At 39.2% G+C, this 533,944-nt stretch overlaps 7 protein-coding genes, 3 long non-coding RNA genes and 1 other non-coding gene across 28 annotated transcripts; 4 read left to right on the top strand and 7 right to left on the bottom strand.

The window, feature by feature from the left end:
* Positions 1–108,015: 108,015 nt before the first annotated feature.
* RCOR1 (REST corepressor 1) lies at positions 108,016–276,610 on the bottom strand. 4 transcript variants are annotated; one of them, XM_026698538.2, is made up of 12 exons: positions 275,994–276,610; positions 275,733–275,792; positions 217,712–217,795; positions 155,190–155,242; positions 152,626–152,787; positions 149,885–150,021; positions 138,817–138,895; positions 117,160–117,372; positions 115,896–115,973; positions 115,258–115,315; positions 112,720–112,949; positions 108,016–111,871 (listed from the first exon to the last, which is right to left on the bottom strand). In XM_026698538.2, the coding sequence occupies exons 1-12, from the start codon at positions 276,217–276,219 to the stop codon at positions 111,830–111,832; spliced, it is 1,422 nt and encodes a 473-aa protein (XP_026554323.1). In that variant the 5' UTR covers positions 276,220–276,610; the 3' UTR covers positions 108,016–111,829. The 4 variants fall into 4 exon arrangements, with proteins under 4 accessions (XP_026554323.1, XP_026554324.1, XP_026554325.1 ...); XM_026698539.2 differs by having other exon boundaries at positions 117,160–117,357; XM_026698540.2 differs by having other exon boundaries at positions 149,885–150,003.
* A 13,937-nt stretch (positions 276,611–290,547) lies between these two features.
* On the bottom strand, positions 290,548–361,123 carry LOC148128271 (uncharacterized). The gene is made up of 5 exons (XR_015741168.1): positions 361,071–361,123; positions 337,442–337,589; positions 336,632–336,789; positions 322,810–322,875; positions 290,548–290,586 (listed from the first exon to the last, which is right to left on the bottom strand). It is a non-coding gene; the product is annotated as an uncharacterized LOC148128271 (long non-coding RNA).
* Positions 361,124–366,942: 5,819 nt separating this feature from the next.
* LOC148128270 (uncharacterized) lies at positions 366,943–381,533 on the bottom strand. Of its 2 annotated transcripts, none has more exons than XR_015741165.1 (3): positions 381,327–381,533; positions 373,782–381,088; positions 366,943–367,701 (listed from the first exon to the last, which is right to left on the bottom strand). It is a non-coding gene; the product is annotated as an uncharacterized LOC148128270 (long non-coding RNA). The 2 variants fall into 2 exon arrangements; XR_015741166.1 differs by having other exon boundaries at positions 373,867–381,088.
* Positions 381,534–381,671: 138 nt separating this feature from the next.
* On the top strand, positions 381,672–386,456 carry ANKRD9 (ankyrin repeat domain 9). The gene is made up of 2 exons (XM_026698536.2): positions 381,672–382,112; positions 385,220–386,456. The coding sequence occupies exon 2, from the start codon at positions 385,304–385,306 to the stop codon at positions 386,189–386,191; it is 888 nt and encodes a 295-aa protein (XP_026554321.1). The 5' UTR covers positions 381,672–382,112; positions 385,220–385,303; the 3' UTR covers positions 386,192–386,456.
* A 10,109-nt stretch (positions 386,457–396,565) lies between these two features.
* TECPR2 (tectonin beta-propeller repeat containing 2) lies at positions 396,566–443,681 on the bottom strand. Its single transcript, XM_026698531.2, has 20 exons — positions 443,566–443,681; positions 439,820–440,064; positions 437,069–437,197; positions 436,602–436,733; positions 436,095–436,252; positions 434,980–435,292; positions 433,464–433,596; positions 431,941–432,423; positions 429,820–430,760; positions 427,759–427,942; positions 426,153–426,326; positions 423,786–423,966; positions 422,184–422,325; positions 418,807–419,047; positions 417,838–417,927; positions 416,558–416,791; positions 413,181–413,329; positions 400,496–400,637; positions 399,574–399,723; positions 396,566–398,696 (listed from the first exon to the last, which is right to left on the bottom strand). The coding sequence occupies exons 2-20, from the start codon at positions 440,036–440,038 to the stop codon at positions 398,539–398,541; spliced, it is 4,353 nt and encodes a 1,450-aa protein (XP_026554316.1). The 5' UTR covers positions 440,039–440,064; positions 443,566–443,681; the 3' UTR covers positions 396,566–398,538.
* On the top strand, positions 427,727–441,075 carry LOC148128269 (uncharacterized). The gene is made up of 4 exons (XR_015741173.1): positions 427,727–427,824; positions 428,763–428,861; positions 437,086–437,177; positions 440,983–441,075. It is a non-coding gene; the product is annotated as an uncharacterized LOC148128269 (long non-coding RNA).
* Positions 443,665–452,516, top strand: CINP (cyclin dependent kinase 2 interacting protein). Its single transcript, XM_026698534.2, has 5 exons — positions 443,665–443,772; positions 445,105–445,264; positions 445,463–445,586; positions 445,993–446,119; positions 452,167–452,516. Exons 1-5 carry the CDS (start codon positions 443,766–443,768, stop codon positions 452,367–452,369), a joined length of 621 nt encoding a protein of 206 aa, XP_026554319.1. The 5' UTR covers positions 443,665–443,765; the 3' UTR covers positions 452,370–452,516.
* A 2,022-nt stretch (positions 452,517–454,538) lies between these two features.
* Positions 454,539–467,859, bottom strand: ZNF839 (zinc finger protein 839). 4 transcript variants are annotated; one of them, XR_015741169.1, is made up of 7 exons: positions 467,343–467,859; positions 462,820–463,728; positions 459,076–459,303; positions 458,893–458,985; positions 458,456–458,616; positions 457,360–457,494; positions 454,539–455,877 (listed from the first exon to the last, which is right to left on the bottom strand). XR_015741169.1 is itself a non-coding variant. In XM_087922208.1 (7 exons), the coding sequence occupies exons 1-6, from the start codon at positions 467,478–467,480 to the stop codon at positions 457,369–457,371; spliced, it is 1,638 nt and encodes a 545-aa protein (XP_087778334.1). In that variant the 5' UTR covers positions 467,481–467,859; the 3' UTR covers positions 454,539–455,877; positions 457,360–457,368. The 4 variants fall into 4 exon arrangements, 3 of the variants coding, with proteins under 3 accessions (XP_087778334.1, XP_087778335.1, XP_087778336.1); XM_087922208.1 differs by having other exon boundaries at positions 458,456–458,595; positions 458,889–458,985; XM_087922209.1 differs by having other exon boundaries at positions 458,456–458,595; positions 458,889–458,985; positions 467,240–467,808.
* Positions 467,860–468,445: 586 nt separating this feature from the next.
* On the bottom strand, positions 468,446–468,519 carry TRNAI-AAU (transfer RNA isoleucine (anticodon AAU)). Its single transcript has one exon. It is a non-coding gene; the product is annotated as a tRNA-Ile (tRNA).
* A 5,031-nt stretch (positions 468,520–473,550) lies between these two features.
* On the top strand, positions 473,551–493,688 carry MOK (MOK protein kinase). 9 transcript variants are annotated; one of them, XM_087922218.1, is made up of 13 exons: positions 482,262–482,334; positions 483,062–483,176; positions 483,675–483,764; positions 485,770–485,840; positions 486,867–486,945; positions 487,266–487,314; positions 487,803–487,880; positions 488,576–488,754; positions 489,636–489,737; positions 490,670–490,843; positions 491,115–491,226; positions 492,431–492,634; positions 492,720–493,115. In XM_087922218.1, the coding sequence occupies exons 1-13, from the start codon at positions 482,262–482,264 to the stop codon at positions 492,798–492,800; spliced, it is 1,407 nt and encodes a 468-aa protein (XP_087778344.1). In that variant the 3' UTR covers positions 492,801–493,115. The 9 variants fall into 9 exon arrangements, with proteins under 9 accessions (XP_087778337.1, XP_087778343.1, XP_087778340.1 ...); XM_087922211.1 differs by lacking the exons at positions 482,262–482,334; positions 487,803–487,880 and adding an exon at positions 473,551–473,606 and having other exon boundaries at positions 492,720–493,688; XM_026698524.2 differs by lacking the exons at positions 482,262–482,334; positions 487,803–487,880 and adding an exon at positions 473,647–473,860 and having other exon boundaries at positions 492,720–493,688.
* On the bottom strand, positions 483,631–532,710 carry WDR20 (WD repeat domain 20). 3 transcript variants are annotated; one of them, XM_026698520.2, is made up of 6 exons: positions 532,434–532,710; positions 511,517–511,699; positions 507,715–508,995; positions 496,154–496,288; positions 487,235–487,294; positions 483,631–486,141 (listed from the first exon to the last, which is right to left on the bottom strand). In XM_026698520.2, the coding sequence occupies exons 1-6, from the start codon at positions 532,695–532,697 to the stop codon at positions 486,121–486,123; spliced, it is 1,944 nt and encodes a 647-aa protein (XP_026554305.1). In that variant the 5' UTR covers positions 532,698–532,710; the 3' UTR covers positions 483,631–486,120. The 3 variants fall into 3 exon arrangements, with proteins under 3 accessions (XP_026554305.1, XP_026554304.1, XP_026554306.1); XM_026698519.2 differs by lacking the exon at positions 483,631–486,141 and having other exon boundaries at positions 487,022–487,294; XM_026698521.2 differs by lacking the exons at positions 483,631–486,141; positions 487,235–487,294; positions 496,154–496,288 and adding an exon at positions 497,342–498,673.
* Between the last annotated feature and the right edge of the window lie 1,234 nt (positions 532,711–533,944).

Raw genomic sequence — 533,944 nt, 5'->3', positions numbered from 1 at the left:
TACAGCATGATCAAGAAGGGACTTCCCAATTCAGGAGGTCAAGAAAGAGGTATTAATTGAATTCAGGGAGTCTTGTGAAATGAATAATAGCTAATAGAAGTGACTGTTGGTGATCTATAGTTAGATCACTCTTTCCTACAATATGCCACGTTTCTAAGGTGTAAGATTTCTATAATCAAGAAGTGAGCAATGTGGCACATTTAGTCGGCTTATAAAGTTCATGAAACTCTCAGATTAAACAACAGTTATTAAACAAAATTTGTAATTCCCATAATTTAAAGTTAGGATGGGAACCCTGAAGTCTTATGTGGCTGAAGACTAAATAGGAGACTGTAGATTGAGGTATATGAAGAACGGTTACAGGATCTGGGCTTGGCTAGTCTAGTGAAGAGAAGGACCAGGGGAGACATAATAGCAGTCTTCCAATATTTGAGGGGCTACCCTAGAGAGGAAGGGGTCAAGCTATTTTCTAAAGTGCCTGTAGGCCAGACAAGGAATAATGGATGGAAACAGAACAAGGAGAGATTTAACCTGGAAATAAGGAGAAACTTTCTGACAGTGAGAACAATCAACCAATGGAACAGCCTGCCCTTGAAGTTGTGGGAGCGCCATCACTTGAGATCTTCAAGAAGAGATTGGACTGTCATTTGTCAGAAATGGTGTAGGGTCTCCCGCTTGGGCAGGGGGTTGGATTAAATGACCTATAAGGTCCCTTCCAACTCTGATTATCTGTTATCTGCTTTATTGCTCATGTGCAATACCTTACAGGATTCTGAAAAAAAATTCATTCTTCTTTGTATTATTATTTTTTTGTGCAATGTCAGCAATACTGTCCACTAATTAAAAAAAATATTGCCATAATCCCAACCAAATTGTCATAATCTGCACTGTTAAGAGTATGATAGAAACTAAAAGTTTGCATAGAAATGAAAAGTTGCTTTTTCAAAAGGTAATTGGACTGTCAGAAATGAAGAAGCTTCTTGGATGAGAAGCGAAATGTCTTCAAAGAAAAAACAGAAAATCCAGTTGCCTTTTGAAAAAGCACCTTTGGGACAACCATGACCTGGATGATTTACAATCTCCACAGACATTTAGCTAAAAGTATTCATGTTTGAAAGACACCAGATCTTGGAGGCTAGTTCAGAATTTTGAAAGTTATAATTATTCTGGGAATTTAATCACCCCTCTAGGTTCCAGATGTATTAAAAACTGCCATGAAATATCACAATGTCTGAGTTGTTTTAAATTGGCTTAGAATAATCTAAGATATTATCTAAATGAAAGCTTCATTCCATCTGAGACGATCTGATTTCAGCCCAGACTAATTTGTATATCAAAAATTATATGTACAGTCTATATCAAGGTTCCTCCCTCTTCTATTTCAGATGGCAGTGCACAATGAATTCAAAGCTAAAACCTACAGTGTATTCTTCTACCCAGAATAATAAAACGTTATATTGATGATCTCAGCTGTTAAACTGATTTTAAATAAAAAGAACGAATTCAGAGAATGCCTGGGAAATATAAATTAGTGTGCTGGGTTAAATAATTTTTCCAGCTAAGAGGAAAAGTAAGGAACTGTTCAATGAAAGAGTTGCCTCAAATCACACATTGAAGCAGAGATAAGTCAAAGACCAAAGAAAGCAAGAATTACAATTCACAACGTAATCAGTAACATAAATCCTGGCTCTCCTTGACCTCTCAGTGACTTTCACAACCATCAATCATGGTAGTCTTCTGAACTGACTCCAGGAATTAGAGGGGATAACACAGTATGCTTCCTTCCTAAGAGATTGAAACTAGTCAGTGTTGGTCAAGAGTGAGAATCCACCCTCAGATGCTTTTGTGAGATGTGTATTTTGTACATATGTATGCTTCAGTGTTCTCCGTACTCCGGTTTAACCTCTACATGAGACTGCTTGGGGAGATGATCTGTTGCTACGGAGTGAGGTATTACCAGTATACTAATGATACTCAATTATATAAACTTTGACCATGGCAAATTAAGTGGTGCTATGGATGCCTGGAAACTGTAGGGGTCCTGATGGGGAATAATAGGCTTCAACTGTACCTTAGCCAGATTGAGTAGCTTTGAGTTTTAGGGTCTTCCAGATCTAGGGTTTTACCTTATTTGGTACTAAATGAGATGGCACTGTCCCAAATAGACCCGATCCATAATCTCGGAGTCTTTCTGGACTCACAACTTCTGTCTAAAAAGCAGGTGGCAATTGTGGCCAGTTAGGAACCTTTGCATAACATGTTGTGCACTAGTTCCTCCTGTTCCTCTATTGAGAACCTCTGCTCACAGTTATTCATGTTCTGGTAACTTAATGTGTGTCTCTAGAAGGACACATTTTACAGCCCAGCTACATAAGTTGTGCTGATTGCCAGTTTCCTTCTGAGTGCAATTCAAGGTGCTGTTTTTGACTTTTAAAGCCTTACAGTGGCCAGGTTATTTGAGGAACTGTCCCTTTCTGATTAATACATACCCACCCCATCAGGTCCAGCAGGAAAGGTACGGTATGTTGTAGGTCCTGTCTGCTAAGGAGTTTCATCTGATGAGAATTAGCGGGTAAGATTTTCTGCTGTGACATCCACATTCTGAAACATTATCCCTCCTGAGGTGAGGTTAGCCCAAATTCTTTTAACTTTCTGGAAGACTCACCCAAAAAGGGGGGGGAGGGGGTTAACAAGCCTAGAGATCCCTTTGTAATAGAGAGCCTGCATGCACATTGGCTGCATTATATATAATACTTTCCCTCTCATGGTCTTGTTGTATCCATGTTTATCATTTTTAATTGGTTTTGGAGAATTTAATTGTTGGTTTTATTATACACCACCCAGAGTCACTTCATGTGAAATGGATGACCAAATAAATTTGACAAATGAAAGCATAAACAAATTGAACATAACGTTTGTAATAAAGGATAGAAAGAAGGGATGGACAGCTCAGGCTACCCAGAAATAAAGAAGAGATCTGGCAGTAATCTTGGGCAACTATCTTGGGCAATGTCCTTAATACAAGGGAAGGTAGAGACCAAGGGAAGAAAGTGGAAGATTTTTTGGAAGTTAATTTCTGTTTAAATGGGCCCAGTGCACAGTTTATCTAAAAACTACAGGATTTTTATTATGCAATACACAAAAGGGTCATTAGTTCTACTTTTCTGTGTTAAGAGGCATTCCTTTTAGGAAATTTTGCCTGGTTAATTTATTTGTTTATTTATTTATTTTGAGATTACCAAATAAGCAAGCTTGGGTTTCTTAGAAATTCTGCCTGATCACTTGATTTATGGCCAATAAGATATATATCCAACAAGTGAAATTGCAGGGAGGTGACTTTTAGCAGCCCAGAGATTGGCTCTTGTTTTTGATTCACCTGAAACTAATTATTCAGTAAAATGTGACATCCTGTTTGCTTGCATTGTTTGCATTGTTCCTAGCGTTGTCTTCATCTGTCTGCTGTGCTAAATAGCCAGCTTCTGGTGCAGCCCATCAAGAGGGGCGAGGCTGCTTCCTTTCTAGTAATCAGGATAACCTTCACTGTTCCTGCCTTTTCTCTGCTCTGCTTGTTTTTGGATTAGGTTCAGAAGGTGATTCCTCATCATCATTACTAACAGCTGCATATGCATGCTTTCACCACCTGAAGCCTCAGGCGGTGGTGGGATTCAAAAATTTTTACTACCGGTTCCATGAGTGTGGCAAGGTAGGCATGGCTTGGTGGGCATGGCCATGTGACTGGATGGGAATGGCTTTTTTGAAGCCACCCCTCCCCATTTTGGGGGCCTTCTGGGCCTCAGGGAAGCCTCCTGGGGGGTGTTTTTGCTCCCAGAAGGCTTCCCTGGGGCCCAGGAAGGCAAAAAAAATGAAGCTTTGTTCGGGTATTTTCCCACGTCATTATAGTTGTGCTTTTAAAGTTGTAGCAACGTTTCGGCAGAATCTCATCTGCCATCATCAGGCTTCTGTATTGTGTTCGTCTGTGAGTCAGACTTTCACAGCCGTTTCAGTTTTAAATTTGGGGCTAGCCTACTGCTGTGCCAGAATGGTTTTTTCTTCATCCTGATTGGTTGGGAGTCTTGGTCTGTGTTTATTGGTCTTGGAGTTTGCTGTGTTCTGCTTGGTTGGTGTTTCTAATATCTTCTGTCTGTTTTGTGGCTTTTTTTGTGTCTTGATTGGCTGGCAACATTGTGTTCCTGTATTGGAATCTTTTAGTGCAGCTTGGCTCTGAGTAAATGGACGGCTATCATTTGTTAGGAAGCTAGGTTTCATCTGGGTGCCTGAAGGTATGTTTGAACTGGAGGTATCAGGGGGGAATCTGTTTGTGCCCAGGTGTTTGCCTGGCTAGTGGTGTGGAGATTTTTTTGTTTGTGAGTGCAGGCTTCCAAATAATTGACAGTCTGGTGGAATCATCTCTTCTATTCATGCTTTCAGATATGTGTGTGTGTGTGTGTGTGTGTGTATTAAAAACAGATGTATATAATATATATATATATATATTTCATATCAGCACAGAGTAAAGTTACATTCATCAGTCATAAAAGTTGTTCAGATTTTTTTCCCCTTTTCCTGCACAGATACTGTTTTAACTCAATGGCTGATTGAAGCTATTATTTTAACACGTATTTGAGTTAATAGCAAATCTGCGACATCACCAGACATTAACAAATGATATCAAATAATATTAATGTGAGAAGCTAGAATATTAATGTTATTTCATGATCCATGGTGGCGCAGTGATTAGATTGCAGTACTGCAAACTACTTCTGATTTCCAGCTGCCAGCCATTCAGCAGTTCAATTCAGCTCAGCCTCCCATCCTTCCGGGGTCAGTAAAATGAGGACCCAGATTGTTAGGCGCAATATGCTGATTCTGTACACCGCTTAGAGCAGGGGTGTCAAACTTGGAGCCCATGGGCCGGATGCATCACGCACTGGCCCTGTCCCCACCCAGTTTAGTGAAGGGGGGAAAGTCCTGATACATCACGTGATGCCACCGTATCGACATGACTTTGACACCCCTGACTTAGAGAGAGCTGTGAAGTGGTATATACCATAAGTCTAAGTGCTATTGCTATTGCTATTTCTCTCTAGTGTTCACTACTAAAAAAACCCTCAGCTGTTGTTTCTCTATACCTCATCCCTGCTTTTCTCTGCCTCACTTTCTAAGTGTCAATTATTTGCAGCAGCCTAATTTTAAGAACCCTTCTGGGTTCTGGCACCCACTTAACTGGTCTCCTATGGGTAGTTGCTTAGGTTCCATCTGCCATATACCTGCAGATATTTGGGAGAATTACTTTCAACCTAGAATGATCAAATAATCAAGTGGTCATCTACTCAGTGATGACTCCTCCTACATGCCCTCTTGCTTCTATAGCTGAGGCTAAGATTTCTTTGTACAACTGAAATCTGGGAAAGCTTCTGGAAATTATTTTATTTTAGCATTTAAAAAAATAAAGATTGGTGGGCCTCCATGCTGGCTGCTCCCTTTACCTATATTAACAGCACAACGTATTTTCCATTTGAAGGAAGGAGGCCTTAGTTATCCCTCTCTGTAAGAATCCAGGAAATAGACTTCACCTTGCTGATTACAGACCTATTATCTTGCTTAGTACAATAAGCTATATGTAAAATATCTTTACTTAAAACTATAGAATTGAGTCTAAAATGAAAATAGTCTTGTTAAAAAAACAAGCAGGAACTCTAGACCAGGAGTCTCCAACCTTGGCTACGTTAAGACTTGTGGACTTCAATTTCCAGAAATCCTCAGCCAGCAAAGCAAAGCTGCCTGAGGAATCCTGGGAGTTGAAGCCACAGGTCTTAAAGTAGCCAAGGTTGGAGACCCTTGCTCTAGACCATTGTCCAGTCTTGTAGCATTTAGCTGAAAAATACACCTTACTGACCAAAGGCACCTTTTTGCAACATTTTTTGATTTCAAATCATCTTTTGGTCCAATTCCCCAAAAGAACCATGGGAGAAACTGCAGGAATCCTCAATGGACAAATTTGCTCCTTTGTACATATCCAGACTGTTTATTCTAACACTTCATTGAGAGTCAGATGATTCACTGAGTGCATCTTTTTCAAGTAGGGTGAGGCAAGGGTGGATTCTAGCCCCTTTTTCATTTGTCAATTAATTCAGTGATTCAGTCTCTTTCATCTTCTAATTATCACTCTCCAATGTTACAAGATTATGCAATTCCAGCTTTGCTGTATGTAGCTGATGTAGTAAATTTTGTCAGAGAAAGACACTGAGGGCATTGGCTTCCTATTGCCTAAAATAACAAATGAGAAATTAGTGGGACCCCAAGAGAGCAGGTATAGTGTATATTGGGGTGGAGTTCCAGTCTTCCTCACCTTGGAGCACACATTCCTCTTATCAAGCAAGTGTTGCCCAATGTAGTTGCACAGGCATCTTAAGTTTCTTCCATTCAGGACTTTTCAGATGAGGACCTATTGGTTAGAATTATCCATGTGCAGATACAGCAGCACAGCAAACATCGGGAGCCAGGCATCAAATTCCCCCCAGAGAAGGAAAAATTGGGATATTGCTCACTTTTGCTCTAGATAGCTGCACCTTGTAATAAGACCGCAGGAATTGAGTTTCTTGCAGTCAGTCATGAACTGGGTATCTTGGAGTGGTTATCTATCCATCAAAACTGCTACGCAGCATTTATGGATACATGGCTTACAAAAGACACACTCTCTTAAAACATTTTTAGATACAATTAATTTACAACTTAAGAGTGATTTTCCAATCAGCAGGAAAGAATAAAGACACCTGAGTTGTCTTCTTTTTAAAAAAGAAGAGGAAAAAAATATCACAATAGATTTTGACTTAAAAGCAAAAAAGCTTCACCATATTATGATTTAAGAAAGTTTTAAATGTGTAAAGGGACAATTTTAGAAAATAGAAAAATAAGTTTATAAAGGTTCCCTTGAAAGTAGTAAAATTAACTAGACAAACAGACCAGATTTTTTCAATTATTTGAAAAATAATTCAAATTATTTATTATTAAGGAAAATAGATAATTGGTGGATTTTACAAAATAAGTAAACAGATTGTGTGGCTGTAGCTATGGACAGCTAACTGGGATTAAAGTATTAGACAAAGAAAAGCAAAATAGGGGGGAAAAAGCTTTACTTTTACTTTCACCCTAGTAATAGAAATGTGTATAATTTTTTTCAATGGCAACCACACTAAAAAGCAGCAAAAACGGGAAAATAAAAGAGGTAATACTAGAAAAACATAAAGACATCACTAGACTTTGTGTAGAAAATGTTTGAGGAATTTGGTAAAGGAGTGACTGAAATAGTTGCCAATAATTTGGAAGCTATTAAAAAGAAATGGAAGAAGGCTTTGCAGGGATAAAATCAGGGCTGGGCTTCTACCAGTTCTGTCTCTGTAGAACCGATAGCTCTGAAGAGCAGCAGACATAGAACCGGTTCTATGCCTGCTGATGTTTTTACCCGCCCACCCACCTGGGCTCTTACCTGATCTTTATTTCCTGATTTTTCAATTTCAGCTGCCAAACGAGGCACAGCTGCGGTTTAAAAAGTAGGAAAAGAGGGCTGTTTCAAAGGCTGCTTCTCTGCATGGAGCGTGCTGATGACAATTTACAGGCGTGTGGCTCACAGAGTTGGGGGAAGCACATCATAAATCACCAAACCTCATAAATCCCGAACCGGTAGTTAAGCCTGTCTTATCCCATCCCTGGATAAAATATATATGAAAGAAGTTGAGAAGATTGAAGAATCTGTAGGACAATTGGCTGGAAAAGTTAAACAAATTAATGACCAACTGAAAGTTTTGGAAAGTAAGATAGAATATATAATAAATAGATGAATAAATATTTGGATACCTTGGCATTACTGAGAGAGAGAAAATGTTTAAGATTTTTGAGCAATTCTAGATTTTTAGAGCAATTAAATCACCAAGAAGAAGATATCAGCGAAAAGATTTTTAAGTCTCTGTCTAATTTTTGGATTGGGATGAATCCTCACTAGAGATCAGGTTTTGCAGTAACATTTTAATACTAAATTGAGGATTGATAATATAACTTGTTAATATAGATAATATAAATTGTATTTAAGGACATTCCAAATTGAATAGTGCACAAGAAAAAATAGGGTGTTTGGTTTTTTTTACAAACTTAAAACAGAAATAATTCTATTAGATGGAATTCTATCTATTTGGAAAGGTAATTTTTACTTTTCAACAGTAGAGATTCAAACTAAAGAAAGTAAGATATTTGTTGGGAAATTTTTTAAACAAATTAGAGGAAATGTAAAGAGAAGTCACAATAAAGATGTAACTAAACAAATGCCACAATAGATATAGCAGGTCACTGAAGATGCTACCACTATGGGTGCTATAGATATTGAATTTTCTCTAATCTTGGCATAACTATGGATTATAAAAAATTAACATGAAATGTAAATGGTGCAAATGTTCCTCAAAATAGGAAAAAAATGATATTTGAAAAAGTTAAAATGTGATTTACTTACATGAAAACATTAGGAAAAAGGATATAAAATATTTGAGTCAGAAAAATTTGGCTGAAAGGAAAAGACTTTAGGAATGAAATTGAATGAAAAAAATGAAACTGTTTTGTATATACATTTTCAACTACATACTAAACCTATATTGGCTGATCATTATGGCAGATATATTAGGATGCAAGTTAATCTGCAGGTGGGAATGTATTGGGAATGTATGCCCCGAGCAAAGTTAAAACAGCATTTTATTAAAATGTATGGATAAACAATTGGGCTTTCTATGTGAAAATTGGTGTCTCCTGGAAGATTGTAATGGTGGGATTTCCCACATACAGATAGAACTTCTGAGAATAATGTTAAAAATATCCAAGGTAAATTACCAAAGGTTTTCTTTGATTTAATGGAGAATTTGGAGCTTATTAATATATAGAGATAAACAAATGGTAATTCAAAATAATATAGTGATTTTTCTAAAAGATATGTATCCTTTTTAAGAATAGATATGATTTTGATCTCTAAGAATTTGGCTACTAATAATACATAGATATACTATAGAGTGGCCAGCCGGCCAGCTGTGTAGACTCTTAAGTTGGGCTTATTTTGAGGGATAGGGCTTATATTATGCACACACATAAAAACATGCTAGATCTTATTTTCAGGATAGGGGTTATTTTCAGGAAAACAGGTTATTATTAAATATTTTCTTACACTACTTTAACTTCTAAAAGGAAAAATTGCTTTTTTCAAATGGAGATTGAATGAAAATGTTGTTGCAAAAGGAAACATTAGTGGAGGACTGCAAAAAGAAGTCAGAATAATTTTTTGAGAATAATCTTAATAAAGTCACAGAAGTAAGATTGGTTTGGATACAAGCAAAGCTTTTATAAGAGGATATCTTATACAACACATCACAGTGAATTTTAAAAGAAAAGGCAAGAGAGAGAAAACACAAGTTATTTGGATGAGATTTGAAAAGGAAGAAGAGTTTAAATAGAGGACAACCATTACCCACCAAATTAAGCTTCTATAAAACCAATTATCTATTTTAACAGTGAGAGAGAGGGAAATAAAGATGAGTTATGCAAAACCAAGAAGTTTTGAATTGGCAAATAAACCAGGGAAATGGTTGGCGTATAAATTGTGAAAAGGAAAGAAAGTGATGCTAAAGTTAAGAAAGAACAGTAATAACTGTAATAATTGTAATAACAAAAAATGTAAATAAGGAAAAAATGTTTCACCAGTGTTATCCTACTTTACATAAGGGTCCGGAAATTTTCCAAAGTGGTCAATATTTACATAAGCAGAATTTACTGAATATTACAGAGAATCAGAAACAAATTTTGAAAGTACCTATAACATTAAGAGAGGCTTTTAAAAAAGAGTAAAACAGGAACATCCCTGGTCCAGATGATCTGTTGACCTCTTACTGTAAATGTTTGAGAATGAACCTTTACGACTTTTATTTTAAAAACCAATAATGAATATTCGGATTTCTGACAGCTGGAAAAAGGCTAATACAGCATTAATATCTAGAGATCCAGGTCCTGTCTTTAACCCCCCAAAAGTATCAATTTTGCTGCCTCAAGATGAGGTGTTAGCTATCAAGTTGGCTGTCATGCCCCTGTTGTAGACTGACTCTGAGGCAGAGGAGGAACAGCTGACAGGGAGTGGAAGTATGGCTCCGGAAGTTGTGGAAGAGGCAGGGGAAGGGCAGAGGCCAACTGGGCAGTCAGAGGAAGACCCAGGCCCATCCCTCTCCATCCTAGGGTACACAGGGAGGAGAGGATAAGGGAGAGATGTGAATGGCGTGGTCTAAGGGGGAGGAAAGGGCCTTGATCCTCTTCATGGGCTGCAGCTGTGAGAACTGGTTAAAAGGACAGACATTCGTATGGGCCAATGCTGGAAACAAAGCATGAAAATATCTCTAGTCTGTCATTCCTCTCTGAGTTTGGCTTCCTTCCCAGTGTGTGTTTGATATCTGTGGATGTCTTCAAGCCCTTATCTTGCCTGGTTCACTTAATTGCTTCAGTGTGGTTTGTGTTGTTTTACTCTTTATAATTTATAGGCATTTTTAGTTTAAACAGCATTTCCTCATTTTCGTAACTGCTTGTGGAGGATATTTGGAGCTTTGAAGCAAAGAGAAGGAATAAAAGGGGCTTCACCTGTTTTTGTGACTGTGTTTATTTTGTATCCCATCCTGGATCATCCATCACATTGGCTTTTTAAAAAAAGTTCAAGCAATTCATGGCAATCATGGGAGTCAATGACGCCACATTCTGGGCTATAATGCTCACTTAATAAAGACAAGCTATAGACTGCAAGAGTAAATTACAAGGAGGGGAAAGATTCTGTAAATTGATCTTATTGTAAACATGAATGGCACTAAACAATGTAAACAAAAAAAATTATTTGAAATGTACAGGTGAGGGAAACCTGAACCAACCCTGTTTTTGTCTCAGTGCCAATCCAATCACACTGAAAATGAACTAAAGTATAAATGCTTACACTCTGTTTACTTACATTTTGAATACTTAGTTGATGTGAGACTATCATCTGCACCTCTATAACTGTCTGGTTAGGTTCTGCAACCCAACAAGACAGACACAGACTTCAGAGAGTAATTAGGACTGCAGAAAAAACAATTACTACCAACCTGCCTTCCATTAAGGACCTGTATACTGCACGAGTCAAAAAAAAGGGCTGTGAAAATATTTACAAACCCCTCACATCCTGGACATAAACTGTTTCAACTCCTACCCTCAAAACGATGCTATAGAGCACTGCACACCAGAACAACTAGACACAAGGATATTTTTTTCCTGAACGCCATCACTCTGCTAAACAAATAATTCTCTCTACACTGTCCAACTATTTACAAAGTACCTATGATTCTTGACTCTTGACGAATGTATCTTTTCTTTTATGTATACTGAGAGCATATGCACCGAGACAAATTCCTTGTGTGTCCAATCACACTTGGCTAATAAAGAATTCTATTCTGTTCTGTTCTGTTCTATAATGATCAGGGTTTTGCATCATAAAACAATAGAAGCCCAACCATAAAAAACACTATCAATATGTTCAGAAGTTCTCCTATTTTACTCATATCTCTACTTTCCCTGCTCTCATAACACTATTTTAAAGAATTTCTTACAAGAGATCAATAATGAAAACTGCCTGAAGGTGCTCAGCAGCTGCCCCTGCAGTCATCAAAGCACCTTCCCAAATAAATCTACTAACAGAATTTGAGACTATCCACTTCACATGAGAGTTGTAAACTGTTGCGTTTGAACTGGTATTCACAGCAGGCATAATAAGTCACTTTAATTTGGTATTTGCTTTTTAGTATGTATGTCAACAAGATATGTAATGGTTGAATTTTAACAAGCTTAGAACACCACCCTGTAATAAGGATAACAAAAAATAAGATTTAGCCTCCAAAATAGGACTGTATCTGGAGAGATATCAAACAAGAAAAACAATAAACCAGAAATATCTTGAGCAGATGCATCATAGATAGCCTTCCCAAAAGAAAAATGTGAAAGATTATTTAATCACTTACATTCTAACAATAGTAATAGAATCTAAAGTTAGTAGTAAGAGAATTAGGCCATGGAATAGGGCTGACAGACACAGACTGCAATAGATAACTGCAGAAATACAGGCAACTCTTAAGTGCTGCCCTCTAGTGGTCTTTCAAATTTTGCCACTCACAGTTGTGGCCTTATCACTGGTGTAGTTCCTATCTCAATGCAACAACCCAGACAGCTTGAGCACCTTCTGTAAGAAAAAGGCATTAATTCTGAGACAATTGTTCAATGTTTGTATTATGCTTACTGTTGAGATTTTAAAAAATACTTTTTTAATTTTTTTAAAAGTCAGAATGTGCCTTCTTATTCAAATTATTTTGATTTTCATATCTATTTAGGTAGGTTCACCACTCAAAGTGCTGTTACTAATAACCGTGTTTCCCCAAAAATATGACCTACCCTGAAAGTAAGCCCTAGCTTGATTTTTACATGTGCACCCAATATAAGCCCTATCCTCAAAAGAAGGCCTAGTTAAGACCCTGCCCTTTCTGAGGTGCACAGGGTTGGGCCAGGCCCACAGGTAAAAATTAAGCTAGGCTGGGGATGAGGGGTAGAGCTGCCCTACTTACCAAGCTTCACACACTCCAACACCTGCCTTGATTTGTTGGCCCACTTCTTCTGCGGCCGCTTGTAACTGCTTGTGCACGATACCCCCGGCGTCCGTTTTGTTGTCACAGGCCTTCAGGAAAGGCCTCTGCAGCCAAGAAACAGGCTCCAGATTGACACACACCTCAGTCTCCATCCAGAACTCTGTTATCAGCTGCAGTGTCCTTTCCTGAAGGGCCTCTGATAGCAAAACAGAGCCAAGAGGCGACACGTGCGTCAATCCGGACCTTGTTTCTCGGCTGCAGAGCCCTTTCCAGAAGACCTCTGATGGCAAAATAAGGCCAGGGGGTGCCACATGCATCAATCCAGAGCCCCTTTTCAGCTTCAGAGGCCTTTCCTGAAGGCTTCTACGGCAAAACGGAGGCCTGGGGCAACCTGCACAAGCAACAACAAGAAACTGCAGAAGAAGTGGGCCAGCAGTGGGCTTCTGCTGGGCAGGGCTGTCAGTGTTGCCTCCACAAGGTGAATCAGTGGAAGACCTCCCCCTCCCAAAATAAGACCTGGTGTCTTTTTTGGTGGCAAAAATAATATAAAACCGGGTCTTATTTACGGGGAAACACAATAAATGTTACAGGTCTCTTGCAATGTTTTCCAAAGTTACTGTTATGTGTCTCCCTTGGTTTGTCCTTTGAAGCTCTGTTAGTTGTTTCCAGCAATTGGCTGGTAGTTTCCTCCTGCAGTTTGCAAGACATGGAAGAGATGCACTTTTAAAATTTCAGGCCTTCAGGCCTTTCCCTATGAATGTTTTGCCTGCTTTTTTTCAGTAAAAGGCCTGTTGCAGGGCTGGAGGTTGTTTGGTTTTCCTTGTGTCTTGACCTTTTTTCAAGTCTTTTATGCTCATCCTCTAGGGCCTTAGAGGCTAGTCTTTTCATAGTATTCCTTTTCCTTGTATAGTCTATTATCAAGCCTCTAGCATATGCCTTCATTGTGTCCCATACATTCTGAATTGATGTATCTTCTTTTTTATTTTCTCTAAAGAAAAAGGCCAATTCTTTCTCCATCTGCTGTGTGAAGTCTTTTCCTTTAAAATAGTATTATTTAACGTCCATCTAGATCTTCTTTTTTGTCCTTTCCATTTAATTTTCATTGGATTGTGATCTGCCCAAGTACTTGTTTCAATATTTATTTCTTGAATATTAGGTATTAATTCTGTTGACATCCATATCATATCTATTCTGGACCATGATAAGTGTCTGCTTGAATAGAAAGTATATTGTTTAGTTTTAGCATTTCTTTCTCTCCATGTATCTTTTAGGTTTATTTCATCTACCATTTTGAAGAAAGATTTAGGGAGAGTCTTTCTGTTTTGCTTTGTTGTTTTCTATGCTGTATGATCCAATTTGTTGTCTACAATTCCATTAAAATCTCCCATCATAACTATATTAGCATAGTCCAATTCAATTATTTTCATATGTTGTTTTTTGTAGAATTCTTCTTGTTTATTATTCGGAGCATATATTGCAATCAGGAGTGTTTTCATATTATTGTGCATTATTTCCACCATTAGTATTCTTCCGTCATCATCAGTATAAATCAATTTTGTTGGGGTAGTCTCTTTGATATATAAAACCACTCCTCTTTTCTTACATTGAGTCAAGGAAGTAAATATTTTCCCTAATTTTGGCTGTACCAACAATTGTTCATATTGTTTTTTAATATGTACTTCTTGTAGACAAATTATATCAAATTTTAATTTCTCCAATTTATGAAAGGTTTTCCTTCTTTTAATGGCTGAATTGAGTCCATTTATATTAATTGTAATCATTTTTTTCTCTTCCATGGTTATATTTTATAATTAGGTTTGGTAGCTCTCATAGATCTTAATTCACGTTGTTCTTTGGCTTCCACCTTTCCACCTACTGTGCCTTCTTCTTTTTCAGTCACCATTTGACAGTCCTCTTGGAATTAAATTAATGAGATCTCTTTTTCTGCCTCTTCCTCTTTCCTTCCAAAAAATTCTGCATAAAATAATTCCGCTTTCTCAATTGAGTCAATTCTGTGTCTCTGTTCTTGCCATGTGAACATTAAACCTTCTGGAATCAGCCATCTATAATTCACCTCTTTTTTGAGTAGCATTTTAGTCAGGAATCGATATTCTCTTCTCATCTCTCTCACTCTTCTGGGTATTTGTTTCAAGACCACAATCTCCTTGTCTTTGTATTTCAATGTTTTCTCTTTTGCCACTTGCAATATTTGCGTCTTAATGACTTTCTTTGTAACTCTAATGTGAACTTCTCTTGGTAAGCTATTTCTCATCGCATATCATGTGAAGACTCGATAAACCTCATCTATTCCATCCATCATCTTCTCTTGAGTTATTTCCAAGGCTTCAGCCAATATTTCTATCATTATCTCAGCTAAGTTTTGTCCTTTTTTCTTCCTCTACGTTTTGAAATCTAAGATAGAATTTTGATCTATCCATCTCCCATCTCAACATGCCATTTTTGTCTTGTTTGACCACCATTAACCTATTATCAATATCTCCAATCTTCTTGTCTCTTTGTTTATCTTCTTCAATTTTTTGGAATCTCTCATCATGCTTCAACATCATTTGTTGGATGTTCTCCACTTTTTCATCAGTTTTCCCTATTCTTTGTTCAATGCTCTCAGTTCTTTGTTCAATGTTCTCTGTGCTTTGTTCGATGTTTTCAATTCTCTTTTCAATATTCTCTGACCTTGCTTGAATATTTTGAATTCCTTGCATAATCATCTGCAGAGTCACTTTTTCTTGTTCTTTTTCTTGTTTTGCCATTGTCTGTATTGAATGTTGTACTCCAGATGGTGGAGAAGAAAAAGTAGAGATTGAAGAGCCAGGAGCTGTAAATTTCCTACTCATTTTAAGCAATTCAAAATCTTCAGGTTCTTCTAAACCTTAATCCAAGTGTGAAATAATCAATTGTAGTTCAAAGTAAAAATAGTAAAAAAAAGAAGGCCAGTAATAATAATAAAAAAGGAAAAAGAAGAGAAAAAAAGGGAGGGCAAAATTTCTTCAAGTTCTTGTATACCTTAATCCAATCAAAAATAAGATAAAGTAAAAGAGCTCAAAAAAAGAGAGAAAAAAGAAAAAGGAAAAATTCTTCAGGTTCTTCAACACCTTAATCCAATTGAAAGGTCTCAAATAGAAAAAAAATGCATAGAAATAAACCAGAAAGTAAATGAAAAAACAAAAATACCAGGAAAGAAAAAAAAAAGGCTTTTAAGGCTTTCCCTTTAAAATAAAAAGCAAACATAGAGGTTGGACTTCCAAAACAAAAGAGAAAAACAAAGGCAAGCTCCAACAAAGCCAGAAACCCAAACAATTATTACAAAGAGGGAGATTTAAAAAAAAAATGTAATAAAGCTGGTGAGGAGGGATAGCACAACTTAGGAAAAATAAAAAAGGCACACTGCACTTTATTTAATTATCCAAGGCTCTTATTATAGCTCTCTTCTTCAAAGACTTATCACCTTTTTCCCCCTACATTTCAACACCAGACTCCAGCTGTTGATAGAAACCCAGAAGAGCACCTGCAATAATATTCTCTCATGCTGTTCCCTCTATCTTATCAAATAGCAATGTCCTTGAAAGAGAGACTCAGTTCTTTCTTTCTCAGCTTTGTCTGGTCACAGGGAAAAAAATATTTTCAAGCCTCTAGTTGGCAGTGTTACAAAGTTTCTTTGCTCTCACTTTCCCCCTCCTTTTCCAAGTAAGATATAGTGAAAGTTGATAGAAAGAAAAAAAAAGATATTTTTTTAAAAATCAATTAACTAAAGGGAGCCTCTAGCCTAAAATATTACAAAGTCAAAAAGGAGAAAAAAAAATAAATAGATATGAATGGAAAAGCCAGTCCAGTTTCAAAATACAAGATCGTATATAAAAAATCCAGCAATGAGAAAAAAAACCCAAACATTACTTTGACAGTCCTGTTTAAAATTGCTGCTTAATCACTTCTGTCAAAACTTTTACAGATTCTTTGTTTCCCTTAGGGTGTCCTTTCAAATCTTAGAGTAAAAAAAATGTTCTCACCAAACCGGCACACTTTCTCTTTCTGCTCTCTTCCGTTTCAAAGCTGTCCCAACTTCAGCAGCTTCAATGGCTGCCTCTTTGCCGCTGGCAAGAAGAGCTTCTCCTGGATCTACCAGGGACTTTGCGGTATCCCTGGGATCGACAGGATGCACTCTTCACTTTCACCATCTCTTCGGGATGTTTTAGGTCCAATTGGATCGTCCAGGAACAAAGATATCGGCAGCGATCTCAGACCTCCAAGATCGCATGCCGTATCGTCGCGATGCCAGCTCCGCCCTCCGTGTCTTGACCTTGATGTGAGCAGTTTTCCACTATCACCAATGGCAATATCCCTTCCTGTAACTTAAATTCATTATTTCAAATCCTGCATTGTGAGTAATAGAGAAAAGGTCATGGTGTTCTTATGTGGACTCCATAAATAGTTCAGCCATATCTCAGTGCTGTTTTCTGAAAGTTAAACCTCATATAGTGCCATCTATATCCCTGCTTTTTTTCCTGAAGTATTTAATAGGTGGGACTGGACAGCTGAGTTATGGTTATGTCTGCACACAACTGACACAGAGAAAATACTTTAATGCATAGAAAATGAAGTCTGCTTTTAGTCAAAGCTGCTTCTCCTTAGCCCAACAACTAATCAGATTTAGGTATTTGCACTGCACATTAATTGGTTCAGATAACTACAATTTTACAAGAACATCATGTTTCTATCATTTTAAAATTTTCCTTCTTTGTTTCATTTTCAAAAAAAAGTTATACTTAATTTCATAATGCCTCATTTCCTCTGTTTTTTTATTAAAATTACTTAAATCCATCCATCCATCTATCTGTCTGTATATCATCTACCTACCTACCTATCTGTCATCCATCTATCAGTTATTTTCTACACCACTCCTATACCTTCTGGTGAAGTCCAAATGAATTTATAAAACAACAACATAATTTAACTAAAATAAATTTGTTGAATAAAATAAAAAGCAAAATTATCTATAAGTGCAAAAAGACAGGAATCATCATTTTCATTATCATCATTTTCATTATCATCATCATCTTCATCTTCATCATCATCATCTAAAAGATAGTTTGATCTTGGAATAAATGGTTATTCTACAAATGTCTGAATGGACATAAATGTTATCTAAGAGAACATAGCTTTTCCCCTGAGGTGGGAGATCTATAGTTGGGCTGCTTCTTCCAAGAAGGTCTAACTCAGAGGTGTCAACGTTGTGTTGTTATGACAGCATCATATGTAATGGGACTTTTCCTTCTTCACTAAACTGGGCATGGCCGTGGCCAACATTTGACATTTCCAACTCATGGGCCAGGATTTTGACAGCCCTGGTCTAACCCACAGCTACTGTTTGTCTGATGAATCAACCTGTGAACCCGAGGTGATATTAAGCCAGTTCTGACAGGTTCTGGAGAACCCGTAGCGGAAATTTTGAGTAGTTTGGAGAACCGGTAAATATCACCTCTGGTTGGTCCCGCCTCCATCTATTCACTGCCTCCTGAGTCCCGGCTGATCGGAGTCCCAGCTGATTGGCTCGATCTTCTTTTGTTGCTCTGCACAGGAGAATGGAGCTGGAAAAGGTTAGTGGGGTGGGGAGGAAATGGGGATTTTACAGTATCCTTCCCCTGCCATGCCCACCAAACCAAGCCCTCAGAACCGGTCGTAAAAAGATTTGAATACCACCACTACTGTGAACATATGTTTTATGTCTAGGCAGCCCTCCTGATAGGTTTGGGTGTATGAATTGGTTGACCCTGGGGAAATATTGACACTTTCCTGAATAGATTTATTACTCTGTTCTAAGTTTTTAAACTGTTATAGGTTTGATTTTAAGAATAAAGCAAATGATTTCACTATGCTATTTATGGATTTCATTAATGCTTTATTTTATGATATTATATTGTGGCTAGATTGTGATCTTATTGTGGTAAGCCATGTTGAAGAAAGCTAATATTGCATGTAAATAAGTATATAGATATTTGCTGAGTCTTCATAGCTATTCAGCAATTCTCTGGTTGTTGTGTATAAATAGGGAGACATGATCTAGGACTCACTTCTTTTGAAGTGGATCTACACACCACCACTGATACTGACCTGACATTTTTTAAAAATCTAGTTCAGGAATGGGCAAACTTTTCAGCTCAAGAATAATATCCAGTGATACTGCATAATATACCCCCCCACACACAAATCTGAACATTAATATATGCATGCATAGTTGAGCATACATGTAAAAAGATTCTCAATTGAAATTTTTCACTCTATGGTCTCTTTATCACCCCAAATCAGCGTATTCCACATATTCCACTCTTCACATAGTGAAGAGTTAGATACTTTGCATTTAATTATTTATTAGATCTATAGTTTCTCATTTTCCCCAGACTAATAAACTTATGTTACAGGTTCTGCTGAGAGAAACTGATTGGCTCAAAATCACCAAATGAGCTTTCATTTTTAGAGGCTGACTTGAATTTGAATTTGCTCAGTCAAGGCTCAGCTCTTCAATCGATCATTTCCCAATCTGCAATGAAGAACCAAATGGCAGAATGGTACAAATCCAGTATATAGCTAGGCACAAATGAAGATGGTAACAGTAGACAACTGGGCATTTGCAGTTTTTTCAGGACCCTGGACAGAGCCAAGGCAACAGCAATCCCAATCCCAGCCTCTTTTGGAAGGGAGCTCTTCTATGCTCCTTGAGCTTGACCATCCTTCCCAGCCTCCACCTGTTTCCCGAGAAATGAAAACTGTCAGACATACAATTATTAATGGAAATGTGGAGAATATATAAAATTTGTCAATTAATCAAGGGCTTGGTATATAATAATGATTGCTTCTTCTTGAGCTTATCTTGGGCAGGCTGTCTGTGTTGGGGTACCAGCTCCATAGCCCTTGGTGGTTATTACTGAGCTCAGGCCTGGAACTGCAGACACTGGTCTCCATTTGGATTCAGGCTCAGTAATGACAAGCCTGGTAATACTGTAATTCAGTCATCTTAGAGGTCTATAGTTCTGTTGTTGCCTTGGAAACTACATTTCTCTTCACCAATACAACAAGCTTTTCAGCCTCAGGGGTATTGTTGGACTCCAGAATCCACAGAAAATCATGCCACAAGACTATATTAGAAGAGAAGGCTCCCAATGCAGAAGTAAACCCACTAATGGGCAGAGGACTAAAAGAATGGAAGACTGGGATGCAATAGGAAGAGTGAGACTCACAAGCTCAATCTTATAGGGATAAGTTTTGGAAGTTGTACCTCTGCCAAATGCTCTCTCCATTCCAACTATCTGGAATCAGCACGAGTCTTATTCAATGCAGCAATTTTAGAGTTATCTTGTCTTGGGCTCACTGTGCCTATTTCTCCATGCCTATTACTTTTATTCACAAAAAGGGAGGGGAAATAATTTCTGTGTTTGTATGTCCTTATATCCATCCAGAGATTGAACATGTCTCTTGCAAGTGTGATGCAAAATATGATGCAAAAATATTTGAAAAGACCGTGTTTGCCATAGGCTGGTCACATGCTGTATTTAGCAAAGGGTAGTTCTCTGTTTAAAATATTCCGATTTGGAAGAGGTCCCAATCCAAATCAAATGTAATGATTAAAAAGACCATTAGGGGAGAAAGCAGGGGCTTTAAATTAGCACATGAATAATTAACACCTTGACCGAAAAATAAATCTTAGGGCACATATGTCAGCAGGTCAAAACCTCTGCTTTATTGTTTTCTGGTTAAAATATACAAATTATTTCCCTATCTTCCTTTTACTTCTTTTTGGGGTGACACATTTCCTGTTTCCCATTAAACATTGTGTTTCTTCTTTAACATAGAAGCCATTTCACCACCAGTCTTTTCATATAGTTTTCACCTGTGCTCCCTCTCCAGTACTGTTTAAAATAAAAAATACTACTTCCACTAATAAATGGGTTAAATTGCCACAGGGCTGCTGTTATCTTACCAAAGAGATGTTGATATCCATCTACAGTACATAAAATATAATATGATATAACACAAATGGAGCAGAATTCAACAGAACCCACACTTTAGGCAAAGTAATTTAACTTTATTATATCAGAACCACAAGTACTTTTCTCAAAGACTAGAAATCTTTTATGGACTTTTTATTGAAAATTGGGGGGGTGGGATGAAATGGTAATTTTTGGATTTGCTGATTAAAAAGCTTGAAAATGGGATACAGAGGAACTGTGTGATGAAATCTTAAAGAGAGTGAAGGGATAATGAATTGGTCTGTAGCTGGGGTAAAGAAGATTGGAAGTTGCTTCTTTAATTATTTTTTGCTTTTTTATTTGTACTATCTACCATATATAATAATGCACATATACAAGCACACACACACTGAAATCAAGCAGATCCAATCAAAGTTATCCTTTGTCTTCTTATTCAACTTTATGATAGTTCTTGGTTAAAATGGCATATAAATATGGCAAATTATGAACTATTGTACATTCACTAATAAATGTAAGCATGGTATTTGTTTTAAATACATAGATTTAAGCAAAAACTGGGCAGAATTGAATTAATTCTTGTAATGATTGAATGAGTGATTAAATACCATCAAATCATTTTTGACTTCTAGTAAACACATAGAAATATTTTCCCCATGATGATCTATTCCTAACCTAGAACAATGCTGTCTTCAGTCCGATCTAAGTATAGTATATAAAATCATACATTACAATGTCCTACCTGTCAATTAATACTTCAGTTTCAACCATAACAATACAAGAGCACACAACAGAGACAAACTCAAGGTAAACCGCACCAAACTTGACTGTAGAAAATACGACTTCAGCAACAGAGTGGTCAATGTCTGGAATACTCTACCTGACTCTGTGGTTTCATCCCCAAGCCCCAAAAACTTTAACCTTAGACTGTCTACTATTGACCTCACCCCTTTCCTAAGAGGTCTGTAGTGGGTGTGCATAACCGCATCAATGTGCCTAACCGTCCTATCCTATTGTTTCTTTTTATTTTTCTTATATGTATCCATTTAATGTATTCATAACTATGTTTATACTTATACCTATTATCTTGTAAGCGATTGACAAATCAAATAAATAAATAAAAAATAAGCTAGTCTTTCAGGTTCTTCCAGTGGTGAAGACTGGGCCTGAATCTTTCCACCTTGCTGCTAGTCATTCTTGTCCTCTCTTTTTACTACTCTTCCTAGCATCAGAGCTTTCTTCAGAGAGCTGCGTATTCGCACAATTGTCTGAAGTAGAATAATTTGAGTCTGGACATTTGTGCCTTGACTCAGAGCTCTGGGTTGATTTGTTTGTTTTCTTGCCTGTCCAAGGAGTCTTCTCCAACATCTGGATTGTAATGAATACTTTCTACTCTAATATCTTCCTTATATTTAGCAACACCAAAACATTTTAGGAGCCAGATGTGGCCTCAATTTGTGCACCTCTGAATTATTCTCTTTTGTTCCTTGCTATTTCTTTTACTCAAAGAAGCTTATAGTAAGCATCCATTAAACCATCACATTATATAATGTGTAAAATTTACAATTTCAGACTGCTGAATCATTTAAAAGCAGCACAGCTGAACAAAAGCTCTTGAACAATTCCAAAAATTGTTGCCAAGCTAACATTTTTAATGTGACAGAGAAAAATATTAAATGCCTGATTGAATATGTATCTATATCTATCTACATCCCTGTACAGCCTTAGTTAAATTTAAATACCAGTACAACCAAAATTGAAATTTGTCTAGATGCACCCTCTTCTTTTTAAATTATGGCCCCTCATATGCTATGCAAAGGCAAAGTTAATATTCAAAGAAGGTTATATGACTTGTTCTACTAAACGTGTAACTACCTTAAGCACAATAACTCATGTCACCCTTCAGTTGGATCATTGTAATGGGTTGTACTTACGACTGTTCTCGAAGAGCATTTGGAAGCTGCAATTCTTCCAGAATGTAATAGGATGGGCAATATTGAATGCATCCACTTGTCACTTCGACTTTACAAGCTGCAGGGTCTTCCAACTTCCAACTGTGGCTTGTCACCTATAATACCCTATAGAGCACAAGGCCACAATATTTGTGGGCCTGCCTGTCTCTATAGTTTCTGCTTGCTCCATCGGAATTGGCAGGGTTGACATGTCCAGGTTTCTTTTATTAGAATATGTCCTCTAGTGAAACTAGGAGTCATGCTTCCTCTGTTGCAGGTCCCGTGCTATGAAACAGTGTGCCCTTCAGATCTAGGTGGCCCCAGCTTTTGTGGTTTTCAGTAAGGCATTGTAGACCCAGATGTACTTGGAGGCATTTGGACTAGGGATTGGGCTATGTCTTTTCTAACTGAAAACAGAATGATGTTTAAACCTCAGGTGTATGTTACTGTATGCTATTATTTTGTGTGAGGGTGATGTCTAAGTGATATGATGGACTACAGGAGGGAGCACCTTCCAAGTGGGGGAAAGACAAGAAACAACACAGTCCAGAGTTGGACCAAACACAGAGGAAGGGAGTTAGGGTAGTCACTCCCTAAAATCTCCCAGGGAACTTCTGTTGGAGTGAAGTTTAAAGGTTTAGTCTGACAAGATTCTGTCTCTTGGCTGTAAGCAAAAAAGAACTTAACTTTGGCTGGATTGTTCTACATCATACATGCTGGGCTTCACATTTTGGATGTTAATTTACAGAATACAGAATAACAGAGTTGGAGGGGCTCTTGGAGGTCTTCTAGTCCAACCCCCTGCTCAAGCATGAGACTCTATACCAGCTGAAGCAAATGGTGGTCCAATCTCTTCTTAAAAATCTCCAGTGATGGAGCACCCACAACTTCTGGATTCCATTGGTTAATTGTTCTCACTGTCAGGAAATTTCTCCTTATTTCTAGGTTGGATCTCTCCTTAATAAAATCCCATCTGCTACTTCTTGTCCTGACCTCAGTTTCTCTGGAGAACAGATTGACCTCTCTTGTTTGTGACAGCCCGCCCTTTTTTTTATTTTAACCCTCTATGTTCTACCAAGAGTCATTATTATAAAATGCATGGTTAAATATTTCTTGTTGGCAGATTATACATATCAATACATATTCAACCATCCCATAATAATAATAATACAGCATGAGAAGTATTAATCCGGCCTTGCCAGATGCAGCTATGGTATGTTAAACTGCAATGCAGATTCATATTTAATTTTAACTGTAATGTTTATACTGCCATTCTATGTATAGGGAGCTGTCCTGCTCAGCTAAGCTTAAATTAATTGCTAAGTGGCACCAGACCAGACAATCCAAAAATAATTATATATATTTATATATTTCATGAAGGGCAGAATAGTATATTAAGTTCCTATCTTAGCCTGATTTCATCATCTGTATATGAAAAGGAAGGCACCAAACTCAAACTGCTCAACTTAAAGTGTTTATAAATAAAACTGTTATTATATCTCTTACTTTTTCGTAATTGGCCAGTTTGGGTGTATAATTATTAGCTTATTTTACTGTTCCTGCTTTTCAATATTAGCTTTGATTTCATGAAGTAATTCAGGACAGAATCATAGAATTTACAAGAAAGAAGAGGCTGCAAGTTTATGCAGAAACCCCTGACAGCGTCTGGGTGCCTCTAAGTCTGCTTAAAAATAAACAAATATCCGCGACCTCTAGCATTTCACAAAATAGATGCACTTGCTTTGATGTGAGCAGGAGAGAGAAATAAGTAAGTCCCTTTAACGAAAGGTCACTGGTGGAACTCAACAAGGAATATTAAAAACACTCCTTACTCACTGCTTACTGTTACTATATGACATATTTCTTATTCACATTCGCAGCAGTTCAAGACACTGCTTTAAAATATTAGCATTTCTATTTTATTAGTTACTATAATAACTAATAACGGTAATAAATATGCAATTTAAGTGATGAATTATCTAATGCAAATGGCATCCAAGTCAAATGCATGGTTTAGCACATCTCCTGCCTTCTGAAGGAAGAACATCCTCAGTGAAATTCTATACATGGCTAAAAGCAGAGTCTAGCAGAATGCACTAGTAACTGTGTCATGTATTATAGCTTAAGATATTGTATATGGCTAGTTCTCAACTTACAGCAGTTCATTGAGTGACCATTTGAAGTTACAATGGCACTGAAAAAAGTGACTTATAACTGGTTTTCACCTTTATGATTTTGCAGCGTCTCTGTGATCATATGATGAAAATTTAGATGCCTGGCAACTAACTCATATTTATGATTGCACCAAGACAAATTCCTTGTGTGTCCAATCACACTTGGCCATAAAGAATTCTATTCTGTTCTGTTCTGTTCTGTTCCATTCCATTCTATTCTATTCTATGATGGTTGCAGTGTCCCAGGGTCATGAGATCACCTTTTGAGACCTTCTGACAAGCAAACCCACTGGCAAAGCCAGATTCATTTAACAACCATGTTACTAACTGTCAACTTTCTAATTGGAGAGTATGATTGATGATTCTTGGCTGTGGATGTTTTTCGTTGGATGATACACCCGGTGGGGGGAGCAGGATCAAGGGTGACAGTGGATTATGTATCTCAGAGTTGGTTACGCCCAGGGGAATGCCGGATGTAGAATGTTAACTTCAAATAAATCTTTTTTAGTTTTGGGAGTGTGGCTCAAGGCTCATGATTTAATTGGAGTAACAGCCAGTATCCTGACACTAACTGCAGTGATTCTCTTAAGAAACATGGCAAGAAAGGTTGTAGAATGGGGCAAAATTCACTTAACAACTGTCTCGCTTAGCAACAGAAATGTCGGGCTCAATTGTGGTCATAAGTCGACGACTACCTGTACTGTAATACCATATAGAGTACAATATACATGGTTATGCTATTAAGCAAAATCTTAATTTAGAATTTCAGAAATCAGAACCTCCTGGCTCAAATTATGAGTTCTCATAAAAATAGACAAAACAAATTCAGGGGAGCTGTCCCAAAGAGGCAGATAGACAGATAGATATGCAGAGGGCTAAACACCCTTCAATGTTATTTTCTAAAAGATTGATATCTCATATTCCCAACATTTGTTGCTGTTGTTCATTTCACTTTACATTTCAGCGACAATCCTGTGTAGTTGGTTGGGATGAGACAATCAAAATCTTCCTTTAAACTTTAATGGGTGAGGATGGATTGTCTTATGAGTCCTGGTTCCTTAATAGCACTAGCATTTAGCAAATAGCACTATACCACCCATAGTGACTTATAGTACTCTCGGGGCGGTTTACAATGTCAGCATGTTGCCCCCAGTAATCTGGATCCTCATTTTACTGACCTTGGAAGGATGAAAGGCTGAGTCAACCTTGAGCCCCATTAGGATCCAACTCTAGGCTGTGGGCAGAATTTGCTTGCAATACTGGATTCCAACTACTAATACTGGATTCCAACTACTATTCAACACTGGATCTCTGGATCTTGCCATAATTTCAAGCAACATCAAAATAAAGCAAGCATCTTTAATCTAGTGCCCCATTAAGCCAATAACATATTGGAACATCTCCACACATCCCCGCCTCCATTGTGATGTTGGCCCCAACCTTCCTATCCTCTTGTACAGTCCTAAAAGTGTGGCTCTGTCAATTGGCTTGAGGCCCCAGTGAGGGAACAGCATAGTGGAGGTGGTTGATTGAGTAACAACAAGATCCCACACACCCCACTCCACCCTGCCATCCTCACATGACCTTAGATCTTAATGTTTGATTTTAATTTAATCAGACATTAAATTAGCATTTTACTTTAATATTTATTTTAATTTATTTATGTTTCAGATATACGTATAGACATATTGTTATGATTGTAAGCCACTCAGAAGATGGGGGGGTAAGATGGGCAGCCAATAAAATTAAAATAACAAAATAAAATAACCAAGAGAAAAGAAGAAAATTTCCCTGCAGCTTCTTCTATGACTGGGCTCTGTTGTTTTCCCCAGAAGACAGGAGGCTACAGCTTCTCTGTTACTCTTGAATATTTCCTATGGATAAATACAGACTGTGTTTCTCCAGTTTAGCTGTCCAAAGATAACTCTGTACCATAACAAACCGGCCTGGCCCAGCACTACAATAGCAAATTCCAGATTCTCAATCAGAGTCACGCAAATTATATGTTGAAAGCTTAATTCTGGAACATGGAAATATTCTTATCTTTGATTCAACGTGCAAAGGAAAGAACGCCTTATCAGGCTATAAAACCTGTCTCATATTTTATTGATGCATATCCAGTGCTATAACTAAGCATAAGTGCCAGGCCTCATAATACTGTGAATCCAATTTGACTATTTTGTAAGACCCATTGACTCTGTGGGGTAAAGCACCTTTTTTTTCTGAAGGAATCAAAACTAAAACTGAATCTTGCTTAAGCTTCAGAAGCAGCGGAAAAGAATCTGCTGTATGTCTGTAAACAAAACAGAACCAAAACACTTATTTACTTTTCTATATTTGGGAAACACTGAAGCAGAAAATGGATTTAATAACTGACATTTCTGTCTTCTAATCCAGAGCTGGACAACATTGTGATCACTGGAGGCCATTCTTTAAAAACTTCTTTTTACCCCCAAACTGCCAAATTGTTAGATTTTTGTCTTAAATCACTCATAGTAGGTGGGAATGATACTGTAACATCATGAAACATTGCTGAAGAGATATTAGGAGGTTCATGTAAAGATGCCGCTCATTGTATTGAGATTGATTTGAACATAAATAGATAATTCTAGAATTCTAGGAATTGAAGTCCCCATGTCTTCAGGTTGCTGAGGTTGAGAAACACCGTACAGTACTAGATTGAGAGCACAATAAAAAGGGAAATGCTGCAGCTTAGTGATAATGTGTGCACTTTCCACAGAGGAAAAAAAAGATTAAGTCTTTAAGAACTTTTAGTGTGACTAGAAAGATTCACTCCTGGTCAGTACAAAATATTAAACTATGTAGAACAATGGTTGCAGGAGATTAAGTAAATTTCTTATTTTCTTTGTTCTTTGATCACTAGTATCTTAGCAATTTATTTATTTATTTGCTCTTTGTGATTGCTCCAAGGAGAAATGCAAGCTTATGTAAAGTGTTCCAATTGAGTGATTTGGAGCCAAATTCAAATAAAAGGGGAGGGGAGGAGGCAGAACAAAATAATATAAATCTCCTTATTTTATTTAAAATTAAATTCAATTAGTTATACTAGATACAATAACTCCCCGAGCATATATTGAATGATTTTCTTCTTTACGACATAGTTTGATAATCATTTTAGGTGTCTCAAGAGATCACCACTAAGGCTTCTGGAAACCTCTACCTATCCCATGGATACATCTGTTGGCTTCTTTGTTCTTGTCTTCTATGCCAAGGTATTGCCATTTTTTTAAAAGCATCCACATTTTTTCTCCCAGTTGGCAGTGATTCTTTTCATGCAAACCTTAACTAGATTATTGAATTGACCCATTTTCTGGATTTGGACAGTGTGCTACATTTGAAACTACCCAGACAGGCTGTGTTGGCATATGCTTAACCCAAAACAAACCTAGGTTAAAATTAATCAAGCCCGCATAAACACATTCACAACCAATCTAGTGGCCATCATTTTCAATTAAAATTCATACAAAACACTTTGGACTGCAGAAAGTTGTGTATTAAAAGATTTATTACAATTATGTTTTAAATATGAGTATCATGGATAGCTTTGTCAATAAAAAAAGAACATATTCTGTTTACTCAAAAAGAAAGTAACCCTAAATTTAGGGCAGCTTCTGCTAAAGGAAGATTAGACTGGAAGAAAAACCCACTTTTCTGCCTCCAGTTCTATATACTCCACTATCCTAAGAAACATTCCCATTTTAAAGGTTAATTATTTGAGAAAACAATTAGATGCAGGTACATACAGTCAATTGTCTAGCTGTATTAAAAACTGAAAGAAGATGCAAATGAAACTGAAATGATTAAAATGACTTGCATACAAAAAGCAGATAATAGATATATGTTATTAAGTTGCAGCTGAAAAGAAGTGGATTTTCGTGGCTTTAAAAAACTTGCTGAGGCAACAGAATACAGTCAATACATGCAGCCATGCCATGGATTAGATTTAGACTCATCTACAAAACCATTCATGAATGGCTCTTCTGTATATATTGAGAGAAATGGACTATATTTCTGTTGGCAAGATTGCTCTGGAAAGACATCAGAAATAAAATAAAATGAAGTAAAAAAATCAAATCTACTAGCTCGATACCCTTGCTTCGCTACAAAACTATGTGGCCGGGCTTAGTTTTGGGGGAGGAAAATAAGGGGGGAGAATGTGCCTCTGCCTACCAGCATCCATTGGTATTCATCTGGATAGTGTCCTGTTAGTGTGTGAGAGAGTTGAGGGCTGTTTGGAAATGTGAGCAAGGAGACAGCAAGGAGCCTGGCCATGGCTTAGCTCAACTGTTCTGTACTAAAGCTGGTTGCTGCTGTGAAACTGAAACTGAAACTCCTCTCCTCTCCTCTGCTTGTGCTTTGCATTTGGAACAGATTTCTTTTCAGGTGGGGAGGGGGAGTAGAACTCCTTAGCATCAGAGCGTGTTAATAATAATATATGAAATACTAATGCTCTGATGGTCATTTTGAAAAATCCTTTCTTAGTGAGCACCTAGAAGCCAAAGGAAACATACGTGCCAAATTTCAAGTTTGTAGGCTTTACGGTTCTGGAGATTTTGTGATGATGCGTGACTGATATTTCACTTTTATACTCCACTTTTATACTTCACTTTTATGCGCGCGCACACACACACACACACACACACACACACACATATATATATTCTGAGGTTCTCGCGGGTATTTGTATGTGGATCTTTGGTTATTCGGGTTTTCTCCCGCGTAAGGTTGGCAGTATCTAGGCAACGTTTCGATGAAGTCTCATTCATCATCTTCAGGCTTCTGTCTTCGGCTCTGTGCTTCTCAGAGTAATGTGAGCTTGCAGCTGCTTCTTCCTTTTAACTGCTAGTGTGGGTGTGACTTGATTGGGTGGGGGCTTGGCTGTGTTCTGATTGGGTGGGGGTGTGTTCTCATTGGTAGGGGGTTTGGCTGTGTTCTGATTGGTTGGGGGGTTGGCCGTGTTGATTGGCTGGAGGCGTGTTCTGTTCAGGTGGGGGCTTGGTTGTGCTCAGGTTAGTCTTAGTTGCTGGGGGATTTGAGCTGGTGAGCTGTGATCCTGCTGTTTGGCTTCGAGTTCATGGTCGTGCTGCATCTTCATGGTGGGTGTCAGTTTGCTTCATGTATAGCTCGGAGGGGTTTGAAGTGGGTAGTGATGCAGCTGCAGTGCGGCTTCTGGTCCGTGGTCATGTCTCATCTTCTGTGTGGGTGTGAGTCTGCTTTCTGCGTGGAAGTGTGGTGGTGGCATCTTGTGTGGCCCTCATGGGTGTGGGTCTGGTGTCATTCTTTATGTTAGGTACTCGTCTGTTCATGAGGGCGGGTTTCCAAATGGCTGGTAGGCGGGAGGTGTCATCTCGTTTATTCATGCTGTGTGGGCATTTTTCTATCTCTATTGCTTCTCTGATTATTCTGCTGTTGAAGTGTTCGGTTTTGGCGATAGTTCTGATATTTTTAAAGTCAATCTCATGTCCTGTGGCTTTGAGGTGTTGGACCAGGGAAGAGGTCGGTTCTTCTTTTTTGATTGAGTTCTTATGTTCTTCAATGCGTGCACTTATTCTTCTGTTAGTTTGTCCAATGTATGTGATGGGGCAGGCAGTGCAAGGGATTTCGTATACTCCTTGGTTTTCTAATTCGATTTTGTCTTTGGGGTTTCTTAGGATGGTGGATATTTTTCTGTTTGTGCAGAATGCTGTTTTAATGTTGTGTTTTGCATTTATATATATATAAATGTAAAATAAAGTAATGCTCAACTATAAAACCCAAAGTATAAAACATCAAGGTGAATTTCCCCCACTTACAACCATTAAAAGAGTAACAAAATAAGGACTACTTTGACCTCTGCTCAGAAAATACTTCCATAAAGGGGTTTGTGGGGAAATTGTCAATGGGAGGTCACTGGGAGGTCTGTCATCAAGCTCACATCCCTCATGAGTGTCATAAAGGGGGCTGTTGCACAAGTGGGAGGTGATTAAGACATGAGTCATATGAGCAAGAACGCTCAGTTTAGAAATAGGCGCAGTTGGTGCACAAGCTGAATCTGCACAAAGCCCCCTCCCTAGCTACAGACCCCTCTCTTCTTCAAGCAGGAGTTGTGAGTCCAGGCAGCTCCTGAAATTACACGCTGAGTCTGAATGGCAGAGTTAGAGTGAAAAGAGCCACAGATAGTCAGCGGGGTCTGAAGGCAGAAGGAATCTCCCATCATTCTGCAAAACTACAAATCTCTATCCATATCAAAGAATACTTGCAGAAGATTTTATAGTAATTCAGTAATAAATGCACTCTTGGACAGGCGCCTGAACCAGTAGATACATCTCAGTTAGATTAAAAAAGCTGGCAATTAATTCACTTTAGTTTTAGTCTAAGCAGCTCTTCTGTGTTCATTACTGCTAGTATAAAACATCCTTTAACTTCTTCCCCAAATTAGAAAGTTGTTGTTTGGTTTTTAACCATGCAGCAGGAAAATCAATAATCTTAGCTATATCTGAAACAACTTTTGAGATGGACATTAAATCCCCAGAGATGGTTAGGCCTGAAATACGTCCAATACATGTCTCACTTTTGTTTGATGCATTCCCAGAGGTCTTAGAAGGAAAGGGGACATGGCTTTTCTTTCATTGAACCTATTTGTAATGCCATTTGATTCATCTAGGGCTTGCACTCATAATTTTCTCCCTTTAGATTCTTAGCAGAGGGTGAAAAAGAGAAAGGGAGAGATGAATCTATCATGTCAAATATCATTTAGTCCATTCCCAAAGCCACCGCCCCCCAAACACACACTAAGGATGAAAACAAATATGCCAACCCTCTTCTAGACGTGTTACCATATTTCAGTTCCCTTGATGCCCCAGCCCAAATGAGATTTAAAGAAGTTGATGTCCATTATATCTAGGGAAGCACCAATGAAGCTTTGCTTGGTGAAGATTAAATGGATTGGTGTAAAGAACACATAGATTACTTTGGAGAAGGTATGTAGTGGCAATTAACAAAACATGATTTAAGCCCGGAACAGATAAAGATAGAACGTGACCCTGCCTTGATACCCTCAGGTATGAAGAGAAAGAGGACAATTCTGTTGGGTTTTTTCAATATTTTGCTATTTTAGCCTATAGCAATATGATTTAATGTGGTATGCTATGATGATATGATATATGATGATGTAATGTGATATGATGATATGAAATACGATGGTATATGATGATATATGATATGTAAAAGTTCTAGTCATTTTTAACCTTGCCTACCTTGAAGGGCTGGCAACTGGATAGTACAGTATCCTATTTGCAGCAATTGGTAGCAACATAGTGAGAAAGGGGCAATGTACTTCTATATAGGCATATATAGGCATCTTGCAAGAAGCACTAGAAACAGGAGTGCACCTATTCACTAGAACCAGTTGTTAACATTCTAAGCAGTTCGTAGAACTGGTTGTTAGAAGAAATTACTGGCCTAATCCTGTAAGGAAGGCAGGAAGGAAACATTCTGGTGTTGCTTATAGAAACTGCCTCTCCGTTAACCCTTATTACATTCTTGGCAGGAGTCGACTTCCTGTCTCAGGAACTTCTCTGGAGTTCTTTCCCCCTCCTTTGCTTGCACTTTGCTTATGTGGAGTGACCATCCAAAGTTACAATGGCACTGGAAAAAGTGACTTATGATCATTTTTCACACTTATGACTGTTACAACATCCCCACAGTCACGAGAGGCCAGGTGAGGAGATGCGTGCCTCGATGTGAGTGATATTGAGATAGCCACACCCAGCCAACAAAATGACCACCAAGCCATGTACACCCAGTCACATAACCACCAAACCACACCCACCACCTAAGCCACGCCCACAGAACCAGTTGTTAAAATTTTTGAATCCTATTCCTGACTAGAAGGTAATGGCCACGGTTTTCTTTGGATTTTCCAGAATATCTATTGTTCAATGCTTTTGGATATCTATTAGTTGTCTCAGAGAACAGAAAGAATAATAAAAGAGTTTTTTATCTTTAGAGAAATACAGGCAGAAACTTAATATTGGGGAAGATCCAGCAGACAGCTAGAACCCTCAGATATGTTGGATCTGGTTTTGCTTTGTAACACAATACATCTAAGGTGGGGCACACATGAATGGGAGGGACTCTTCTGATTATTTTTAGTGCAGTTAAGGAGTTTCTTTAACATTTTGGTTTTTTTTAAACCACGTTAAGTTTCTTTTAGACATACGTTCATTTGTGTAGCTTCCATATCCCAAATTATTTAAAAAGGGACTCTAGAAATTGCAAAAATATTCAAGGACTGCAAGCAATTCTGAGGTACTAGGTTGCCACAATGATATAAATGGATGATGATGTAAGAGAACCAAAAAGAAAAACCAATAATATATTTTTCAAATGCTATATTCTACAACTTGAATATTTTGTTTTTGCAACAGTCTTAATGAAATGTGATTATTATTTTCAGACACCTTCCTCCCCTCCATCTTGGATAAAAGAGTTATTCATAGCATGTTAGCCCTAATACTGCTTTTTCTTTCAATCAAGCTTTTCAGAAATCAGTCTGCAGTGAAAACACAAAAGCAAAGAACAATGCAGCTTTAATGAGCTGGGAAGCATACAGACTCATTTGTGGCAATTCTATCAATAGCATTATCAACCAAAGGTAATTTGCCTTCTCTTCTTTTAAACAACAGCCAAAGATGAATGCCAAAAAAAATAATAGGTAATATCAAGGAAGGGAGGGAGGTCAAAAGTGTACAAAAAGGCATAAAATGCAGATATTTCATGCCTACAATGTCACACAACTTTGGAATTCAGCAGGGTCATTGTTTGTAGAACACAATAAGAGGCAACTGTTTCAGCTTGAAAATACCAGAAGGAACATCAGTCCTTGTCATTAATCTCCATTTCATGTCACACACAAAAAAAGCCCCAACATTCTTTGGAGTATATGTTCAAACACTGTTGGATGTGTATACTCCTTTGATGCTTTTTCTTCTGTTCTGAAAACGTTTGAGGAATATTCTGATATAGGACCATCTGGTAACTGTCATAGTGTATGGAATTTTATAACTTGGAATGTAAAAGGAATAAAATGTAAAAAGCATGATTAATAAATGAAATGATGGGGAAAAAACTAGTGATTGTGTGTGTCTATGAAACTAAGAAAAGGGAAAAGTTATGATAGAGCTGAATTAAGTTGACCTGAACTTATAGAATTACTGAATACCAGCAGGGAAATAATGGTATACATTAAATTACAGGTAAAGGGGCTAAAATACATGTCAGGAAGTAGGAAATGGTATCATCTAGGGTTGTTGAAGATGTGTTTGAAGATTGGTGATAAATACTTGCTACATTCCAGTGAATGGTGGCAATCAAAGAATTAGAGAGGGGGGATTTGGAGTGGGGATATCAAGATGATGAAAGGCTCTGAATGGAAGGCAATCTATGTCTTGGTAGTATCATTATTGGATTTTGGGGGAAAGGAGAGGAGAGGAAAAGAAAGGAAAGGAAAAAGAAAAGAGAAAAGAAAAGAGAAAAAAAAACTACAGAAAGAGAGAATGCAAGTCACTGTACAAAAAAAAATAGGTTGGATTAATGTCCATACTAAAACAATGGAAAACAAACATAAAGAAAATGGCAATGGAAGCTGCTCATATCAGAGTAAAAAAGAATTAAGTAGCTATGCTGCAAAACATCCCAAAGGTGCTTTTCTAAAGGCAACTGGACTTTCTATTTCGCTTCTCATCCAAGAAACTCTTTCAGTTCTGACTAAAGAGCTGAAGAAGCTTCTTGGATGAGAAGCGAATTTTTTTTAAGGACAAAAAACAAGGAAGTCCAATTGCCTTTAGAAAATTACCCTTGGGACAACCATGCCCTGAATCTCCATAAACACTCCGCTGCAAAAATTATGGCAACCATGGGGGAAAAATAGTTGAGTGGAGTGAAAGGGCCTTTGAAAGAGGAAATATACATGTAAGTGAATATAGTAATTGGTACAAAAATGAGGCTGAGACAGTATATTGGATCATGTATATTGAGGGAGATAGTTGTAATGAGTAGAGTCAAAAGAGAGCAAGCAGTTTTAACTTTGTTCTTAAAATCGGTTTTAATTCTTCTTTTATTTATGCTTTTGTACTACGTTTTACATTTTTATTGTAAACTGTCCAGAGTCTAGTAAGTGAGATGTCGTAGATAAATAAGAAAGCAAATAAATATTACTGTTGTCCAATAACAGGGGTCATCTAGGTTGCGTATGCCCCATTCTAATTACCCACAGTATTGTTTCCAGTGACTCTGAAAAATTCTGTTAGATAGAGAGAGATGATAGATAGACAGACAGACAGATAATGATAATAGGTAGGTACGTAGATAGATAGATAGATGATAGATAGATAGATAGATAGATAGATAGATAGATAGATAGACAGATAGATATAGGTGTTGGTTGGTTGGATGGATGGATGGATGGATGGATGGATGGATGGATGGATGGATGGATGGATAGATAGATAGATAGATAGATAGATAGATAGATAGATAGATAGATAGATAGACAGATAGATAGATATAGGTGATGGATGGATGGATGGATGGATGGATGGATGGATGGATGGATGGATGGATAGATAGATAGATAGATAGATAGATAGATAGATAGATAGATAGATAGATAGATCTCTTCACCAACCCCGATACACTTTTACTATCTTTTATCCTTTGATGACTTTTGTTGTGATCTTTACTGAAATTTAGTAAGTAACCAAATAAAAGAGAATATATGTAGCTTAGGGTTGAACTGTGGAGGCCTTGGTGCTCTCTGAACTGGGTTGTTTGCTTGCAGATATTTCATTACACAACTAGATAGTATCATCAGTGCAAGCAAGTATGTGCCTTCCTCCTTGTTTATATATAATAGCTTTCTCTGCCAGTGTTGGTGAGGGTATGGCTTTGTCCTTCCTAACTCCTTGATTAGGGTGTTTTCTGCTTGATGATTTGCCTGATGTTAATAAGTAACCATCAAGTCTAATTGTGTAGTTGAATTTGCTCTGATCCGGATGTAGGGATCAACTAGAAATATGTTTCCCACTAAACTGAAAAGCATCCACAGTAGTTTTCCAACAACTCATACAATAGCAGGATGGAAATAAAACAACCCAAAGGATCCAAGCGAGGCAGATAAGCTGACAGGCTCCCTGCGCATCAAAGCTCTGACTTGGCGCATTCAGCATGTCACCTAAGCATAAAGCTGCACTTCCCCGTAGAAAAGAGGATTTATAGCAATGGCTATGGGAGCAGGACATGGCCCAAGCCATGTCAACATCTCAAGGCAGGATTAACTGTGCAATCGTCACTCGTCCTGCCCTGCCTGGGCATTGAGCCAGGCTTTTCAAGCTATTGCAAGGCAGAGCTGTAATGGTGGTAATAGCAAATGGACCATGTTCTGGCTCTAGTCCTACTGTGATAGGTTTGATCCCTCACCTGCTCAGGTCACCTCAGGTTGACAGGAGGCTCTGTACAAGGGGCAGTGACAGGATCTACCTCTGATTATAGCCCAAAGCCAGCAGTGAAGAAGCAGGGTGGGAAGTACTTTTCCCATTCCCTAGACCTAGGTCCAGTGTCATTATAACCTCTAATTAATACACATCTGTCACCATAGTGATTTAAGTTCTCTAGTATGCATGTGGGAGCATTTTATCACTCTACAATCACCAGGAAAGCAAGCAGGTTCTATCCTATTAGTACTACACTCCCTAAAAGCCTCCACTGACTTTTTAAAATGATGCAAGATGAAATTATATCACCTTGTACAACTTGCAATTAATTAGTGCAAAGCAGCAACAGCGCTGACAAAGAAATAACTAGAGTTGCACAATTGTATGCAGCATCTTTAGGCACAGTGGAAGAGTTTAAGCAACATTTTTAAGCAATTTAGAAAAGTTGAATGAAATGGATTGAGGATAGCTGGGTTAGTGTCAGAAGCTGGAGAGGCAAAGCAAGAGAATAGTTGTAGGAGAAAAAAGAGTTTTCCAAGAGAAATGAGATAAATTACATTTTTTTCACAAAAGTAGAAGATAAAAGTCAATATTTTATTTGTCAGCAAACAATTTCTGTTTCCAAGGAATCAGCATTATAGCACCATGTCATCACGTATTGATAAAATAACATGCAATTACTGGGAAAACATATATTCTGTTACTTAAAGCAGCATTTGCCAAACAACAAAGGTTTCCCCCTCCAAATAGTTACAAGTCTAGTCAAGATTCAATAAAAGCAAGTTTTGTGAAAAGTGAAGTGATAGCTATGCCTCTTATTTGCCAATACAAGTAGGTGCTTCCAGCATTACAGATTTAATAGATATAAAGAAAAACCAAGTCCAGCTTCAATCCAGATAAGTATCAACCCAGACATTCCTCTGATATTTCATATAACATTTTGTACAACCAGATCACTATGAGGACAGCTGTTGATTTCTCCACTATTCTATTTTAGAAATGTTGGGTTGTATACAAGACTGGTGAAATTCTAGATTTCTATAAGTTTCACAGGAACAATTTTCCAAGTTACTCACTAACTCCGATTCCTGATACTGTACTTGGAATATTTGGAAGCATACACATGTGAACAATTTTTCTCACCTATGAAAATTAATAAATCCTTACTAAGGTTAAGAATAACTATTGAATATTTGAAATTAACACTGAAGTCAATTCTGTTGCAGGATATAAATCCAATGTCTTTTGAGTATGAATGGTAATGAATATTTTTTATGTCTGTCTAGATTTTTAATTTTATATGCTATAAATTCCTTGAGACCATGTGTAAATGAAGCAGCAGAAAGTATTACTGTAGTAATTTTTTTTTATTAATTTAGACCAGAGATACTGATTGCCTATCAATAAAGGCTCTGTCCATCCTACCTGGCTAGTTTAATTCAATTAGTGATCAAGAAAAGATAAACAAATAACTCTGTGCATGAATTATTCATGCTATATTTGTGTTTGTTCATTCACAATATTATAATTCTGTTTCACCAGTACTCACAGACTTTTAAACAATCTGCATTAAAAACTTACATGAAGGCTGTTTGCCTGTTGCATATGCTTTCTAGAATGCTTTTCCTGGATGTTATGGTTTTAGATGTCCAATTTGATTAGCAGGCTCTGATGTTCCCTTGGAATGACACAATGACCCAGGCACTTAATTTAGTCCCTTCCAAAAGCGCCTGACCCCATCCTAGAAGTATGGCAGCAATGAAAGACAAGACCAAATGTCAAAAGACTTGTGATGAGAATAAATTTCCCTCTTTTGTGAAAGGGGAAGAGCTATAGAAGGGCTGCATGAAAATTTAAGCATGGCAGGATAAGGAAAGGCTGGGCCCTGATTAAAGAGAGGCACAACAAAGGCAAAGACCCAGTATTTCGATGAAAACAGTGGGGTGGTGAGGAGAGACCAAAATGCAGAACGAAGTGAATTCTTCTGGATACTTTGCAAATAAAATTACTAGTCCCAGTGTGAGCAAGGAGACTATTATTTTAATGGATGTGACTAGAATGCCATTTAAGTATGTCATTGGAGATACTCCTTAACCAACTGCTTGGAGAATTAAGGTTCACCACTTGATCTTTGACCTGTGAAATAAGTCAAAAATGGATCATATATATGAACAGCAGAGAGTATTACTTCTAAGGCTGTGCAGGTCTTAATAGTTTGGTCTCATAAAGGTGTTTCAATAGTAACACAATCACATGGTAAATTTCACTTATACCTGGGGGAGAAATGGTACAGTTGCTAAATCATGCCAAAAATCTCCTTGAGATTTAATCCAAAGGACTGCACAGCCCTTATTACTGCTTCCTTCGGGCAAGGATAAATCCCTATTAGCTCGAAGAAAGCAGATTACCTCCAATGAAACCTGAATTAAATACAGCGGTTACTGCTTAGAACTGCATTTTTATGCAGGTTGGGTAGAAAGAAGATGTAGTCCACACATATTGAAGTGATGTCATTTTTGGGGGTGGGGTGGAAGAGGGAGACTAATGAAGAAAGCTCTCCAAATGCAACCTTTGTTATGCCCCATGTAGCTAATAAACCAAAGAAGCAAGTACCATAATTTCAGAAAGATGTATTTAATGTTAGTCTGAAATAAAAACATAATCTTTAATCCTGTCAAAGTAAATTCCTCATTACATGGTGAGTTAAGTGGGGCAGAGTCTCTAAAATGGCTGTTGTGTGGCTTTCACATCTGGGCTGTATTATCTCTTTACAACTGAACTATTTTCCTCGTCCGCTACCTTGCCCCCATCTCTCCCACAACACTAGCGCTAAACCTGATTCCTCAAACAGTGGAAAAGATGAAATCCTTGCAACTCTTCAGTCCAAACTTCAGCCACGCTGCATAGGCCAGTTAATCTTCTGGAATCTTCCTGAATCAGAATCATTATAATTCTTCCCCAGATATTGAGGCTGTCATTATCTAACTATATATCGGATGAACGCTGATGAATTCATTCTTAATCTTGGGATTTGAACAGAACAAATGCATTCATTTTTCTCTAACTTAACATTCAGTTTACGTTTGTGAATTCCAACGGGCCAGGACATTAGCAAGAAACTTCCAGTATTTCCCCCGCTGCCAGCGCATCAGTGATCATGCATGCTCCATTCAAGATGTAACAGCAACAAAGCCTACAAATTTGTCGGGATAGCAGAGAGATGCTTCAAATTAAATGGCCTGAGATTTGGTATTTAAAACCATTTCCACAGGAGCTGTGATAGACAATCTAAGGACTTTTTACTTAGAACCTTATATTATAGTGGCAGGGTATAAGATGTTAAGTAGGAACAATATACTCTGAATGGCACAACTAAGTAGCTGGTATTGTGTACAGAAACATCTGTATAGTGTATAGTGTATGGACTAGACTCTGAAGGCCCAGATGGAAGATTCCACAGAAGATTGTGGAGAATAATAAAATCCTATGGGACTTCCAAATCCAGACAGACAGGCAAATACTGACCAATCAACTAGACATTGTGATAATAGCCAAGAACCAGAAGTCAGTGGTGGTGATGGAAGTTGCAGTACCAAGTGAAGCAACATCAGGGAGGAATATGAGAAGCAGGAGAAGTACCAAGAGAAGGGCCTGACAGCGGAACTAGGGAGGATGTGGGTAACAAAGGTCCCAATGGTGGAAAAAGCACTTGCGGCTTGATTCATAAATTAGGAGAGTAGCTTCAACAGATCCCAGGAACAATGTCAGAGTTCTCTGTCCAGAGGAGTGCAGTGCTTGGAATGGCTAAGATGCTGTGCATAATCCTCAAACTCCCAGGCCTCTGGTAGAGGACACAAGGTTGAGGAAAACACATGCCATCCATAGGGGTGAGAAGGGAATTTTTTAAACATACACATACACACACACACACACACACACACACACACCTCTGTTTCCTTCCAAAATAATGCCTCACTCAACAGTAGATTAGTGAACACTTCAAAATTAGAAAATATATGAATTGGAAAAATAAAACTACTGGCTTTACATTGATATTTGTAGGAAAGATATGATATTTGTAGGGAAGTATACAGTGGGGTATCCCAAAGCTCTGCTTTAGGCCCAGTACTCTTTAACATCTTCACCAATGATTTGGATGAGGGGATAGATGGGGAATGCATTAAATCTGAAGATGACACCAAGCTGTCAGAAATAGCCAACACTCCAGAAAATAGACTTAAGATTTAGAAGGATCTTGACAGACTTGAACATTGGGCACTATCTAACAAAATGAAATTCAATGGTGAAAAGGTAAGATTCTACATTTAGGCAAGAAAAATCAAATGCACAAGTACAGTATAGGTGGTACTTTGCTCAATAGTAGTAACTGAGAGAGATTTTAGAGTCCTAGTGGACAATCACTTAAATGGTGTGCTGCAGCTGCCAAAAAAGTGAACACAGTTCTAGGCTGCATTAACAGAGGGATAGAATCAAGATCATGTGAAGTGTTAATACCACTGTATAATGCCTTGCTATGGCCACACTTGGAATACTGCATCCAGTTTTGGTCGTCACGATGTAAAAAAGATGTTGAGACTCTAGAAAGAGTACAGAGAAGAGAAACAAAGATAATTAGGGGACTGGAGGATAAAACACATAAAGAATGGTTGCTGGAACTGGGTATGTCTAGTTTAATGAAAAGAAGGACTCGGGGTGACATGATAGCAGTGTTCCAATATCTCAGGGGCTGCTTCAAAGAAGGGGGAGTCAAACTATTCTCCAAAGCACCTGAGGGCAGGACAAGAAGCAATGGGTGGAAACTAATCAAGGAGAGAAGCAACCTAGAACTATTTCCTGACAGTTAGAAAAATTAACCAGTGGAACAACTTGCGTCCAGAAGTTGTGAATTCTCCAACACCTGGAGAGTGATTTGCTGACATTGGTGGGAGAGAGAGAGAGAGATCTGATCTAACCTCTCTCTTTCCCTCTCTCTTTCTCTCTCTCTCTCTCTCTCACACACACACACACACACAAACACACAGAGGCAGGGGTGAACCAGTTAATTTCTTAACCGGTTCTTGGCGTGGTCTAATTTGTGGGTGTGATTTGATGGTCATGTGATTGGCTGGGCATGGCTTGTATGTAAATATTATAAATATTTATGTAAATATTGAATTTTTTTATTTAAAAAAGAGCAACTTTAACCTAAAATCAGGCAAAGTAGGCAGGCAGATTGAGTTGCTCACAGAATCACAGATTCACTGAATAATAGAACCTTTAGTTCTAAGAAAGATTCAATTCTGCTTAAAAGCAGAGCCAAAGATCTAAAGATTAGCTAAAAAGCAAGAAATCCAATGATTTCCTGCTTTCTAGCTGATCTAAATCTCCCAGCACAACAGAACAGCTGGGGGGGAGAAGGAAAAACAGCAACTTAGCAGGCAAGTTTGCCAGGTAAGGAGTGAGTGGGCGGGGAGGGTTCCCGCAGATCATGTGGGCGGCGCAGCCTTGTGTTTCTGCACAGCCTGGATTAATTGCTCTGGGGGTGACATTTCTCTGCAGACCACCAAAATTTTCTTGCAGACCACCAATGGGCCGCGGCCCACTGGTTGGCGACCACTGTACTAGAAGACCTCCAAGGTCCTTTCCAACTCTGTTATTCTATTCTGTTCTGTTCCATTCCATCCCATTCTGATATATTCTGTTACTGGTCCTTCAGCATGATGGTGGTTTAATTTTGAACAATATTCAGTGCTATAGTAAAAAGAACGCATTGCTCCAAAGCAGAGCATAAGCTTTGTCTGCAAAAAGCTTCAGGATCAATCCTTGGAGCATGAAACATTTCACACCACTCCTAGTATTCATACATGTACTGAACCTGGGCAGAAGGTGGAAAAAGCACCAAGTCGAACAAGCACCAAGCACCAAGCAAGTTAAATAGCAGCAGCATCAGAGTTTCGAGTATAAGCACATCGTGTGCCATAACAACAATATGACATTCTTTGCTAACTTCCAGCCATTCATGATAATTTTAAGGCAACTGTATAACAGTTGGTTGAGCAACATCAGTGCCATTTCCTTTCTCTGACAAAGATGAAATGTTGATTTTCATTTTAACACGCCACGTTTGTTGCTCTAGGGTAAAACAGAAGGTTGCCTTGTGGTTATCCTGCTATGCAAACAGTATTAATAGAGAAGGAACGAAGAACACATAGCGACAACATTCTGTTCTCCATATGGTAAGGCTCGAAAGCTGAGATGGACTGCCTTCCCAGCATAGCTTCATCATACAGCTAGGCTATCATTTTGTAAAATTTAATAAAAGCACAATAAGTACCACCAAGAACATTTGCTCTGTCAGGAGGAGCTGATAACATTCAAGAATTTTTGAGAACGTTCTTTCCATTCGTAGCCTGCTTTTGAAGGCGGAAAGCAACACAGGGTGTCAAAGACTATGTTGTCCATCAATCTCATTCTGCAGCAGCTTTTATGAAGGGAAAATCATGCTCTGAAATGCTGTTCCAAAAGCAGCCCTGTTTATTCTAATCACACCTCATTGCTGCCAAGTTTAGAGCTATAGGAAGGAAAAGCGCTGAATCAGAAAAGGCACAGGAGGCAGGCAGAGCAATCGCTCTGCTGCAAGATTGTGGGAATTCTGCAGCAGATTTTAGTCATTCACCTCCAGCCTCCCAGTAATAACATGGCTGTTTAAAATCTTCTCTGAGCTTCAGGGGAGAAAGAAAAGTAAGTACTGTATTCCCAGAAATCCCGATTTATTACTGAACCACGAAAAACTAGCTTCCTTACTCATTCATTAATCAGCTTAAATCCATAGTGGTAGCTCTTCAGTTAGACTTAGTCAGATTGCGCTCCCAGCAAAAACAAAAAACACCCTTCTTGTGAAAATGATATTTTCGATTCTGACACACTATATGAGCAAACTATCGCAATGCTTGCTTTGAACACAGACTGGCTTTCAAAATCTAGGAAAAGGCTACTTGACCTTTTAGCCAAGGTGAACTGTGATGACCTGGGGTGTGGCACAAAAGCAACAAAGTCACAAAAATAGGTAAAGTCCCTTTAATACCTCCAACTTGGCCCCCAAAGTCCAGTTATCATTGGCTGGAAAAAAGAACTCTCCCAAGAACAGTTTTTAAAGGGAAGAAATTATGTCCGAAAACCAAAGTACATATAAATTATAAATAAAAACCGACACAAACCGCTGCAGCAATTAGCGAGATAGGGCAGGATAAGGAATTGAAGACTTCAAAATATAATAAAACACACACAGTTGGGAGGATGCCAGAACCCAGATAGGACTTGACAAACCAAAACAATTCATGCTTTTCTTCCAGCAAGGAGCTGTGCGCAAACACCCTTTTTATCCTGTTTTCCCAGCTGCAGCTAATGAAGGGAATCAGCGCCTTTTTCTCCCCCAGAACCCACTTTGCTCCCTTTTCTGTTCTTCCCTGCATGCCCTAGGACAATGGTGGCATGTTCCCGTGCCGATAATTGCACGTGCTCTCGTGCGCTCGCGCTGAGAAGGCAATGCGTACTGGGCCCGCCCATCCCCTCTGCACCTGCGTGCACGATCTCCTTGCCGTGCACCACACATCTGCTCATGTGCACGTGATCAGCCCCCCACACCATCTATCTGCGTATGTGCGCGTGACCCCCCAGCATGATCTGCACGTTTCTGCACAGCCCCGCCCCCACGCACATGCGCACCAGATACCTGACAATCAGCTGTTGGGGTGGCGGCAACACGTGCGCATGCACAGTGGGGCTCTTCTGGGGGAGCTCTCACATGCCAGGGGTAATGGCTCTGCGTGCCACTTCCAGCACGCGTAGCATAGGTTCACCACCACGGCCCTAGGATGAAGAGCGGGTGGGCCTGGGTCTTTTTCTGAATGCCCAGCCAGACTGTGCCCTTCCCCAGTTTCCTCCACAACCACCGGAGCCACACTCCCACTCTCTGTCAGCTGTTCCACCTCTCCCTTGGAATCAGATTCCAACAGGAGCATGACATGAACTGTAACATCACTTCTTATCAAGCCAGGTTATACTTACATCAGTGTTTGTCAGCCATGGCAACTTTCAGATCTTTTGCGGGGGGGTGGGGGGGGGAACAACCCATTTTATTTGAACAAAATGTTACCATTAATGTGGCAATAATATTTCATATACAACCAACACAGAAATTGTCATGTTAAGCCTCTGAATGATTCTTCCACAACATTGGGTTCTACAGAAACCAGTTTGAATATTGCAGGTCTAGAAAAATGCAACAGAGTAGAGGTGAAAAGTAGGATAATAGGTACTTTTTCTCTATTCCATACCATAGATGGGCTGAAGTAGCCCCACAAAAAGAAATAAAAATTAGCTACAAAAGAGAAAAGTCACAGGGCCACATGGTTGTTAATATGGCATGTTATCCAGTATGCAATGCATTTGCTTGCAAGTCAGAAGCTAAATACAAATCTTATTCTTTTGAAGCACACTTGATATGGAACTGCTGAAATGGGCAAGGAATATGTTAGCCATATCCTGCTTCCACCTTCTGAGTGATTGTAGAGAACAGCAATTTCTGGAAGCAGTTGCTCCTGAGAAGATGGAAAAAGGGGCCCTGTTTAATTCCTAATTATTTGATTTAGAAAGTTATGCCCCCTTTTCCTTTAATGGTGCTGGATGTTTTATTAAAGTAAGACTAAAAACCTGCATTAACAACAAGAAAATATAAAATACTAAAAACTGAAACAGTAACATGAAAACATTAAAAGGCCTAAGTGAATGAGAGCCCTTCTAAACTGTAATAAGGAAAGTTAATTCCAGTGACATATTTTTTCATAAAATGGTCATAGGAAAAGTGAAAGAAACAGTTGATATCAAGGACATTTCTAGCAAAATCACCAACAGGAGTCCTACTGCTGACCTCAGAGTGCAGGATGAACTGTTCAGAATTACAGTGGATCTTAAAATCATAGATGTTGGCTGGGGGTAGTTCTACACTGTCCCCATTTCAGCTTCTCAGTTCCTCAGAAGCAATCATGATTATCTTCATTGTTTCTTGGACAATTCAGTCTCTTGAATCTTGAAGGAGCCTCAATCAGTGTTCCCTGTAGCTGACCAGTTGGAGAGGGAAGAAACAGCATTCAGAGTCCTTCACCCTTGTCAAGTTTTTAGATCATACTGTGGGCTTTATTCCTCCCCCACACCCCAAGTTGGAAGGGTTATTATAGAGGAAGAGCTGCAAAGCTGTGTACAGGCACTTTCTTCTCTCTTTCAAGTCATCTCTGATGCTCTGATAGCTCTACTTCGGTTGGAGGACTAAGAGACCAGGGGGGCAAAGTGATAGGAGAGTTCCTGCCAGTCGAAAGCTGGCCCTCCCACATCCTATTCAACCTTCAGCATTTCAAAAAGAGAATGGCTTAAAGTTCTGTTTGAGACGCATTGCAGCTTATCCAGAAATAAATCAGCTTAGTTGCAAATAAAGTCAGTGAGATATGATTATACAACCAGTCATGCTAATCTGGTACTGATTTTGGATTAGCTCAACCCCCTTTGGTGGAAATGTCTTGAGTTTAGACATTGTGCTAAGTTATAGCTGATTTTATGATTTTACTGAATAAGCCACAGCTAGCATGACAAATTAAGCTATGATTTACATACTAACAGTTACAGTTATCTTGGTTTTTACAACAAAAATAAACCCAAACTAAACAAAGCACAATATGATTAAATCACAGAATGCTATATAGGGAACAAGGGGAAACAAATGATGCCATGCTTTATGTCTATGGGGATTTTCAGTCATCCAGGTCATGGTTGTCCCAAAGGTGCTTTTTCAAGAGGCAACTGGACTTTCTGTTTTTTCTTTGAAGACATTTCACTTCTCATCCAAGAAGCTTCTTCAGCTTTCCCCACCATTCAGTTGGAGGTGAAGAAGCTGAAGATGAGAAGTGAAATGTTTTCAAGGAAAAACAAAGTCCAGTTGTCTCTTGAAAAAGTACCTTTGGGACATATCATGGTTCAAATATTTGGACACTTGTGTTATGCGAGCAGCTTGTTACCGATGCCTGTTCTACAGAGTGTGAACTTGGCTGTCTTCCCATGTCACAGATACACCACAGAAGGTGAGAGCTCTTGGAAATTCAGTTGCTGGAGACAAACAAGTGGGTTTGTGATGGGAGCATAATGAGATCTGCCTGTTTAGTAGAAAGCAGGGTCATCTATAGAATGGCAAGGGAGGAGCAAATTACTACCGGTAGATGTGCATCATGATATCATTATGCAAAAGTTGAAACTTATGTTTTTGCACCAGATTTTCTGTTTAAAGTATGTAATCGGATCATATGTGCCATGACTTTATGAATGCCTGGATTGTCATTTTGATACCACTGTAAACAGTTATAGATGCCTGTGATTGTGGATGCCCCCCAAAATGACAAATTCAGTTCTATCCCTATAACTGCAATTTGATCTCCCCAATGTTGTCAGCCTTGAGCCACTTACGGGAAACATCTTCTTGCATTGGAAAAAAAAGGTCTCTATAGTTCTGCATATATGCATTGTATGAGAGTGTGTGTGTGTGTGTGTGTGTGTAATGTTTTGTCCCAATGCGCATACTTTTCATTTGCTTCCATAGGATTCTTCTGCTGTGTGGTTACTAATTAATTCAGATTGACTCTATCCTGTATCTACACATTTGAGTCTAGCAACATTTCATTGCATTCAGCCTTATCCACAGTGAATCAATGCATGAATGATGGAATTGTTTGCATTGTTTAGAAAAGAAGCTCCATTGCTTTCTTTTCATGCTTCAGGCTGTTCCGATTAATCATTTTAATCAGAAACAAATAAACTGCCCTTTATATTTTCAAAGCTGCTTATGGAAATTAAATATGCTGTTCACAGTTTTTTGCTATCTAGAAGCAAGAGCTACAGTGACAAAGCTTCTTTTCTACACGTGAGCAGAAAATGTCGCCATTCTTAGCAATGGTCCTAACCTTCACCGTCCACAAACAGTGAACACAATGTAAAGATAAATGTGTCTTTTTGAGAAAAATAACAGTAACCAAGCAACTTCTATAATACTGTAAGCAAATTTATTTTAAATGTTTTGTTTACTAAATGCATAGGAGTGATCCCTGAGGTTTTGTGAGTTGCAACAAAGGAAAAGGAATCCAAGACAGTGGTTATTAGCGCTTCAACACACTCAATGCAACAGCAAATTTGGCATGTTAGATTTCTATATGTAAAAGTGGAAGCATGCACATGTTTTCTAGCTGAGATTCATAGGCAATTGAATCATGTGAATATCAATATCAATACCATGATGTGAGAAAGTAGTGTTTATACAGTATGTCAAATATCCCAAATCCAGTGCTGGATGTTTTCAGTCCAAAGATAACATACTTCTAAGAAGGAAGAAATCTGTCTGAGAAGCTGGGGAGATACTATCTTTCAGAACAGAAAATCACTGCTAAAATGGATTTGCATAACAGAAAAAACCATGGTTGGTTGACTAATCAAAGACTATGATTTATAAACCCCATTGGCTGGGTTCACAAGCTCAAGGCAATATGCAAATCTAGATAAATGATTCTCAACCTTGACAACTTTCAAATTCCGCAGCCATTCTTGCCAGAACTTTAACATGCAAAGTTACATTGGCCCCAAACAAGGGCTACTTACAATAGATCCTTGTAGTTGTGGCAATCACAGTGTCCCTTGGTCTTGTGATTGCGATTTGGGACTTGGCAACCAGCTTGCAATCACAACATTGCAGTGTCTCACTGTCACATGATCACCAGTTACAACCTTCATTGCCAACTTCCAACAAGCAAAGTGATTGGGAAAATGGCAGGAAGTCCCAAATGGCAATCATGTGACTGTTGGGTGGTACATCCATATGGGAGTTGCCTAACCACAGCAAATGGGACTGCTGGACCTGCTGTCGTACATTGGTGCAGTCATCCGACATTGTACCTTAAAACTATATCATTTAATGACAGACTTCCTGGTCTCAACTATTAATTAGTAAGCAAAGGCTACCTGTAGATTCATTTTAGCTCTGCCTGGCTCTCTACACAATGTTCTAGATTTCTGTAGGGTATTTAAACCCAAGTTAGAATCAGAACACTTCAGTCAATCTAAGGATCTCCATCAAAAGCTGTGTATCTAAATATCCTTAACCAAAAAGGCTTGTTTCATAAAAATCTGAAGGTTATCATGCCGTGCAGCCACCATTTGGCATTTACAGAAAATGATATGAAAATGTCTCCGTTTCAAATTCCATAAACCTCAAAGAGCTGCAATTCCAATTAAAGAGACATAGTAAGTATGACTCTGTGATCAAAGAGCTATGTAAGATTGATAGTGGATGGAGGTGGCTTAGGATAGCAGTCTAAGTGAATTTGGTGGCTTAGTATGATTATATGTATATGATTATAGCCTAAATGTCAGTTTGTGAGTTGTTATTAAAAGCTTAAAAACACTGGCTTAGTATGTGCCATAATAATAATTTTTATTTTTAAATTTTAATAATTTGTTGTGTAAATCTAGCCACTGCAGTTTCTAAATTGAAGTATGCCTTTGTGTGTTATAGAAACTTAGCAAAATATGGTTTATTTTATAAATCATGGTTACATTTCTCTGGCAATGAAATGTTACAGTCCCCTAATACTAGTTTGAACCAAGAGTTAAGACTGCATGCTTTTTCTATTTTATTCAGTGCAAATCTTTCTTTTCTTCTCAAACATGTACTCAGTTTCAACAATGCAGTTATATGCAGTAAAATACAGAATGCAGAAAAATAGGAAAATATAAATTAAAATTAAGAATACAGTAAACATACAGATTCTTCTACTTTCATATGGATCTTTTTGTTTTTTTGTTGTTGTTCTGATGTGTTATCTTTCTTAACTTGTGAAAGCTTGGCTTTTTACATGTTATTATATAATATATATTCATATTTTAATATATATTATATAGTTATCTAATGAGATAGGAAAGAAGGAAGGAAGGAAAGAAGGAAGGAAGGAAGGAAATAAATAAATAAATAAATAAATAAATAAATAAATCTGACTGTGGTCTATTGAAGTTACTTGAAGCATCTCTTCTCAAGCTCTGCCTAAGCTGCAAGATTTATCATCTTTCTTTGGGATTTTAGTCTCTTAAATTTAGCTTCTAAACAATTGTTTCTGTAGGTTTGTTCTCCTGGGTTTTAGTGCCAGCCTAGTGTTTTTGTGGTTGTTATTTTTTCTTCTTCAGCTCCAGCTAATAACTGAATAAATTAAATGACAATTAAATAAATAGCATGTATCTTCCCTTGGCACAGGTGTTTAATTGATTTAAATTCTGATAACCTTGATGCTTCGTCACAGGTATTAAACAGCTTCATCTGTAGGGTTTTCTCCTACATTCATTTGTGATTTGAAGAAAGGTGAAAATGCTAACCAATCTGCTCAAGTCATAACCTTCAATTTCATAACAGAATGGCACGGCAGGCAAGTATTCATAATATTTACTATAATTTACAGTTAGAGATATCCGGATCAGGATGAAGCTAATGTGTGTTTCATATTGTCCTGTAAGATGTTATCAGCAGAATCGGAGGGTGACAAAATCAGTACAGTGATGAATGAAGTGTGGCAGTGCAAACTTTGTCCATTTTGTACATGCATTGACACTGTACCCCCATTAGAAAGCGGTGTGTCTTGCATCATTACACACACACTGACATTTTTTTAAATTCTGGTCTCTCTCATACAGATGTCACTAGGCATTATCTTAGCCTATTATTTTTCCAATGGATGTTAAAAGACAAATCTGCATTTGTTCTCATTCACAACTTTTCCTAATATGCAAAATCGTTTTGTGTGTGTCCTTCCTTCCTTCCTTCCTTCCTTCCTTCCTTCCTTCCTTCCTTCCTTCCTTCCTTCCTTCCTTCCTTCCTTCCTTTTTTTTCCCCTTCAAGTCAGTATTGGTTCCTGGAATTGTCTGGACAAGTCCCTGCAATGTTCTTGGCAAGATTTCAGAAGTGGTTTACCACTGACCTTCTTAAAATTGAGAGAGAGTGACTGGCCCAAAGTCACCCAGCTGGCTTTGTGCCTAAAGATGGACCAGAATTCCTGATCTCACTTTCTAGCCTACTGCCTTAACCACTACTAGGCTGGCTCTCTCCTAATAAATATAGTTTTAATGTAAACAAGGTAACTTCATTTTAAGACATTTCCTGATAACAATCTCTTTAATGTAATGTTCTGCAATGCAGGCTTGTGAAAAAAAAACTGGTTTATTTTTTTCCTTCAATCCTGCTTTCATTATTTTCAAATGCATATTTCATCAACAAATGTATATATGTATTTTTTTTCCCACCAGAGATAAATGTTAGTAGATTCTGTTCAATGCTGCTGTGCAACTGCTGTTTTGAAATCTATTTTATTCCACTTTACAAATCTCAGAGAAATCCATAGTGGGCATCTTATATATCAACCATTAGGAAATGATGAAAATGATCATTCTGAAATGTGAATACGGAGTATTATTTGGGAAGAAATAGGATTGAGAAAGACTCCTTCCCCAAACACAGATAACCAATTTTATTTTCTTTACTTGTTTTCTTGATTTATCAATACATTCACTTTAGAGAAATTATACTAAATTTAATGGGCTTTGGCTCTGATTAATAGCACAACCCCATGGACATATAACTTCTGGTTTTTAGAAGATTGGGACCTATTTATGAAGAAATCACCTCTCTGTGTTGTTATCTTGCAAGATATCAATATCAATTTCACTGTTTTGCTGAAAAATCAATATGTCAAAGTCAATTTGGTTCAGAGCTAAACAGCTTTAAAATTAGCATTGGCAACTTGAGCCTCCATGATGACCATCCAGGTCATGGTACTATAGATAGCAAGGAATAGCAGGGAACAGCTCTAATGCAAAGTTTCTATGACAGCCTTCTCCAAGATGGAGGCTAGTTCCCAGTCAATACTTGAAGCATATATTTCATGCAGCCGCTTTGAGAAGTCTTATTTATGTATTGACAGCCCTATCTGCCTCTGTTCCCCTAAATACCTGCAACATCATTTTAGTAGTGGTAGTCCATAATGATGCATCAATATGTTCTTTTAGCTTCACAACATTCCCATGAACTTCAAAACCCAGAGTGAAAACTGTCCTGATGACACTCCAAAACTAGCAACCTCAATGTGATATTTGTGCACAGACTCTATGCGCAAAGTCTCCATATAGGAATGAGCAATCTCCAAGCCAAGACCCCTTCAGTCCATTCCCCACTTAGAAAATGTGTTTCTACATGTTGGCAGCAAAATGCCAAGATGTAAAGGCCCTATTTTCCACCTTCAAAGGGGGTGGATGTAAAAAAGGAACATATTCAATCTTTTTAAAACTTCCCCAACATCCAAGGAATCAATCCCTTCATAACGTATCATTTCCTGTCCTGGAAATTCTTGACCCTCTGCATGAAGTAATGAAGTTGCTGCATGAACTCTTCACCCTGTTAGCCTTTGACTGCCTCCCTAAAATTAATATAAAAGAAATTAGGGAATGCATACGGAGCATTGCATTTGGAAGTCTAATAATAACAGTTCTGTTCCACACATAGGACCAGGAAGGAAAAGTGGGGAGACTCGGAAAGAAAGACCCACAGATGGATGGAAACAATTTCATGCAATTTCTTTCTAGCATTTCTTTGGGTTGGAAAAATAAATAAAGGGAGTGTTGGAAGAATTATCCTTCTGGGTTCAGTTCCAAGTGGGGGAAAAGACAATGGAAACATGGAGGTTGTTTGAAAAGATGGTTTAATGGTGGAGAAGGAGACGGAGGAGGAGGAGGAGGAGGAGGGGCAAGATGCTGAGACCCTCTGTTGGGCCCCACCTTAGTGTTTTCTGTTCCTCTATAAGAAATATATCCCATTGGCTGTCAGACTCCCAGGGGCGGGGGTCTTAGCTAACTTTGTAGGCTTTGTCTGGACCACATGGCTTCACCTGGGTGCTGGCTGATGCAATCTTCCCAGGTCATGTGGTGAGATGGAAAGAGGCCTTTGTTATGTAGAATACTCTGCCCCAGGCCTTAATGGCCCATCCAATAACAAAGGTGGGGGTGAGGTGAGCTCACCTCACTTCTGAGGTGAGTTTCTGCTTCTGTGTTTCTACTTCTCTTTTTAGGGGAAATATTCTGCTTTTTTTAATATTTCCTAGGATATTTCATTTTTCTAGGAGAGGGGTAGGTGCTAACTTCCTACAGGAGCAATCATAGAGCTTACCCATGGCATCCTGCTTCACTGCTGATAAATCCAGAAATAAACATGAGGCATTCTCCACTTCCTTATTTATATCCAGTCTGGAAGATGGCATTGGCAGTCAGACTTTTCCTTAGAGAGACTCTCTGTTTATGAAATCACGTAAGTCTCTCTCTTGGGCAGAACATCAATCCCATTGTTGTAGTTACTATCTTGACTTTTATTTTTTAACTATCCCCGTGGAAGTCCCTGATAACAGGAAATCCTTCAGACCAGGATTGACTGTAAAACTGCAAAAAAGTATAAATGGATTACCAACATGCCCAAATGTATCTAGCAATACATTTCATGCCTTTCTGGATGGAAATTGTTTCATCAATTTTTCTCTCTTTTTTTGTAGAATTACATTTGCTTACATTCAATAACTGGACCATTTTAATGCAGTCCAATTTCAGTGACTTCAAAATACTGTGAAGAGGAATAATATAACTTGCAAGTCATTGCATTTGCAATGATCTGTTATGTTTTCGGTGTCCAATTGCATCCTTTTTCTGCATGAAAATGAAATCAACCCAATCATTTTTAGAATAGGTCTTACTGTATTTCAAACTCAATTTCTTAAAATGTCAGCTAAGCAGCAGTTCACTGGTTTTTGCCACAAATCAAGATCTACTGCTTTTTTGGGGGGGCGGGGGGGTGACGGGTGGGGGTAGAGGGTCTTTTAAAACCTGAATTGCATAGAATAGTGGAAAGAAGTGCTATTTTCTATCTTGTGGGGCATCTTCACTCATAACATTTTCTACTTCGTAAAATAGTCATTATTAAAAACAGGAAGGAGGACTATGCAAAGGCATATGGATAACAAGCCATGACTTTAGTAAGATCACTAAATCATTGTATTATCAACTCTTTTTTGTAGTATTTTTAGATTGGCATCAGGTTGTGGAACTTGCAGGTCCACATTATTCTAGCAAGCCTGGACAGAATGAATGAAGATATCTCCATGAAAGTACAGCCAAAAACCAAAGAACCAGTGAGTAGACTGGCTCTTCAGAAATTCTCCAGACGAGAAGAGGAGGAAAAACGGTCCATATGTGTTGTGAACAGCGGCTCCTCATTAAGAAACCAAAGTACAGTGGGGGGGGTGGGGGGTTGAATGCCAGGAGATGGTGCAATCAGCCAAGTTGCTTGTAATCATGGCAGAGTGTTTTAAAAGACACTAAATCTTTAAAGTCTCACTTTCTGATCACTTTTGGAAATTGCATATAACCATCTTAAAACTATTAGAGACCTTTGGAACAACAAGTTTCAAAAACCATGGGTGAGCTTAGCTTCAACTCTGAACAAAGGAAAATTAATTACTGAATTAAGTTAAACTGAAGAACTTAAAGAATTTGAAGTAAACAACAACAAGCTAAGATTTTGAACTAAGGAAACTGCAAATGGATTAAGGGTCCAGTTAAATTTTGAATATTTGTGTAAATAGTTCAGTTTGATGGTTCCGGAAAGGTTTAAACTGGTCACCGCCATCTGTTTCTGGCCACCCTTTTTCCACCCAGTTCAAAATCCGTGCCAGTTGCCTGTCTTTAATAGTTTCTTTGGCAATGTCTGACGAGGTTATGGGTGGGTTGGGTAATGTCTCTATCTGCAGTATGGCTGTGGTGGGTGCCGGGTCGTCTTCCAGGTCAGGTAGGGGAGAATGGCTCAGTGCGTCTGCATGTGAGATGCTTTTACCTGGTCGATGTATTAGTTGGTAGCTGTAGGCAGCAAGGAATTTGGACCACCTTGTCATCCATGGTGACAATATGTTTGGGGTGGCCTTATTCCCTGCCAGTATTCCCAGGAGTGGTTTATGGTCAGTGATAAGGGAGAAAGTCCTACCGTACAGGTATTCGTGGAACCGCTTCACGCCGGTGATCGCTGCTAACGCCTCCTTGTCCAGCTGGCTATAATTCCTCTCTGCCCTGGACAATGTCCTGGAGAAGAATGCGATTGGTGCTTTTCTCCCGTCTGGTAGAGTGTGGCTTAGGAAGGCTCTGACACCAAATGGTGAAGCGTCGCAGATCACAGTCAGCAGTAGGATTTCGCTGTACTACGTGAGGACTGATTCTGATGTTAGCAGGTCTTTTATTTTCTGGAACGCATTTTCTTCTCGCTTGCCCCAGGACCAGGTGGCTGTTTTGTCCAACAGCCTATGTAGAGGTTCCGCTGTTGTTGCCTTCTGTGGCAAGAAAACATTATAAAAGTTAATAAGTCCAAGGAAAGCCTGCAGCTCTGTTCTGTTCTGTGGTCTAGGGGCTTCTTTGATGGCTTTAACTTTCTTTTCGGTGGGGTGGATTCCATTTTTGTCAATCAAATACCCCAGGAACTCTACTTTCTTGGTGCATAGTTGGCACTTTTCTTTTTTTACTTTGAGTCCTGCCTCTTTAAATTTTTGCAGGACTTCCCTGAGGCGGCTTTCCAATTGGCTTTTGTTCTTCGCCGATACTAGCACATCATCGAAATAAGGCATCACCCCTTTGATTCCTTGTAATAATCATTCCATTAAGCTCTGGAACACCCCTGGGGCCACGCTGACTCCAAATTGGGAGTCTTTTGCAATGTAATGCCCCCCTGTGGGTCACAATAATCTGTGCCTCGGCTGTCTCGGTGTCGACTGGCAGCTGCTGGTATGCCTGCGCCAAATCGAGCTTTGCGAATACTCTTCCTCCCCTCAGCGAGTGTAGAAGGTGCTGTACCACCGGGACGGGGTATGCACTCTGCTGCAATGAGTGGTTGAGGATGGCCTTGTAGTCACCGCAGATTCTCACGGACCCGTCTGGTTTTATTGGGGTGACTATTGGGGTTTCCCAACATGCTTGGTCTATCTGCTCTAGGACCCCTTGTGCGATGAGCTTGTCCAATTGCTCATCAATTTTTGGTCTGAGTGCGAAGGGGACTCGTCTTGGTTTAAGACAGATCGGGGCAATATTTGGGTTCAGATTAAATGAGATTGGTGACCCATGGTACTTGCCTGATTTGCTGTTGAAGACATCCTGGAAGTCCTTCATGAGGTTCTCCTCCCAGTCTGTTTCCACGACGTGGTTGATGCCAGTCACCTCAATCCCCAATGGCACGAACCATTCCAGCCCCAGCAGGCTTGGGCGGTCTCTATCCACGATGGTCAGTGGGAGTACTTCCGTGTGTCCTTTGAAAATTACGTGAAAATGTCTGATTCCGACCACGGGGATCCTGTTCCCCTGGTGGTCTTTTAGGGTCAGTCTCTGGTTTTCTAACTCCCGTCTGCGTATGCTGGGTACCAGACGCTTAATTGTATTCCAGGATACCATGGAGAGATAGGATCCAGAATTCACCTCCATGTTGCACTGTTGGCCTTCGATGCTGACCTGCACGTGCACTTTTCGGGCATCGGTTGTGTTCGAGTACCCGATGGTGACCACGTCTGGTGGGTTTCTTCCTTCCGACGGTTCTGCCTTTGCGACTCCACCAGCTCTCTGCGTGCCTGTCTCTGGTTCTGGTGGGGGGGTGCTGTCATGTCACCTCGGGCTGTAATTCTTCTTGTTCTGGCAGACCTTGGCGATATGCCCCCATTTTTCACAGCGCTGGCAAATGGAGTCTAGGAAGCGGCACTCTGAATGGGGGTGGTCTCCTCCGCACCCGGCGCACTGAAACCCCAACTTACGACTTCTCTGGTCCCTCGGTCTCGTTCTGATTGGAGTCTGTGAATTTCTTCCGTGATGTCTATTCGAGCCATCAGCCAGCTCTGGAGTGTGGGGTCTCTTAATTCGAGAACCACACGGTCTCTCAGAGCCTCGTCCATGTTGGAAAAGCTGCACGCACCTTCGATGTTCCTCAGAGCCACTACAAAGTCTCCGATGCTTTCCCCTTCCTTCTGGTCCCTTCTGTAAAATTCATGCCTCCGGATGAGGTTGGGAACGGCCGGTGCATAGTGGTTTCGTAGTAGCCGGTCCAGGTCTGTCCATGCCATCTGTTTCACGTCCTGGGGCTTGGCCAATGCCTTGGCCATCTTGAACACTGCGGGCCCGCAGTGTGTCAGGAACACGGCTCTCTTCCTTTGATCATTTGCATCCTTCAGATTGTTGCTCTCGAGGAACATGAGGAACTATATATATATATATATATATGATTCCCAGTCCTCTGCCGTTTGGTCAAATGGTGCAGGTGGCGAGTTGCTGCCGGCCATCTCGTCGGTTGTTCAGCTCTGGTTGCCACGTGCTCGACTGGTCTCTTTGTCTCAGTATCCCACCTTCGTCACCAGTGTTAGATTGCGGGAAAAAGAGACTCGAGACCAGTGTGACCAACACCAGTAGATGATATGGCTCCCCAAATCAACACAGACTGTGGAAACTTCACACTGGACTTCAGGCATCTTGCAGTGTGAGCCTCTTCATTCTTCCTCCAGACTCTGGGTCCTTGGTTTCCAAATGAGATGCAAAAGTTGCTCTCATCAGAAAAGAGGACTTTGGACCACTGAACAACAGATCAGTTCTGTTTTTCTTTAGCCCAGGTAAGACACTTCTGACGTTGTTTGTTGTTCAGGAGCGGCTTGACAAGAGGAATACTGTTAGATCGCGGGAAAAAGAGACTCAAGACCAGTGTGACTTTTCAGCTCTTTATTTAATGTATAGATCTGTACAAGACCTCGAAGCCGTGGCAACCCTTCATATAGGGATTGCCCGTGGCTCGCAACCAATGACGGCTCTTTGAATCTCCCGCGATCGGCTCGGCCAATTGTGGTTGATTCATAGTGAGCCAATCACAGTAGTTTGTTGAACCAATCACTATGCAGTATGTCTGAACCAATCAGACAAAGGTATTCCAAGTATGCTAATATAGAACAAATACGACATTTGAAGCCCATGTCCAGGTTCCGTCTGTGTGTTGTGTCTCTTGATGCACTGACTCCAGCCTCAGTCCACTCCTTGTGAAAGTCCCCAACACTTTTGATTGGCCTTTTCCTGACAATCCTCTCCAGGCTGCGGTCATCCTTGCTGCTTGTGCACCTTTTTCTTCCACGCTTTTCCCTTCCACATAACTTTCTATTAATGTGCTTTGATACAGCACTTTGGGAACATCCAACTTTGTTTGCAATTACCTTTTGAGGCTTTCCCTCCTTATGGAGGGTGTCAATGGTGGTTTTCTGCACAACTGTCAGGTCTGCAGTCTTTCCCATGATTGTGATTCCTACTGAACCAGACTGAGAGACCATTTAAAGGCTCAGGAACCCTTTGCAGGTGTTATGGCTTAATTAGCTGATTAAATTGGGACACTTTGAGCCTAGAATATTGAACCTTTTCAAAATATTCTAATTTTCTGAGATTGTGGATTTGGGGTTTTTATGAGCTGTAAGCCATATGCATCTCAGTTATGACTTATCACAGCTTGAACTATCTTGCTTTGTATGTAATTGGTCTATCTCATATATTAGGTTCACCTTTTAAGTTGCATTACTGAAATAAATGAACTTTTGCACGATATTTTAATTTTTTGAGTTTCACCTATATACCTGCAGAATCAGTGGCTAAGAGTTTTGGCAGCACATAACTTTCCCAGCAAGAAGGCAGTAAATCTAATCAGAAAGAGGCTGAGATTAAGAGACTGCACAGTCCCAAGCTAAATGAGAGAGTGAGGAAGATGTTCAGGGAAGCCACACCCTAGAATCTCTGAGGATATAACTAGAAGATTAGGACAGGGGGTCTCCAACCCCTTGGTCAGGGACCACAACCACTCAGCAGGGTGCCAAAAACTGGGCCACACAAACAAATGAAGCTCCATCTGCGCAACCACACACTCCCTGGTCCATGGAAAAATCTTTCTCCATGGAACTGGTCTCTGGAACCAAAAAGGTTGGGAGCTGATGGTTTAAAAGGTTATAGCTTTAGTTTGGCAAGAATTTATCCCTTAAGTGCAAGGACCTAAAAGATTGAACTCAACTGGATTTCATTTTTTTGCTTTAAGCTTGGGCCTGACACTTGCTAAATCCTTGAAGAAGTCTATGCAGTGAGATAAAGAAGAATTGTAGAGAAATCAAATTCTATGACAGTATTAAATAAACTAGAATTTCAGACTGACATGAAAGGAATATAAAGTTGATTTCTTTGATCAAGGTTAAAAATAAGATATTTATTTGCAAAGTTCTGGCAGCCCTTTATAGTCTTTCTGCTGATGCTAGAGTTTAAAAAATGATGTTTTATGGATTAGCTTATAGGTAAAGATTGGGAGAAGGGAAGAGAGATTATTTTATAACCTTATTTAGGATCGCCAACATGTTCGTTAACATCCAATGATGGATATGGCAGAAGAAGATGACTTGGGGAAAGAGTTATTAAAAGTTTCTATATACATAATGAAAGTTGGAAGTCTCTTCCTTATTTATTTTTATTTATTTATTTATTTTTGTCAATTGCTTACAAGATAATAGTATAAGTAAAAATATAGTTATGAATATATGGATATATATAAGAAAAATAATTTAAAAAAATAAAAGAAACAATAGGACAGGGATGGTAGGCATGTTGGTGCACTTAGGAAAGGGGTGAGGTCAATAGTAGACAGTCTAAGGTTAAAATTTTGGGGGTTTGGGGAAGAAACCACAGAGTCAGGTAGAATATTCCAGACATTGACCACTCTGTTGCTGAAGTCATATTTCCTGCAATCAAGTCTGGTGCGATTAACCTTGAGTTTGTATCTATTGTTTGCTCTTGTGTTGTTATGGTTGAAGCTGAATTATTCATTGACAGGTAAGACATTGCAATGTATGATTTTATATACTATACTTAGATTGGACCGAAGGCAGCGTAGTTCTAAGTTTTCTAGGTCTAGAATTTCGAGTCTGGTGGCATAAGGTATTCTGCAACAAGTAGAGGAGTGGAGAATTCTTCTTGTGAAATATATCTGGACTTTCTCAACCGTGTTAATATCAGATACATAATGTAATATTACTAAAATTCAATCAATCAGTTATTCAAATCACTCTAATCAAATAATTTTGCTTAGCAACGAACAGCCTAATTTATTACAGTAATTACTAAGCACACTGGTCAATTAAATTCACTAAATCACTGATTTTACTAATCAGATATTCAGTAATTACACTATATGCATTAAACACTCAATCATACTAATCAATAAAAACAATAAATCAATCATTTGATAAAAATTAATTATTTTAAAGAAATTTATTTTTTGAGATAATGAAAGTAATGAAGTAGTATTGAGAGTTAGTAAGTAAAGGGTTATTGCTTTGCTTAGCTGTTGCTGATATCTTAGAATAGGTTTATACCCCTTGATAAACTGGCAGGAGGTCTCTTTTCCTGGGCTGTTTGAAAACAATCAGTGAGCAAGGGTTTACACTCTCTTTCTTGTTTTGTAGATTGAGTTTTTGAGATAGTAAAGATGCAAAGATGCTGAAGGGGGGATCTCTGGCCCCTTACATTTCTTTTCTTTTTCTTTACCATATTCTGTTTATTGCATTTTACTATATATTTTTTCTTACTGTTTATTCTTTAAGTTTGATTTATATTCATTTTTACTATTGTAAATAAAACAATTAATAAAAAAGTATGTACAAAGATCACAGCTCAATGATGGAGAACCTACTCTATATGAAGAAAAGCCCAGATTCTAATCCTGGCATCTAAGAATATGAGCCAAGGTAAATTAGGCCAATACTACATTGTGTGACATATAATGGCAACTTGTTACATCTAGATTCTAGAACATCCCCATGTAGAACTGAACAGTAATAGCCCTTCTCTGCAGTTTCCCTGCACAAACTAAGGTATTTAAGGTGATCAGCTTTTTAGTCTTATGTAAACTGCATGGTGAATATAGCCATTAGAAGATCATCCTCCAACTATTTGCCTAATCCCCCTTTACCAGCATATGGATTGATGACCATTCCCATAGGAAAAAATACTAAACTCTCATGGTAGTGTTGAAAAGGAATTCTACCTGTGTGACTAGGGCTTCCGCTGTCAGTTACAAAGGAAATGGTACTGAACTGAATGGGAAAATTATCAGATTAAGGCCTCTTCATTTATATCGAAATGTTCGGTTCCTCTGAAACAATGCACATAACTCTATTGTAATTTTGATAGGGGTGATTCTGGTTGCTGGGAGTACCTTGAAGCCCCTTGATTTTTGCATTAAAATATAAATATGGAATGGGAGAATCTGTCCTATTCTTGCTACAATGATCCCTAGGGATCAAGCACAAGAGGGGAGGGACAAGTTCAGGGAATTTTGAACTGAAATGTGCCAAAGGAGTGCAAACACACTCCAGCAACACAGAATATCAGAATACCAGAAAAAGGAAATACAATATCTTCCAACCAAATGGATGTCCATGCAATTGTACCAGAAAGTTCCTGACCAGTCAACCCACTATAGCACAATCAACACAAGCAATGAAAAGGATAACACTACCATGCATCAAAAGCATCTCAGAAACAACCAACAGACTATTGCAAACACATGGCATTTCTATAGCACACAAACCAATCAGACATCTTAAAAAGTCTTGTAACATCTTAAGTAAATCAAAAGACTCAGAGTCCCAAGAACAGAAAATAGGAATTCATCTACAATGTACAGTGTAAGAACAACAACAAAGACAGACAGGCAGACGACTAGCAGAGTGCATTCATGGCCAACAACCAGCAGTCAAAAGACATGTTTAAAAATGCCTTAATTTCACAGCACATGAAACTATAGTACACATACCATTCGATAAAAGAGGAAGAAAGTAGTAAAAAGATCAGAACACATCCTCTCCAGCAGCCAACATTCAGGTAAGCAAGGATTAACAACAGACAAGCAGAAGACTATACCCAAATTAAGGACCTACCAGAGGAAAAAGCACGTCAACACTGGCAGGGCAAGCTACTGTATATTAAGAGGGAGCAAAGTCTAATGCCGATGAGATTGCCTAATCTGGTAATGAAATGTCTGCAGCAAACAATCTAGATCCAGAGAACAACTATTTCTCTGAGTAAGCATCTGAGACAAGTCTCTAGTTTTCAGAAATATACAGGAGGGAGGAAAGCACATCCAGGCTTGCAAGATTCTGTTACTATAACTTTAAATAAAACTAGTACAGACCTATGTAACATTGGATACCTAGTAGATCTACCTGAAGGGATGCCACAAACAAAGGACATAGTCACAGATATTTGCCTTAGCACAATCTGGGATCTGCAAGCTGCTATGTTACATGTTGTTCTATCCTTTTTGACTCCTCATTTGTGACTTGATCCAAAATTTGCTTCCTTCTGGTGAATAGGATTCCTTTGACTCTGAGTTTCTTTCTAGGGTCTTGGACAGAGGTGGTATTTAGCAGGTCCTGACCAGTTCTGTAGAACTGGTAGTGGAAATTTTGAGTAGTTCAGAGAACTGGCAAATATCACCTCTGACTGGAGATTTTACAGTATCCTTCCCCTGCCACGCCCATCAAGCCATGCCCAGAGAACTGGTAGTAAAAAACTTTTAATCCCACCACTGGTCTTGAAGATGATCTAGAATTGTTCTAGATCCTGTAATGGAGGAGTCAGCCCAGTCATGATACTTTGGTTTTACTAATATTATGGTATTATTGAGGAAGCATATTCTAGGTAATGGATCTTGAAAGAATTTTCTGCATTCTCAGAAATGTGTGTTCAGTTTTATTTTATTTTTTTATTGAATTTGCTGTGCATCTCGCTATAAGACAATTTTATTTTCTGCATGTTGTTTTTCAGGTATTGCCATTTCTTGATGAACTGATGGACATAACTTAACCAAATTCTCTATTAGGAACTGCTTCTTTGTATTCTTGTAAGCTGATCCTTTGTATCGCTAAATGTCTATGGAGATTCAAAGTCATCCAGGTCATGGTTGTCCCAAAGGTGCTTTTTCAAGATGACACAGATAAACCTCCAGGTGGCCTTAACAACCCACTAAAAGAATGCAAATGACCAGCTATCTGCAAGGAATATAAATCCTTCCATTCCCCACCATCCAGTCAGAGCTGAAGAAGTTCTTGGATGAGAAGCAAAACGTCTTCAAATAAAAACCAGAAAGTCCAGTTGCCTCTTGAAAAAGCACCTTTGGGTCATCATTGATGATACAACAATATCTAGTAACCTTGTCTTCTGTTGGGCTCTTTTCCAATCGGCTTTCATTTGATAAAACAGCAGGATATTCCTCTATGACTTTCAGCTTCTCAACCCTAACTCCCTCTGGAAGCTATTAAGCTGGTATTCATCATCATTTTTTGTAAAATCTATAAGCATATGATGCACTGAATACTGTAAAGAAATCCTTCATTTCTATCCAGTGGAATCTTGTGTCAGTTGGTTTTATTGGGTGTCCACAAGTTCAAGAAATATATGTGGAGGGACAGTTTTCCTTCACATTTTTATCAAGTTTCTGAAATGAAATAAAGGGACTACAGCCCTTTGAAAAAAAAATCTCAGTAGATTTCAATAAAAGGGTCATTAATCTTCCTTTGTTGCATTTTCCCTGTTAAATAAATAAAATCCAAAACATTATTATTCACTTGTACCTTGGAAAGTTCCTTTAGTAGTTGGGCCCAGTCCATCTAAGTATAACTAATAAGCCACTCTTATTTAATGCTGGCTGAAAAAAATGCATAAGTATCACAAAAGTGCTGAGCTGGTATTCTCAAGGACATTGGACATAGTTCTTTAAAAACAGCTCTATAAATAGATGGTAGCAAAGAATCCAACTATGTTAATTGCAATGTAAAATAAGGCACGGATGAACTGTATTTACACCTGCACTTCACTTTGGATTTATTCCAGGAATTTGAAGAACCTACTGAAGAACCTGTAACCCTACTGTAACCTGGCTTCCTGTTTGTCTCATTTGAATCTTCTGTGGAGTCCTCTGTGGAAATATCAAAGCATATTAACCAGGTCTTAGTCTAAAGCTCCACTCCTACATATGAATATTGTCTGCCAAGCTTGAGCAATTTTAACTTTTAACTAATTTTTTACTTTTGGTCTCAGCTTCTTAAGAACACAGGAATCATAATGATAAGGTGATTCACCAGGCACGGATGGGTGGGAAAGATTCTGGAGAAGTTCTGTCAAGGTTAGCACATCTGTTTTCTGTGCGTATATTGGTTTTTTTTTTAAAATGGCGTTGTATTTTGTTTTTAAAAGCATTTTTACCAGGAGCAGCAAAAGTAGACTACGGCCCACATCAGACCCACAGGTTGTAGGTCTTTCTTTAGCTAGAAACCTCGGACTTTATGTTCTTCCTGTTTCAGCAGCAGATCAAATTGCTCCTGATTCTTTTAAAAAGCAATGTAAATATATTTCTAAGCACATTTACCAGAGATTTAAGTCCAGTTGAAACAGCAGAACTTATTTCTGAATGAAAATGCATGAGATCGATTATGTAGCAGTCATTCCATAGCTGTGCAAGGCATTCCAATGAGTTGCAACTGTCCCCCACTTAATTTCAGTGGTTGTGGTGTGTCAGACTTGCATCATCATGGCAGCATCACGTGACATATTGCAACTTTTTCCCCCTTTGCTAAACCAGGCATGGGCACGGCTAGCGCATGATGTATCTGGCCTGTGGACCGCAAGTTTGACAGCCCCGTACTAGGTAATCTCTGCAACTTATCCATCTGAACAAATGACATTAACAGTCAAGAGCATGTTTTAATATTCAACTTCCTAACAGGACAATTAACCAATGGAGTAGTTTGCCATCAGAAGTTGTGGGTGCTTCATCACTGTAGGTTTTTAAGGAAGAGACTGGATAGACACCTGTCTGAAATGGTGTAGGGTCTCCTGGTGGAGCAGGGGGCTGGGCTAGAAGACCTCTAAGGTCCCTTCCAGCTCTATTCTGATTGATTAATTGATTGGTTGATTGATTGAAGTATATCTTTCATTTTTAAATGTGATTGATAGTGTTGGAATGAGGTTTCTAATGCAAAGTTTGGATATGTTGCAATTCCACTTGGATGTAATTCCACAAAATAATGTAGTATGGCATTTGTGTCTCTGTGTGAGTGTGTGTGTATTTCTCGGTTATTTCTTATTGACTTGCTTCTTTTCACTTTGCAATGACATTATTAGTAACATATGCAAAAGTAACTGGGCCACTTCAGGGATTCCTCCTTGCTTGTATTACAATTAGCACTGATATATTTTTATAGCTGAGAACGAAAGGAGGAAAAAGGCTCTTCCAGTTCTACTCTGATTGATTGATAGACTTAGCTTGTCAGAAGGTTGCAAAAGGTGATCACATGACTGCGGGACACTTCAACCATCATAAATATGAGTCAGTTGCCAAGCATCTGAATTTTAATCACATGACCATGAGGATGCTGCAATGGTCATAAGTGTGAAAAATATTCATAAGTCACATTTTTCAGTGCTGTTGTAAGTCAAGGACTCCCCGTATTGCTATAAGATGGGCATCCATATGCACCTTATCAATCAATCAATCAATAATTCCCCATCAATTACTTATTCCAAACAATTCTGGGGATTTTAGGCTCCACAAACATCTGGAGAGTGTTCTAGATCACGGGTGTCAAACTCGCACATCCCGTTGCCATCACGTGATGTTTCACAGTGTTTTTCCCATTCGTGGAGCTGGGATGGGCGTGGCCTGTGTATCACGCATCCAGCTCATGGGCCCCCATTTTGACACCCCTGTACTAGAAGAACACAGTGAATTCCCAAGAAAATTAAGATAATGGTCATTTTTGGCTACTTCTGTTCTCCCTCCCAGATAAGCAGTTCTTGCTAATTTATCTTGTCAATCTATTTATTATTAAATACAACCATTCATCAAAAATGATATATAGAGCTAGTGACCAAAGCAAACAACAGGGAAAAGGACTCATCCTTTAAAATGTATCAGTAAAAGAAAAGTAAAGCCAACCACCTGATTAAAACCTCAATCAGCAATAAAGTAAGGCCACTTTTTTTTTATAAAAAAAGAATCTGAATAAACAATCTTTACTTGCTTGTTGGCAGAGCAACAGATGTGAGACACCTTTGTTGTCCCCTTTATTGGGAATCCACTTGCAGTAGTGGGCAGCGTAATTCCCATGGCCATATCCTGAACCATTGCAGTTACAGAGAAAAAAATCTCTTAATGGGAGCCAGTACCCAGGAAAAATCAACCACATTCTTCGCTACTCATGTCACATGAAATAAAGGGGTCAAAGGATCAAAATCATTCTTCCTCTGCAGTTGGTCACAGGCCTTGAAATGCTTTGCCTCCCGAGTCACTTTGGTTTTGAAGGATGCTTGGAGGCTGGCTGTGACTGGGCAGCCTTAATATTTTTTACAGCGGGGACATGTACATCCTTTAGGCTATGCTTATTTGAATTTTAAGGACATCTCATTGTATTCTTTGTGATTTATACTACCTTAAGTCATGAAAAGTATGTGACATGTAACATTTAGCATAACCAAATAAACTAAACACACACCAACCAAATGCCTTTGGGGCCAGTGTGTTCTGCAAACCCAGCAATATGAAACTTTCCCCTCAGAGAGGAAGAAGTTGAGATTTAGCCTGAATGGATGAGTGACCATTTGCAATTTCTCTGCCACAGCTGCAGACAGTTTATGGTAATTTTGAAGGGTATTTATAGCTAGCTTTGATGAGTTCCCTGCAGTATTTCAAAGCACGTTGCAATCATTTGGCATCTCTAATGACTCCTCTTTTTTCTCCACTTATTCCCTTTGAAACTAACCAAGCAGGGCTTTGACAGTGATATTAGCCTTTATATGAGCATAGGTGTACACGAGCATTTCTGGAGAAGCTAGAACTGTTTTAAGATGTCTCACATCAACTGTACAGTCACATTGTCAGGTTCTCTAAATAACACCTTTGGGTAGACCCATCAATATCAAAGCAAATGCCTCCCAAGATGTTTACTCTTGAGTATTCAAGGAGAAAATTAAGGATAGCTGAGGTCCTGTAGCTTTCCAGATGTTGGGGCACAGTTTCCATCATCTTTCCATCAACTATGTTGGCTAAGGTTGTTGAGAATTGTAATTCAGCAACATCTGCAAGGTCAAGGTGGGAATTTAGAAGAAGTTAGGGAAAGGTGTCTCCTAAAAATGACTTCTAATAACTGCTTATCTATACATGTGATAGAGATACATGTGGTACAATTAAAGATAGCAATTAAGACTACAGGTAAATGGGAAGGGGGAGGCACCTCAGACAAATTCCTTGACTATAAAAATCACAACAAGGTGAGAGATTCTAACTAATCCTGCTGCATTGTCTTCCTGCTCACAATATTATTATTTTTTTTAATGTAGGGAAAATTGCAAAAAGGGATGTTTCAGATATCCTAGCCAGAGGTGATAGGGAGAGAGGAGAATTCCCCATATCTTTAATCCCTAAACTCTGGATGCAACTGGGGAAAAAAAGATTCACCATGCCCACCTTGCCATACAAACTTTTTTGGCATTCTAAAACTAGTTGGTGAATACAGTTGGCTAACTCTGGAAATCCCTATTTACAATGCAGAAATAATCACTATTCTTACTACGTTTTGCTACTATTATTGCCATTATTGTTTTTTTTTCTTCGTACATCTTGGATCTTATTATTATGTATTACTGAACCCCACCCATGCCTTCACTACACACCCAATGCACTCAGCCTGGTTTCATTGGGAAAATTGAAATTTCAGCTGAAAAACTATAAATCCAGAAAGTGAGTTCCAAAAGAAAAAAGGCCACCTTTAAATAATCACAACCATGAATTAGTAGCTTGGGCAGACTCATAATTTATGAATTACAAGCTGGTATGTGAACTGCATGACAACAGGGCCTCCTAAGCTATTAAAATTTTTTTTTCTATAATTCTTCCTATGGTGTCAGACTTTAATGGTGTATTAGAGATCCCAATGCAGACAAGAAACCAGTGTCCTTGGGACTCTAATTTGAAGTCTAATTTGTAAAGCATAAAAGGTCCATGAATTTATCTTAAATTAAGAAATTATTTGTTCTTCCTCCACTTTCCATTCTCTCTCAGACTCTGAAACCATAGGTCCATGTTCCTCCTTCCTTTCTTATATTTACATATCACATTAATCCATAATATAGGATGTTAGGTTATGGTTTAGTGTGTTGTGAGAATCTAGTCAATTACAACAAATTCAACAAGCTGTAAACATGAAATATTTTTGGTTTAGCTCAATGTACAAAAACAGCCACCAGGGTCAGAATATTATGAAATCCTTCGAGATGGATATCAGTCTTATAGTACCCCAAACTTTGTGACAATCAGTTAATTATGAATTTTAAGCACAAAATGATTGCACTTACATAATATATTTCTCTTGGATACTTAAAATGTACTTATTTTCTGTCTTACATTTCGTGCAAACTGACCTGATTAGGCATGCTGTGCAAACCCAGCTAGAGACTGGGTTTGCACATTGCACACCCAGGTCTGAATTAAGTGTGTGAACATTATGTTAATTTGATAAATATGTCCCAACACGAGCAGGATTGCATATTGTACCAAGTTATTAACCATGATTTGTTAACCACATGTAATGTTTCACATTACATGCTAAGCCAAAACCAAGTATAACACATCCTGGAACCACAGTAATCATAAGGTAAGAGAATGAACGTCCAATATCCTGTGAATGGAAGCAAGAATCATTTGTCTGGTGATTTCCTGGTACTGTACTGTTTTTTTCCCTGATCTGGGACCTTGCAGGTGTATCTGGACTACAACTCAGGAAATTCCCAGCCAGTATGGCATTTGGAAAGACTGCTCTTTGGATATATGTATTGGATATGTTGCATTTCATTTGAACTTCCTAGTTGATCCTTTCATCAAGCAACCATGGTCAGCTTTCAAGGAAATCAGACTCTCCAGAATGCAAGTGGATGGCATTTTTAAAATTCCATTTTTCCTTTCCTGTACTAAAATAGATAGAAGAATAAAAAGATAAAGTGGATTTGGATGCCCTAGGAATGAGCTAAGAGGCCTGACTCCTGTAATCAACTGTAGTTTGGAGTCCAAAAGTTAGAAGATTTTTCAACAGAATAAATATTTGGCTTCATTTTTTCCCTGGGCCCTGAGTCTGCTTCTATAGACATAAATCATCCTGGGAACTATATTGCATTGCTCACCAATAGACCCCCAGATCCATTACTATGACAAGATACAGTTTTGTAATGTATGAATCACTGACCTTGTTCCAGTCTAAGGCATTCTTATCACCTATATAACACTGGCTGCTTTGTGTAGTTCAGGATATGAACCAATTAATCATACAAGAGACCAGAGAGGGCACAATAATTGCAAACAGCGTTTCCTGAGAAGGCCAGTCAAAATCTGCACCCACCGAAAACCTTCGGCTAATTATAAAAGAGTAAGTCTCAAACAGTCCTGACATGAAACTATTCAAAACAGAAAATTGCATTCTCTCCACTGTCTCTGATCTGCGGGGGAAAATACCTTTCTCTTGTCTTCTCTTTTGTGTGACTGGATCTGAACTGGCATATCCACCTTAAATCATTCCTAGGTCTTGCTTTATTTCTCCGTCCAATTATCAGGCCAAATTACTTACTTTACTCAGTCAATGACATCATTCAGATTATCTGATGTACAGGCTCCCCGAAGTGTTCTGTGTTATTTTTTTGCAAGGGGAATTTATCTGAGATCAAAGTCCCACCCCCTCTGCAAGCCAGTTCCAATTCTGCTTTTAAAAAAAAGAGTCTTAAAGTACGAACAGTGCACATACAGCAGAAACATTCTGCCTGTCGTGAGATTGACTTGCATTTTTCAATTAACACTTGGAAGACAGGATGCTTGGACAAGCAAGCTCTTCCCATTTACTTTACAACTTGTGAGATAACAACCATTTTACTCTAACCCAGTGTTTCTCAACCTCAGCAACTCTGCGGACTTCAACTCCCAGATTTTCCTAGCCTTACTGGCTACAGTCAGATCATCATTTGCCTCTTTTGCAGGAGCAGACACCCAGTGTTGTAGCATGCACCCAGCCTGCTAAACATTTAATCTTCATTAATATGGCAATAGCACTTAAACTTATATACTGCTCCAATGATTATATGAGCTGTTATAAAATAAATTAAGTAAATTATAGTTATCTCGCAAAGTATGAATGAATAAAATCATAGTCAAATGATTGTTTAATAGTGATACTAGGGTATATAATTTCTGATTGATAATATGAGTTATTATGTAATGTAACTGTAATTGAGACTACAAAATGAATGCACAAAAACTGGTAAACCAACCAACACACTGTTTGTATATCTATGAAAGAAAGCTGGATGTTTATATGTTTTGTTTGTTTTGTTTGTCTTTAAAAACTAATAAAATTGTTTTCAAAAAACAACAACAACCTTATATACTGCTCCATAGTGCTTTACAGCATTCTCTGAGCAGCTTACAGTGTCAGCATATTGCCCCCAACAATCTGGGTTCTCATTTTACCGACCCCGGAAGGATCAAAAGCTGAGTCAACCTTGAGCCAGTGAGAATCAAACTCCTGGCTTTGGGTAGAGTTACCCTGTAATACTGCAATCTAACCACTGTGCCACCATGGCTCTTATCTAATTTTCCTGGGTGTGCAGAGGGAAAACAGGGTTATCCAATGACAGTGGCCCCTTTTTGAGTCCAATTCCAGAGACCATCCCTGCTGTTTGGGCTCACCTGGCAGATTAAGGACAGGTACCCTGGTGCTGTGAGTCTATTCAGAGACAATTTCTTAATAAACTTTCAATGTTTGTTGCTGTCCTGGCATCTCTACTGAAGTTCTTTTTCTTTGGTAACTTGCAAATTCTAAATTAAGTGTTCACACACAAATCAATGGCAACAATGCCTTTATCAAAGTACAATAAGTTCTAAGCTATGAGTGAAAGGAATATAGGAAAATAATGCATGGTTCACAAAATTATATACCTACTTGTATAGGCTTATCATTTTCCTTAGCTTGAGTTAAGGAACTCTTTTGGTTCTATTCTGTAAAATGGGATTAACAGTGATGTAATACCGTGTTTCTCCAACAATACGGCCTCCCCCAATAGGAAGTCCCAGCATGTTTTATAGGCATAAAATCAAATTAAGCCCCTCCCCCAAATTAAGGCCTATATTAAACATGCGAAATGGGGGGAATGGCGGGAGGGCTTGCCGTTAGGAAGTACTTTTGTTGCATACCGAAGATGGTGCTGCCTGCGTTGACTTCGGCATTGGTGGGGCCCTTCATATCGGGAGACCTTCTGCCACCATTGCTTTCCTTTCTCCCCATACTGCCGCGGCATTTAGAGCAACGCCGCGGCATTTGGCACAGCCATGCAGCATTTGGCTAAGCCACATGCAGCCAGCCAGGGCTCCTCCCTGTAACCGGAGCCCGGCATATACACTCGGCTTCAGGCTCTCCTGTCGCCACTTTCCTTTTGCTTTCGAAGGCAAAGCCAATCCTTTTAAAAGCGATGCCCTACTATCGGTACGACAAAGCCTCCCCTGCCCGAGAGGGCAGCCCAACCCCACATGGGGAGGCAAATCTCCTGGGGCTGCAGCGCAGGATCAGCCCACCCCGGGACAAGCACCCAGCCGCCATCCCTGCCTGGTGCCAGGCAGTGCACAAAGAGCTTCACCTGGGGCACCCAGCGCAGCTGACAGACGGGCCCTCCTGCCCAGCGGCAGAGCTCTCACCTAGCTGTTTTTTCGGGGTCAAAAAAATAAGGCCCGGCCTTATTTTGTGAGAAACACAGTATAAGAAGCCACTCGTTTAAGGAAAAAGGGTAAATCAAATATTGAAATCCAATAAATGTACTCAATTTTAATTAAGCATCCAATATTTCTGTTGATTAAGGGATAAAGTTAAACGATAAGAATAATTTAAGAGACAAGGATGATTCAACCCAAAACCTGCCAAAACTGGTTAGCTAGAATTTTCTTTTCCAAATGGCATAAGAAGTCTGATAACTAGAGCATAATTCAGTGTATTGATGCTATGCTGTTTAGTAACATCATATTCTCCTTGAGACCAGAGCACCTGAATATGTGTCTCAAAAGATGCCATTCTACTTATGGGTTAGATGTCTTTGGAAATGTTCTATTATGAGCAAGTGAGTAAATGATAACTAGAGAAAACCTTCTTCTTGACTGTTATATTTCCACTGATTCCTTCCTATGTCATTTATTTCCTCCAGTTGAGAAATATTTTTCCAACTACTGCAGCTATCTTGGTATAACTATTTTTATCTGTCATTTTTTTCTAGCTTTGTATCAGTGTTTTGACTGTGACAAATGCAAGGTATAAATACTTAAAATAAATTGTTTTTCCTATTTTAATTTTGTGGGCTCCTTGGGTCTAAGTTGTGCTAAAATATTTCAGATAATATGAAAGCATTTATATTCATTCATAATATTTATACACCATCCAGATAAAAACTTAATCCTGATGATTTACGAAAATTTGACATAGCAAAATATCAAACAAAATTAAGAAAGACTTGTGCAGATAAAGAGAAGTGCTCACACTATAAACAGCTAACATCAACACATAAATTTGGCTGGTCACTAATACTCAGCAATTAACTGGATGAACACAATCGACCAATCAATTTATCCCATATAAAATTTTGTCATCTTTTTCATGTTCTCAGTCTGGAGGCATTATTAAGGAACATATAACCTCCTCTCTCCCATTATATCTGTTGTGACAACATATTGCTGAAATAATCATGACAAAATTTGCACAAATGTTACTGAAAACATGCAGAAGTAATGACAACTGTTTCTTTTACAATTTGTGTAGAATACACGAGTGCAGAAAAGTTCTGAAAGTAGCACAGGCCTTTTGTAGTGGTGAGAAGAGCAAGCATTGGGAAAATGGACGTAGAAGAAAACAAAAACTGTGAATGAAACAAGACTTAAGTAGAACAACTGCAGGAAAAAGAAGTATGAGTCCTGTATGAACAAGTCTTGGGAGAAAGATGATCTCTCAATAGAATGACTGGAAGGGGGTTGCAAGAAAAATGGTATGGAAGCAGCTTGGAATAGAGGGGAAAAATACTGTATATTTTAGGATACAACAGACGTATGTATAAACTGGGAGGGAAAGGGTAGGGTAGGGTAGATAGAGTAGGGTAGGGTAGGGAAGACAAAGGCAAAGCAATGACAATGGCAAGGGCAAGGCAACAGCAAGGCAAGACATGGCAAGGCAATGGCAATGGCAATGACAGAGGAAAGGCAACAGCAATGGCAATGGCAACAGCAAAACATTCTACTGATGAGAAGTATGAAAAAGGCTGTTTGGTAAAATGATGAAGTAGAACAAACTGGCTGAGGGGGGAAATGCATATATTGAAATGACTGCTGCAAAAAAGTGACTGCTGCATAAAAAATGTCAGAAAGATTATATAATGAGACTAGAGGGAAAAAGATAGATCCAAATAATGTAGTCAAAGCAGGCAAGGAATGATTAAAAGAGAGACAATGCAGAGTGGTTTGAATGAAAATGTAAACGGGCCATTTAAACAATTGCTGTGGAAATAGGAAAGAGGGCTAAACAAAGAGCAAACAGCAATGGGAATGGAATTAAAACAGAGTTGGGTAGCCAATAAATTTAAATAAATAAATAAAAGTCATGAAATGAGTTGAGATTAAAGTGACAGGAGGAAATGTGGAAGTTAGCATTCTGGGAAATTCTTGGGAATAACAGCAATATGCCTGAAGTAGAACTGACACAATGCTATAAAGTTTCAGTGTTCAAAAACTGATTAAAGGAAATCAGAAATATTATTAAAATGTTGAATCAATAAGGCTGCAGGTTTTAAATGGTGATAAAAGGTCTTAAGATATATCTGTGTAGCTTGTTTGACCCTAGTTTCTATAAACTTTGTTACATGGAAGTGAGTGAGGGGTATATCTGGAAAACAGCAACGGTCAGGGCAGTTGGAATGGATGTAATTTGAAAATATGTGTGGTAAAAGAAGAACAGATGAGATCAAGAATGAACATATAGAAAAGGATTTGAGCAGAAAAGGGAATGTCCAGTATAGAAGAAGTACATGGATTTATTTAAATCATAGTGAGATAGTCAATGAAGATTGAATGTGTTGAAAAGAAGGGCAAGCCTGAGAAAGATATGGATGAGTAGAGAAAGGTGACAGGTTTATGAAACAAATGACTGTGCATGAATTAGTGTAGGGACAATCGTGCAAGCTCAGATAAATTGCAAAGAAGCAAAGGTATGGAGAAATATACTAAATATCCTGTGACAGGCATATATTATTCATATGTGTTGTTCTGCCTTACTTACCAAAAGACTTGTATTGTAACTTCAGTCTCCAGAAGTTGTGGGTGCTCCATCACTAGAGTTTTTTAAGAGATTGAACAAACATTTTTCCAGAATAGTATAGGGTTTTCCTGTGTGTGTGTGTGTGTGTGTGTGTGTGTGTGTGTGTGTGTGTATGTATTAGAACAGGGGGTCTCCAACCTTGGCAACTTTAAACCTGGAGGACTTCAACTTCCAGAATTCCTCAGCCACCTTGGCTAGCTGGGGAATTCTGGGAGTTGAAGTCCACCAGGCTTAAAGTTGCCACAGTTGGAGACCCCTGTATTAGAAGACTTCCAAGGTCCCTTCCAACTCCATTAGCCTATTATTTACACCACCCAAGTCGTTCACCTGCTTTCACCCAGACCTCCTCAACCTTGCATTCTCAAATCCCACACAGCTAATATAACATTTATTTTTCTCCTTCAGAGAGGAAAGTGGGAATTACTTGTTCACAATTGCAAAGCTCATTTTATAGGTGGGAGAGAGAAAATGAGAACATGATGCTACCTATAAAATGCACAGGGTGATAACCAGAAGTTCTGGGATTAGGTTGGAATTACATTTTGCACTCTTTTGAAAGCTTAATTTATCATTCCTGCAAACAGCCACAGCCTTGAATCATTATACTCCAAAACCAAACCATAAGATGAAAGTAAATTCTTCTACTTCAACAGTGCTTCATCTCAAGGAGATACATTAAGAGTCTTTCTCCCATAGAATGGGTGTGTGCAGTTAGAGCATCCCATTTGATCAAAAGGTTGTTTTGCTTGTTTCAGGAAATAAAAAAAAATGATTTTGGAACCACTATGATCATATTCATATAACATCCAATATAAAATCGGAGTGGGGCTCCATTGTAGTTCGGCAACTGTACTTTGAGGAAAGAGCTGCAATAATTAAACCTGAGAGGTGCAGGCAACTTTGTTTGCTCTGCCATGCAACGGACTTTTCTTTTCTGTTTCACTTTCCCTATTTTATTATCTTGCTATTATTCAGCCAGGACTTGCAGGTGAGAAGTATATGCCTCTTTGTATGGCAGCTGGTATTTGGTGGAATGGTATGCCATTTTGAATGTAAAGGACATTTGATCAAATTACTCCTTTGTCTCAAGACTCTCAAGTGACTTGAGGTGTTGAATTGAAACAGATGCCACCCAGAGACACCTATTGGTGAGAGGGGGCTGAGAAGGACATTTGGAGATTAAATGGACTGGTGTTTCTGGCACAGCCTCACAATTTGGTGTACACAAAACTGGGGAAAGAGTCGTCAATGCTTAGAAAACCAAGCAGCCCAGAGGATGGTTTATTCTTTGATCTTCAGTAAAGCCTGACTTCTTAATTTCATTTTTAAGTGCAAATAAGACACTTTTGTGTATTGATTCAGCATAATTTAGGCTGTCTACTGGACAATCTGGTGATTGCTGCTGTCATTGTAAATGCTCATCCTTACTATCTCTAGTTTCAAAGAGACCATTTCAAAAATGTATTGTCATCATGCCCTTGCCCTTAAAGTGCCCAAGTGCAGCCAGGCAACATTAATGTCTACTACTAGAAGGTTAGGATATAATACCCCCTATTCTCATCTCATTCTGCCAAAATGAAATAGCCAAAAGTGTCTTGATACAACCTCATAATCGTAAATTAAAGAATCTTTTCTTCAATTAAATTTCAAATCTTTTAAAAAGAATTTTGATGTTGAAAAGTAAAGTAGCCATGAATTTGACATGAAGTAGACTTGACAAAGTGAGCTTGGAGGTTAATTTGATGCTGGGTAGCTAAGCGCCTCATTGGATTTGATAAACTAAAAACAGAAGGAGGGGGTATAGGGTTTTTTTAAGGCTGTCCAACACAGCAATGACACGAGAAACCCAAATAAATAAAGAATCAATAAGTTCACAATTAGTTGGAAACTTATATTCAAAGATGATTTAGTTTGGATTCAATATCTAACTGTTTATACTTTAATGATATTGGGTCTACTATAGTGAGTCAGCTATAGTGCTTTTTTGAGGGTATGTTTTGTTATTTAATATTGTGTGAGTGCATATGCTTGTTGTATAAATGTTTATTTTTTAACTGGATGCATGGCTGGGGACATTATCCCCCCAGGTGGGTGAGGCCAAAATATTTGGACCATTTTTCTAGATTGGGCAGTGACGGGTGTCTTAAATGACAAAACAAGTATTTTAACCCATGCAGAGCCTTTTGGACTTTGGACTTAAGATATGTCTTCCATGGCTTCAGTTACAAATCTTGCCTATCTCTGACAAGGTCATCTTCCTTCCTCTCTACATCTGCACATAAAGGCATGGGCAAAGTATGAGTGCCAAGGGGGTTGCTGAATAGGCCTGCATTTCCTAAAGCAGCTGCTTCCTCTACATTTATTCTAATTATGCTACTGCTAGGATACAAAATCTGCAGTGCAATTAAGAGGCATCTTAAACAGACACATACAACATGCCATTGTAGAATTTTTAGCGCATCTTTATGTTGGGAACCAATTCAGTGCGTCAGTTGAATGCATTGAGTACATAGAATCTTTTTGCATCTGTTTAGAGAAGAGTACAGCTGTATAGGAACAGTCAACATTTTAATGGCTGGAACTCTCCTTCTTTCTATGTACTGAGTGAGCAAAGCTAGAATGACATCATCAACAGTGGGCAAAGCTACATTTTTTTTTTAATGCTGATGGGTTTTCAGCATATAGGCTTTTGCTCGTTTTTTGATATACTTAACTAAATACCAAGGCTTATATACTGTATGCTATGAGTGGAAAAAATCAGTGGCAAATCATAGCACTAATTCTTTAACGTTTGCCACTGATATTCAGTAGGTTATATTTGGGGCCTGCAGAGAAACAGGGTTTTCATATGCAGCCTATAGGCCAGGGATTGCTTATCTCATTATATACCGAGCTGCATTGGTCTTCAGTTTGCTTTTGGGTCCAGTTCAACATGCTGGTTTTAACCTTTAACCCCTTTCATAGCATGGGGCTAGGTTATCTGAGGGGCTGCCTCTCCCCGATTACATCAGCCAGTCCCATTAGCAGACTGACAGAGAAGGCACGTTGTGGGTATCTGTCTGCTAGAAACTTACATTTGATATAAATTATCTCTGCTGTGGTGCCACACTATGGACATTTCTATTCTATTATCAGGCCTGTATGTGAAATTTTAAGATGGCTCCATTATTGTGGCTGACACTCTCTCTTGTTCATTGAGGTTTTGTATTTTAAGAGTGATTATTTTTATATATTTATTGTTTTAATTAATTGTTGTATGCTGCCCAGAGTGAGATGGGTAGCTGTATACATTTGATAAATGAATATAAATTAAAAAAATATAGGAATATTTTGTAGTATTGTTAGAGCATTGTCACGAGACGTACTTGAACTACTCAGGGCTCGTCTGAAAGAATTTGAATCTGAGACTGGACAAGATAATGTCAATGAGCCAGAACATTCAGGAGATCATTCAGTTACAGAAAGCCAGAAGTAGATGACTTTTCTGGAATATTTTGAATGGAAGGAGGGCGATGGGGCAGGGGGAGATGGTATCTTCTTCTATTTCTCTGTAGACATGGGAAGGGGGGGATCCAGAAAAATGTAAAGGAAGAAATAAATCACTAAAAAAAACTGCACTGAGGAACAAGTGTAAGATGGTGGCAGAGAGAAGCATTCTGAAAGGGATTTTTAGGGAGGAGTTGATGTAGGGTAGAAATGTAGTTGTAAATAGACTCAAATATCGCAGAGTGTAAATTGCCAGTGATCTCATTCTCAAAAACATTAAACCAGGGTAAGCACCACTGTTGAAATTTGAGAACATGGGAGCCTTGTGGACCTATTCACAAGCTGACTTATTTTACATTATTGCCAGTTTCACAAAATGGACATTTCATAATATGGTTTCAATAGGTTGGCCAACTTGAGAGCTGCAGTTCCATTACTGTACTGAATCCTTCCAATCTGAAAGGCACTACATTTGCAGAGGCTATCCCCAGATATCTTAATACAACCATTAATATGAGATATTTTAAGAGTTCCTGCTAATCTCTAGATTCAGAAGCTTTATGCATTATTTCACAGACCTCAAGATTGTTTCATCAATTCAAGTACTAATTAATCCCTTGGGAGAATAGATGATCTGAACAGTGGGTCACACCAGAAGAAAAATTATCTTAAAGAAAATTCAATACAGATTTTTCAACCATTTCCAGCTGTGTGTGTATGTGCCTTTGAATCAGTTTTTAACTCCTGAGAAGTGCCTGGACTGGTCCCTTCAGTTTTCTTGGCAAGGTTTTTCAGCAGTGGGTTGCCATTGCCTCCTTCCTAGAGTTGGGAGAGAGCGACTGGCCCAAGGTTACCCAAACGGCTTTGTGCCTAAAACGAGACTAGAACTCACAGTGTTCCAGCGATTAGAATTGCAGACTGTGCTTGTGTGTTTTTTGTGTCCATTGGCTAAGGATTTTTTCCTTTCCCATCCCCTTTCCTCCTTCTAAGGACTCCTGTGTGAAAACTGTGCCTTGCAACTTCACAATGATCAACAAAGAAGAGCTCTCTGCTAAGGCAGTTTAAAAACTTCCTCATTATAATGTAGAAAAGGAAGGAGAAGATCTTCTTGAAAAGACAAGAAAATTGATCATAGTAGTCCCTAAGGTGCTTTTTCAAGAGGCTACTGGACTTTCTGGTTTTTCTTTGAAGACGTTTTGCTTCTTATTCAAGAAGCTTCTTCAGCTTCTTAGATAAGAAACAAAACATCTTCCAAGAAAAACAGAAAGTCTAATTCCCTCAACACTGTCCAACTATTTACAAAGTCTGCACTACTATTACTATTAATCTTTTCATCACTCCTTATCACCCATCCCACTTGTGACTGTATGACTGTAACTTTGTCACTTGTATCCTTACAATTTATATAGACTGTTTCCTAGTATGATTTGAATGCTTATTGTCCCCTATGACTATTAGTAAGTGTTGTACTTGATGATTCTTGATGAATGTATCTTTTATGTATACTGAGAGCATTTGCACCAAGACAAATTCCTTGTGTGCCCAATCACACTTGGCCAATAAAGAATCCTATTCTATTCTCTTGAAAAAGCACCTTTGGGACAACCATGACCTGGATGACTGAGAATTTCCATAGACATTGTAGCAGTAGTGGAGAAGGTAGCTGCTATCAACGGCTCTTTTCTTAAAAAAAAATCTGTTTTAGCTTAGTGAATCTTTCTAGATGAACCCATTTTGTTTCTTAAAGCAATGTACAATCCCCAAAAGGACCCAGTTGTAATATATATTTTAACTATAAATCTGTTCTGCATCTCAGTTCACCTTTTGCTGGCCTTAAATTCATTTTTTTTTTAGAAAAGCAGCAATATTCATTCTTTTTTAAATGTTGTGTTCCCATAAGAACTCAGATTATGACAGATGCTCCCGTCTTCCTTTTTCCATTACATCTGCATTTGTTCCCTTCAGTTCATGGTTGCCTGTAAAACTAGGACAGCTATGATCCAACTAGTAGGAAGATGCATAGCAGCACTTTACCTGGCTCCCCTGATATAAAATCTTTCTACATTCTCTGAGCATGCTCAGTGGACCTGCATTGCATTATGTTGCCAGACCTAAGGTGTCTCTGTATTGCGTGATATGGTTTTGCACAATAAAGGGGCTTTTGCAGAGAACTGCTGGCACAAGCACAGAAGTCCTCAAATTGTGGAGAGAGCTGCAGTGCAATTCCTCTGAGAGTTTTCCCAGGTTATCCCCACCTGGCTATCTTTGCATAGCATCCCAGCAGAAATGCGTCTGCAAGAGATGTGTATCACCTTCCTATGAAGGTTGTTTTGTGCCAAAGCCTGCTGAGCAAGACTTAGTCTGAATTCAAACGAGAAACCCCACCAGTTCTTCATTCAGTTTAGTTTAGTTTAGTTTATTGTCATTGTACCTTGTACAACAAATCAAACACCATCTTCAGTTTCATCTTCCACTGCAGCCCTGGTCAAAAGAGCCCAGCAGATATTATACTACATGAGACTTCTCAGAAAACAACTGAATGAAAAACTGCTGGTGACCTTCTACCGCTGCACCATAGAGAGTATCTTAACTTACTGCACCTCTTTATGGTTTGTCAATTGCACAGTGACAGATAGGAAAGCACTCCAGAGGGTTAACATCATTGCCTAGAAGATCATTGGTTGTCCTCTCCCCTCTTTGGAAGAGCTTTATAGCTCCCATTACCTTAAGAAAGTTCAAAACAGTCTCAAAGATCCATCTCATCCTGGGCATCCTTTTTTTGAACTATTACCATCTGGCAGACAGTACAGGATAATAAAAACAAACACAAATATGCTGAAAAACAGCTTCTATCCCAGGGCAGTAACTCTTTTGAATTCTACTGTATAGTGCAGTGTTGGTGTGGTGTTGGGGGTTTTCGGTTCAATGTGTGAAGTATGTGTGTTTGTGTTTATTGTCATGGTCATGATGTGGCAACTCTTGGGAAGTATGAATCCACTAAACGGTATCTTGTCCTACACATCATTTTGAAGCATAGACAGGTTTTGTGCAGTATATAATGTACTTATTATTTAATTCAGTTCTGGAAGTGATTATAATATGAATGGTCATTGCTGTGAAGCATACAATTTTGAGGATACACAATGTGTCTAGTGGGGAAGAAAGCTCACCAAGGCTCTTGGAGTAGTAATTGCAAATATCAATAACAATTATATTTAGACTTATATAACACCTCCCCCCCATAGCACTTTATAGCACTCTTTGGCCGTTTACAATGTGGAAACATTGTTAACATATTGCCCCCAACAATTTGGGTCCTCATTTTACCGACCTCAGAAGAATGGAAGACTGAGTCAGCTTTGAGCCCCATGAGGTTCAATCTCCAGGCTCTGGGTAAAGTTTGCCTGAAATACTGTATTTGACCACTGTGCTCCAATTAATTGTCAATCACAGATCCCTGAATAAAAGGGGCATGAAACAGAAAACAAAAGGAAAATTAAGAAAAATAATAATTTGGGGGGGAAAAATTTTTTTTTTTATATTTTGAAATGGACATTGCAAACAGAAAAATCTTCCCAGGCACTTAAAATTATCAATTCATCAGCTGCTTTCCCAGGTAGCAGAGCCAAAATATAAGAACCAAGTACAGTTTGCATAGGATTGAAACTAAGATACTCAGCTGATCCAAACCTCTACATTCCTTCTTAAAGATAATGTTCCCCTTTCTGCTGCTTCCTACAAATCTTTTCAATTATTTTAATTCTGTTTCATCCTTTTTTCAAGAAGCCTCATTGGGGATTTTCAGAACTTACTGAGATTTCCATTCCAGAGGGCCACATATTTTCTCTTAGACTGAGACATGTTTCCTTGATTCCTTATTAATTTCTTATCCAGGAAACGAGCAATTAAATTACAATTTTATAATAATTATTAGCCACTAGAATTAAATGGAAATATTATGTTCAGATTAATGTAATGCTATCTGTATGAATTTTCTTCTGAAGCCCTCTAGAAAATTCCACTATTTCAAAACATAGCCCCCAGAATCTGAAATGGAGCTCAGGTATAAATATAACTCTAATCATGCATCATTTTTATTGATTGCCTATTTGTTTCTTTGCAAATTAACCTTTACAATTCTTTATCAAACAGAACTGGAATGCATTAAAGGCAACTTCCTTTCACATCATCCTAGACACCAGCGTGAATTGACACTTCTGGTGTTAAAACTAAAACTGATAAGGACTAAATTCAAGTCCACGCTTGACCATGGAATTAAATTGCTTTAGGCTTTCAAAATGTTATGTTGACAGAAGAATAGAAAGATGCAAATGTAAAAATAAGTGTTAAAAAATCTGCCTTAAAATCTGGCTTCTGTTTGTGCTGTTGCATGAATTTATAAAACTAGCAAATTCAAGAAGTGAAGATGTTTTGGAAATGTAAAGATCTTAAATTGACATAAGCATTGATGCAGTTGCAGTGTTTGGGGCAACAGTGTGGTGTCAGTGTTCTAAGTAATAACCCCATAGAAAGCAGAACTCCAAGGCAGATTCCTCAAAGGACAGTTTTATTACAGATATCATACTGGCACAAATAGTGAAAACCAACTCTGAAAGTTCCTGCGGTTTTCACCTAATTAAAAAGTAAAAGTTCCTCCTTTCCCCAATCAATCACATTGTCCAGTCAAGGTACTGGCCAGTTGCCTCGTTACTTCACTCCTCCTTTCTCCAGCCACCTGTTGGAATGTCCTTTGTTCCTACAGGAAACTATTTTGTTTGGGCTACAAACTCCCATCTAACTATGCCCACCTTCTCTATCCCTTCTTCACATTGTGACAATCCTGAAGCCTCCAAAATGGCCCCTGCCAGGTTTGCTTCAGAGTTGACAAATGGAAGTTGTTTGGCCATTAGCATCTTCCAAAATATTCTTCCCAATTCAGCCTACAGCACTACATTCCTTGGTGGTCTGCCAAGAAAGCACCAACCAGATCTGATCTTGCTCAATTTCTGAGCCCAGGTGAAACAAGCTTAGGGCTGCACATGTGTTGCTGCCTGGTGAGATGATATTTTTGAAGTGCCATTTCATTTATGAATCATCCTTCCTCGGAGTGTCAATTCAGCCTCCTCTCTTTTGGGGAACTTGACTTGGCTAAAGCTATTTGAGTACACTGGAGCATTTCCTTGTTACGCTAATTCTTGTTTTCAATCATGTCGTCATGGTTTTGTACTGAATATGGAAAGGTACAATGTTAATTTTCAAATAATTGAATGAATAACCTTTGAGTTTCCAAAGATGCTTTGGACAAGATTTTCTTCAGGCCTAAAAGAATCAGACTTCCAAAAATGAGAGCCTGCATTGTACCGCATTGTTATCTTTTGCATTCAGATCACAAACAAGTTAACTTTGGCTTTATTTTTCATTCAGGCAGCACAGTACAGGTTTTTTTTTTCCTGCCACAGAAATGGTCCTGGATGGTGACAGTCAATGTTTGTGGACTAATCTAAGAAAACAAAGTCAATTTACTAGCAGCAGAGCTGCTCTTCCTCTAAGGAGCAAGGCAGATGGAAAAATTACCAGATGGATGATTCTAGGTGCGCAACAGGGAAGTGAATTTTTTTAAATAATGATATAATTGTGCATTACAATTAATAAGATAAGAACTAATACTTACTACAATAATGGAATGGAAAGAAGGGAAGGGAAGGGAAGGGGAAAGGAAAGGGAAGGGAAGGGGGAAGGAAAGGAAAGGAAAGGAAAGGAAAGGAAAGGAAAGGAAAGGAAAGGAAAGGAAAGTGAATTTTCTCTTCATAGCAACAAGTAAGCAATTCTAGTAACTAATCGCCTTCTCTTAAAAGGCCACAAATTGTCCTCTTCTTCCTATATCTCATGCCTTATCTGTAAACAAATCTTGAAATCTTCATCATTCAGTTTGGTCTGCAAAAGTCCATTAAGAATTATTAGGGATAACTACATTAAACTTTGATCAAATAGAAATGCCAATAGATCTTGGAATTTCTTCTTTTTTACTTTTTACTTTTATGTATTATTTCCCTTTATTTTTACTTAATCTAAATTAACTCTGCTTCTGTCTCAGTGGTAAATTCCCAAAATGCATGATATAAACTAACTAACACCATGTATGCAGGGTGTTGATCTCAATCTTTTCTAATCTGTTCTTCAGTGGGAACATTAAAATCACTTTCCCCACTCTTTTTTTAGTTTAAAAATGCATAGTCTATTCAACATCTTCAGAATTCTGCCAGCTAGCTTGGCTGGTATTTGCAGGCCATGCATAAGGTTCCAATTAAAATCTTATCCTAGTTACATTCATTCTTTAGCAAGTCACAAAGTGGTTTTTGTTGAGGTAATTCCCTGTTAGGAGAATGAGCGCACACAGGGAGACGTAGTGAGAGTGGTGAAGAATAACACACAAACAGCACACAGCTACACTGTATAGTAAAATGTAGGTTTTTACTTCCAATAAACGGTTAAGCAAAGTTCAACAAACAGTCCAAGTCACTCACGGTTAAAACAGTCAGTTTTTCAGTTCAGGGATAATCCAAAATCAAAGTCCAGTATCATAAACAGTTCAGTAACAGACTTACATCAAATCCAAGAAGAACTATGATCAGCAACAATCAATAGGGAAATGCAGGAACACACTCTCAGCAACAACAGAACAGAACAACCCAGGTTTGTGGCTCCATCTTATGGCCGTTTGAGGAACCACACCCAATTACAATTTTAGCATTCCCTTAAAGAGACAGTATTAAAATGTCTATCCTGTTTTATATATTTTCCAACCCAACTGCTAGGTGACTTACATTCCTAACAGTTTTCACTCTAACATTATTTTTTCTGCTTCTCCACTAACATTATAGGCAAAATAGTAGAGTTCTGCCCATGAGCTTTTTCAATAAATTACCATTGAAAGGCATTGTATAAACATGCTACATTTTTATAGTATGTAAAAATATTTTGTTTTTGCATATTTGCATACACTATTTTGTATTATTATATGTTTGCCTGTTCTAGCAAAGCCATTTTCCTCCTTTTGTCCTCAGCTGTAAAAATATATCAGTGCTAGTTGTAATACAAACAAGGAGGAAATCCCTGAAGTGGCCCAGTTTCTTTTGCATATGTTACTGATAATGTCATTGCAAAGTGAAAAGAAGCAAGTCAATAAGAAATAACCAAGAAACACACACACGCACATAAATGCCATACTACATTACTTTATAGAATTACATCTGGATGGAATTACATCCAGACTTCGCATTAGAAACCTCATTTCAACCCTATCAATTACACTTAATAATGAAAGATATATTTTAATCAATTAATCAGGATAGACCTAGAAGGGACCTTGGAGGTCTTCTAGTCCAGCCCCTTCTCAAGCAGGAAACCCTATACCATTCCAAACAAGTGACTATCCAGTCTCTTCTTAAAAACCTGATGAAGCACCCATAACTTCGGACAGTATAAGCTGTTCCACTGGTTAATTGTCCTGGCTGTTAGGAAGTTTCTCCTTAATTCCAGGTTGTCTCCTTGATTAATTTCCATCCATTGTTTCTTGTCCTGCCCTCTGGTGCTTTGGAAAATAAATTGACTCCCTCCTCTTTGTGGCAGCCTCTCAAATACTGGAATACTGCTATCATGTGCCCACTAATCCTTGTTTTCTTTAGTCTAGCCAAACCTAAATCCTGCAACCATTTTTCATGTGTTTTAATCTCCAGGCCTTTAATCATCTTAGTTACTCTTCTTTGCACTTTTTCCAAAGTCTCAACTTCTTTTTTGTAATGTGTTGACAAAAACTGGATACAGTATTCCAGCTGTGGCCTTGCTTAGACTTTATAAAGCTGTACTAATACTTTATGTAATTTTGGTTCTACACCTCTGTTTATACAACCAAGGATTGTATTAGCTTTTTTGGCTGCTGCTACACTGCTGACTCATGTTTAAGTGATCGTCCACTAGGACTCCAAGATCCCTCTCACAGTTACTGTTTTTGAGCCAGATTTCACCGAATCTGTAGTTGTACCTTTGATTTTTCCTGCCTAAATGTAAAACTAAATGAAAAAGGAAAGAAGACTAATAGAGTGACAAGATTGCCATGTTGGCACTCTAAATCCCTTTAAATAGTATCTAGATTACTAGCACACTGAGAAGAGTTGCTGTACTTGGAGGAATTCCATGTTTTATGTACAATTCCCTTTTCTATCCAGTGAAAAATTCCAAGTAGCAGCAATATAGTATTTAGAGTCATTTCTCATTCATTCAATTTGTGTGACAACCTACTTGATCAAGATAGAAAACTAAACAGAAAACTAAAGACAACAATAAAAACATCAACAAAACCTAAAACACATCATATTTGGAGTAGCATACATACAGTGTTGCATTAATAACTCCTTAAAATAGGCTCAATAGCTTCCTGGCCCAGTGCCTGGAGGAAAAGTCAAGGGTAAAGTATAACAATTAAAAGATATGAGGAAGTACAACCCAAAATATAGCATTGCTAATATAATCAAAAAAAGAATATACGATGTAGTAATTAGATGGGTAACTTTTTTTAAAAAAACTGAAAATATATCCATAAAGTATTAATGTAGAACTATCTCAACCTTTAACATATTATTAAATCTAGTCAAATTGACTAGATCTATTGATCTATTGCTCCATCTTCGCAGTTTAAATATAGTATATTATTTCAGCACGATGATATTCATATTATACTTAGATTCTTAATTTTTGGTATGCCAAGTTTTTAACACCTTGTGAGAAGCCATCAGGGTAAGCAGCACCCAAACCTCAGTGGGGGAAGGGGAAATACTGTTCCACGGGGAAGATGCAGCAACAGAGAAGGCATAGTTTCTAGACTATATTGGTCGGCACTGTTTAGTCAACTCCCTATTGGATTACTGCAATGTGCTCTGCATGGGGCTGCTCTTGAAGACTACCCAGCAGCTGCGACTGGCCCAGAATGCAGTGGCATGCATTCTGTCCATGCACTTTGCCCATCTTATGCCTTTGCTGATCCTGTACCTCTGATTGCCTTTATATTCCAAAGATCAATAAGGTGTCCAACAATGTTACCTTTCTGTTGGCAAGGAAATTCTTCAAGCACCATCAAGGATCCTGTTGAATCCATCAAACACCTGGGACAGACCAATGAATCCCACATCCATGTTGGGGGGGGGGTCCAATTAATTCCATTATCATGAGGAAGTGATATGCCCTTGATAATGTACTGATGGGAAAGTTCCCCAGGATCAGATCATGACACATGTGCTCTGAAGTGATCACCAGATAAATCCCATTCATGACATGGTAGAAGCATGTGTCATAGTGTCTGATCTGGGTCACTGATGACCTGGTAGAAGCATATTGTCATCATTGCTTTCAATCCCAAGAAGTAGAAAGTTGAAATCACTCAATACCAACCATTTGGGCAAATACATAACCTATCCTACCAATAACATTGAATAGTTCAGTGAAGGAGGTTGCTGTGCAGCTAGGAGGGCAATAATAATAGCCCCATCTTGTCCTGGCCCAGTAATATGAGCAAGACCTCAAGTTCCTGCAACCTGTAAACAGCACTGCTTGCAACTTCTGGGAGCTCTCGTGGGACACAATTGCTGCATCACCTCTCTTGCCCTAAGGTCAGGGTTGATATGAGATCCAAAAGCCAGCTGAAGCGCTCTTCACAAGAAAGATCCCAACTTCTTCCAACTCCAGGATGTTGGCAGAGTTTGCCCTCAATACTGCATTCTAACCACTGCCACCAGTGCTCCTAATAGCATCATCCTGAGTCTGGAGCACCTAGAAACAAAATGGCTGCTTACTTTTGTCCAGGGGCAAGAAGCACAGATAGGAACGAAATTTCCTCTGGAAGGACTTGCCCATTTTCTTCTGCCTATCACTGTCATTATCCTTTCCTCCATTTTTATACCCTGTATTATCTAGTCCCCCCCATCCCCACCCTGCACTCTTCCACTTATTACCTCCTGTTATCTCTAACAGGAGCCACTGAGGTCTAGCAGCAGAAGGAGGAAAAGAATATGTGAAAAGAAAGCCTTGTTCAAGCCTTACAATGAAATCAATAGAACTAATGTCTTAAATGGGTGAAGAAAAGCTTTCCTCTGATTGTCCAGAGTGACTATATTCCGCCAGGGGTGGGATTCTACAGGTTCGCACCTATTCACTAGAACTGGTTGTTAACATTCTAAGCAGTTCGGAGAACCGGTTGTTAGAAGAAATTACTGGCCTAATCCTGTAAGGAAGGCAAGAAGGAAACATTCTGGTGTCGCTTACAGAAACTGTCTCTCTGTTAACCCTTATTACATTCTTGGCAGGACTAGACTTCCTGTCTCCGGAACGCCTCTGGAGTTTTTTTCCACCCTCCCTTGCTGGTTCTTTGCTTGTGTGGAGTGACCATTCAAAGTTACAATGGCACTGAAAAAAGTGACTTATGACCATTTTTCACACTTACGACTGTTGCAGCATCCCCACAGTCATGAGAGGCCAGGCGAGGAGATGCATGCCTCAATGTGAGTGATGTTGAGTTGGCCACACCCAGCCAATCACATGACCACCAAGCCACGCCCACCAACTAAGCCTCGCCCACAGAACCGGTTGTTAAAAAATTTGAATCCCACCCCTGCATTCTGCTATATAGTAAAAAGGTCATAATGAAAGCATATTCTACACACACACACACACACACACAAAACACACACTTATTTGCATTTTCCCTAAGAGGGAATTCAGCACCATCATTCAAGAAAGCTTTGAACTGTTACAGTGCTACAGTAGTACGGTTTTGATTTATCTCACAACCTGTTCATCGGAGCTCAAAATAGAAAGCAGCATTGTTAGGAGCAAGGAAAAATATGGAAATGTAAAAGCTAACCCTCTTAAGCCACTATTATCACACAGAGCACAGTTATATCACACAGGAGGCTTTCTTGTGCACCATTTATACTTTGGCAGAACTACAGAGACAGTCATTGTTGTTCCCATCCAGCAATCTTGCCACTGATGACTCAAAGGCTGTACTTGGTACATGTGTGAGAACTTACACAGCTTTCCCCCTCCTGCTGAGCATCACTACCTTCTGGTCAAGTGAGCCTGGCATCTTCTTAGTCCTTGGCCTTTGGAATGATTTCTAGAAAAGATTTCCCAATAAAACTCATAGAATTGCAATCCCTATTGATCCAATTAAAACCATTTTATTCCAAGAGACTGGAACATAGCATTACGTTCCTTGCCATTTCTTGCCCTGTCTTGATACTAAATGGGTTTACAAGGGAACAATTTTTCATACTAGTTGTTAGTGTTTAATACAATAAGCTGATCTGTGCATCCCTTGGATGGAAAACTTCTCCGCTTCTTTTGCTGTTGCACATACAAATTTGAGGCAGGGTAATATACAAATGTTAAATCATGTTTTTTTTTATAAACATAGGAACTAAATCAACAGTGTGGCTAGCTTGATTCTGGAGAACAGAAATCAAAATTCCCCCAATTCCTGGGAGGCCTTGTCAGAAAGACAAAACACAAAGGATGCTAGTATCTTGATACCATTCAAAATATGTAAAATATGTATGAACTGTAATGGAGGGGGGGTAAAACCTCACCCATTTTACGACCCTGTAATCCCTTAATTTGAGGTAGAGGAGAAAATAAATCTAACAAATAAAATGGAAGCTGCTCCCTCCCCCTGCCTCCACTTTTTATGGAAATGGCTGGGGTCGAACCCACTTCACCTCTTTGCCTAATTCTATCAGACCCAAATAGACTCTCTTATCCCAAGACAAAGCCCCCCCACGCCCTGTGATTTCATCTAACCTAAAGAACATGAACCTGACCCACTCCCAGTAGGGTCCAAGGACATCCCTGGCACGATAGTTTCCTTCCCAGTGTTGTGGGTATCTCTTTCTTGTGAAAGCAGGTGCCCACAATTGTTGCCATAGTGCTTGGTTCTTCTTCTTCTTCTTTGTGCTGTGCTCCTTCAGACTGAATCCACTCCACTTATTTACTAACGTTTTCCTCCAAACACGGGAGGGCTATCTTACATGGTCTGAAAAAGAAGGATTAGACAGGAGGTAAAAGAAAGAAAGACAACAGATCTGGGCTATTTTGTGGAACAGCAGAGACACCTTTGGAGATTAATCAGAAGGTGAAATATGATTTGAGAGAGGCTATTTATGTTAGCCTTTTTTTAATTAATGCATTCGCAAGGATTCTCTTCCTTTACCAGATGATACAGCAATGGTGGGACTCATCTCCAGGGGGGGATGAGTCTGCCTACCGAGATGAGGTGGACCGGTTGCTTTCATGGGGTAGAGACCAGGGGTGGAATCTGACCAGTGTAACTACTGTTTTGGTGATTTTTTGTGCTTGTGTTTTAGCCTCACGTTACCCGTTTCAATCATTATTTTAACGAGGGTGAACTCTTTGCCTTTGGGTGCCCTTTCTCATCTCAAAGAATCCTTCGGATTTTGACAAACTGTCCACAGGTACCTCAGCAAGGGAAGGGATAAAATTGGGTATTAGTCTAACCTGGCTGGATTGAGAGGACTATGTGTGAGTGGCAATAACACGGTGCTCTTCAAGTATCTCCCCCAACAAAAAATCTCATTAAAAAGGAAGCAGAAACTGGATCTTTGTTATCCCAGAATGCAGGGAGAGGGATAATGGTCTCAAGTTACAAGATTCTGATTGAACGTCAGGAAAAGCTCTTTAATGGTGAGATCAGTGGAAGGCCAAAGTAATGAGCTCTCTCTTGCTGCATGTGCTTTTAAGAGCTACATGCAAAGGACAGGGCACCGACTTCTGTTCCTCTTCTAACAGAAAAGCAGCCTCTAATTAAAACATATAAAAGGTTCTGAAAAAAATACCGGTGCTTTGATGCACACCCAGAAGCTGCAACTGCCTGCCGAGCAATGATTGGGAAACAATTGGCTGTATTTACACAATGGGCTTAACTATGTTTAATAACCATATTTTGGGTTCACACACTACATATGGCTGACAATGTGGTTTGTGTTTCAGTGTTGCAAGAACACGATCCCTTGTTATTTGGAGGGCTTGGATCATATTGATCTGGTGCTGGATTTGCAGAATCAACGTTTTCCAGAAAGTCATTTGTAGCCTCGCTCCTGCCGCTTCTTGCTCCATCCCCCAACACAGCTGAGAAAAAAAGTGGATATTTAGTCTACAGGGAAGCATTTCTTTTAGTGCTTGAAACACTGACTGGTTCACTAACTTGTGTCTCTGAAAACTGGCAGAAGCCCAAGCCAGCAGGAGCAGCCAAACATGAGAAAAGCTGAGTGGTGCCTTTCCTTGTTCTCCTTTCTGTTGCTCTCCAAAATGAAGTGGGGAGTGACATAGAAGAGCTCTTGAGTGCCGGATGGAAGAAATCTGATGGTCTGGGGAAAGTGATAGGCTGCTGGCTGTCTCATTTATCAATTCTGGACTATGCCAGAAAGCGTTAGGGCATCTGAAACCACTTTGAGTATTATTGATATATAATATCAACTGATGTTGTATTTCTGAATGATGGATGCTACAGGTTTTAGAGTGAATTTAAAATGTTACGTGCTGCTCCAGTCAAAGTTAGTATTACTGAATGGAGGTGTTTTTCCAAGTAATAGGTTACATTTTGGAATGAATTGGTTCTGTTTATAGGTAGCTCTCCATTTACAATCGGTCATTCAGGATCCATTAAGTTGCAGCTGTCGTAGTGTCCCTACAGTCACATGGTCACATGATCACAATTTGTGACCTTCCCTATGTTCTGACCCAACTCCCCAAACACATCAATCCTTCTGATGTGAACTCAAAATATTCCTTTACTAAGAATGCCAGTAGCCCCGGCAAAAAGTTTCTCTCGCAGGCTAACAAATCCATCCGGCTGGAAGATAAATAGTTGCCTGCCACACCTATTCATCTCCATCCCCTGCCTGTCATGCCCTTGGTGGAGACTGACTCTGAACAGTCAGAGAAGGACCCAGGCCCATCCCCTATCCATCCTAGGACATGCAGGGAGGAGAGGACCAGGGTAAAACGTGGTCTACTCAGGAGGAGAGGGCCATGATCTTCTTCATGGGTTGCAGGTGTGAGATCTGCATAAGAGTTTGGACCTGCGTGCTAACAGACGCTGGAGACAAATTAGTGTTTTATTTCTAAAGAAGGTTTACTTTGGTTGGTGTTCTTCCAACAGACTGTCCCTGGTTATCTTCCTGAAGCTGGCAATTATCTATCCTGGTCTGTTGAGGAACTTTATTCAATGCGGTTTGTTTTTGTTTTTTGTTTCATTATTGGCTCTTTGAATGTGAACTGTGTTTCTTGCCTTTGAAATGTTATTTTGAAAATAGTTTACTCCTCCACTGTGAACAATTAAACAGCAAAGCTAAGTTAAAGGCATTAAAAGACTTTTAGTTACGTTTTGGATTTTGTTATATTTCTGATAGACTCTGGGTCATCACACTGCCTTTTATCCCCAGAGCTAGGGTGGGGCCTCACTAGCAGTGGTGGCTCTTCCTTCCCCAGGATATCGATCCATGGCTTTTCACTGCTCTCCTCTTCTCTGACTTTTGCACAGCCGCGCGTCAGGCACTGGACCTCCTCTTCTTCCTCAGCCACCTCCAGACCTATTCACTCTCCATCTGAGGGTTGATGGATGGCCCAGGCTCCATCTCTCTCTCTCTCTCTCTCTCTCTCTCTCTCTCTGCCAACTCCATTCCTTCCTCCCCCTTGGAGCTCCCAGGTTGCCCTGATGCTGACCCTGACTCCCACACCTCCTCCTCTGATTTGGCTGCTGGAGGAGCTGGCGGCCTCCACACAGATCACAACACCCTACTAGTTCCCCACAAACAAAGTCAATGGAAAAATTGGCAGGGAAGGTTGCAGTTCGCTCCTGTAATTCCTGCTGCCTTTTCTCCCGAGGAGTCCCACTATGGAAAAGGAAATCCCAGGAATCTCATATTCTGTAACATTTACCCTCTGCCTGCCCATGCTTCCCAGTGGTCACTTGCCATGCTGTCGTTGGCCTGTCCATTCTCCCCAGCATCTACCTGCAGCACCCCCATTTCCCCCATGCTCCTTAGCTGGGAATCCTGCCTCTTCTCACTTAATGACCCATGTATCCCTGAGGTTATGCTGGCAAAAGGTAATCCCAATCCCAATTGCCAGTTGAACCTGACAATGAACTGTACGGTGGCTAGGTATTGAAAGATATTTGGGTTTTTCATTCTGAGCTTCTTAGGGCATTCCTATGTGGAAAAACTCCATGATAATTATAGAGTTGTGAATAATAAAAACTCCTGCTTGTAAGATTTTAATAATTACTCCACTTAAGAAATCTAAATAGTTCCTCCCATCCTCCTCTTTACACCGTTCCTTAAGAAGGGGCAGGGTACATGTCTACATTAATCTTCCCAGCTTGTTCTTTAGGTGTTTTGAGACTGCTGGCTGAGAAGTTTTGGAGTTTCAGTCCCAACATATCTAGAGGATATGTTCTGTAGAACAAGATGGAACTCAATACTTAATTTGGGTTAGCTACCATGAATGCTTTTAGTGAATAAAGGTGGGAGATAAATGAAAAACAGAACCACAGTTTATATGCAGAATACAGAAAAACAAACCTTGGAGGTTTTGTAGTCCAACTCCCTGTTCAAGCAGGAGACCCTATACAATTCTGGACAAATGGCCATCCAATCTCTTCTTAAAAACCTCCAGTGATAGATCATCCTCAAGTTCTAGAGGCAAGCCTTTCTACTGAATGGTTCTCACTGATAGGAAATTTCTCCTTAATTCTAGATTGGATCTAGAATTTGTTAAGCTTCTATCATTTATTTCTTGTCTTAGCCTTAAGTACTTTGGAGAATAGGTTGACCTCCTCCTTTCTGTGAAAGCCCCTCAAATATTGGAAGGTAGCTATCATGTCACCCCCTCATCCTTCTTTTCATTAGACTAGACATTCCCAGTTCCCATAACCATTCACTGTACAGTTTAGCCTCCAATCTTCTAATAATCCTTGTTTTTTTCCTCTGCACTCTTTCTAGACTCTCAAAATTACAAATATTACTCAACAAGTAGTGTTCAGCCTACTACTTTTCAAAGACACAACAAAGGCAGACACAGTGTAAATTACAGAATGACATTGGAATGTTACTGATAAATCCATCAGGGTGACCTTATTAATTCCTTCCTCCTAGGTCAGCATGGTAGCTATACTTTGAGATACAGCCAGTAAACATCAACTACCTAGTTTACTGGGCTAGTGGACCCATATCTGATTCTTCCTCCTGTTGCCAATTAGGATTGATTCTTCTTGCTATGAATGTTTTCTTACAAGGGCATTTTAAGCAGTTCACATATGTGGGAAGGCTTCTCATTGGTTTGTGGAAGGGTTCACTGTGTGCATGCACAGAGGAGTGTCCTTTGATAAGATCTAAATTATTTAAAAGGACATAAGCTTGAGTATGAGTCAACAATGGGGTATAGCAATGAAAAAGGCAATATCAACGGAAATATAATTTCCAGTCTGTGAGCTCCACTTTGTTTCAGACATAGCTCAACTGTGTCTAATTTTGGATTTGCCAGTTTAAGAAGTGTGTCAAAATCTGAAATATATCCAGACACACAGACAAGGATGTCAGAGATGGTAAGAGGCCTCAACAGCAGCTCCCGTGAGGGAAGACAGAAAGACCATTGTATGTTTAGCCTGGAGTTTGAGATGACATGATAGCAACTTTCAAGTATTTGAAGAGCTGTCATGTAGCTGCTGAAACAAGTTTTTCTGTTGCTCTGGATGGGAAGTACTTGAACTAGTGGTCTCAAATTACAAAGAGGAAGGTTTTATCGACATAATATGAAGCAGCTCCTTTTTGGAAGGAAATTTTTGACCTTGAGGGTGCTGATTAAACTTACAATGTCTTCAAAATTTAGGATTGTTTAATCTGTTTTGCTATTGGTTTTTGTTGTTTATTATTGCTGTGTTTTTATGTTGGTTTTTTTTTCACATAGAATGTTGTAAGTCACCAGGAATCAATCTTGGCAATCAATAGGACTGCTTCCCTTAGCACAGGTCTTGCGATTTTGTTGTTCAACCTCTAAGTCATGCCCGACACTCCACAACCTCATGCATCACAGCAGGCCAGGCCTCCTGCCCTCCACTGTCTCCCAGAGTTTGCCCAAACCTCCATGCCCATCACTTCAATTACACGATCTAATCATCTCATTCTATGCCATATTCCTTCTACTTTTGACTTCAAACTTTCCCAACAACAGGGGATTTTCCAAAGAGTCCTCTCCTGTCATCCAGTCGCCAAAATATTTGAGCTTCAGATTTTAGCATAGAAGGGGCATAAAGTTTCTCTACTTTGAGCATGGGACATTGCATACATTCAATAAACTAAACTTCTACCATCTCTTCCTCTACTTAAAATGGATATAGTTTTGTCAAACTATAACATCTCCTGATTTCACTTTGAGTTTCCAAATTATATTTGCAATATGAAACAAAAGACGAGAATTAGTATTTTGAGCTGTAGTTCAAAATGGAAAGTCAGAAATACCTGCACTTAGCCTTCCATAAACTTTTGAAAACTAAAGATATTAAAGAGACTGATGCCCTTCACTGATTTATAGTAGCTTTTATGACCTTTGTAATTTTAGGTGCATTGTGTATATGTTGATTGTAATGTCTTTTTTGTAATTACTGAGAGCTTTATTGATTGCCAGAAATATATGACAAATATTCTTCAGATTATTTTAAAGGAAAAGCAGTGTTGGTGTATACTCTTATCTTTCATCAAAAGGAAGATTATTTCTGAAGAAATTATATATAGGATTGCACCAAGAATCAATGTAAAGCAGAAGTAAGATTTCTACTGGTGGCTTAAATCATTTTCTTTTAAAGAACTGCATTGGCTGTATAGCATCCACTTTCACATTTAAGCTGATAATTATTATTTTGAAAGCTTATGGCCATGTTTTCTGATTTAAACATAGGTATATATACACAAGTACTTTGCCAATTCACTTTCCTTAGATAGCACAGAAGATATTATACAAAAAAAAAATGTATCTTAAAATCAATATTAAAACACAATTCCTGGAGTACAGGTAGTCTTTGACTTATGACTTTTTATTGATCATTCATGGTGCCAAAGATAGACATGACCAGTCCTTGTACATTATTTATGGGGATGATCAAAATTTGGGTGCTTGACAACCACTATTTATTATGAGGACCCAAGAATGATATGTGGAATTACTTAAGAATAGTTTCCTTTATTGTTCTTCATCTACAGACAGAATTTTGCCAGTCTAAAACAACTACTTGCATGACTACAGATATAGCAGCTAGGAAGGAGCTGTTGTAACCCTCTTCTTGCTGACCAAACTTTTCAAACTCTACTGTCTCTTTGCCCTCTGGAAAGCAGTCCCTCCTTCCTGGGAATCCAGACTACTTTTCACCACATGTATATTTCAACAACTGAAGCAGCCCGGGGTTCACATGATCACCATTTGCGACCTTCCCAGTGGGCTTCCAACAAGCGAAGTCAACAGGGGAAACAGAATTTGCTTAACAATTCAGTTATTCACTTAACAACTGCAGCAGAATAAGTTGTAGAATTAGATGTGACTTGTTTAATAATCATATTGCTTAACAATGGACGTTCCCATTCCAATTGTGATTAGTCAAACACTACCTATAATACTGATTAATCTTTCAATTTGTGGATTCATTCATTGTGCTGTTCTACTCTCTGCCAAACCACACTTTTTAAAGGAGTTGATTCCTATTTTCTCTTAATGTTTCCTGTTATGTAATTATTCTCATTAACTGCTTATATTTCTTCCTTTAACCTCACTTGCCTCTACTTTTTCCATGGTCATATTTTGAGTCTTCCTAACTTAATACTACAGTTCCCTGTGATTTTTTATAATCTTAAAAACATAATTCATTTTCTTTTACTTCTTGTTTTCCTCTGTTTATTCACTGGGGGTCCTTTCTTGCTTGTTTAGCCTAGTCAGTCATCTTATGTCCTCCTTATTTTCCCAAGGCATTCATCCTCCTTCTTTTTCTTGCTATATATATATTTTAAGCACCTCCTGCTCCAAAGCCATTTTCACAAACACTCCTATCAAGGCAGGTCAAATCAGTCATTAATAAAAATGTGGGAAGAGTAGAGGGCCCAGGACTTTACCTTGTGATGCTCCTCAATATCTCACTTCAGTCTGACAAGCAACACTAATGAGATCTTAAGCTACCTATTTATCTACTTAATTGTCATGCCATCCAATCCACACATAACTAGCTTCACTATCTTTTAATATGGTTTTCTCTGATCTTTCAATTGGTAGTAAAAAGGATCTTGATCTACCATGTCAGGGAAGGCTGTGCATGATCCAATAACTCCTATTGTTCCGTATTGTTCACATCTACAGAAAGAAAAAGGTTTGGAAGAATCTATAGCTGTGGCACAGAAACTAAATTGTCCAAATTGAAAACAAGAATAATGTAAACTAGATTAAAATGGTGGTTTTATTGTGAGATTGAAGCCCTAAATTAGAATAATCAAATATAATTTACTCCCTTAGGGAGTGTTTATGCTTAGAGGGAAGAATTCCTTTTCAATATAAAGAATACTCCCTTAAGATTATTTTTTTTAAAGGAAGTAAATAGTAAGCAGATGGGTGAGTTGAAGGAGGCTTCATATGCAAATTATTGTAGCGTTTAATCTTAGCATATGCAAACCTTGCACTAATAATATGGAAATTTTCAGTGTTAAATCATTAAGAATATCCTAGTGAGTCTAGATCTGACCAGAGTCTAAAACAGAGATGTCCTTGAAAATGAATCGAAGATCCATATAGTCAGGGTTCCTACAGACAGAGAAATCTATTAATTGTTTCTAGGCTACTGACCTCTCTACCCCATGACCAAAAAGGCCACAGAAACAGAGAAGGTGGTGAATGAGGAAAGAAAACCAGAGCTTCCAGTGGAGTTCACAGCTCATCCCTCACCCTAGGCTACCTTTTACTTGAGACTTGTTGGTAACATGCAAAACTCAAATGCGCTTCCACCCTGATCAAAATTCAGCTGAAAGCCTGAAAGCTGTAAAGCAGGGGTGTCAAACCTTGGTGACTTTAAGACTTGTGAACTTCAACTCCCAGAATGCTGGCTGAAGAATTCTGGGAATTGAAATCCATGAAACTTAAAAGTTGCCAAGATTGAACACCCCTGCTGTAGAGTCTTCAAATCCTCTAAGCTAGACCATCAAAATGTAAAATTGGTTTTGAGAAAGCAACCATTCTTTCTGCAACCTGCTTATACCTGCTGATATTATTTTATTTTTGCTGCCAAATGTACCTGCAGCAAATGCATTTCCGAATCAGAGAATGAATAGTCATCTGCCAGAGATAGATACTAAGCCACTCATCCATCTGAACTGACCCCGAATACTTGTCTGTATTGAGACTCTGATCTCAATAGCTACTTGGTGCTTGAATGACAGAAATATATTTTCTATCACCTTCTTCTGACTCCTTCAAAATAAAAATTTGAGACCTTTTACATGGCAAATGTGCTCTACCACTGAACTTGAAGCCACCACCTAGTCCTCTAAACATCACAAGTGACATTCTTGTACAGCATTCAAAATATAAAAGCTCTTTAACTTCAATGCAAGCATTGCCAAGAGCAAACAATCTGTTGTTGCTGGGTTGTTTGCTGTCACAATGAGAAGGTGGCTGGATTCACTAAGGCAGCAATTCTCAGTACAAAAGGGCCCCCAAGTGATACGCTCTCTTATGCAAAAAAGATAAATTGGCATTTTACAATGAAATGAAGCTTTAAATTGTTGAAAGAATCATTGTATCTACAGGAAAAAAAACACTGTACAAGCCACCAAGCTTTTGTTCCACTCAAATAGTGAGAATTCTACAGTGAAGCTTATATAACCTACTTGTTAAATGCAATACAATCAATGCAGAAAATAAATAGGTACTCCCATGGAACTTTTCTAACTGCTTCTTAATGTGCCAAATACCGGTCTCTACTCATGCAATTGTGACTTTGCTGTTTTTATTGCAAATCCTCTGGGTTTTCCCCCCAGAAAACAGCAAAAACTTGAATGATTGTCTCAACAGCAGTGTTACAATTCACATCAATGCTCAATTGCTTCCTTGTGGGTGAAGTTGGAACGCTTTGAACAAATGGATCTCCCTCAATAGTATTATTTTTATATAACTTTCTTTTTTAAAAAAAACACACAAATTTTATTAACTTTACAGAACATACAGACAATCAAAGCATAATAACATAAAAGATCTTTCTGGAAAAACCAGTAGGACATACCAAATGTAATATGTATATTTACGTTATCTGCTCAACTTCATATCTTATCCCAATTTCTCCTCATTCTATTGTCCAGATTATATTTCTTACTAATCAAAATTTTTGCCTTTCAAAAAACAATACACAAACATACATGACATAAAACATAAAAAACATCATTTATGAAAGCTGCTTAATCCCGGGTTAAAACTCTTCGCACAGACACAAATTCAAAAATCATATTTACTTTATATATCATTCCATATCTTATTACCATTTTCAGTTTTCTATATAGCTTCCCTCTTTTATCTTTCTTAGTTTTATTTTGTTTATCTTATCTCAATACAATTCATAATACTTATCATTCTTTGTTCTTTTCCAGTTATCCATTCATCTTTTCTCTTTAAATATACTTCTCCTGTACGCTAATTGGAGTAACGCCTTTGACTCTTTTCCCTAACTTAATAATGCTTAATATAACACTTACATTATATTGGGATTCTGGTTAGTACATTCTAAAATTACACAATAAACTTTATGAAAAAAGCAAGTACACTATGATTACAAAATAAAAACATATAACCCACCATAGATACCATTAAAAAGCTAATCATGTATACTAATACACATTTTGCTCTAAATACACATAGAAAAACACACTTTTATGTACCTTCCAGGATCCCTTTTTCAATTAAGTTTACCCATTGTCTCTAAATAGATTTTGTTTCTTTAAGTCTTGCTTCCCACCATTAAGGTTTTTCATCCCCTCCTTTCTCCCTTGTTTATTTTTCTCCTTGCCTTTTTTACCCCATTGTCTCTCCTCCTCCATTTTCTTCTTCTGCTTACCCCCTTTCTGTTGTTTTCAAACCTTATATCCACCTTTCATCTCATTTTTCTCTTTTTGGATTGTTTTCTCAGACCTTAAAATCCCCTTTTTCTTTTCCTCTTCCTCCTCCTCCCCAAAGAGAACCCATTGTTCATCCAAGATGGCTTCTTCTTCTTCTTCATTCCAGTCATCCTGCTGCGTAGTCAATTTTTCATAAGTACATACCGCCATTTCTAAAAATTGAAAAAGAGTGCCCAAAGTATCTTTTCCCTCTTGCTCTTCTTTCTTATATTTTTGATATTGAGTTTTTAGTTCATCCAAAAGCAATGCCATCATGAAGAGAAAAACTTCCTCAAAAAAAACCCACCCAAGTATTTTTAATCAAGAATAATTCCAAAAAAATTCCAAAGTCACTAAAAAATCCAAATAAACTATTTCTTTCAATACTTTTTTTTCCTTCTTCTATTTTTCTTTCTGGGGTTACTGATTAATCAAAAAGTTCCCATTAAAATGTATCTATCTTTGAAGTTCCAGGAAATCTCCTTTTTCAAGCTCTGCTCCGAAGAATTTTTTTTCCTCTCCCCCCACTTACAACAGCAATTTCCCTTTAAACGCTCAGAAATCCATACCTCAAATACAGGTTTTCCAATTTCTGAAGTTGTTAAATCCAAAGTCCAAAATCCTTTCTCTCGTAACTTTCAAGTTAAAATACCTTCGATGCCCAAATATATTTTCCAGTTCTATGTCATGGGGTGGGAGAGTGAATAATAAAAAAAAGTTTTCCCTTGACAGCTTTCTCCGCCGCTTTTCTCTTCTTAGGGATACAATGTATCTTTCAGGCAATAAACAATTCCGTTCCAGGGTTTTAAAGGTTGTTATTTTCCCGGCTCAGCCAACACTTTCACTTCTGAATCTTCTTTCTCCTTCTTCCTCCAGCACAATCTTTTCCAGCTGCCAGCTTCCTTATGGCGGCCATTGCTGACCACCGCTCCACCGCCTTGAGAAAAGGTGGTTAGGCTGGGTGAGGAGGGGGTCTGCGACACCCCCAAACCCCTTCTCAGATCCTCCCTATCTTCGGCTGCCTCTACAGGGCAGTCTTATCCTCCAGATCCGTCAGGATCGGAGGCACCAAGACGGCTAGCACAGCAGGGATCGCGGAGAAACGCGAATCCCTGCTGTCACCGAAGCCCGGCAACCCGGAAGTCCAACTTTCTTATTATCTTATAAAAATAAGTTCTGAAACCAATACATCTTAGAAAGATTTTAGCACCCACTCCTTGCAACTTTTTGCAGCCTTCCAAATCTCAGGTTTCTGGCAACTCTTTAAATAATATAAGGGCATTGCTACCCTACTGTGGGGCTAATCATAAACAAAGGGCAAACCTCTAGCTTACCAGGGCTATATTTGCTCTCCTCAATATCCTTTTCTAATTCTCCAAGATCCTGTTCTTCTTGAAAGCCTTTTCAGATTGCAGACAGCTGAAATGGGGCAGATGGGATGGGATGAAAATGAATGTAATGATTTTTTCTATCATCCCATGCAGGAGTTGCACAGGAGTGTGCCCAGGATGTTCTAACTCTGACATGGAGCCAAAAGAGCCTTGCATCTTGAATGTTAAGCTGAATATAATTTCATTGAGTTATAATATTAACTTGTGATAAAAGGTCCATTGGAGCCAGGCTATATACTTTAGAACTGATTGGTTCCATGCCATCAAATCGCTGTCGATTCTTAGTGACCATTTACATCAAGATCCCCCAAAGTGGTCAATACTGACCCCAAGGATTGATGGGACTATCCAAGAGGTCAATGAATGGCTGGGGATCATTGGAGGAGGGGTCAGTAATTATCTGGACAGTGGGGGTCAATAGGTGATCCAAAAAAATCATGTGTGATTGGGGGCAATTAATCTTTTGTGATCTCTACAGAGCTCCACATTATATAAGGCCCTGATGGCACAGCAGTTAAAGTGCAGTGTTGCAGGCAAACTCTGCCAACAGCCTGGAGTTCGATCCTGATGGGGCTCAAGGTTGACTCACCTTTCCATCCTTCCAAGGTTGATAAAATGAGGAGCCAGATTGTTGGGGGCAAAATGCTAACTTTGTAAACCACCCAGAGAATGCTGTAAATTGCTATGGGGCGGTATCTAAATGCAAAAGCTATCATTCCCTAGTCCTGGAGGTAGCTGGTGGCACAACAGCATTATCCAGAGTTGGATGATCAGCAGACAGCCTTGAGTTGTCATCAGCCGTGTGTTGTTACTGTTTTGCATTATGTGTTTGTAATCCTCTATCCTGCTGCTTTCCTTTAACCCAGGAAGGATGTACAGACATGTAGCATTCCTGTTCCTAACATACTGATCAACTCTCCCGATATCATTGCCTTTGTTGATACTCATTCACAGTCTTCTCACTAAAGATATCAATCATTTCCATTAAAAATTATATTAAATATAACTTAAAATTAAAAATAAGATTTAATGTCACTTTTTAAAAACTGAAACTGTTGATATCATTAGTGGGAAGACTGTATGATGAGTGTCAACAAGGGCAATTGTGATGACCCAGGACAAGGCACAGAGGCAACACAGCCAGCTTATATTCAAACTCCCCTTTATTGTTCCAACATTCCCTCAAATGCTCCCATGTTTATGGCAAGTCCTGAAGCAAAACACTCACACACACCTCCAGCAATCTCTAGCAAAACGCTGTTAGCACAATGGCTTCAGGGCAAGAAATCCAGCGAAATCTAAACATCGGCAACAGCACACAAAACTCCACAAATTCAGTGCTTGTTCCTGACAAAGGCCCCTCCCCACAGCATCTCCTTAAATCTCAGTTCCCAGATGTGCCTTGTGAAGAGGGGCAGAGTTTTCAGGTTGCCCTGCGCGGTTCCCACTTCCTCTCCACTCTCCCTGTTCGGGCATCAGAAAGAAGCGGTCCTTGCTCGTCACCTGAGCTCTGTCGCTCCATCTCCACTGTCTGCCCTCTTTTCCCTCCACCTTCTTGGTCATCCTGCCCCTGTTCTTCCCTGCTGGCAAGCCATCCCAGGCCCAAAGGACCTGAAGCTGCCTTGTTCTACTCCTCCCCACATTCCACTGGAGCCAACAAGGCCACCCCCTTGAATTCCATCAGCCCGAGCTCCAGCTCATCTTCCCCCGCGGATTCCAGCTCTGACAGGGCCATGATAGCAATTATATCTGGACATTTGGGAGTACGATCAGTATGTGAGGTTTACATTTTACCTATTTTAAATATCACCTATTTTTACAAAATCATCTATTATCTGTTGTTATTCAAAGTACTATTATATATTATATATATGAACTCATATAATAAATGTTTGGGGAGTGTCAATGAACAACCTAAAACTTCATGAAGGGGTTGATGAACTGAAGATTTTATGGATCCCTAACAAAAGTAGATTTTCTCCATGATTTTCCCCCAATTTGATCCTTCCAGCAGCGCCACTCTCACAGAGTTCATCCACAAACCTATTTGTGGTCCTCTTGTTCTTTCAACTTTAAAAATAGGGCAGCTCAATTCTAAAACATGCAGCTCGTTCCAATGTGTGGTACAGCATCTACTTAGCTTATTCTTGCGTGTGTTCTCTCTTTCATTAACTTCCTAAGCTGAAGAAAGAGGAGAGCAAATCTGTTGCTGGATAATAGCTACAAACATGTACAGCCTCTAGTATTCATGGTTCCCCTGAGAAACAGATTGTGTACTTGCTGTACTTCTGTACAAATTTGAACCAACCGACTTGAGACAGCAGTAACTCCAGTACCATTTTTATAGCCTTAACTCTTTCATTTAACAAATCCAGGGGCTGCTTCATTTTAAAAATTAGAAAAAGATGTCATACAAAAAGGCAGTAATTTGATAGATGTCATATATACCTTTACTTGGTTCAGGTAGTCCTTAACTTGTGACCAGTCACTTGGCAACTGTTGATTATGACAGACCTACCTGGGAACTACTTATGACCCTGATTCAAAGTTCTAATATTGAAGTCTTCCTGCAGTCGCGTGACTGAACTTTGGGTGCTCAGCAACCACCATTTTCTTCTTGTTTTTTTCAGCAAAACTCTGCCCATACCAAACCATTGGTTCATTCAACAACAGCAGTGTTCGCTTAATGACTGCCGCATTGGCTTAATGACCACTGCCAAAAAAGTTGTGATGTTTTATGTCTGTCACAACTTAGGCTTATAATGGACAGAATCCATTATAGTCATCAGTCAAGGACTACTTGCATGCTAAAGTTGTTTTCATGTTCTATATAAATTTCACTGTGTCTATAAAATTCACCTAAAATTCACCTGATTTTTTTCTTTTTACGACTCTATAATCCTTACATTTGGGGCAGAGTGGGGATGACTGACTGAAGCGGAGCATTTACTGGCCAGATGCCCTTCCAAATGCCTACATGGAATTTGCAGCAGGTATTTTTTCTTTGCACCCCAAGAAACATTTGCTGCTACCTAGGATTGAGCTCTCAACTTTCCAAGTGGGAGGGAAGCATCTTCACCAGTAGTATCAAACTTGAGTTATCACAGCAGTACCATGTGATGTATCAGGACTTTTTTCCCCTTCGCTAAACTGGGTGGGAGCGGGGCCAGCATGTGACATATCTGGCCCACGGGCTGCGAATTTGACAGTCCTGGTCTTCACCATTAGGCACCACACACTCATTTATGTAGTGTAAAAAAATACATGGTTTCTTCAAATAAGAAAATAACCATCTTATAAATAGCTATTAATGTTCATGTCAGCTTCCATCAAATGAGTTTTCAAGTTTCTTGGCCACGTGTTAGGAAAGATCATTGCTTCTGTTCCTTTTGATGAATTTTAACAATTGTTTGCAGCAAGAATTTATAAAATTAATTGTCAGGATGTGGATTATCACACTAGTGAAGCCTAGGACAGTTGTACAAGAGACAGATTGCTAAAATTGGGTATATTCATGATCCAAAATGCCACAATTACCACCACCACCCGAAAAAAGCCTGAAAAATAGAGTTATATTATAATTAAATGTGTTTTTGAGTCAACACTGCAGGAAACCAAGCAATACAGAGAACTGGGACCAGCAAGCAAAAATAATCAGGAAAACATACTCTTGAAAAATAAAGGTTTTCCCTTTACTTATTCCATCCAACATAGATTGAATTCTTTCAGTGGGGAATCCAGGAGGCAATTAAATATGTGAAAAGCAAGCTTGCAAACAGCACAAAGCTGCCAGGTCTCTTTAACTCAGTATTGTCTCTATCAGCCTTCCTTAGCCTGGTACCCCTCAGATATGTTTACATGGATTTCTAGGGTTCCCAATGAGTGCAATTTTCACCCTTACTCCCTTAGAACTGTTACAATTCCAATATGTCTGTTATACAATGGATGGGTGTCCACAATAAAGTCTGCCTCCTGATGGGCAGTTCAAAAATTACATGATAGATTAACAGACAGATAGATGATAGACAGAAAGACATAGATCCAGAAACTTTTCTTTGAAGATCATGTCTTCTCTCTGAAACAAACACTGGTAAGACTTGCACAAGCAAACTGAGCTTTTCAGCCTTCCTCTGGGGCACACAACAAATATCTATTCTCATTCCAGTCCAGTATTTATCAGGATGACCATCCTATTTGGTCATCCTGATAAATACAAATTTTGGTATTGATAATTAAGGGCAGCCCAAATTTGTTAACTTGGATATAATAGAACTACAGTGGAGGTCTGTCAGGATTTGACAATGGGTCTTTGAAAGCATGCAGAGTCTACTATGCAAGTGGACATAGATGAACAATGGTGAAATCTTAGTTGCAAAAGATAAAATAAAAATATTTGCAAATATTACAGAAATATTTGGACCAACCTTCCCAATTTTGCAAGCTGTGAAAACACATGGCTCTTTGGGAAGGCATTACATGATAAATAAGCAACCCTGAACAGTGGCACATCAAAGTGATTATAATTCTGTTACAAATGGATTTTATTAATTTTAATAGTTAATAAATCATTCAATATGCTTGGAAAGGAAGTGGAAAGAAGGAAGTAAAGACAATGGGTTGGAATCCCCAGGGAAAGATTTCTTAAGTTCCAGAAGGTGACATAAACCAGTTATGATCCATTCATTTTAGAAGAAGGAGGCTTTTAAAGACATATAGAATTATATGGGTGGCTTGATCTTTGTTGCATTAATGTCATGTCAGCAAACATTGGAAATAATAGAAAAATTGAAAAATTTCAGGGGGGGGGGGGAATCTTGAACCTGAAAATTGACAGTTCAAAGAAAAGAATCTCTGAATTGTTATTTTTCAGTGGATAAGTAGCTTTATAATTCTACAAACATTAATTACCTCAGGTGTACTAAATAGACAAAATGTGAAAGAAAAAATATGAAAAATATTATTTACAACAGATTATAATACTTAAAAAAACCTCTCTGATGCGAAATGTTTTATCAGTTCAAAGGCTATACAGAATTTTATTATATTTGCAAACATAACATTATACAGCGAATAAAATATTGGAGAGGGAGGGAAAAGACCCATATAAGCCATCTATGAGAATTTAACATAAGCTGATAAAAACTATATCAATGTTTCTCAATTTGGTGCTCTCCAAATATTATGGGACTACAATTCCCAAAATATGTAATCATGCTGGCTGAGAATTTTGGGAACTGAAGCTCCAACAAATCTGGAATACAATAGGTTCTAAGAGGATGGTCTAAATAATGCAATAATATACATGTGCCAATATAAATTCAGATGAGAACATGAATGTAAACATTCATTAATATTCAACATGCATAGACATATACCGATACTGACCTTCTGTTTCAGAACTGTAGCTTTTGCAGTAATTGTGCTTTACCATCCACAGAGGCATCAATCTAACAGGCACTGTTGATGTATAGTCCTTCTCTTTTGTAAGGTTACATGCAGCCAGGGAATTCCTGTACACCTATCCCACCCATCCCATGTAGAAATGAATGGAAGCTATGCAGTCTCAATGCCCAGCAAATTGTGCCTAGAACTGCACTGCCTCGAGGCAATAGAACATCATACAAGATGCTGGGTTTCAACTAGTTAGTACCCATAGTGGAGCTAATAAAATGTAAATTGATTTTCATTATACAGCACTTTGCTGTATACCTTGGCTATCTTTTCTACATTTTAAAAAATATAGACGGGGGGGGGGGGTATATCTCACTTATAACTTCCCCTGTACCCTTTGCTTTTTAAATTAACGTTAAATTCCAAATTTTATAAACCCCTTTTATGGAGTTATTAATCTAACAAAATGATTGACTTGTATTTGATGTGCAAGGATACCAACATCTTATTAGAATGATGGAAAGGAGGAAAGAATTTAAATTAAAATGTTTTAGCCAACAGCTATCTAAAATGGAGGAAATTGCCAAGATCATAATTTAACACCTTAAAAAAAAGTGCAGAGAAAATCTGGGTATTGTTTTATCCCAGAGCAAGAGCCACAGAACAATCAATCAAATTCCTTGAGCTCAAGACACCTTTAGACTTCTCCCCTACCCCAAGAAGCAGATCTCTCTTGAATTTGATCTACGAATGCTGCAATAAAACGACTGGCTTTTAAAAAGAGGGAACTTTTTCTTTATACTAGAGCAAGTGTCTTCAAACTCGGCAAGTTTAAGACATGTGGACTTCAACTCCCAGAATTCCTGAGCTAACATGACTGGAGGAGGAATTCTGGGAGTTGAAGTCCACATGTCTTAAAGCATCAAGTTTGAAGACCCTTGTATCAGAGAACTACACATAGCCAAAGAGACAACTAATTCATTGAATTAATTTCACTTTCAGAATGATATAAGACCAATGTCTTCTCTCTCCACAGTTAACCTCCCTGCACAACACTGACTGAGGGATCTGATACTCTGCATGGTTTTCAGAAGACATGAAAGGCAGAGATAAGACCAGATTCACCTACATCAGAAAGTGTAGACTTCTTGAATATGTTGAAGACTTCACAGTTGTGTAGTCATAAATGGCAAGAGGTTCCTTTCACTGCTTCTGCTGAAAATGAGGAGACATGGGGTAACAATCACACATGGGCCAGGGCCTCAAACCAGTGGGTGCAATATCCCACTATCACTATAACTGTTATTATTAACAAGAAAGAAGCAGTAAAAGAGGCTAACTTCACAAAATGTATTTAAAAATCCCTGAAATATGTATACAACAGCCTGTTTGCCTGAATTACTACTATAACTACCACTGAACATGTATGACTGTACAATGTTGCAAGAAGTTCTGTATTGTACATGGAATCATATATATTGCTTCCTCCATTCCCTTCATTCTAGATTACAGATGTTTAATTGCTGCATTTCAGTCTAGTTAAGAGATAATATTCAAGTAATAACATATTCTGATGGAGCAGGGAGGCATGGAAAATGAAAAATTTACTGTCATGTTACACAACTACATTTAAAAATTAAATAGAACAAATGTAAAATTTTGGTGCATATACAATACATTGGTTAAGATTTCTAAAACTAGGATTTTGCTGGTTTTTTTAAAAAAAAAGAAGTATCATTTTTTTGTGATACTATAGTTATGCACAATAATTTATACCTAATAAGAAATAAAATTTTCCATCTTCCACAAAATATATATAACTATAACATTCACATTGCTAGTTTAAGAAAACAAAATGTGAGTTTTACATATTATATAGCAATCTTTGTGGACCCTTCTACATGAAGTCTTGATTAAATAATGCTTGAACAACAAATCTGGTTTGTCCCATACAAAACATCAGATTTTTTTTTAAAAAACCCTAAAAGCTAAATAAGTTTTCCCATTTCACAATGGAGCAATTACAAGCATAGTTTAATTAACAGGTGGGCAAATCTACAATATGATAGTAATGAAACAATGAGAAAATATACATAAGTTATCATCCTCATAGAGGGATTTTGTGTCAATTTCCACAGGGGAACGAGCCAAAACTCAATCTTTTTCTGATCATATTGTTTGGTAAATTCATAGAAGAGAGCAATGCAACATATTAGTATTCAGAGCTAAGCCACATGATTATTAAATTCATCATTTATTTGTACCACTTGAGGCTGGAGCAGTGATTAAATGTTAACAATGTCATAATGAAAATACAATTTAATTCATTTATGTTCAAGGAACTAGTTACCTAATGAACTTTTGTCTTGTTCACCTTTGTTCTAGCAAAACCTGGATGGTATACAGGTGATGTTTCTGCTCATGAGAGAGATTTCTGTTCAGTAACTGTGACGTCCTGAGCCCAGTTCCTCCTCCTCATCTCTCATTCTATTTAGGAGGTCCCTGGGGCCTGTTTGGAGAAGCAGGACAAACCACTTCAATGGATTACTTACTATTAGCATGACATTAAAAGGAACCCTTGCTTTGTATTCATCTGTTTTTCAGTAAGATAAAACAGTCTTAGGATCCCTAGAAGAGGCCTGTCATGTTATTTAAAAAGAAGGAATGTTGTGTATATATTACTGAAATGAATGGGGATGAAAGAACTGAACATCAATGTTTTTTTTTAAAAAAGTGCAAACATTGTTATAACTTGTTTAAAAGACAGTAATTTAGAAAGACTCAAAAATTTGGATCACTGGTTTTTTGGCAAACTGAGTATCAATGCAATATCTCTTCCAGGTATACAAAAGTGGGGAATATATCTCATTTTGTTTTGGTTTAGCATGTTATATGACCCACGGGTATAACCACTGACTGTTATTTTGTGAACCATGGGTTATGGCTTATTATGATATGCTAGTCCAACCATTATAGTTGGTTCAACCCATTTGTGACCAAGGAAATTAAGTAGAATGTGTGAATGCAACAATGTACAAAGATGTGCATAAGCTCCCCCATATTTTTCTGTATAAAAATATGGGGGAGCTTATGAACATTTAATTTCTGCTGCAGTCTAAAATGGTACAACCCAACAATAACACATCACATAAAGCAAATATCATACATTTTAGCTCTTAGCTAACATAGATTTCAGGCAGTCCACTCCAGCTGCTCTACCTTATTCTACCCTTTTTGCTAATAGAATATAAAATATTTACATGGATTTTTTCAGATTTTATAAAATTGCACACTGCCTACCACTGTAGCTAGATTTTAAAAATCATTCCCCCACCCACCCAAAAGGACCGGATGCTACACCAAGTTTGCCTTATAACATAGTCAAAATATGCCAATTCTTAAAGTGGCTTCACATAAAGAGAATAAATCTGTTTCTTCAACCTGGCACCCTCCAGACGATGCCTACATTTCCAAATAGCGGAACTAAAGACTAAAACATCAACACATCTTGAAATGCCAAGTTGGAGAAGCATGAACTGGGTATTTAAAATACACAAAATATCCATTTCCCAGAGCCAATAATTTGAATCAGATTTCATAAACATAAAGCAGTATTACTGGAAGTTAATTTGGGGAAAGGGACACGGGTTTTGCCATATGCATCTTCAGGCTTTTCCACGTCCCTGTTCTATATTAGACCAGCTGTTTGTCATCCTTTATAAAGGATTTATTCTCTATTGATTCTTAGATTTGTCTATGGCTTCTCCTCTTACAGAGAAAAGTTTCCTTAATGGTTATGCCCAGACCAGGCTCACCCAACTCAAACATTTCTGGTGTTTTTCTGGCACTTGCTGTGGTGTCATTGCAACATGTAATTATTACTTGGTAAATAGGTGAATCAATCCTAGTTGACAAAGGCAAGCCCTAACATAATAAGCTGTGAATGAAGGAAACATGTTTTGCAGCTGTTAATTGTTAAGTCACTTGCTGGGATAAATTATTTCACACGCTGTCTTCAGGAACTCAAAAAGTAACTGTAGTTACAAGTTCATTTTTATCTGATCTGTGCATTTGAGTTGAGAAGATTGGACCAAAGTCAATGTGGGGAAAAATATTGCTGCATGCCCAATTAAAATACTAACTTAACTTTCTATTGTTAGAACCAACTCATTGATTAAAAAAATCCCACATCTGTGCATCTTTCAGAAGAATCAATCTCCAAAACTGTCAAAGCCAAATGCCTAGAGTCATCTGAGGAGAGCCATGGATTGGGGAGAAATGGAATAAAACGTATGACTGGAAGATTACTTGCCAACAAGCATTTTTAGTATTGATGTACTCTATTTTGGGTTTGTGATTACTGCTACTAAGCTCTCATCCAGACCAGCAATTAACCATGGAAGTAGCTTCCACTCACCTCAATAGAACACGAGGTCCCCAATGCAACGGTCTAAACGCACCTCAAATTAAAATAAGTTATGTTTTAAACCCCTGGATATCCAATCAAGTTACTTATTTTGCTACTCACCTAGAGATTATAATGCAAGTCCACTGAATGGTAAAGTATATGCATATATAGAATCAAAGCAAGGTTACACACTGCACATTCCCTTTTGCACTAAATAAAAAGGTTCATCATAATCATAATAATAAAAATCACAATTAATATCAGTGAGCTTTCTAAGGAGGAGTTGACTATAAGAACAGAATTAGACCCAGGAAAAAAAATCTGCTTTCTATTCTGAAAATCTCATCCCCCCCATCATTAATTTCAAATAAACTACTAGACCAACTAGCACAGCTTTCTCCGCAGTATACCTCCAAGTATTGGGACCACTGGAGGACATCACTTTGGAAAGGATTAATCAGCATAGACACAATACTTTTCTTAACAGAAAACTCACTCATTAAAAAAAATAAAAGGTTACCTTATCAGCAATGATTATATCATAAAAAATAAGTTTAAATCATACAAGGGCATATAGAAATGCATACTATTATCTTACTACAGAGTATGTTTTAGAAATGCCCCTGATGTCAGGAGGTAACTTGTGAGCATGACAAGCAATCAAAGTTTACAGAGAGGGATGTAGATGGTTCAAGAAGTCACTGATGCTTTAAAACTTGATGGTGTTGAAAACCAAGAGCTTGTTCCAGGAGTTGCAGAAATTGGATCCGTGGTTGGTTGGGAAGATTGAGGAGAAAGTTAAGGCAAATACAGGATAGGAACAGAAGTGTTTGCCTATATTTGTGATCTGTCCTCTCTTTCTCTCTCTTTTTGGTAATAGCTGCTTATCCACAGAGTTATGATATAGATGGCTGTCCGAAGTTTTGCTAATACCTGATATTTCAGATAACATAGTAGTCAAACATAACATTGTTCTAGGCTATCTGAGTCTTTCATGAAGTGGATGAATATCTGACATCCAAAACTGAAGTAGCCTGCAGTAGAAGAAAAGGATGGTACCAGTAAGCAACATTTTAAAATTATTTTTTATGCACACACACATACCCCTTTTATTTCATTTCATTTCTGGTTTAAGAAAGAAGAGCAGACACTGAAAGAAAGAAAACCCAGAGATAGTTATGTAGAGTAATGAATTAACAAGTCTCTCTCTCTCTCCTCAGATTCTATAATACTGGAATTCTCAATCAATAGTCTAAAACAAATAGAATTCTGAAACACCAAGTTCTATTGTCAGAAGCATTATTTTCAATGAAGCAAGAAAGAGGGAAAAATGTTAGCACAAATGTCAAACTTGTCCCTTTGGCCACACATTTATTCATTTCTGTTTTACCTCCTTCAGATATTTATGGTATTGTAAATAATGCCAAAATAAATTAAAAACTACGAATAATGTTAGTCTAAAACCACACTATGAATGCATAGAATTATTAAAAAGTATTAAAAGAAAATTGGGGGAGCCAGTATGACTGAAAAGGAAGATTTTATAGATTAGCACTATGATACACTCCTGAGAGACTCAAAGGTGCTTTTCCAACTTTGTTTTTGTTTTTTCTTTGAAAATGTTTCGCTTCTCATAAAAAAATTAAAGAAGCTTCTTGGATGAGAAACAAAACATTTTCAAAGAAAAACAGAAACAAGAAAGTCCAGTTGCCTTTTGGAAAAGCACATTTGAGACAACCAAAACCTCAAGTGATGATATCCGTTTCTACACAGCATGGTTATATAGTACAGTTATCCAAAGAGTTGATATTACTACAAAAACATTATAACCCAGTTTGGGACAATAAATGCATCAAGTTAAAAAAAAAAAAACTACTACTACCTCATCCTCTTCTTCAGATACTTTAATAGCATTATCCGGGGATTTGACAGGTTTCTGTGTATTTGTTCCATTTGTCTCGGCCTTCCCATGCTCAGCTTCCCATTCCTGTAGGACTTCGTCTATGTTGAAACGCCGCCGATAATTTACGAAAAAGTTTTTCACTTGCACCACAGATTTGTTTCCAATGACATCAGAGATTGCTTGAAAATCACGACCGTATTTCCTGATTGCTACAAAAGAAAACATATCTCATCAGTACCATTTCTGAAGCTCAGAGGACACCTTCAAACTAATACAAAGGAAATCTTGTTCAGAGTAGCATGCATTTTCACAAGCATGCAGGGAGCTAGATAAGATTGAGTGGCCTAAGTAGACACGGTTGTGAGAATTTGCCTAGATCCCCTTGTGACCTTGAATGAGATGTCAGAATAAAATTTGATGAGCGCGTATTTGCATCAACAGTACTGCAAAAAAATGCATGCTGTAGAGAATTTATTGACAGAGCAAATGAACCTCGAAGATGGAATGGATACATTATTTATAGTTTCAAAGTCAACAACTAAATTTAAGGGATACATCAAGGGTCACACTGTTTCTAAACAAATTATAGGTTTATAGAAGAGTGGTAAATCTTGACTTTCTTAAGATTCTGCCTCAATGTAGTTATTATTTTATTTTATTTATCAAACATGGCCACCAATCACATTATAGACAACTCTACAATAAAATTAACAATTTACACTTATTATAAAACCAATTAAACCAACTGCGTTACTAAAACTGTATGTTTGAAAATATTTGATATTTCTTATGGCCAAATATATATTTAGCTGTATTTCTTTTTAATTTTTCTTATCCCACACTTTGAGATTTCTCCCCCCCACCCTTTATTAATTCTTTCTTCTTTTGTGTATTTTGCTTATCACTCTTTCTCCCAAAGCATAAATAAAACGATTGTTATAAATTAGTTTAAGGCCACCCAATTCAAAAACCTAGCTGGTGAACAATGTTAAAAACAAATTAAAACCCAGCAACAATCTTTTAAAAGTGAAGCAATCCTGAAAACTTGATATACAATCAAACATCAAGAGTACTGTGAAGGACTTCACCATTGGTTAGCCCAGTGAACACAATATGCTATCTAGTATGCTGTTCTTATGATCAAAAACTTCATATTGAGGCAAGGTGAATATGGTGCTTTTAATGTTAATTGTTCATTGTTTTAAAAAAAATAGTCAGCAAGAAAACTAAAATCTGTCATCTGTGTAATTATTTTCCCTTTTTAATCTGTTTGGTACATTTTTCTATTCATTCATATTCTTGGTTTAAATAGTTCAAAATCATTTTAAAATGAAACAAAACATTAAAGCAAAAGCAACTATCCTATTCCTAAAATATTTAATTGATTAATACATGGGGGCTCAAATTTGGACAGGCAATGATCCCCTGAAATTAATGAATTTGTGTAAACCTCAATAACATCATTAAGTAGTACGATTATCAATTTCAAGACTTGCTGGCTGGATTTCTACAATTGTGTGTGATAATTTAAGTGGCTAATGTACCTCTCTCTTATCCCAGAAGTTGCTCCTTTCCTTTTGGGATCTTGTGAGTAAGATCTAAATGCCACCACTGCATTTCTTCAATGGCAAAATCCGCTAGCCTTGATGATGCCCTGCCTTTCCTAGTCTGCCTTAATGCTAGTGGTGTCATCTCTCAATCAGATGTGTTGCTGTACTTAAATCTAGTCAGCCACAATTCCATACACCTGCAGATTCATTGCCAACAACTATTGTAGGAAGGGGAACAGTGTTTCAGTTTATCATTGGGACATTCATGTTTCTCATGGTAGGTAGGAGAAACAGGGCTCTCAAAAGGAAATCACAGATACATAAAAACAGCATCACTGGCTGCAGAACAGAATTTAGGTTTGCCTCCTAGACTTGCCTCCTCTGCCTGGACAAACCAGTTATGGTCCCTTTCAAACACGCTCAGTGTCCCTGGGCACACAAATTTGATAAAGAAATAAATGAATGCTAATGACTGATCCCACAGGGACTCCAAGCCATATTTCTACGTTGTTAATGAATATGTTTCCACAACCTGACGAAAGCAGAAACAAGGACACTTTTTTGTAAGCACACCCTTGTAAGTATGCCTGCAGTGGCTGAAATTGGGCACGTTTTGCATACAGAGCAAGCACACACAGAAAGAAATCATTCTTATGTTTAAAATATGCATCAAAATAAGCTAGCATGTCCAGTCAAACTCTGCCCACTTCAACCAACAATCATGACTTGGAATTTGAGGAACTGGGTCAGTCATCATCTCGCATATGGGAAACCGTTACTGCAAAAATGAATGAGTCTGACCCTACAGTAAATGTAGTTCAGGCCTCAAAGTTCATCAACCCTAAGATAAGAGTCAGAAGCAGGAATTTGGAGAATTATTTCAGTGGCCAATGAGGAAATGCTCCACCAGAAATCAAGACACAGGGTCATCTTCCCTACAGACAGGAATGTATTTGCAATGCCATACCTTGCACTGCAAGAAGCTGTTCGTCTGTGGTCCAGCGTGCATTAAATTTCAATGTTACCTAAGTGTCATGAAACATAAAGAGAATAATTTACTTAGATAACAGATGTGCTTTTAAACCTCAGCCCCCAAACTGTATACAAATGAAACATTGAATACATTGCTTGAGCAGTCATTTGTTAAATAAAGCCTGCATTATTCTTTTTCAGCATGTTTTTTTTTAAATTTCTTTTCAAGTGAAATCATAGAGGTAGTCCATTATTTAGTTAGCAACATTTAATTTATAACAGCAGAAAGGAAAAAGGGGATAAAGGGAGCAGATTTTAGCACAATGTTAGCTACCAGAGTCCATGCATAGGTTGGCTTTGTCAACCAAGCTGAAATTTGAGGGCATCTGGACTTGTGGTATCTTCCTGATTGTAAACTGTGGACTTCTTCTCATCCTAATTCCAATACTGGAGCTAGAAAAGGAACTGGGATAATTCCCCAAATTGCACTGGGCCTCAGAAGCTCCTGAAGGATCTCTGCAGCCCAATTTAATTATGGGGATAAATGGCACATTTGATCAACTCAGGTGCCCTTCCATAAACTTCAGAAAAGAAGGGGAAAAAACATACTTTCCCATTAGAACACAAGCTTACCTCTGGTAACCTATATTGCTCTATTCCTCCTTCAAGTTTCTCTTTCAGAGAGCTGTTTGTTTGTTTGATATTTTGAATCTGAAAAGAAAAGTTCCTCTTTCAGTATGGATAATATATGAAGTTTGTATAAAAATTGATCTAATTTCAAATATTCTCTAAAGCATTGGGAAATACTATCTATTCCCCTGACCAATAATTTAAACAAGAGCCCCCATTCCTCCAAGAAACACAGCTCCCTTCCCAACTGAAATTCGGTTTTGTCATTTTTTCCCTCCCACCCAAACATCCAATAACTCAATAGTTGAGAAGGAATAATGGGGAATAGGCTCTTTCATTCTTAGCTCTTTGGGGACTTTCTAATGTTGATACTTGTAAAAAAAAAAAACAGTGCTAAGTTGGATGATTCCCAATAGAACCCTTACGTTTTTAAAATGATTGTGTTCCCATTGCTTACTATGTCTTTCTTTTGAACACCATGGCATTTAAAAAACACCAACCCTAACTCACCCTCTGAACTGCAGCCACTCATTATTTTTATTTTGTGAAGATGCCTATGGAGTTTTTTTCCCCAACGTCTGATCATAATAAAAGCTATCTATGTACCTGCCAGTGAACATATGACACAGTTGATGCTGAAGGTTGAAGTTGTGCTTTGCAATCCACGGTTTTTCATTTAAATGTCTTTTAAAATGTCAAGTAGAATAGACAGTGTGGCAAATATAAAAGGAACTAATCATTGTCAAACGGATATGTTTAAGTGGATGCCCATGGACCAAACAAACGACAAGGGCAGAAATCTTCTAACCAATAGAGGAAAGAGAAGAATAAAAGCTACCGGTAGCTGCGTAGAAGTGGTAAGGCAGAGGAAAAATATTGTAATATTTTATACTTGAATGTGTAAAATTAGAAATTAGATGGAAATCAATAAAATAATTGATTACTGCTATAAAAGTTTTTAGAAGCTAGAAAGCCCAAAGTGTGGAGAAACATGGAAACTGATTTATGGAAATCCGTAATGACGTCCTGAGTAAGATACAGGAAGTTGGCAATTCATTTTGCTGCACTGTAAATAGAAAGCCAAGTTGAAATAATTCTCCTCTAAAATGTACTGCCACTGACAGCTTGTTAATCAGGTCTCATCCTGATGCAAACATCGCACCAAAGCTATAAATCCTCCCAGGGAGCTGTGAAGTTGAGATTGTTTAAAATATGTATCAGATGATTAAAAAGAAGCCTCGCTCTGTTGCCAGGAGAAAACACATACCTGTCGCTTGATGGAGACGAGCTCCATATCCAGCTGCCTGAGCAAAGTGGTGGCAGCAGTTGCGTTGGCAGACACGGCTTCCACATCTTCCTGAGAGAGAAACATTCCTTTGGGAGGTTTCCTCTTGGCCCTGTTCTTAGCAGCCTGGGTACTGTGCTTTTCTTTCTTTATCTGAGGAATTGTTTCCACGGGAGGAATCTGCAAAGGAGAGATCTACCATATGTTAGCCCAATGACTCAACCACTAGATATCCACAACTACTGCCACTTCCAAATATATCCCAAACCTGAGGTGGACAGTCATAAGTATACTCTTTTTCTAAGGTCCTGCATTACAAAAGCCAACTACAAATGGGAAACACTGTCTTGCTTCACCTTTTTACTTAACCAGCACACCTCCCCATCATCATTAGTGGATAGGGTCAGCATTTTCACAATTTCATGCGTGAAACAGATATCTAATTTTAATCTTCCCAGAACACAGAGGTCACCTGAATATGAGTTCACAAATCCTTGGGGCATCCATTTTACCCTTCAAAGTCCTTTAAAAAGGTCAACTTGCACAGTAGGCCTGTCCAGTCCAAAGGCATCACGGCATCATTCTTCTGGCTTGCCATAGGCCAAACATCTTTAAAAATCATATAAGACTCCCTGCACACTGACATGTGGGACAGTTTGCTGGTGCTGCCCAAGTACTTTTCTGCTAAAGTAACAACAACAGTGGAAGAACAGAGACACAAGAGCACAAAATGCACCTATCTTGTTAAAATGAAGTAATAGCAATAGCACTTAGACGTATATACCACTTCATAGGGCTTTACAGTTCTCCCTAAGCAGTTTACAGAATGTTGCCCTCAACAATCTGGGTCCTCATTTTATTGACCTTGGAAGGATGAAAGGCTGAGTCAACCCTGAGCCGCTCAGAATTGAACTCCTGCAGTATGCAGTGAATTAGCCTGCAATACTGCATTCTAACCACTGTGCCAACACAGCTCTAAGTAAGATGAAGTCTGCTAAGTATCTTCCCAAAGTTCTATTACTGAAACAGAAAACATAAATGCACTAACCCAAAACCACACATAATACAATGGCTCCAACATACATGAGAAGTACTCTTTTACCAAAGACTATCATCCTTACTCCCCATCTGGAAAAAAGGACTCAATACCCCCGTATAGGACTAACGTGCCAACATCCACCACACATTCCAGGCATGGCACTGAAAGCACTTTTTCTAAGTTCAGGCTATCAGCACCTCAGTTTAATAGTGTATCAGAAATAAAAGAAGATATTTCAATTGAGCATGGGGGGTGGTTGAATTAGAAAAAAAAACCCTAAAAATTATGTTTGATGTGCAATTTTGTGTATGTCAGCCAGAGGGGAAGAAGAAACTAATTTAAGACAAAACATGAAGGGTCAGATGATTGCAGGCTAATCCTTAAAGCTCATTCCTTTTTATATGCAGCACTGCAAAACTGAGGGATAAAGATTTTTGCATTGGTATGAAATCTGCCCTAGAAAAAGGTCTTTCAGGGACAAGTATGAAACATAAAGAATGAATCTGAGACACTGTTTTAGATTCATGCAAAGGAATGCCTAGATCTCCCTGCCACTCCACCAGCAATGTAATTTTAAAAATTTCTTCTGAATCTTTTGATAACACTAAGGATATGTCTCCAGAATGTGAAAAAGGCCTTTAAAAAGCTCCCTGTTAAGAGAAAGCCATATTTGCTTCTGCCTTCCTTCAAATGAAAACAGCAAAGCATATAGGAATCAAACAATCACTACAGAGCTTTCCTACTCTGAGGAAAATAACCTCCAAGCTCAACAGGAAATTTTACAATATACACAGAATTCCCAGAAGATTCTGCCTCTTCCAATAAAGGGGACAGAGGTGCATGAGCCTCACCTTAGTCTGTAAAACCCATTCTACTTGAAAAGTCATGCTGCCTCAGAGGCCTGCCTCTGTCCATTTCCATGTCTGCTCAGTGATAACCATGTTTTATTACAATGTGCACCTTGAAGTCACTTTTAATCATCCTTTGATCTTAAGGCAGTGACTTAAATCAGCTTTCAGTCTTGATGCTGGTCTTTGGTTTGAAAATAAACTTGATCTAGAATTAATTAGGATTTTGCTAGTTTGAGTATCAAGTACTGAAGAGAGAAAGCTCAGTAAAAGACTGGGCATGCATGACAGCGGGATTAAGAGAAGGGCTGGCAGGAAAGAGGAAAAGAAATGCTCCCCAAAACAGTTTCCTTCAACCAGAGTTAAAATATATAATTAGGCTTTCTGTCTTTCTTAGACATGATCCTATGCCCACACTGATTCACTGAAGCAAATTCAAAGCCACATGCAGCATTCATAAACTGACCACATATTGCACTAAACTGTATTATATGGGTTTATCTGGTTTAAGTTTAGCATGTTAAGGTGAACTTTACTAGCTGCTGTTTATTCAAGACATTAGCTGTACATTTGTTCAGGCAGTCTAAGAATCAGACACAACTGAATGGAAGGAAAAAATAGTGTGGTATGCAAAACAAACAACATATGAGGGGATAGAGATATGCCTTTATAAGGACATTTGTGTTTCCCAGCAAAGGTCTAGCCAGAAAATCTTAGCTACTGTTAGCAGAAAATAACTTGATCTATATAGGTCAATAACATAATAGGGATTGAGGGCAGTTTTATATATTACTGTGTTTTGCACTGAAACATCAAAGCATCCACAACACCTCTCACCAGCTTACAAGTGGTACGAGTTCATCTCTCTATAGTATGGAATAAATTAAATTCTAGCTTTATCTTCTAAGCTATGGAAGAAACTCCTATTTCTTAGCTGTCACATTTCAGCAAAAAGATATGTGGTCACCATTCATGTTTTCAACCTTTCTGTAAATTCGAAAACTTAGAAACACATGGTGAGTTTTTTGACCCCACAAACAATCATTAGCTAGCAAATGCAAGCCAACTAGAAATGGCTGGAGAAGATATTTCTCATTACCTATTGTAAATTGAAAATGGCAAAAAAACATAGCGAGGCAACCGCTTGTACCGTAAATAGTAACAGTACTTAGACTTAAATACTGCTTCACAGAGCTTTACAGTCCTCTCTAAGAGTCAGCATATTGCCCCCAACTGAGAGCTGCTTGACAAATGCCCAAAATACAATCATGAGGCCAAAATGATGGTGGTGGCAGCAATCATAACTTCAACGATGGGTTATAAGTAGCTTTTTAAGAGTGTTATAACTTCAAATGGTCATGAATCAGTTCAAATCTCACTGGTTCAAGGTTGACTCAGCCTCCCATCTTTCCGAGGTAGGTAAAATGAGGACCCAGGTTGTTGTGGGCAATATGCTCACTCTGTAAACCACTTAGAGAGGGCTCTAAAGCATTGTGAAGCGGTATATAAGTCTAGGTGCTATTGCTAATCAACTTTGCTAAGCAAGGACAATCCATATTGTTTCCGAGTAACTGAACTTAAGAAATCTACTTAGATCCATGTTTCCTTATTATGTTTATGTAGGAAAATAGATTTACTTTTCCTCCAGCGTGCAAATATTGAAATATTAATTTTTATGTTAAACTATAGTGAAATACACAAATTAAAAAAATATTATAATGGAAGAAGTGGTCATTAATATAATTTAAGAAAACTGTGATGTGAGCACTGAAAGCAAAACCTTCTAAAATATCCACTATTACCGTAATAATGTTTAATACTGTTTAATTGAATGATAAAGGTATGAATTCTGCAGGTAAGTGAAAATGTAGCCATGTTACTTCTAGAAAAATATGACAACAAAAGAAAAAAGTGTACATCCTCTTACAGATTTAATGTCCTGGGATAATTTTGGATAATCAGCTATATACCTACAAGATTACAGAGCTGTAGGCCAGTTAGTTTTGTCTTAACAATTTTTCCAGGAAAGATTGCTTGTTGCTTTTAATTGCGTCACCACAAAATATGCAAAATAAAAATGGATGATGGAATTGTTTATAAAAAGGGGGATGAACCATGCCTAATTCTTTCCCCCACATAAAACCATCACTTCTTAAAAGCAGGAAGTGGGAAAACAGGTCATTCTTCTACTTCAAATTATGTCATCATTGGACACACATTACTTGCATAAAAGAGATATTATGCTTTTGTAAGTATTTGAGATAAAAGAGATATAGGCAAAATGACACATTTAATGAATTATTATTACAAAACTCAGTCAACTGAACAGTTAAAATGTATCACAAATGTCATTGACTGGCGCCGATGGTTGATACGCATTGCTGCCAGCATCCTAGTATCTTCTTAAAATGTATGATGTTCCAGGTAGCACAGGTTTTTGCAGTTCCACTGGTGTTATTGCAGGAAGCTGCAATTCCTTGATGTATTTTATAAAATTCTTGGACATAGTATCAAGTGCCCTGACGACAATGGGTATCACTGTTTCATGTTTCATCCATAATCACATAGTTTCAATGGTCAGATTGCAATATTTCATGGTTTTTTTTTGTTATTGTTATAATATCAAGATCCCTAATCTGGGGTTTTGAACTGAAAATCTTATACTTACAGTGAGAGCACAGCCTATAGCAATGCTAGCTAAGGAACTATGATAATCGAAGTCAAAAGTCATTTTTCTTCTCTATTTTGCATTTGTCAGACTGTGCCTAAAATATTGCAACCAGTTCTCAATACCACAATTAGGATAGGCTCTGAGAAACTGGAGCATATCAAGAAAGAAACTGAGACAAAGAAGGGGCTGGTGGCGAGGGTCTTATTAGGGATGCACATGGAGGCACTGAGTATTTATTGAGTATCCTATGACTATCGCTAAGTGTGAGTATGATTTCTGATGAATGCATTTTTATGATGACTATGATCATGATTTATCACTTACAGCTTTTGTGTACATTGAGAGCTTATGCAAGACAATTTCCTTGTGTGTCCAATCACCCTTGGCCAATAAAGAATCCAATTCAATTCAATTCAAATTCTATTCTATTCTATTCTACGATTTTTGAACAGGTATAATATAGAAGAGCTGAAGAACTGTTCATAATTGTTGCAGAAAAACCAAAAGAGTTATGAGGAAGTAGATCTCAGTTGGACATCAGGAAAAAATTCCTAACAATAAACACAGACTGCTTTGGGAAGAGGCAGGATCTTTTATACTGGCAAGGATTTAAACAGGTTAGATAGCCATCTGTCAGGGATGCTACAGCAGTGGATTCCTGCAGTGAGTGGGAAGAGGGACTAAATAATGTTGAAGGCCTCTTTCACCTATGATTCTATGTCCCATACATTTGAAGGGTACAGGGTTAGGAAAGTTGTAGTAGTAGCGTGTGAAAAACGAAGGAGTGCAAGTCAACATATGTTATACTATCTGGAAAGCGGACAAACTCAAATATTACAACCATCTGTTTCCTTTTGGAAAACACAGCAGATACAAATTAACTTTGACTTTCACTAACATCCATTGTCCTGAACAGCACTGCAGAGAATCAATGGCAAACCTGGGGATAGGCAGAACCAAAGCCTACATTTATCTTTTTTATAGTAATGTTATTAAAAATTACAATTAAAAGATAAAAACTACTACCAAGAAAAATAAAATAAAAATAGAAAGTGCAGAAAAGAAGAATAAAAATAAAAAATACAGAAAAAAAGAATATAGTGAACAAAGAAATGACTTCCTTTTTCATCACAAGTATGAACAACTTTAGTAACTTATCTTCTTATCTTAAAACATAATAAAGTATTTCTTCTTCCCATATTTTTTTTATTTATATCACACCTTTATTATTTTTACACACAACTCAAGGCAGCAAACATATCTAACATACCTCCCCCCTTCTATTTTCCCTACAGCAACCCTGTATGGTGGATTGGACTGAGAGTGAGTGACTGGACCAAAGTCACCAAAATGGCTTTCATATCTCATGTCTTACCTAGATATACATCCTTAAAGCTTTCTCATTCAGTTCTAATCAGCAAAAATCCCTTAAAGATTACCAGAAATAACAACATGTTTATTTTAACCATGATCAAATAACTTAATTCTATATTTCTTCCCTTTATTTTAACAATCTTGGTCTTTAATCCCTTCAAATAATGTTCTAGTACTTGGATTTCCTTTCATTTTTCCTTTGCTCCTTTTCACAAAATACTTCAGTTTTAAAAGGTCTCCCAATATAAGAAAGTTATCAAAGTCATTCTTTTGATGTATTATTTGTGTATCCCTTTTCATTATTAAGACATCAGCCAGTTTTCTTTTTGATGACAGTATCTTTTTCTATACCATTCTTGTACCCTGTCATTTTAAAATCCATTTTCAGATCAGTCTCAGTCTTGTTTTTATTTTTTTAAAGACACTCAAGAGGCAAACCCACTTAAAATTAACTTCTGGGTTCTCTGTTCAAAAAATACCCCTCAATATGTCCAATGATAAAATATTTTGCTGCATTTAAGCATTCTTCTCTTTTAATTGTAATAATTAGTTTCTTCTGGTTCCCTCTAGTATCCAACCTTCTTATCCTATCATTTTTTTTAAAAGTAAATGCAAACAAAGCCATTTTTGCATGGGAAGGATTCTTATAATTAATTTCAAAATCTTATTTCAAATCCATCTGGATCATTCTCTTTTTGTAATGTTCCAAAACCAAAACTCAAATTACCCTTTTGCTGTTTATTCTCAAAGAATAAAAAATTAAGTCCTTAAAACTTGTATTAAAACTTTTATACAAGGATTGAAAGAAACTCACACAGTGATGTAATATCCATCAATCCAAAGCAGTTAACAAAGCCATTTTTGAAAACGACTAGAAAAGAAGTATGCAACCCAGTGTCCTTTTGAAAGTACCAATAGTGGCTTGTGCAAAAAGGAGAGCTATTCCTTCATCTCCCAGAGCTGAAATCCACTAGAGACTGCTATGTTGCAGTCTCCTTATGAGAAATAACTGTGTGGAGAATGTGTAGACATTCTCAAGTCCTCTCTTGTCCAGAGAAGAATTATAAACAGCCAGTCCTGTGGTTCTTGGCTGTACTTTTAGCAGAGCTATCCTCAGTTTGCCATGCCTTCCCCGAAAGTTCCCAAGGCCTACACTTGTCAAATGTAAAGTCTATTAAAAAGACTTTAAAAAATTTAGCTAATTATACACCACTTACTTGAACAGCCATCCAACTAATATCACTGTAACCTTGGTGGTGCCAAAAACTGATACAAAACTGAAACAAAACACACAAAAACCCCATTGTCATCTTTTTCTTAAGAACTTGAAATGTTGGTCTTGTGAGACACATCTTCTATTTTTACACTTCCACCATACTTTGAATCTAGATAAAAATAACTGCAAAAGCAAACTGATAAAATCCGTCACTTAGTTTCTCACTGTGGTCAACCAGATGCCTCTGGGAAGCCCACAAGCAAAATGTAATTGCAAAAACTTTCTTCAATTTATTATTCACCAGAAACGTACATTCAAAAGCACACAACCTATGGATTTCAAGAATCTGCAAATTTTGTTCTAAACCAGTATGGTCCTGGATTAGTGTATTATGAAAACTCAGCCACTGCAGTACATAGACAATTATTTATGAAAGAGATGGACAACTTTTGAAAGTTGCTAATAATATTAAACTTTTGAGATTTCCTGCTTTCTAGCTAATCTAAATCTCCCGGCACAGCAGAACAGCTGATGGTCGGAGGAAAAAAAAAAAGGAAAAATAGCAACTTAGCAGGCAAGTTTGCCAGGTAAGGAGTGAGTGGGTGGGAGGGTTCCCACAGGTCATGTGGGCAGCTCAGCCTTGTGTCCCTGCGCAGCCTGGATTAATTGCTTAGCGGGGATGCTCTGGGGGTCACATTTCTCTGCAGACCACCAACATTTTCTCGCGGACTACCAGTAGGTCACAGACCACCAGTTGGCGACCACTGATCTAGATAGTTCTTATTTTTTTGTCCCCTATTCAATGAGTTATCCAATCATCTACTGGGTAAAATCAGAACTCCCTTCCCCCATCCACCCAGTTCTGGTTTTATTAATTGAATGTACCAGTATGTACACATGGGATTGTAAAAGGAAAAAAATCTTAGCAGATGCTTTTATACTGCTGTTGTTCCTCAACAGAGGTTATTTTAGTTTTAGGACTAGGTCCCTATTTATCTACATCAATTCCAAAATAATCTTCAAGTTTGCTGATGGAGTCTTGTACAGCTCCTTTGGGAAATACAGAGGGAGGAGGAATGGAATCTGGGACCTTCCACACCCAACGCTGATGCTCTACAACTTTACATAGTTTGTCCTGCAATCAGGGAATACATTTTCTTACAGATAGTAACCTCCTGCCTACACTCAACAAGTCAGTTTCCCAAGTTTTCATTGAAAATCCAGCTTCCCAGTTGTGTCACTAGAGCTATGGATTCTCTGGTCATCTTACTGTTTGTGTAACAATGGTGGGATTCAAAAAATTTTTACTACTGGTTCTGTGGGAATGGCTTGGTGGGCGTGAAATGGCTTGGTAGGTGTAGCAGGGAAAGGATACTGTAAAATCTCAATTCCCACCACACTCCAGGAAGGATACTATAAAATTGTCTCATTCCCTCCCATTCTCATTCCCTCTCCACCCCACTAACCTGCTTTCCAGCTTTTGTGCAGAGCAACAAAAAAAGACGCAGACGATCAGCTGGGACTTGGAAGGCAAAGAATAGATGGGGGCGGAGCCAGTCAGAGGTGGTATTCTGAAATACTCAAAATTTCTGCTACCGGTTCTCCAGAATTGGTCAGAACCTGCTGAATACCACCTCTTTATAAGCATGTGCAAATTATTTCTATTCCAATTCTTTTAGATTCAAACATCCATTTTGAGAAAAAAGAACTGTTCAAGATGGTTCTGAGCAGTTCTAGAAGACTATCAAGCTTTAAAAGCTCTATTTCTATTTCCAGAATGCTCAAGATGTTTTCCATAGCAGTGTTGTGGTGTAACCTGCTTTTCCTGCCCTTTAGTTAAAAGATCTACATTATAAGTGCATATTTCGTGAAGGAAGAAATAGCTAATGCAAAATTATACTTGTAGGCACCTGTGGGTTACAGGGTACCGACAAGGAAATTCTCAGCATTATAAAAATAGGATATACATTTAAGATTTGTGGACTGAGGATTTGGCATGAAGGCAATTTAACTTGTTTTGAACTAAATGTGTCTTTAATTACCAACCAACGTCACACTAAGTCCCAAACTGGAAGCTTTTATTTAGCATTACATTATTAAGAATATCATATAAATTCGCCTATGTCACTTCAACAATAGCACTGTAAAAACTATGAGAAAAACACGATACAGGAAAAATTTCCAGAGTTCAGTATTAAATATCTGCTTCTTTATATCCTCTTGTTCAATGCAGTAATCCTAGTTCTCAGCACCCGATGTTCATCGTTTCAACAATCCTGTCAATTAGGTAAGGCTAAGAGGCACTAGAAACAATATCTACTCCAAGGTCACTCATTGAGCTTCATGGTTCAACGGAGATTTGAACCTGGATTACATCAGCCCCTTTACCACAAAATAATAAAAGTTTACACACTGTACTATCCATATTCTGTTGGATTATGACCTGAACCTACAATGTTGTTCACACAACATGAATCAAAATAAGTCACTTTTTGATTATAATGATATGTGAACTAGACAGGAATCCTGAAATGAAACAAAACTATATGCACAACTTCCTCTTTATCAGGCTGTACATTAACAGAATCTTGCAAATATGAAGATACAAATTTTACCAGTTTGATTAATTAGGATAGGTGCTTCCTAAGATTTTTCCTTCTGACCATTAAGCCACTTCATGGGGCTACTTTTTCTTTTGTGTTTCCTAGGCAGCATCTCTTCCTCTCACTCTCCAAGGTCATCCACACCTTACTTTGTTGTTTTGAGCCATGAGGTATCGTTCTACTATAAAATAGAACTGTGTGATATAGTTAAACCAGGAGTGGATGATTCAGAAGTAATGGTACTGAAATATTTAAATAGCTTTTAAGCTGCATCTAGTATAGTCATACCAAGCTTCATAATCCAAGTCAAGATTGTAAAATAATGTTTATGGACGAAGTCAGTGTAATTTGTATTTCTGGTATAAAGAAACAGTGAATCAGTTACCAACGAGTGGCTATGAAATTGTTAAACTTTGTTTCAAAGTCAAATGAATACACACAATTATTTCTTCCCACAGAATAACTGAAGAGTTATCCTAATTGATTCTCTGTACCCTTATTATTGCCAAGTTATTAGCTTTTAAACATTGGAAAGACAAATTTATGGCATCAATTACCCGGTGGAGTGAAGAGAGGAAGTTACTTGCATCTTGTGAATGAAATGCCTATAGATGCTGATTATGCATGGACAATTACAGTGAAATATGGTTATCTGTTATTGAAATGGTTATATAAAATATATCTTAATATGCATAAGAATCCTATTTATCTTGTTACTATTGCATTTTTTATTTCTGTTTTAATTTTTCCTCTTATTTTTTTCCTCTCTGTTCTGTTTTATTAAATAATACACCCACACTCACACCATAAAAGTATAGAGTTGGAAACAGGGGTAGGATTCAACTGGTTGTTATGATTCTCGTTAGTTCAGAGAATCAGTAAATTGGGCCCCTGGCTGCCCCCCCACCACTTCTCTGCTCCCTGCCCAGTCAGTCCTTCTCGCGCATGCATGACATTGCGCACATGCACGACAATCACTGACTACATTCTTCCCTACCCACCCTGCTCCGCCCCTCCTTATCTCAGCCATGAGCCATCACTGCCTGCAGTCTGTATTCGTCTGCCTGCCAGCCATCGCTGTCTGCCTTTTGCCATGATCTCCCTAGGTGAGTGAGGCTCTCAAGCCCTGGTCTACATGCCTCTGCCGCCACGAGCCCCAGTTAAGTCCCAACTCCTGGGCCAGCCTAGGCTGCCACCACCACACTACCGCTGCTGCCCTCGTCACCACCACAAGTCCTGGTTGAATCCTAACTCCCAGACCGCTACCCTCAGCATTCATAGCCTAGCTAGCTTCCCCCCAGCCATCTCTGTCTGGCTTGCTTAGCTGCCAGCGCTGCAGCTCCATCCCATGCAGCACTCGCAGTCTAGCAAGCTTCCCCCCCACCCCCGAACCGTCCTGGCTGTCTGGCTTGCTTAGCAGCCAGCACCATGGTATGCGGCACTTGCAGCCTAGCAAGCTGCCCGCCAATTGTCCCCAGCCTCCAGTTTACCTGACTTGCTGGTGACAGAGAAGAAGGTGAGCCAGGGCTACCTGTCACTGCTTGGGTCCCCACCAGCCTGCATCTCGTCCCCCACCTGTATTCTCCGCAGCTGCTGGGCCTTGCCTGCTGGAGCAGGGGGGGTGACCAGGGAGCATAAGGCTATGCCACCCAGCCTGCATGACCTCTTTGTCTGCCGCCCCTTCCCTCTGCCAGGGGCGATGCGTGCGGTGTAGCTTCATGCTTCCTGGTTGCCTCCCGTACTCGGCTAAAATCCGCCTCTCCCCAGCAGCCGTGAGCCCCAGCAGCTGCAGAGAATCTGAGCAGGAGACAAGATGTGGGCTGGTGGGGAGCCAAGTAGTGACGACTCTGCTCTGGTTGGCTCACCTTTCCCTTTGCCACCAGACCCGGGAGGAAGGTAAGTTTTCAGGCAGTCAGGTGAGGCTGCAGCAAACACCTTGCTTGAAGTTCCCAGCCGGGCTCTTTCCTTTCCCCAAAAGGGGGAGGGGAGGAAGTCCCGCCCGCGGCCCCTTTGTTGGACCCAGAAGCCTTGCCTGCTGGCTTTTCTGGGCAATGAGGGACTGGGCATGAATGGGGACAATCACACCCATTCTCTGGGACTCTGGGAGACTGGCCAGGAAGAACCCTCATCACAAGTGATGCTGCTGGGGAGTACTTTGTTGGAAAAGTGTATGTGTGTGTGTGCTTTTTTTCAGGTGGGTCTCCTAGCTTTAAGAGGAGACAGGGAAGGAGGAAGGGAAGGGATGGAGGGAAAGGGGAGAAAGAAAGAAAGAAAGAAAGAAAGAAAGAAAGAAAGAAAGAAAGAAAGAAAGAAAGAAAGAAAGAAAGAAAGAAAGAAAGAAAGAAAGAAAGAAAGAAAGAAAGAAAGAAAGAAAGAAAGAAAGGGAGGGAGGGAAAGAGAGAAAGAGAAAGAGAGAGGGGGGAAATGGGAGAAAGGAAGAAAAGGGATAGACGAAGAGAGGGGAAATGGAAGGAAGGAAGGAAGGAAGGGAAAGTGAATGAGATATATGGATGGATAGATAGATACATGGAAGGAGGGAGGAAGGGAGAGAGAGAGAGAGAGAGAGAGAGAGAAAAGGGGAAGGAAGGACACAAACCCTGGCTTCAGAAGACTCTTTGAAACAGCACAATAATCTAGAGCTGGCCTGAACGGGATCTCGGAGGTCATCTTCTAGTCCAAGCCCCTGCTCCAACAGGAGATCCTTACAGAATCATAGAATAGCAGGGTTAGAAGGGTGTGTGCGTGTGTGTGTGTGCACACACACACACACACACATGGCTGTCAAAATACCAAAAACAGGTCAAGTAGCTCTGGGGAGGTCAGTCATAAATTAATGGCAACAGGCCATTAAGCAAGGACCACTTGTATTTGGTTTGCCAGTCACATGGCCGCCTGACCGCACCCACCCAGTCACATGACCACCAAACCACACCTACCTGGTCACGTGACCACCAAGCCACACACACAAATTAAGTCACACTGACAGAACAGGTTGTTAAAAAATTTGAATCCCACTCCTGGTTGGAAGATGCAATTTAACAGCAACAACACTTAAGACTTATATGCAGTGCTTTACAGCCCTCTCTAAATGGTTTAGAGTCAGCATCTTGCCCCCAACAATCTGGGTCTTCATTTTACCGACCTCAAAAAGATGAAAGGCTGAGTCAACTTTGTGCTGGTGAGATTTGAACTCCTAGCAGTCAGCAGAATTAGCCTGAAATATAGCATTCTAACCACTGTGCCACCACAGCTCTTAATTTAATTTAAGACAGAAATAGAAACTCCCTGTTTAGGACAACAGTCCACATTCCCTAATACTTGGTTGTCTCCTCTGCTCAAACACAAACATTGAAAGCAACCTCTCCAGCTCCCTTAGCCAGTGTTAAACTGCCATCACTCTAGGAAGTGTTTTGTAACATTTAGTATAATATGATTTCTTGTGCATTTAGTCCATCTCACCCCCAAAGGTGCTTTTTCAAGAAAGTCCAGTTGCCTCTTGAAAAAGCACTTGAGACAACCATGACCTGGATGACAGAAAATCTCCATAGACATTTAGTCTATGCTGTCTCTTCATTACCTCCAGATCCTTAGAAAGTCCTACTGATGACCACACCCAGTTGACTTATCTCAAAGATGAACATGCCAAGTTGTCCCAATTGCTTTGTAAAACTCAGATTGTCTTTTGTCATCCTTGCCTTGCCGTTTTCTGCACCTGCTCTAGTTTCTCTGAATCTTTTATAAAATATGGTGTCTAGTATTTGAGATGGTAGATGAATAATACTGAATAAAACAGAACGATCATTTCCTGTGATTTACAAACTAGACGTCAATTGATGCAGCCTCAAATTGCATTTGCCCTTTCAGCAACCATGTCACACTGCTGACTCATATTTAGTTTGTAATCAACTATAATTCCAAGCTCTCTTACACAAGTACTTTGATTTCTTTTTTCTTATATGAAGAACTTTGTATTTGTCTCTGTTAAATTTCATTCTGTTCCCCCCCCCCCCAACCATTTCTCTAAATTGTCAAGTTCATTTTGAATCTTATTTCTGTTTTCTTGGGCACTGGATATCCAACCCAATTTTGTATTATCTGTAAAATCTGATACACAATCTTTATACTTCTTATCCATTGTTATCCTTACTGAGCAGCTGGTACGATTGTTTACCTTTCTTCCTTTTCTTTTGAATGTATCTGAAAATCTTTTTGTTGTTCTTTAATCCTTCATTAATCTAGCCTCGTTCTTTCTTGACCCTAACTTTCTAAGTCTTGAGAGCCCTTTGTGGGTGGCCTTGCTATTCTTTCTGCTTCCTATGTGATTTTTTTTTTTTGCTTTCATACCTTCAATAATCTTTTACCTTCTTCCCCTCCCCCTTCGTTGGAAAAGATTGCAAATATGCTTTCACAACCTCCTTTTCAGAAATTCCCATGCATCTCGGGCTTCTTTTTCTACCAGTTTCTTTTTGTATGGATTGAATTACAATCTGCTTTCTTGAACCTCAAGGCATATGTATAACTACACTCATCTTCAGTTTCGGTTTCCTTTAAACATCCCAGTAATAAATCATTGCATTTATTCAAAGTTACTTCTATTTGCTATTGATTGGTTAGATTTGGGGACTGCCTGACTCCAAAATGTGTCTGGGCAGCGCAGAATATCTAGCATAATATATATCTGTAATTTAAAACAAACATGACTATTTGAACTAGATAAGCGATATCCAGAAAAAAAATTGATAGGCTTTAAATTGCTAAAATAAAGGAAAATCCTACTTGCAATGTAGATAATATGGCATAACTTTATTCTAGCTTGTTAAATCCACTTTGTTCAAGAAATTAGCTTCTTTTAAGTTGTTGGCTCTGAGACCATAACCAGGGTAGCTACCTCCTGCTTGGATTATAACAAATTTTTGGCAAACAATATGCCACTTATGCATATAGTAATACAAAGGCTGTATAATGCATGCCATGTTCCCAGATACATTTTGGTATCATTTATGTATGAATGTTTGAAGATACAGTGAAATCTGAAAATCCAGTGTTTTACATATAAATTCGTAACACTGGATTCTCAAGTCAGTGAGCAAACTGTAAATTATGTTGGGGTCAATTCACCCATCACATTCCAACACTATTGTGCTATTCACTGTCACATAGTCTTAATGAATTTGCCTTACTAAAACTTAATGTACCACGTCCATCAAGGGAGTAGACTATATTTAGGTACCAAACTAGAAGCCAAGAAAATATATACAAAGTAAGTATTCATACACTACAATAAAATCACGTATAATGCAACAGAAATCTGGGGTTTTGCCTAACAGTATGAGGACACTTTTGCAGATGAAACTTTCTATATTATAAGGCTGTTGTATTTCAGCTGATATATGATAGCCTCTTTGTCTTCCATTAACTTAATTGTGTTATATAATTTTATTTATAGTAGAAGTCTTTGGATATTTATATATTAATGAAGCTTTATTAAAATTTGGCCATTAAACTCCAATTTGATTACTAAGTAGATGACTCAAAAGAGGTGCAAGTATAATAATCTGCAATTTTTTGAGGACAGAGGCCCTCTTTTTAAAAAACTAATGTTTAGCATCTGAAGATACCAGAAGACTTCAGCTCAGTGAGGTTGGAAAATTATAGGGTCCTTTTTCTTTTCTTTCCATTCTTGAAAAAGGAAAGTGGTGAATTTTAAATCTGAAATGGATGCATTTTGCCTTTTAAAAATGTATTCATGTCCTCCTTTATTCTTGCTAAAAATGGGAGGGGGGTTGAACTGCTGAAATGTAGCTATTTCACTATCAAAATTCAGCAACGGAGTCCAGATGTGCTGTCACGTTCTCATGGGTTCATAGACCACGCAGCCGTTGAGTTAGAAACAAATAAAAGGACACACAAATTTTTGATGTGTGTATAAGGAGTCAAACGAATCAACAGTAAATTCATTTTACATTTTGGCATTAGACAACTTATTTACTTGCCAGTCACATCACCAAAAATCCATATGAGGCTTGATCTAGAAAAAAAATAGTAGTCTTAGAGGCATAATACAGGTAGCCCTGGACTTACAACTACAATTGAGCCCAAAATTTCTGTTGTTAAGTGAAACATTTGTTACCTGAGTTTTGGCCCCATTTTATGTCCTTTCTTGCCACAGTTGTTATGTTAGTAACCTGGCTGAAGTCAATCTGACTTCCCCATTGACTTTGCTTGTTAGAAGGTCGGAAAAAGGTGGAACTTCAACTGTTATAAATATGAACCAACTGCCAAGCATCTGAATTTTCACCACATGATTATGGGTATGCTGCAGAGGTCCTAACTGTAAAAAATGATCATAAGTCACATTTTTCACTGCCGTTGTAACTTTGAATGGTCATTAAATGAACTGCTGTAAAGTCGAGGACTACCTGTGTCTGTTTTACTTTTATTTTCAAGACAAATTTCTGTATTAAATCCTCTAAGGACATTGCCAGGTTTTTTTTCAATCATAATACAAGAGAATCAATTCAAATACAACTTATATAATTATAAGTGGAAACACTATTCATTCTCAAGGAATCAAATTGCCTCTCAAATTTCAGCTAGAAGTAAAATATTTTCCTGACAGATATTTTTACCCTTGACTCTACACAAAAATAATGCCAAGAAGTCACTAATAGTTATGACAAGCACATAACATTTGAATACAAACTGCAAAAAGGTGAAATAAAGCACTATCATAATGACACTCAAATTAAAATGCCCACATCTATTTTTCTCACAACAGAGGAGTTCTCCACATCTACAATTGCACATGGACATAATATGCAATTAAGCTGTAATCTTGCAGGAGTTTATTTCTATCATCTTTAGTTAGGAACTTGTTGATGGATCCCGTCAATGTTAATCAGATGTCAAAAGCAGAAAGGACATTCTGGGAATCGGTAAAATGCTGTCTACTGAAAGATACAAAACTAGTGCCACAATTTGATGTTTTTACCTATTCCTGCTCCAACTGAAGACAATCAGCTTCCTAAGGATAGTTAAAAGCAAATTAAATGTTTAATTGCATCCAACTATTATTGTTATAGGCATATGCATACTGTAATATGCCTGTTGTTACTATTTAGAAAAAAGGAAATGACCTAATCTTGCTTTTTTTTTAAAAAAAAATCCCCTTTCTTCAACCTGAGGAATTTCCCTATGTATGATTAACTTTTAGCCAACAATTTAAAGCATTACTTGCTTAATGTTTTAGAAATGAAAGTTCAATTGCAGAACTGGGATGTTGTTTGGATATCAATTTCTTATTGCCCAATAAAGTTTTGTTGTTTTAAGCATTGCTGTTTATTCTACATATTCTTGGATTTTTTATTACCCAAAAGAGACCAATAATGGTATAGATGAAGACTGGTATAAAGTATCTAATGAAGCCGGTACAACAGACTGATCAGTGATCTAGAAAGGTGTGAAGTATTCTTATATATAAGACCACAATTGAGCCTCAAATTTACATTGCTAAGCAAGACAGCTGTTAAATGAGAGTTTTGCTCCATTTTATGAGGTTTCTTGCCACAGTTGTTAAATGAATCATTGCAAGTTACTAAGTAAGTAATATAGTTGTTTCTGCACTGATTTTGCTTGTCAGAAGGTCACAAAAGGTTACATGATCCCGGAACACTGCAGCTGTCATAAATACATGCCAGTTGCCAAGCATCTGAATTTTGATCATGTGACCATGGAGATTGTGCCATAAGTGTGAAAAACTGTCGTAAGTCACTTTATTCAGTGCCACTGGAACTTCAGACGATCACTGAATAAATGGTTATAAGTCAAGGATTATCTGTAACATATAATCTTGAATATTTTTTTTCAGTGAGAAAGCATAGTTAATACTGGTATGCGTTATTTTTTATTTATGAGACTAAATATGAAGTTTAATAAATGGAGCTTCAAATGGAAGCAAAAGTAGTGGAGCTGATAAATAACTGGCAAACCACTGTTTTTCTAGCTAGATTTCAAGAGATAAAGTTGCAACTCATGGGAAGACCAGTTTGTCAGCAAAAATCCTATAAGATGGGCTGAATGTAGACATGTAATGACCCTTAACATGTATAGCAAGGATTCTGTTTCTTTTAAATGTGGAAATTTGTAGCACGCTCAGAATTTATCCAATGGATAAAGAAATTGATTTACTTTATCAGATATTATGAAATAAGTAGCACCTTAAGAAGTCCACTTAACATTCTCTATGCTGAGTGTTTGATAACTTTAATGTAAGCTAACATGTAAATCTTGATTAGTGATGTAATTATGTGCCATCAAGATAGTGCCAACTGTTAGTGATCAGATAGTCTCCACAATTGTATGTCCCTAACCTAATCTTTCAGATCTTCCAACAGCATATCCACTGCCAGCATCAAGAATATGAATATTCTTTCAGTCTTGCTTTTTCAGTTTAAATTTTGCTTCCGTGGGAGATATTGTGAAAACCACTGCCTGCATGTTTTGATGGCCTCTGAATATTAATTCTTACTTCGCCATGTGCTAGTCTGCACTTTTTGACTTATTATTTTATTCTTGATCATCAGTCCTAAGAGGCAGAAGCTGTCCACCACTTCATCGCTTCACTGCCAATTCTAAGGCTGAGTAATAGTAGTAGTAGTAGTAGTAGTAGTAGTAGTAGTAGACGTAGTGTCATCAGTACAGTACAAATTATTGATGCATCTTTCTTCAATTTTAAATCATGTTCATTTTCTTCTAATCCAACATTCAGGCTATTTGGAAGTGATTTCACTCTATGGTTCCTGGCTTTCATCCTATATGACCTACCTGTCACATCTTTGCTGGTCCTAAGCTGAATTGCTTTGAATGCCAAGTCAACTTGTACCACCTTGCCCTCACTCATAACCTTATCACAGATAAGGATTCCAACTTGGCATGTATCACTGAGTCCTGGCTGAGTTCAGAAGGGCATATACCCCGCTTGGAGCTGTGTTCACCTGGGTTTTAAACTCAGTATCAAATGAAAACCCAGGGAAGGTAGGATTATCAACCATGAGTCTCTAAGGCTCTCAAACTCACACTTCCACATAAAACAAGATATGTGCCAGAGGTTTAGCCCTAGATAACTGTTGCATTTGCTGCTGATATATATATAGGTAGTCTTTGACTTATGACCACAAATGAGCCCAAAATTTATGTTGCTAAGTAAGACATTTTTAAAGTAAGTATTGCCCTATTTTACTTGTTGTTCTTGCTGCAGTGGTTAAGGGAATCACTGCAGTTGTTGAGTTAGTCACCTGGTTGTTAAGTGAATCTGGCTTCTCCATTGACTATGCTTGTCAGAAGGTTGCAAAAGTTGATCGCCAAGACGCTGGGACATTGCAACCATTGTAAATGTGAACCAGTTACCAAGCATCTGAATTTTGATTAGATGACCATGTGGATGCTGCAACAGTCGTGTGAAAAATGGTCATAAGTCATTTTTTTTCAGTGCCACTGTAACTTTGAATGGTCACTAAACGATTTGCTGCAAGTATTGCCCTCCTCTTCCAGCAGTATCATAGCCTGAGCTTCTGGATTTTGTCACAGAGTTAATCATGGAATTCTTGCTTTTAGGGCAGAGGGTTTCAACTGACTTCTAGATGAGCAACCTACATATGGAGAACGCTGGAAGCAGCAGAATTTTTAGACCTGTACAAGTCAGGTTTCAGGCCAGGATTCAGAACTAAAATAGCTTTAGTCATGCATATTTAGTGTATTAGGGTGGAAATAGTCCATCTATTCTTGTTGTGGAAATAATGCTTCCTCTTTTTTTCTTCATGATTAGTTCCAGAACAATCCTACCAAGTTTGAGTGATTGTGAATACTGGGGTTCCTCAAAGCTGTGGAATTTCTATCTATATTCTTGGACAGGATGGAATTTCCCATTCAAGAGTGATACATGATTGGGGGGGAGGGTTGTTTCTTGCTGAAAAGCAGGTACTAGTGGCAGCTGTGGCCAAGGGAGCCTTTGTACAGCTTCATCATGTATGACAATTGGACTCCTTCCTGGGTTGGAGGCCTTTCTGACAATCATTCATGCCCTAATAACCTCACAGGCTCAGCTACTGAAATATATTCTACATGGGACTATGCTTGAAAATCACTCAGAAGCTTCAATGAGTCCAGAATGTAATGATGTGGAAAGTGATAGGCAAGTTTTGGTATGTCCATGTGGCACTCATGCTTCACAAGTTGTACTACTGGTCAGTATGTTTCTGAGTGCAGATCAAGATGCTGATAACTAAAGCCATACCTGGCACAGGGTCAGGTTATGTGATGGACTACTTAACCCCATGGTTTCTGCTGACAGAGCTGGGGTACTTGGGTTTTGATTAAATGCTGCATTTACTGGAACCTAGGAAGTGTGTGTTTTCTGCCATGGCACCTGAATAAGGTCCCCTTCCCTGAAATCTATCTGGCTCCCACTCTGTTGGCATTAAGTTAGGCCTTGAAGTCCTGGTTGCTGTCCTAGGCCTAAATGGATATAACCTTTGTAAAATGTCTATTTTTTTTAAATAGAGCAACCAGATGTTTTTGGTTTAGTATGTTGTGAGCTACCCTAAGTTAGATGGACTTTAAATTGAATTAAATAAATAAAATTAAATAAAGGCTTGCAAGAAAATGTAAGTTGAAATTGTATAATAAACAGGCAACCAAATGTACAATATTTATCCATTAAAATGACACTAACAACATAAATCTTTTTCTAAATAGTACTGAGTTAGGCTTTCTTTAAAACAATTTTTGACTGTGCTAAAAACTACCAAGAACTCAGGGGACAAGGAAGGGCACAATCAGTAAAGCTTTGATTGCTGAATGAAATATCCAGACAAATTTCCATTCAGGGGGTAATTTTTAAAATACTTTCGGTCTTAAGGATTAAAGTATCAAATTGTGCCCAAAAGCAAAGAAGCAATCAACATAACTAAGGCAGGCACTAGTCACAATGATCGAATATATTATTTTCCATGTACCAAGTCCTTGCTTCATCCTATCATCGCGAAATAAAGAGATAATGACGTGATGATACTGAGATTAATAAGAACAAACAATACCAAGTTGGAAGAACAATCTGTTTGATCTGCTACAATGCAGCTTTCAGAGTTTTAATAACTCTGAAATGACTGTTCAGAATATTTCCGGTCATATAGATTCTTCCACTTGAGCCACTTGATTTATCCAACCTGAAAAGTAGTTGATAAGTGAAGAAGGCTAATGGCCATTGTTATTATCTGGGTGTCTGGAGCAAAATCTTGTTTAAAAAGCTTACAATGGACATCTGATTGTTAAAGGGAACCCAAAACAAGATCAACAATCAGTCCTGAAATAGCACAGTGCTTTCATTTTATCAGGATAAACATTTAACTCACTTATTCTCTTTGCATTCTTCACCATGTTATATGGTGATTTTACGCTGATTTGGTAAGCATGGGAAGAAATGACAGCTCAACAAAAAGCAAACAAGAGAGTAAGTCCTTCCCATTCAGCTAAAGCACAAATAAACAGATACTGTAAAATTGAGATTTTTCTGAAGTATAAATATGTACACCAAATTAGGCTACATAAAGAATTCATGTATGGAATAAAATAAGGATTTTTTTCAAATGTCCTTCAGATATATTAAAGTACTTAGAATGACATCCTTGGATCACAGAACTTGCTATTATCAAAACCAATTTAATAATACTTAAATAAATTATTTAGAGCAGTATTTCTCAATCTCAGCAACTAAGATATATGGACTTCAAATCTCAGAATTCCCCAATAAGCAAGCTGCTGAGATTGACAAACATGGTTTAAAGAATAGGTTCACAATACTTCGTGCACTAAAGCATTATGAGGGAAAATACCTCTTTTTTGCTCTCCTTGTTTTGTTCAACCTCGATGTCAATAGGGTTATTCCCATTTGCTTCTTCGATTTCATCTTCACTGAAAATAAATAAGACAAGGGAAAATTATTTCTCTGTCAAGATTGTCAGAAGTTCCCAGGTAGATACAACTTTTTAAAAAACCTACATTTTATTGTTTATTGCATAATTTCCCTTCTTACATATTTCTACATATAAAAATAAAAAGTGTGATCAAAATAAGTATCCAGAGAAGTTCAAACTGAGGGTATGATGTTGACATCTAATTTAAGGTGATGTAATAATAAAATGAGAGCAACTTTGTGTAATGGCTATAACCTTCAGGCTAGAAACTGAAAGACCGTGAGTTCTAAGCCTTGCCTTGTGCACAAAGCCACCTGGGTGATCTTGGACCAGTGATTTTCTATCAGCCCTAGGAAGGAAACAATGGAAAACCACTTCTGAAAAACTTTGCCAAGAAAAATGCAAAGACTTGTCTAGGCAGTCTTTGAGGATTGGACACAACTGAAAGTAAGAAAAACAATTAAAAAATGGAAGCACAAATGATAAGTTAAGCGACACTCTGAAAATTTTACAATAAATAGCATAATTTTTTGAATGACCACCTATTCTATTATATATTGGAAAAAATATAAAAGTGCTGAAAAGCCTATTGCTCAAGTGTTGATTCAAAACAGAAGATATCAGTCTCCAACAACTAATAGTTGCTTTTATTATCTATTAGTTTTTACTTTTATAAAAACGTTTCCTTGTACTACTACTTCACAAGCTTCTGAGGGTTTTTTTTTCCAAAGGGATGTGTCAAGTAGACATAAACACCCCAATACTCTGTACTTTATCTCCTTAAATAAATGGAATACAAAAGTTCAGCACAACTATTGCTATTGTAACTACTAAAAGTCTTTCAAATCTAGCAGTCTATAAATCTAATAAAACAAAGAACAAGAAAACAAAATGAATAAATGTCTTCCTGTGGAATGGCCTATTTATTAAAATCACATATGCTCTCTTCTTGATTTTTATAAATGTCAGATTATACCTGCTAGGGAGCATATGCTCAGCAATATGCCCAGCTATGCGTATGTGTTTCTTTTGGCTGAGAAAAATATATTTGGTTAATAATAAGTAAGAAATAATAGTCCATTTTCAGGAAAAGGAAACTACTGAATCTGAGAGGACAAGTAGCCTGATTGAAGTATTTTATTTATTTAGATTTTTAATCTGCTGTATATGGATTTTTAATCTGCTGTATATGGAGGATTAATAACCATTTTAAAACTGTCACTACCACAAAATAAATTGCTATTTTAAGCATTGCACTTGGATAATTATACCAGATCATAGTATGACCGCATATGGCTGAAAAATAGGAGCTTAGCAAATAACTATAACAAAATGGGACTATCATTATCTTCACCATTGTCATCATCATATCATCCTGCTTATCCAGCTAGTGCAAAATCTTGCCACAAGTCTACTGTGAGCATACTTTATGTAATGCCAACAATATTATATAGAGAGATTGCTATAATGTGTCTGATGAAAGAACTACCAAGGCTGAACTTACCACATGGTCAGGTCTGAAGTTCTGATATTAACCCATAAGATCCTACAGAACTGAGGATCAGGATCAAGCATTTTCCTATAATTATAATTAATTAGAATATAGTATGAATCAATCCATACCAGGGGATACTTCTAGAACACGGGTGTCAAATTCGATTGCATCACGTCACATATCGTAACATGTGACTTTTTTGCCTTTGAAGTACCGGGGTGTGCCTGGCCTGCATGTGACGTATCTGGCCCACAGGCCACCAATTTGACAAGCCTGTTCTAGAACTTACATTTGCTATTTTTCTATCGAAAGGTTGCTTATAATTTCCAATGGAAAGTATTGGCAGCTATTACTAAGACATGTTGCAGTATGTTTCTGCCCAACCACTGTATATTTGGAGGTATTTATTTGTTATTCAATAAAGAATGAAGCCTTTTTGTTGTGGTATCTAGTCTATTGAAAACTATCGTCACCCCATTCATAGAAATAAAGCTTGAATTAACATTATTACAATTTAGTTACATGTTTAAAATATTTATGTTCAATCTGACATTTAATAGAATGGAATTCTTTATTGGGCAAGTGTGATTGGACACACAAGGAATTGTCTTGGTGCAAATGCTCTCAGTGTGCATAAAAGAAAAGATACATTCATAAAGAGTCAAGAATCATAAGATACAACACTTAATAATAGTCATAAGGCACAATAAGCAATCAAATCATACTAGGAAAAAGTAAATATAAATCGTAAGATTACAAGTGACAAAGTTACAATCATAGTCACAAGTGGGAGGGGATGGATGATAAGGAGTAATGAGAAGATTAATAGTAATAGTAATGCAGACTTTGTAAATAGTCCGACAGTGTTGAGGGAAATATTTGTTTAGCAGAGTGATGACAATCTCATTTGATTATACTGTTTATTACTTATTATGAACTCTTGTATTGTTTTACAGATTGTATCTATGAATTTGCATGTATATATTTTAATATAATACATATACAAGTTAACTTGCTGACCAGAATTTTTTCTGTTTGTAGATTGGGTTATTTCCCAATGAAATCAGTAAATTTCAAAAGCATTTGTTTCTTATCAAGTTCAGAAAAATCTAGTGAGCACATTCTAGATATAATTCCTGGCATATTGATTTGAAGCAGTGTTTCTCAACCTTGGGAATTTGAAGATGTATGCACTTCAATTCCCAGAAGCAAATATTTTCTGGTTTCCAGGATTAAGAAACGTTATTTTAAAGGATCTAATAATCCTTGACTTTTGATTGTCAGTGTCCTACCTAAAGAATCAGAACAGACAACACTGGGCTAAAAAGACCAATAATCTAATCTGATATAAAGGAGCTTTCCATGAGACCAAATTTGACTTTAAAATACAAATAATAGGTGTTATACACAAACATGCTAGCTAGTCAAACCTCTAGAATTTACTAACACTAGTGTGTGTTTAAAATAATAAATTATTATAACCCTTGCTAGTTTTTGCTGATTACACTGAGATTAATGTGATTAATTGACTATTTCAATTCACTAACAGCTTCAATTAAAGAAATGTTGTGAATATTGTGAACTTTTTGTGAACTTTGTGAACTATTGTGAACTATATTGTGAACTTTTCAGAGATGGCACACTAAACATTTTCAGGGATGCCTCAAAATCTGAGAAGATGCAGCACTTGTCTAGGTTAATTTAATCTTTATCATGAACTGTATTTTACATTAAAATTATATATATTCTCTCTGTGGGACAGCTCTTCTATCCTAGATATACTGTTGAAGGGAACATTCATAAACATAAGAAATATAACAGCTCTATTTGTAATATACATGTATGGTTCAGATTCAATGAACAGGCACACCTTTCCAACAACCCATGAAATTAAAAAGATTTTGCAGAAGCCTATATGATAGTTACCTGCAGTTAATCTTTTTTATAATTGCATAACCTACAATATTTGTTTTTGCTACTGCTGCTCTTTTAAAGCTCTTATTTAGATTTTCAGTCCAATTTATGACTCATACAGCAGTGGTTAAGAAGGAAATAGTTAAAGGTTAAGCTTAACTAATATTAGTTTTCATAAATGTACAATTTATCACCACTTCTCCCTATCTTATTTCATCACTGAACTAATTTAACAATTTATTCTAATTTATTTATTTTAAAAAATGGGCCTAATTTTTAATTGCAAAATACACAGGAGAAGAAAGGATAGATGGGCAGAAAATACTGGATTATTTCTTAGTAGAAGAGATGAAGAAAATATGAAATTCCAAAGAAGGCACATGTAATTTCAGTTTTGGAAGTGATGTTCAACATTAATTTTATTTAGACTGCATATCTGGGGCAAAATTAATACTTTAAAAACAAATAATACTGATATTTGTGACAGCGCTCTTGTATTTTTCAAGCAGAAAATTCCCATTATCAAAGAATTTAACATTTAAATTTATATGGTACATTATATTTTTTCTCACCTTAATAAAATAGCATGTTTTGAATTTTGGGCCATTCTGGAATCTATATTTTGCACTTTAATGAGAAAAAGAATGTTCATCATATAACTAGCTAAGTGCCCAAGATGGGACTTGAACTCATGGTCTCCTGGTTCTAGCCTGATGCCTTAACTACTATACCAAACTGGCACAGATATAAAATAATCAGCTTATAAAGGAGGCACGGAATAATAAACTAGCATTTCCAGTACATGAACATAATGGAAGATCATTTTATATACCATATTTCTACAGAATAATTAATGAAACAAAAAGTATTATTTTGCTTCTACTGCATATCTGTGTCTTTTTAGAAAAAAGTCAGCTCATTCTTAAGGATATGATACTCTGGTACCCTTTCACATCCTGATTCTACTTTGCAAGTATTCAGATTTTGTTGTTTCTTATGTTCTTTTGAATTACATACTAACAGTTTGGAATCAAAGAGGACAACAATGGAAATCCATATCACAGATTCTATGATCACTGAATAATTCATATTAATGTATCACTTATATAATTTATTTGCTGCCCATCACACTGTGGGGCTACTCTGGGTGGTATACAACAATAAAGAGGGGGGGGGGGAGATGATAAAAATGTAAAAATAACAATAGTAATGGAATGAAACAATAAAAATAAATGTGAAAGTACAATAATATGACATTTAAAAGATGAAAGGGGAGCAGGAAGGGCAGCTGGGAGAGGTGGGATCAGTCCAGCAGCTACCTCCAATGATGTATTCCCCCACTGGGCCCCCAGGCCATCCGGCAGAGCCAGGTCTTCAGGCCAGGGAGGCAGGAAGTTCCAGAGGGAACATAGTGTTATATATAAAATATTGTGCAGGACTCAGAAAATTTGAACAATCATTTTCTGACCAGGATTTCTGCTTGTAGGATTATTTTCAAATTTATTAGAGCATGTATGTAAGTTTGTGTGTGTTAATATACTAACTCTATATATTAATGAAAGACAGTGTAGTATTGTGAATAAGGTTCTAGATTGAGACTGGGGAAACACATGTTCTAGTCCACTCTTGGCACTTGGTGATTCTGGGCCAGTCACTCACAAGCAGCCATAGACTGTGAAATTGAATAACATCTATGAACTGCACTAAATCAGCATGGGCCATCACAATCTATGAAGAGGCCGTTATCTTGGTGATAATTTACATGTTTAGTTTCATTTTTTCTATTGTGCAGTAAACATTTAGGTAAATTAACTGCATAATGTGATGTAAAACTGTAAAGCTAAACTTCATTTAGTACATCAAGGTATACTTTATGGGCTTCTCTCTCTTCCTTTGAATAAAATAAATACATTAAAAATGATAAAATTTTAAAGGGAAAGTTTCATGTATTTCTGCTTGGAAATGGATTATAAAAACAGCTGTGTAATCCTTATGATTGCCACCACAATGAAGAAGGTGAAATGAACTCATACGTATGCAGGATTATATTCTATCTGAGTGGACAATCAATGTCCCAATTCCATTCTTGGTTATTACTCACATTGTAATTGCAGAGCTATGTCTTCAAACTGCATATTTCATCAATTGCTGCTATTGCAAGGGTGATGGGCAGTATAGAAATATGATAAATAAATATATAGTCATTTTTCTTTGGACCAAGTTGCCTCCTCAAGAGCAACTTGAAGAACCTGAAGAGTGACTGGCTATAAAGTAAAAATCAAGAACTTTTTAGACAAACAAGAGTTTTTGTTTGTACAGTCTGGATGAATTTAGATTACTTGTATATTTACAGTTGTGCTCATAAGTTTACATATCCTGACAGAATTTATGATTTCTTGGCCATTTTTCAGAGCGTATGAGTGATAACACAAAAACTTTTATTTTACTCATGGTTAGTGGTTGGTTGAAACCATGTATTATCAATCAACTGTGTTTACTCTTTTTAAATCATAATAACAGAAACTATCCAAATGACCCTGATCAAAAGTTTACATACCCCAGTTCTTAATAGTGTATTGCCCCCTTTAACATCAATGACAGCTTGAAGTCTTTTGTGGTATGTGTGGATGAGGCTCTTTATCTTCTCAGATGGTAAACCTGCCCATTCTTCCTGGCAAAAAGCCTCCAGTTCCTGTAAATTCTTGGCTGTCTTGCATGAACTGCATGTTTTGAGATCTCCCCCGAGTGGCTCAATGATATTGAGGTCAGGAGACTGAGGCGGCCACTCCAGAACCTTCACTTTATTCTGCTGTAGCCAATGACAGGTCAACTTGACCTTGTGTTTAGGATCACTGTCATGTTGGAATGTCCAAGTACATCCCATGCGTTTCTTCCGGGCTGATGCATGCAAATTTTCCTCCAGTATCCTTTGATAACATACTGCATTCATCTTGCCATCAATTCTGACCAAATTTCCTGTGCCTTTGTAGCTCACACATCCCCAAAACATCAACAATCCACCTCCATATTTCACAGTAGGAATAGCGTACTTTTCATCATAGACCTTTGTTGACTCTTCTCTCAATGTAGCGTTTATGGTTGTGGCCAAAAAGCTCAATTTTGGTCTCATCACTCCAAATGACTTTGTGCCAGAAGGTTTGAGGCTTGTCTCTGGGCTGTTTGGTGTATTGTCAACAGGATACTTTGTGGCATTTGCATAGTAATGGCTTTCTTTGGTGACTCAACCATGCAGCCCATCTTTCTTCCAGTGCCTTATAATGCCTCTTGAAATAGCCACACCACATGTTTTCAGAGAGTCCTGTATTTCACCTGAAGTTATTTGTGAGTTTTTCTTTGCTTCTCAAACAATTTTCCTGGCAGTTGTGGCTGAAATTTTAGTTGGTCTACCTGACCATGGCTTGGTTTCAACAGAACCCCTAATTTTCCACTTTTTGATTAGTGTTGGAACACTGCTGATTGACATTCTCAATTCCTTGGATATCTTTTTATATCTCTTTCCTGCATTATACAGTTCAACTACCTTTTCCTGCAGATCCTTTGACAATTCTTTTGCTTTCCTCATGACTCAGAAGCCAGAAACGTCAGTGCAGCACTGGATGAAAGATGCAAGGGTCTGTCAGGAGTCCAGGAACTTATTGACCTTTTTATACACACACACACACACACACACACACACACACACACACACACACACACACACAAATTACAAGCAAACAGATCACATGAGAGGATGGTTACCTTTAATAGCCATTCAAACCCCTTTGTGCCAACCTGTGTGCATGTTATCAGGCCAAAATCACCAGGGATGGGTAGTTTCTGTTGTCATTATGATTTAAAAAGAGTAAACACAGTTGCTTGATAATAAATGGCTTCAGCCATACACTAACCATGAGTGAAAGAAAAGTTTTTGTGTTATCATTCATATTCTCTGAAAAATAACCAAGAAATCATAAATTTTGCCAGGGTGTGTAAACTAAAGAGCACAACTGTAACCATGCAGTTATAGAATTGTTTACAGATTATGTTTAGAGACCATAGTTGTAACTAAAATAATTCTAAAATTTATTCTGGGCAAAAAAAAATTAATCTTGTCCTACTGGACCCACATGGGGAGTAATGACTAAACTTAGTCTGTTGATCTATAAAAGCATAGAATACTTTATAAGTCTGCCATTTTCCCCTGCTATGACCAATAATTGTGAGCTTAGTAAGTATGGAATGTGGTAGTAGGGGAACTGGTATTTTTGAACCATGGTTCTAAATTTACAAGAAGATGAATATAATAAAATGCAACATGTAACTATCCAGGTGACTTATTTATAAAATAATATAATAAGTATAAAATGAATATAATAAAATGCAACATGTAACTTATCCAAGTGATAATTGTTTGGTGAGAAATACAAGGCAGATGTATATTAATTTATAAGAATCTCCCAATGGTATGAACAGCTGTATAATAGATCTAATTACTGAGGGAGATAGTGCTGGAAGCCATATACTAGAGAATTTAACTAGGATCCCTGCACTGAGCAGTGGATTTAACAGACTTTCAGCTCCATGAGTCACTGGATTCATCTGTTACATCTTCAACTCCCAATAATTCTCATGGAGGCAATTCAAATAACTTTAACAAAGAAATATAATCTATACACATGAAATATATTAATGGAAATAGGAATATCAATTCTGTTCCAAAAGTCTAAAGAAATTACAAAAAGAGGTAATTGTTCAAAATTTGAAAAAATAGCTTAATGTGGTGCTTAACTATCACCCATATTTTAGCAAATGCAAAGCATTTTAATCTATTAAAATTTAAATCTCCAAATGGCTTACTTTCCCACTTCTACTTTGTGTTTTAACTCTTATATTAGTAATCTGAGAAAATATGTGTCCTGACCTGCCTAATGGGAATCTTATTTTATGATATTTTTAGGTATTCTTGCTGATGAAAGGAAGTGTCAATTCAATGATCTAGGAAGATTTGTTTATTAGTATTAAAAGAAACAGTATAATTATCAATTCTACACAGTTTTTTTCCTTCAGTGATTGGCAATCACACATGATATGTTACAATCTTAAGGACAACAGTGCCAATTTCAATATTTGTTTTCAGACAAATTGGCTTGTTTAATGAATTTCAGCTATCGAGAAATTAAACCAGGAACAGATCTCCTTTGCAAGCTTATTTAATGTTTAAAATATTTATATCTTGCTGTTCCTCATGTGCTGAATGTGGCTTTTAATTACCAAACCAAGTACATCCTAAACCTGCAGTTTATCTAGTTTATGAATGCAAGCATACATGTGCCAGGTTGGCCCCTTTCCCAAAACTGTACAAATGGAATCACCATCACCATAGCAACAAGCTCTCAGAGTATTTTGAATCAATATTCCCGCACTGAGAGAACACAGTATTAATATAAAGTCCAGATTCTGGCACAAAATCACATGGATTCTTTAAGACCAAACCTATATCAAATTGCTTGTAAATCAAATTAAATTTATGAGACTAATTTAATTGAACACAATGAGCAGAATACATGGAAAAAAGGTCCACAGGAGACAGACAAGTTTTATTAAGTTGATTCCCATTCACAATGTTCGTTATATGATACAAGCCTTCAATTGCCATGAAAAAGGCATTGGTAGAATTATTGCTCAGAATTAAAAATACAAATGACTAAATCTTTTGCCTGTGATAAATTTTAAGATTTATTTTAAAAAAGATTACTGTTCTTGATCATGACTAATGTTTAATCCTCAAAATAAAGTTCCATTTCCCTATCTTCATGGTATACATAATGAAGATAAGATGAAATACAGAAGTCAAATTAAACATAATTTCCCCTGCGGCTACCAACTCCCAGAACAATCTAGGTCCTTAAACCATCATTTAAAATACTTATTAATATCCTGGTTTCTTCCAAAGCTGATTATCATAGTTTAACAAGAACAATAACTTGTTTATTCAAGATACAAGTTGACTGATACATTAATACAAAGGAAAAAGGGAATACCACATAGCAAGGAATCTGTTCATATCTTGAGTTATTAAGACTAATCAAAGACTCTTCAATATACTCTATAAAGGTGTTTGAGCAAGAATTCACGGAGCTCTTTTCATATAGAGCATTTTTGGCACAGGAATAGAACACAACTGGAGAAATAATATGGGGAAAAATCATAACAAAGCCTTCCATCCACCAGAAAATCCATAAATTGGTTGAGTTAAACCTGCTGACAATCCACTCCAATACCATTGAATTGCCCATTCTGAATCAATGTTCTGGATATACAAGCTCTTTTCATTTGTTTGTATTATTGAAAACAATTCTATACAGTTCTTTAGGGAATGGGTTTTGTTGGATTTTGTTTGGGAGGAATGGAGCAACAAGTGCACCATACTCAAGTACATAGTCTCTGCAATCTACATGAATATGAACATCAACAATTTCAACAGAGTGATGTCCTTCCATGAATTAGGATGCAATAAAACCACTCAGCTAGTGCTGCGTTCAACCAGGAAAACTACCAATATATCAGTATTTCACTGTTTATCACAATAAGCCTAAGCATAAGTGTGAATCATAGAGGGCTATCTTTCTAACATCTGTATACATGATCATAAAAAACTAATGCATATTCCCAAATTTCTAAGAAGTTTTAAGGCTGACATGGTAATTATGTTTATTTGAAGAAATGATAGCACAGGTACAATTACTGCATAAAACATGGAACATCAGGCACACATTCTTATACAGTAACTATATCTATTCTTATTTACCACTACCAGTAGAATGGAATAAGCCACAAAAGAAAGCTCATAATTTTTTAAAAAAATATCTGATGGAGACAAACAAAGTAGCATTTGTACCCAAAATGTCAGCAGTTTACAAACTCTTTCCTTTTGCCTGTTCTGAAAAGCGAGATAGCCTTGCTGTGTGTTAATTTTCAAAGAGCTAGCTTTGAACAAAAACAAAAAGAAGTACATCAAAATTATTGTAGCATAATCCAGATTTCCCCAACCTACTATCCTTATATGACCTAGAGGGCACCAGTTTGGTGTAGACTTTGGTGGACTTTGGTTTTACCCAGTACATCAAATGTCTCTCCAGCAAGTTTAACCCTATTTAAGTCATTGGTCTTGAAGATGCACTGGACAAGGATGGTATGTTAACTCATTTTAATATATATGATGTGAGTTTCTGCCATCATGATTTATTTTACAGATTTTTGTTATATTTTATTATAGTTACATCACTTCAAATGGGTTCTGAGAGTCTTGCCTGCAGCCCTCAGATATTCTTCAAAAGCTGCTGCCATATTTTAATTCTTCATGCAAAAGAAAGTGAATATTATTAAACTCATGGGAAATAACCATTAGAATTATGTGGATCTTTAAAAACAATGTTCCATTCTAATTGTCAGATTAGATCAGCTACTTGGCTGTGATCTGATTAATAAGAGGAGTTCGATGCATATGGAGCATAAAAGCCTTCAATAGTTCATCAAAAATTAAGTGTGAAGTGCATATTCACAATTGCCTCAGCTTACCTTTCTTCCCTTTCTCTTTTTTGCTTTCGTGCATGACGATCCATGACACTTGTTTTGGTTCTTGTCTTTTTCCAGGAGTAGTAAAACTTTACCAAGCTTGCTATTGATTTGTCAGGAAGCTGGGGAACACAAAATAACTGTTGACAATAGCACACATAGTGATAATGTGTCCGATAGAGAGGCTTCTCAGCTATGATTCAGTCTGAGCAGAAGCTGGCAATTAGTATCTTGGATTTCAAAAAGAGCATCCTATTGCTTTCAAGGAATTCATCTGCAACTCTGCCTATTTTCTTTATTCTAGACCATTCTGTGTGTGAATTCTATAACAAAATAAAACAGATGGTACAGATAGTCCTCGACTTACAACAGTTCATTTATTGACCACTCAGAGTTATAATTGCACTGAAAAAAGTTACTATTACCATTTTTCACACTTATGACCACTGCAGCCTCCCCAGGGTCACTTACTCAAAATTCAGATGCTTGGCAACTGTCTCATGTTTATGACGGATGCACTGTCCCAGGATGATGTCATTTTGTGACCTTCTGACAAGCAATGGGGAAGCCAGATTCACCTAACAACCATGTTGCTAACAACTGCAGTAATTCACTTAACAAATGTAGCAAGGAAGGTTGTAAAATGGAGTGAAACTCACTTAACAAATGTCTCACTTAGCAACAGAAATTTAGGACTCAATTGTCATAAGTTGAGGACTATCTGTAGCAGATGTTGAACAAGAAGCACACGTACATAAATGCATACTCTCAGGGCCCCATAGGATAAACTAGGATGAAGCTTCTGAAGACATGATTCATCTGAAGTTCTGTTACAACAGTTGGATCAGTACGGCTGCTGTCTCATCTTATGCATCCTTAATTTTGGTCCCTCTTTCTTTCATGTTTCCTCTTTGCTTTACACTTCCCACCGTCAGTGAGAGATGGCAGTTGCCTATCTGACATTCTGCACATTCCAATTCTAGGAATTCTAGCTCCCAAGTCATTTGCAATACATACAATGCTAAGTATAGATGGCAAATGTAGATTTTTTTAAAAAATAAAGGAGTCCTTGCAGATCTTACTCCGCTAGACATTGCTGACTATGGGGTGGTGGTGGTGGTGGTTCATCTCCGTTTCAAGGCCATTGAGCCAGCACAGCCCAAGAGCATTTTCTATGGTTGTGTGGCCAACACAGCGTCACAGAGTGCTGTTACCCTCCCATTGAAGTAGTACCTATTTATCTACTCGCATCTGAATGCTTTTGAACCGCTAGGTTTGCAAGGGCTGGGGCAAGTAATGGGAGCTCACCCCATTGAATGGCATTCAGATCTCAAACCTTGGCTGCTGGCGTTAGCCAACAAGCCCAGTCTTTTAACAGCTGAGCCAACACGCTGCCCCAGGCAAATGTAGACATTATGACAAACAAAAGTAACTGTTATATAGTAAAAAATAAGTAAAGGCATGTCTCAGAGAGAATCACTGCTGCTTCCATTTCATTTATCTTCCAGGCCATGATTTTGAGAACTGCCTGAATTCAATTATTGCTTGTTCAGAAAGTTGTACTGGGAAAGAAAAATACTAGAAGAGTAATCCAGTATGGAATAGTTTTCTTTCTAGTGACCAAGAAATCGTTTTTTTAAAATTTGGAATGTGTTAAGTGGAGTGTCATAAGACATTCTTTTTCTTGCAATAACATCACTTTTCCCCATAAAAAGTCTACATAGCCCTAAATAATTTATGCCATAAGATTATTTCCTGCATGTTAAAAGACTAACTGTATGCTATCAAAAGGCAAATCAGCAGCAGAATCATAGGTCATGTTATAGAATCACAGGGATGGAAGGGGTAATTTAGACAATGGAATCCAACCAGGGACAGATATTCAAATCAAATTATCCTCAAAAGAGGGACAGCTTAGTCTTGAATGAGATTGTTTTATGGATATCAGAAGCACAATTCTTTAACTCTTTAGAACATTCAGAACAAACCAATTTACTGGTTTGAAGAATTGGAAAAAGTCCTAAAAGGCAGAGTACTAAATTAGATGTGCCCACAAAAAGAGGAAAAGTGGTTATTCATCCAATTAACAGTTACAAGCGTGCCTCTTAAACTCCAGTGATTATCAATATAAAACATTTTATTCTTTAAAATATCTTCATAGAAAAACAGATCTGGAGGAAAGATAATGTTTTCAGTGCTTCTGTTGCTCAGATGGTAAATGCAAGTAAAACGAATATTTAAACATCTCATACTTCTACCACCTTCTCTTTGAGTTTTATGTCAAAAAATTACTTAATCCGGCCTGCTGCTAAGATTCTCAGATACACAAACATGTATAGCGCTATATTCTGAAAGTGTGGAATCTTTTAGGGGACCGTTATTGCAAAATGTTGCAGGTACTGTTGACTTGACATTATTTTCCCTCTATTAAAGACCTATAAAAATTGATAATGAACCTGTCCTTTATATTGCTAATATGCAAACACTATTTATTATGTACAATGAGAAGTTTCTAATAACTACATTATCATCTACCAAATTCACTCAGTCCACTCTTTTTCCAGGCTATCATCAATATGGGGTGCTTGCAGGATGAACTTTGTAAATAATAAACAAGGATAAAAAGGAGAGGCATGTATTTGGATAATAAAAGCTAATCATTAAAATACATTTTAACTCCCTTGTTTGTTTTTTTTAAGTCAAGATCTTTGCACTTTTAATCTCTTGCACTTGATGATCCTTACCATTTGCTGAATTCGATGAAAAGTTTTCCCGTGGAAACTGAAAGCTTGTTCAAACAATACTTTGTCTTCAACCGTCCATTCATCTGGGAAGGGGGTGAAGTTGGGTAAATCTGCCAGGGATTTCTCGATGTTATGTTTGTGCCAAAACAGCATCCCAAGTGCCTGCAATGTGGGAAGATGTTTACATTCAAAATACCCAATCACAACACAGATTTTGGTGGTCTGGTCTGTTTTAGATACTTCTCAGCTGTCCTCTGTGAGGACTGCATTCTTACTACACAGAAAATTACAGTAACAGAAGGAAGCAACACAGAGATTCTCTTTTAATATCACTTGTGACCTTGTAGACATAGGACTCTTTATAAGCACTATTATATTACAATGCTTTCTTTTGAAGTGATGAATAATACAGAACACTTTAATCTAGAAATGCTGCAAAAAACACAAAAGGGTCTGAAGGCTGTGAAGGCATTATCTTTCTTCTCCACTAATGCACTATTGTATGGTAAGTATCCATGGACTTCCAAGGTGTGTGTGAGAGAGAGAGAAGTGGGAGGGAGGGAGGGAGGGAGAGAGAGTGGGGGTCTTGAGGCCACTGGTGCAAATTACTGCATCATTTTGACATCATTGTGATTTGGAACATTAAGTCTACAGCAGATATAGAAACAGACGTCATCACTCAGTTGTTAATCTTCAAGTTAATAGTATAATATAGTGTTTGAAATAGCCCCCTACAATTTGAATTTAAGAAAACTGGACATTCTGTGAGAATGAATGATCATTGTACTCACAATTAAAGTTGTGAGCATTTTTGAGCAATGAATCCTCAAAAATGCTCACAACTTTAATTGTGAACATAATTTAATGAAGAAATAATTTTGTTCTATATTATGGATGCATTTTATCTAGTTAATTAAGAGAAATACTATTCTGTTTCATCAGGCTATTTTTGAGAAATGTAAATAAAGGATGTCTGGAAACCGCATTCCATTCTAAATTTTAAACTAATTTCAAAAGTCTGTTAATTCCTGTACAGAGCAGCACAAAAAGATAGCTCTACTCCAGTACACAACACAGTTTCTGCAAATCTATTTAATTCTGCAAATCAATGAATCTATATGAAAAGGGGCCACTTATTTAAACAAAATTAAACAGGCATTCAAGCTTACTCAAGTAAAATCTTCTATTTCAATCAATAGCTAAAGTATTTAGTTGAACAATTCTTACTTTCTGCATTCATATAGAGAATCCACATAACCTGGACTCACAAAACTTTGACTCAGATAATTCAAAGTAAAATTATCATTTTACTTTGAAGATAATTTGCCATTGGAGTTTCTCAGTCCACCAAACTAAGGCTGTTATTCTACTCTCCCCCTACTACTTTCCTGACCCCACATCAGAATTCCTACATGAGAAATAGGTTCTGACTCAGAGTGAAGAAAACAGAACAGCTGACAAGAAAAACAAAAAGGCTAAAGAGAAGCACCTACAAGTATATTAGTGCACTGCCTAAAAACTTCCAACCTTATGTGTTAGAGGTTTATATGGACAGTTCATATGGGGGGCACTATCACAAAGTGATGGATATGGTGAGTTGAGCCAATTCTAGAACATCCATAGAGAAGGCAAAGCAAACAATGCAAATCCGGTGCAGTCTTTGCAATCTCTGAAGTCAATGAATTTTTTTCTGAGCTCTAAGTGGATGCATTACTGCAAATATAACTTAAGGCTGGCAGTTTGCTGAATGCAATTCATTTTTTTAATTAAAAGAAAATTAGAGAGGGACAGAAGCTTGATAACAGCTGTACATCACTTTAAGTAAGGTCATGGGTGAGTTAGACTATCTATAACTTAAAGTGTGTGGCCTTAGAGCAACACAAAATTGATGATCTGTAATTGGGCGCACTTCTGCCTGCCTGCCTGCCAGCTTGCTTCTTCCTTCACCTTCCAACACTACAATGGCAGAGAAGCATGCAATAGGATTTCCTTCCAGCTGAAACCCATTTGGTTTCAAAACATATGAAGGATGTTCTTAAAACCTAGGGCATGATCTGCTTAAGAAACAGATTATTCATTCTCCTTCACAACATAAATAAATAGCTGTCTAAGTGTGTTTAGGAAATCTTCTCTGGAAATTTTCTACAGAAAGTATTCTCAAATCTCTGTTTTTAGATATAAAATCATTATTCAGCTTCCACTGCACAACTGGCCCTGTCTTTGGCTGTCTCTTTTATTGAGCTTCCCGGAAGATCTCATTTAGTTTCTCCATACATGTTTTAATCAAGATTTTCGTGTAAAAGTCCAGCTTGACATTTTGAATAGGCAGAATTAAAATGACTGCATAAGGTTTTACATATGCAAATATCTGGCACACTAAAAATATAGTAACATGGTTAATAAAAATCACCTAAAGCCAAAATCAACACATTGAAAGTCTCTACAGTTACTTCTGCTTCTCTTTTACATCATATTTTGTATTTACCGAAAATAATAAACCCACCCCTGACCCAGCTGGAGAAGGGGAGAGAGCACATTTAAATATTTTTCCAACTGTTTATTACCTGTTCCATGTTGTACCCATGTTTTTCTTTTGCAATAGCAATGTATTCATCCACTGAGAATAGAAAATAAAAATAAAAATTAGAAAAACAAATCTGTAAAGAAACAAAAAAATGCTTATCATATAGAAAAGGTAACAATTGCATCTAGATAGTGAAATCTTTGGGAAGCTTCAAAACTATGGCCCTAGCTCCGAAATCAAATACTTGAAGCTAATTTATAACTTTTTTTATTTAGAATTTGTTAACCAAAGGTTTCCAGTTTGAAGATGCTATAAAGATAAGCACACCCATGTTTTAATCCTATTTCCCCACGCATATATCAGAATGAGATAAATGTTATCATTAATATGTTGTCTAAGAAGTACTAATCACTCTACAAATTATAATAATGGTTTCAACAAGCAAATTTCCAGTTTAAAAAATACAACATACAAAATAGGGGAAAGGAAGACGAAGACAGGTGCTTATGCTAGACATTTCATAATCTTGCTACTTTATCTGAATGGATAAAGTGGATCATTTTGTGCCAGAGCAACTTGCAGCTGGTTTTTTGTATTCTTCCAAAATGCCAAAAAAGAACAGAGCTTCCTGCTGCTACTTGTTCACAGATAAAGCCAAGCTGGACTTCCTACATCATAATGTTTTTCAGGAGCAACAGGGGGCAGACATTTCCAGTGGCCTATTGGAAAGGAATAGCCAACTGTTTTGGGACATGTTTAAATCTGCAGATGAAAGAATGTCCTTAGGAAATTGATCAGTAAATTTAGCTGAAAGAGATGTCTGTTTAACTTGGGGTGGGGGTGGGGGGTGGGGGAAGAATAGGTATTTTGCTCTACTGTAGTACATCCAACTGTAGAAATGCAGAATATACCATTCATACATTACAAAAACAATGTGAAATGTTTTTATTTTGTAAATCAAAAAGGCGCAATAGTTTGGAGATGTGGCCAAGTCCATATTGTTGCCGTCATGGTACAGCAGTTTCTTTATCATTATTATAACTAATACAACTGACCAAAGACAAGGAAGAAAATCCCCTTATATTTGCCTTGTAGTAGAGAAAAAAAGGAAGAGCAAACTTCCTACTAGTAGGAAGAAGCATCAACAGGACTGGAACAGTGATAAGATGATCCTCAGGGGGGAAATCTCTCCCTCAACCCTACCCTAACTACATAAAATCTCATACATACACAATCTTGCTGCCACTCATCAAATCAAAATTACAAGTTTGCATTTAAGAAAAGTATTTTAACCATCACGATCTCACAGAAACAAATCCAAAAGAGTCAGCTGAGTGAACAGATTTTTTTTTACTGGGGTGATATCAAAAAAGCAGGCTTTGTTTCCTTCATCTAATCATCTCATTAATTCCACACTGCAGTGCACACGGCCCAACATTTCGGCTTATGGTTTCTCCTCAAGATTTGAAGCAGCAGTAAGGATTAAACAAAAAGAAAAGTCTTGAGTGAGTCCAAAGAACTAAAATTGGCATGATACAGATCTGCTCAAGTACATAAGTTCATACTTTTTTTAAGTGCTCACATTCTACCATTTCATCAAGAAATTTAAAAATAACATATTAAAACATTGTGACAGATAACAAAATATAATAGCAGCAGCTTTCGATGGACTAACTTTGCATTAAAATGCCTTCATACCTCAAAACCCCAAGTTTACTTCACAAGGTAAGCAGGAATAGAATTAACAACTGATTCCATCAAAGCTTTTTTTTTAAAAAAAAGTCTTAAACTTTTCACGGAAAGTGGCTTTCTCAGGGAAGGAGCTTTAAAGACAGTCTAAGGCTGCATAGTCTGTGTGTACGGTCTCTTACTCACTACATATTATACAACTATACATTTCATCCTCCAGATGTTTTGAAACTACTGTATAGACAATCCTCTACTTCTGACAATTGAACAAAAAATATGTTGTTAAGTGAGACAGTTAAGTGAATTTTGCTCCACTTTACGACCTCCCTTGCCATAGTTGTTAACATAGTTATTAAATGAATCACTGCAATTAAGTTAGTAACATGGTTATTAAGTGAATCTGGATTACCCACTGATTTTGCTTGTAAGCAGGTAGCAAAAGGGGTCCTCATGACTGCAACCGTTATTAATATGAGTTAATTGCCAGTTGTCTGGATTTTTGTCACATGATCATGGGGGTGCTGCAATGATTGTAAGTGTGAAAAACAATCATGTCACTTTTTTGAACTGTCGTAAGTCAAAGATTATCTGTACAATTCTTAAACTTAGCAAGGAACTTGCTAAGAACTGTAGTTTTAAGACAGGTCTCCAAACTTGGCAACTTTTAAGACTTGTGGACTTCAACTCCCAGCATAGGAGCTGGGAGTTGAATCCACAAGTCTTAAAGTTGCCAAATTTGGAGACCTCTGTTGTAGGAGGTCACTGATTTAGGAAAGAATCCTGTACGCCAAGCTTCCATCAACAGGAATCTTTGATTAAATGCTTCACTATCAGGCACATATCTTCTAAAAAGGCCACAGAGACATGAAAGAAATGTCATTCAACCATAACATACTGAAGGATCTTACATTCACAGGAACAGGAGCAAGTCAAAGACGATGCACTAACTCTCTCTTTGGCTGATGTAGCAGTGGTGACCTTATCTGGAGACATTCATTCATGCTCTTTTCATCTCTAGATTAGATTACTGTGACTCACTTTACATAGGGGCTGCTTTGAAGACTACCTGCAAATTTCAATTGGTCCAGAATTCGGCAGCATGCACTACGCATGGTCACAATACTGCACCTTAGACCTCTGCTGGAGTTTCACTGGTTACTAGTATTGGGTTTTTTTTTGGGGGGGGGGGACGTTGGAAGGGTGTCTTCCAGGGGTGGGATCCGACAGGTGTAACTACCAGTTCGGTGATTTTACATTTTGCACGCGCTGGCACACTTTGCGCGCACACATGCCTGACGCATGTTGCGCACTCATGTATATTGTTGTCATCTAGCTGCCTGGACGGCTGAGCAGCGCTGCGCGCGGGTGCACAGCAGTTGAAAAAGCACTTTTTTCCTGCTTTTTCAACTGCAGCTGTGTCACGCAAAGCAGCTGAGGTTGAAAACACAGGAAATAAAGGTCAGGTAAGAGCCCGGGCAGGCGGGTGGACACCCACTCCATTACATATTTTAATCATTTGCAACATTTATCCAGCATTTTTTTCTATTTTATCTGAACACAGGTGCTTTTCTCTATTATTTATTCAGCAACTAGTAGAATTGCTAGTTGCAATACTTAAAAAATAGACAACAGGAAGCTTGTTTAATACTATTAACATCTGATCTCTCCAAAGCTATAGGCAAATTAAAAACCAACGTCATGTACCAAAATACAAAAGAAATCCAGATTATTATATAACAGCAGTCTTACTTCTCAAAAATGCAGTCTAAAATAATGAAAACTGGCTTAAAAACAGTCTATAAGGATCATTGCTGTCTGAGGGGAAAAACAGAATCCAGAAAGTCCAGTTGCGTCTTGAAAAAGCACCTTTGGGACAACCATGTGACCTTGATGACTGAGAATCTCCATAGCCCAAATGTATTAATTGTTCATAATTCAGCAGATTTTTCTCTCTTTAAGACTACAAAGTTTTCATCAATACCAGCTACTTCCTCAAGATTTTTTTAAATCAGAATTTTCTCAGATGAAGTAAGTCACTCTACATTGCTATTGTATACTTCTAAACCTTCTATTTGCAACAAATGTCTTCTTGGAACTAAAAAATGGACAGCAGTTGCTTTTTATCTGTTTTGCTTGTATCAAGTTTTTTTAAAATATTGCACAATTTTTAAATGTTATTTTAGCACAATATACATTTTGTTTCCCTGCACTTTCGATCCATGCCTGTCTTGATATACCTTTTGAGCAAAGAGCAATACAGCAAAATTCAGAAAAATATCTAAATGAGAGTAAGCTCTGGTCTATGTAACTACCCAAAGAAGCAGAGCTAATCTGCTTAAAATCTGGGCCAACGTTCCTAAACATCTTTAAACACATATGAAAGATGAAGTACTATATATACAATTACTCTCTAGGTAGAAGTTGAAACCAATTGACGAGTACTGATATTTTCTTTCTTACCTGCAGTGGAAAGCATAATATGGGAAGTTTAGAAGGGCTGCAAGTATACATGCACAGATATGCACTGAATTCATTATTCAAAATGCCAGGCATGCATGTCACATAATAGAAGTTTTTCACATTTACAAACATTTGAATCCATTTTCAGTGATTGTCTAAGCTCATTTGTTAGCATTATACCATATTTTTTCTCTCTAATCTTTTTAGCTCATTATGTTAATTATGAAAAATTGAAAGCATAAGTAACTATCAGCAATCGAGATTAATTAAGGAATAATCAGTAATTTTTCCTAAACACAAGTCCTCACTAATTTAAAAAACTACTGCATACTAGCAAAGAGCTGGCTGCTTAAGGACTAATTTCAGAAAGGCACAATAAATGCACTCTGCTTTACATTTGGAGTTGGAATGTTGAAGGAGTTGTTGTGTGTTGCAATCTAGATCGTGACTCTGATATTTTTCAGTCAACATCCTTTTCCTGTACCAAACTACAAACATAGCTTTTACAGGTAGTCCTTGACTTACAACAGTTCATTTAATGACCGTTCAAAGTTACAACAGCACTGAAAATGACTTATGACTGCTTTTCACAGTTATGACCTTTGCATCATCCCCTTAATCACGTGATCAAAATTCAGGTGGTTGGCAACTGATTCACACTTATGACCGCTGCTGTGTCCCAAGCAAAGTCAATAGACAAACCAGATTCACTTAACAACTGGACTGCTAACTTATCAACTGCAGTGATTCATTGTGGCAAGAAAGATCATAAAATAGGGCAAAACCCACCTTCAAAAATGTTTCACTTAGCAACAGAAATTTGGGGCTCCATTATGATCCTAAATCAAACACTACCTGTACTCAAAGATAGAATAGAATAGAATTCTTTATTGGCCAAGTGTGATTGGACACACAAGGAATTTGTCTGGTGTAAATGCTCCCAGTGCACATAAAAGAAAAGATACATTCGTCGAGAGCCAAGAATCGTAAGGTACAACACGTAATAATAGTCATAAGGTACAATAAGCAATCAAATCATTATACCCTCTGTGTAAGGCATCCAGAAAGTATCCAAGATATCAATCACTCTGAGACATTTCTCTCCAATTGATTTATTTAGAAACAGATCTGGCATGTAAAAGGCAATTTCCCAAGTGAAATTATTTTCACGTGTTACACAGAATCCACATTCTCTCCCCCCTTCTCTCCTCCCACTTCTACACTTCATAAATCATGAGAACCAATTAACTGCCACTGGAATTTCTTAATATGACATATAGAATAACCTTGAACTTTTCAACTCCTCTTAAAAAAAAATGTGGCAGCTGAATTTTAAAGCTGACAGGCGTCCCCCCTTGAAAACTCCTCCTCCTAAAAGAAAGGGGAAAAAAAAACAGATACAGGGGTTAACACATTTTCAGTTGCCACTCTGCTCCTTTTAACTGATTTAGTCTTATTCTGCTCAGAGCTCAGCCCCTTTTAACTTTTACCTTCCCAAATCTGTGCTCTTGCAGGTGATATGTACCATACTTCTCAGGAGCCGGTACCTTCCTGAGCAGTGGTGAAGCTTGTTGTCTTTGATAACGAGAGAGGCCAAAACTTCATACATTCATAGCATCTCAGAATCAAACACGGCATTATCAGAATCCATCTTAATATACACAGTGCACTAGTTATATCTCCAACACTGACTTATTTGTAAATACATTTCACATATATTTTGTTTTAAATGTTTACTTATTTGTGTGCAGAATGCCCAGTATTTTCTAATGGAAAAGAAAGCCAGAAAATCTACAACATCAAGTAATGGGAACAGGACTGAGAGTGATCCAGAGGATGTGGAGACATTCAATGCTAAGCATGTGGATATAAGAAAGAATAGGTTAAATTGTATGACTCAAGGATCCCAGTGTCTCTATCCAAATGCACAGAGTATGGGGAGCATACAAGTCAAACAGAAAGACAAATATTATTTAATACTCATTTGTCAAAATTAGTGGGATGAAGGTCAAACCTGAATGGTGTGATTTCTTCAAAAAAAAAATAGACCACACAAAATTGGACAGTGTGAAGGCATATGTGAAGGAAGTGTAATTATATGTAAAGATACAGAAATTTGAGCACAATGATAAATCTAAAAGTATTTGAATAAGAATACATAGAAGAAACAACATTTGGATAGTGTGCTACAGACTACAGGCAGACCTTAAATCAGGAAAAAGATTCTGATAATGACCTCCTAGTTACTGAACTTTCAAGGAGTGGAGATATACTAATAATAAAAGACTAACTATCCAAGTATATGTTGGAAAACTAACCCAGTCAAATTAAAAAAAAATTCTTTGTTGGTTCCTGTTATCAATTTTATTTTCCAGAAAGGAACAAAGAAATGCACTATTCTGAAACTAATCCTTACCAATAGGAAAGAGCTGGCTGAAGAGCAATGGGAATCATAGGAAAAGGTGAATCTTGAATTTTTTTTGTCCATTATGTATTTATATATAATTTAATTAAATGTTTTACAATGGTTAAACAATGTAGCAAAAAAGATAAAAAAGTAAAGTTATATAAATTAAGTGAACAAGATACAAATTTTTCTAGAAAGTTTAGTACATAATTGATTAATTAATGATGAACCCATTGAATATAGGAAACAAAAAAAACAAAAAAGAATCTCTAGGCTGCCAAGAACTATAGCCAACAGTATGGATCACCAAATAAAACCATACACTAGATTGAATTAGAACTGAAAATTTGTTCTTGTTTAAATATTCCTTGAAATTGACACATAGATCCATGTATTAAATTGTAGTCTAGGAATGGTTTCTACTTTAAATTAAATTCTATTTGTTTTCATGGTATAAAGTTATAATGGACATAAAAGCACACAACTTAGTTAACTATCATTCCCAAGAGAGGAATTTATTTTTCCAATAAGATAATATCCTGGTAGTGTTTAGCACGAGCAAAGTTAATTGAATATACTTAGAAGAAATATATGGGTTAATAAAATGTTATAAGAATATTATAGGTTGAAATTAAAATGCAACTTTTAAAATTTGTTTCAAATTGTTCAGCTTTATAGCAATGCCACCAAATATGAGGGGGAAATCTGCCCTGTTCATTACTTTTCCAACAATTTTTCATAAATGAATTATCCCTTTAGCAATTAAAACTGGAGTGATATACCAATAATAAAGCATCTTATACCAATATCTTTGTCAGATGCAAAAGATCATTGTCCACACATGAAAGTCCAATTAAACTCATTTATTGCTATTCATGCCTGTGCACAGGAATATTCTCAACTAACAGTTGGTATCTACTTGGAGTTAGATATCGGTCAACAGAATTCAAGGGAGTTTGGACTTAGCTCATACGACTACATAGGGATTCTAGGCTAATTCCTCTTCTAGTTCCACCCCAGGTTCTGCCAGTCCTTCTCCTACAGTTTTCTAAATACAGTATTTGGGATAAATGTAATATTCTGCTTCCATTGAAATATCCAGTTATTGCATCTGTATTATTGCATTCTAATTCTACATCCACTTAATCATACAATCTTTAAATTATTTAGACATGGAGTACTACTGCACCAATAATTTATAAATCAAGTGTAAAAATAGTTCAAACTATATATTATAAGGATTTTTAATTCAGTCACATCTCTCAATATTCCCTCTTGTTTCTCCCATTCTTTTAGTGTTGTGCTATTTATTTGGAGGTTTGCAATCAGTCAAACTACACCATCATAAAATAAAATCTTGCCAACAAATTATGTTTCCAGTTTCCTTAGCAACATCCTCTTTGTAAAAATGGACATTTAATAGCAAAGCCCCTCTTGTAGAAATTCTAGGATTTGAGCCACTGATGGATAGATGGGATCAGTTTGAGACTTAGTACACCATTTGCAGAAACTGGACCACGTGGCATTGTAGATGCGAGTCGTTGAGGGATGTCTGGCAGCTTGGATGGTGGCGATAACTCTGTCGGAAAACTTTTCACTCTTCAGACGTCTCCAGTCAACCTACAGACAGTCAGGTGCAACCATTGAGGGTCCAGATGTTGAAGGGGTCCCTGGGTTAGCAAAACGCTGTCCGACGGAATTCTCCATGGTGTTGATAAGAATAGACTGTGGGGGTCTGCAAATCATGGCCATCTGAGCCAATAAGGAGCTATTAGCAGCAGCTCCGCCCTCTCGTCCAGCAGCTTCTGGATGACCTTGGGGATCAGAGGAAGTGGTGGGGATGCGTACAGAAGACCCTGGAGCCAATGGCAGCGGAGCATGTTGAAGTTCTCCGCTCCTTGCGAGGGGTACCTGGAAATGAATCTGGGGAGCTGAGAGTTGAGGGGGGAAGCGAACAGGCCTACCACCGGCTGCCTGAATCTCCTGAAACAGGGTTGGATGAAACAGGGTCGGATGGAGGCGCCACTCTGATCGATCGTGGCCCTGCTTAGCCAGTCTGCCTGTGTATTTGACAGGCCCAAAATGTGTTCTGCTCTGATGGAAAGTAGGTTGCTCTCCGCCCAACGACACAAGCTCTCCGCTTCCCGCATGAGGTGTTTCAACTGTGTGCCCCCGTTTGTTTATGTGAGCTTTGGCTCTTACATTGTCGGTCAATATTAGTATGTGTTGATTGCATACCTGTGGAAGGAAGCTGTGGAGAGCCATGTGTACTGCTCAAAGCTCCAGCCAGTTTATGCTGCACGACTGTACTATGGCGGAGCAGCGGCCTTGGGTTGTGAGCGATTGAACATGAGCTCCCCATCCAAACAGGCTGGCATCGGTGGTGATGGTAAGCCTGTGTGGCTCTTTGAAGAGGCAGCCTCTGTTGATGACTGGTCTGGTCCACCAGAGGAGAGATATGAGGACCTTTGATGGTAGCTTGACCTTGTATTTGGAGTTGCTTCGGCCGGAGCACTGGTTCGGGAGCAGGAACCACTGGAGGGATCTAGGACGTCACCTTTTCTGATGCCAAGTAAAATAGATTGCAGGGTGTGCATTTTAAACTTGCAATATACTAAGAAACGGTTGAGACATTTCAGATCTAATATTGCTCTCCACCCCCCGAACTTTTGGGAACAAAAAAAAGATGTGAATAGAAACCCCGTCCTCGCTAGTTGGTGGCTACTGGTTGGATGGCTCGTATGTCCAGTAGATGTTGGATAGCTGTTTCCATGAGATTATGTTTAACCGGATCTCTGGAGAGAGGGCATGACATGAAAAAATCTGGGGGAGTGGACTGAAACTCCAGCGCAAGGCCAAATCTGAGCGTTTCTCTGACCCAGGAATCAGACGTTGAGGAGTCCCATTGGTCCACGAATAATTTAAGGCATCCGTCAATGGGAGTCAGGTCCAGGGAGTTTTCTTGGATGCCGAAAAGACCTGTTCCCTGATCCTCGAAAGGATCTCTTGGATTGACCACCCCTTCTGCTCCTATCCCCGAAGTCGGACCTGTCTGGCTGCTGTCCTGGTCTGAATGATGGGGTCTCTGGTATCTGGGTGAAAAGAGTCCCTGGTAAAAGGGCCAAAAGGATCCCCTCCGAAAGGACTGAGAGTTTCTAGAATCTGACTTCCGAAAAAGGGAAGGTAGAATTTTCTTTTTGTTTCGGGTTTCAATTAGTAGCGGATCAAGGGAAGGGCCAAACAGTCTGTCTCCCACAATAGGAGATGAAGCCAGCTTGCATTTGTGCTTAAAGTCTGCTTGCCAATGTTTTAACCATAGTAAGCGTCGCGCTGTGACATATGAAGTAATGGCTCTGGCTGAAAACTTGACTGCATAATAAGTTGCGTCAGCTGAGAATTCAGCGGCTGCTATAAGTTTAGCAATATCTTGGTGCACTCTAATGTTGGAATTAGGGACATAATTCCGTAAGAGGCAGAGCCATCTGAGAGAAGAACTGGTAAAGAAGGAGGCGGCCGTGGCCGCTCTGATGGCCCACGCGTCAGACTGATGGTCCCTGCGTAGGGCTAGCTCAGCCCGTTTTTCCTCCAGCTTTAATGCCTCCAGCGCTTCACTGAGAATGGAGGAGGACGCTAATCCCACTATAGCTTCATCTACCTCGGGAGTATTCAACAATTTTGAGAAATCAGGGGCCAAATTGAAATATTTCCTGTCATATCCAGTGGGGGCCGGGAACGCCACTGCAGACACCCACTGTTTCTATACCAGGTCCGAAAACATGGGAGGAACTGGGATCACCTCTGCCTCGACTACTGATTGGTTGAAAATTAGATCTTCTGGTCCCTCTTCTGAAGGAGCTGGAGAGGTAGAAGGGGTCGACTTGTTCAGGCGCAATGTTTTTTGCCTTAAACAAGAGAGATCTGAAAAGTTGTGGGCGGAATAAACCTGTAAATACAGGTTGATCAGTAACAAGGCCCTCATCTTCAGACATCCCCCTTTCTAAGGGGTCCGTTTCCGACAGGGGCTCGCTGTCATGTATTGATCCTGATTCAATCTGTTCCATTTGATCAATTTGATCCACTTCTTCCTCCTCTTCCTCCTCCTCCTCCTCAGTCGGCCCTTGGAGGTGCACTTCCCCTTATAAACGTACCTGGATATAGTGTTGCTCTGACCTGGTCAACCACCTCAGCGATTGGGAATCATAATCAGCGGTTACAAGATGTTCTCTGGTCAGAACTGTGTGTTGAAGACCTGCTGCGATTCCCTGGCAGATTGCCAGCTCCATCCAGGCCTTCATCCTCTCTGGAACTTCCTCTGGAAGAATGTTGTCCTGTTGAAGACCGGCAGCCGTTGGAGTGAATGTAGCTTCGGGAGCCCTTTGCGTGGTTGGTGTTCTAGGTAACTGGGCCTGTTGGCTTTGGGGAGCCAAGCTGCGCCTGGATGAGAGGGAGAGATCTAGGGGAGGAGGAGGGTGGGAAGAGGTAGACGGACCTGGACTGGAGGAAGGAAAGTCTTTGAGGCCCTTTGCGCCTTCCGTGTGCACCTATCTATCTGCTTTTCTAATGCTTTATGGCACCTGTTAGCATCCCTTTCTGAAGCTTTAGAATTCCCTTTAGCCTGCTTAGGCTTGTGCTGAGATTTGGCTTTGACCTTCAAGGATGAGGTCTGAGAGCTGCTACCACCTGTCATTTTGATTGAAGGAATTACAGTATGCTTGTTATTCAATGCAATACTGTGAAGGGGCTTGGCACGCCCAGGGGTCTGATCTAAGGACAGACCGGTTGCCCTGGTGATGTTTTTATTCCCCCCTTTTCTCTCTCTCTCTCTTATAATACCTATCTATAATGAGCCGTATCTCAGTAATAATATTTTATTGATATTAAAATATTCTACCGAATAGATGATGATGATTATGTAATCACTAATATATATAGCTATATGTATATGAATATCAATTAAATAGCACGAGGCTAACTGTTGAAAAACTAAACAGCCAAATTGAGAAAGCCTAAAGGCCCAAATTGATAAAGGTAGAGGCCTTCAACAGCTTCCCTGCACAGGCGGACAGTCCTAGGTGCTCGCTGTTGTGCCGCTGGGTTGATTGGGCTGTGAGAGTTAAGCCAACAATTTAAATGTAGGAATAGCCTTGAATGTAGAAAAAACAAGATGAGGATATAATGATCCCAAGTGTTCCTAAGAGAAACCTCTGCTCGGGACAGAAAGTACCTCACACAGCATGAAATGAAATACAGTCAGCTTGGCCACGAGGTCTTTGTAAGAAAAAAGTGGCCTCCGGCCGTTAACCTTTTGGTACGCTCCCCAGTAGCAAACTCCCGCCTTGTGAAGGAGTAACCTCTGAGGGCTCTATCTATAAGGTTAAATGGCGGGGAAGGGTGGAAGGCACTAAGCGTTTGAATCTTCCACCCCCAGGCGGCGTTCAGAGGGGGGAAGGAAAGCGATACCACTTCGTTGTGAGCAAAGAGCTCACGCCGCTGTTCAGATGAAAGAAACTCTGTGGCTATGTGTTGGAATGGCAGGGGTCGAAAGAGCGGTTGTGGGGAGGGGGCGCGGAGCAGCGCCAAAGCCTCCCTCCGCTTTGGGGCGCGAATCAGCACTTCCCTGTAATGCAAGCGATCTCCGACTGCCTGATGTTAAAGAGCCAAAGTCAAGAGATTGTAATGCGATTAGAAGGCTAAAGAGTTCTAAAGACAAGCTGATCAATTTTCAAACCTGCTAGTAAACAAACGAATTTTCCTGTTTTGGCCAAGGAAGAATCACAAGCACTGCCTATCCCTCACGAAGCTGAGCCCAAACTGAGGAACGCTGGGGAGGAGTCCCATGGAGGAGGAGGAACGTTCCAGAAACTAAGCCCAGCCTGTATGTGCAGAGACTGAAGCACCTCCCTCTACTGGATGCTCTGAACAGCTCATAGGAGAACCACAATGTGAGGAGGCAAAGAAGACAGTGACACTGAAGTACAACCAAAGGATAAGACAGATGTTGAAGAGTCCGCTGAATGGGAAGAACAAAACCCATGCCATCAACACATACACCCTGTCATTCATCAGATATCCTGCGGGTATAGTGAGCTGGCCATAGGAGAACGTAGAAGTCAATGTGAACACCAAGAAGTTCCTCACAATGTACAGAGGTTTCCACCCCAAGTGCAACACCTCTAGGCTGTATATCAGCCAGAAAGAGGGAAGGCAGGGTCAAAGCCACTGTCCTGGATGAAACCCAAAGCATCCAAGAATACCTCAATAACATGGCACTGAGTTGCTGACAGAATACCTGAGGCAACAGCAGACATGGGAGGAAGATCAAGCAGAGGAAGAGTCGTGGCAAGTCAAGACTCTGCATAGGATATTACATCAGCAGTTGAAGTGACAGACATTGGAAAATCCTACCAATGGCTAGAAAGGGTTGGACTTAAAGATACAACTGAGGCACTGGTCATAGCAGCACAAGAACAGTCACTAAGCACCCAATCCAAAAAAGCAGAGGTCTACCATACTAGATAGGACCCAAGGTGCAGATTAGAGGCCTCAGAGATAACCCAACAAATGGTGACAGGGTGTAAGATGCAGACAGAAACAGCATACACTGAATGGAGCAACTAAGTACCTGGCATTGTGCACAAGAATATCTACACAGTGTGTGGGCTAGAACTTCCAAGTCCAGATGGAGATACCACAGAAGGTGGTGGAGAATAAGAGGGCTAAGATCCTGTGGGACTTCCAGATCCAGACAGATGGGCAAGAACTAGCCAATCAACCCGGTATCATGGTTTTGGTGGCAATTTCTGGCATACAAAGGTTTGTTCCAGACAAGAAACAGAACATCTTTCTGTTTTGTACACATCCCAAATATATGTCACTACGTATATATGTGTCTCATCAAGTATCTATAATTTAGAAAGATGGGGGGGGGAGGGGGAAGTTGTTAGTTTAAGACCCAAGGCAGGCTATCAAAATAATTTTCATCTCCTCAAGTGTATACAGACTCTGTAGCTGAGCTATGTCTGAGTTGTTTACCAAATTTAAGGAGTCATAAAGTCAAGCTACTTGACAGTAGATCTATGATTCACTGCTGAGTCCTAGTCAGAGGATCCTGACAGCTATAGTGCACTCTCCCCAAAGAAATCAATTTCCTTTTTCTTGTTGTAAGGTGCATGTAGTACCGGATCTCTGTCACATGCTAGATTTGAGAGAACACCAAATAATGAAATCTTCATAGCAGTAGGTACCAAGTAGTTAAACTAAGATGGGAAGGCAAGACAAGGGCTCATGGAAAACCCTGATACCTCTTTCGCTCTACAGCAGGGCTGTCAAACTCGTGGCCTACAAGCCAGATGTGTCATACACTGACCATGCCCATGCCCAGTTTAGTGAAGGGAGGGAAGTCACAATACGTCATGTGACTATGCTGTGACGACATGAGTTTGACACCCCTGTTCTACACGCTCAGAGTGTCCTTCTAGACTTTTTTGAACTTTTGGAACCATTTACTCAATGACTCATGCCCTGGTCATTCTTACAATGGATTATTGTAATATGTTCTACATGAGGCTGCCCTTGAAGACAATCTGGGTGCCATTCAAAGTGCTGTTTTTGATCTTTAAAACTCTATATGATGTGGAATCAGATTATTTGAACCTTGTCTCAATCACATCTACAGCCACATCAAATCCAGCAGGTTTCCATCTACTAAAGAGTTCCATCAGGATCCTGAAGCTTTTACCTCTGAAACTTCGTTTTCCTCAAGGTGGGGTTAGCCCCATCCATGCTAGTTTTCCAGAAAGCATTTAAAAGGGGCGTTGGTACTTACCTGATACGCCCGTTCTCTTTGAGCTGCGAAAAGCATCCAGTAGTGGGAGGTGCTTCAGTCTCTGCATTGTTAGGCTGAGCTTGAATTAAGGAACACTCCTCCTCCTCCACATGACTCCTCCGTAGCGTTCCCCAGTTTTGCGAAGACGAGAGGAATAAGTGCTCTCATCCCCACTATCTAAAAAGGTTCATTTGCCGAAACAAGAGCCCACCAGATGGAAGAAAAGGGTGGGGCTGGATGCTCTTCGCAGCTCAAAGAGAACAGGCGTATCAGGTAAGCACCAACGCCCCTTCTCCTATGAGCTGCTCAGAGCATCCAGTAGTGGGACATACCAAAGCTTGGCCTGTACTATGGGAGGGACTCCGTCTGGTTCGGAATCTCCTCAGGGTCCCTAAGAACCCATTGCAGAACCCGTCTGCCAAATGAGGCCTCCGCAGAGGCAAACACATCAATTTGGTAGTGTCTAATGCAGATGGGGAGGCCCAAGTCACAGCCCGGCAGATTTATGTTATTGGTGTCTGAGTGGCCCAAGCTGCCGATGCCACTGCACTCCTAGTTGAGTGAGCAGTTATGCCTCTAGGCACCTGCAGGGCTTGAGCCTGATATGATCTAGCTATTGTTGCTCTTATCCAACAGCCTATGGTGGATGGAGACACCTTTTGACCCTGTGTCTTGGGCTGAAAGGAAACAAATAAGGCTTCCGATTTTCTGAAAGACTGAGTGCGCTTGATGTAGATTCGCAGAGCGTGCCTAACATCAAGCTTGTGCCATTGCCTTTCCCTCTCTTGTGAAGGCCTGGGACAGAAGTTTGGAAGGATGAGCTCCTGTGATCTATGGAAAGCCGAGTTGATCTTAGGCATAAATGAGGGATCGGGACAGAGAATCACCCGATCGGCATGAAAAACGCAGAGATCTTATCTAACAGACAAGGCTGCGATTTCCGATATGCGACGAGCGGAGGTGATGGCCACCAGGAAAACTACCTTATATGTCAAAAATTGGAGACTTGACTCCCTCAATGGCTCGAACGGTTCTTTGGTGAGAGACAGGAGGACCTTGTTAAGGTCCCAGGTGGGGTAGCAGTGTACTGCCGGGGGGCTTAGATTGGTAGCCCCTCTAAAGAAGGAGCGTATGCAAGAGTGATGAGAAAGGGAGCTGAAACCTTGGCAGGAAAACTGATGTTAGCGCTGCTACCTGCCTCTTCAGGGTATTAAGGGATAGTCCCTTGTCAAGCCTCTCCTACACAAATTCTAAAATCTGAGCTACAGAAGGTGAAGTAGGGTCTGTTCGAGATTTACTACACCATCTGCAGAAAATGGACCATGTGGCATTGTAAATACGGATGGTTAGGGGTCGCCTGGCAGCTAGGACGGTGCTAATGATTTTGTTCGAGAGCTTCTCGCTCTTCAGTCTGCTCCGCTCAACCTCCAGAGGGTCAATTGAAACCATTGAGGGTCCGGGTGAAGGAGGGGCCCCTGAGATAGTGAGATCTTGTCTGGTGGAATCCTCCAAGGAGGGGCTACTGAGAGGCTGCGAAGGTCTGCAAACCACGGCCGCCTGGGCCAGTGAGGTGTCACTAGGAGTAATTCCGCTTTCTCTTGTAACAATTTCTGGATAACCCTGGGCACCAGTGCTAGTGGGGGGGAATGCATACAAGAGCCCCCTTGGCCATGGGCAGCAGAGAGCGTTGTAATTCTCTGCCCCATAGGATGGGTATCTTGGGAAAAATCTCGGGATCTGAGCATTGAGAGGGGAGGCGAATAGGTCCACCACTGGTTGTCCAAATATCCTTGCTGCTTCTTTGAACAGCGACGGGTGGAGGTGCCACTCTGACTGGTCGATGGTAGTCTTGCTTAGCCAATCTGCTTGTGTGTTTGACAGGCCGGAAATGTGCTCTGCCTTGATAGAAAGAAGATTGTTCTCCGTCCAGTGACACAGACGCTTGGCTTCTCTCATCAATTGTATGGATTGTGTGCCCCCTTGTTTGTTTATGTGGGCTTTGGCTGTCACATTGTCTGTTAGGATGAGGATGTGTTGACCTCGCACCTGGGGAAGGAAGCTGCGGAGGGCAAGGAAAACAGCGTGAAGCTCCAGCCAGCCTATACTACACGACTGTTCTATTGCGGACCATCTGCCTTGGGATGTGAGTGACTGAAGGGGCGCCCCAACCGAATAAGCTGGCATCTGTGGTGTTAGTAATCCTTTGAGGCTCCTTGAAGAGGCAGCCCTTGTTGATGACCGGTTTGGCCCACCAAAGTAGGGACATGAGGACCTTGGGAGGTACCCTGACTATGCGTTTGGAATTGCTTCTGCTGGATCTCTGGTACGGAAGCAGGAACCACTGGAGGGATCTAGAGTGAAGACGGGCCCAGGGAATAATAGAGATGCATGATATCATTTTTCCTAATAGTTTAGATAGATCTAGTAAGGACACCCTTCTAGAGCGCCTAATCTCCCAAACAGATTTTTGGATGCTAAGTAGTCTGTCTGAGGACAGATAGACTTTGCCTTCCAATGTGTCGATAACTGCCCCCAAATGAGTTATTCGAGTCGATGGAGATAGTTGACTCTTTTTCCAATTTATGAGAAAACCATGCTCCTGGAGAGAAGCTAAGGTGGCCTGGGTGTCCCTCGCTGCTTGGGGATTAGAGGGGGACAGGATTAAAATGTCGTCCAGGTAACACTGAAGACAAACAAGGATATTCCTGAGATGGGCAGCGAGTGCTGCGAGGACCTTGGTAAAAGCTCTGGGTGCAGAGGCTAATCCGAAGGGAAGGGCCACGTATTCAAAGTGGTTATTGTTGTAACAGAACCTTAGAAACTTAAAATGGGAAGGCCTAATAGCGATATGAAGATACGCCTCCGTCAAGTCAATGGACGTGAGCACATCCCCATGTCTGATGCCCAGCAATATCGATTGTAGGGTATGCATTTTGAATTTATGATAAATTAGAAAGTGGTTAAGCCTTGTTAAATCCAAAATTGCTCTCCAACCCCCTGAGTGTTTTGGAACTCTAAGAGATAAGAGTAAAAACCCTGTCCTCTTTGTTCATACGGAACTGGTTGGATGGCTTTTATGTTTAGGTGTTGGATCGCGGAATCCATTAGATTACGCTTGATCGGTCTCTGGAGGGGGGGCATGACATAAAGAAATTTGGAGGGGTGAAACTCAAGGGCAAGACCAAATCTAACGGTGTCTCTAACCAAGCGTCAGGTAGAAGAGTCCCACTGACTCGCAAACAACTTAAGACGACCACCAATGGGGAGAGTCTCCCTTGACCTATCTTGGTCATCGGAAGGGCCTGCTTCCTGTCCCTCGAAAAGGTCTCTTGTATTGACTGCCCCTTCTACTCCTGTCTCCCGAATCAGCTCTATCCTGGGGTTGAGCTGATCTGAAGGAAGGAGACCTCTGATACCTGGGGGAGAAAGGGGCCTAATAGAAGGGCCGAAAGGAGCCTCTCCGAAAGGGCTGGGGGGTTCTGAAGTCTGATTTTCGTATAAGGGAAGGAAGAAACTTTTTCTTGTTGCAGGTCTCCATAAATAAGGGGTTCAGTGAGGGACCAAATAGCTTATCTCCCACAAGGGGGGAAGAGGCCAGTTTTGCTTTGTTTTTAAAATCTGCCTGCCAGTGTCTCAGCCAAAGTAAGCGGCAGGCAGTGACATGTGATGTGATTGTCCGAGAGGAAAACTTGACTGAGTGGTAAGTGGCATCAGCGGAAAACTCGGCAGCAGCCATAATCTTCGCAATGTCCTGGTGCGCCCTGATGTTAGTCGTGGGTACGTGTTGCTGCAGTTGGCGAAGCCAACGAATGGATGCTCTTGTGAAAAAAGATGCGGCCGTAGCCGATCTGGTGGCCCAAGCGTCTGACTGGTGTGCCCTGCGCAGGGCTAACTCGGCCCGCTTTTCCTCAGGCTTTAGGGCCTCTAACGCCCCAGTCGGAGTTAAGGAGGATGCTAGGCCCACTATGGGCTCATCTACCTCCGGGGTATTCAGCAACTTTGAAAATCCTGAGTTTAAGTTAAAGAATTTTTTATTGTGACCAGATGGGGCCGGGTGTACCGCTGTAGAGGCCAGCTGCTTTTGCACTAAATCAGAGAAAATGGGTGGGACCGGTATAACCTCAGCCTCAACTACAGGCTGGTTAAAGATTAGGTCCGCTGGACCTTTCGTTGAGGTTGCAGGGGTGTCGCCTGGTGATTGGGTACTTAGGCCTGAGATGTTCTTGGCCTTGAATAACAGAGATTTGAATAGATGTGGTCTGGATAAACCTGCAAAGGTGGGCTGGTCAGGGATAAGCCCATCATTCTCAGACATTTCCCCTTCCAAGGGGTCTGCCTCTGATAGGGGCTTGCTATCCTGCATGGACCCCATTCCAAGTTCATCTGCCTCCATGAACTGGCCCATTTCTCCCTCGTCCTCCTCCTCCTCCTCCCAGTCTTGGAAGGGGATCTCCCTCTGCAAGTATACCTGGTGGTGGTCCGACCTGGGCAAGGATCTTAGTGACTGAGACTCGAGGTCAGGAGCCACCGGATAATGACTAGACCTGGTTAACTTGCTGGATTCCGTCTGCAATCCCTTGGCGGATGGCCAACTCCATCCAGGTCCTTAGTCTCTCCGGAACCTCCTAAATGAGGGAACCCTCTTGACAAAGTCCAGCGGCTGTGGGGCTGAAGGTGGCTTCTGGCACCCTTCATTCAGCTGGCGTTCTGGAAGTCTGAGCATGTTGACCTTGCAAGGGCAAGCTGCGCCTGGGTGAGAGGGGAAGATCTAGAGGAGGGGGGTTGAGCAGAGGTAGAAGGACTGGAGGATGGTAAAGCCTGAGGCACCGGGAGGGCTTGCCTGGTGCGCTTATCTATTTCTTTTTGTAGGGCCTTGTGGTGCCTTAAGGTGTCCCTTTGAGAGGCTTTGGTCTCTTTAGCTTGCTTGCGCAAATGATTGGTTTTGGCTTTTGCCTTCAATGAAGGGCCTTTAGAGGTGTTACCATCTGCCATTCTAATAAATTATATATTATAGTAATAGGGTAGAAAAGGACAATATGATGCGGTTGGCATGCCCAGGGTCCAATCTGACTCAAGACGGTTGCCCTGATAATTTTTAATGCCCCCCCCCCTTTTTTTCTGGATGGCTATATGTATATATCCAAATAGGGAAGGAGTCGTATCTCAGTGATAATAATGTAACAAATTACAATATTATACTGTACAGAATATATTATTATTATAATTATTGCTTATATTATTAAAATTATTAGTATTACTACTGTAAATTAATGCTAATATTGAAGTTATGCTTGAAAAGGATACCACAATGAAGCTGGTATAATAGTTGCACTAGTGCTCCAGGAGCCACAGTCTACTTGCAGTACAATTTTTGAGAGAGAGTCAACCAATCAGCCAAATTTCGATACGCCTGAGGCCCGGGTAGAAATGAAAATGGGGCCTACAGCAGCTTACTTGCACAGGCGGACACGGCCTAGGTGCCTGCTGTTGTGCCGCTGAGGATAGCTGTGGGGATTATGCCAACAAGATTCAGTGATAAAAGGTAACCTCAAGTACAAAATTGCCAGAGAAAAGAAGTTAAAAGACTCAGCAGATCCTGTGGGAATCCTGCTACGTTGAGTCAAATTCCACCCACAGCGCACGGAAGTTGAAAAGCGAAGGCCTATGCCACATTTTTTGCGATCCAAAATGGCGTCCGCCAGTAACAGATGGCTCTGGTACTGTTCAGCGGCCTCTTCCCTTCGGGGAAATCAAAACCGAAACTCCAAGTATGGAGACGGTGAGAGAAGGGAGAGATTAACCTAATTAACTTGAAATCAGCGTTCGAGGTGGGGGGGGAAACAGCGATACGACTCTCAGCGATAAAATACCAGCCACTAGAACAGCGAGATTGCCAGAAAGCCAGAACAGAACACAGCGGCTTTTAAAGAGGCAGAGGCACTTTTTTTGGCTATGGGGAGGTCGCGCAAAGCTGCTATGGAGCCTCCCGCTGCCCTCCTTGGGGGCGCAATGGCGTCCTCCCCAAGTTAGATAAATTGAAAGAATAAATAATTGCGCAGAGACTAAGGAGAGAATAAACGAATCAAACCTGAGAGAGAATCAAATTAGAAGTCTTTGAATCAAAGTCATGGTTCGGCCAAGGAGCAAGCTAAAGCACTGCCTGTTTTGCACGAGGCTGAGCAAAAACTGGGGAACGCTACGGAGGAGTCACGTGGAGGAGGAGGAGTGTTCCTTAATTCAAGCTCAGCCTAACAATGCAGAGACTGAAGCACCTCCCACTACTGGATGCTCTGAGCAGCTCATAGGAGAATAGATTTCTTCCAGCAACCCTGGTGATCCCATGAGAAGCCTGTATTATTATTCTCCCACAATCTTAATTTTCATATTTGTTTTAACTGTTCCAAAGGTTGTACCTTGCCCAGAATCGTGTTCCATGAGATAGGCAGTTATATAAACCTGCTAAATAATAAATAAATAAATAAATAAATAAATAAACAAACAAACAAATAAATAAATAAATGTTAGATGCCAAGCTAATTCTTATTATCCAGTTTTAGAAAATTTGATATTTTAATCCCTGTAGCTAGATTTTAGCTCCTACATCTATTGTACATTTTTACAGCACAGCGTCATTATGTGTTTATCTGAGCTTTTCTGCTGTTCAAGATTTGAATAAGAATAGCTAATAGTATTAAATAATAACCACCATTATGCTTTTAGATGACTGCACAATACTTACAGGGAAGTATAAACGAACGTATAGTCCAACATATTGATTAAAAAGTTAAGCCTGTGCAAAGTGTCTTCTCACTTCCTCTCCCCACTCCCCATCCAATCACCAAATCCTCCTCCTCACCCTGTCGAAGACCTAAAGATTACTCCCCACAGTGGGCTGTTAAGATCTGAGTGTCCATAAACATCCAAATGCAAAGGGAGAGCAAGTAATCCTGAAGTTAAGCTACCATGGCACCATTATTTGATGAGGTACTGCAAGGAAGCACCAAGCACCTTGTCTGTTACGTGCCAAAATGCACTGAGAGAACAGGGTGACTTCAGGACACAGCAGCAGTTTCCACAGCCTCCCTGCATTTAGTATGCCTGATGCGGGTTCTAGCACTGATGGAACAATCAGAGGCTAAAACAGAAGCAAGTAGGATTTCTCATTCCTCCCTCCTTTCCTCCCCCTTGCAAAATCCATTATCATGCAGGAGACCCAATGTAGATGGCTTGCATACAAATCTGAAATATCCTCAAGCTCTAGAAGACAGTGACAGCCTAAAACAAATATCAGGAGAAGCTTTAACCTTTGCTGTGAAAAAAAACAGAGTAGTGCTATTGCCTTGCAACAGGAGGAGGAGGAGGAGGAGGCTCCATTCAGAAGTGTTCAGTAGAGCAAGGCTGCCATCTCATGGCTAGTATGCAGACTCTTGATTCAAAAAGCCACAGTAAGTAGATTGAGGCCAAAACCGAGATAGTCAAAAGAGTAATCTGGGCCATGCAACTGGCAAGTTATCATGATGCACGGAATCGTTAGTACTGTATTGGAACCTGTCAATTGCAAAACAACTACCCTATTTTTGAAGCCCCGGGTAAGCAGTTTCTGATACAATAAAATGTATATTAAATGTCTGGCCAGAAAAACTGCAAATAACTCAAGACTATGTAATGCGATATTTTAATTTTCAAGCCAGTTTGTTTCAGTTAATGTGTGCCACATTTTATAGTTTTATTACTGACTACCAGGCTGGGAACCAGATTGGGAAATGCACTCGATTTATGACCATAATTTTTTTCACTGCTGTAGTAACTTTGAACAGTCACTAAATGAACTGTTGTAAGTTGAGATCTTACTATATTGCAGTTAGGTAGTGCAGCGAAATATGAACTATGAAGGATTTAATTTATAATCGAAAACTACTTTTCTCTGGCATTTTATGAAACTGTCAGGCCAAGCTACCATTACAATTTTTAAAACAAACATCAAAAAATAATAATGAAAAATGTTTATCACAAAACTCATTATTTACCCAAATGAAAAGTAAAACAGAGTAGGGCACCATAAATTTTGCCAAAGGAAAACAAATGAAATGATCCCTATCAGGGTGCTATCATTTGAACATTGAAAGGAGATTCTGAGGTGATAAAGAATTAACAATGTCAGCAACTTATTTTGCAGTCCTAAAATGACTTCTTTCTAAATAAGTTATCAGAAATATTATTTTAAATTATTTTACTGATGGACTCATACCTTAAAGATCCCTTTATGCAGTAAATGAAAAATAGGTGCAACTTAAGCTACTTAAAGCTACCATACTGGAGTGTGGCATGGTATATCCATAACATTTGACCATAACTTCTGGATGGCAAAAATAGTAGCATGAATATTTAACTAGGATTGAAATTCATCTATTTATACCCAGTTCTTAACATTACATTCGTGACATGAAAAATCTGACATGCTTTTCAGACATTTATCCCATTTTAAAAAGATGATGTAATTATCTTTTTTGTTCAAGATATATCATTTGAACTTTTGGATTAAGTAGGAATATTTATTTATTCTTATTTTATGAGCGTGTTTTTAAATCTACTGTACGTTTGTCTGTACCAAGACAAATATAATATATTGGAAGAAAAAAATTAGAATTGCTTGAAGAAATAGCACATGAGATGCAAATGATGTATTTCATGGCTGTAGTATGAAAACATATAAAGCTAAAAAGATCTCAGAGTAACCAGTGAGTAGACAAGCAATTTGGGAGCCCAGCATAAATATACTTCTTATCATGTGCTCAAGAAAAATGCCAGTTTGCATTTATTCATGTATAGGCAACTATATGCCTAAATGTCATGCTCCCCAGGGTCAAACTAAATGCAATGGATCAAACCTGGGAAAAAATATTTAGCCAAATGTTTTGACTACACATCACTAGAAAAATTCGTCTAGCTATACCCAGTTCTTAACATTACATTCTTGACATGAAAAATCTGACATGCTTTTCAGACATTTATCCCATTTTAAAAAGATGATGCAATAGCAATTGCAGCTCTCATGTAGTAACCACAATTGAGGCCAGCAACTTCATAATTAAGCAAAGTGGCTGCTAAGAGAAACCACAACTGTGCTTAGGATGTTACTTCAGCTTTCCTCTGCCTTACAGATCTGTAAAGGTCATAAATGGGAGAATTCATCATAAAGGTACTTTTTCATCATTATCATAATTGTATATGGGCACTACATGAGGCATTCATTAACAAGGGCTACCTATCTGTGTTTCCCCGAAAATAGGGTTGGTCCACTTCTGCTTGCTCGCGGCTGCAACGGAGCAGGCAAGCCGAGAGACAGTGGGATGGAGTGGACAGGCAGCTGCAGGCTTGTCTTTATGTCTCTCAGCTTTCTTGGGCAGTGCATTGGAATTGCCTGCCTCCCCCCGCCTCCATCTGCTGCCGGTCCCACCAAGCAAAAATGAGCCTCCTGCAACTATTCAGCCACTCCAGCCCACCAACTTTTGGCTTTCCCGCATCCTGCGTGGCACATGCAGATTGCTTGGATAGGTTTGCTTGGATAGGTAATCAACTCACCTGATCTGCACAGGCTGTGGCTACTGCTGAACACCATCGGCCCCATGCCCTTGCTGCCTCCGGTGCTGGCCATGCCCCCAATGATGCTCTTAACTGGGGCTTATTTGGGGGTAGGACTTATATTAGGAGCATGCTAAAAATTAGGCTAGGGGTTTTTTTTTAGGTAGGTGTTATTTTTGAGGTATATTATTTTAATGAACAGACAGCTTTGCTCTGTCAAAATGCTTAACTCAAGAGGTACCAAGATGGTTTTCGTGGACACCATCTTCCTATATATTTATCAAGCTCCCTACTCCAAGAGTTTTTTTTTTTAATCAAAACTCCCATGATGCAAAACCTAAGTGATCAACCTATGGTAACAGGATTGCATGTCCAATCCCAAATCCTTTCTGCAAGCTACTGGATCCTTCTTTGACTGATATTGCTGAAAAAACATCTTGCTATTTTGAAATGGGAAACATATTTAAAGTATATTTAATCCCTAATATATACATAGTACATTTTATGAAAGGAAAAGTCACCCCCCCACCCCAATTCTGCCATTCTCCCACATATGATATGGCCCCATCAACTTTGCATCTCTTAAAGTTTCCCAAATATTAAATGCAACATGTAGCTGCCAAAATCTCATCTCCAGTATCCTTATTATTTTCAAAAACACCCCTGAATTTTACATAGGCTTCAAAAATAAGAATCATGAGTGGCTGCAACATAGCATTTCTTTCAAAGAGTGTAAGAAACATGCTGAAGAACTTTGGGAAGTTTTACCAAAATGGATGAGAAAAAATATATAAGAAACTAATCATATCTAGTGTGTCCATTGCCTTCCCCCATGCCCAAGAAAAAAATCACAGGTACAAATACAGAACCAGGTAAGTGTGACCTTTCTAATTGCTTTCTGGTATATGGCTATTTTGTTACACAACATGGCCACTGCACATACCTTCAAAAACACATTTTGTGATTCTGTGAAACATCTGTAACATACGCTCAAAATTCCTTACATAACCACTATTTCTAAATAGCCTCTACAGTAGCTTCAGGTCTCAATAATAGGGGGGTCAGTTTAGATGTTCTTTCCAATTTTATATATCCATGATTGTCTAACTGTGCATAATCTATTCTACTGATATTAGCAGCAGAAAAAAATATGATACTAATATGCCAACCCTACTAGAAAAAAGTTCTTTTTTACAATCCAGCAGGCATAGATTGTAAATGTGGATTATTGCAGCATGCACAAAAGAGCTGCTTTATGAACTCTACAGACATTCTTCAAAGGGCCCTGCGATATTTCTGTGCCCCAGCAACAAAACCTTCACCAAAGTCTGCACATTTTCAAAACCTTCCTACTTGCTAACATCCCAGTTAAAAATTGGGGTCTTTGTTTTTTAATGCCAGCATTTTCATTTGTTGAACCCAGTGTCTATTGCTTACAAAGTCCTTTAGAAGCTTAGAGTGACTGAAAATCCACCTCAGACAAAACCTAAAAATGATGCACTTTCAGTAGCATGGGAAGATGCCAGGAAATTTTCCAGGATTGGCTAGCACGTTAACAACTGTACCTGATTGTCCTATTCACAGTTTGTTACCACTGCTAGGACTTGCAGAAACTGGTCTTTAATATGGAATGAGGAAGCCAACTCCTATAGCTCCCTTCATTGGGAGTGACTGATTATCTCTGCCACTGGTCAATTTTTCAACTCCTAGCGACCACCTAGATTTTCTCCGTGATCATCAGGAGTGAGCTGAGAGAATGTCAGAAAGAAAATACATCAGAACAAGAGTAGTTGCAGAGGACAACATATGCCTTTAGAAGCAAGGAGAGCTATAAAAATCAGGAAGTCATTGAGCCAATCAGCAAAATAGTTAATGCAAAGCAATTGTACTCTGCAACACTAAATGCTAAACACAATTTCTTAATGGAAAAAAAAAATGTGCAGCAAAACAGCCCTTTCCACAGGAGCTTGCAGGCAGTCCTGACTTAAAACCATTTGCTTAGTGACCGTTTGAAGTTACAATGGCAGTAAAAAAAAAAAGTAGCTTATGACCATTTTTCACTGTAGCAGCATCTCCATGGTCACGTGATCAAAATTCAGGCGCTTGGCAACTGGCATGTATTTATGGCCGCTGCTCTATTCCAGGGTAGTGCCATTGCCATTTTTAATCTTCCCGGCTGACTTCCGACAAGCAAAGTCAGTAGGAAAAATCAGGTTCACTTTATGGCTATACAATTCCCTTAACAACTGAATTAACAGTGATTCACTTAACAACTATGTCCAAAAAAAGGGTTGTAAAATCAGACCAAAGTTACTTAACAACCGTCTTGCTTAGTAATGGAAATTTTGGGCTCAATTGTAGTCATAAGTCAAGGACCATCTGTCGTGCACATCAATTCTACTGCACCAAGTGCCCCATGCACCCAGTTGTTCTTTTCCATCACGAAGCATTCAACAAGATCATAAACATACATAAACTGTATCCACCCACTTACTTGTACTCTTTCTTTGAGTTGTTTGCTATTGGTAAGTATCTCCTTGTTTCTGAATTATGTACATCTTTTAAATACCACAATGTTACCTGCAAGTAACATTTGCTTTTAAAAATATGAAATAGTAATAAACAAAACATGAACTAGAAAAGACATGGATTTTAAATGCAAGAAATTATATAGATGCAATTCCATATTTGGAATCATCTCATATGATCACTTTACAACAACGAACATTGGGTCCCACAGATTTCCAATTAAAGTAAAGCCTACTTTTTAGTGTCTAAGATCCATCCCACACACATGCTCTAATTTTCTGAAGCTCCTTTTTCGAAAATCAAGTACAAGTCATTTAATTCCATTTTCATTTCTAGCCAAAGTAAATTTTATTCCTTCTTTTCTCGAATTGAGATTGAAAACTGAATTTAAATATATTTGGGATAAACTCATGTCCATCATCACACAAAAATTAAAAAATAATTTAAAAAAATAAATAAGTAAACAAAAAACAAACTCAAAGAGCAGACTTAATAGACCACTAGGTCTTTTTCAGCTGTCAGTTTTATGTTTCTAAATGAAAATTCAACATTGGAATCTAGCTTCATAAATAGTTGATAGAGCAAATCCATTATTCCAAAACATAGTATGTTATATTGTGCAAGGGCACATAATTCAGAAAGGAAAAAGTGGGAGAACAAGATGTGGGTGTGGTGGCCTAGCACTCAGATTAAATTGCGTCAAGAAGGTTGAGCACAATTACGCCTTTTGCAAGAGAGTGAATTTCACATAGATCTCACTGCTGAAGATGCACAAGTAGCGAACACTTTGTCTTCCTCCTGGCATGTAGAGGAATAAAAAGGAGAAAAGAGATGGAACTGTTTTATAATGAACTGGGAAGGGAAACTGACAAGACAAATGTAATGGACTTTAATATGGTGTAAGCGACTCAAGCTTTTGGCAAGAAGTAGACTCCCTCCCAAACTTTAAAATTGCTGGACATTCTTCACAAGCTACTTTTTCACTCACCTACTTCATATCTACAATGTAGAGGTCATATGCTGTCCCTCCTCTACAGAACTATATAAAGACTATTATAAAAACATAGTAACTTGCTTTGTCATTTACAGGAAATGAAAGAAGATTCCAGAGAAACAAAAAGCCCAATATAAAACTTAATATATTTAAAAGACATGAAGTACAAAATTGGCAATTTAATTTTTTATCAACAATTAATGTTGAACTCTGATACCAAGGTTTTTAGTCAGAAAGGGAAAGTTATCAGGCCACACTTTGTCCTCTATGTATTTAAGAGGACAAAGATAAATTCAGGCATAAGGTGTGGTCTGTTTTAAATCCAGGGATGGGCACCTGTGTTAGATATGCACCTGGTCCATAACCCTCTTTCTATGGCTTCAAACCTTCTCCAGTCATCATTATAAAAGCTGGCAGTATGTGTTTGTTGTCTTAAAATAGGGAAACAAATAAAAACTGTCATATACAACTTTAAAATATTTAACACACTAGTTTAAACTAGCACCAACAAACCCACCTGAGAGAGAAAAGCAGAAAACCTTTTCCACTTCTAAAGACAAAAGTTCTCCACTTTTGTGACATCACCGTCTCACACACTGGGACCTTTTAAGTATTCCTGGCCATCAAAAGGTTGTCTCCTAATGTTGTAATACTTGCAAAATAACATTTTCCTGTGGATCCAAACTTGTTGCATATGGAAAGGAGGTGTATTCCAGAACTCAAGCAAGCCATGATGGTACAAGATCTCCAAAGAGACATGGTCCCTGTTTGCTGTAAGACACTGTTTGCTAATTCTCTCCATTCCTGTGCAATAGGCTTTAAAATGTGCTTTCCCCAGAGATTTAAATTTCTTGTTCACAGAGGGCTTTTCAAGGCAAGCCTAAGCCAAGATTGTCCATCCCAGTTATATTCCATTTTCTCCAATGGAATGCTCTCTACATATGACAGGACTAAGTTACAGAATTATACTGATATGTTTGGAGCATGGGTGTCAAACTCAAGGCCCGGGGCCCAGATCCAGCCTGCGGGGTGCTTAGATCTGGCCAGCGGGGCCACCCTGGAAACAGCGAAGGACCAGCCCACAGCATGCCAGCGAAAACGGTCTCCAGTGCTCCATTTTCAGCTGTGACTGCTTCCTGCAGCCCTCTGCCAGTGAAAACAGAGCTCGGGAGACCGTGTGAGACCCTCCTGAGCTCCATTTTCACTGGCAGAGGGTTGCAGGAGGCCGTCGCAGCCAAAAATGGACCTCGGGAGACAGTTTTTGCTGGCAGAGTGCTTGGATCACCATAGGAGCCCCCAAATTGAGTGACATTGAGCTGGCCACACTCACCCTGGCCACACCCACCCCAGCCCCCCAAGGTCAAACACAAGCCTGATGTGGTCCCCAATGAAATCAAGTTTGACACCCCTGGCTTTGAGGTTATCAAGTTGAAGGAGGCTGTTAGCACCAAAGGTGCTTCAAGAGGCAACTGGATTTTAATTTTTCTTTGGATATCTATTGAAATAATCGATGATTCAGGAAATTTATCTGTGATGATTTAAAACACTTTCTTGTGGCATGCCCATTTTGCTAGCCTTTTTAAAAATATTATTATTTAAAGTATTATCAGATGTTCCAGGTAGAAAAAGGTCCCCCAGAAAAGTTTGAGATCTAAAGGATCTGACACAAGAGGTTTGAGAGTGTGAGTGAAGGAGGATCTATGATCCTCGAGAGCATATGCAATAATGAATGTTTCAAACTTTAAGATGTCACTGGAGTCTTTATTAAATTTGCTATATGAAACATATAGCAGATTTGGAGAAGAGTAGTCTTTCACAGCAAATATATTAAGAATATTGTGGAAATTAATTAATACATGTTATTAGAATGGAACAAAACAAACTTCCTACATAGTGTTTCTTTGGTTAACGTACATAGAGTATCACTTTTTATTGTGCTCTTTTCTGAGAAGACAAGGGAAGGTTTCTTCACCTTGTGCTTTAGACTCAATAAAAAAAGAAATTAAATGAGATGAAGTTTATCTGTCTCTTGCCCCATACGTTTCCTGGGCATCAAATGCTCTTTCTTGACCAAAATCTGAAGATCTTTATATCAACTCACATTTTTACTGGCATTTGATAACAAATATGTGGTGGTATGTTTATGGCAGCCTAGTTTACAATGAATCCACAGAATGTAAAGATCCTAAATTGTTTTATTTCTTGTGTTAGATCAAATCAACCTCAGCTAGTTTGAAGAACAAATGTACTGGAGAAATTGTAACATCAGCTCACTAATAGAAAGTTCTGAAGGGAAAAAAAGATATCTTCAAGACAAGATTAATTCCTGGTGGCTTCATGGATATTTCATGCAGTTTTCCTGGCAATAGTGTGGAAATGTCTCTGTCTCCTTCTGGAGTACTTTTCAACTACAGTCCTGGATAGCACTGGTGTCATCTATACAACCAGGAAACCAAGTCTGATCATGCCTAACTTCTGAGTCCAGACAAAGTCAGCCAAGTTCTACCACCTATTGAAACTTACCAGAACGATGGGGGAAATATATGGAATGAATAGTAATAGCAATAGCACTTAGACTTATATACCGCTTCATAGTGCTTTACAGACCTCTTTAAGAAGTTTACAGAGTCAGCATATTGCCCTCGACAATCTGGGTCCTCATTTTACCGACCTTGGAAGGAGGGAAGATTGAGTCAACCTTGAGCCAGTGAGACTCAAACTGCCAAACTATAGGCAGCCAGCAGGCAGCAGAAATAGCCTGCAGCAGGGGTCCCCAACCACCGGTCCCTGGACCGGTACCGGTCCATGGATCATTTTTTACTGGGCCGCAAAGCTTGGGTGCTGCCATCTTGTTTCGACGGCGCTTCGGGTTTTCGGTTGGAAAGTGCTTCCGGGTTTTCAGTTGGAAAGCGGTGTTTGGGTGCTCGCGCCTTAGTTTCATTGAAGTGGGGGGGCTTCGAACAAAGAGCCGTCCCGATGGCGGTGGAGTCTCACGTTACTCAGGTACTGGTCCGTGGAAGAATAAATAATCGTGAAACTGGTCCCTGGTTCAAAAAAGGTTGGGGGCCACTGGACTGCAGTACTGCATTGCGCCACCACAACAAAGAAAATGGCAAAAACATACTGAAATTGCCAGAAACATGGATTGCTACAAAGTTCTTCAGAGGAGATAATTAAGAATGGAACTACTGTACTCTATTCAGCTTCAGTGCAGAAACTTTGGCTAGGAATAGCTACTTTTACAAGTACGTGCTGGAGAAAGGAATTATGAAATGGGAACAAGGTCTTACATACCGTCTTAACACATTCTATAGATGTGGTCTCATGTGCTTCTAGCACATGAAACAACATGACTACCTCCATTACAATTCCATGAGCTACTTAATATTACAGATTTGGAAATAGAAATTACTTTTTTTTTAAAAACTGTTCAAAAACTGCTGTTAATGTAACAGTGGATTAACTTTAACTTTATACTCAACCTTCATGAAGACATTTAAAAACAATCCAGCCCAATTCTCCAACATTCCAATTCTCACCCAGCAAAAGTTTAAAAGTGGGAAACAACAGGCAAAAAAAGCACATTCTGCTAAGTGCTCAAATTGCTCAAGCTTTTGGTGGGGTCACAATGGCACCGGGGCTGGTCACAATTATTATTGGGTCTGTGCTGTTAGCAGTGCTCACCAAACCAGTCTTACAGCTTTCACTATCAACAAAAACCCTGACAAAATGTAGTTCAGTACTGTAACTAAAAATTATTTCCTAACCAAAATCTTGGATGTCCTACTCCTCTTCCTTCTGGCCATCACTCTTAAACTAGTGCCTCAAATTATGTGTAGCACTTTCAATGTATTTTTGTACTTTTAACATTTTTAAATTGTTGATAAATTTTATCATTTAATAATTATATTGTCTCTGAGGTTTTTTGCAATGCTTCTAGCCAACAGGCACATACAAACAGTAATTATCAATTGTAAACAATGAAAGATTGATTTAATATATATGTTCAAGGCTAGAAGTTTAAAAAACTATTATTGGATACTGCTTTAGCTTTCAATTCTAGCTCCACATACTTTAAATGTATGGCAAATGTACATATACAAATGCCTCATATTTAGGGGAATCGATTGCAGCAAGTAAACAAAATTGAACAAATCAATAAAATATTTCTGCTTTCTTCTAAAGAAATGTGTGTAAAGCTTAAATACATACAAGTAACACAGTCTATTTTTCTCTTTTCCATGCATAAATGCTGCTTTGATATCAGAGCAAAGATTGTTTATTAAAATTATACCCCAACTTTCTATTTAAAAGAATGCTCAGGGTAAAAAACAATACAGATAAAAAATAAAATATAATTAAAGTAGTTAATCCAAATAAAAATGTACCAATAACACAATCCATCAGATTAAAATAAATTTCATTTATAAAAATATGCACTCTAATATGTGTAACAATAAAGACTGCTTGCAAAAGTTGCAACTAAACTAAGCAAGGACCAGAAATGGCTTGAAGAGCCTCCAACAAGCCCTTCCTCACAGTCTAGCCCAGGGGTGTCAAACTTGTGTCGTCATATGACTTATCATGGCTTTTTCCCCTTTGCTAAACCAGGCATGGGCGTGGCCAGAGTGTGACACATCTGGCCTGCGGGCCGCGAATTTGACAGCCCTGCTGTAGAGTGAAAGAGGTATCAGAGCTTTCCATGAGCCTTGCCTTCCCATCTTAGTTTAATGGCTTGGTAGCTATTGCTATGGATATGCCATTATTTGGTGTTCTCTCAACTGTAGCATGTGACAGAGACTGAGCTCCCATACTACATGCACCTTAAAACAAGAAAAAGGAAATTGATTTCTTTGGGGAGGGTGCATCATTGCTGTCAGGATCTGTTCTGACCCAACCGGGTACCCAGAGAGCAAACACAGACAAAGGTAGCAGCCCCCCACCTTTCAAGGTTTAATCACAATTCTGTTCCTTTACAGATAAAAGGCTGCTATCCAACAATTAGCTCCGACAAGAAAGAGCCTTGCCAAGTTGATTGTCAAGGCTGCCAAAAACTCAGAGATAAGAACTAATTGACAGAATTCTTCAAACATGAACTAAGATGTCCACCAGTTGAGTTTCAGAGCTTCTTTGCTGTCTGTAAAGAACGCTTTTCCAAACCTGGCTTTTATCCTCTTGAGAGAGGGGACATTACCTTGCAGCCTTACTCCCGGGTCACCTATGCTGCTGTAATTGTTCTTTCCTCCGAGTAATCCTTCGTGAACGTGAGCTTGGCACAGGCTCCTCAGGAACCTCATCACTGCTGCCAGCCCCCACAATCTTTGAAGGCAGCAGTCCACTCCCTGATGGTCCTGGCCTCTCATCAGAGTCATCGCTCTCCTCAGCCATCTGCACTTGCCACCAGCTAACCACAACAGGATCCTCTGACTAGGACTCAGCAGTGAATCATAGATCTACTGTCAAGTTCTACAGAGGAATCATTGAGTCTGTCATCTGCACCTCTATAACTGTCTGGTTTGGTTCTGCAACCCAACAGGACAGACACAGACTTCAGAGAATAATTAGGACTGCAGAAAAAACAATTACTACCAACCTGCCTTCAATCGAGGACCTGTATACTGCACAAGTCAAAAAGAGGGCTGTGGAAATATTTACAGACCCCTCACATCCTGGACATAAATTATTTCGACTCCTTCCCTCAAAACAATGCTATAGAGCATTGCACACCTGAACAACTAGACACAAGAACAGTTTTTTCCCAAAAGCCATCACTCTGCTAAACAAATAATTCCCTTAACACTGTTCAACTATTACAAAGTCTGCACTACTATTACGTTAATCTTGTCATCACTCCTTATCACCCATCCCCTCCCACTTGTGACTGTATGACTGTAACTTTGTCGCTGGTATACTTACGATTTATATTGACTGTTTCCTAGTATGATTGATTGGTTATTGTACCCTATGACTATCATTAAGTGTCATACCTTATGATTCTCGACTCCTGATGAGCGTATCTTTTCTTTTATGTATACTGAGAGTATTTACACCAAGACAAATTCCTTGTGTGTCCGATCACACTTAGCCAATGAAGTATATTTTATTCTAAAATAGCTTGACTTTATGACTCCTTAAATTTGGTAAACAACTCAGACATAGCTCAGCTACAGAGTCTGTATACAACACTTGAGGAGATGAAAATTATTTTGATAGCCTGCCTTGGGTTTTAAACTAACAGTTCCTCCCCGCCATATCTTTCTAAATTATAGATACTTGATGAGACATTTGATAGTCTTGTATATTTGGGATGTGTACAAAACAGAAAAAGGTTCTGCTTCTTATCTGGAACAAACCTTTCTACTCCAGAAATTGCCACCAAAACCATGATACCGGGTTGATTGGCTAGTAATTGTCCATCTGTCTGGATCTGGAAGTCCCACAGGATCTTAGCCCTCTTATTCTCCACCACCTTCTGTGGTATCTCCATCTGGACTTGGAAGTTCTAGCCCACACACTGTGCAGATATTCTTGTGCACAATGCCAGGTACTTAGTTGTTCCATTCAGTGTATGCTGTTTCTGTCTGCATCTTACACCCTGTCACCATTTGTTGGGCTATCTCTGAGGCCTCTAATCTGCACCTTGGGTCCTGTCTAGTGTGGTAGACCTCTGCTTTTTTGGATTGGGTGCTTAGTGACTGTTCTTGTGCTGCTATGACCAGTGCCTCAGTTGTATCTTTAAGTCCAACCCTTTCTAGCCATTGGTAGGATTTTCCAATGCCTGTCACTTCAACTGCTGATGTAATATCCTATGCAGGGTCTTGACTTGCCACGACACTTCCTCTACTTAATCTTCCTCCCATGTCTACTGCTGCCTCAGGCATTCTCTCAGCAACTCAGCAACTGGTGTGGGCGTGGCCACAGGCTATGAGTTTGACAGCCCTGGTCTAGCCCAATGTCCTTGAGCATACATGAGAAAAAGAGACATGTTTCTCAAGAATCAGATCCGAGGTTCATCTGCTTTCACAGAGAATCAGATCACCTGAGTGTAGATTATAGAAAGTCTTTGAATTATGCTTACAGGTAGACTGATAGTTGACCCACCCAATATTTTCTGCACCCCTTTTTCTAAGTATGGCCAACAACTGAAATGGCATGAAAACAGGTTTTTCTTCAAGGCATCTTAACTGTGAAATCTTTCTAGAAAGGTCCGCATGCAGTGTCTATCTTAAATGTCAATGTTGTTTTCTTGAGCTTTTAAATTTTATACTGTACTGTAGCTTTACTGCCATCGTTTCATTTTATGAAGATTGTTTTTTAACATGTCTATATATGATCATTGCTGCAGTCTTTGCAATTTGTTCTGATTTTACCTTTTCTGTCTGCTGCATCTTAATCTATCATATTATTTTGCTTGTTTTGCACATCATCCAGAAGAATCTCCCTATTGGACGGCTGGTAAGCTGAATGAACTGGCAAATTAAATATAAAAGAAAAATTGTCAATTCTGATATAAGACATTCAGGATAGATCTGACTGAAAACAAAACCTGTTAGAAGAATAAAATGCATGAAGATGACAACCAGCCAAATCACAGCAGGTTTTCAATACACAGGGCTTGTTCCCCTCACTTTCATAACCCCTCAAGCAACATGCATATCCTCAGAGTTTAGTTTTCCATTTCAAAAACTTGTAGCTAACTAGTTTTACAAGGACATGCCCATACGTGTAAAGTGTTACTACATGATTTATGATTCCTATTCCCTAGCATAATTTTAAAAACAAAGCACTGATTTAACAGCATAAAAAGGAGTTGTGGGAACACTAGGCCAACTACAGATGACTTAAGTCTTGTTATGTTTGTTCCAATAGTTGCAGTAATTTCCACATTGTCTGGAGTTGAGATAATTAGATCACTTGGGGCAAATATTTTCTCCAGGCAATCAGATGGGAAAACTTTCCAGAGATTGGAAGAAAGCCAGATTTCTTTCCTATCAAAAATATGATATATCGGGAAGCTAGAAAATTATGCATGATATACACACAAAGGGTTTCCAAAAAATGTGTTACAGCACAAAAGATCATAGTTACAATACCTTTCCCACAATGTTTTGCATCATTTATCTCTATTCTTGGGTATATTATTTCGTCTTTGAGCTATGTTGTGGATTAGGTGCTTTTTCCCACTTAAAAGAATGTGATTTCTTTTATTTCTGAATTCTATTTCAAATTCTCCTCTAATTATCAAGTTTACCAGACTCCAAAAGTAGAATATATTTAGCATTTTTACTAATCCATTTTTACATTGCTTAAAGAACCGTAAACTGCATTTTTATCATAATAAAAAAATAACAGGAAAGGAGAAGACAAGTTAGCTTAATCTTGATTGAATTGTAGAAAAGAATAATGGAACCAATTACTCAAGTGTTCCCTTTTATTGGATGTGTTTAAGCAGAACAGCCATCTCTAGGACCATTTCAATTTGCATTCCTGCACTCACTAGGGAATTGGACTCAACGATCTACATGTTCCATGTCCATGAAACTATGGTGCTAAAAATAAAGGGCTGGGAGATTAAGAGGGAAAACAGTAAGAATGCACATTTGTGCCTATATTTATATTTACTGCTCTTTTCTGCACTCTTTGGTCATTTTATATATGTATATGTGTGTGTGTGTGTGTGTGTGTGTGTGTGTGTGTGTGTGTGTGTGTGTGTATTTTCATAGATTTTCACGGGTACAGGTATGTAGGTCTAGGTGTGTTTGGGTCTTTTCCTGTGTAAAATTAAGAGTATCTTGGCAACGTTTCGGTGAGGTCCCACTCGCCATCCTCAGACTGGTGCTTTTGGCTTCGTGCTTGCACTGGCATGAAGCCGAAAGCACCAGCCTGAGGATGGCAAGTGGGACCTCGCCGAAATGTCGCCAAGATACTCTTAATCTTACACGGGAAAAGACCCAAACACACCTAGACCTACATGTATGTATGTATGTATGTATGTATGTTTGTTTGTTTGTATGTATGTATATGTATGGTATTCAGCTTTGTTCGGGTATTTTCCCACATCATTATAGTTGTGCTTTTAAAGTTGTAGCAACATTTCAGCAGAATCTCATCTGCCATCATCAGGCTTCTGTATTGTGTTCGTCTGTGAGTCAGACTTTCACAGCTGTTTCAGTTTTAAATTTGGGGCTAGCCTACTGCTGTGAAATTTGAAAATAAAATTTCATTGCATTCAGCTCTCAATATATATATACGAACAGACGAACACAATACAGAAGCCTGATGATGGCAGATGACATTCTGCCAAAACGTTGCTACAACTTTAAAAGCACAACTATAATGATGTCGGAAAATACCCAAACAAAGCTGAATACCATACATGTAAGTACCCGCAAAAACTTAAGAAAACATTACAGCACAAGATCCAGGATATCTCCACAACAAAACTCACAAGGCCATCACACAGCCCATTATACCAACATTAACTCCATCAACCAATCAAGAGGCAGAAGCGCAGCCAACCAGTCCAGCACACCAGCCCCCCCACCAGTATTTATAGAGAGATGGCAGCTCCAATCACATACTGCTTGCACTGGCACAAAGCCGAAAGCACCAGCCTGAGGATGGCGAGTGGGACCTTGCTGAAACGTCGCCAAGATACTCTTAATCTTACATGGAAAAAGACCCAAACACACCTAGACAGACCGACCGACCGACCTACCTATATATATATATATATATATATTCTTAAGTTTTCGTGGGTACTTTCATGTATGGCATTCAGCTTTGTTCAGGTATTTTCCCACGTCATTGTAGTTGTGCTTTTAAAGTTGTAGCAACGTTTCGGCAGAATTTTTTCTGCCATCATCAGGCTTCTGTATAGTGTTCATCTGTGAGTGAGATGAGATTCTGCCAAAATGTTGCTACAACTTTAAAAGCACAACTACAATGACGTGGGAAAATACCTGAACAAAGCTGAATGCTATACATGTAAGTACCCACGAAAACTTAAGAATATGAATATATATATGTGTGTGTGTGTGTGTGTGTGTGTGTGTGTGTGTGTGTGTGTGTGTTTTCTGAGGTTCTCGCGGGTATTTGTATGTGGATCTTTGGTTGTTCGGGTTTTCTCCCGCGTAAGATTCGAAGTATCTAGGTAACGTTTCGATGAAGTCTCATTCATCATCTTCAGGCTTCTGTCTCCGGCTCTGTGCTTCTCAGAGTGATGTGAGATTGCAGCTGCTTCTTCCTTTTAACTGCTAGTGGGGGTGGGACTTGATTGGGTGGGGGCTTGGCTGTGTTCTGATTGGGTGGGGGGTTAGCCGTGTTGATTGGCTGGAGGCGTGTTCTGTTCAGGTGGGGGCTTGGTTGTGCTCAGGTTAGTCTTAGTTGCTGGGGGATTTGAGCTGGTGAGCTGTGATCCTGCTATTTGGCTTCGAGTTCGTGGTCGTGCTGCATCTTCATAGTGGGTGTCGGTTTGCTTCATGTATAGCTCGGAGGGGTTTGAAGTGGGTAGTGATGCAGCTGCAGTGCGGCTTCTGGTCCGTGGTCATGTCTCATCTTCTGTGTGGGTGTGAGTCTGCTTTCTGCGTGGAAGTGTGGTGGTGGCATCTTGTGTGGCCCTCATGGGTGTGGGTCTGGTGTCATTCTTTATGTTAGGTACTCGTCTGTTCATGAGGGCGGGTTTCCAAATGGCTGGTAGGCGGGAGGTGTCATCTCGTTTATTCATGCTGTGTGGGCATTTTTCTATCTCTATTGCTTCTCTGATTATTCTGCTGTTGAAGTGTTCGGTTTTGGCGATAGTTCTGATATTTTTAAAGTCAATCTCATGTCCTGTGGCTTTGAGGTGTTGGACCAGGGAAGAGGTCGGTTCTTCTTTTTTGATTGAGTTCTTATGTTCTTCAATGCGTGCACTTATTCTTCTGTTAGTTTGTCCAATGTATGTGATGGGGCAGGCAGTGCAAGGGATTTCGTGGTCGTGCTGCATCTTCATAGTGGGTGTCGTTTTGCTTCATGTATGGCTCGGAGGGGTTTGAAGTTTCTTCAAAAAAGAAGAAACGACCTCTTCCCTGGTCCAACACCTCAAAGCCACAGGACATGAAATTGATTTTAAAAATACCAGAACCATCGCCAAAACCGAACACTTCAACAGCAGAATAATCAGAGAAGCCATAGAGATAGAAAAACGCCCACACAGCATGAACAAACGAGATGACACCTCCCGCCTTCCAGCCATTTGGAAACCCGCCCTCATGAACAGACGAGTACCTAACATGAAGAAGGACACCAGACCCACACCCATGAGAGCCACACAAGATGCCACCACCACACTTCCATGTAGAAAACAGACTCACACCCACTCAGAAGATGAGACACGACCATGGACCAGAAGCTGCACTGCAGCTGCATCACTACCCACTTCAAACCCCTCCGAGCCATACATGAAGCAAACCGACACCCACTATGAAGATGCAGCACGACCACGAACTCGAAGCCAAACAGCAAGATCACAGCTCACCAACTCAAATCCCCAGCAACTAAGACTAACCTGAGCACAACCAAGCCCCCACCTGAACAGAACACGCCTCCAACCAATCAGAACACGGCTAACCCCCAACCAATCAGAACACAGCCAAACCCCTACCAATGAGAACACACCCCCACCCAATCAGAACACAGCCAAGCCCCCACCCAATCAAGTCCCACCCCCACTAGCAGTTAAAAGGAAGAAGCAGCTGCAATCTCACATCACTCTGAGAAGCACAGAGGAGGGGTCCCCTAAAAGTACTCCAATGCTCTCAGTAGGTGGATTTCTATACCTTTTCATCTGAAGAGCATCATCAAATACTGCAACGATTCTCTTTTCCATGTCAGCAACACTTCCAGAAAGTAAAAACAGTCTATTTTGCTAAACATCACATTTTACAGCTCAAATTGGCTCACATAGTACAATAAGGATCAAAGTCTGTACAGCGGAAACATGTTTACTTATTCTCAATTTTCCAGATTTCAATTTTGTACTAATAATCATACAAAACCTGTGACTAATAAGAAATGGCAGTAAACATAACAAACATCACCCAATTTAGTTCACCTGGCTGCTGCTTTGTTTGCTGCTCGCTTAAGACATTTGCTACAAGTTGGTTATTTCATGGTGTCTACTGTATATCCCTCGTATGTTGATATTATTAGTGCTTGCATATGCTTCCTTTAAAAAACAGCTGGTAAGTTCAACTGGTACAAAATGCAACAACCAATGTGCTCACAGGGGAGTGTGCTGCTGTTGGAGCTATATTGACTTCCAGTGTGTCTTCAAAGTTTAAGGTTACCTATAAAGTCCTATGTGGTTCGGAGCCAGCATCAGTGTGTTATTGTGCCCATGAAAAGAACTGTTAACTCTCTTTTCCGTGTACCATCTACCACAGTATTGGTTGCTGGGGTGAAAGACTGGTGGTCCTGATTTGTTTCTTTTGTTTTCTTAAAAGAAGTTTATCATAAATCTGTATGTAACAACAGCAGTTGGATGTAGAAGATGGGAAATCTTTTAAACAGTGCGGCACAAAGGAATCGCAATGGCAAGGCTATAATTCGCTGGCCCCAATTGCCGCAAAAGTGACTGGGTCGTTCATGCCGATCCGATGTTCGTTCGGAAAGCTAGGCAATTTAAATGCCGTCGGCTACCTAGCTGTGGGAATTAAGAGTTTGTTGAGAGAAAAGACCAAGCCTCAAATTCACTCTTATTCCGGCCAAGGAGAAAGCTGCCTATCCAACGAAGGCTGAGCTAAAACTGGGGGATGCTAAGGAGGAGCCCATGGAGGAGGAAAGCCAGCCTATCCGAGCAGAGACTAAGCACCTCCCACTACTGGATGCTCAGAGAAGCTCATTGGAGAAAAGTGAACTTATCCCATCAATCCCATCTCATTTGTGAAGCATGCTATAAGGAAAGGAGACAAATCAGCAAAAGAGAGGTCAGCCAAATTCCAAAAATATGTAATTAAATTCAAAGTTTAGTACAATATTACTCTTGGAAAACATGTTGCACAATGAATGCAAACAGCCTGTTTTGTTTACACCTCTTCAGAATAAGATAGTGTGGTAATTCAAGAACTATGCTGGCAGTTAAACATTTTTGCTGGGTGAAAGGACAAATTCTCTAAGATGATGTTCTCTAAAACAAAACAAAAGATGATCATTGAAGGACTTTATTCCTTCTACTCATAAATTGTGATTGTGTGCAGTCACAAAATAGTGCTGATGTCGCTCCGTTATCACTTCTTTCTAATGTACCAGATGCTTCTTTCCATTACTCCACTTTTTTTTAAATGTTTGACAGTTGCACCTGCTTACAAAAAATAAATTGAAAAGAAACCATCCAGTATTTTCAATTGCTAAAGTAGTTTATAGAGATTGTGTGAGGTCTAAAGGTATTTCTATAAATAAAACATATAATGGAAGCTTGTGTTTTGCTTTTTAAAATACTAGCTTCTATTTAATTTTTTCCATTGGAAAAAGTGCAAAAATCATGTAGAGTAGAAGGAGTTACAGGTGCTAAGAGAAGTCCTCCAAATTTCACATTGACTATTACAAACTAAGAAAATTAAAATCAAGTTAAATGAATGTTAAATGATAGATTTTCAGTCTCATTATTTTAAACATCTTGATTTACAGCTGACTTTTATTTGCAGTTAATTTGTCAACACAATCTTGCAACACAGACTTTAATTGTAAATGTCTTTTTAGAAGCACTTCAGATGAAATGAAATTTTACTCGTCCTTTTCGAGAGAATACATATAGCCCTCAACTTACCATCACAATTAGGAACTGAACTTCAATTGCTAAGCAATATGGTTATTAAGTGAGTCACACTTAATTTTACAACTATTGTAAAATTACAATAAAAATTACAATTAAAACTACAAATCCTGTTTTCCCCACTTTACTTGCTGATAGCCCCTTAGGAACATTGCAAATGGCAATGAGTAATCCTGGAATGCTGTAACCTTTGTAAATGCATGCCAGATGTCAATCACACAAATTCAGATGTCAACCATCAAAATTCTGATTAGATGGCTGCAGGGATACTGCCGTCGTAAGGGCAAGGATTGGTCATAAGTCACTTTTTTCAGCATAAGTTTATTATTTAAATAAGCATCAGGAATTTAATAATTTCATATATGATTAATATCATAATTGGCTCAAAATATGAATCCTTATGTATGAATCCTTATGTAAGGAATATGAATATGAATCCTTATGTAAGGAAAAGGAAAATCAATACTCCATTGCGAAAAGAAATAGGAGATGTTTAGGCTGGTCCAATGTTACCTTATTTAAGTTTTCTTTTGCATTTATTCCAATTTTACATACAGAAATTGCAAGATAGATCATTTACTCATCTTGAAACACTTTCATTAAATTTCATGAGATATAGTCTAAAATATTCCTAGTGAAGAAACCATATCCAGCAACCAAGTATAAAGTACAAGTATAAAATGTAAGTATAAACAGCTCTTCCTGTTTACGTGTCAGAAGGTTACACAAAACAGTATGTTCCAGATGTAAAGTTAAAAAGTTTGGTTACTGTGACCTAGACATGCAGAATTTGTTGAACCCACAAACACATGATGCCCAGGCTTCCGTGATATTTTAGAGTTTCAAAAATTCTTTAATTTGAAAACAGAAGCTTGCATGTTCCACAGTAAAATGCCAGTCTCTTGTATGATCTTTATTTCTAAGAATGCCTTTGGGTCCCAGATGGATCCCACATTTTATTAGGAAATAAAACAGACACCATGACTGTCTGAAAAAGCACTAGTTCAAAAAAACAAAAGGAAGCAGAGCTAATAGCATCCTCTACAAAAGGGAGCTAGTGTGTATGACAAGTAACATTATGGTAAATGATACTTTTAAACTGTTATGTCCCCCACCTTTTTGTAAATGGAAAAGTATCCTCAGAAGCTTTTTTTACAATCCACAAGGTAAATATTTGCAAGGTAGGAGTTCCGGATTTGCAATGCCAGTGCATTTCCAGGACACTAATTTGCAAGAACCTATCCCAGATCAAGCTTTGATAATTTATGCAGCAGGCAATCCCCAAAATTAAGATTGCTGAAAGAACTTCCTTACAGAAACAGATTTTATTTTTAAAGACTTCATTTTAGCTAATTGCTAGATGCAACTATAAAGGATACAAGCAAGGCATTATTGGCTTAATAATCTTGTTTCTCACCATAATGTGGTAAATCCAAAATCTACATTTATATACTACTAAACCTCTTGTTGTCATTACCATCAATTGGGCAAAATGGGACATCACAAGGCAACCATTTTTGAACCAGTCTACCTCAAATGGACTAACGTACAAAATGTGTCCACTAGGATGGAATGGAAATTGAGAAAGAGTGAGACAAAATGCATGTCTTGCATGATGTAATATCTCTGTTGATGTTGGTGCCGTGGCCAAAGTCTGTCCTCACTGTCAATTGTTCCTCTTCCCTGAAGAAACTGCCAATTTCTGCTTTATGAAGGGAAAAGTCAGGATAGGCAGTTTACTATTTCTATCTAATAAATTCCTTCATTTATATAGCAATGATGAACTTATTGCAAATAAGTTCAGGAAGAACATCAGACAATGCAATGGCCTCTTCCAAATAATTTATTTTGGTGCCAAAAAAGTCCTTCGTTCAAGGCAAATCCACTATTACATCAGACATTTAATGCCAGATCCCAACCAGCAAGCCAATTTATTCAAATTTGTTGGGAGGGAGGGAGGGAGGGAGGGAGGGAGGGAGGAAGGAAGGAAGGAAGGAAGGAAGGAAGGAAGGAAGGAAGGAAGGAAGGAAGGAAGGAAGGAAGGAAGGAAGGAAGGAAGGAATTTCTGATGCTCTCCCAGATTCTCACAAGGAAATTCAAAAAAAGCTGGCAGGAAATTGGGAGTTGCTCCCACTCCCACTGCTTTTTTGCCCACCCATGGTTATTCTGTTTCTCTGTTTAGATAAGGAAACACCTCTGGAACAATGATACAATGGAACACATGAGTTATCTATGGAGAACTATTTTCATTGTAGCCAGCATCACTGGTATAAAATTACCTGCTATAATCTTCAATTATAAAACAAACTGGCATTAAATTATGTGAACTGAGAACATATCCCAAGACGATTTCTTCTATATAAAGTCAGTGATCCCAACACTGCATGCTTCACATACATAGATGAATAAGATCAGATTGATTGACATTGATTAATAAGCATGTATAAACCACTACTGTATAAGTTTTTCAGACTAAGGGCAACTGTTGGCCTTTGATTACAGCCTAGATCAGGAAGCATAGGCAGGAAAAATGTAATATGACATAATTTAAAATTAACTAAAATTTTAAAAATAAGGGTAATTAATATAGTCATATGCTTTATTTCCCGTTCCATTAAAGATAATAATTTAACAAAAGGCTTTGGAGGGTCAATCCAAAGAATTGGGAGAGGTGCTGAATGTATGCATTTGCAAATATTCCCTTTAGAGGCTGCCTTGTTTAGCAAACAAATATAATCTAGTTTTATTATTTATGACCTGTCTATGTTTATGGTGTGTTAGGGGGGGGGTTTGCTTCTGAAAAAGATTATAGGAAAGTACTGTACTTTTTTGGCTCAAGAGTATCTTCAAGGCTGTGGGTTTATTTGCACTCATGTTTAAACTTCCACTTTTCTCCATCACTTCCTCCAAGTACATTCTTTACACGTGGCCCTCTACCTCCAACTACACTGAGGCCAAAATTTCTGTTGCTGAACATGACAGCTATAAAGTAAGTTTTGGCCCCGTTTTACGATCTTGCTTGCCACAGTTAGTAGAATCACTGCAGTTGTTAATTGTTAAGTGAGTCTGGCTTGCCCATTGAGTTTGCTTGTCAGAAAGTTGTAAACAGGTGATCACCTGACCCCAGGACATTGCAACAATTATAAGTACGTTTCCAAGCGTCTGAATTTTGGATCTTATGGCCATGGGGAATGCTGCAACGGTCTTAAATGTGAAAAACGATTATAAGTCACTTTTTTGAACTCTTGTAATTTTGAATGGCCCTAAAGGAACTGTTGTTGCAAGTCGAGGACTACTTATATATGGTTTATTACACTGGCTATTTAATCAAATCATGTAAGCATACAGTATAAATGAATGACTAGAATGGAATATGTTTTCATCTGGCAGTCATCAAACTCAAAATGGGCATTGGTAGAAGTTACCATGAGCGCCCTTTCTATCTGTGCTGTGAGAGATCCTTCCTATGACGTCATTTAGCTGAGTCTGTACTAAGATATAAAAGCCAGCCCCCGGGAGAGACCCCAGCTTTGGCGAAGATACTTGACAGACTGAAAGGGGTCTCTGAAACCACAAAATGAATACAGAAATATGTCTTACCCTCTCCAGACAAATCAAGGGAGGGGCTGGGCTCTCTCGCAGCATAGATAGAAAGGGTGTTCACGGTAACTTCTACCAACGCCCATTCTCCTCCATGCTGCATCGAGAGCCAAGGATGGTACATACCAAAGCTTGTATGTCCACCGGCAGGTCCTCATCTGGCTCCTCACACCAACTGTTGAACCACTCATTGAAGCACCTGTCTGTCGAAGGCTGCAGTCGCCGAGGCAAAGGCATCCAGACGGTGAAAGGAGATGGGGATGTCAACATGACAGATCTCCTCCAAGGATGCTTGAGTCGCCCAGGCAGCAGAAGTGGCTGCGCTTCTGGTAGAGTGCGCCGTCAGATCTCAGGGAACCGGAAGGGCTGCAGCTTTGTAGGCCTGCTCAATGCAAGACCTGACCCACCTGCTAATAGTAGGAGAAGAGGCCTTGTGCCCCAAGTGAGAAGGGAAAAAGGAAACAAACATGGCTTCTGACTTCCTGAAGGAGGAAATGCGCTTAATGTATATTCTAAGAGCCCTTTTTACGTCTAGCGTGTGCCACTGCCACTCTAAGTCATGGTGCGGGAACAGAACGCAGAGATGCCATCAATGCTGCCAGAACCTTCATGAAGACCCTTGGAGCCAATGAGAGGCCAAAGGGAAGTGCTTGATACTGGTAATGGGTATTCTGATAACAGAAACGGAGAAATGAGGCCAAATGGGGATGTGGAGGTAAACCTCCATGAGATCAATGGAAGAGAGGAGATAGCCCCCCCGAACGCCCTCTAAAATAGAATGCAGAGTCTGCATTTTAAATCACCTGTATTTGACAAATTGGTTGAGAAATTTTAGATCAAGGATGGCTAGCCACACACCCCCTCCCCCCGAGGCTTTGGGAATGATGAAAAGGCGAGAGTAAAGCCCACGTCCCCCGTTGAGAGGGGGGAACAGGTTGAATAGCTCTGATTTCAAAAAGGTGTTGAATGCCTGATTCATGAGGGCTTGCCTGGAAATGTCCTGAGAGACAGGACAGATCAAAAAATTTTCTGGGGGTGGTGTTAGGAAGTCCAATTGTAACCCTGACCTAATTGCTGAGCACCCAGGCGTCCATCATTGACTCCTCCCATTTGGAGGCAAAGAGGGCTAGGCGACCTCCAATGGGTGGGGAGAACGAGGGATTACTTAGAGCGATGGAAGGAATGACCCCCTCCCCCCAAAAGGGCTGTTTACCAGTAGAAGGTTGTTGCCTGCCAGATGCTTCCGCACGTTGGTCTTGGCATTGGGAGTACAGTGTCTGAGAGCAGAAGAAGCGGGATGAGGTCTCCGCTCAAAAGGCAGGAGGGCGATAAGGAGCTGGGCGATAGTCGGCTTTCTTCCCAGAAGAAGAGAGAATTTTACGTTCATCTCTTTTTTCGATGAGATAAGGTTCCAGAGCATCGCCAAAATGCTTATCGCCTGTGAATGGAACTGAAGCCAGCTTCCATTTTTGACGTGACTCCGCCTGCCAATTTTGGAGCCATAAAAGTCTTCTTGCTGCTACTGAAGATGCCATGGCCCTAGATTCAAATTTGGTGGAATTGAGAGTGGCATCCGTAGTGAATTCCACCACTGCGATAATCTTATTAAGGTCTTGGTGAGACCGAAGGTCAGAAGCAGGCAATTTATTCTGGAGTTGGCGCAGCCACTGTATGGATGCCCTCATGAAAAAGGATGCTGCTGTTGAAGCCCAAGCAGCCTATGCAGCGACCTGGTGATTGAGCTTGAGGGTCTGTTCGGAACATTTATCATCCGGTTTCAGGATATCTTCTGGTTCCATGGGAGTGCCAGAAGATAAGAACGAGGCCAGAACTGGAATGTCAATAGAAGACACTGCCAGGGCATTGTCCAGGGCTGCGCTGACGTTGTAGAAATGCTTGTCCAGAGAAGATGGGCAAGGACCTGCTGAAGGGGAAGCGCACTGTTCCTTGACCATGTCCAGGAACAAAGTGGGAGAAGGGGCGGTGGTACTTACCTTATACGCCAGTTCTCTGTGAGCTGTGAAGAGCATCCAGAAGTGGGAGGTGTTTCAGTCTTTTCTGGAAAGGCTGGGCTTAAAACTCCAGGACGCTCCTCCTCCTCCACGGGACACCTCCCCAGCGTCCCCCAGTTTTACGAAGACTGAGTGCCAAAGTCCGAAACTCATCACCTAATCTAGATCCCTGAATGGAACGGAACCCCACCAGATGGAAAGAAATGGGTGGGGCTGGATGCTCTTCACAGCTCACAGAGAACGGGCGTATCAGATAAGTACCAACACCCTTTCTCCCATGAGCTGTTCAGAGCATCCAGAAGTGGGACATACCAAAGCTTGGCCTGTCCTTAGGGAGGGACTCCGTCTGGATTGAAATCCATTCCTAAACTCTGTGGACCCTCTGTAGGACTCTTCTGCCAAATGAAGCCTCTGCTGAGGCATAGACATCAATTTTATAATTTCTGACAAAGGGCGATGGTGAAGCCCAAGTTGCCGCTTTGTAAATTTCATCTATGGAAGCCCATGTGGCCCATGCTGCTGATGTTGCCACACTCCTTGTTGAGTAGGCTGTAATGCCCTTAGGAACTGAGATCAACTAGCATTCGTAACTTTTAGCTATGATGGCTCTCAACCATCTACTAATGGTCGTCAATGACACCTTGTGTCCTAAAGTAGATGGGTTGAAGGATAGGAATAGAGCCTCAGATTTTCGAAATGCCGCCGTGCGGTCTAGATAGATACTTAACACCCTTCGAACGTCAAGTCGATGCCATTGATGCTCCAGTCTATGAGATGGTTTCGGACAAAAATTTGGAAGCACCAACTCCTGCGCTCTGTGGAAGACTGAATTTACTTTAGGGGTGAACGATGGATCCAATCTGACAACCACTCTGTCCGCATGAAACACGCACAGATCCTTTCTAATCGACAATGCTGCCAATTCAGAAATCCTCCTTGCTGATGTGATCCAAATTAAGAAGACCACCTTATATGTCAGGAATTTGAGACAAGCAGTTCTTAAAGGCTCGAACAGGCCAGTTGTAAGTGCGGTTAACACCTTGTTGAGCTCCCAAGTGGGATAGCGGTGAATTACAGGAGGTCATAAGTTTGCAGCACCCTTAAGAAAGCTGCAGACATGTGGATGGTGCACTATGGAATGAAGGTCACCCCAGGATATCACCGAGGCTAAAGCCGCCACCTGTCCGCGTAAAGTATTTGGAGATAGGCCCTTGGTCAACCCCTCCTGTAAAAAGTCCAATAACTGTCCTATTGATGGGGCGGTTGGGTCGATCTTAAGACTCCCTGCACCAGCGACAGAAAGCGGACCACATGGCCTCGTATATACGATTTGTTGAGGAACGTCTGGATGCTTGTATGATGGCAATGGCATCCTCTGAAATCTGTTGGGTCCTTAAACGGCTCCGCTCAACCTCCGTATGGCTAGGCTGAGCCATTGTGGGTCCGGGTTAAGTACTGGTCCTTGTGAGAGGGAAACTCTCGACGGTGGAATTTTCCAAGGTTGTTCTCCCGACAGGTCCTGTAAGTCTGTGAACCATGTTCGCCTGGGCCAGTAAGGGGTGACCAATATCAATTCCGCTCGTTCCTCCAATAACTTCTGGATCAACTTGGGTATTACAGGGAGTGGAAGAAACACATATAGAAGTCCAGGAGGCCACTGAAATCGCAGGGCACTGACAGCCTCTGCCCCGAGTCGGGTAGCTTGAAATATACCTGGGCAATTGGGCGTTGAGGGGAGAGGCAAATAGATCAATCACCAGTTGCCCAAACCTCCGCACTGCTTCCTGGAAGAAAGACGGGTGTAGGCACGCCACTCTGTCTGATATATCGTGGCCCTGCTGAGCCAGTCCGCTTGTGTGTTTAAGGCCCCTGCTATGTGCTCTGCCTTGAGCGAAAACAGATTGGCCTCGGCCCACTTGAACAACCTGGCCCTCTCCAGCACCAGAAGTTTGGAGTGGGTACCTCATTGTCTGTTTACGTGGGCCTTGGTTGTGATGTTGTCTGTCAAGAGCAGAACGTGGCATGATTGGAAAAGGGGTAGAAAATTGCGTAACGCCAGATGAACTGCTGGTAGCTCCAACATGTTGATGCTTTGTGATTGTTCGGAAATAGTCCAACTTCCCTGTGCAGTGTGGGATTGGAAGTGAGCTCCCCATCCTACCAGGCTGGCATTGGTTGTGATCGTTGCCCTGCAAGGTTTCTTGAAAGGACACCCCTTGTTTATCGTGTTTTCCGACCACCAGCGGAGCAATCGGAGAACATTGTGCGGTATCTTTAATCCGGACATTGGAAGTGGCTCTTCCGGAACATTGTGCAGTACCTTTATCCGGATGTTGAAAGTGGCTCTTCCGGATCGCTGGAAAGGTAGCAGGAACCATTGCAGATCTCTAGAATGGAATCGAGCCCAAGGCACAATGGAAATACAAGAAATCAGTTTCCCTAACACTTGAGACAGAACTGCCAGGGAAACCCTCTTTAAGGCTCTGATCTCTCTGGCCAAAGACTGGATACTATTCAACCTGTCCTGAGAGAGAAAAACCTTGCCCTCCACTGTATCTATCACTGCCCCTAAATGAACTAACCTAGTTGAAGGGATCAAATGGCTTTTATCCCAATTTATGGAAAAGCCGTTACCTTGAAGGGTCTCCAGAGTAATCTTGGTATCCAAATTTGCTTGAAGTCTGGAAGATGACAAAATTAAAATATCATCCAGATAACATTATAAATGAATAGATTTGATCCTGAGGGAGGCAGCCAAAGCTGCTAGGATCTTGGTAAATGTCCTAGGGGCCGAAGCCAGACTGAATGGTAGAGCGATATATTCGTAGTGCTGATCACAATAGCAGAATCTAAGATATTTGTAGTGAGCAGGTCTAATTGGTATATGTAGATAAGCCTCTGTCAGATCTATAGAGGTCAGGATATCGTTCTCTCTGATGCTGAGCAGAATGGATGAGAGTAGTCATCTTGAATTTTCGATAAACCAATGATCTGTTCAGATGTTTGAGGTCCAGAATTGCCCTCCAGCCCCCCCGAACTCTTTGGGACCACAAACAATAGAGAGTAACAGCCTTGACCCCGTTGTTCAGATGGGACCTCTCTAAGGGCCCAAATATGCAGAAGATGACTGATAGCCTCCTGCACCAGTGCTCTCTTAATGGGGTCCTTGGACCTAGGGCTCCTAATGAAAAAGTTCGGGGGGGAGGATTGAAACTCTAGCGCCAAACCAAACCTAACAGAGTCCCTGACCCATGCATCAGAGGTAGAGCTGTCCCACTGATCAGCAAACAATTTTAGCTGCCCTCCAATGGGAGCTGCTGTCAAGGACTCACTTGGGGCAATGAAAAAATCGGCCTCCGGTACCTCTGGGGTTTCTTCTGTTTTGGCCTCCCCGCTAACCTCTATCAGAAGATTGCGACCTATCCTGTCTAAAACTGGGCCTGTAGCCTGATACTCTCTGCGATCTGGGAACGTATGAGCCTTGATAGTAGAGCCGAAAGGAACCCCTTCGAAACGACTGGGGCGTTCTGTTTTCAGACCTCCGAAAAAGAGGGGGAAGCACTTTTTTCTTGTTTCTATTCTCAATAAGCAGAGGCTCCAAGACATTGCCAAATAATTTATCCCCCGATATTGGGGCTGATGCCAGCTTGCATTTATGCTTGGTATTCGCCTCCCAATGTCTGAGCCATAGCAGTCTCCATGCTGATACATGAGATGCTATGGCTCTAGATGAGAATTTGACTGCATTAAATGTGGCATCGGCAGAGAATTCTGCCGCTGCAATAATCTTAGCAATGTCCTGGTGGGCTCTGACATTTGACGCTGGCAATATATCCCTCATGTGGAAGAGCCATCGTAGTGAGGACTGTGTAAAAAAGGACACAGCTGTAGCTGCCCTAATGGCCCAGGCGTCAGAAACATGCGCCCTATGGCGTGCCAACTCTGCTCTCTTTTCCTCCAGTCTCAGGGCTTCCTCAGCCTTGTTGGGAAAGGTTGAAGAAGAGGCCAGTGCTACAATGGGCTCATCCACATCCGGCATTTAGAGAAAATTTGAAAACTCTGGTGCCAAATTATAATATCGTTTATCGTACCCTGTTGGGGCTGGGTAGGATGCTGCTAATTCAGCAAACATACGAGGGACAGGAATAGTTTCTGCCTCATTAGCCGGTTGTGAGAATATTAGATCCTCGGATTCGTCCTGAGACCCTGTTGACAATGGATGAGGGCTTGATGTGCCTAGTTTAGCGGTGTTCTTTGTTTTGAACAGTAAAGATTTAAAGAGGTGCGGATGAAAAAGGCCAGAAAGGTAGGTTGGTCCAGAATGAGGCCTTTGTCATCCGACATTCCTTGTTCTAGTGGGTCAGCCTCTGACAACCCCAAGTCCATCTGATGGATCTACCCCACCTCCATGGGAACATCCTGGTCACCTAATTCCACCTCCTCCCAAAGACCCTGGACTGGTATGTCAGGAATATTGGGGAATACCTGAGTTTGATGATGTCCCATATGCGCAAAGGATCGAGCAGACAGGGCTCCCGCTTCCGAAGTAGCCAAAAAATGTCTGGTCCGGATGGATTGCTGAACTCCAGCCGCAATGCCCTTTTGTATGGCCATCTCCATCCATTGCCTCATTTCGATGGGAATAGTCTCTGGTAATCCCTCCTCCTGTCTTAAACCGGTGGCCGTAGGGGTGAAGGTTGCCTCTGGGATTCGCCAGGCAGTGCTCATTGGAGGAGATATGCCTATGGGAGGCTGTCCAGAAATAGCCTGTCTGGGCTGGGTAGATAAGTCCAAGGGCCCCAACAATGTACTTGGGCCCTGGTCTGATTGTTGTGTCATAGCCATCTTGTCCACGTCCCTGGCCCGTTTCTGCAACTGCCTTTCCAAGGCTTGGTGTCGTCTATGGGCATCCTTATCCGCCACCTTAGAGGCCTTTTGGGGGCCCACTGACTTATCTCGGGACGTATTTGTCTTGGAGCGGAAGACACTGTCACCTTCCATTGTGGAGTACTAATTCTTGTGCCTCTAACTTTAATTTTTTAAAAAATTATTATTATTATTATTATTAGTAGTAGTAGTAGTAGTAGTAGTACTTAGGGGTGATGCCTACCCCTGTGGTTGAAAGTAGAACGCTTCTCCAGGAGTGTAAGAGTCTCTCTCTCTCTCTCTCTCTCTCTCTCTCTCTCTATCTATATATATATATATATATATATATATATATATATATATATACACACATACATATACATACACACACACACACACATACACGCACACACACGTGTGTGTGTGCCTATATCTACATGTAAAACTGTGTATACCTATATCTACATGTAAAACTGTGTATATGGGAAACAGTATCTAAGGGTCCCCAACAAGGGAAACCCCCAAGCGCTCTAAGCAAGAGATATTCTGAATCCCTGGTCCCCAACAAGGGAAACCAGCTATACAGAGCCTGGATGGATCCTTTCCTGTCAAAAACGTCCCGCTGTTTGAAATGGCACTTGCGGCTTCACTCCAATGTAATGATCCAAAAGCAATTGCAAAAAGAAAAAAATTCCTGTTTAAGGACTAGCCTGCTTATCCAACGCCAGCAAGATAAAAGAGAAATAATGCCAGCGAAGTGGAGTGGGAAGGTACCTGCCCCAGTCCCCAAGAAGGGAAACCAGCAGGGAATGGCTCCTGTGATATTTAGGCGCGAACTTGAAGCCAGCTATTAAAAATGGCGGGAAGGCAGAATCTCTGATGTTAATTGTCTGAGCAGTTTAACGAGCTGCTGCTGCTGACTCTCTAAATTGTCAGATAAATGATCATGTCAGTCAAAACAGCAAGGAGAAGTGAGCCACGGCTACGAGCGCTCCGCCAAGATCGCTAGAGATAAGACGATCGGGGGATTAGATAAGCTAATTGCCCGGAGCAGCCGTCTCAGGCTTCCTGCGGAGTGGCAGGCTCTGCCAGCCACAAAGAACTGCTCTCAAACTGATCGGGGGGGATGACCTAATAGAGCCACAAGCCTTGAAATCGGCAAATTAATTGGGGAAAAATTTACAAGCCGAATTAACCCAAGAGCAAACCTGAATTTTGACTAGCTGAATCAGAAAACCATTCCAGTCAGGGAGTGCACAACCTCTTACCACAAAGGCTGAGCTAAAACTGGGGGACGCTGGGGAGGTGTCCTGTGGAGGAGGAGGAGCATCCCGGAGTTTTAAGCCCAGCCTTTCCAGAAGAGCGAGTCTTCCTGGCTAGAGGGATTTCCTTGTGGCTCAGGAGCCACTTCCTCCAGCGACAGCTTGCCAGTGACCAAGGCCTTGCTGAGCAATGGCCTGAAGAGAGTAGGTTTGAAGACCAATGCAGAGGATGTCTGCTCTGGGCGAGAATCCTCTTCCTCTGAAAGATTTTGGTCAAAAATCTCGCCCTCTTCATGTTCTGAACGAGAGGAGTAACTGTGTTCAGATGGTGAAGGCCTTCCTTCCTTATCAACCTCCTCCCATTCTGGTAGAGAAGAATGGACCCTGAGGTCCTGGAGCCTGTGTAAATCAGGATGATGAGGGAAGGAACTTATAGATTGAGAAGGGAGAAGGGCCTGAACCCTTTCCAAAGATCGAAGAATTTGCTTGAAGCCTTCAGCCAATCCCTGCCAATGAGACAGCTTGGATATCCCCTGGTCTTTGCTCAAAGGCAAAGGAAGAAGGCCGAAGACCCACTGTTGCGGGAGTGAAGGTGGCTTCAGGCCTAGATTGAGAAGAGGTTCGAGGCCTGGAGGGAGAGGGAAAAGCATAGGGCACAGAAGCCTGTTGGAAATAGGGCCCAGAACTGCTGAGATCCTGAGGATCTGATTGTTCTGCAAAAGCCTCAGAAGACCAGGATGGAGGATGGAAATGCTCATAGATAACTTCTCCTCCCCTGGGAGGGCTTAGCTGGGGCCCACGGGTATCACCTGAAACATGCTGTAGTTGCACTCCCTTCTGTTGAATAGTTCTGTTGAACTTCCTCTCCAGGGCCGCATGTCTGCGCTTCTCTGCCCTTAACTCAGCCTGAGTTGCCTTCTTAGGGGCTAGAGCCTTACCTCTGATTTTAACAGCCACCTTCCCTCTGGACTGATTGGGTGTGTTGCCTACGTCTTTTTCTCTTATTGGGCTTCAGAGACTGTTCCACTGGGGGGGAAAGCTCTGACTGAGCCTTATCTTGCTCCATTTGTAGGATAAAGGCTCTTGTGTTGGAAAGAAACTGTTTAGAAAAAAAATTTATTCAGTCCTTTAGGGTATATAATGGCCCCCAGGCTTACAAAATGGCCACTCACCTCGTGGTGGAAGGCTTCAATCCAAGATGGCCGCTGACTAGGGGAAACAGGCTCCAAGATTGAAGAATTGCTTCTTAGGTTATAAAGAGCCCTAAGCAAAGTCAGCAAAGGAAAAGGCAGCTGCCAGCCACACGATCAGCTGGCTGATGCTGTTATCAGTTTGCTGATCGTTTTTTACGATCGCTCAAACCACCGGCATTGGGGAGGTCTGCAGACGCTGCTCAACTTGCCTGGCAACGCTGCTCCCAACATTGCAGGAGAGAGAGCCCTGCTCTCCTGGAAGAGCAGCTGCCCAGATCCCTGCTTGAAGCGAGGAAAAAGTACTGAAGATCACTGGTGAGTGCTATCTAACAGAACACTTTCAGAGACACAGCTACTGACTGAAAGGAGCTGAGTCAAAAGCTGGCGTCTCTCCCGGGGGCTGGCTTTTATATCTTAGTACAGACTCAGCTAAATGACATCATAGGAAGGAGTCAACTCATCCTGGGCTCTCGATGAAGCATGGAAGACAAAACTCAAACTCAAGTTTATCTGTTTAGCACCCTACACATTTAAAAAATTTTATTAAATTAAAATACAACAAGAATTTCTTCACTACATATTACCTATCCTTAATAACAATACTTTCACTGATATTTTTTCACTTATTTTAAATAGCATATATGCTACCATGATAAATGAACAAGGATACCATGGTAGATAAGTATATTCAGATCTTTCAACTGTTGGGTAGCTTTTCCTTTGAAAGCATTTCATAACTATTGGTTCCCTCCCAAAAAAGGTTTTGAATTTTTACCCATCCCAAAAAATGAAACGGGCTTGGTTCTGATTGCTACTGGATGAAAGGCAATCTAAAAAAATCAGGACCATAAACTGGATTTGGAAGTTGAAAAAAAAATCCCATAAAGCTATTGCAAATCATTTCAATAAGTCACTGAAGTTGAGCTGGACTTAAAAGAGATGATACCAAGGGGAAGGGCCCTTGCTTGTCCCACTAACTGACCTGGGGTTTAAAGAGGCATCTTTAAGTGAAAACATTTTTCTTTACCAAGGACTTACCTACATTATCTGCTTTTAATGACCCCATAATCCTTTGCAGGGTGGAGTCTGGGCAACTGAACGGAGCTAGCAGTGTGTTTTAATGGCCAGATGCCCTTCCTGTCACCAATGTGGAGTTTTGTTCAGGAGGTACATTCTCAGTGTGCCCAGAGAGAGAAATATCTGCCTCTATCTAGGATCAAACTCATAGCGTCCTGATTTTGAGGAGAGCTCCACCTCTAGGCCATCACACCACTCCCAAGGACCTACCTATTTAATTCAAAAAAAATGTTGCACATTTTGTCTTAAAGTAATAATATTTTAGTCCATGTTTTATACCTATATTCTTTTTACAACTATTTTCATGCACTTGTAATTTTTGTAGTGATGTTACATTTTACTATATGATATAATGTAGATTTTGCTGATTAAATTGCTCTGTGTCATAGCAATTTCGCTTAAGAAAATAAAAACTAATAACTCCAATTAATATTAACATGTTAACACACACATGTAGGACACTTCACAACAGACCTTATCTTAAAATGTTTTATATAGAAGTCTTTATATTACTGTTTTTGCAAATTAAGCGCACTAATTAAAATCCATTGCAAAATTGATTCAGACGCATTTCTAGTTCAACTTTTATTAGATTTACATCCTGTCTTCTGCACAGGAGCTCAAGGCAGTGTACATAGTGCTGCATCCTCTTATTTTCTCTTACAACAATGATCCTGCAAAGTGGTCTCATTTGAGTCAATTCAATGTGTTTCCATGACTTAGGGAGGACTACAACCTTGGTCTTGCTATTCCTAGCCATCACTTAAACTTTTCAGGCCTGCAAAACACAATCTATTGGACCAATTACAAGTTTCCTATCACTTTTAATGCTATCAACTACTCCTACACATAAAATATTACAGGTTGAAATCGTTCCAACTAATATGGGCTTACAGACATCTTTAAAGCTTCCTGCAAGAGTAGAAAATGAATAACTGGAAATAAGGTAACAAAAACAGCGAGATACTGTTTACATGAGAACTATTGTTCTCATGAAAACTAAAGTTAGCCCATCTTTTGACCTTGGAGCTGTTTCTAAGAGATTTGTTAGGAAATAAGGAGAGCTCTGAATATACTACTTCAAAAAGCAAACAGGGATATCTATCATTTCCACAAAACAATGGGAAGGTGAACTATGTGTGCCTTAGGGCCCCAACGCTTCTTTCTGACAATTTATATACCAGTGACTTCAATCAGCTTTCTAGTTCAACATTACAAAAAAGGCTAAATTCAAGTTGAAATTCTCAACTTCAAGCACTTATTTAGCCAAACCACGTAAGCCTTCTTAATATGGCTTTGGGGTTTAAACAAAATAAGCAATGGTTTTCTGCTGCATACATTTCCAGGCAGCTTTAGCCGTGTTAAAACAATAAAGCAAAAACATCTTGTACTCTTATAATATTATTAAAGCATAAACATTCATGGAATACAATCTCCTTGGATCAGACCCATGGAACTTTGTCGTAAGAGAGAAATATTATTACATGCATCCCTGTCAGTGGGGAGGGAAAGAGGGTAAAAAAAACCTTCAAAGGGAAATGAGATTTATGAAGTAAATAGTGAATTGTATATATTCATAGTAACTACAGGAAAGTCTTAATTTTACAAATCTCAATGCAGTGGATTTTGGATATAAAAAGACAGAATCAGAATTTCAGGCAATAATAGACCTTCTCCCAGCAATGATTTAAGACTATTTATGGTACTAATCAGTCCAAACAATTTTTATACATTTTATGTACTTTTTATATTATGCACATTTTATCTAGATTTTACACACTATGTACATTTAATCCATTGCTCAACATTCCATCCATCATTTATTCACTCACCTCTAGCAGACACTCCTTCCTCCTGGCTAAAGTCAAGAATTTACTGTACTAGCAAAACAACTGCTGGATTGTGAAATGCTCATTATTTTGATTGATATGCTATCTAATACATATAGCGTGATAAAAAAAATGGTCTTTTTCTGACACGGCTTAAAGATGGCTTATAACCATACCTGTTTGAAGGCTATTAACCACCTTTCCCTGTTCAGACATAATGAAAAGCTATGTTCAAGGACGACTTGTCAATTTGTTTTTTCAAAGAAAGAGGCACGGATGGCACAAAGGTGCCTATTATTTGTATATATATTCTGGTACATTAATTCGGAGTGTGGTTTTTCAAATACCTCAGGATGTGATGAACCCCTGGTTCTTGATTTAGAGAAGACAACAATTCTAATGGAATACCCCTATATTAATAAAACTTTCCTCCATTATGTAAATGATTTCCAATCTATTCATCTTTCAGTCTGCTGCGGAGGTGGGAAGAGCTCTGATCAGAGAAACACTCCCCTGTACTTCATAACAAAGTACCACTTCAAATCACCTCAACAAGGAGTTTAAAGACAACTGCTAGACAATCTTAATATTCTAACAAATACTACACATCCATCAAGCTATTTCCTTTCAAAGCGCCGCTGACATCCTTCATTCTATCTTTGCCTATTTGTTTCTCCTTGCAACCAATCCTTGCCTTTATCATGTTCATATTCCACTTCATATATTGTTTTTGTCCCTTAAACCTTATCGTCCTTTTTTCAGGGATTTCATCAGCTGCACACAATCATAATGTACTTGGCCCTTGCCTTCTTCTCAATACATTCACCTACTTAATATATTTGCTTTGTGATTTGATTCTCATTCACTCTCTCTATATGATCAAATCTCCACTTACCTCTTTTGTATTAATTCTTCACTTTTTCATTTTTTCCACATTCATTCATTCATCACTTAAATCATTCTTGACCTGATCTGTTTTTTGTCTTACCACAAATTTAAGTACTCTATTCCTATTTCATTCAATTTACTTTTATATTTGCCCTGCCATAACCAATGCTTGCCTCTGTATAAAAAGTGACTGGAAACACACTTTTATACACATTTTTGCTTCAGTTGGAAAACACTGACTTCAAAAGATGGCTGCTGACTCTTTCATGTGTACCAATCTATGCACATATTTATCCATTTCTTTTCTATCATGGTAGGTGACAAATTCAAGTACCGTATTTATCGGCGTATAACACGCACAGGCGTATAACACGCATTCCCTTTAAGAGGGAAATTTCAGGAAAAAAATATGCGGCGGGCGCAGCGCTGACATCACGTCACGACGCTGCGCCGCCGCTAGGCACTATTGGGAACGGGATCCCTTAAAGAGGATTCCGCTCCCTGGACATCGGCGTATAACACGCATACATCATTTGCCCCCTATTTTCAGGGGGAAAAAGTGCGTGTTATACGCCGATAAATATGGTAATAAACACAAGCATTCCTTGCACAAAAGTGATGTATTTACCATATAACTTCAGGTTGTATGTATTTATTGTTTGTTACATATCAACTTCCTATCACAATCATCCAAAAGGTGATTTTTTTTAAATTAATAAATAAGCTCTTATAGAAGACAAGTAAAAGACAAAGTAGTAGATATAAATGTCAATTCATCCAAATTGCAGCAACCTGCAGCTCAAAATGCCTGGCAAAATAAAATGCCATTTAAAGAACTACCAATTCTCGTTTGGCAGCCATAACAAAAAAAGGTCAAATCTTATATCACTTCACAGAGCTCCATCACAGCTCCTGAAAAAAATCCTATCTTTTTCTCATAGTGCTTTAATCTTGAAAGTCAATTAGAACAAGGGTCCCCCAACCCCTAAGCCTGTTGGGAACCGGGCCACACAAGCAAGCAAAACTTCAACTGTGCATGCATAGGATTTAAATAGCACATGAAACCACATGACCCCAGGTCCATGGGAAACAATTTTCCTGTGGAACCGGTCCCTGTGCCCAAAATATTCAGAGCTGCTGAATTAGGATATAATCGAAGTAATTGAAATATATGAGTAAGGACTAATGTTATTTAAAGAAAAAAGAACCCCTTCCAAAATTAATTTCCAGAATGGCAGCTAACTTTGTTATTTGCAATGAAGACATAAAATTTCTCAAAAATTAAAATTATGATATGGTATTTGACAATCTCAGTAACAATCTCTTGATCCCACTTGAAGAATGCCAAGAAACCAGCTTTTTATATAAAGAATTTCTGCCCATATTTCTGGTCCATGATACAAATTGCCCATCCAAACTTCTAAGAGATTCATACAGCTGCAACAGAAAATGAACAAAAAAACTAACAAAGACCCATACACCCCCAAAACCCCACAAACCTAAAATTGACTACACTGGCTCAGGTGCAAGACTGACTAATTTCTGGCTTGCTGAAAGGCTATGATTATTAAACATATTATTAGACATGCCTTAAAGTGATAGATGAATACAATCTTTTCACTTCCCTACTGCTGCACAATGGAGCAGTAACTTTCTTATAATGGTCCTTCATCTGTATGGCCCCAGTTCTGCTTCTACTCACTTAACTGTTTTTTTTTTAAAAACCATGGCTTCATTATATTTAACGCAACATAAACAAGTTTGTTCTTGACTTAGCAAAGTTCACTATAACAAAATGTTTTTGAGAACATCAGCTGTGCACTATTTTCGTGCTATCCCAATTAACACATATACTAATTTACAGATGCAAATTTCACATGACCTCAAAAGACTCCTACAGTAGAATAAAAAGGAACAATTTTGAAGAACAGAAGTCCAGTCCTTCAAATATTCACATCTTTCAGAGCTGGGAGCTATGCCTAAAGTCCTCTGTAGAGCTAGCATTTTATTGAATTTAGAGAGTCCAGCGAGTATTATGCTTTATTGATATATATCCCATCTTTCATACAGAAGTTCAAAGTGTAATGCACAACACTCTTATTTTTGCACAGGGTGAGGTGGGTTTGGGCTGATATGGGATGTGTAACTGACCCAAAGTCATCCAGGGAGATTCTATGGCTGGCAGAGTTAAAAGTTGGGCCTCCCTGAAGTTAGTCCAAACTTTAACTGCTGTGTCACAATACTGTCATACAGGTAGTCCTCAACTTACAACAGTTCATTTAGTGACCAAAGTTATAACAACACAGAAAAAAATGACTTATGATCATTTTTCAAATTTACAACCTTTGTAGCATCCTCCATTTTGATCATGTGATCAAAATTCAGATGCCTGGCAAATAGTTCATACTTATGAGCGTTACTCTGTCCCAAGTTTATGTGATCACCTTTTGCAATGTTTTGACAAGCAAAATCAATGGGGAAGGCAGATTCACTTAAAAACTATGTTACTAGATTGTTGGGAGAAATATGCTGACTCTATAAACCACTTAGAGAGGGCTGTAAAGCACTGTGAAGTGGCGTGTAAATCTAAGTGCTATTGCTACTAATTTATTAGTTGCAGTGATTCACTTAACAACTGCGGCAAGAAAGATTGTAAAATGGGGCAAAGCTCACTTAACAATGTTCCACTTAACAGAAAATTTGGGCTCAATTGTAGTCATAAGGCAAGGACTACTTGTACTGTATTAGCAAACTTTTGATGGCTGAAGGTGCAGTTAATGGGGCAATAGGACCACATGCCACCCATGGAAGGATCAAGGTTTTCTAAATGGGTCTTCTATGGTGTGGGAGAAAGTGTTTTCTTTTTCTTCCCTTTTTTTAAAAAATGATCCTAAGGGGCTGTAATTACAGGGGCTGCATTTCAGTATTTGTGTTGTGCATTCTCCACTTTACAGTAGCAAGAATTATAATTCTGATTTTCGGTGAGATAGTAACTCAGAAAATCAAAAAGGAGATTCAGGAATCATATATACCTCTGAACTTATAAGCTGTCTGCCCTGATGCACAGGGCAGCTAATTTTCCTATGGTTGCATAGTAGTCAATAAATGATGGAGTATTCAGGAAGCATCAAAACCATAAATTGCTTTGCCAAAATATATACATAAGCAATATACAGCCATCATTTACCACCTTATCCTCTATGATGCCATTCCTTGCTGTTTATCTTAAAAACTAGGTACAGATAATCCTTGACTTATAATCATAGCAGATTCCATTTCATTACGGTCATAACTCGAGGACTACAGTATCTTTATATGGAAAGTGAAAGTACTTTACTTTCAGGTGCTTTGCAAATCACTTCCATTTAAGTGAGACATTTCAGGTATTTTCCTATAGTATATCCAGTTGCCAGAACAAATTTCTATGAATGTGCCTTATCTACTAATGCAACTGAATCTGCAGACGCTTATTCTGACTACTGGAAATGCTGTGAGATAATTCTGAAGCAATAGAAAGTGAAACAATGCATATGGAAGAGTGCAACTTATCTGAAATGGTCCTTTGCTCAAAACTCTGAAGCCAAATCCCTCTAAACCTAGAAACAGCTCTAGAAAATGCCCCTTTCCTGTGCTGAGAAAGAAGGCATAAAACCTGCAGAAGATATTGCCATTAATTTCCAATTCTGCAGCCAGGGAAACCTGCAGTTTATTTCCATCCAGCTTCAATGATCTTAAAAGACTGCCCATAATTTTGGTTTTAAAGTATTAGTCAAAGTTAGTTTATGAAGCTATTTTTACAGACAAACATGGTTTCCTTTGAGCTAAAATAAAATATGCCTTAATTTTCCAAAATAAAAAAACAGAGTTAATCAATTTTAGAAAAAGATATTAAATAGGCTTCCAGTTATACCATAGTTTGAGATTCGGCATTTTTGCAGCTGTTAACCATAGCTTTCAAGTACATACAAAATACAGGAATGTTAAATCCTTCCTGGTTGCCTTTTTCCCTCATATAGGAGCTACACCAGTAGCACAATTTATTTTGCAGAAATATGACTCCCAAACCACATCCAAAAATTGCAATAGTAATTTCTACATTCTGGATCGCTTTTGTGGTCCTTCCCATCACTTCGCTTCATTTATATCATGCAATACTTGCTTCAAAATTCTGGTGTGCAGTAATAAAGATTAAAAAATATATAAAAGCTAAAAAAAATACTAAATGAAGACACAAGTAGCAAATAACCTATTTTTAACATATGTAACATACATTCTTATTTCTTCTGGAGTTAATTCAGATTTGGATTGTGACAAGTAATCCTCTTTCCAATCATCTTTATTACACATGTGATGAGTAGAAAAAGTTAAGAGAGCAATCCTGCATGTGTCTATTTAGAAATAAACATCACTGTGTCACAGGGTGCACATAAACACTCAAGTACATTTGGACGCATTTCGCTCTATTCTTTAACCATCTATATAATAAAGAGCACCCTGGGGGGGAAAGTAAGTAAAACAGAACCAAAGCAGTTAACTTACATTTTGCTTCTGAAATATTCTGATTGGGTGACCAAACCAGCATACCGAGATTCTCTCTCTCCTGAGATCGCTTGGTAAGTTTAGCTGACAAGAAAATAAGATATAAAAGGTGTTAAAAGAAAACCTCCCCAAGTTCATCCCCTCAAAGCACATAACAAAAGAAATAGGAATAGAAAAATCCAAAATGCTGAAACACAGATGTACCATCTCTGCAAGATTTCAGACCAAAACATCTTTTAATTCACACAAATAACCAAACTGTGTTTTCACAGTGTTTTGGAGGAACAAATGAAGATGATAAAAAGGGGAAATGTTTTGTTTTCTTTTAAGTTTGTGCATTTCTCTTTTCTGCATTGTATGGAGATATCCCCAAGACCCTCTGTTAAATTGCAGGTATGCAGTAAAGGCTGCTATTTTATTCGTCTTGCACTGCTGGCCAAGGGGGAAAACAGAAAGCCGGCAAAGACAATACTGCCTGCATTGTGTCAGCACAAATAGCCAGATCCGTTATTAACACTGGCGGTGCCAGTGATCACAAAAATATAGATATTCAGGAAACTGCCTTATACTAACTCAATCCCCTGGTCTACCTAACAGAATATTTTGAATTACATTCTTGTTACAAGCTTCCTTTTTTAAGCACCTATAACTCTTCTCCTTGTTGTTTTGGGGAAGAATGTGATGAAATGCACAGACACTGTGCAAGTATCCGTACAAAGTTCTGTCCCTTCTTGAATGTGGACGAACAAACAGTGGAGAACATAAGCATAGCATATTCACTAACTGTTCTGAAGGAAGGAAGGAAGGAAGGAAGGAAGGAAGGAAGGAAGGAAGGAAGGAAGGAAGGAAGGAAGGAAGGAAGGAAGGAAGGAAAGAAAGAAAGAAAGAAAGAAAGAAAGAAAGAAAGAAAGAAAGAAAGAAAGAAAGAAAGAAAGAAAGAAAGAAAGAAAGAAAGAAATTGTTAGCTGACTCATATAGGGAACCCAGCTAATACACTCTATTACCATGGAGCTGCTTGAGCTGTAACCGAAGGGCTGGACAGTGCTTTGTATTCAATCCACAAAAAGCGCTTTGGAGCACATGAGAGTACAAACTAGGCCCTTCCCCAGCACCTTAAAGCACTTTCATTTCTTTTCCTAAGACCACATGAAGCCCTGTGCAACCCCAAGAAAAGGATGGGCTGCTTTAAAAGTATTGCAAACAGGAACTGCATTCATGCTCCTGCAAGTTTTGAAACATGAATAAGTAGTGCTCAACTTACAGTAGCAATTGGGACCAGCATTTCCATTGGTAAGCAATTGGTCCTAAAGCATGAACCACTTTGCTTAATAAAGGCAGTCCCTGCAGTCCCAATAAACATTGTTAACTGAACCCCACAGCTGTTAGACAACACAACTTCATTGACTTCCCACAACCAAAGTCAGCAGGAAAGCCAGCAGAAACGTGCAAATCCCAGGTAGGTAAGTGGTTGCTACCAGGTGCGGGGAAGGTTTGTTGGAGGTGAAGGGAGGATTGGAGAAGAGAAGGTAAGCAAGAAGAGGTAAGGCATAGCATGAATCCAGGTTTTGCTAAATTCAGTATAGGCCTTTTGAAGAAATACATATTCTGAGGTCTGGACCCTAATTTATTAGCAATAATGAAGAAAAAGAGAACAAGACCCTGAAGCAACAGAAAACATACTTCTTCCCCCTGTGGCTCAGATTTCCCCCCCACCCCATATTAATATATATACAGTTGTTTGATCAGTCTCATTTTCTGAATTTGAAATAATATCACTATAACACTGCTAGCCGTTTCTCTTTTTATTTTGATCTTTGCATGTACAGGTAGTCTTACAACTGTTCATTTAGTGACCATTCAAACTTATAACGACACTGAAAAAAGTGACTTATGCCTATTTTTCATAGGACCACTGCAGCATCCCCATGGTCACATGATCAAAATTCATGTGCAACTGACTCATATTTATGACGGTTACAGTGTCCCAGGGTCATGGGATCCCGTTTTGCAGTTTTCGGACAATGAAAGTCAATGCGGAAGCCAGACTCACTTAACAACAGGGTTAACTTGACAGCTGCAGGGATTTACTTAACATAAGTGGCAAGAAAGTTCATGACAAGGAACAAAAGTTACTTAACAAATTTGTCACTTAGCAACATAAATTTTGAGCTCATAAGTCAAGGACTACCTATATTGGTTGTCTTCTTGATGTAGTATATTTCTTTTTAAAAAAAAACTATTTCAGTGCTAGGTGGTGATTGTTTTTTGTTTGTTTTGAGAAAAGGACAAGAAAAAGTTTATGGAAGGAATTCTCAAATTCTGAAATATTATAAATCTTTGAAATGATACATGAATTAGGATGATCCCATTCCAAGCAAAAACTAGTAATTTCACTGAGGTAACATCTGGGCAAGAAATACACCACTTATTTTAATTGTTCTATTTGATTTAATTATTCTGGCTTAATTATTTCTTATTATTTGATTTCATTATTAAATCAAATAGTGAAAACAATCAAATCAAATAAGACAATGATAAAACTCTGTAACTCTATACAGCAAAACTTTCATTGCTTCATTGAAAATACAGGGAGGGGAGGGGGGTGTAACCAATTTAAAACCATTTTAACTATTTTAAATGGTAAGGATAAGTGCCCTTACTTTTGCCTAATTCCTAAAAGTTAGATTTTACGTTCACTAAGAAAGTTTTTTAAAAAAGAAGGGACATTTGTTTTATATAGTTTTTTGGGGTACCAGATGAAATCGTGAGTGTTCCTTGCCTTAAGTCAGCTTCTACTAAAACAGGGGTGTCAAACCAAAAGCCCGTGGGCTGGATTCCACCCGCTGGATACTTAGATCTGGTTCACAACCAACCTGGAAACAGCAAAGGACCAGCCCGCAGTGCCTCTGCTAGCAAAAACAGAGCTCAGGCCAAAAATGGGGTCCAGGGAGCCATGTGCAGCCCCCCAAGCTCCATTTTCACTGGCAGGGTGCGATCAAAACAAACTAAAACCAAAACAAAAGAAATGTTTCCGTTTTTGCATTTCAGCATGCAAGAAGGGACAGAAAAAGAAAAAGGGAAAGAGGAAAGAAAAAGATGGGAAGATGGGAAGAGAGCAAGGAAATAAAAAGAAGGAAAGGGAAAGGAAGAAGAAAGGAGAATGAAGAGGCAAGGAAAAAGAAGTGAGGGAGGATAATGAGAATGAGGGTGGGTCTTGTAGGAAGTCCTGCCTTAGCACTTGGCCATCACAGGTGCCCCTGACAAGAGTCCCGTGTCACGTCCACCCCGGCCACATCTGCCCACCCCGGCCACATCTCACCCATCCCCAGCCGTCTGAAATCAAACACAACCCTGATGTGGCCCTCAATGAAAAAGAGGTTGACACCCCTGTCCTAATAGCAATAGCACAGACTAATATACAACTTCACAGTGCTTTACAGCTCTCTCTAAGTGGTTTTACAGAGTCGTTGCCCCCAACAATCTCGGTCCTCATTTTACTGACCTCAGAAGGATGGAAGGCTGAGTCAACCTTAAACAGTTCTTAAAATGCAACAGCTTGCAAAACACTGGCAGTTTCTTAGACATCTCTCCCAACAATGCAATAATATCATAGCACCATCATCTCATGTGCTTGACAAATGTTTGTTGCTTGTTAATCCTTTACTCCATTCCTCCTTGTTGAAGCTTCACAAACCCTCCTCACATGCCTTCCCCCTTTCACCTCAGCAATTAATCCCTAGGCAAGTGTTAGGTCAAAAGGTCAAAGGTTTGCACAAGAACCTAGTATCCTCCAGGAATGATTATTCCTCCGCTGAAAACCAAAGGTAATATATTAAAACGTAGAAGAAGAACACTCAGGCTAAAAGTTGTGGAAAGATAAGGATACTATACATTCAACATTTTTGCATCAAACTGGTAAACCTGTCAAAAAGAGGGCATCAGAAGAAGGTGTTTTCTTGGTATAAGACCCCCTCCCAACAATCTTGCAAGACCCAACACAAACACTGCTTTGGGAAGCATTGCCTTAGAGAAAGAACAGGGGAAGGAAATACTTTCCTCCTCCTGGCTTCTATTTTTAGATAAGGATCAAGAACATAGAACAATTGATTGGGAAAAATGCCTTGTAATATACCAATCTGGCATCCATCAGATAGGTTGAATTAAACGCCTATTCAGTACAATGAACAAAACTGGCATAAAACAAGCAGAAATTGAAAAAGAAAAGATGGTACAGAGACAATCAAGTGGCAGCTGAAAAGCAGAGGCAGAGAGGTGAAACAGTTTGAATTCAAGATGTGGTCTCAGAAGGATTTAAAGAGAACGCCTTGACTTGGCTGAAAGAAAAGGGGAGGCTGTTCCAAATAGGAAATTGTCAGGCTGAATAAACTAAGCAACATAAAACTTCAGCAGTAGAGACTTGCGCCAGAACGTTAGAAAGTAGGAAATAAGAAATTGTTCAAGGAAATCAATCAAGAAAAGAAAGTGCAACTTTTAAATAAGGAAAATATACAGTACAACGTATTTCCAAGAACTAAAAGACAATGGGTTTATTATTACATGATTGTTATGAAATAAGGCATTGGTCTTACCTGATATGCTCCTTCTCGGTGTGCTAAGAGAAAATCCAAGGAATGGGGTTAACTCTGCTCTTCTGCTTGAAGACTGAGTCAATCAATCTTCTGTTCATGCCTCCTTTGCCTGCGCATTGCCTAGTTTTGATGAAAGCATAGTGATTGACTTGACATATTTCCAGTGCTGATTCTGGCCACTCCTGGACTTAGGACCAGACAATCACCAGGATGGGGTTGGACACACACCGAGAAGGAGTGCATCAGGTAAGACCAACACCCCCTCTCCAGTGTGTTGAGTAGAGAATCCAAGAAATGGGACATACCAAAGCCAGCTGTCCTAAAGGTGGGTAGAAGTCTGGTCCCGAGGTCCCAAGTTTACATACACCTTCTGAAGCACCCACCTGCTGAAGGCCACTTCAGCAAAGGTGTCCAGTTTGTAGTGTCTTATGAACGGGGATGGAGAAGACCATGCTGCTCCCTACAGATGTCCTCGATAAAGGCCTCTGTCATCCATGCAGCTGCCGTGGCTGCGCTTCTGGTGGAATGTGCTGTCACTCACCTGGGTAATGGAAGAGTTTGAAGTTCGTAAGCTTTGGCGATGCATGCCTGTATCCACTGCCCTATGGTCGATGGTTTAACATTGTTACCCAGCATAAAGTGCTGGAAAGATACAAACAGGGATTCTGTCTTTCTAAGAGAGGCTGTCCTCTTGACATAGGTAAAGAGGGCTCTCTTAATGTCCAAGGTATGCCACTTCTTCTCCAGGGCATGGGTTGGGCTCAGGCAAAAGTCTGGCACGATTATTTCCTGTGCCCTGTGGAACGAGGAATTCACCTTGGGGAGGAAGGAGGGATCCAACCGCAGAACCACCTTGTTTGGATGGAATATGCAAAGGTTCTCTCTTTTGGAGAGGACCGCCAATTCAGATATTCATCTGGCTAAAGTGATGGCCACGAGGAAGGCCACCTTGAAAGAGAGGAAGCGCATGCTGCCTGATCATAATGGCTTGGAACGGCACTGAGATGAGAACTTGTAGTACTTTAGACAATACCTATGTACCACAGGAGGCTTCAGGTTAGTTGTGCCTCTAATGAAACTGTGCACCATCGGGTGGGTAGAGCGAGGGACTCCAGATCCCCACAGGATAACATCGAGCCCAGAGCTGCTACTTGTTTGCATGTGGTATTAGGGGACAGACCCAGTCCAGCCCCTCCAGAAGGAATTCCAGGATCTGGGCCACTGAATACCAAGGTGGGACCCTTGGAGCACCAGCCACAGAAGGCCCTCCAAGTTGAGTCATAGATTCTTTTGGTCGAAGGCCTCCTAGAGGCCTGGATTGTCTGTATGACTTTGTTGGAGAAATTGAGCTCTCTCAGAACTCTCCGCTCAAATGCCAGATGGTCAGTTGTAGACATTGTGGTTCTGCATGAACTAAGGCCCTGGAGGATCCCTCAGGACAGAATCTCCCTCAGACAGGCTGACCAGATCTGCGTACCACGGACGCCTGGGCCAGTTGGGAGCTAAAAACAGGATCTCTGCCTTCTCCACCAGCACCTTTTTGATTGATTCCCTTGGGATGAGGAGGAGAGGAGGAAAAGCATATAGTAGCTTTCAGGGCCACGGAGTGCAAAGTACATTGGTCCCTTCCACCCCCAGTGCTGTAAACCTGTGTAAACCTGTGTAGCTGGGTGTTTGATGGGGAGGCGAACAGATCCAGGATTGGGGGGGGGGGACTTTTTGACAGTTCCCTGAATAGGTCTGGGTGCAGATGCCACTCTGAGTGGTTGACTGAGATTCTGCTGAGGCAGTCCACCAGTACATTCACTGTCCCTGAGATGTGCTCTGCTCTGATGGAGAGAAGATGTCTCTCTGCCCAGATGCCCAATTGTTCAGCCTTTCACATTAGGGATCTGGAGTGGGTGCCCCCTTGGCGGTTAATATGGGCCTTGGTGGCCACATTGAATGAATGAGTATGTATGTGGTGTCCAGAGATTGTGTCCTGGAACCATTTGAGGGCCAAATGGGCTGCCAGTTGATGTTGTTCCTCAGGTTTGCTTGAGACCACTGCCCTTGTGCCATCTGGGACTGGAAATGGGCACCCCAGCCAAAAAGGCTGGCATCTGTGGTGATAGTCAGGTGGCTGGGCTCCTTGAAAACACATCAGTTGGTTATGGCCTGCGACATCCACTCATGGAAGGACTGAAATACCCTTGGTGGTGGCATTCGAGATGCTCCTGCTGGACCGTTGGTAGGGCAGGAGGAACCATTGCAAGGTTCTGGCATGCAGGCGTGCTCAAGGTAGAATCAATATGCAGGACACCATTTTGCCCAGGAGTTGCGAGAGGAGGGCCAGGGTCACTGTTCGGTCTGCTTGGACCCAACTTGCCAAGATCCTTATACTGACCTGACACTCCTAGGATAGGGAGACCTTGCATGACCTGGTATCTATGACTGCACCCAGGTGTAGCAGTCAATTGGAAAGAGCTAGATGGCTCATGTTGAAATTGACAGAGAACCCGTGATGCTGTAGGGCCCAGATTGTGACCTGCAGATCCTCTGCCACCCGGAGGGGAGAGGAGAACTGTATCAATATATCGTCCAGGTAACATTAGATGCACACTGGAATCATCCTGAGGTGTGCTGGCAGTGCCTGGGTACTGAGGATAGGACGAATGGTAGGGCCTTGTACTGATAATATCAGGCCGCATCGTGAAACCACAGGAACCGCCAGTGGGACAGCAGGATAGGTATGTGGAGGTCTATGGATGTTAGAAGTTGCCCTCTCGAATGCTCTCCAGTATTGACTGGAGGGGCTGCATCTTGAATTTTCTGTAAATTAGATATTTGTTTAATCTTTTCAGGTCCAGGATTGCTCTCCACCACCACCATCACCCCTTCAAGGTCTTTGGAGATACAAACAGGATGGAGTACAATCCCTGCCTCTGTTGGCCCTTTGGAACTGGTTGAGGTGGCTGTAGCTGCTTTGACCACCCAGGCAGCTGCCTGATGCACCTTGTGGAGGGTCAGTTCCACCTTCTTACCTGCGGTCTTCAGAGAATCCTCTGCATCGTTAGACAAGATGGTGGAGGATGTTAAGGCTGCCACAGGTCCATCTATAGTTGGAGGTTGCAGTGCCTCGGAGAGATCCGGGGCCACATTATAAAATCTTTTGTCGCTCCTGTTTGGGGGAAGGTATGCCCCTGGTTGGGCCCATTGCCTTTGGATCATGTCCCAGAATAGTTTAGGTGAGGGGATTTCCTCACTCTCCATGGTTGGGTCTGAAAAGAGCAATTCACTTGGTTCACCAGGTCCAATGCTGATTCCGTTGTAGCTGGGTCAGCTCCCAAGTGCACTGTGGCTTTGGCCTTAAATAATAGAGTTTTAAAGAGATCTGGGCGAAAGAGCCCTGCAAAGGCCAGGGGGTCTGGAGCCATCCCCTCATCCTCAGAAAGCTCCATCTCTTTTTGGTCCTCATCTCCTGAGTGACACACCGTACTGCATGGAGGACGGGGGTGAGACCCTTGGAAGGTCGCCAAATCTCTTTGATGCTGGGATGTCATATAGTGATCCTGATATAGGCAGGTTTCAGGTGCCACAGGAACAGCCTAATGTCTCTGTTGTAGGCCTGCAGCGATGCCCTCTTGATATCAGAATTTTGATCTGATCAGTAATTTCTCCTGCCTGTGAAGTCCTGCTACAGTGGGTACGAAGGTGGCCTCTCGTGCCACCTTCATCCACTTTGGCGGTGGCTCCCACTGGCAACAGATTTGAATGTGGATCAACAAAAACCTCATTGCTTTATGATGAAAGGAAGGCTGAGCAGCTTGCTCTATGGTGCTATCTGGTGGTTCAATCCGAGAGCATAGTGGAATATGTTGCTTTATATCGATCGGATGCCTTACTTCCTGGGCTGGAACTCTATCCTTCTGTTCTAAGAGCACTCTTCTATACGCCCCTTTGAGCAAAGATTGAGTCAAAACTGCACAAGCGCAGACAAAGGAGGCATGACCAAAAGATTGACTGACTCAGCCTCCAAGCAGAGTTAACCCATTCCTTGGATTCTCTACTCAGCACACTGGAGAATAAAATTGTAATAAATATATCTATCAATATACTGTTTAGCTGAATCATCTGAATTTTAGTATCAGGATAAATCAATATCAAAATATATACCAAAGCATGGGTCACCAGTATTATTCAGTTAGAGCAAACACTATTTAAAACAGACACAGGAAAAATAATTAAGAACACAAGATTCATCAAAGGGGTTTGGTGCACACTATTACTAAAAATTAGGAAGGCGTTTTGCATTTCAATCAGCTCCGAAATATCTGTAATTATGATTAAAGTGTTGTGACAGCCCACTACAAAAAGAAAAATCAGAAGAAAAAAATAATCTAAATACCTGAACTCAGATCAACTAAAAGCCAAAAGTGTACGCTTGCATTGAAAATAGTTAGGTATTCCTATTTTCCTAAGGATTTCAGAGCCAATATTTATGCAGACAACTTTTTGTTTCTGTCCATTCAGATCCTACTTTAAGGAGTAATATTACAGAGCCATCTATTCAAAGTTAAAACGATAAAATGTTTTTAAATGTCATCTGGACTGGAACTTTTTACAATTAATTCTACTCAAATACTAGACTAGCAAAAGTGTTAAAAAATAATTTTTCATTCTACCACTGTTAAGGTACAATTATAATTCACTTCTAATCAGTCTACTGTGAATAAAAATTTTGACCTGTAAAAATGAGAAAAGAAGATATTACTGAAAATGGCATCAGAATACTTTTCTTGTTCAATTTATATTTCACTTTTTCTTTAGGAACTAAGAACCACTTCTTCCCCCACCCACAAAACTCCAATGAGTTAGATCAGACTGAAAGGACATCACTGGAACAAAGTTCACCCCGTAGGTTTTCTAATGATTTAGTACAGATATCTAAATTCATTGCTAAAAACAAAGTTACAGTGGGGAACATTCAAAATACAGTTTACGGCACTTTTAGTAACTGAGAAAGCCTAGAAAAAGCAGCAAGAGTGGTAATAACATTTAAACCCAGTGATTCTCATGGTTGGATTTTTTTAAACCAATAGCCCTCTAGCATCAAAGCTAATGCAGAATATAGTACATTTTATAAGTAAAAATCAGGAAGTAAGTTTATGGTTGGTAAAGTGTCTAAATCACAAGACCTCATCTCAATCTCTTAGCAATCTCTTTCCTGCAAGCAAACAGCCACACTGGATTTTTACCTTCAGTTGTGGGTTTAGAAATGTTCCATTAGGATATCAGGCCACAAATCTGGGCAAATGAAAAGAGAGGGAAGCACTAACTAGAGCAGGGGTGTCAAATTCAAGGCCCATGGGCCAGATGCAGCCAGGGGTGGGATTCAAATTTTTTAACAACCAGTTATGTGGGCAGGGCTTAGGTGGTGGTTATGGCTTAGTGGTCATGTGACTGGGTGGACATAGCTTGGTGATCATGTTATTGGCTGGGTATGGCCAACTCAATATCACTCATATCGAGGCATGCATCTCCTCTCTTGGTCTCTCATGACTGTGGGGATGCTGCAACAGTCATAAGTGTGAAAAATGGTCATAAGTCACTTTTTTCAGTGCCATTGTAACTTTGAATGGTCACTCCACACAAGCCAAAGTACCAGCAAAGGAGGGGAAAAAAACTCCAGAGATGTTCCTGAGACAGGAAGTCTAGTCCTGCCAAGAATGTAATAAGGGTTAACGGAGGGTAGTTTCTGTAAGCGACACCAGAATGTTTCCGTCCTGCCTTCCTTACAGGATTAGGTCAGTAATTTCTTCTAACAACCGGTTCTCCGAACTTAGAATGTTAACAACTGGTTCTAGCGAATAGGTGAGAACTGGTAGAATCCCAGCCCTGGATGCAGCCCACAATGTGGTCAGATCTGGCCTGTGGGGCATCCTAGTCTACCCAATGCGAAAAGGAAAGATGAGGCCAGCCTGGCTTCAGCCTGGTCTACCCAATGCAATTTGGGGAGTAGAATCAAAATAGTCACACCTGAATTGGCCACATCCACCCAGTCAGCCATGCCCACCTGCCCCACCAGGTCAAGCACAGCCCTGATGCAGCCCTCAATAAAATTGAGTTTGACACCCCTAAACTAGAGGATTGCTATAAACACCACTCAAGGTCTTGCTGTGTCTATTTGTTGCCTCAAGCAGAGAGGTGGTAATATAATCCAGTTTAGAAAAGAGCTGAATAAATCTGTGCCACCTTCTGCTGCCTACTGAACTCTCTTCACCCAAGACTTGGAATAGGAAACAAAACTTTTTCTTCAAAGATGACATTTTTTTCCAATCAGGCCCTATAACCGTGATGGCGAACTTATAGCATGTGTACCGGAAGTGCCATGCAGACCCACTTGTGCCGGCACATGAGTGGGGCCCAGAAGAGCCCCACTGCACATGCGTGCGCGGCCCCTGCCAGCCAGTATCTACCACACATGCGCGGGGAGACACATGCATGTGAGATGCGTATGCATGCGCAGAGGCATGCAGCATGCAGGAGGTTGCATGCACATGTGCAGAGGTGTGCGGTGCTGGGGTGTCATGTGTGCATGCACAGAGGTGCGCACACAGGGTATCGTGTATGTGTGCGCAGGGGAAGCCGCATGCGCATTGCATCATGAGTGGAGGCATGCGAAAGAGCACATGTGCACGCACTTTTGGCATGCAACATGGAAACGGTTCGCTATCATGGGTATAGGTTATAGGGCCTGATTGGAAAAAAATATTTTAGAGGAAGAGAAATAACCTTCTTTTCATCAGTGATGCTTTATTTTAAAACTTAAAACTCTAATTTTTCCCCACCTATAAATGGCAAGAATTTGCATATACCGAAATTTGGTTTGAGAAAGTTCTTTGGAGGTGGGAATAAAGGATTTGAAAGCAAGTTACTAGTCTGTGGTTTAATATCATATAAGGTGCTTCCTTAATAATATACCACAGTTGTTTCTGGGGAGTGTTACTAATCTCTCTATCTGGACAGCAATGTAGTGTTTTTTAAAAATGGTTTTCAGAAGAGAGCTTATTTCTTGAATATTTATGCATGTTCACAATTCTGCAAAATGCGCCTGTCTTAGAAATAACTGGCTTTTGCTTGGCATCAGTACCTACCCAGGTTTTTCTTTAGATTCTGTCTGGCTTTACATTCCCATTTAATGAGGGTGTATGAATATTTCTTTTTTGTTTAAAAGACTATGACAAAGGATGTTCTTAGCCGGAGGATGACTTTGTAGTCTTGTACTTTCATAGCTGTTGATTTTCTTGACTACCTGCCTTCGATTTCCTTTTCTGTTTTTGTTTCAAGCATGGAAAGTAGTATTGTGGGTTTTTTGGGTTTACATGAAATGGGGAAAATAAGTAAGTTTAATATGGGCAATTACACTAATAAGTAGAAATAAGTTTTAAAAGGAAAATGAGGTCACCCTGTAATTTTTAAAAAATGCAGTCTGTATTTTAAACTATCCCCATCATAACTCTAGGGCCATGATGGTGAACCTATGGCACATGTGGCAGAGGCGGCACGCAGAGCCCTTTCAGTGGGCATGCACACCATCGCCTGCTGCTCTTCTGGCGCACCAGCCAGCTGGTGTTTGCGGGTGCCGAAGCACCAGAAAATGGCCAGAAAAACAGCCAGAAAACAGGCTGTTTTTCAGGACATTTCCGGGCCTTTTTCAGACGATTTTCAGTCTGGTTTGGGGCCAAAAACAGCCCAGAAAATGGCCTGAAAAACAGCCTGAAAATAGCCAAAAACAGGCTGTTTTTCCAGGTCATTTTTGGTGCAAAAAACGGGCTGAAAATGGCCAGAAACAGCCTGAAAAATGGCCAAAAACCAGGCATGTGAACACCAGCCAGCTGGTCTTCAGTTTTCTGGTGCTCCAGCACGTGCACATGCACACACATGCATGCACACTCTGGTTTGGGCACTCAGTGCTGAAACGGTTTGCCATCACTGCCCTATAACCTATACCCGTGATGGCGAACCTTTTCCATGTTACGTGCCAAAAGTGCACGCGCATATGCACTTTTGTGTGCCAGCACTCACGATGCAATGCACATGCATCTCCCCCTCTTCCTGTGCATACATACATGACAGCCTGCGTGCGCACCTCTGTGCATGCACACATAACACCCCCTCATCGCACGCCTCTGCACATGTGCATGCAACCTCCTGCATGCCGCATGTTGCTGCGCATGCGTGCGCATCTCCCATGCATGTCTCCCTGTGCATGTGCGGCAGATACCCAACAAATCAACTGGCTGGCAGGGCCACATGCACTTGTGCAGTGGGGCTCTTCTGGGCCCACTCACGTGCCAGCACAAGTGGCTCTGCGTGCCACTTCGGCCACGCATGCCATAGGTTCGCCATCACGGACCTATACTGAGCATAGACACCAATATCAGACAAGGGTACGTTTCCTATTCAGCCAGCACCCAAATCATTTCATCTTCCATTTATTCTAAAGACTACAAAAGGCAACTTGAACATACAGTACATGGATAGCCTGTAGTAGATTAGAAACCAAGAAATTAAGAAAATGGAGTCGCATTTACATGAAGATAGAGTAAAAATTCCATGCTATGGTATATTGCCTTCTATGCATGATAAAAAGGTATTGAAAATAGCAATGAAAAATTCAACATATGGATTTGTTTCCAAAATGCCCCAAACCACACAATGTCGGTGATATGCTTGATGTACTTGATGTATAGATTAATCCATATTTGGTTTGACTATACTGTTTGGAAACTAAATCTTTGTATTATGAATTTCATTCTCCTGAAAAACTATAAATATGAACCTATAATATAAAATATTATTAAAAATATGAAATGCTACTTTGGATTTCATGTCTTTGATCTTCCCTTTACAAGGTAAGGTAGGAGACAAAAGTTATTTTAACTGCACCTGTTGGAAATTGGTTTTGTGTCCCATGAAATATTATATTTCTGTTACAGAAAAAAGCCATGTAAATTGCTTTAAAAAATGAACCCCAAATTCAGTGTTATATGCAGAGATATTTGCATAATATGTTAGATCTCAATTGCAAGAATATAAGCAGAATTCATCAAAGAGTCCTCAAACTGAAAGGCATAACTAGCACTATCATTAGTTAGGAGAATGGTTATGCCAAAGACTGGAAAATCAAGTTGGAAATTCTGACTAAGGGGTAAAATGCTTTAGCCAGTCACATTCAGTTTCATTTGACTGTGATGATACTATTTTATGAGATGATGGAAGGACTTTACAGATTGCTCTGAACTGTTTGTGGGAAATATTGAACAGAATTTAACAAAATCCATTTAACCATGTTTAGTAATCTAGGTTTTAATCCATAGTTAGCAAATAAGACTGATTAGATTTACGCATGACACAATTTATGGCTGAACCAAGTCATTGTATAATGTGGATTTAGGAAGGGGATTTTCTCTTGCATTCTGCTCACCAGTGACAATTCATTTGTACTATAGAGAAAATATACATGTCTTTGCACATTGCCAATATGTTCCACCCTCATTCTCAGGCACATGTAATGGTCCCAAAACAGGTATAAGCCCTCCTTCCCTCTCCACCAGTAGGCGGTCAATCACTAGTTTGTGCCTTTTATATCATTATTTTCTTTAAATAAACTCAATCTCTAACCACAGAGCTATCTTATAAAATTAAATAGTGTGCAAAATAAATCATGCTTCTTTTAGAGACTTCTTCCATAAGGACGTACGCTCTCCCATTTCCTATTCCTAATATTGTGACAATTGTGCATGCAGTCTATTCACAAGTTCCAAAAAAAGCATGGGTAAAAATTTAATATCCCCTTCTTTGTCCTTTACATTTACACGATACTTCCTCACGATAAAAAGGGAGATTTTTGTTTTGTGTCTCAGGATCAATCTCTTTCTTGCCAGCTTCTCCTAATGATATTAGGGGAAAAAAAGAAAGAACGGAGGGGGAGAACCATAAGGATCATACAATTTTTCAGTACTGTATCCGTTGCTAAACCAAAGAGCTGCAATCCTCTTCAGGGATATGGTTCAGGAACAACCTTTTCTTTTTCTATATTTATTAATACGAGAGAGACAAAAGAGAGATCTTTTCATAACTTCTTCCCCACCCACTAGCATTCCCCACCCACTAGCATCCCCCACCCACTAGCATTCCCCACCCACTAGCATTCACTGAAAGAAAGAGGGAGAGGATACAATTTATCTATCACTCATTTTTAACTTCCCAGGCTATATAGACAAAAATAATGTAAAAACACACAAAAGTTTCATTAATAAGCATTAAACCTTGAGGATGTAGATTCAATCACAAGAGAAAGCAAATTATGTACCAGCCAAACTAAGGAAATTATTTTGCTAACTTTTTATAAATGTCTTGCTTCTGTTTACCACATTTCCCACCTAAATTTATTGTACCAGCTAATTAGGATTACAGGGGTTGTAAACAGGTATAATTGGAATACACTATGTATGTGAAGGAGAATGCAAAAGTTGGCTTGAAACTCAATATTAAGAAAACTAAGATCATGGAAGTAGTGACAGATTTTGTTTTCCTGAGCTCCAAAATCACTGCAGATGGGGACTGCAGCCAAGAAATTGAAAGACACTTGCTCCTGGGGAGGAAAGCTATGGTAAATCTAGACAGCATACTAAAAAGCAGAGACATTACCCTATCAATAAAAGTGCATATAGTCAAGGCTATGGTTTTCCCAGTTGCAATGTAGGGCTGTGAAAGTTGGGTTGAGGCTGTGAAAGTTGGGTTGAGGCATAAGGCTGAGTGCCAAAGAATTGAGACCTCTGAACTATGGTGCTGGAGAAGACTCCTGCGAGTCCCTTGGATCAAACCGGTCAGTCCTAGAGATCAACCCTGACTGATCTTTAGAAGGCTAGATCCTGAAGATGAAACTCAAATACTTTGGCCACCTAATGAACTGGAGAAGAGCCTAATGCTGGGAAAGAATGAGGGCAATAGAAGAAGGGGACTGCAGAGAATGAGGTGGCTGGATGGAGTCACTGAAGCAGTAGGTGTGAACTTAAATGGACTCCAGAAGATGTCAGAGGACAGGAAGGCCTGGAGGAACATTGTCCATGGGGTCCCAATGGGTTGGACACGACTTTGCAACTAACAACAAAATGTAAGACTATTTCAATAGCATCTGTTGCTCCATTTTCTGAGAATACTCTATGATAAAACTAGTCAAACATCAGATAGAGTAAGAAAAACCTGTAATCTTCTATTGGTATTATCAACCCTCAATGTGCCACAAATGCATTATCAAAGAGATATTTCCATCATTAATATGTTTATATGTAGGGGTATGTGTAAATCTAGAAACTATACTCTATAGATGCAGCTATAAAAGCAGTGTTTGTGCTTTTTGCTTCTAGAACTTTCATCCATATCTCAGCAATTCAGTCACTGTAAGAATGCCCAATCCATCCAGATCTAATCTAAAACATATTCAATTGGTATTGAAAGCCTCAAGAGGAAAGGGCATTGTAACATAAAAATACCCTCTGTAAAAAGCTAAGAAAAAGATTTCCTTTACAGGTGTCCTCTATTAATGTAAGAGTCCCAAACATTTGGCACCCTCCAAAAGTGCTGAATCACAGCTCACATAATTCTCTGCCATGTTTGGAATTATAAAATTTGTAATCCTATATTTCTTTTGCCAACCATCTCTTCACTTTTAACTTAATTATAAGCAGTTCGGTATATTTTAAGAAAGATACTTTATGATAACTTACACATTTGAGTAATCTATAAAATGCATCTTTTTGAGAAAGGGTACACTAGTACTGTTCGAGATTAACTGGCAAATGTGTGTGCATGTGGATTTATATAATTTTTTTCTCAAGAATTACAGAAATAAATTTATTTTTATTCAATTTTTCATCTGAGAATCGCAGGAAATATCTGGAGACTCTTATAACAGCTCCATGAAGTAGGAAAAGGAAGGAAGAGGAATAAGCTACCCAGAAGCTTAAAATCCAGGTAAAACCTTAAAACTTACCAGTATTCCAAAGAAATCTCTGCTACTGTCTCTATATAGGTCATCCTCTATATGTTTTAAAACAAAATGTAAAAGTGTCCAAGATGAAAAACATTAATCCCCACAGTGATTACTTTCCAAAATGAATATTCTTTTCTCCCTATACTTTTTTGTTCTAGTTTTGCTTTTGCCAGATTCTTTTATACGTGCAAACATAATTTGTAAAAATGACGGAGTGAGAGGACCCAAGAATAAAATCATAAATGGTGAGACGGAAGGAAGATTCCCAAACTATCCAACAAAGGTGTATGGTGCATTTTAATATGATCATTGCAGTCACTTCTTTGCATTTCTTCAAAGCAGACTAGATAAATTCAGGTAGTAGAATCCTGTTGATAGTTACTACCCCCAATAGCAATATTCTGCTTCCTGGATTAAAGGTAGCAAAGCCACCTAATATCAATCAATGGGGAACAATAGCAAGGAATGATTGATTTCCTTTATGTCTGAATGGGTTCTACAGGCTTCGGGGGGGGGGGGGTGAAACCCTTTTTGCTAATGAATGAGGTGGGAAATGGCTTAGTCCCTGTTAGGGTGAGAGTGGGGCTGTTGTTTTGTTTTGTCCTTGGTTCTTTGCAGAGATCTCTTGCAGTTTTTCACAGCAGCCTGAGGCAAAATAAACAAATAAAAACTATTCTCTTTACAAGGGACTGAGGGGGAAAAATTCTTAATCCTCCAAAAGAATTTGTTTTTGTTTTTTTCTTTGTCTTTATCGTACAGCGGATGTGATGGACTTACCATCGAACATTCAGAAACCCCACCACTCTTCACATTTTAAAAAAAATAAGCAGCTTCTGTAGCCACAAAACATTTTAAAAAACCCTTGTTTTAAGATATGTCAAATAGAAACATAGATCCAACAAGTTACAGCACCTTAGTGCAAGACAATTTGGTAAGAAGCATGGCTTGGTCATCCAGCACAAAGCATACATTTAGGTAGTAGCTATATTAGTCCTTGACTTACAACAGTTCATTTAGTGACCATTCAAAGTTATAACACTACTGAAAAAAGTGACTGATGATCATTTTTCACACTTATAACCATTGCAGCATCTCCACTGTCCCATGATCAAAACTCAGATGCTTGGCAACTGATTCATATTTATGATGCCTGCGGTATCCTAAAATCATGTGATCACCTTTTGTAACCTTCTGATTAGCCAAGTCAAAGGGGAAGACAGATTCACTTAGCAACCATGTTTCTAACTTAACAACTGCAGGGATTCACTTAACAAGTGTGGCAACAAAGGTCACAAAATGGGGCAAAATTCATATAGCCACTGTCTCGCTCAGCAACAAACATTTATCGGCCATTCAATTGTCCTAAGTCAAGGACTAACCTATATTGGAAAGGTCTTTTCTTGCCCAAAGTACTAGAATAGCTACCCTCAAAACAGACAAGAGATTTAACCCTTGTGGATAGAATCCACTTTATCTGCCAGTATAAATACAAAACAAAGTTAGATGAAAATAGCATAAAGAATATATGAGCAATCAGACAAACAACTCTAGAGAAAGAAGGAATACTGGTATGTTCGCCATCTTGGGTTATAGATAAAAAGGCAGGATAACAATCTTTTAAAAACCTTAAAAAACAAAATATGTGAATCAGTGAGGATGAAAGAGAGAATGGAGAATCATCTACCCACTATAATCAAGGATGTGCAAGAAATTGGATACACTTTGTTTAATTCTGAGTGCAAATGTTACCTTATTGAAGGCTGATCATAAAATAGAGGAAGCTGGCACATCAAGAAGGCAATCGTAATTCTTGGTTTCCACATTCATTAATATATAGGCAGGGAGATTAAAAAAAAAAACCCAAAGGCTCTTATTTTCTTTTACGTCCCCAATCACACAAGAATACTCCAAACATCCCATTGCAAAACTGAATTCTATCCACATGCAAAGTTCTCCAGAATGGTTTCAACAGGATCCATGTGTGGGATATATTCAGCTGTGCTTGGCTTGGACTGAATAGAAAAAACTGAAGACATGCCCCCTCTTTGGGCCACCGTCCCCGATTATTTGATGAAGTCAGGGTGTTGCATAGTTGTTGTGAAAAGTCCATCCTCGGGAGGAAACCATAGTTACTCCTCACACACACCCAACTCCAAAGGCCAGGAAAAAAATGTGTGAGACTGGATCCTGTCTACACTATCTGAGAAGGTGCGTCTCAGGAAAACCAACGCCCCTTTCCATCAAAAGCTACATTCTATTTTTGATTGCCTATAGGCAACAGATGTTGATCTGTCAGGGACAGTTTCTGTTCCTTTATATCTGAAAAAAGATTTCTCTTTAAGAGGCACCAGTGCTGCTGGTCTTTTCTCATACAACATCTTGAAAGAAGCAAGGAATAAATTCTATTTAAATGGGCCTACTTTTAAGAAGTCCATAGATTTGAGAAACAAGAGATAGGTGGAACAGTGTGTGTTTTCTTCCCCATGGATCTTCCCCATGACTTGCTCAGTAACAATTTGTATTTTTCACCTTGATATAAGCTGCAGAACACATGTAGTAGATAACATAATTTTATTTTAGCTTGGGGATTTTTTAAGATATTATAGAGAATATTGACAATATTATATCTAAAAAGCCTTCCAGCTCTTCTGTCTGCAGAAGAAACATGTTGTATAAATGCATGCTGTAAATCAGTTTTCCACAATATGGTGTTTTCCATATGTGTTATACAAGCACGCCATTCATTCTCAACTTACAACTGGAATTAAATCCACGATATCTGGAAGCTTTGGTATTGTATCTATAGATATATATGTAGATTAACAAAAGACATTACAATTACTCAGTTGGCAACTTTAATATGTGTGGAATTCAACTCCCAGAATACCCTAGCCAGAAACTGTCAGTTATGAGATTTGAGGTCCATATATAATATCTTTAAAATTGCCAAAGTTGAGAAACATTGCACTAGATTAACAAACTTCATAGGAGATGAGCATCCAATGCTTTAATCCAATGCTTTAATCCAAAAGTAATGTGAATCAGTAACAAACCTAGAAAATTAAACTGGGGAAAGCTGCTCCAGCTAGTACAATATCACATGGGGATGAGGAGAAATATTTGAGTACTTTTTGATACAATGTTTCCTGATTTTAGCTTAATTCTGTACAGTTTCTAATTCAGGCTGCAGAAGATCAAACCAAGTCTCCATTGCAGCTTCAATTCTGAAGTGTTTCATACCCTTATTCACTTTCCAATTCCTCAGCATCTTTATCACAAGTCAAACATGTCAATAACAGCATATGTACTATATGACATCAAGATACCTGTACCAAACAGTACTTGGTTGGTGTTTTTTAATTAATCAGAATCCATGCAGGTCAAATGGCAACTAAACTTATTATTTCCTCAAAGTTTGTAATCAAAATCAAGTTTGCCTATTACAACCCAGAAACCATCTTTCACTTTTTTTTTTTTTTACATTGGGGCTTGGAGAAACAAATTTGATCTTTTTCATTTTGACGGATTCTTATATTTTATATTAATTAAATATATAAAAAGGAGGAAATAATTTTGCATTGACAAAATTATTTCATTATAGTCAAGCTAAATGAAGGCATAATTAATATGGCTCTGTATTTGATTTAAATCAAATTCCCAATTCATGTATTCTCTAAATAAGCTTCAATATTAATTGGTTGGGATTACATAAAGTTTATTTTTATATTAAGTGTTGGTACAAAAATGTTGGTTGTTCATTCACCAGTTATTACACCAGAGAGTTTATAGCTACATATAAGTGTGTTTGTGTGTGTGTGTTTCTATCTGTGTATATGCATGCATGAAACACCAAGCAAATACCAAAGATTCCTAGCTAGCTGTTTGCAAAACAAGTTATCTTGTAGTTAGCTCTGTTTCAATTCAGTTGTAAATTAAATTGCTAATTAATCAGGAAACAGTTAAATTAATTTTAAAAATCCAAGGTTTTGGTGAATTGACACATTGGAATTATTGGCTTAAATTTTTTTTTAAAAAAAATCAATATTCCTAAACCATGATCCAAACCTGTTTTATAGTAACAGACTTGTTTGGAAGTAACAAGTGAGAAGTATGCTTAATAACATATTAAATGTTATTCAAATTCAAATTCATATACCTTTTCTGATTGTTAGACGGGACATATCCAGGGTGAACTAGTTACATTTTTTAAAAAATAAAGTTTATGGATCTTGAAACAGTTTGGAAATAAAGAAAATATTTTCCAAGCCTCCCTTTTTTTTAACAGAAAGATTTTTGGAAAGATGTATAAGAAGTCAGGAAAATTGGGGGCCCTGCCAATTTGAAGTTCATAAGTCCTCTTCATAAGAGGTTCTTGGAGGTGGGGCAGTGGGTGAAGGTCCTCAGAGGTGTAGAGAGAAAGTCCAGAATGAGGCCGAATCGCACAGTCTTTAGGACCCAAGAGTTGGAGGTGATATTCTCCCCTCGGTCCACAGATAGAGACAGCCAGCCACAGATGGAAAGAGGTGTTCGGCAGTTATCTGGAGCGGCGAAAGTGACAGCCTCCCAAGCCATGAAAGAGCTACTTAGATTGGAACTGTTGCCTAGCCCAGGGGTGTCCAACCTTTCACCTTCCCTGGGCCACATTAGAAGATGAAAATTTGGTTTGGGCTTCACATAAAATAAAATAACAGTAACGATACCTGATCATCCAAAAAACCATAGAAAACATAGTTAACATATTAAATTTATTTGGAAATGAAGTTAGTGAGATATTTTTATTATTTATTATTATTTATTTATTAAACATTATTTATTTTTTATCATGGTTTTTTTATCACAGTTTTTTATCACAGTTTATTTTCCGGCCAAATTTTGCGGGGGAGAGTGGGGAGGGAGAAAGCTCGCCCACCTCACGCCTACCTCTCCTCCTGCAAATGGCCCGGCTGGATGAGGCAGGACTGGAAGGCAGAAGCAGCAGCAGCAGCGGCGGGGCAGAAGCCTTCCCCACCACCGCTGCTGCTTCTGCCCCGCCACTGCTGCTGCTTCTGCCCCCGCTGCCCCGCCGCCACTTCTTCCTCCACCCGCCACGCTTCTGCCCCGCCGTGGGGGCAGCGGTGGCGGGGCAGAAGCAGCAGTGGTGGCGGGAAAGAAGCAGCGGTGGGGGCAGCAGCGGCAGCAGCGGCGGGGGCAGAAGCAGAAGCGGTGGCGGCGGGGCAGAAGCAGCAGCGGTGGCAGGGGAAGAAGCGGCGGCGGGGCAGAAGCGGTGGCGGTGGGGGCAGAAGCGGCGGCGGGGGCAGAAGCGGCGGCGGTGCCGGTGGTGGCAACAGCAGGAGGTGGCGCTCTGACGGCGCCCGCCTTTTCTCTTGCTGCTTGGTCTGGTGCTCGCCTCGCCCCGCCTCGCGCCTGCCTCTCCTCCTCCTCCTCGCTGGCTTTGGCACGAAGGTTGGGGGTGGGCACTGGGCCGCATTACGAGGCGACCTGGGCCGCATGCGGCCCATGGGCCGCAGGTTGGACAAGCCTGGCCTAGCCCTATCCCAAAATCCTGACCTGTCTGGTGGCTGATCGGATCTAGGCTGATAAGATCTTTAGAATTGTGAAAATTCCTGTCCTGTCACTGTCGTACGAAAGGGCTGCCTACAGGGATAAGGGGAGGCCCTCCTATATGCACTCCTGACTGTGCTTTTTCTTGTTTTCAACCAGGAAGGGATTCAAGGCATCTCCAAACAGAGAAGTACCCAAGTATGGAGCAGAGGCAAGCCTCCATTTTGTTCCGGCGTCTGCCTGCCATTGCCAAAGCCATAGCAAGCAGTCAGAAATAATGTTGGAGGCCAGTGCACTGGAGGGAAAACGGGCTGCATGCAAGGATGAATCAGCCGCGAATTCAGCGGCCACCACCAGTTTGTTAATGTCCTGGTGCATCCAAATTTCCTCCGAAAACTCTGGGCTGTAATTGTTGAAGCCAGAGAAGGAACGTTCTGGTGAAAAAAGATGTGACTGCTGTTGCTTTAACAGCCCATGCATTGGCCAGGTGTGTCCTACAAAAGTTTAGTTCTGCCTTCCTATCCTCGGTCTTAAGGGCCTCCGCTATGTCTCCAGATACAGCGGAAGGAGAGACCAAGGAGGCCAATAGCTCATCTAATGCGGGCAATTGAAGCGCCTCTGCAAGGAGGGGAGCCATATTAAAAAAATGTTGTTACCCCCCAGGGTGGGGAAGGTGCTTGGCTACAACCATTGTCTCTGGACAATGTCTAGGAACAGTTTGGGGCAAGGTATGTCCTGCTATATGGGAGTGGATTCAGAGAACACCTTACTATTCAGGCCCTGGTTGTCAGTTGGCACTGCTGGAGAACAAGGCTCTGGGCCTATCTGGACCGTGGTTCTGGCGTTGTGTAATAGAGATGTAAAGAGTGCTGGGCTGAATAGCCCAGTAAAGGGGGGAGGGTCAGGAATCAAGTCCTTATCCTCTGAGAACCCTTGTTCTCTTTGATCTCCCTCCTTTGGCACAGATGCCCTACTCCTAATAGAGTGGGCAGGAGATTCTGCCCTCTGGTGCCTAAGAGCCTCCATAGGAACCTGATATTGCATGGTTTGCAATGGAGGTTCAGACCCCAAGGAAGGATGGTTCCTCATCTTCAGGGTAGAGGCCACCCCATGTGAAATGGCCTGGGATATAAGGGCCTTAATTTCCTCAGATAACTCTGGTCCTAAAGTGTCTGCTGAGCGGAGCCACTGCAGTAGGGGTAAAAGTGACCTCTGGAACCCTGGTTCTCTCCCTCATCTGTGGTTCTGCAGGATCAGGGACCATACAAGCAAAGGGAAATCATTCTGTTTGAATTTCCCCTGCTGAGGTAAGATAAACCTGCTCTCTAACTTCCTCTGGTGACCATGCTCTTTGCATTGCAGGCAAGACTTGCAGCAATGGCTGCTGAGGGCAGGAAATGTTAGCCTCTGGCTGGTTGGAGGGGAAATGCACAGCTTGCTTCTCAGCTCTGGAAAACTGCTTTTCGAGGGCTTTTTGTCTTCTGCTTGCATCCCTTTCTTCTCTCCTGGTAGGTTTTCTGGAATAAATGGCTTTTGCCCTTATTTTGTCTACTGAATCCTTGCTTGCAGATCTAGCCTTTCTGGAGGATTTTTTTATCATGCTTGGGCTTCATACTATCTGCTGAGCGATCAGCCATTGTGTAGCTTGAGCCCTGAGACTGCCCTAGGAGGAGAGGCTAATGCTCAATCCTCCAAATCTTCTGAAGCAATCTTCAGACCAGGTCTTCTCCCTTGGGATGTGGCAGTGGCGGCAAGACCAGTCTCCTGGGGTAGCCTGCACAACTCACCATGCGGTCGTTATCAAGATGGCGGCCACTAGCACCAACAATCAGCTTTGGGGTGGTAATATCGAAAACGGCCGCTCCAGACTGACCTGGGTGAGCCTGGGCACGCAATCAGCGCGCAGTTAGTTTTGGTGACTGTGGATCTTTAACACACACACCCTCAAGGAGTGGGAATTGTGGAAAGAGCTGTTCCCTCTGTGCCTGGGCTGTTGGGCCGTTATTGGTGATTCAGGGGAAGCTGCGCAATAACGGGGCAAAGAACAGGCTGAATTAGATTCAACTGCTGGCTATCCTCCTTTTTCCAAACCTTTTGGAGAATCCACACACTAGAAGAATGCTGCATTGCAATAAAACTGGAGCCAACTTTTGCCACGTCTCTATCGGGCCAAGACTGAGTCGTGACTGGAGACTTCCTGGCCTGAGAGGAAGAGGCGTGGCAAAGATTGATGACTTGGTCTCTGGGCAGAAAGGCAGATTCAACCCATGCATGTGGATTCTCCAATAGGCATGCTGGAGAATAACCACAGACAATAATCAGTCTGGCAGTTCTAGTCCAAAATATCTAGCAATGGATAGTTTGCCTACCTTTTATTAAACCATCAGCCATAGATTAAGCACTTCAAAACATTCATCCTCCCCAGTGCAAACCACCTGAGAACACATAATACTTTCAAAACAGAGGTGTGTGTGTGTGTGTGTGTGTGTGTATAAAATCAGTTTGTAGGCAAAACTTGCATTTTAGATTAAGAAGTTATTCTCATTAGAAAGGCTAATAATACATGAGCAAAGACTCACCCCTGTAGCCATGATACAGAATTGCAACATAACTGCTCTTATGCTGTAAATTTAGCTAGCAAGAAGGGCTACAGCACAAAGTAAACATTGGCAGTAACATTAGCACAAAGTTAAAAGGGGTAAAATGTTGAGGTTTAGCAGAGGAAACCTACATCAAATCCAGCTTTTTTTCCAGTTTTCAAATATTAAGGGATCAATTTTTATCCTTCACTTTTTGGTCAGGAATGTGGCACATCTCAACACACCATTTCTATAGAATTGTCATGTTGGTTACTTCTAGCTAACTTATGGTCAAAACAGCTATGGTTGCTTTTTTTACTATGGGATTTTTCCTTTTCCTTTGGGACATAGATAATTGATATGAAGCTTGATTGCAAAAAATCAGGGATTAAAGCTACACATTTTTCATATTATCAAGACTCATTATTATCAAGGGAATTATTTCTCTGGACAGGTTGTCCTTGACTCACAACAGTTTATCTAGTGACCTTTCAAAGTTGCAATGGCACTGAAAAAAACAACAACTTATAAACATTTTTCACACTTTCGACCATTGCAGAATCCCCATGGTCAAGTGATTAAAATTCAGATGCTTGGCAACTGATTCATATATTTTTGAGTGTTGCACTGCCTACTGAAAGACAATCGAGAAACCACAGAACCAGTGTCATGTGACATAATTACCTCATCTGCTTCCTCTAAAGCCACAATGAATCTTGGGTAACATTGCAAGTTGCTTCTTCACTCACCTACTGAGTCTGCTTAGGGATAATTAGGGCAATTTTGTCCATAGAGACATGATCCAACAATGGCACCTAATTCTTAAAATTTTAGGTCACATTTCAGTTGTTCAGCGCAGCTAGAAAAACCTTTCCCAGGCTGCGCGCTAACAATTAAGGCGTGGGAGGCTTCAACATGTGATCCCAGGCCTGCATTCACAATTTTGCTGCTCTAAATCTCCAACACCGAAGCTTTGGCGCTAAAGGAGATCAGCTCCCTGCTCTTTACAATGACTGGCTCTACCAGATCCCCAAGAACTAGCTATTTCACTTTCATTGCTCCATGCTGCTCTAGAGACAAGCTACTCGTTCAACAGGAGTTAAGTCGAAAAGCTGTGAGCCAGCAGCAGGGGCTGGCTTTTATAGCTTTGGCAGACTCAGCTCTATGACATAGGAGTCTAACCCTATCCTGGACTCCAGTAACAGCGTGGAGAATTACCTGCAACAAATCCAGAAATTAAATGGGAACTATGAATTAATTAACTCAATTTCTATAGCCACCCAATTCAGCCAAGTGACTATAACTCCTGTACTTTCCATCCTGCCCCAATGCATAGAGGCCCTCAATCCTAAAAGCCAGTGAAATTCTGCTGAGAGGAGGCCCAGGAGCACAGGAAGGGATTATGAAGTCCTTCATTTCCAGAGCAGAGAGAAGTGAAAATGCATACGCATAAAACCCATGTTTCTGCTCTCTTTGTGATATGGGAATGAGACCTGAAGAGCTTTTTGTCAAGAGAAACATGGATAAATTGGATGCAGTAGAAATGTGATATTCAAAGACTGTAGGTAGCAAAATAAGACATAAAAGAAAGGGCACTGAATGAATCTGGACTGAAAATGAAAGTGACCAATCACTGTAAAACAAGTAAATTGAAATGGTGTCGTCATATGGACAGAATGAGAATCTAATCCCAAAACAATATGAAAAAATAACTTGGAGAAGAAGAAAGTCAGAATTAAATGGATCTGAAAACTGAAAAAGAGAAAAAAAATAAGCTATGAAAAATGAAATACAATATAGAAGTAAGATGCGGGTGTGATGGAAGCAAGGGAAAAAGGCAAGAAGAGGCAATAAACAATGTAAACTAGATTTAGTTTTTCTTTTTTCACTTTATATGTGAATATCTTTCACTTATTTCTGCAACGTGCATAATATCATTTACCTTGAAAAGCAATGTGAACAATATGGGTATGTAGGAAGCAATATGTATACTGTACATAAAGAATTTTATTCTTCTTAGAGAAGTTTCATATTGACATCATTCCAAAACATCCTTCTTGCCAGCATCAGGTGGGGCAACCGGTTCTACTCATCATTCTCCTTATTCTATAGGGCAAATCTTTCCTGTGGGCAAGCCTAGAATCACAGAATTACATGACTGGAAGGGAATTTAAAGATCCTCTAATTCAATCCTCTGCCAGTATCTCCCAAAATATCACCATGGTTTTAACTGTCAAATGAATTATTAATCATTTTTCCACTAGCCTTCTATTATTACAAAAATCTTTTGAATTTTCTTTTGAAAGTATAGAAATATGTTTTAACTGGAGAAAATGCTTTGTTGTGAACTAATATGAGGACATGAAAATATCAGTCAAGAGTTGAATGAGACCAAATATCTATTATAAATATAATTGATGGTAGCTCTGAATACATATCTCATGAGATCTTTCCTTCAAGGAACTCAAAGACAAGCTTCCTAGCTTTTCTTCCAAAATTCACTTGATCCTCACAGCTCTGCAGGGTTAAGTCAGGCTAAATAATGAACCAATTCACATCTAATTGGGGATCTGAAGCTGAGCTTTCCTGGTCTTCATTTAACATTTTAATTAAAAAACTACATTGGCTCTAAGACTGTGAGAAATGCACAAACAAGTTGCTTTGCTTTAGTGTGGCTCACACATCCACTTTCTTCAAGCACCAAAGCTCCCTGTTCCTACTGTTCAGCTGCTGAATATTCAAATAAAATTGCCTCGTTCTTCAAGTGTCTCTTTCCAACTCTTTTCTTCTCTTTTTAGAAAAACCCTGCATCTCCGGACTTTGTGATCGCAGAGAATAGGAAAAAAAGAGAAAGTGTTTTTATCATCAAGACTACTTGGTATCTATACCAAGTTAGACCTGCCTAGCAACAAGTTGGGAGTTACTAACTCGTATCTTCCTTCTTGCGTTCCCATGGCTACTGTCACCAACAGTGAAGTTAGCAGCCAAGAACAATCAGCTGCAGGGTCCCGGGAGAGGGGGGGCACAGTTAATGGAGGAGAAAGAAAATACCAGTAGTAACGCGAGTAACTAGCAGGTGTGCTTCCTAAGAGAATGCACCCCATCTTTTGTAAGTACAGAGAAGGAGTTCAAAATCAGCTTCCCAAACTGTTCATACAGGATTGTCAGTGTAATCGGCTAAGATTTTAAAATCATTCATCTACTAAGATTTAAAAATCACAGTAGGAAAGAGGAATGAGGCCATTTCAGCCCTAAAAATTGCTATATCAAACATAGGAAAATCTTGTACCAGGTATGATTCCTCAGATGTCAATAAGCTACAACTCTCAGCATCCCTGTGGTTCAGCAATATCTGGAAGGACACACATTGCCCACCCTCTCCTTAAAATCTTTTCTATTTTTGGGGTGCTCAGTGGGATACCCATGGATTCTACAACACAGAAATATATCTGCCAAGCTATCCTCATTCTTCCACATGAGGATGGTTTTTATTTCAACAAGTGGTCAGTAGTTTTTGGAGTGGTTGGAAGGGAATGAAAGGGAACAGTCATGTAACATCCAAAGATCAAAGAGGAAAAGAAAGTGGTGGAGGAAAATGGATTACATCAACAAAGAGAATAAGAATCATGATTTCAGACAAAAAAGTCTTGGAATAAATGAATAAAAGGTGAAAGGCTAATAAAATGATTTAGTTGGTACATAGGAAAAAAAAGCTTTTATTCTGCGAAATGGATGTTTTCAATCAATCTTTTATTACAGTCACAGACCAGAGTTAAATATTGTATAAAACAAATACAATATGTAGTCCTCAACATATAACAGGTTGCTAAACAATTGTTCAAAGTTACAGTGGGCCGTGAAAAAGCTACCTATGAGTCAAATTCAAAGTTCAGATGTCCCTGCCCTCCTGTAACTACATTTTGTCCACTTGGCAAATGGCATGAATTTACGGCCATTTGCAGCGCCCTACAATCATGTGATTGCAATTTACAACGTTTTTGCTGGAAACCAATGTTTTCTTCCGCTTCCCAGCAAAAACTGCCCCATAGCAAACAATGGGTTCTCTTAATGATCCCAGCATTAGCTTAATACAACCACAGCATTCACTTTATAATTGCAGCGGTCACTTAAACCAGGGGTTCTCCAACCTTGGCCATATTAAGCCTGGAGGACTTCAATTCCCAGAATTCCGTAACCAGAAAAGCTGGCTAAGGAACTCTGGGAGTTGAAATCCACAAGTCTTAAAGTGGCCAAGGTTGGAGCCCCTTGACTTAAACCACTGTTTCAAAAAGGGCACAAAATTGGGTTTAGTCATGTGGTGGCCCACTTTACACCCATCACAACTTGTGACCAAAATTGTAGAGTCAGTTACAATCACAAGTCAAACACTACCTGTACTCTATTGGGGCAGAAAATCATGGTTTCAAAATAGCATTATTGGGTTTAGAGTTCAGATAAAGTAATGCTCTTGTGCAAATGATACCTTTTCAGCCTCACAAATTTGTGCCACTTCCTGGCAGATCTTCAATACCTCCTCAATGTTATGAATTAGTGCACGGAGCCAAAAACCTGGGGATCCTTGGCTTATTTGAATTGCCAATAGCTCTTCAGAGAGTGGCTTTCTTAGTCTTATACGAAAGTCCCAAGCATGGAAGCTGGTAATTTTGCATTCAGATCATGAACTCCGTCACTATACTACTATTTGCCTTCACATAGAGGTCATCTGCCATGAGCACTGCAGTGTTATCAATCTGAAATTACATAAAGATGAAGTACAAAGTATTTTTTACTGTGTAAATACTATAGAAGGTGCCAAAATCAGTGAAAATGTATACAGGAGCCAAAAATTAGAAGTCTGATAGTACCTTTTCCAGCTAACAAATTACCATACTCCTAAGTACTTTTAAAATAGTTATTGAATAGGGTCTAAGATTGAATATAAAAATGAAAGCATACATGGGATACAAGAGCTTTCACAAGTTTGCACACTCATTCTGGAGTCCTTTTCTTACTATAGATATGTATGGCCAGGCTAATAACTTGATAAGCGGAAAGAGCAATCAGCGTATTATTAGGGATTAACAAGGCATTTATTATCATGCCTTGGAATCTGTTAAACTGAACTGCAGAATAACAAAATTAGCAATATAAAGACACACTTTTAAATATATTGAAGTTGGGTCCCTGGTATGAATAGAAACCTTCCTGAGATACCTAGTTAAATGATTCAGATTTAGAAAGGATTATAAAACATTACAAAATTCATTTTTCCAATGAATGGAGATGTAGTTCTAACCATTTAATTATCTATCTGGAAGTGAGGACTCCTGAAGACTAAAATGGGCGTTGGTAGAAGTTACCGTGAACACCTTTTCTATCTATGCTGCAAGAGAGCCCAGGATGGGTTGACACCTTCCTATGATGTCATAGCTGAGTTTGTACTAAGATATAAAAGTCAGTCCCCGGGAGAGACCCCAGCTTTGGCAAAGATACTTGACAGACTGAAAGGTGTCTCTGAAAGCACAAAATGGTCTTACCTGACACGCCATTTCTAGTTGAGCTGCGAGGATCATCCAGAGAGTGGGAGGTGCTCCAGTCTGCGTCTGTGTAGGCTGAGCTTAATTATTAGGGAACGCTCCGCCCTCTGTCACGTGGTCCCTTGTAGCGTTCCCAGTTTATGCGAAGTCGAGAGAGGAGGAAAGTCGTATAACTCTCAACTAACTAGACTTAAAGTATCAGTGGCTGAAACAAGGTTCCCCCAGACGGAAAAAAATAAAAAACGGTGGGGCTGGATGATCCTCGCAGCTCGACTAGAAATGGCGTGTCAGGTAAGACCAACGCCCATTCTCCCTCAAGCTGCTCAGATCATCCAGAGAGTGGGACATACCAAAGCTTGGCTGTCCTACGGGAGGGAATCCGTCTGGGGTGGAAGCTCCCCTGGGTCCTCGATGACCCGCTGGAGGACTCGTCTACCAAACGAGGCCTCAGCAGACGCAAAGATGTCAATCTTACAGTGCCTAATGAAAGGGGAGGGGGAAGCCCAGGTGGCGGCCCGACAAATGTCTGAGATTGGAGCCTGGGTGGCCCAGGCCGCAGAGGTGGCCGCACTCCTGGTGGAATGCGCCGTAACCCCACTGGGAACTGGCAAGGCCTGAGACGAATAAGCCTTGGCGATGGTGGCTCTGATCCATCGCCCGATGGTGGAAGGGGACACCTTGTGGCCTAAGGACTTGGGCTGGAAGGAGAGAAACAAAGACTCTGACCTTCTAAAGGGTTGTGTGCGGTTAATGTATATGCGGAGGGCCCGCCTCACATCTAGGGTGTGCCATCGTTTCTCCCTTTCCCGCGAAGGATTGGGACAAAAGTTCGGGAGTGTAAGCTCCTGAGCCCTGTGGAAGGCTGAATTGACCTTGGGCAAGAAGGTCGGGTCGGGGCGTAGAACCACCCAATCGGAATGGAAGATACAGAGGTCCTTTCTCACCGAAAGGGCAGCAATCTCCGAAATTCGGCGAGCCGAGGTAATTGCCACCAGGAATACTACCTTAAAGGTCAAAATTTGGAGAGAGGATTCTCTAATGAGTTCGAAAGGAGGTTTGGTGAGGGCCACCAGGACCTTGTTAAGGTCCCAAGTTGGGTACCGGTGCACAACAGGGGGACGGAGATTAGTAGCCTCCCTTAGGAAAGCCCTGATACGGGGATGGTGAGAGAGGGGACCCAGATTGTCGCCAGAGACGACGGTTGAGAGGGCTGCTACCTGGCGTCTCAGGGTATTAGGAGAGAGACCTTTCTTGAGCCCATCCTGGAGAAAATTCAGAATCTGGGCCACCGAAGGCAAGAGCGGGTTGACCATGGATGAATGGCACCACCTGCAGAAGCTGACCCAGGTGGCATCGTATATCCGATTGGTTGAAGGCCGTCTGGCGGCCAGGATCGTGTTAATGACCTGGTCAGATAAATTCTCCTTCCTCAACTTTTCCCGCTCAACCTCCACACGGTTAGTTGGAGCCATTGGGGCTCCGGATGTTGAATGGGCCCCTGAGACAGGGAGATCCTGTCCGGAGGGATTCTCCACGGGGGAGACACCGAAAGGTTGCGGAGGTCCGCAAACCACGGTCGCCTGGGCCAATAGGGGGCCACTAAAATCAGATCTGCCTTCTCCTGGATCAGTTTCTGAATGACCCTGGGAAGCAAAGCTAACGGGGGGAAGGTGTACAGGAGTCCCGGGGGCCACGGACAGCGAAGTGCGTCGTGATTCTCAGCCCCGGGGGAAGGGAATCTGGAGAAGAACCGAGGGAGCTGGGTGTTGCGGGGGGATGCAAAGAGGTCCACTAACGGGAGACCGAAGATCATGGTCGCCTCCCTGAAAAGGGATGGATGAATGCGCCACTCGGACTGGTCCACGGTGGCCCTGCTTAACCAGTCCGCTCGGGTGTTTGAGGCCCCCGAAATGTGTTCTGCTTTGATCGAGAGGAGGTGACGCTCCGCCCAACGGCAGAGTCTCTCGGCCTCTCTCATCAACCAAATAGACTGGGTCCCGCCTTGCCTGTTGACATGGGCCTTGGCGGTAACGTTGTCCGTGAGAATAAGGACGTGCCGCCCGTGTACCTGAGGCAGGAAGTGGCGCAGGGCCAGGTGGATGGCGTGGAGCTCCAGCCAGTTTATGCTGCAGGCCCGCTCTGCATGGGACCATTTGCTCTGTGTTGTAAGGGACTGGATGTGAGCGCCCCAGCCGCTCAGGCTGGCGTCTGTGGTGATGACGAGACGCTGGGGATCTTTGAAGAGATGACCCCTGTTGATGGCAGGGTTGGTCCACCAGAGGAGAGACGAGAGGACCTGTGGAGGTACCTTGATGGAGGATTTTGAGTTGCTTCTGCCGGACCTTTGAAACGGAAGCAGGAGCCACTGCAGGGACCTGGTATGAAGATGGGCCCAAGGAATAATAGAGATGCATGAAACCATTTTTCCCAGTAATTTAGACAAATCTAATAGAGAAGCCCTCTTTGATCGTCGAATAACCTGAATTGAATTTCGAATACTCTGGAGCCTTTCCGGGGAAAGGAACACTTTTTCCTGCACCGTGTCAATGATGGCCCCCAAGTGTGCAATTCGGGTAGAAGGGACCAGTTGGCTCTTTTTTTGGTTGACCAGGAAACCATGGGTGTGGAGGGCGGAGAGGGTAATCTTGGTGTCCAGCTCTGCTTGGGATTGTGAATGGGACAGGATGAGGATATCATCCAGATAGCAGTGGAGACGGACCGGGCAGTCCCTTAAGCGAGCTGCCAGGGCCGCGAGGATCTTAGTGAAAACTCTGGGAGTGGAGGCTAACCCAAAGGGAAGGGCCACATACTGGAAATGATGGTGATTGTAACAGAATCTAAGGAATTTAAAGTGTGAAGGCCGAATTGGGAGGTGGAGGTATGCCTCAGAGAGGTCTATAGAAAATACCCAATCTCCTTGCCTGGTACCCTGCAAAATGGATTGGAGGGTGTGCATTTTGAATTTGCGGAGGGTTAGGAAGCGGTTGAGCCGTTTGAGGTCCAGGATAGCCCTCCATCCCCCCGAGGACTTGGGAACCACGAAGAGGTGGGAATAGAAACCCTGCCCTTGCTGAGAGGGGGGAACTGGCTGGATGGCCTGGATGAAGAGTAAGTGATGGATGGCCGAATCCATTAATTTGCGTTTGGAGGGGTCCCTAGAGGGGGGAGATGACATGAAGAACTCGGGAGGTTGAGAGTTGAACTCCAGAGCGAGTCCAAACCTGATGGAGTCTCTGACCCTTTTGTCGGAAGTGGTAGAATCCCACAGGTCGGCGGAATGCCTCAGCCGACCACCAATGGGGGGAAAGAGACAGGATTCATTTGGAGCGCCGGAAGGGTCTCCCCCCGGAACCCCTGAAGGGACGCTTAAATCCTCCGCCCCTCCTATTTCGATCGCTCGAGTCGGAACGATCCTGGGAATATGATACTCTATATGAGGGAGGTCTCGGGTACCTGGGGGGGAAGGGGGACTGGTAGAAGGACCGGGAGGATCCTCTTCGAAAGGACTGAGGGGCTCGGGAGTCAGGCCTCCGAAAAAGAGGAGGAAGGAATTTCTTCTTTCCCCTAGTTTCGGCCAAGAGAGGGTCCAGGGCCGGCCCAAAGAGCTTCTCCCCTTTAATGGGGGCGGAGGCCAGCTTGACCTTGTTCTTCACGTCCGCCTGCCATGGTTTGAGCCAGAGCAGGCGGTGGGCAGTGACCTGGGACGCTAATGCCCGGGAGGCGAATTTAACCGAATGGTACGTGGCGTCAGCTGAGAACTCTGCCGCCGCTGTGATTTTGGCTATGTCCTGCAGCGCCCGTATATTGGATGGAGGGATGTGAGACTTCAGTTGACGGAGCCACCGGATAGAGGACCTGGTAAAGGAGGAGGCTGCGGTGGCCGATCTAATTGCCCAGGCGTCGGCTAGATGAGCCCGACGCAAGGCCAATTCAGACCTCCTATCCTCGGGTTTGAGGGCCTCCAGGGGGTCACTCGGGGAGGAGGAAGAGGCGAGACCAACAATGGGCTCGTCCACCTCCGGGGTATTGAGGAGGGAGCAGAAACCTGGTTCGAGGTTAAAGAACCTCTTATCCTGTGTGGATGGGGCCGGGGGAGCCCCCGTAAAACCCAGTTGGTTGGAAACCAGATCGTGGAAAATGGGAGGAGCGGGAATCACATCCTCGGCCACCACGGGCTGCTTGAACATTGCGTCCTCCGGTTCCTCCCCAGAGGAGTGGGGGACAGGGGGAAGTTGAGTGGCCAGGCCCGAAGTGTTCTTGGCCTTGAACAAGATGGACTTGAACATGTGGGGCTTGAATAACCCCACAAAGGAAGGCTGGTCGGGGGTAAGGCCCTCGTCCTCCGACAACTCTGCTTCCATCGGGTCTAAATCTGAAAAGGGTTCCCCATGGAAGGTGGATCCCCATTCAAGATCCTCCTCCTCCTCCCTGTATTGGTCTAAAATTTCCATTCCCTCCTCCGGTTCCCTTTCTGGAAGAGGGCTGGCCCCCCGGGAGGGTACCTGACCAGGAGCAGGGTCCAGGGTGGGCATGGACCTAGTAGGCACCGGCTCTTGCACGGGAGCCGTCTGAAGAAGGCTTGATCCGGCCATCTGCTGCATGCCTTGAGCTATCCCCTGTCGAATAGCCTGCTCCATCCAAGTTCTCATGTACTCAGGCATCTCGATCGTGGGCGGGTCCTCCTGTCTCAGGCCAGCAGCCGTGGGAGTGAAGGTTGCTTCAGGCATCCGGCTGGTAGCTGGTCCAGGGGCGAGAGACTCCTGGGATGAGCTGTGCCTGGAGAGAGGGGAACAAACTGGAGGGGGGGGTGCCTGGAAGTAGAAGGGGCGGCTGGGGGTGATGGTTGAGTCACCCTAGACCGCCTATCGAACTCCCTCTCTAGTGCCTTATGACGCCTTAAAGCGTCCCTTTGAGAGGCCTTAGAAGTCTCCTGGGAGGTTTCCTTAGCCTGTCTGCGCACATGATGGGACTTAGATTTCGCCTTCAAAGAATGGCGGGAGTTAGGGTTATCATCTGCCATGGTAAAACAACAGAAGTATCAATATGAATATATAGAAATATATATATGCGTACAGGCGGTTGGCACGCCTAGGATACGACCTGGGTAAGGCCGGGTATCCAGAAACTGGCCCGCGCCCCCTTTTGGAATTTGCAATGAATAATCTAAAAATATGACCAAAAAAGGGGAAAAAAATTTTTTTTTTAAAAAACTGCCACAGATATAGACTTTTAATGTACAATTATATCCCACCAGGATAAGGATCCAGGAAAACACACTGCAGCGACAGTGATGGAAGCTAGGTCTCTCTAAGCAAATCTGAGAGAGAAAAAATGCCAATTGAATGAGATTGGATTACCAATGTAAGGAAATATGAAGATATTCTGTATTAGACTGAATAACAACCTGGCAGTTGGTAAAAGGAAGAGAAGCCAATCAGCCAAATCAACGCCAGCAATACAAGGCCTCAGGCAGCTTGCCCCCCCTTAGGGAGGGAGTGGCTGCTTTCCTAATTCCCCGCCCTGAGTTCTGCTGCGGAAGCCAACACTTACACCAACAAATAACAGAGTAAAGAGTAAAAAACAGCTTTTTTTCCTTCTGGGAGAAGGAGATAGAGAGATCAGCCCTACTAGGCCTGGGAGCCTAAGCCTAGGGCCAGCAGAACGTCGCAGCAATAGGAGGCCTGCAAAATGTCGCCCGGCCACGAGACGGCGCCCAAAATGGCGGCCGCCTGGAAATCGAAAGTAAAAGGCAAAGCGGGCGGCTCAGGGCGGGTGCGTCCTGCAAGCCACGAGGGCGAGGACGCTGAAATTGGCGTTAGTGGGGGGAAAACCAGAATAAAAAAGGCTCCGGACCTTAGAAAGGCACAAGGACAGCAAGGCAGGAATGAAAGAAAAAAAACGGCAGAGAGCGGGGGGGGGGGTTAGCACTAAGCGCTGCTAAGCCGCCCGCTCAGCCCCCTGGGGGCAAAAACGCACACCCCTAAGTCTCAAGACACCCCCAGATGCGCAGAGGCTAAGGAAATAATAAGCTTAAATCAAACCTGTAACTGAAATATCCTGCTTGAATCAGCCAAAGAGTGGGAAGCACAATCAAAACACACAGCCTAACTCTTCAAAGGCTGAGCATAAACTGGGAACGCTACAAGGGACCACGTGACAGAGGGCAGAGCGTTCCCTAATAATTAAGCTCAGCCTACACAGACGCAGACTGGAGCACCTCCCACTCTCTGGATGATCCGAGCAGCTCGAGGGAGAATGAATACAGAAGTATGTCTTACCCTCTCCGGACGAATCAAGGGAGGGGCTGGGCTCTTTCGCAGCATAGATAGAAAGGGCGTTCACGGTAACTTCTACCAACGCCCATTCTCCTCCATGCTGCATCGAGAGCCCAGGATGGGACATACCAAAGCTTGTATGTCCACGGGCGGGTCCTCGTCTGGCTCATCACACCGACTGTGGAACCACTCATTGAAGCACCCGTCTGCCGAAGGCTGCAGTCGCCGAGGCAAAAGCATCCAGATGGTAGTGTCTGATGAAAGGAGACGGGGATGTTCACGTGGCCACACTACAAATCTCCTCCAAGGATGCTTGGGTCGCCCAGGCAGAAGTGGCCGCGCTTCTGGTAGAGTGCGCCATCAGATCTCGGGGAACCGGAAGGGCCGTAGCTTTGTAGGCCTGCTCAATGCAAGATCTGACCCACCTGCTAATAGTAGGAGAAGAGGCCTTGTGCCCCAAGTGAGAAGGGAAAAAGGAAACAAACCTGGCTTCCGACTTCCAGAAGGAGGAAGTACGCTTAATGTATATTCTAAGAGCCCTTCTTACGTCTAGCGTGTGCCACTGCCGCTCTAAGTCATGGTGCGGGAGAGGACAGAAGTCAGGCAGAACAATGTCCTGGGACCTGTGAAACCAGGTGTTAACCTTCGGAATAAATGAGGAGTCCAGACAAAGAACAACCCTATCATCGTGAAAGGAACAAAGGTCCTGTCTGATGGAAAGAGCAGCAAGCTCGGAAACCCTCCTGGCAGAAGTGATGGCAACAAGGAACACTACTTTCAGAGTCAGGAAACGGAGAGACACTGTTCTAAGGGGTTCAAAGGGGGGCTTTGTAAGGGCATTAAGAACCATATGAAGGTCCCAGGAAGGATACCTGTGAACCACCGGAGGGTGCAGGTTGGAAGCCCCTTTCAAAAACCTCCTGACTGAAGTGTGATGGGATAAGGAAGGAAGCGAACCCCATGAAAGGACCGAGGAGAGGGCCGCAACCTGCCTGCATAAGGTGTTGGGGGCCAAACCTTTCTCCAGCCCATGCTGAAGGAAGCTAAGAACTTCTGTCAACTGGGCTGAAGCAGGAGAAAGACCCTCCCTGAGGCACCATCAGGAAAAAGCCTTCCAGGTGGTATCATAGATGCGCCTTGTAGAAGGTTTGCGAGATGGCAGGATAGTGAGGATGACCCTTTCTGGAAGATCAGCCTCCTCTAGCCGCTGCTGTTCAAGTGCGGGTGGAGCAGGGCCCCCTGGTGAAGGGAGATTAGATGGGCAGGGATCCTCCAAGGAGAAGCCACCGATAGGTTGACCAAATCCGCAAACCGGGGCCTCCTTGGCCAATAGGGTGCCAGGAGGAGGAGCTCTGCACGTTCCTCCAACATCTTCCGAATTACTGCCGGAATGATGGGAAGTGGGGGAAAGGCATAGAGGAGACCCTTGGGCCATCTGCACCGAAAAGCATTGGTCCCCTCCACTCCCTGGCAAGGAAACCTGGCGAAGAAACTGGTGACTTGGGCATTTTGAGGAGTGGAGAAAAGATCCACCTCCGGTGTTCCAAATCTGAGGGAAAGGTCCCTGAATAGAGATGGAGGAATGGACCATTCTGCCTAGTCAACTAGGCTCCTGCTGAGCCAGTCAGCCTGGGAGTTGTCGACCCCGGAGATGTGGTCCGCCGAGATCAATAACAGGTGTTTCTCTGCCCATAACCCCAGCCAAAGAGCCTCTCTCATGAGGGCTTTGGACCTCGTCCCCCCTTGCCAGTTGACATGACCTTTTGCGGCCATGTTGTCCATAAGGACTAGAACATGAGAGCCGGCCACTAATTGCCTGAAATGCTTGAGAGCCAGAAAAATGGCTCTGAGCTCTAGCCAATTCATGGGAAGGGTCTATTCCGATCTGGACCAAACGCCCTGAGCTATCTGGCCCTGCATATGGGAGCCCCAACCAAGGAGGCTGGCATCAGTGGTTATCACTAGCCTGTCTGGGTCCCTGAACAGGAGTCCCCTCCAGATAGATGGGGAATGTCACCAATTGAGAGATCTCCGGATTTGTGGCGGGAGTGGGACCTTGATGGATGAGTGGCTGGTTCCTGCTCGTTGGTAGGGAAGCAGGAACCATTGGAGGGCTCAGGAGTGGAGCCGGGACGATGCCAATACAGGAAACCATCTTCCCCAGAAGTTTGGACAGCAGCGACAGGGGGACAATTTGATATTGCTGGATCTGGCTGATGATCTCTGCAAGGCTCTTTCCATGAGCTGGAGAAAGGAAAACCTGGCATGACATGGTATCGATGACTGCTCCCAAGTGTTGCAATTTGGTTGTGGGAGAGAGCTGGCTCTTTTTGGTGTGGATGGAAAATCCATGGCTCTGGAGACATGACAGGGTAATTTGCAGATCCCGATGGGCCGCAAGGATGGAAGAGGAAAGAATCAAAATGTTGTCCAAGTAGCATTGGATCCTCACTGGAATAGAACGCAGAGATGCCACCAATGCTGCCAAAACCTTTGTGAAGACCCTTGGAGCCGATGAAAGGCTGAAGGGAAATGCTTGATACTGGTAATGGGTATTCTGATAACAGAAACGGAGAAACTGGCGGTGATGAGGCCAAATTGGGATGTGGAGGTAAGCCTCAGTGAGATCAATGGAAGAGAGGAGGTCGCCCTCCCAAACGCTCTCTAAAATAGAATGCAGAGTCTGCATTTTAAATCGCCTGTATTTTACAAATTGGTTGAGAAATTTTAGATCAAGGATGGCTCGCCACCACCCTGAGGCTTTGGGAACAATGAAAAGGCGAGAGTAAAGCCCACGTCCCCGTTGAGACGGGGGAACAGGTTGAATAGCCCTGATTTCAAGAAGGTGCTGAATGGCCTGTTTCATGAGGGCTTGCCTGGAAATGTCCTGAGACACAGGACAGATCAAAAAAATTTGGGGTGGGGTGGGGTTAGGAAGTCCAATTGTAACCCTGACCTAATAGTGCTGAGCACCCAGGAGTCCGTCATTGACTCCTCCCATTTGGAGGCAAAGAAAGCTAGGCGACCTCCAATGGATGGGGAGAACGAGGGATTACTTAGAGCGATGGAAGGAACGACCACCTCCCCCCCGAAAGGGCCATTTACCAGCAGAAGGTTGCTGCCTGCCAGATGTTTCCGCCTATTGGTCTTGGCGTTGGGGGTATGGCCTATGAGAGTGGGGAAAGCGAGATGAGGTCTCCGCTCGGAAGGCAGGAGGGCGATAAGGAGCAGGGCGATAGTCGGCTTTCTTCCCAGAGGAAGAGAGAATTTTACGTTTATCTCTGGTTTCCATGAGATAAAGTTCCAGAGCATCGCCAAAAAGCTTATCACCTGTGAATGGAATTGAATCCAGCTTCCATTTTTGGCATGACTCTGCCTGCCAATTTCGGAGCCATAAAAGTCTTCTTGCTGCTACAGAAGATGCCATGGCCTTGGATGCAAATTAGGCGGAATTGAGAGTGGCATCCGCAGTAAATTCTGCCACTGCAATAATCTTATTAAGGTCTTGGTGAAACCAAAGGTCAGAATCAGGCAATCTATTCTGGAGTTGGCGCAGCCACCATATGGATGCCCTGGTGAAGAAGGATGCTGCTGTTGAAGCCCAAACAGCCCAAGCAGCAGCCTGGTGATTGCGCTTGAGGGTCTGTTTGGAACGTTTATCATCCGGTTTCAGGATATCTTCTGGCTCCATGGGAGTGCCAGAAGATGAGAACGAGGCCAGAACCAGAATGTCAACAGAAGGCACTGCCAGGGCATTGTCCAGAGCTGAGCTGACATTGTATAAACACTTATCTAGAGAAGATGGGCGAGGACCTGCCGAAGGAGAAGCACACTGTTCCTTGACCATGTCCAGGAACAAAATGGGAGAAGGCAAAACCTCTGCATGCACTACAGGCTTGGAGAAGAGCGAATCCCCTTGGCTAGAGGGATTTCCTTGTGGCTCGGGAGCTACTTCAACCAGTGACAGCTTGGCAGTAACCAAGGCCTTGCTGAGTAATGGTCTGAAGAGAGTAGGTTTGAAGACCAATGCAGAGGATGTCTGCTCTGGGCGAGAATCCTCTTCCTCTGAAAGATTTTGGTAAAAAATCTCACCCTCTTCATACTCTGAATGAGAGGAGTAACTGTGTTCAGATGGTGAAGGCCTTCCTTCCTCATCAACCTCCTCCCATTCTGGTAGAGAAGAATGGACCCTGAGGTCCTGAGGCCTGTGTAAATCAGGATGATGAGGCAAGGAACTTATTATAGATTGAGAAGGGAGAAGGCCCTGAACCCTTTCCAGAGGTCAAAGAATATGCCTCATGGCCAATGAGACAACATCTTGGATATCCCCTGGTCTATGCTCAAAGGCAGAGGAAGAAGGCCGAAGGCCCGCTGCTATGGGAGTGAAGGTGGCTTCAGGCCTAGACTGAGGAGAGGTTCGAGGCCTGGAGGGAGGGGGAGGAGCATAGGGCACAGAAGCCTGTTGGAAATAAGATCTGCTTAAATCCTGAGGATCTGACTATACAGCAAGAACCTCAGGAGACCAGGGTGGAGCATGGAAAGGCTCATAGATAACTTCTCCTCCCCTGGGAGGGCTTGGTTGGGGCCCACAAGTATCACCTGAAACAAGCTATAGTTGCACTCCCTCCTGTTGAATAGTTCTGTTGAACTGCCTCTCTAGGGCTGCATGTCTGTGCTTCTTTGCCCTCAATTCAGCCTGAGTTGCCTTCTTAGGGGCTAGAGCCTTAGCTTTGATTTTAGCAGCCACCTCCCTCTGGACTGATTGGGTGTCTTTTTCTCCTATTGGGCTTAAGAGATTGTTCCACTGGAGGGGAAAGCTCTGCCAGAGTCTTATCTTGCTCTGTTTGTAAAATAAAGGCTCTTGCGTTGGAAAGAAGCTGTTTAGAAATTTTTCTATTAAGCCCCTTAAGGGTATAAATGGCCCCTGGGCTTACAAAATGGCCGCTCACCTCGTGGTGGAAGGCTTGAATCCAAGATGGCTTGAATCCAAGATGGTTCCTTAGGCTATACAGAGCCCTGAGCAAAGTCAGCAAGGGAAAAACACAGCAACCAGCTACACAATCAGTTGGCTTGAGCTCTTATCGGTTTGATTACGATCCCTCCAAACTGCACGCGTGGGGGAGGTATGCAGACACTGCCCAGCTTGCCTGCACAGAGCTCTGTAAAGCTGCTCCCAATGTTGCAGGAGAGAGAGAGAGGGAGCCCTGCTCTCCTGAAAGAGCAGCTGCCCAGATCCCTGGGAGCTGCTTGAAGCGAGGAAAAAAGTACTGAAGATTGCTGGTGATTGCTATCTAACAGAACGCTTTTAGAGACACAGCTACTGACTGAAAGGAGCTGAGTCAAAAGCTGGGATCTCTCCTGCGGGCTGGCTTTTATATCTTAGTACAGACTCAGCTATGATGTCATAGGAAGGAGTCAACCCATCCTGGGCTCTCGATGCAGCATGGAGGAGAAGATCAAGTTTTCTTTCAGGGAGTTAGTTTTGTTGAAGATTAGTCTCTGGCACCTGAGGAAGGCATTAAATTGGGAAAAGCTAACATAGTCTAATGCAATCGGAATAGCCTGTTAAAGGTGCCAAAATTCCACAGCATCTCCACATAGCTTATCCAATCATTTTCCTATGGTAAGTTCTCTTGTTTTCATTTTTTGCAGGTACAGCTTAAAGTTCTATGTCTACTTTACTACTATCAATCTGTTCAGAGAGATTTTTTAAAAAGAGAACCAGTCTTTGTATTCATCATACACACTTAGTTGGAAGTCAATGCATCATGTAACTGAGTTCCATACTACAGCTTCACTGTCTATTTCAAATACAGCTTTGTAAAAATAGCTCAATTTCTCATTTCATATTAAAGAATAAAGCATTGAGAACTGGAAGATTTTTTTAAAAAAAATCTTCTTCTTTTAAACTGATCGGATAGAATTTTATAAGCCAGCATCTTGCAACCTGGATGTCATTTTTAAAAATGGGGATCCCAACCAGAAATGCCATCTTAAAATTGTTTTTGACATCACCATTGATATAAAATGATCTATATTTTGTAAAATTTTGGCTTATGTGTACTACAGTAGAGTTTATCATGACTAATTATTTCTAGCTAGCAAGAAAGGAAAGCAATCCATCACTTACAACATTCTCCTCTAACCTGGATTCTTTTAGAAATGCTGAAACTATAATTCCCAGAATTCCCAGTACAATAGATAGAAATTCAGATGAGTTGTAGTCCCAATTTATATGGACAGCATCAGATATGGAATACAGCTGTATTTCAGCTTTGCTCAGAATATGTACTCTGCATTGCTTGGTGCTGCACAACCACCCATCACACACACACACCCCTCAGCAATGCATGTTATACATACGAAAGGCCTGTCTACTACATCTAAAAAGATAAAGGAATCCCTACGAATTTTACTCTAGCTTTTGCTAACTCTAGGGATGGCACTCATCTCCATTTCAAGGGCCATTGAGCCAGTGCTGTCCAAAGATATTTCTGCAGTCATGAGGCCAGTATGATATCACGGAGCGCTGTTACCTTCCCATTGAAGTGGTACCTATGGTATCTACTGCTATTTGAATGCTTTCAAACTGCTAGGTTGGCAGGAGCTGGGGCTTATTTCTTTTAAAGTATGTAATTTTTTTAAAAAAATTGCCTCGTGTTTTTCAATAAAATAAAAACAAACAATTAAAAACTAATTCCAAATAATGTTTAAAAAGAACCCTTATAATCTTTAACTATTACCCCAGCACTAACACAGCCCATTCTTGTCCCAGTTGACTTCATTAGTAATAAGAAACACTGCATATACTGCACGTTTACTAAACAAAATGAGCTGAGCTAACTTAACAAGGGAATTTCATGGGTAAAATTATGCTAGATTTATGCATTACACTGGGCCCTAATTTGTTTATATGTGCTGTATTAAATATACCACAATTGTCTGGGTTCATACAATATGCTAAGCAACAAACAATGATTTAGGAACCGCAATGGACAGATTTACACAAAGCACTAAGGCAGAATAATACAAAATTAAATTGTTGCTTAGATGAATTCATTCCTACTACCAAAATGCTTTACTATGGAGGAACGTAAGAATGTGTAAATGAATTAAGGAAGCATAAATAAATGAGAATTCCTATGTTACATTCAGTCAATAGCTTTTTATTTATTATAACAAGAGAACCAGTTTGGTATAATGTTAAAGCTTCAAGCTAGAAACTGGGAGACCATGAATTCTAGTGTCGCCTTAGGCATAAAATCAATGGGTGATCTTGGACCAGTCATTTTCTCTCAGCCATAGGAAGGAAGCAATGGAAAACCACTTCTGGAAAACTTTTGTCAAGAAAACTGCAGGCATTTGACTTGCGGGGAGGGGGGAATGCCATGTGAATAACTTTCCAACAAGACAACTGGTTTTTTGAAATCAGTTTTGTTATTGCTGATTCATACTATTGCTGATTCTTACTATTTGTTCAGAGAGCACTCTATAAATTACACTTTGTAATCTATTCTAAATGGTAATCTATAATTTACACACACCACACACCAAAAAGATATACAACCAAGCACACAAATGTGATGATCATTATTAACTACAGGGACTAACTTGCGTTTACTGACGTGTTTTGGAACTCATACAGTGGTCAAGAGTAAACAAGGCTAGAATAGTTTAATTCAAACTACTATAGGTATACACTATATCCGTGATGGCGAACCTGTGCCATGCAGAGTCATTTGTGAGAGCCCCAGCCAAACTTACCTGCACTGCGCATGCACGCACCGCCCAGCTGATCTTTGGCCCATTTGAGGCCTTTTTCGGCCTCCCTGAGGCTCAAAGGAAGCCTCTGCAGGCCAAAAAATGGGCCCATTTTGGCACTTCTGGTATTTCCAAAAATACCAGAAGTGCCAAAATGGGCCCGTTTTCTGCCTCCAAAGGCTGCAGAGGCTTCCTTTAAGCCTCAGGGAGGGCTCAAACAGGCTGAAAATCAGCTAGGAGGTGCATGCATGAGCAGTGCAGGTAAGGGGCGGGGGGTGTTGCATGCACAAGTGCGGGGGGCAGGGCATATTGCCTTCTGGGCGTTGGCACGCAAGTGCACGTAAGTGCGTGCACAATTTTCAGCACAGGAGCCCAAAAAGGTTAGCCACCACTGCACTATATGTATCTGCCAATAAACAAAAATTATATTGCAATGGAAAATCAGCAGCAGCCATTATACTTTATACATTTGCTGTCTGAAGAGAAATTATCCTACCTTGGGCAGCTGTAGACCTCATAGTGCTTTGGTCTAGCACAAATATAGAAGATTCAATGTTAGGAAGTGGTTTCCAAGGGTGACTAATGTATATTGTAAACCACATAATGTAGGTTCTTTTTTTGGGGGGGGGGACTTGTAGTGATCCTACCTGTTATAATGAGGGGGTCCTCACTTCAACACTGAGCTACAAATATTCTCCTTTATTGGTACCTACCTGTTATTATCCTTTTTATTTTTGTTACAGCAGGATTTCTACCATTCACAAAGCCTCAAGGGTGAGGTACAGAACAGGAAAATCATATTTATAGAGGACCATCAAGAATGAAATATTAAATTTTCTGCCTGATCACTGATACGTTCATTTCTCAGTCTTCCTTTAGGACAGAAGTGGAGAATCTAAAGTCTTCTATTAGAGTGTTGGAGTTGCTGAGAGCTACTTCAGAAATATTTGAAAATAAGAGGCCCTTCTCATCTACCTTTCTCCAGAAATTCTAGACATAATTTTAATGACAAAATAACTCTGTGAGTAGATTAGACTGAGATATAACACCTTGCTTAAAGTTATTCAACAAATTTCATGGCCAAGAAAAGATATAAGCCCCGGTCTCTAACGAAGCACGATCCTCCTTTTAGCTTTACAAATAAATACATGGCTGCCAATCCCCTACTGACTTATTGAGAAGCATACAAATATCTTTCATAAACAAGTTGTGATCTGTTTAAACCTCTCTCTTTTCTACTGCATACTTTTGAACTAGTCATATTTGAAAAAGCACTGTATATGTTGCTCCACTAGAATCCTAAACAGCTTATAAGAAAAAATGTTGTAAATAAAGAGGATAAATATTAATCTAATGTAAAATTCAACAAAAGCATAGCAATTTATAAGCTGGAAACAGAGGGATGAAAAATAATTATTGATTTAAAAAATCAATCTGGCTCCCCAAAATAAGGATAGAATTTCTGATGAGAATTATTAATAACTAGAATTAAAAAGGGACTCTAAATGGTTATAGAGTAACTAACTAGTTTGTATGACAAATGGGAAATATTTTGGAGTCTAGTGAGGGCAATTAAAAATGGGAGGGGATGGGGAATAGTAAGTAGAGTTCGCTCACATGAATGGGCAAAACTATTCCAGCTTTCTGTTTTGCACTTTGTTTTTATATTGCCAGACACACTGAACTTCCAGATTTTACACCTCAAGATGATGCAAAAATTGTCAATTGTGGCTGTTTGGGTCAGGTAGAGGCACTGATTTTCTGGAATTTCATGTAATTTACTCTGTGTTAAAGTATATGATAGCAATGCCCTCTGTAAGAAAGAAAAAATGTTTTGATTGATATAAACAATATATTTTCCACCCCTTAACTAAACCATATTATGTTGTGGTTCGCCAGCAGCCTGTGCAGATGGCAGTAGAATTGGATATGGGGAAGAACAGGGACCAGTCCAGGAGTCTGTGGGGGACTCGGATGAGGGTCCTCCATCCAATGCAGAGATAGGGCCAGGACCATCTGGGAGTTGTGTGCTGACTCCGGAGCCTCCAGAGTCTGGCAGCAGCGAGGCAGAGGAACAAAGGGAGCCTGTTCCCAGTATGCGTGTGTGCAGAGCTGCTAGAAGGCAACATCAACTAAGACAAAAGGGAGTAAGGCTTGGAGGTGATTGCCCCTCCCTAAGGTATAAAGGAAGTGCAAAGGTAGAGAAACCTTTGCTAGAAGCAAAGTCGTTCGCCCTGTTCGAATTAAACCTTGAAGCTCTGTGTGGACTTTGTACTTTGGTTGGTTTTTTACAGTTAATTTGGCACTTTAGTTGTTGGCAGCAATTCAAAGGAGATAAAGGTGGGTGCTTATCTCAACAGACTGTTTGGAACTCATTACGGGCTGGAATGAACATAATTCGCAGCGTTGAAATAAAACAAGAGTTGTTTGGACTAAGTGTGTGCTTAATTACGGTGATAGCAGTGCTTAGCAAGGGCATTGCCATTTCCACTTGTGGTTGTTAAGCAAGGACTACCTGTAACAGCAATACACTCAAGTATGAAATTGGGCAGGGATCCACTAAGACAACTAGTATGATCTAGTGGTTAAGGTGTTAGGACTGGAGAGACTCAGGCTTAAGCGTCCTCTCTGCCATGAAAATTCATGGATGCCTTTGGGCATGTCTTTCCTTTTCTCCCTGCCTTATCTAACTACAGTTCTTTTCCATGGGGCCAAATCACAAATGTGTCAAAGAAAACCTAAACAATTTCCTAACACACCTAAACAGCAACACACCCCAAAATCAAGTTCACCATGGAAACAGAAACAAACAAACAACTACCATTCCTAGATGTACTAATCTACAAAAAAAACCAGATGGCACACTAGGACACACCGTATACCAGAAGAAAACACACACCAACCGCTAGCTCAACGCCCAATCCCACCACCACCCAGCACAAGTAAACTCCGTGGCCAAAACACTAATCGCCAGAACCAAATGCCTGGCAGACAAGACACACATAAAGACTGAACTATGCACCCTGACTAAAGTACTGACAGCTAACGGCTTCCACAAAAGCAAAATCACCGGCTTGATCCACAAAAACACACTGAGACATAATGGAGACCTAGAAGATGAACAGACCTATGGAACAACTGTCCTGCCCTACATGAGGTGCTACAGACAAAATCAGTAAGATACTACACAGGCATCACATCAAGACTGCCTTCAAAACAGACAGAAAAATAGCAGCCATCCTTAGAAACCCCAAAGATAAAACTGACCTGGAAAACCAAGGCATATATGAAATCCCCTGTGCATCATGCCCCGCCACATATGTTGGACAGACCAATAGAAAAATAAGTAAAAATGCAGTAAAAAAGCTGGAACACACTTCCTCGCTAGTCCAACACATGAAAGCCACAGGTCATAACATCGACTTCAATGGCACGAAAACCCTAGCCACTATAGAAAACCCCAGCCACAGAATTATCAGAGAAGCCATAGAGATTGAAAAAAGACACGAAAGCATGAATAGAAGAGATGATTCCACCAGACTGTCAATTATTTGGAAGCCTGCACTCACAAACAAAAAAATCTCCACACCACAAGCCAGGCAAATACCTGGGCACAAACAGATCCCCGATACCTCCAGCTAAAACACACCCCAACCAGGCACCCAGATGAAACCTAGCTTCCTAATAAATGATAGCCGTCCATTTACTCGGAGCCAAGCTGCACTAAAAGACTCCAATACAGGAACACAATGTTGCCAGCCAATCAAGACACAAAAAAAGCCACAAAACAGACAGAAGATATTAGAAACACCAATCAAGTAGAACACAGCAAACTCCAAGACCAATAAACACAGACCAAGACTCCCAACCAATCAGGATTAAGAAAAAAACATTCTGGCACAGCAGTAGGCTAGCCCCAAATTTAAAACTGAAAAGGCTATGAAAGTCTGACTCACAGACGAACACAATACAGAAGCCTGATGATGGCAGATGAGATTCTGCCGAAACGTTGCTACAACTTTAAAAGCACAACTATAAATGACGTGGGAAAATACCCGAACAAAGCTGAATACCAGACATTTAAGTACCCGCGAAAACTTAAGAAAACAAATATATATTGAGAGCTGAATGCAATGAAATTTCATTTTAATGTATGCGGATTAGCGTACATTTAAAGTGACAATAAAGTTTTTATTCTATTCTATTCTATATCCATAGTTTTTTTTATGAAGCATAGACACTTAACATTAACAGTTGGAATGAAAATTCTGGACTTCATGACCAATTCCTGAAGTGCTTAAAATCTTCAGGGGTTTACAATAGCCATGAAATGTTATTTGCTTACAGTACAAAATGCCTTGATTAGTTTGTATTTCTAAGTGTCCATTTATTATAGAAATATACATACAGATGTAAATTAGGAATAAAGCAGCAACTCTTTGTATCACTAGAGATAATTCAATAGTTGACCTTTGCGTTATTTGTTTTTTAATTTTCTGCATGCAATGTTTCTCCCATTATAGGACCTAAAGCTACACAAATCTGGAGGATACCCACTTGGAGAAGTTTATAAAGATAATCATATAGTGAACTGGGGCCAATATTGAAATACTGTGTTTACATTTTTTTTTACATCCTTGAACTATTATCCTATTTTCATTTTCTCCTCAAAAAAGATTAGATAACTTCACAGAAGTTAAACAAAGGGATAATGACAAGTGAATATTATGGTCTAATAGAAAGCTTGCTTCATTTCAAACCTACTTATATATAAATAATCAGACATGGGATAAAAACTAGATGTTTCATTTTATTTGTATAGTTTCACTTCATATGTTTGTACAAAGCAATTAAAATGAAGCAATTTAACTATTTCTTAAAGATGGAGGGAAACTTTATCTTCTATTCACTAGTTGCTCTCCAATTTATCCAACAATTTAATATACTTAGACAGAAAACAAATGTTTCCTAACTACTTGTTGCAATGGTCTTTAAAATGGTTTTGTAAATTCCTTCCCACTTGAAAAAAATTGCAAGTTCAGATGAGAAATCCTTTTAATTATGCCAGGCTTGTTTGTTCTAAACATGCTGTCTACTACACATACTTTAAAAGCAACAGAGGAAAACTTCAAGATTGCAAGATACACATTGTTTTTGTTGTTGTTGCTTGCTGGAATCTTAAGTTCTACCAGGTGATTACAGTTTTTCTACATAAAAATCAACATTTCAGTTTGCTTCACTTCAGAGCTACATAATTTAGAGAGAGGGAAATGTATTATTGATTAAAAATACCTGCAAGGCAGAATTCTTTGCTGATTTGCTACAAATCACTCAAACTTCTATTATTATGGCTGTTATATTCTGTTCACATCTGCTTTAAAATGGCAGAAAAATGACATAATTTTTAATTGTGTAATAATTCCTCATTTGGGGGGTAATTATTACTTAACTTATCCTTAAGTAGTCTTCTCTATCTTGGTCCCACTAGCTATGTTAGGTCTACAAATTCCAGTTATGTTTGCTCTAAGTTTTGAAAAAGTTATAATCCTATCAAACATCTGGAAGAGTCAAACTGCATTTGCCATTAATTTTGATACTTTTAGGGGGGAAATCCTGGGGGTTTTTTCAGCACAGAAGTACACAAAAGGATAAACCATGTTCTGCAACGGTAAATTGGCCCATGCAAGCCTTATATTTGCTTATCAGATCTATCTTATTTAAAGCATCTCCCCAACACAAGAGCTTTCTGATATTTATTATGTATATATACCCTGTCTCATCCCGAAGGTGCTTTGAGAAACATGTTTTGTCTCCCAATTTTATCTTTATTAAACTGGGCTGAAGGCAGTTAAACTAGCTACACAGTCAGCCAATGAGGTTCAAAATCAGGTAAGAGTCTGAACTCTACTTCTCCAGTTGTCATTCTTTGCTGTGACTATTCAACTTGCTAAGTTCTTTGACTGTCCTAGAAAATATTATTTGTTGGCTATTTATGCCATAACACTATACATTGTGGATAAACTGCAGTTGGAAAAAAAAATGATAAATCTAGTTTTATTCAACTTGGGTATCCCCTAAAATTTATTGGACAATTCAGCCCCTGTAATTTTCAGCCAGTATGACTGCATAATTCAGAAGGTCATTATGACTTCTGGTATAGCCAAGTATTTAGTCATGATACTGTGCAATTCAGGATGTTCAGGCATTTCAACATAAAATCCTAAAGCCAAACGAATATAGTGGAATAGTGTAAAAATTGTATATTGCACAAACATGAATTGGGAGATGTTTTTAGATGAAATTTAAATTATTGGCTCAACCAATTGCAAGCCCCTGAACTTTGGGGCTATGGGATGTACTCTTTTCCAAAAACTGGATAGCAAACTGCATGCTGCACACAAGGCAAGATGTCGAAGGGGTTGCTGGAATGACAAACAGAGGCTCTTTTAGTTAAATTGTAATCCTGCTCCTTCCCAAAACAGAATCTGGATTCAAATGTTGATTGCATTCCACAGAAATAAGTTTCCTTGCACTGCAAATTCCTATCCGGGTATAGAATAGTTAGTACATGAGAAACTGGAACTATGATTGTAGTTTCTTTCTTTTGTCACTCCCTTTCTTTCTATACTTTCACTTCCTGCAAATGCTTACCGTCTTTAAAATGAAACTTCATGTCAAAAGACAATTCTCAGAAATATTCTTAGAATATCCATAATACATATTACCTATTGCTAATGTTCCCCCACATTTCTGATGTATTACTCACTCAGTAAGCCTAAATCCTTGACATATAAAATGCTGGTCAGCATTAACTTTATTTCTGCATGTTGAAGGATCCGTTTATCCCCAAGTCTGTGTCATTTTATTTATGTTCAGTTATACATGTATAGAAATTTTAAATCCCAAATATTTCTGCACACATTTTACTGTAAAAATGAGCCTATTTGACAGCACTATTCTGTCAAAAAATATGTGTATTTCTGCATATTCTTTAGCTGAAAACTACATTTCAAATCTCAAAATTGAGCACAATACAAAAGATAACTGTGGTCTACTTTCTGAGTACTAATCAAAGAAATGTGAATTAACTCAATTCACTTTAAAACACAGATCTAATAATATTCGCCAGCATATCTCTCTTTAGAAGATATTAATAAAATAGTAAATGTTTTCAAAGAAGAAAATGAACAAGAAAACTTTGAAAACGGCTCTTTTCAAACAATGTTAGTTGTTCAGTTAGGAAGAGGAAGTTGGAAAAGATTTTATTATTACTGTCATCATTTATAATCCTCTTCCAAAAGAATCCAAGATCTCATGCATTTTTTCTCACACAGCTAGGCCAGACGAGGTAGTTTACTGGGTGAATTAATTAAATGTGAGTAGAGATTTGAACCCAGTTCTCACTCAGCTGTAGTCATTGCCTTTTTTTTTTTTAGTTCTTAAACAGCAACTTCAATCAATTTTATTTGAAATAAACTACAGGATTCTTCCATTTAAAACTATTTATTTAGCAACTGTTTGAAGTTACAATGGCATTGAAAAAGTGATTTATAACCAAGACTTGCACTTACAATAACTGCAGCATCCCCACAGTCACACAATCAAAATTTGGGCACTTGGAAACCAACAAGCACTTATGACACTTTGATCCCAGTTGGCTTCCAACAAGCAAAGTCAATGGGGGAAGCTGGATTTTCTTAATGACTGAATGATTCATTTAACAACTGTGCAAAAAAAAATGGAGCCCCACCCTCCTATGCAACTTAGATTCCTTACCTATGACTGCTTAATAACTTGAGAGGTTGCTTAACAACTCAAGAGTACTGGGATTGAAGTCATTAAATGAAGCTGTCACATGGATGTCTCATTTAATGACAAGATCACTCATCAACCAAGATCCCAATCCCAATTGTGGTCATAAGTCTATCCACCCTTTCCCCCATATACTTATGGTGTCACAACATGCTTTCAAGAGCAGCCAAGCTTGCATCACAACACTGGTTCCATCACTTGCCCAATTAACCAATTCTTCTCTCACCCCATGCCTCTAACCTTGAACTTTCTAACCAGACATGACAAACACAGTTGGAAGCAAGCAGTATACCATAAGGAACTGTAATGAAAAATTTGGTAAATAAATTTCAGGAATTTCAGGTGTTTGTTGAACACATGATATATGGCAGGATGTCTAGACCAAGGGTATCAGACTCACGGCCTGCTGGTCAGATATGTCACGTCTGGCTCCACCTGGTTTAGCGAAGGGGAAAAAAGTCCCGATACGTCACATGACTTCACCATGACGCTGTGAGTTTGACACCCCTGCTCTAGACTGTTCTCTTGAATGTCTCAGAAAAGCAGGAAAGGAAACTCACAAAAAACAGTGATGGATCATCAGACGACCACTGAGAAGGTCACTCCCAATTCTAAAATAATTGAACATTATGCATCCTCAATTGTGCATCACATGTCTATAAATGATGGGGTTCAAATATCATATTTAGCCACAGCTTACTGAATATGCTTTGGTAAGTTTATAAAACATAACTAGCCCAAAACAAATAAACCACACTGTGTCTTGAGATCTTATAAAATACATTTACATCTACTGAGATTTATATGCGCAGTTCCAATAGCAAGAGACATTGAACACCTTACTCTCCAAAATAAGTAACCCATTAAATAGTACAGCATCAAAAATAACAATCATTAATGCTGATTTTCCATAAGAAATCATCCCACAAATATCCTCAAGAAAAGCCAGATCTTCGTGGGCTCAAATGCAGTAGAATCTCTGGTCACAACCATAATACATTCCATAACTTTGGCAATTTCTTTGTCTTCTAATGTTTCATCTTCAGGAATTTCTGGGTCAGGGGTCATGCTTGATAGCAACCTAAGTATGTGTTTGTGACCAGATTCAAAAATTTTGTGATTTTTTTGGTCAGAACCAGATTTGGTCATGGTCAGAAGTGTTCATGACTAGAGATGCCAGCTGGGTCAGTGCTGCCCTCATTTCCAGTGGTGTGCTTTGCCATAGAAGAATAGCAACAGCAGAGGTAACCCCTTGTGGTCTCTCGTGGTGACATTCCCTAGAAGTCAACATCACATGATTTTTTTTAACCAACTGCTGATGAACCCAAGACAATATGGCAATGCACCTGATTCAACATGCAAACAGCATAAAATACAGATTTCCACAAACACTGCTGATCAAAGTCATTTATTTAAGTTTCTCATTTATAGCAAACCTATTCTTTCTTTAGGCAAGCGTCATCATCCTATTGCTTTTATTACATTTCTAAACTTATGACTATTCAGCATTATCTGGACTATTAAAACAATAAAAAATAATAACATGCATTGGTACATAACAGAAAATGGGTCAATAAAAATATTTAGAAGCCAAAGTAGTTCCATTTTTCTGCTTGGACATTTTAGACATTTAATAAAAAAGATAAGTCATGAAGATTAAACTACAGGACTAGAAAAGCATTTTCAAGATAGGCACAGAAAATCAAGAAAAGGGTAAAAAGATGGGGGAGGGGGAAGAAATCTACCTGGGATATTTTCCAGCACAATTTACTTATTGATTTAAGAAGAAACAAACGTTCATTTAAAAAGAAAAGGAGCTGCTGACACTAAGGGCCTACTTAACAAATACTTCTAGCAAAGGTTCACTTGACATTGCTGATTTTTCTATGAGTTAAAGCAGTATCCATTGTGAAGTTCTACTAAGTAATTTGACAATGTATATACCTTTAATTACTACAGAACATTACTAATAGGGGGGTTTTAATTAAAAGATTGATTTCTTTAAATTACAGTGCTCTGCAAATTCCTTAACACTGGTTACAAACTACTTTTAAAAAATATCTTAAGAGTAATTTACTGTTCTTTGGATAAAACCTCAGTTCATCATTCATATACAGTATCTAATTTCTAGTACGTATGTACAATAACTTACTGAGCACAACCCATCTCCTTCAATATCATTAGGATTCCTTTACTCTTAACTTCAGCATACCATCTCCAAATATCTAGAATTTAAATTTTATTACAAACCCAGCTTTGATTTAAAAGAACAGGAATTTTTTAAATTGAACATGGGGAGTTGGGATTTGTTGTTATACATACACTGTTTTTCAAGAAAATTCTATAAAACACAATGCTACTTTCAACAAATTAATCTATGAACAACGTTCTTCAACCTGATGCAGAGAATCTGATAACAGATCAGCCCATGGATTTTATTCTTAAAGCCACAGGACCATTTCATCCAAGAGGTCTCTTCTACTTAAAAGCAAATGACATAATACACTAGGATGCTATTTATGAATGATACAACATATGTCTATCTTGCTGCATACATTTAACACTTTCACAAGCTCTCTTCGATATTTGGTTTCCAAAGCATGGGAAAGAGAGAGACCTCATATCACACTCTGTCACTCACTCATACCAGTCGCCAAAAGATGGTTCCTGCCCTCCATGCACTCAGAACTGTGGTCACACAGATTTGTTAACTTCGTATGCAAACAGGGCTATAGATTCACTTCCTTACCAACAATTGGCAAGGCTAGTACCAAAGAATGCCTTCCCATTCCTCTCCGTACTTTTGATTCAAACACCTGAAAGCAGCTATACATAAATGTAAAAATAGCAACTCTGAAGTTAGGCATTTGTCACATGACTAAGCTGTATGTGGAATTCATGTACTGCAGTTTCCTGGACGTATATAAATTGGGTGTAAAAAGAAAGCTAACATTAGCATGAGACAAGCATATATACCGTAGCATCCTGCTAGACCTAGGAAAACATAGATTCCAATCAACACTATGAAATTTACTGGAATTACTCTCAGACTAAGCATCCAATAAAGTAAACGTGAGAACTGAACAGGTAAAGAAAAAAACTGCATATACAATCTTCACTTTTAAAAGAAAGAAAAAGAAGTAATAATTATATAAACAACAGTCTGGAATAGAAAAAGAACCTAGAGAGAAAATGTAAATATTCTGCTACAATAAAATACCACCTTTAATTTTCCTAAAGGAAGTCAATGTATATTTTTGTTCTAAGCTTCACAATTAAATTTTATATAGCATAGAGAATGCTAACACATCCAGACATGTTCTCATATTTTAAAAATCACTTAGAATAAAGCAATACCCTAGCTAGGAAGATCAAAATTACTCTCTATGTTGCAGGCTAGAAACTAAGTGGAAAGAATCAAGATTGTCACATTCAGTCTAAAGATGCACAGGTATGTTATAGTCATATACGCACATATTACAAAATAGATAATCTCAGAAGAATGAAATTCAAAATAATATTTCTAAAGTGAGAAACTGTTTTATTAGTTCAGCTCAGACACTTATAAAAAGTTCCACATGGGAGGAGGGAGAGAATCAAATACATACATCTAAAAAATTGAGCTTCAACTGATCACAAGCTTAATGAAGATCAGCATGGTTCCCAAAATATGAGAAACAATTTGACTTTCCTCTGCAGCAGGGTCTCATGGTGAAATATTGTGTCCAGTTCTTTACATTTCACTTTCAGGAGGATATGTACAAATCAAAGAAATTCAAAAGATGGAAAACTCTTGATGGAAATGTCCATCACAAGATAATAGAAATAGGACTTTTTAGAAAAGACAGAAGGCTAATGACAGACAAGGATAGTACCCATGAAATATCTGTCACATATGAGAGGTAAAAGCTTGTTTTCCGCTTCCGGAAAAACAAGGCAAGGTCTAATGGGCTATTTTAAGGGGAGATTTTCATTGACTGTTAGAAGTAACTTTTTAAAGAAATCGCAATTAACTGTTCAATATTTTCAACTAATGGGAGGCGTTTCATTTGTCACTTTTCCAACAAAAACTGAACAGCCATTTGCTGAGGATGCTCCAGTTGTGTAGTTCCTGCTGCCAACAGGGAACTGGACAGATTGCAAGGCCTTTGCCTGACTATGGCAGAAAACCAGGGATGGCCTGATTCATAGTTGGGCAGCTTCAAATACCTACAAACACATTCACCTTTTATGGCAATCCGCTAACTGGATAAATCTTATTAAGAATTCATCAGGAACAAAAGAAATGGCGCATTTTTCAAATTAAACATGAAATTTTTGCTTTTTCTTTAAGAAAAACTTATATTACAAAGGAAACTATTTAAAAGCTGGCATTTAAAAACTAAGGAAATGGATCTTCCCACCCCCCTTTTAAACAAACTGCAGGTATGGTTTCCAATACGCTCAAGAGGTAGTTTTTAAAAATTGTTTTATAAAAACATTTGAATCCCTTTGTTTATTCAGTGTCTCCTTAACATTTTAAATTGGAAAGAAAATATAATCAAGTAGAACATTACAGAGTAGCTTCTCCAAGAAGCAAGGCTGAGTTTAATGAAATTGCAAATCCTAAAGAAAGGAACAAAAAAAAAAAGATTTTTGCCCCATTCCTTACAATAGTACCATATCTGCAAACACAGGAAGAGAATTAGGAATGCTTCTTTCTCAATGGACAAATTCATTTTCCTGTTTGTCACCAAGTCTACCAAGCGCCCCCTAGAAAGTGCTCTGCTGCTTTTCCTTAACTGCTCTCCTCTTCTCTTTCTTTGCCCTTTCTTTGCCCTAAATTTCTTCCTTAAGAAAGCAAGAAGTGAAAGAGCCTTATTGTCCCCACTACCTCAGAAAACCTAATCGGATAAAACCACTCATTAAAAAAAAAGTAATTGGATTTAGGTCAATTGCATCTAAAATAATTATGTGCAAGGGGGAAGGGGAGGAGTCTCAGGGAGTAGACTGGCACCGATTTTCATAAAAGGCCAGCTCTTTCTAACTCTGTGAATATGGAAATAGTAGCCACACCTGAAACCCAGCAAAAAATGAAGGTGGGGGACCTTAAGATTAAAAGCGTCTTTTTCCTTGCTATGTTAACCAGTTATCTTCCACACCAGCAAAGGGAAGGACAAAAAGAGAAACATTTATTTCTAAAATAGATTTCATTTTAAGGAAGTAAAACCCCAGAATAACTCCACTGTCCTTCTCCCCGGCTCCCCCAGCCATTCCCAAGCATGCTGCCACCTTTCCTGAACTCATTCCATCTAGCCATCATCAATTCTCCCCCCCACTTCCCGTTTTCTTTCTTTCTCTTTCTCTCTTTCAACTGCTGGCCAGACATGCAATCTAGGCATGGGAGGGGAAATGTTACCTTCTCCCCTCTTCAATTGAAAACTCACTTTAAAAAAACAACTAAAACAACAGGAAGTGTCCTCTAATCTCACTTTTAATATTTTCCGGAGGGGGGGGGGGAACCCGAGTTAATTACACAAGCCTCGTAGCGATGGAGACAAGACTTCCCCCTTGGGGGAGAATCAAGATCCATTAAACTCCACGCAAATAAACCCCCCACCCCACAATAAAGTCCACATTAAGAAGCTGGCCACAGTGTGCCACCTTGGTTTGCAGCCTTAGGAAAGAGACAAGCCTGTAGATACTGCACTTGTGAGCTTTACCCGCGAGGAAGACCGCCATCAGGTGTGTGTGGGGGGGGGGGAGAAGGAGGTGGTAGGAAGAGTGGAAAGGTGTAAAGAGAGAAACACCTCTTTCAAAAAATTGGATGGAGAAGTCGTGAAAGAAGGGAGATTTCTGCCTTTCCCCCCCCCTTTTTTTTTCTTTTGGGGGGGGGGGGGCGACTCACCAGTATCAAAGTCAGGAACAACCGCTTGATATTGGGGTCCCACTCTCATTCCTCCTCCTCCTGACAAGGTTTCAAAAAAAAACACAAAGAATTGTTATTTCCCAATTCTAGCTTTCCCTCCTCCTCCTCCCCCCGCGCGGGTTGTAGCTGTGATAAAGAGAGTTGTGGGTTTTGAAGGCGAGAAAACGGGCCAAACCTTCTCGGTCGTCCCTTTCTCCCCCACACACACACACCCATCCCCCCACCCCCAAAAAGACTCACCGTGCTCCTCATCGCTGGAAGAGCCGGAGCTGCCTTCTTCCCAGTTGTTGCTGCTGCTATTCCCATTGGGCGCTGCTGCCGCTGCCAAACTTTTATTATTCCCATTGTTGGCGTTGTTGGCGCTGGCGGAGGCGCTGTTGGAAGCGTTGGCCGCGCCGCTAGCATTATTGTTCCTGCCCCTTCTTTTCCCCGAGACCTCTGGGCCCTTTTCTATCATGGTTGGCATTGAAGGGGGGAGGGAGGGGGGTTGGAGTGGGGGGAGAGGCGGCTAAGAAAAAGAAAAAAAAGCGCGGAGTCGGAATTGGGTGAGAGAAGCGGAAAGGAAGAACAGCAAGGACTCTTCTTCTCTTTCTGCAAAAAAAGAAAAGAAAGAAGGGAAGGGGGAGGGAAAAAGAAGAAGGGAAAATATGAAAAAAAAAATTAAAAAACAGCTCCGGGGAAGTTGGCCGCAACTGAAGGCTTCGCGCTATCCCTGCGCTGTTTGCAAGTTTTTAGATTGCGGGACTTTTCCTTCCTCTCTCCTTTTTTTTTTCCCCTTCTTCTTTTCAAATTCCCTGCAATGAGAGGAAGCCCCGAACTTTAAAGGCTCATCCCTTTTCCTTGCACTTCCCTGCACTGGGACTAGTCACTGTCAACCTGAGCTGCTAGGCTCCCCGCGAGCCTGCCCCCCCGCTCCGCCCATTGGCCGCCCGCACATTTTGGGAAGCTTTCCCCACTCCCCATTGGCCCGCTCTCCCCGTCCATCAAAGCCGGCCCGAGGCTTCCGTTTGTTAAGTTAGGTGGAGAGGCGTATCGCCCGCTCTACGTGGTGCGGGCTTTGCAATCTCTACGCCCAATGATACAGCTTGTTCCAAGGCTACATTGTATCGTTATATAGAGGGGGGGGAAGGGGGGTGTAGTTGGGCAGCTGCCCTAAAGCTCGGTTCTACGGCCCCGCTTAGGGAAGGGGGCGCGGGTGCAAAGGCACCGCTTCAGGGGTAGGGGGTGGGGGTCGCGGCGAGCTGCAATCCAGGGGTCGCCTCTCGCGCTCTTCCTCTCGCTTTCTGCCCTCCGAAAGGGGGTAGAGAGAGTAGCTTGGGACTATTTTCTTCCACCACCCCTCCCCCTCCTTGGCGGAAGGTTACGGGCGACACGCTGAACAGTTTGAATGGAATCTCCATACAAAGAAACTAAAAGAACCCCGCGAAGTGTCTCCGCCGCCCCGCCGTACAGTTTCGACGCGTGTTTCCACACGCGTGTGCGTGAAAAACGGGTTTCTTCTCTCTCACACATACACTCTTCCCCCCTCCCCCCCCCATTTCGACTGGCCAAACCTCGGTAACTGAAGCGCTGTGTGTCCTTTTCGGGGAAGGAAGAAGAAGAAGTGGGGGGGGATGAGGTCGCGAAGGAAAGCGAGTTAGGGGCTTCGGAGAGGCAGGGAGGAAAAGCCGCAACTCTGAATTGCTGGAGTTTTTAAGCAAACCGGGTTTGTCTCGTGGCGCCAAGTTGAGAGAGAGAGAAGAGAGAAAGAAGCCGAGCTTTTGAAGGGATAAAAGGAAGGCAACTTTCCATGCTGATTTTCGGGGGGCACACTTTGGAAAAGGGAAGACGAGGCCACCGAGATGACAATATCCAGTGAAGAAAGGGAAGGAAAACCCTGAATGTTGGATTTGAAATGTCTCCTTGAAATGTGTATCCAGCGACAGGCAATGCTGCTAGTTGGAACCGGCCGCTAGGGCAAAAGACACACACGGGTTAATGTGAATCCAACACGGCGGTGGGGGGGGAGGCAGCCCTTGCTCGGCTTCTTCCACCCGCCTACCCCTCCTCGCCCATGAGGAGGAAGTGTGCTGAATCTCAGAGAACGAACTTGCCAACATCTAACCATTTTTTCTACGTAAAGAAAGGGGGGGAGGGGGAAGCAGCTTTGAGTATTTATATTGGAATTAAGTTACAGCCGACCAATGCCTCATCTTTTCCTTGCAAAGGCTTTTATATGTTATGTATGTATGTATGTGTATATATATATATGTGTGTGTATGTGTGTGTTTAATAAATTTATATCTATCTCCTTGCACTTCCCTGCACTGGGACGATAGATAGATAATCTCTCCTTTTCCTTGCACTTCCCTGCACTGGGTCTAGTATATATATGTATGTATGTATGTATTTTCCCACGTCATTATAGTTGTGCTTTTTATAGTTGTGCAGACTTTTTAAGTCTGACTCACAGAGGAACCCAATACAGAAGCCTGATGATGGCAGATGAGATTCTGCCGAAACGTTGCTACAACTTTAAAAGCACAACTACAATGACGTGGGAAAATACCCGAACAAAGCTAAACACACACACACACACACACACACATATATATATATATATATATATACACACATACATGCACACACACACACACACACACACAAAGGAGCTAGCTAAATGTATTGAAGACAGACTTAGCTTCGCAGCAGAGAGTGAAACTTAAAAGAGAAAAATTGAAGTACCAAAACAAAGATGGTGGTTATTTTTCAAGATGCCTCTAGGTTCCAGTTGTGCTCTCTCAGAAGTCTCCCAGCCATGAGCTGTCTCCAAAACTAATTACTTTCTCTGTGCTTCCATCTTCAAAGTGGAGTTAGCAAGGCATTGAGTGGCACAAAGATGGTGATACTGCCTCTCTATGGCTGTACCATTTAGGCAGAGACATTTCTGCTGTGTTCTTTTGTAAACTTCAGCAATACGTAAGATTTTTAGGGCCTTCCCAGGGCTGAGATAAAGGCATTCTCTACTCGTCCTTTAGTCACTACAACTATCCCAACAAGTAATTTACTTTTCCTATTGCTGATCTCTACCCCATCTCTGTTTCAAGTCACTGCAGTCACCTGACTTCCCTCCAGGGTAATGGATGACAAATGACTTTTCCTCCCAACTCGGTTAAAGTGCTATTTGCTTGTCCTTCAGCCATCAGAGAGCTTACCAGCACAAAATCTCCTATTCCCATTCCAGATCCCTTTCCTGTCGCTTTAGTCTGTGTCCTGGCTTGTTGCCAGAGAATGTTGTCCAAGTGTGTAAGGCATATTAAGTAAAACTACTGGCTAACCTGGCATTCCTGTTTTTTCTTAATATGACTAGCTGAAAAGAAACCATCAAAACTTTTACCAACTTGATTGAGCCAATCTGCTTCTGGAGCCCTAGTAGACAACCACTTAAATATAAGCCAGCAGTGTACTGCAGCTGACAAAAAAGCCAATGCAATCTTAGCTGCATTGACAGAGAGGTAGAATCAAAATCACATGAAGTGTTAATACTGCTTTATAATGCCTTGGTAAGATCACATTTTGAATATGACATCCAGTTTCGGTCTCCACAATATAAAAATGATGTTAAGAGCGTAGAGAAGAGCAACAAAGATGATTGGAGGCTCAAGGCTAAAATTGGTTATGTCTAATGAAAAGAAGGACTAGAGACAATGTGATAACAGTACTCCAATATTTGAGGGGCAGCCACAAAAAAGAGGGGGTCGACCTATTTTCCAAAGCAATTGATGGAATCTAATCAAGGAGAGAAGCAACCTAGAATTAAGAAATTTCTTGACAGAACCAGTGGAATGGGTTGCCTTCAGAAGTTGTGGGTGCTCCATCACTGGAGGTTTTTAAGAAGAGATTGGACAGCCGTTTGTCTGAAATGGTATAGGGTCTCCTGCTTGAACAAGGGGTTGAGCTAGAAGACCTCCAAGGTCCCTTCCAACTCTGTTATTCTGTTTAATGACTATTCAAAATTATGATGGTGCTGAAAAAAGTGACCTGAAACTGGTCCCAACAATCATCACAATGCCCCTGAAGTCATGTGATCAAAATTTGAACACTTTGCAACTGGCAAGTATCTACAATGGTTGCAACATCCTGGGTCCATTGGATTGCTGTTTACAATTTTCCCAGTGGTGCTTCCAATAAACAGTCAATGGAAGAAACTAGGTTCACTAAATGATCAGGTGGTTCGGTTAACATCTGCAATAAAAAGAGTTGTAAAATTGGGTTCAATTCACTTAATGAATTGCTTAGCAATAGAATTTTCTGTCCCAATGTTGGTAGTAAGTCAAGGACTGGGAGCCCAGAATTATAGTCGTAAGTCATGGCAGTCATTAACTATGTCACCACGCCTGATCTAATGACCTTTTTTGCAATGAACATTAAATGAGCACTATGGTCATCAACAAAAAGCCATCATTGTTAGCAAACCTATTTTCCCCAATTTGCTTTTCTTTTAAACTAAAAACCTGAAGTAAATACCAGAAACTAGCAAAAAATTGCAATCGGATGTCCATGGAATGCTGCAAACAGACATAAATCTGAGTCTTGCACAAGTTTGCTGTCACAGTTTAATTGTAGAACACAGAATTCCTTTGGCGTTGCTGTGGTGCGACTTGAGTAGGTGCATCACTTGACAGGAATTCCCTCTCAGTCTGCAATGCACCCCTGCCAAGTAACCTTGATGCTGTGTTTAAGTGAGGCAGAGATTTTGTGCCTTGTTCCTGTCATTAAGTGAATGACTTGCACTGACAGTCAACCTGGTCCAGACCCGGAACCTCCTATATACAACACATCACCTCTCCAAAACAGATTGAATTTGCTTCTTTCCTCTCTCCAAAGTAGGTTTAAATTGTATCAGTTGAGTTTCAGGCTGCACAAGGTCTATGTTCATTGTTAACTCTATAAAGTTTCCATGTTTAAATTATTATATCCGGAGAAGAAGAAAATGGGAATGAAAGAAAGGGAGCATTCTAAATGCTTTTTGAATAAGGCTTTTCTTTTCTCATTTCTTTCTTTTATTATAATATCAAATAACAAAGAGAAAGAAAGAGTGGGAATAATGATAATACTTATAAAATATGTATTGCAGTTATTAGTGACCAGTGAGTTTATATTATAATCTGTCAGTGTGTTTGGTGTAGTGGTTAAGGTGTCAGACTAGAAATCAGGAGACCATGATTTCTAGTTTTGCCTTAGCTACAAAGCCACCTGGGTGACCTGGGGCCTGTCACTTCTGTCACCCCTAAGAAGAAAGAACTGCCAAGCCACTACTGAAAAAAGCTGCCAAGAAAAGTGCAGGGGGCAATTGCCAGGAGCTCAAAATGACATGAAAGCACAACTTCCAAGCGTGTATCTGACTGACATAATAGTATATATGTTGTAGTATATATACTACAGTTTCAGAAAGAAATACATAAATAGCATGTATGTAATTTACTCATACTCTTGTATTGTGACGCACGATTTTATATTTGGTCTGGGAAAAGCTGCACAAAACTTTTTTTTTTCCACATGAGGCACGTCAGAAATTAGAGGGAACATTGCAGGGAAGTGATCAGTGGGAGTAGGAGGTTGAAGAGGTGGTTTGTGCAAAAATTTGGCAGTAGACCAGGAGTAAGTTCAGAGTGGGGTGGTGGGGAAATATGTGGGGGTGAGCAGGGGTGTACACACATGCACAAATAGAAATATACACAGAGAGATAAATATTGAAAACAGTCAAATTTGTAAGAAGTAGCAGGGGGGGTGTTGAGTTTCTGCCTCTGAGTTTCTACTTTTCTTTTTAGGGGAAATATTCTGTCTTTTTAGTATATCCTAAAATATTTCGTTTTCCTAGGAGGGGGTAGGTTTTAACTTCCAACAGAAGTATCAATAAATACAGTATATGAATATATGTTTTTTTTAAATTAAAATGCATCCTGCAGGATCCTTGTGTACAATTTAGTGGCCCTGTTTCTGAGTTTGACAGCATTGGTCTACACAGGATCCAGCACTTTTATCAAAACAACATAGGCAATGTTCCAAGCTCTGCCCCTTTATATATCACAATGCACACATAAAAAGAAGGGAGCTCATATCATGTTAGTGCTTTTGTCACTGCATCCCCTGTTCCATCGGTACCTTATCAGAAGCTCAAAGTGCCCAGGATGGCAACTCTTTCAGGTCCACAAAACAGCCAGTGTTTATGCTTTAGAGGGTCTAGTATGAATGAACCTAAAACAGAATGCAAAGACAGCAGGGGAATGAGAAATACTCACACCAGCCTGAAATATTCAGTGGGTGTGAGCTAATCCTGCCTACGCCATTGACTTGGAAGTATGTCTAGTTGTATACATATTGATATACATGTCAATATTATGGGATGCAGCAGAAAAAAAGAACTAACATATTTGTGCTATGATTAGGTCCAAGTGGGGAAAGTCCATCATCATATATGAGCATGAACTGTAAGAGCAATAGCACTTAGAATTATATGCCACTTCACAGGGATTTATAGGCTTCTCTAAGCAGAGTAAGCTTATTGCCCCCAACATTCTGGGTTCTCATTATATCAACCTTGGAAGGATGGAAGGCTGACTCAACCATGAGCCAGTGAGAATCGAACTGCTGGTAATCAGAATTAGCCTGCTATACTGCTTTCTTACCACTGTTCCACCATGGCTCAATGTTCCTGAGCTCTTTAGCAAAAAGGCAACAATAGAATTAACTATTATATAGTTCCACTTATTTCAACATTGTCCAAGGGCAGCTTCAAGGTATGCAAAATCTATAAGACATTGGCATCCATTACCTCAGAAAAAAATAGGTAACTGCTATGACTTTAAAGAGAGGCAGGGTAAGAACTGGCAATAGGGACAGTATATTTGCCACTGCTGCAGTTTTCTGCCAATTCAAGAATGGAGAATTATTTAAGCTCAGCAGTGGGAAAAGGTGCATAGTTATTCTGGCTGGGTTGTCCAACCTTTCATAGTACCTGATTAACTTTAGCTGAGAATGTTGTGCAAATCCAGCAGTGCTGATTTAGTTATACACTAGGACTAGTTTCCTCGTATTTTAAAATTGGGTAGTGTTATTTCCATTTATACCTGGAAATGTTAAGCATTGGACTTAGGACCTTTATGTATACAATACAATTTCTCTACTCATTGAACTATAGGTAGTTCTCACTTAACAGCTGTTCAAACTTTGAAATAGTGTTGAACAAGGAGGCTTACTCCTGCTCCTCATACCTGTGGCTATTGCAACATCCACATGTCATGTGATCACAATTTGTATACTCGGCAACCAGTTCAGAATTACAGTGTCATCATTTGTGACTTTCAACAAGCAAAGGCAATGGGGAAACCAGCAGGAGTCTGAAAATGGTGATCACATGAGTGTAAGCTGCTGCAACCATGCAGTATTTGCCTAAAATAACAGCAACTGAGACTGCCAGAACTGCCACCGTAAGTTCGTGTGATCTTGTGACATCACACCTTATGACCACATCGCTTAGCAGTGGAGTTCTCAGTTCCAATTACTGTTGGTAAGAGAGGAGTCCCTATATAGCTCTTATAACTAAAAATACTGAAGGTTGACCGTCCTGCATGTAAACGCATCTTGATTTTCCTGAAAGAAATGTCTTTCTGGGCCTTGCTACTGAGTTAAAGTGCTATCTAATCAGCATTGAGTAGGCAAAAACACTTTTTTTAAAATAAATCAATAGTAAACATTATGAAGTATAGCAATTTTTCTGCATCTATTTTTCACTTAATTGTGATGGAATCTTTAAAACCTGCTGACCGGCAGATTATATATAAGCCTTTCATAAAGCTGCTCCAGCTGCTTCAAATTTTTTCCTTCAAGCCTAATTAGGTGGGATACTGGAGATTTTTAAAAGTTCACTAGTTATTGTGCAGTATTTTGTGTCATTAATATTATGCTTAAACTTGGTTGACATATCTAGAAGTATATCATTCATTATGATATTAGGGAAGTATGGCCAGGAGTACACAACATGATTACACGAGCAACTGAGGGGACCACAAGGATCACAGTCAAGGCAGCCATCTAGTTTTAAATGTGGTGCAGAGTCCTTCACCTATCCCTTCTGCCCGTAAAATCTAGTCATCTACAAAAAGCTCAGCTTATTCCAAAACAGTGACCCAAGCACTTACATTTTCATTTATGTATGTAAGGAATCAGATTCAAACTGGGTTTCAGTTACCTCTAAGACTGATTTGTATAACATACGGTAATTGGAAGAGGTGACCTTGACGTATGATCACAATTGAGCCCAATAGTTCCATTGCTAAGCAAAACAGTTGTTATGTTAGTTTTGCCCCATTTTACAACCTTACTTGCCACCGTTGTTAAGTGAATCACTGTGGTTTTCAAGTTAATAACTTGGTTAAGTGAATCTGGCTTCTCCATTGATTTTGCTTGCCAGAAGGTTGCAAAAGTTGATCACCATGATCATGGGACACTGCAACCATCGTAAATATGAACCAGGTTGCACCTGAATTTTGATCACATGACCATGGGAATGATGCCACAGTCATATGTGTGAAAGTCACATTTTCAGGTGCTGTGGTAACTTTGAAAGATCATTAAACAAACGGTTGTGAGGATTACCTGTACTCAAACTTGCCAGTCAGGATAGAGTTAATAGGGGTAGAATTCTAACTCATACACCTTTATGGGTAAAATGTTTCCCAGTATAGATATCCAAAGTTCTTCCCTAATTTAGGCTTTGGAGAACTGGCTTGCTAGAAGGCCAGTTACACATAATATGGATTAATTAATTCTCCACAGGTTTCAATTTTGTTGTACACTTTAGTCCTTTAAGAATAGCTATATAAAAATGTGACATTCAGTAGGATTAACCTTGCTTTATTGTACTGAGATGAGATTTCAAGGTATCTGAGGTCATGCAGTTTTTTTTTTAAAGAGTTTCTTTTAAAATGTTAAGTTTATTTTGTGGCAGAGAGGTGATTTTTTTGCAAGTTAGTGTGTTTTTAAATAGAATGCTAAACGTACCTCAGCTAAATTAACCTGTCCCTAAAGAGGCAAAGCTTTACTTTTTTAGACACATTTGTAGTTATAATGGATTCTATTTGTAAACCATTTAAATTTCCAAGTTAAGCACAGTCTTTTTTCCCCCTCTATAGATAAATATTTTTTTACATTCTTAACTAGTTTCTAAAAAACAGAGCAGCTTTAATTTAGAATTGCCATTTCAAGGTACACTGGTCTCACAGTCCCCTACTGATAGCGTCAACACATTCTGAAAAACCTTCTTCTGATCTTTGCAAACCAATATCAGAATTTTTGATTACCAGCTTCATCCTAACCTCCAACAGTCCCAACCCATAGAAGCAAAGATAACCATGTTGAAAGGGAGGGGAGAATCCAAAATCTTTATTAGGATAATAACTTTATGAATACTTTCTTATATAATCTGAATTTTAGTCTGTGAAATCCACCCCCTTCAGGTATTAGATTCCTTTTCACTGTTATTATCTTTTATTTAAGGTAGCACACTATCTAAACTTACTTTCAATTTTGTTTACAGATTTTCCTTTCTGCTTTCCAGCTATGAAAATAAAAATTCAAAGTTAGAATCAGAGTTTATATTTGTAAACTGTTAACATATGAATATTTAAAATATCTATTGTTTATATGGCACTTAAATTCTATAAACACTGGCACGTTACCAATAATATTCTACACAAATTTCTATGTTACAAAGCTCTGTTGCAAAGCAATAAAGTAGGGTTTGACTTTAGACGAAGTTTTTAGGATTCCTGTTGATAATATCTGTATGTGAAGAAGAGATTATATTATTTTGTTTGTTGGTTGGATTTTCACCATTGTTCTTTTTATTATTAACTCAAGGCAGAGAATATACATAATACTCCTTCTTCCTCCTATTTTTCACATAACAACAATCTTGTGAGGTGGATTCGGCTGAGAGAATGACTGGCCCAATTGTTTATACTGTTAACTCAACTTGCCATGATCCATACTTTATAACAACATTAAAATGTTCTAGCATGTAAAGAGTGAATTGTGATGTAATATTCTAAACTGTAAGTTCACAATTATTATCTCTTCAAGATAAAACATACCAGTCCTTTATAAGACCAGAGGTGCTTTGAGCATGAATTATGACAGGTTAAAGATGATCCTGGTTTCCAACCTCAAATGTTACATTATAATAACAAGTGCTTAGATCTCTTGTTTATCTTTTGAGTATTAATGTAAAATGTTGCCTTTAGCATTAGGCTTAAGATGAGAACAAATGCAAATGTAAGTCTAATTTTGATCTTAGGTGAAGAAAAGAAGGAAGGCAGAGGTAAAATCTTCATGATAAAAATACAGCAAAGAGATTCCTTCAGTTCCTATCTTTCGAATTTCAAAAGTGACCACAAATGCACCACAAGGGCAGCCAGAAAAGTCTGACATTTCACTCAGAGAAAAACTCCTTCCGGCATATTCACAGCAGAGGGATTCAGCGTTCCAATCTTTTTCAGTCTGGGAACTGGCGCCTCTAAAAGAGAGGAGGAGGCTTCTGGCATTTCCCTTCTCCCACAAGTTTTTCCACAGAAGGTGGCAATCTGTCTCTTTCATTTGAAATTGCTCGTAACCAACAGAAATGTAAAAGCACAAGGACGATTTGAGAATACACGTGGAATCGGAGTCAAAAATAGTCCTCTGAAAAAGGCCTGTTGTACAGGATTTACCCACATTTTTCACTCTCTTGTATTATTCCTAAGATGTTTGACAGCCACTTAACAAATGCAGAGATATTTAAAAACCTGAACTATTTGTATGGCGTTTAACTCCAAGTCAGAAAGGCTTCACCTATGAAGTTCCTTCTGCCGTGAATAGTAATTGTGGTGATCCATCAGGAAAAATAAACTAAAATCAATCCAAAACTCATTGCACAGTAATATTTTTATTAGGATTAATCAAATGTCAAAGAAAAAACCAGCATACTGGAATTCCTGAGAAGCCTTCATCAGACAGGATGCTACACAAAATGGTGAATCAGGAAGAAGTTCTGCAAATTGTTTTCTAATTATGGAATGTTTTTAGTATTGTTTATTTTATGGTTTGTTTTTTATTGCATGCTGCTGAGAGTCACTTCTTGTGATCTGTGGGGCTATATCAGTATGATAACATTTTAAAAATTATATATTAAGCAAAAACGTGCCTAATGAAACTCACAAACTCAGTTTCTGTATATTAAATGCAATTATTCATAGTAATTGCAACACCCCATTCCTCATCCTTGCCTATCCATGTTGGTTTGGGTATTAAGACAATTAAAAATGAAGCTGTTGCCTGTCTGATTTCCCTAAATCCAGAAGTAAGGATACCAGGGGCACTTTGTCTGATTTGAGGCAATTCTGATTATCAGAATATCAGTTACAGGGAGTGGAGAAATGCCAAGGATCTGAGAGAGAGGGAGAGTTCCTACCAAAGGGAAACAGAATTGCTTCAAAGTTCAAGAATCTGCAGTGACTCAAATCATACTACATATGTTTGTATAGAGTAAAACTGCCTTTTTCCTCGTTTCCAAAACTCAGTATTCAAAAACATAAACAGGACATGAGGCTTAACACAAAGGCCCAACTTCCTTTTTTGCAGCTCTTGGAATCTTCTCCCTTTTACTCCTAGTTATAATCTAAAAGAAAACTGGTACAAACATTTCACAGATGGTATACAGCTCTGTCAATGATTTCCAAGATAGACAAATGTTATAGTAACAAACATTAATAATGCCATGAAACAGAAGGAAAGTTTTATACAGTGGTAGACATGTAAAAAAAAATCCTCAAAAGTATTGGAAAGATGTCCATAGCACTATCTAGATAATTTTTTAAAAAAAACTAATTTTGAGATGAAATCCCATTTTTTAATAGGTACAATCTAAGAATTAGCAAGTAACTCATAATTTACTGAGGTATATGCTCACAGCGGTGAGGATAAACTTTGCCCAACATTAGAAGAAAAATACAGTTCCAATGATATTGGATTGGGAACTCAGACACCTAGAGTAGTGTTGGAAAGGGATGGGGAGTGGGCAATATAAATTTAATAAATAAAATAAACTGGGAGAATATATAACAATGGCAAAACTAACAACATGTGTCCACAACAGAAGTTTACTAAATTCAAACAAGAATGGTTGAATCATAGGGAAGGGAAATACCTAGGGTGGTTTTTAGGGGGTCTAAATATTTAAAAACACTGAACAACAGAACATAAAGAAGAAGGAAATTAGAAATTAACTACAACCTGCATCTACGTCTTCCAAGCAACTCTGTTTTCCCGCTCTTTTATCATTTATGAATAATAAATATTATAGTCTATACTTCATACTGAGCTTGAAGATCAAAACCTTTATATTATAAAATAATCCATTTTGCAACTGTTTATCAATACCATACTCGACATTTGTACAATTTAAGCAACCTTATTTATGTTCATGACATTTTAGAAATCATATTTATCTTTTTTTCCCCACTTATCTTGAAAGGTTTAGTTAATCTAAATTATCACAATGTTAATGATTACTAGTCTCTATTCTACAATTACCTGTTGTGGTTCTCCGGAAGCCGGTGCGGACAGCAGAGGTATCAGACAGTGAGGACAAAAGGGAACCAGTCAGGGAGTCTGGCAAGGACTGGGATGAGGGTCCTGCAGGCGATGCAGGGATGGGGCCAGGACCATCTGAGAGTGGGGTGCTGCCTATGGAGCTTTCGGAGTCTGACAGCAGCGAAGCAGAGGACCTCAGGGAACCTGTTCCAGGGGTGGGATGCTACCAGTTCGGCCCGGTTCTATAGAACCGGTAGTTCCAAAGAGCAGCTGACACCGAACCAGTTCACCCACCCTCCTGGGCTCTTGGGTGTCCTTTATTTCCTGCTTTTTCCTCCTCAGCTGCTTTGCACGGCACGGCTGAGGTTGAAAAAGCAGGAAAGAAGAGGATTTTGAAATGCTGCACACTCTCCCCTCCCCGCCCACTCACTCCTTACCTTGCAAACTTGCCTACTAAGTTGCTATTTTTCCTTTTTTTTCTTCCCGCCCATCAGCTGTTCTGCTTTGCTGGGAGATTTAGATTAGCTACAAAGCAGGAAATCATTGCATTTCTTGCTTTTTAGCTAATCTAAAAACAGAGCTGAACCTTCCTTAGGACTGAAGCTTCTATATTTCAGTGCAGACTCGGGTAGTGGATTGCAGAATCATAGATCTCTAAGTGAATCTGTGATTCTGTCAGCAACTCAATCTGCTTGCCTTCTTTGCCTGATTTTGGCTAAAAGTTGCTCTTTTTTAATTAATAATTTCAATATTTACATACATGGTGTGTTGTGAGTTAATTTTGTAGGTTTCCTTGAAAGCAAATTTTATGTGACAGACTCAGGCAATCGGTTGCAGAAAGGTAGACTTCTAAGTGAATCTGTGATTCCATGAGCAACTCAATCTGCCTGCCTGCTTTGCCTGATTTTGGGTAAAAGTTGCTCTTTTTAAAATAAAAAATTCAATATTTACATAAATATTTAAAATATTTACATACAAGCCATGCCCACCCAGTCACATGATCACCAAGCCACACCCACAAATTAGGCCATGCCCACAGAACCGGTTGTTGACATTTGAATCCCACCCCTGGCCTGTTCCCAGCGCGCATGTGCACAGAGCAGCTGAAGCAGAAGGGGCGACTCAGGAGTAAAGCTGGGAGGTAATTGCCCCTCCCATAAGAGATAAAAGTCAGTCCTCAATGATGAAGAGCTTTGCAGGAAGCAAAGCAGTTCAGTAATCTCCGACTTCTTCATGAAGCTCTGTACTCTGGCCGATTTTTTTCTAGGTTTTGGGGTTGGTTTATGTTAGCCTTAATTGGACCTGTTTCCTGGAGCATTCAACAGCACTGAAAGGGTGCTCTAATCTGGAGGAACTGTGTATAATGAGTTTTGGCTGGGAATGCAAGTAATTCCCAGCATCACATTTAAAAAGGTTTTACTTTTAAATTCAGTTTGTGTTTTATTAAGTTTGACAAAGCCTGGGTCAGAATAATACCATTGTATTTAGTGATGTATCTGTATTCTATTATTCACATTTTGTAATTCCTTAAAACTATTAAAGGGGGAAAGTGGGGCAAGTTTAAGGACCTGGTTCTTCCCTTGTTCATTTGATTCCGGTCCATTCCTCCTAACCATAAGCTGAAGGATGATCAACCAAAGTTTGAGCCATCAGAAAACCAGCATAACATTTGCAGTCCTCTCTGCCAATCCCTACTGCATGCTGCCTCTTTTGTTTTTATTCGGTCATTGTAGTCAGCTGATTTCCCTTCAAAGTAAATGAGTGGAAAGTGTAATAGATTTTAGGACACCTTCATGTTGCCCTTGGATGGTGTCTGTATTAGGCGAATGACTCAATCCTTTCTCATGGCTGGGGAGAAGATCGCAATATTAGAGAAGTGATAGGGAAAAAATGTTGCCAGGGCATGCTTTGCACTATTGTTAGTTGGAAGTATGAAAAGAGCATAAAATAGTTGGGTGAAGTACAACAAAAAATATACTATTCTCAGTGCCATTTGTGACTTACAATACATTAAAGGGAGCAATAAATAAAGAACCCAAAATCAAAAGGACAAAACTGATTAAACAAATGTCAAACCAGACTTCACAGTTTCATCAGTCCTATTATGTTGAATTGAAATCTGCACAAATCTTGAGTTTTATAAAATGTGATGAAATATATATTTAAACTGAAGATTCAAAAATGTGCTTCCTTTTCATGTCACCAGATGTAGTTGAAAATCTGCCTGCAAGAAATGAAAACAGTGGATAAGTTTTTCCTCCAGAAATCTCAAACGAAAACCTAAGAGAAAAATATGTTTCCAATAGCATATCATTAGTTTCCCTCTTGTGTATCTTGGCCCAAATAATTATAACAAAACCCTAATATTAATGTTATCCTATAAAATACCCTAAGCAATGCTGGAGCAATATAATTATTTATTTCTGTATAAGGGTTCTTAATTGCTTTAAATTATTGGAATAATAAATCTTGTGAAGATTTATAAAATGTATATAGAAACTGGGTGGAAATATTAGCTACTCCAAACCAAGGATGTTGATGCATATAAACAAAACATCCAATCTAAAAGACTAGAACTCTTGTTAGCAACTTGTTTTTCTTAACCAAAAAAGAAGTTGCTCAACATAGCTCCCAGGCACCACCACACTCAGAATGCAAGACTTAAGTCTTATTTCCCACATTTTCAAACAGCATTTTCTGAAATATAAAAAATTTGAAATATGTATTGTTTAACAAAAACATTACTACACAAGATTCTGCTCCATGTTGTTTATAATTTACAAATAATCCTGGGGAGTAAGATAAAGTGGAGTAATTCAGCTCAGGTTCCCAGTCAGATCACTTTAAGAGAAATGTCTCAATACATCCTTTAACAATGGGGAATCAGAGATAGCCTTTCTCTGAAGCACATATTGTTCAAAGAGAAGGACCAGGGGAGACATGATAGCAGTGTTCCAATATTTGAGGGGCTACCACAGAGAGGAAGGGGTCAAGCTATTTTCTAAAACACCCGCAGGCCAGACAAGGAATAATGGATGGAAACTGAACAAAGACAGATTTAACCTGGAAATAAGGAGAAATTTTCTAACAGTGAAAACAATCAACCAGTGGAACAGCTTGCCTTTGGAAGTTGTGGGAGCGCCATCACTTGAGGCTTTCAAGAAGAGACTGGACTGCCATTTTTCAGAAATGGTGTAGGGTCTCCTGCTTGGGCGGGGGGTTGGACTAGATGACCTACAAGGTCCCTTCCAACTCTAAATCTAAATGATGGTACCAAAGGCAGCAGAGGCTAACCTAAAGAAGGGTGGAGCTGCAACCTTATTATGTAGACATATGCTAATTATGGTATACATATCAGTATGAAATATACCAGTATAGTAGATTAATTTACTAGATATAGCAACAGTGTTTGATTCGATATGCACCTTGATGAGGTAAAGATAATGAGGTAATGAAGATGATACACAGACAATAGCTCATTGACTTAAACAAAGGCTATGGTCTATAAAGGCTATAAAGACACAACTGATGTGTTGCACTTTCTTCTAGGTATTATTTCCCATTGACCTTGTTTCCCAGTGTTGTTCTGTCTCTTAGTGGTCTAATCACATTCTTTGAGTCTAAAATGCTCTATAGCTGAGCTGACAGTTTATTTTTCCCATGGTACATATATTTGGGGGAGGGGATACTTTACTTGCCTTAACTAGCACTATTTCTTTTTACAGTCCTCAACTTGTGACACAATTGAGCCCAACATCTCTTTTGTAAATGAGATAGTTGTTTAACTGAATCTTGTCCCATTTTATGACCTTTCTTGCCACAGTTGTTACGTGAATCACTGCAGTTGCTAACTTAGTAAAGTGGTTGTTAAGTGAATCTGTCTTCCCCATTGACTTTACTTGTCAGAAGGTCACAAAAAGTAATCACATGACCCCAGTTTCCTCTCCTTTGACTATTGCCCATTGATGACTAGAACACATCTTACTATTAGGAGGAAAAATGACCATAAGCTAATAGAATCGTCATAAAATCCCATTAAGGAATATTGAGATAAAATAGTTGTCCAGAGACCAGGTTGAATAATGTGTTGGATATCTTTAAGTGAGCCAGAGGTCACAATGATGGAATAAATATACAGTATATTGACCCAGTGTTCTTTTAACTCAGAGTGTCAGGGATTTTGTCTGGATTGTCTTGACTCAGATCTAAACTCCATCATTAAGCTACAATTGTCAGCTTTATATTTTTCCTTGGTGGCCTGACTAATCTTCTTTCTCCCTTTTTTCTGTCTACATTCATTGGTTTTAAAACATAATCCTGCATGCAGGAACTTTGTCTATTTTTATATCTGTACAATTCTCAATGTTATGTACTCTGCTTTATTTTAGTATTTATTACTTGTATAATAGATAAAATAATCACAATAGAATTATAAGTACAAATCATATGAGTGAAATTACACATTTTAATGCCATTTTAATGTCATAGAATATGAAAATCCAGCACTAGACTTTATGTTTACAAATCTCAGTTTTGTAATGCATAATTATATAGTAGCCATTGTCTACTATATTTATCTCATACAAAAAGAGGCAAGTCTAATTCAACTATGTCAGATTTGTACAAAACAAATCATAGGATCATCTGTGGATAAAATAATTTAAGAACAAAATAGCACTACGTTTCTTAGTAGATTGAAATGGTATCTATGGTGACCACACAGATAAAAAATAAACCGTTTTGGCTCAATTAAGCTGATTCAGGGTTCATAAACCCTTAACAAAATAGCTTAGCTTAAAAAAACTGGAAGAGAATTAAAACAATTAATTCTCAGTTCTCTTAATTTTGAAAATGAAAATAGTGTAGTATTACCTATAAAAAAATCCCCTTAATACACCTTTTTGGACTTCACTTTTTGGATAAACAAAGAAAAAATGATTATTTGTCTGCATTTTCTGAAATGGATAGGAGAACTAATAGAAAAGAACTGATAACACAAAAATTCATTTATTCTTTATTATTGTTCTTCCTTGATAATTACAATATCTTAGTGGCTAGGAAATTACAATCCTTTTTAAAACCTCCTATTATACTTAAATATATATTTTATTCACACTTTAAATTTTATATTTATTGCAAAATGTATGATTTGCATAAATTCTCTAAACACAGACACGTAATTTGAGAAATTTGGGCTTACACATATTGCCCAAACCTCTTTAGATCCTTAGAAGCTAAGAGGCAAAATTATATACACTATACTTATTGAACAACTGCTGCATTAAAGAAGTCTTTATACAACAGATCCTTTTTAATTCCCTCATTAGCATTGCAAGACTCCTTCTATGTACCCAAAATCTGTTCTATAGGGCAGGATCTCCTAGTGCAGATTTAGTGAGATGAGAAACAGGCATTGCTGGCCGACGGTGACATTATTCTGATTAAGCATGCTTAGGATGGACCTCTTTCTCTCCATTTCCCCTTACCCTTCCCTGGTAAATGGAAAGAGAGCAAGATGGTAGGGCTGGGATTCTTCATCAGGTGCTCTTTGGTGGGTTCAGAGGCAAATGTGGTTGCTTAGGCATTTGAGTTGATTAGATACGTTAGTCATTACATGAATTAATAGCAATAGCACTTAGACTTATATACCACTTCATAGTACTTTTACAATCCTCTCTAAGTTTTTTACAGAGACAGTGTTCTTGACCCAGGCTTTGTCAAACTTAATAAAACACAAAATGAAGTAAAACCTTTTTTAATGCAACACTGGGAATTAATTGCATTCGCAGCCAAAACTCATTATACACAGTTCCTCCAGATAAGAGCACACTTTCAGTGCTGTCGAAAGCTGCCAAGAAACAAGTCCAATTAAGGCTAACATAAACCAACCCAACAACCTAAAAAAAACCAACCAGGGTACAGAGCTTCACAAAAGACTCGGAGATTACTGAACTCAGGGATAGGATTCTACAGGTTCGCACCTATTCGCTAGAACTGGTTGTTAACATTCTAAGCAGTTTAGAGAACTGGTTGATAGAAGAAATTACTGGCCTAATCCTGTAAGAAAGGCAGGAAGGAAACATTCTGGTGTTGCTTACAGAAACTGCCTGTCCATTAACCCTTATTACATTCTTGGCAGGACTAGACTTCCTGTCTCAGCAAAGTCTCTGGAATTTTTTTCCCCCTCCTTTGCTGGTTCTTTGCTTGTGTGGAGTGACCATTCAAAGTTACAATGGCACTGAAAAAAGTGACTTATGACCATTTTTCATGCTGTTGCAGCATCCCCACAGTCATGAGAAGCCATGCGAGGAGATGGTGCCTCGATGTGAGTGATATTGAGTTGGCCACGCCCAGCCAATAACATGACCACCAAGCCACGTCCACCCAGTCACATGACCACCAAGCCACATTCACTAACTAAGCCACGCCCATAGAACCGGTTGTTAAAAAATTTGAATCCCACCCCTGACTGAACTGCTTTGGTTCCTGCAAAGCTCTTCATCATTGAGGACTGACTTTTATCCCTTATGGGAGGGGCAATCACCTCCCAGCATTACTCTTGAGTCACCCCTTCTGCTTCAGCTGCTCTCACCTTCTAGCAGCTCTGTGCACATGTGCACTGGGAACAGGCTCCCTGGGGTCTTCTGCTTCGCTGCTGCCAGACTCTGAAAGATCCAAAGGCAGCACCCCACTCTCAAATGGTTCTGGCCCCATCCCTGCATCGGATGCAGGACCTTGTCCAAGTCCTTGCCAGATTCCCTGACTGGTTTCCCTTCGTCCTCACTGTCCGATACGTCCGCCATCGGCACCGGCTGCCGGCGAACCACAATAGTTAGAATATTGCCCCCAACAATCTGGGTCCTCATTTTTTACCAACCTCGCAGGGATGGGAGGCTAAGTCAACCTTCAGCCAGTCAGAATTAAACTCCTGGCAGTAGAATGCAGAGTTAGCCTACAAGACTGAATTCTAAGCACTGTGCCGCCGCCATGGCTCATGCTCCACTTCCTGCAGTCACAAGTAAGATTTTAACCCAAGCATGATCATTTTCTCCTGCTCCTCCTTTTCTTTTTTCTTATTTTCCCCAAAGCTTCCCATTTTCTGATAAACTTCCTCCCTCCTCCTCTTCTTAATAGATAGGCCTATTAAGTTTCATGGAGCCCCTCTTCCCTTAAATCATATGCTGTTTAATTTCTACAACAATAATAGTTTGTAACTGTCTGCTATTATAACCAACGTGGGAGTAATGACTTGATATGTGCTATCTTTGGTATATTGACATTCTTAGTTATAAATATAATGCTGTGAGTTTGTTCCACTTAATGCAACATTTCTTTTCAAAATAAAAATAACTTCTAATTAAAGAATTGATGTCCCCAGAGCAGCTGGTGTTGTTTGCACCAGATCTAGAATCATCAGTAGTGCCCACTTTCACTTTAGATATGGGAAATTATTCTGACTCATCAGGATTATTTGCATACTCCTAGAGTATCCTGGGAAGTGAGCAGAAGGTCACCATGAGCAGCAGAAATATTTATTTTATTTTATATATATATTTATTAAATTTATTTGCCACCCATCTCACTGGAAGGCAACACTGGGCAGCTTATTAGAGTTTATCTTATCAGCTCATGCTTTTTAAGTTTTTTTTTCTTTTTGGCAGGAGAATCTCAACAAGAAGGTATATAAAAGAAGATGCTGTTTGAAGCCATACAATCTTTGGGAAACATATAGATACAGACAAGGAGTATCATTATGATACTTGCCATATTTTCATTCCTGCCAGAAGAAGATCCCAGCAATGTTTGCACTAAGTCCAAGTTCATTATATTGCTGGAGAAGAAAGCAGAGGGTGTGGAGGCATGTCGAGTGACACTGACAATCCTCCAGACACAGCAGGAAGATGCCTGCAAAATGAGCACAGAAAGAAAGAGACAACTTCAAAGAAAACTTGAACTTAGAGGAGGAGGGTTGATTGCATATAACTCAGAGGACCAAGAGACTGTGCTGAATCTGCACAATCAGTTTCAGATCCTCTCCCAGATGATGGCTCACAGGTGTGTAGGGAAAGATTATTGTCCAGCATTCCTGGGATGGGAAGGAGAGAAGCTCAGGCTTCCTCAGAGGTGAAGAATCCAAAGAATCCCCCAAGAAGGAAAAAGCACATGGAGGAAATGGGCAACTTGGTGCTGAGCGGAACAGTTGTCTGCAGATCAGACATAATTTCAAGGGAAGGACATTATCTGTCAAATGCAAAGATGCAGAATATGATGAAGAAGTTTGTTGAGGTAATTTCCAGTTAGGAGAATTAGTGCACATAGGGAGACGTAGTGAGAGTGGTGAGGAATAATTCACAATTATCACACAGATATACTGTATAGTAAAATGTAGGTTTTTACTTCCAGTAAACGGATAAGCAAAGTCCAACAAGCAGTCCAAGTCATACACGGTTAATGCAGTCAGTTTTCAGTTCAGGGATAATCCAAATAACAAAGTCCAGTATCATAAACAGTTCAGTAAACAGAATCACAGCAATCCAAGAAGAATGACGATCACCAACAGTCAATAGGGAAAAATGCAAACCAACCAACATCGAACATCAGAACATCTAGCAACTAGCAACTAACAACAACAGAACTAACAAACCAAGTTTCTGGCTCCATCTTATGGCCATTTGAGGAACCACACCAAATTACAATTTTAGCATTCCCTTAAAGAGACAGTATTAAATGTCTATCCTTTATATATTTCCAACCTAACTATTAGGTGACTATCAATTCCTAACATTCTCCCCTTTGGGTAGGACAATATATAACAGCTTACAGTTTAAGTCCATAATCCTCACAGCAAGCCTTATGATTTACAGAGCTTGGGCTTTTGTAAAATGATCTGCAATGTTATTCTCTGGCATGCAATACTCCAGTTTAATCATTTTACTTTGCACACATTGTCTCACATTAAGATATCTTAGATCTGTGTGTTTTGATCTTGCCTTTACAGCAAGATTAGAAGCCATCTGTATTGCTGATTGGTTGTCTTCATAAACAACAATAGAATATGCTACATTAATTCCCATATCAATCAATAGTTGTTTATAATAAACTAAATCTGTACATAATTGAGATAAACATGAGAATTCAGCCTCCATTGTTGATAAACTTAGATTTTTCTTTCAAATAGACTTCCATCCAATCAACACCTTTCCTACAGTACCTGACGTAGATTTACATGTATTTACGTCTGTAGCGAAATTTGCATCGGCATATGCAGTTAAACTTAGTTCATCCTTAGGCTCCAAATGTAATGCATAATGCATCGTTTGTTTCAGATATCTTAATACACGCTTAGCAGCTTGCCAGTGCCTTTCAGTAGGCTCAGCATTAAACCTGGCTAATTGGTTAACACAGTATGCTATATCTGGCCTTGACCAATTACTGAGATAAGATAAGCTACCAATCAAGGATTGATAAATGTCCTTATCAAAAACAGGACTCTACATCACTGTGGCTAAACTCCTGGCTCATCAGTGTTTTAGCTGGTTTACAAAGTTCCATTTTAAAATTCTTCAGTAACTGGTTAATTTTATCTGCCTGTGAGATTTTATATCCTCCCCTAGTTTTATCTATTTTTAACCCAAGATATTGTTTAATTTCACCTAACTGTTTTATTTTAAATTTCTTTTCTAACAGTGGAATTATTCCAGTAGCTTCTAATTCAGTTTTGGTGATTAATGCTATGTCATCAGTAAACAATAGCAATAATGAAACTACACCATCACTTTCCTTTTTAAACAAACATGGATCAGCCATGCCAGCTACAAAACCTATCTTAGTTAATTCCTTAACTATGCACTGGTTCCGCTCATATCATGATTGTTTCAAGCCATAAAGACCCTTTTTCAATCTCCAGCAATCAGTTGTATTATCATTTTTTATACCTAAAGGTTTCTTTAAATATATAGTGTGTTGCAACGGTGCATGCAGATATGCCATCTCTACATCTAAATGATTTATAATGTATTTCTCCTTAGCTGCCCACACTAATGCTGTTCGTAATGTAGTAGCCTTCAGACTAGTCGCAAACACCTCATCGTAGTCGTTTGCTGTCTGATTGAACCCCTGTGCTACTAACCTGGCTTTATGGGTAACAGTCCCATTCACACCTGTCTTAAGTTTATAAATCCATTTACACCCTATGACCTGGTGGTAACTTAACATTTTCGTATACGTCCAACTTTTTTAAGGATAACAGTTCCTTATCCATAACTTCCTGCCAAGCAGCTTAATCCTTAGTAGGATACAGTTTCAGTTCATTATAGTTATTTGGAACTGTATTCACTTGGCATACAACACTAGCCTGATATCTATCAGGTGGTCATGTTACTCGGGTTGAATGTCTTGGTAATACAGGGCTTACTGGTGGACTCTCCTGTTCCACCTGCTCCTGTTCTTCTACCTCTTCCTGTGCCTGTTCTTCCTCTTTAATGGCTATTGATGGTTTAATTATTTCAACTTTAGGGACTACTTGGGTGTCAATTACAACATCATTGCTGGATTCCTGTTCCAATTGATGCCACGCAACATGCTCAAGAAATTTAGCACTAGCGCTACAGTAAACATGAGCTGTGCCTGGATCCCAAAATCTAAACGACCTATGGTTGGCTTCGTAACTTATGAAAAATAATGTTCTAGCTCTATGTTGCCCTTTCAGTCTTACTTGTGAGGGAATATGCACCTATGCTGGAGTTCCAAATGTGTGTAGATAACTTAAATTTGGTTTTCTGCCATGCCAACAAGTGAATGGCAATTCACCGGTTGTTGTGTTCACTACATTGTTTAAAACATGGTTTGCATACATTATGGCTTCACCCCACAGTGTTTCAGGCAAACCTGAGTCAGATAACATAATGCGAGCCATGGCTTGTAACATTTGCCCTCTTCATTCTACAGATGAGTTATGTTGTGGCCTGTAAGGTGCAGAACATTTATGCTCGATACCAGCCAATTTTAACATCGTTTGGAATCTATTGTTAATAAACTTAGTCCCGTTATCAGTAACTATAGTAATTACCCTATGTTTCATTTTCCTTTCTGCAAACCTTAGCCAATTAAAGAAATGTTGGAATGTTTCTGTTTTGTTTTTTATTAAATAGCAGAAACCGTACTGTGAGTAATGGTCTATTATGCTCAAAACATAGCAGGCACTTCCCAAACTGGGTTTCTTAGGACCAATTATGTCAGCAAACACAACCTCTAAAGGTTCTTTGGTCTTAAACCCATTCAGTCTGTTTGCTGGAGTAACCTTGCTTTTCTCCTGATTACAGGCATTACAGTTTAATTTTACTCCCTCTGACAATTCAACAGTTTGTTTCAGCATTTTGAAATTAATGTGCCCTAGATGTCTACTCAGTAACTGTATACATTCATCATGTGGCTTAACATTGTTATAAACTGAGTTAGCCATCTGCAACTGGTCATCATGTATAACATATAAATCATTCTCTAAAGTAGCAGTAACACTTTTACCCTCTTTCTCTATTATACAGTTAGCTCCCCTAAAGGTTGCTACATAACCAAGATTAACTAAAGCCCTTACTGATAATAAATTAAATTTTAGTTTAGGTACATATAATATAGATAAATGCTCCTTTACACATGAACAATATTCAGTACCTTCACCAGATGCTTTCATCTTCCATCCATTTGCCAATGATACAGGTTGCTTACTCATAGACATCTTTACAAAACTCTCTCTCTTTTCAGTAATGCACTGCGATGCTCCACTATCAACTACCCACAAATCATGGTTTACAGTTGAATTGCTAGACATAGCTAAACTAACATTCTTCTTAGCCTTCTGGTGATTAACAATATTCTGTTGTTTTCCCTTCTTACAGAATCTAGCTATATGTCCCTTAGCCCCACAAGAAAAACATTTCCTAACAGTATAGGCAGTTGAACACAAATCCTCTTGTGGTTGTTCCTTCCTCAGTTGGTCCCTTTCCAGCTGTCTTCTTGCCTTTTCTAACAATCTTCCGGTTATGTCTGTCAATGTCAGTTTATCTCTGGGGAGGACTTCCAGTGAAGATACGTAATCATCATAGCTTTCAATGAGAAAAGAATGATGATGCAGCTCTGAAAATATCTGTTCTTTTTCATGTAGCTCTTGAAAAGTTCTTTTCATAAAGTTCAAATGAGCTAACATCTCCACCTTTCAGAAGACGTGCTCTAAACAGTTTATGTGTAAGATGTATGTCCTACACTGTCATGAATATAAATCCTCTCCAAATTCTCCCAACACCTAGCAGCAGACTCCTCTCCACAAATATGGACTAGTTGCTGGTCACTCAGTGTTAGTCCAATTATACAAAGAACTCGTTCATTGTTCCGTTTAAAGTCAGCAAGCTTCTTGGCACCGTCCTCTTCATCTGAATCCCAAGCATTTACATCCGGTGGATCCTGAACTGCATTCCATAACCCTTCTCTATGCAGAAGTAGACTGCACTTCATAGACCAGAAAACATAGTTTCTTCCATCCAACCGGGTTATCAGTGATAGACTAGTTGAAAGGTCTTGTGCCATCTTTACTAGGACAGTAACCCACAATTAAACAGTAAACAGCTGTCTGTTTACGATACTGTGCATTCACACTAACTCTCAGTTATCTGAGCCTGGTATGGCCTGGGCCCATAACCAGTGTTGAGGTAATTCCCTGTTAGGAGAATGAGTGCACACAGGGAGATGTAGTGAGAGTGGTGAGGAATAATACACAACCATCACACAGATACACTGTATAGTAAAATGTAGGTTTTTACTTCCAGTAAATGGTTAAGCAAAGTCTAACAAGCAGTCCAAGTCATACACGGTTAATGCAGTCAGTTTTCAGTTCAGGGATAATCCAAATAACAAAGTCCAGTATCATAAACAGTTCAGTAAACAGGCTCACAGCAATCCAAGAAGAATGACGATCACCAACAGTCAATAGGGAAAAATTTAAACCAACCAACATCGAACATCAAAACATCTAGCAACTAGCAACTAACAACAACAGAACTAACAACCCAGGTTTCTGGCTCCATCTTATGGCCATTTGAGGAACCACACCCAATTACAATTTTAGCATTCTCTTAAAGAGACAGTATTAAATGTCTATCCTGGTTTGTATATTTCCAACCTAACTGTTAGGTGACTATCAATTCCTAACAAGGCTGACCTGACTAATTAAACGTATTAACCATTATCCCTTTCTCTTTTCATGTTAGAAGAAATGACACTGCCAAAAAAGAATCTGGAAAAAAATGGAAGGACAGCAAAACCTGGCAGGCATGAAAAAGAATTTGCAGAACAGGTGGCCCCTTTCTCCACAATTCCATCTGAAGATCATGAAGATCCAAATGAAGAATGGAGGATTCTGAAAGAGAATTACAAGTTAAAGGGAAAGTATTATTGAAAACCTTTGGATACTTGGAACATGCTGTGTACAGGTAGTCCTCAACTTACAACCACAATTGAGCCCAACATTTCTGATGTTAAGTGAAACATTTGTTAAGTGAATTTTGCCCCATTTTATGAATTTTCTTGGCACAGTTGCTAAGTGAATCATTGAAGTTGTTAAGTTAACAACACCAACTGTGAGTTTGGCTTCCCCATTGACTTTGCTTGTCAGAAGGGTCACAGAAGGTGATCATTTGACTCCAGGACACTCCAACCATCATAAATCTGAATCAGTTCCCAAGCATTTGAATTTTGATCACATGACCATGGGGATGCTACAGTGGTCATAAGTGTGAAAAATGGTCATAAGTCACTTTTTTCAATCCGTTGTAATTTTGAACAGTCACTAAATGAACTGTTATAAATTGAGGACTACCTGTATTATCTATGGGAAGGGCTTTTGGTGAGAGACAAATTTCACGAAAGTATGGGAAGAATGTTTGGAAGACACCTTGCTCAGGTTTTCTGGTGGGTTTTAGACTAAAACTGAAGAGGTGGGAGATCAATACCCAGAAAAACACTCACAGCATAATCTCAAAGTATTAAACGTTAAATAAGGAAGGAAGTGCTAAGAAGGAAGGGGTGCTCATGAATCACCAGAAGATGAACAGGCACATTTGAGAAAAGCCACTGCTAAAGAGCTCAAATGCCTGGATACCAGTGCACAGAGTATAGGCTACAAATAGGGAGAACCTGAAAAAACAGACCCAACAAAATGAAGTATACTGTAAGGTGGGTACTGGCAGATCCAAAAGCACTCTTCCTTATGTAAAAAGCATTATTTCAGATTACAGCTCTGCACATTAAAAAATAATAACTAAAGATAGTTGAAACCTAGAACACCTCCCGCTTTCATGAGCAGAAGAACAGCAGTGGGACTGCATGAGCTCTTAAAGAGGTTCCTCTACAAGTAGCTTGTCCTTCCTTTCTTTGTGGTTCTCTGGAGCCAATGCATGGCGTGATGAGAGCCAAAGCCACCTTGGGATGAATGCCAAAAGAGCTGTAAGGAATGGAAATTTCTGTTTATTTTTTTCTAGATAAGAATAGAAAGCCTAATACACCCAAGTTTCTGCTCCATGGCTCAAAAGACAAATTACAAAACTGCACAAAGGTTTTGCAAATGTTTATATACTGTAGCACATAATAAGGATGTCCTGCTTGCCTAAAAGAGAGCTGTTAATGAATAGAGTTAAAGGTGTATCTCAGGATGATTGAAAGTCAATTGGAATAGTTCTAATTTCCCAGCAGGAGGTAAAATTAGTCAGTAGCAATAACAAAATGTGTGTTTATTACATGTTTATCCTGTCATAATGATACAAAACTCCTAGTTATTTCCAGTATTAACATCAAAAGATATAAAAAATATAGAAATAGCATCAGTTACAATAGAAGATCTGGTCTTGGTGGACTTGTGTTAATCACTTGCCTTTCCGTCCGTATAGTTTTCATTGCCTTTTAGTAAAGGCTTTATACAGTTCCACTAGCTTGGTACAGGATTGTATTATAGCATCTTGTCTGTAATAAAACAAATGCACTGTTGACAGGCTCAGTGTGCAGCAAGAGGGAATAGTAGGTGAAAGATCTGCTTTCTGAGCCTCCAGACTGCTTATGTCTCTGCCTTTGTCCCTCCCACCAAATTTGCAACTGATCTTACTTTGCAAAAAGCAGAGCTGCTCTGTCCATCTTTTAATACAGGGCACCCTTTTTGCTGCAGGTATTTCAAATTGACTCAGCAATCGCATGTGTTCACAAATGGATCATGGGAAGATCTGTGTGGCGTAGAGAGTTTGAGAGTTTCAATTTGTCAGAAATCCTCTGTGCTTCTAGGGAAATCCAGTGAGATGGTTCCCTTTTAGTTGCTCTGCTCCGCTCTGCTCTGTCAGCTGCTTAATAGAGCACAGGCTTTGTGCAGATAAAGTGCCAGATTCATTTTCAGTTCACAGGACTAAGGGGTAGGTGATGTCCATTGTCCCTGTCTGAATACAGACCATTGCTATATCATAGATCTGCTGGAAGTAATGCTAACAGATCTTGATGGCAGTGATCCAGATGACAAAAAAAAGGCCAGTACTTTTTCTATCTCTTTTACAGCACAGATTGGGTCACCTTAGTGAGGAGAGTAAACCAGGTTCCTCTGGGAAAGCATTTGACTTCAGGGGGAGCCTGGAACCCCTGCAGAGCACGTCCCCGATTGGATTGGGGGTCCCTACCCAGTATGGCTTTATGCTGTAATGGCAGGTTGGAGAGAATCAAATACCTCCCATGGACCAACAGGCCTAGTGAGTGGCAGCAGGCTTATCAGTATTGATTGAAGGAGGAGGCCATATTGGTCGGAATGGCTTCAGAAGAACAGCACACAGTGTGGTAGCAGCCACTTGAACAGCGTGTGCATAGCAGTATAGAAAGCAAAGGGAAGGCTACTACACGATATATTTCCCAGGAAAATCATGATAATGGCAGGAAAAAAAATAGGGTTGCCAACATGATTGCCAACATCTAATGGCGGATATGGCAGAAGAAGAAGGAGAAGGAGAAGGAGAAGAAGAAGCCAGATTCATTTAAAAACCATGTTACTCGCTTAATATGTGATGTGCTTAGCAAAGGACGTTTAGGACTCAGTTGTGATGATAAGTCAAGGACTATCTGTATGATCAGTGGCTTAAAGAGATTGCTTACCCTCTGCCTTAATACCAACAATAAAGACATTGTGCAATTTCTATCTTATCTAGGAACGCTCCAAACCTATCACCTTCATTTTACCTGGGTATTCTTTCGAAGGCAGTGGATTATTGTTTTTAAAGATACTTCTGCATCTGTATTTTTGTTAGGCCTGCCATATCTGGCCCATAGAAGAATCTGCTGCCATCTCATGGTAGTCTGATTTTTCTTAAGCCAAGATATGGTTTGCTAAAATCTTGTCCTTGTGGAAAATGCATTCATCACCTCTATGTGCCTAGAAATTAATGAATTTCTTCCCAATTCCTCAAAATTCCATGTCTGAATTGGCCATCACAGAGTGACCTTGTCTGTCATTGTCATCATGTTCTGGAATGTTTGTATGGATATGATAGGAATTGATACATTTGGGTGACTAACATTCTAAAAATACTTTTCTGCACTATCTCTCAAGATCAATCTATGTGTTATACAGCAGTAGATGGATCTGTCTTAGCTGTGAGGTACAAATTTCTCAGGGAGTTGCATTGTTCTTTCTTTAAAAAAAGTATATATTTTGAAAAGTGCATTAAATAATATATTTTGAAAGCTGTTTTAACTTTTAAACAAAAATCCTTAACTACATTAAGTTCTTATCCAGAAGAAAAGCAATATACATAATTATAACATTACACAAATAACTTCAAATATATGTAGGCATCCCTAAAAAGATATTGCATATTGTATTAAATTCATATTGTAGTATTTAAATGTTGCACTCATTTGCACATGTTTTACGATATTATGGACACATGTTAAAACATAAAATAAAGGACTACATTTCTTATTTCTCAGGATAATACTTTCCAATCTGAAAGACAGGTAGGTAGATAGATACCTTAGGCAGATAAGTAAGTATGATAGGTAGGTATAAGTAGGTTGATTTTTATTTTACAATGGGCAGTTATTATGAAAATAATTTAGATTAGTATTGTTAGATCAATACTTTAGTCAATATCTTGATTATATTCCATTTCCATTATAGTTATTGTACTTAAATAGATACAAGTTCCTCTACTTCATTCCAGCTGCTCATTAACACATATTTCCATGCTCTCTTTCTGTTGCAACAGTGGCTCAACTCTGCCCTCATTAATTAGCAACAATAATGTGTGCTTATCCTTGTGTGAGATAAGCAAGCTGCTATTACATAGGTAAAAGTGATATGTGATAGCAAAATAGCCCTGAAAGAAACTGAAAGAATTATACTGTGGAAATACAGATGTTATTTAACTTCACAGCAGCCATTGCTGTCATTTTCTTTACTCTCTCTCTCGCTCTCTAACAGGAAGAAGCAGCTTCCAATTTCATTTGCAGCAAATTCAGAATTTGCTGTTCTCTATAATTACAAAAACTCATTTTTCCTATTATCCAGTCTTTTTCTAATCATTGAAACAACAAACCATAAGTGCGTTTTCTGTTTTATGCAACAATTATATGAAGGATCTGTGTTCAACATAAATGTAGATACTGGCTTTTCTCTCATCAAAGTTTAGTTATCTCTGTGAATTCGATCTTATTCTATTTAATCATGCATTCTTTCACCTGTTCTTCTATCTCATATTTCAATAAAAGTGTATACATTTTAGCAATAACATTAATAAAGAGTTATGCTTCAAACTCAGTTTTATCTTGTTCAAAACCATAAAATCTTTGATCCAGTTTAAATATTTCTGATAATTGTACATATATATCTAATTGGCAGATATATTTTTCTATTATCAAATCTTCTCTTGATTTTATTTTACAGTCCCTGTGACAAAATTCTACCACATCACAATAATTAACCACTCAGGTTTACTTGTCATTTCTTGTCTATAGAATGCTTCTTGTGCTGAAAGCCATAATGATACTTTCAGACACAACCTATATTTATGTTTATTTCATACTCACAGGTTTTCTTGTCGCATAGTTTTCTGCATGGTGTCTAACAAATAAGCAGATGTGCAATTTAAACATGAAGCAGAATACAGAATCGTACAATAGGAATGTATCAAGGAAGACTTGGACAGCATAGCATAATTGAAATGCCAGTTGTGAAAAAGTCTTCTCAGAGATAGTTGCCTACTTCAATATTGTCTGAAAGGTCACTCACTGTCTTCTCATGCTTAGCCCTGGTTAATTTACTCATTTCAATCACGCAAGCAATTGTCTAGATTCAGATGACTAACAGATCTACAATTCCTTTGAGAACCTGAGGAACGTGTTCTGGATGCTCTTGCAAATGGTTTTAGGAAGTTGAGAGATTACCCATTCAGAAATGCTATACAGAAATGTAGCCTATTGTTACTGTTGTTAGTAGCGAAGTCATGTCCGTCCCATCGCAACCCCATGGACAACATTCCTCCAGGCCTTCCTGTCCTCTACCATCTTCTGCAGTCCATTTAAGCTCATACCGACTGCTTCAGTGACTCCATCCAGCCACCTCATTCTCTGTCGTCCCCTTCTTCAATTGCCTTCAATCTTTCCCAGCAATAGGCTTTTCTCCAGTGAGTCCTTCCTTCTCATTAGGTGGCCAAAGTATTTGAGTTTCATCTACAGAATCTGGCCTTCTAAAGAATAGTCAGGATAGATCTCCTCTAGGACTGACCAGTTTGATTGCCTTGCAATCCAAGGGACTTTCAGGAGTCTTCTCCAGCACCATAGTTCAAAGGCTCAATTCTTTGGTGCTCAGCCTTTCTTATGGTCCAACTTTCACAATGATACATTGCAACTGGGAAAACCAGCCTATTACAATGCCTATTACGCAACCTATTACAAATGGATTGACCCAATGGACTGAAATGGCATTAGTGATTTCCTCCCTTCTGCTTCTACTTTGTCTTTTTTAGGGTAGATGGGTGCATTTCAGAAGTACTATTCAGCAGGTTCTGACCAGTTCTGGAGAACTGGTAGCGGAAATTTTGAGTAGTTCAGAGAACCAGTAAATGCCACTTCTGACTGGAGATTTTACAGTATCCTTCCCCTGCCACGCCCACCAATCCACGCTCACAGAACCGGTAGTAAAAAAAATTGAATCCTATCACTTACAACAAAATATTGGCCTACACCCACCCATCAAAGGTTGAGTTCTAAAGAGGCCCAGAAGGAATTTGGGCGTTTTAATTTTATTGGGTGCCAGTTTTCCAATACACGCATATATTACATTAATCCCTTTCTTTTGGAAGAAACATTTATGTAAATTTCAGAAAAATAGTGAAGAAACAGTGGGAAAAGACATTAAAGACAGACTATAAGAAAAATGTCAGGGGAATTTAATCCAGCACCAGTTGCGGTGCTTCTCGATCTCTCTGCACCTTTCTGCTGCTATCATATGTATATGTGGCTGACCAAATTGCAAATCAGTATGCCATGTGAATGTAGCCACTGTAAGCTCTCAAGAAGATTTTGGGGTTTATATATGAGAAAATGCTCTTTCAGATAACCAGTTTCAAAGTTATGGAGCTGTTCTGACTGGGGTGAATGTGTTGAAGATGCCTTTTAAAAACTGCTGCATCAGGAGATTTATACTAGAAAATTAAACTTGCAACTTCTCGGATAAACTACAGAGAGCAAGCATCTTTGGCAAGTTCCTGGCAGCTGCCCCAGGAAGTTGCATTCTGCTGCAGGGTCAATCTTACCTATCTATTGCTCCTATCTCCTCCTGCTTGTTATTTCTCTTTATATTTCCAGTTAAGATATCCTTCAGTAGATGCCATTCACTATGGGCAGCCTGCCATATGGAAGTTTCACAAGTGACAAGATCTCCAGTTGAGGTTGAAGCAACTGAGAAGAATGTGGAGCCTTTGCCAAGACTCAGAGCATCTTTGTTTTGTAGGGACTTGCAGACCAATTTCTGTGTCAAATAAAATTAAGCCTCAGTGGACAAATGTATTCTGGGCATTCTATTCACAGTTCTGCCTCCTAAAAGCCGTGTTAATGCTAAATCTTCCTTGGGCTATAGGAGTTGTAATGGTTTCTGGCCAGAGGTCTCCTTGATTGCCAAAAATCTGCAGAAGGCCTTCTAATAATATGGACATTCTGATTTAAATTTTCATGATTTGAAAATTTCAGTGGGATTAAAGAATAGCAATAATTATATTTTTTACCCTCACACAAACTTAAGTTAAACCTATTTCCAGGCTTATTCTGGCATTTTAAAAGTTCTTATTTTGATAACATCACTGATAATGTTTGTTTATCTTCCTATTTATCTTGTCTGTTTTTAATCCAAATTATGGATTTGGAGGATCAGATGCCACTCAGAGTCCATTTGATTAGAACAGTTTATATACTAAGTAAGTGAACAAAAGGAAAGAAAGGAAGAAGGGAAGGGAGGGAGGGGGAGGGGGGAAGGGAGAGAGAGGAAGGAAGGAAGGATTGATTTGCACTGCTGAATTTTGACATAATATTCCAAGGAACTTTGAGTGTCTAAACAAGGTGCTATATGCAAGCTATGGGACACAAGCTGATTAACCTTGTCAAAATCCCAGTAAGTTTAAAGATTCATAAGAACTGTTAGTTTCCTTGCCATACATATCTTTAGCTAGAGTTACCGGTAATTGTTATACAGCTTCACAATCTGTTACCATCTAGGTATGTTTGTCCAGCTCCTTAAGTTCCCAGCCAACTTTGTCAAAGGCAATTGATCAGATTGGCAAGATTTTTTTTAAATTGGGTCAATTTCCTTTTAAACAAGGTAATATCGGAGGTTATACATTCTGTTATAGCACAAGCAATCTGAATGTCTAGTAGTTTCAGATTGTTTCCTTTTCTATCTGTTTTGGCATATAGACCTCTCGTTCAGCCAGTCATACCAGTTTTACTGTGCTTTTTCCACTTCATAAAGAATGACATCATTTTTATGATGGCCTATGAAATCTCTTAGTCTAACTGCCCATTAATTAGCATGACTTGTCAATGCCAAAAGGAAATTTTGAACTGGATTGCCAAATAAATTTTAATAATTTTTGAGACCAGATAAAGTTTGTCTCAGAGCCAGTTTGGTATAGTGATTAAGGTATTAATCGAGTTATAAACCTGGAGACTGTGATTTCTAGTCCTGTCTTAGGAACAAAGCCAGGTAGGTGATCTTGGGGCAATCACTCTTTTTCAGCTCTAGGAAGAAAAGAGGAAATGACAAACTAGTTCTGAAAATTTATTTTAGTTTGTAGTTTAAAGTTTGACTCTGAAATGTAGTAAAGATATATTTTTTAAAAAAAGAGAGAATAAGAAAGAAAATTGTAGGGACTAGTCCAGGCAGTCACCAAGAGTTAAAGCTGACTCTAAGGCACAGAAAAAAAATCATACTCTATCATTTCTTCATGATAATTTTTATCAACCAATGCTACAAAATCTTTTGAGGCAGAGGAGCTGTTTTCTGCCTTTGAAGTTGACTTTTAATAATACCATGCCAGGGCCCATCTAAATAAGCCTTGTAAAGTTATATCCGTCCTTGCTCAGAGTAATGCAGTTGAGAATCTTTAGGGGTGAATTTTGGTTGTTGAAAATTAGTAATCGCTAAAATATACATTCTGCCATTGCCTTTAGAGTGATCCACAGTTAGTAAAACATGATAGGTGTAATTAGAAATATTAGGCATATACATTCTGAAATGCTGAACAATATTATCAGAAGCAGGTTTCTTAGAATGATGGTGATGATAGTTTTGTCAAATAAAGTTTCACGGGAAAAGAAAATAAGCAGATAAATTAAAGTATACCAATATTTTTACTCTAGAAAATATATTATTTTTTCTAGTCCCTATCTGTAGGAAATGAATGCAACAAATAACTGAAGATGGCCTAGGCTTTGCTTCACATGCAGACCGAAGAAAGTCTGAAAAAAATGCAAGTTTATAACAAAAAGAACTTGGCAAGGGGAAGAAGAGGAAATATTTGTCTCACAGAGACAATCTGTTTTGCTGAATTGTAAAATTTTAATTCTAAGTTCAACATTCCAAAAGATGTGGGCGGGGAGAATATAAATGCTTTAATATTCGCAATATAAAAAGTATTTACTGTAAAACAGTTCCAGTTTTTTTAAATAAGATATTAACATCATTTTATGATGATACTACCTCTCATCCTTCACCTCTAGCCAAAGCTGCCTAATGTCAGAATATCTGATCTGGAGTGAAAGTGACATTTTCTCCCTTCTGCCAACAAAACGATAGTTATACATATGACAAAGTTTTCCAACCTTTGCAACTTTAAGATGTGTGGGACTTCATCTCCTAGAATTCCCCAGCCAACCATGGTGGCTGGGGAACTTTGGGAATTGAAGCCCACACACCTTAAAGTTGCAAAGGTTGGGAAATGGAGATATATGTTGTGTGGTGATTTAGCACCCATTGAGATAATTGGGAAGGGGCACATGACAGAGGGCAGTATAATCCTACAACTTTTGCAATGTCATTGTTCCTGCCCCTCCTTAGCTTTCTGCTGATTCTTTGAACACAAAATAATATGGGCTGATTTGCATTACTGACTTGCCCCAGTACACGTACAGATCTAAGACAACTGGCTATGGGCAACTCACCACAGCCAATTTGCCACCAGACAACTTGCTGTGGGACAAGAGTAAGACTAATATAGAAGAGATAGTGGAATAGAATAATTAAAGAAAGGAATACAAAGGAGGAGCAAAATAAAATGTAAATGAAAAAATATTTTTTAATTATTTTAAATAATTGAATTGAATTGTTGAATTGTCCTGCAACCAGTTGTCCCATAGTGAGTTGTCCTGTTGGCTATGGCAAGTTGACCATGGCGAATTGGCTATGGCAAGTTGACTGTAATGAAGTGGCTATGGCAAGTTGACTGGCGAGTTTGCCATGGTGAGTTGGCTGTGGTGAGTTGTCCCATTCTGGGCAGGAATACCCCTTCTTCTCTAGTAACTGATTGCTGTCCACCATGGAAGCAGTGAACACTAGCCTTTTTTTTTAAGATCAGGTGAAACTGGCAAGCATTCTCCCTGCCCAATTGCACTAGAGGGGAAAGTGTTGAGAAGATGGTGAAGTCAGTAGATATAAAAGGCATAGTTTGGTGTAGTAGTTAAGGTGCTGGCCTAGAAACCAGGAGAACGTGAATTCTAGTCCCACCTTAGTCATGAAAGCCTGGTGGGTAATTTGGGGCCAGTCCCTTTCTCTCTCAGCCCAGCCTGCCTTACACGGTTGTTGTTATGAGGAAAATAAGCGGGGGAAGGCACATTATGTATGTTTGTGACTCTGAGTTATTTATAAAGATAATAAAGGCCAGATAAAATTCTAATAAATAAATGTCAGTGAAAAGCACTCACACAAAAGAAGAAAGAATACTGCTTTTATTCCTGGCATGGATGAGAGGAGAACCAACCAATTGGTAACCACTGTCTGAACAAAAACTCCAGCCAGCAGTGAACAACAGATTGAAATACAGGCAGTGATATCTAAAGCTTTCTCTCCTACTGGTTTCAGCATAGGAGATAAGCAGATGACAAATCTTTGTCACCCATTGCTTTAGAAGGAAATCAAGTGACTAATGTGTCTTGAAACTGGCAGGATAGGGGTCAGCGATGGGGTGACAAATTTTATGCCAGGGGATTTTTCAGCTACTTAAAGGGTGGATTGACAACACCAACTCAGCGGTGAGGAAAGGCCTGAATGAAAGACCACCAGCTAAAACTTTCCTGTGCCTAAGTCAGAGGAAAATATTCCCAGGCTTGTTACACTTCACAAAAATACCTACAACAAATGCTTTTGAATGCCTTTAAAATACACTGTGATTGTTGAAGTTTGCAAATAAACAATTTCCAATAGGAACAATCAGATGAATTTTAAAAAGGGGGCTGGAAAACTGGTGACCTGCTTCCTAGTTTGATCTTCAGTGTCCCATTTAATGATGATTGCTGAAAACTGAAGGTGCAATTTCCCACCATTTTGAAGGGAAACATCTGAAAAATATTTTGCTGTAATAAAAGATGAAAGACAAACTCAGACTTCTCCTCTAACACTGCCGAACTTTACAATGTTGCAAACTTCAGCACTCCAGTAAATGTGAAGTGCAATTCTTGGTCTTCAAAATGTTGTTAATCCCAATGATTTTTAGGGGCCTCAACCCCATAATTAACATAATTAACAATCAATGGAAGAGCTACAAACTGGAGTGGAAAAAAGAAGAAGAAAAGGAATCACTGGTGAAGTGTCTCTAATCTCTATTGCATTCTGGAAGCAGCAAACAATTGCAAAATTATTATCTCTACTGTGCAGTGGCCTGGAAAATGTATTGGTTCCTGCAGAATCAAGCGACATGAAACTGACCCAAATTGATGAGGAAGGAGACAAGGGTGAAATATCCTGGCATTCCTTTTCCACAGACTGTCAGGGCTGATTCACGATCAACACTCTGAGTCAGCATCCTCCGAAATAATCTCAAACTAGAAGGAAATAAAGCCACAGCTAACTAAATGGAAGTTCCTTAATACATACCTCTGACTAGGGAGAAATGCCCTTTTTCAAATGCCTGTTATAACTTGTCCAATTCTGGAAAAACTGGGTTCATAGGAATACTTGTATTCAACTTTCTTGCAACCGGAGGCTTATCACCCAACTTTCAAAGGATAAGATGTAACTAGTGATCCCAGATTGCACTACTGAAATCATTGCCTCAGTAGAAAGAAAAATCCAGCTTCCTCTGATTTGATATAGATTAAGATAATCTTTATTGTCATTTTTTAGTGTGAGCATATTGGAACACATTAAAAATGAAATGCTGTTGACTGCTTTCAAAAGAAAGAATATATCTACTCATACACATACACAGCACATCTTATACATGTTATATAAATAGGTATACACATAGGTATACACATGTAGATACTTGTGTATATACTCAGAGGGCTTTGGCTGATAGTTCTGTTTGGCTCTTACACTGTCAGGAACTTTTTGACAGAGTGCAATTATGTCCCATGCTAATAAACTAAGTTGCACACGCCCCTCCTTGCCACTCTCCCAAACAGAACTACCTGGCCTCCAGATTAGGCACAATAATGCACCTCTAGCTTTTGTCCACTAACGTACACGTTAAATTTTTTTAAAATGGCCCAAAATATATCAGAATCCCGCTACATCTGGGTTGTCCTTGCTTCTCATCTAGATCACCTTTTCTCAATCAGGTTATCTTCTAAACCCCCAAAACTTCCAGAAGTGCCCAATTGGGAAAGATTAATCTTTCTCATTCCAGCCTCAGTTGGGAAACCCCTGGCTGACTGCATCTACAAGAGATGTTTCAGTTGCTGGCTGGAATATATCCAGAAATGTTTGTTTTTGTTTTTTAGGATTAATAGTATTGGTGAAAGAGGTCTTTTTAAAATCCTTCCATTCTCCCCACCATCAGAACTGCTGAAGCTTCTTTAATGAGAAGTGAAATGTTTCCTTCTTCTTCCTCAAAGGAAAAAAAAACAATCCAATTGTCTTTTGAAGCAAAAAGCACCTTTGAAACAACTATGACTGGATGACTGAGAATCTCCACAGGCATTTGGCCTTTTAGTTGTTTTGTTTTTGCTGCTATTTGAAATGTTTTTGTCTCATTATTATGCCAATTATTGATCTTTCAAACAGTGTGTGCCTATTAATATTATTATATATTATATAAAGCAGCACTGTTATTATTAAATGTGTCTGCTCTCCATCTCACCGTAAGATGATTCTAGGTGGCTTACAACATTAAGTGTTGTTTTATAATTGTTCATAAATAATATTTAACTATTAAGTTTATACTGTGAGATTTATTTATTGGCTTTTTATGCCACCTTTCTCCCCTATAAGGTGACTATGAGCTCTTTTGATGTTATGAACATCTCCAGGATGAAGATGTATACAAATGGATATGATTACATTTCATTTTTTTTATTTTCTGTTCACTCAATTTGCACAAAGACCTTTCTACTTCAGAGTTTTAGCCTTCCTGAAAATATGGTGTCCTTTGATAGCTCTGCTCTGTGCCTTCAACATCATCTATGAATGCATTGAATCCTGATAGTCCCTAAGGAATGTTGGAAGACTGGAGGTACCAGGATAGTTTAGAGATTACATTTGTGCTACTGTTGGAAGAAGTGAAACTGAGCCCCAATATTTGATGAAAAATATGGACACAGGAAAGTGAGAAATGAAAGTTGTGGTGACTTCTTTTGGCTTTGGATGAAAGGAACCTAGTTTGAAGGGCAACGGTATAAATTCTTTGGTTCTTTAGGGCAATAATTAATGGAACAGAATGCCCTTTTCAAAGCCAGCATTCTTCTTCATCCATTACTTAATATAGAGAAATGAAGGATGATGTTCTCTTTTTTTCTTTTTCTTTTAACTCAGCCTTGGGCAGAACCAGAAAAGAATAGCAATCACTCCATTCTTCTGACCTGAAATGACTTTGTGGAATACGGGTGAAGTGTTTAATTACAGTGGCTAATGTGGGAGTAAACAACAGCTGCATGAAAAAGGAGGTGTATTTATCAATAATTCCAATCTCTGACAAATCAGCACAACTGGCTATGATCTTTATTATGAATTAGCATGAAGTATCTTGTTTTATAGATTTAGGTTTACTGAAATTGTATCTTGCTTTTCCACTAATGAATGGCATTTAAAGTAGTAAGCAATTTTATCCAGAGGCCAGTCAATAAAGCCGCTCTGGTTGCATCAATCGGTTATGCTCTGATCTTCTGTAATAACCTTCTTTATATCGCTCTCTCCCTTTGCTCTTTATTTCAACAGTTCTGGCTATTGCATAAAACTAGAGGTATTCCTGGGAAAATCAAGATGGCAGCAATAGCACTCTGTCTGTGAGGTCAGGCTGGAGACTACCCTCCCCCCCCTGAAAGATATGGTAAAATAAAATTAAAGTCGTCATTTATTTGTTTGATTGATTAATTGATTTGATTTTTATTCTGCCTTTATTACTTTATAAATAACTCAAGGATGTGAACATATCTAATTCTCCTGCCTCCTATTTTCTTCACAACAACCACCTTGGGAGTTGAGTTGGGCTGAGAGACAATGATTGGTCCAAAGTCATTCAACTGGCATTCAAGCCTATGGCAGGTCTAAAACTTAGATCAGCCAGCACCTTAACTACTCCTTCTCCTGCTAGCTGATTAGCATAGACTCTATACCTATTTGGGAGGAGGGGAGGTTGAAAGAGACCAATGGAGGATATGTCACACAACACAAGGCTCTTTCAAATGTGGTGTTAAGCTGGAGGCGTATTTAATTTGATCCATGTTTTAAGGAGCCAACTTAATTCACACTTTTAACCTAGATGAATCTATATCCCTATGACTTAGCCTTTCTGCCAAACAAATACTGTAGAAAACATGTGTAAGATAGTGATCAGACCAGTGGTGGGCGTGACAGGGGAAGATTACTGCAAAATCCCATCCCGTCCCCACCCCACTAACCTGCTTTCCAGCTCCGTTCTCGTATACAGGGCAACAAAAGAAGACCCAGCCAATCAGCTGGAACTCAGGAGGCAGAGAAGAGATGGGGGCGGGGCCAGAGGTGGTATTTGCCGGTTCTCCAAACTACTCAAAATTTCCGCTACCGGTTCTCTAGAACTGGTCAGAACCTGCTGAATACCACCTCTGGATCAGACCATCTAAACTATTGACCAATCCATTGGAATCAACTTCATTTCTGGCAGACAACAATGATAATAACTTTTTAAATAAATTAACTAAACTACAATGTAGATAAAAATATTATATTTATTTCAAATAAATAATAAAATAAGAAAAAAATGAAATTAAGGACTTTTGTGAGCAGCAAATCCTTAACTGTTTATTAACAAGCTAAACTGCTTGGGCATTTTATGATGATGTTCTAAGCATGGTTTGATAATAATGGTTAGCAAATATTGGTTAGTAAGCAATAATTACTTACTAAGCATGATTAAGACTTACCTTTTCTCCCAAATATTTGCTCTTTGAGGATATTCCCCTCCATTTTTCTGTGTTTTGTTTTGTTTTTTGGTCACAGGCTTCTGTTTTCTTTTCCTTATAAATTGTGTAAATAGGATCTGCTTTCTTTGGAATATTAGTACAGGTAAAAGGAGATGTGTTATGTTCTTATAAGTTCTTGGTATAATCTTTGCTTTTTAAATGCTCAGCAAATTAAGATGGGAATAAACATTTTTTGTCTTTATATACCAGGAATTAATCTAACAAATCTTGGTCTCACAAAGCTCCCAGAAAGCAACACATTCTGTTGTTATATTTACACTGCTATTAATATGTGTTTTATAGTAAGGTACAGATACTCAAGAGGCTATAAATGTTAACTGGCTGCAGAATAAGATTTCATTCTCCATCTAGTTTGCCTCTTTTTGTCTCAAAAGGGACAAGGTAGATGGATGGTAAGGGTGAAAAAGCACAATTCAGGTACAAAATAGGCAGCACCTGGTTCAACTGTACTACCTATGAGAAGGACCTAGGCAGAGGTGGCATTCAGCAGGTTCTGACCAATTCTGGAGAACTGGTAGCAGAAATTTTGAGTAGTTTGGAGAACTGGGAAATCCCACCTCTGCTGGCCCCGCCCCCATGTATTTTCTGCCCCCCAAGTCCCAGCTGATCGGCTGGGTCTTCTTTTGTTGCCCTGCACAGAGAATGGAGCTGGAAAGCAGTTTAGTTGGGTGGGGAGAGAATGGGATTTTGCAGTAACCTTCCCCTGCCACACCCACCAAGCCAAACCAACCAAGCCACATCATGCCCACCAAGCAATGCCCACAGAATCGCTAGTAAAAAAATTTGAATCCTACCACTGGATCTAGGTGTTCTGGTGGACCACCCTTTAAGTTCTAAGCTGCATCAACAGAGGAATAGCAAGAGCAATAGTATCACTTCATACTGTACTAGTGAGGCCACACTTGGAATACTGTGCCCAGTTCTGGTCACCATGAGGCAAACAAAGGCCTTAGAAAGAGTGCAGAGAAGAGGCCTTAGAAAGAGTGCAGAGAAGAGCAACAAAGATGATACGGGCTCTGGAGGCTAAATAGTACAATGAACGGCTGAGGGAACTAAGTATGTTAGGTCTAATGAAGAGAAGGCTTAGGAGTGACATGATAGTCCTCTTCCAATAGAAGATGACTGTCAACACGGACTGTCAAGGACTGTCAACAAGGAAAAACGGGTCGATTTAAGCCAGGGGTGTCAAACTGAAGGTCCATGGGGCGGATCTGGCCTACACGCTTAAATCTAGCCCACGGGACCAGCCTGGAAATAGCAAAGAACTAGCCCACAGTGCCTCTGGCAGACAAAACAGTGCCCTGTTTTTGACCTGGACGGCCTTGCAGCACTCTGCCAGCCAAAATGGTGCATTTGGAAGGTTCAACTGATGCAGAGTGTGACAGGATGGGCAGTTCATGTGGTTCCTAGGGTGGTCCCTGTTACTCCACTGCTTTGCAAGGTGCACTGGGTGTCAGTTTGCTTCCAGATGCAATTCAAAGTGTTGGTTATTAACTTTAAAGCCCTGAATTGCATAGGTCCAGGTTACTTGAGGAACCGTCTTACCTCACTGGGACTGGCCCACTGCACCCATGCCAGGAAAGGAAGTGGGCCCCCTTCGTCAAGGAATTCCTGCTAGTGGACTCCAAGAGAAGGGCCTTCTCTGCTGTGGCACCTGCCCATTAGAATGTCTTATCCCTGGGGTGAGCTCAGCTCCCATCCTTCTGACCTTTCGCAAGGGCCTGAAGAGCTGGCTCTTGGGGCCCCAATGGGGGAGTATCACACTGGAAGTGTTTGATGAATAAGAGGCAAGCCTCCTTCCTCCCTATCATGTGAGTATCATTCTATTTTTCATTGTAATTTCCATTTTTACTTGTAGAAATATTTATCTTTTACCGTTTTAATGTTTTGAATGCTTCAAACTATCCAGAGTCACTTCGAAAGGAGATGAGCAGCAAATACATTTAATAAATAAAAATAAAAATAAAATTAAAATAAATAAATTTATTCTCCAAGACACCTAAAGGCAAGACATGTAACAATGGGTGGAAACTCATCCGAGGGAGATCCAACTTGAAATTAAGAAGAAATTTCCCCAAAGTGAGATTGATTAATCATGGGAACAGCTTGCCATCCAAAGAAAAGATTAAACAACAGGGATTTGGAGTAGAAGACATCCAAGGTGTCTTCCAGGCTAAACTCTATAAGTAGTTTCTCCCACCATTAAAACAGTTGTGTTGTACAAGCAATACAGAACTGGGAGGAATCATACATGGGAAGTCCAGCAGCCGAAGATTTTTCAAGGCTTCCTTGTGCCCCACCTCGTCCCATCCTCTGTTCACTGTCTGAGGAACACTGACAGAGTATCCTACCACTTTACCAGAGTTTCTGTTCTACCACCAGTCACCTAGCAGTTTGAAAGCAAGCTGTGATTATCTTCTCTTCAGCTGATCTCAAAATGTGGAGAATACCATGAGCCAAACAGGACTCCCTCCAGTGGCCCAATAGGGGAGAATACAAAGAATATATTTAATTTAATGATCCCTTCTCCAAAGGTACTGGAGGTCGGAGAAAACAAAGACACCGTTACTCCACACCATGCTAAATAGAATAATATTCTAGGATTTTGTTCCTTATACATATACATACACGCCCACACCATATTTTTCACATCTTTCAAAATGTTTATTTGTAGACATCCAGCTGCCTGTTTGCAAAAAAAAAAGATGATCTGATCAATTGCTAAGCGGGAAGCCATCTACTGAAAGATCTATTGAAAAACAAAATGTAAACGAAAGTATTGAAAACCTGCAAAGGCTTCTCAGTCCCTGCGTGTTATTCATCAGTCACATTTTAAAACCCTTGTGAATTGCAAAGATAAATAATAGCATTCCAGCAATTTTGCAACCAGGTGTCCAATCATTTAACTATATCTAAGTATTGCTACCGTGGCTGGAGAGAGGGAGATTATTCTAAATAATGCATGGAGGAAGAGGCAAGCTCCAGAAACTGAATGCTAAAAAGAAAGGGAGGGTGGGAGGCAGGGACAAATAGCTGCTTGAGCCCAGGAAGCAAAGGAAGGCGACATTTCCTGCTGTTGGGATAGCAGGCTGCCCACAAGCTATGCATATCCAGGAATAAATTGGCTCAGCTCTCCAAGCCATGAGATCAAACCAGTCCTGAGATGAGCCCCAAGTGGCACAAAGCTTTTGTGTGGAAGCTCTCTGAGTGGCATTAGCTACTGTGCTTCCTTTCACTGCAAGGCTGGCACAATTGCAATTGCTAACTTCCAGGGCAATATCTCCATATATAGCCCTAATCTTCCGTTTGAAGATTACATTTTACATTCTGGGATAACATGTTAACTACATTTAGGATTATAGGCAGTCCTTGATTTAGAACCATTGGTTTAGTTACAGCAGCACTGAAAAAAGTGACATATGGCTGTTTTTTTTCATCCTTATGCCCATTGCAGCATCCCCACAGTCACATGATCAAAATTCAAATGCATGGCAACTGGCATGTATTTATGACGGTTGCAACATTCTGGATCATGTGATCACCTTTTGCAACCTTCTGTTGTGGTTCGCCGGCAGCCTGTGCAGACAGCAGCGGAATCGAACAGTGGGGAAGACTGGGGACCAGTCCAGGAGTCTGGGAAGGACTCGGACGAGGGTCCTGCATCCAATGCAGTGATGGGGCCAGGACCATCTGGGAGTTGTGTGCTGACTCCAGAGCCTCCAGGGTCTGGCAGCAGTGAGGAAGAGGAACAAGGGGAGCCTGTTCCCAGTGCGTGTGTGCGCAGAGCTGCTAGAAGGCAAGAGCAGCTAAGACAAAAGGGGTAACTTGGGAGTAAGGCTTGAAGGTGATTGCCCCTCCCTAAGGTATAGAGGAGGTGCAAAGGTAGAGAAACCTTTGCAGGAAGCAAAGTCATTCACTCTGTTTGGATTAAACCTTGAAGTTCTGTGTGGATTTTGTACTTCGTTGGTTTTTTATAATTAATTTGGCACTTTAGTTGTTGGCAGCAATTCAAAGGAGAGAAAGGTGGGTGTTTATCTTGAGGGACTGTTTGGGACTCATTATAGGCTGGGAATGAACACAATTCCCAGCGTTGAAATAAAACAAGAGTTGTTTTAACTAAGTGGGTGCTTAATTATGGTCTTAGGAAGCCTTCTGACAAGCAAAGTCAATAGGAAAGCCCGATTCATTTAACAGCCATGTTAGTCACTGAACAACTGCAGTGATTCATTTAACAACTGTGGCAAGAAAGGTCGTAAAATGGGGCAAAACTCACTTAACAACTGTCTTGCTTATCAACAGAAATTTTAGGTTTGGTTGTGGTTGTAAGTCGAGGACCACCTGCAGTCCTATTCATGGCTTTGTTATTTTTCTGCTTCAGGACATGACATGATCTCTAGCTATATATAGTAGTCATAGATACACATTATGGGAAAATGTTTTCAAGCTTTGGACTCAGGGCTAACTGAAGAAGGCTAGAAATCATTGGAGCCAGATTATTCACAAACTGTTGGTAAATATGGGTACATACAGAGCCAGAGAACTAAAAAGGGGTGTGCATAAGGGGTGTGTACAAAATATCAAGATAGCAGCCATTATGGTATGGTTGAATCATCAAAGAAACCCATGGGTGACATTTTGATGGCACTATTGTGGCTGCTATCTTGACCTTTTGACCAGGGGTCACCAACCTTTTGGATCTCAGGTACCACCAAACTCATAATTTTAAATCCCATAGACCAGAGACCCTGGGAAAATCCCCCCAAAACTACACAAAATTTCCCATCCCATTTTCCTACCAATTAATCATTTTTTATTTGGGATCGCATGATACCGCCTCCAGCTCTGTTCTCAGGGAGAAAGAGAGAGAGAAACTTTTGGCTTTATGCAAGGAAAGCAGCAGAAGTCTTTCTTTGTCTCTCCCAAACTCCACCAGAAATGAGTCTTTGTGAGATTTGTCGCACTGGTGCAGCCTCTTGGAGCAGGATGCCTTGCAGGATCCCAAAGACTCATCTCTGGTAGAAGTTGCACTCAATGTGTAGTCCTTAATGGAACAACACGGGAATCATATCAGTTCTTTTCCCATCCTCTGGTAGTTCCTCAGTGCTCCTGGCATGCTAACTAAGGAATTCTAGGAACTGAAGTCCACATATCTTAGCATTGTTAAGTATGGGAAACCCTGATCTAGACCAATGCTTAATCCCAATGATGAAGCAGCCCACCATTTAACAAATATATATTGCTATATGAATATTGATATTATGCTGTAATTAGGATAAGATTGTATGATCAGTTAGAGATCACTGGTCCCATCAAAACAGGATAGGTTGTATAAATTCAAGGTGTCACAGAACATAAAGTCAAAGGCACCAAACAAAACAGAGTAGGAAGATAGTTAAAATGTGATAAATGAAGTAAAGCAATTCATGTTGCCATCATAGGAAAGCTGCTGTGTAAATAACTAAGTCCAGAATATAAAATTACTTTATGGCTGTCCTGGTTATGAAATATTTGTTTTGGTGACAGGAAACAAAAGATTCAAGTGCCTGTCTCCTAGATTAAGGCACATTCTTCCTGTTTGTTTACTGCTTTACGGCTGACATGTAGACTTGGCCTGCAGTCAATGCAGATAGAAAAAGATACTAGTTTTATTTCTATAACCTCTGTTGTTTTACTTTTGAGATGAATGTGTATGTCACCAATGTTGAAATACATAGTGTGTATATTCCAGTTCTCAGTTACAGAGAGCCTATAAAATTGGTCATTCAGCCATTTTTGTAATTTAGGGAACTCCCATCTCACACACACCCCCTTTTTTCCTTCCTCACTTCCTTTTTTCCTCTTCAGTCTCTGAAACAATCTGAAGCAAACTTCAGAATGCTAGAAATAGGCAGAAAATATCACGTGGCAATCTGTGCTTCCTTCAGCTGACCTAACAGAGAGTCCCCAAATTATTTTTTCAGTAAGTGCCTTCTCACCCTAAATTTGCTCAGGTAGAAGAAAAGTCCTCCTGCCTACATTCCACACCAGCATTTTGCAACTTGACAATATTAAGATACGTGTATTTCAAACTCCAGAATTCCCTAGCCAGCGCATTCACTGGGGAATTCTGGGAGTTGAAGTCCATACGTCTTAAAATAGTTAAATTTGAAAAACATTGCTTCACACAAAAAGAGAGCAAATAAACGACTTGGATACCTTCCCATCTATAGTTTTGGAACATGACATATACATTCCTCTGTCGATTAGTAAAATAAAAAATCTGAATAGTTACCATGAGGGGGATCAACTTGATTGCAAAGGCACCATTCCTTTGTTTTCATTTGAAAGCCACCACAACCTGTGCAATCAAAAAGACAGCACGTCAGCATTTTGCAACCGGGCACTTTTCCCAACAGCTCTAACAGTGGGTGCTTTTTGCGGTGGCTGCAGGAATGAAGAAGACAATCTGGATTGATGTGAGTTCTTTTGTCTGCAGATCATTGCAACTCTTTCTGGCAATGCTGTAGCCTGGCAGTGAGCAAGGCTGAAACCTTCAACATTAATCTCTTTTTTCACCCTTCTTTTTGGCAGGGAGTCCACAGGCTGCAAACTGACAAACAACTGTTTGATTATTTTTTCTCCAGCAACTGCCTTGAAAGAGAAGTTAGAGGAGGAGGAGGGTGCAAGGAGAGAGAAGATAAATTCAGTAAATTCATTTCTCTGCTTGCCTCAATTCAAGAATTTGAATTCAGGAAACAGCCTGAGGCAAGCAGGGAAATGGGAATGTGTTCCCAAACATTACAAAAAGAAAACCTGGTTTTGCTGCAGTTCCAAACACATGCACACGCTCACACCACACAGATAAAACAATCTGTATCCACTCTTTCAGATTTTTACCTGCTGATCTACCAATCTCTCATTCCCTTCCAAGGTATCTATCTCTCGGCTCAGCTTTGCTCTCTTCTCCATCCCAATTACTTTTTCCTCCTTTGGGGGAAGGACAGTTCAGATGCTCGTGCTGAGTGGACAATATTAAGTTGCATCCAGAAATCCCACCTTGCTGATCCAGCTTATATCCCCCTTCATGGCTGAGAGAATCCTTAAGAAGATACAATTATATGACTTGCCTATTATATGAGGGTTTTTTTTTAAGATAATCAGCAAATTCCAATTTCTTGCTCATCACTAAATTAAAAGATAAAATGTGTATGTTGTGAAAAAAAATGTGAAAAAGGGAGGGCTTTAAATACATTGATGTGAAAACTGCCCTGTCTTTTTTAAATCTCCTGTTATAATGATATTTTCAGCCCAAGCGCATAAGAACCTTTCAAGGCAGCACAGAGGGATGTTTTTTACTCCATTTCATGCACTTTGATTATTTTTCATACAGTAATAGAAGGTGCCATGGCAGATGACAGACAGCACTAGCCAATCTTAGCTAACAACAAAAGTTGAGCATGAGCAGAACTAGCAGGAGAGTGGTAAAAAAAAAAAAAAAACCAAGCTGTTAGCCAAAACATGTCATCACACCCCTGCCCCTTTTTGACAAACCCAGTGGACATCAAAAAGGGGCTGCGAGGGGGGGGGACTTTGATCACATTGTTGTGGCTGCCAGCTTGACTGTTTTACCTGCTCACATCCAAATCTGATTAATCCTGCGGTGGGAAGCTACTTGGAAATCCGTAGGGCTGCTGCCTTGTCTCAGAAGTCATTCAAAATATCCTAATAGGCAGCATGGCCAAACTCTTCCACGTTATCACCAGCATAACAGCATGGAAGTGTTTGTGGACTCCCAATCAGGGCATTGTGTGTACTGTGAGCAGAACTGCCCTACAGCTCATGTCAGGCATGACATTCCAGCTCATACAGAGGATATTTTTTTCTCACAGTCATTATGCAGAGCCTGGGGGAAAGGCTACTTGAGGAACATATCAACAAGAGGAGGGCCAGTAGGGAATCTGTGGAATGAATGTTGCTTTCCTTTGCCTCTCATTATTGGGTTTAGGTTATGTGACTCAACTAGACAAGACTGGTGTCATTTGGTGATCCCAGGAAGCTGTGCCTTCTCTGTCATGGAGCCTGCCATGCGAAACAGCCTCCCCGACCTCCAAGATATGGACACCCCCAACCTTGCCGCTTTCCAGAAGGCCCACAAAGACCTGGCTTTTCCACAGATACTGGGGTCAGCGTGTTAATGGAGGTCTGGTGTGGGTGCATGTGTGTTTCTTATGCTGTTAGTGAGGTGGAGGTGGGGGCTCATTTGTGTATGTGTTTGTGTTATAAAATTGGTTTTACTTTTTGCCATCCTGAATGAGTGGCCATATAAATAGCTCATTGCTAAAAAGCCAGCTGAGGGGATTCAAAAGCAGTGGAAAGTGAGAAAGAGGGCTAAATAACAGAATGCCAAGGATCACATCTACTGGAGGGCTTTTGTGTTATGTTTCCTGCATTTTCCCCCTGCCTCTATTCTCTCTGCAATTGTTCACCATTCAGAAAAGGAAAACATATTGTCTGATTGGCTTCTTCAGCCTTTCTCAAGGTTGCCATTAAAATGCAGCAAAGATGGGGAGAAATGTATAATAAAGAATGCCAGGTTCTATTGTCCTGGTTGGTATGTTTGTACAAGATTGCCAATAATAGATGAACTCAACTGCATTAACTAAAGCTGAAAATTTGCTAGGCAGATTTATTGTTAATGTCAAATACTAGCACTGTGATGAAGTTAAACGCAAGTGGTATAAATAACATCTCTAGTGAAAGATGGCGAGTGAGAGACCAACTGTCTGCAATAATGCACTATTTGAATATTGTACCTTTTAATGTTTGGATCTTTTGTAGACACTTCAGAAAAACCAAATGCTACAGAAAGAGAAGTTATGTGGCTGCATCTTTCTCTCTCACACACAAACATTAATGGAGACTGGGGCAAATGCCAAGCATCAGACACACATCCGCTGCACACAGACTTTCACAATAATCTAAACCCTTAACATAATTAAGGGTAAACGGGGCCAGGTTTGAGGCACTCTCAAAACTGAATATGTCAGGGAATGTAGAGCAGAGGGCAGGGAAGAATATTCTGTGTGCAACAGGTATAAACAATAGGCAGAGCTTTAATCACACTGTTGCAGCTGCCATTTGACTTTTTTTTATCTCAAGCCTCAACATACGACTATAAGGGAGTGAACCCATTATGGTTATTGTTAGATCGGTTAGATCAGTCCCCATAGAGATGCGAGACCAACAGTGAACATTCAACTCTTTATTAAGTATACAGTTCTGTAGAAGACCTGCGCTTCGCGGCAGCTCTTCATATAGGAGCTGTCCGTGGTGCGGCGGCCAATGACAGCACTTTGAATCTCCCATGATCGGCTCGGCCAATCGCAGTTGATTCTAAGCACGCCAATCACGGCCGTTTAGTTATCCAATCAGGTTGCGGTTCATGAGGACCAATCAGGTTTCAGGATTTGGAGTATTCTAATACAGAACAGTTATATGTCATGTCAGTCATAAATTTTATATTTTACAACAGTTGTCAAGCAAATGCGGAGACTGTAAAGCAAAGAGCAATTTGTAAAGTGGTTGTAAAACGAATGCAGCAGTTGATAAGTGAACACAACAAACCAGTACTTTACTAAGCACAGTTTTACCAAAAAAAGGAAGTGCATTTTTCAGCATTGCAAAAATGCAATCATGTGACTGTAGGACACTGCAAGCATCCCTAAATATGGCCGAATGCCCAAAGTTTGGTCATGTGACCTCTTGGAGCAGGAGGCAATCATCAGAAATTTGAATCTGAGTTGTAAATCTTTTTTCAGGTTGGTCATAACTTTGAGCAGTCACTAAGCAGCCAGTCATAAAACCTGTCTATTCTGTAGACAGACCTGGAAGAAATATGAGGAAAAGGGGATTTTAACAAGTATACCTTATCATACATGGCAGGGGTGTCAAAACCAATTTCACTGAGAACCACATCAGGGTTGTGTTTGACCTCGGAGGGATGTGGTGAGCGTGGCCAGGGTGGGCATGGCCAGCTCGACACCACTCATGTCAGGGGTTCAGGTGGTAGCCGGAGTGCTCTGCCAATGAAAACAGGCTCCCGAGCTCTGTTTTCGGCTGCCACAGCCACCTGAAACCCTCTGCCAGTGAAAATGGATCGGCCCTCTCAAGCTCTTTTTCACTGGCAGAGGGTTGCAGGAGGCCATGGCAGCTGAAAATGGAGCTCGGGAAGCCGTTTACACTGGCAGAAGCACCGCGGACCGGTCCTTCGCTGTTCCCAAGGCAGCCCCGCAGGCCAGATCTAAGTACCCTGTGGGCCAGATTTGGCCCCTGGGCCTTGAGTTTGATACCCGTTATATGGCATGACATATGTCCAAAAAGATTCTTTCGCTTGCTAGGTGTCTGTCTTCCACAAAATTACAGAAATCAGGGGTTTTTTTACCTCTAAATAATGTATTTTTCTCAGATTTAAAGAAAAGTGTTTGCCAGCAATATTAGGGTTGTCAATCAATTAAGGCTGCAGTCCTGAACATGGTTATGTAGCGTTGCCTCCCTTCAACAATATGGGATTTTCATCTAAGAAACATGTGAAGAATGTTACGCCATTAAATAGATCCACATAATGTCCTTATCTATTTAAAAAGATACTCGCTTTTTTTTTTTTTAGATTACAGCCATATGTGCTACCGGGAGTTGAATTTCAGAAATGAAATTATCCATTTTTCTCTCCCAGGATAGCATTTGCCATAGGGGAATGTCTCTTCCAAGGTAGCATTTGCCATCTGCATTTTTATTTTTTTTAAAAAAGTAAGATTTGAAAACAGGCTAACCAATTAATTAAGGATGCCTTCTGAGTCAAAAGAAATCATTAATCCCAAACATTGCAGCTGCTAAGAAGGAATGAAGGCAATGGGGTATCTCCTTTTTAAAGAGGCTTAATTAAACCTCCATGTGAAAAGGCTCTCTCTGGTAGGGGTATCTCCAATGCTACTAGAAAAAAAACGAGAGAATCTGTTCCTCCCCTCCGGAAGGTAATTTAAGGTGACATTTAGTTCACTTTCCACTGTCCTTTAACAGCAGCTGACATGCAGAAACAAAGAGAGAGATGTTTTCCCGTACTTGCTTGCCAGGCAAAGCATGACCTCCTAAATTTCCAAGCATTCGTATGCAGTCCAATGCACAAGAAACAAATGAAACAGAACAAAAAAGGCTGTAACTCATTTTCAGCAAAAAAAATAATGAACATGGGAGTTCTCCCCACACCCTACTCTTTCATATGCACACACACATACACCCAAACACACCAAGTATCTTTCAGCTCTGACAAATCAACAACTTAGCTAGTATACTTTTCTTGATCAATGCCCTAGCAAGCACGCTTCTCTTGATCAGGGCCTGCACTCTGTGCATCCATGAGCTCCAAATCTGGCAGGGAACAGGTAACCTGAATTGGTTTTCTCCCAAAAAGTGCTTTAGATGCTTGCTCTCCTTTAGTATCAAATAAAATAGTGTTTCATTGTGGCTTTTTCGTTACAAGTGCTATGAAGCTAATGTGGAGCAGAGAATTGAATTTATGTTCAGAAGACAAAGTATTTGTTTCCCATAAAGGCTCCAAATTGCAAATTTTGACAAATTGGGCTCTACTGAAAGTCTGTACCCCAATAACAGTTAACATCAAGGACCGCTACCTTGGTTTAGTAGTTAAGAAACCGGGAGATTATGAGTTTGTCAGAACTCTTTCTGAATTCTGAGAAAGAGTGCTAATGATCAGATGACTGCAAGCAATATAAATCTTTTCATTCCCCACCATTCGGTCAGAACTGGGGAAGCTTCTTGGATGAGAAGCAGGATGTCTTCAAGGAAAAACGAAGTCCATTTGCCCCTTGAAGAAAAGCACCTTTGGGACAACCATGACCTGGATGACTGAGCATCTCTATAGACATTATGGGCAATGGAAAAGCAGGGTATCTGAAGATCTAGAATTGATAATTGGACAGGAATTTAGGGTTAGAATTAGCATAGGATGTAGCCAAAGGTTTGGAGATGCTGTAGCTGCCCAATGATGCCAGGTGCTGACTCCATTGTAACCCCAACACATTATTGTTATGTCCTGAGGACTCAAGGAGTTCTCACTCAGGTCCACTCACTTTGTGTGGGCGATATTCCCCCATTCCCATTGGTTGGTTCTCCCCAGCAGCCAGCTATAAAAGCAGGCTGCGGGGGTCCAACTGGTTGCTGATTGCTGCGAGCCAGTTCCAGGCTTGGCAAGCACGATCAGCCCTTTATTTGTAAAATAAAGTACTGTTGCACTCATGCTCTGGTTCAGCCTCTCATTGCTCAAACTTAACACTGGCGACGAGGATGGGATGGCTACCAGATGCACCTTGCAACCGCTGAGTCACTAGCCACCGATCCGCAGCCCAGAGAGAGCGATCGGCTGGCGATAAGGGGAACGCTGATCCGCAGCCAGAGAGAGCGGTCAGCTAACTAAACGAGCGATCAAAAAGAGCAAACGCAGATCCGCAGCCAGAGAAAGCGGTCTGAGTCAAAAAGTTAGAAGCGTCTGTAGCCGCTTGTTAGCCCCGCTACGGGGAAAGTGAAGCGCTGCGAGCCGCAGCCGCTCTGCATTTGGCGCGAAATTCAAACGGGTGTCATTTGAATTTCGAACCAGTAGGAATCACAGCACAGCGCTGTAGAGAGTCACTAACGCCCACTTTTTTTGGCGCGAATCCAGACACCTCCAACGGCTGGCAGCCAACGTGGTAACCCAGAGAGAGAAAGAGAGGTTAGCAAAAACCTCTCCAGAGCTGATATCACTAGTAACTCACGAGCGCTCGTAGTCCCAGAGAGATTTTTCCGCAGGTAGCCCAGCCGTTCCAGCACCATGAGTTCCAACCCAGTATTCCCAGCGTTTAAACCAGACGAAGAGAAGTGGGAGTCGATAAGAACCGCTTTCAATCATTACATCGATGCGGTCGGCCTGGCGGATGCGGGAGAGCATCGGAAAAATCCTATTTCCTAATCTACTGCGGAGCCACCGCTTACGATACCGCCGCAGCACTCGTAGCGCCGAGAGAATTGAAAACGCCCGTGGTCCGAGTTGCTTGAGATCCTCACTAACCACTACGCTCCCAGGCCTTCACAAATCGCCAGGAGGTTCACGCCCGTATGAGGAAGCAATCAAGTAAGGAGACCATCAATCAATATATGGCCGCCCTCAGAACAGCAGCCCTGCACTGCGGGTTTGGAACATACCTGGAGGACATGCTCCTCGATCAATTAGTTTGTGGGGTCAAGGATCTCAACCTACAGAGGCGACTGCTAGCCAAAAAGACCTCAACCTTGCGCAAGCGGTAGAGGAGGCCCTAGCAGCCGAGCTAGCAACGAACTCAGCCACCGAAATTCAGGGCCCAAGTGCCAAGCTAGCATCGCTCCCAGTCCATTCCGAAGAGGTGGAAGCGGAGGAAGCCCACAATGATGAGAACGATGTCCATCGCCTCACCAATGACAGACGGTCGCAGGTAGGGCCAAACAAGAATACACCGGTCCACCCAAGCACATCACGCTGTGCCTAGCCTGTGGGGATCACATCAAAGGGCCACCTGCAAGTTTAAAGGAGCCGCTTGCAACAACTGCCATAAGAGGGGGCACATTGCGAGAGTCTGCCAAGCCCCCAAAGCGCTGCACACAGACCCCGTCCTCGCACTCGGGACCACAGAGGCAAGTATTAAACTGTCGCACGCACCGCCTTGCCAGGCGTACTTGCCACACTGTTAGTAAAATTCTCTCTCCGTTCCCTAGAAGGTAAACCGTGCCACATGGAGGTGGACACAGGGTCAGCGCTCTCAATAATCTCGTGGAACACCCTCAAGAGACTCCACCCCAGCCTATCTACTACCCGGCTTCAGAGATGCCAGTTCGGTCTGAAGGACTACCAGGGAAGGCCATTCCCGTGATCGGCAGAGGCAAGTTCTTTGTCAGTTTTAGAGCTTTTAAAGGCCACCTACCTCTAGTGGTAGTTAACGGCAATCTACCCACCTTATTGGGGCTCGATTGGTTTCCCCACCTCGGCCTAGGGTTAACAGGAGTCCATGCTGTCTCAACCTCAGACACTGACTCCTTATTCGCTGACTACGCAGATGTGTTCAGCGAGGAGCTGGGGTGTTATAATGGAACCCCCATCTCGTTCACCGTTGACCCCCAGGCAGTCCTAATCAGATTAAAACCGCGTAGAGTTCCATTTGCTATTCGACCAAAACTAGACGCTGAATTGGATAAACTACTAAAACAAGGGGTCATTGAGCCAACAGATTTCGCCAAGTGGGAGACGCCCATTGTCACACCCCTCAAAAAAGATGGTAGCCTGAGAATTTGCTCGGACTACAAGACAACAATCAATAAATATTTACAAGTTAGCGCCTACCCCGTGCCCGTCATTCAGCACTTATTGCACACATTCGAACCGGGCAGTATTTTTGCTAAATTGGACATGTCTCAAGCATATCAACAGTTCCCTGTTGATAACCAAACAGCGGAACTTCAGACCATCGTCACTCACAGGGGTGCCTTCCGATGCAAGCGTCTCCAATTTGGCGTAAGTGTTGCCCCGGTATTTTTCAATCCCTCATGGAGCGGATTTTACAGGGCCTCCCTGGTGTAGTACCCTACTTCGACGACATCTTGGTCTCGGCCAGGGACAGACCCCAACTCTTCCAGAGAGTGCGAGCAGTATTAGAGAGGTTCAGACAGCATGGCCTCAAGTTAAAAAAAGAAAAATGCGCCATTGCCACTAGACAGGTGGACTTTCTGGGTTATAAAATTGACGCCTCTGGCATTCACCCCCTGGAGTCCAAGGTCAGGGCGATCCACGAAGCTCCCACACCGACCTCCAAAACGGAGCTACAAGCTTTCTTGGGGCTCCTAAACTTTTATGCATCCTTTTTACCCCATAAAGCCTCAGTAGCCAAACCCCTACACAGATTATTAGACAAAAAGTCACCGTGGCACTGGGGGCACAAAGAAGACCAGGCGTTTAACGCGTCAAATCACTACTTACGCCAGAGGCAGTGCTCATCCAATTCGACCCCAACCTTCCTTTAGTACTGGCAGCAGACGATCCCCTTTGGAATTGGGGCGGTCCTTAGTCACCGACTCGCCAATGGCACCGAGGCCCCCATCGCTTTTTCTCCAGGACGCTCTCGGCCACGGAGCGAAATTACAGCCAAATAGACAAGGAAGCCCTAGCAGCTGTTGCAGCCGTGAAAAAGTTTCACGAATTCCTTTTGGCCACTTCTTGAACTGGTCACCGACCATAAGCCCCTCCTGGGCCTACTGGCCGGCGACAAACAGACACCTCAAGTCCTCTCCCCTCGGATGACAAGGTGGACACTTTTCCTAGCGGCCTACTCATACAAACTTATCCACCGCCCGGGCAAAACTCTATCCCACGCTGACGCGCTCAGTCGCTGCCCCTTACCCGCTCCGGCTGAAGACCCAGCTCCTGTCAATGCCATTTTTGAAATCACCCAGTTGGACCTGCCCATCACCGCCCTTGACATCGCCGCCAAAACCAAGGCAGACCAAACACTCGCCCAGGTGCTCGACTGGGTGAGGAGGGGGTGGCCGGGAGGCAATGTTGATAACAAATTCGCACCCTTTAAGACTCGCATGCAGGAGCTGTCCAGTTTGCAGGGTTGTCTACTGTGGGGCACTCGAGTGGTCATTCCGACCTCGCTGCGCACCCGAGTCCTGGAGGCGTTGCACGAGGGACACCCCGGCATTGTGAGAATGAAGGCGTTGGCACGCAGCTACGTGTGGTGGCCGGGTCTAGACGAGGACATTGTCAATTGGGTAAGTTCCTGCAACATTTGCCAGGAATCCCGTCCTGCTCCCCCATCGCCACCCCTACCAGATGGGAGAGCGCCAGCGCCCTTGGTCTAGAATCCATATCGATCTGGCCGGCCCCTGCATGGAAAGATGTTCCTAGTGGTCGTGGACGCTTATTCCAAATGGATAGACGTGGCACAGCTATCCACGACCACCACACTAGCAATCACCAACGTGTTAACGCGCCTGTTCGTTACACATGGACTACCCGACTCCTTGGTCTCCCGATAATGGCCCACAGTTCGCATCAGTAGAATTCAGCCGTTTTGCAGCCAACCTAGGCATTCGCCACATTTTCACAGCCCCATTTCACCCTGCGAGTAATGGGTTGGCTGAAAGGGCCGTCAGGACCACCAAAGAGGCCCTCGCTAGGTTTGGCAGAGATGACTGGCACCACAAACTCTCACGGTTCCTGATGAGCCAGCACTCGACCCCCTGTGCAGCCACCAATAAGTCCCCAGCGGAACTTCTGATGGGCCGGCGCCTGAGGACTGTATTAGATAGACTGCACCCACAATACTGCCCTGACTCTCCCCTCGCTTCCACTTCGGGGGTTAAACATTTTATGTTACAGGAGCCGATATTCGCAAGGAATTTCGCTGGGGACCCACTTTGGATTCCGGGCGAGGTCATCGCCGTCACCGGGCCGAGATCGTATAGAGTCAGGCTGGAGGATGGTCGCGCCTGGAGGAGACACATAGACCAACTCAGAAGGCGCCTCAGCAACCTCGCAAACAAGAATCCAGAGTCTCCAGTCGAAGGGGAACCGCCTCATCCGCCACCCAGCCACACCGCACCCAGTGACCAGTCTGCGCCAGCGGTCGTTCCGGTCAGCCCAAACTCGGACAACAGCGCCCAGAGAGTTGACCAACCGGATCCAACCCACGAGAGCTCGACCCCAGAAACCAACCCGGTGGTTTCCGAGGATGCCCAGTCCAGAGAGAGTGTTAGCGACACTATGCCAGCTCAACCGTCACAGACTGATACCGAACAGTCAGACAATGTTCCCGAGTTGCGCCGCTCCGGGCGCCAACACAAACCCCCATCTACCTCAAGGACTATGCGTGTTCGCATCTGGGGGAAGGGGTGTTATGTCCTGAGGACTCAAGGAGTTCTCACTCAGGTCCACTCACTTTGTGTGGGCGATATTCCCCATTCCCATTGGTTGGTTCTCCCCAGCAGCCAGCTATAAAAGCAGGCTGCGGGGGTCCAACTGGTTGCTGATTGCTGCGAGCCAGTTCCAGGCTTGGCAAGCACGGTCAGCCCTTTATTTGTAAAATAAAGTACTGTTGCACTCATGCTCTGGTTCAGCCTCTCATTGCTCAAACTTAACAATTATCATCTAGGAAAGGTTCTGGTTGCAACATTTCTGCATGGAATGCTGCTGGCATTTACAGGCTGAAAAGCAAAAACAATGAAAAAGGATGGATCCTTATTTTTTTTAAAAAAGGCTAGATATTAAGTGATAAGTAAACTCGTGAAAGCGAAAGGAAGATTGTATCTTAAATGTAATAAAAGGCTGTGGGTTCAAGGGGCTTTGGAATCTGGGGGTTTATCATCCTTAGTTCTGGGTGGATTTGCATTACCCCAGACAAACGCAGTGCACAATCTGGGGGCTTCTCCTAGACTTGTGAATCCTGTTCAAAGAACAGGTGGCAATCAAGGCTAAGAGAGCCTTTTCACAACTTTGTGTTATATACCAGTAGTTTCCTTTCCTGGATCGTAAGACGTGTACACCGTCATTCACTCCCTATTCATCTCTTTGTTGGATTACTGCAATGCGCTCTACATGGGGAAACTTTGAAGAGTGCTTGGAAGCTACAACTGGTACATGCAATACTGCTGTTATGTGAGCTGCAGTGGCTGCCAGATTTCTTTCGGGTCTTACTCCAGGTGTTGGTCATTGCCTTTAAAACTCTTTATGGCCTGGTCCAGGGTATCTGAGGATCCATCTTGCTCTGGTGGGAGTAACCCACCCCACTTGTTTCAGTGGAAAGGACTTACTTCGGATGCCCAGCCAAAGAATTCAGCTGGTGGGATCCAGAAGAGCCTTTTCTTTTGTGGCCTCTGCCCTCTGGACTATTCTCTCTTGGGAGCTGAGGACTGCCCCCACATTCCTGGCTTTCTAGAGGAGCCTAAAAATGTGGCTCTGCTGTTTGGCCTGTTCAGTGGTGGGTTTTAAATAATTTAACAACTGGTTCACCCAGGATCAGGAGGTGTGGCCCATCCCCATCCTCCAGCTCCACCGCACATGTGGAATGAGCCTCCTGCTATGGCCAACCTGCAAACCACACCAACCATTCCATTACCTGTTTGTCCATTGCAGTGCAGTGCCCAGGATCCACTTTGTTAGCAGGGGTAACCGGATGCGTAATTTAACAACTGTATTGCCTGAACCAGTGTGAACCAGCTGAATCCCATCACTGAGTCTGCTCCATTCAGAATGGTTAACAGGTTAGAGAAGATTCTCACCCCCATTCCATTACCTGTTTGTCCATTGCAGCGCAGTGCCCAGGATCCACTTTGATAGCACCACCACTGAATGGTGCTTTGATAGCACCACCACTGAGTCTGCTCCATTCAGAATGGTTGACAGGTTAGAGAAGATTCTCACCCCCAGCATTCCCATCATGTTGAGTTTTAACTTTTAACTTCTCTATTTGTTTCATTTTTTTTCTAATTTTAACTGTTTTCTAGCATTTTTTAACTTTTTTGGTAAGCTGCCCAGAGTTGCAAGATGTTTCATTGAGAGCAGGGGTCTTCAACCCCTGGTCCCTGGACCAGCACCGGGTTGCAGCATGCCAGGAATCGGGCTGCGCAAACAAGCAAAGCCCCATCTGTGGATGCAGGCAGCATGTGAAACCACGCCCTCTCCAGTCCACGGAAAAACCTTTCTCCATAGAACCGGTCCCTGGGGGCCAAAAGGTTGGGGGCCACTGATTTACAGTGAAGTTTACAAGCTAATCCAGATCCTAAGCAGAGATACTGTACTGTACATTTCTTGGTATTTCTCCAACTCTTACACTTTTGTGGCTCAGTAAATAAGCAGTGCAAATTAGAAATGGAAAAACAATCTGAGCTGCCCAGGTTGATGGGGCTTTGGAGGATCAAAGAGTACAGGAGTGAAAATCATGCAATAATAAGAGCTTAGAGAAGCAGGCACTCATCCAGCACTTTTCCTTGGCACCAGTGAAAACAGAAATCTGTTATGGTTATGAGTTTCTCTAGGAGTGGAGTTCTTGAATGCTGTGGATCTTGTGTTTTAATCCTTGCATGCCATCCAACATTTCCATTGTGAGATGCGCAGATCAATCAATCAATCAAGATTTACCTAAAGCTACCTTGGGAAAGGATACTAAAATTCTGGTTGGAAGCCAGGTTCCAAAGCTAACTTGCAGAATGTGATACATAAGTAAGGACTTCCAGTCAGAAGGTGTGATGATGGTCACTACCACAAGGGCTTAATTATAATTAAATCATAAGCATGAGTGAATGAGCTGCGACTCAATTCACTCAGCCCAAACATCATCTCAATGACATTGTTTACAGCTTTGCTACAATAAGCACAGGAGGAAAACTGCTGAAATACCATAGTGGCACAGTTAAAGGGAGATGCAGCAGCCACACACACAGGCCACTAGCACTGGAAGTATTTATAGCATTGTGTGGTGATTCAAATTTGGGGGATGCAGAGAACTAGGGATGCATATTACCAGTCACGATTCAGGTCTCAAATTTCTATCCACAAACCTGGTATTCTTTGCCAGGTACCATCACACTAGTTAACATATTCTTATAATGATATTCTTATAACTATATTAAATTAAACGGAAAGATTATTTGTGGGAACCATTTTGAGCTCTTTGAAGGAAGGGTGGGATATAAATGTCCTCAATGAGGAGATAAGGCAGGAATTTAATCAGATGAAAATTCCAAGTAATACAATTCATTAATATCCTGATGGGTGTGGGAAACAAACATGTCTTAACCATGTGCTTAAAATGTATTAAACACACCCAAAATAAAATTTATCAACCACACCCAAAATAACTTGGGGTAGGTTGATCTAAAAGAGATCTTCTCAATCTGGTGCTCTTGGATGTGTCGATTACAATTCTTATTTTCTCTTTGCCAACATGAATTGAAAGACATCCCAAGTACCACCACGGAGGAACACAATCTAAAGTAGTGGTCAAATGCTTAGTCGAAGGACCAAGGCAAGCACTGACCTGCTTGCAGATTGAACAAAACAGGAAGGTGCTTGCTTTCCACTCAGTGAGAGATGAACTCACCAGTTCTTCTCTTGCTCTTCTGGTGACTCAGAAATGTTATCCTCTTCTCTTGTACTGCTTCAGGGTCAGTTTCTGAGCTTTGAGACAACATCAATCTTGAGAAAGGAAATGGCAACAGAAGTTAAGAGGAGTTTGCAGGTATCCTTCAGCTGTTTCCCACTGAACAATAGTAAAAGCTAGAGACTTTGCAATCATTCAGCTTGACCCCTATTAAGAAAAGCAGCAGGCTGCTTGCACGTTGCTATCACCAGTTGCTTGGATTACTTCTCTGTTTCAGAAAGCAGCTAGGAAAGCTTTGCTAAGTCAGGTGAAACCCATCAGGAGAATTGTGAAAACCAATGGAAATCATCAGAGAAGCAACCATCTTAATTTCATGTTTCATTTGTGAGCCTCCTTTGATACAGCACATTAGATAGCATAGGTGGTGATGCAGGGAAGTAATATTGACCTTGAACTAAATAGTCTTTGGAGGAGGCTTCTAAATTGCCATGTGTGTTAATTGCTTCAACTGTGAAACACACCGCTATTGTCTCACCATGCAGCGCCTTCATGACCAAAGTAGTTCACTTCTGCTCTGAACTGCTTTACTAACGAATAAGCACATTCTGGTTATAGAAAGTAATAGGATCTCTGGAATGAAAGTATAATAAAATAAAGGCCTACTGTATAATAGGTACATGACTAATAAATGATTCAGGGATAGATAAGTAAGGAGAAAGAGAAGAGGCTGTAGCAAAAGCTACTTACACTGTAAGATTGTGCTTAGGTTTCCAGCAAGGTCTTCATCAAATTCAGTTCCTTCTCAGATGAAAAGTCATATATATCAACTGTGTGAATCTCATATGGGTAGTCTTTGACTGACGATCATTTGTTTAGTGATTGAAGTTTTAGTGAACTGAAAAAAAATGACTTACAATTAGTCTTTGTGGTATACAACCATTGTAACATCATCACACTCACTGTTGTGGTCTATCGGCCGCCAGCCCCTCCAGCAGCTGAATCAGAGGAAGAGGAGGAGGAGGTGTGGGAGTCAGGGTCAGCATCAAGGAAACCTGAGAACTCTGAGGGGAAAGAGGGAGTGGAGCTGTCAGAGAGAGAGAGAGAGGGAGGGAGAAAGAGAGGGAGGGAGAGAGAGAGAGGGAGGGAGGGAGGGAGAGAGGGGGGGGGGAGAGAGAGGGAGAGCTTGAGCCAGCCATCAGCCCTCAACAGCCTCCAGAGAGTCAACAGCCTCCAGATCTGGAGGTGGCTGATGAGGAAGAGAACAGCTGGATCCAGTGCCTGACACATGGATGTACAGACGGCAGAGGAGAGGAGAGGAGAGCAGTGGAAATCCATGGGCCAATCCTTGGGAAGCAAGCACCACTGCTGCTAGCAAAGCCCCACCCTAGCTCTGGGGATAAAAGGCAGGGGGAGGAGATGAATAGATGTGGCAGACAACTATTCATCTCCTGGCCAGATGGACTTGTTAGCCTGCGGTGAGAGAGAAATTTTTGCCGAGGCTGCTGGCATTCCTAATAGAGGGATCTTTCAGTTAACTTCAGAGGGTTTGTCTTGTTTGGGGAGCTGGATCAGAACAGTCACATGATCAGGCAGCTTGCATGTATTTACTATGGTTACAGCACCCTGGGGTCATGTGACTGCCCTTTGCAACCTTCCCAGCCAGCATCCAACAAGCAAAGTCAAGGGAAAACACCAGATTTGCTTAATGACTATGTGATTCATTTAACAACTGCGGTGATTCACTTAACCACTTTAAGCCATAAAACTGAGCATGACTCACTTAACATCTGCCTTGCTTAACAACAGAAATTCTGGCCCCAATTGTGGTTGTAAGTAGAGGACTATCTGTACTGCAGACCTGCAGTAGAAACATCTGCCCAGAAACATCCCTATAAATCTCATAATTGCCGTCAGGTTTTTCAGCTGATTTTACTCACATTAATATCAGTAGACCAGGAGGGCCCTAAGAGCTTGTCTGAGTTCCAAGACCAGAAATGCAACTTCGTATTTTCACATTGTGCTGAATTCAATAGAACTTATTGCCAGATTGCAGCCTGAACCGTAAGGTGACAGTGGGAACCATACATAAAGGCATCCATTCCTAACCGCAGTGGCATCATAACAAAATGTGGTGCAACATCATAACACAAGCTCCACCTTTTTATAGTTGTGACACACTCTGGTGAGTGTGCGTGCGCCTCTGAGCAATGCTGACTCCTGGTTACTGACTGGGTAAGTCCCTGCATTTTTGTTGGCAAGATTTCAAAAGTGTTTTTCCATTGCTTCCTTCCCTGAGCTGAACGAAAAGGACTGGCCCAAGGTCATCCAGATAGCTATGTACCTAAGCAATAGCAATAGCACTTAGACTTTACTCTAAGTGGTTTACAGAGTCAGCCTATTGCACCCAACAATCTGGGTCCTCATTTTATCAACCTCGAAAGGATGGAAAGGTGAGTCAACCTTGAACTGGTCAGGAACGAAGAAATCAAACTCCTGGCAACGTGAGCAGAGTTAACCGGCAATACTGCATTTCTAACCACTGCACCACCACGACTCTAAGACAAGACCAGAAATGATGGTCTCCTGGGTTCTAGCCCGCTGCCTTGACCACTACACCAAACTGCTCTTTTGTGACATTATATAGCACATAAATACATAAGGAATGGAGCTTTCATTACAACACCTGCTTTAGCTTTGTCCTTCATCCACAGATGTCTGTGACTGAATGCCATAAAGTATGTATTAATAAAATAAGGGGATTAGTACAGGACATCGAAATCTGTTCTAGAATCTAGATCAAATCCTTGATCAGTGCAGAAGTCCAAATGAAAAGATCTGTGTTTAGCCACGTTCAGTAATGGAAAGCCCCTTCACATAACACTCCTTGACAACTGACCTTGTAGTCAAACCATTTTTATTGCTAGAAAGCATTCCTAACATTCAGCCAAAATCAGTTTTCCTATAACTTAAGACATGTTATTCCAAATCCTGCCTTCTTCAACAATAGGGTCCAATCATGGTCTTCTTTTGTGTGAGGTTCCTTCAGGTATTTGAACTATTCAGGTAGTCCTCGACTTACAACAGTACATTTAGTGATTATTCGAAGTTACAGCGGCACGCAAAAAGTGACTTATAACCGTTTTTCACACTTACGACCACTGTAGCATCCCTGTGGACACGTGATCAAAATTCTACCCTTGGCAACTGTCTCATATTTATGACGATTGCAGTGTCCCGCGATCATGTCATCACTTTTTGCAACCTTCTGACCAGCAAAGTCAGCGGGGAAACCAGATTCCACTTAACAACCGTGTTACTAACTTAACAACTGCAGTGATTCACTTAACAACAGTGGCAAGAAAGGTCATAAAATGGGGCAAAACTCACTTAACAAATGTGCTACTTAGCTATAGAAATTCTAGGCTCAGTTGTGGTTGAAAGTCGAGGACTATCTTCTTAGCATATTCAGTTCCCTCAGCCTCCTCTTGAAGGAATAATTTTCCAGCCCCCAAATTAGCTTCATTGCCTCACTTTATGACTCTTCCAGCTTGCCTGCATCCTTTTCAAGTATAAAGTCCATGAACCAAGGTTGTTGTTTCCCAACCTCAGCAACTGCAAGGTTCCCCAGACTTCCCCAGCCAGTATACTAGAGAACAGAGTGGGTATAATAACTTCCTGTGCTATGAAAGGGATGCAGCCAAATAACTAAGTTTTCCTCTTTCGCCACCAGGTTGAATTGCTGACTCATGTTCAGTTCTGCCTCAGAATTGCAATTCTCAAGCAAGATACTTCCTATTCTATAATCTACGTTTGAGCTCCTTGCTCTGTTCCCTAAGACTTTACACCAAGTGTACTGCAACAGGGCATCCATTCTTCATTTTAATACTGAATAATTCACTGTGACTTTAAATGATGTTTTTCCTTTCAACATGTCTGCTCTGGGGATTTATTTTCAAGTTCAGAGTAACTGGCTTTGCATTTGGAATATTGCAGGCAGGATGATCCAGTGCAATATTCTGTGCTCTCCAACTGATTGTTTGATAATATCAATTTTGCTCTCTTGGTGCCTTAATTTTGGTTTAATGCCAAAAGTGCTGAAGTGCAGGAATTACTGACCTCTGCTGGATAGAAGTTGACTTGCACCAAGGCTTTTTATTCAAAGCTCATACTGCAAATGTGTCTCATAACTTTAAAGATCTTGTTAGCAGTAGTTACTCAATGTTAAATTATCAGAACCTTAATTAAACATTTTAATCTAATTTTATCTAGTCTCACAAATTCGTTGAAAATATACACAGAGAGTGGTAAAAATATATATGAGATAGGAAATCCCTGTTTAAGAGTCAAGAGCAAAAAGTGTGTCATTCAGAAGATAAGAAAATGAGATTTGCTGGTATGGAAAGAATCTCAAGGAATCTCTAAATCCTATACAATGTATGGGTACAATTCTTCAGAATTGAACTAATCCCAATGGATATTCATAGCAGATCTTCATATACATCGGTCTAAAGACTTAACTGGCAAGCTGGAAACTTCTCATGCCTGTCACAATCAGTTCCATATACCAGAATCTGTGGCTTGTTATCCTTTTCTTAGCAACTAAAGGAAATGTAAACTGTTTGAAATATTTTTTTAAAGGCATTAATACTCCTCCTTAGAAAATAACTGAAGGAGAGTAAAAAGAATGGAAAGCAGAAAATGGTTTAAATCTGCCAACTTCTTGGAGACTCAAAAAGACCTATAGCAACATATTGCAACATGGAAACTCCTGATAAAGGTTGTAGCCTTGCCCGCATCTAGAACATTCTATTAATTCCCTCCTTCTGGGATTTCCCTTTCCTCCACATTCCCAAAATTGTTAGCTTTCCTCAGGGGTGGGATTCAATTTTTTTTACTACCGGTTCTGTGGGCATGGCTTGGTGGGCATAGTGTGGTGTGGCTTGGTGGGCATGGCAGTAGAAGGATACTGCAAAATCTCCATTCCCACCCTACCTCACTATCCTGCTTTCCAGCTCCGTTCTCCTGTGCAGGGCAACAAAAAAAGACCCAGCCAATCAGCTGGAACTCGGGAGGCAGAGAATAGATGGGGGTGGGGCCAGTCAGAGGTGGTATTTGCTTGTTCTCCAAACTATTCAAAATTTCCACTACCGGTTCTCTAGAACTGGTCAGAACCTGCTGCATACCACCTCTGATTCCACTGCCATTGAATGGATTTGTTTTCCATTGACCTATTGAACTTTCTTCCTCTCCTCAAGATATTGTTATAAGTAATTGGAAATTGAATTGGGCAGTATTAAAACACTTGTAGTATCCATCTAACCATCTGTTCCTTTATCCCCAAAGTGCTATCTGGGCCTCTTGATATTTCCCTCTTCCGTGAAAGAAATGCCATTTTGGCTGAATGCTCCATGCTTGAAGAATGATTTTCATAACAAGCAATCTAAATTAGAGTCTATCCTTGAAGTGCAGATACAGAGAAATAAATATGCTTAAGGACTAGGTTTAGAGTTCTGTCTCACCCCACAGTTTGCATATTTGGGACAGAGTTGTAGGAAGGAAACCTCCACCCTCGGGCATGTGCCCTAAAACCTGATGTCATCTGGTCAGCAATACTCTCTGTCTCCTGCATGGAGAAAGGTTGGTCTTGTTTCATTTGTACTTTTCCTTTCTCCAAAGGAGAAAGAATGAACATAATTGAAGCTAAATGGTGTCTGCTGATATTCCAGTCAGCTGCAGAAGTCACAACTGTCTGTAATAGTGAGAAAGGCCTCCAAGATCACACAGGCCAGATGTATATCCAAAAGCCTGGTGAAGTTTATGGGTATCAGCCCTTCAAGGCAAACCAATGTCAAATAGTTATTGTTTTTACTGTAAAACTATAGGAACAGAATCATGTAAGTTTTTCCCCCGTTCCTCCCCCATCTTCATGTGAAGTAGGGAAGGGCTTATTTTCTTGGCATGGCTGAGGTTACTTTCATCTGACTGTTGTCTTAGAAGCAGCTCTTCTTCCTGTCCTTCAAGGTCATTCTCTTTGTCCCCTACAGTTGGCCAAACATCTCCTTCCCTTGGGAACCGTGGTATTTAGTTCACATGCCTGGCACAAGCATCTCCCTCAACTTTCCCCCACTATTTAAATTTTCCTACTTTTATTACATTTTTTCCCCTTTATAGTTGTAGTTTCCATGAGGTACCAAGCGACATACAGGCTTATCTAACATAATTTTTATCAGTGGGAGTGGTTTTAAAATTGGAGCCTGTTTTGCAACTTTTTTTTAATGTTCTCCTTTGACCTAGCCTGGGAAGGAATGGATTTGCAATTAGGAGATCCTAAGAAATGTGGGAAGAAAGAGAAGTTTGAGGGTTTCTAAATATATTGCATTTATACAGAGGAACATAAAAAAGAACTTCCACGAGAAATGGAAAAGCCTTATCACTGCATAAATAGTCAAAAAGAACTATGAAGATTCAAGATTCTGCTCTTTTATAGGGAATTACAATATTTTCTAAGGTCAGTTTGGCTATTATCAGATTCTGTATAACTGTATGCAATTGTATTTAACACTGATGTATTATAATAGAGGGCATATTTTTTAAAAAATAAATGTGGAAATGGGATTTTCACTGAGGTCTCTTGGGCAGGTTTTACATCAGGGCCACTCCAAACCCTCTGCTCACTGACCCCTTCATGAAGTTCCAGATTATTCAACAATCCCCAAGCATTTATTACATGGAGATAATTTAATAAATGCTACTGTAACTGATAGTACTACAAATAATAACAGCAACAGCAACCTTTGGCTGTAATCTTTGGCTACCATTTTGGGGAAACCTATTCTACATGAACCCAACTTTACATTCAATTCCATCTCTTTCACCAGGGCTGTCAAACTCATGGTCCATGGGCCAGATGCATCACGTGCTGGCCATGCCCACGCCCGCTTTAGCAAAGGGGGGGAGAAGTCATGATATGTCACGTGATGCCACTATGATGACATAAGATTGATACCTCTGTCCTTCACAATCATACAGAACTAGGAAGGGAACAGGGGTGGGATTCTATCAGTTCTGTCCATTTCTGAAGAACCGGTTGCTATGAAAAGCAGCAAACAGAGAGCAAACACAGAACCAGTTATATGTCTGCTGCTGTTTTGGCCCACCTGCTCGCCCGGGTTCTTACCTGACCTTTATTTCCTGCGTTTTCAACCGCAGCTGCTTTGCGTGACATAGCTGCGGTTGAAAAAGAAGAAAAAATTGCTTTTTCAACCACTGCGCACTTGCACATAGCGCTGCTCAGCTGTCTGGGCAGCTCAGCAGGTCGTAAATTGCACTCGTGTGACTTGTGTGACTCTTGCGCGCACATACGATGCAGAGCGACAGAATCGGTAGTAATACTGGTTGGATCCCATCTCTAGAAGGGAAGCTCTATGTGGATTCTGCTCAGGAAAGTTATGCTCTTGAATGACGTACAGAACCTGTTGGGAAAGTAGCTTGCTCCTCTATGGGAGGAAGAAAAAAAAAATCACTTCGCTCACATGTCCCATAATACTGTGACAAAGTGTCACAGTATAGTTCAAAGTATAGCCAAAATCTTTCAGTCTTCCTTGCAACAGTTGGAAGTTAATAAGCCAGTGTTATTAACTCCATGTTCAAAAGGACAAACAAGAGAAGGTTTTGACTGTACTTGCATTCTAAGCATTGCATTCTTGCCTAGTTAAAAGAACTTTGACATGGGGATTAACTGAGTTTCTGGCTTGGCATGAACCAAACTGGCTGGATTCCCAGGATAGGCTAGATTAGATTATGGTTGGTTGAATTGTAATTCAATGTGTTATACTTTTATGGGTTTAGAGTAGAACTTTTCAATTGCTGGTTCTGGGTTTTTGTTTTCTTCTCACTATGTTTACCAGTAAGTGTGGCTGCTGAGAATATATCCTTTAATTGAGCAGTGCCAATGATTTCCTAACAACCCGTCTTAAAGAGAAGTCTTTTGTTTTCAGCTCAGAAGCAAAGGTACTCAAAATTGTACTTATTTTATTTATTTATTTGATTTGTCAATCGCTTACAAGATAATAGGTATAAGTTTCAACTTATGAGTAAGAATACAGGAAATAGATATGAATAAATGGGGGCAATAGGACAGGGATGGCAGGCACAATTGTGCGCTTATGCATGCAGTGGTGCTTGGGCCCACCAGGCTGCCACTTCTCAGGCAAGTAGTGCTGATGGGAAAAAGTGGGAATTTCCCTCAAAGTTTGCTTTGACTTTGACTTCCGTTTTCTTAGAACAGTGACACAAACATTTTTAAAAAATATTTTCTGGGGCTTTGACTACTGAAGAACTTTATAGTGTAGATATGTGCTGACATATCCCCCTTTCCAACAGCTGTAGCAACTCTTCAAACAACTTTGTGGACTAGGAATGTTTTCTAAAATAGCAGCTGTTGTAATTCTGGTGCTTAGTAACATCTGGAAAGTTTATTTTTATTGACAGATTAGTGTGGTATCATGATAGGAAGGAGAAGTATTATTTACTCAGATTGAGTAAATAAACAATGTCCCAGGAGGCATAATCCCAAATGCATGGACTTTGTAAGATCCACTGATATATTTATTTACTTAATTATTTTATTTTATTTTAGTAGTTATTTAAAAAATATCAAGAAAAGCAAATAGAAACAAATTAAGAAAGGTTAGCAAGCTATATCATCAATTATAAAATGAAGTACTATTAAATTAGTGCATTGCTGCATTTTAAGATTCCGTAACATTATTAAAATCCAGTATTTAATAATTAACAAAATAGCCAATATAATATGAATCATAAATCACAGTAAAAAGTAAACAAAATGTTCTGCCTAATCTAAATATTTTATCCTTATTTAACAAATAAAACAGCCCTAATGTATTAATCTCTTAAGAAAAACTCAAACTTTGAATACAATACATTTATGGGATTTAATTATCACATCTATTCCAGAGTGGAAGGAAGGAAGGAAGGAAGGAAGGAAGGAAGGAAGGAAGGAAGGAAGGAATTTTCCTATCAAAAATTGAGAGATCAATAACAATGTTCTTTTTTTAAAAAAAGTAAGCTAAAAAAAGAGCAAAATTTGTAGTATAATCCTGTGTAAATATGTCCAATAATATTCACTGTATAGTAGGTAGTGTGTGCTACCTGCTCTAATATATGCCAGAAAACATGGACACTAACCTCACAATTGTTGCAAAAAGTATGAGTGGCACAAAGATCCATGGAAAGATACTTGCTTCAGATAGAAGATAGAAAGACCTGTAAATGGAATGGAGAAAAAACGAAAGTATACAATGTCATCAAGAATTGCAATGGAAATGGGCTGGCCACATAGCAAGAAGAACTGATGGCAGTGGACCAAGGCAGTCATAGAATGGATCCCACTTGATAAAAAGCATCTACAAAAGAGACCTAAAACATGATGGATCGATGACATCAGTAAGTATTGTTGAGGTAATTCTCCGTTAGGAGAATGAGCGCACACAGGGAGATGTAGTGAGAGTAGTGAAGAATAACACACACATAGCACACAGCCACACTGTATTGTAAAATATAGGTTTTTACTTCCAGTAAAACGATTCAGCAAAGTTCAACAAAAACAGTGCAAGTCATTCACGGTTAAAGCAGTCAGTTTTCAGTCCAGGGATAAACCAATAACAAAGTCCAGTATCAAAAACAGTTCAGTAACAGACTTACATCAAATCCAACTATGGTCAGCAATAGTCAATACAGGCACAGCAACACTCTCCAGAACAAGGACAGGAACGGATTAAACAACCCAGGTTTCTGGCTCCATCTTATGGCCATTTGAGGAACCGCACCCTATTACAATTTTAGCATTCCCTTAAAGAAACAGTATTAAAATGTCTATCCTGGTTTATATATTTTCCAACCCAATTATTAGGTGACTTACATTCCTAACAAGTATTGTAGGTCCAACTGACAAAAGAAAGCTCAGGACCTTTTTGGTTGGAAACATGCAGAAGAGGCCTTCATCCTGCAGTGGATAGACAATGGCTAAATTGGTGGTGGTGGTGGTGGTGGTGGTGGTGGTGGTATATTTGTATGTATGTATAGCTAAAGGGGATGCGGTGGCTCAGTGCCTAAGACACTGAGTTTTTTGATCAGAAAGGTTGGCAGTTTGGCGGTTCAAATCCCTAGCACTGTGTAAGGGAGTGACCTCCCATTACTTGTCCCAGCTTCTGCCAACCAAAAGCATATAAAAATGCAAGTAGAAAAATAGAGACCACTTTGGTGGGAAGGTAGCAGCATTCCGTGTGCCTTCAGAGTTTAGTCATGCCGGCCACATGACCATGGAGACGTCTTCGGACAGCGCTGTTTTTTTGGCTTTGTAATGGAGATGAGCACCACCCCCTAGAGTCAGGAATGACTAGCATGTATGTGCGAAGGGAAACTTTACCTATGTATAGCTAATGGCTAAAGAGTAGTTTGGAATATAATATCAATAGTGGATGAACAGGGAAAAAAAAGATGTAAAAGTCCAGCAAGAGGTTATAAAATAGGTGAAAAGTCAACTAGTCATAAATCAAGAGATAGTAAAGCTCCAAAAAGTGCAATTAAAACCCAGGTGAGATTAAGAAAAATGAGCAGCTGAAGGGAAAAGGTGGCAAGAGACCATACCTTCCACGGTTCTCCAGACCACCTCTTCTCCATTGGTGCAGAATCGTCCAAAAGTCAACCTGGGTCTTCCTAGTCTCCCCTTCCAAAAACAGGGAGCTGAGCCACCAAATAACCAGCTTTGGTGGCAAAATCAGCTATTCATCAGTAGGAGAAAAAGGATAACCTGTCTGTTCAGCACACCATTTTGGAGAGGGATTCAGGGCAAATTCCCAGAACCTCTGAATCAAATTCTAATACTGTCATTTTTTATATATATTTCTCACATTTTGATGATCATAATTAAATTGTGATATTGTGATTTTGACAAGATTATCTCACAGCTTAACTTCCAGCTCTGTATTTTTTTTTTTACTCTCAAACTTTCTATGGGGTAAGAGGTCAGAGTGTGATAGCCCTAAGGAAATATATAAGGCACTTCATAAATTAACCTTCTTATACTCACAAAATACAAGGAAACAACTTTTTCAAGTTGAGATTGCTTCTTACTGACTCTGGAATTTGCCATTGCTTTCTTGGCAGGAGAGCAGATTGCCACTGCTTTTTTATGGGTGTTTTCTAATTTCTTGGTCAAAAAATCCCTATTGTTCTGGATGTCCTGGTAATCTTCCATCTAAATGTAAACCAACACTTAGCTTTTTCAGATCAATTAAGATCAACTTGGTACTAACATGTGAGTCTCTAGGCCAGGCCTGTTAAACTGGTGGCCTGCAAGCCGAATACATCATGCACAAGCCACTGCCCACCCTGGCTCCGCAAAGCCAAAAAAACCATCGTTGATATGTCATGTGATATGATTGAGTTTGACACCTGTGCTCTAGACTCAGACAAGAGAAAGCCAGGCTGAACTTCAACTTAGCCATGATGTTCACTGAAGGACTTAAGACCAGTCATTCTCTCTGTCCAGTTAATCTTTCAGGGTTGTTGTTGGGGGAACTGTGAAGTTCCAGAGAAAAGAGGAAACAAATACAATAAATAATTTAAATGAAAGAAATGTATATATATATATATATATATATATATATATACACACAAACATGAGTCATAACTAACTGCATATAATTTTATAAACAGGCTTATGGACTTGTAACTAGTTTCTAACAGATAACACTTGCCAGTCATCCCAAGTGTTAGGTTTTGCAGAAATGCAAGGAACAGCAACATTATGAGAGTCCAACATAGTTTTTCTTTCTGACCTATTTGGACACTTGTTAAGAGTAACAACAGAAAGAATAAATGTTAAAACTCCAAACTAATTCATAATATGGAGCTGATACTAAATACTATTTCAAGTAGTGGTGATTATGTGGAAAAGTAAGTATGGGTAACAAAGCAGATTTTTTTTCAGGGATTCTTTCTCTAAAATATCCCTATTTAAACTAAAATCATAGAGGTGGAGATTTTACTTTATATTCAAACTTTATAGACTAGAACTTGTCCTTGAAGTGGAAGCTAAGACTTACTGAGAACAGATGGCAAGAAAAACTATGCAATCTCCATTAAGCATTTTGTATCACATCTTGCAGAGATGCTCAAGGTGAAATCTGGCCAATTTACTTGTCCCTAACGCATGATCCAGCTGCCAAGGATGTGATAGACTATATACCTCACCTCAGGATATCTGAGAAGAATCCCCCTTTCAGCCATCAATTCAGCCAATAGAGAGAAACCAATGATGTATTATTATTTCAGTTTAAGGAATGTCAAAAAAAAAAAAGCTGTTGAGGACTTTGGGGCCATGACATGGTAATACAGGGGTGCTTGGGCAGAGATAACAGATGACAGATAGATAGATGATAGATAGATAGATAGATAGATAGATAGATAGATAGATAGATAGATAGATAGATAGAGATAGACAAACAGACAGACATAGGTGATAGAGAGATGAGAATTAGATAGATAAACAAACCAACAGACAGGATAATAGGAGGGGGGAGGGAGAGAGAGAACTTTTTATTGTCATATTTTTACTATGAGCACTGGCCCACATTAAAAAATGAAATAATGTTCCCTGCTCTCAAGAAAAAGTGTATATTTATCCAAATACACACACACACACACACACACACACACACACACACACACATTAACCACCCTGGTTAGCTTCATAGTCCAAATTTGTACTGCATCTCATTACCAAGAGATTTATTAGTCCTATTGTTCTTTTCTATAGTGAAAGTGAGCCATTTTATTTCACATTTGGCTTTATCTTTTTACCATTATAATTAAGAAAGATGCCTGTCTACCATCTGCTAAATTTAGAATCCTAAGACAACAAGCAAGCTGCCTCTTCTTTTTATACAGATATTCAACAACATCGGTATAAAAAGCTAAATAGTGATCTGGCTGGTTTAGAGGGCAGGTGTTTCAACTGTAGAACTCGGCTGAACCTCAAGAATTCTTTCAAAATGGTTAGGAGGTAGACTAATGTTTTGCAGGAGAAATAGTGGCTGCAAGGCAATCCTGGGCATATCATATGAATGACTTCAGTTACTGTAAGACAGGGGTCCCCAAACTTGGCAACTTTAAGATTGTGGACTTCAACTCCCAGAATTCTCCAGCCAGCATAGCTCTTCCATAAGCCAGGGGTGTTAACAGAGTCAAAATGGCAGCCACAGCAGTGGTGAGATTCAAAAGTTTTACTACCAGTTCTGTGGGCATGGCCTCGTGGGTGTGACCTGGTGGGCATGGCAGAGGAAGGATACTGTAAAATCTCCATTCCCTCCCCACTTCAGAGGAAGGATACTGTAAAATCCTATTCTCTCCCAACTCCACTAACCTGCTTTCCAGCTCCATTCTCCTGTGCAGGGCAACAAAAGAAGACCCAGCCGATCAGCTGGGACTCGGGAGGCAGAGAATAGATGGGCGCGGGGCCAGTCAGAGGTGGGATTTGCCAGTTCTCCAAACTACTCAAAATTTCTGCTACCAGTTCTCCAGAACTGCTCAGAACTTGCTGAATATAACCTCTGAGCCACAGTCCTCATGACTAAACCCCCACACTTTTTCCACATGTGTTACACATTAAAAAGTAGCAGAGCTTTTATTGTAAAGTTGCTGCTTACTTGTCTTAATTTTTTTTGACACCCTCTAACAGATGTCCCTTTAATGAAACTTCAAGAGCATGTTATGAACATCCTCAAAACATGATGGCTCTGGGGAGCTTCTCCATTGACTCACCAGCTCCCTTGGTGGACAAGATGAGACTTACTTTTTGAGTTGTTATTATTCTTAACATACCAAATAGGTCTCTCACCAGGGGTGGGATTCTCTTGGTGTAACAATCGGTTTGCTAATCGTGTGCTTTGCATGCGTGCACAACTATCGCAATTAATATTACCTTCAATGTTACTTCAAGGAAGTAACACAGCTGAGGCATGGCAATCTGCTTTGCCATGCGAATCAGCTGAGCAGATATAGGTGAGGACAGTGCAGGGGTGGGCAGGCAGGCAGGTGCACATCAGAGGTGGTATTCAGCAGATTCTGACCAGTTCTGGAGAACTGGTAGCAGAAATTTTGGGTAGTTCGGAGAACTGGCAAATACCACCTCTGACTGGCCCTGCTCCCATCTATGCTCTGCCTCCCAAGTCCCAGCTGATCGGCTGGGTCTTCTTTGGTTGCCCTGCACAGGAGAATGGAACTGGAAAGCAGGTTAGTGGGGTGGGAATGGGGATTTTGCAGTATCCTTCCCCTGCCACACCCACCAAGCATGCCCACCAAGCCATGCCATGCCCACCAAGCCACGCCCACAGAACCAGTAGTAAAAGAAATGAATCCTACCAATGGCCCATATGATTGTCGGATCGAACCGGTTCAGAGCCAGCTGATCATCACAGCTAGGGATTCACCCAAACCGGTCCAAACCAGGAGAATCCCACCCCTGTCTCTCACCTCAAAAATGTTATTTATCCTTTTGGAGACCACAACCTAATGTGAAAGTTGGAGACTTTAGCTCCTGAGAGTTCCCGGCTATTAAGACTGATGAACAAAAGATTAGTGAAATCCATCAAAATTCTATAAATAAAGGTAATATGAGTGGAGGAAATTACAAATGCCTATGCTATCAGCACCACCCAAAACAGAACTGTGTAGTTCTATGTAACTGTTGTTATCAGAGTAAGTGAAGAGCCTCCAGCTGTTCTAAGAACCATTAGCATTATGGCTACCTGGGGACAGGCTTCTTTCAATCCCACAAACCTCCCACTCTCCTGAAAAACACAAAGTGAATGGCATGTATTCACTGAGAAAATTGAGAGCTACCTACCACAAAGAAGGATTAAATACATGGTATCTAATGGGCTTTTACATCCAGGAACTCAAATGTGTTGGATCATATTGTCTACTATTCCTGGCCACCATAACCGAGGCCGCTAGTTAGTGGGTTGGTTTCCTCAGAGAAATCTTCCATTTCTAAATCTGCTTGCAAGATCACAGGGAACTAAGCACTTCACTCTCTGAAATGCCTAGCAGGCTCATTCACATAATACAGCTGGATTGCAGCCAGCATACAGTTGTGCTACGGGGAAATTGCAGGGGATTATCTTCTGTGCATTTTTGGACATGTCAGTTGGCAGCAGATGTGGCAGCAAGCTGCTATGTTTGCAAAGATACTGAGTGATTCTACCAGTTCCATTCAAAGGAGATAACATTACAGGAGCAACCAAAACTTTTAGTGGTTCAAGAGCAGTGATATAGCCCCATTTTTTCCCAGGAGATTAATGCTACACAGTGGAAATGTGTTGGAAGAATTGCTATCCAAAAAGATGATTAAGAAAAATAATTTCTTTTTTCAGATTTTCACATAGACAAGATTTTTTTTCTTTTTCCGATTTTCCAGCAGGTTCAGAAGCTGTGGCCACTAAAAACTCTGATCTAAGTGCTAGAGCCCACTGTAAAAACATAGCCAAAAAGGCGTTAAGAGTTGTTAACCTAATCCTACATAGCTTTTTCTCTGGTAATATTACACTAATAACTAGAGCATACAAAGCATTTGCTAGACCAATACTTGAATACAGCTCATCAGTCTGGAACCCACATTATGTATCTGATATTAGCACAGTTGAGAAAGTCCAGAAATATTTCACAAGAAGAGTTCTCTACTCCTCTACTCATTGTAGAATACCTTATGCCACCAGACTTTTCTCTTTTTTATCCTCTCAGCTGATTGACACCGAATCAGTAGTGGAATAGGTAGGATCCTACTGCTGGCATGATCCACCTTCAAAGGAAGGATTTGATGATTTATTTCATAATTTCTACAGGTCTTATGCTATTAGATCAACACTGGTAAAAGAGCAGGTTGTTAAAAAGTAGTACATCTGACTTGCTGAACAGGTCTGTTTCCCTAGCCTGGTGGCTGGGTGGGTGTGGCCATGGAGGGTGTAGCCTACCAGAGCTTCCTGTTTCTAGCTTCTTCCAGAGCCTGTGGGAGGCCGTTTTTGCCCTACCAAGAGTCCAGAGGCCTTCCCTGGGCCTCTGAGAGGGCAAAAACATCCTCCCCTGGCCTCTGGAGGCCACCAGAAGCTGGAAGCAGGCCCATTTTGCCACTTCTGGTTTTTCCAGGAAGGCTGTTTTTTGCCCTCCCAAGGGTCCAGAGGCCTCTCCCAGGCCTTTGGGAGAGTGAAAACGGCCTCCCCCGGGCTTTGGAAGCCCTCCGGAAGCCAGAAACAGGCCCATTTCCAGACTTCCAGACGACCTGTTTTCCCCCTCCCAGAGCCTTCACATGGACCCTCCACCAAAACTGGGCCACATGGAGACTCCTGGGTAGGGTGGAGCCAGCTGGTCAGTTGAAATACCAGTTCGGCAACCAGCAGTAACTTTAACATCTGGTTCACCTGAACCGGTCCAAACCGGTAGAATCCCACCCCTGCTTCTCCTACATCCGGATTACCTCCCCTCAGCTGACTTCCGCCTTCAGACCCTGAGTGATGGTCAAATTCAAATGTCCAACTTCTGTGTTGAAGTAGTAAGTTTCAAAGATTTGGGTAGCAGCTTTCCCAGTCACAAAATTCTTATTTCATTTGTTTCCCACCAACTAAATCTGGAAAAATCTAGTACCTATTTTAGGCATTCATCAGTCTTAATTCCTTTAGTCCAGGGGTCTCAAACTCATGTTGTCACGGCAGCATCATGTGATGTATCGGAACTTTTTTCCACTTCGCTAAACCAGGCATGGGTGTGGCCAACACGTGACACATCCGGCCCATGGGCTGGGAGTTTGAGAGCCCTGCTCTATTTCCTATCTGGATTTCCCTTGCCTATATAAGCAACCTCACCCTACCTCTTTGCCTCTGCATTCAAGCATTCTTTTCCCCAACCCTGATCCAAAAATAGCTCTTCTTGGTGTGTTGGCTATTGTTTTGGAAAAAAGTAAAGCAAAAGGCTATTTTGATTTTATTTGTGGCTGCCTTTTGTTTTATGCCTTTAAAAAGTACTTTCGCTTAAAAATGTAGAATAAACCAATGGATGAAGAAATAAAGAGCTATGCACCTCCCTTTAAAGCCATGGCATTTTATGATGTTGACTGTAGTCCACAAACACTTACAGGGGCCCCGTCAAGATATATTGTTCCTTCTACTATCATCAATTTACTCATTTGTAAGTAAACTCAACAGTTACACATAACTTCTTTGCCCTCATTTCAGGGAAACAGTGCGCAATAAAGGACGACTTAATTTACAGGCTCACTTAACTTCCTCATGTGAATTTGAAAAGAGATGCAGTTTCTATTTCACTGTTTCTACTTGGAAGTATTACTAGAATATTAGTGGAGGAGAGGGAATATGAAGTTGATTGCACCTGCAATAGCTACTCCTTGCTCTAGGGCAACATTTGAGAAACTGGTTCCCTGGCTGTTGACTGGTTGATAGAACATCCTGTTCCAACATCTCCTTTTCTTGCTAAGAAGAACCATAAGTGGGTAATAAACAGGTAGGCAATCAAGTAATACTCTTGGCTCAGCTCTTGCTCCATCGTCAGTGTTCCCTGGAGTCTTTCTCATGCACTACCAGCTATTAACTTAATTGTCTTTGAGACATTGATGGGACAATGATTGCACACAGAAGGGCTAACTCACATCTTAAAAACAGACAAAGACCCAATTTCCATAAATGTGGATAACTACGACATTTCCCTGCCTCCAGTCTTTATCTACTTATTCCACACAGTTCCCTCTGCGTGGGAATTATATCTAAGTATTAGGGTTGTAGAGGTGTGATTTCAGGAATAGATACTGTACGAATGCTTTAAGGAGCAGACTATTACTTATGCAAGCCTCACTAAAATAAACAAGAGTTAGATAGTAATAGCTATTCCATTCATTTCAAACATTAAGTTTAATGTTAAAGCACTTTCTTTGTAATAGCCAGATTTAATTCCTAACTTTTCTAGGTACAAAAACAAGTAACGTATAAAAACTGGCTCTAGGTTTTAACACTTCAGTTTGCTGAGTTTTCTTCATTTCTCAGACTTCCAAATTCAGTTGCATGTTTTCTGCTAGCCACTAGTATTGAGGCTAATGAAACTGCATTCCAATGTTATCCTGGGTTTGCTGGAATTTGTTTTTCCATGGAGGCCTTGTTTGCAATGTGTCCATTTCTTTGTTCCTATTTAGCACATCATTCAGCCTAGCTAGAAGAAATATCTTGGATGGAATGTTACCGCTATGCATGTCTCACAGGCAAGCATTGCTATTTGTTTATTTAAAATATTTATATGGCCACCCATGTTCAGAAACTGCGAGAGGCTCACAGCAACAATAAAACCAATAAATAAACCAATCATAAAACAATAAACAAAAATCTTGCACCTTAATTGTCCTCTTGGAATGTCCTTGATCAGAAGTACTGGTAGTATTTCCAACTTCAGGAACTACAGATACAGGAGGTTGTTGTTGGGTTCTTTTCCCGGAAATCTTTCACAGATTTCACTTTTCTGCTTATGTGCTCTTCCCTTCCCTCCTTCGACTGAGCACAAAGATCTAGATATCCTTCAGGTATTTATTCCTGCCCAGCTTAAGAAAAGTTTCTTTCACTGAACCTGGGTGCAGCTCTCCAATCTGTTCAGTAGGCAGCGCTCATAGATTTGTTGATACTTGGCAGATATTTTTGCTGACACAAATACAGCATTCTGGGTGAAAACAAGCCAAGGAGTCTTTTCCTTAAGGAGAAATCTACCTCTAAGGGGTCAAGTAAGGGATTCAGCCTTGGAATTTGGGGAAAACTAGTTAAGCAACTCATACTGACTGCTTTTAAGTTTTATTCTATAAAAATACAGTAAAGGAAGTGCTCAATTTACAACCAGTTTTTAGCGACTTCTTGAAGCTTTGACGCCAGTGGTGGGATTCAATTTTTCTTACTACCGGTTCTGTGGGTGTGGCTTGGTGGGAGTGGCAGGAGAAGGATATTGTAAAATCTCCAGTCAGAGGTGGTGTTTGCCGATTCTCTGTACTATTCAAAATTTCCGCTACCGGTTCTCCAGAACTGGTCAGAACCTGCTGAATACCACCTCTGTTTGACGCCCTCCCCCAAAGGTCTTACAATCCAAGTTTTGACATTGCCCCTCCCCCACGGTCACATGACCACATATTGGGCACTTGGTAAGCAGCCTGCATTTACATCTGTTTGTTGTGCCCCATGGTCATGTCATTGCAATGTATAACAATTTTGTTTGAAACTGATGTTTTCTTCCGGTTTCTGGCAAAAACAGCCCCCTAGCGAACAATGGGTTCACTTAATGACTGTGACAGTTGCTTTATGACCATCTCAAAAAAGGTCATTAAAAGCAAGTCTGGACTTGTGATGATCCACTTTACAACCATCATGACTTGGTGTAATTGCCAGATTTAGTTACAGACTTAAGTCAAGGACTACCTCATCTGTATCCTGTTGGCCTCTCCTATCAACTTACAGTTAGGACTTGTGTGTCAGGCAGAAATTAAAGAGGCGGCATTTGGTATCATGGAACATGCTGATAGGAAACACACTCCACTGGACTCTTGTTTTTCATGCACCTCATGTGCTTTGTTGGAGCCGAACATTATTTGCACATCCAGCAGCCTCCATTAATATAGAGAAAAGTAATTTTCTTCTTAAAATATCTTGCAAATTCAGAATGGGTTTCTCAGGATGTAAAAATGCTAAATTGCTCAGCAAATTGTTGCCAAATATTCTGATTGCATCATATTTTGTCTGTGGGTGGGGCAATTCTCCCTTGCTAAGTACTTACTTCCAAAAAATAAGCCGTTTGTGAATTTGTTATCTCCTGGGATCTGAGACTCATATGACTTGACTTAAATGGCGGCAGACAAATGAAGTCCTGCTTCTGTTTTCAATTATCCTGATTGTTATGAAGTAGCTTGATTTTCCTAATCATAACTTGGTGCCAGGAGTTGAGGGATAAAACAGACAGTACACAATTTAAAAAATGCAACAAAGTGGAATGAAACTGGCTTACATTTTGGTTAGGGCTTCTGTACCTGGGCTGCAAAATATTAGTAGGCCATTAGAAGGCAGCAAAGTAATAAAGAAACCACTCTCCCTTTGTTGCTACCTAATTTGTCATCCAGTTCTGGTAGCCCTAAAAATATAGAAAATGCCTATCTATAAGCTAAAAGACCCTCAGGCTGCAAATTCCAGACCACCACTAGAGAGCAGCAAAGAGATACAGAAAACTCTCAGTCCTTGCTGTCACCTCTACTGCAGGGGTCTCCAACATTGGCAACTTTAAGACTTGTGGACTTCAACTCCCAGAGTTCCTCAGCATTCTCAAGGTTTGTTGTGGGTGCTTTCACAAAATGGCCCCAAGATAGCAGAGTCAATCATACGCATAGTTTACCTATGGCCATCTTGGTTCTGGGTTAATAATAACCTAACTAATCTGGAGACTCTCCAGTCAAGAACCTGTTTCCTGCCCTTCCACAATTGTTAGTTCCAGAGCATCCTGATTAAGGCATTCAGTCCATTAAAGCCAGGGGTGGGATTCTACCAGTTTGCACCTATTCTCTAGAACCGGTTGTTAACATTCTAAGCAGTTCGGAGACCCGGTTGTTAGAAGAAATTACTGGCCTAATCCTGTAAGGAAGGCAGGAAGGAAACATTCTGGTGTTGCTTACAAAAACTGCCTCTCCATTACCCTTTATTACATTCTTGGCAGGAGTCGACTTCCTGTCTCAGGAACTTCTCTGAAGGTTTTTTTTCGTCCTTTCCTGGTACTTTGCTTGTGTGGAGTGACCATTCAAAGTTACAATGGCACTGAAAAAAGTGACTTATGACCTTTTTTCACACTTACGACTGTTGTAGCATCTCCACAGTCATGAGAGGCCAGGCGAGGAGATGCGTGCCTCAATGTGAGTGATGTTGAGTTGGCCTCACCCAGCCAGTCACATGACCACCAAGTCACACCCACCAACTAAGTCATACCCACAGACCGGTTGTTAAAAATTTTGAATCCCACCACTGATTAAAACATGTTGGAACAAATTACCATATATAATCATGAATGATTTTCATGCTACTGAATAAATCAGATATTAATGCCAGCATATTATTTATGTAACTATTTATTTAGATGTCTTCACATAAGTCTCGATTCCTGACAGCTGCATGGTCAAATCCCTTCAGTTTTCATGGCAAGATTTGGAAATGGTTTGCCATTGCTTTCTGCCTAGGGCTGAGAGACTGACTGGCCCTAGGTTACTCAGCTGGCTTCATGCCAAAGACAGGACTAGAAACTCCTGGGAATCTGATGCCTTCACTCTTACATCAAAGTGTCTCTCAGCGTGCAGTTCCAATCTTGTATAATGCTATGACATAATAATATAATGATTAGGTTGGTGGAAGCCTAAAGACCCTTTCAGGAAGATTCCAACATAGAAATGAGAAATGGAGGGGAGTAAGAATGGGGGGAAAGGGAATTAAGAGACAGAAAAAAAGATAAATAGGAAGCAAACAAGGATGAAAAGGAATTACACTGCTAGGAGAGTGAGAGGTGATGGGTGAAAAAAAAAGGATAGGGAAGAAGATTCTGCAAGGTAATATGTTGTGATATATAAGAATAAGTACTGAAAATAGATAAAAATGTAACTGATACGTTTTTTTCTTTAGTTTCCTTTCTTTCTCTTTTTTATTAAAGGATTATCACTACATTAGACATGGAACTTAATGAAATAAATATGGAAATGGGAATTTATAATAAGAATATTATATATTAACTGATGATTACCGATGTATAAGAAAAGAAAAGAAATTACAAAAATGAGAATTATTGTGGAAAGATTAATATCAGTTGCTATAATTAATTGATTAGATTAATATTTTTGTAATGTATAGATGCTTTATAAGGTGATTGAGAAAATGTAACATGGAATCTGACGTGTGTGTGTATGTGTGTGTGTGTGTGTATAAATGAGAATTTTTTATTTAAAAACAAAATAGGAGAGGAAATTGAATAATGAAATTATTAGGTATGTTTAACTGTTATGGTGGTTGGCATTAGGAAAGAGTATCGAAATGTTGAAAATAAGTAATGAAACTATGACTTAATGTGAATATGTGTATTAAGAAACATGGTTGGTATTATTAACTTCGTTTATATTAAAATGTATGATAGATATATCAATGCCACATTGTTAATGTATTGTTGTGTATGTGAAGATTGAAATAAAAAACTTGATTTAAAAAAAAGGAAGATTCCAACATAGTATCGGAATGAATACTTCACGTATTTCTCACTGCAGATAGTTGACAGGGAATACACAACACATTAAGCAGTTGTGTAAACAGAAGTAATTAGGTTGTCAATAAACCAGAATATAGTTTCCATTCTATAACAGGGTGCTTGAATAGAGTCCATGTGGTCTAAATCAGCAAACTGTAAAATTCATAGAGGAAAAATAGCTAGTTTTGTATGTCCCAGTAAGCCCAAATGTTTAACCCATTTTTTTTTTCAAACTTGGCAACTTGAAGCTATGTAGACTTCAACTAGAAATTGAAGTGGAAGTTGAAGTGCACATATCTTCAAGTTGCCAAGTTTGAAAAACCATGATTTGACAGTCAACCTGCCTGCCATCTCGTCCTGTCACACACAACTCATTAACTAAATTACTCTATGAGGTTTATGAAAATCAGTATTTGATATAGGTTATACGTTCTGCTTCCTGTAACACTCTGAGGAAGCAGCTAGAAAGAAAAGATATAAAAGATAATAAGCAACAGACATTGGATTCAGTGTACCAGCTAAGCATAGCAAGAAGGTTTCAAGTTTCAATTAACTCTTTGTCAGGGAGCAAACAATTTAGAATTTTCTTGATGTGGAATATGGCTGGTTTAGGGAGGAATTCTATATTTGGCCACAAAGCAGAGTTCTAGAGCTGGTAATACCTTTTGCAGTAACTATTAATTGTCTGTAGAGGGTAACATTTTGTTATGGATGCACTTATTTCTAAGTGTTTCAAAGAAGCAAGAAAAAATAATTTTGCACAATTATACCATCATAAAAGCAGCATATTTTTTTATACTGAATTTTCACAAAAGTTAATGCTTTTTAATCAAATTTGTTAGTCTGAAAAAGTACTATTGGATTCCTTTTTTTTTTTTTTTTTGCTGAGAACTAAACACTTTTCTCCTCCTACAATTCTTTAATAAATCACTTTGCCAGATTCTAAATAAGTTCTGGTATGAAATGCAAATGTATACTTGATGAATCATGCTTGTTTAATTTACAGTTCTGAATCTTCCCTACCTGAAATCAAGTCACATGGTACTCCAACATTTTAAAAAAACTTTGATCAGTTAGTCACATAGTGTTATAAATTAAGAATACTTTGAACTCTACTTGCCTGGTTGACATCATTGAGTGACAAGTATCTGCAGCAGCAGCCAAATGCATCATTACTAACCCATTGCAGTTTGTTTTAATCATAACTTACTAAATGTATTTGATTCACCTTTCTGTGTCCTCACACACTAATATACAAACTACATGTTTAACATTTAGAGGAATTAACCAAGTTGTGGATTCATACCAGAGAAAAAGTGTAGCTAACTAGCTTATGACTAGATGCCAGATGACTATAGTCACTGAGCCATGCTAGCCAGCTGCATCTTAGCCTGTTGTGTTTTGCAAACCTCAGCCAGAAATCATGGCTTTAGCTTAGCATACTTCATGAATTCAACAAGTATGATGGGAAAAGAACGGTTTATGGCTTACTAAGCCTTCTCTGAGTAGAAAGGCAGGATATATGGTATGTTGGAACAACAATGATGTGCCAAGCCAATTTAGTTCTCCCAAATGAAGAAACTCAGATTAGTGTACATAAGCTTGTTTCAATAAACCTTTTTAGAAGGGTTTACACAGAGCAGTAAACATCTAGTTGATCACAAATTAAAGCAACCATATCTAGGGTGCAGAAATCTTGCTAACCATTCAAAGGCAGTAAAGAAAGATAGAAAACTTGAACTTTGGGCTGCCATCAAGTACTAATTCAGATATTTACATCCCAATCGCCTTATCAAAAGTTCAATTTAAGAGAAATCTGGAGGTAATAGGTAAGATCCATAATAGATTCTTGAATTCTAAAATATGAATGCCAGAAAGGCAGAAGCTGATACATATATTATTTCCACACGGACCTGTTCCTAGAGAAAAAGAATTTCAAAGCTCCATTCAAGTTCCTTAAATCTAATCAAGTCGCTGAACTACTCTTATGCAATACCTTAACTGTTTAGCAATTCCAGAAGTTCCTTCCCTTGAGATCTGGCCAGCCTTCTCCTCTCCTAACTAAAGCTATAATATTCTCAAGATAGCCTGGCATTGTGCCCTGGACATCACTGCTACGTAAACAGAGAGCTTTTCCGTCTTGTATTTAACTTTCTTTTCACTTTGTCACCATGGTATAGTCTTTACCTCATCTCCAAACCATGAATGAAGTAAAACAAGGGCAAGGTGTTATTTTAATATTAAACAGTCAAGGACATATTCATCTTTAGCTGGGAGAAACCTGCAGCAGTTCAAAGCTGAGGAAAATCTGACCCTTAACCAAATATTATCTTGGGGTCTGTCAGACAATGTGGCTTGCAAAGAACCCATTGCCCATTCAGGTTGGTGCAAGTATGCCCCTTTTTTCTCACACCTTTGGGCATTGCCCTTAGTACCATTATTTTTTTCAATGCTCCTGATAGAAAGACCTGGGCCCAGTAATATGAGGACGGCAAGCTTGGATAGATGTATCCTCTTGTTTTGATACAAGTAGTAAAGCAAGAGAAGCCTTACTTTGCATCACTTTCCCAAGAAGCAGATGGTTCCCCACAGCTGATGAGGTCCTCAAAGAAGAAAGAGACAAGTCCAGAGGGTTTCGGGAACTGTTTTATTTACAATGCTTTATAAACCCCCCAAATACAATTTGGTTATTATACTCAGCCTTTAATTCTTTGACAAATATGCTACTGGTAGCTTTAATAGTGTAACTATATACATAAAAAGTGAGGATGAGCAAGTAGCAGTTGCTGAAAGGAGAGAAGGGAACCCTGGTTGTGTTAACATCACACACTTTGTCACAATTTATCTAACCATATTTTAGTCTAGCTCATGAACTTACTTTATAGTGTGGTGTATCATAAAATCAAAAAGCTGGTTTACTGAAAAAGTCAGATAACTGAGATATTGATGTAATAGAAGTTACTATATAAGTGCTAAAAATGGAAGAAATATATATGGAAGAAATGAATACATTTTGAGAGGACAGCGAGACACATAGCAAATAGTTGAAATTATCTATTTCAAACTAATAAGAAAATAAAATGGATCACCAATCATAGGCACAGAATATTTTCTAGTCTTTCTGTATGCTTACACAAAAGGTCTCAACTTGTTTAAACATGTTTTGAAAATGATGTACATAACAACGCATAGTGAATAATCCTAGTTTCCATTCATGCCACAACAAGTTCTTCTCACAGGAAGCTTAGTTGTAATTAGGAATTCCACAGCCAAGCACTTTGATATAAAATCAAAACAATTTTAAATGTTTTGCTGGGCAATTTTCCCATTAAAAACTATGAATTTCAAACTTAACCATTGCAACCCTTGTCATTAAAACAATGATTGAAGAGTTGGCATCTAAAACCATGCTAAAAAAGAAGCAGGATTTGGGTTCTGATCTGTCCCTACTCTGTTTTTTTTAAGTCTCCCACTCATTGTCACTGTAACTGAGTCCATCCACTATGCTGCTTCTTTTTCCCTCCATTTTTCCCAGCATTAGAACTTTCTTCAGAGAGATTAGGTCTTTGCATAATGTGCCTGGAGTATGATTATTTGAGCCTTGTCATTTGTGCTTCAGATGGATACTCTGGATTGATTTGTTCCATAATACATTTGTTTGCTTTCTTGGCTGTCCATGATATTCTCTGAAATCTTCCCCAACACCAAAGCTCAAAGGTATCAATACTCTTCCTATCCTGTTTCTTCAAAGTCCAATTTTTCATTTCCATAGTTACAAAGAACATTATTATTCTGGTCTTTCTGGTTATAGACGTATTATGGTATCAGAATATTTTTTCCAAGGCTTTTCAGGGAATTAAGCAGTGTACACATTTAATAATTAAATATTCTACAAAGTGCTAACTGTGATATATTTCTTGAGTGCTTGTTCTTTACCACTGATAGTTGATCCTAAAAGGCTGAAGGTACTGTAGCTACCATTTCAAAATCTTTATTGCCAATTCAAAGGCTGGTTGTTCTACCTGCTGTCATTGTTTGGTCTTCTGTATATTTAATTTTAGTCCCATTTGTCAATGTGCTAGGTGCTGTAGTAGATAGAAAGAAGTATTGATGCCTTTGAAATTTTGTGTTGGAATAAACTCTTGAGAATTCCCTGGAGAACCCAAAAACAAACAAATGAATCATCGAACAAACAACTCAAAATTCTCCTTCGAGGTACAAATGACCAAGCTCACATTACCCTACTTTGATCACATTATGTGAAGACTTAATTCTCTGGAAAAAGAATTAATGCTGAGGAAGTGGGTGGAAAGAGGTGAGAATGACTAGCAGCAAGACGGATGGAAAAAGCAAAATTCTTTGTTGCTCTTACTGCATGTCTGTAAACTGCTTAGAGACTTGGAATAGGGAAGAGACATAATGGAAATCCAAATAATAATGGTTTAATATGTTGAATCATCCACGATATGGAATATAGGACATAATCAAGTAAATAAATTTAGTTGTCCAAATGTTTAGCTCTGTCAAGATGTATTAAGACAGGCATTCATCAGAGAACTAATGAGAAGTTGAAAATCCAATTAATAACTGTGTAGAAGAAAAAAAACTATTATGTTTTTCTGTCGGTTTATTAAACATGCAAAAAATATGTCTTCTTTTTCACTTTGCCAACTCTGGGAGTTCCTTCCACGTGACCATTTCCTTTCCAAATTATCAGGGTAATTGTTGTGCCTTGAGAGTCCTAACTTTTCCCGCACTTGAACAATCCTTCCAATTGTCCAATGGGATCATTCAAAGTAGCAACCAGCCACACTCATCCTCTCTTGTTCTTCTTTTACTGTTTTTTTCTTTCCTTTGGTAACAATTAACAGGGTAAAACCAACAAACAAACCAGCCACAGTGAAGAAGGCTTAGTAAGACTGCCAAAAATCAGTGGAGATTGATGACTGGCCAACACAGTTTTCCTTCAAGTGAAAGGAAAAGCTGCAGGAGCTGGAAGACGGGGTGAGTGCAATAATTGCTTTTTTACTACAGATGAAATGCTGAAAAGCAGTTTTTGCTATTGTTTTTCTTTATAACAGGGCTTATTAATTCTGACATTAATTAGATCTGAGTGCAAGCAGTGGAATAATAAGCCCGTGAAATAGTGCAGATTTGAACTGACATGGCTGTTGAGCATGGAAGGGCCCTTGATTTCCAAACATTAAACAAAAAGTGAGACATACTAAACAAAGCTTTTTATTAAATGGGCATGGATGAGGAAGGAGCGGGACTCAGGAGTATGAGGAACTCTTATTTACAGTCAGAATCAAAAGCAAATAAATGTGGTCAGCGCCGGCTTTTTATAGCCGCCACTATCCAACAATTCAGCCACTGACGGGGACCCAATCTTCCCACCACCGGCTGAACCAATAAATGGAGTCTGATATCAGACTCCACTTTGCATATGACATGAACTCATGTAAATGTAGCATCATGCATATTTAACATCCCTCCCCTCTTAGTTCAGGCCAACCAATCACCGCATACGCGGCATAGTCCTTCAGGTAGGCGGGGCTTCTGTGGGTGTGACTGGGCCTGCTTTGGTTTTTCAGTTGTTCCTGAGGTGGCGGCCTAAGTGGACAGGTCCGCTGCTGCTCCAGACTCTGCCTTGGAAGTGTCTCAAAAGTTTCCGGGGGCATGATAGTTTCTGTTGAGCTAGAGGCCTCAGAAGTACTACGCTGGACTCCTCCCCCCACAGCTAAGTCCTCCGCTGTTCTGTTCAGGGTTGCCCTTGCTAATATGTGTCTTTGTGGGGTTTCTAATTTCCAGGGTTTCGTTGTTGCCGAAGATATGTTGTGTTGTTCGGCTTTGGGTGGGGGTCAAACTCTGTGGCCCTGCAGTTGGTCTATGTGCCTGTTCCATGTTCTTCCCCCTTCTACCTCCAGTCTGTATGATCTGGGTTCGGTACTTTCGATTATTTTTGCCAGGACCCAGGTTTCCCCTCCCATGTAGAAGGAGGGGACACTGCATACACAGTGTCTCCCGGTGTGAATGTTCTGCACTTCCCTGTGGAATCTAGAGGGGTGTCGTTTGTATAGTTTGGATGGATTCTGTACAGTGTGGGCCTTAATCTTCTGTTCATGAGCATTTCTGCTGGGCTTCTGTTTGTTGCTGCGCTTGGTGTTATGTGTTGGGTTAGCAACAATTTATCAATTGTTTCTTGCCAATCGCCGGGGTCTAATTTTTTAAGAAGTTCTCTGGTCATTTGGACCATCCTCTCTGCTTGCCTGTTCGCCACCGGATGAGCTGGTGCTGATAGGGCATGTTGGATTCCCAGATGGGCAAGGAAGCTTTCAAATTGCTGTGCTGTGAATTGCAGTCCATTGTCCGAAACCAGCATATCGCGTACCTGTGGGTGGCAAATATTTTCCACAGGGCTCTGATCATTGCCTCGGTTGTTGTTGATTTCATGATAACCACTTCCAACCATTTAGAGTAGGCACTGACCACAATTAGGAATATTTGTCCCTGGCAGGGTCCTGCAAAGTCTATGTGTATGCGACCCCATGGAGCTGAGGGCTTTTCCCACTTGAGGTGGGGCTGAGGAAGGGGCCAGTCGGGATTCCTGACATGGGGAGAATGTGGCGACCCAGGTCTCAATGTCTTTGTCTATTCCTGGCCACCAGGTGTAACTCCTCACTAGCGCCTTCATTTTTACTATTCCTGGGTGCCCTTCATGTAGTAATCCCAAAATTCTTTCCCTTAATGGTTGCAGTACCACCACCCTGTCTCCCCATAACAAATACTCCCTTAATGCTGACAGCTCTAGCTATCTGTCTTTGAAAGGCTTGAATTCCCCCCCCCGTCTTGTTCGACCAACCTCGCCATACCCAGTTCAAAACTCACACCAACATTTTGTCCTTTACAGTGAGTCTCGCGATGTCTGCTGCTGTCAATAAACCCGGTTCAAAACATTCTACAAGGAATACAGCAGTCGCGGGGGCAGGGTCTTCCACTAGGTCTGGCAGGGGGCATCTGCTGAGTGCGTCAGCGTGTAGGATGTTCTTTCCTGGTCTGTGTAGGAGGCTATGTTATATGCTGACATGAAAACTGTCCATTTTAGCATTCTTGGCGATGTTGGGTGTGGGTTTGTTTCCTGAGAGAATGCCGAGCAGAGGTTTGTGATCTGTGACCAACTCAAAGTGTCTGCCGTATAGGTATTCATGAAAATGTTTCACTCCGGCTATGGCAGCAAGGGCTTCTTTGCCTATTTGGCCGTAGTTTCTCTTGGCTTTTGACAAAGTCTTAGAATAATAGGCCATGGGAGCTGCCTTCCCATTCAGTAGTCTATGGCTCAGTACTGCCTCGATGCCATATGGAGATGTGTCACAGGTTCGCCATAGCAGCACGGTCTCACTATATTGCATTAATACTGTGTCAGATGTTAGAATGTCTTTTATTTTGGCTAGCGTGGTGTCCTTGGGGGGTCCCCACTTCCAGGTTGTATTCTTATCCAACAGTCTATGGAGTGGCTCCACTAAGGTCACTTTCTGTGGTAAGAGTATGTTATAGAAGTTTAATAAGTCCAAGAATGCTTGGAGTTCACTTTTATTCTGTGGGATGGGGGCTTCCTTGACTGCTTTCAGTTTGTTGTTCGTGGGTTGGATGATTTGGAAACCTAAGAATTCTACGCTTGGTACGGCAATGTGGCATTTGTCCCTTTTTAACTTGAACCCCGCTTCTTGGAATCTTTCTAATACTGTTCAGACTCTTTCTACTGTGTTTCTCAAATAATAAGGCCGGGTCTTTTTTTTTTAATAAAAGTTTTTTTGTTTTTTAAGACAAACATAGACAAACACAACACAAAAACATCAAACCATCCTCCATATATATACATACAGTGCGTCGGTTGGTGCCTTGTGCTTCCACTTCATAGCCTTCAACCACAATTACACTGTATATGTTATCATATTGTCAATCAAACATTCCTAAATACATTAATATCATTGTTAATCAATCATTTGACTATACTATTATTCATTCATGTTTCACAAGATAATCCATATTTTACTTAATTTGTTTTATGACAGTTCATATTATTATCTCAAATCTATCCTATAATCATTTTGTAGATATAATTTAAAAAATACATCTTTATATATTCATTATGTTCTAAAAATCTACATATTTCATTACCATGTTTTATTGTCTAACTATTGATAGAATAGATCCCAAATTTTATAAAATTGTTTATCTTCTTGTTCTCTGATTTCAAATGTCAATCTACTCATTTTAGCACAGTCCATAATTTTCTTAATAACTTCCTCCTGCATAGGTATTTTATCGTTTTTCCAATTCTTAGCAAATGCAATCCTAGCCACTGTTAATACATTTACAATCAAATATTTCAATTCTTTACTATATATTTCAGGTAAAATTCCCAATAAAAATATCTCTGGTTTCAAGTCTATATGCTTTTTTGTCATTTTTTCCAACCATGTGTGGGGATTTTAGTCCAATATTTTTTGGCATCCGCACAAGTCCACCACCTATGGTAATATGAGCCAGGTACCTGATGACATTTCCAACATTTTTCAGATTTGTTTTTGAACATTCTTGCTATTCTTGTCAGGAGGAAATGCCACCTGTAAAACATTTTATACAAATTTTCTTTATATGCAGTTGACATTGTCATTTTATAATTTTGAGACCACAATTTTTGTCATTTCTCTAGATCAATCCCATATCCAAAATTCTTCCCCCAAGCAATCATTGTTTCTTTAACTTGTTCTTCTAATTTAATTTCTAATAAATAGCCATACAATTTTTAATCACCTTTTCATCAGTACCCGTCAAAATCTTATCTAAATCAATCAATTTATCATAGAAACCTTCTGTTTTAGAATCTTTATGATACCTTGAATGTATTTGCGCATATCAAAACCATTTCATCTTTATACCTCGTTCCTCTAGTTTTTGCATAGATTTAAGTTCACCCTTTTCATTCAATATTTCACCATATCTGTTTGTTCCTTTTTGTATATTATAGGATAAGAAAATGCTTCAATAGTCGATAGCCAGACTGGAATTTTCAAATAACATTGCCTTTTAGTCTTCTCTCAGTTTAACCACAGAGACTCCTGAATATAATGTCTTCTAAAATACCCCTGTGTTTTAGTTCCTTTATACCATAAAAAAGCATGCCACCCCAACAACAGATCATGTCCTTCTAATGTCAACAATCTAGCATTTCTTAATGTCTTATTTTTTTGAGCCCCGAAAAAACAGCTAGGTACTGCGTCCTCCTCTGACCTGAGCCTCACTGAGTGAGCACCTCTGCCCAATGACCATGCCGCTGCAGTGTTTGGAGCATTGCTGCTGTGTTTGGAGCTCCTGACACGTTTGGAGAGGCATGGGGATGGGGACGGGCTGGGCAAGCGGTGGAAAGGACAGGCGGCTTCTCTCCGCCGGACCTGCCAGTCAGGGAAACAGCGCTGCTGTTTCCTCACCTCCCTGTCCGCGGACGGGTGGGTGCTATTATTGCCTCAAGCGGCCTCTCCTGGTGGCCCCTTCAGGGTCAGGCTGGAGGGACTTGGGAAGTCAAGCTCGGGTCGGCCCAGCTCTTTCACTTGGCAGGTGGGCACGCACCTGTGGCTCACTTTCCTGGCTCTGCCCAGCCCGCCTGGCTCCGGCACAGCCCTGGCGGAATGAGAGGAGGGCCCAGCAGGGAGGTGCTTGCTGCCTTGGCCAGAGCTCCACTGCCGGACAGGAGGGCCCACTGTCAGCTGTGCTAGGCACCCCAGGCGAAGCTCTTCATGCTCTGCCCAGTGCCAGGCAGGGATGGTGGCTGGGCACTTCTCCTGGGGTGGGCTGATCCTGTGCTGTGGCCCCGGGAGATTCGCCTCCCCACATGGGGTTGGGCTGCCCTCTCGGGCAGGGGAGGCTTTAATGTAGTATAATGTAGTCATTTTAAAATAATGGCCTTTGCCTTTGAACGATGCCTGGGAAGGTGGCGACAGGAGTACCTGAAGCCAAGTGTCTCCACCAGGCTCTGGTTGCAGGGAGGAGCCCTGGCCGGCCCTATGTGGCTGTGCCAAATGCCGTGGTGATGCTCCAAATACCATGACGGCACGGGGAGAAGGGAAAGCAATGGTGGCGGAAGGTCTCCCAACACAAAGTGCCCCACCAATGCCAAGGTCAACGCAGGCAGCACTATACCCGGGTGTGCAACAAAAGTATTTGGAGACAGTAGGGAGGTTGGTGGCGAGGCATGTCTGCCCGCGGGGCATTCCTAATGGCAAGCCCCCTGCCCTTCCCCCACATTTTGCATGTTTTAAAATAGGCCTTAATTTGTGGGGAGGGGCTAAATTTCATTTTATGCCTATAAAACATGCTGGGACTTCCTATTGGGGGAGGCCATATTGTTGGAGAAACATGGTATTAGTTGGGGCTTGTCTTCGGCCGAGATTATTACATCATCAAAGTAAGGGACTACTCCCGACAGACCTTGTAGCAGCCTTTCCATTATGGTTTGGAAAAGGCCAAGGGCTATGCTAACCCCGAATTGCAGTCGGTTGCATTTGAATGAGCCTTTGTGGGTTATAATTGTTTGGGCTTTGGCAGTGGCTGCGTCCACAGGCAATTGTTGATATGCCTATGCTAGGTCCAACTTAGCAAAAATCTTGCCCCGGCCCAACAAATGTAATAGGTGCTGGACTACTGGTACCAGATATGCACTCTGTTGTAACGCAAGGTTCAGGGTACTCTTGTAGTCCCCAGAGATTCTGACTGACCCATCAGGCTTTACAGGGGTCACTATAGGGGTCTCCCACTTTGCATGGTCTACTGGCTCAAGGATGCCTTGAGCTACCAGTTTGTTTAATTGGTCTTCAACCTTGGGTCGCAGAGCAAAAGGGACTTTCTGGGACTTAAGTCAGACAGGGGCTATGTTGGGGTCTAGGTTAAAATTTATTGGGGTGCCTTTATACTTGCCCAATTCGCTGCTGAAAACATCCCAGAATTCCCTCTCCAAAACATCTAGATCATCTCCAGTGCTTGCTCTGGTCATCACTGTCACGTGGATGTCGGTGAGACTGATTTGCAATGGTGTGAACCACTCTCTCCCTAGGAGATTGGGCAGGTCTGGTCCACGATTGTCAGTGGTAGGGGTCCCTGGAAATCTCCGTATTCCATGTGGCAGATTTTCTTGCCCAGGACAGTATTTTGTAGCCCTGGTAGTCCTTTAATATTATTTGTTGTGGCTGCAGCGGGTTTCAGCAGATGTCGGGGCTGATCTTTTGGAGAACCATTCAGGATATCATTGATATATAAGACCCTGAGTCCACTTCCATCAACCATAGGGTTCCATCAATCCACACTTTGGTGAGAAACTTGTTCAATATTATCTGTGTGCCCCACACGAGAGTGTGTGTAGCCTCCAATTGTATGGTGGGTTTCTTCTTCCCGCCGCCATCTTGTTTTTTTAAATTTTGCACCAAATGTCCTCCAACCCTTGTATTGTCTGTTCAGGGAGTATGTTCTGTGGCTCGGTTTGTCTGCTGGTTGGCTGGCTCTGCAGGCTTCTGCGATGTGGCCTTTCCTCTCGCATCGCCAGCAGGCAGACCGAGGATGATTTCCTTTGTAGCTTCCACAAGGCTTGCTTCCCTTGGTGGTTTTGGGTTTGCTGGTTTTTACCTAGTGGACATCTTCCTTCTTACTGTCACTGCTTTCAGAGCTGGATGGACTATGTGGTGTCCCCCTCACGGCTTGAGTGTCATGGACCTTGCTGTTGCCCTTGACTCAAGCTGCAGAAGACTTGGAGGCTTCCATGGCTTTTGCTTCTTCCAGAGCCTCCTTGAACGAGACATCCTCTTTTGTAAACAGTCTCTTCGGCAGGGTTAAATCCTTAAGGCCGAGGACTAGCCGATCTTACTTTGGCGTTTGAGAACTTGCAGTTCTTTGACAGTTTCCTCAGTGTGGCCATGAAATCACTTATACTTTCCTCTTCTTTTTTGGCTCTGGATATAGAAGTTACAGTTTGCCAGGTACGATGTGGTAGGATCGAAATGCCCTTTCAATGCTCATTGCAGTTCATCCCAGGAGACATTCTCTAGGTCATCTGCAATGAGGGCTTCGGTTAATTTATAGAGTTCCGAATCACAATAGGTCAAGAAGTAAACCTTCTTCTTCACGTCAGATTCTGCCTGCATCCCATTCACCACCAGGTTTAGGTTGAATCTCTCCATGCACAATGACTACTTCTCTTGGGTTGGCTTGAATGGGATTGATAGGGGTCGGTGGGCCATGTTGTTTTGCTGTCGGTCTGAACAGTCGAGTTCACAAGTCAGCTGGAAAAATGGCCGCAGTGCCCCATCAGGTCCTTTGTCTTCCTCAGTATCCCACCTTTGTTACCAGTGTTAAATGTGCATGGATGAGGAAGGAGCGGGACTCAGAAGTGTGAGGAACTCTTATTTACAACCGGAATCAAAAGCAAACAAACGCGACCAGCGCCGGCTTTTTATAGCTGTTGCTGTCCAACACTTCAGCCACTGATGGGGACCCAATCTTCCCACCAGTGGCTGAACCAGTTAGTGGAGTCTGATATCAGACTCCACTTTGCACATGACATGAATTCATGTAAATGTAGCGTCATGCATATTTAACATTTTTAATATACATATTTCTCATTCCTTACCCCTCTTCCCATTACAAGTGATACAATTTTGCTGTTAAACTAACCATTTACATTTTAAATTTTCATATTGTGTATACTGTAGTCATATGAACCAAGTTTAAATCACATAGAAGCTCGGGGAATGCTCAGAATGGGACAGCTAAGAGGGCTTCTTTGGAGGTTATGCATGTTAATTGGACAATCTATAAAATCCTTCAGTTGAAATCACATTTTTGAATGCTGCTTGAAGGTGATGGGCTTAATTAAAGCCACACTGAAATGAAAGAGAAATTCCCAACATACCCTGCAGTTGTTAAGACATCTCTTGTTGTGACTGGCTGTGAAATTAAGAGTATTCTTGTCACCTCTATAGCATAACATTAAGGTATTTAGAGTCCTGCTAGCCTCCCTTTTTGTTTTTTTCCTCTGAGAACTTTGGGCTGAATATGTAAGAAATGTCCCTTGATAAGCAAGAAAATGTGCTTACAGCTATGGGTGTGAGGCTAAGGGCTGATCCCTTTGCCTTCGTAGACTTTGCTTGGTTGCACCAAGGCCAGGTCACTGTCCTCTTGTGAAAACCTCCAATACTTGCTTAACTTTATTAAGCAAACCACCAAAGTAAACATTCATTTGCAATTGCTGGCCAGTGCTATGATAGCCAGCCCGAAAGGTGTTTTTAAAAGCAAAGAGCTGTGAGGTGGTGTCTGAGGTGCTTAGTCGCCACTCCTATAAAGAATAGGGATTCCAACGTTCTTATGTATAACATTTATCAAAGTATCTCTTAATTAAATAGAAAGCCCAGCCATTTAGCCCTAAGAGAAAATTATTGGAATGTGTTCAAGAATAATCAATCCTCCCTGAATCAAGGGGCGAGTGAAGTCTCAACTGAAATTTCATCTCAAAGAAGAATAAAACCAACACATATTGATCTATAGCCTGTATTACTACTACTGAAAACATTTGGAGACTGAAACTGCCTTCATATAAAATAATCAATTAATTAACATGGATTATATAGAAACCTAGAATTAGAAGGCAGGACTTAAGCCCTTGAATTCAGCGCTAGAGTTCAATTTAAAACATCTCTCTGACAAACATTTAGCCAACATCTGTTTATACAATTCCAGTAAAAAGGAACTTGCAACCTTCGCCAGTGACAGGTTCTGTTGTGATTATTAGATTATTTTCTAACAGTCAATTGGAATCATAACTTAAATTCATTATTTTAGTTCTACATTTTGGAAGAGGAAAATTTGCCTTTATTTTGCATTGCAAATTTTCAGATACATAAAGAGTGCCTATATGAAACTGCTTTTGCATTTATGAAATATTTTGGAGTGTTCAAACTGTTTCAGATTACATCTGAGCCCTACTGCAATCTGTCAATACTTTAAAAATAATTTCAAAGGGTTTATCCATCCTGTAGAGTTGTAATTGCAGGAATGTTCCTATCTCAGATGGCAAACCTCAGATAAAGAATGTTTCCAAGCAAATACAACTCAAGCAAACAAAGTCACTCATCTAAAAGAGGATTAGAGAGAGGAAGTAAACATATGTTAGACTTTAACTAGAGATAATTAATTGTGTTAATTACTATGCTAAACAGTAACGAAAGTTAAGCAGTAACCAAAGTTAACCAATGTTGGAGGATAACTAAAAATGTGTATAAATGCAAGACTAGACTCCAATAAAGTTCATCATGATTCAGTTGATCATGATCAAACACCTCGACTGCCTCGTCATTACAACACCATCCAATGGTTTTCACTGCAGCAGAAAATTCTAATTAGAAAATGGCAGTCTGCTCTCTTAGCAGAAGCACAACCAGAGTTTTATTCAAGACTCCACCAACCAGAGAATATTGCGTCTTTATCAGCAAAATCTCCACAGAGGTGTCCACTGATACACTAATTAGCCAACCATTGTTCGATGAATCTGGTCCTTCTCAATTAATTTATCAAAATTATGGATATCCAGAAAATGAGGTTAAGTAACTCATTGGACAAATGTAGCCTATATCAGATGGTTGGATTTGCCCCACTTAGTTCTTACTTGCTGCTGAGATAACATCATCTTGCTGTTGTGCTGGCACACATGAAGTAACTTCAACTGTCTTTTTCACAAAATGACAAGTCACCTGTCTGCCTGGACTATCATCTGATCCAATCTTGCATGATGTCCACTTATTTCTAGCATTCAACTTCTCGTGCAAATCTCAATACAGAATATGATGCCTATAACCAGTCCTTCAGTTGCTTTCCCCAAAGCTGAGCTCTGAGGCTAGAAATAATTCTGAATTACAAGGAGAAATGTAGGGGGCCCCACATTGGGGGAAAAGTTTATCTCAAAAACCAGCTGCTGCTTTTCTTGGAAGTTGAACCAGCATATTCCACAGGTCTTCCAAAAGCCTGGATAGCATTTCTTTACCTCAGTGGTGTGAAATGATTCCAAGATAATTACATTTTATTAACATCTAGCCATAAATGATAAGTCATTTTATTGCAATGTCAACACCATATTGTTAGTTCTATTTATATTTATTTAGTTATATTTATTTAGTTATATTGTTAGTTCAGGAGAATATTTGCCTGATAGCACAAATGGACATTTATAAAACATGGGGCATTTGAGATCCATTCAAAGCAGGTCATAAAAGCAAAACAGATTATTTTTTAAAAAATAGCAGCAATTTCTGGTAAAATACCAGAATGGAGATTACTAACAAGACACAACAAGATAGCTTTCGAAAGAAGGAATGGTCTTCTTAAGCAAAGTTTGTTCCCCAAATACCCCAAAGGTTGCATAAGGACTGGATAATATGGTGGAAAAGCAGTAGGAGATGTAAGAAGAGTATCACCTTGGGACTGGCTGAACTTTTTTGGAAGTCAACAAAAATGAATAGACACTAGAGTACCATAAACCATCAAACAGAACAAGCCTCCTGCCTTGATTCTTCTGAAGCTCAGCCCTATCTGGTCAGAAAGACTTGGATTTAGGCATGTATACAAAGAAGAAGAGTTCATGAGTACAATTTTCGTTTTCGTTCAGAAGGAAAGCAAAATTGTACGTCCACATTGCTTTCTTTGTGTTCTGGGTACTAGGATAAATAAGAGCAACAAAGAATCCTGGAGGTATTTGAAAGACTTATGTGTATGATCCTTTTTGCGAGTAGGGATATGTCCTCATGTTTTCCCAGTTTTGATTTGTTCCTTGGACTGCATATTATTTAAACACATGAATAATTACTTGTCTATTCATGAATAGAAATTAAGATTGGTGACCTTCTATAGAGAGATCAGTAGAAATGTTACCTTTTCCCCATTTCAAGGTCATTAACCTAAGTTGGTACAGAATTAAATTTGCACAGTGCTGGTGGAAGCAGACAAAGATGTTTTCAGTTGAGATGGAAGAAAGGGGATTATTCCAACTGTGTTATGGGGGGCAGTTATTGTTTTCAATAGCTTTCTAGGACAGTTCTGGAATGACTGAGTTAGAAACAGCAAGTTCAGTTCAAACAAAATTATTGGATTGCAGAACAAAAAGACTTTTGGTTTGTGACTTATACTTATGCACGAGCTTACTGCTTACATTCATCATTCTGAATACAGCTGGCAACACTCATGCTTTCCACATCCTGCAGGACTTTGTGCTGTTGGAAATAAGAATGTTGGGATCTGAATCCTACATGACAGGCAGGAAACTGTCTCTCTAATTAAGTTATCATTCTCAGCAGCACCAATCAACATAGTCAGTATGGAGAGATGATGGGAGTTGAAGTGCAATACTATCAGTGGCCCTTCATGTTCTGTCACTATCCCAAATAAAGTGACAAACTGTTATCTAGTACACTTGAAAGAAAAATTACACACATCAACAGGTCATTAAAGACCAGCATTTCAGGGTGTTCTTGTTACACGGAAAGACAGAATGTTTTAATTGTTAGAGCTATTTTTTATTTTTAAATGTGATCTAGATGCTTTCAAAAATTAAGTAGTGGCTATGCAGCTGGAGAATACCAGAATAGACTGACAGACTTAGACTTTAATTTTACAACAAATAGACAGGCTTAACCATAGCTTCAACTAGGAAACTGTGACCATGCTAGATTAAGCCAAGTCCAAAATGCTAGAGAAGTTCCGGAAGCCTGGCACTCTGACAAATAGGCTTTCAATAGATACATAGGCATGAACAACATCTACATACTGTGCAAAAGAGACAATCAACAAGCCAAAAAGGAAATGGAATAAAACATAAAAAGATAAGCATAGATTAATACCAAGATTAACATCAGACCAATAATCAAGAAGTAAAAGGTAAAGCTAAGTCAAGTCCAACTCTAGGGGCTGGTGCTCATTCCATTTTTTAGCTGAGGGAGCCAGCATTGTCCAAAGACACTTCTGTGATCATGACTATATGCTGAGACATACAGAACGCTGCTACCTTCCCATTAAAGTGGTACCTATTTATCTACATTTGCACGTTTGCATGCTAGATGGACTTGAGTAAACAATACTCCAATTAAGGAACGGCAAAGCAAGCTAACAACAAACAGTCCAACCAAACAATCTCCAAGACTACCCCCATCAACACTGACAGGGTAAGCCACTAAAATATAAATTGAGAACAAACCCCACTCCTTACTAGCACTGATAATGTTATCTAGTTTGGGTAATGAAATGTCTGCAATGTCTGCAAGAAAACAATCAAGATCAGAGAGTACCAAGGACCGCTCAGAAAAGGGAGTTCAGTTTTTTAACTGAAAAGTTAAAAAAAGAAAAAACCCTTCCTGAAGAAGGCAGAGGCAAACAAGGTCTATATTACTGCTGAAAACTTTCAAGGATCTCTCAGCGAGGCCACCTGGAAATTTGTTTGGTGAAATGGCATTGCATGTTTTCCTGGACATGAGGAAGGAATATAATACAATATGATAAGTAAATGGGATACTCATGGACTATGTTGTAATAAATAGCAGCTGGGCATGCTTGCTGCCTTCTCCATTTACATCTTGGGTTATGGTTTACAGATGCCTTTTCTGCCTAGCTGATGTTTCTATATTTATGCTAGGCCTTAGGCTTAGAGTGTTCCAGTCAGCTCAGTCTATTTTCACTAATACATATCTAATGTAACATTGGTAACAAGCTATATTAAGATGACATCTAGTCTCACGAAAGGTTATCCATTAAAAACAAAAAGTCAGCACGCTATAAGAAACCTTGTGAAATTGCCTCATTAGACAATTTCCTAGTTCCATCTCCATGAACATGGATACGCAAAGGAAACCTAATGATCTCCAGAGACCCTCATGATATTACTTTTATCACCAGATAATAGGCAGCCATCAATAAGAGGCAGGATTTTTTCCCCTGATGGATTCATTTATATGGTACCCTCCTGTGGAGAAACTCTGGTACAAGGCTCATTCTTGTGAGCTCTTAGCAGATTATGTAAGGTTGCAAAACTTGCTTCCAACATTTAGACTGTAAATCTCTTGGCATAAATAATTATATCTTTTAGGGGGTTGTTGTTTAAGTACAGATTCCTATATAATCAGGCTCGAAAAATGTAGGTCCCTAGAACGTTTGGGTTTTAGCTCCTACAAATTGCAATCAGCCTGATCACTACAGTAGTCAGGGATTATGGCAGTTGTAATTCAGCAATTTCTGTAGAAATGTAGGTTCTCATCTCCTTTCCTTTTGGACACTATCCAAATAACTATTAATCATGATAAGCAGAATCCCATGAAAATAGTGTTAGTTTTATGTCTTCCAATAAGGGAAAGAAAATTACATTTTGGCTTGATAAGAAAATAAAAGCAAGTACTTCTGTATTGGCCATAATCTAGGCCAGATTAATGCCCAGTATAAATCCAGGACTTTAATCAAGAACAACTCCTGCTCACTCAGCAAGTGACTCACAACCAAACCATCAAATGAATTGAACTGTGGACCTGGCCAAAGTAAACATGAATAATTACCACTAGATCACTGGTAGTTAATTGGTGCTGATTTTGAAGAAAAAGAAAAAAGCATATTTGAAGAAAACCAAGAGAAGGCAGTAGCAACCAGATTCAAGTGTCCATCTTCCCACATATAATAGCATTTTCAATTTCAGCAATTTTAAGATATATGGATTTCAACTTGAGAATGTATTTTGTACAGTAATGGAAAGTGTTGGAAGTGACTCTTTCTGTATTACATACTCTCTTTATCTGCAAACTACATCAAGAAAGGGCAAAGGTTCTCCTTCAGATATTTATAACTCTAGTACCTATGATACCTATTAGGGATGATTGGAGTACTACCATCCAAGAGCACAAGTCTATTTGACAATGAATGTTTAAGCAATTTGGAATATTTTAAGCTATCTGGAATCTTGCACTGTGTAATTTGCAAGAGCTGACCTATTTGCCATGTCCACCAAGTTCAACACCTACAATGATTCCGTAATGCCTAGGATCATATAATGCACTAATCAAAAGAAATTATACCTAAGTCTGAATCTATTCAGTACACTGGATACAGCTAATATAAACTTCTACCACTTTTTTGTTGAGCTGAGGATGAATGAATCAGACAGGATGGTTTTTCCTGAACAAGGTTATCCTGCAGATATTTTGGTGATAAGCCATCTAGATTATAAGCAGCATTTGAATTGTTTTTACATGGCAACAGATGAACTTCTATATTCTGCACTAACTGAAAGGTTTAGATAGGTTTCAAAATGAAATCCACATACAATGTATTACAGTTGTATGAAAAGTGATAAAGGCTTGGTTAACCATTATCAGTATCTCAAGCTCCAGGAAGGGCTGCAGTTCTCAATAATTTTCCTACAAAAAATGCTTGGTTTTTTTTTTTATTGCTGGCAAAATGCATTGTCAAATTCAGATGAGTACAAAATTCAGGTAATAGCTAAAGTTTCTTTTCTCATATTTTCAGCTGATTCTAGATTTACTGCATGGTTAATTTTAATTTTAATTAAAAATCAACTGAGATTTCAACAGTGATATTTGCATTAAGCTGTTTACTGCTTATGCACTTCTTTTAAAAAACTATTTTCCCGATTATTATTTTAGATTATATGCTTATGCTGCTGTGAATACATTTTTTATTAAAATGAAAACATTAATAAATGTTTTGCTAAAGATACATTTGAAAGCATGTAAATGCAAGTAGATGAATAGGTACCACTTTGGTGGGAAGGTAACAGTCTTCCATGTGCCTCAGCGTATAGACATACCGACCACATGACCATGCAAGCATCTTCAGACAACGCTAGTTTCCTTGCCTAGGAAACAGAGATAAGCACCACTCCCTAGAGTCAGACACCACCAGTCAGGGAAAGCCTTTATCTTTTTTAAAAAATACATGCTAAGGAGGGTGCTGGATTCAGTGTGATTCTGAACAGTTGTAAAACTTTTTTTAATCTGATGCATGTTGTAAATGGGTATACCTCGGTGGTGGGATTCGAAAACTTTTACCACCGGTTCAATGGGCGTGGCTTGGTGGGAGCACTTTGCGCATGTGCACATACTTTGCGTGCATGCGCACGCCAAACATACACTCTGCGTAGGCAGCGATGAGCAGCTACCGGCTCAGCAGAACTGGGCCAAACCGGTAGCATACTGGTATACCTCCAATTTTAAGACACAACCAACAAATATTAAGCACCAGACAAAAATAGAAGTACAGTACCCTTCATTAGCAAATACAGTCCAAGGAACAAATTCAACAAATAATTTATTGCAGGTTATTAAATTCTTGATTTTCAGACATATACCTTGCTAGACACGTCACACAAAGCTCACCCAGAATTTGGAAACACCCAACTTCCTCACCAAGAGAGGTATGCAAATCTGCGTGGGAAGCGCCAATGTCACTGTTCCCAGATCAGATATTATGCACGCAATAATCACTCAACCCAAATAATGCAAACAAAACAAAATAATGAAACCCAAATAATGCAAACAAAAGACAAGCATTTGAAGTGGGTGTGTCAAGAATTACAAGAATATCTGAGTGTTTTTGTTTACAAACATGCCCTGGTAACCTTTTTTTCTGCCATACCCACGTTACCTACAAGATGAGATAGCTTCTTTCTCCTCCCAGCAAAATTTAGCCATAAATGTACTCCAGCACATTTCATTGACTTCAGTGGCTGCTGATGTGGTTCAAGAACTGAGATCTGTCTAGGTGGCACACAAGTTTAATAAATCATTATGGTTTATCACAGTCAGCCAGATATTTAGGCTGGATTTGGCATTTTTGTACTATCTATTTTTGTACTATCTAAGGACTTGCGATGCGCAGGTGCGGATGTTTGATAATGTTACAGTTATTGTTACAGGATTATCCCTGGATTGATTGTATTGAATACTACCTGCTTTAACCGTGTATGATTTGGACTGTTTGTTGGACTTTGTTTACCCGTTTACTGGAAGTAAAACCTACATTTTACTATTCAGTGTGCATGCTGGTGTTATTTAACACCACTCTCACTACGTTTCCCTGAGTGCACTCACTCCTAACGGGGACTACCTCAACACGGATGCAAACTGTTCCAAGTAAAGCTGCCTTTTGTAATTGATTGGTGGCAAATTTGCTGGTGTTTCAGTGGTACTCTAGTTGTTTTGGGATTGCACCAAAGGTGCCTATTACTATTTTATTATTGTGGTTCATCACACAGCCAGCCAAATATTTAGACTGGATTTGGCACTTTTATCTACCTATAGCGTCCTTCCCAAGGACCTGGGATAGGCAGATGTCATTTAACAGATTAATAGATTAAAAGAGTTGGAAGGGACCTTGTAGGTCATCTAGTCCCACCCCCCACCCAGGCAGGAGGTCCTGATAAATGGCAGTCCAAACTCTTCTTGAAAGCTTCCAGTGATGACACCTCCCACAACTTCTGAAGGCAAGCTGTTCCATTGGTTGATTGTTTTCACTGTCAGGAAATTTCTCCTTATTTCCAGGTTGAATCTCTCCTTATTGTTTCCATCCATTATTGGTTGTCTGGCCTTCGGGTGCCTTGGAAAATAGCTTGACCCCTTCCTCTCTGTGGCAGCCCCTCAAATATGTCTCCCCTGGTCCTTCTTTTCACTGGACTAGCCATGCCCAGTTCCTGCAACCATTCATCGTATGTTTTAGTCTCCAGTCCCCTAATCATCCCAGTTGAAGTCCACAAGTCTTAAAGTTGCCAAGGTTGGAGACCCCTGCTCTAGGGCACTTGTCCTTGTTTTGGCAACAGCTGCTAGATTCATCCACAGGAGAGGCGATTCACAACAGGCCCGGCAAGGGCAGCCCCTTTAGCGGCGTCCTCGTTGCGGCAAGAGAGGGGTCGGCGTGGAAAGTTTCCAAACCCTGACGGAGAGAGAAGCCCGTTTTGAGGCAGCCAATGGGAAGAAGCCCTGAGGAGGGGAGGGGGGGGAAGCAGGCCCAAGGGGAGGAAGAGGGCCCGTGGGGGGTGGGGGTGGGGTGCGGCCTTATCTCCTGAGGGGAAGCCCCACCTGCCTTGCCTCCCTTTCCCCCCTCCCCGCCCCCCGCTTCCTCCCCTTTTAGGGTCAACAGCACGAGCCGCGCGCTCCGTCCTCCGACTTACAAAACAGCCCGGAAACTTTTCGTGGAACTTTGCCTCCCGCTGACGCCAACAATCAATCGCTCGGCGGGGCCCCATCCTCTCCTCTCGGCCAATGGGAAGCTGGGGGTGGGGAGGACCCGCCGAGGCCAATCCTGAGGCTCTTGGACAGTTCCCCCGGTCCTAACCGACCTTCGCCGGACGGGGGAATCGGGGAAAGGGATAAAAGAGCCCGGAGGAGGCGATTGAAGTTTGGCCGCTGCTGCCGCTTAACTCCTCCTGCTTGAGCTACACGGCTCGGCGGCGGCGGCGGCGGCTGTTCCCCGCCCGCTCCTTCTTCTTCTCCTCCGCTGTTTCCTCGGAGCAGGAGCGCTCGGTGCAGCCGGGAGCCCAGCACAGCCGCTCTTCTTCCGCAGCGGGAGGAGAGCGCAGGCGGCGGGGAGGGGAGCGGCGGCGGGGGGGCGGAGGGGAGAGAGAGAGAGAGAGAGAGAGAGCCGGGGCTGCCGGACTCCCTCGGGTGCGTGCGCGCGCGGCTGCAGCCGGAGACAAGCCGCGAGCGAGCGGACGGTTCATTCATTGCTGCGGCCAGCCAAGCCACCAGCCCCGAGGAAGAGCCGGCGCGACCCGCAGGCGACTCCCGTCAGGCTGCCGCCTTTGCGGACGAAAGAAAGCGGTTGGGGGTTGGGGGCGGCAGGAGGGGGGTTGGATCCGGCTTTTCCCTTCGATCCGGCCGAATCCGCGAATGCCACATCTAACCCCAGGGCGTTTCGGAAGACCAGCGGGCTGGCTGGGAGTTTGGAGACGCGCGAGGTAAGAGGAGGTCCGGGGCATCTGGCGAGAGGAAGGGAAGATGGAGAGCGGGGGGCGGGGGGGGGGCGGCTGGGGGAGGGAAGGCGGGCGGGCGGGGGAGGCAGGGGTCGTGCCGGAATTGGCATCTGCTGCTTTGGCAAGACTGAGGGTGGCGAAGCCGAGAAGAAGGGTGGTGGTCTTCGGGGCACAGCGGGGTCTTTTGAGAGATGAGTAGCGCCCGTTCTCCCTTCAAGTCTTGACAGATGAACCGTCAACACTCCCCCCCCGCCAAAAAAAAATGCGTGGATTTTTATTTTTTTTAATGCTATAAGAAACGCCATTCTGGGGAGAAAGGCTATTCGGGCGGAAGGGAGGATGACTGATCTTTGGAAGGGAAGCATTTTGGAGGAGCCGGGTTCTCCCCAAGTGAGAGAGAGGTTGGGGGGGGGGGTACAAAACTAGCACTATAATCCAACTGAGAAAGTCCTGGCCTCCCTCGGGCCTCCCAACGTCTTTTGCTTGTCTTGTTACAAGCCGCTGCCTGGCAAGAGAGGAGAGGGAAAGCGCTAAAAGAGGGGGAGATGCCAGTGAGGGGAAAGCAGGTCAAGCGGTAACTGCTTTTGGAGCCCTCAAGGGTGCAAGGTTTGGAGGACGTTCCCTTGCTGGTCCACATAGTAACACCATTGGGTGCAGTGGGATGACGATCATGCTAGCTCAAAAGGGGAGGACATAAAGGGGAGAATCCAAGGACAAGATAGGGGAGGCCTGTGTTTCTCAGCCTTGGAACTTTAAGAGGCAAGTGGTTTTTAATTCCCAGAATTCCCCAGCTGGCTTGGGCCACATATTAAATCCTAAGTTACAAGTAGCTGCCAGCCAAGATGGAGCAAACTTTGATGTTGAGATCACCGGGCACTCCACTTGTAAAGCAAGTTGCCATAATGCTAACAAAATGGATCAAGATTTGCAGGGCGGTGTTGAATTGGCCTTCTCCAAATTGCAACTTGCTCAGGAGGTCAGCCTTGTTACTTGCTGTTGGGCCAGATCTTCATGGCCTTTTGCCCTTGAAAAGGAAACAAACATCACACCTTCCTGAGCCAAAGTGCAGGCACCCTTAAACCCTTCTGTTAGTGTAAACAAAACAAAGCTGAACTGGCTAGCAAAGTTAATTTATCTCAGATCTATCAATAAGAAAGAAAAGCTGCAGTGTTAATGATGTACTTGGAAATAAATCCCTTTGTGGGTATGGTGATTGGGGGTACAGTGAGCTTTCAAGGACTGCTAGAGCAATGCTCCGTTCCTTGCCTAGGAAATCTTGACAGCTCAAAGACAATAAGCTGAAGAAGTCATTCTGTTGCATGTGTTATATTGATTGCAAAATTGGGGTGAATGGGGATAGATAAGCTTATACATAGTGGGTCAGAAGTCTTTTGCAGCTCCTGGGAGACATAAACACCATATTTAGCAAGCCATTTCTGGAACTCTTGGGATTCTGATAAAATTCCCCAACACAGTTATTTTTCAAAGCCTGATCTGCTGTTTATGCTCAGTTTGATATTGAGGAGTGAAATAGCCCTTTCATTTAGGATGAAAAGCCTCTTAGTCATGAACGTGCAAAGATAAATATGTACATATTGCATTCAGTTTTAGATGAGGAGTCACAAAGAGCCCAGTTAAATAAAATACAAACCTTGTACACTTCTAAAAAGGTATTGTCTGTTTCCTTTATCATTCTTAATAATATAAAAGGGACTGACACCAATTTGTTAGGAGTCCAGGCGCCTTGTGAAAAACTAGCTCTGCAAATTTCCATTCCATCTGTCTTGTGGGAAAATGGATTCAATCTGGGTTAGATTTAAATTACTTAGCTCAGCCAACACCTCCTCACTCCTTTCTTATTTCTAACAGCGGAGGGGGGAATTAATCACTAAGCAGAACTAGTATTATAAGAGGTGACCACCACAGAAATAAATGTCTACAGAATTTGGAGATTAGGATAAAGATTATCTGAGTTGAGTGATATTAGGGGCATTGAGTAAGTTGATAGATAACCAGATATGTCTATTATTTGACGGTGCGGAAAAGAAGCAGAAAAATACATTTATGCTAGGGGAAGCTAAAAAGCTAAAAAATCCTTATCAAGTCCACAGAAAGTTGAGGAATATAGGTAAACATTGTGGAAGATCTCAAGGGCACAGCTACTGTTTTTGTTCCCCAAACCCTCAGAAATAGTTTTAATCCATGACTGACCTGTCTTCATTTGACTTTAAAGGCTGGGGAAAATACTGTGCCAGCTTGACCTTCCATAAATTATGCAACAGCAAAAATCCCATCTACCCAATAGGGATAGAAGGAAAAGAATCACATCAGAAGCCTGACCCTTTTCATACAACAGCTGATCTTGGAGAGGAGGCAACTGACAACAACAACAATACCACAAACCTGTCCCTCCCCCACCCAGCTTTTTTTTTATGTGTGTCTGAACAAAATGTAAAGCCCTCAAACTTCTGTAGAATCTGACATTTGGTAATTAGCAGACTTCCTTCCAGTGAGAAAATGGAGCCTTCGAATTTCAAAATAAAACTCCTCCCTTCGTGGTAATTTTAACTACACTATTATTGATGTTTAAACAGAGAGATCAAGAACTATTTTCAAAGAGTTGGATGGCAGTACCTGCAGTTCCCATAAATATGGGGAGGTTTCAGATTTAGGCAGAGTTCTTTCCCATTGTCTTCAACCACCTCCCAATACAGGTAGTCCTCAACTTATGACCACAGTTGAGCCCAAATTTTTTGTTGCTTGGGCAAGAGGTTTGTTATGTGAATTTTGCCCCACTTTACCTTCCTTGTCACCATTAAGTGAATCACTGCAGTTGTCAGGCACTGCAGCCGTCATAAATATGAGTCAGTTGCAAAGCATATGAATTTTGATCACATGCCCAATGGTTGTAAGTGTGAAAAATAGTCATGTTACCTTTTTCAGTGCCGTTGTAATTTTGAACAGTCACTAAATGAATGGTTGTAAGTTGTGAAATACTTGTACCTTGATGAACCTTGCATGGTAAACAAAGACACAGAGGGACATAGGTTTTGGGAGGGGTAACTTCTAAACAATTCCTTTTCTCTTAAAAGCCTTCCTCCGTCTTCTTGACTCTTCATGAGAGAAACATCTGATAGCCAAGAAGGGAGCCCTTCCCACTGAACCCAACCTCAAGGATGCCCTGGAACGTCAAATGGTTGAATAGCTACAACAGCCACAGCTCCCAGTCTCAGAAACAATGCAAGAAATCTTCTTTTGCTTTCTATCAAGCGGTGAGAGACCAGCTACCAGCATGGCTCTTGGAAGACATGAGGCGCATGGAGGTTTTCCACTGGCAAGAAGGAGGCAAAGTCAGCACGTATTCACCTTCAGAGGCACTGCTGTATGCCCTGGTACACAACCACCAGCCTTATGCCCGATATTTACTGAACCACTTTCCTAAAAGTGCCCTTGCAGTACCGAGCCTTCACTTCAGCTGCTGCCACTCTTCGGCTCCTCACTTAGCTATGGCTGTCCGGTACAATCGTATCCATGTCCTAGTAGAGATTCTGAAGGCCATCAAAAACTTCCCAGTAAGTGACCGCGCTACCTATTTGGATCGCCGAGGTTGCAGTCGGGTAGAAGGTGGCAAAACAGCCCTTCATCTGGCTTGTGAACTGGTAAGGCCAGAGTGTTTGCTTTTGCTGCTAGGACATGGAGCCTCGCCTTGCCTTCGTGACTGTGCTGGGAACACACCTCTAGACCTACTCCTACAACAAATTTGGGAGAGTCCAGCTCCAAATCTCTGCACCAAGCTTCTCCTTCTGGACTCACTCTTGCTCTTCATGCCTACAGGCTTCCATTTTGCCATGAAACAGCAGCTGCGGGAAGACCAGCAACCATGGCAGGACCTTCTGGGTGATAGCCGATATCAGTGGTTAGCTGGTTTTTCTCCTTTCTCTCTCTTTGTTAGATCCATGCAAGTTTTAATTGGGAGCATTTCACGCGAACATTTCCCAGAAGCTCTGGATGGTCTACCTTTGCCGCACTTTCTGAAACCTTTGGACCTGAAGTTGAAGAGCTAAGATTATAAGCTAGAGAGCCCCTTCTCTCACTTTTACTCCCTTTCTCCCTCGCCTTTCAGTTGCTGCTTGTGTGATAAAAACAGGTTGTGTGGAGAACCCATTTGCTGAAAATGAAATCTGTGTGGGAGAAGGAGAAGCACTTGTTTAATTAGATACTTTTTTTCCAAAGATTTTAATATGTTGTGTTTTATTTAAATATTGCTCAGTTGGAGAGAGTGGAACACCTAGAGTGCATTCTAAAAATAAATTTCATTTTACAGCAGGATGCACGGCTTAAATCTTAACTTGGGCAAGCCAAACTGTAGACTGCCCAAGTGAATTAGCATTTTAAGCCAGAAGCTAAAGCAAGCAATGAAACAGAGAGTAGCTTCTGTAATCCACACTCGGTAGATCAAAAGTAAATAATGCACCAACTGGATACTGACTGCTGCAAAAAAAAAAAAAACCAGATATACTCCCAACCAACAAAAGAAGGTCTGGAGTATGTCTGGTTTTCCATACCTCTTCTTTGTCAACTTCAAATTGCCTGCCACAGGATTGTATATAATTTCAACAAACACAACACAAGCAGAGTTTGAAATGTTGGCTTAAGCTATTACCTCTTATAAGTTGTGTCCAGCTAATGTGAAAAGGGACAAAAAATATCTTATTTCTTATAAAACAGCTATTAGATATTGGAAAGAATGGAACTATTAGCCAGCTGTCCTTACTCTCTCACTCTCATTATTTTCTCATGGCAATATATTGCAACAGTCAATTCCTTAAAATAATTATTGTTATTTTCTCTGCCACCAATAGTTCATTTTATTTAAAAATACACACATCTAAGAGGGAGGTCAAATCAGCTGAACAGTAAACAAAATTCAGAAAATCATTAAATACATAGCAATCTCCATTGGTATTAATAAGAACAATCATAGTGGAACAATATAAGCAATAACTATTTCAGTAAGAAGTAGTAAAAACTGAAAAAAACATTCAAAGTCAAGAAAATATTTTTGCAGTCATTTGGAAATTATTTGAGATCTGAAGAAATATTGATGATGGTGAGGGTCAAGAACCAAGATGTAAAAATCCAAAGCTTCACACGCCGTTGTTGCAACTGTTCTCTTCAGAGTCATTTCTCATCATTTTGTCTTGCTGTCTGTCTATTACATTTGCATAGCCACCCAGCTCACATAGTAACTCTTCGTTTCATGAACTTTGTTAAGAACATGGGGCTGTAAATATTAGCCCACCGAACACTGTATACAGTATATATCTGCTGGTTATTCTTACGGATTGGCTCCATCTCTCATCCAAAATGGACAAAAAGTGTTTTGGATGAGAATAAGATTCAAAAGAGGGTCAAATTGTGCACTCACAATCTCCAAGGTTCATCTACCAAATCGATGCAGGATTAGTCCAGAAGAATTAGAGTCCCTTCCCTTCATACACTATTGTTGGCTGAAATACAAAAACTATTTTACATCAGTCCTTGACTTTAGTGGCACAGAAGCTGGTGGCTCTGTGCCACTAAACCATGGTGGTTAAGGTGATGAGACCTGGACTGCGAAGACACAAGCCTATGTTCCTACTCATTTATTAGGCCATTTTAGCCTACTCTCATTCAGCCCAATCTATGTCTTATGAACTGGTAGGGATAAAAAGAGAGGAAATCCTGATACACATAAATCTGAGCTCCCGAAGAAAAGCTTGGGTATTCATGCAATGAATCAATACTGAGAATAAGAGATATGCAATTCTGACCTTAAAAGGAAAAGAATCTGGGTGGGGAGTTAGAAGGGTGCATTTAGGCCACCAGTTTTGGGCTCCTCCTCTCTGCACCCCAGATAACATGGCTGTGTAGCACCTGCCTGAATGTATCCAATATAACTAATCCACCTCTGGTCTGAGTATTTTATTCCACTGTTACATTTATAATTAGAATTACCCTGACATGCACAAATGCACAATATTTATTTGAAGAAATCTGCTTTCCTATCATTTCAGACAAATTTAAGATTTAAGAGCCATGGTGGCACAGTCGTTAGAATGCAGTGACTTTCAACCAAAGCAAAATAGTGGAAAAATTATTTCCTGTGAGTTAAAAAGTATGTTTCTATTGATACAACCTAAGATTGCATTTGCCTTCTTGGCAGCCAAGATAATTTTCTCGAGTACCATCATCAAGCCAGATATCCCCATTCTGCACTTGCACAATTGATTTATCTGACCTTTGTCTTAAATGATATTTTATAGTATTAACATTAACCTATCTTCTACCTGTAATCGCAATAACCTATCAAAATCATGTTGAATTTTATTTATTTCTTCTAGGGCAGGAGTGTCAAACTCGCAGCCCGTGGGCCAGATGTGTCATGTGCTGGCCACGCCCACTCCCAGTTTAGCAAAAGGGAAAAAAGTTGCAATACATCATGTGATGACATGTTGTTGTGAGTTTGTTCTAGGGTGTTAGCTATCCCACCCATGATCATCTGCAAGTTTGATAAACATTCCTTCTGTCAATCTTCACATTAGGATATAGTCTCTGTTTTCCAAATACTTGACCCTTAGCAATTAACCAAAATGCTCTCTACAGCATTTCAAATTTGTTCACTTGAGTAAGGGTGCAAGAAAGAATGCTCTTAACTTGTAATGAGCAAGAAAGCGTGCTCTTAACTTGCTATGCAATGCATTCTCTCTGTCTCTTCTCTTTGCTTTAAATAAATGCTATCCTTCAATTGCTATATTTCAGTCATAGAAAACATTCTACCAGGTCTCTCTGTTTCATATTAAACCATGTTGGTCCTTCTAGATTAAGAACTCAAGCTTAATCTTGTTTATTTCCATTCTCTGAGTAAAAGTGTACAAAGAAGGCCATTAACTTTATGTGTCATTTTTTTAAAAATTTACTTTTGAGTGGTTGTAGAGACTTCATTTTAACAATACAGTTTAACAACTTTTTACAACTTACATGCTTTTATACAAGGGACTTATTTCAGGATTTACTTTCCACATTTCATAGGATTGAAGTTAAACCTCTCTAATCAATCTTTACATGTTTTGGCTAAACACATCTGTCCTTATGAAATGCAATCCTTTTTATTCCAATGATAAATTATCTTGATACAGCAGACAAGGGTCATTGAAACCAGATTTTTTCCATCATGATCATTGAATTACAGAAGCCTTACCTTTTCTCGTCTACTTCCATGGACTGGAAGGAGGAATGAGAATGCTTCCTGAATATTCAGGTTCTTAATTTTCTTTCTGTGATTTTCAAAAACAGGCCTCACTTGAACATGGAGTGGTGGTTCACCAGGAGTTTGATAAAAAGTCTTATTTTCCCTCCTGTGCTGAAGGGCCATCAGACCCTTGAGAAGTTACAATAAGAGACAGCATTTGCTCAACACATCCAGCCACAGCTAGGCAACCAGATTTAACCTGATATAATGATGCCCAAATTGTAATCTAGGACTCAGTTGGCATGAATGTCAAAACTAAATAAAAACAAAGTAATAATCAAAATGCCCAACTGGAAAGAGATACTTTAAAAAAAAAATTGAGATCCTGAAAATGCCTCTTAGAAAAGGACATACTGTGTATACTATGATGTCCAGTGTGAGATGTAAAATGGTAGATTAAGACTTGAACTGATCCAGCAATAACTACAGATATTCCTTGTTAAGTGAAACTGCCAGGGTGCCTATAAACCTACCTTATTATTTCTTTGGGGAAAAAAATCATTCAATGGCACTTCGTTACAGGATCTGTCATTCTTGGAACCAATTAATCCAGGAGTTGGGGACTCTGAAGGTAGGTTACTTATTCGGTGTCGGTTGATTTTATTTACACCCTTCTTTTATTGAGGAGCTCAAACAGGTTACACTACTCCTCCCATTATTTTCTACCACAACCACCACATATGCCAAAAAAAAATCCAGCAGCTCCCTGCTAAAACAACTCTGATTGTTGTCACCAGCATTTAAGGTATAATAGTCCCTCTTGGCAACTTACAGTATACAGGCAGCCCTCGACTTACAACAGTTTGTTTAGTGACCAAAGCTACAACGGCACTGAAAAATGTGACATGACCATTTTTTTCCAATTATGATCTTTGCACCTTCCCCATGATCATGAGAACAGAATTCAAATGCTTGGCAACTTGTTTATATTTATGACCGTTGCTGTGACCTTCTCACAAGTAAAGTCAATGGGGAACAGTAGTGTGATTAAAAAAATAATACCAGTTCTGAGGGTGTGGCTTGGTGGGCATGGCATGGCTTGTAGGTGTGCCTTGGGAATGGCAGGGGAAGGATACTGTAAAATCTCCATTCCCTCCCTACCCCACTAACCTGCTTTCCAGCTCCGTTCTCCTGTGCAGGGCAACAAAAGAAGACCCAGCCAATCAGCTAGGACTCAGGAGGCAGGGAATAGTTGGGGGCAGGGCCAATCAGAGGTGGTATTTGCCGGTTCTCTAAACTACTCAAAATTTCCTCTAACGGTTCTCCAGAACTGGTCAGAACCTGCTGTATACCACCTCTGATGGGGAAGGACAGATTCACTTAACAGCCAGTTACTAACTTATCAACGGATTCAGTTAACAACTGTGACAAAATGGAGAAAAACTCACTTAACAAATTTCTCACTTAAAAACAGAAATGTTGGGCTCAATTGTGGTCCCAAGTTAAAGACTACCTGCATCTTTCATCAGAGCTTCCACTGTGTCTTCTCTGTGCTTTCTGAATACTTGTCTCAAAGGGGGCACCTTTCGGGGACAGTTTTATATAACTCTGCTCATTTTTGTGCCAGTTGAGTATTGGCATTCCCTAAATGAAAAGGAGAAAAATGAGAAGCCTATCTGTCCCTTCCAGAAGGAGTTGCGCAGAAAGTACCCTTGAAAAAATGGCTGCAAACATATGAAATACATCAAGTGTAATCTAAAAAATGCTTGCCTTCCATTCTTCTCAACATTATCTCCTACCATTTCTCCAAACAATGAGTTTCCCACTTTTCATCTAAACATTCAACATCCTTGCACTACCCAGGATCCAGCTCTGGCATGGGGTGGGTTTCCTCCATTTGCATTTTTGTACTTCTACCAACACTACATAAGCCAACAGCCTTCACCTTAAAGCCAGCCTCCTTGGATAATGTTTATCCATATTTTCTAGGTAACCTGGTAACAAATTACTGTTGTACCATCAGTGATTTAAATCATAGCTGCATCAGAGACAGAACCGATTTTCAATTTTTTTGTTAATACATTTGGCTAAACCATCATTTGTGAAAAAAAGAAAAAGAAAAGAAAAGAAAAGAAAAGAAAAGAAAAGAAAAGAAAAGAAAAGAAAAGTACTGTATGGAACAAGAAGCCGACTCTTTACGGGTTTTTTTGTGTGTGTTACCACACAAGGAACTCTTTTGTTTCCTAAGACTTGAAAACATGCCCAGGAAAGGTCTTTCATCAAGATCATACAAATGTCATTGCTGTGAAGGCATTTCTGTAATGTCCTGCAGTGGAACATTTAAAAAGCCAATGAATGGCTACTGCAAAGCTGCTGCCATACTTTATGAAATATCATGGGACAGTTATCATCAGCCAAACTAAAGGGCTAACAGACTGGATTTCTTCATGAGCAGTAATAGTAGACATAAACGGACATTTTCTTTTGAGGCCTCAAGCAGAGAAAAAGTAAAGTTTTACACAGAACTATCAAGATAAAGATTAGATATGAAGATATTAGGAAAAGAGTTGCAAGGAGAACATCATCATCTGGCAATCCTGGTCAAACTGCATGGAGGATTTCAGCAGACGGTTCTGCATCGGCTACAGAGTTTGTTACATCTTTCACATTGCCTTCTATTCAATTTCTGAGCAGACAATGAGAATTATAACTCTAAGAATGCAACATTTGTATAAAGCTTGACTTTAAAAAAAATCAGGTCCATGCAATATACAGACTTAAAGACAATAAACAGGAAATAATTAGTTTTCTTATATTAAATCAGCCTACCCCAATTTAATAGACCCTAGCTATACTAAATATCAGCTCTTGGAGTCCTTAGGCAGCATGACCAACTTTGAAACATTCTGGCTGGGAGGGAGGATTATTTGTAACGGTAGGAAATATTCTGGAGGACTAGAAATTCATCGTCTTGTATTCTGCTCCAATTCTGTTGTGATCGGTCACACTTTCAATGACAGCCAATTTGGGAATACAAATTGCCCCCTTCAGTGAAATTTGAGACAAGTCTAGTGCTAGAAGACTGGAGAAAGGGAAATATTCTTGTCTCCAGAAAAGGAAGAAAAGAGGATTTAACTAGTCACAGAATTTGCTATTGATAATGGGAGGTAAAACTCTGAAACATATTATTAAGCAATCTTTTTGGGGAGCATGTATTTGGCAGAAGTCATGATTAACCAACTTGATCCCAATTTTGGAAAGTTTAATTGATCACAGGTGTGCTACCGTTAAATGGATGTAAAGTTTGCTGAACAACTGTACGCAATAAATGTATATCAGTGACTCTACAACAGTCTGGAAGAAGTGATGAGTGGTATACTTCAAGAGGCCATTCTAGACCCTGCAGTGTTTAATATATTTATAAATACTTGAATGAGAGATTAAATAATAGGATTATCAAATGCGTAGATGACACAAAGATTTGGGAGGGAAGTAGTAAACAGTTAAGAGGATTCCATTCAGATCCTTTATTTCAATAACAAAAATCAAACATATGAGAATAAGAAACATGAGAAAAGAACTAAGGGTTTTGATATATCAAAGGCTGAGCAAGAATTCAATAGTGTGATGCAGCTGCTAAAAAAGTTGTAAGCTGTATCATTTTATTTATGTGTGTGTGTGTGTGTGTGTGTGTGTGTGTGTGTGTGTGTGTGTGTGTGTGTGTAAAGAGAAGTAATCATTCTATACATTCTTCATTGGTCAGGCCACACATAGAACGTTACATCTAGTTTGGTTACCAGTTTAGGAGAAACAGACAAACTGCACCATTATGGAGGAAAGCAACCAAGATGATAAAGAACCTGTAAGGAAGTATGAAAAACAGTTGGAGGCACTGAATGTATTTAGCCTGGAGATGGGAGGACTGAGGGGGATATATGATATCAGTTTTCATAATTCTTCTCCGCTGTGTTGATCACAGTTTGGATATTGTTGGTAGCAAGGTGGCTTTTCAGTACCAACATTACTCATATGGCTTTCACACAAGTCTATTCCTGACTACGCTAAGTTGTCTCCATTTCACAAATGAAAAACTGGTTGTTGCCTCTTTTAAACAAGAGATTGAGATACCATTCCCAATTTTTCACAATTCACCTGAAGAATTGCAACACTGTTTCTAACAACCTATGCTTTATGACAAAACTCACAATTATAGATCAAGCAAATAAGATGTTTGTGTGCTGTCCACAACCTATATTTGATCAACTTAGTTCACACAACACAGTACCATATATTAGCCAATCTCATTGTAGCCTAGCATATTATGTGAATCCAGCTTGTGCAGTTATATTTATAGCTTCCTTTATAAATCAGGGCCAAAAAACTAGATTAAGTACATCACAAATAAGTGAAATATTTTATGTAAACATAACACACCCCAAAAAATCATTCAGAAAAACCCCTAAGAATCCATGATCTTTATAGATTCCATGTCAAATCATTATCAAGTTGATTAATCCTTGCAGTTGTTTTCCTGCCAACATTCAACATTGAATCCTCTGGAGTAGATCTTCAGGCAGCAAAATGGCATCCCTAAAGACAAATCTTAACTTTCCTTGGAATTTACTGTTGCTTTTTAAATTGAAAGTTAAGATACAGGAGGGGAGAATAATGAGCAATTGGGGAATTTAGGGGAAGCGTCCCAGTAATAAAATTCTTCATGATTCCTCTGGATCTAGGCTTTTTTTGTTGAGAAATACCTGGTAGGACAAAAATTGAGCAGAATTTCAATAGAGTCAATTTTAAAAAAAAAAAAACCTCTCTGATTACATGCAATAACTTTTGTTGATCCTCATCCTGAACCTTAATACATTGCAAGGCTGAATCATAGTATTGAAAATAGGCTGTGGAGTTTGTTGGAGAAAATTTAGCTTTCAAGTTTTTCTTTATCAGTCAGAAGTTAGGCCAGCATTTAACAGGTATTTAATTTTGCCATTTGTGCTTTCATAACCAGGTTCACCATTAAGCAAGCTATTTAGGGTGCATCAATAAGAGATTTTTCTGGCAGGGATTCAAGATGCAAGGGTGGCATTCTTGTTAGTGGTATCACAGCCTTGTTTTGAATTCTGCAGATTTTTGCTGGGTAGGAGGCAATAGCACAACAGCTGTGAGAAATCCTGAGTATGTAATCGGTGGCCTTTTGTTCAGCAGTCAAAAAAGTCTTTCCTTGCCTCCCACTTTGGCACCAAAGCTTTAGAAACAGTTGCCCAGATACCTACAAAATCTTGTGCAATTTTGCTATATGACAGAAATGCTTTTCTCCTTGGTGGCTGATTCCCTTTTTGTCTCAATAAAGCTCCAAAGGACCAATCTGAGCTCGCATTTGAAAAGAAGAATACTAATTGTCAGGAAGCAATCAAAAAGTATAAGAGATGACGTATAAGAGAAGTCTTGCTTCCATTTTCTGTCAGAGGACTCTTATTATAATGGAAGAAAGGCACTTCAACACAGTATTCAAGTGGGATCTCATCAGGAACGTTGTTTGTAGAAAGCACTGGTGAAATTGCCAGATCGAAGCGAAAGAAATTTAAAACCCTACACTTCATAGCATAGCTGTAATGCCTTGCATCAGTGAGGTGTTTGTCCATCTTTTTTCTATTCTACTTTAATCATGGTAAATGCAATACTAGCAATTAGGACTGTTAATCTGATCACAGAAATCTCACAGAACAGTCTGATGCATGTTTATTTGGGAGCAAACCCAAGTGCACATAGTAAGGCTGCCTGTTAAATAAGAATACATAGGTTGATGAAAACAACCATTTTTTTCTTATTTCCATATGCATCGAGTGAAAAACAGATTCTGTTCTATCTAGCTTGATTTGCAGTAAAACAAATGGAACATTTTCCACTCCTGTTTCAGTTCATGGAAAGATCTTGCCATTTAAACTGTTAGTCCATTGCACACTTTTTCTAAGGATTTCTAAGGGTCTGATATTAAAATATCAGTGGTTATATCTTTCAGCATTAATAAAACTTGGTGAAGAGATTTTTTTTTCTATAGTAGAAGCAATTTCAAAAGATATGCACCAGCAAATTCTCACACTGAAAAAGAATCTTATTTGGAGTTCACTTAAAAGGGCAATTATTCTTGATGTGGTATTGTAATTGAATTGGCAATATAATGGAAGGCCAAATTGCTTTGCAAAGTAATATAGGTAGAATCTTACATAAGTTGAATTGAGGAAATATGTGAGGTCATCTATTGTCCCTATTGTATAAATCAGCCAATGTTACCAATGGATATTTCTCAAGAGATGTTTTGCTTTTTTACAATTGTTCTACAAATAGAATACTATTTAAATAGTATAGCATTAGCTTTGTTTTAGATTGTAAAGAGAATCATAATATTGAAGTTTTGCCCATGTTTAAAAAAAAACATTTTACGTTAAAGAGCACATACTTTTTTCTGGGCTATGAGTTTCTTACATTGATGGAGATTATTGTGTTGAAATATGGAAGTTGAAAAATCTAAAATTGCATTTAACCTTTTATGTACAACAGCATCAGATTCTGCTCCCATCTACCATATTTTGTGTAATATTTCAAACCAGCTGTGTGCAATTTTATATTGCTTATAACTATAAAAATTGTGTCCTTTGTATGGGATTCTGGCTGGTCTTATGTTTGATCCAAGTTAACAATCCAACATTTTAGAATTTAGATTCATCTTCAGTGATGTGGTTTTGAATATTTTAGAACTGTATGTAACTGTGAAATGTTACAAGCTACAATGTTGTCATATCCCTCTATGTCTTGTGAACAAAAGGATCAATATTACGGTAAACAGCGTACCATGTCATGTATTTATTATACATTTTACTGTCTTTTTTGGAAGCTTTAATTTTAGTAACCAATGGCATCTCCTTCAGGAGCAATTTCAACTAAGTCTTATCCTGATCATTCCAGCAAACAATTTGATCATTTCTCTTTAGTGAACACTATCAGCTCATATTTTGGGGCTGTCTTGCCTGAACTTCCTTCAAATCATGCCATAACATCTCAGTCATTCCAAAATGTGAATTTTTTTCAGCCACAGTCGTGTTGCATGACCCACATGGGATAATTTTACTCAAAGTCATGATAGATTGGGGCAGCCTATATATTTCATAAATAAATATACCAGAATTAAATATCAAAACAAAAACACTTTTAAGAAAAAAAACTAGTTTATTGCACTTATCTGAAAGCTTATGGGAAAAACCACAAGTCTATGGAAGTGAAACTATAATGGTAAACATTTCAGACTGTTAGAAGATACAAAAGAACTCATTGGGCTTAGAAGAGCTGTCAACACCAATTCATATTTATGAATCAAGTCAATCACACTATTTTGCACTGTATAAACATCTAGCAAACTAAGTAATTAATGAAAGAGGGGCGCATTTTTAAAAGTGTTATTGTGTTTATATACATGCAAACATTCATACATATTTTTGGGTGCACACAAATGCAAGTGTGTCATTTTTTCATTATTAGAGTATGAATATTTGTCCAGAAATGCACCATGGGGCCACTCCATTTGCTCAAAATTTCTGGACTTCAGAGAAGTGATGACATTGGAATCCCAGTTGTCAAAGGACTTCTAAAGTAATACACCAATTGAACTAGGAATAGATGGACAGCTAGTTAATTACAAAAATCCTCAGAGGCTGACTCAAATAGATGAGATCTCAGAATAAAACAAATGTAGCCACTTGGTCACTCCAAAATAAAAGAATCAACCAAGAACATAGCATTGATCATACAAGTGCTGCTGCTAATAAGCATCTCTATGGTGCCAAAATTAGTTCTTATGTGGATATTCCACCGATACAGGGTTGTATCAGGCAGTTTTAGAAAGAAAGAAAAAAATCTCATTATCTCCACCCAGGTTCATCCAGTATCACTTCAGTTAGCTCATTTGCAGATTCAATAATAGTTGCTTCAAATATTCAGGTCTCACATAAATATACTTATATATTAAAAAGTACTATAAATGAAAACTATTGGGATTACGTTTTGTTTTACAGTGTTCTTAAGAAATTCAATAATTATGACACATAAGCTGCAGTGATCAGTTAAATTATACATTTAAGCATCTCTGCTGTAAACATTTTAAATATAAGACATTGCAAGGTTTAGCTAATGTAGCTAAAATTTCCTATTATAAAGGCAAATCCTGATGCATACCACAACCTTTCTTTTGGGATAAGCTTCTTTAGTACTATAGTTAGATTTGATTATAAATTATGATACAAAAGGAAATACAGAACCTACCCTGAACACAGGCTTAATTCTGTCAGGCTAAATGCGGTACTGAATCTTACCCACAGAGCCACCCTCATTTTATTGAAATGGCTTATAATGTTGTGTTTAGCTCTCATAGTTATCTGTGGAACAAAAGCTTGAATTGTTTGGAAAAACATGTAAGGCAAGCTCCCCCAACCGGAAGCCCTCCAAGATAACTTACAACCAAAATGTCCACAAGTCTCCATCAACACGTTACACATGGCTGGGAATTTGGACAGTTATAATCTCATTTCACAAGAGACTCAAAGTTAGGGAAGAATAAGGGGAATGCTTATTAATGCTTTTAGCCCAGTTAATCAGAGCAAAAAAATTCAACAGAGCTCTGAAAGTTATAATGAAACTTTAATTTGAGCACTAAACTATGCAGCTCTTTCCACTGAAAAAAAAAATACAGTATTTTATTCCTTTCTATTAAAGGCATACCCATTTTTTCCTAAGAGATTAATGTCCAAGATTAAAAACTAAATAGTATTTTTCAGCAGCTGAGAAATAGATAATATAACAGAAATTCTTCCTATATAGTACAGACATTAGCTTGCATGCTACACCAAATTCATTTTGCTGTTAATGAGGTTAAACTGATACATTATAGTCAAAGTACAACTTCTAGAATAAAGATAAGTTCACAATTTCTTTAAGCTGCATTGCCTGCCTCACCTGAGATATACTGAACAAGACATTTCACTAAACAATTTGAGGACTACTGTATAAATTAGTCTCCTATATCTCAAAAAGGTAATGTTATAAAATGTTTGTGGCTTCAAAAGCTTGGCATTTCCCAAGTGACAGGATTCCCAAGGATGTGTTCTTACTTATTTACTGTTATTCACTTTATATCACTTCCCACTCATCCTCAAAATCATCAGAGTGAAACGATATAGAAGCATCATTGTGTTTCTGCATGTTATGAGAATGCTGGAATGTCTTTGTGAGCCGGTGAATGAGATTTCCTGAAGGACCAATTGCCCATAATTCATCTAGATGTGTAACTGGGAAACAGAAACAGCAAATTAGTTTTAGTATACAACATAGAAGAACAAGTGACTCAAGAAATCTAATTTATCTCCAACCAGAAAAATTTAAGGCTGAATTATATTTAAGAATATGGCCATTGAAATCAATGGGATTTGTGGTCAGCATTAACTTTTCTCATTGATTTAATGTCTTTGTACTAACAAAAATAACAACGGAGTGCTATTTGGATACCACTGAAACTGACAAAATCCCCACCAATCAATTACAAAAGGCAGCTGCTGTATTTGGAACAGTTTACATTCTGCGATGCTACCTTTAATACCAGAAAGCAACATTTGCCTATCCTAGGTCCTTGGTAAGGACTGGAAAGGTAGATTAAAATACCAAATTCAGTCTAAAAATCAGGCTGTGTGTGCAACCAATCAATAACAAATGAAACTTGTAAACTAAGATTGGAGAAAGAAACTTAGTCTCATTTTCTTTCCAACTTTGTCTAAATTAAAAAATAAACAGAAAACAGAAAAAGTGCAATGATTCAGTTGAAAGTAGTTGTTAGAATAGAATTTGCTTGATATCACTTTGTGTACTGATATCTGTTTGCATGATTTGTTTTGGTAGTGAATGGCTCATGTGTCCTACAGTAAGAAGTTAAGCCAATGGCAAATAAAAATCCAAATAAAAATCAAAACAATTAAATGTGATCTCTTTAAGGCTGTCTGGGGGATTTAAAATCTAGCTGTAGAGAGGAGTTGTGTGAAATTAAGATAAAATTGATTAGAATAGCTAGTATATTTCACCTTTTTGATCCTGAATAAACAAAATTCCTGCTATTATCCCCCCAAATAACATGCTAATGTGGGGAGGAAGGGAGAGAGATAGAGATAGACTCACCTGCCAAACAAGAAACATTTCCTGGAATCTTCTTCCAATAATCACCTGCAGGGTTTTTATCTGTGATTCCATATCGCCGTGCTATATCTCCATTTGGACAACGTGCCCATACAGTCTTCATGCTTATTACCAACTCACTTGCCTGAAGCCCTAAAAGCCAGGACATTTGAGGTACAAACTTTGAGATGGATACTATGCATAATGTATTCAGAAGAAACAAATCATTAGAATAAAGGAAAACAAAGCATTACAAAAAGGGTAGCTTCATACATTTTTTATCTTCACTGCTAAGAACTGTGTGTACGCTCCATGAAATATTTGAGTCCATTTATTTCTTTTTAATCTATTGGGCCTCACAACATCTTGTGAGGAGTGCCACAATTTAGGATGTTGGAAGAGAAAGGAGGTTTTGTTACATAATCAGACAAAATGTGTTATAAAGATTTAATTAAATTAATTAAGATAGGTCCAAGCATTGGCAATACAGACAGTCTTCCACTTACAACAGTTCATTTAGTGACTATTCAAAGTTACAATGGCATTGAAAAACGTGACATGACTGTTTTTCACAATTACCACCTTTGCAGCATCTGCATGATCATGTGATCAAAATTCAGATATTTGGAAACTGGTTCATATTTATGACTGTTGCTGTGTCCCAAGGTCATGTGATCACCTTTTGCAACCTTCTGAAAAACAAAGTCAATGGGGAAGCCAGATTCACTTAACAACCAGGTTATTAACTTATCAGCTGCAAAGATTCGTTTAACAACTGTGGCCAGAAAGGTCGTAAAATAGGGTAAAACTCACTTAACAAATATCTCATTTAACAACAGAAATTTTGGGTTCAATTGTGGTTGTAAGTTGAGAACTACTTGTACTCAAGTTACAACCAAAACCTATATTCGTTAAGTAATCTTACCTGGAACCTGGTCCCAATCTGTGCCTACTGGCATCTCCTCTGTAATTCCAGTGCGCACATGAATGTTCCATTTGTTGTCAATGGCCCACAGACTCTGATCATTAGGACTGGAGTACACTCTGATCAAGTGAACTCCGGCTGCCTACAAAAGTAAAACATATTGTTTGATGTTACAGATCCTATTTTGTGAATTGGCAAAGTAACTGAAGGAAGGAAAATAAATAAATGGATAAACCACTGATCAAATTAGTCAATTCTGGAAAAAGAAAATCTCAACGTCACCTAAATAAGTAGTTATATGTCTATATATTCAATGCAATTTCAGTAAGTTCAATTTTACTCCTCCACCAATAAGCATGCACAAATGGTAAAAAAGGAGAAAATTATTAGAAATTTCAACTAGTACAAAATAAAACTATGTTTAGGGAAATCAATGGTTCAGAACATGGATCACAAATTTTGTGCAAGTTATATTACTTATGGTGCTTTTCTAACCCAATCCAAAGGTTTTTTATATGTACATATATTTATGGGAATAACAGCCATAAAATACAACCCAAAATCTAGCAGTTAAATATAGTTTATAGTTAGTGAAATAAATACATGAATACATAGGACAGTGTGTAAGTGAATAGTATTTGTAGAAACTAAGAATATATCCATAAAACATTAATATAAAATTAGCCCAGTCCTTTAACATATTATTAAATCTAGTCATATAGACCACCTATTACTCCATCTTGCCAACCTGACTTTTTTACCTATCAATTTCAAAAGATATTGCTTGAATTTTAAATAGTGCCTTCACTCTTCAAAATCTTTCCAAATTTAGAATTCCTTTTCTGAGATATGGGTATTTCCCATTCATGTGAAGCTGATTAAATTATTGTGGGTTTTTTTTGCCACAATTTATGGAATCAGTTGATTCTTATTTTTAAGATGCCATTTTGTAACTTTTACAAATTATTTGATGCATACTGTTGTATAAATCAACTTTTTAGATTTATGGAGACCTTCCTGGTATAGTTAGCATTGATGAAACACAATTTTTATTAGCATGTTCCATCTTATCTGAAAACCAACTAACTAGGAAAGTTGGTTCTATGCATTTAATTCATGAAATTATATTTATAATGCCTTCAATCATACAGAGAGTTCCATCAGTGTTCTGACTGCATTAGCCTCCATCACCTTTTTGTTTCTTCATTACTATTTTGCACAGCAAACCTGAAAAGGGCATACAAGTTTTCATGAACTCTATTCAACTGAGACTCCAGAGGTACAGGTTACCCCAACACTATTTTTTGCTTTTTCCCAGGGATGAAAGACAAAGTGACTCTCCCTACCTAGCTTTTATATCCAAGGCATGACTAGAACTCATATTCCCCCAGTTTCTAGCCTGGCATCTTTAATCACTATATCAAACTGGTCTCTAATTATATTCTAGCAGAAATAAAATGTATAGCTTGATCTGATAGTCCAAATTCAAGTCTGGATTTCCAGCATCCTTCATCACTCACCATCATCACTCAGTGTTTTTCATTTGCTTTATGAACCATAAGGCTACCTTAAACCTTATTTATTTATTGTATATGACAATGAAGGAACTAACATTAAAAAGCAGAATGATTTAAGTGTTACCTGCTTTTTTAGCTATTCTTAAATTCAAGCTCTGATTAATTCTACATTATCACTTAAATTATGTTTCCAAATAGTTAATCCCTCCTTTTTAAATGCAAAGGAGCTTTAAAGGGGGAGAAAAGTAGACAGCCTATTTAATCCTTTCTTTTAATCACAAAACAACTTAATCTCTCTTTTATAACTGAGAATATGGATGAAAGCCACATGATCAGAAGTTCAACTATTTAAAAAGCATCCAATTGAAGGCTGCCAAGAATATAGCCTCCTTCTTGCAGTTTACTACTTGTGCCTGTCTATTCCAATTTTATCCTCTTCAGTAGAAAGAAATGACATTATTATTTCATCCTTTAAACACACCTAAAACAGAGGTCAGCAATTTTCTGAATGGAGGTTGCAAAGTATTCCTCTGCATATAGATCACTGGAATGTGGTAATTTTGGACCAGTTTTGAGGACAATATTAAGAGCAGGAATGGGAACTGTAACCCTCTTACATTCCCATACTTAAACAGCTAAAATTAATGCCACCAATGTTCAGTAATAAAATAGTCAGATTTTAGTGGTGCAACGTTGGATTGAGAGAGATCTGCCACTCAGATGCATAAATTCCCACTAAAATTAACCATTCTGCTCCCGAGAAGCTGGGGGAGGGTTACAACTGATGTGCATAAACAGCTCTGAGCTACAAGTTGTTTACCTCTCCTTAATGTGTTCTACATTTAATTATGGTGTTGCTCAAATAAGGCCATATTTGCATTAAAATCTATACATAAATTATTTTATTATGAATAACAATATTGAAGACACTGAAGCCTGACATTAAGAAACTTGTGGGGGGGAGGGGCATGTTTTGGTGTATATGGTGTCAAGCCAGGTAAATCAGGACTTTAAAGATTTATTGCAAGCTTAAGCTCTCTACAAGAATCTGAGCTACTAATGGTCAAAATGTAGGAAATGTAGAAAACGTAGGATTCTTTGTACAGCATAATTCTTGCATTCATCATTCATTTGCTATGTGACAACCAGAGCCATTCTTGATATAAGCACACCAATGATGGAATTGTTTCTTTGTTTAATTATTGCTAGCACCAAGTTAGTTAGCTTTTAGTACAATTAAAGATCTATTGATTGACTTTTGGCAGAACTTATACTACAGTTTTACTTAGCACATCTCAATTTTTTAAATCCTGTTTTATGGCTATATGTTTCAAAATTTTGTATTGTTTTAAATTTTTAGTGATTTAACTTGTCAGTTTTATTACCATGATTTGGGATTATTTTTAAAGAAAAGCAAGCTAAAATTGTTGAACCAATAAAAAATTAATAGCAGAGATTAGTAATATATATAAATATAGCAAGTAGGCAATTAAGTAGAAGATAAAATGAGTGAGAGTAAAACCAGCTGCTAAAGGTATTTGGAGTTTCACTTTACAAAAATACAATTTGCAGCTCCATCATACTTCCAGGATAGTACTGCCCAATTGCTGCTATAATGAGAATATTCCCTCATTGACCTTATCCTGCAATCTCATTTTACATACTTCATTTTCAAAGTAGAACTCGGGTGCCCTAAGGAAAATTTACTCTGAACACGTGTTCCCACTGACACATGCACATCATCTTAAAACCTTTTTATAGATCCAAGCTCTACTCTAGGGATGAAGGTGTTAATCTAACCTTTCTCCTTTATTTAGATTTTTTTTAAAGGTGAGTTATTCCATTTACCCTAACATCATAGGCTGGTACATTTGTCTCTTTTTTAGGCAGATAGTTGTTTAAGAGGGATTGGGAAAACAACTGTTTATATCGATGGTATGCTTCAACAACAGAATTGTTAATACAAACATCATCAGGTCTTAAAAATCTTAGATGTGAAAGATAATGTATGTCCTGTTCACTTAAATACTCCCGTTTACTTGAGCATACTCTGAGATTTGGGTCCAGGCTGTTAAAAGTTTATTCCCAGAGTATAACTCCTATTTCACTTTTCTTTCCCTGCTTAAGATTTTCTTTCCTATGCAAATAAATCACGACCTTCATGTTCGCATACTGAGGCTTATGTGGAAGGGGGAGGGGGGAATCCCACACTGAAAACAGCATCATTTATCCCTTCTCCCTATATAGGGCAACAAGTGTTTTATTAAGTATCATCTTGTTTAACACTGGGACTGCCCTAGCTTTCATCTCAGTGGCTCTAATTGCCAATTCATTTGTTAATTATAATAGTTCTGCAATAATGAGAGATTCTGTTTAAATTTTTAGCCCCAGGACAAATCCCTGCAGTTTTTTGGCAAGCAGAAATCCTTCCTAGGGCTGTGAGTGTGTGGCTAGTTTAAGGTCATCCAGCTGGCTTTGTGCTTAAGGTGAGCCTTATAGTCTCCCAGCTTCTAGGCTAATGCCTTAACTATTGTAATTATTAATTCATTTTTTTATTTTTATATTTTTGCAACAATGAGAGCTTATGTTTAAAACTTTAGCCCTAGGCAATAATCAGATGAAGGCTTCTATTGCTTAAGGCTATCCAATTAACCCCTACATAAAGCAGTAGAGATCATAACATAATATTCTAATGCAGTATTCAATATTGTATCATTTTCTGATTAAGCCAATACTGGCAGATAAAAGGAGCTTAGATTTTCAGTTAAAATAATCTCTGCATTTCTTGAAAAACCTGCCTGTTCAAGAGTGTTCTAATCTTCAGTGTAATATAGTATGATCTAGATCAGTGGTCGCCAACCAGTGGGCTGCGGCCCACTGCTGGTCCATGAGAAAATTTTGGTGGGCTGCAGAGAAATGTCCCCCCAAAGCAATTAATTCAGGTTGTGCGGGAACACAAGGCTGCGCCATCCACATGGCCCGCCTACCCACTGGCCCCCACCCTTCGGCTGAGCGCAAACCTGAAAAAAGCAGCACAGCCCTCGCTGGCCAGGACAAGATAGTGGTGCTGTTGCAGCAAGAGAGGGCTAGCAGCACAGGCGGGCTGAAGCGGTGATGGAGATGGCTGGAAGGTGCAGGAGCGCCGCGCTACTTGCATTTGCATGGCACTCTCGCACCTTCCAGCTCATCTCTCCTGGCTTGGGCTCTTACTCAATGGCCGCGGGTTGTAGGGACGGCCTGGGGCAGGAAAAGTACTGGCTGCTGGTGGTGGGAGGGGCAGAGGGGGCAAGTCTGCACTCACCATCCAGTTCAGAGGTCCAGAATGGGGTGGCGGTGGCAGTTTTCTCATCCCTCTCAGCGCTTTACTGCCCCCCCCACCCCCAATCGCTGCCCGAGGAAAGCACAGGAAAAGTGAGCAGAAACATAGCTCTCGTTGGGGCGAAATAGCTGAGATTGAAGAAGGTACAGACAAGAGAAGACGGAAGCTGCTGCCTTTGAAAAGCACTGCTTTCTGTTGCCTGTGCCTTCCCCGATCTCCGCTCTTTTGCCCCAGCAAGAGATATGTTTCTGTTCGCTTTCTTTTCCTGTGCTTTCTCCAGATAGTGATGGCCGGGGCCGGGTGGGGGGGAGACATCATGGCTGCTCTCCCCCCTCAACAGAGACATCATGGCTGCTCTCCCTCCTCAGCAAGCCAGACCTGGAGAAATGCAAAGAATTGCTGGCGAGCGCGAATGTGTGTTGAAAATGCCAACATGTTTCCAGAGCACTCTCCTCTGTCCCGAAGTAGGATTGAGTGGGGAGAAGAGAGCAGGGGGAAGGGTAGGTGGGAAGGAGAAGCCCTGCTGGCTTTCCTTTGGCATGGAGCGGGATGGGGGGACCAAATGCCCAGACCAAAAGAGTGCTGGGTTAATTGGATAGCCTTAAGCAACCAGCCTGTTTGTGCAGGCGAGTGCTCAAGGTTTTCTGGGCTTGACACCTCCCCCCTTTGGCCTCCACACAGGGGAGGACCCTTCTCTGCTTGGAAGTGGCGGGAGAAACCTGCATCTTAGCCTCGGGGAGTCCTCTTCTTGTGTGGAGTTCGAAGGAGGGGTGTTGCCTGGTTATTGGGAGCCCGTCTTCTTCAGTGCTTCCAGCCCAACCCTCCTTCCATCCCCCAAATCCAGGCAGCCATACCTGGCAAAGGAGGGAGAGGTTTCCTCTGACTTGGGAGAGATATGAAATGACAGGAGACCAATTTTTTGGGGGGGTGGAGGGGGGGCCTCTGCTTTTCTTCCATTTGAGAGGGAGCTGGTTCCTCCCCATCCAGATCTTCCCAGCCTCTTCTTTTGAAGGGACTTCTTTTTGGCTTCTTTTGAATCCCAGCAGTATTAAATCCTCTTTCCCCCCCCAAAGGATGAGAGAGGCTCCTCCTTTCCCTTCGCTGTGCCCCACAGTTATGATTAAGCATTTGCAATTTTGTTCTAAATAAGCATTATATATATATGTGTGTGTGTGTGTGTGTTTTCTGAGGTTCTCGCGGGTATTTGTATGTGGATTTTTGGTTATTCGGGTTTTCTCCCGCGTAAGATTCGAAGTATCTAGGCAACGTTTCGATGAAGTCTCATTCATCATCTTCAGGCTTCTGTCTCCGGCTCTGTGCTTCTCAGAGTAATGTGAGATTGCAGCTGCTTCCTCCTTTTAACTGCCAGTGGGGTGGGACTTGATTGGGTGGGGGCTTGGCTGTGTTCTGATTGGGTGGGGTGTGTTCTCATTGGTAGGGGTTTGGCTGTGTTTTGATTGGTTGGGGGTTAGCCGTGTTCTGATTGGTTGGAGGCGTGTTCTGTTCAGGTGGGGGCTTGGTTGTGCTCAGGTTAGTCTTAGTTGCTGGGGGATTTGAGCTGGTGAGTTGTGATCTTGCTGTTTGGCTTCGAGTTCGTGGTCCTTCTGCATCTTCATAGTGGGTGTCGGTTTGCTTCATGTATGGCTCGGAGGGGTTTGAAGTGGGTAGTGATGCAGCTGCCGTGCAGCTTCTGGTCCATGGTCGTGTCTCATCTTCTGAGTGGGTGGGAGTCTGTTTTCTACATGGAAGTGTGGTGGTGGCATCTTGTGTGGCTCTCATGGGTGTGGGTCTGGTGTCCTTCTTCATGTTAGGTACTCGTCTGTTCATGAGGGCGGGTTTCCAAATGGCAAATGGCACGAGATGACACCTCCCGCCTTCCAGCAATCTCACATTACTCTGAGAAGCACAGAGCCGGAGACAGAAGCCTGAAGATGATGAATGAGACTTCATCGAAACGTTGCCTAGATACACAGAAACCATCATATGCGGAGTTGAAACCAGCCTGACCAAAACCAACCCTGATGATGCTAACAAAAATCAGACTCGAAATCACCAACATCCTCTGCACTAGCAAACCACCCAAAAGCAACTTATCCAAAGAAGAACAAACTGCACTACTTAACCTGAAAGAAGACACCAGCATAATAATCCTACCAGCAGACAAGGGCAACGCGACAGTGGTTATGAACACATCTGACTACCAAACCAAGCTAACCAACCTACTCCAAGACCCCACATACAAACCCCTAAAGACAGACCCCACCACCTACCTAGAAAAAACTACCAGATCCAAAATAAAAGCCTCCCCCATCAGTGAAGAAATCCAGCAAGGAATCATACCCAGAGAAAAATCATCCAGATGCCCCAAGCTTTATGGTCTCCCCAAAATACACAAAGAAGGAACCCCACTCAGACCAATAGTCAGCTCCATAGGCTCACCTCTACAAAACCTGGCCAAATTCCTCGCCAAACAACTACAACCCTATGCAGAATCCATCAACTCACACGTAAACAACTCATTCCAGTTCATCGAGATCATAAAGAAACAAAACTTACAACCTAGCGACCTACTAGTAAGCTTCGATGTCATATCCCTCTTCACCCAAGTGCCAATAAAAGAAGCCTTGACAGCCATCCAAAACAAATACAACCCCCCCAAGCACATCCTAGATCTAACCAACCACTGCCTATCCAATACATACTTCACCTACAATGGACAAAAATACAAACAAATAGAAGGAGCACCCATGGGATCACCCCTCTCACCTGTCCTCGCAAACCTCTACATGGAACACTTTGAAACACAAGCTCTAGAAAAATACGACCACAAACCCAAACTCTGGCTCAGATACGTAGATGACACCTTCATAATCTGGCCACACGGGAAAGAAAAACTGAACAACTTCCTCACATACCTCAACAGCCTACACCCCAAAATACAATTCACCATGGAAACAGAAGCCAACAATCAACTTCCCTTCCTAGATGTCTTGGTATACAAAAGATCCAATGGCTCCCTAGGACACACCATCTACCAGAAGAAAACACATACTAACCGCTATCTACATGCACTCTCACACCACCACCCAGCACAGATCAATTCCGTAGCCAAGACACTCATCTCCAGAACAAAATGCTTAGCCGATGAACAACACCAAAAAACCGAACTACACACTCTCACCAACGTACTTACAGCCAATGGATTCCAAAGAAAGAAGATTACCCACCTAATCCAAAAAGAAACCCCAACCAAAATCCAAGACAGAGAACAAGAAAACGGCAAAGCCCTCCTCCCATATATAAAAGGCACTACAGACAAAATTAGCAAGATCCTCCAAAACACAACATCAAAACAGCATTCTGCACAAACAGAAAAATATCCACCATCCTAAGAAACCCCAAAGACAAAATCGAATTAGAAAACCAAGGAGTATACGAAATCCCCTGCACTGCCTGCCCTACCACATACATTGGACAAACTAACAGAAGAATAAGTGCACGCATTGAAGAACATAAGAACTCAATCAAAAAGAAGAAACGACCTCTTCCTGGTCCAACACCTCAAAGCCACAGGACATGAAATTGATTTTAAAAATACCAGAACTATCGCAAAACCGAACACTTCAACAGCAGAATAATCAGAGAAGCCATAGAGATAGAAAAACGCCCACACAGCATGAACAAACGAGATGACACCTCCCGCCTTCCAGCCATTTGGAAACCCGCCCTCATGAACAGACAAGTACCTAACATGAAGAAGGACACCAGACCCACACCCATGAGAGCCACACAAGATGCCACCACCACACTTCCATATAGAAAACAGACTCCCACCCATTCAGAAAATGAGACACGACCATGGACCAGAAGCTGCACTGCAGCTGCATCACTACCCACTTCAAACCCCTCTGAGCCATACATGAAGCAAACCGACACCCACTATGAAGATGCAGCAGGACCACGAACTAGAAGCCAAACAGCAAGATCACAACTCACCAGCTCAAATCCCCCAGCAACTAAGACTAACCTGAGCACAACCAAGCCCCCACCTGAACAGAACACGCCTCCAACCAATCAGAACACGGCTAACCCCCAACCAATCAGAACACAGCCAAACCCCTACCAATGAGAACACACCCCCACCCAATCAGAACACAGCCAAGCCCCCACCCAATCAAGTCCCACCCCACTGGCAGTTAAAAAGAGGAAGCAGCTGCAATCTCACATTACTCTGAGAAGCACAGAGCCAGAGACAGAAGCCTGAAGATGATGAATGAGACTTCATCGAAACGTTGCCTAGATACTTTGAATCTTACGCGGGAGAAAACCCGAACAACCAAAGATCCACATACAAATACCCATGAGAACCTCAGAAAACAATATATATATATATATATATATATATATATATATATATATATATATATATATATATATATATATATTTTTAATATTAAATTTATATTTAATATAAAACAATAAAAAAATGTATATTAAATATATTATTATTATGAAATTCGTATTAGTGGTCCTCAGGATTTAAAAGTATGAGTTTGGTGGTCCCTGAGGTCCAAAAGGATGGTGCCCCCTGATCTAGATTGCTGAAATAGCTCAAAAGTTGTTCAAATTGCTTTTTGGATTTTAACTTAAATTGAGAAGAGAAATGGTTTTCCTGCCAGCTCTATTTCATGCACTACAGGAAGGCCCCTTCAAATGTTTGGAAATTTTTTTGAAGGAGTAAAGGTATGAAAGGGGAAGGGGAAGAAAATGATAGTTTTTATTTTGATTAAGTCATTTTAAATGTGTTAACCTTAATGATCCGTATATTATTTTAAACATATGAAGTGTGGTTATATGAACAAAGTGCTTTAAGCACAAGATAAATTGATCAATAATGGCATGATATTTTTGCAAATGATACTGATTGGATTTAGAACTCTAAACAGTGTTATATACTATAGTAACCATTAAGAAAATAAAAATTCCTCTGCTATTATAGCCATAGTACTTGCATTTCTAAAAGGAAAGAAAGAAAACAGGCTTAATTTATAAATCCCAAGAAAAAATTCTGTCAAAGTACAGTATATAGTGAATTATATAAATGGTATGGAACTGAATTAGCATAGATAATTGGTTATTTTTGAGATTCTTGAAAGCCAGTGTAGAAAATCAAACTTTCAATCAAATATAACCGGTGATTTTAAAATGTGCAGTTCTCATAAAGTAAACTAGCCAGCTTGCTTATAATTTTAAGAAAAACAGAATGGGTTATAGTGTCATAAAATCCTAGTTACTCCCTGCATGACATTTCCTGTTCTCAATTTATCAACAATACAAGCAAGATGGAAAACAAATGTATTATATTTGTTTACACATGGGAGAAAGCCATCCTATAACCATCACCTTTGAAGGGAATAGATCACATTCTTAATAATGAGCCTCCATTTAATTACCAATTATTTCCCAAGCCAGATTCATCAGCCGAGGTAAGAAACTTGAGAAAATTTAACCAAAATGACACTAGGTTTATGATTTGTATCAGTATGGCCAGCAGAACGTAATTTTGGAGTGTAAAACGAGTAAGCAAATGTCTTCATTGGCAAATTGATTTGTAAGTTAGGAAATACATCAAATGGGGAAAATTATACTTGCAGAGCTTCATATTTCAAAGAAATCCTAGACTCTATCTGCACATCATCTCCATCACTGTGAATATGACACAACATAATCTCAGTCAAAATAATTGACTTTCAATATAGCCTAAACGGTTCAGTACAAAGTATTTGCAGGTTAAACAGCAGATTAAAGCTAGCAAATTTTGGCACATTATTTATTTAGACAAGATAATGTTGCATTTTCAAATTTACATGGAATAGCACCAGGTGTTATTATATAAACACATTTTAATTCTGGAAAATAAAACAATTGCTTGTTCACCAAGATTTGTTTTATTTGCTTTGTATTGTTATTTGGCAAGAAAGCAAAATCTTATTTCATTTATTGGGTTTATATGCTATTGAATCAACTCATGTGCTAACAAAATAAAAGAAATAAAACCACTATGAACCAAGTTATGCCTTCAAGTCATAACTTGGTTGCTTTGGTCACTGCTTGTCTCCTTCAACCTGGGGGCATAGTAATCACTAGAGTGAGGTGCAAAGTGGAAATCAATATTCTCTCTCTTCTGTTTTTCTATCTGCTTACCTCTGCAGCGAATAGCAGCTACTAACCCTTACATATGCAGAACAAAGTAAATGATGACATAAAAGAACATATGACTGAAATGGCTTTCAGAGTGTATCTTGATTTTGATGTGAGAAAGCTCTAAGGGGCCCATAGGCAGGGAAAAGGAGAGAAGAGGGAGCCATTAACCCTCTAGCTGTTAGGAGGAGTCATGCCAAAGAAAAGCAGTGCTGCTGGTGATTTAGGCTTTTAGGAAATACTCAGGCTTCAGGGACTGGATAATGTTTCAGGTGCTTTAATCAATGCCAGTTATATCAGCAGGTCTGCTTGGTATTTTCTTTTTCAACATTTTAGGTTGCCTTGAGTGTATTCTGTATCAGCAGTTTTAAACAGAAAGTAATCCCTGGATTATAAGCCTTCACTTAGTGGATGTTCAAAGTTACACAATAAGTGCCCCCTAGCATTTGCAAACAAGTCCCGAAACTACGAATGTTGCAGCACCGCGGCAGTTGTTCACCCTTACAAACAATCACTCTGCAGTTCCGCCCCTCTGATGCTCCATTTGGGTCTCCAAAGGCTTCGCCTGGCACGTTGCAGGCCGAAATGGAGCTTCTGAAGGGCGGGTCTTCCCCTCAGAAGCTCTGTTCGGGCCTCATGTTCCCCACAATTGCTTCCCCCCTCAACCAACCTGCCACGCCAGGTCACTTAACTTGAGAAGATCTAGCAAGCAGTCTCCTCTCCAGACTCTCAGCCGCAAGCACCCCTCTGCAGTTCCATGTGGGCCTCCACAGGTCTCACCCAAAATGGAGCTTCTGAGGGGTTGATCCAGCCCTCCGTTCAGCCCTCGGTGGACCTCCCCTGGCCCATTGCAGGCTGAAATGGAGCTTCTGGGGGACAGATCTGCACAGCTCAGAGGCTGGAGAGGAGACTGCTTGCTTGATCTTCACAAGGTAAGTGACCCGGCGCAGCAGGTTGGGGTGGGAACCAATTGTGGGGAGCATGAGGTATTTTAGTGGGTCGGGGGGCCATGGGTGGTCTTAGGCAGATGGGCTGTTCCATCAGTAGACCATCCCCATGGCCTTCCCCACCTTGAAATACCTCATGTGCATTTAACAAGCCTTGTATTCAATTAGGGAATGTGTGGGCAAAAGGAGGAAGTGATCCCGTTTAAGTTATGAGATTCACTCCTACGAATCCTCAGATTACAAACGGAATGGGCAGGCTCCATTCCATTCAAAACTCAAGGATATTGATGGTCAAGCTTCAAGAAATTTTAGTTGTTATGTCACAATCTGTGTTGCATTCCCATCATCAGGCTAGTTAAAAAAACAAATGTAAAAATTCATCAAATTTCCATATGCAAACCAGGGCATTCACAAACCACACTTCACATTCTTGAAGCATTTTGTTCTTCAACACAGAAAAATAACATGTATATGAATATACTTGGACCTTGAAATTACATGTGGAAGTCAAGCAGAATATCACACTAAGTGTTCCAACCCAACTCCATTCTGACAGTGTGCCTATTCAACAGAATTTCTAAGCTCACAACTTTAATCTTCTTTAACATCTTTAGAACCATAACGTAGAGAAATGCAAGACCCTTTCAACAAAATACCAAAAAATGACTAGTTGAAAGTTGAATGAAATGTGGTTATTTTACCTGGATGGGAGGCTCGATCATTATCCATGCAGGCAGCATCAAATTTGGATTCAGAGGCTGAGTTCCAACTCTGAAATAAATCCCACCACAGCTGTCACAGGCCCAGATGTGCTGATTTCCACATGCTAAGCTTATAAGTTTTACAGCACCTAAATAGAAATGGGGGATTTCAGTTAGTTAGGCTCTTCAACTGTGATTTATGACACCAATTAGATTTAACTTACACATTTATTGTATTCTGCCCTATTCCAGACTAATAATTTCAGGTGACTGGAGATAAAATACTCTTCTCCAGTATGCTATGGCCAATTTAACATACAATGAAAAAAGGAATCTAAGTACACCTTTCCTGTCATCAAAAATAATTTGGCCATCAGACTTGTTAAGCAAAAACCAGTGCTTTTAATGTGCTCTCAAAATGCCAAATGTGCCTACCAGGCCCAATGTTGGACACTCCTATATTGAGTTATCTAGAATGAACCCTTCTGCCTTCTTTTGACATTCTTTCCACATACAGAACCTGGAGGGAGAGGGGGGCAATTGCTTTACTATTTGCTTTACTGAAGAGGTTTCTATACTTGCAAAGGAATTCTCACATGAAATTCTCTTTCACTGCCAATAATAGATAAGCTTACATTCCATTTCAGATTACCTTTACAAGCTGAATTACAGTGTAATTAGAAAGCAAGTATGTGACTTTCGGGACTATTATTAACATGCCTTTTTAATGTAGAAACTCCTGTTTATTGAAGAATCTTAGGATAATAGAACATGCAATGTAAAGGAACACAATTTGTTGCATAATTAAGAGATACAAGTTTTCACATGAACTCAAGTGAACTCCCTCTGGAAGACAGCTAAGCTTACAAAGTCTCTAAATACATTTTAATGTTTCACATTAAATAATGGCTAGCAAATAATGGCTGCTGATGCGATCTATGGGATAAATATCTCAAGATTAGTTACTTTTTCATTTCCAGTATACTAAGCTAATAAGAACCGCTTATCCTAAAGAGCTATAGGATTCACAGGGCATGTATTGCATTTTTAGTTTCATTAAAACAATAGCGTCAACATTTTGCTGCTTTCTCTAAGAGTGAAATAGAAAATATAATGATGCAAAATAACTCTTCCCAGTTGTTCGTTAATCTTCCAATAACCAAATACTTGTTTCTAGAAATGTCAGCCTGAGTGATTCTTTGTTCTTTAAAAGCCATCACTATTGCATTCATTTTTAAGAAACTGAACTATTTATTTTTAAGAAACTCAAGCAGTATTTCGCATAACCTTTTCAAATATGGCAGGATGCAGGAAATGAAATCCCACGTTAATGGCTTTTCCCCAACAACTGAGTTAAATGCTATCCACCGATGGTTGAGCTGACCGAAAGGCCATAGATAATACCTTACGTGCCTCTGCTCTGTTTTATGTATTATGTGAAAAATAGCATCAGGTTATAAGAAGAGACAACTTCCTGAGTGGAAATTTTGAAGACATTCAGTTCCTTACACAAGAAACCAATCGACTATGAAGCTAAACAAGCTCTACCAAGCCAAATGGCAAGAACTCCTCTAGGTCAGTTTTTCTCAACCTTGGCAACTTTAATGTGTGTAGATTTCAACTCCCAGAACTCCACATCCAGCATAATTAAAGTTGCCAAGATTGAGAAAAACTCATCACAAAAAATATGTAAATAAATTGCCTATTCTTGTGGTGTGGGTGTGGGTGGGTGGGTGTACATATATGTATATATTAGACCAAGGAAAGAAGAGTGCCACATCAAACAACTAAGTGGAAGAATGAAATATTCTAGCTACATGGCTAAAGATAAAGTCTTAAAATGAATTTATCAAAACTGGATTCAAATCAAATCAAATAAAAAGGATATGAAATCTTCGCCTATTTCTTTATAATCTCTTAAATTCTGCCTTTATTTCAATATTGTTATACAACACCTAATCAGTCAAAAATAATTTGAAAACATTAGGATAAATTTTGTATTGATCTAACTTTCAGCAGAGCTATTAAAAATCACTTCATTGCTTGATGGACAGTTGATGGTTTGGATCTAAAAATGCCAAGATTTTTGGAACAGAGTCACATATCATCTCCTCTGCATTATTGGGGAGTTATTTACATACACAACACAATTTGATTTCCAAATATATACTTATTGTGGAATATTTTCAGCTTCTATTCTCACTCCAATTTTGGGTGTTTCTCTTACAAAAACTGATGTGAATTATTCATCCAGATAATCATATGTTTCTGTTAGCCAGCACATTGCCAAAGTCCATTTGACTTTATTGCAGAAATTCTAAATATAACAGAGCAAGTTTAATTAAGTCACATGCTATGATGACTATTCAAGTACACGAAGAACTGCCTGAACAGAATTGAAATTTCAAAATCCACTGATCCACTATGCTAATTCTCTAACACTTAATGTGATTGAACCAGAAATGTTTTCTTGATATTGAACTAGAAAACTTTTTCAGAAAAAAAAGGTAAATGGTCATCTTTTATATAAAATGATAGACAAGCACAGAGATAATGCTGGGCAGTGAATATCAATATTAAAATGAACTATGATGCTTGATGATACTTCTTGAATCAGTTGAAGTGTTAACGAGTAAACATTCGCTGTGTCAGAGATGGACTCCTAGGGAAATGATATCCAGAACCTTTATTTGCTTCGACAATGTTATTCCTGCATTATCTCCCTACTCCTCTAATCTAAGTAAAAGGTAACAGGGAATCTCTACATTTCGGGGCTTTTCCATTGATTCATCAAGTTCCACTCCAGTGTGCAACTGGGATTTTGAAATATCTCCACCTGCATCTGTGTTTTGGTGGTTAATGGCTACTAGTGGAAGGGAAAGAGACGGTGACAAAGAAAAGAGTCCATTGACAAAAGATACCATGATACTTACATTACAATCAGATTTCAACTACATATTTTAGGCAGCAAAAACAATAACTCAATAATCATACCCAAAACAGGACGTAACTTGTTGCTGTGACATCATCATCCTGCTTCCTGAAATCATTCTCTTCTAAAACACAACTGGTTGTCTAGTTCATTGTCTTATCCTTTTTCTGTAGCCAGTACGATAGGAATTTCAAAAACTGTTGTGATCATTTATCTACATTTTACCTACTTACTTATTTATTTCTATCCCGCCCTTATTATTTTTACAAATAACTCAAGGTGACGAACATATCCAACTCCTATTTTACGCGCAACTATTTAAATTATTATCATTACATTTCATACATCAGAACAATTCTGTGTGTGAACGCTTAATTATACAGAGAAAAGAATCTAATTACCTGCATTTCAGCTAAGAATTTTCTAAAGCTACAATTAGATTTACCTAATTGAGTAAGGTCCAGTTTGGTCCAGTGCATTCCTGTTGGGCAATTTGGTGAAAGTGTCCTTATGAAGACCTGCCCCAGATTATTCAAGCTCCATATTGCATCCCGGCAAGCTGAATAATATACCATTTCATTATCAGAAGGGAGCTGAACTGTTGAAGGATGGAACTGAGGATTCTGATCACCAACACAAAAGAGATCCTTGCTATTTTGGGACAACCATAAGAAACTTCCTGAAGGAAGGATAAAAATTATAAACTCTATATTCTTTAGAGACCTTTATAAAAATTAATCAGTATTTGTACATAAAGCTAAATCTGCATTCTAAGATTGCATTAATATAATTAGTATTATCTTCATAATGTAGTTAATTCACTTCACAAATACTTGAAAACCTGTTTAAACACATTATAAGTTGTTTTAAAGTTATTCCTATATTCCATTAAAAAAAACAAGGCTAAGAAAGTATTTAAAAAATTGTTCTTTCAGATCAGTGGCTGTTTTATCCTAGCATTCTCTTTTCCATAATAACTAGATGTTTCTGGGAAACCAACAAGCAGAGCACAAGTCAATACAAACTGCTGATGTTGATCATATAAGAGAGGATTCATTTTAAATTTATAAAAAATGTATGCAAATGTTTCATTCCATGGTTTACCTTATATAAAAGCATTTATTTTATTTCTAATACTCAGGAAATAAACAAAAAATTAGTTAATTACCACAATACATTGGCACTGATCTAAAGTAAAACTGTTAATACTGAATGTGAGCAGAACAATCTTAGGCTATGCAGCACTGAGAAAAATAGAGCAATATAAAAACTTGATATATCTATAAAACATGAGACTGAGGGTTATGCAGTTAAATATAGAGGTGGTAAGATATATAAAAAGTAAATGATAAATTCTCAACCTACAGTTTTACTTGATCATTTATTAAATGTAATATATGGATTCCTAGTGAATCAATGGTTTAAAGGAACTGGCAAGGATGACCTTTGTAAGTTCTTAAATCAAAGTGCAAATTAAAGGCTCAGAGTAAGAGCACGAATTTCCAATTTTGAATTCACCTTCTTCTTGCTGTGTATTAATTAACTTAGAACTAAACAAGTTTTTAAATTACCCAGTTCCAATACTATTTTATGGATAAACAAAATGATAGCAAAGATCAATTTACATGTTTATTCTAGCAGAAACACATGAATATATTTTATATACACACACACACACACACACACACACACGCACGCACGCACGGGATGGGATTTGTTTTTAACCTTCTTTTGTTGGAGCTGCAGAAGCTAACACAAAAGCCCATTTTGTAGCTGAAGCAGTGCCCCGAGGCACAACATTATTCCAATATGTACCTGAAAAAGAAAACAGGAAAACCATCAATATAAAAACAACCTCTGTCCCATGTCCCAGTAATGTCTTAACTACATTTTTGTTCATTAAGTTTTTATTTTAAAGAAGAACATATTCTATATTCCTGGTTTCAATTTTCACTTTGATCTAATAATGACAATTATTAAGCATTCAGAGAAGAGGTTCCATTCATACTGAGATAGTCCAACCAGATAGGATTAATTGAACCACATATAATTGAAATAAATATAGAATGGGGTTTCAGGTGAACTGAAAATGTCCTAGATAGAACTCAGTCACATACCTCTACCACTCACTTCTTTTATATGTTTTTAAATTTAAAATCTGGAAACTCAATACAACATGCATACATTGTATTTGTTCTTGGTTTGAAGGCACATGATGTAGTGACCTCACTAAATCTAAGCAAGACTGGATCTGGCCAGTACCCAAACGAGTAAGTCTGCCTAGACATTCTTTGTAAGCTGCTTAGAAGATTCTGGAGGAACAAAATAATAAAAATGTTAATATTTAAAATAGAGATGGCAAAACTGTACACTAGGCCAGGGGAATATATGCCAGGAAGAAAGCATTAGACTCTGCATGCTTGGCTATGATACAATCAAATTCTACATGTTTGCTGATTCCCACATGCCTCTTCCATTCACAAATTGATATATAAGTTGGCAGCATTCATTATGCCCAGGAGTGACACAATGGACAAGATATTATATTAACCACCACTGCTCAAAATAAATGTGTCCAGACACTTTCTACTTTGAAATAATTGGTAGGAATAAAATCATTGCTAAATGACTTTAGATGTGTGTATACCAACAGGTTAAGTTTAAAAGTAACCTCAGCAAAAAAAATGCACTTGCCTATGAGGTTTCCCTTTGCTACATGAAATTCATTCTTCCCAGAGGAAATCCAAACACCGCTGCTATTGACTGCAAGTAGGCTTGGTTGACACTGAAGTTGTTGTGACCAGAAAGTTGTGCGCAGTTTGTCTGCCACTTTCTCAACAGGAGCCTGGGCTGCTGTTGCTACTGTTTGTGTTGCATGGATTATTGTCTGGAAAAGGCTGCACTGGTCAAACACAACATAATCAGTAATGCTTACCTGGGAGAGTAAAAGACATAAAAGGACTAATTTAGTTTCAGAGCACATTAAGCTCTCTCTTGATACATCACAGGAAAACTCCAACAAGAGGAACAACTTCTTTTCAACAGCATATAGCCTTTCATCATTCACATTTTCAAGAAACACCAATCTATTTCTTCATGTGGAGTTGGAAAAATTTCAGCTTTGTAACTATTCTATGTATTTTTTTTTTTTGTTTGCTTGTTAAATTTATTTGTTGCCTTTGGGGCTATTCTAGGTGGCTTACAGTAAGAATAAAAAAATAATAGAAAGGAAGAAAATGAAAGGAATGTAAATAGAGCAGAAATAAAATATAAACAATAAAAAAGAACAAAATGAAAATTCATCGATATAACTGAAAAGGTGAATGGATGGATGGATGGATGGATGGAAAGCAAAATGTGGAGGGGGGAGGAGGAAGTAGAGTCTGCCATCAGTCCAGCAGGCAACTCCCACATGGAACTCCTCATTTGGTCCCCAGCCCAACCAGCAGAGCCCGGTCTTTAGGCTCTTGGGGAAGGATAGAAGGGTGGGGACAGATCTCACCTTAGAGGTAAGATGTTCCAAAGGGCATCATAATTTTATAATTCTGAGAATAGACATGCAAAACTGTATCATTCAAAGTTCTGGAAGTCTTGCATGTGACTTATTTCAATTTCACACTTTGGAAGTAGGACAGTAAAAACAGTTGTAAGTTCTACAGTCAGCTATGTGGTGTGTTAACAAGAACAATCAGTAGCTTGGAAATATCCCAGCTAATTTAATAGTCCCTTTAGAATAAAAGATATGCCATAAATATTCAACGAACTAGAAGCTGCATTAACAGCAAGCAGTCCAACATACCTGTTTTAAAAAAGGACAAATGAGAGGACAAAAATCCTGTTTTTGACAAGAATCCCTAGATAACCCAATGGGTCTAGCCAATTAGATGGAAAGTTTCCAAAAGATGTAGCCATCTTAAGCCATGGAAACCATCGAAAAAGTAAATGAGTGACAGAAATTAAGTTTAGGAGGCATTTCTCAACCTAGTAGCATCCACATGTCACAACATACATTACTGGCAGAAAATGAAGTTAATTCATCGTTACGTTGATAAAGGCTATTCACAGAGAATGCTTCAATGTGAAATTAAATATTTAATTATCTGGGAAGGGGTTTCCTCAATTCAGTCTTGACTCTTGGTAAATACCTGAATAAGTCCCCACAGGTTTCTTGGCAAGAGTTCAGAAGTGATTTGGCACTACCTGCTTTTGAGGGCTGAGGAAGAATGACTGGCCCAAGGTTCAAACCTAGCTGGCTTTGTGCCTAAAGCAGGACTAGAATTCAGAGTCGCCTGGTTCCTAGCTACACCACTACACCAAAATGGGCCTCACTTTTTTTCCTTTTACTAAAGTCCAAATACAAAGTTCTGGGAAACAGGAAATACCCTCTGAAAGATGCCTTGAATTCAAATCTTATTTTGCAGGAGCTACAGAAAAGGGCCTTCTTCTATGTGGCAAACATGGCAGTTATTTATTTGTCATGGCTGACAGCTTAACAGATTTAATAGATAATCAGAGTTGGAAGGGACCTTGTAGGTCATCAACCCCCTGCCCAAGCGGGAGACCCTACACCATTTCTGCCAAATGGCAGTCCAATCTCTTCTTGAAAGTCTCAAGTGATGATGCTCCCATACCTTCCGAGGGCAAGCTGTTCCACTGGTTGATTGTTCTCACTGTCAGAAAGTTTCTCCTTATTTCCAGGTTAAATCTCTCCTTGTTCAGTTTCCATTCAGTGTTCCTTGTCTGGCCTACAGGAGCTTTAGAAAATAGCTTGACCCCTTCCTCTTTGTGGAAACCCCTCAAATATTGGAACACTGCTATCATGTCTCCCCAGGTCCTTCGCTTTACTAGACTAGCCAAGCAACCGTTGGCTGCAACCGTTTGTTGTATGTTTTAGCCTCCAGTCCCCTAATCATCCTGGTTGCTCTTCTCTGTACTTTTTCTACAGTCTCAACATCTTTTTTATAATGTGGTGAACAAAACTGGATGCAGTATTCTAGGTGTGGTCTTACTAAGGCTTTATAGAGTGGTATTAGTACCTCCCTTGATCTTGATTGTATCCCTCTGTTACTACAATTTAGGATTGCATTAGCTTTTTTGGCGGCTGCACACTGCTGGCTCATATTTAGCTGGTTGTCCACTAAGACTCCAAGATCCCTCTCACAGTTACTGCTATTGAGCCTGGTTTCACCCAGCCTATATGTGTACTTTTGGTTTTTCTTGTCTAAGTGTAGGTCTTTACTTTTCTCAGTGTAGGACTTTATTTTTTTTTATTATCTTACATTTAGTAAATCTGTAAAGATGCACCTCTTTCACCAGACTTCGTTATAGAATTTCAGTATTTTATTATTTTAATCTACATTCTACATTGCTATGTTTTGCTTCATTTTACCCTTTTTAATAAGGTAAAATTGGTAAATTTTATATGGTAAAATTGCCAGAATATAGTGAAAGGGTATAATATAAATACGTTATTATATTGATCATTGTTATTGTTATTACAGCATTCTAATATATGTATTCCTCTATAATGTCTAAAGGAATGTTATCATTCTGAATGTGGCTACAGTTTGCTTTACAATTTGTAAAATAAAGTTTATAACTATTAGTTTTGCCACAATGTTTATTTTCTGTCTGAGAATTGTATTCTTGTCCCTTTTTTGTTTTCTTTTTGAATTGTTCAATTAAAGTAATTAAACTTAGTGTTCAATTGAATGTTACTACTTTTCTCTTGGTAGAATATCAGGACTCCCTTCCCTCCCTTCCCTATCAGGGCTAGAGCTCCAGTTCCAGAATCTGATTATAGACATAATACAGATTTATAAGTAGTATCCCTACAAACAGAGCAACAAGACAACCAATGGGTATCTAGATTTAATTGATAAATGAAGCATGATTTCACCACTATCTTAGGAAGGTGAACTCTGGCACAATATCATTTATGGGTGTTCCCCAAATCTACGTCCTGTGATCTTCTGTCTAGGACTGAATTCAGGATATTATTAGGAATGCAAGTAAGAAATCGCTACCAAATAACCCCCCTTTCTACTGGAAGTAGAATAGGAAATGCCTACTTGCCACCAGTGGTTGTTGTCCCCTTGTGGCTTCTTTGAAACAACACCAGTTCTAAACCATAGATTTCCATGAATATCTAAAATCCAGATGGTCTGCTGGTCTCCAAGAGTAATACACACTGGCTCTAGACCTTGCATTTCACTGCAAAAGCAAGCAATACTTGTTTTTTTTTCTATTTATACAACCAATTCCTTAAGAACTTCTGTCAGTTTACAAGACTGAACATAACATCATTAAATTCAAAACACAAATATTGCTGTGTGCCTGTTACACTATCCTCCACAGTTTTAAAACTGTAAATATTTAATGCTAATTAAAAGTTCATTAGAAAAGCTAAATTTTAATAGCCTTTCTGAATCTCTTTAGGGAGAGTGCCATCTGGATCTCGGTGAGGCAGGGGGATATCTCCCAATATATATTTGAACAGTACCCAGAAGCCTATTGGAAGCCAACATGTTGGCTGTAAAGCTAGTGTTACGTGAATTAATGGATATCAACATTGACCATTGTAGCCTGCAACAATGGTAGATTCCAGACAGTTTTCCAAAACATCCTAGCATAAAGTACATAAAATTGTAGTTGTGAGTTCTAGAGATGATTAGAATTGTTGCCAGGGCTTATTAACATTCTTACAGAAAATATTCCTTTCTCCTTTTAAAATAATACCAACCATAGCGGAATTCCATTGAATTCCCATTCAATTTATTTACAATTCAATACATTAAATTCAAAATGGTATGGTATAATTTATTACTTTAGCCAATGGACACAACTTAATATTTGCAGATATATTTTACTGAAGAAAACTGAAACTTACATTCCACCGATATCAATGGACTATAACAATGATTGATCATACCGCTGCTCATTTTAAAGCTATCCAAACACTACTTAGTGCAAATTAAGTACTGCTAAATTTAAACATAATCTAAAAAGCTAATCAATTTGCTCAAGTCTTACAAAATCCAATAGCATAAGCAAATATACAACTGTTAGCAGCCTATCATGAACAATTTGCAAAACTTAGCGATTCTGGCTTTCCTTGGATCTGAACTGATCATTCACAGAAGGCCTAAAGACCTGGATCTTCCCCCAAGCACAGAGCTAGGATGAGGTTAAATCAGGTCAAGAATTTGTTTGGTCTAATGCCTGGTGGAAGGGTTGTTCTATTTTTATTCCATTTTTTAATTAGTTGTTGGGACCCAACATAGAAGCCCTATGTGAGATAGGCATTCATTAAGTTCTTTAAATAAACGAATAAAATTATCTGGATCTAGAAGCCTAAGTAGAAAACACGTATGCAATTCTGATTATTAAGATGTAATAATAATTGTGTATGATGAAATAAGTATATGTTAAATTGTATAACTTAATGGACATTCTTTCCTTCTTTTGCCAAGTTTCAAAACATTTACCATTTAACCCCACCCCACCCCAAAAAATCAATAAAGCCTGATGTCCTGGTTGGGAAATTCTCTTCCCATGTGATGTAATATACGTTGTCTAAACACATGCAAGTCCAAACTGAGATGATGAAAATGCTGGTCCTTGCAAAATCAAGAACTATTACAGGACATGCCTACCGTTTAGAGACTGTTTACCTTATGATATCACATTTCCAATGCTCTCCTTCAGGACAGAAACTGCTTACACCTTCACGAAAGAGAAGCACACGCTGCTCCGTTAGTGCCCAAATTATATTATTTCTGGCTGTAATCTGTGATAGTTGATATGGACAGTCTACTTTTACCGCCCTGGCACAGGGACGATCCACACTGAGGCCTTCAAATAAAATACAGAAAAGCAATATGTGCATCACTTGTTTAGTTTTTTAGTTTAGTTTTATTTCCTTTCTATATAATTTATAATCTAGTTAGAAAGATAGCTACCTCTGTTTTTGATGTTATTGTATTTGACCTATACCCAAAGTATTTTCCTTTAACGTATTTCTCTCCTCTATGTAGCAATAATTCTTTTCTATTGTTATCCAGTTCATTCAGTTACTTAAGATTGTTTGAGAATCAATCTAATGGGAAAGTACTGCAAGATAAAACTAATACCTTTATAATTACCATTTACAAGGAAAGAAACATAGTTTTGGCCAGAATTAAAATGCAGTACCTATATTTTTAAAGCCTCAATCTTAAATTCCTAGGTTCCTCTTCAATGTGCTTTTTCTCACATCTGGATATATCATGCCCTGTTGAAAGTATACTTAGCACATATATTTCTATACAACTGCATACGCATGTTATACTTATATCTGTATCAGAATTTTTAAACAGTATAGAGAAAGCAGGAAAGCAACATAACCTATTCTCATCAGCACGGCTACAAACTTCTAAGCAGCAGGAATTTATACTTGGGTAGGACTAAGATCTGGAAATATTTTGCCGCTAAATTTGGCCACTGTATGTGATCAAATATAATTACTGGACCACATATATACTACCACAGCAGGGGCAAAATATATAATTCCTCTCCTCTTAAATTTCATTGCAATCTTTGATAGAGCTTCCAACAGTGAGATTAAATTTCTCAGGGAGAGAGGAGGCATAGTTGGCCAGACATCTAAGAATTCCTGCAGGACAAAAACATACTGTATAACAAATCAAAATACTTGCTGTGAGAACCAGTAGTAACTAACAGAAAAAGGCCAGCTATTCAATCATTACAACCATATTTTTTGTTATAATAAAGTACACAAGTAAAGGCAAAATAATAATCAACACGTTTTGAAATTCTAAAAATGTCAGAATTCTTTTTTCTAATTAATAAGAGAAAAGTCTTTCTGATGTTAAACACAAAGAAAGCTTTGTATTTAACAACAGGATGACTTTTTTCTTACTGATTAGAAATTAAAAAAAAATATTTACACAGAAATTAGTTTCCCTCTTGGGGCTGAGTTTATTTATTTATTATTTCTATTTCTATGGTTGCGCATTCAGATACAAATTCTTTCCACTGCTGAATTACGTATCATCAAAGCATGAAAAGTGTGAACACAAATAGATGCTTCCATGTATTTGCTTGTTCGTTAGTATGACACAACAGCATGAATACAATGGGCTGGTTGCAGGCTTGCTGAGAATGAAACTCTGTTAACTGGGGTGGGGGGGGGGATTTGCTGATTCCCTTTTGTGCGTGCAGCCTTGTATGTTGCCTGAAAAGCCAGTCTACTAGGAAAAGGAATCTTACAGCATAGTGTGGCAGGTATGTTGATTCAAAACCACTGATTTCTCCATATTGTTATTTAATACTAAGGCAGTTTAAACATTTTCCTAAATAAATAAATAATGCTCTGTCCTACCGTTCAGCAGAAATCTTTGTTGGATTAATCATTTGACAGACAAAACATTTTAAAAGGACTCCTTCCATTGTAGACCAGCACGTTTGAATTTCAAGCCAATAACCCCATAAAGGATTTTAAACTATTTGACATAATTAAATCAAACAGCATCAGGCAATTAATACTTTCTATCTGGTTTTAGTTTCCAAAACTCTCTTTCAGGGAACAATTTTATTAGTATTAATATTTTTACATTAATATGTAACAACATTGCGTAGAGCAGGGGTGTCCAACCTTGGCAACTTTAAGACTTGTGGACTTCAACTCCCAGAATTCCTCAGCCAGCAAAGCTGGCTGAGGAATTCTGGGAGTTGAAATCCACAAGTCTTAAAGTTGCCAAGGTTGGACACCTCTGGCGTAGAGTGTTTTAGGGTGTAGTACAAACGAGCACAACCTAGCCATCACATCATAACAGAGTTGCAACTGGACTTCACAGTGTAATCAACCCATTGTAGGAGAAGATTCATGATGGCAACAAAACTTCTTCCAAGAAAAACTGACTGCCTTGCTTGCTTGGAATTTTCACTGAAAAACCTCCACTACTTTTTGAAGCATTCTCCCAGAATGTAATTGAGTAAGCAGATAATTCCAGAAGAAAAATAACAATTATCTTAGGTACCTGTCTGTAGATACAGATCACCATTTGTTCGAATTATCCAGGCTGTATCATCACTCAAGGATACAAATGCTGCTTGAGGTAAAGCTTCATACCAGTGACGTTTTCCTCTGATAGTTACTTTACCACAAGCAAAAGCTTTATTGGTTTTTTGCTCAATCTTCCATAAAAGAGTCCCTATGAAAGAAAGCTCACATAAATAAAATTATTCACAAAAGATCACCTTTAAATCTAATGAATTTATTGTTTGGTAGCAGCAACTATTTTAAAGTCTAAGACAGTTTTCATCAACCTGGGGGTGGTCTGACCACCATAGTGGTGGAAACAAGGAGATGGGAGTATGGAAATGACATTCCATGCATTACTGTGGAATGCAGTAATTTATGAAGGATACATCCAAGGTTAGGTTCTTTAGAGGAGCCGTCACAAGATAGTTGTACAGTTTTAAAAATCCAACTCAAAACATGAAAAATGCCAGCTCAAGGTAAGCATTCTTCTCAAGTGTTAGGCCAATGAATAAAATCGTCCTGCAAGTATTCTTTATAGGACAACCATTGCAAATAAGACATCTCTCTGGTCATTCTTATTTTCAAAATTCAATATCAAGGAAAGTCCAATATAATGAATACAAAGAAGTAACCTACAAATCATGTAGCATTCTTTCTTCCTCCAAATCATTTTTCATTTATGTCATGCCTTTTAAACTGCAAGCCTAAAGCACTGCCCTGTTGCTTCTCTTTTTACATGCAAATAAAATGTAAAGATTAGAAATAAGCAATCTTTTCAGGAGTGTGGTGATCCTACAATGGAATCATTGTATCTATTGTAGCTTAAATGAATAACTACTACTAGTTAGGGAATAATTTGTTGAAGCAGTCACCTAAGACAGTTACAGAGTTTCATTGGTAATAAACAGACCTCTCATAAAAGAAAAAGAGACTTAATTAGTTTCTGTACCTGATGGCACACACACTAGTGATTAGAGAAGTCAATACAGTATTTGTCAAATAAGTACAAAGTAGACTTACAGGCATGGTTCATTAGGGAAAGCCTGAAAGCTGAAGAAAATGATGGGACATGGACATAATAATTTACTCAGAGAGGACAAAGAAAAGAAATTGAATATAAAAGGTTATAATGATTGCTCCTGATTTATTTCTTGATTGATCATGGACAACAGAAAAACACTGTTGACATACATGGTATCCTAGCTTTGATTATGGATTTAAGGGATGGTAAAACCTCAAGGTCAAAACCACAACAATCTGGTGTAAAAGGAGGTGTAAAGGCAGTTTACAGATGTAACTCTACCATTTTCAGGACCAGGAATCAGAATGTTACAGAATGTTTTGTTGATAAAAATACTAGAATATATCTTTCTACTACTTTATCTCTTTTCTTCAGAAGCTTTCTAGGAGGACAATCAATAAATATCTGCTATCTGAAGTAAAATAGTTGAAAATGGCATTTCTACAAAATATATTTTGAAATCCATTGCTACAGAGCCTACAATATTTTGATGTACCCATAACAATTGAACAAATAATAAATGCACTCAAACCTTTTTTCTACCCTAGGAAAAATAGACTAAAATGCAAATCTAACTAACCTGAAGGAGAGACTGCCATCTGCTGGACGTTATCTTCAAATTTCTGCCAACGCAACCCAGCACTAGGTAACGCACTACAATACAGGCCACCTTTGTAATCCAAGCACCAAATGTATTTATCAGACACAACTAGGCTGAGTATTCCATAGCCAGGACCTGCATATCCCATCCAGCTTTCTGCAAACTAAAGACTGAAGAATTAGAATAAGGATAATATATCTTCACAATATCTGAAGCTGCCTAATTTTGAAATTATATAAGGACTGTGTTTTTAGCGCATTTGACAAATGTATGTTTTAATGTTTAATAAAGATTATTGGGTGATCGCTGCAAAGCAAGCAACTTAAGTATCTCTAGCAATGGGTGTTCAATTTATTCAGTGTGAATTTCCCAGGTTTATCATGAACCTCCGGAAAAAGTCATAACTTGTACCAATATCCTGAATTCTGAATTCAGTTTGATGATTGTGAGAAAATTCTGAAACTCTTAATTAGTGAGTCAGAAAGATAGACATATGTAGTCTTCAACTTATGACCACAATTGAGCCCAAAATTTATGTTGCTAAGTAAGAAAATTGCTATGTGAATTTTGCCCCATTTTATTATCTTTCTTACCATAGTTAATTGAATCACAGCAGTTGTTCAGTTAGTAACATGGTTGTTAAGTGAATCTGGCTTCCCCATTGACTTTGCTTGTCAGAAGGTCACAAAAAGTGATCACGTGACCCTGGGACACTGCAACTGTCCTAAATATGTTGTCTGAATTTTGATCACCTGATCATGGGGATGCTGAAATGGTTGTAAGGGTGAAAAATAGTCATATCACTTTTCTGCATGCCGTTGTAACTTCAAACTGTTACTAAGTGAACTGCTGTAAGTTGAGGACTACCTATATTCTAGTAAAGTTATGGCACAATAATGGATTAAGTTAATGCTTTTAAGTAGACAAGAGAAGAGAATTGTTTGTGGCCAAGCTGTCACCATCTCTGTCATTGTCTCTTCCAGGGGTGGGATTCAACCGGTGTTACTACTGGTTCGGTACTTATGTTCTTTGCGTGCATGCAACCTGAAGCTGAGGTTGAAAAAGCAGGAAATAAAGGTCAGGTAAGAGCCCGGGTGGGCGGATGGGCCAAACAGCTGCAGACACAGAACCGGTTCTATGTCTGCTGCTCTTTAGAGATACCGGTTCTACCGAGCCAGGCAGAACCGGTAGCATTCTACCCCTAGTCTCTTTCTCTTGCTCTCTCCTGTTTCTTAACACAAATCAAGCAAAATGTTCTCCTGTTCCTGAATTTGAGATTCAGATTGCAATTTTTTTTAAATGCAGTTTTTCGTGAAAGTTACTCAACTAGTTTACCAGTAAACCACTCAGCAATTACTATCAAAGACTAGTTCTGATTATTTTAAACAAAGATATATATTGTGATAGCCATAGGAAACAGCATGTCCATGAAAACTCTCATCTGTTTTCAGATCCCCTGCTCCATCCAATTTAATTTTAATACACTTCCAAATACAAATAGTTAAATGGAAATCTGGCATGCTGAAGGTAAAGAATCAGCCTCAAGTATCATCGTTTCCAAGAAAATTTGATCTCTCTAGGATTCTTAGAAAATAAAAGGATGAGTATCTGCAGCATGTTACTTCATTTCGATGTATGCTACCCTACTCAGAACAAAAGACAAGAATAATTTTGGAGGGGATATAAGACACAACTTTCCCAGTTTGCTTTGTAGTAAAAATTGGGTCTTTCGCCACATGCTTTCAACACTTCAAATATGCCTGTCAGCTGAAAAAAAATGAATGAAAAGATGTAAAAAATATAGTCATTCATTAAACTTTAAAAACACATGTGGAACTCAATTCATAAAAGCTTTCCTATTTCTCCTGCAATATTTCAGATTCTTTTCAAAAGCAACACTTCTGGCTGCAGGATAACAATATGAATGTGGAAAGGTGTTCAACAATAGTGGGGAAACTGAAGGAAAAGATATAAGGTGAATGCAGGTATGTTGCAATCAGATTAGAGAGATATGTCACAATGGTATTCCCAAGAATATACCTGGTCAGATTTTGAAAGAGTCTCCTTCTCAACATTTGACTTGACTTTATCCCGTGGAAGATGGCAGGCTCCCATTTCTGTCACATTTGTCTCTGAAGATGAATAAATCAAGCCATGCCCGTAGATATCCTCTTCATCACTTGATGCATATCTCTCAGCTCTACCAGTCTGAGAGTTACTCATCCACTCACTGGCATAGTCAGTGATGACTCTTTCTTTGAAATCCAGTCCAGGTAGCATCCTCTCTTGAGGATTTATTTCTTTTTCAGAAACAGCAGGATTATGTTCAGGATTCCCAGGGACTGTGGATCGTAAAAATGGTTGCTGCTCCATTACCTCAACAACCTCACTCTGAACAAACAATTTGTCAGTGCAAAAAGATGTGTCCCTATTTACAGATGTTCCTTGTGCAGAGTTGGTCTCTTGTAGGGAAGCTGAATTACTCGGCAGACGTAATTCATCTAAAGTGCATTCCGTTTTATGTAGGAGAGGAAAATTGTCTTCATTTGGAATAATATATTTTGGGCTGGTTTCTAGTTTTTCAGACAGGGGGTTCCAGTTGTGTTCACTATGATCACTACTCATTTTATTCTCCACAACAAGCAAGCAGGAATTCGTAACATCCGATGCATCTTCTTCATTCTTACAATTAGAAAGTTTTAGCAGTTCTTGTGTGTCCTTGTTGTCATCAGGTGTTAGAGCAACTATTGACTCCAGAGACTGAAGTACACTGAATGTTTCAGTATCGTTTTGTGTTTCCATACTGAACATACTTTCCTGTTCTGCGGAACAGATGCTTAAACAGTCTGTGGTGCTGCCTTGGAGGCTAGAACTAATGGAGCATGATTTCAAATTTAGTATCTGAAAACTATCAGTGAAGGCTTGCTGTTCATAAGAGGGTGTGCTTTCTAAAGAGGTAGGATTTCTCCTGGAGCCATTTTCTAAATTCAAATGCAGTTGGAAAAGGTGGAGGTAAGAGAAGTTAAAGGAAGGAAAGGAGAAGTTTATTAAGAGCCAAATACCACAAAATAAAAACTAAAAAATTGAAATTATACTTCATTCTGACTTTTACCTTGAGTGATTCAGTAGACTAAACTGCCAACCTGAACACTAGCAATAACAGAAATACTTTTTTTTAGTGTGGTGCCCTCTGAGAATACAACTCCTACCCTTGGTAGAAATACTAGGTATTGTGGTCTCATAAATCTGGAAGGCTCTGAATTGGAGAAGGATGTCAAAGTATTTTATGGCCACTTTTTAAGGTGGAAATGCTATTCAGGATTTCATGCAAGAAGGTCTTCTTCAACTCTGTTTTTTAAACCTTATTTAGCTGAAAATTATGGAAATTAAACCCATTCTTTTATAAAGAGAACACACATTTTGTCACTGAACATAATGCTCCCAATTGCAATTTTAGCATAAACCTAACTGATATATTGTAGTAACTAAGAGACTGAACCCTGAATCAGAAAACTACTTTATTTTGCCATAAATTAAGTAGGAAATTTGTTTCACATTGTTTCATGCACTATAAAATAGTAACATCATTGATCTACCTGCCCAAGACTGCTTTAGGATTAGAAGATAACACATGTGATGCATTTTGAGATACCTGAAGTGTTACAAAAAGGCTGCTTTCTGCTATGACAATTCCCAACAGTAGGAATAAAACATAAAATCCAATACTTGATTCCACATTTGAAATTGGAACATTCGCATTTCATCTTTCTGCTTTAAAAATATATTGACTCAGTTGTGCAAATCCCATGGCCCAAAAGACATTGAAGGCCAGCTAAAGCCAGAAATCTAAAAAAAATCCAATCAGGTATAAAATTTTCTACCCAATTAAGACAGAATTACCTGTGCAAATGACAAGTGTAATCTGAATCAAAATAGCCTCAGCACCATATTGCCATGATCCAAAAAACAAGTGTACAGGGTAAACCAGCCAAACTTTTATCCTATTCATAACAAATGTACAAATTAATTCATTCTAAGATATGTTGGTTAACAAGGGTACTCCAGTGATATTCCTTTAGATCCCAGTAGAATTTTACAGGCTACATACAAAAGGAAAAAAATTAAGAATATAGCAATTAGTCTTTCTCATTAAGCATTTACCTGGCCTTTTCTTTTTCTTCTTTTTCACTTTGATTGGTTTTATAATCAGTTCCTGGTTGAAATCTTCTGAGCTGATCAGGCTCAACCTTTGTGAAATTTGTTGATCCACTCTCTGTATTTCTGATGATGTTTGATCCCCATTGGTCAAGGAACTGGAGCCACTGTCCACAGAATTCATAGAGCTGCTTCTGCTTCTTGATTCACTGACTACAGAGTTGCCTCTTCTTCTTGGGTCAGTGCTCAAGTCCCCCAATGCATCAAAGCTCTGTGAGCGAATTTTCTGTGCTATCAATGCTACTTCCTGGTCAGCTCTTCCTATGAAGCCATTTTTGTCATTAGGTGTTTGGGGTGAGGAGAAATTACTTGATTTTGGGTTTGCTTCTGGAAAGGGATCACATGAGACTGAAGCAATTACTAAATGTGGCCTTTCTAATTTGGGGCTCAAATCAGATTCCAAGCTGGTCCAAGCTTGAGAATTAATATCTGAAATGTGACAAATTAATAAATATTAGATGGCAATTTACAGGAGCAAGAAAACACAGGAATGATTTATAAAATACAAGTAGTGTAAAATGAATGGCTAGAGATATCAGCATCCTCAAATGAGTATTTCTTCTCACAACATAGTTTATTCATAGATTCTGCTGCTTCCATTAGCGTAAAATGTGTTTTTAAAAAGGATAATCTTTCACAACTTTGCTAGTCATACTAACAGCAATAAATGTAAACAAATATTAAGAAAAGTACATTACTGATATAGTTCCTAGAAATATCCACCTAGTTATTGCCAAAAAAGTATATTGGTCTGAGAGAATCATTTATATTATTTACACAATATCTTATGTTTTTCCTACAATGACTATGACAGTAATGAAAAATTGACTGGAGAAAGAGGCAAGACCACAGAACTCATATGAACAGCAGGCAAAACTCTTTCTAGTGCCATAACATCTTATATAAAGATCAAGTTAAAATCTTTATTTTTTAAAAACTGTTCCGCCTTGGCAGGAACTAATCGTTAGTTACATTTAATATGACCTGCCAGCATTATCAAGGAATAGTTACAATGAGATGGGTAACCGTATACAAAAATAAAATAAAATCTATTCATGCTTTATAGCGTAAAGAAAGGTGTTCTCCTCTGTGCCAATGACTAAGTCATTTGACTTCTGAGAAAATCAAAGGACAGTGGAAACTTCCTGGCAATAATAGCCCTGTCTCTGGCAGTGATCACCATCTCTAGTCACCTGCAACAATAGTTAATGGAGAACTATTTCCTAATCATCAAGTGCATATGAAGATTTATGGATGCCTCTTCCCTCTGATAATTGATGTTATGTTTAAGAAATGGCTATTTTTGAGTGGTTTTACTGAATATAGCTTGTGTTGTTTCAATATAGTTTTTATATTAGGTTCTTTTACATTTTTCATTCTTTTGTATTTACCCTGCCCCTAATGAAAAAATAGAAGAACAAGAATTTTCAGGATAGAATCATTTTATATATACTACTTAATATGCAAACCTATTGACACCAATCCTTCAGGTTTGCTTGAGATTCTAATGATATCCCTGTCTCCCTTTAAAAGGAATATCTCATTTTCGGTACAGGACACAGATACTATATCACCACATCCTTCCAAACTCCCAATCATGGTCTGTGAAAACAAAGAAAGCAAAAAAAAAATGATAGGACTACATTAAGAATACATTATTATTACATATTTCAGAGTTTTTATTTTTATTTATACAGCATTTTAAAAAATCAACGGTATACAATCAACCACACTATCACTTGCTTTAAATTTAAACTTGTCCCAAACTCAGTTGAAACATAGTTTAAGTTTTAGTTTGGCTATACTGTGAGCAGTGAACAACAATGAACTGGTTTTAAATTCAGTTTCTAATGGTAGTATCAAGAATAATAATTTTTCATATATACTCATATAGAAGCCCATCCACAGGTAAGCTGATCCTCAAAAGTTTTAATGTCCACCTGCAGATAAGCCAACTCACATTTTTTGTGGTATTTTGGTTTAAAAAATTGAGGATATGCTTATCCGCTGATAGGCTTATAAACAAGTATATATGGAAAATACAGGTACTTTCAAGAAGCTAGCCTCTAGGAACCAGACAGACAACAGTGGTTTGCAACCCCACCTGTCAGCTTTCTTACTGACCTTCTGGGGAAGACAGCAGGGAACACTGCAAATAGCGATCCTATGATCACAGGGTACTTGGCAATCCATCGTCAGTGCAAATGAGTTGCCAAGCCCCTAGGTCACAATCACATGTAACTTTGGGCATGGGCCGGAAATCTCTTCATTCATTCACTGAAATTGTAATTTCAAATGGTCACTGAATGAATGTCATTAATCAGGATTACCTGTACATAGATTTGAGTGTTTGGAGCTGAGAAATATTATCTGAGATTCACTAAAATTGCTAGGGTCTTTTTAAAATTGAAATATATATATTTGCTTCTAAATGCAAGTTCTGGTGTCCTCCTAAAATAAGACAGTTTTCATATACATTCCCAAGTATATGAACCATTTAAAAAAGTCTGTGGCAGGAGCAGACTTCCTAGTAGTATGTGATGCCTCAGACTGTCACCTTTGATCTGTTTTTAGTTTCCATATATTCCATTCACTTCTTTAGATTATCTGGAATATAATCCTGGGAAAAACATACAAAATATATATTTTGAGGGGCTACAAAGATTTAAAAAGTAAGAGAAAATGCAGGAGGAAGGCTTTCTCCCCATGTCTTTAAAAGGCTTATAATCTAATGGTGTGTAGGGGAAATAATCGAAAATTGTGTATTCATTTCTAGGAGCTACAAAAATTAGTTTGAGAGCCATATGCCCTTTGCATGCTGCAGCCCAATGCAACGCTTTTCTTCAAATCGAGTTACAAAAAAACCTCCAGTAAATCGCAAGCCAAAATCTTTGCACTAAACATTTTTCACACGATTCCTTTCTATCATGTAACTATCTGAGAAACTAATCACAAATTCCTTGCATTCTGACTTGGCTTTCTTACCTGGTTTACTGTGTCTAACACATAAATGCTATATTCATTCCAGCTCATTACCCATCCTTCTTGGGAAAAGCAGGAAATGAATCCAAACTGTCTTTCTGGGAAATTACAGCTGCTCTTGTTAAAGGAGTTCGCTCGGGGATATAATTCAAAAGGCTTCATTCCAGCAGCAAATACATCTTTCAAAAGATAGGTGGCTTGAACCGTCCCATGAACATCTGATTTCCAAAGGCGAACCCCAGGCCTTGCAGCAAAGAGCATTAGGTCACTTTGTTTACGTAGCCCAGGTATAAAGCAGGCACCAAATTTGCCTGTACTAAAAATATAAAAGCAAAACAATTATAGTTCAGAGAAACATATTTGAGAATGGGGAAGAATTTTTGTCAGAAGGTGTTTGGGGTGAGGAGGGTGTTCTTAGTGAAGAATGAAATCATTGCTTAGAGTTGTTCTGATACAGATGCTAACTATTTCCCAAAATGGGAAGGGGGACTAGAAAAAGAAGGCAAAAAGATTTTAAACCAATTTAGGATAATAATATAAAAACCAAAAGTGGTTGTATATAATTCAGGATACTAAGGACTAATTGGACTTTCAGTGTGTTGCTTTTGGTATCAATGTACTGACTTTTTATGTGAAACAAATTATTGTTATAAAAAACCTAGCATATTGTGAATGGCAAAGTGCCATTCTCTAATATATAGATCATCTTTCAATAGATTTCATAAATATTCACAGAAAATAAAAAAATGTTCACTTTGCCAGATAACATATTTCGGTAAAGAAGGGGGGAGAGAGGAACTATTGTGGTTTATCTGAGTTTTATAATTAGTTACATTTATTAATTTGTAAGTTCCCCAGCAGCCATTCTGTAACAATACCACAACATATTTTTGAAATTTCAAATATGCCCATCAGCCCCAAAAGGCTAATGACACATTCTAATTCATGACAACTAGAAGTCTCTTATATTTTCAGTTAAGCATGCTACTTTAAATACAAACAGAACTTGAAATCATGCACCTTTTAAAATAACAATTTTAAATATTTTTAAAGAAAAATATTTGACCAGTCTTAAGTGTTCAAAACTTATCACAAGAGTTTTTAAATTTGATAATTACGTTTTTCTGGGTTGAGTTCCAACTTGTTTGACAGATTTTTCTTCGGTATAGAAAAGTACAGTTCGTTGTAAAGTGGAGATCAACAATACTTTCTGGCTATACTCTAGCTGTACGATTGAAGATGGTTCTTCCAATATCAAACTGGAATTGCAAAGACCCTAGAAAAGCAGAACATGGATACAGACTCCTCTGTTAAATAATCAGAATTCAATATGATCGGCACCCACTGGAGTCCAACTCACATAATTCACCTGTCACTATCTGGAAGGTGACCAAATGTTCCCTCCTCTTAGAACCACCATCAGACACTACTCAACTTTTTTTTAAAAAAACCCAGATCTCTCAGTAATAGATGTCCTACTCATTGGCTCCCCAGAGGCAGCTGGATGACCACTGTGAGGAAAGATCTTGCTAGATTACATGTATCCTTGATTTGATCCAGCAAGAATCTATATTCCTGGAATCAAATTTTGGAAAAAAAAAGGTTTTAGTCAAATAGCTACTCACCTGATCTAAATCCAAAGCAGAATAAACTATTTTCCCTCGATCATCCCCAGAAAATAATTTCATTCCATTAGGACTCCATGCCAAGGCTGTAATGCTACTTTTGTGAAAACCAGACACATTAAATCTCCGAAGCTGCAAATAAAGACATCATGTATCATCAATATATTGTATAAAAGAGACCAAAGGGGAAAAAGAGGAAATTAAATTGGATTGATTCATTAGTCTAGTTGGTATTTCTCACTTCAACTATTTTATTTTAACATATACACAAAACATCACTGAATATGTTAATGGAGAAAGGAAGGGAGGGGAGGGGGAAAAAAAGAAGGAAAAGAAGAGAAAACTCAAAAACCTATTGTATTTGAAATCAATAAATAATAGATTTTTTTTTAGATGTCTTAATTAAGGAATTACACATTTCACTGGAACAAGTCTTGACTAGCACAAACTTCACATATGGTCCTTACTTGTTTGTTTCTCCCAGGTAATGAAGAAACAAGCTGAAAAATAGCAATCTTGCCTGAAACTGTTCCCACTGCAACAAGATCATCAAAGCAGTTTAAGAGTTTCACAACGGTAATGGATTCATTCTTCCCCTAATAAAACAAAAACAAAATAATGATTATGAAAATTAAGAAATAAACTTTACTTGTTTCAGGTCAGGAGACACTATTTTTAAATCAGGGCTTTGAGGTGGTTTAAATATTATCAGTTTAAAAGGAAAGAATTAAAAAGTGAATGTCAAAATGTCGATCTGACAAATGACTAGCTTGATTAAAGCAAGAGGTATGAAATTAGAAGTATAAAAAGTGGACTGCAGTCATCATGTTAATGACTCAGTTTTACACATGAACAATTGTATTAGTTATATTACAAAATCTGAAAAGTGTTACTGCTGAATGTTGACAAAGATTTTACTTTACCTTGCTGCTACTACTATATGTTTTTAATTAATATAATCATAAACATATTATACCACAATGAAAGGATTGCTTTTGTTGCAAACTGCTGTCTGGACTCAACTCAAGGTGTTGGTTTTAACCTTTAAATCTTTGTATAGTTCTAGAAGCAAATATCTCCTTCATTATGAATTTTTTCAGAAATGATTATTTATAAGCTTTTTGAAGACATTAGTATTCATAAAGACCCATCTTAGAGAAGGATCTTGGACAATCTGGACAGTTTTTGCTGACTCCAATCTTCCCATTTGGGAGAGTGTTGTTGGAAAATTGGTTGGCTGCAATTTCTAAAAGGTCTGGAGGAAACAAATTATCTGGATTCTTTTCAGTTAGTTTAAAGCATATCATTGAAACAGCACTAGTCACACTTGTTAATGAACTCTGGTGCAACTAGCCTAGATTTTTCATAGTATCCTTCCAGAGCACCCAAGAATTTAGGAGTGGGAATGGGAGACCTAAGTGCAATGATGATTATCTTCCTTTCCCCTTGGTGAATGTCAGTCAGTGTTGATAAGAGGAGACAGTGTTAAGGTTTAGTTCTTTGAGGGACATCTCCCTCTAGCTATTTCTCCCCATTTTATATGATGAAGCAGAGTTGGCATGCTCCAGATCTATTAAACATTGTCATCTGATGGGATCCAAGATTCAAACAGCTCCTGTCCTTTAAATGAAGGTCTGGCTCTTTCCCTGAGCTTTAGGCTACAACAGATTGTGGAAAACCCTTTGCAAGGGGCTCTTATATCTGTTCCCATAGGATCATCATCTTCCTTTTCTATTCTCTACTGTTCTAGTTCTTTTGTTTTCTGTCTGTATGTACATACACAGCATAAATAAGATGGATGGATGGATATAGACAAATACCATAGATAAAGAGAGAGAGAGAGAGAGAGAGAGAGAGAGAGAGAGAGATGCTCTGTGTATGTAAAGAAAACCAACAAACTAGAACTCTGTCTGTGTGTGTGTGTGTGTGTGTGTGTGTGTTTTTCCAGTCACTGAAAAGTTGGGTGGCTTTAAAAACGTGTCTTGAAAATGTATTAGTGCTACTGAGGGTTTTATTCTCCCATTATGAGAAATGGTGTACTCTGTAAAGACATGATGCAGTAGAAGAAAAAATATGTCTTCATTGAGGGCAGAGATGAACACAGCTACTCTCCCAATTGTTTTCAATATACTTCCGTCCTCAGCTGTGTAGCAAATAGCTACAGATACTCAGCACAGCAATAAAGCAGTGCTCTGAGGCAATCATGAAAACCACCTGAATTAATTTTCCATTTAAAGAACAAGTACAATTTTCTGTGAGCATTAGTTTTCCAGGCAGCAAATGCTACAGAATTCTAAAGTATTGCAGAACATGTATTGATCTTGATGTGCTAAAGAATCATTTTAATATTCCTAGTGCTCTCAAAAATGGTAATACCACTGGAAGATTCAGCCACCATTACGTCACATATCCATGACAAGAGGACAAATAAAATTTACCTACCCTCAATCATCCTCTTTGGTTGAACTTAGAAAACCAAATACATGTAGTCCTTGACTTATGATCACAACGGAGCCCACAATTTCTGTTGTTAAGCGACACATTTGTTAAGTGAGTTTTGACCCATTTTATGACTTTTCTTGCCACAGCTATTAAAAGAATCACTGCAGTTGATAAGACAGTAACATGGTTGTTAAGTGAGTATGGCTTTCCCACTGACTTTGCTTGCTGGACGGTCCCAAAAGTGAGCTCAGACACTGCAACCGTCAAAAAAAAGAACCAGTTGCTCAGTATCTGAATTTTGATCACATTAATACGGGGATGCCGCAATGATAATAACTGTGAAAAACAGTCATGTCACATTTTTCAACGTTGTTGTAACTTTGAATGGTCACTAAACAAACTGTTCTAAGTCAAGGACTACCCGTACAGCATATATTCCATTGCTGTCATTTACCTTGTAATCAATTGCTTATGAGAAAAATATTATATAAACAATGTGATGAACAGTATAGCTTATGAATGAAAACATAAATTTATACAGTAAAGAAGAAGTTTGCCTTAACCATTTTAGGGTGTAAATCAAATACAAGTTAACTTAAGCAGAGATGGAGTACAATAACTATAATATAAATAATTTTTAATCTTGTTTTAAAAATACCACAGCAACTTACTTAAAACATTTTTGAACCTTATGTGTTTACCTATTTTTAAGATGGATGTTAAGTTAGCCAAACATCTTAAGAGAAAGTTATGACAATATTAAGAGATGGTCTTACCTCAAAATTGTATTTTTTCATGTGATTCAAATGCCTGCAGTACAAATACAGCATGCCAATACTACTGCCAACCGCTATGTAGTCCTCATTAGTGTCAAGTGCAGTCAAGTAAACCACAATGGAACGAAATCCTTTTTGGATTTTTGTGGGAATGGCATTGAGAAGGTAATACAAGGGGCAAAACTCCTTGAAGGTAAATGACGGTATCACTGATGCCATAGTAAACACAGCACACAACCTATAGACTAGAAAAGATACATTTCATATACTTCTGCAGCCCATGAAAAAGCAGACAATTTTTTAAGAGCAACGTTCAGTTTCTAAAATTCAGTCACAGTAAAGAACAAATAGAATGCTCCTTCAAATTAAAATGTAGATTTTTTTTAGACACTACATAAATGTTTTGGATCTAATTCCAAAATTTTTCTTTCTGTAGTATAGTATATACAGTACTAAGGAATTTGTCTTGTTTGTTTTAATCTAGGGCAGGGGTGTCAAATTTGATTTCATTGAGGGCTGCATCAGGGTTGTGTTTGACCTCGGGGGCCTGGGGTGGGGGGGCTGAGGTAGGGGTGGTCAGCTCGGCGTCGTGTTGGGGGCGCCTGTGGTTGCCTGAGTGCCCTGCCACTGAAAATGGGCTGCTGAGCTCCGTTTTTGGTTGCGATGGCCTTCTGCAACCCTCTGCCAGCAAAAACAGTGCTTGGATGTGGCCCTCCCGAGCTCTGTTTTTGCTGGCAGAGGGTTACAGGAGGCCGCTGCAGCCCAAAAAGGAGCTCGGGAGCCTGTTATCACTGGCACAGGCACCGCGGGCCGGTCCTTCGCTGTTTCCAGGGTGGCCCTGTGGGCCAGATCTAAGCACCCCAGGGACCGGATCTGGCCCCCGGGCCTTGGGTTTGACACCCCTGATTTAGGGCAATTTATAGTCCAGATGATTCAAAGTTATACTTTTTTCATTTGTCTTTATTTATTTATTTATCAGTCATACCATACTATTGCTAAGTAAAATATATTAAATCATACATTATGGTTTTTAAATTTTGGCTTTTAGTATATTAACCTTATTAACTATATAATCAGGATTATATAAAATTGTTCAACTTGAATATTGTTCAGCATTATGTGAATGAATCTGATAAGGTGATCAGTCTTTTCTTCTCCTCTAGCACAATCCCAAGGAGAAGACAAGAATCTTTCACATTGAATTATGTCAGGCATTTTTGATTAGTTATAACTATTATGAGAGCAGCTTCCTTCAGTAAGCCACAGATATTAATCACAGTTCAGAAATTTTCTGAATTTCACCTCAGAAGCACAATGAAATAAAAGTATGAGCTGAGATTCACTTATTTACACATATTTAAACATATCTTTTTCTGAACAAAATTGCACATATTTGTGCATAATTGTCCAAACTACTGCCCAGTTACAAAAATGGAACATTAAACGAATTGTGCACCAAATGAGCCACTCTGTTTATTTTAGAAATTACCAGAGTTATTATCAACTCTACCCACAAACAACAATATGAATATTTAGTTAAAATACCTCATCATAAGTGTGGCTTGAAATGAGAGGGATATAAAAAGGCACCTGTGTTTGTAGAACCTTTATTACAGAATTGTAGGGATATGCAAAACTATCAATTTGGGAATGAAACTTTTTGGAGAATTCCATAACATTGTGCTTTTCCTTTGGACTATGATGAACCTCTTCTAGACCATACCATCCCAAGTATGAAAAATTTCATCCAGAAAAATGTTTTGAGCACTTCAAACTGCTTCTAATTCAAAGTATTTACTTTGGAAATTGCCAACGCATCTCCTGGAACATCATGCTTTAGAAGAGGTCGGTATGTTTTAGACCCAGATATATTCAGTAAACATATATTGAATATCTATTATAAAAATGTGAAAGTGAAAGTTCAAAATACTGTTCCTTGTTGAAAAGAAGGCATATCTCACTCTACTTATCTGCATGCTAATATAAGTGAAGTTATGCATTTTCACTTGACAATCACTTTATGGAATATGCTAAGATCCTCTCCTGGTTTAGGAATTAAATGTATTTCAGGATTTCTCATCATTAGGAAAACAGATACATTTAAAATGATATATTGTAATTAACAGAGCTACTTTATATACTTTCAAGTTTGGTATTTTTTTCTTCTGTTAAATTTTGTCCAATTCACAGAGAATGCCTGCAGTTTTCTTGACAAAAAATTAGCTTGCTATTACCTCCTTCCTAGGGCTGATAGAAAGAGATTAATCTAAAGTCACCCAGTTGGCTTTGTGAATCAGGCAGGACTAGAATTAACAGCCTCCTAATTTCTAGCATGATGCCTTAACCATATACCAGACTGGTTCTCAAAATAATATAAAACCTTCTAAAATTATATGTTAATAATAAATATAATTATAATGGATATTTCTAAAAAAGATTCCAATATAGAATAGACATAAGACTCTTTTCAAACAAATGTCCTTCATGTCACTAAAAGTATCAACATTTTACTAGAACATGTATGTCAACTTCACACACACTTCATACATGCCTTGTATCCAAGAATTGGTCACAATTGAAAGGAAGAAAAGAAGTCAGAATATCATCTGATCTTCTAAGTCCAGTTCCTCTAAAGTACAATACTTCCCTCCAGCAGACTTTCCTTTCAACTTCCTCCACAGCAGACAATTTATTCAATGGATCTAAAATATTTACGTGTACCCTTCTTTAATAATTTGCCAGAGTGCTCAGGAGCAAGAAGGCCCACAATTGTAGTTTTTCCTGAGAACTTTAATAACTGATGAAATTACAATACCGATTCACAAGGAAAGCATAGGTACAGCTCTAAAGAGATACACAGTTTGTCCATTTTATATGTGTGCAAAAGAAGAGCTTTAATTGTAATATTTTGGAGTTTTTATATTTAAGAATGCAATTTCATTAAAAATGTAAGGCCACAATTTATAACAAAAGGAACCACTGTCAACAAAACGTTTCAATAATTTAGCTCCTTTCCATTCACTTTTAACTCCATTCACTTTGGTTGCACAAATTTTTCACAAAATGTGGAATGCAGGATCTTTGTAGGACAGTGAGCTAAATATCTTTCCAAAATTTTAAATCAGTGGAAAATGCTCTACAAGGAGACAATAATGTGTTAGCAAACATAGTAAACAGAGGATGTATTGGTTTTGACACCAAAAAGTGTTGAACTCCCAATTTTCACCAGCACCTGAAGGTTGCTTTTGAGGGGCATTTCCAGAGTAGGACAACAAAACACCGTTTAGTTTTAGTTACAGCTGGCAGAATCTGCTTCCACCTGTTTTTAATAATGTCAAGTCTCTAACAGAGACCAATTTCAGTCTTTTGAGCAAGTTCAGATGACTGTCAGCAACCACAGCAAGCATACAAGCCATTTAATTGCGCATTTCAGAGAGGAAGGATTTGCACCAGCTAGTCCCGACCCCAGCAACCTCTTTCTTGAGAAGTTAACAGATAACAGATTAAGAGAGTTGTAAGGGATCTCGTAGGTCATCTAGTCCAAACTCCCCTCCGCCCAAGCAGGCAGTTAAAGGAGGGAGAAGGAGACTGACAACTCACCCCCTCTCCTCCGCCTCTAAAGAGAGCTGAGAGCAGAGCCAGGCAGCAATTCTTTCGAGACATTAGCCCCCAGACCTTAGCAACACGGCCCTTGGAGACCCAGCGCTCCCCGCCCGCCTCGCCTGTCTAGGCCGCAAGCTCCCTACCTCAGTAGGACTCAGGGCCCCTCATGATCAACAAGGGAAGCGAGTAACCGCTCCCTCCCAGGCCTGGCGACTCTGGGAAAACAAACCGAGCGCCAGCACTCGCGGCAGCCGCGGAGTCTCTTAGCCGGGAGGGGCCGGACGTGAGCGCATTTCCGAGAGGAAGGATTTAGGAAGAGGGTCGCCGTCCGCGAAGTGGGAAGATGGCTGGTGAGTTTTCTCAAGAGTGGGGCAGTTTGGAGGAGGGGGAGGTGAAGGCTTCCTCTCTAAAGGGGGCCCGGCGGGTGAATGGAGTAACTACACGGTTCGAAGTTACAACGGCACTGAGAAAATGTGACTTAGGTCCATTTTTCACAGTTATGACCTCTGCAGTCTCCCCATAATCAGGTGATCAAAAATTCAGATGCTTGATAGTGGGTTCACATTTACCATCATTGTTGTGTCCCAAGGTCCTGTGATCCCTTCTCACAGACAAAGTCAATTGGGAAGCCAGATTCACCTAACCACACGGTTACTAACTTTATCAACAGCAGTGATTCACTTAACAACTGCATCAAGAAAAGTCGTAAAATGGGGCAAAACTCATTTAACAAATGTTTCACTTAACAACAGAAACGTTGGCCTCAATTGTGGTCGTAAGGTGAGAACTACCTGTAGAGGTCGGGGCAGTGAGGACCGCCCGTGATGTTTCTGTGTGCCTCCCTCGACGTGGGTTGCAAACTGCCTCCCCGTAACCCACTGAAAAGAAAGTCTAGTCTAGTGACTCTTCCAGCCTGTCTTTGTGGTGCAAGGTCAATTAAAAAAACACAATTGATTGATCCAGCATTGGAGATTCTTGGGATAGGTTCTTAACAGCATGCCAGGCAAGACTTAAATGCAGTTTGGGTGGTTTCTAGTTGTCTAGGTAGGCAGCAGCATGTATAACTGCAGTTAGCTGGAAAGGCAAAGCAAGGTCGGGAATAGAAATTTGGGTAGGAAGCAACCAGAAGTACTAATAATAACAACAACAAAATCACTAGCATATCATTGCCGAGAATTCTTGAGTGGATATCTCCTTAAAACCCTCAAGAACAGAACTTAAAGGAGATTTTTAAAAACCTTTTTAGATTGTACTTCAATCTGTGGTAGGAGCCCACTCTTTTAAGTTGTGGGAACCAGTTACCACATTAAACTGTTGTATGGGCTGTTTGTTTAGGCATAACATGTTATGTAAATGAAGCAGTTGTGCTTTTGTAAACCAGATTTATGGTCTACATCTGTGCACAAGGAATAAATGTATGATAGGAATCATGCCAAATGTGGAAAAACTTGTTATCTGCTCCTTCAATGTTTTGTATATTTATTTTGTCCAGACAACATATAAATCTGTTTTCTATTGACATTTTCTTGGAGTAGCATGGTCCATATATGACAGGAAAGAATAGATCTTTAAATTTTAAATAATTTAAAATCTTTAAAAGATCTTAGTAGAAGATATTTTAAAAATAAAAATATTAGTAGTAAAATCAACTAATTTAAATTATTTTAATGTGTTTTGATTAGCTAGTAGTTCTATTCCTAGGACACCTGTATTGTCCATGAGTGCAAGAAAAATTAAAGATAATGCAGCAGACTGGCACAACCTAATGATGAAATGGGAAACCTTGAATGATAATGGATTTTCTATTGCCAACAAGATTGTGAACATCAAAAATGCTACACAGTAAGTACACCGATCTAATTTGTCAATAGTGTTGGTGCAAAACTCATTTTTATTTCATTTAAACTGGATTTTTTTTAAAAAAAATGTCATATGATGCACTTAGAAGTTTAAAGAAATTAAACAGATGATTCTCTGTTACAATTAGATGATAGTTAAGGTATTTTTCTTAAATACTAACTGATTTTTTTTAATTATTAGGCTTAAAGACAGCAATTTGGAGATAGAACATGAGGATCCCTCTGACAGTGAAAGACTGCCACTTAACTATGACATGGAATTGGAGCAGTGCTGTACAGAACTACTTGGGACTTTTAAAAAAATGGTACTTCTTACTAGAATCTGTGCTGAGAAACATTTCTATACTTCTCACCGGTCAACAGAAGTATATCTTTGCAGCAAATTGTCATATTTTTAATTATTTTATCAGGCCTATTCAAGACAGCAATCTTTAACTTTAAAAGATATTAAGCATATAAGCAAGATGTTAAATGAATGTATACTATGCATATTAATTCAGGAGTGCCAAACAAAGCTATTAAATCATGTTTAGTTGTGGCTGTTAAAAATGTCCTTAAAGAAACATGGTTTGTCACTATTGCTTACCTTGTCTATGTCCCACTTTTCAAAATTTCTTAGCTGCTAAAATTAGTGATCAAGCAATTTTGCTCAAAATGTTTACTGAACTTTCACTTCTTAAATGTTGAATCTTACTTTCTCAATTTTGCTAGGCTAAAATACATGAGAAAATGGAAAAACTGTGTTCAACAACTAAAGGGGTCTGTGACTTAGAAACATATCATCATGCAGCAGAACCCAAGGCGCCTTTATTTCACACGTGGCCTATTTCCCATTTCCGTAAGTAAATCTGACTTTTTGATAAGGACAGTTTATTTGAAAATGATAACAATTAATCAGAGATCTTGATAACTGCCCTTCATAAATTTATCAGATCCCCTATTTAATCACATAGTAATGACATTTATGGATTTCTTTATGTTCCATGCAAAAAATATATATGTCCAAAGCTCCTTCTGGTTAGCTTCATTGAATGATACTTGGTTGTATTTTGAAAGAGATAGAAAAAAAATCTCTCCCTGCCAATTTGTCTATATCAGTGGTTCCCAAACTTTTTTGGTCCACTGCCCCCTTGGTGCTACAAACTCATCCTTGGTGCCCCCCACCCAGGGGTGGAATTCAAATTTATGTGGGTGTGGCCTAATTTGAGGGTGTGATTTGCTGGTCACATGACTGGGTGGGAGTGGCTTTCTGGTCATGTGACTGGGTGGGCATGGCCAGGTGACTGGCAAACCAAATACAAGTGGTCCTCACTTAATGACCGGTTGTTTAGCAAGTGTCTGATTTATGACTCGCCTCCCCAGAGCTACTTGACCAGTTTTTGGAGTTTTGACAGCTTTAGATCAGGGGTCTAAATCCCACCCCTGCCTGTGTGTGTGAGAGAGAGGGAGAGAAAGAGGTTGGACCAGATCTCTCTCTCTCCCACCATCGCCAGAAAGCCACCGTCAGTCAAAATTCATATTAGTGGTCTCCGGGATTTAAAATTATGAGTTTGGTGGTCCCTGAGGTCCAAAGGTTTGGCGACACCTGATCCAAAGGGATAAGCCTGAGAGAAGGAAAGAGAGAGAGAAAAGAAAGAGAGAAGGAGAGAAAATAAAGAGAAAAGGGAAAGAAAGAAAAAGGGACAAAGAAAGGGGGGGGGATGGAAGGAGGAGACAGAAAGAAAAAGAAATAAAGAAGGAGGCAGGGAGGAGAAAGATAATGAGATATCTATTCTAGTCCAATCACCTGCTCCAGCAGGGTTAGAAGGGAGTGTGTGTGTGTGTTCTCCTTGTAATTTCCCAGTACATTTTGGTTTTGCCTTCTTCAGAATTGGCACTGTAATTAATACATTGGGGAAAAGTAATTTTTAGGGTGGAGATCTGGTCCAATGAATCCTGTTTAAAGCCTCAACAAAATGTGAGAGCTTCCTGATAGTCTTGACCATGTTTCGTCCACAAAACCTTTAATAGAAGCCAAAGAGGTTTCAATGTGCTGGCAAAGATGTTTCAATGTGGAAAAGGGCCTCAGTCTAAACTAGGCCTCATTCAATCTGATGTATCAGGTCTCTCTCTTTCTCTCCCTCCCTCCTTTCCTCCCTCCCTCTCAGACTGGCTTTGCTCTACTTTCCCAATGTGCCTGCGGGGCTGGCACTTCGAACATGGATGGATGGATAGAGAGATAGACAGGCAGGCAGGCAGGCAGGCAAACAGACAGACCTTTTGGATGGATGGATGGACGGACGGACAGACAGACAGAATGCGACAGCGGCGGCACATTGGGAAAGCGGTGGTAGCAGCTTTTCCCAACGTGCTGCTGCATTCGAGGCACCGGTTCTGGAGCATTAGTACAGTCAATGGGTGAACCTGCAGGGCCGGCACCTCGAACGCCCCCCTGCCGCCTCTTAGCATCCCCAAGGGGGCTGGCGGGGGGGGCTAAGAGGCAGCAGGGGAGCGTTCGAGGCGCCAGCCGCCCCTGCAGTTTCACCCATTGAATAGCACTGCTCTGGAGCTGGCGCCTCCAATGCGGAAACAGTGGCACATTACATGCCGCCACGGCCGTGTTCCACGCGCTGCTCCCCTGCTGCCTCTTAGCGCCCTTCTGCTGGCCCCCTTGGGGATGCTAAGAGGTGGCAGGGGGGCGTTTGAGGCGCTGGCCCTGCAGGTTCACCCATTGACTAGCACCGCTCCGGAGCTGGCGCCTCAATGGGTGAACCTGCAGGGCCGGCTGGCACCTCGAACGCCCCCCTGCCGCCTCTTAGCGCCCCTCTGCCAGCCCCCTTGGGGACACTAATAGGTGGCAGGGGGATGGTGCATTGAACACTGCCGCGGTGGCACATAACGTGCCACCGCTTCCGCATTGGAGGCGCTGGCTCCAGAGCAGTGCTACAGTCAATGGTTGAACCTGCAGGACCAGCACCTCAAATGCCCCCCTGCCGCATCTTAGTGTCCCCAAGGGGGTCAGCAGAGGGGTGCTAAGAGGCAGCAGGGGGGCGGCGTATCGAACGCGGCCATGGCCGCACGTAACATGCCACAGCTTCCGCATTGGAGGTGCCGGCTCACAGTCAATGAGTGAACCTGCAGGGCTGGTGCCTCGAACACCCCCTGCCTCCTCTTAGCGCCCCTCTGCCAGCCCCCTTGCCTCTTAGCGCCCCCCTAAGGCATCCCACTGCCCCCCAGGGGGAGGTTCCGCCCACTTTGGGAATCACTGATCTATATCATGTACAATTTTATATCTATCTCCTCCCTCTTGGTTGTTTTATTCCAAGCTAAAGAATCTGAAACATTCTAACCCTTTCCTTATGGAAAATGTTCTATACTTCATTCATTTTGCTTTCTTCACTTTTTTTCAGGTTTTTTTTGAAAATTTTTTGGGGGGGTTTCACAAAAACAAAATACAAATAAAACATCTTTTTTGAAAATAGCATGGTCCCAGGTTATCACTTCTTCATACAGACACAAAACTCAATTTCATGCTCATTTTTATATTCTATCCCATATCTTATTACCATTTTCTACATAGTTTTTTTTCCCTCTTCTAATTTTCTCAACTTTGTTTTAATTATCTCAATTCAAATCATTATATTTATACTTTTGTCTATCCTGTTACAATTTCACATTATCTTTTCTTATTAAGCAAATTTTTCCCTGTAGTTACCAATTAGAGTATGACAACTTTATATCCCTTAATTTTATCCATTCAAGCTCTTATTTAAGCTTCAATGTATAGCTTTAAGATTATAGCATTCAATATGATACATAACTTCCAATCGAATTCTGCTTGGTACATTTTAAAATAGACACTATATTGTTATATATATATATATATATATATATATATATATATATATATATATATATAATAATATATATGTAAATAAAACACATTCCATTCCAATTCAATTCTATCATTAATATGCATTAAAATCTTAACATCTTTAACATTTCTTTTCAATTGAATATCATACTTCCTTGGGAACACTTATAAACTTTCCATAGTTAATTCTTTTTTTTCCATATTTCTCACTTATATTTTTATAAATCATTATTAATAATTAAAAATGTTCCCTTTTAATTCTCTCAATCATTTTAATTCATTTATTAACAAATATGCTGCATTACAATAAATATTTTATCCATCATCATATTTTCTAAAGTTATTTCTAGGAGTAATATAACAAAGCTATCTTATGTACCTTTGCAGAATCCCTTTTACAATTAAATTTTCACCCATTATCTCTAAACAAACTTATGGTTACAATCCTTATATATTTTCCCTGTTTCTCCATTTCTTGTTTCTGTCCTTTACAACTTCTTTTCCTTGCCTTCTTCCCCCTCTTCTTCTCCCTCCCCTTTTTACCCCCTCGTCTCTCTACTTCTAACTCTCTCATCTGTAAACCCCCTCTTATGTTGCTTTCTAATATTATCTTTCAAATTGTTCTTCTTCTTTTTGGTTGTTTTTTCTGGTCTTAAACCTTTCACTCTCTTTCCCCCCTTTCCTTCCCCCGCCCTTAAAATTATTTGATCATTAAAGATGGCTTCTTCTTTATCCAAATCTTCTTGTTCTGCAAGCGTTTCCTGTTGTTTCTCATAGTTCCAGATCTCCATTTCTAAGAATTGAAATACAAAGCCAAAAGAACCTCTCCCTTCTTGTGCATCTTCTTTCCGTTTTTTAAGTTCCATTTTCAGTTCTTCTAAGAGTGATACCATTTTGAAGACTTTTAAACAACCACCCGGTTAATTTTAGTCATCTAGATGCAAAAACCAAAAATCTCCAAATAATCCAAGGCTGTTTCTTCTTGCTTCTTTTTTTCACTTTCTCTTCCTGAGGTTCTATTATTTTGTTACCAAGTTTCCATTAAAATATATCTTTGAGGAATCTTGTTAAAATTTCACTGTAAGTTCCTTTTAATTACAGTTCCATTCCTTAATTCCAGGCAGTCTCCTCCATTTTTCCAGATCCTGCCCTTCTAATCTTTTTTTTCTCCTTTCCAGCTTTTAAAAACTTTTAAATGTCCAGAAATCTTTATTATCCCTTTGACTTTTATTTTCAGCTTAGATGCCTATTAATGTCAAAGTGGATTTTTTTTCAGTTTCTTGCTTAAGTCTCTTAGCTGTCAGTATAAGGAAGGGAAGAAAAAAAATCTAATCCTTTCCCTTCTCTCTCTCCTTCGCAGCTTCAAAATCTTCTTTGGGAACAATGTTGTTAAGTTTAAATTCCAGGATACCTTATTTGTTGCTTTTGCTGTTTGACCCAGTCAACCAAAACTTTCTCTTCTTATCTTCCTCCTGCACATTCTTTTCTGGTCGAGCTCTTCTTTGAGGTGGCCATTTCTCACCACCGCTACAACCGCCTTCTGGAAAGGGAGTAATGGCCAGCTGGGCAGGAGAGATGCGGCTCTCCTCAACTCTGCAGGCAGTCTCCCCCCTCTTCACCACCTCTACAGGGTGGCTTAGCCCCGAAACCAGCCGGCTCGGGGCGCTCCAGAGGCGAGCCCAGACCGAAACCACGCACGATCGCGGATTTCTGTCTGTCGCCGAAGAAGCTCAAACTGAAAGAACACTTTTTTTCAGTTTTAATGTATATTGTCATCATACAGTTGGAAGATACCTTGGAAGTCCAGCCTATTATCCAGTGCAGGAATTTACACCATTCCAGATAAGTGGCAGTTCAGTCTTTTTTTGAATGCCTCCAGTGATAGAGCACCAAGCTGTTCCATTGTTGTAGTTCTCACACCCAGGAAATTCCTCCTTATTTCTATTGGTGATCTTTCTCTCTGTTAAGGTTCCACCTATTCGTTCCTGTCTTACTTCAGGTGCTAAGGAGAATAAATCCAGTCCTTTTAATTGTGCTCTGTAGAACTTAACAACTTTGTTTCTCTTCTTTGCACTCTTGGATTGACCATTTCTGCTTTTAAAGGAATCCTTTTGGAACTGTTCACAATTATTTTCAAATTTTACCATGCTAAATACCATATATTGTAATCTGTCAGTAACCAAGATAGTTTACGAACAAGTTTAGAAACACTGGTGTCAACGCAGTTCAACAAGGGATTGCACTTCTTGTATCTATCCATTTGAGGCAATTGGCCATTTATTTCTATTTTTACTTGTTTCTTAATTAATAATAGTAGCCCAATGTGCTTAACATAGGATCTGATGATTTTTAACTAGTTAGCAATCCATTAAACAAGAGATCTTATCCCATGATTGCTGAGTTCACTGATAAGGAACTTTGCCAAAGGCTGTTGAAAATCCAAGTAAGCAGCATCAACAAGCTTCATCTACCTACTTTTTGACCCCAAACATTCTGGAGTGGTGATGAAACAGGATTTAGTGCTGCATCTTATTCTGATTTCCCTTATTTACTCCAGATTATCTTTGGGTCCCATTTTAAAAAATGGTATCCCATTATAACAAGCCACAGAGATGGTTGGTCAAATAAATGCATTCAGACGTGTTAAATTTTAGTTCTATAGGGAGAATATTTCATCTCACTGTAGTTTTCAAGATTCCACATTATAAATCGAGATAGATGTATCCTATAATTTAAGCCAGTTATCAGTTTTATAAACTTCAGAATTTACAGTTTTTTTAATCTAATAATACTGAAAGGTTTTTAACTAAACACCTTTATGTATTGAGCTGAATGTCTAGTAAATTCATAGGCATATCCCCATTTTTTTCTTGGCAGTAATTCAAATGCTAATCAGGTCTGATCTACTTTGATTCAAAGATCAGCCAAATTTTATGCAAGTACTATGTTGCAGTATGCTGAGAAATGTGTGACAAAAATAGGGTTTAAAACACAATGCAGGACCTTTTTTTAAAAAAAAACTTCTTTTTCAGGTGATGTCTCGATCAAGCTCTTAGATATGTATTCGCAAGAACTGAAACTCAAGCACACCATTGTGGAAGAAATTGCTCATACGGCTGACCAAGATCTACTGATGGTCTATTTATCATCATGGTTATATCAGCCCTACATTGACAATAACAACATAGTTCTGTTAGAAAGTATGTTGTTAGAAACAGGGCATAGACAGCTATAATTGTACCTATTTATATGATATTTCAGTTCACCTTAAATTTCACTCTTTTAAGTAGCAAGATATATAGTGCTAATATTGTTATGGATTTATGATTTTGTTACACTTACTTACTTGCAGCTTATTTATAATAAAAGTTCTTTCTTATGATTTATACCTCTTTTTGTTCTATATTATACCACAAAGCACAATTGCCTTTTATTTCGAAGTGTATTATGAGCAATATGGCTATTTTCAGAATACTTTGTAGTTTATCTGGGTATGTAACTGGGCTGTCAGAAAATTAGTTACATCTAAGTAGTTTAATCCTTCCCTAACATTCATAATGTGTGAATATGTGAGAATAGTTTCCTGAGTCTCCTCAAACTGGATAAAAGATATCAAGGAAAAATCTACAATCATGTATACTTCTCCACTCATATGAAAATAAAGCTGCATAATTATATATGTTTTACATAAATATATACAATTTGCAGAAGGCATAGTTTCTCTACTTTCAGACTCATATCTTAGTTAAACATTACTACTGGCATATAACTTATGACATTTTAAGCGATTAATACAAGAAAACAAGCAATAGAGTAAAAACTTCAGATTGTGTACATCACATTTACAAATATGCCAAAACAAAACAATTCCTGGGCAGTTATTTAACATGGGAGTGTTCCAGTCGTTGTAAAAAATAATTAAAAAACAAGGTTCAGAATAAGGAAGATTCTGAAGCCCTTCAAAAACCAAGCAACTTATATGATACAGCCAGGATAAGGGAGATAAACAGACTTCTAGAAAATAAAAAGGGAAATGCAGTCGTGGCCTGGTATGTAAAGATCAGCACTGTGCTCTTCCATTTTTGGCAACATATTTGCTAGATGAATCTCTTATGAGGGTGTCCTAGTATGTTACTGGTCAGTCTCTGTTCAGATTGTATTTATAATCTCTTTCGACTTCTTCCATCCCAACAAAATGTTAGAAAGATTATATAAAGGAAATCAGAACTCTTGATTATCAGCAGGATGACTCAAAAACCTGAAGAGAATGGGGACAGATTTGCTATAATGGGAGATTCCAGCCAAAGAAAGATCAGGTTCAAAAATGGACCAAATCTGGCAGGGAACTTACAAAGGAAAAGAGAAAAAAGAGAGGGAGAGAGAGAGAGAGAGAGAAAATGGTGTATTTAGTCCCTCCATCCTATACCCAAGGCACATTATGAATTACTTGGTTACATAAAAACTACAGAGATGCCTCCTATAATCACTTGGAAAGAATTCAAGAACTGCTGCATATACAGTACTTTCCCTAATTTGTTTAAAATTGCTGTAATGTGAGATGATGCATTATATCATACTTAGCTACTTCCAAATCACAGGACCTGTTGCTTAGACTTTTGCTCAGGAACTAAAAGGCCATATACCAGTACATGTCTTATCAAGAGGCATATTAAGCTGGCTCCTCTTCAATCAAGTATGAGTAACAAACATCTTCCTCATAGCTAGTTTAATATTCAGTGCAATTAAGGAATCATGACTTGTTCCAGAAACAAGCTAAGTCCATAGTTTACCCAACGTATTTTTAAAAAATATTTCAAGGAAACTGCCCATATTTTCCGTTTCTAGGAAGAACAGATATGAGCATGTACATCAAGAAGCCAAAATGTGTTATTAAATGCAAATGTAGTCTTATCAGTGCATATGCCTTCCAAATTTCACCAAACATAATTTTAATTTAAGCTTTAAAACTCCTAATATGGCATGACATAAATTATTCAACTTTTTATATTTCTTTATGTCATATACTGTTAAACTCTTCACTTCCAAATATTTGAATGTCTAGGTACTATGAATTAAAAGTGTTTTCAGAGTAACTTGGATTTGGGAAAATTTAAGAATATATCTTACAGTTGCAAGTATGTAGAATAGGATGTATCTCACAACATGAAGTAGATGAATTTTTACCTTTAAACAAGCCATTTATAGATGTTCTATGTAGTAAACTAAATATTTAAGAAAACCTTGGTTATCTGTTTATTATCCAAGAATAGATATCTTTAAAACGTTAAAATGATTCAAGATCAAGAACAATCTGTAAGGACTTTTAATCTCAAATAAAGCTCTTCTACATTTTAAAAAAGTAAAATTAAATTGGAAATCTCATAGAAACAGCAATCTCTAAAGCACCATTTTCTTCAAGTTTATTCAGGATAGCATATACAAGAATTTAAATGTTAATTTTTAAAGTAATTCTGGCAGTTGTCAAATTTATACAGTATTTTAGGTAGTCAAGCATTAATATATCCATAGCAATTGGTGCAACATATTTGTCTCTTAGGAGAAGTTCATTTTCTATTAACTCCCTATAGCACCACTGATTAAGCCCCTCATTTAAGTGCTGCTAGCTTTCCTGCAGAATTGATTCATTCAATCATTATGAGAATATTGACTCTTAGGAAGCCAATACATCTTCTCTTATGCAGACAAAGGCATGTGCAATTAGGGACGAAGTGACAAAGTGCATTGTGATATGATGCAAACTCTTAAGTTATGTAATTGTGGGCAATACGGCAACCGCAAGTACAAAACCATAAAACTTGCATGGTAGCATCCCAATGCATGTTTTATCATAAAGGCCAATCAGCTCCTGAATACCTGAAGAGAATTAATATTATTAGAACCAGATTAGCAAAATTATTATTCTGGGGAGGTAACACCTAAACCTGGATATTTTTAGAACTTATGCTATATATTAAATACTGCCAAGCTTGTGGAATCAATTCATGTTTAATATACATTTCAGATAGACTTTCAAAACTGTTTCCAAAATATTTTTATAATGGCTTAATTTTAGTATTGTTGAAAGTGCTGCAACTTCAAAAGAATTTGTATAAATGTAGTAGCAGCAAACTGTGTTACAAACAGATGTATAATGTAGAGCATCAGGAAGAAGCAATGCCTATACTGAAAATAAAAGTTCCCAGTTTTCATAATCTTCAACATCATGTTGTACTTATTTTCTTCCATTAAAATACTATTAAATTGATTAGTCATATATTTTCAAGGAAGGATGAAGCTGGTCTATTCAATTTCCTGAGATCTAAACTGATGAACTACTCCTGTGATGTTTAATACTGTTGAAATTATTAAAGTTTTAAGAAAGTTCAAAATTTGTTAACAGCATTTTTTCTTAAGTTCTTGATATATTTTATTTTCAGTGTTTTTTCATGAAGAAATCAAGGAGAACGATGACTGTATTTTTCAGATGTTTCAAGAGATATAATAAGTCATTTTGTTTACTGTGTCCCAACTTGAATTTATCTTTGTTCTTCTTGTGAATGTCCTCTATGGTCAGTTGGGCACCTCAAATAATCTAATCTTGGTGTATTTAAAGGCTGTAAATATTCAATTTTTCTTGAGTGTGTCGATCACATAAATCTGTATTTATCTTCCACAATTCTTGATTGGAGCAATTCATATTTTTTTCCCCCATATTTTTGCAGAATATTTTTTGCTGTACATTTCTAGAACATAAGAAAACACACAAAATGCTGTAATTTAAATGCACATTTTAAAGAATTATATAGCTTTTTGAATATAGAACACTGCAAGAGAAAGATTTCTTTCACTATGCATAAAATTTTGTATTTTTATTGAAAACCTTAAATATTTGCCAAGGTGAAAAAGGCATGTAAATTGTAAATGTATGAAACAGCAATTGTACAATCTCTAACTAATCTTAAAGCTGTATGAAGCTGTTGGGTCTGGGAGTGAAAGAAGTCTGCCAGAACATAACAAGGCTTCATAAGGTTCCTCTCCACCTGTTTCTATTTCTTCATTTAGAAATATCTGTAAACTGCCCCAAATGCCCCCCACCAGGAATCTGCAGTTGGTTTTGTCATAGTGCTAAAACATGAAGTGTGTTTTGCATGCATAAAACAGGGTTGTGATTTTCATTTCATCCATATTCTACTGTGCCTGATTGAATTCTATTCTCTAGTGGCCACGGGTCTTGAAGCATGGCTTCTCATATAATATAAGGGGTTTAAATTTGGAATGGAAATCCCTATCTATTCTCAAACCCATCAATAAGCAACTGAGACAGGCAAGTAATAAATGGAGGAATCCAGGAATTATCACCTAGTGCCCCATCCAGGCTTGCAGCTGATTCTATTGATCAATATTGTTAATATTGATGGTACCTCTTCCATGTGAAAGCCCTAGGCAACTGTTCTATTCCCTATCAAGAAACCTGGTAAAGATTACATTTTAAAAAACATTAAAAAAACAGCTCTCAGTATAAACCATGAATTTAAAACATAGCTGTTTATTATATTTAAAACATTTATGTAGCTGCCCACTTATAATCAATGCCCAATTAAAAAGCTATATTAACTTTCAGTCAAATCAAATATTTCTATCATTTAGTAACCATATGCACACAGTGATGGTGAGGTAAACGCTGACTCACAGAACTGTACAGCAAGGAAAGCTGAAGTAAAGCCATAAATAAGCACAATCACAATTTCACTTAGCAATTATTTAACCACAGAGTTGCCAATTGCAATTGAGGTTGCTAAATGAAGATTTTGCAAAAGTTCAATTTTTTTACTTATGCAATACATAAGACAAAACAAAAAACAGGCAAGAGGAGATTGCCCTTACAGCTATTGTTGGACTACAATTGCCATTAGCTGCAACTAAAATGGTTAATGGCAGGAATTAGGATAACTATAATCCAAAGCAAGAGATTATTCACACCTTATCTCACTCAAAGAAAACACTCTAATACTAATTCTATTATTAAGAGAACATTAAGGAGCAATGTCGTGTAACAAAGCATTATACCCTATTAATATAGGCAAAGTTCAAATTTTGCAAAAAGATAAATGATTTTCAATCCATTGCTGATACTTAGCAGAAGATAAATTTATAAAAAATAAAAGCATCTTATGTTTATAATGTTGCAAAATATATACATATGACAAAATTTGTTTATTTTATACCTCAGCTGCTCATTTCTGTCCTGAGATATGGAGCAATATAGGCTGATCAGTAGATTCAGTACATTCAGGAAAAGAATTTGTCTGTATCTTTGTCACTTCAAGACAACAATCTGTAATTCCTAGTGATTCAGCTACCTGTTAAACACAAAAAAAGGAAAACCTCACTGAAAGTGCCATCTGTAGAAAATAACTAGTCATTCATATAGTAATTATGAAAAGTGATCAAGGATTTTCTCTGTATTTTGCAACTCTATTTGTTATATGCTAAAGATTTCACACTTTTTCTAAAATCTAATGCAATTATTTACTCAGGGCTTATCAAGAATCTTACTAATAAAAGAAAATCCAAGTTGAATAATTAAGTATGTCATAATACCTGCTTCACCCATTTCAAAAATAATTATTTCAAAATGGTTTACATGATATTCACATATCTTTTCTCCTACATTTCCCAGTTTTTAGAATTAAACAAAATATCAAAAACAGTGGGTTAAGATTAGGGCTTGACTAAAAGAATTATTAAATAACAGTGAAAGGAGAAATGTATACCAGATTGACCAACATATCTGCTATGTATTGTTTGTCAATGCTTGAATTCCTCGAAAAAGGGGCAAGGAAAAAATTTTGAGCAGTATCTTCATTTTGGCATTGTTTTCTTTATGTGATTATCACTTTTGAGGTTGCCTTGATCTTTTATGTTTTTATTCTTACTTTGTTGATTAGTTTAGCACAGCAAAACAAAATAAGTGTTCATTCGATTTGTTTTACTTAAGCAGATCAATTTTGCAGAGATCTTTATATTGGGACAAGTTATTGTATTCACATCCTGCTTATTTTCTTTATAACCATTTATGGTCATTTTAGGACAGAATATTGATCCAGCATAGTTTATGTGAAGATGGAAGAATGCATATATAGAGTAATTTGATCAAAAAACTTTGCCAACCATATTGCTCATATTTTCAATAATCATTTCTATGAACCACATGGCTAGTATTTTCATTGTTTTCTTTTTTAAGGAAATGCAGTATCTATTTTATCTACACATAATTTGACTGAGAAAGCTTTTGCTAACAAAAAAAATCTGTATTCTTACCTTATGGTTTTTTATTTCTAATGGTTGCTTTAATTCAGAATTATTAAAATAATCTTGATACATTTTCTTTACCATTGAATGGAGCTCTTCAAACTCCTGGTAAACATCTGGAAAGACTGCTTTTTTTTGACATTTTTTCTCTGCCTGATCAAAAACAAAAGCTATATAAAAGTATAAGCAAGCTTACAAATAAAAATTGTACAATTTGTTTACAATCTTTTATTTCTTTTCCATTTTTGTTATATTGGAACTGGCTTCAGTTGATTACATATATATATACTTTTTCTAATACTATTTAGCAGACTCTTTGAATCTTTCCTTGGAAATCCCTTTTTCTCTTAGGCAATATCACATGTGCCTTGCTGACATTAGATCAAATTACTCCTACTTGCTAGAAAATATGGTTTTATGTATAATACCAACTTTCAAAGACTTGCCTTCATCAGTAGGAATTCAAATACAGTAACAACAGTTGTCAAACGTGGAACCACCAGTTCCATAAATTCTTCATTGGTACAATGCTGAATCAGCTGTTAAAGAACATAATTTATTTAAAAATGTCATAAAGTATTTTAATATGTAGATAAATAAGAATAAATAATAATATAAAGGAAAAATACCTCTTTTAGCGTAGCTTTTCTTTTAAATCTACTATTGGTAAGATGCTCTGCTGAGATACTATTAAAAGAATTGGAAGACAATTGACCAAGACTGCTAAATGTTGTAGAACATCTTGATCTATTAGACATCTTTGATTGATAAGATCTTCTCTGCCGTTTTCTTCTTCCAGGCCCCAAATGGATGTTATATGGTTCTTCAGAATTTCTATTTTCTGCAGAAATATCAGACTTAAAAAAAAAAGTTCATTAGAATTGTTTTGCTTTTATATATTCATCAGTTTGAAATTATAGTAACAAATCTGCACTGTCACCATATATAAGGTAGTTAAAACCTCTCAAAGATAGCAAATGCATTTTTGAAACAAAAAAAACCCAATGATATAGATAAAAAATGTTGAAACGTGGCATTGCAAAAAGCAAAAATGTAGTGACAGCAGTAAAATTACAAACTTTTTCAAACTGTGAAGTGGTAATCTGTATATTTTTATTTCATATTTAACATTCAAATTATTGGCTATGTAAGTAGCAGCCATCAAAGCTTCCTGCCACAACACATGGCAAGCACTATTCCTTTCTTGTCTTGCTTCCTGACTTTAGATTAGAATAATGTATGCCCCCCCCCCATGTTAAATAAGCTATAAATAATAACATTTAATGCCTGGAAGTGAAAAAGACTGAAGGACTCTGTTGAAGATGAAAGAACATTTGCTGATCTTCTGGTGAACATTAAAAAAAGAAACAAGATGTCCTCCTCTTTGTAAAATTGATATTCAACAGATGGACATAAATGGTGGGAACAAAGGAAAAAGAAACAAAATTGTGTCAATAGGCAAAACCAACCTAGGCTGAGAGGCTAAGCCTTAACAGACTTTTCTTCTTGGCCTCAACAATTCATAGGGATGGTGACATGATCATGAAATGCACATTTGCCATTTGGGGAAAAGATTATGAAGTAGCTCTAGACAAAATATCAAAGTGCAGAAATATTCTGACAACAGAAGTATTACCAAGACTGGTTTTCCCAGGACTAATATATGACAGCTGGACCATTAGCATGCCTGAAAAATTAAAAATGCATGTTTTTGAATTAAGATGCTGAAAGAAATTGTCAAGAATCCCTTCAGCTATAACAGAAGAAATAAGTAATGGATGAAACTAAGTGAAATTTTGATTGGAAGCATTAAGCATGAAGTTAAAGTTAAAATGTCTGGGTGCATAATAATTGTTGGAAAAGTCTCTGATGTTTAACAATTAATTGAGCAATTAATTGAAGGCAATTAATCAAGTCAACAAAAGACAAAATAGCTATACAGCTAATCCTGGACTTATGACCAGTCATTTAGCAACTCTTCCAAGTAAAGCAATTCTGGTTTTCATAAAAGTTTGCTCCAACCCCCAAACATTGCTGTGCTTGGCAGCTGACTTGCATTTATGACCAGTTGCCAAGTGGCCTGAAATCCTGTGATCACTTTTTGCAATCTTCTCTGCCAGCTTCCCTAGAAATTCAGTGGGGAAGCCAGTGCGTTGTAAGGAGAGGGCATGTGGAATTAGAGGTCTGTTCCTGCAGTGCACTAGGAGATTTCCCCTCCTCTTCATGCAGCAAGGAGAAATCCCTTGGTGGCCTTCAGGAATAGACCTCAAACCTTCAGGATCTGAGGTCTGTTCCATCAGGGTACCAGGGGATTTTGTCTCCTTTCTAGGGCTAGAAATCTAGCAATCATCACTGTTCTGATGGTTAGAAAGATATGGAGACGTGAGTTGCTTGCAGTTTAAAAAATTGAGTTACAAAGATATGGATATGCTTAGTACAGCAAATGGGGGCTGCTTGTAGGATGGCATAAGGTAAACCTTGGTAGGAAGACCACACCTCGTATCAGCTGGTTGCACCTGCAATTACAGAAAAACGGATGGCTAAGTGGACGGGCATGGTGGCGCAGGGAGAGCATCCTTCACCCTGGCACTCCATTTAACAACCTACATACTCACTTAACAACCTCAACTGGAAGAGCTCTTCCAATTGCAGTTGTTAAGTGAATTGCTTTACTCTGATCAGTTGCTAAATGACTGGTCATAAGTCCAGGACTACTTGTATAGGTACTTTGTCTTCTGTTGGCTTAATAGCCTTTGGTTTTGCAAACTCCAATAAGTCATTATGCACTCAGAATGTTTAAACTTCAGTTTTGTGGTTAATGTTTCCAATGAAAGTTTCATTTTGTTTTATCTAGTATTTAATTCTTTCTTTTGCTATGGCTGAAGGGATTCTTGATAATTTCCTCCAGCATCTTACTTTGAAGACATGCATTTTTATTCATTCAGGCATGCTAGTCCCAATTGTCGAGGATTACCTGTATACTATCACTGACAACACCCATGAGATTACATAACACAAAGAAGCAGCTATTGATAAACAATCCCGGCAAATGATATTCATTAAGTCATCATTAAGAGCTGCAAGTGACCGAATCATCAACAACCACAATAAGTAACATTGGGTGGTTTTTTTAGCATTCTTTTATCCCACCTTTATTATTTTTATAAATAACTAAGAAGAAACATACCTAATACTCCTTCCTCCTATATTCCACAACAACCACCTATAAAGTGACCCCACCAACTTTAATGCCTAAAACTGGACTAGAATTCTCCTTGTTTGTTACCTGGTGCCCTAACTGGCTAATCCTCAAGGACTACCTTACCTGTTTAGCCACTAAGTCTTCTGTTGGAGATCCAGCTCAAGAAGTGGAAATTTAAATTATGATTTAAACTTATCCTATTTCTACACTTGGAGTTGATACCAAGAAGATGATTTATATAACTCTGAATCATATAGGGTGTATTCATGATATGCCTATGCTTCCTGGTTATATTCCTAGTACAATATTTGGAATCTGGACATCAAGATTTGTGCTTTTGGAATAACAACATTGAAGAAAGAAGCAATCTATTTGTGATTTGCATCAATGGATTGTTAATATTTAATTTTTTTTGACAAAACATTGAGGAAGAGGAATTTCAACAAACGAGGTGCTCTCCAAGCTTGGTTGTTTTCTTGTAGACATTTCATTACTCAAACTACATAATGTCACTAGTACAACATCTCTAGCACTGATTATATTAATTGGGATAATGATACATCTACGAGAAAGCAACCAAGCTCACAGAGCACAGGGACATCCAATTTCAAGCCTAAGCTACAAATATTCTCCTTTATTGGCAATTTCAACAAACAGTCATTTTCCCATGCATGAAGGCAAATATATGTGTCTCAGAATAAACTTGCAGGATCCAACCTGGGTTGGTCACCAGGACCAAGGGTTTGTTTTCTGAGCTTTCGGATTTGTGCTGGAGCCCATCTTCAGGGAACTTCACTCTAGCTAGATAGGCTGAAGATGGGCCCCAGAAGATGGGCTAGAGAGAAGTTCCTTGAAGACTGGTTCCAGCACAAGTCTGAAAGCTCAGAAGACAAAACCTCTGATCCCAGTGACTGCCCCAGATTGGATCCTGCAAGTCATTTTTCTTAGAATTCTTATATTTATAATTAGCCAGACTCCTTCCTCCTCGTTTTATCTATGTAATGTTTTTGCAAATATCATTTCATTAATTTCTTGTATCTATTCTTTCCTTTTATTAATTGGTTTAGCAGGTTTTTTTAAATAGTGGGTGGGATATCACTCTAAAATACCAGTAGTAGCACCGGATTATAGCTCATTCTCTTTAAATGCATTAACAAAGAATATGTATTACCTGCTGTTCACTTTCTGGTTCAATATTTTTTTCCAATTCTATAGTTAGTCCATGTTTGCTTACTAAAGCAAGAGTAACTGGTAAAGGTGGAGAAGGTTGATGGTTGCTTTCACAATTTGCCTTTTCAGCACACTCCAGCTGTGTCATTCTAGAAAATCTATTTATAGAAGATTCTGAAGTCTCTTGGTGCCCATGGCCTGGATTTATTTTGTAGTGCCGTAATAATCCTCCTTTTCCTATGTAGGATTTTTCACAGTTTTGACACTTAAACAATTTTGGCCGCAGGTCATAGTTAAAGGGGTTTAATAATTCACATGCTTCCTTTACTTTGTTGCATTCATCATCTTCTAAGCTCAGCTCAGAATAGTCATCAGAATCAGATGGGTGACAGTCAGCCAAGTCTTCTGTTTTAATAAATTTGTAGTCCTTAACTTTATATTTGGGAGGGTGAGAAATCCGCCCAGAACGAGTTGTCACTTTCAGAGATTTTTTAATCTTTTGCTCTTTTGGTTGCTTCCCTTCATTTATAGGAGTTTTTGCTGAACAAGTTGGAACCAAAAAAACATTTGAAGAATCTTCTCTATCTTTTGTAATGGATTTATGTTTCTGCCCACGTGTAATTATTTTACTTACTGGCACTTGTCCAGGGGGATGTAAGGGGGCCGGTAGAAGTAGTTGAACTGTAGGTTTAAAAGAATTACATAAAATAAATTGTTGAGATCCAGTGCCTGTAAAAGATTGTATCTGAAAAATCTCAGGATTAATGGCACTGAGTCCTAAAGGCTTAGAATTCTTCTCAACTGCTTTAGATCCAGCTATATTTTTAGACAGAGTTGTTGCACAAACAAAATCCAAACTTTTCTTCTCTTTTATCTGATCAGAGTCTACCTGGACATGAGTGGTTTCCATCTGTTTTATAAAAAAAGAGAGGAAATATTAAAGAACAAGTAAAGATTTGATAATAAACATTTTCTAATTATAATTATATTGTTTCCTTTTATTTTGATCCTATACATTAGAAACTTTTTTGGGAGCCATTAAAAACAACACATCTACAAATTATATACAGAAGAGAAACAAACAGGCCTTGGCAGAGGCCGAGAGGGAAAGAGAGAAGGGCAAATGAGGGAGGAGAGGGAAGGGTAAGGGAAAGGGGGGATAGAATGGGAAAAACAGTTAAAATGTTGTCAATGGTAAAATTAATAAAGTTTTTCTAAAAAAAAGAAAGAAAGAAACTTTTTTTGGAGAAAAAATAGTAACAAATTTGCTAGTTATGCAACATTTTAAATAAAGTCCCATGCAGACTACAGATTAAACATTGGGTGAATTCATGAACAAATCCATGTACAAATAGCCCTCAACTTATGACTGTAATTGTGCCTGGAATCATGGTTGTAAGCTTGTGGTCATTAAAGGAGACACCACATGATTGTGCCTGATGTTAGGACCTTTTTGGTGATGGCCATTAAACGAATGCTGCATTTGTTAAGCCTACACAGCAGTTTTAACTGAGCCTCTTTTTAACATTGATTTCTCCCTTCCCACCAAAGAAACTAGTAAATAAAAGTAGAAAATTGTCATCACATGACAAAAAGCCATGAAAATTAATAAATGTGAGCTGGTTACAATCACGTGATTGCAGGCTATGTGTGCTGCCATTGGAATTTCAAAAACAGGTTGTAAGTAGCTGTTGTAATTTGAAATGGTTGCAAGTGGTGTGCCCTGCCTTCCTATAGGATTGTTTTTTAATTCCCAGTGTACTCCGTTGCCCTGATATCCCTGGAGATTTTCCATGCACCCTAACACTTTCTATCTTTTTGAGCTTCTGAATTCAGATCAAGACAGACAGATCCAGCATTTTAATTGTTGACTTAAAAAATAATAATAGAGAAAAGCTGCACTTTGCAAGTCACTGAATCAATGACACTTGCATCTAATATGGCTTGGAAGATACTATACATCCAGTGGAAAACAATACTAACTTTATGGATCATTTGTAAAATGAAGTTTTCTTCACCCCAACATACATGAATTCATCTTCATTGTCAGACAACTGTACAGGCAATCCTCAATTTATGACCAAAATGGAGCCCAAAATTTCTACTGCAAAGCAAGGCAGCTATTAAGTAAGTGTTGCACCATTTTACAACCATTTTCTCACAGTTAAGTGAAACACTATAGTTATTAAATGAATATGGGATTATTAAGTGAATCTAGGTTGGCTCCATTGTTTTTGCTTGTTGGATACTGGCTGGGAAGGTTAAAAATAATGATCACATGACCCCCGGACAGTGCAACTGCCATAAATACACGGCAGTTGCCAAGCGCCAAAATTTTGATCAGGTGACAGTTATAAGTATGAAAATGGTTATGTCACTTTTTCAATGCCTTTGTAACTTTGAATGACCACTAAATAAATGCTTGTAAATTGAGAATTACCTGTAGTAAATTTTGAAGAGTAACAGCAAAAGAACAATTGACTAGTTCACACTCAGACATGAGTAATTTTAACTATGGTTTGCTCAGGCTATGTTTACATTGTTCATATCACATTCAACCCAAAACAAATATGTAAAATTGTAACAATGTAGTGAATGAACTCAGTCTGTGGGCTTTTGTGTAGAATACTGACTAGACTCTTTTAGAGCCTATTCATATGTTCATTCAGTTTCAAGTGTTCAGTACAAGAAACACGTCAAATAGCAAGAGGACACTGCAGAATCATACACTTGGAAGGAATTTTAGAGGGTCATTTAGTCTGACTCCTCTTTAGTGCAGAATTTCCAAACTTGGGAAACATTGTGGTATGTGCACCTCAACTCCCTGAAATCCCCAGTAAATGTGAGTAGAATTCTGAAAATTGGTCCACACAACTCAAAATTGTCCAAATTGGAAAATGCTGCCCTAGGGCACTTCTGACAAACCACTGAGTGCTGTTTCAAGACATCCATGAAAGAGAATTCACAACTTCTTGTGTTAGCCCAGGCTTGTCCAACCCGTGGCCCACGGGCCGCATGCGGCCCAGGTCGCCTCGTAATGCGGCCCAGTGCCCACCCCAACCATCGTGCCACAGCCAGCGAGAAGGAGGAGAGGCAGGCGCGAGGCGGAGCGAGGCGAGCGCCAGGCCAAGCAGCAAGAGAAAAGGCGGGTGCCGTCAGCGCCACCTCCTGCAGTTACCGCCGCCGCTTCTGCCCCTGTCACCGCTGCTGCTTCTGCCCCCTCCGCCGCTGCTGCCCCCGCCGCCGCCGCTTCTGCCCCGTCACCACCCCCGCCGCTTCTGCCCCCGCTGCCACCCCCACTGCTTCTGCCCCGCCGCCACCCCCACAGCTTCTGCCCCGCCACCCCCGCTGCTTCTGCCCCGCCGCAACCCCCGCCTCTTCTGCCCTGCCACCGCTGCTGCTGTCCCCGCCACTTCTCCCGCCGCCACCCCCGCCGCTTCTGCCCCCGCCACTGCTTCTGCCACCGCCGCCGCTGCCCCCGCGGGGGGGAAGAAGCGCGGTGGTGGCGGGGCAGAAACGGCGGTGGCAGAAGCAGCAGCGGTGGCGGGGAAGAAGCGGTGGCGGGGAAGCGGCGGCGGGGGCAGAAGCCTTCCCCGCCGCTGCTTCTGCCCCGCTGCTGCTGCTGCTGCTTCTGCCTTCCAGTCCTGCCTCATCCAGCTAGGCTATTTGCAGGAGGAGAGGTAGGCGTGAGGCAGGCGAGCTTTCTCCCCCGCAAAATTTCGCGGAAAATAAACTGTGATAAAAAACGCGATCAAAAAACGCGATCAAAAATAAATAATTTTTAATAAATAATTAATAATAAATAATAAAAACATCTCACTAACTTTATTTCCAAATAAATTTAATATGTTAACTATGTTTTCTATGGTTTTTTGGGATGATCAGGTATCGTTACTGTTATTTTATTTTATGTGTGGCCCAAACCAAATTTTCATCTTCTAATGTGGCCCAGGGAAGGTGAAAGGTTGGACACCCCTGTGTTAGCCCATTTCATTGTTGGAGAACTCAATAGTTTCAAAGCACCTCCTGATATCTACCCTGAGCCTTACTCCCTTAGAGTTTTAACCTACAGATTCAGAATTTCCTCAGGGAGGCAATAAAGTCCACCCCTCTCTTCTGTGTGATAGACCCCTTCAGATATTTGATCCTTATTATCATGTTTCCCTTCTCAGTTTTTTTTCTCTTTTGCAAGTTAATTCCTTTATTCATTCCTGAAAGAGCTTGGTTTCCAGTGCCCTCACCCTCCTGGTAGCCTTCCCATAAACTCATTGCAATTCCTGACTGCTTCTGAAATATGATCTCCAAAACTGGATATACATAGTGTTGCAAGCGGAAAATAACAAGGGCAGAAAGAGAGCGGGTGGTATGACTTTTCACGATCCTCGGGATTCTTTTAAGGCAGGTCAAGTTGAAACAAGCACCTGGAACGCGGGATAAAAACCAAGCCAAGCTCTACAATTCGCATTAACGACTCGGTTTACGATTTCCTGGGAAGCGCATCAACGAACATGGCAGTCTTTCTACCTCGGACAGAAGGGGCTCGGATCCGGCCTCCTGAGGTCCCTCCTGCCCCGGCTGCGACGAGCTGTGCAGGCTGCCGACCGGCTGCAGACGAGACCCCGAAGGAGAGGCGGAAGTCGCCGGGTTGAAATTCAGAGCCATCAAGAGGGAAGGGGGCCAGGCGGTGCTTTGCCCTTGAGGTAATACGACAGCCCCGGCGGGACGACGGTCCTCGGCCTTCTGCGTCGCCTTTCTGTCCGGTGGAGGGAGCCGCTCGTATTGTAGCTTTCCAGCCACTTCCTCGGGCGCCCGAAGAAGCTTCCCGCAGCGGAATTCAGGGACCGGCGTCAACGGGCTCTCGGCCGGAAGGCCTGGTGCCGGACCTTCAGCAGCAGCGTCGCTCCTGAAGCCCGGAGAAGACGTCTTAGGAGGGAAGCGGTGGAGGGGGAGGCCCCATCTCGCGGCCTCAGGAATTGAGGACTCGGGCAACACCGGAGCGGGCGGGTTTTCTGAGCTGGCTGCGGTACGTCACGAGAAGGGCGGAGAAGGAAGTGGAACGCTGCAGCCGGAGCTCTGCCGGGGGACCAAATCTGGTGTCGTGCCGAGAGCGTCGTTCGGCGTCTCCCGATCCGAAAAAGGAGTTGAGTTCAGCAGCCTTTAGAAGCGATGTCGGTGGTAAAGAATCCGGCTGTTGCGTTTTCCTTGCCTTCTCTTAAGACGGGTAATTTGCGAAGGCAAAGCCCAAAACAACACCCGGTCTGCTCTGTTAAAGATTCAAAACTCCATTTAGTTGCTATGAACTTCATGGGGTTTCTAAAATCGGAGGTCTTTTGATTTCCTCGTTTTGCACGGAGAGCTATTAGGAAGTCTGGGAGAGGCTTAAAGATTAACACACATACACGGAATATCAACATAATTGAAAGCAAGATAGATTTCTGTGCAGTGTATTTTGCGCGTTTCTTGAAGATGTGCTATTAAAGATGTATGCCCAACTGTATTATTTTAATAAAATCAGTTGATAACGTCATGTGTGCATATTTTTATGGATGCCATTCAAGTGGCTTTGCTGTGGCTGAAGCATTCATTTAAAATTTACTAGAATTTCAACGAAAAAGGAAATATTCCGATGGCCCGTACGGGGATCGAACCCGCGACCTTGGCGTTATTAGCACCACGCTCTAACCAACTGAGCTAACCGGCCATCTTGTTCGAGTGCTTTATTTTACTTTCTTTCTGTTATTAAATCTGAAGAACACTTCCTCTGACGGGGTAAAAACTACTTTTAAAGTTCTTCGCTTTCTTTTAATTTTAATTTTCTGTTGTGTAACTCATCATTTCACAACTTATCCCATGTGTTCTCTTTATCAGACTACAAATCCCACACCAAAGCAAAGGAAAAGGTACATGCAATTGCAGGTTCTTTTGCAAAGAATGCTATCAATGTTATCATAGAAAAGTTCACAGCTAATTTCTTCACAAATGGGGTTCTTTTTGCAGCAGCACACAGCTTCAAAGTTTGAATTTTCAAAATTCCATTTACACATTTTTTTTCAATATGTGGAGCATATGAAGCAAAGCGAATCAATAACACAATACATTGAAGTTAATATCCCTTCAGTTCTGGTTCTACAATGAAATAACCTATTACAAGTATCACAGAGCTGGTACTAGTAATAATTAGTGTTATTTCATCTGATAAATATATAAAACCACTCTGTTCTTTTAGTCCTGTTCCTGAATTTAAATAAGCAGTATTCTCATATGCACATTTACTTATTACTAAATCTGAAGGAATACTTTGAGATTTCTTTCAGTCTGTCCTGGTTTATAATGTCAGTTTCATGACCTCTTGGCTTATAACCATTCTTTCAGAGCTACAATTCCCCTGCTAGGTAAAAAGTGACTTAGAACCATTCATCACACATACCATTGCAGTATTCCCAGTCACATGATCAAAATATGGATGCTTGGCAGCCAGCCAATATGTATTTATGATGATTGCAACGTCCCAGGGTCACATGATCAACGTTTGTGACCATCCCTGCCAATTTCCAACAACCAAAGTCAATGGGGGAAGTTGGATCTCTTTATCGACCATGTGATTTACTTAACAACTGCAGTGATTTGCTTAACGTCATAAAATCAGATGATTCATTTAATAACCATTATGCTTAGCGATATGAATTCTGGTCCTAGTTGTGCTCATAAACTGATGACTATCTGTAGGAACGTCATCAATTTATGAGAACTCATTGAGTACAGTTTGTCAGTCAATTGTGAAACCACCACCAGATGAATTCGCAATTGGCTGACAAACCATACTCAACAAGTAGTCCTTAATGGGTCTAAGTCTACATGGAGGAAAGTAAGCAGTGGGGTGGCACAAGGTTCTGTCTTAGGCCCAGTACTTTTCAATATCTTCATTAACGACTTAGATGAGAGAATAGAAGGGGAACTTACCAAATTTGCAGGTGATGATACTAAGCTGGCAGGAATAGCTAATACCCAGGAAGATAGGTTCAAGATCAAGATTGATCTTGATAGACTAGAATACTGGGCGGTATCTAACAAAGTGAAATTCAACGTAGAGAAAAGTAGAGTCCTGCACTTAGGCAAGAAAAACCAAAAGTACGCATGCAGACTGGGTGAAACCAAGCAGTAGTAACTGTGAGAGGGATCTTGGAGTCTTAGTGGACAACCAGCTAAATAAATAAATATGTGCAGCAGCAGCCAAAAAAGCTAATGCAATCCTAAACTGCATTAACAGAAGGATACAATCGAGATAAAGTGAGGTACTAATACCACTCTATAAAGCCTTAGTAAGACCACACCTAGAGTACTGCATCCAGTTTTGGTCACCACACTATAAAAAAGGATGTTGAGACTCTAGAAACAGTACAGAGAAGAGCAACCAGAATGATAAGGGGACTGGAGAATAAAACATATGAAGAATGATTACAGGAACTGGGCATGGCTAGTCTAGTGAAGAGAAGGACCAGGGGAGACATGATAGCAGTCTTCCAATGTTTGAGGGACTGCCACAGAGAGGAAGGGGTCAAGTTATTTTCTAAAGCACCTGTAGGCCAGACAAGGAACAATGGATGGAAACTGAACAAGAAGAGATTTAACCTGGAAATAAGGAGAAACTTTCTGACAGTGAGAACAATCAACCAATGGAACAGCTTGCCCTCGGAAGGTGTGGGAGCACCATCACTTGAGACTTTCAAGAAGAGATTGGAGTGCCATTTGGCAGAAATGCTGTAGGGTCTTCTGCTTGGGCGGGGGATCGGACTAAATAACCTACAAGGTCCCTTCCAACTCTAATTATCTGATATCTGAAATCCAGAGAATTGTGGACACCATGATACCTTGTTGACACCATGGTACAATTCCTGATAACTACATGGGCAGAAGCATGCATTTTTCTTCAAAGCACTATAGTAATGAATGGCAGTATTTTTGATGTTTTTCACTTCTCATTTTGCACTAATGCCCTGGTGATCTTCCATTAGAGTATTAAGTAGGCTAGTTCTGTTTTCCCTTTTCATTTCATTCAGATAAGCCAGGTTTTATCTCTTGCAGAATGAGGCCCAATTTATGTATTTATGAATTGTGCTTAAAATCATCCACAGATATGATAGAAGCAAAACATGAAAGAGAATAAATGTAATGCTTAGAGAATGATTCACAAGTGAGTAAGGACTAAGGTAAGGAGGCATGATATCTTTTTGCTTGTTTCATGTATAGACCAGTAGGAATAAATGTATAAGAAATTATTGTGATAAAGTTAGAGATATTAATTCATACACTTTTGTATGTAGATAATACTGTGTGTTACCTGAGAATCCAAAAGACTTGCAATGAATGTTAGAACAGATTGTACAATGCAACCAGGAATATGGATTTGTAAATGTATGTATCAAAGACCAAGACAGTTGACAGGTACAATGGAGTGAACAATTGTAAATAATACTCAAATGGTGAAAACTTAGTGCAGTCAAATAAATTTGTTTATGTTGTGTTGGAATTTAAACCCACCCCTTCCAAGGGAAATGAAAAATTTTAGGATATACTAAAAAGGCAGAATATTTCCCCGAAAAAAAAAAGTAGAAACTCAGAGGCAGAAACTCAGCCCCTCACCTTTGCTAATGGGCCATTACTCTGGCCTGAGCCAGTCTATTTTATGTAACAAAAATCTACTCCAGGTAAGCCATAATAGGAATTGCCGAAAGCCCTTTCATTACATCCTCATCCAGCAAGGCTCAACCAAGCCTGGGACTCAGGACAAACCTACAGAGTTGCCCCTGCATGGCCCCATGGGAGTTTGACAACCAATCAGAATACAAGCTCAAATTCAAATCCCAACAGAGGGTATAAAATCAAGGGTCTCTCAGCATCTTGCACCTTTTTTTCCTTCACCCAACATCTTGAAGCATGTGATGATCCTTTTCACTTTAGACCTCTAAGCCATGTGGTCCTGTCTACCATTAAACCATCTTTCCAAGCAGTTACCATGTTTCCAGTGTCTTTCTTCCCCACTGGAAACTGAACCCAGAAGGATATTTCTTCCAACAGTTAGTAGTGTAGAATGTTTGTAAAAATGGAGGAAAAGAGAGTGTTTTTTTAATATTTATAAATGCTGGTGGAAAGGTAATTGGGCAGCCCGTGATTTGTTATAAGAAATGTTGAAAAATTTAAAATGGTTGTATGTGAATCTTGTGAATTCTCAAGCTTCCTCTTTCCGATATGTATTCAAGATGGACAGTGATTAACACACACACACACACACACACACACACACACAGACGCGCGTGTGTGTGTGTCAGTGATGGGATTCAATTTTTTTTTACTACCGGTTCTGTGGGCGTGGCTTGGTGGGCATGGCAGGGGAAGGATACTGTAAAATCTCCAGTCAGAGGTGGTATTTCCCGGTTCTCCAAACTAGTCAAAATTTCCGCTACTGGTTCTCCAGAACTGGTGAAAACCTGCTGAATACCACCTCTGGTGTGTGTGTGTGTATGTGTGTGTGTGTGTGTATGGGTATAGATAAAGCCCTAATAAGTCTATTCAGAGCCCCCAAAATAAAACATAGTATAAAATAAAAATATAAAATAATATAAACTAAGAAATGCGGTAGCATCTGTATGTTTGTTAAGGTATATATGTGTAGACTTTTAACAGCACGCAACAGAATTTCATTTGTAATGTGTGCCAGTGTGCCCACAGTAAAAAAATGACAAAAAATGACAATAAAAGTTATCTATGTAAGAACATGGTTCTATCTACTCTGTAGTAACAGTAAAGGGAATGCAACTGGAGTTGGTTATTTGAATGGTAAAACAAGAATCAGTAGGATCCAGAACGAATGGATTCTGAATGAACATAGGTTAAATACAAAAGTTAGCAGTCAATACAAAATAAATATTTTCTTATAGAGAAAATGAATGACTGAATAGCAAATTGAAAATATAAAGGAAAAGTGAATGGGTAAAGACTGGAAAGGGATAACTGGAAAAAAGCTTGATTGGAAAGAGTTGATGAAATCTTCAGAGGTTCAACAGGCAATATATGAAGTGTATGGATAGTGGAAGCAAGGATAATTTGGAACGGTAGAAGAGTATGGAGCGGTGTTGGTGTGAACTAGATTGTGCTTTGCTTTAATCTGCTTTTCCTCGTGCCTTTGTCGTGTAGACCATTCCTGCACTTTACATAATACAGCTTACCACAAAAGGGGGAACAAAATAGGAATGTACAATTCACCCAATTTATTCGGTTCTTAACCCTATGCTGCACTAGGTCTGCAAGTACTACACGCAGAAGTACACCTGCAGGACAGTTAAGTCTCCCTGCCATTGCCTACCGCCCGCCCCCCCATTTCTTTGGCCATTGCCAATCATCAAATGATGGACTAAAACGGAGCTTGGTCGATTTCCACGTCACGCTACACTAAAACATAGTGGGTTAATTCACTATTTAATGGGCGGCTGGAACAGGGCTTATTCCCAGGGAAAAAACATATTCAATTCTGTTGCCTCCTTAAACTAGTACCAATGGCGGATTTCGCCCTAAGAAAAAGCCCAGACTGTACTTCATACCCGCGCTCGGCACGGGAGGAAGCACTGCAAGCGACCCTCCTGAGACAGTCATAACGACTGAGGATGCGCAAAACGGAGAGGGGCTGGGAGCCGGCGGGCGAGGAGTAAATTGACACTTCGCATGCGCAACTCTGAAAGCCCGCAAACATGAATCCTGCCCTTCACCTGCCGCAGTCAATAGGAGAGGGCGGAGGTTAGTAACTGCGCTTGCGCCACTGTTAGAAGCCAGCGCCGCTGCGAGGGTGGGACTAGGTCGTTTTCCCGGGTTGAGGCGTTTGATGCTCTGGGGTTGCCAGGGTGACGGGAATACAACATGGCGCGCTGACAAGTTCTGTCGTGGGGAGGGGGTCTGGCGGTTCAGAGAGGACACGTGTCCTCGACCCCCCCCCCTCCCCACCCCTTGACCTGGCGGGAACCTGCGGGAGAGGCGGGCTCGGAGGATGAACAGTAAGGGAGGAGGCGCAATGGTGGTTCGCGGCACGTGGTGGAAATAGGTCGGAAACGGCGCTTGGTCTGCGGATTCGGCGAGCCGACGGCTTGGGGAGGAGGGGTGTGTAGAATTGATGTCGAGGAAAAAGGGGGTGGAGGGGAGACGCCTCAACTCCTTCCTTTCTCATAAATTGGCGAGTCGAGGAAGAAGCGTCTACTTGGAGAGAGAAAGATTCGTTTACTGTTTAGAGAGATTCGACCAGGGCGTCGTTTTGGGATTGGGGCCAAAGACCCTCAAGCCGAGGCCACGGGGTTGGGTGCCACGGGTGGACGGAGGCTTTACAAACTCGCCCTCTTCTGCCGCTATTCCACCTGGCGGGAGGGGTTTCACAGGGAGGCGCCAAGTATGGCAGGATGACACCCCCCCCCGGCGGGTCTTGGAATAGTAGCGTGGAACCCGCTGTCTGATCCGCTCCAACCACGCTGATAGGGGCTTCTATCTGGCTCCAACAGTAAGAAGTGTGTAGGTCTGTTTTTAGTGGTTCTGCATTTTTCTTTCGGTTCTTTATCTAATACAGCTTACCTCAAAAAGGGATAACAATACAGTGTACTTCAGCCTTTCCCAAACCAAGCTTGAATGGATATTATTACTGTATTATCTCTGTTCCAAGCCATTTTGGACAACATGAAATGGTCCATAAAAGATAAAGCCACAGGCTGTAATTCCATCCTAAGCACTCTTCCTGTGTTACTAGCGTAGACCTTCAGTTTATCTTGTTTTTGCAAGCTTCTTGTTTGGGCACAGTTTTCATTGAACTCAAAAATGAAAAGGAAACACTTGATTATTAGAATCCATTCCTTAAAGCTGAGCAAGGAAATCCTTTGAGGGATTTAGAGGGAGTAGGATTAAAGCATGTAGAATGATAATCTTAAAATGGGAAATATATAGCTTTATATTGGATGTGACGTTTCAGGTGGGTGTCTTGGGTGGGTTCTGTTTATTAGATGCAAAAAATCTATTTTAAGGAAGGTGTTATAGTTTTCTTGTCTCAAAAATGCACCATCAGTTTTCAGTAACTGCAGTCAGGGGCTTTTATTTTTATCCTGCCAATATCTCTGTCTTGTCAATCTATGTATGTATATTAGCTCAAGATGGTCTCCTGTTTTCCCCACAAACATTAAAATGGTTTTGGAGGCCACAGGTTGTCCTCTCTTGCTCTAATAGTTTATTCATGTCTGCAAAAACAAGTCAAAGCTAGCAACTTTAGAGGAATCCTATCAGTTAAAGTACATGTTTCTATATACTGTGTATAAATTTCAGCAACAGTTTTCAGTATCTCATTATAGAATTTAAATAGCCTGACTAGGAAAAATATGTGCTTCAATTTGTTGGGCAGGTGATTAATGGTCCCCCATACATATACATACACTAATATGAAAATGATGACATGTATAGATGTTAAGCAATTATTAAGACAGCAATGTAGAAATAAGGGATAGAGTAATCATTTTGTCAGAATTTCTATAATGTATAAATAAAATCATTTATATTTATATAAATTGAATAAAATAAAGGATAACATGATACATATATAAATCATAGGTTTCATTGGAATAGTCTGTTTAGGCCAAGTCTACTTCTTATGTAGTGCATTCCCTGACAGATAATTGCCCAGCCTGCAGTTTTGATACATTCAACAAAGATCAACCTTGTTTTAATAATTGGTTCTTGAGCTTCTTCTGTGTAATAAGCTCCTGATAGTCAAAAATTACTTTCATATTCCTCATTGTCTTTTCTCAAAACTAAACATATCCAATTCAGTCTCTCATAAGATGAAGTTTTGAGTCCCACTTATAAATCATTTTGCTGAAATAGGAAAAAAACAGGTTTATATACCATAGGAAAGATAGTAGTGGTCACATGACAGTGCTGTATATCGCTTGTAAAAATGGTAAATAAACTAGATTCAGTGCCTGGAATGATAGAGGTACATAGGCAAGCTACAAAATTTTATTTTAATGTTTGCAAATTAGTGTATATTCAAAGTGGCAATAAAGTTATTGTAATCTAATCTAAGATCATAGGTCCATAGGCACCTCCTTGAAATTTATAGGCTTGCTTCTGACCTCAATCACAGCAAATCAGCATCTTTAATTTCCAAGTTATGTTGAGTTAGGAAACAAACAAAATTGGAGTAAACCACCTATTGTTCTGACCCAACCAGGTTCCTAAAGAACAAACACAAAGGCAGCAGCCCCCACCTTTTAAGGTTTAATAAATTCTGTTCTGAAGGCTGCTTTCCACTAATTAGCTCTGACAAGAAAGAGCCTTGCCAAGTTGTTTGTCAAGGCTGCCAAAACACAAACTAAGATGTCTACCAGTTGAGTTTCAGAGCTTCTTTGCTGTCTGCAAAGAATGCTTTTCCAAACCTGGCTTTTATCCTCTTGAGGGAAGGGCCATTACCTTGCAGCCTTACTCCCAAGTCGCCTGTGCTACTGTAATTGTTTTTTCCTCCAAGCAATCCTTCGTGCACGTGCACGTGCACTTGGCACAGGCTCCTCGGGAACCTCCTCATCACTTCTGCCAACCCCCACAATCTCTGAAGGCAGCAGTCCGCTCCCTGATGGTCCTGGCCCTTCATCAGAGTCCTCACTCTCCTCAGCCATCTGCACCTGCTGCCGGCTAACCACCTATGTATGTTTGTATGTGTATACAAATAAAAACATCTAATAACTTCCCAAAGCCTGGAAAATGTAGAAAGTATGGCTCCATCATCTTCTTTGATATACAGTAATACTGAAAAGTTTGTGAATCCTTTTGAATTTTCAACATGTCCAGATAAATATGAATTAAAATATGATCTGTTCTCACAAATCCTAAAACTAGATAGAAAATCCAGTTAAACGAATCAAAAACATTATGTTTGCTCATTTATTGAGGAAAAAATGATCCAAAGCTATATATTTGCACATGGTAAAAGTACATAAACCTCTAACATTAACAGTTGATTTGAAGGTGTAATTAGAATAATGTGTTTCAATCAGTGGGATGATAATCAGGTGTGACTATGGAAAATCATGCTTCTCTTTAAGGAACAATTTTTTGCTCTTCACTGTCAAAGTCTGAATCACAACTCAGGTATATAGAAGTGTGTCATGGCTCAAACAAAGGAAATTTCCGAGGACCACTGAAAAATTGGTGTTCATACTCACCAGGCTGGGAAAGGTTATAGAACTATTTCCAATCATTGTTCAATAGATAGTTTATAAATGGGCAATTCAACACCATTGTTACCCTCCCCAGAAGTGATTGACAAGCAAGAGCAAGGTGTATAATTCTCCGTGAGGTCTCACCCCAGAAAAACATCTAAGGCCTCTCTTGTATTGGTGAATGCTAGCATTCATGAGACCACCATCAAGAGAACATTGACAACAATACTGAATATGGCAGGATTGCAAAAAGAAAACCGCTATTTCCAAAAATAATATTGCTGCCAAGGTTCAGTTTGTGAAAGACCACATGACTATTGAAAGAATGTTCTCTGGATGGATGAGAGCAAAATAGAATTTTGGGCTTTAATGAAAAGCATATTTTCTGAAAGGCAAATGCTGCATTTCAGCATAAGACCATCCCATCTGTGAAAGATGGTAGTGGCAATATATTTTGGTTTGCTTTGCTGTCTCTGGACCAGGGAAGCTTGGTGAAGCTATGAATTTTTTTAATTACACCAGCAAAATTCTACAGGAAAAGATCAAGGTATCTATAAACTGAAGCTTAAGAAAAAGTACAATGGATATAGAAAGTCTATATACCCGTTAAATGCCAGGTTTCTGAAATTAAAAAAAATCAGACCAAGAGAAATCACTTCAGAATTCGTTCTGTCTTTAATATAACATGTACGCTGTACAAGTCAGTTGAAAAACAAACTGATTGGGGGGGGGGGCAGGCAAAATCTTACATGGTTGCATAAAAATTCACATCTTAAACTAATTCTTTGTTGAAGCACCTTTTGATTTTATGACAGCATTCAGTCTTTTGGGGTAGGAGCCTATCACATTGGCACATCTTGCCTTGGGGATCATCTTTGCCTACTCTTCCTTGTAAAACTGTTCCAATTCTGTCCAATTGCAAGGGCATCTCCTGTGCACAGCCCTTTTCAGGTCACCCTAAAGATTTTCAGTTGGATTGAGATCTGGACTCTGGTTGAGCCATTCCAGACCTTTGATCTTCTTCTGGTGAAGTATGTCTTTTGTTGATTTGGAGGTATGCTTTGGGTCATTGTCGTATTAAAAGGTGAAATCTTCAGCATTTTAGCAGAGGCCTGAAGGTTTTATGCCAAAATTGACTGATATTTGGAACTATTCATTGCCACTCCCCCACCTTAACTAAAGCCCCAATTTCAGTGGGAAAAAAAGCAGCTCCAAAGCATAATGCTGCCACTACCATGCTTTGCTTTGGGTATGGTGTACTTCTGGTGATGAGCAGTGTTTTTCTTGCGCCAAACATACTCTTTGGAATTATGCCCAAAATGGTCAACATTGGTCTCATCAGACCATAACACTTTTCTCACATGCCGTTGTTAGACTTGATGTAAGTTCTTCCAAAATGTAGCCAAGCATGGATGTTTTACTTTGTAAGAAGAGGCTAGTGTCTTGTCACCCATAGCCCAGACATACAAAGAAAATGGGAGATTGTTGTCACATGTAGTACACAACCAGCACTTTCCAGAAATTCCTGCAGCTCCTCTAATGTTGCTGTAAGCCCCTTAGCAATCTGTTGAATCACTTTTCCCCCCAATTTTGGAGGGACATTCAGGCTTTGGTAACGTAACAGTTGTGTCATATTTTCTCCGCTTCATAATATACAGTCTGTTGATGACTGTCTTTACCGTGTTTCATGGTATAGCCAATGCCTTGGAAAAAAGTTGTACCCTTCTCCTGACTGGTATTTTCCAATGAGATGCCTCATAACAAGGGTCTTCAAACTTGGCAAGTTTAAGACTTGTGGACTTCAACTCCCAGGATTCCTGAGATAGATGACTGAAGGAGGAATTCTGGGAGTTGAAGTCCACAAGTCTTAAAGCTGTCTAGTTTGAAGACCCCTGCTTTATAATCTCTTTGTAGATAATGGCTTTTGCTGTAAGGGGCAACTGAATAAATGTCAGAAAAATCATACTAGAAAAGCTGAATTTTATATGGGCTTGATCAGAATCACTTTAATTGATAGCAGGTATATGCTGACTAGTATTTTTAACATCAGTTTGAATGTAATTCTGAACACAGCTACATCTCTACTTATAAGAGGTAGGATGCAGCCACATTATTCTTGCTATTCCCCCACCCCCATTTTTATTGCTATTTTATCTTCTAAAAGATTTTGATTTGGTTTTCAGTTGAATTATACAGCTTATATGTTATATTAAAGATAGAAAAAATTCTGAAGTGATTTATCTTGGTCTGTTTTTTTTACATCTCAAAACCCTAGCATTTTAACAGGTATGTAGACTTTCTATGGTATGTCCACTGAAGGTCATATAACAAGAGAACAACCCCAAACATATGACAAAAAATGGTTGAAGCAAAGGTTTTGGAATGGGCAAGAAAATCCTGACTTTAATCTTATAAAAATATGGTGGAAGGACCTGAAGCAGACATCTCATGCAAAGAAGCCCACCAATCTCCCTGAGTTGAAGATGTTGTATAAGGAGGAATGGCCTAAAATCTCTCCAAACTGTTGTGCAAGACTCATCAACAATTACTGTTTCTGCTCAAAACAGGCACACTAATTACTGAAAGCATCGTTTCACATACTTTTGCCACACACAAATATGTAATTTTGGATCATTTCTTTCAATAAACAAATGAAAGTCTAAACAAGTCTAATGTTTTTGACTTATTTGTTTAATTGAGTTCCCTTTATCTGGCTTTAAGTCTCTCTCCCCCTCCCTTTGTGTGTGTGTGTGTGTGTGTGTGTATGTGTATTTGAGTTCTATGATTTTACATAGTGGGACACAGTAAAAATCATCTGGTCCTTAGCATTTTTTAAAAGTAAAATACAACCTCAGATGAACGAGAACACATTACATATTACATTATGTCACTTATTTTACAAAAAGCCAAAATTGAAAAGCCATGTGTGGAAAACTAAATGCACCTTATGATTCAATAGCTTGTAGAACCACCTTTAGTAGCAATAACTTGAAGTAATTGTTTTCTTATGATTGTATCAGTCTCACATCATTGTGGAGAAATTTTGGCCCACTCTTATTTATAACATTGTTTCAGTTCATTGATGTTTATGGCCACTTGTTTATGCCCAGCTCTCTTGAGATCCTGCCATAGCATTTCAGTTGGGTTGAGGTCCAGACTTTGGGCCATTGCAACACCATGATTCTTTTATTTTTCAGCCATTCTGCTGTAGTTGCTGGTGTGTTTGGGACTATAGTCTTGTTGCATGACCCAGTGTCGACCGAACTTTTGGCTGTCAGTCAGATGGCCTCACTTTTGACTCTAAAATACTTTGGTATACAGGAGACTTCATGGTCAATTCAATAACTGTGAGGAGCCCAGATCCTGTGGCTGTAAAGCAAGCCCAAACCATCACCCCTTCATCAATGTGCTTGACCGGTTGCATGAAATGTTTGTGCTGATATGCTGTATTTGCTTTTTGTGAAACACGGCACTGCATTATTATCCCCACTTTGGTCTCATCTGTCCAAAGGACAATGTTCCAGAAATCTTACGATTTGTTCAGATGCAAAGGTTTGGAAACCTAAGCCATGCTGCCGTGGTCTTTCTCGAGAGGAGAGGCAACCCTTTCTCCTGGCAACCCTTCCAAACAAACCATACTTGTTCAATCTTTTCTAATTGTTTAGCTTATTTTTATTGTCATTGCACCTCGTGCAACGAAATCAAACATCATCTTCAGTACTCATGGACTTTAATATTTAACATACTAAGTCCTAAAGAGTCTGAAATGTAACTCTTGGCTTTTTTTCAGTTTCTCTTAACATTGCAGTTTGACCATGGAGTGAATTTACTGGGGCATTCACTACTAGGAAGATTGGCAACTGTCTTGAATGTTTTCCACTTGCAATCTTCCTCATTGTAGAATGATGGACCTTAAATTGTTTGGAAATTGTTTGCTTTATAGTTTTTCCCAGATTGATGGGCAGTAACAATTGCTTCTCTAAAATCATTGCTGATATCTTTTCTCTTTGGCATTGTGTTAACACACACCTCAATGTTGGAGACTAGTAAAACTCTTAAAACATTGGTTTTTATAAAGGTAGTCACACTTGCTATGATCAATTGATCAAGGACACTTGACTAGCAGCACCTGGCTGCTACTTTGCCTCTCATACCTGTGGAAACAGTAAAGGTGTACAGGTAGTCCTTGAGTTATGATCACAATTGAGCCCAAAATTTATGTTGCTAAGTGAAACATTTGTTAAGTGCGTTTGTCCCATTTTACGAGCTTTCTTCCATATTTGTTAAGTGAATGACTGCATTTGTTAAATTAGTAACACTTGTTAAGTGAATCTGGTTTCTCCATTGTCTTTGCTTGTCAGAAGATCACAAAAGGTGATCACATGACCCTGGGATACTGCAACCATTATAAATGTGAATCAGTTGTCAAGCATCCAAATGTAAATCACATGACCATGGGGATTCTGCAACGGTCCTAGATGTGAAAAATGGTCATAAGTCTCTTTTTTCAGTGCTATTGCAACTTTAAGTGGTTCTTAAGTGAACTACCTTAAGTTGAGAACTACCTATAATTAGTTTTTCACATGTAGCTTCTCCATTTTGGCTGTAAATTAAATGACATAATGTAATATGTCACATGCTGTTGTTCATCTGAGGTTGTATTTACCTACTTTTAAGAACTGCTAAGGACCAGATGATTTTTGCTATGTCCTGATACATAAAACCATACAACTCAAAGAGGGTGTACTTCCTTTTTCACATGACCATACATATGAGTACGTAACTGTGTGTATTATGAACACAGTCTTTTGATTTTATTTCCTTTTCACTTTTCATATAGGAAAAAATGTATCAATAATACAACTCCTTTCTGTTAAAAAGTAGCTGACTTTATCATAGACAAAGATTGTGGTTGAATAAAAATGAGGAATTCAAATAAACACTGGATGTTTTACATAAAGTAAGTTACAGATTGGACTAGAAAACTTCCAAGGTTGCTTCAAACCCTTTTGATTATAAGATACTATAAACAAACCATAAATGGAAGTTTCCTTCACTGTAGAATATGATACTTTTTTTAACATGAAACATGACAATGGTTAGGGGGAAAGTCTTATTGAATATGAGTTACTAGTACAGTTATATTGGAAATGCTTCTCTTTACAGCTAGATGCAGTCTGAAGAAGTTAATTCTCACAGAAGTTAGGCAATGGAGAATTATAGGAAGTGCTGTACAAGTGATATGTATGGGAGAAGACTAAACCAAATTTTAGAGCAGAAAGGTATATACAAAAAATAGTCAGAATTGGGTCAGTTTCCAGATGTATAACTCAGCAGAAAAGTAAAAAAAATGAATGAGGGATCAGCATATCTGGAGGAATATTGTTTGTGGGCCTATAGCACATAGATTAGTTTGATTTATAAGTTATTCTTGGTCATACAGAATAACATTAGAATTAAGCTCTTCAAATTTACATGCTTGGAACATTAGATGATTATTGATAATGTCCTAAGATATGGTAAACTGTATGCAAGTATAAAAACAGTCCATTTTAATGATGGTACTGATATTATTTAAGCACAATAACTGTAATTCTTTTTATAAATATATAATTTATATCTAGTGAAGTGAAAACAACAAACTTGGGTTTCTAAAAACTAAACTAAAACTTACACGGTTTTTATTCTGCAGATTTTCTCAAGAACATGATAGGTATGTGAGATGTAGCTGATAGAAAGCACTTGAATGTTATTTTAGCAAACACAAATAGAATTTCTCATATAATTCTCAATAAATGATACTGGTATAATCCTTTCCCAGTGCAGAGGTGTGAACCTTAATTTTAAGCAACTACAGTAACAATATGGGAATTACCTGAAAGACATACATTATAATCTGCGGCGGAAACAAGTGTGCTGTTAGAATAAGTAAACTACAATTATGGACATGTTTGATAAAACAGAATTTAAATATATAAATTTACCTTCTAGTTTATTGTTCCTTTTTAGAATACAAAACAATTGGTAAAATTGGAGAGGGAACATTTTCTGATGTTCTGAAGGTACAGAGTCTAAACAATGGACGTTGCTATGCTTGTAAACAAATGAAACAGCACTTTGAAAGGTAAAGTCTGATTCTTTTCCATTTTAGTTTCTTGTTTAGCTTTAGTATATAAATGTTTTGTTTAAATCTTCATTGTAAAAAGTTGATTTTAAAACATTTTTTTTGTAAATGCATATGTAAAATCTAGCTGCCTTTGGAGATGAAGATTTTTTTCCTGACGTGTCTTAAATAATGTGTGTTCAGTAGTACTTCTTGATTGTAGCATGCCCTACAGTGTTGAGTTAATACAGCAGATTTGAGATTTCCTTCTCAAGAACCCATAATCATTGTAAGAAGTGTGTACTATACGTTTTCTATGCCACCATATAAAAAATCATGGTACTTAGTTTGCAAGTAATATCTCATACAGCAGAGCCATGAAATATCACACCGCACTCAGATAAGCTGGCAACATGCTGCAAGAGATTATTACAGCCTATGCTTTGTGTGATTCAGGAAAATATCTGCAACAATGTGTAAATGACAGCTGTTTATTTTTCATCTAATCTTTTCTACTAGCATTGACCATGTGAATAACCTGAGAGAAATTCAAGCATTAAGGCGATTAAATCCACATCAAAATATCCTTACATTGCATGAAGTGATTTTGTAAGTGATACATGCTTTTTTTTCATTCCCATTCTGTACCATTCATATTGATCACCAGATGTTTTATAGAGATATTCAATTACTATTTATCAAACAAATCTCATTCTGATTAAAATTATTTTGAGAGAGGGACCGTTCACTGTAGAATGAGATTTTGTCATTTCTTGCATCTTTGCTCAAGATGACAGCAAGTAGGGAGTAGGTTGTGTGGACTACTTAACTTTGGAACTTTGGGGTTGAGTAGTCTTTGAGCCATCATTCTGTTCTATGTGATATAGGCTCTCAGGATTGATCTGGCAATCTATAAAGACTTTAAAAATCACATTAGTTTTATTCCATGTTCATACTTGGCCGCTGACAATACTAATAGTGTCAAGGGAGAAATACAAGAAAAATGCAGTTAGAGGCTCAAGAATTGAACTGTTTAAATGGCAACATGCAGAATCCAATCTCATTCCTGCAAGGTGCTTATTTGAGATTTTGCAGTGGGGGATTACTTGAAGATATGTGTCATTAGATTCTGTTTATTGTGTAGTATGAAAAGTCATATCTGGTCATCTGCCAATGGAGAGTATCAGTTGACAATAAGGAATATTCTAATGCTAATGTATTTTGTTACCATGAAAGAGAAACCTCACAATCCTCACTACACATTTTGCCAGACAACTGTTCTATTTAACCATTTCTGAAGTGAGAAAATATAATATAAATCTTTTTATTTTAAAAAGGATAAATTTTTGAAGGCACATAATTACCAAGGTTCAGCAGCTTCTGTCGCAGCAGGTGAGGGCAGAACAAAAGCAACATTGAGATAAACCCTTGGCCCTTTTGTATATATGTCATATTGTTGCATGCATATTCAAAAGGAAAAGATCTTGTGGAGTAATACTGCTTTCATCATTTTAATAAAAGCAGCAGTATCTTGCAGATGTCTATATCCAATTCTCAGGGAGAAAGTCTTTTATAGAGCAAGGCAATTTCCTCACCTATTACAGAACATTGTAGTTCAGTAACAGCATGTAGAATTGTATCAAGTTTATACTTTACTTGTCCAGTTACAGTTACTTGTCAAGTTCCAGGACTCAAAAAGATCCCCATCTGTGACCACAGAATTGGCCAAGATGGATTATGATCTGATGTTATAAGGCATATTTGTGTGTTCATAAATTATTATGTTGCTTGCTTAAAATCTATAGTTTCTGAGGATGACACAATTAATACACTTCGGTAAGTAATCTCTTGAGTAGGGCAGGCAAAAAAACATTAACATCTAAAGCAATGTTTTTGCTTTTTCAATAATGTTGGTTCTAATTAAATAAAATATATGCAGGTACAGCATGGATTTATTTTTATCATGTACATAAGGGTGAGCAATTTGCAAGCCATGCGAGATTATCAAACGTTTATCCTCTGCTACAGGTTCTTCTTTTTCTCTTTCATACCCCACTATTACTATCACACTGATAGAAGGGTGATTTTCCTCCTCACAATTGTCATTCAGTAGTCCACTTATTAGACTTATTTTGGTTATTGAAAAACTAATTCAGCCGTGTATCAAAGGTGCATAAGTATGAATCTCCGGGAAACCTTTGTTTCCTAGAACATTTGATTTCTGATTTGCTGTAAAAAATGCTGGGGAAGTTGGTAAACAATTTTGATGAGGAAGAGGATTTTTAAAGAGAGTCATCCTCATAAGCCTTCTCCAATATTTTTTTCAAAATCATGAAAGATGAGATGGCAAAATGAACTTGATTTTCCTTTTCTTCCTCAGCAATTTTGAATCCGTATGCATGATAAAAAGCTTGCTCATCTCTAGAGTGGCATATAACTGCTCTATTTAACATACAATGCTTCTTTCATGCATATGTAAAAGCTAATGAAATATACAGAAAACTAATAGAACCACTTTTAAAAAGTAATTGAAAAAAATCTGTCCCATTCTTGAAGTGCTTATACAACTTATTCTTCTTTCTTTCATATAATCCCATTAAAACCAACGTTTTAGTGACAAGAAAGCTGGTGCTGTTGCATTAATATGTGAACTTATGGACATGAATATTTATGAATTGATCAAAGGTATGTAGCATATACAATATCTGAACAATGTCTCAAGCAATTTTTTTTCACAAGTGAGACAGTTGCATGTTCAGTTTAACCAAATATTAAGTAAGATGCTGTTGCAGGTTGAAAAAAGATGTGTTTTACTTGCAGTTATGGAAAAACCTTCAGATTAGCGTGGATGTACATAGAATCTCTTTCTGGTGGCAGTTGATCTCCTTCAGAATAAGTTAAGGCAGAGAGAGGTTTTGGAATATAGGGAAAGTATCTCCATAATTATATATATTGAAAGAGAATGCTATCCTAAAGAAGGGCCAGTCTGCAAAAAAATTTAAGGAGAACATAGTTTATTAATCACTACATATATCTGCTGTATTAAGAATTGTTAAATCTATGCCCCACCCTTACCATCAACCAAAGCCAAGGCAGCATGGATAGTAAGTCAAAGATGAAAATTGTATGTCAACAACTGGAAAACTACTACTTCATTGTGATACAAAGTTGTTATCTCTGTTACAGCAGTTGTATATAAAATGAGGGTTTATTCTGCTTTCAAATACTCATGATTCGAAATGAGTAACTGCATGAAATATAAAAGCTTGAGTCCTGCTCTAGTTTTTCAGATTAGAATAAAAAACTATTGCAACTGATATATGACCAGTAGCATATAGTCTAAAAGGCATCCTAGCCCACTATGTTTCATATCAGTTGTGATTTGCAAATCCCTTTTAAAGGTAGCCTTATAGAGGACACATAATAGGAATTGAACCTTAACAGTGATTCAGATATGAGTCCTGTAGCCAGTTTCGTCTTTTTAGGAAAACATACCAATGGTGCACCCCCTGAAGGTGGACAGGGTGCTCTGAACAAAGCAGCTTTGAATATCCTGGCTAAGTTAGGGGAAATGGTTATAGGTCATGGGTAAGCTATTTCATAACTAGATTTAAAAATCAGTTAATTAGCCAAAATCATTGCAAGCTGTTTTTATACTCAAGCCATCTTTATTTCTAAAAAAATCCAGTAAACTTGATTTCCAAATTCTAGGAAGGAAAAAACCATTGCCTGAAAAGAAAATAATGAATTATATGTACCAGTTATGCAAATCTCTTGATCATATACACAGGTAGGAAAGGTTTTTAACTTATTTGCTTGCAAATTTACATTTTGGATATTTAAATGGACTGAAATTTGTAGACTATCATTCATGTTTCTAACGTATATAAAGGTGCCATGGGCTTTGACTAGCTTTTGTTTTATAATTGTCATCTCTCCTCTGGAATATCTTCAGAGCTTTATGAATAATTTTGGGGGGGATGGGTGCAACAACTTATATTGAAACTAAGGAGTGGGCTCAAATTCTCCCGAGAGATATGTGGCTTTCTGTACAACAGCCTTAATATAAACATACTTACCTTTCCTCTTTTTATTTTTATCTTGATGCAGAAACGGAATATTTCACAGAGATGTGAAACCTGAAAACATATTAATAAAGGTAGGTTGTCTTTGATAATTTTAAAACATGAGCAATATGAATGTACCAAAATTCTTATGTTTCAAAATGTTTGTTCTAGGACTGGTATTTGAATATGCATCTTAGGTCTATAGGAAAAAGTACATTTCAACTTTCTGGTGATTAACTGTCAAATACTTGCTTTAGATCTAATATTGTTTTGCTTTTTAGCATCCGGTTTTTTTATTACTCATGGAAAAAAATATGTTTTTAGACAAGTCAGTTATTTTTGAAGCAGGCTGTAAAAAAATCAAATTTGATTTTTCTTAAGTAAATTGTGCTAGCAATTCTCTGAAGACTTAATGTTCAAAGGTTTGATAGTAATTGGGATCAGAATTTCCATCACTAAATGTTGCAGTTATGAAACATGCCACAATGGCTGCATCATTTAGCAACAGCAGCCTAGCATTTCTCTTTGGCTATCATTAAGTGAGGATTTTATATGACCATGACTTGCAACTTCCTGCCAGCTTCCAGAGGCAAAGTCAATGAGCAAACAGACTGAAAGTTGCAAGTTCCAGGCAGCTTGCAAGCAGGCTGGAGGGCAGGTGAGTACCATAGATTGGGAGGAGGATTGCTGTGGTGAGTGCATGTGAGCTGGGAAGAGGTTGCTGCTGTGTCAGAGTAACGCATGCAAGCTGGTACAGCATGCATGTGGTGCAGCCATGCGCATGGATCATAATCACATAGCCATGGAGGTAATGTGTTGCTGGAATTTTGAGGACTAATCATAAGTAGCATTTGTTCAGTGTCATTGCAACTTCTAATGGTTGCTGAACAAATGGTCTTTAACAAAGAATTACCTATTTATCTAGATTCTCAATCATCCAGATTATGGTTATTCCAAAGTTGCTTTTCCAAAAGGCAACTGGGCTTTCTTTGGTTTTTGTTTTTCTTTAAGAACATTTTCCTTCTCTTGCAGAACTAAAGAAACTCCTTGGATGAGAAGTGAAACATTTTCAAAGAAAAAATAAGAAAGTCCAGTTGCCTTTTGGAAAAGCATCTTGGGGCTGCCTATAAGTATTTTCATTTATTCCAAAGGCTGCCTTGTGGCCAAGGATTCAAAAATCAAATATGGCCAATTTAGATCACTTTAAAAAATTAGCCTTTTCTGTTCAAAAATAGAACAGCTATTTCTAAAATAAAAATTCCTTAATTTCATCTTGAAGTATTATTAGTAGTTCATTATTTGTAAATATTTTAATGCCTGATCATTTGAGATGCACAAATTGTCTTATCGTAGCAAGATCTTCTCAAGCTTGGAGATTTTGGATCCTGTAGGAGCATACATTCTAAGCAGCCATATACAGAATATATCTCTACCCGCTGGTATAGGGCACCGGAATGTCTTCTTACAGATGGTTACTACAGTTATAAAATGGACATCTGGAGTGCTGGCTGTGTGTTTTATGAAATTGCAAGGTAGGTTATTCATCAGAAGGAAAGCGGATAAATTAAAAAGAATAAAGAAACTCTTCTGAAGTATAGGCCTGTGCAGATATGAGATAGTTATAGGCTGTATTATGGGAAAAATGCAAATATAAAACTGGGGAAGATTTGAGGCTCAACATTAAAACACACATGGAGAAAATTCCAGTTCAAATGTCTGCATTGCTAGTTGATGAATTGCATAATAGCACAGGGAAAGTCAGATTTAAGGTAGACTTAAATCTGTCTCTAAGAAATATTTGGGTATTTGTCATTGTTAATCATTGTGTTTTTATCTGGCATAGAACTTGTATTAACTGAGGGGTTTGTGATTCAGCTTAACATAAACGTGTATAATACAACAGCCTTGCTGCTGTACATCTGGATTTAGTCAATGGTTAGAAAAAAGAACATCAGCAGCTTAATGAAGAAAGGAAAAATAATTTGAAATTTAGCTGAGAGTCCTAATATCCAGCCTAATATCCAGGCTTCAAGAGTGGCTGTTATCCAGCTGCAGACAATAGTAAATATGTCTCTAAGGAGGACCCTCAAGGCAAAGCCATGCCATGTGCATATTATATTGAATTTGGGGGAATACAGGCTTTAGCAACAAATACTTCATTTCTAGCTGATGAAATATTTATGTTCTTAGATAGTTACAGGCTGAATTGTACAGATAACATTTTTCGATCACTTGTCTCTTTTGATGCCTTTTCCCTTTTTATTTTGAAAGATGTTATGTAATGCTGTAATGTTATTATTTAGTACCAACAATATTATTTAATACCAAGGATGAACAGCTTTCTCATAATAAAAACATAAGCTTGTCACAGAGTTTGGTATTTATCACATTATCAATTCTTTATTATTCCCAGTTTCCACCCACTTTTTCCTGGATCAAATGAATTGGACCAAATATCAAAAATTCATGATATCATAGGTACCCCTCCTAAGAAGATTCTTCATAAGTTCAAACAGTAAGTGTAGTTTCACTTGATATTCATCACTTCATTTTATTTAAGGTTGCCTAAAATTACATTAGAAGAATGTGTTTATTACTTTGCAGCTGATCACAGTCAAATCTAATAAAGCATATAGCCAGGGTCTACTTCTCAGAATTCAGAACCAGAGTTACAACCATGTTATTTTCATGTCCCCTTTTCATAATGTATTAAGACTTTTATATTACTGTTCCCTTGATGAGTGCTCCTACTGTAGCACTTTTTGCAGAAGTCACAGAATTTGAAAGCTTGTAGGAAGACCCCTTTGTTATAAATTACTATAACTTCTTCTGTGTTGCTTTCGCATTCAATCGAATCGAATTCTGTTAATTTTTTGAGATAAGTATAAATAATTTTCTTGGCAATGTGGCACAAGGGATTTCCCAGTCTTGCCTGCAGACCTGGTATTTCTTATGGGTCTCCTATCCATGTATTGATCAACTCTGTTTGGATTTTCAAAATAAATTAAGATTATAGGTGCTGTCACTTAGCTGGGCTGCTGCTATATAGACTTAACTAGCTTTGCTGAGTAACATTTTAAGGGATTATTAAGTGTCCCTTTTATTCAAGTTCAACAGTTATCATCTGGATAAACTGAAAGGCAAAATTTAAAATTACTTTTGACTTCCCATGTTTAAGTGAGGGTAGTATCAAATGGATCTGAAGAAAACCACTGTGATTTTATGGCATAATAATGCAAGTCTGCCCAATCATATTTGTGTTTTAATCTGAGAAGCATTACATTGTAGTGATATTCATGATATAGTCATGCATATGTAGTTTGCCTTGTATGGCTAACTACAGGAACAAAAAATGCTTTGAAACTGAAACTTCTTTTGTATTCTTTCAATAGCAATAAGACTGACTCTGCTGACAGGAATGCATTTTCTTTCACTGGATTTATGCAGGTCAAGGGTGATGAGTTTTGATTTCCCCACCAGAAAAGGAAAAGGAATCTCTCCATTTATCCCTAACCTGTCTAATAAGAGCCTGACACTTATGTATGCAATGATACAGTATGATCCTGATGAGAGAATCGGTGCTCATGAAGCACTTCAACACCCTTATTTCAGAGAATTAAGGTAAGGGAATGTAAAATAAATTTTGATTTTGAATCAATATTCAGTTGAAAAATGTATCAAGGTAGCTAAGATTTAAAATAACTAAGCTTGAACCTATTTGATCAACTAAGCTAATAATTTAAGTTAATACTTAGTTTTAAGTATTTAGCATTTGCATTTCAAGTCATTGTTTAATACGTCTAAAGGGGGGAAGTGAGTGATTTGATTGTCTAATTGATGGGAAAAAATTTAAAAGTCATATATGAGATTTTATCTGACTTACGCTAAACAGGTTGGCAGAGAAACAAGCTTTAACCATACACCGAAAAATGAGATTAGTAGAAAATCCATTAGAAAGGGATTCTATTGGCTTGCGGCGTGTTTCAAAGGAGGATCAAAGGCAGGTAATCTTTAAATCAAAGACTGAGTAATAAACCTATTTAATTACTGCCATTTTTGTTCACACACACTATGTCAATTTTGTCCTTTAATTAATCAAAAGATTCTAGCATTTTTAATGATTTTTTGCTGTTTTAACTATTGAACACCTATTTGTGATTTACAGGTTCAGAAAGGCTTTTTTAAATTTATACCATTATCTCTTATGCATGCAATGCATGGAATAGTATAATAGTTTAGTTTTAGATATGCTATATATATATATAGCTCCTGATATTTTGTAGGAAGTCTTTGAGGACATTCAAAATAGTGCTGGAATTAACTAGTCATATGCTTTTTCTGGAAATTATCCAATTTACATCTAGGTTCATGCAATCAATATATAATAATTATGGAGTGTTTGATTCTGCCAACTTTCCAGTTATTCTGGGAATATTAAGGATATCTACAAAACTGTCCAATGATTCCCAAAGTTTATTTTAATCCATTCTCTACCTTCATCTCCTCCCCCCTCCCCCCAAAACCCCAGAATCATACTTGGAGAACAAAAATTAATTAATTATAGTACATTCCTGTATTTTGTTGCAGAATTCTAGACACACCAGATTTAAGCTAGCAGTACCACATTTCTAGGGTTTATCTAATTCTTTGTAAAATATGATGGATGTTCCTCGCCTTGTTTACACACTCAAGGAATAAATTTTTATGCCAATTAAAGAATAAGAAAGGAAGGAAATTGTGTCATTCTAAGGCTTAGAAAACTTTTAAGGATATATTCCAAGAAGACATCTTCTAAGGTTCTAAGGCTCAATTTTACAAATAAAACATCAAAGACTATAGGCCAATTTTCCAAACAAATATCCACTTTCAACATATACACCCTTGAAAGTCTGAAAATACTGGAACGTAATTTGGCTACTCTTTTAAAAATATATAGAATGTAATTGCTACTTTTTAATTCTCTTTCCCTTTATTAATCTAACTATATAAAGGCTTCCACTGACACCATGCTTCCATATGATGAGATCATTCCAAAGGCAAGCAGCAATCTTCCTTAAGAAAAGTTTGGGTAGAACTTTACATATATTTGGGAGTAACTGCACAGATTGCAATATCTAAACCATCCTAAAGCATATGTGAGGTGATCAAACACATTTAGCCTACATAACATTATTTTCAAAAATTGAATTTGTATTTTTTTTTTAAAAGAACTTTTTTAGGCAAGCCCAGGAGAATCCACTGGGACTTCATGGACTTCCCAATGCAGTTGAGTTGCCAAAACTGACAGTTCCTGCTGTAACCAACTTGACTTCTTACCCTAATCCTTCATTTCAGTCAGTTTTTACCCTCCCAGCATCCAACAGACAAGTCCAGGTTTTGCAGCCTATAACATATTTTGGGACACACTGCAAGGTAATTTTGCCTTGCTTATTAGATTACATGCTATTTTGTACAAGTAGATTATAGCTCATTTTAACTTCTATTGTCTCATCAACAGTCTGAAAAACAGAAGGAATTTAAATCTCCTATGAAACAGTACCACCTGCCTGCTCTGGAAAGACGAGGTGGAAGATTTTGATGGATCAAAACAGTCATGAGTTGTCTGGATTTTTAGTACACAAATGGCAGTAGTGCCTTATCATCTCAAATGCTGCAACAAGAAGCTACAACAATCGTTATTTGGGACTTACCCATTTTTTTTACAAGTCAACAATGTAACCACCATTTTTATAGCTCAGAATGCACTTTGATTTTTTTAAAGGAGTTCCTATTTTTTTTTAAGTTTTCTTCAAAGATGATCATTTATTTAACGGTGTTGCACTGGCAGGAGTGAATTGTTCCAACTTTTATATCAAATACTACATTGTGTTTATAGATATATATAAATAATAAATAAATTAAAAAGTCAATTTCTGGGGGAGGGGGTTGTACATATGATCATAGGGATAATCAGAGCCAATTTTTATCATTTAGAAACTTCAAAATTTAAATATAACCTATACAAATTTGTGTTCTGAAACAATATAAATTAGCAGGTTTTTGGATGGTAGATGGAAAAGATCAGTCATTACTCAATATTCTCTTGTATAGAAAACTATAAGTAAGCTTTCGGTTGAGGTATATTGTCACACTGGCATAGTTCAATGTAGAACGTTACACATTTGTTTTGAAAAGGCCATGATGTTTGAAACTCTTGTGTTGGAGGAAATAATCCACTCTAAAGGGCATTTAGTTTAGCTTTTCTAGAGGTATCAGTAAAAATAAATTAAAGAACTTAAGAAGATTTTTATAGGATTATTATGAGATCAAGTATCGTGTCCTCTCACAAAGAACTGTCAAATACCATTACTCTGTAACAAGAAAAAAACGATGTATTGCACTAGAGTAAAAAATATTGATACTGTATAACAGCTGCACCTTAAATAACAGCCAAATAGCAATGCTTCAATAAAGTGGCAAAAAGAGAGCTAAGGCTGGACTATATCTTTGAGAAAGGAAAGCACAATGGTAAAGTTTGCTGAAAAGTCACAAAAATAACACAAATGCAATAACAATACATAAAGCAAGTTCTAAAACTGCTGTATTTTTCTTCCTATATGAAGGCAATAATTTGCTTGAGGATTCAGTAGTCATAAACCGGTAATATTGCCATTATTTATATTTTGTACAAAAACTATGGGAGGATTGAGATTTATTTTGAAGAATTTTCATATTATTTCACACAGAATCAAACGTCTTCAGGATAAGGTTTTCTTTTGGGAAAGATAGGAACTTAATTTGAAATTTAGAATTTGAAGAGCATTATTTTTGCATCTGCATTTTTGTAACTGGATGAATATTCTATCAGTTTTAGTTACCTGATATAAAATGATGTTGAGACTCTGAAAAGAGTGCAGAGAAGAGCAATAAAGATTATTAGGGGACTGAAGGATAAACCCATATGAAGAAGGGTTGCAGGAATTGAGTGTCTAATTTAATGAAAAGGAGGGCTGGGGTGACATGATAGCAGTGTTCCAATATTTAAGGGGCTTCCACAAAGCACCTGAAGGCAGGACAAGAAGAAATAGATGGAACTAATCAAGCAGAGAAGCAACCTAGAACTAAGGAGAAATTTCCTGACAGAACAATTAATCAGTGGAACCACTTGTCTTCAGAAGTTGTGGTGTTCCAACACTGGAAGTTTGTAAGAAGAGATTGGACAACCATTTGTCTGAAATTGTATTGGGTTTCCTCCTTGAGCAGGGGTTGGACAAGATCATCAAGGTTTCTTCCAACTCTATTACTGGTATTAATTCCCCCTCCCAAAAAAACTCTCCAGCAGGAAATTGTGAGTAAAATTCTCAAATGTAATCGATCTAAATCTATATTAAAACAGCAGCTCCCAACCTTTCCAGCATGGTTGACTGGTGGGAGAGGGGATGATTCTGAGTGAGTGGCAGGTATGCACATATGCTGACCACTCGCACGAATTGAGCTTTTTGTCTGCGCGCACCTGTGTGAACACCCACTGCTTACACAAGTGGAACTTCGCGCACACACTCACCCACTGCTTGCATGGCCTGGTTCTGAACAAGACAGGACTGTGCTACGGCCTGGGGCCCCCTGTGCTAAAGGCTACAAAGGATGGAAAAATATCCTTTAGGAATGCTTATGTTCACAACGCAGAAGCATTATTTCATATAGTTACTGGCTTTAGTCATATCCAGAACATTAGAAGTTTATTCTAGGATCTTATAATTTAAAACAAGGCACCTATAGTATTGAATAAAGTGCATTGTGATTTGATTAGAGTTGAAATATCATAGAATCTCTAGTCAATTTACAAACTTCTAAAAATGTTTTAGTTATGTATTTATTTTATTGCATGAAAAGCAGCTACTTTGCCTTTAGACGTCTGAAAGCTCTCTTCAAATAGCCAAAACATGAAAATGTTTACTCTCAAGAGCACTCAAGAAGGAAATGCTCAAGAAGAGATTTTGCCCGTTCACAGTCAGGCGCAGTCTCCCCCAGGTGATGACAAAATTTTGTTTAATATCTCAAAGATGCAATACCAGACTAAATACACCCAATATGAAGAAGTCTGATTTGATAAAGTAATATACTTTATGATTTCATCCCTTAAACAATAAAAGCCCTTGTACATTATATTCTCAAATTATTCTCTACATATATACATAATCAAAAGCACATTGTATTTCATTGGAAACTAAGTCTGAGATTCATCTCCCATTAACATATTGAGGACAAATTACTTGACAATTTTGGAAACAGAAGGAAAAAATTAAGAACATATACTGTTTTTAGGTATGCTTAGATATTTGACAGTAAGGCAACTTCTGTTCATGTTGAATAACTTGTAATACAGTACAATGTAATTTTTTTAAAAAAAAGGTTGTAGATTTTATAATTGCAAAAGCAAGCAGGATGGCAGCATGTAACTTCCTAACCAAGAAATGGTAGACCTGCACAACTGCTTGAGTGTGTCATGCATAGTGAGAAGTGGCAAGTTTCCCCAAATGTTCCTGTTCAGCTTTTTAATGTTTTAGCATAGCATTATCTAGAAGCCTACTCAGATGCTTGATAGGCTAGACTATTTTATTTTGTAAAAGCTGTAATTTTGTTCTTCAAAAGTGAGGACTTTTTTCAGAATTAGGCAAACACCAGCAAGTGATTTCCCCTCTCTTCGTACACAGAAATTTTCAGAGGAATTACTTGACCTGGGTTTACACTAAAAAAATGGATTCTCTGCACTTTGTGTTCCTTAAATCTCAGTATTAACTGTTTTTTAAGCCTGTTTTTCCTCCTGCTTTTTAGTTCCACAGCAATTTTACTCCAGAATTATGCTTATTTTTTATTATTTTTATTTCTAAAGAAGATGTTTTGGTTGAACCACTTAGTGTTTCTTGCTTCTAAAAGTATAATTATACATACCGATTTCCAGAGTTGGCTCACAGCGGCAGAAAGGGAAGAAGCAATTCTGTGATGACTGCCCTCCCCCAAAACCATTTTTGCAGAGACAGACTCAGCAAAAGCAGCCCCTTCTGCCTCCACAGGATGAAATGCCTTCTGTGGAGAGAAACATTGTGTTCACAGTTAAATCCAAATTCTGGGTTTTAAGCAGCTGGTTCACACACTGTGCTGAGCCTTTATATGGCTTATGTAGTTTTGGCTTAGCATGATGTATGAATCCAGCCATTATAATATATAATTCATGTTTAAGGCTTATCAAAGTGTGAAGCAAGCTATGATTTCTTCTTAAGGCATAAAAATGTCTTCCCTAAAATCTTAAACCTGCCACTGCACAGTAGTTAAAATAGCACTTTTATTTTGCTTTCGCTAGCAGTTTGTATTATGCAATCAAAAATAGCCTGGCACTATTTAGTTATTTTGTACTAATTTTGAAAGTAGTTACTATAAGCCCCAAAACACTTTGGAGTATGTCAAAGGGCTTATATGCAGCCCAAAGGATAGTAATGTATTGCAGACACTACTGAAACACTGTTTCAAACAGTGTGCAGGGCAATGTTAAAAATATGGAACTGTGGAAATCCAGCAAATAAGCAGGATTATCTGCACAATCAATCATATACAACTTTGAAACAGAACATTATTTATCAAAAAGTGGTCTGTGAATTGCAGCCTTTAGCACTCAGTTTTTTTTTCCAGAAAATTAGACTATGTTGCAACCACAAGTATTCAAATAAGCTCTTTGCTTCCCCAGTTGTTCTGCTTCAGAACTGCCATCAAATAAGATTGGCACGGGGATAAAGAGGGAAATAACTCTGCAACATCTGTTAAGGAAAAAAAAATCAGGACTTTTCATAGACCTGGGGGGGGCAGGAGGGCGGAGAGAAGGGGGTGTGTGAAGAAAGCAGAACTGAATGGTTGTAATGCAAGCTCTACTTCTTTTTCTATGTGCATCCTGAGGCTCCAGGCCTACAAGAAAGGGGGCAGGGCTTGCTTCACAATGGCTGAAATGCTGATACCATTTTGACAAGAATCTGGGAATTTTCTGCCTCTTGATCTGATTTCTAGAGAGGAATCCTCCGCCGCATAATTCCACTATCAAGCAGACAGCATTTTCTTCAAGAAAAAAAAAACTGAAGGGGATTCTTCAGATTTCAGTGTGTTCAAAATTAGTTTAATAGAACTAACCAAGCAGCAATTTAATTATGCAGACTCTCATATTTATCCTCCAACAAGGCATCCATTTTTCATTGAAACAGGAGAACTATGTACTTTGGCACATTATTCTACAGTGGCAGCCTATTGTTACAATAATTTTAAATAAACATTTTAGTGTTTCTAATCACATTAACAGAATATTATAGTTTCCCAATGCATGAAAATGGTGACGACCGCTGTTAATTAACATATATTTTAAAAACTAGGCTTAAGAACTTTGTAGTGTTCTAAACCGTACTGAGGAAAAGCCATTTAGAATAAAGTGCAGGAAAATAACACCTACTAATAAAAGCCCAGTTCAATAACTCCTAAATCTGACCTGAGTGTTTTCAGAAATAACATCTACAAGAATTTAAATCATGTCCATACCAAAAATATGACATTCAAAAAGTTACATCAAAGGTGATTTAAACAGAAGGTAAACAAAACTGCATATTCAAGATAGTTTAATATGTATTTTTGAATTAGAAATATCACTTCCTTAAATGATTAAAATTACTAATGTAATGATTTCCCCAATCACTGAATTACATTATTTACATATATAATACAGATTGACTGTAGCTGAAACTTTATTAAAATAAAATGTTTGATACAAAGGATTTGTTTCTTTATAACATAACTTTAGAGGGTTCCCAAACACCCATTTTAAAAGTAATTATCCTCTAGCATTATGCTATTTAAGTGCAAACAATCTTTTTAGAAAAACCTATGATTGTAGCATCCATCTTCCTGAATTACATTTGTGAAACCAGAAAGTAATGACTTTAATTTCCCATGAGAGCTTTTCAGGTTAACCATTTCTGAATTTAAAAAAAGCAGTGCAAAGAAAAAACTCAACAGTAATATTCTAATGTATAACACCATTAAACTTACTTGGATTTAAGAAACATTTTATTTTACAAGTGTAGATGTGTGTGAATGTAAGTATGTGATTAAATTACACTGAGAAATATAAAGCAATTGTGATTTTTAATTGTAGCACCAAAAGAAGCATTTTTAAGCAAAATTCTTCCTTAGGTGAGCAGCCTTCGAAGTATTAGATGTAAAAATATAACTCATTACAGAATTATTTTGTAAAACACTATGTGATTCACATAACACTCTGCCTTTTAAGAATTTGTGATGCTCTCTGGCTGAACAGCAGCTCCTGGTTCCATTGTCATTACTTCTTGTTCTGTGTTCAAAGGTTTGCTAGGAGGAGTGTGGTGGCTATACTACAGTTCCACTTGGAGAATTGGCCTGGTTTTGGGATGGCAAAACACCCTGCAAACAAAGCAGTTTACATTAATCCAGCAAGAGAATGCAACATTTACTTTGCTAAACACTTATGTTTGCAGATTTTTCTTGCAGAATATTTGCATACTAAATTTATAATTTTAGATCATATTGTTTAAAAATGTTAGTGAATAACTCTACTTGGATATAACAAAACAAGTTCCAAGACTTAGGACATGAAAAGAAGATTAAAGCAATAATGAGTTGGCATCTGCCATGACAAGCAAGAAGTCTAACAGCATCATGAAAACTGCTGCAAGTTTTCCCAAGCTGACTTCAGAAATATCCTCATGCATCTCACAGGAAATTCTTAAAATAGAGATTTCATGCTATATCAGATGTTGAGTTGATCAGAATCATAGAACACTTAGGTTTCTTTATGCAGAAAATGTGATAAAGCTGCACAGAATAGTGTCTTTTATGAACTTATAACATTAATAAAAGGAAATGAACTATAAATGTGTCTGCATTATAAAGCCTTGCTAGGAAAATTAGTTATTTGCTGATGTACTTTGCCTTTCAGATTATTTATATTCCTTGCAGTTTATAATTTGTACCCATAAAATACAATTACTCATAAGAAATTTTTACCAGACTGAGATTTTTATTAATGAATGGGTTTCCAATCTGATGCCTGAAATAGCAATTTGAAGATTCTCAGCCAATTTATGTACTCTTTAGACAGAAACAGATGCTTCAATCTATTTCATTTTTTTTTGTTAGATGAGGAAGGTGAACATTTCTGGCTTTGTCTGTTCACCTGACAGATACTCTGTTTTACTTCACAGATATGTAATTCATTCAAACATTACATGGAAAATCTCAAGGATATGAGCCATTTTAGTGAAGAATGCCCCTCCATGAATGAAACATAATGAGCAACTCTGCCCCAAATTTGATGCAAACTGTAGTTGCACTCCACTAATTTTTAAGCAACTAACGTGTCATATTTTCCTCTAACAATTGATTTTGTCTATGGTTTATGGCTTAATAAGCCATAGTTTTTGTGATCAGAAACTGATTCTTGAAGTTGAAAACAAGTTTAAAAATATGAGCAAGAGATAAATTTCTGTTATGCACACAAGCCTCTGACATTTCACAACTCTGCAAACAGTATAACATCAATAAAAGCTTTAAATGTTTGTGAATGGTGGGTAGGAATCCTTCATAATCTAAAATACAGACTTTTCAGATATTTTTCTTAGTTTGTATCACACAGCTACAGTTGGCCACACTCAAGTTTAAAGTCCACTTCTAATATAGAGTTACTTATATCTTTGGAATCTACAGGAGCTCTTTCTTGCTTTCTCCCAATAATGATAAAGTGCTAAAAAAAACAAGCATATTTTTGAACCCAGAAAGTTCTACAATTAACACTTGCCCTAAACAAGGTAAGGCAACAGAATTTGTTTCAACACTTTCATACACCAAAGATCTAGTACCTATTTTTAGCTAAGATGATATTTCTGGTAGAAGCCAGCAAAAAAAAGATAAACTGATTTAGCGCACACCCAATATGTTTTAAGGCTAGAAGTAAATAATTATTCTGCTAGGCATTCATTGTAATTACTTTGCCTGATACATCAGAAATTCAGCATGGAACTTTAGTCTCACTGCAGTAGTGATATTTAAACTCGGGAAAGGGTGTCAGTAAGAATGAACCCACTTTTTTTTAAAAAAAAAGTATAGCATGAACAAGAATTCAATAGAAGAAATGGGGAAAAAAGCAAATGTGAAATCAGATGCAATCTCTGTTTATTAATCTGTTAAGCACTTTACTGACAACAACTTCTCCAAGCTCCCTCCGCAAAGTAAAATCAGTGCTAACAGACAATTCAGTCTTGTGAGAAAGACATTACTGTGCAATTAAGAAATTTCTCTTCATATTTCCTGATCTCAGATATAACAATGTAATTGTATTATTTCCCTTTTTTCTCAAATAAGACATGTTTAATACCTCTATCAAGAGCAACTTAACATTCTACCTCTCATTTGCGGTGTATTTTTAAGTTATGTAAAACTATCATTTCAGGAATTTAATAAATATAACAGCAGGATCCTGATTATTCTAAACCACATATGCTGATAAAGTAGTAAGAATGGCTTATAAGTAACAAAAAAATAATTCCACAATCTTTCTGCAAATAACTTCCTAGTTTCCTTTTCCCTAGTTTTAAATTTTCTAAACATATATTTCTGCAAATGCTGTGCAAATACCTGGTTTTTTTTGGTTGTTTGACTAGATTTGTTTAATATCTTATGTTTGTCAGAGTGTAAGACTATTTATTGTAAAACATGTTTAAAAACAAATTTAAAAGATCATTAAGAAGTTCCAAACAAGCCAGATGAAATCTTAGTTCCATTCAGCTGAAAACCGGTCCAAGAAAAATCAGAAAAAAACTTGAACATCAGTTTTAGATTTATTGTTTCAAACGTATTATTTACCATTCAGCTATCAACAGATGCTAACTAACATACATCCTTGTTTAGTGACTGCAATTTGTTCTTTAAATTAAAAGCCAAATGGTTGTTAAGTAAACCATTTGATTGACAATGAAGATGCTGCAACAATTGTAGGGTGCTGCCATTTCATTTAAATAAAGTTCTCTTGTGCAGCAATGCCAGCATTACTCACATTCTGGCATTGTCAGGCACAGAAATTTGGTTATAACTGGTCAGAAAACAACTTTTTAAAAGAAATTACTACCAATACTACCATTTGTAAAAGCTTGCTAAATGAAGTAGCACTAAACAAGGAGAAAAACAGGAATAGTATTCTGGATACTCATAATTTATAATAGCAATCTTGATAAGAAGTTCCAACAATAACATTTTAAATTACTTAACTGTACTCTTACTAGATTTTGTCTTCTGATTCTGGTAAAATATCTACCATGAAAGATTAAACAAATCCCACTCACTAGAGGTTGTAAAAGTATCCCCCCCTCTTGTTTACTGAAAAAGGACCAACAATATAAAAATGTGAACCATCTAATTATCCTTGATAATTACTTCAGCTAAATTTAGCTTAATTTTTTTTCCAGCTGAACATTTCCTGGTGCACATATAGGTGGGCTGTGAGTATACAGTGGGCTGGCATGCTTAACATACAGATCAGAAATGAATTTAGTATTTATTGTGCATGCTTAATACACTAAAATGTTTTTGAGATCCTTACCAGAGAGAACATAAATAAATACTTTTTATTAGTACAACTTTGTCTTGTTAAATGATTTCATTGTTATGTACGGCAGAGGGAAATAAGATGCTTTTTTATCTGTGAAAGGGAAGAGCACATTCTCTTGAGATGGAACTAATTTTAAGAAATAACAATATTTTCTGAATCTATTTTTTTGTATATGCTTCTTTATCAAAGCACTTTTCATAATTTATCTTCATTAAAAAATGTTACAATTAAATTGCATTTTTTAAAATCAAGTATATATTTTAAAAATCAAGTATAAGTTGATTAACAAATAAAAACATGCATGCAGTACTATGAATAAGTCACGTAATTTTCTTGGTCAAATAAATATTCCAGTTGAAGAAGCAAGATTTAGACAAAAAATTATGCAAATAAGGTGGGTCTCTCCCTACACACACAAATAAAGATATAGAATTATAGATGAAGTCTGACAACATATAAAACAAAAGAACAAGATTAATTTGCTCTAAAATTAAGGGATTCATTTTGTTTAACATTAGGGGACTCATTTTATTTAATGTTAAATGAAACATCAGGTTCTGCATAAAAATTCCACTTCTAAAAGTAATTAACTGCACGTGTTTAATTCAAAAGTCGGGTAACTGTTGGGTCACTTTTAAAAGGAAGTCTAATCCCATATGACTAGACCCGTGTTTTATCACAGCAATCACACTTATATAAATACAATTTCTCTCTACACGCAGGGTATCACCACATAGCATTTAATTTAGGACAATGCAGCATACTCCCAGAGGGCAGTCACAGTATTTACAAAGTGTGCATTTTTCCCCATTGCTTGTCACCTCTGAAAGCTCTATGGCTTCCTTAACACAGACCAATCTATTTTAATATTAATCTAAATAATCTTCATAAACCATCTCTATGGCCTTATATATGAAATATATAGTTAGAACTTAAGCACAAGATAAATTTTACTATTGTGACAAGCTAAAACAACGTCTCATCTAGTGTTAGTGTTCTATGTCATCATGAAGAAATCGTTTTATTCACCTGTGACTTTTAAATAGTGCCTTACAATAACACAATAGTGAAGAGAATTACGTAGTCCCCACAAATAATTAGTACAGTGAACATGTTAGATGAAAAACTTGGGGTGTGTGTGTGTGTGTGTGTGTGTGTGAAATGTGCTTTGGAACTTCATTTTGAAAGTACCACTTTGAAAACACACCTTATTTTCCAAAATGATTAAAGCAATCCCACTAAAGCTAAAATTGGTCAGCAACATCTAGCAATGTCAGCAATCTATATGATAATTGATTCATATACTTAGGATTCTGCCAAATTAAGTTTTGGACTGCCTGTTTATGCACCTAATTCTGATAAGCAACTCATAGTGTTTAACTAATACAGGTGATAAATTAAAGAGCTCCTATAGAATCCAGAAGATATCAATTTTTCATTTCAATAGCTCTTTAGAAGATTTAGATAACCTTTTTCACCCCATGGTTCTGTCATTCAAACTGAAAATACCAATGTATCAGGTGTACCTTCAATTAATAACTGAACAGGATATACTTATATTAATATGATAAAAGAACTCTTAAACCAACATTTGAGATGGGTATGAAATACTCAAGAGATTGTATCATTCATTTAGGCTCATTTATAAAAACCGCAGTTACAGAAGCAGCAGTTACAGTGGCCAGTTTTTCAGAAAGCCGCCTGTTGCATTTAGTGAAGTATCAGCTGTGGCAAAACAACATTGCAACTTCAGGCATGAGAAGCACTACTGACAGTTAACTATATTTTACAATTCAGTCTCATTTTTTATTTAATGTCAGTATACAGAGGACAACCCCGGTAAGTTGTAACGTCAAGTATTTAGTAGGGTTCTTCAGCTGAAACAGTGACATAAAATGCTAAAAAATAAGCAGTATGAAACAAACATGATTTTTAAAAATTATAAATATATGAACAATACTTATTAAAGCTTCATTATTATTGCAACAGTCAATTTAGTTTAACAATTTATGTTAGAAAGGCTCTTATGAAATTTATTTAAATTGCCAAGAAATCAGATGGACGTTTATAAAGAAAATACATATGAATTTACTGTTGATTTTCACTATATCATTACAATTTTGTACAGTATAACCTAACGTGTCAGTCTTAACAAATTCATGTATACAGATTTCATAAATGCAGGGAAAAATCTTGCTTTTAAACTTTATACAAGTTATGTGACAATAAATTAGCTGGTTTTCTTTCTTTCAACATAATGCAGGCCAGCAGTTATTCTTTAGTAGCTTTAAAGTGATGGAAGGGAAACATACATGGTCTGTTCAAGTACATTACTTAGTTTCAAAAAAATCAAGCATTTCTGAAATGTTTTAGCATGACTCTTTTCTTTCTAATTTGGATTACCACATGGAGGCAATTACTCTTTTTTGGCTTCACAGAAGGAACTGGCTAATTTTTGACTGGGTATCATTAACTCATATTAATTCATCCCAATAATTTTGTATAAGAACTTTTCAAGGAATCCCCAGATCCTGTTTAAATCATTAAATCTAGCATTACGCCAATCACAGCTAGCACATTCTACAGCATTTTATATTTCCAGTCAATAAAACAATTTTGTCACACTCCAATATAGCATCACAAAATATCTGTACAATATTTTAGCACAGAATATTTTAGCACACTAAGTTAAATAACGATGCTGTAGTACAGTTGCTGATTATTGGAAAATGTTCTACAATTTAGATCTATTTTTTTTCTTGTACAACATGGTTCAAATAAACATAAATTTAATTGGATTTCATTATACAAATTGGTAAAACATTTACTCTGCCAGGGTATATGCTGCCAGTTCATTCAATTCAACCTTTATTGTTAGTCAAATCATACTAAGAATATGCAAAGATAATTAGCTGCAAGTTTCCTGAAAATTACAAGTGGTTAATAATAATCACGTTGGATAAAATCTGTCAATGAAGGCGATACCTGATAGAAATCTAGGTGTGACTAGCATCACAAAAGAAATCCAAGAACTTTCTTGCTGTCTCTACCAGACAAGCAAAGAATTGGTCAAAAGATTCATGAGCAACTTAACTTTCTTAGTGATGCAATACATTTTTTTTACAAAGCATTACTGAGAAACTTTCATGCCAGTAGAATAGGCAGCTTTCCCATAAATCAGCACAGTTCTAAAATGTTGCTTTTATGTGCAACATGACTTTACTGTGTGCTTTTATTGAACACAATATGTTACATTTTAACATGTGTCTGAACTGTATTTTGAAAAAGAAAGGACTCGAGGAAGCTCAAAACATGTGAATGCAGAGTAAGAAAATCTAAGGCTGTAGTGTAAATCTTACTCCAATCTATCAGTGTTTCTTTCTAACTTATGGGTTCCTGATACTGAAACCAGAATTAGATACTTCAGCCAAGGCAGAGAGCAGCCAGACCAAAACAGTTTATTCTCATGAATAAATACTAATCTAATCTGTTATTCTGTTATCCTTGCTGCACCAGTCTGGCAAAGGGGGGGGGGAGCGGGGACAGAAAAGGCTGGCTCAGTAGCAATGAAAATTCAAAATGCAAAATTGGTTGAGTCTTTTTCCTCAACCTGGAAGTTTGTGACCCTTTTATCCAACTGAAATCTTCTGACAAAGGCAGAAAATAATTTTAGCAGCAGAAAATGGATGAGTGGAAACTATATGCTAGAATCACAAACAGTGCAGGAATACAGCAGCTTTAAAGGCTTTAAAATGAAGCTAAAGGGACCTAGGATAAGATAAATGTAGGCAGTGTTTAAACCGGGAGGGAGGGGGGAGAAATATGTTTACCATTGTTTTGAAGATTAATTAAATAGGCATAGAGTTTAATTAAGTGCTCTCCTATAAAACAAAAAGCAAGGTTTCTGTTACAATGACCACCCTGGCCAGAACCCTGTAAACATATCACCTAATTTGCTAGTTTAGGCCAGCTAAGTAAGCTCACCAACTGCAAAATAAAGAATAACAACAGCAATAAGAAACCCATCCTAAGTAAACGCATCCTAAATAAAATGGCATTTACAACAGTGTGCAATATTAGTTTTCAGAGACCTCATGAATACTATCAGCATGAAACTTACCTTAAAGATTTCTGCATTTGCCAAATATAGAAATCCTAGCTTTTGATACTGCATACTCTTATCTCTGAAATATTTGAAATGTCTTCCAAATTAAACTGTTGCTATATGCAAGTTGTACTAATTAGTTCACTTCAGCTCCTTTAAGAATCTCAACCTAATAAAAATGGAAGCAACCTAACAGCCAGTGTTAAATTACTTTGGAATTTCTGGTACATTAAACAGAGGGGCAATAATTTCCCATTTCATCAATACACACCTGAAAAATCACTATTAGCTTTCTTTGGCCCCTGCATAGACTAAGATGGAAATTATCTTAACGGAAATGAATAAAGTATAAGGTTTTATCCTCATAATTTGCTTCTCTCATCCACATGAAAATGTCACATTTTTAGATTGTCTATCCAAGATAAGGCATACAGGAAAGACCACATATAAGAACGTGTTTGTTAAGAATTTAACGAATAAAATTTTATTACACATTACAGAGCAATAATGAAACTCTAAGTCCCAATAGGCTTTGATTTCTATTGGAAGAACTCTACTTGCAATAATTTTCTGAAGTTTGTTCACTCCAGGAATTGACAACTGTCAAATACTTCATGGCTTATTCTCTGGAAGATGTTTTAAAAGCGCTACATCTCTAAAAAAAAGTCAACCATCAGCCATTTCAGATATCATTTTCTCTAGCTTGCCCAATAACAAATGAGATTGTGCTAGTTTTGATTCTAGCTCCAGCTCTATTGTGTTGGACTATATAACAAAAGATTTCCCCAAAGCCTTATACATGGCTACATAAGGAATCACAGTTTGTGGAAGCTGAGCCCAGGATGGCCAAGTGAGTGCACAGAAATCACCTCAAGTTTTTTTTTTTTTAAAAATCTTAGCTACAGCCTTCAAATTGCCAATAAACATCGAAGTCAACCTTTATCAGCATAAAGTGCTAAAAATTTAAATATCTAATTTTGTTAAATATGAAATAAAACATTACCACTGCCAGATTTAAGCCTATGGATTTAATGAATAATGCATGAGTTAAAAATACTGTTAACATGAAAATAATTTGAAGTGACAAGGAAAATTATGGGATGGGGATACATTCTGCTAAGGGACTTTTGTGATCTTAAACACAAAAATACTTGAAGAAGTTAATATTAAAAGTCAAGAATATTACAATGCATATTTAATATCAATTTATTCAAATTTTAAATGGAGACACTATAAATTATCCTGATCTCTGTAGAATTAAAAACCCATCTATGAATAGCTTTCAAAAAAGGTGAGAACGTATTCTGTTTATTGACTCCTATTAGTGAACTATTTGAAACTCTGCTGTCTAAAATATCACACTAGATCAAATTATAGTCTAGGAAAGCTATATTCCTGAATGCCCTTGCAACTTTACTCTCAGTAATTTAGATTTGTTTCAATTATGTTTATATAAAAATAGTTTTGAAAATATAAGAAACCTATCACTGACACTTTGGATACACAACACATCTCTGGCTGGAAGGCAACTGTATTTCAAAAGGACTTCACCTAGGCCAGACACTTCAAATTGTTCAGAAATACGGCATGCAGTATCCAAAAGTATGGCTCTGAGGAAATAATTTTTACATTAAGCGTAAAGATTGTTTATATTCAACATTCACTTATGTTTTGAGGAAAAAAAACTACCTATTCAAGTTCTATTTCTTTGATGCAGCATTAAGGATTAAAACTTACCACTTTACCAGGCCTTGCCCATGTGCAAATAAATCCCTCCTGACAAGCAGTGACTATACAGTCTTCAAGAAAAATTAACACAGTCAGTCTTTCATGTGCTATCTTTTTACAGATAAGAGGCTCTAACAAAGGAACATCTTCCATTCTGGGGCACAGAGGCGTTCCCAAAGTTTTTGCTGGGTCTGTTTTGGTTTTAGTAACTAGATTCAGTTTGTCACTGCTCTTACTAGATATATGTCCCATACTATGATTTCGCTTATGATCTTTTTCATGGTGTTTTTCCTTTCGGTCATGTAATGATAAGGTTGCAAACTTACTAACACCAGAGGCAATGGCACCATCCATGACACTGCTTTTGCTGCCAGAATTGGAAACTGCAGAATGTGGAAGGCTGTTGGAACGTGGAAGAGGAGGTGGTACAGAGTTTCCAGGTGTTGTGATGCTATTTCCATTACTTCCTGGGTTAGCTCCACCACTTCCTGTGGGGGGACTTGTGGCAGTCATGACATTTGTATGTGTCCTTGCTCTTGAGAGGGGCTGGTGTGGGAAGAGGATGTCTTCTGTTAGGTCCCATAAACATAGCTGTGTGTCCTGACCTACTGAGCCAAACCTATACGTTACACTTACTGGGCGACTCTCTGTAGAGTTCCTTTTTGATAATCTTGACTGCGTGCTATTTGCTCGATCTCGTCCAAAATGGAGGAGGTCTTGGAAGTCCTCGTCGCTGCCGCTGAATTCCATTGGGTCATTTTCTTCTACACTGGTTGTATATGGATCAAAGGCCACAACACTGACCCATGATTTGTGCCCATGGCCTCTAGCTATCACTCGACAGTCCACAAAAGACCAGACAGTCACCAAATCATCCTCTCCACCTGTTACAATGTATTTTCCATCTGGGCTCCAACATGCACACAGCAGTCCTCCAAAGTAGCTTTTCATTGTACCATGCAACTCAACTGAATCAAAGTTAAATACACGAAGAAAGCCATCTTGACTTACGCATGCCAAGAATTTTCCATCTGGAGAAAAACCAAATTCATTTAGGGCACCTTCACCTACTGTCCATTTAAGTAAAGGGTTTCGTGTAGATTTACTTTTGCATGTATGAACTGCAAAACTTTCTCCTTGTTTAAGTAGCTGATAGTGAGGAGCTGTGGTACCACAGTTGTGTTCCACGTTATATAAGTACATATTGCCACTGGAATGAGCTACTAGGAAAAGACTTTCTGAACCAGGCACCCATTTTACACAAGTTACTCTGGACTTGTCTATTAGTCTCTGAAAAGCAAAAAGAAAAATATAGTTATCACAGTTCTGTATCATTCATGTAATATTAATTCTTTGTCAAAAATACATATTTCTTCTTGAAGACAACTCATTATGATTTTGAATTATATTAAAAAGAATATCTTTCTTATAAATATGAACAACTTGCCAGATTTGTCATTAACATTTTAGTATAAAATCAGGCTCAGAAAATTAAACATATTCCAAAGAAAAAATACTAATCTACTAAATTCTGACTTAGATGTAGAGGTTTTCTGATCTGAAATGAAATTTTAGACACTGAAAGCCTCTTTCCCCTCCTCTCCCTCCCTTCCTTGATTTGAACCTATGTACTAAATTTTCCAATATTTTTAAAACTATTACAGTATTTGATTCATTATTCATTTCAAGCGATATAAGCCAATTTTTAAAGGCAGCTAAAATAACAAAATTGCTTCTTTCTCCAAAACAGTATCATACGGTTTTAACTGGGATATAAATTTCATAGGTGTGTTCTGGAGCTCTTAACAAAGAGGTGTCATAGTGGACAACCATCAGGATGTCTATGTCTATATATAAAAACTAAATAAGTTTATACCTGTCCTGTGAAAGCAACAAAGCCTTATTTCATGGGGGGGAAAAAAACCCAAAATTCACTGAAGCAATGCTCTGAAGTTGTACAAAATTACGATATTACCAACACTTGAGCTTTAAGATCTCTTTATCAAGTAGGATGACTGAAGAATAAAATGAATAATTAATTAAAATTAAAAATAAAGAATTGGAAAACATATCCTTGTGCCATTTTCTCAACATAATTAGGATAGAAAATTTTAATTATAATCAAAAATCTGTAACTCATTACACCTAACAATGTAAATTAATATTCCAAAATCATCCACCCACCATTTTAATTTAAACCAACTTCCCTTATGAAAAGGTTTTGAAATTAAAAATCCTGAAATGATTTCATACAATTTAAACTGGCCTCAATAAAAATACTGCCTCAATGCATTTAGAATTATTCAAGTTACAATATACTTGGATTAATTTATATAGCTGTTGTAATATTTAGAGAAGCATGAAATAGAATAATTCCATCTCAGCATTTTTTCTTCTTCAATTTTTTAAAAAATTTAGAATAGACAGCATGAGAGTATTATGTTTTATTGTACAACTGGAACTAAATAGGCTATATTTATAAATGAGTAAGTAGGTGGCAAAATGCTAGTTTCTCCTTGTCAGGAGCTACAATTTTTGGTACTGATTGAGAGTTAAAGGAAAAGCTGTAATGAAACCTTTGGGAAGGACAGTCTTGAATTATAGTTTAGCAGATAAACTGATACAATCTGTAAGAGTCCCTACCGTAAATTATGAATAAAAGATAAAATCAGTGAATAGATAATAGTGATAGAGGGGAGAAGAGGGTGTTTAAACAAAATTGTTTAAACAATTTTTGTGCTATGAAAGCTGGCATAATTTGCAATTTCTTGGAAAACGTAAATTGATTTTTATCGTTTCAATTTCTATGGTACTTTTTTATAGAATGAAAAGATTGTTTTAGTTGTTCACAATTTTGAGAAAAAGTAGCATTTTAGATTCTAATCTCACTGAAAGATTATTTCCTACCTGAAGTCTCTCAAAAGCTCCTTAAGGAACCAAATCAAAAAGAAACGAAAATCTTTCCTCTATCCTTTCCTCTCACAAAACTATGTGAGATGAATTTCCCTTCTCTTCTCCTCTCACTGCAAGCATTTGCCCAACAGTTTATACCCCATTTTGATGGACTGTAATAATTGAGAAATAGTTTGGATGAGAAGAATTGTCTGTCAACAGATTACCTTTCACTGACAGAATGCCACAATTGAACAATAATCTAATAGCTAAACCTACCCTGTTGTTATCTAAACAATGTACATGAAAAATATTGTTCATGCCAAGGCTCATTTTTCATAGCATTTAAACAAGCAAAAAAATCTCCTAAAAACACACATTCGTGCAGGCTTTCTGCACATATCTATTTTATTATTATCTTCTATTCATTAAACATGAAACTCACAAATAACAGTGACTAATGCTAATGGTTATTATTATTATTGTTGTTGTTGTTGTTATTGTTATTGTTATTATTGTTATTATTATTATTATTATCTGCAATAGATTTCTAACCATGTTTACAAACTATCTTAGCAAATTCAATGAAGCATATAGAATGCTAATTAAAACTGGGGAACAATGCAGCTTCATGACAGAGGAATAATTATCACTGGTATAAACCGACCACAACCGAACCCTTATCTACCTTAGCATAGTACTCTTGCATTTTTCATTGTAAGGATAGGAAGTTGGAGGAATGGCTGGAAGAAAAGCCAATATACCCATTTTGCAGTAGTACTATAAATATAAACTGTTCTATTCAATTTTCCCCAGCGCAGATTGTTTCCAAGTAAAAAATAATTATGCCACACATGAAGAAAATGTTATAAAGAATGCAAGCTCATTTGCATGCACCAAGATTGAGATATTCACTTACTTCTTCATTAAATAACTTGCTAGTTTCTTTTTTAATAGGATCTATTAGCTGCACCTGTCCTGCAGAGAAGCCCACTAGAAGAGAAACACTTTCTGCTGTGGCTGTTAAATGATTGAAGTCATGACATGTAGGTTGCGTTCCTTTGTATATTCTTTTATCTATTGGTTTACTCAAATCAGCAGCCTGCAAGAAAGATTGAAATTGGGATTAGCAACGGTTAATTCAGCTTAAAATGCTAACTCTTGGCTCTTTGCTAAGAGAAAAAGCAAATCAACTATTTATAGTAACCAAGGCAGATTTAAAAAGCAGAACTTTTTAAGAACCAGCCTTGTCCTTATTCAATCATGTATTAAAGATTTGCCAAATTTTTGTATAATTAGGGATTACTGTTTTCTTAACTCTCAACAGGGAGTTGGTGTATTTCTGCCACAAACTGTTGTTAATAGCCATGTTTTGTAATTAAAGTTCATATCTGCATTTTGCAGATGAAACACACATTCATAAAAAATATGTACACAGATTATGCATATGAAGTACAAGAGGTAACTCTACTCTTTATAATATTTTCACTATAAATACAAACAATGAACTTTTTACCACATCTTTATAAGCATTTGTGAATCTAGATGACAAATGCAGTTCCTGGCAGGTGGTGAAATTTGGTTAACCAATTAAAGCAAATATTTCAAGAACTAATTAAATCTCTGTATTGAGTAGGACATCTTCCCACTACGGCAGATGAATTGGAACAGATTATCAATTATTACAGTGCATAAAAATGTTTTGTATATAGGCAATGCAACCCTCAGTATCCACTATAAACCTACTAAATTTCATACTCTTGTAACTATTTTATTTTTAAACCACCACATGAAATTGTGACTATTGTAATTGTTAAGCTGGGTGACAAGCTCCCGAATTGCAATTACACGACCATGGAACAACTACATCTCTGAGGACTCCTCATTCAATCCCATGGTAACTTCAAAGAGTGGACACTAAATGAGAACTACCTGTATATACTTCAATGTTGCTTCAAGTACTAATAGTATTGCAAATTCTTTTTGAAATCTGAGGATCAGATAACTCCCCTGCCTCTCTCTCATTACAGTACATATCCAACCCAACATCTGAAATACACACACAAATTCCCTGCTCATTCCCTATGAATGATATGTGTTTTCCTCAATCTCGGGTCCTCTACCAGAGGTCTCAAAGTTTGAGGATCCTCTGTCTTTTAGCTGTTCCCCAGCACTGTACTCTTCTGGACAGAGACCTCTGACACCATTCCTGGATTCTGTTGGAACCACTCTCCCAGCTTAGTAGTCACAAACCCAAATATTCCTACCACCACTGGGACCACTTTTGAACTTTACTCTCCACATCAACTCCACATCAGGCCTTGGTCCTTCTCCAGCTCTATTCCTAAAGTTGTTGTCACTTGGCACTGTTACATCACCATTGAGGTCTTCTGATATTTATCTATTACCTCAATGTCTGGTTGACTGGCTAATCTCTGCCTGTCTGGATCTCGCAGTCCTAGAGAATGCTCTATTATTCAGTGTAACTTTATGGGGAACCTCTCATCTGGACTTGGGAGGGTTTGCCAATCATCGTCTGACAGCCCTTTTTAAGGTGACCTGGCCCTTGTGGGGAAAGATAGGGCTCAGCACCATCATCATACTGCTGGGAAGAATATCTAACTGGCAAAAACTGAGGTCTTGTCAGATTTGGATTGCGATGCCTGCTGCATGGACTTACTGGGTTATCTGTAGTAAGTTTGACTCTGTGATTCCTAAGGAAGTTGACAGGGTTTTCATATCATTTTATCCTGATCAGCTGCTTTTATCTACATGTCTATCTTTGATGGTTAAAGCCATACAGGAGGTAAATGATGGCTTGGTCCATGTCCTGGTGTTGGCTTTCTTCAGTGAAGAGGCATTCCCTTTGTCCTTGAATGAGGCTGTAATGTACTCTCTCTTCAAGAAGCTTTTACAAGACCAGATCCTGGAATTTACTATGCTGTCACCATTGACAGAGAAGGCAATATTCTGCAGGGAATATTACTATACAATAGAATTGTAGAATATTTATTGCAATAAACATTGTAGTAAAGTGCAAGGATAAAGGTCAATGAATAGAGAACCTGATGTGACTGGACAGCTCTGAACCAAGAGGGCCTAAATGCAGGAATTGGAGAAGAGAAAAAATGCTTTTAAAAAGTAGGGAAAGCTTCGGATGTAATGGGTTCTAGAATTCTTTGAACCCTTTTATTTATTATATTTACTTACCATTAAATCAAACTTACCAGTGGTACTATGCTGTACAAATAAAACTCAAAACACAATAAAATCAAATTTAAACATAAAATTGATAAAAATAAGAACTATTAACTAACTAATAGAACAGAAGCAATTATAGTCATGGCACTAACCCTAATTTACACAGCAGGAAATTACAATTCAAAGGCTTCCTACCACAGTTTATTGCATTCCAGAAAAATGGCAGCTTGATACTGGTATGAGGCTATTCCACAGTGTGGAGACCATCATAAAAAAAATGATCTGTATCCTGTAGAAACTTATACCTGGTGGTGCTGGCCCTGAAAATGTCTGAAATACAAGCTACATATAGCTTTAAAGATCCAGTCTGCCAACAGGAGTGAGGCAGGTGGCCAGAAGTGGAGACAGGTAACAAACTGCAGGTCTTTCAAGATATTTTTTTCAGCTATATTTTTCCATTCTCTCATAAATGAATTCCCATTTCCCCCATCTTAAGACCTCCATGTATATAACTTACCATCTGACTGCAGCCAAGAAAACTCTATGAGATTCACTAATAGCCAAGTCAGTTTCCCTTCCAGGCACCCCAGTCAGCAAACTGATCAGGGCTACTCCACACAGTTCCCCCTCTCGATATATCATACACCCTTATAATCCTCCAACCAAATCCATGTACGTATATTTTTGTCTGTTACTTCTTACTTTCTAACATTATTTTAATGTCTCCACCCAGGCTCCTTTTTTAATCACTGTAATGCCATGAAATGAGGAAAACCTAAGTTCTCTACTAAGTTTTCACCACTAGGGGAGGCAATCTTCTCTCTACAGAAGAGCACAAGATGTGGACTATAGAGGATCACAGAGCTGTCACTGGAGAAAGTATGCAGAAGTCATTAGTAAATCATGAACTAACCCAGGAAAAATAATAAAGTGTGAAAGAAATTATTCCACTCTGAGTGTCTTTGGCATAAAAACATGTCACACATTCAAGAGTTCTGGTATTTCTTACAGCACAGAACTGATGCCAGCAGAGTCCATCCTCTTCCATTCCACTTCCACACAGACTTAATCTTCTGATGCCAATGGCAAGGGTAATGGCAAATCCAGTGGTGGTGCCTCTAATCTTAACTTGCCTCCAAACTGATTTAGTGGATAAACAGGGATTAACACCAGAATATTAGATCAAGCAGTCAAAGAACTATCAATTCAGATAAAAAAATAAAACAGTACACAACAGCCTAATCAAGGAATAACCCCCCAAAAAACCACTCCCATCGACATTGACAGAGCAAACCACTGTATATATAAAGAGAGCAAATGCCATTCCCTTCTAGCACTGAAGATGTTATATAGTTGGATAATGAAACGTCTGAAAAAAAACAACCAAACAAGGACTCCACAATTCAACACAGAGCTACAGATGCTCTCTTCTATGCAATTTAATGGAGCTGCTTGTATTATTTTTCTCTTTTCTTGCCAAATTTCATTCACCTTTTAAGGCCTCCTCCTCCTCACTATTGATTGCTATTTCTTTCTGTTCATCTCCCAATGAGCAAATCAGCCAGTATTCTGCCACAAGCAATCACTCTGTGGTCCATTCCCCCTGGAGAGCCACAATGATCCCAGAATGTACAATCTGTCTTGACTTGCCATCTTTGCCACCCCACACAAAGGATGGCCCCAAACAAGTGATATTTTGAAACAATATTTTTCTCTTTTCTTTTTCTAAAATGCCCTTTTCTCTCAATTGGTATTTCTTTGGTTGTTTCCTTCTGTCTTCAGGAACTTGGTGAACTTGGTCTTCTTAACCATCATGAGTGTACATGTGCATGGGAGGCATGAATTGGTTAGCATAAGATCATATAGGATCATAGGTGAGAGAATTAACATGTGCAGTTACCAACGTTCTGAGCTGCTGTCCAATGGCATTAAAACATATTAGAGAAAATTTTGGGATTTTTTTTCTTTACAGGTCTAGCGTATTTGGGTCATTTTTAAACTCCTTTCACAAGCTCCCCCTCCACTATAAATCTGATCCCATTCTGTTGAACTTTCAGATAATTATCATCCCCATTTCCTTTACATAATTTATTTCTCATATTCCATTGGTTGAAAGAGAATGAAAACAAGAACATGCACATATTTCTCTAGTTATGAAGATCTGAAGAATTTATTTCTGGTTCTGTATCACAGCAGTGGGCTATAAAGAAAATCTCATTTGGGAATCTTTTAATGATGTTCTTATAGCTGTGAATAAGATAATCAAGCAATGCAAATGATGTGGTAAAAACGAAGGTCTTGGTTGCCTGAATGAAGCTGTTATGAATATTGCGTCTGCTTTGAAGATGTTAAAAGAAGCATGTCTGAACATGCAAGTTGGAGGTTAATAAATATTCTTATATCATTATGTTATTTTTCTTGAGATCTCTAGTCTTTGGTCATAACTTTCAATCGTAGTTTCTCAAGTTACCACTAGAATTGTCTTGTATGACCTTAAGTATATGTTATTAGATTATGGCAATTAATTCAGTTAACCATAAGATATTCCTTTTACAATTCTCTCCATGGATATAATTAGTCACAAACAGTAAGTACACTGAATTATGTGAATCAATCCACAAAATTATACCTTCCTTAAAATTGGCATCTACCATTTCAAAAGTATTTTATAGCAGTTTTCCTGACACATTTTATATGTATATATGAGTAAGGACCGGTAATAACTCATAGCTCTATGCACATATACCAAAAGAAACCAAAAATTTTTTGTTGAAATAGGTATAAAGAACTTTGCAATAAACACCAGCAAAAAAAATAACTGATAAAAAATGCTTGCTTTGTTTATGCAATAAACTCTTTCTGTTTGGATAAAAACACATACTTCACCAATATGCTTTATTCAGGTTTGACCAGGATAGAATCTAGCCTAGTTTTGTGGAGAGAGGTTTTTCCATGGACCAGAGAGGCCGTGGTTTCGTGTCCTGCCTGAATCCCACAGATCGGGCTTCCCTTGTTTGCATGGGCCGGTTTCTCGCATGCTGCGGACTGGTGCATGTCCACAGACTGGGGGCTGGGGACCCCTGGTTTAGCCAACATATCTGATATTGCAAAGGAATGTTATTGGATGAAGAATATCAGGAAGATTCAGGTGTGTAGAAATAATCTAGACTGGAAAGCTGTGACCCTGGCTAGAGCATTATTAATCCATAACAGGACAGTCTTCCTTACTAAAAACAGCTAAAATGAACACAGTGATAAATATTTACAAATAGTAGCAATCAGCCATAATAATGAAATGTCTATACAAGTTTTCTCAAATAATATTGTAAACGTATCCATGGCAAGAAGAAATTTAGGAGAAAGTAAAACAGTTTCCAAACTCATAGCATATGGTTGCAATATTCATTTAATATATCTCCCAACAAAAGACTTTAGTGTTCAAAACAACGAAGACCAATGTAATATATACTGCAACATATTTTCACAATAAACACTGTGCAACAGCTGCACTAAAGAAAGCAGGGGGAACCTAATGAATTTTCCCACAAGATATCTGGAACATATTAATAGATAGTTTGAATCAGTCTGTTAAGGACTGCTTACTGTGACAGCAATTTGTGAACAAAATAATAAAAAAATAAGGACCAACGTTCTTTTATGGGGCTAAAGAAAACATCACATACATTAAAGTCTATCTGTATTATGTTGAATAAAATGCAGAGAAATAACGAATTTATTGAAATTGAAAGGAATTTACTGTAGTAAATAGAAATAGACAAGCTAAAATAATGGAGTAAGTACTGGACTAAGTTCATTTTCTAGCCAATATTTTCAATAGTACCAGGATAAGTATTTTTAACTGAGGAAAAGATGGACATGCTTTGACATAAACATTGAGCAACCATCCTCTTATAATGTATAAGAGGGGAATATATTTCAGGGGAAAAGGTAATCCATTCATGATATATGTGCCTGCTAATGACTGTTTAAAGAAATTCACTTTTCAGAATTACCTAGTTTAAATAGTGATACCCAGACATAATTGTTGCACTAATTCAACTTTTAGCAGCAGTAGTTTTTTTCTGCCAGGGTAAGAAAATCCTGGGAATCTTATTTATTTTTCAGCATCTGTATAAAGCAAAATACGAAAGCTGAAATTGCCACTATAAAGCTTCCTGTTTTGACTTGATTTAAATTGCTTTTTTAAATAAAGTTTAATTGAAATGGATATGTTTGGACATTTTGGTTCAAAAATTGTCATTTGAGAAAACCAACCAGATTAATAATAAAAGTGGATAATGGCTGATTTCCCAGGATATTATGATCTCTGGGCTTGATAGCTGGCTTGCAGATGTTCCATTACCCAACTAGGTAATGGGTGCAAGTATGGTTTTCTCCTTCAAAAGAGGAAATAAAAAACCTAAGGAAAAAAATAATATGAATCTCAGTTTCATTATGCCAGGGAAAAGGTTGTTGATCTCAGACCTCAGTTACCTTGTGCCTGCTGCTGTGCTCTAAAGTGGCAGGATGACAGTCCTGGGATGTGCTGCAGTGGCAGTAAAGTCCAGCTCCCTCCACTTCAGCCCTCCCCCGAACCCTTACACCGCCTTCTCACCCACCAGCATCCAATGGCAAAGCACTTTCTTTCTGCTATCCGGAAGTACAAGGGATGCTTCCAAATGATGTTTTTTGGAGCCAGAGTGGTGAAGGACGGAAATTTTATGCCAATATTCAAAGCTCAGGGGCAGGTCTACCACAGGATAGGTAGTATTATGGCGGGGCCTCAGCAGCAGCCTTCATTTCTCCAGATACACTTTGTTGGTGATGATGACAATGAGAGGGACATCCATTGTGGAATCTATATATATAAAAGCAAAATACCACTCATGCATCATCACAAAATCTTCAGAATCGTAAAGCCTACAAACTTGAAATTTGGCACATGTGTTCCTCTTGACTTCTAGGTGCTTGCTAACAAAAGATTTTTTGAAATCACCACCAGAGCATTAGTATTTCCTATATTACTATTATTAACATACTCTGATGCTAAGGAGTTCTACCCCCCCCCCCACCTGAAAAGAAAGCTAAGCCACACCCAGGCTCCTTGCTGTCTCCTTGATCAAACAGCAAATACCATTTCAGTTTCCAAACAGCCCTGAACTCTCACACATTGACAGGATGCTAGCCAGATGAATACCGATGGATGCTGGTAGATAGAAGTACAATTTCCCCCCCTTATTTTCCTCCTAAAAAACTTGCCCGATCACATAGTTTCATAGCGAAGCATGGGTACCCTGCTAGTTCAGATATATTTACAAGAAACTCATCTCCTCTTTTAAAAAATGTTCTGCATATTTATTTAAGCATAGATCCAGATATGGCAACAGTTTCATAACACAACTTTTATGTTGAATCTTGTTGCCAAAATGCGTATAATTTTAGGCAAATGGAGTTGAAGACTGCAATCATAATCTAAAAAACATTCATTCAATCTGCATACCACCACTGTCTATTATACATTACATCAACTTTTATCTTCTGTCTTATATTGTTCAGATAGCAACTAAACACAACGCAGCATGTAATTGTGCTACATGAATGCATAAAGGTCTTCATTCTTTTGTTTGGTACAAAAATCGGTTAAGCTATTACAACTGATTTGTTTTTCTCTTTGATATATTTTGTTGACCAACCAATATAAAAACTTAACATTTCTCCAACTGAATGCACTTGCAATTACAGAAAACATCCCCTAAGGAGCAATTTATTAAAAACATCTTCTCTAAATTCACTCTTTAATGTAAATTTAAGCTACAGTCAATGGTAGGGTTTTTCTTACAGATAATCTTTTTCTCTTGTCAGACTAACTGGATTTGAGAAAAAAATAACCACTATGAATAGTTATGAATTTTACAAAACTTATAAGACTTTTAATGAACCTTACAAAAACATCAAAAGCAGCCTCAAGATGAAGATATTGAAGGTAAAGTAACAGCAGGAATATAATGCTTCAACTACTTCCTGATCTTCTCAACCAACCCCATCCTTCCACAAGCTTTAAAGAGAGAATACTATATTGGAGGAAAATTAGCTATCAGAAGAATTAGACATTTCTATTATTCCAAGTGTCCCATCCCAATATTGATTTTTACTTTTAAACCTGTATTTCAGCCCTTAAATTGTTAAAGTTTGTTTCTCAAATGGAAATATCTAAATATATCAGAAATGAGTGCTTACAGTGTATCATGCATAAAATTTTAATGAAATTCCAGAGCTAACATTTTTTATAATTATGTGAATTCAATATAACAAATATAGAACTTACAACCATCCAAATGTTACAACTATAGCTTCAAATAGATGGCCAATATTTAAAAATGCTTGGTAATATGATTTAACCAATGTGGAAGACCACACTTTTTTCACTCCTGCCAATAAGGGCAATTAAATATAGGAGAATTGTAAATAGTGCTTAAACTCCCACAGGATATAACTGCACTAAAATTTAGTCTACAAGAATCTGTTTGCAAGGGTTTATGCTGTCAAAGAATGTGCTCATTACAGAAATTAACTCAGATCAAAGTTTACTTAAATGGGAATGTTCTCCGAAATGCAAGTTGTTCAGATGTTATTTTGAATTGTTATGGAAACATTCTAACATGGGGAAATTAGTTTATGTACTTTGATCTTGTTTGAAATTGAATTTTTTAAATTTTTATTTATTTATAAAATTTATTTATAAAATTTCTATAACCCTTCACGCCTGCCACACTTAATGGATGTCATGTTTAAATTCATATTTGTCAATAAAAATAAGTGAGAATTAGGACATTTTTGAAGTTTTCTACCGTAGATTACAAAAACATATCTACAAAGGAAGGAAATTTGCTTGATGTACTTACACACAAGGAATTCTTAAACAACTTAATTATAAAGTAGATATAAACAAAATGTCAGTTTAGGGAATTCCTTAAATTCTAAAATGGAATACAGATGGTTTGTATATGTATGATGATTTGAAAGTTCTGTACTGTTACTTGAATCAACATAAATATCTGCTTCATAGTTAAAACTGCCTTCAGATCCATTTCAGAATTCTTTCATTCTTTCTGACAATGTTGAGCATGCTAATTAAAAAAATTAAAAAATAAATAAATGAATGGATGAGCAAAAAAGAAGAATTTTCACTTGAGGGACAAATGACCTGGCCCAGATTACCTTGTTTTATAATATGTGCTGGCCTATTGGCACTGGACCTTTCAGATGATTACACCAATCCTGGGCATCTATGTTAATAGGAAACAAGCAGCAAACAGGTATTAATCTGACAAGGTTGTCAGGTTTAGATTATTCCTCAGCAAATGCTCAAATTTAGCAGAAAATACTTTTATATATCACACACCAAGATTTGCAAGCAAAATCTGAACTACCTTGTACCTCAGTTTAGTTTGGGGGAAAATGCAAGAGTCTTTTATCTTACACTAAAAATCTTTCCACATTAAAATATAGTTGGGCTTTTGCCAAGGTTAAACTAATGTTTTCCTATCCCATAAATCAAGGGGAAGATGTAAGGGAACTAATCCTCTACAAGACTTGGTCCCTGTAATAAACATGATATACTATGAGATCCTTGATGCTCTCTGAGCTTGGTTGTTTTCTTGCAGATGTTTCATTACCAAACTAGGTAACATTGGTGTTAGTAGGGAGTGGGGTTTGCAAACAGCACTCCTGATTAGCACTGATGATATTACCTAGTTTGATAATGAAACACCTGCAAGAAAACAACCAAGCACAGAAAATATCAAAAACCTCATAGTTCAATTCTAAGCTACAAATATTCTCTTCTATTGGAACCAGGGGTGGTATTCTACCAGTTTGGATCGGTTCTATAGAACCGGTTGTTATGATTCTGTGCAGTTCAGAGAACTGGCAAATCATGCCCCTGGCTAACCCCTCTCCTCCCCACCCAGTCAGTCCTTACCGCGCATGTGCAACATCGTGCATACACCCAACATCGCTGACTGCGTTCTCCCCTGCCCAGTCATTCCTTAAGGTTTTTTCTCTCCCCTCCCAACGATCAGCCGTTCCGATGATCAGCTGTGCTGGATCACCCTCGCTGTCTTACTGCTTTGCCCAGGAAACTTCCCTGAGGCCCAGGAGCAAAAAGGGGCAACTGGGGGGGGGGGTTGCTATGCGCCCTCCCTGCGCTCCATTTTTTGCCTTCCTGGCCCCAGGGAAGTTTCCTGGGAGCAAAAATGCCTCCCCCAGGAGGCTTCCCTGGGGCCCGGGAGGCCCAAAAACGGAGCACAGGGGGGTGCTGCCCCCAACATTCCATTTTTTGCCTTTCTGGGCCTCCATCCAGGAGGCAAAAATGCCCCCCCAGGAGGCTTATGTGAGGCCCAGGAAGCAAAAAAAGGGGGGTTGCTACCACACCCACCCAGTCACATGGACACGAACGCCTAGCCACGCCCACAGAACCGGTTGTTATAAAATTTGAATCCCACCCCTGACTGGAACATATACTCTATTATAGCTTTTACCTTAGTTTGTATAATGACCCGATTCATCCTATTTTAACATCTTTTCATCTTAACATTTTAATTTATATAAAGAGATTGAGGATTACATTGAAGAAAATTATATAATCTTCGGCTTTAAAATAATTTTGTTATGCTGTATAGTTTTTAAATAAACTGACTAAAATCATAACATACAATGCTTTCTATGTTCCAGCAATGCTACTAACATTCACAGCAAGAATAATCACACTCAACAACATCCCAAATGATTTTGAACAGCTATACATTGAATCACTTCTTAAATAACATACGTAAGAACATTGGTCTTATCCCTGGTGGCAAGGTGTTCCATGAGAGAGGAGCTCCTATAAAAATGTTCTCATGGGTTCTCATTTCTACTAGACAGCAGGGAGAAACTCCAGCCCTAATTCCACACCAATTCTGTTGTAGTACAATCTTAGCAAGAGTCAGCTTTCACGTCTGAAGCAATAATCACTCTGTCAGGTTCCTTCCCATCCAGATCTGTATAGCCTTCAGATCAAATCATGACTTCTACTCTATCTTCTGACTCGTCTGGAGATGTATAATTGAGTATCATTTGCATACTGATAACACCATATCCCAAGCCATTGAATAACTCTCCAAACAGCTTCCATTAGGATGAAAAAATGGTTGACTACCCCCACATCAGTACATACTGAAGTGTCATAGGACTTTATTTCTCTGCCCCAACACATACACTGACTGAACTGACCACAGGAAAGAGAAGAATTACTGAGTACCCCCAACTTCCAATTCTTGTAAATATTACAAAATCATTCCATTATTAACCACTGAAAGATGGAACAAGACAAGTAGAGCTGCAATTTCATTAATATTTCCTTACTTATTTTCAGAAATATTTTCTTACCTAAACACAGACAGAATGACTAAGGTAGGCAAAAAAAATCAGTGTAAGCAAAAGTGACTTCTGACTTCAACGCTGAGCTTCCTTATGGAAAGCTGGCTCTGAGCATCGGAAATCTTCCTTCCTTCCTTCGCCAGTTGGCAGGTAAATTGCTGCAGCTGGGTGAGTGAGTGAGTGAGTGAGTGAGTGAGTACATGAGTAGTTGGTGCAGTGCAAATGTAGAGGGACTGGGTATAGAAGATGCACCATTTCTCCATTGACCTTCTCTCTGAAAGCTCCTGCAAGCAAAAACTTTCCTAGTAAGAATATGGCAAAGAGCAATGGCAATCATAGCCATTCTTTTCAGTTCCCCATCAATTTGTCCAGGAATATTAAAAATGAGGATCATGAGACCGTGGCTGACCAGTGCTGACCACCAGCAGCACAATGGTGCTAAAGCATCCAAAAATTCCCCAAATTTCATCTCCTCAGGAGCACAGGGCCTGAGCATTCTGTAAGCTAGCACATTTGTGGTACATATGTTGAAAAGGTTTTGCCCTATGATGCAGTGTTTCAACCAATTGAAGGTTGAAATGGATTTATCAGTATTAATAGCTGGACTTAAACTTTAAAGAGATGTATCAGTGCCTTTCATAGACATTGATACCTTCCCCCCAATAGAAAAGCATTCACAATTACCCTAGACCTAGGCTGTCAAGATGCCCACGGCTGTATATGTACTCTCTCCAGGAGGTGAAGCAGTCTTAGATTAGCACTCAAAAAGCTCACCTCACCAAGCACTCTGTCAATTTCCTAAAGATCAATAGGTTAAAAGTCTTTCCAAATAATATTACAAGATGTCACCCTCAAGACTTTAGATTCTGTCCAACCAATTCCAAACAAATGCAGTGATTTTAACTGCAAAATCTCACAGTCACCCATTAATGGATCTTTCCACTTGTACTTCCCTAAAAGAAACTGAGTCATTTTTAAAACATTTGTCAGATAGTTCTTTATGGAACGATAAGGATAGAGAAGTAACTCTGCTTTGTCTCTCTGAATTATAGGTTGAAATTTGGGCTTAAGCCTCTACCTATCTAGACACATTCTAGAAATCAAAGGCACCAAAATTGAGCTATTTACAATTTTTTTTCTCTTCTAACAGATTAAGTACTCCGAAATAGAAATCAGATGTAACAGGATGCCGCGCCCCCCACAGGCACATGATGACCTAGAGAAGCCCACTGTTCCCATGGAAGCCATGAAATCCTAAGCCTCCTCAGAATTACCCTAGGGATGAAGTGTTGAAATCACACAGGATAAACAACTTTGGTATATCAATCATTATCATAAGGTAAGGCTGAAAGCTCAGGCAAGGATGCCACTGTCAGATAGGAGGGTGCTGCAACAGTAGCATCCGTAATCTTGTTCCAAAATTTCAACTACTATAGAAATGGACAGATTTATACATCTGTGATCTTTTTAAAATGACACATTATCTTGGGAAGCTATTAACCAGTTCAATAGCATATGATGGGTGTTCGGGAAGCTTACTGAATCATGGGTAATTACAAATTTGAGATATGAGCTATTGCTAATAATGCCTACTCTTGCTTTCCAATATTTATAATCTACTATCTAAATAAGGTTATTGATCAGAGTAACTAATAAAAAACATTTGTCTATTCCACATGTCAAAGCAAATTATTAGGACAAACTAGGAAGAGGAAAGAGCAGGGGTGTCAAACTCATGGCCCGTGGGCCAGATGTGTCATGCGCTGGCCATGCCCATGCCCAGTTTAGGGAAGGGGAAGTCACGGTACATCACATGACGATGCCATGACGCAAGTTTGACACCCCTGGGATAGAGAGTAGGAAATACAGAATAGGTAAATCAGAAATACACACTGAATTTTGCTGAATCCCAAACTGAATCAGACCACTCTATAGAGACTATATATCTTTACAAATGAAGAAAGACGGCCTCCACTGCTTACAAAAAGGACCTACATCTTCTTGAAACATCCCATATTATTTGATTATCTTGAATTATTCCAGAAATGCATTTTAGATAATGTCACACTATGGAGTCAAGTAGTCCCCATTTTGAAAGGAAAAGGATTTCTTTCTAACACGCTTGCCCTATCTGCTCTCCTGGTCTTCTACCTAAGTATCCACCTGCCAGCCAGCATACTGCTCTTTTCATTCTCTCTTCTTGGCCCAAGTAACTCATAACAAATGATCTTCAGAGAGAGGAGCAATGATCTAACTGCTGAAGCAATTGTTTGGCTTGCAGCTGCATAGATAGCTACCATGATTACCTCACTCATGATATCTAACACTGAAGACCTCATTCTGAAGCATTTAATCCAGGAAGGAATGATGGAATTGCAGTCACTGAGTAATAGGCAATGCAATATATAGCATGAGAATCTGGTATCAATGTTGTTTTCTATTCATTCACCTAAAGTTACCTGTTTCTCCAGTCTTGCTGACAGGTTTATAACACAAGGGTTATAAAGGTTCTGTATTAACAACAGTTTTTTGAAATATGCCCCTTCAACTTTCCTTCCTTCTTATAAATCTAATAAATCTCTACACTTACCCACCATTGAACTTTTAATTAAGGGATAAGTGTTACAATATGTATTCTTTTCACAGAAACTGCCTGCCAAACAACATAAGAGTTGTATCTGTAGGTTCAAGATCCCACACATCTTTATAAACAAAAAGTCAAACCAAAACCATACTGAATCCCAACTATTTTAAATCTGTAAAATGTATCGCCAAATAAAAACCAATGTGCCTGCAAAAGTAAAGTTGTAGCATCGTTGTATGTAAATAATTTATATAGCTCCATCATCCAAACTCCCATACCTATTTGCTGTACCTTGGCTTCTTCTCGATAAAAGGTCTCCTACATTTTCAAGTTGCCCGGATGTCTATTTAAAAGCAAATCATGTGCGTACTTGTGGATTTTTCATTATAATTAATGGGAGATATAAAGTTTTGGTTTCACTTCCATATGAACCTGACAAATTGATTGGCCTCTGTCCGTGACCAAATCAAACTATATCCTGAATTATGTTCTAAAATCACAAGCCTATTTTAAGTCAATATCATGTTATTGATGAACATCTGGTTATACAATACCAGGACTGAATCAAGGGTTTTCAATTTGCAGAGGGTCTCTACCATAACAATAAGATAGTCCCTCATTCTTCTTTTGCACACTCATCAATATAGTTCTGATTGTTCTCTTTCTTTCCTAGCATAGATGGCATTATACATGCAAGTTTCCATAACTTTTTTCCAACGGTATTCGGGAGATAAATTGTTACTAGAATCTAGTGGTGTATTTTCCATCTTTTGGATGGTCAGCTTTGATCATTGTTGCTGCCTTTCTTCAAGCAGGAGACAAGGTAGTAAGATGATGAATAAATCAAGGACAATAATATAATTCTGAAGGGAGTAGCAATAATAAAGCATCAATGAAAAGTAGGAAGGAGAAATCTTAACTAGGTGATAGAATTTGGTTACAAAGTTGAAAATCTATTACAATCATTCCTTCTCCTTTATTGACCTTACAAATATCAACTTTCCCAAATGACTAAGCTAAATAACAGACAACAATTATAAAGGTTGCAAGTTAGTAGCAGCTGCAAAATGTTTTGCACTGTGTTAGGAAGAGATGCTTTGGAACTATAAGAACACATCAGCTGCCAGCAATGTCTTTCTACAGGATCTGTGGCTGCTCTCTGCTTTAATGAATTGCAGTCAGGTGTTGTGTCTGTACTCACATATATGCCAAAGTATTTATTCTCAGTTAAATCTGAAACACTGCATCTTTCTGCTATACAATTTATTTGGGGTGGTTTAAAATGTATGCAAAAATGTTTTAGCTTCCTTAAAATGGAGAAGATTCTATAAGCAGTGAGGCAGAAAATAAGTCAAAGCCCATGAATAAGATCATCAATGAGCCTGCAATTGAATCTTGATAGACCTGGTAAAATAATTTCTATTTTGGGCTTTTTCTAGAAAAAAAAAACTAGAACCACAAAGGATGCAATCTAGTATTAAAACAAATTTAAAAGTAATTAGCCTTGATTATGAAACAAAAAAGGAAACTAGTTAATCTGGTCAAGTAACATCTAGAAGTTTGATTTCTAAATGTTATTAGGAGCACTGAAAAGCATTTACATTTTCTCAAAATGGCATCTTCTATGCATAATGCATTGCTATTCAGACACAGACAAATGCAGATTGTTGGCATGGATTAATCAAATTATGTTATTCTTATATTCAATCTGTTCCCCATAATCAGTGGACTCAATGTAAGAGGTCTATTATAAACGTTTAAACTCCTGAACAGCTTGGGATGAGGTATTCTGAAGAAAGTTTTCTTCTTTATATAGTAAACATCTGAGATTCTGTTCCTGGTGCCTTGACAATGGTGATTTCCAGATAACAAAGGTTCCCAGATACAACAGCACTTTGGTCCTGGGACGCTGCTCAAAAAAGAAAGAGGATCCAACTAGAGTCACCATGCTGTTCTTCTGCAATCATGATCAATATTCTAGATCTCATTTGCCATGGGATATATATACATGATATTAATATTGCTAAGACAAAGGCTTTGGTTAAGTGATAGAAAATATAAAAGAGTTGTTTTTCTGATTACGTCAATGTTCAAGGATATGCCACATTTTTAAAAAAACATAACATATGTAAAAAGAAATGTACAGTTGTAACTAACTACAAGAAACATGTTTACTGCAGGAACAGCCATTTCCTTGTAATATCTCTAGAGACATGATTCAAGGAACCAATGAACTCTTGCCTATAGATATAAACAAGATAGGGAATAAAGCTGAAGTCAAATGCAGTTATCCTGTTATGCAGAAAATAAAGTGTCTGTCCATGTCAAATTGTATATATTGCTAAGAAATGTTCATATTGGTATAAAGTGTAAAAATAAACATGCTTCTTGAACATATAGATCCAGAAAGCAACACGACTTCAGCCAATTTTCTGGATTATTTTTCTACATAATTTCTGCAGAACCTCATAAATCAGGCTGAGGAACCTGATAACAGTCCAGAGTTCAGATCAGTTTCTCTACCTACCCAGGCAGACTAGATGATGTTAAACAAATGGAAACCACACCCTCTGTTAGCACACTTCTCACCTCATGATCAGGAGGTACCATTCTCTATTTTCTCTCATGGACAGAAAATAGTGCTTTGAGCATATAAGATGAACTCGAGAGTTCATGCAAATAAAGTAGGGAACCAGTTAACACAGCTGCAAACTGTCCTGCTTGTTCCCTCATTAGGAAAAGCATGGCACTTGCTTTTCCCAACAAGGGATTTCCACCTGGCAATCCAAGTGGAGTACCTGCAAGAGTGTCTGTCAATCTCAGCCACACTATACCTTTCTTTTTTGTGTCAAGGTATCACCTGTACCAAAACAACATGAACTGTTAAGAAATTACTCAGGAAACAAAGAAGAGCTTAATCTACATTTTAAAATAAATTCCATAATTGTGAAAATGCTTAAGAAATACAAAGGAACAAGGTCAAAGTATATATACAAATATCTGTATATTTCAGCTAAAACTTTTCACCACCGACACACATGTATTTAGCTAAAAATTTCAGAAAACCACTAATTTTGAAAGTTCACAGTACAGAAAAGGAATGTGTTTAAGAATACAAGGAAACAAGAATATAGTACCAAGTCTATAGGCTACTTAATTATAGCAATGGACAAACCAAACCACATTTTATCTATATGAAGATTAACAGCTGTGAGATAGATATCCAGCATATTTTGGGAACAATTTAAGATAAATTATGCAGGATACACTAAAAGTGCAAGAAAGCAGAAGAACAAATTTGGAATAGAGCAAAAAACCTGGTAAATATAAATATTTTCCAGATATACAGGAATACATTCAAATTTACAGAAAAGAAAATCTTGGGTCTTTCTAGAAAGGCCAGACAAAGGCAAGCACCATTGATAAAGCCTCCACTATGGACATATGATTTTTTTAAAAACTAATAGTAAGTAATACTTCAAACCCATGAAAAAAGCGGGGTTCAAGTTAAGGTTGGTTCCAGGAATTTTCTTAGAGACAATATAGTTAATACTCTTGGCAACAATACTGAAATTGTTTGCCACTTTCTTCTTTTGGCACAGGAGAGGAAACATATTTAAGCTCCCAAATAGGATGTGGAAGGGGGTGGCATTCTGAAATTTGAAAACAGTTTGAAGTGATATGGTTGTCATCCATTATACTTTTCAAACAATATTCAAAGGCAGTCCTATACACAATATACTACAGGTAGTCCTCAACTTGCAACCACAAATTGAGCCTAAAATTTCTGTTGCTCAGTATGACAGTTCCAATGTTAAGCATTTTGCCCCCTTTTACAATCGTTTATAACAGTTGTTAAGTGAATGTAGTTTCTCCCTTGACTTTGTCAGGTGATCACAAAAGTGATCACATGACCATTAGACACTGCAACCATCTATATACATGCCAGTTGCCAAACATCCGAATTTTGGTCACAGCACCACTGAGATTCTGCGACTGTTGTATGAAAACTGGTTGTAAGTCATTTTTTTAGCGCATTTAAGTTTTAATGGTCACTAAACCAATGATTGTAAGTCGAAGACTCCCTGTATAGTGCCCCATAAGCTGATATTTATGTTAACTACTATGCAACATAACTTTTTCAGGTATTTTGTGTAACGAATTAAGAAAATGCACTTATATTTACATATTAAATAATGCAGAATAGAATTTTGAGTAAGCACGCACACAGTCATACCACAAGACATTTATACACATAAGCTAGAGAAAAGGACTAGGGGAGATACAGCAATATTGCAGTATTTGAGGAGCTGCGACAAAGAAGAGGGGATCAACTTATTTTCCAAAGCACCAGAAGGCAAAACAAGAAACAATGGATAGAAACTAATCAAGGTGAGAAGCAACTTGGAATTAAGGGGAAACTTCCTAACAGTGAGAACAATTAACTAGTAGAACAGCTTGCCTCCAGAAGTTGTAGGTGCTTCACCACTGGACAGTTTTAAGAAAAGACTGAATAGCCAGTTGCTCAAATTGTATAGGGGGTCCTGCTTGAGGGGAGGAGGATGTTGGACTAGAACACCTCCAAGATCCCTTCCAGCTCCATTTTTATCTTCTAATTTAAAATAGTCACTGATTATTGTTACATAAGATGTACCGTACAAAGCACATATAAAACTTGAGACTTTGTTATGTATGCATCAAAGATTCCTATTTCCTACCCATATCTAACTCCTTATTTATGACACATATCATCACTTTGAAATCCAGGGCACTAAAAAATAAAGTGTGAGCAAATATTCTTTTCCACTTAAGAGACTGAGCACATCTACTTTCAACAGCAGAAAAGTAGCAAGTATAGTAGAAGTGTGACATTTCCACAAATGCTTGACTATGTATCATTTATTACAGAATATTTTACATCAACTTTTTCCAATCTGACACATTCCAGCTCACGCTTAATTATGGCATCTATCACAAGCTAACAAGAGCATTGCCATGCTGCCTATTAATGATAGAAGATATTGTCCAACATACTGGAAGACACACAATTGTGAATTTAATCCAGCCTTTTCTGAACGCTGTGTAAGAACTTCACACCCATACTTCACTATTAAACAAATATATATTCAATATTCACTATTTCTCAATATTTTCCCTTGACTTGCTAGGACAAATTCCTTAGCAGCAAATGCATCTATCTGCCCATATCTAAATCTTTTATTTTCGGTTTAGCTATTACATTCAATATTTTAGTAAAATATGCAGCATGACTACTGCAGCACATCTGAATTCAGTGCTAATGTTTTTGTAAATCATGTAAAACCTATGTTCAAACTAATCAGAACTAAAGCCAATATATTCACTAAATGATATATATTGCATGACCAAGGACCTGTTTCAGTATGTGCATGAACTTCATATAGTATACATTCAAAGGAAAAAATTAATATTTTGTTCACTACCTTAAGTCAAAGACTCAAAATATATTACACTTTTACAAAGTAAAGGCTTCATAAAGTATGTTATCAAAAAGCTAAATAGTCACATTAAAGCTATGAAAAGGTCTGTTCCTGTTTCTATTCCACTGACAAAAATAATAAATGCGTAAGATTTCATGGTTCAAATAATATTAACTGACAGATATAATACTTTTTCTCTCTGTAACTAAGGTAGTTTTAAACAGATTTCATTCATATTTCAAGCTTTTTCTCTGAAAAGCTCAAGCAGCACATGCAGCATTCCCTCCACCAATATTTCACAATGATACCATGAAGTACATTGTATGACTAGACCAGAACTACCACTAAGTTTGGTGGTTGAACGTGTATTTAATCTGGGTCTTTAACAACACAGGCCAAGTTCAGTAAAATACCTAGTTCTGACAGATCCATGTACTGTACTTAAAAGACTATTCCAATCTCTGAAAATTGTTCCTCATCATATCCAACACTTTGCACAGGGGAAAACAAACACGCATATCCAGGCTTTTTTGACAGATAGAAAAGGTATTCACAGATCAACTTTCGCTTCAATTTGAAAGATATTCCTCTTGCAGCTTCAACATTCACAGAGCACTAGGCTAAGTACAACTTTAGCTAATATTTTAAAATATATATTTTTTAAAACCGTGAGTTCCATCATTGCCCTCAGAGGCATAATCCAACATTTAGAGGATACTTGCTTTCAACCCTCACAAAGCTCGAAGAACATCTGCGCTGCCTTAGGTGAATGATATCAAAACTTTACAAAGTATTCCCCCCCTTTAAAAAAACAAACAAACCCGACCCATCCCTTTAGCTTTTAGAATCCCGCGTAATGTGCCCGACTGAGCTAAACGGTAATAACTTTGCCTCCGCAAAATCCTATTCCCGAGGTAACCACTTCCGTTCGGAAACGACAAGGGAGTAGGACCCTGTATCAACACGGGGGAGAGGGGGAATAAACCGGCGAGGAAACGCCTTGTTGACAACCACAGTGTGCCGGAGTTTGCTACACCACCCGGCCGTCCCCTTGCTAAGGATGAGCAAAGAGCCGGAAGATCCGTCCCCCTTGTGCCTCCTTCTCACCGACCCACCCACCCTCCAGCAGTACTGACAACCGGCGCTCCACTCCCTCCTCTTCGGCGCGTTACCTTGCGGACCCCCTTGTAAATGTAGAAGTAAAGCTCCCGGCCCACATTGAAGCAGAGCCGGTCCCCATTGCCACTCTGGTCGTTGACGTTGACGAAAGAGACGCGAACGGGATTGGAGCCCTGCGAATTGAAAGGCACCCGGTTGGGCCGGCTGTACTCCGAGTGGCTCAAGAGCTTGTAGAGCCCCTCGCGGGTGGTAAACTGGGTCTTAATCTCGTTCATCTCCTTCCCTCCTCCCTCCGCCGCCATCTTGGAAAGGAGCATTCATCGTCTTCCAGTACCCGGATGAAAGGCCAGCGCGCAGACGCACCAAAGAAGGAAATTGTTTCTCCTGCCTGAAAGCGCATGAAGGGAAGCTGGCGAAACGTTCGTGCCATGAAGTGGGAGGAGCGAAGCTTTTCCCTGTTTACCGCGATGCTGCGCATGCGTCAGTTCGGCCTGGTGCAACGGGATGAGGTGGAAAAGATTAAAAGCGATGAGCTTTCGGAATGAAGGAAGTGATGGGAAGATTAAGAGATGGGCTTTCGGAATGAGCATGCGCCGAAGGGGAAACTACTTCCTGGTGGTTTTGCGTTGTAATTTTGTATCGATAAGAGGAAAGTTGCAGCAATCGCTTCATAGGTACTTCTGTACGAAAATAATGCAGATTAACTGCGGATGTGTATTTGGAAAATATATTGCACACATTCTTCCTTTCTTAATTCGTACTATATTCTTCATTTGTATTGCTGCGATTGTATAACAGCTGTTATTATCCAGTGATTCAACTTTTGGTTACTCATTCAATCTTCACAAATAAATACTATATAATCTGTTGCTTCTTGCCTCCCAAGAATGGGGAGGGATTTTCTGTATAAATGCATTTACGAATACAATGGAAAGTTGTCACACCCCTGTTAAAATGCCAGAGTTTTGTAAATGTAAAAAAAAAAAATCAAGATAAATCACTTTGGAATTTTTTCCATACTTAGCATAACACGAAGTGTACATTTGAAAAACAAATCTTTTATGTGGAAAATAAATAGGAACGTGGCTGCAAAAGTGTTCACATCCTCTTATAAGTAGGAAGGTAGCTGTATTCAGAATAACACCTTCCAACACAGTGATGACCGAAAGCATACCCCCATGTTAAGAAAATAATAGCTTCACTAGAAGATCACAACATTTTGGAATGGACCAGCCAGAGTCTGGAGTGAATCCATCTGAAAATCTGTGGGGTGACTTGAAGTCTATGCACAGGAGATACCTTCACAATCTGGCTGATTTGGAGTTCTTTTTCAAGGAAAAGTGGGCAAAGATTCCCAAAGCAAGATGTGCTATGCTGATAGGTTCCTACCAAAAGACTGAATGCTGTCATAAAAACCAAGAAATTATTAGTTTTAGGGTGTGTATCCTTATGCAACCATATTATTGTAAGGTTTTTTTTATTTTTCCCCTAAAAGTTTTCAGTTTGGTTTTCAATTGAGCAGTACAGCTTATATGTTATATTAAAAATTGAAAGAATGCTGGAG

This window comes from Pseudonaja textilis, chromosome 1 (genome assembly GCF_049901715.1).
Source record: "Pseudonaja textilis isolate UNSWEBS1 chromosome 1, rPseTex1.2, whole genome shotgun sequence".
In the NCBI taxonomy this organism is placed as follows: domain Eukaryota; kingdom Metazoa; phylum Chordata; class Lepidosauria; order Squamata; family Elapidae; genus Pseudonaja; species Pseudonaja textilis.
The sequence above is the reverse complement of the archived record's forward strand: the minus strand, read 5'-3'. Positions and strand labels throughout refer to the sequence as shown.

Excerpts from the sequence above, each read along its gene's own strand:
- TECPR2 (XM_026698531.2), bottom strand. The coding sequence starts at position 440,038 with ATGGCATCAGTGATACCGTCATTTACCTTCAAGGAGTTTTGCCCCTTG. Across the intron at positions 436,734-437,068 it reads TACCTGGGAGAAACAAACAA|CTTCGGAGATTTAATGTGTC; the intron begins GTAAGGACCATA and ends CTTTATTTGCAG. Across the intron at positions 422,326-423,785 it reads TGGAAATGTGATATCATAAG|TGAAATGCAAGGTCTAGAGC; the intron begins GTAAACAGTCTC and ends TTGCTTTTGCAG.
- ZNF839 (XM_087922208.1), bottom strand. The coding sequence starts at position 467,480 with ATGGCTCTGAATTTCAACCCGGCGACTTCCGCCTCTCCTTCGGGGTCT. Across the intron at positions 458,986-459,075 it reads GAAAAGCTACGCTAAAAGAG|CTGATTCAGCATTGTACCAA; the intron begins GTATTTTTCCTT and ends GTTCTTTAACAG. Across the intron at positions 458,596-458,888 it reads ATTCCTACTGATGAAGGCAA|AGAAAAAATGTCAAAAAAAA; the intron begins GTCTTTGAAAGT and ends TTGATCAGGCAG.
- WDR20 (XM_026698519.2), bottom strand. The coding sequence starts at position 532,697 with ATGCTCCTTTCCAAGATGGCGGCGGAGGGAGGAGGGAAGGAGATGAAC. Across the intron at positions 496,289-507,714 it reads GGGCAAGGCCTGGTAAAGTG|AAGGCATTTCATCCTGTGGA; the intron begins GTAAGTTTTAAT and ends TTCTCTCCACAG. Across the intron at positions 487,295-496,153 it reads TGAGCCAACTCTGGAAATCG|GTTTCACATCTCTGTGAAAT; the intron begins GTATGTATAATT and ends ATATGTTTTCAG.
- CINP (XM_026698534.2), top strand. Across the intron at positions 445,587-445,992 it reads TTGGGACTTTTAAAAAAATG|GCTAAAATACATGAGAAAAT; the intron begins GTACTTCTTACT and ends CAATTTTGCTAG. Across the intron at positions 446,120-452,166 it reads GTGGCCTATTTCCCATTTCC|GTGATGTCTCGATCAAGCTC; the intron begins GTAAGTAAATCT and ends CTTCTTTTTCAG.
- RCOR1 (XM_026698538.2), bottom strand. The coding sequence starts at position 276,219 with ATGCCAACCATGATAGAAAAGGGCCCAGAGGTCTCGGGGAAAAGAAGG. Across the intron at positions 117,373-138,816 it reads ACAAGGAGAGCAAAAAAGAG|ATCTCTCCTTTGCAGATTCC; the intron begins GTATTTTCCCTC and ends AACATATGGTAG. Across the intron at positions 111,872-112,719 it reads TATCTGAAGAAGAGGATGAG|GCTACTTCAGTTTTGGATGT; the intron begins GTAGTAGTAGTT and ends CTTCTACTGCAG.
- MOK (XM_087922218.1), top strand. The coding sequence starts at position 482,262 with ATGGAGAATTATAGGAAGTGCTGTACAAGTGATATGTATGGGAGAAGA. Across the intron at positions 487,315-487,802 it reads CTGAAAACATATTAATAAAG|CTTCCAGAGGCAAAGTCAAT; the intron begins GTAGGTTGTCTT and ends ACTTCCTGCCAG. Across the intron at positions 490,844-491,114 it reads CCTTATTTCAGAGAATTAAG|GTTGGCAGAGAAACAAGCTT; the intron begins GTAAGGGAATGT and ends TACGCTAAACAG.
- ANKRD9 (XM_026698536.2), top strand. The coding sequence starts at position 385,304 with ATGCCCTGGAACGTCAAATGGTTGAATAGCTACAACAGCCACAGCTCC.